We start from the raw sequence: 485,822 nt of genomic DNA on the forward strand, positions 1-485,822 counted from the left end.
CCCTAAACTAAGGACCCAGGCTTTGTCACTGCTGCTACATTGCAGAAGGGTTACAAACCCCATGGCCTTTGACTCCATAACTAGCAGTTGGCACAAAACACCTCACTCCACTATACAGAGGGGCATAAAAGGCCCCTCCTGTCTGTCCAACCTGTCTGTCTAATTTATTGGGAGGAAATGGCCACCCCTCAAAAAAAAAAATCAATAAAAAAGAGTGAAGATGTAACTTCACCAGTTCAAAATGTTAGTCTGTCAGCCACAATGAAGGTGCAGTCTTGCTATCACAGGTGGTAAGAGGGAACTGAAGGAAGGGCAGGCTTGCTTCACCTTCTAATCCTTTGCACAGGAGCATGAGGAGGCAAAAGGTGCATTCGCAGCCTTGCCAGACACTGAAAGTTTTCAAGCTTATACACATGGAATACAGGCATACCAACATTGAGCTCCATACTGACACACATTCAAAGAATGTAAGTTATTTGGGGCTACAATCATTGCCTAGCACAATGGAGTCCTGGCTTCTAGGCACTATCACCATACAATAAATAATTAATATGCTATTTGTCTCCCTCTCCCTATCGCTGCAGATTTTCTGGGTGGGCCCTATGACAGGCGCAATCCTTGCTTCTCTGATGTATAATGTACTTCTCTATCCTGACCTGAAGAGTATTTCACAGAGGCTGGCAATTCTAAAAGGCACCTTTGACATGGAGGCAGAAGATATGGAGGAAGCAAAGCAGAACAGGCAGCCTGTGTCATTGATCAATGTCATACAAAGGGTTTAATCACACAGCATCCCAGAGATAAGTGGGTATCTTCTGAATAGGCCTGCAGTCTAGAGTTGGCCAGGTACCATCCCATGAGCTGGCAGAGCATGATGATATTTGATGGTATCTGGTGGGTGCAGGATCATGGTAGGAAGAGACCTAAGCACAGACAACTTGTGCCTTGGGAGTGGGAGGATGTAAAGGGGAGGACACATGATTTCTTCCCCCCCCCCCCCCGGGTCTCCTCCTGGAGAAACTTCCAGCCATCTCCCTGGTCCAGGGCAGCCAATCCTGCCAGCTCCTGTGAGGGCTGGGGCCACAGCAGCAGGGAGCACATGCCTTTGGAGAGGCCAGGGAATCTGCTCCCAGCACCTTCCCCAGTGACCCCTGAGCCCAGTCCAGGGACCGCTGCGCTCTCCCCACCTCCCTGGAGTTACCTGGAGGGGGGGGGGGAAGGGGGAGACGCTCTGCCTCTCCCCTACCCCAGCACATTCATCCACTGTCCCTGGCAGCAGGGCATGGGCAGGGAGTGGGACAAAGCTGCTTCTCACATGGCTGAAGATGGCTGCTCAGGGTCACTGCTCTGTGCAGTGCAGTGGCTGCCTAAGAGAGCCTGGCTGGGGAGTCGGTGGCTGCAGGTCCGCTCCTCGCTCTGTCAGGATTTTCTAAAAAATAGGGCAGGGTGAATTTTGTTGCTTAGGAAAATTTAAAAGCTAATCAGGGAATGCTACTGAGTCATTCTATTTAGGACCTCAGGCACCGTTTGAACCATGTGTTCCTCTCCCTAATAACAAAAGGCCAATGGAGTACACTGTATTTATGAAGGCTGGGCTCTAAGCCCCATTGGTTTAATGGAGAAACCCACTGCCATCATAATAAAAAATGACTGGTCCCTTTCCTGAGCTTGTGACTCTTGAATTTACTCTGGGTATTTCATCTTCCTGAGAAACTTGAAATCCATCATAAATACAGTTTGTTGAGCAGTGAACCCACTTTGTCACTCACTGCATCAGGCTGTGGATACATTTTACAATGCACACTTCAGTCATGTACTGAGCATCTTTAATGAAGGCTCTAAATTGCCATGAGCTAACTACCTATAACTATTAGCAATATAATTGATCAATAATTTAGTAAATAAGATTAATGTATCAACTATGTCTGCACAGCATTGACTGAACACCCTCCTCCCTGCCAAATCCTGCTCCAACATGCATGGGGCTCAGTTTAACACCTAAGGTGGATTCTCAAGAGTTAGTGTTTTTTTTGTATGATCTATGTCCCCATGACATTATAGCCAATATGGGAGTTTTGAAAGCTTAACCAGGCATTTCACTCATTTGTGGGAGCCCTACTAAACCAAGGAATTTCCTAGCCCTTCTCCTCCAAGGCTGTTCTTCTCATAGCCATGAAACAGGGAGCAAATGTCTGTCAAGAGCCCTTGATGGTTTCTCTTCTACAGGGCTGGTCAAGCCAGCAGAGTTCAACAGCCATTGAATGATATTCCATTTGCTGGCAGTTTACATTTCCTTTGTTTGTTTTTCTTGGAATCAGTTCTCTATTTATAACTTTGTAAGTAAATTATTTTGCAAAAGGCTTTTCAGAGTTCTTTACACTGCCCCTAAAAACCTGACTACTAATATGATCAGACCACTTCTTATGCCAGAGGATAGATGAGAGAGCTAGAAAGTGTATAGGTACATCCCCTTACCACCAGCAGGCCTAGATCTACAAAAGGACTTGGGAGCCTAGAAAAACACCGGAATAATGAGATCCACAAAACCTGAGTCAGGTGCCTGGCCCCCTGCACAATGACTGGGGGAAGACAAGCACCTAAGAATGGGATTCACAAAAGCCACCATACAAAGCGAGGCACTCCCTACATTAGCCAATGGGAGATGCCAACACACAGGAGGATTTGTCCTAAACCTCACTCCTGTCATGAAGTTAGGCACACAAGATGCAAGTACATGTGACTGTTTGGATTGCCAGATGTCCAGTTTTTGACCAGAATGGTCAAAAAGGGACCCTGGCAGCTCCAGTTGGCACCACTGTCTGGGCCATTAAAAGTCCAGTTGGTGGTGCAGCAGGAAGCTGGGGTAAGGCAGGCTCCCTACCTGACTTGGCCCCATGTTGCTCCCGGAAGCAGCCACCAGGTCCCTACAGCCCCTAGGTGCTTGGCAGCCAGGGACTGGGAGGCTCCACACACTGTCCCCCACCCCAAATACTGGTTCTACAGCTCCCATTGGTCACAGGGGCTGGAAACCACAACCAATAGGAGTTGTGGGGGGGGGTGCCTGAACCCCTTCCTGCACCCCAAGCCCCTCATCCCCAGCCTCATCAGAGTCTGCACTCCCAGAGCCCATACCTCCTCCCACACTCCAACCCCCTGTCCCAGCCTAGAGCCCTCTTGCACCCCAAACCCACTCATCATGAGCCTGCATCCCTAGCCTGCAGCACCCATACCCCCTCCCACACCCAAACCCTCTGCTCCAGCATGGTGAAAGTAAGTGGGGGGGGGGGGGGAGAGCAACAGGGGTGGGGGAGGGCTTGGAGAAAGGGTGGGGTGTGAGCAGGGCCTCAGAGAAGGAGCAGGGCTGTTCAGTTGTGTGTGATTAAAAAGTTGGCAACCCTAAGCAGCAGCAACTACTCGCCATGTACAACCACAACGCTGGAGCCAAGCAAGCTGAGGCCTACAACTCCCAGAATGCCTAGCAGGCCATAGCAGCTGCTGTGTGATTCAGCCAGCCCAGCTAGAGTCTGAGGGTTGGGTAACAGCTGCTCCGATCCATGTGAGCATGTACTGCAGATGCCCTGTGGCATCCAAGCTGTGATCCGCAGATATCCACACCTGTGGATTTGCAGAGCTCTACGTACACCATCCTCCCTGACCCTTAAAAATCCTAGCTCCCATTCCTTTGTTCTAACCTCTCTAGACTACCTTCCTTCCCCTTGGATCATGCTTGCCCATAGCTGTATATTTTACAAACCAAGTAGCAAAACTGCCCATATGAATCTGGCTCATTTGATTTGTTTTATTGATTGATCACTAGCAGAGGAACAGATGACATAAGCAAAAATTGCTCCTCTCACAATTCTCAATTTGCTTCCCACTGTTTTACTTCTCATGCCTTCTGTTCAGACATCATAATGATGCCAATAATACTTTGCACATCAATTGCTAATAATACTTTGTGAAGCCAACTAGTTAAGCCTCAGAACATGACTTACTCCTCTTTGTTTTATCCACCTTCAAGCTTGTCTGGTTCTTGTGAGCATTTTTAAAATCAAAGTTCCTCAGATATTTCTTCAGGCTTTCTGGGATGCTTCTTCTAAGTGGGAAAGTCTAAGCATATTGTGTCCAGATTGCACTACTGAGAGAGCAGAGCCTTTAACAGACCCTTTGTCAGAGCCACCTCACCTTTGTTTCATACATACAACTGTCTATTACTGAAGAATTTCTCTTTTCGTCATGCTTTCCAGTCTTCCTGACCTTGCTATTTCCTCATGATTGCTGCCAATTTTAGACACTAACAAAATACTAAGAGCATTAAATAAGATACATTTCTCCAATAAAATGGATGTCTTGTATTTTTTCCACCAAGATACAGAAGAGAGAAGAATGAGAGAGAAAAGGTCTGTCTGGGTAATAATTACCTTGTAAATCTTTTTGTCTGAAGCTCAGCAGATGGCAAATATCCCCTCTACTCAGAACTTTAATGGTCAAGTTTTTATTGCCTTTCAGGATATTTGCAAGAGCTTTTTTATGCAATTTTTACAAGGATTTATATACATCAGAATGGAGCATAAGCATACAGGATTAAAAGGATGCTTTCCCCCCCCCCCCAAAAAAAAAAAAAAAGCTACCAGCAGAAACCAACTGGACCTGACAGACTTCCCAACTGCAAGGTACTAAAGATGTGTTGATTTGTTACTACCATTTTTAAACGAAGTCTGTAACAAAGGTTTAGGGAGGCAAATTGTGTTTAAGGGAGGGTAATCTAGATTACAGCAAGGGACTGGAAAACTATGTTTCTATTTTAGGTACTTGTATAGATACTATGGTAATAGGAATTAAGTATTTCACAGTTAATGTATTTATCTTCATACTACCCCTATTTTACAAATAGGAATGGAGGCACAGAGAGTTTGTCTACATAGCAACGCAATACCCATGGCTGGTCACATTAGCAAGTGCAGCTAAAAGGGGAAACACTCTAAAGCTGCTCATCTCTAGGGTGACAAAAGTAGACACATAGGGTGTCTATTTTAGACATCCTCTGTGACAAAGTTCCTCCTCTACCTTGGTGGGTCTTGCGCTTATTGGTGGATTTGCTCACCTTGGAGCTTCACAGTAGTCCTCCGTTTTCATGAACCCACAGTCCAGGTCAACTCCTCCTATCTCTGACCAGGAGTTGGGAGAATTTGGGGAGAACCCAGGCCCGCTCTCTACTCTGGGTTCCAGCCCAGGGCCCTGTGGAATGCAGCTGCCTAGAGTGCCTCCTGGAACAGCTGTGCAACAGCTACAACTCACTGGGCTACTTCCCCATGGCCTCCTCCCAACACTTTCTTTATCCTCACCGTAGGACCTTCCTCCTGGTGTCTGATCATGCTTGTACTCCTCAGTCCTCCAACAGTCCGCATTCTCACTCTCAGCGACTAGTGCCTTTTGCTCCCAGCTCCTCACACACACACCACAAACTGAAGTGAGTTCCTTTTTAAAACCCAGGTGCCCTGATTAGCCTGCCTTAAATGATTCTAGCAGCTTCTTGATTGGCTGTAGGTGTTCTAATCAGCCTGTCTGTCTTAATTGTCTCCAGAAGGTTCCTGATGGTTCTGGAACCTTCCATTACCTTACCCAGGAAAAGGGACCTAATTAGCCTGGGGCTAATATATCTGCCTTCTATTACTCTCCTGTAGCCATCTGGCCCGACCCTGTCACACCTCCTATAGCACTTCAAGCAAATGCAAAAGTGGAGTAAGATTCCTTATACAAGCTGTGCTATTTAATAGGTTTTCTGAAGTTTCAATATGGAGTGGATTGCTTACCCATAAAAGGCCATCTCCCCTCCTTTCTTTTAGTTCAAGATGGCATCTGCTTCTTTAGTATGATAGCATTTGTAATTATGTCATCCCAATCCCAAGTGACTCAAGCAGAACTCCTTGTGTCGTGCATTAAATCAGACTTTATGAAGCCCTGAAAGGCACACTTGCCTAATTTTCGATCCTCCCTTCATCTCTAGGAAAATCTAAACAATCTATACCTAAGTTCCCTCTAAACTGCATGGTCACATGGCTGCGCAGCTGCTTATTAAGCCCTGTGCAGGGGCTCAGGGCTGCAGCAGGGAGAGGCACCTCTTCCCCAGCACAAACCTGCCCCAGACTTGCTGCAGCCAGGGGAGAGGCACGTCTCCCCCACCCCCAGCTCGGGTACTGCTGCCAGGAGAGGGAGCTGGGTGGAGTCCTCTCTTCCGGCCATAGCTCCTAGCAGCCTGCATCCGAAACTCCTAGTCCCTGGCCCCACTCCAGAGCCTGCACCCCACAGCTGGAGCCCTCATGCCCCTGCACCCCAACCCTCTGCCCCAGCCCTGAGCCCCTCATCCCCAGCCCAGAGCCCTCACCCACCCACCCCCACACACCAATCCTCTGCCCCAGGCCTGAGCCCCCTTCCCCCACTCGGCCCCCCACCACATGAATTTTGTTATGTGCACCAATACAGAGGTGACACATCACCTCCATATTGGTGCACATAAAATTCATTCCACACATGAGTGTGAAAAGTTAGATGGAACACTAATCTGTACTAACACCACAGACTGGGCAAGAACAATTACCATTTGTGTTAAAACAGATCAGTAAGGATGGTCAGAAACTTAACCTGAGACACAGATACCACACTGAAGTGTAGGAAAGCCTGTAATAGGCAATGGAGGGCAAGATGATCTCCTGACACTTACAAGATTGTAGGGGCCTCTCCCCTCACCTACAAGTCCACAGACTTCTCTTCTCCCTCAAGTTGTTACACCTGTTTATTTCTAACCTCTGCTGACACAGAAAATCTATTTTCTTACCCACTTTCTTACTACAGTCATTGATCTATCGGATCACATCCTGGGCAGGCAAGGTAAAAATATTTGTTTCCTGGACTGTTCTGGCAGTATTTCAAAGGGGGTGGGTTTGCTGTGGGAGGCAGCAGCAGAAAGAAAGTAAGAGTGGAGAGAATCTCAGGCCTAGCATGAACTTTGGTCTGAAAGATGCCATGTTAAACACACAAATGAGAGAAATGCATTAGCCAAAATATAAAGCAACCTGGGCCTCATTAGAAAACTGTGATTTTACTTTTTTCAGATATACCAACTGTACATGATTCTTATAGGCAGAAGTCAGTACAGTTTCCAGGAACTTAATACAGAGAAGCAATGTTTAGAAGCATTGGTACATGTTTAACAAGTCTTCTGGTGCAACAATGGGCTAGGTAAATTAGCATCCCCTCATATCCTGGAATTTGGAAAACTGTCATTAACAAACATGTCCATCCCAAAAATCAAGAAGAGTAGTACAATTTTTAAAAGCACCCACAGTACCAATCCAATAATTCTTTGTGCAAGTATCTGTAGACAGTCTTATCTATAAAACTTTTCTTTACAGACAGCAGATATTTTTAATGTAGTTCTGCTGTATAAGTCATATACCAAGTGGCAATTCATTAAGAACAAACCAAACTCACTTTTGTAGAAGCCGAGGCCAAAATTACTGGCCTGTACTCAAGATAGATACAAACTTCAGTACCATATTTACAGGCTGAGCCACTTTATAGTACACAAATAAGTCAAGATTTATGGCAGGTTTAGGCGCATTATGGAACACTGGTTTTTGTAATTTTTCACGTGGCCAAGTTTTAAGAGTTCTCATTTTCTAAAGTCACTGGCTTCACTAAAAATAGACTTGCAAAAGGAAGAACAAGTGTTCCTCAGCATTCACTGCTTCTCAATAGACAGGATCAGTACTCTTTCCCCAAAGGATTATGCTAGTTCTCCTGGAACAAGGTAGGATTACTGCTGGTGCAAAATGCTGCCTTATAGTTTTGAAAAAGTGTTTAAATGGAACTCCAGTAAGGTGCTCTTAAACAGATGGAGGCCAGCTTCCCATTGAAAGATATATATTTTCCAAATTAAAATATTTTTGTGGCAATTTGCCTTAACATACTGACTAGATCTTGCCAGTTACTTTTCTCGCTAATGCTAGATGTAATATAGCACTAAATATTTAATAAAATACATTGCACAATAAAAATCTCAATTAAGCTAAAAACAAAAAAAAGTCATAAGATTACACCCTAGTACACAGGCTGCCGAGAGTAGTGAAGGGCAGTTAGTCCTTTATTGTAGTCATGCATGTGTGGGCTGTAAACGTTATAAAAGGGCTGAAACTCCATGTCCATTTTACTTCAGCATAGGAGAGGCAAAGAAGTATCCCTGGCGTCCAAGGTTGGTTGCTGACTTGCTTTTGCTCCCAAATCTAAACAAACAGAAATGGTAAGGATCTGTTCTAAAGCAATAATTCCCAGCCCTGCCATTAGAGCACCACCTTGTGATGAACTAGTGAATTAGCACCTCTACATGTACAGTGACATCTTTTTTCACCATTCTGTGCTTTTTTAAACACTCCTTTTTAACTTTGATTTGTTTGTGGTCCCCCCTCCCTGCTCACGATGTCACATACTACTTATGATGCGGCTGCTTTTGTTGGTTCCTAGAGTCTGAAGTACAGGCATTCTGTTTAACTTAGTGCCATGGAAGCTAGGGAGAGAGGCTTGGACCTGTACACATAAGCTGTCCCTCTGACCAGCTGCACTAAGAGCCATGGAGGAGCATGTTATGAAATTTGCATTGAGGAAGGGCAGATCCAAGCCCCTGTAACTTTCTCAACTCCTTTAGTTCTCTGCCATATATTCCACCCCACCCATGGAGTAGTGCCCCTCTCCACCGCAGTAAGCAGTTGATTAGTCTCTTATAAAAAAACTACCATCATAAATACAAAAGGGAAGGGTAACAACCTTTATGTATGCAGTAACAAAATCCCTCCTGGTCAGGGGTACAGAATCACTTACTTGTATGAGGTTAATCAGTTCAATTAACCTAGTTGGCACCTGACCAGAAGGACCAATGGGGAAAGAAGACACTTTCAAATCTGGGGCGGGGGGGTGGTGGTGTTTGTTTGTGCTCTCTGGTATACAAACACTCAAATATAGTGTATGATATTATTTGGACTGAGACAGTAGCTTAGATTGTCTACACTACCACTTTTGCCTGTATAACTTATGTCACTCAGGGGTGTGAAAAAAGCACCTCCCTGAACGACATATGTTACACTGACAGATGCGCTGGGGTGAACAGCTTCTCCTGCCAACATAGCTACCACCACTTGAGGTGTTGGTTTTATTATGCTGACAGGAGAGCTCTCACCCATTGGCATAGAGCGGCTACACAATCGATGTTACAGCAGGTTTCAGAGTAGCAGCCATGTTAGTCTGTATTTGCAAAAAGAAAAGGAGTACTTGTGGCACCTTAGAGACTAACAAATTTATTTGAGCCTAAGCTTTCGTGAGCTACAGCTCACTTCATCTGTTTCCACAGTATGCATCCGATGAAGTGAGCTGTAGCTCACGAAAGCTTAGGCTCAAATAAATTGGTTAAAGCTTTTGTGAGCTACAGCTCACTTCATCGGATGCATACTGTGGAAACAGATGAAGTGAGCTGTAGCTCACGAAAGCTTAGGCTCAAATAAATTTGTTAGTCTCTAAGGTGCCACAAGTACTCCTTTTCTTTTTGCAAATACAGACTAACACGGCTGTTACTCTGAAACCTGTCATTATGCAAGGCATTGTATTTAGCTATATGGAGTGGAAATCTATCAACTGCATGAACAAACTTGTACAGATACAGACAGACATCCTCTTCCTGTCCAAATGCAAACAGATCTTACAGCAGTGCTGCTGCATTGGTACAGCTGTGCCACTGTAAGTTCTCTAGTGTAGACATGGCCGTAGCATTTGATTTTACTATCCCAAAGTACGCAGCACCACTTACTTCGGGGTAGTCTTGCTGAGCGTAGATCGGACCTTCTGGGACAGGGAGCTAGACGAAGGAGTCTTTGTCAGTTGCTGTTCTGGAGTAGTGAGAGGACCCAGCATGCTCACTTCCAACAGAGGAAACAAGAGTCATATTAGAACAGGTTTCAGAGTAGCAGCCGTGTTAGTCTGTATTCACAAAAAGAAAAAGGAGTACTTGTGGCACCTTAGAGACTAATCAATTTATTTGAGCATAAGCTTTCGTGAGCTACAGCTCAGAGCTACAGCTGTAGCTCATGAAAGCTTATGCTCAAATAAATTGGTTAGTCTCTAAGGTGCCACAAGTACTCCTTTTCATATTAGGACAGGCACAGGATAACTCACATACAATGTTTCTTCTTAAACTAAGGTAATGGGATTATATTTTGCCCCGTTGACATGTGGTAAATCAGGATAACTCTGCTGAAGTCCATGGTGGGACTCCAGATTTACACAAGTGAAAATAGCAGAACTGGCCCAATATGTTCTATAAAAATAGAGGCACAACAGCAAAGCTAAGTGAAGCAGGAGTCGCTGCTTAGTACACGTTGTACGTAAAAATGTGTTAGTCTTCCACTAGGTTTGCTGAAGTTTGAGAGAAGCTTGTCTTTCCTGTCATAAGCTACTTCCCACTCCATTCCCCCCAAAAATGCCCTGGTAACATCGCACCAATTGACAATGCCACAGCTAGATATTTAACTCTTTAAAGCTTCTTCGTAGCTTGACATTCAGACTTGCAGCACTGAAGGCAGCAGGTGTTACAGATGCTTGGTTATCACAGTGAATGGTTACAGTTAGGCCTAGGCTGGGGACTAAGAGCAAAATGTTATGTTCTCACTGTGAAAAAGTAAGACTCCTCCTGAGGCTGGGAGGTAGGTAAAACGGACCAAAGAATGCCTGCTTTGAAATGCCATTAGAGAGACGAGATGGGTGAGATAATATCTTTTGTTGGACCAACTTCTGTTAGTGAAAAAGACAAGCTTTCAAGCTACACTGTGTAGCTGGAAAGCGTCTCTTTCACCAGTTGGTCCAATAAAATATATTACCTCACCCCACTTGTTTTTCTATTATCCTGGAATCAACATGGCTACAGCACTTGAAATGCCATATCAGCGATAAAGAGCCATGACCATCAGTATCAAAGGCTGTTTGGTAACTAATGTGGAAGAGGAGGAGTAGGAAATATGCAGTTTGGCAAGCCTGTTCCAACACAATCTAACAAAAGACTTTGATCTGAGGTCATTGTTTTAGTTAGAGTGGATGTTTGACCATAGTTGAAGATCTGATAGAGCAACATTCCAGTGCTACCTTTAACATCTGGTGTTCGAGGAGTGGAATAGGCATTGGAGTTTTCAATTATATGCGCTGGGTCAATGTTTTCTTGCTCCACCATCATGAACTGGCTCCAGTATTCCACTGGCAGTGACAGCAGCCGCTCTACCACCTACAGAAATACACTTTAGCACACGATTCCCCACTGTACCAGAAACCTACAACTCATTCAGCCTAAAAGTGGTATCAGATGGGCCAGAGGACAACAGCCCCCCAGGTGCCAGTATAATCAGATTCTTTAACAGGACACTTCATGTGTCTTACATCCACATTCTACCTCAAGGTGTCATTGCTAATCACCTACCTTGGGTTGTCGTTTAGTGTCCTGCAAGAGTGTCATGGGGTCAGGATCTGGCACAGCATGGGCAACTATTGTGGGACCAAAGACTTTGGACAGGTTGGTGATGTCCATTTTAGTGTCTGGGCTCTGAGCCACTCTAGACAAGAAAGAAAGAAAAAGAAAAGGACATTGAGTAAATTTTGTTCACAGATAGAAAGCCCTGATAATGTAAGCTGATGTCAATTATATCTGAATTTGCAAACAGTCCCAGGTAAAGACTCCCCTGTCACTCAACCCCTGTAGAAACAGAACTACAGCATCATCTCTTTTTCCCCATTTCCAGAACTCCTAACCTGGCTGAACCCACCTCTGAAGATGAATCATGAGGAAAGCGAGTGTGTCTCTGTTAGCCTGAGGGAGTTCACCAACAGCTTGGTACATGGCAGCCACACTGTTGTCTTCATCTAGAATTTCTTTAAATAAAAAAAGAAAGCGATTAGAGAGGCCTATGGGACCATTTTCCTCAGACAGTAGTATGTTCCATCACAGTGCTGGAGAGTGTTAAGATTCTGGGTCCCATGCTCCCGAGTTCTAATTCTAACACTGATACTGTCTAACCTTGAGTAAGTCATTTAAACACCTGTGCTGTGGTTTTCTTGTCTAAAATGGGGCTAATACCAGTGTCCCAGAGGTTTTGTGTTATGAGGCTTAATGTGTGTAAAATGATTTGAAATCCTCTGGTGAACAGCACTGTATTGTGATCTCTCTGTTGGACACTGATTTCAAAGATTTTCTGTACAAATATTAGAATAGCTTCAAGACTGCACTAAACTTGTGCACCATTCCTGAACAGGATACTGACTACCAGGACTATTGATTAGTTCCAAAAATCAAAACATGGGATTATTTAAGGATTAATCTAATCTAAAAATATGGGATCTAGAGAGTGAGTATCCACCTAATGTTAGCAGACTATATGATAAAATCCACAGAATGAGATAGCTGCAGCAGCAAGGCAGATTACTGATCAGAGAAAGTTTGTCAAAGACCTGGATGAGATACTTCACTAACACCAGGCAGTGTTGTAGACGTAGATCTGCGGTAGGAAGGAAGACCTCTTTACAGTATACCCAGTACTGCCAATACATTCATACCCGAGAAGGACTGCCAATTCAGATGGATCTGTCTGAGAATGTTCCCTCAGGCACGACAGCTGCCAATGGCATTTGGCTCGCCTCACCTGCTGCCTCCATAAAAGTTTTGTTTAGCCGGAATGTGAGAATGGGTTCCTTTAGGCTGCGCAGGAAGTCTTTAAGAAGGCCACAGATGGCATGGATATCATCCACTTTGCTGAGCAAGGGCACAGTCTTCCCTCGAAGGAACTTCTCCTTCAGCTCTTTCACTGTCCGGTCACAGCCAGAAATTCGGTATAGGCCTGTCTGTTAGAGAGTAATGCCTAAAGTCAGGACTTCACCTGCCCAAACATCTTGAGAAGGTAAAGTCTAGATTCTTCAGTAAAAGCAGTCTCCTGTCCCCATTGTAAACTGTGAGATCTCCGAGTAGGGACTGTAACTTGCTCATCGTGACTCATGTATTGAACAGCACTGTGTACATCTACAGCATCATAAACAAGAGATTCTCAAGTTAACCAACTGTGGCTCTAATATCACAGCCAAATTCATTTCACTAGCACCCCCACTGATTTCAGGTGATTCTTACCTCACGTAGCCCCCGCTGCTCAATTTCATTCACACAATGAACTATAATGGAAGGAATCATTGGCGGAGTCATGGGCACAAAGTCCATCAGCGTCCCCTAAAAGAAGGAAGAGACTGATTTTGCAACATTGACATTTACAAGCTTCAGGACACTGGAAGTGCTCAGGAGATCCCATCAGATATAGGCTTAGGAATAGTCACGGATTCTCATTCCCCAGACCCACAGAGGTAGGTGTCATAGGCACAAAGAGAGGACAAACACTATGTAGTCTAGTAGAGAGCTAAACAGTATCTACCCAGAGTCCTCCAAAAAACACATTCTTACTCTATAGGAAATGGAGAGCCAAGAACTGAGTTTCACTTAACTCCACAGGTGCAACACGTCTTACCATACACTAGAAGCTTGGGCAAAAGACTCCTGCTTCACAGGCCAGTGGAGAATGGACCATGCAGCAGATATGAAGGGAAAGGAGGAGGGCAAGTAATATTAACATTTAATAAATCAGATACTCTGGCACCTATATATCAGGATCTTAAGTCCACTAGAAATGTCTAGACTGCATTCAGCTCTTTATAGCAAACGGAAGGACTACTACTGTGAGTGGCCAAAAAAGAGGGATCTAGCCTGAAACAAGCAGGAGACGCCTAAAGACAAGCTTAGCTGTGCCATCATTCACCAACCTGAAAGCATCTTAAGGCTCCAATTTAAGCAAAATAACTTTGCCAATAACTTCAGTTCACAGATGAGGCTGCACTGGAAACACTGATACATGCAGAGCGAGAAATAGTTTCTGTGACTGCTTGCAAAATCAGAACAAAATGCCTCCACCACATACTTTCAGAACCACCACATACAATTCTCCTCCCTCCAAAAAACCCACATTCCTACTATTCTTGGCTTTATTTAACAGTCTCATTTATGTATTTCTATTAGATCTGTAATAAAGCAGACAATCTACATAATGCAGAAACAAGTTAACCAGTATATAAGATTCCTGGAGTCCTTAAGCAAGGTCTATTTCTCACAAATGGGCATTAGCCCATTTGTTGTTGGCAGCTACAGGGTTTAAAGCTCATCTCACATAAAGCCATACCTCTCCAATTCTGACAGGAGTTCCTGTTAACGTTGGGATGCAGGGAAGGGGACAGCGGTCCCGACATTCTGGGTGAGTCACCACACGGCAGTCCCTGCACTTTAGGGACAGTTTCCCAAACTTTATCCGCTTTCCACATGGAACACATGACTCTGGTTTGATAACCTGGAAATAAAGAGCCTGTGTGTGAGGAAGTGGTAATAATGCAACAAAACAACAGATACAGTTTAGCTGCACAGGTATATTGAATGAGTGTCTTGTTCTATATTGATGGCAAAGCACAGATACCATCATGTCAAATTTGTTGAAAGAATAATGGGGTTGGGAGTTAAATAGGCCCTTGGCAATGGTTGGTGATTTTGCTTCTAACAAACCCTGCTCCTTTATTTTACCATCTTAGTTCCAGCCATCATGACATCTGTTACAGTCACTGGGACATGCATGGGAAGTTTAAACTCTGGATCTCAAGGGCTTAACTGTCAGCTGTTAAACTTCAGCATAGCAGTACAAGAGGTCTTTCACAGCAGAAACTAAAAGATATATGCCTGCCTACAGGGCAGTCCCTAGGGGGGTGCAGGGCCTAAGACATTAGAAACTCTTGTGCCCTTGTTCCTCCCCCCTCAGCACCTCCTGACACCATGAAACATCTGATCCACGGCAGGCGGTGAGAGGGAGGAGGTGGTGGTGCTGGAGGGAGGTGGAGGTTCTGGTGGGGGGCTCCTCCACCTGCCCGCTCACCTCCTCACCCCATTCACCTGCCTCTAGCCTCACCTCCCCGCTTCACCCTGATTCGCCATACCCAAGGGACGGCTCTGCCTGCATATATTCCAGGGCATAGCTGAGGACTCCAGGTCAGGGCCCAGAGCTGAAACTGGCAACATCAGTTTGATAACTGACACTGTGCACCAGCCTGCACTAAGAGGGATGTACAGCAGTAGGTCCAGTGAATCTCTTTCAGGACTGACTATAATCCACCCACAAGAGAACTGAAAGGGGAGAGCTGCTCAAGTTCCTACTGCCTGTACACATACCGTCTTTGATACAAATTCATGCAGCCTCATCCCCCCATTGCTCTGAGGAGTGTTAGATCCATCAGTTTCAGATCTGGGTTCCAGCTGCCTACTGCCCAAGCTCGAGTCACTATTCCAGGGCTGTAAACTGGCTGAAAAAGAGAGAGATCTGTAGAATAATTTTCCAGTCTTCTGTTTTCAGTATAAAGACTATATAATGATTGAGACAAGTGTCCTGGAACCGGCAGGAGATTATTGTGAATGACAGAGATATCCATGGCCTAACAAGTACTACCAGTTGCACCTGGCATCTGTGTTATGCCAAAGGTAGTGCCCCCAGCAGAGGCTGTTACAAGATACAACTGGCAATTAACGGTTAATTATGCAGTCTTGTGTTCCTTTCTATCTCACAGGCAATCATTCTTGCAGACATGCTTTCCAAAGCCAAACAAGAAGTATGGTGTATTAGTGTGTTAAAACTGAAAGCAAAGCCATGTTACTTTTGAAAGCAATTAAAATCAGAGAATAAGGGCAACAAGCTTCAATTATTATTGCCCAGGAGCAACACATCTTGAGTTAACTGAGAGAATAAGCATTAATACAGGCACATAGTTCTTGTATTGGATACACATTGAGTTACCTCTAATCTCTCTAGTATACAAAACTTCTTTGAGCTATTACTTTGCTTATGAATATATAAAAGCAATGCTAGAACCCCCCCACTCCCTGCGTTGGATTTATCAGAATACCTCCACTCAGAAGATTTATGAAAGAGAAGTTTTAGCGGTTAAAGTCATTTATTTGGAGACGGCCAGGAAGAGAAGGCTAAAAGCAAGAAGTTCATCTTTTGTCTTTCAGTTTGATTTTCTCTGGGCTTGAAATAACTATGGTCTGTTTCAGAGGGTCTGAAAGGAAAATGCCCCCATGTTTAGTTTTTTCTTTTGCCTTGATCCCATTTAAAGATCCTTCTGTAACCCAACTTTCAAAGAGAGGTTTATTATTTTTAAAGAACAAGTTAAATTTAGAGTTTCTCCAATAGCCAGGATTAGGACACCTGAGAGAGACTATTATTTGATTACTAGCTTTCAAGATGCCAGTTTAATGCTAATTATAGGAGAAATGGGAAGCAGCAGGTGGAGGGAACAAAGATTTTCTTGGAATTTTGTTTCCATCCTCCTTACTTCATCCTCCTCTCCTAGATATTAACACTTACTAGCCCAGTTAGATTTAACAAATAAAGAGATGGCAGAGAAAAATTGTGTGCCTAGTTTATTTATTGTGAAGTTGGTCATTGTGAAGTGTGGTTCAGCAAACAAGTTCTGGTCTTTGCTGTAAACTTTACTAGTAGCCATTAAGATCCCTCAGACTACCCTTTTTCAAAATAACTTTTCAACATAATCACCCCCATTTCTATCAGTGTCTGCAGAGACAGGCAAATAAAGATTCATGAAAATTAATGACAAGTAACAGCATTGTGCATTAAAACCAGGATAAGGGACAGCCTGCAGACATACATATACCTGTCCCTGTCTTCCTCCGGCTTCTGAGATGATAAGGTATAGTCTGAATAGTGGAGATAGCTTCAATTGGGCCACCATCATTAGGGACCATAAGTGTCGTTTTTGCAACTATAGACTCGTTTCCCTGAAATGAAAGAGCTATATGATTAGATGGCAATATGATGTGGCAAGGGATATATAGCTTTTATTGGCCCCAGCAGATCAATTATATTGCATTAATGTGTACAACTTAACCAGATGTCTAATTTAATCTTGTGTCAAATGCCAGAGGTACAGAAAAGGAAGATAATTTCCAAATTATTATGTGACAGGCATTAGCAGTGACTTCATGAGATGCTGTCCTGTGAAACTGTTATACTAGCTCTAATTTCAAAAAGTATCCTACGCATTTGAGGGCTACACAAATACAGCCACCTCTGACAAGAGATTTTAGATGCACACAAACTCAGCTGGGTTTACATACCTGGTCCACTGTGGAGCCAATTGATCGGGTTTTTTTTAAAGGACCTGGAGGGCCTTCTATGAACTGTCTGGAAGAACGCTGAAAAGAAAATGGGTGTTAAACAAGATTGGAGGTGTCAAACCTAGAGCATCACACTGCATTTCCTGAAAGTCTGGGGTAAATTCCACTGCAGTGTTTGCAGATACTGAAGTCCATAATGATTTCTATTTAGGAAGGATATGAAGACTTGTGAAATAAGGTAGCCTAACTGACCAGTAGAAATGATTTAGCACACATTCTTCCCAAGAAGTCTGACTGGCCAACTCAGTGCTCTACCACCAAGACCTTCAGGGGAAGTAATTTTCCCCCTTCAACATGAGGAATGCTATTGGAAAACACAGAGCAAATACCAAATCCTCCCCCAATAAGACAATCATCTCTTCTGATGGTTCAGTCCCCCTTCCCTACCCAACCCACATGCTGACTGCAGGGTAGTAGGACAAATCCTGAACCCACTATTATAATGGAAACACCTAACTTTGATTTCCCCCTATTTCATGTTACCAGAATGATGCAGTAGATCCACCAAGAAGCTTCACTCCAAGTAACTTCCGCTTGTAAGCTGCAGGTGAGACTAGAATGGGATGTGGAAATTCACTCCATCATCTCCAGCTGACAAGTGAAAGTTACTTCCAAAGCTTTCATCTGAATCCACACAATAGTGCTGAATTTTTGGATGCAAAGAATTAAGGATTTATTTGTCTAGATAGTCCAGTTCTATAAACTAAGTCAGAAGAAGCCTTCCATCTCTTGCCCATGGTGCAGATTAGAGTGCATTTCTGGGTGGTCTGATCTGACTGAACTTGGACAATGACCACCAGATCAGAGTGTCTATTATAATAGCTGAACTACCACATGTAGCCACAGTCCTACCTATGGTTACTCCTGACTGCTCCAACCACTTAACAGGAAAGAATGTAACATACCCGTTTCTCTCTTTTCTTCAGTCTGACAGCCTTCACCAAAGAGGAATCCCAATCCTATAGGTAGGACAAAGTCTTGTGTTAACATACTACAAATATCTTTCAGACTTTAGCCATGTCTTTCATTAAATCAATTTTAAAGAACGGTGGAGCAGCGAGCTTAAGACAAATATAATACAGGTTCATCTTATCATCCAGTTATGAATCTAGTGTTTCCTCTGGCTCCATTTGTGATTTCTGAAGGGTTATAACCAGGGAAGTCAGCTTCCCTGCAGTTCCCTCACCTCTGTGCTCATTAAGATTCTGACAGCAGGGATAGAAACAGAGGTTCAGAATTCTCACTGGCCTCTACTACCTCCTCCACCCCTCATTAGTCATTTTCTTACACTCACTGCTCCCTTTAAATTTCATGCTGGAACTACTAAGACTCAGACTTTAAGGTCAGAAGGGACCATCATGATCATCTAGTCTGACCTCCTGCACATTGCAGGCCACCCATTCCTGTAATGGGCCCCTAACCTCAGGCTCAGTTACTGAAGTCCCTAAATCATCTTTTAAAGCCTTCAAGTTACAGAGAATCCACCATTTACACTAATTTAAACCTGCAAGTGATCACTGCCCCCACGCTACAGACTAGCAGGGGTGGCCAACCTGTGGCTCTGGAGCGACATGCGGCTCTTCAGAAGTTAATATGCAACTCCTTGTATAGGCACTGACTCTGGGCTGGAGCTACAGACATCAGCTTTCCAATGTGCCAGGGGGTGCTCACTGCTCAACCCCTGGCTCTGCCACAGGCCCTGCTCCCACTCCACCCCTTCCCTTGAGCCTGCCATGCCCTCGCTCCTCCCCCTCCGAGCCTCCTGCACATCATGAAACAGCTGATTGGGAGGTGCAGGGAGGGCGCTGATTGGTGGGGTTGCCAGTGGGCGGGGTTGCTGATGCGGGGGGGGGGGGAGGAGGAGGACGACGGACTTCCAAAGCTTGGTGGTAGAGCACTGAGATGTGGGGGGGCTGCGGACATATTACTGTGGCTCTTTGGTACATTGGTAAATTCTGGCTCCTTCTCAGGCTCAGGTTGGCCACCCCTGCTACAGAGGAAAGTGAAACCCCCCTAGGGTCTCTGCCAATCTGACCCAGGTGAAAATTCCTTCCCAACCCCAAATATGGCAGTTAGACACTGAGCATGTAGGCAAGACACACCAGCCAGACACCTGCGAAAGAATTCTTTGCAGTAACTCAGAGGCCTCCCTATCTAGTATCCCATTACCAGCCACTGGAGATATATGCTGCTAGCAGTTGCAGATCACTACATACCAGTGTAGGCTGTCTCATCATACCATTCCCTCCATAAACTTAACAAACTTTGTCTTGAAGCCTGTTAGGATTTTTTGCCATTCCACACCAGACGTGAATCCCTAGTTATAACATCACAGTACTCGGTTTCTGTAGACAGAATGGTAACTAGAGACTAGAAACCTGATCTTGTGGTATCACACCCCCCCCCCACTGATTAGAACACTAAATTAGAACACTCATATTGTAGGTCTGTAAGGAGAATCAACATATAAGGACACTATTTAACTTTGCTTAGCAGTGCAGTGTTTTTATGGTTGATATTGCAAGACACTGAGCTGCTGAAACAATATGGAGAGTGAAGATAGATAATTCTCAAAGATTGGAGTTACATTACCAGTGACTCGTCAGTTTTGTCAAAGCTGATGTCTGATAGAATTGAGCCAGATTCATCTATTGTTGAAAGTCTAAGAAGTAAAGTAAAAAGCCATTAGTCTGTGGGTTTCACTTCCAGTTGACCTCATGATTCCAGGGCAAGTTTACTGACCAGGCAATAGCTATGTATTCCAGTTCGGAACAAGGCAAGACCTTGATGCTATGAATGTAGCACTAATGTAGTATAAACATAATAATGATTTTTGCAATCATTTTAGTGCTTCTTGAGCCCCCTTATTTCTGCTATAAGGAATATTTCAGTGCCATTACATAAATCAGTGACATGACCTCATCTGGATCACTGTATTCAGTCTCAAAGATATGGCAAAAATATATTTTTGTAATGATTTTGAGAGGATATCAAAAACTTGTAAATGCAATTACCTGCTTTAATTAGATTTAATGAGAAATATGAAATTCTTATAGCTTTCGATAAGAACAGTTAAAGTTTCAAATTTTTCAAACTAAAATAATTTATGTTATGCATTAGATCACTTTGAGGAAGAGGTCATGTGAAAGATCCTGGAATACAGGATCACAGGAGAAAAAAGCTGATAGCTTTGGGGTATTGCAAAGGAAAAGTCAAAAATCTCCACCAAAGTCAAAGATTACTGTAAATCTAGGGACCAGATATCCAAGAGTTTAAGTATTTGTGCTAATCAGTTGTTTCCCTTATGGTCAGGTTGCTACCTTCCCTACCTTCTGTTCCCAGAACCTCCAGTGGAAAGGTGAGGCCTGTTAAGGAAGGCCAGGGCAGATTTCTGTTCTTCACTTAGCTGAATGCTTCCAGATGCATCACACATCAGTAGCTCCCGAATCAGTTGGATCTGCCGCTCCTGTAAAGCGGAAAACATCAGCAGTAGCTAGGGGAGAAAGCGTCACTTCAGATTTATGGGAGACAGGCAGACCATAAGACATTTAATACAGCTAATGCAGGTAGGCTTTGAGGAAGTTTGCTACTCCAACACCATATTAAAAGCCCATAAAGCAGAAACTGGTGTCATAGCTTCCAACAGGTAACAAACTCAATTTAAAGTAGCAGCAGTGAGATTCTTCTGAATTAAATCACTACTCAAATGAAGGCTATAATCTCTTGCAATAGAAAACAATTTATTGAGGTCTTATTAGGTGCCAGTTATTGTCTTCATAAATCCAAGTAGCTTAGACCTTTTTAGACTGCTGAGAAACGCACAAAAGAATTATAGAGTTGAACAATTCCAGTCTGCTGAGGAAACCAATATGGAATCTTCCAAACAACACATTAGGATGAATTAAACTCCATACTAATCTTGCCAATATGCTTCAATTCCTACCTGCAGGGTTATAAATGTCTACAGTTACTAAACCCTAAAGAGCTGGAGAGACACTGCAGCAAAAGGCCTCACAGACAGTCACAAGATTCCCAATAGAACTTCCTGAAATTTGTTGATGTCTCACAATGCTGCAGTGACGCAAGTAGTCATGGTTTTGTGGCTCTCTGCAAATCCATGTAATATAGAATTTCTCTTCATTCCTGCCTCACACATGCCATTGGTGGGAGGCTGCCTATGTCCTCTCTACCTGAGACCAGGAGAGTGAAAAGAGTTCTTATCAGGCTCATTAAACGCCCAGAAGAGCTGCATGTAGCTTTGAAGCTACAAACTGAACTCAAGCAGTCAGAACCATACTGAACACTCCTAATACTCTAATCAGATGAAGGTGCTTCATGTGCCATTTCCTATTGCCCAGTGTCATTAAAATCAGTGGAGTCTTCCATTTTGTTACATTTGAAGGTGATGGTACCATGGAAAACATGTATAGCTATTAAATATACTACAGGAATTAATATTTTTGTGCCAACACATTTAGGAACATAGAGGGCTCTTTTGTAACTTTCCACATCCTTCTCTGAGTGGACTTATCTATAGCACGGAAACACTCATTTAAGTGAGCCTCTATGCAATTAAGGCAAAGCCTGTTCCACACACAAGTCACATCACAGGTAACATGATACCCACCAGCTTCTCACAGTCTGCTTCAGCTCGCTGTCTTCGCTTGATCTCCACATCCACCTGATTGCGAGCATGTTTCAGCTTCACATCCAGTGCACTACACTCAGTTTCTGTTTTCATCAGAAGATCCTTGTACCTGGCCAGCTCATGATCTGCCCTCTGCCACTTCTTTCTGAACTCTTCAAAGTTCTTTGCCAACTGGATAAACTCTGAGAAGAGGACGCTTAGTCTTAACAACATTCTAACTGTCTTAACAACTCTAGAATCAACCAGTCGATTGTTGGTGACCACTGGTCTAGCTGATGTCCCCAGCAGTTACATCAGTTCCCCATACCAGAATCATGGATTCCTGTTTTACTGGCCATCCTGTCTCTAGCATGTAATGTAGACTTCAATATAAGAGAGTCGCTCCCCAGGTTTCATATGTTATGCTATATCAGCTTAAAGAAAAAGATGACCTTCCTGGCAAGTTGTCATACATCCGGCCAAAACTACTGCTATTAAAGTAACATGAAGACAGACTACATTATCGTCACAGCTTAGTACACCAGAAAGACTTTCAATAGCAGATTCAAATATAACTGCTGTAATATGCTCCAGTAGATGTAAATTAGTATTATGGATGTCTGGAGCTGCAACTCCATTCAGCTAGATAATTTTACTTTCAAATCAATATTTGTATAAAGCCAATTTCCTTTAGCTGTTTCACACTGCCCTAAGGGGAATATAAATGTTCCACCCTGCAAAGCTACAGCAAGAAGAGATTTCACAAGTTTGCCTTCAGCCAGCGTTTTCCCCCCTGCTATTTATGGAAGCAGTTAGTCCCAGACAGTGTAAACTCTCCTTGGGCCCATGTCGAAGAAAGTTAACTATTGGGGCCCTCTAAGGTTTTCACCCCCTCCTTTGGTACTAATTAGCTTACTCTACACACACACACACGCACACACACCTTACAAACCTTGTAAACTCCAACTTTGAAATTCTGTGTGCAAGAAAATCAGGATGCTACAGCATGATGCATTCTTTCCAGAAGTTCAGCTGGTCACTTCAAGCATCCAGTCAGAGCAAATGAACCAAGTTTGCTCCCAAATCTATGCTCTTCTAGGTACACCACTACCTACAAAGCCACCAGTGGGCTCTTTAGTACTCGGGACTGAAGTTGAAATGAGCTAGTAGTTGTCTAGTCTTACATTGAACAACATACATGAGTTAACTGTGACTTGACTTACGGTATTCATTTCCTTCATTTAGAAATTCTGACTGGTGCATGAGTTGATCAAACAGATTCCGTAAATTCAGCATTGCAGTCTCCATCTTCCTGCCAAGAAATGAAAAGAGTTAAAGTGATCTATCCAGGTTTTTCCACTCCTCCAGACACAGGAGTCATTCATTGCCAGCCTAAGACAAACCTGTGCTCTAAAGTCTCTGACTTAACATTTGTAGCCAAATACAAAAGTCTCTCAAGAATGCAGTTTCAAACAGCTGTATGTTTCTGATCTTATTCCTTGAAGAAAAGGTCTTCAAGTGTCCCCATAAATTGAAGATGGTCGAGACAGCTTTGTACAGAACCACTACGTTTCCCCCATACACACCCCCACAAACACTCCAATGCTTCAGATAACTTGCAATATACTGTAGGGCCTCATACCCCCAACAAGACAATAAGGGATTTCCTGCCAATTTATAATTTTGAAGGTATACAAAATGTTCCAATTCCGGACTAGGAAGAATATAACTCTCCAAAGGACACCATTATCCATACAGTTTCAGAGCTACATACATAAAAAATTAAACAAATGTCCTTGGAAGATCTTTGGGTAGATTTGGATTTTGCTTCATTTTTTAAATTACTGTTCTTATTGAAAAGATGTTTTAAAATGATGGCCATGGCAGTACTAGTTACATCACAGGAATGATCAAGACAGAAATTGCTAGCTCAGCAGTGCAGAAATTACTTCTCTAATGCAGGTTTATGCTGGAATGCTTATGAGAACTCTGGCTAATATGTTAATACCAAGTACAGGCAGATGATTACATTGTAATATGTCCTGGCATCCAAGCTACACAACACACCACCTCCACAATTAGAAGGGTAAAAGCAGTTTACATATGAAGCACTGTGAACAGGCATGCTTTAATTCCATTCGGCAGGGAAAATTCAAACACTTTAGAGACCTGCTGATGCCTCAGAAGAAAAATTCTACTGCAAGAATGTTATTCTATATTTCTGTACCTTCACTCTACACTCTTCATTAGTAGGGACACCTAAAAGAAAGGGGGACATCAGTTTTTAAATGTTCATATGTTCTCCTGCTTAATTCTGTTCATTTCTCCATGACTGATGTCAAACCGGTGTTACAGTGCAGAAAAGCCTTATTAGCAAGTAATCTTTAGTTACAGGAGTAAGGCTTTGCAAGGACTGGACCTGGATTACGAGTTCAGATACCAAACCAGCATCAGAAGCAGATGAATCCTCAGATCTAATTTTCATGAAAATGTTCTTAGTAAGGGTAAGGGAAGAGCGTAATATGATAGCAGAATTGTTTTGAAATGCTTTCCAGTGGACTGATTCTCATAACCATATTCCTGGACTTCAGCAAGGCTTTTGACACAGTGCCACATGACATTCTGATAAGTAAGCTGGAAAAATGCAGGCTCAGTGGAACTACCATTAAATGGCTACATAATTGGTTAAACAACCACAAACAAAGAGTAACTATCGATGGAATTGCGTCAGATTGAAGGGAGGTCTCCAGTGAGGTTCCACAGAGATTTGTTCTGGGTCTGGTGTTGTTCAGCATCTTTATTCATGTTTTGGATGTAGGAATACAGAGCATACTGATCAAATTTGCATATGTCACAAAGCTGGAGAGGTTAACAGCATTTTGGAAGATACAGCTAAAATTCAGAGTAATCTTGATAAATTGGAGAACTGGGCTATTGACAACAAAATGAAATTCAGCAAAGATGTTACGCTTAGGGAAGAAAAACAAATGCACAAATAGAGAATGAGGGATAACTGACATGGCGGCAGCACTGCTGAAAAGGATCTGGGAGTTATGGTGGATCACAACCTCAACACGAGTCAGCAATGCAATGCTGTTGCATAAAAAGAAAATGCAATTTTAGGTTGCATTAACAGAAGCACAGCATGCAAGTCACAGGAGGTGATAGTACCACTGTACTCAGCGCTGGTTAGGCCTCAGCTGGAGTACAGCATCCAGTTTTGGTCTTTATAGAAAGGATATAGAGAAACTGGAGAGGATCCAGAGGCGAGTGACAAAGATGATCAAAGGGATGGGATGTAAGCCATATGAGCAAAGGCTGAAGGAACTGAGTATGTTTAATCTGAAAAAGAGGAGCCTGGGGGAGACATGATAGTGGTCTTCAGATATTTGAAAGGCTGCCATAAAAAAAGATGGAGAAAAGTTCTATCTTGCCACAGAGGACAGGACAAGAGGTGATAGGTTCAAACTACAGCATAGCAGATTTAGCTGAAAATTTAGGATTAAAACCGTAAGAGCAGTAGGACAATGGAACAGACTGCCTAGGGAGGTTGTGGAAGCTCTTTCACTGGAGGTTTTCAAAAGGAGTCTGGATAGCTATCTGTGTTGGATGCTTTAGACACAACAAAATTCTGCATCTTGGCAGGGGGTTAGACTAGACCTGAACTCTTTGGTTCCATATTCAAAATGATATGCCTCTTAAGAATCAAGCACTAACCAAGAAACTCTCTACAGCAATCTCATTACACCAATAAAGAGCACTAGTGCGTTAAATGTCCTTCGAATCACTTCAGCAGCAGTTCTTTTTATGGGTTCTTAATGGGCAAGTCTCCTGTGGTTATAAAAATAAGAAAGAAAAAAATTGAGTACAATTTTTTGTTACTTAAAACATTTAGAACCAATCAGACATGACATTATTGGCTACACAATGGGTCCCCCCACATCAACCAACGGAACTTGGAAAAAAATTCAAACAGGCTGCAGGCAGTAGTGCCAGCTCCTCTATTGGGAATCCAAAGACCTTTCTTCCCACACTATCCATTTAACGGAAATGCACACTTTATTATTCCCTCATCCCAAAGCAACTTTACAGACATAGGAAGCAGTACACCACCGCCAGTCATTCCTGTCCATGGCTTTTTCCTCTGCTAAACCCAACCTCGCTGTGTTCTTGCATACAACGTTCTGCAGTCTAGCTGGTGGTCAGACTCTTAAGTCAGACTGACCTTAGTTGTGTTTGCTAATTTTCTTTGCCATCCTATCATCTGTTTGTCTTCTACAGGCTCCACACTTTACAGTGATACCATTTATTTATACCTCACCTGACAGACATGTTGCTAGTCAGCCCTAAGAGAATCCTGGGATTCAGGTCCCCATGTTCCAAGGTTTATGTAATAGGATGTAGGTGGCAATTGTGTTTACTTACAGAAGCGAGCACTCTTGCAGCAGAAAATCATTACTGCATCACCAGCCAAACTGTGCCAGCTCTGCAGAACTATCTGAAGCCTTCTTATTGAACTAAGAGTGTCTCAAGCACCTCTTGGAACTTTGCAGTCACCTCAATAGTTGGCAAGCCTCTCTCATATTTCTGCAGGTGGAGGATTGTTCTCAGTAGAGAAGGATTAACAACTAGTCCACCACTGGACAATGACATGGTATTTGAACATTCCTGTTCTCACCATGAGTGCTTAGTGCTTCACTCCACAGTTCTCTCACCAGTAACACTTATGGGACAACATAAAGGTATACTAGCAAGCCCTCCAGTACATCTATGAGAGCTGCATTCTTAAAGTGTAAATAGATACACCCATTCCACCATAAATAGAACCCTAACATAGTCTAAATCCTACTTTCCTTATTCACAAGAGCAGTCCCACTAAAAACAATGGGATTACCTCAAACAGCGAATACAACCCTGATTTACATAGGAATAGAGTACAGATGTCTAAGAAAGAAAGTTTGATTAAAATTTAACTGTTCCTCCCCCCACTCCCATAAAATTACTAACTTCAAGAGGTACAGTGTTTTTCAGCTGGTTAAATGCCTTTTACCTCAACACCTAAAAAATATGTAGGCAGCAAGTACAGCTGCCTGAGCAGTAGCACTTAAAATCTACATTCACCAAGTTATTTTCTAAAGGTACAATGATCCAGGTTTAGAGAGGAATGAGTGAAGAATATATAAAAATATAATAGACAATATGGGGTGAGAGAAGAGTCTGGAGTAGGCAAAATGCAAAACAACATTTTAGAAGGGTTGATACAGTGTATTTAAAGCATCAATCACCCAGGCACCTTCCTAAAATATGATATTTAGGGTGCTTTCATGGAGATCCAGACCTAAACATGAGACAGGAGATGGAAGCCAAGCAGTCCTAACTAAGGGGTCAAAATTAATTTTCGTTCTCTCACAGGCTCATTTCAAGGTAATCCATGTCCTTAAAACAAAATACCACAATGCTGGGCAACTCTTCTGTTCCACAGTTAAAAGGGAGGTGCCACTTCCAGACTATAAATCACTCTTTCTCTACACAAGGTAGAGATCCAAAAGATCTAACTTAAGCCTTCTCATACATTTACAATGTCAATTGCAAAGATGCCTCTAAGTAAGAGGAGTGTATCTGAAAGAGTCATTAGGATATAAATCTCCTCACTGCATTTTCCACTTTATGCATCCGAAGAAGTGAGCTGTAGCTCACGAAAGCTCATGCTCAAATAAATTGGTGAGTCTCTAAGGTGCCACAAGTCCTCCTTTTCTTTTTGCGAATACAGACTAACACGGCTGCTACTCTGAAACCTAGGGTCCCACTGAAAGAGCTACAAGTTTATTTAAACCCAAGGATCTAACAGAATTTCAATTATGCCTCTAGAGAAAAACACCCATGCAGGGCATCCTAAACATCCCGTTGACAGGTACGGGCTCGCTCTGGGACGTCCAAAACACAACTGTCTTCCCCTACCAGGAATCCAGCAATGCCCACCACGCAAAGGGGCGTTCAACAGCAAGGCTCTCCCCAAACAGGACCCCGCCTGACGACAGAGGCGGCTATCGTGGTCATGAGGCTCCCTGAGGTTAATCCACCATAGCCTGATGCGGGGAGGAAGGGTCAGTACAAAGAAGAGTCGAGTCAGGGCACGTTCCAGCTGCGTGGAAGGCGTCGCCGGCACCCTGCATCGCCCTCCCGCCGCCAGAGCTTCCCGTCCCCTCGGGGCCGCGATGCCACGGTGACGGGGCCTGGCCGTGCTGGGAGATGCCAGCATCAGAGCGCGCGGGGCTGCTCCGGCCAGCTCGGACCGGTTCCTGCCTGACGGGCACCGAGCCCGAGTCTCGGAGGGGCAGTGCGGCGCGGCGGCCGGGGGGAAGGCCCGCCACCACGACACAGGGGAAGCCGATGGGGCGACCCCTCCCCACCAGCCTGGGGGTCACTCAGCGCGGGTACTCGCCCCCACAGCGTCAGCCGGGAGGGACCCCTCGGCCCCACGCCCGCCAGACAGGGTGACCCCGGTACCCCCGCTACTCACCCTGGCCGCCTCACACGCTCGGAGCGGCGGTTCCTCACCAGCCGGCAGGCGCTAACTGTAGCGCAACCACCCAGCTCCGCGCGGCAGCCTCGCCCTCTGATTTGAATCCTCACAGCTGGCGAATCACAGAAAGCTATCCGCGCCTTCTCTGCCACTCATTGGTTCCGCTTCCACACGTAGAACTGGCACGCTGAAGCTGACCTGAACACCATCTTTGTTGAGGGCCTGGCCTCCCGCCTCCGCCCCCTGGTTTCTGAGAGCCGCAGGGCGGCGTTTTCGTCAGTGAGGGCAAGTGTCGCAATGGAGACCTCAGCACTTGGGACACACCTAGAGGCTTCAGTGGGCTACAGCCTATATGCAAACAAGGCACAGCACCCACCCCAAGCATGCTGCAGTCTAAGCCAGTGATTCTCATACAAATTTAGAGGTGACCCCTTTCAAACAGCAAGCCTCTGAGTGCCACGCCTCTTATAAATAAAAACACTTTTAAATATATTTAACACCATTATAAATGCTGGATGCAAAGCGGGGTTTGGGGTGGATGCTGACAACTTGTGACCCCCGCTGTAATAACCTTATGACCCCCTGAGGGGTCCCGACCCCCCCAGTTTGAGAAACCTTACCTAAGCTAATCTCTCAGTTCTACAGCTGCAGTAACTGAGGAAGGGCAGACCCAGGCTTGCTGTGTGGGGACTGGTTTCAGAGTATCAGCCGTGTTAGTCTGTATTTGCAAAAAGAAAAGGAGGACTTGTGGCACCTTAGAGACTAACCAATTTATTTGAGCATAAGCTTTCGTGAGCTACAGCTCATTTCATTGGATGCATAAAGTGGAAAATGCAGTGAGGATGTTTTAGGGTTGCCTTTTGGAGCTGTTGCTCTTCAGATGAGACATAAAACTGAGGTCATGTGCGCTTGTTGTCATTGCATTTTCCATAAGAGTCAGGCTGTTAGTTCCAAGGACGTGGCCATATTTCAACATGGGATAATTATAGTCTGCGTCTTTCCATTCACATCTTTTTCACTGCATACAGTATTTTCCAACCCAAACCAGCTGTTATACAGACATATGGTGAAAGACAGACCCTGCGCCAATTAGTTTACAATCTTAGGATCCAATTCTGTAAACACACAGATGCTTAACTTTACTATTATTATTATTTGTTTGTATTACCATAGCTACCATCTATCAGAGGGGTAGCCATATTAGTCTGTATCCACAAAAACAACGAGGAGTCTGGTGGCACCTTAAAGACTAACGGATTTATTTGGGCATAAGCTTTCGTGGGTAAAAAACCCACTTCTTCAGATGCATGGAGTACTCCCATCAGTACTTCCACTGAAGTGAATGGAACTGTTTGTGGTGGTAACGTTAAGCATGTGCATGTTTGCAGGATCCAGCCTTACAATGTTACTCTATGAGAGTGAAACAGCAGTGTCTGCATTTCAGTCGTGGGTAATGAGAAGGTATCCTTACAATCTATGTTTGTATACTGGAATTCCACAGAATGCTCTAAGGCTTGCAAAAGGTGCTCTATAAACCAGGCACGCCTAGTCGCCCCTGCAGTTCAGGCTACAGGGTATATAGCAGGGTGCACCAGAGTGCTTTGCTGTAACACCCCCATGTGGACACTGCAGGTGCAAACTAAGCCCTGGTCTACACTAGGAGTTTAGGTCGAATTTAGCAGCGTTAAATCGATGTCAACCTGCACCCGTCCACACGATGAAACCCTTTTTTTTTACTTAAAGGGCTCTTAAAATCGATTTCCTTACTCCACCCCTGACAAGTGGATTAGCGCTTAAATCGGCCTTGCCAGGTCGAATTTGGGGTACTGTGGACACAATTAGATGGCATTGGCCTCCAGGAGCTATCCCAGAGTGCTCCATTGTGACCGCTCTGGAGAGCACTCTCAACTCAGATGCACTGCCAGGTAGACAGGAAAAGGCCCGCGAACTTTGAATTTCAATTTCCTGTTTGGCCAGCATGGCAAGCTGCAGGTGACCATGCAGAGCTCATCAGCAGAGGTGAGCATGATGGAGTCCCAGAATCGCAAAAGAGCTCCAGCATGGACTGAACGGGAGGTACAGGATCTGATCGCTGTATGGGGAGAGGAATCCGTGCTATCAGAACTCCGTTCCAGTTTTCGAAATGCCAAAACATTTGTCAAAATCTCCCAGGGCATGAAGGACAGAGGCTATTACAGGGACCTGAAGCAGTGCCGCGTGAAACTTAAGGAGCTGAGGCAAGCCTACCAGAAAACCAGAGAGGAGAACGGCCGCTCCGGGTCAGAGCCCCAAACGTGCTGCTTCTATGATGAGCTGCATACCATTTTAGGAGGTTCAGCCACCACTACCCCAGCTGTGTTGTTTGCTTAGGCAGGTGGTGGAATCTCCTTCCTTAGAAGTTTTTAAGGTCAGGCTTGACAAAGCCCTGGCTGGGATGATTTAATTGGGTATGGGTCCTGCTTTTGAGCAGGGGGTTGGACTAGATGACCTCCTGAGGTCCCTTCCAACCCTGATATTCTATGATTCTATGATTCTATGACTTCTTTAATGGAGATGGAGGCAACACGGAAGCAGGTTTTGGGGACGAGGAAGATGATGATGATGAGATTGTAGATAGCTCACAGCAAGCACGCAGAGAAACCGGTTTTCCCGACAGCCAGGAACTGTTTCTCACCCTGGACCTGGAGCCAGTACCCCCCGAACCCACCCAAGCCTGCCTCCCGGACCCGGCAGGCGGAGGAGGGACCTCTGGTGAGTGTACCTTTTAAAATACTATACATGGTTTAAAAGCAAGCATGTGTAATGATTAATTTGCCCTGGCATTCGCGGCTCTCCTGGATGTACTCCCAAAGCCTTTGAAAAAGGTTTCTGGGGAGGGCAGCCTTATTGCATCCTCCATTGTAGGACACTTTACCACTCCAGGCAAGTAGCACGTATTCGGGAATCATTGTACAACAAAGCATTGCAGTGTATGTTTCCTGGTGTTCAAACAACATCCATTCTTTATCTCTCTGTGTTATCCTCAGGAGAGTGATATCATTCATGGTCACCTGGTTGAAATAGGGTGCTTTTCTTCCGGGGACACTCAGAGGTGCCCGTTCCTGCTGGTCTGTTTGCCTGTGGCTGAACAGAAATGTTCCCCGCTGTTAGCCACGGGGAGGGGGAAGGAGGGAGGGGTTAGCCACACGGTGGGGGGAGGCAAAATGCGACCTTGTAACGAAAGCACATGTGCTATATATGTAATGTTAACAGCAAGGTTTACCGTGAAAGAGTGTACCCATTGTTCTATAAAATGTGTCTTTTTAAATACCACTGTCTCTTTTTTTTTCTCCACCAGCTGCATGCGTTTCAATGATCACAGGATCTTCTCCTTCCCAGAGGCTAGTGAAGATTAGAAAGAGAAAAAAATGCACTCATGATGAAATGTTCTCTGAGCTCATGCTGTCCGCCCACACTGACAGAGCACAGATGAATGCGTGGAGGCAGACAATGTCAGAGTGCAGGAAAGCACAAAACGACCGGGAGGAGAGGTGGCGGGCTGAAGAGAGTAAGTGGCAGGCTGAAGAGAGTAAGTGGCAGGCTGAAGACAGGGCTGAAGCTCAAATGTGGTGGCAGTGTGATGAGAGGAGGCAGGATTCAATGCTGAGGCTGCTGGAGGATCAAACCAATATGCTCCAGTGTACGGTTGAGCTGCAGCAAAGGCAGCTGGAGCACAGACGTCCGCTACAGCCCCTGTGTAACCAACCACCCTCCTCCTCAAGTTCCATTGCCTCCTCACCCAGACGCCCAAGAACACGGTGGGGGGGCCTCTGGCCAACCAGCCACTCCACCACAGAGGATTGCCCGAAAAACAGAAGGCTGGCATTCAATAAGTTTTAAAGTTGTAAACTTTTTAAGTGCTGTGTGGCATTGTCCTTCCCTCCTCCACCACCCCTCCTGGTCTACCTTGGTAGTCATCTCCCTATTTATGTGATGAATGAATAAAGAATGCATGAATGTGAAGCAACAATGACTTTATTGCCTCTGCAAGCAGTGATCGAAGGAGGAGGGGAGGATGGTTAGCTGGTTTCATCAAGGAGAAACAAACAGAACTTTCACACCGTAGCCTGTCCAGTCATGAAACTGGTTTTCAAAGCTTCTCTGATGTGCACCGTGCCCTCCTGTGCTCTTCTAACCGCCCTGGTGTCTGGCTGTGTGTAACCAGCGGCCAGGCGATTTGCCTCAACCTCCCACCCCACCATAAACGTCTCCCTCTTACTCTCACAGATATTGTGGAGTGCACAGCAAGCAGTAATAACAGTGAGAATATTGGTTTCGCTGAGGTCTAACTGAGTCAGTAAACTGCGCCAGCGCGCCTTTAAACGTCCAAATGCACATTCTACCACCATTCTGCACTTGCTCAGCCTGTAGTTGAACAGCTCCTGACTGCTGTCCAGGCTGCCTGTGTACGGCTTCATGAGCCATGGCATTAAGGGGTAGGCTGGGTCCTCAAGGATAACTACAGGCATTTCAACATCCCCAACAGTTATTTTCTGGTCTGGGAATAAAGTCCCTTCCTGCAGCTTTTGAAACAGACCAGAGTTCCTGAAGATGCGAGCGTCATGTACCTTTCCCGGCCATCCCATGTTGATGTTGGTGAAACGTCCCTTGTGATCCACCAGAGCTTGCAGCACTATTGAAAAGTACCCCTTGCGGTTTATGTACTCGGCGGCTTGGTGCTCCGGTGCCAAGATAGGGATATGGGTTCCGTCCATGGCCCCACCACAGTTAGGGAATCCCATTGCAGCAAAGCCATCCACTATGACCTGCACATTTCCCAGGGTCACTACCCTTGATATCAGCAGATCTTTGATTGCGTGGGCTACTTGCATCACAGCAGCCCCCACAGTAGATTTGCCCACTCCAATTTGATTCCCAACTGACCTGTAGCTGTCCGGCGTTGCAAGCTTTCACAGGGCAATTACCACTCGCTTCTCAACTGTGAGGGCTGCTCTCATCCTGGTATTTATGCACTTCAGGGCAGGGGAAAGCAAGTTACAAAGTTCCATGAAAGTGCCCTTACGCATGCGAAAGTTTCGCAGCCACTGGGAATCGTCCCAGACCTGCAACACTATGCGGTCCCACCAGTCTGTGCTTGTTTCCCAAGCCCAGAATCGGCGTTCCACCGCATGAACCTGCCCCATTAGCACCATGATGCCTGCATTGGCAGGGCCCATGCTTTCAGAGAAGTCTGTGTCCATGTCCTCATCACTCATGTCACCACGCTGACGTCGCCTACTCGTCCGGTATTGCTTTGCCAGGTTCTGGTGCTGCATATACTGCTGGATAATGCGTATGGTGTTTAATGTGCTCCTAATTGCCAAAGTGAGCTGAGCGGGCTCCATGCTTGCCGTGGTATGGTATCCGCACCGAAAAAAGGCGGAACGATTGTCTGCTGTTGCTCTGACGGAGGGAGGGGCGACTGACGACATGGCTTACAGGGTTGGCTTACAGAGAATTAAAATCAACAAAGGGGGTGGCTTTACATCAAGGAGTATTTCAGGCAGGACTTCACGGAGGGTTCCAATAAGAAATGGTGCACCTAAGTAATTGTTCTTATTGGAACAAGCAGGTTTGTCTGGCCTCTGATTGATACATGGCTAGATTTACCTCGCTGCACCTTCTCTGTGAGTGACTGCAGTGTGACCTAGAGGAACGAGTCCCCTAGATGGGGGGGCAGGAGGGGGGAACAAATGAGTACAAATCAAATCTAGTCTATTTCTTGTTTTGATCCACTCCATCTATCTTTTACATCTTTGGCTGGCAGCAGACGGTGCAGGACTGCAAGCCATCCACATCTCATGGCTGCTCGGCAGAAGATGGTTCAATAGGACTGACTGCAGGACTAAAGAGAATGACCTGATCGAGTCACTCCTAATTTAGTCCCTGCACCCATGTCTGCCCACAGACCTCACAGAGGCGACCAGGAGCACCTCGGACACGACGATGACGGCTACCAGTCCTATTGCACCGTCTGCTGCCACAAGGCAATGGGTTGCTGCTGCTGTGTAGCAATGCAGTACCGTGTCTGCAAGCACCCAGGAGACATACGGTGACCATGAGCTGAGCGGGCTCCATGCTTGCCGTGGTATGGCATATGCACAGGTAACTCAGGAAAAAAGGCGCAAAACGATTGTCTGCCGTTGCTTTCACAGCGGGAGGGAGGGCCTGATTACATGTACCCAGAACCACCCGCGACAATGTTTTTTACCCTATCAGGCACTGGGATCTCAACCCAGAATTCCAATGGGCAGTGGAGACTGCGGGAACTGTGGGATAGCTACCCACAGTGCAACACTCAGGAAGTCGATGCTTGCCTCGGTACGGTGGAAGCACTGCGCCAAATTAATGCACTTAATGCACTTAGAGCATTTTCTGTGGGGACACACACAATCGAATATATAAAAACAATTTCTAAAAAAACGACTTCTATAAATTCGACCTAATTTCGTAGTGTAGACATACCCTAAAAGGTTCCTACTTTGGACTAATGTAATCCTGTTTGCAGGGGCCTAAGTTAATGCAAACTAGGAACTGTTTAGTTCATGCTTACACCATTCACACAGGGGAGCTACAGCGCAGCACTTTGGCGCACACTGCTATTCACACCCCAGTAGTCTGCACTGCTGAGCAGTGTAAAAATTCTCTGAGACATGCCGAAGTCCTCTGTGGAAGCTTTCTTCCACAAATAGATTGATCCCATAATAAAAGATATTACCTCACCCACCTTGTCTCTCTAATGTCCTAAGTAATAATTCTGAGTGTTGATACTGTATTTTACCGGTGTGTACAAAAAAGTCCATTCTTCCTGGTAAAACTGTTCTAATACCTCACTTTATAATGAGTCTAAAGCAATGAAAATAGTGATATGGGATAGTAAAGAGAAAAAATGCACTGTGATAGGACAAATGCTCATTAACCTGAACAGGAACAGTGTGATATTTTACCTGCTTGTGAGGTCACAAATTCTGGCACCTTCTGAGTCAGGAAAAGAACACAAGATTCATTGGCTCTGAGGATGATAATACTGTCTTTTTCATCTGATAACCTCCAAGTGCCTCACAGATATTTAGATCAACATTTTGAAAAGTAGCCACCAAGTATGAGTGCCTTAATTTTTGGGTGCCCCATTTGAGACATTTTGGGCTTGGTTTTCAGAAGACCTAGTCACCCACTGCTCTAGCTGAAGTCAATAGGAACTCAGGTGTCAGGACCTCTGAAAATATGGCCTAAAGTGGCTCAAATTGGGCCTGACAACTCCTAGTGAAGTCAATGGGAGTATTTCCATTTACTTCAGTAGGAGCTGGGTCTGACTCTAGTTGAGGCACTCAAAATCAGCGTCCACTTTTGAAAATGTTAACCTTCTTAATCAGCATTTAGATAACACAGGAGCAAGCACTATATAAAACAAAAAGGAATACTTGTGGCACCTTAGAGACTAACAAATTTATTTGAGCATGAGCTTTCGTGAGCTACAGCTCACTTCATCGGATGCATACTGTGGAAAATATAGTGGGGAGTCCTGCTGGTAATAGCTCACGTTTCCTGATCACTCTTGTTACAGTGCCACAAGTACTCCTTTTCTTTTTACGGATACAGACTAACACGGCTGCTACTCTGAAACCTATATAAAACAAAGTAGATAAATTAGATAGATTAATTCAGATTAGATATACACTTAGTTTAGGTTAGATTAGCCCCATTTTATAGATGGAGAAAATGAGAGATACAGGTGAAGTAACTTGCTGAAGGTCTATCTGTCTTTTTAGATACTTATTATAAGGCCCACATCAAATTAGCATCTAAGATTCTCCCAGTTAGTTAAAAATAACAGTAGAAATCTCTTTTCCCTTCTCAGCTTGTCAAAGAAATAGCTTGACTAGTTTATAGGTTGGTTTGTGTGTGTAAGTAGGTTGTGTGTCTTTGATTGTGAAGAAATTATTGAGGGAAAGCTGAGCAGAAGAGGACACAGTAAATCAGGAATAGAACCCAAGAGTCCTGACTCTCACCCAGCACCTCAGCTTTCAGGGAGGTAAACTGGATAATCTAAAATTCTTTTCCATCTGTTGAGTCTATTATTTTAATCACTAGATAAAACTGCCTCCCAGAGTCCTTTAACATACAAATTAGGCCATTTAAGGGCTCCCAGTTTGGAACAATGATACCTCAAGAGATTTTCCCCTTAAACCTTGATCTGAAAAACAGTTTAAGATCCGTCCCTTCTGCTCTAAAAAGCAAGAGCACGTTTCACATCCTACGTGTGTGATCCATTCTGAGACATTTAACAATGTGCACCACGTTAAAATAAAAACAAATAAAAACCAACAATTACACAAAACAAGTCACATAACCATAAAATAATCATGCATTTTAATCTCTTAACGCTGAAACAAAACAGTGGGTAACTGAAGGATGAATATTAGCAATGATAAAGCAGAACTAAATGCTCAAAATTACTAAGTGGAGAAGCAAGTTCATAAAGTATATTACTGTGTATAATAGAGTCTGTTTCACAAAAACCTGTGTCTCGTAGGTTACAGAGCCTTGTCTAGCTTAATAATAATAATTTACTATTTTGCACTTCTATAGTATTTTCCACCTGAGAACCTCAAAGCCATTTACAAATATTAATTAATAAAGCTTCATTACTTCACTCCCCATGAAAGTAGGTCAAAATTATCCATATTCTATAGGGAAACCGAGGCACAGAAGGGCAATTACTTGCCCAAAGTCACACTGTGAGTCAATGGCAGAACCAGAAATAGAAACTAGCTGTCCCAGCATGTGGTCCTGTGGTTTAACCACAAAATCATCCTAAAGCCCCATCTACACAGGCCTTTAAACCAAGTATGGGATCAATAACAACATTTTGCCCTTCTGTAGCACCAATCACCCAAGGAACTCAAATCATTTTACAAATATTAATGAATGAAGCATCACAATCACTCCTGTGAAGTTAGCGAGTATGATAAACCCCTTTTACAGAGGGCTAAATTGAAGTAACTTGGTTAAGATCACACAGGAAATGAAGCCAAGAATAGAACCCGCATCTATGATGAGATTACTGGTTACATAATTACATGATTACTCATCTATGATGAGATTACTGGTTCTGTGGATGAAGGGAAAGCAGTGGATGTATTATTTCTTGACTTTAGCAAAGCTTTTGACATGGTCTCCCACAGTATTCTTGCCAGCAAGTTAAAGAAGTATGGGCTGGATGAATGCACTACAAGGTGGGTAGAAAGTTGGCTAGATTGTCGGGCTCAACGGGTAGTGATCAATGGCTCCATATCTAGTTGGCAGCCAGTATCAAGTGGAGTGCCCCCAGGGTCGGTCCTGGGGCCGGTTTTGTTCAATATCTTCATAAATGATCTGGAGGATGGTGTGGATTGCACTCTCAGCAAATTTGCGGATGATACTAAACTAGGAGGAGTGGTAGATACGCTGGAGGGCAGGGATAGGATACAGAGGGACCTAGACAATTCGAGGATTGGGCCAAAAGAAATCTGATGAGGTTCAACAAGGATAAGTGCAGGGTCCTGCACTTAGGACGGAAGACTCCAATGCACCGCTACAGACTAGGGACCGAATGGCTAGGCAGCAGTTCTGCGGAAAAGGACCTAGGGGTGACAGTGGACGAGAAGCTGGATATGAGTCAAGAGTGTGCCCTTGTTGTCAAGAAGGCCAATGGCATTTTGGGATGTATAAGTAGGGGCATAGCGAGCAGATCGAGGGACGTGATCGTCCCCCTCTATTCGACATTGGTGAGGCCTCATCTGGAGTACTATGTCCAGTTTTGGGCCCCACACTACAAGAAGGATGTGGATAAATGGGAGAGAGTCTAGCAAAAGGCAACAAAAATGATTAGAGGTCTGGTACACATGACTTATGAGGAGAGGCTGAGGGAACTGGGATTGTTTAGTCTGCAGAAGAGAAGAATGAGAGGGGATTTGATAGCTGCTTTCAACTACCTGAGAGGTGGTTCCAGAGAGGATGGTTCTAGACTATTCTCAGTGGTAGAAGAGGACAGGACAAGGAGTAATGGTCTCAAGTTGCAGTGGGGGAGGTTTAGGTTGGATATTAAGAAAAACTTTTTCACTAGGAGGGTGGTGAAACACTGGAATGCGTTACCTAGGGAGGTGGTAGAATCTCCTTCCTTAGAAGTTTTTAAGGTCAGTCTTGACAAAGCCCTGGCTGGGATGATTTAATTGGGGATCGGTCCTGCTTTGAGCAGGGGGTTGGACTAGATGACCTCCTGAGGTCCCTTCCAACCCTGATAGTCTATGATTCTATGATTCTAAGATCTCTCTTAATTTGTCATTTATTTTAAATACAAGACCATCCAACACAGTTTCCAGCTAGCCAGATTTCCAGCAGGGCTTAGTTCTAGGGTTTTGATTCATGTCTTGGACCCTATGCAGCTCCTGTCTGCACTGCATTAATCTCACCTTGCCAAGGGTGCCCCTAATGGCTAGACCATAATTACCTCTAGGCAAGTTGTGCCACTCTCAGGGTATACTTTAGAGCAGTGGTTCCCAAACTTGTTCCGCCGCTTGTGCAGGGAAAGCCCCTGCTGGGCCAGGCCGGTTTATTTACCTGCCATGTCCACAGGTTCGGCCGATCGTGGCTCCCAGTGGCCGCAATTCGCATCTCCAGGCCAATGGGAGCTGCTGGAAGAGGTGTGGGCCGAGGGACGTACTGGCCGCCACTTCCAGCAGCTCCCATTGGCCTGGAGCAGCAAACAGGTAAACAAACCGGCCCGGCCCGGCAGGGGCTTTCCCTGCACAAGCAGCAGAACAAGTTTGGGAAACACTACTTTAGAGGAATCAAAGGTTTTTTTCTCTTGTAACAAACTGAAATCTCTTTTAAATTGTAGCCCATTATTCTATGCCTTTTTATTAGTCTCAGTTGTAAGTAATTTCTCTCTCTTCCTTGATATTACTGTCCTTTAGGTGGTTGTAAAGAGTGACCATATTCATCTCTTGCGTAATGTTTTTCAATGTTACACAAATTAGTTTTCTTCCATCTGTCTTCATATGTAATTTTTTCGAGTCCTTCTCAGGGAGCCATTGAACCAGATTTGAGGCAGAGTCTGGCACTTTGGAGGAATGAAAAGGTAACCTGCCACTCCACACCCAAAGCTTTGAGTCGCACAGGGATAGATCCACAAAGGGATTCAGGCACCTAAGCCCATCATTTAGGTGCTACTGAGATCCTCAGAACCCCTGCTCAGCTTCTCCCTATCTCTGTAGGCACCTAAGTTCCAGTTGATGGACATTCCCAAAACCACCTAAATCCTGATGCTGTGGAACTGCTCAGTGTCCTAGCTCACACCTAAATCCTTGTTGGATTCACAAACTAGGCATTCCTCCACCTATCTTGACTGCAGGGCTCAATCTGGTAGGCCTTCTCAGAGTACACCAACCAGATAAAGACTTGCACAAAAGATCAGGTCAGGGAGGGAGCCCGTGCATCCAACCAGATCAGGAATTTTCTGGACTGGGTGTGTCAATGTGTGTCCCAGAATACTTGATAGAATTTAGGACATTCACCTGGGAGGTGCGAGACCTATTTTCTGATTTAGGGCAGGGCACTGATCTTGGGTCTCCCATATCACAGGTATGTGCCCTAATCCCTAGGCTATTAGCTATGCTCACATGGATCTCTCTCAGTCCTCTCCTGTTGGAACTGTTCCACTTTGTATAAATAAATATTTGTGAGAAAGGACTGGCCTAACCTGTCTTAGGCACCTAATTCCAGGAGCAGGTTCATGGTTATGGGGATAGGTGCCCCAGCATTTTATACTGCCACTTAACTCAGGGCTGAGGATTCCACTGGCTGGCAGACACCTAAAAGTTCGGCATTCCCTTTGTGGATTTAGCTCAAAATGCTGTTCATGCTTTTGAAACCTTCCAAAATCTTGCTGCAATGTAATTCATAGACCTTCTCTCTCTCTCTCTCTCTCTCTCTCTCTGGTTCTTCACCTCTTCTCTACTCCATCCACAAATCTCTCCACTACAGCACAAGAGCCTTCTCCTCTTCAGCTCCCACTGTCTAGATCAGCCTTGTATCTTTGTGCCACATTGTCTCTCGTCTCAACTCTCATCTGATAAAGGACAGTCTTGTGGTTAAGGCATTGGACCAGGACTCAGGAGAGAGTTTCTGTTCACAGCCATACCACAGATTCATTGTGTGACTTTAAGCAAATCTGTATCTTTAGGAATTATGTCCAATGTTATGTAAATAGCACTGTCTGCAATGAAAGCTTCCTTCTGTGATAATATTCTAGCACAGAGAGTTACAGTGACACATTACGGAGTAGGCATTGGCACCCTGACAGCAGGATTGTCTGGCTATGTGGACTCTCTCCTCAGGCCCCACGCTAGAAGCATTCCCAGCTATCTTTGAGACACCACTGGCTTCCTGAGGAAACTACAATCCATCAGTGATCTTCCAGAAAACACCATCCTGGCCACTATGGATGTAGAAGCCCTCTACACCAACATTCCACACAAAGATGAACTACAAGCTATCAGGAACAGTATCCCCGATAATGTCACGGCTAACCTGGTGGCTGAACTTGGTGACTTTGTCCTCACCCATAACTATTTCACATTTGGGGACAATGTATACCTTCAGATCAGCGGCACTGCTATGGGTACCCGCATGGCCCCACAGTATGCCAACATTTTTATGGCTGACTTAGAACAACACTTCCTTAGCTCTCGTCCCCTAACACCCCTACTCTACTTGCACTACACTGATGACCTCTTCATCATCTGGACCCATGGAAAAGAAGCCCTTGAGGAATTCCACCATGATTTCAACAACTTCCATCCCACCATCAACCTCAGCCTAGACCAATCCACACAAGCGGTCCATTTACTGGACACTACTGTACTAATAAACGATGGTCACAGAAACCCCACCCTATACCGGAAACCTACTAACCACTATACTTACCTACATGCCTCCAGCTTCCATCCAGCACACAACACGATCCATTGTCCACAGCCAAGCTCTAAGATACAACCACATTTGCTCCAATCCCTCAGACAGAGAAAAACACCTACACGATCTCTATCAAGCATTCTTAAAACTACAATACCCACCTGCTGAAGTGAAAAAACAGATTGACAGAGCCAGAAGACTACCCAGAAGTCACCTACTACAGGACAGGCCCAACAAAGAAAATAACAGAACGCCACTAGCCATCACCTTCAGCCCCCAACTAAAACCTCTCCAGCGCATCATCAAAGATTTACAACCTCTCCTGAAAAATGATCCCTCACTCTCACAGATCTTGGGAGACAGACCAGTCCTCGCTTACAGACAGCCCCCCAACCTGAAGCAACTACTCTCCAGCAACTACACACCACACAACAAAAACACTAACCCAGGAATCTATCCTTGCAACAAAGCCCAATGCCAACTCTGTCCACATATTTATTCTAATGACACCATCATAGGACCTAATCACATTAGCCACGCCATCAGGGGCTCGTTCACCTGCACATCTACCAGTGTGATATATGCCATCATGTGCCAGCGATGCCCCTTTGCCATGTACGTTGGCCAACCGGACAGTCTCTACGCAAAAGAATAAATGGACACAAATCTGACATCAGGAATCATAACATTCAAAAACCGGTAGGAGAACACTTCAACCTCTCTGGCCACTTGGTAAAAGATTTAAGGGTGGCAATTTTGCAACAGAAAAGCTTCAAAAACAGACTCCAATGAGAAACTGCTGAGCTTGAATTAATATGCAAACTAGATACCATTAACTTGGGTTTGAATAGAGACTGGGAGTGGCTGGGTCATTACACATTTTGAATCTATTTCCCTAAAGTTAAGTATCCTCACACCTTCTTGTCAACTGTCTAAATGGGCCATCTTGATTATCACTACAAAAGTTTTTTTCTCCTGCTGATAATAGCGCATCTTAACTAATTAGCCTCTCACTGTTTGTATGGCAACTTCCAACTTATCTGTATGTGTGTATATGTATCTATATATCTTACTATATGTTCCATTCTATGCATCCGATGAAGTGGGCTGTAGCCCACGAAAGCTTGTGCTCTAATAAATTTGTTAGTCTCTAAGGTGCCACAAGTACTCCTGTTCTTTTTGCGGATACAGACTAACACGGCTGCTACTCTGAAACCAGTACAGAGTAGGGGGACTGAAGGTATAACTTAGTTAAGGACCACAACACCCAGTCCTGGACAACCTAGCTTAATTCTGGCCAGCCAGTTCTAGTTCTGGAAAATAAGACTTGGTCCTGTATGGAATTTTAATCTCAGGAATTAATTATAACCATTTGGAGATACTTTCCACTATTTCTGACAGCACTTTGAGTTATTGTATAATATTGCTCTATGCTTCTCAATAGCACCTTTCATCCAGAACTATCACAAAGCATTTTGAAGACTATATATAGAGATCATCTCACTAATGAATTTCTGAAGAGACTCTGCTTCCAAAATGTAGCCACGTCTGGGGTGGAATATGCAGCAACAGTTTAGGACAGGCAGTGAATAATAGCAAAGCTCAAGGGAGCTTAAGGAGGAAGAATATGATTATGCAGATTGGAAAGTGACTCCCATATTGGGACAATACTTCTGTTCTTGTGAATAGTGACATGGGGTCTTTGATAGCCACAAATGCTCATGTTCTTGATTTTACACCTAATCCACCACTTACAGCAGCACATTATCCCATTGTCAGGGCACCATGTTTGTACTGACTTAATTACAGTGAAGAGTGCCACGTATTGAATGACCAAGGAGGAGCTTCCTACAGCAGCTGGAGATCATCTGGTCAAGTACTGATCAGGTCTACCCATGATTAGTTTAGGAGACAAAATGATATCAGAGTCAGTGGTGATACTGCTGGATAGGACAAATGTATCTTTCATTAAAAAATTGTCATATAAGATTGCAAGAAGTCATCAATGGGGCCCAAGAAGAACAAAGCCTGTCAGAAAACTCTTACAGTTTTGCCTAGACAGGTCAGTAGCCATCACGGGCTCTGACTACTAATCAGTCTGGCTCTGGTTAGCTCAGCCCCACCCAACACCATGGAGAATTTATAGAATTCCTCTTCTTTTCTCCTTTTCAGTAGCAGCATGATTGATTGTTGCAAGATGAGAATAGAGGAGCTGGAGGTCCCTTTCATGTACATTGTTATTTCAAAGGAGAAAAAATATCTGGCAACTAAGGCCCTTTTGCCAGTCTCTTTATTGCAAAGTAATTATCTTCCCTTTTGTTTGCAGTGGGGGAAACCTTGAAATGTCTTGTCTGAGAAACTGCTAATAGAATTTATGCTAATTTGATGATTACAAGAGGAAGTGCCTTGTATTTTCAGGCAGTAGAAATTTCACCTGTAGTTCTGCCACAGTCTAACTCTGTTGGGCGGCTCCTTCCTTTAAAACCCCCACCCATGAGCCTGCGGGACTCCCTCACTATCTTTGTTTTGTGGGGTCTCTCTGAGACAGAACCTGAGCCTGTTGGTATCATCAGTGTCCTTGTGTCATGACACTATTTGACTGTATGACGAGGTTATACCCTCAGGCCATGACTCAATGGCATGGAGTACTGTGTGGTACCACAAGGTGGGTGGAGGTGAGAGTTTTGTGCCACTGAAAGTTTTGGACTGTCATTCAGACTAAATGTTTCGTAGTAGTAATGGGGGACTTTAATTACTCATACATCTTTTGGAAACGTAATAGGGCAAAACACAACATTTCCAATAAGTTATTGGAATCTTTTTGTTTCAGAAAGTGGAGGAAGTAACCAGGAGACAACCATTTTAGACTTGATTCTGGCCAACAGAGAGGAATGGCTGTGAATCTGAAGGTGGAAGTATACCTGAGGGCATTCTGCACCAAAAATATTAAAATTCTGCAAATTTTATTTGTCAAATAAATGTGGAGGCTCTAGCATGGTATTGGGGAGTACAGGCCAGTGGCTGCACAGAGGTGGGAGATCACCAACTCTGACACAGCGCAAGGACCGGCCTGCCCCAGAAACACCCCAGGGCCCTGGCCCTCTGTGTGGGCAGGCAGGTTCCAAATATGGAGGGGCTTAATGTAGGGGGATCCAGGTGTGAGTTGAGGGATCTGGATGCACAGGGGCTTGTTGGGGGGTTCTGGGTGCAACGGTAATGGGAGTCTGCAGGGGAGTCCAGGTGAAGGTGGTTGGGGCTCAGCAGTAGGATGTGTGAGGGGGGGGAATAGAGCTCAGCAGGAGGGTCTGGGTGTGGGGGGCTCAGTGGGGAGTTCAGATGCTGGGGGAATGGGGCTCAGTGGGCTGCAGATCCAGGTGTAGCTGGTTGGGGCTCAGTGGAGTGGGTCCAGGTCCGCGTGGCTCATCGGGGTGATCCAGGTGCAGGGGGAGTGGGGCTCACCGGTGGGGGGGGGTTCTGAGTGCGGGGGGAGGGGTGAGGCTCGGCAGGAGGGTCTGGGTATGAGGGGGTCTGGATGCCTGGGGGTTGGGCGGATGGAGGAGAAGCTCCCTGTACAGGAATCCCTCCCGCTGCAGCTGAGGAGCAATGGATGCAGGGGGAGAGGGAGAGTTTGCAGAGCTTACTGCAACCATGAGAGAAATCTGGGGGTGGATCTGACCCAGCCCTGGATGCTGTGCAGGGGAAGAGGAAGTCCCATCCTCTCCAGCCCAACTGGGACTAGCAGCTGAGCCTGGCGCAGGATAGGAGCCACCAGCCAGGTCTTCCCCAGTCCCACCTCCTGCCCCACAGTGATTTACCTCTCTGCCAGCTGCCCTGGGCACCTGAAACATACTGCTGGGGAGGGTTGCATGACTGCTCTTGTGGCTTCCCTTTGCTTCCCTATCAGGAAGTCATTTCGGGGGGAAGGGGGGAGATGGGACACACATAAATTCTGCACATGTTCAGTGGCACAGAATTCCTCTGGGAATAGTGAAAGGCAATTTGGGTGAAAGTGATCATGAAAAAGGCTAAGATTTTGTCACGAATTTCTTGGTCAAGATATTGTCAAGGTCCAGACTCCAGATAAAATAATACAAAAATAATAACAATAATGAAAATAATAATAATTAAATAAAAAGATTTTGTGGTCCATTCAAAGTATCTGGCGGTCCGGATTTGGCCCGCAGTCCACCTACTGACTACACCAATCCCACTCTATTCAGCACTGGTGTGGCCTCAACTGGAGTACTGTGTCCAATTCTGAGCGTCATGCTTTAGGAAGGATGTGGAGAAATTGGAGCGTGCAAAAGGGAGCAATAAAAATTATAAAAGGTTTAGAAAACCTGACTTATGAAGAAAGGTTATAAAAACTGGGCATGTTTACTCTTGAGAAAAAAAGACTGAGGGGAGAAATGATAACAGTCTTCAAATATGTTAAGGGCTGTTATAAAGAGGATTGTGATCAATTGTTACCCATGTCCATTCAAGGTAGGACAAGAAGTAAATTGGCTTAATCTGCAGCAAGGGAGATTTATGTCAGATATTAGGAAAAACTATAAATACAAGGATAGTTAATTCTGGAATAGGCTTCCAAGGGAGGTCATGGAATCCCCATCACTAGAGGTTTTTAAGAACAGGTTAGATAAACAAAAGTCAGGGACAGTTTTGGTTTACTTGGTCCAGCTCAGCACAGGGGGACAGACTTGATGACATCTCAAGGTCCTTTCCAGCCCTACATTTCTATGATCTACGCTGACTTTTCTGAATGGGGGGGGGGATATAGGCAATTATCCAGATCTCCTGAGCACCCCTCCAATAACAAACTATTTATGCACAGTCCCACACTCACGAGCAACCATACAAACACAAACCAGTGTGCTCAGCTGCATACTAATCAAATCTACAGTAACAAACCAGTGTGTATAGCCTAAAGTTCACAAGTGACCTTATAATCATAGAATATCAGGGTTGGAAGGAACCTCAGGAAGTCATCTAGTCCAACCCCCTGCTCAAAGCAGGACCAATCCCCAGGTTTTGCCCCAAATCCCTAAATGACCCCCTCAAGGATTGAACTCACAACCCCAGGTTTAGCAGGCCAATGCTCAAACCACTGACCTGTCCCTAATAACAAATTGACCTGCATAGTTCTACATTAACCAACCTACAATTATAAACAGGACAGTCTTTGAGTGACCTTTCAAAAATAACAAAGCAGTGAAGGGAACGCTATAACAACAAACTAGTGTGTATGGCACTGCACCTGTGAGCAACCCCACAAAAACAATGGAGAAAAAGAGATTTTTAGGGTCATATTCTCAATGGGTTATTATTACAAACAACACTTAACAAAAATATGATTTAAAATTGTGAGGTTAAGTTTGGTGGAACACAATGGTTTCAGAGTGGTAGACGTGTTAGATTGTATCAGCAAAAACAACAAGGAGTCCTTGTGGCACCTTAGAGACTAACAAATTTATTTGGGCATAAGCTTTTGTGGGCTAGAACCCACTTCATCAGATGCATGGAGTAGAAAATACAGTAGCAGGTATATATATACATAGGTTTCAGAGTAACAGCCATGTTAGTCTGTATTTGCAAAAAGAAAAGGAGTACTTGTGGCACCTTAGAGACTAATCAATTTATTTGAGCATAAGCTTTCGTGAGCTACAGCTCACTTCATCGGATGCATACTGTGGAAAGTACAGAAGACGTTTTTATACACACAAACCATGAAAAAATGGGTGATTATCACTACAAAATGTTTTCTCTCCCCCCACCCCACTCTCCTGCTGGTAATAGCTTACGTAAAGTGATCACTCTCCTTACAATGTGTATGATAATCAAGGTGGGCCATTTCCAGCACAAATCCAGGGTTTAACAAGAACGTCGGGGGGCGGGGGTAGGAAAAAACAAGGAGAAATAGGCTTGAATAGAGACTGGGAGTGGCTAAGTCATTATGCAAGGTAACCTAAGTTAATTGTATCCAACTTGCAAATGAATTCCAATTCAGCAGTCTCTCGCTGGAGTCTGGATTTGAAGTTTTTCTGTTGTAATATCGCAACTTTCATGTCTGTAATCGCGTGACCAGAGAGATTCAAGTGTTCTCCGACTGGTTTATGAATGTTATAATTCTTGACATCTGATTTGTATCCATTTATTCTTTTACGTAGAGACTGTCCAGTTTGACCAATATACATGGCAGAGGGGCATTGCTGGCACATGATGGCATATATCATATTGGTAGACGTGCAGGTGAACGAGCCTCTGATAGTGGGGCTGATGTTATTAGGCCCTGTGATGATGTCCCCTGAATAGATATGTGGGCACAGTTGGCAACGGGCTTTGTTGCAAGGATAGGTTCCTGGGTTAGTGGTTCTGTTGTGTGGTATGTGGTTGCTGGTGAGTATTTGCTTCAGGTTGGGGGGCTGTCTGCAGGCAAGAACTGGCCTGTCTCCCAAGATTTGTGGGAGTGTTGGATCATCCTTCAGGATAGGTTGTAGATCCTTGATAATGCGTTGGAGGGGTTTTAGTTGGGGGCTGAAGATGACGGCTAGTGGCGTTCTATTATTTTCTTTGTTAGGCCTGTCCTGTAGTAGGTGACTTCTGGGAACTCTTCTGGCTCTATCAATCTATTTCTTCACTTCTGCAGGTGGGTATTGTAGTTGTAAGAATGCTTGATAGAGATCTTGTAGGTGTTTGTCTCTGTCTGAGGGGTTGCAGCAAATGCGGTTGTATCGCAGAGCTTGGCTGTAGACGATGGATCGTGTGGTGTGGTCAGGGTGAAAGCTGGAGGCATGTAGGTAGGAATAGCGGTCAGTAGTTTCCGGTATTGGGTGGTGTTTATGTGACCATCGCTTATTAGCACTGTAGTGTCCAGGAAGTGGATCTCTTGTGTGGACTGGACCAGGCTGAGGTTGATGGTGGGATGGAAATTGTTGAAATCATGGTGGAATTCCTCAAGGGCTTCTTTTCCATGGGTCCAGATGATGAAGATGTCATCAATATAGCGCAAGTAGAGTAGGGGCGTTAGGGGACGAGAGCTGAGGAAGCGTTGTTCTAAGTCAGCCATAAAAATGTTGGCATACTGTGGAGCCATGCGGGTACCCATAGCAGTGCCGCTGATCTGAAGGTATACATTGTCCCCAAATGTAAAATAATTATGGGTAAGGACAAAGTCACAAAGTTCAGCCACCATTAGATTCACAAAGTCACAAAGTTCAGCCACCGTGACATTATCGGGGATAGTGTTCTTGACGGCTTGTAGTCCATCTTTGTGTGGAATGTTGGTGTAAAGGGCTTCTACATCCATAGTGGCCAGGATGGTGTTATCAGGAAGATCACCGATGGATTGTAGTTTCCTCAGGAAGTCAGTGGTGTCTCGAAGGTAGCTGGGAGTGCTGGTAGCGTAGGGCCTGAGGAGGGAGTCTACATAGCCAGACAATCCTCCTGTCAGGGTGCCAATGCCTGAGATGATGGGGCACCCAGGATTTCCAGGTTTATGGATCTTGGGGAGTAGATAGAATATCCCAGGTCGGGGTTCCAGGGGTGTGTCTGTGCGGATTTGATCTTGTGCTTTTTCAGGGAGTTTCTTGAGCAAATGCTGTAGTTTCTTTTGGTAACTCTCAGTGACATCTCCGACTCAAGGAATATTTCCAACACACCTCTGAACAACATACTAATCCACAGAGACCTCCCTACCAACACTACAAAAAGAAGGATTCTAGGTGGACTCCTCCTGAAGGTCGAGACAGCAGACTGGACTTCTACATAGAGTGCTTCCGCCGATGTGCATGGGCTGAAATTGTGGAAAAGCAGCATCACTTGCCCCACAACCTCAGCCGTGCAGAACACAATGCCATCCACAGCCTCAGAAACAACTCTGACATCATAATCAAAAAGGCTGACAAAGGAGGTGCTGTTGTCCACACAGACACACCCCTGGAAGCCCAATCTGGGATATTCTATCTACTATCTATCTATTCAAAACATAGAGAATCCCTCTAGGCAAAACCTTAAGTTACAAAGAGACACACAGACAGGACTATCCATTCTATTCAGCACAGCTTATTTTCTCAGCCATTTAAAGAAATCATAATCTAATGCATATCTAGCTAGATTATTTACTAAATTCTAAGACTCCATTCCTGTTCTGTCCCCGGCAAAAGCATCACACAGACAGATGGAGAGAGCTTTGTCTTCTCCCTCCCCCCAGCTTTTGAAAGTATCTTGTCTCCTCATTGGTCATTTTGGTCAGGTGCCAGCAAGGTTATCCTAGCTTCTTAACCCTTTACAGGTGAAAGGATTTTTCCTCTGGCAAAGAGGGATTTTAAAGGTGTTTACCCTTCCCTTTATATTTATGACGTGTTAGGGGACGAGAGCTAAGGAAGTGCTGTTCTAAGTCAGCCATAAAAATGTTGGCATACTGGGGGGCCATGCGGGTACCCATAGCAGTGCTGCTGACTTGAAGGTATATATTGTCCCCAAATGTGAAATAGTTGTGGGTGAGGACAAAGTCACAAAGGTCAGCCACCAGGTTTGCTGTGACAGTATCGGAGATACTATTCCTGATGGCCTGTAGTCCATCTTTGTGTGGAATGTTGGTGTACAGAGCTTCTACATCCATAGTGACCAGGATGGTGTTTTCTGGAAGATCACCAAAGGACTGTAGTTTCCTCAGGAAGTCAGTGGTGTCTTGAAGGTAGCTGGGAGTGCTGGGAGTGTAGGGCCTGAGTAGAGAATCTACATAGCCAGACAATCCTGCTGTTAGGGTGCCAATGCCTGAGATGATGCAGCGTCCAGGATTCCCAGGTTTATGGATTTTGGGTAGCAGATAGAATACTCCTGGTCTGAGCTCTAGGGGTGTGTCAGTGTAGACTTGTTCCTGTGCATCTTCAGGGAGTTTCTTGAGCAGATGGTGTAGTTTCTTTTGGTAGTCCTCAGTGGGGTCAGAGGTTAATGGCCTGTAGAATGTGGTGTCAGAGAGCTGTCCAGCAGCTCTCATTCATATTCCAACCTATTCATGATGACGACAGCACCTTCGTCAGCCTTTTTTATTACGATGTCAGAGTTGTTTCTGAGGCTGTGAATGGTGTTGTGTTCTGCACGGCTGAGGTTATGGGGCAAGTGATGCTGCTTTTCCACAATTTCAGCCCATGCACGTCGGCGGAAGCACAGTGGTTTCAGTCCTGATGAGTTTTGCCTGCTTTGGAGTTTAATTCACCTCTTCCTTCTGAGGATGATTTCTGTCACAGACCATTAGGGGGTGCCACAGTCCACTGTATAAATCTTCAGGCAGGATTGTTCCCTACAGTATGTTTTTTTGTATGGTGTAGTCTAGACTTATTTTAAACAACTGTGTCTAAGGAGAGGTTTTTGCTTTGCGTTCTGTGTTACTGATTTGTTTAAAGAGCCTAGAGCCTGATTCTGATCTAACTCACACCTGTGTAAATCAGAAATAATCCCATAGAAGCTGAATTAAACTGGTATCAATATTCTAAATAGCAAAATTGCTTGTCAATATCAGCAGAGAAGCAAGGGCCCAGTTCAAAGCCCATAAAAGACAATGGGAATCTTCTTATTGACTTAACTGGCTCTGAATCAGGACTTTTACAATAGAATCCTTGTCAATAGCTGCATGCAGCATCAAAGGAACGTGGTGGGTAGTTTTTTAAAATTAAAGTACGATTTAACTCCAATCAAAATATAACTAAGTGGAAGAGGAGGTATAAAAACTGATGAGCGAAAACTTTCTGTTTTAAGCTCAGGGGATCCATAGATTTTAAGGCTAGAAGGCATGATTATGATCATCTAGCGAGTCTGAATTCCTGTATAACCCAATCCATAGAATCTCACCCAGTAATTTCTGCATCAAGCCCATAACTTCTGTTCGCACTATAAGTTTATACAATACTTTAACATGTTAAAGAAAATTAAGAGTTTTTGTTAAATACCAGGACGTAGCATGTGTATTATTGACTGATCCAAACTCAATTTGACATCTACCAGAGATCATTCATCTTTTACTGAGTCCAAAGTGGACATAAGCAAGCAAGAGAATACTAACAGGCTGACTTTGCTACATGCACCATATAAAGCCATCCTCACTAAAGGCCTTTTTACCCATTTGAACTTGTTTACTCAGTTACTTTTCCCCCTGCGTTTAACATCAAATAATACTACCAAGTAACAGTGTATTAAGGGATCCCCATCACAAATGCAAGATATTTAGAAACAACAGCAAACTTTTGTATGGTGACCCCTTTCACATAGCAAGCCTCTGAGTGCGACCCCGCCACCTTATAAATTAAAAACATTTTTATATATTTAACACCATTATAAATGCTGGAGGCAAAGCGGGGTTTGGGGTGGAGGCTGACAGCTCATGACCCCCCCATGTAATAAACTCACAACCCCTTCAGGGGTCCCGACCCCCAGTTTGAGATCCCCTGAGCCATAGCAACTGAAGCTGTGATGTTGGAAGTCTCAGAAGCTGATTGAAGTCTGCTGTGATGATTAGAGATCTTCAGGAAAATCCCAAGTGCTGAAGAATGAGATAACGGTGGTTCAACAGAGGGTATCCTCTGTTCTGAGCCATACCAAATCTGGTAGTAGGGTGCCCTTTTAGCAGGGAATGGTGTGGGTTAACTCTGTAGGGGATGCTATCACCACTGAGAGAGTATTGATTCCAATGCTACAGTGCAGTACTAGTTCTGCAGAGAGTGACATTGGTGACTCAGTAGGGGGTGCTCTTTTCTTTGCCTCAGTGTTTACGTCCCAGTGCTTCGAGTGTGCTCAGTGCAAGAAATGGAGTAGGTGACAGTAAAAGGCACTGATCTCTCTGGGGCAGTATTGACCCCAGTGCTCCAGTATGGTCCTGGGAACACTGTTCTGCTGGAGGTGCCATCTTTCAAATGAAATGGCTTACCAGGACTGTTATTTCAAATAGTCATTGCACATCATTGGCAGGATCTATAGCACCTCTTTTTGGAAGAGCAGGGGCATTAGCATCAGTGTTCTGACCAAATTCAAGTTTCAGAGATTACATTCTACCAGTCATAAAATGTCTCTGTTGTTTCAAGTACATATAGTGTTGTTCCTCTGTCAGCTGTTCTCTAGTGTTGCTGCATTTCACCCCAGACATGTCTGATTTCAGAGGTGAGAGAAGTGATTTCTATATACAGTCTGCAAAGCACTTTGGGATCCTTGTGGATGAAAGCCACTATATAAATGTAAGATCATTATCATTGTGATTAACATAGCTCTTAAGCAACACAAACTATAGCCATGATTTATTGAAATGTGGCATAATGATACCTTATTAACTAAATTCCAGATTTCTGTAAGAACTTTAAATAACTCCCCAGCAGATACTTCTTTTGCAAACACTTCTACATTTTGGTGGGTTTGATTTTTCAGATTGTTGCACAATAACTGCACCTTTCCAGATGGTCACTGAGGTGTCCATAAATAGAGGATTTAAGTATGCATGTCATTTTCAAAGAGAGACATACAGCATATAGTTCAAGCAATGATAAACAAATGTAGCATCCCTCACAGCAGAGAAGAGACAGTACTCAGCTGTGATGACTATAAAAGAGACTCTTTATTGAGGTTGCTGGTCATAGGCAGACCCCAGGGTTCTCTTTGACTGTCTAGGTCCCAGCCACTGCTGGCAAGTGTCAGCACATAGGGTTTCTCCAAGTCCTGGCCAGCATTCAGCTCCAGCCTACGCTACACAGATTCTGTCTAGGCCATAAACTTTATAATGGGCCAAACCAAAAGCTGAGACCCCAACTTACTAGAGTGTTTGAAATATGGACGCAAATTTTGCACCTTGGGCCCCCATCTGCAGCTTAGATTCATTTCAGAAAAGGATTTGAACATGGGTATTTATCCAAGTCAAAAGGAATCTCAGATCCTGATGAGTTTTGCTAGGTACTCCCCATTATCTTATCATGTCTCCTACAGCTCCTATTGTCCTGCTAAAAAGAACAGGAGTACTTGTGGCACCTTAGAGACTAACAAATTTATTAGAGCACAAGCTTTCGTGGGCTACAGCCCACTTCATCGGATGCATAGAATGGAACATATAGTAAGATATATAGATATATATACACACATACAGATAAGTTGGAAGTTGCCATACAAACAGTGAGAGGCTAATTAGTTAAGATGCGCTATTATCAGCAGGAGAAAAAAACTTTTGTAGTGATAATCAAGATGGCCCATTTAGACAGTTGACAAGAAGGTGTGAGGATACTAAACTTTAGGGAAATAGATTCAAAATGTGTAATGACTCAGCCACTCCCAGTCTCTATTCAAACCCAAGTTAATGGTATCTAGTTTGCATATTAATTCAAGCTCAGCAGTTTCTCATTGGAGTCTGTTTTTGAAGCTTTTCTGTTGCAAAATTGCCACCCTTAAATCTTTTACCAAGTGGCCAGAGAGGTTGAAGTGTTCTCCTACCGGTTTTTGAATGTTATGATTCCTGATGTCAGATTTGTGTCCATTTATTCTTTTGCGTAGAGACTGTCCGGTTGGCCAACGTACATGGCAAAGGGGCATCGCTGGCACATGATGGCATATATCACACTGATAGATGTGCAGGTGAACGAGCCCCCGATGGTGTGGCTAATGTGATTAGGTCCTATGATGGTGTCATTAGAATAAATATGTGGACAGAGTTGGCACCGGGGTTTGTTGCAAGGTTAGGTTCCTGGGTTAGTGTGTTTGTTGTGTGGTGTGTAGATGCTGGAGATTAGTTGCTTCAGGTTGGGGGGCTGTCTGTAAGCGAGGACTGGTCTGTCTCCCAAGATCTGTGAGAGTGAGGGATCATTTTTCAGGAGAGGTTGTAAATCTTTGATGATGTGCTGGAGAGGTTTTAGTTGGGGGCTGAAGGTGATGGCTAGTGGCGTTCTGTTATTTTCTTTGTTGGGCCTGTCCCGTAGTAGGTGACTTCTGGGTAGTCTTCTGGCTCTGTCAATCTGTTTTTTCACTTCAGCAGGTGGGTATTGTAGTTTTAAGAATGCTTGATAGAGATCGTGTAGGTGTTTGTCTCTGTCTGAGGGACTGGAGCAAATGCAGTTGTATCTTAGATCTTGGCTGTGGACAATGGATCGTGTTGTGTCCTGGATGGAAGCTGGAGGCATGTAGGTAAGTACAGCGGTCAGTAGGTTTCCGGTATAGGGTGATGTTTATGTGACCATCGCTTACTAGCACCGTAGTGTCCAGGAAATGGATCTCTTGTGTTTGAACAACAAGAGGCGCCAGCCTTTTCTTAGACACACTGTGCACCCGTTAGTCCTGTCAGCTCCTGAAAGAGTTCATACGCATCCCTTAACCTCCTTCTGCAGAGAGGGATGCTGCATATCTCTAGGTGTAAACATGCAAGGCACTCCAGAGACAGCAAGAGCTTTGGCAGTGGGAAGCTCTAACCCAGCTAGAGACAAGATTCTCCCCGTTCATCAGCTCTGCCTTTCTATCTCTATGCTTTTCTATCTTGCTCCCTCCCTCCCAGAGGAATTGATCAATCTTATTTCTCTGTCTCTGTGGAATCTTTCTATCTATTCCAGGGGTGGCGGGGAGGGTGTTTCTATTTATCTTTATGTTTTTATACTTTTCTTTCTCTGGCCTCTCTCTCTCTCTTTCCTTTTCTTTCTTTTAGGAATTTGTCTACATCTGTCTTAGTTGAACAAATAAATCATGATTAATAATATATCCCACTAATTTAAATCCTTTTTTCTCCTCAAAGGATAGCCAAGATTTCAGTTTTTTTAAAGAACTGATAGTTTTGTGGAATTCTTTTACATTACTGTGGCTCATCGTGAATGGTTCTCAGTGAGATTCTGTCACTTCACTCTCCAAGCTCCATTGGTTCAGTATGACTGGCCAGACAAGGAGAGCAGTATTAGTTCTGTTCCTGGCTAGATGGGTGTGCAAACCATACTTAGGTGAATGTAAAATCTGGTTTCCATTAATGTCTGTTCCAGTGAATCCCAATTGTACAAATCTCTGCAAAAAGTGAACATGAAAGAGGCACCAGCAGAGCCACAACAAATACACTTGGGGCCACAGTCTTGTACCCTACCTTCAATGAACAGCATCTTACTCCAAGAGTGATCCCACCGATTTCAGTGGGCATCAGAATTCCTGCAGTCGTTGCTCAGTTTTACTAGCTAGCTATCACCATATAGAGCCATCAATCTGTCATCACAGGTACCCATTTATATGGTGTATGTATCTATGGCCATACGTATCTTTGTCTCCATTATCACAGGAGCCCACCTCTCTTTTTCGAATGCATTCATGGTTGTGGTGCCAGAGTACCAGTCCCTATGTTATCTCTCCCTGCCCTTCAGAAGCTGAGAGGAGATGGAGAGTGTGGGAAATGAGTGAGCTGTAGCTCACGAAAGCTTATGCTCAAATAAATTGGTTAGTCTCTAAGGTGCCACAAGTACTCCTTTTCTTTTTGCGAATATAGACTAACACGGCTGTTACTCAAACCATTCAGAGGTTTATTTCCTATTTAGGTGTTGGAGTCCTTCCTCTTTGGGAAGAGCTTTGCAGATTGAAATGTTTGGGGCAGCTGGCTATTTAGAGAGCCCTGGATGTGGGGATCTGACAGGGCTGGTGGAAGCTCAGAAAGAGACAGGAAGTGCCTGTTACTTTGTTAAAACCTGTAGTAGAGACAGAGCGAGCAGCCAGGATTCAGAGCAATCTGGCCTCCCTCAGTGGGGTCATTTACCAATTAGCCAGCCCAAATCTCTCCTGATGAGAGGGCCCTTTGCAATTCACCTGGTGCTCGGAGGGGTTTTAAAATATCAGATGGGGAACTAAAAATTGGCAGAACTAAGGAAAAAGAGGGGAGATTTAACAAAAAGAGCAGGGGATATCACTCATCAGGGACTGGGGGAACTGTGAAGAAAGGGCATGGGATGTTGTTGGGGGAAGTAGGAGGAATACTACACAGGAGGGGAGAGGAAAGTATGTAGCTAAATGTACACTATAAGGTGGGTAGAATGTTGGCTAGATTGTCGGGCTCAACGGGTAGCGATCAATGGCTCCATGTCTAGTTGGCAGCCAGTGTCAAGTGGAGTGCCCCAGGGGTCGGTCCTGGGGCCGGTTTTGTTCAATATCTTCATAAATGATCTGGAGGATGGTGTGGATTGCACTCTCAGCAAATTTGCGGATGATACTAAACTGGGAGGAGCAGTAGATACGCTGGAGGGCAGGGATAGGATACAGAGGGACCTAGACAAATTGGAGGATTGGGCCAAAAGAAATCTGATGAGGTTCAATAAGGATAAGTGCAGAGTCCTGCACTTAGGACGGAAGAACCCAATGCACCGCTACAGACTAGGGACCGAATGGCTAGGCAGCAGTTCTGCGGAAAAGGACCTAGGGGTGACAGTGGACGAGAAGCTGGATATGAGTCAGCAGTGTGCCCTTGTTGCCAAGAAAGCCAATGGCATTTTGGGATGTATAAATAGGGGCATAGCGAGCAGATCGAGGGACGTGATCGTCCCCCTCTATTCGACATTGGTGAGGCCTCATCTGGAGTACTATGTCCAGTTTTGGGCCCCACACTACAAGAAGGATGTGGATAAATGGGAGAGAGTCTAGCGAAAGGCAACAAAAATGATTAGAGGTCTGGTACACATGACTTATGAGGAGAGGCTGAGGGAACTGGGATTGTTTAGTCTGCAGAAGAGAAGAATGAGGGGGGATTTGATAGCTGCTTTCAACTACCTGAGAGGTGGTTCCAGAGAGGATGGTTCTAGACTATTCTCAGTGGTAGAAGAGGACAGGACAAGGAGTAATGGTCTCAAGTTGCAGTGGGGGAGGTTTAGGTTGGATATTAAGAAAAACTTTTTCACTAGGAGGGTGGTGAAACACTGGAATGCGTTACCTAGGGAGGTGGTAGAATCTCCTTCCTTAGAAGTTTTTAAGGTCAGTCTTGACAAAGCCCTGGCTGGGATGATTTAATTGGGGATTGGTCCTGCTTTGAGCAGGGGGTTGGACTAGATGACCTCCTGAGGTCCCTTCCAACCCTGATAGTCTATGATTCTATGTGGTATGGAACCTAATGCTTAAATTAGCCTCTGTACCAGTTGACTGTAGGATAGCAAGTGTCACACTTTTTTTCTTTTTTTTTCAATCTTACTTACGGCTTGCAAGTATAGGATAATAAACCTGCACTTGGTTTAGGCCAACCTGCAGATTACCACAGTGCCTTGGAGGTATGGGGGCTTTTCGCACTATACTGAGGAGAGAACCTTGGCTCTCCATTTTTCCCCTCTGAGGGGGACAGCTCTTCTTGGAAGAACATTTATTCAGCACCTGGATCTCCTGAACTCTGCAGCCTTTAAGGCTTTTAGGGGACCTCATATCCTAGACTAGACGAGTGAAATGAAAAAAGATGATTGCCATGTATTTGCTGTCATTGGCAATAACGTTGCCAGAGGAGAGAGGTGTAAGCCGGGGAACGGTCCTGCTATTATGGGGAACTTTTCTGGCTTGTAAATTATCCCCGTGAAATAAGCTAGCGAAAGGCTCCGAGTCCTCACTCCCACTTCCTTTACCCAGAGGCCTGCCTGACCTCAAGGGCTCCCCTTCCACTCTCCTGTGTGGCAGAGACCTCATAACCCCAACAAGGCTGGGCCCAGGATTCCTGGGGGGCTTGACCCCCAACCTTGTGGTCATTTATGGTAGGGGATAGGGTGGGGTGGGCAAACTTTTTGGCCCAAGGGCCACATCAGGATTGCACAACTTTATGGAGGGTCAGGTAGGGAAGGCTGTGCCTCCCCAAACAGCCTGGCCCCCACTGCCTCCCACTTCTGGCCCCCCTCAGAACCCCCCTATTCCAACCCCCCCGGCTCCTTGACCCCTGACTACCCCCTCCCAGGACCCTCTGCCCCCCAGGACCCCATCCCCTATCCAACCCCTCCCCCCTGCTCCCTGTCCCCTGACTGCCACAACCCCTATCCACACCCCCGCCCCTAACCGCCCCCCAGAACCCCATCCCCTATCCAACTCTCCCTGCTCCCCGTTCGCTGACTGTCCCCCCACCCAGAACCTCCGCCCCATCCAACTGCTCCCTGTCCCCCAACTGCCCCTCGGGGTCCCCTGCCTGTTATCCACCCCCCCCCCCGCTCCCCACCACCTTACCATGCCGAAGCCAGCCACATCGCCGTGATCAGGAGCAGCGGGCCAGAGCGCTGCCCGCACGGTGGCGTGACTGTGGGGGAGGGAGGGAGCAGCAGGGGAAGGGCCGGAGACTAGCCTTCCCAGCCGGGAACTCAGGGGCCGGGCAGGACGGTCCCACGGGCCTTAGTTTGCCCACCTCTGGGATGGGGTGTCCCCACTCCAGGGTGCTCTCTCTGCACTGGATGCTTTCTTGACCCACTGATCATTATATATAGTTAAAAGCAAATACAATTCAACAGCAACCAATTTAAAAAAATAAGGAAAAAATGGGAAAGGTTAAAGGAAAACACATAACCCCGGTCTGTGGCATGGGGACACCGCGTCTCTGGAATGTAAGGGAAAGTTCACAGTCTGTCCTTCAGATGTCCTAGGCCTCCTTCTCAGGCCCTGGCTGTGCTGCAGGGGTGCTATGGGTTGGACACTTGCTCTGACGGTGGCCACACACCTTCAGGCTCTAGGTGGCAGGACCCATCTTCCCAGTGTCAGCCTTCCCCACCCCGTCAGGGTTATGCTCCCCACTCCAAGTCTGGCCTGCAAGGCCTCTTGGCTGGGGGCGTCTCCCTGCACTGGGCCCGCTGCTCAGTGCCCTGCTCGCTCTCCCCAGCTGCTCACCGCACCTGTCTCCAGACTGCTCCAGCCCCAGCTCCAGCTCCATTCTGCCTCAGCACTGATGCTGCTCTGCCTCCAGTCCCCTTGGCTGCTTTTTCTGGCCCCTCTGGCTCTGGTTGCTGCAGTTCTTCTCCCAGCACAGATCAGCTCTCTGGGCTGCTTCTGTGGCTCTGCTCCCAGCACTGACCTGCTCCCTGGCCTGCTTCTCTCTGGCTGGCGTGACCCTGCTCCCCAGCTCAGCTCAGCTCAGGTCCCCGCTCTCTCCTTAGCTCACTTGGCCCCACTCTGTTCCCAGCAATTCCAGTTCACATTCTGAGGACTGAATCCCCCTGGCCTCCTGAGTCTCTCATTAGCCTGCCCACCATGTCAGTCTGGCTGACCTGGAGCATTGGCCTCTCCCCATTGTTTCTGGGGACTGTCAGTCTCAGAGTTCTGATTGCCCATCAACCCTTCCCCTTTCTTTTGGTACTGGGAACTAGCAACCAAAAAACCCGCACTGAGTTTTAGTAAGTGGCAAACAGTCCCATTACATTGGGAATATTTGATTCTCAACCCTTCCCAGGGCCTCGTGGCCTCAGCCAACTTGAACAAGAGGAGCATCAAGCTGGTTGAAATGTTAGTCACTAGATCAAAACCAAGGAGCAAGCAGAGGACCAGGATTGTTAAGTCACAGGCCTGCAGCTCCCTCCCAGTTTTTATAACTTCTCATTCAAAGGGAGGAGAACTTGGAAGGTTGCTTGCTCTCTGCCACTGTACCCCAAAGCCTGAAAGAGAAACCAGCTCTCTGGGGAAGCTGCTCATTCCACAGGACCCAGGAGGATTTCTAACCCTGCTTCCAAAATACATACTTCTTCAAAATTGCAGGGGGGGGGGAGAGGGAGGAGAATGTATCACATGACCAATCCCAGAAGTCAATCAGAATTCAGGGAGAATAAACATGGGGGTTGATTCTTCACTGCCTTAATGACCATGCATAGTCTTTTATGCTGTGCCAGTCACACTGGCAATTTTTTACTTCCACTAAACACACATATGAATTATGGCATAATGTGCAGGGCCACGAGGGAATAAGGCGCACAGGGTGCTGTCTGCTCTCACTGAAGTTAACAGGAGTTGAGAACATTCAGTGTCATACAGGATCAGGCCCCACACTGGGATTATCAAACACACACCAAAGTTTGACACAGCATAAGTCAAGTGATCACAACACAAAGTTCATACTTCAAACAAATGTCCCCCCATTGCATCTCTCCACAATCCCCACTCCTCCCTCCTCAGAATATTGATGACATTGTCACCCACAGGGTTATCTGTATAAAGGAGACTAAGATCTTTGGGGCTGGGATATGTCTGTAAAGTAGCAGGCCCATCTATTGTGATGCATAAATGAGGAGTCATAAGTGCTGTTGGGTGGTGAATGGGAGTGACGTTGACATTAGGTGTGGCACTGGGTGTTGTCGGATTTAGGTTGTGGGGGTGTTGGGTGATGGCAATATTAGGTGTTGGTGGTACTGAGAGGTGGTGGTTGATGTTGAGTATTGGCGGTGGGGTGGGGTGGAGGGTAGAGGTAATGGGTGCTGAAATTTAATGGTTGCGGGGGGTGACTTCTCTAAACCTCCTGCATCCAGAATGCTGTTATCCAAAAATAAGGTCACCCTTTCACAGCATCTCTAAATTACATTGAACTTTGTTTCAATTATCAGAGGTTAGTCAGTGTCCTCTGCAGTATTCAGATGACTAAGGCTGCACTGTAATAAATACTATTGAGCTTTATCACATGCTTCAGCCAGCTGGAAAATAGACAGAGAGTAGCATCAAACTTATTTTTGAACCCTACTGTACTTGTTTTTATGAATCAGCTCTTCAGTTTCTGGCTGGCTGGTCTTTGTATTTTCCTTTAAAACATTAAATATCTGTCAAAAAAAAGGGTTCCCTGTAAAGCCTTATTGGCTGCCATAAGTCCCACCCCAGCTCATTCATGCTGTTTGCTTGTCTTTCCCATTTCAACACCCTCCCACCACCACATGGTGAAATTCACCAGGATGGTTGTGCAGGCAGACTAAAAACCTCAAAGAAAAAATGGGACCTCAGTAAATTCATTTATTCTGGTATCAACCAGCCTTTCCTCTCACTCACACTGGTTTAAATCAGGAGGAACTCCATTGAAGTCAATGGAGCACATTGGTGTAAGTGAGAGGAGAATCAGCCCTCACTATGGGGTAGATCCCCAGGTGGTGTAAATCAGTTTAACACTCTGCAGTGTAGCTGTGCTCATTTAGATCAGCTGACGATCTGAAGCTTTATCTACAGACAGGGGAAAAGGGGATTTTAATCAGGCTATGTACAAACATACCCATCTGAACACTGGTAATTGTTTCAGATTTTTGTGAACAAGGCTGTTTTTCTCCTGTGCTGTTGTCTATTTCCATTCCATCTCTCTTTTATTTCCCTTCCAATCACATGCACAAATATTAAAACACCAGCATAAGTGATGAGGTAATAACAGAGTTCAAAGACTTCTTGTTTCTGTGAGAAGTTTTAGCAAACGGATTTATCAGAGGTACTCCAGGGCCTGATTCACCACTGGCTGGCATCTCAGACACTTCTACCTCTGCAAAAGAAGTGCAAGATGCTAATACAGGATGAATGAGCGGAGAATTCTGACTTGGTAAATGATGACACAAGATCTAAGTCTGTGGAGACCCAGGACTCAGCAGTTAGGAGGATCCAGGCCAGCAACAACTTGCTTTAGTGGAAAATGCTCTTTTTACATAACTAGGGACAGGCCAACTTTAGCTCAAAAAGCTCCAATCACATTAACCCTTATTTCACCAGTGTTGAACAACAGGTCCTAAAATCTGAATCCTTTGCTCCCACCCCAATCCCACCCATATCTTACGCATTGCCATGCAGAAAGCTCCTGTAGGGACTGCACGCACACGTCTAGCTCTTCCCACCCACCCCCCTTCATCCTCTGCACTTGTACAATAGAACTGCATCAGTTTCCACTGACAGGGAAACATTTGCATGCCTAGGGAAAGGGGCTGGATTTGACCCCAAACACTGTATTTTGGCTGCTGATCCTGCAGTCTCTGTATCACTGAATTGTTCTTACATAAGCATCCCACTGAAATCACTAGCCTCATGCCACCTTCTCACTTTGCCCTTCAGCCTATGTTTCAGTGATTGGCAGGTGCTTGGCTTAGGCAGTGAAGCATCTCCAGGAAGGTGCTGATGCCTGCAGCCATATGGTATTTTCCACAGCTGAGGCCTGTATCCCTCTCTGTTCATAGAAAGACAAGTTCAGAGAAGGTGGCTCCTGTGGGAAAGCCAGGAGGATTAAAAATTCACATTTTGCATCGATTAGAAGCTGCATAAATTACTAATTATGACCTGGAGCCTTCAGTGCAGAAGGAAGAGGGGTTGCTGATATTTCTACAATAAATCAGGCTCAGCTGGGAAAGGCCTGAAACTGATAGCAATAGAATCAGCTTTAATGAACAAGGGAATTTGTGAACCATTTGTGTGTGTGCCCACACAGGTACGTACATTTGGTGTGTTAAGTATGTATGGTGTGTGTATGATGTCAGTGGCTGTTGCGTACTGTACATGTGCACACACGTGTATGTTTACCTGGTATGTTATGTATTTATGTGGGGGACTGTATGTGAAGGGCTCTCTACTGTATGCTAGGTATGTGGGAGGTTGCTGTTTGCTGAATGTGTGCATTTGCACATGCATATGTCTCTGATGTGTTCATTATGTTTGAGAAGTGTGTGAGTCTGGGTCCTGGCTTGCATGTTGTGTGTGTGACTGCGGTGGCTGTGCATGCACAAATGCATACTGAGATTTACATGTATGAAAGGACAACGAGTCCTTTAGTGTGAATCTATGGACACAGATCATCAAATCCACACAAGGATGTGTGTTAACAAGCCCTCTATTCTCTGTGTGCATATTAAAGGGACACTGACATCTTGTGAGAGAGCGCCCTCAAAATGGCACGTTCTAAAATTAAAAAAATATCCTTTACAAATGAAATATTGTATAAGGATTTTTTTCCCCTTCTGTTGTTGATCATAAAGGTCTTTTCAGCAAGGGACAAACTGACTCTATAGGGGAAACACAAAACCGATACTACAAAAGTGTCCTCAGCTGCCTAAAGGAATCAAACACAATGTAAGATTTTTTCCTTCTCGTATCATTTCATAGAATATCAGGGTTGGAAGGGACCTCAGGAGGTCATCTAGTCCAACCCCCTGCTCAAAGCAGGACCAATCCCCAACTAAATCATTCCAGCCAGATGGTTTTAGTCATCGCAGAGATTATGTGTAACAACAATTGGTCACAAATTTTCAGACAGATACAATTATACATAGCATTTATAGAGTGCTTTACATTTTCAAAGCACTGCACATGCATTAGCTAATTCATCCCCACAGCCCTCCTATGAGCATGGTGGGTGAGGCCCCTTACTTCCACTCTACTAACGGGGAAGCTGATGTGACTTCCCTGGGGCCCCATACCCAGTAAGTGGAAACACCAGGGTTAGCATTCAGGACTTGCTGATTCCTAGCCACATGCCTCCCTTTTGGTCTGGGATTTTTAAACTGATTATGTCCCTTTAGCACTCCCTCCCTCCCTCCTCTGTAAAATGGGGATGATAATGCCAGTTAGAAGGTGCTGTGAGATTTAGGCTGTCCACACTACAGACCTTACAGTGGCACACTAGTACCGCTACAGCTGGACTGCTGTAAGGTCTCCTCTTGTAGCCGCTCTATGCCAGAGGAAGAGAGGTCTCCCGCTGGCATAATTAAACCAACCCCATTGAGCAGCGGTAGTGTCTCCCACCGACAGCGCTGTACACACCGGCACTTTTGTCAGTGAAACTTATGTCGGTCAGGGGTCTGGATTTTTTCACACTCCGGAGCAACAAATATAACAAGAAGTGGGACAAAGTAACAACAATTTATAAACAAAGCATTGAAGCCTGTCTAGGCTACAGGCAGAAGAGAAGGAAGGAGTGGATTACACCCAGCACATGGAACGCCATAGAAACCAGACGAGCCATGAAGAAAAAAGTTTTAGACACAAAATCCCAGAAGCTAAAGGACAAATAGCACAATCAAGGCACACTGGGAGGTCAAACGCCTTGTGAGAGCGGACAAACGGCATTGTATTGATAATCTGGCAACACAAGCAGAGGACGCAGCTGCTCGTGGTGAGCAAGGAACTGTCTACGAAATGACATGGCTTATCAGTGGTAAACGGCAGATGCCAACAAACACTCTCATCAGGAACAAACAAGGACACCTACTAACAACTGAAAAAGAACAAGAAATGCGCTGGACAGAGCATTTCAAAGAATTGCTGAACAGGGAGCCACCTAAAGAGGAAGCAAACATCCAGGAGGCAGAAGAAGATCTTCATATCAACACAGGCAGCCCAACTAAGGAAGAGATCATTCAAGCTATCAAATCCTTAAAAAATGGGAATGCTCATGGCAAGGATAACTTGAATGCAGAATTGTTCAAGGTAAATCCTAAATTAGCAGCCTCTATCCTGGCCCCTCTATTTATATCAGTCTGGGAAAGGGAAAAAGTGCCAGATGAGTGGACCAATGGGGTTACAGTGCAGATACCAAAGAAAGGAACTCTCAGTGATTGTAATAACTGGCATGGTATAACACTTTTATCTGTGCCAAGCAAAGTATTATGTAAGATCATAGTCCAGTGTATATCAGAGGCAGTTGATAGCATTCTCAGAAAAGAGCAAGCTGGTTTTCGGAAAGGGCATGGATGCACAGACCAGATCTTCACTCTACAAAACATAATAGAACAGTGCTTAGAATGGCAACGGCAACTCTACATACATTTAATAGACTTTGAGAAGGCTTTTGATAGCATTAACAGGACCAGCCTATGGCGCATTCTGCAGGCATATGGAATTCCTTTCCATATAATCAATGTCATCAAAAGCTTCTATTTCAACTTTACATGCAGTGTTGGTCTCAGTGAGCTCAGTTTTGAAGTCAAAACGGAGTACGTCAGGGGTGTATCATGTTTGCAATCCTCTTCAACATTGCCATTGACTGGGTAATGCAGCGTACAACAGAAGATATGCCAAGAGGCATTACATGGTCACTCTTCTCATCCCTTGAAGACCTGGACTTCGCAGATGATGTCACTCTCCTATCACATAGCCAACACCATATACAAGAAAAAACAATTCAACTCAACACATTCAGCCAGCTAACTGGACTGAAAATCAACTGTAATAAGACAGATATCATTGCCTCACCATCACCAGTACGGATAGAGGATTATGTTCTCAACAATGTAGAAACATTCACATAATGGGCAGCACCATCAGCCAGCATGGTGGAACAAGCCAGGACATTCAGAACAAAATCAATAAAGCCAGGAACACCTTCAGGACCTGGAACTCATCAGTCTGGAAATCATCAAAATACAACACCAAAACCAAATTCAAGATTTATCAGAGCTGCATACTTTCAACAGTACTTTATAGTGCAGAATGCTGGGGAATGAGAAAGTGTGACATGTCCAAATTGTCTTCATTCCATACAACCTGCCTCAGAAAAACCCTCTGTATCTTTTGACCCAGAACAATCCCAAACGAAGATCTATTGCAGGGGTCTCAAACATGCAGCCCGAGTTATTTCCTGTGGCCCGCCATAGGCGCCAACTCCACCAGCAGCCAGGCTCCACTCTCATCCCTCGCAGCGTGCCACATCCCCACTCTTCCGCCTACCTCCCAGCACTTTCCGCAACCAAGCAGCTGTTTGGTGGTGATTAGGACTTTCCAGAAGGGAGGAGCAGAGACACAGCATGCTCAGGGGAGGAGGCGGAGAAGAGGCGGGGCAGGACGGGGATTTGGGGAAGGGGTTGGAATAGGGGCAGGGAGGGGGCGGAGTTGGGGCAGGGACTTTGGGGAAGGGGTTGGAAGAAGCAGAGCAGGGGCAGCGCCTCATGGAAGGGGTGGAGTAGGGGCGGGGCCGGGGGCAGAGGTGGTGATTTTGTATCTTTGTATGAAAAGGTTTCAGTGATGTGGCCCTCGGGCCAGTGTACTAGTCCTTATGTGGCCCTTGTGGTGATTTGAGTTTGAGATCCCTGATCTATTGACACAGTGCAGCCAAGAGGATCTGAGCACCATCATTGCCAGGAGGCATTGGAGATAGATCTGTCATATGCTTCGGGTGGAACCTGATTCCATCACCAGAGTAGCAATAAGATGGATACCTGAAGGCAAGCAAAAATGAGGCCACCCGAAAACAACACAGCAAAGAGCTGTGGAAGCCGAGCAGAAAAACCTGGGGCATAGCTGGGGAACCATTGAAAGACTTGCCAGAAACAGATGGGAGTGGAGAAGCTTCGTCACTGCCCTAAATGCCAGAGGTGTAATAGGAACATGATGATGATGACCAACAAAAGTTTTAGCGACAAACGTGCTAGTGTAGACATAGCCTTAATCAATTCTAATGAAATGCACTGATTTCTAGGAGAAGAAGAATGGTCTTGTGGTTAAGGCAGTGGTCCAGGACTCAGGAAATCCAGGTTAAATTGCTAGCTCTACTTTAGGCCTCCCATGAGACCATGGGCAAGTCAGGTCTCCATCTGTAAAAATCCTTCCTTTAGAGCGTAAGGTCTTCAGTGCAGGGACTCTCTCTTAATGTGCTGTGTGTTCTACAAACACACAATGCAGGTCAATCTTGGTTGAGGTTTCTAGGTGCTCTTTTATCAGGAGGTGGGGGGAGAGCATCAACTTGTCAATATTTTCAACTGGACAATATTTAATTTTGTGGTACCTCATTTATACTGGACATTGCAAGTAGATTAATCAGTTTCACATTTGTTTGTAATCAATTACATTTTCTAGCTGTCATGCATTGGCATAACACTGCAATGTTTGAGACACAAACATGGCCGGGGAAGGTTTAAACCAATTAAAAAAAACCCTCTTAAATATATATATACTGTTGTAACAAATCTGTGGTCACCTCAGGCTTCAGAGTATCACCACAGCACTAGAAACTTCATTGCAGCAAAGGGGATAGAACTCCCATCCTACAGCTCTGTATCCCTATCACTTGAGCTAATGGAGAATCCCTATTAGCTACTGACAGTATAGGGCCTATGCAAAGTAATGCACATTGGAAAACAAAATTTCAACTACACATACAAAACGAAGGGATCTAAATTAGCTGTAACCACTCAAAAAAAGATCTTGGAGTCATTGTGGACAGTTCTCTGAAAATATCTGCTCAATGTGCAGCAGTAGTCAAAAAAAGCTAACAATGTTAGCAACCATTAGGAAAGGGATAGATAATAATACAGTAAAAATCATAATGCCACTATACAAATTTATGGTACGCCCAAGGTACAGAGCAAGACAACAAAAATGATTAAGGGCATGGAACAGCTTCCATACGAGAAGAGATTTAAAAGATTAGGACTGTTCAGCTTGGGAAAAAAAAGACAGTTTAGGGGGGATCTGATAGAAGTCTATAAAATCATGAATGGTGTGGCAAAAAAGAACCAGGATGTCACCCAATGATATTAATAGGCAACATGTTTAAAACAAACAAAAGGAAGTACCTCTTCACACAGCATGCAGTCAACCTGTGGAATTCATTGCCAGGGGATGTTGTAAAGGCCAAAACTATAACTGGATTCAAAAAAGAACTAGATCAGTTCATGGAGGATAGGTCCATCAATGGCTATTAGCCAAGATGGTCAGGGATCCATGTGACATTCCCCTCTGGTGTTATCTAGACCAATGATCTGCTAGGCCACTCCAAACCTTGACTCTGGGAGCCAGCCTTACCCTGCTCTGCTGTGAGAACCCCCACTCCTGGGCTGTTCACGCACAGCCTCTGCCATGTAAACTGCTCCCAGCTACTTGCAAGCAAATGACACTAGCCAATATCTCCCAGACACAACCATAGGAACCTCCGTCTTGCAATGTCCAGTTATGCCTGCTTGACGCTGCAAGAATATATGCGTTTGATATGTACCAGGCTTGTTATTCCAAGGGAAGCCTCTGACACACTTCAAACCAAACACACTGCTTCAGGTAGAATAAACAAACAAATTTATTAACTATAAAGACAAATTTTAAGTGATTATAAGTAAAAGCATAACAAGTCAGAGTGGTTACCAAAAGAAAAGAAAATATAAGCACGCAGTCTAAACTCTCAACCCTATTAGACTGAGCAGCAACTAGATTAAGCAGTTTTTCTCAAACCACTGGATATTTCAGTCCTTAATATACAGTTTGTTCCTTAAACCTGGACCAATCTCCTGTGTTGGAGTCTTGTCATCTTCTCAGCATCCTGGTTTCTTGCAGCAAAGGTGGGGGCAGGAGAAGGGCTCAGTATGCGTCCACTCTGTCTGTTTTATACCCTCGGCTTTTGCGAACAGGGACCACTAACAGGGAGTTTTGAGAGGGAGTTCTCCAGGTGAAGGAGGAGCAAATACGGGACCCTTAGGGTAAGTGGCTGTCTGTAGTGTGTGTTTGGGGGTTACTTGCTGTGTGCTGAGCTTGTGTTTGTCTGTCTGTTTGTTTGCGAACAGGGACCGCTAACAGGGAGTTTCGAGAGGAAGTTTGGAAGGGGAGTGGAAAGGGGGCGAGGTACACTTGCCATTCTTTAAAACCTTTAAACTAAACTGTAATCAAAACTTCTTGATTTAAACAAAAACCCTAGCATTAACCTAGGTGGCTGTAGGAGAAAATGCAGGCAGAAGCCCAGCAGCAGAGTGGGGGCTATCCTGTTTATTGCACTCAGTGTAGCATGTATGATTACCTGCCCTGTGGGTGGGTGGCGTATGCGTGCATTCGGTGTATGGGTTTTGGAGGCCAGGGTGGCAGAACTGGAGGAGCTAAGGGAGGCAGAGAGGTATGTTGATGAGGCTTTCCTGGACACTGTAGATTTGTCCCAGCTCTGGTCAGACAGCCTCTGCGCTGTTAAGAAGGATGAAAGGCCCAGAGAAGGAGAGCAGTCAACGGGAACAGAGGGAAACCTTCCCTTAGCTGGGACCCTCCTTCCAGAGATTCCCAAACCTAACCCTAAACCTGAGCCGTTCCCCAATCTGAGAAATTGTCACAGATTGAAGTATCACTAGAGGAGGTTTTGGAATTAATTGAGAAACTTAACAGTAACAAGTCACCAGGACCAGATGGCATTCACCCAAGAGTTCTGAAAGAACTCAAATGTGAAATTGCGGAACTATTAACTATGGTTTGTAACCTGTCCTTCAAATCAGCTACTGTACCCAGTGACTGGAAGATAGCTAATGTAACGCCAATTTTTAAGAAGGGCTCTAGAGGTGATCCTGGCGATTACAGACTGGTAAGTCTAACATCAGTACCGGGCAAATTAGTTGAACCAATAGTAAAGAATAAAATTGTCAGACACATAGAAAAACATAAATCGTTGTGCAAAAGTCAACATGGTTTCTGTAAAGGGAGATCATGTCTTACTAATCTATTAGAGTTATTTGAGGGGGTCAACAAACATGTGGACAAGGGGGATCCACTGGACATAGTGTACTTAGATTTCCAGAAAGCCTTTGACAAGGTCCCTCACCAAAGGCTCTTACGTAAATTAAGTTGTCATGGGATAAGAGGGAAGAGCCTTTCATGGATTGAGAGCTGGTTAAAAGACAGGGAACAAAGGGTAGGAATAAATGGTAAATTTTCAGAATGGAGAGGGGTAACTAGTGGTGTTCCCCAAGGGTCAGTCCTAGGACCAATCCTATTCAACTTATTCATAAATGATCTGGAGAAAGGGGTAAACAGTGAGGTGGAAAAGTTTGCAGATGATACTAAACTGCTCAAGATAGTTAAGACCAAAGCAGACTGTGAAGAACTTCAAAAAGATCTCACAAAATTAAGTGATTGAGCAACAAAATGGCAAATAGAAAAGGAGTACTTTTGGCACCTTAGAGACTAACCAATTTATTTGAGCATGAGCTTTCGTGAGCTACAGCTCACTTCATCGGATGCATCGGATGAGCTGTAGCTCACGAAAGCTCATGCTCAAATAAATTGGTTAGTCTCTAAGGTGCCACAAGTACTCCTTTTCTTTTTGCGAATACAGACTAACACGGCTGTTACTCTGAAACCTGTCAAAATGGCAAATGAAATTTAATGTGGATAAATGTAAAGTAATGCACATTGGAAAAAATAACCCCAACTATACATACAATATAATGGGGGCTAATTTAGCTACAACTAATCAGGAGAAAGATCGTGGAGTCATCATGGATAGTTCTCTGAAGCCGTCCACACAGTGTGCAGCGGCAGTCTAAAAAAGCAAACAGGATATTAGGAATCATTAAAAAAGGGATAGAGAATAAGACGGAGAATATCTTATTGCCCTTATATAAATCCATGGTACGCCTTGAATACTGCATACAGATGTGGTCCCCTCATCTCAAAAAAGATATACTGGCATTAGAAAAGGTTCAGAAAAGGGCAACTAAAATGAGTTAGGGATTTGGAACGGGTCCCATATGAGGAGAAATTAAAGAGGCTAGGACTTTGCAGCTTAGAAAAGAGGAAACTAAGGGGGCGATATGATAGAGGTCTATGAGTGGTGTGAGAAAGTGAATAAGGAAAAGTTATTTACTTGTTCCCATGATATAAGAACTAGGGGCCACCAAATAAAATTAATGGGCCCCACACTACAAGAAGGATGTGGAAAAATTGGAGAGAGTCCAGCTGAGGGCAACAAAAATGATTAGGGGACTGGAACACATGACTTATGAGGAAAGGCTGAGGAAACTGGGATTGTTTAGTCTACAGAAGAGAAGAATGAGGGGGTATTTGATAGCTGCTTTCAACTACCTGAAAGGTTGTTCCAAAGAGGATGGATCTAGACTGTTTTCAGTGGTAGCGGATGACAGGACAAGGAGTAATGGTCTCAAGTTGCAGTGGGGGAGGTTTAGGTTGGATATTAGGAAAAACTTTTTCACTAGGAGGGTGGTGAAACACTGGAATGCGTTACCTAGGGAGGTGGTAGAATCTCCTTCCTTAGAAGTTTTTAAGGTCAGTCTTGACAAAGCCCTGGCTGGGATGATTTAATTGGGGATCGGTCCTGCTTTGAGCAGGGGGTTGGACTAGATGACCTCCTGAGGTCCCTTCCAACCCTGATATTCTATGATTCTATGGTAGCAGGTTTAAAACAAATAAAAGGAAGTCAAGTAGTTAAAACAAAGAGACCAATGATCCAGACTCTGGGACACAGAAATAAGCCCATGCAGAAGCTGCGGGAGGTGATGCCTGGTGAATTATGCATGACACAGGAAAGCCTTTATCAGTGCGGACAAAGGCCTATGCCAGGCGGCTAGGCTCTCTGCCGTACCTGTACTTTCCTTTCGCTTGCACTTTATCTCCACTCCCAGCTTGTAATTCAGCACAAATATCAGAGCAGGCTGAAAGATTAATTTTCTCTATTTGCATGGCAAAGAGGTGGGGGGAATCTCACTCACTCCAGACTCCCAGCTGCTTAATCCTCAGACAAGCACAGTGGAAGAAAAAGGCAAAAGGCAAAATTCTATCAGCGTTGGCAAGAGAAAAGAACCAAGGGCAATTTCATGGTTTAGGAAGTGGTGTTTGGACCCTGGCACTAGCCTGGCCTTAATGTGCTTTGCAGATGGCAGCCACCCAACACCTATATGAACACAAGAGACACCCCCATGCGAGGCAGTTCACAGACTCATCCCTCCTGCCTTCCTTGTGATACCTTCCTCTCAAAGTAGTTCTTTGCCATGCCCATTTATGAGCTGGCCACACCCACTTTTCTAACTGCCTGTGTGGAACTTTGTTCCCCCTCTACTGTCTGGTCCTCATAAGAGGATAAGTGTGTCTATTACAACTGGCAGCGTAGAGAGTTGCTCTTCTAACTCAAGTGGTAGAGGCTCATGTTGTTAGTGCAGAAGGTCTCTAGGTACAGACTCTGCTGTTAACCCAACTATGGGATTTTCTCTCTCTCTCTCTCATCTCACTGTTTTTTTCCTGTCTCTGTCTCCAGGGATCAGCAAAGCCTCCCCACGTGAGTGGAGACACCACATTGACACCAGAAATCCTGGGATGTGACACAATGAAGATAAGCCATCTGTACCCACATGCAGTGAAAGGAGCAGAGCAGATCTCCTTGTGGCTCCAATGCAGAGGAATATATTTAAAATCAGAGCCATTTACAAGGAAAACAAAGTATGTAAAACTACAGAGTGTGAACACCAGAGACCAGGGGAAGAGAACAAGGAAAAACACACAGCAAGGGGCGTCCAGGGGCTCTCAGATGATGCTTGCATTTGAAATATGGCAGGGGAGGGGAACATACATTCAGGAGCATTTGGCCATAATGCTTTAACATACTTGCTGAGGTGTCAGTTAAACCCCTTTGCTGCTTCATCTCATCTAAGTATTTCTGCCTGTTGTCATAATGGACTTGCAAATTCCATTAACCCCCTTCTCTGCAGTCTGTGGGATTCATGGGCTGATGTGCAACCAAAAGAGGCAGTCTGATCTGGGGATGCTAGAGTGATGAATGTAGTATAAATGCCTAGATAAAGAGAAATACAGAAATAGAGTAGATTAGATCTGATAGAAAAAACAGATAACTGGATGGATGGACAGATACTGGTAGATAGCTTAGACTAGTAGACTCAATAGTGGGTTAAGTACCAAAAATCATGAAATTAACACTTCTAGTTCATCTCATGCCTTGTACCAATTAAGACTAATTAAATGTCATGCTGACTCAGCTCAAGCCACATGATTATGATCAGTGACTTCCACAGTCTATAAACATATCATGGTGCTCTATGTGAAGCACTGTACAACAGTTAATCCCGTTCCTGCAAGTGTCACAGCAAAGAGACAACAAGTGTTCCCAGAAGGGAAATCACAGCCCCAGGTGGTCCATAAATGAATATTACTGGAACCTGTTGCATTTTCACCAGGCACATGGAGAGATGTTTGCCTCTTTTCTTGATATGATTGCTTGAAATACCTTTGCAAATGCTTCAAAATTAGGCCAAAATATCAGAGAGAGAGAAAAAACAAAAATGGAGTTCTGGGAAGTCAAGCCCAGACTTCACACAGTAGCTCTTCATAGTATAACTGTCTCTCTCCCTTCTCAAATGATTTTGATAATTTAAATCATAATCAATATAGACATTGAATTGTCATCATTAGATTCCATGGTTAAGTATCCTTTGATATGAATAGGGGCACTTCACATCTCTCTCAGAGCTAGTATTTTAGGCTGTCTGAAGATTCAGGCCAACCTCCTGGCATTGGTGTACACTCAGGTCGCATTTAGAAGGTTGTTTTTGTGGAGCAGAAGGATTTAAAATAAAAAGTGAAAACAGATTCTAAGACAGAAAATAACAGCTTCCAGGAAAAAGGTTTACCAAACTGCTGTAGACTAGCTCAGTTGGGCCTGTGAAGAGACACCCCAATCATGAAGGCTGGGTTTGGGTCTGTGTTTCGATCCTCCACCCATCTAATAGTCAGGGTATTTAGATGAAAGAGAGATCTATGCAAGGGATTAATAATTCCCAGCATTAACAACTGATTGCATTTGCTTTGGCTAATTATCCATTGGTTTTGCAACAAAACAAGCCTACTGGTGTGAAGGGACTTTCATGTGCAGGGTGCTGTGGGGTCACTGCCTTACACATGTGGTGGGATCTCTTGCACATAAGTTTTTCTTCCTTTCCCAAGCCATGAAGCATGGAATATCCTTGATCACTCCCAGCCACATGACTATCACAGGCACCTGCTTAATTATTTCTGCTTTGTAAACAAAAGCACTGCCATGAGCTTAATAACTGCTGCTTGGGACTAATTGGGGTGATTATTATATGGCCCAGAGGAAGCATCACAGCTTGTTATCTCTGGGGAGTAGCATTAAGAGCCAGTAGATAATCAGAGGGTTATTTGTAGCACTTTAGATAACATTTTAATGTCTGTAGAAGTGATTGTGATCAAGCCGCATTCCCAAAACCAACCCTGAATTGGAGAGGCCATGAGTCCTGTAAGCTGGGCAGCAGCCCACACTACTGCTGGGGGTGACAAAATTCCAGTGTGACAATAATTGGATATCATAAGTTAGTGTTGGGCCAAATTCCTCTATGGCATAAGCCGCTGTAACTCCCTGATTTCAGGATAAACTGCACTCACATTACAGACGGCTGTGGTCCTGGATCTTCAAAGCACTTTACACGCATTGATTAATTAAGTCTCATAAGCCCTCAGGGAAGTTGGTTTGTTTCCTTAACCCATTTTACAGAGAGGAAAACTTAGGTATGGCAAAAAGAAAAGGAGTACTTGTGACACCTTAGCACCTTAGTACTTGTGGCACTTCGAGAGCTGTAGCTCACAAAAGCTTATGCTCAAATAAATTGGTTAGTCTCTAAGGTGCCACAAGTACTCCTTTTCTTTTTGCGAATACAGACTAACACGGCTGCTACTCTGAAACCTTAGGTATGGCAGGTGCTCAACCAGAGTCATACAGAAAATCAGTGACTGAGCTAAGTTAAGAACTGAAGCGCTTCTGACTCCCTCTCCCATGTTCTAACCATTTCTCTTTTTCTGAAGTCCCTGGACATGGCCTGGAATGGGAACATCATTGCAGTGAGTGAATGATGCACTTCAGCCATCTAAGGTTCAGTGTTGTCTGTCTGTCCATCCATCCTCCAAGATGCTGCCTCATCAGGCAGTGCCAGTTTAGAATAAAGAGCAAGCAGGTTTTTACCAGAGGCTGGGAGCTTAAACAACAGAGTTATTAGAAAGGCTAGATTCCAGGTAGAGGTGAGGAAAATCCTTTCCTAATGAGACCCAAGGCTGCTTAGCTAAGCCGACAGCATCTGCTGTCAACAGGCCTAGCGCACCCAAGCGCTACAGTGGGGAAGCCAGCTCCCAGGCTCTACTAATCCCCTTGCAACATCATGAATCCAAATCCAGCATTTAAAAAAAATATTTTATTTTGTTCTGATGCTTTTTAATCTTGCAGCTGTTTCCTGGGAAGAGTCAAACTTTTGTGCCTATTTCATTATCAGCAAGTATCAGCCCATGAACCCTACAATAACTCTTGATGGATCCCCACTTATGGCTCCTGGGAGCATCTATCCCTTTAAGAGAGCAGGGTGCCCCAGTTTGCTGCCTTTTTTTATTAATTTATTAACAAAAATCAGCAAATGGGTAAGGGACCAATCCTGCACCCACTGAAGTTTTGCTACTGAATCACTAGCAGCACAACTGGGCCCTTTGGCTTTAATGTTTTCTCATTGCATAATTGCTGTGCAACCCCTGGAACTCTCACAGGTCACTGCTTCTTCTACCTTCTCTAGCCAGGCCCCTCCCCACTACAGTCCTCCCCTACCATCACCTGAATTGGATGTGGGGACAGGGAGGAGCCAACCAAGAAGAATTACTGCATCAAGGATAAGAAACACAAACTTGACCCAATATGCTGCATCAAGGCAACGATACAGGGAGGATCTATGACCTAGTGGTTAGATCAGGGGACAGCAAACTGCAGCTACTAGATTCTAATCATGGCTCTTGCTGGGAAGGTGGTCCACTGGTTAGTGCAGGGAACTAGCACTCGCTCTCCCAGGTTCTACTCAGGACTCCTAGGTTCCATCCCTAGCTTTGAGAGACAGTGTGATTTAGATTTGCACCACCTCTGCTTCTAACTTGCTATGAGAGTTGGGAAAAGAACGTGCACTTTCTGTGATTCAGTTTCTGCACCTGCAAAATGAGGATAGTCTTGACCTTCTTCACAGCAGGGGTAATGATGTTTGCTTTCAGTCTATCAGTCAGCCTGGAATGCTGGATTGCCAGGATATAAGGGAAGCTTTGACGCCCCAGTAAAGGCTTCCAAATCCCAAGCCATTCCCTTTGCAATCCCAGCCCCATCCCTTACTTGCAGTAGAGAAAAGATCAGTTGAATGTAAAAGGGATTCTTTATTAAGGTTGGTGGATACTGACAGACCCTGTGGTTCTCTCTGTGCTGTCTAGAGTCTCCATACAAGGCCTTCTTATGCCCAGGCATGGACCCAGCAGTCACGGAGTGGATTGATGATGACACAACAGCCCCAGGCAGCAGCAGAGCCCCAGGAAACAGGATCCTGCCACAAACACAGGAAGATTTCTTGAGCAGAGACAGCCTCTGTTATTGATCATTTGATCAATGGTAATTCAAGGCCCAGTAATAGCTGCTAGAGACTTTTTTATTCCTAAATATCCAGCCCAGGTTCTGTGCAGGAAGATTTGTTCAGAGATTTTAATGGGAGGAAAAAAAAGGGTCCTCTCCTGCTGCAGGTGGATTGTCTAACAAATTGGATGAGTCATGAGATAAAAGGGATGGAGGAAGGAGATCTGGTGGAATTGGCCCTTTATCTCCAGAGCATTGGCAGACAAACCCTTGGACAGTGTTTATTTAGGGTGAGTGGGCAGCGGAGTTGGCAGTCAAGGCGTAGTGAGGAATTAAAGCTGCTGCCATCCTTATCTACCAGACAAGCTGGCAAAGTGTATGGGGGCGGGGGATCATCAGAACTGCGTGCCAGCCCAGGGCAACTGAGTCTGAAGCAATTTACAAGCCTAGTGAGTCCAAGCTCTGTTAGCTCAGCTGAGGGGAAGAGCCCTGGAGGATAAACAGACACCAGTTGGGAGCAGAAAAAGGGGACATGGTCTTTAAACACTGTATGCTCAGGCAGCCCACTGGACATTGCAGGGGGGCCTCTGAAATGAGCACATCTGATAGTACTGGACCTTAGGTTAAGGTTTTTCTGCTGTGGCTAATTGGTTAAGACATAGCTCAGTCTTGGAATGTAGATGGGACAAAGCTATGCTACCTGTACTACAGTCCTGCAACAGGAAAGCTCGTTCAGAAGTCCAAGACTTTGGGGAACATGGTTAAAAATAGTTTGGTCCAAGGTACACAGCAAGGCTAAGTGAGGTTTTGAGCAGGGAGGAAATAGCAAACTCATCTATTTAGCGGTCCTGCCAAAGATTAGCAGAGAGAGAGAGAGAGAGGTTACCTGTGTGTGAGAGAGAGCACTAACCCATCTATTGGCACTCCTGTGAAACACCTTTCTGTACGCAGGAAATGGTCTGCATCATGCTGCAATCGTGGCCTTTCAGAGCGAGTGAGAAGGCTGTGAGTCAGCCTACCCGGTCACACCACACTGGACAGAGGACATCACCCCCTGAGGGAAGAACAGAAGGTTATAGTGTAGGCCTAGTCTAAATAGGTTCATTCACCACCCTCATTACTCTGTTTTATGAGGAGTGGAAGTCACAATCAGCCTTTGGACACACCCAGCTGATCCATCCTGAGCTGCATGTGGCTCTCTGATGGCAGACCTAGTCCTGGGACCTGTCAGTCCATTGCATGAATATGTCACCTGGGTCTCTCCAGACCCTGAGCTTCATCCCTTTTCCTAGGCTCTCTTTCGGGCTCTGGGAGATGTCTGCAAAGCACTGAGTGGATCCTCTTAGGGTTTACATAGACAAAAAAAACAGGGAAAGTCACTGCTCTAATCCCCTGGCAAGTCAGTCCCAAATCCCAGCTGTGCCACAGCCTATCCAGCATCAGGTGGGTTAGCTCAGCTTTGAATGGGTAGTGACAGCTTGGTTTGTTCCAGCCCTTCCCAGGGTCCCCCAATTCCTGCATTGTGTGCTTCTAAGTAACTTTTTAATTGTCTTTGCTTTTGCTGAGATAGCACCTCAAAACTCAGCCACAGTCTGCTCCTTGCATGCCGTATTTATGCACAGCCTTAATTGTACCAGGGCTTTGGAACCGAATCCTTTTCAGACTGAGGGCTCGTGAAGGATGTAATACACCATCTGGCTTCTGTAGCTGAGGAAGGCAAAGAATGGACTGCCTGGGAGGAGGGTGCACATGTGTGCGTGCCACTGCCCTCTGCTCAGTGGAATCAAGATATACCTCTACCCCAATATAACACGGTTCTCGGGAGCCAAAAAATCTTACCGCGTTATAGGTGAAACCGCATTCTATCGAACTTGCTTTGGCCTCGAGCATTTCTGTTATTAATAGTCACTTCCTGCCCCCTGACTGACCCCTCAGAACCCCCGACCCATCCAACCCCCCCCGCTCCTTGTCCCCTGACTACCCCCTCCAGAGACCCCCCGCCCCTAACCACCCCTCCCAAGACCCCATCCCCTATCTAAGCCCCCTGCTCCTTGTCCCCTGACCGCCCCCTCCAGAGACCCCCCCATCCCTAATCAACCCCAGGACCCCATCCCCTACCCAACCCCCCTGCTCCCTGTCCCCCAACTGCCCTGACCCCTATCCACACCCCCGCCCCCGACAGGCCCCCTGGAACTCCCACGCCCTATCCAACCCCCCGGTCCCCATACCACCCCCTGAGACCCTCTGCCCCTATCCAGCCCCTCGGCTCTGGCCCAGGAACCTTAACACACCACTCAGAGCAGTGTGTTGGAGCCAGACATGCTGATCCGCCGGAGCGCGCAGCCCTGCCCCCCCAGAGCACTGCTTTACCGCGTTATATCCGAATTCGTGTTATATCGGGTCGCGTTATATTGGGATAGAGGTGTAGTTTATCTATGTATCATAGGCTCTATGCTGCTAACAATTAACAACCAAACCTCCTCTCATCTGCTCTGGGACCCCACCTGGCCCCCTCCCTAGGGACTGCTACTGTATATTGCCCTTCTATCGGTCCACTCTCCCCCTCAAGGAGTCACAGCTGTAGTGTAGGGGAAATCCACTGCTTTCTCAAACTTCCATCCCCTACAGAGAACATGAAGCTCTTTTATATCCCATTTCCCCTTTCCAGTAGATCTTGCTCTCCCTACCCCAAGGGGGCCCTTAAATGACCAGCACTCTGTTACAGCAAGGAATTGGGCAGCTGGAGTCTGGGGTTTTATTTCCAGCCCTTGCACTGACACCCAGTTACCTTGGTGAAGTCACTTCTTTTCTCTACATCACTTTTGTCCCCTACTAGGGCAGTTGGGCTGCAAAGCACTGCATAACAGCAGTTTCTAGGACTTGGCTTTTCAGAGATACTGAGCTCCCCTTGACATCAGCTGGACTTCGAGTTGCTGAAACCAGTAGTGAGTGAACTATCTATATGCAGGTGTGTGTTTACCCCATCCCCTAATTAGCATATCCCTCACCTGTGGGAGACGCCCAGGAACAGAACCAGCAAGAAGCAGGGACGTAAACAGTACCCTTTTTTTGACTGGGAGAGTTTGAAAAATTTTCAGAGGGAGGAATCAGGAAGAGACAGAGAAATGGTGAAATTTTCTTTCAAAACAGAGATTTTAATGCAGTTTGCTTCTATAGAGAGAAGCTCCTGGAGCTAGAGGTGAGGCCAGTAACTCAGTCTCTGGAATGGGGCATTACACAGTGACACGCTCACCTTTTCATATAGGGATGTAAATATCGTTTTTAAAAGTATCCATTTAAACTATTGACATTATATCGGTTAACTCTTTAATCGTTAACCAGGGCAGAGGTGGGGAGATGCGGGTGAGAGGTGTGTGCGCAGGGGGCACATGCAGGAGAACACGCCCGGCCTGTTCTGGTCCAGCCTCACACTTCCACCCTTCCCACCCCCTTTGGTCTGCAGTGCCCGGCATGCGGGTGGCCGCTGCCAAGTGGGTGGAAGGGGGCAGGGACTTGGGGGCCCAGCAGCAGCTGGAGCAGACTCTACTAAGGCGGGTGCATCCCAGCTGCAGCTTCCCCCACCGCCTAGCTGGGCATGTGCTGCCCGGCACGCATCCCCACAGTGACTGCTGCTGCCTCCCCCAGGTTCCTGCTGCCCAGAGCAGCAGAGGAGGAGGAGCCGCTGGAGGCAGGGGTAGCCAAGCAGCACCTGGGCAGCAGCAGCTCCTCGGGGAAGCTGTGCAATCTGCCAGGGGGTGTCCCGCTTGGATCTAAACATGTTTCCTGTGCAGCAGTGCCCGGGCAGATCCAAGTATTCCAGCAGACCCCCCGTTGCAGCCAGCTGCAAGAGAAGCCGAGCTGGGGGCGGGGGTTCAGGCTGCCCCCAGCAGTGCCCTCTCACCCTGGCATGGGCTAATCCAGTGGTGCCCCAAGCTGTGAGAGCGCTGCAAGGTCCAGCACCTGCTGGGTATTGCTGTGGTGTTTTTAATGTGCACATTGGGTATTACAATGTCGCAAAATTATGTTACCAATCTGTTTTAAAATGTTGGCTGCAATACATTAACGGTAAGACTAATACTTATCAGTTAACCTTTAACCGTTTAATATTTTACATCCCTACTTTCATATACAGTTCCTCAAATTTCATATACAGTGACTCAAAGGTCCCAAGCTCTCATATACAGGGGCTCAAAGGTCCAAAGGTCTGCAGGGATCTCAGCACCAATCTCACTGGTGCTCCCATGCAGCTTTCTTTTCTTTATTAGAGAGATGGAGGCCAACAGGACATGACTGTTCTCAGGCACCTGAAAGGCTCGCAGCATGCTACCATTATTAACCCTTTAGCTCCTACATTAAGTCCAGTCACATGTCTAAAAGTGCGCATCCATGTGCCATGCCAGCATCCTATTGTGAATGCCATTTCCCCTCCAGCAGAGCTCTGCAGTGAATACCACAGTCTGTAGCAGAGACTGAGTACCTGCCTCTCTCTCTACTTCTCCCCATAGCTTATGCCAAAACCTACAAAACTGGATCGAGTTAAATTCATTCCAGTGTAACACCATTATTGGGAAGTGACTTTAATCCTTCTATCTGGGGTTGGAGTCACAGTGATACAGCTTTCAGCCTCTCTCTGAACTCCTCCATATTGGCCCTGCAGGAGAGGCAGACTTACCAAGATGCCATGTGCGGTGCTGTGGACTTAGGCTACCAGTAAGCTATGGTACTTAGCAGGCTTGGAGGGGTCCCAGGCCCACTTACAGTTATAATCAGTATTTTTAAATGGTTTACATTTTGTTCTAATCCGTACAGGCATCAGAGAGAATCTAGGAGAAATGGTGGGTGGGTGTGCTAGCCCCACCATTGAGGGTCTTGGAGTGAGGGGGCACAATGGCACTTTCTCACACCATTTATTGCTTATCACTGATGGCTGCAGAGAGGCCCTCATAGCCAGCAGCTGGGATTGTGGTGGTACCATAAAAAGAATGCCAATTTAGCATTAAATTTGCCTCCAGAAAAAAATGTTAAATTCATCTGTACAGAACTGCCTCAGAGATGAATCTCAGATACAAGGCCACAGCCTGGGGCAATGTGAGCTTTTTACCAGGAGATGGGGAAGTGGGAAGACAGATGTATTTATATTTGTTATCAATATTCATAAAAACAGCATAGCAAGTTACGATGTAGTATGTTTTCCACTTATCACAGGGTCCACTCACTGCAGGTGGGCACCTCCTCCTGGTCACTCTAGGGATTAGCTCCTTCGAGGTCTAGGGCCCCCTTCTGCTGCTCACCCTACTCTCAGTCCTTCTCAGCCTCTGCAACTCCAGAGGCTCCTTCTGTGTGACTTGGCCCTCCAGCCAGGTCACTCTTCTGGGGTATCAAAGTCTTTCCTCACTAGCAATCTTCTCATTCACTATCCACTTCCTCAGTGGCTGACAGAGGAACCAAGGCCCACCCAAATACTAGGGGTTCCAGTTCAGGCACCCTGTAATCAACAGCTAAGGTCTGTTCCCTCCTTGACCTTACTGCCTTTCCATGATCCCTTTCCTTGTGCCTGTCACTGCCTCTCCAGATGTTCCAGCCTCACAACTTCCTCCTCCCAGGGGGTAACTACAGACAGGTAGCTCTGAAGCCTCCAAACACACCTCCCTTCTTTACCTCCATAGCTACTACCCTCTCCACTATCAGCTTCCTGTCTTTATAAACCCAGCCCAGCTGGTTCCTCCTCAGCTGGCCTCCCTCATTCAGACAGTGGATTAGTTAAGCCACTTGATTCCCCTCTGCTGTGGCCTGTCTGGTCAATTGGCCCATTCTTAGCCTACAATAACCATTTCAGGGCAAGTGGGGGGTAACACCAATTCACACCATGATATGGAGAATGGATCAGGGAGCGTGGATGGACTGGGGACTGCCATGGGCAGTTCTAGAGAACTGAGGGCATCTGAGGACATTGGTGGTGAAAGACAAAGCCTTTAAACCTTTAGGTCATCAGCTTTAATTAGTGGCTTGTGTGGAAAGAGTTTGGCAGGTCTCAGCTCAGCACAATTTCTCAGTTCCACATTACACTGTACTCTCCCCCAAGTGGCCCCCTTTTTGGCCTTCTTATGTGACACACTCTACCTCACAATGACACCTTGTAACCCCCATATTCATTATTCATAGATGGTTGTGATATTTCATACAAAACATGCCACGTTAGGTATCATATGAAAGGTCATGATCTGCTGAAACCCGTTGTCCTATCCAAATATGTATATCATTAGTGTGTACAAAGTTATGAGATTGTGCTGCGTGGTTGTTACTGAAATATGCTGTAAGTTTGCTAGTGGCATGCAAAGGATCCCTGCCTAGATGGGTATTGACCACCCATTAATTAACTGTGTGACTCAGCTATTCAAGCACCACACAATGGGAACTGATCGTTCACTGTGACTCAGAAAAGCCCACCAGGACATACCTGTGCTAGTATATGGGAGGCACATGGGCCAAGGGTATAAAATGAAGGACAGTTGCAGCAGGCAGGGGCCTTTCTCCTCTACCACCTACTATGGAAACAACAGGGATGCCAAGAAGATCATCTGAGGAGACTGGTCCAGACTTCAGGAGGGAAGTCTGTGCATGAAGGTCTGTAACATCCAGTGGGGTGAGAATAGTGCTTGATTCAAATCCTGTTTAGTTTATAGAATATAGATTGGGTGCTTATTTTTATTTTCTCTGGTGACCATCTCTGTCCTTTTATGCCTACCACTTATAACCACTTAAAATCTATCTTTCTGTATTTAATAAACCTGTTTTATATTTTCCCTAAGATAGTGTATTTTGAAGTGCTTGGGAAACCTTGGCTCAGGCACAAAAGCTGGTGCATGTCTTCTCCACATTGAGGGAGGGGCAGAGTGGATTATAAATTTACACTGGTCAGGCTTCTGATCAGGGCAGGACAGTATGGCTCTGGGGCCCTAGGCTGGGGTGCTGTGGGGAATTGGCTGGAGCCTCTCTCTTGTTGGTTCATGAGAATCATAGAATCATAAAACTGGAAGGGTCATCAACAGATCATCTAGTCCAGTCCCCTGCACTTATGGCAGGACTAATTATCTAGACCATTCCTGACAGGTGTTTGTCTAACCTGCTTTTAAAAATCTCCAATGATGGAGATTCCACAATCTCCCTAGGCAATTTATTCCAGTGCTTAACTACCCTGACAGTTAGGAAGTTTTTCCTAATGTCCAACCTAAACCTCTCTTGCGGTAATTTAAGCCCATTGCTTCTTGTCCTATCCTCAGAGGTTAGGAAAAACAATTTTTCTTCCTCCTCCTTGTAACAACCTTTTATGTACTTGAAAACTGTTACCATGTCCCCGCTCAGTCTTCTCTTTTCCAGACTAATTTTTTCAATCTTCCCTCATAGGGCATGTCTTCTGGACCTTTAATCATTTTTGCTGCTCTTCTCTGGACTCTCTCCAGCTTGTCCAAATCCTTCCTGAAAAGTGGTACCCAGAACTGGACACAATACTCCAGTTGAGGCCTAATCAGCATGGAGTAGAGCGGAAGAATTACTTCTCATGTCTTGCTTACAACACTCCTGCTAATACATCCCAGAATGATGTTAGCTTATTTTGCAACAGCGTTACACTGTTGACTCATATTTAGCTTGAGGTCCACTATGACCCCCAGATCCCTATCTGCGGTACTTCTCCTAAGCAGTCATTTCCCATTTTGTATGTGTGCAACTGATTGTTCTTTCCTAAATGGAGTACTTTGCATTTGTCCTTAATGAGTTTCATCCTATTTACTTCAGACCATTTCTGCAGTTTGTCCAGATCATTTTGAATTTTAATCCTATCCTCCAAAGCACTTGCAACTCCTCCCAGCTTGGTGTCACCTGCAAACTTTATAAGTGTACTCTGTATGCCATCATCTAAATCATTGATGAAGATATTGAACAGAACCAGACCCAGAACTGATCCCTGCAGGACCCCACTCATTATGCCCTTCCAGCTTGACTATGAACCTCTGATAACTTCTCTCTGGGAACTGTTTTCCAACCAGTTTTGCACCACCTTATAGTAGCTCCATCCAGGTTGCATTTCCCTAGTTTGCTTATGAGAAGGTCATGCGAGACTGTATCAAAATCTTTACTAAAGTCAAGATATACCATGTCTACCGCTTCCCCCCACCCAGTAGACTGGTTACCCTGTCAAAGAAAGCTATCAGGTTGGTTTGACACTATTTGTTTTTGACAAATCCATGTTGACTGTTACTTATCACCTTATAATCTTCTAGATGTTTACAAACTGATTGCTTAATTATTTGCTCCATTATCTTTCTGGGTACAGAAGTTAAGCTGACTGGTCTATAATTTCCTGGGTTGTCCTTATTTCCCTTTTTATAGTTGGGCACTATATTTGCCCTTTTCCACTCTTCTGGAATCTCTCCCGTCTTCCATGACTTTTTTAAGGTCAGGCTTGACATTTAAGGTCAGGCTTGACAAAGCCCTGGCTGGGATGATTTAATTGGGAATTGGTCCTGCTTCGAGCAGGGGGTTGGACTAGATGACCTTCTGGGGTCCCTTCCAACCCTGATATTCTATGATTCTATGACTTCTCAAAGATAATCACTAATGGCTCAGATACCTCCTCAGTCATCTCCTTGAGTATTCTACGATGCATTTCATCAGGCCCTGGTGATTTGAAGACATCTAATTTGTCCAAGTAATTTTTAACTTGTTCTTTCCCTATTTTAGCTTCTTCTGAGCTTACCTCATTTTTACTGGCATTCACTACATTAGACGTCCAATCGCCATCAACCTTCTTGGTGAAAACCGAAACAAAGAAGTCATTAAGCACCTCTGCCATTTCCACACTTTCTAATATTTTCCTCCCCTCATTGAATAACAGGTCTACCCTGTCCTTGGTCTTCCTCTTGCTTCAATATATTTGTAGAATGTTTTCTTGTTACCCTTTATGTCTCTGGCTAGTTTGATCTCGTTTTGTGCCTTGGCTTTTCTAATTTTGTCCCTACATATTTGTGTTATTTGTTTATATTCATCCTTTGTAATTTGACCGAGTTTCCACTTTTTGTAGGACTTTTTTTTTTTTTTTTAAATATCGTTGAAGACCTCCTGGTTAAGCCAGAGTGGTCTGTTGCCATACATCCTATCTTTCCTATGCAGTGGGATAGTTTCCTCTTGTGCCCTTAATCATAGAATATCAGGGTTGGAAGGGACCTCAGGAGGTCATCTAGTCCAACCCCCTGCTCAAAACAGGACCAATCCCCAACTAAATCATCCCAGCCAGGGCTTTGTCAAGCCTGACCTTAGATATTTTTAAGGAGAAGGAGATTCCACCACCTCCCTAGGTAACACATTCCAGTGTTTGACCACCCTCCTAGTGAAAAAGTTTTTCCTAATATCCAACCTAAACCTCCCCCACTGCAACTTGAGACCATTACTCCTTGTTCTGTCATCAGCTACCACTGAGAACAGTCTAGATCCATTCTCTTTGGAACCCCCTTTCAGGTAGTTGAAAGCAGCTATCAAATCCCCCCTCACTCTTCTCTTCCGCAGACTAAACAATCCCAGTTTCCTCAGCCTCTCCTCATAAGTCATATGTTCCAGTCCCCTAATCATTTTTGTTGCCCTCCGCTGGACTCTTTCCAATTTTTCCACATCCTTCTTGTAGTGTGGGGCCCAAAACTGGACACAGTACTCCAGATGAGGCCTCACCAATGTCAAATAGAGGGGAACGATCACGTCCCTCTATCTGCTGGCAATGTCCTTACATATACATCCCAAAATGCCATTGGCCTTCTTGGCAACAAGGGCACACTGTTGACTCATATCCAGCTTCTTGTCCTCTGTAACCCCTAGGTCCTTTTCCGCAGAACTGCTGCTGAGCCATTCGGTCCCTAGTCTGTAGCAGTGCATGGGATTCTTCCGTCCTAAATGCAGGACTTTGCACTTGTCCTTGTTGAAGCTCATCAGATTTCTTTTGGCCCAATTCTCTAATTTGTCTAATTAAGAACAATTTAATAATGTCTCTTTGAAAAACTGCCCACTCTTCTATTTTTTTCCCCTTAGACTTGCTTCCCATGGGATCTTACCTACCAGCTCGCTGAGCCTGCTAAAGCCTGCCTTCTTGAAATCCATTGTCTTTATTTTGCTGTTCTCCCTCCTACCATTCCTTAGAATCATGAACTCTATCATTTCATGATCACTTTCACCCAAGCTGTCTTCCACTTTCAAATTCTCAACCAGTTCCTTACTATTTGTCAAAATTACATCTAGAACAGCGTCTCCCCGGTAGGTGTTTCCACCTTCTGAAATAAAAAATTGTCTCCAATACATTCCAAGAATTTATTGGGTAATCTGTGCCCTGCATTTGTGTAACTCAGCTGGGTATGTACCTGTCTGTGGATGTCTGTGTAAGTGCAGTACCTGGAGAGGTTTGCAGTTTGTCACAACATCACAGTGAGAGAGGGAGCCCAGTTTCCAGGTTGCATCCTGGGGATCCCGTCACACTTACCATGGACCCTGAGATATGCTGAGCCCTGCCACTACCTGTGCTATATCTGCCCTGTGCAGAAAGAGCCCCTCAGTCCAGTGCTAAATTACTTTTGAAGAATTAATCCTGGGCCTCCCTGAAAGGTAGCACTCCCAGACAGAAAGGGGGAAGTATGTTCCCTCTCTCTGATGGGCTGACATTTGGTGATGTGCATTATACGATGCAGACCTCTAGCCATTAAAAAGTGGGCGGAGCTCAGCTCCCTTTAGATCATCTTGCTCATATAGAAGAACTCACCCTAGGTGCACCTATGTGATACCCCTCCTCAGCACCCTCCCCCACAAAAAGGAGAGATGGCACAAGGATTGGGCCAACTGCAGGTGTCCTAATGAGACTTGCAGGTGCACAACCTCCCAACTGTCACTCTCCTCCCTGCCTCTGGTCTCCACTCAACCTGAACATCTTCATGCCAACTGGTCTTGTAGCAGCAGCATTCTGCTCTGAAATACTCTCCCCAGGCCATGTCTATCCTAGATAATAGGCCTCTTCGGTATGAGTGATTAAACAAGCAAGGCACTATCAGCAGAAGGAACAAGACAAAGTGGGATTTATGAGCTGAGGAAACATGTAAAGTGGATCATGGGGAACTACTGAAGAATGTCCACTGCATAGCAGCCAGTGTTTCTGCTTTGCCGCAGGCTCATTATAAAGGGAGCCTTCCCTTTGCTAAATAATGGGATTGTTTGGGTTCACCTGCCTACTGAAACATCAGCCTGGCCCTGGTTCTGAATGAGGGGACAGTTTGGTCCTCCTTGTTCTATGGCATAGAGAGATGGAGGCCTTCACAGATGTGGGTGTGCTAAGCAGCAAAGCATGTATGCCAGAGGGGAAACTGAGGCACAGAAAGAGGGAGTGACTTGCCCAGGTCACACAGGAAAGAATTCTATCCAGTGCTAACTACTAGATAACCAGAAGAGAACCCTGGAGTCGTGGCTTCCTGTTCCAGAGCCCTCTGCATTCCCAGGTCTCTCTGTGCTTACAAATGGGCCTTGAGATGTTTCTGAGCCACAGAGCAGGGGAGGGGATTACTTTAGCATCTAAATCACAGGAGCATGAGAAGCCAGCAGTCCTGCTCACCAGTCTCCCCTGCCCTTCCTCCCCCACCACTGTTCCCTCTAAGCTGTGCGTGTGTGCAAGCGTACACAGATCCTAGACCCCGCGCACATGGTGAAACGCCGCACGCAAAAAAGCGAAATACTACAACAGAGCCAGGCTGAAATATCATTTACGGGCGACTCTTGACATTGTTCACCCACCATCTATCAACACAGCCAGATTCTACTAGCTGGCAAGCGGGGGGAAGGGAAAGGAGGTTAAATTTCCTTTTTTTAAGTATTTAAAAATGACATTTATAAAATAACATGGTATAAAACCATTATTATCAAAAATTGCAAATTAAAACTTTTTAAATGTATAAGCATTTTACTTGCTTGGGTGCATTTGCCTCATGGCGCACAAATTTGAACTCTGCTTCAAAAATTTGCACATAAGAAATTTTTTAGACACACACACACACACACTCTGCATTTTTTCTTCCCTAATACATACAGTTTGGCCTGAATGCACCAGTCTGCAGCTCTCCCAACCAAGGCTACTGCCTCCGGGGGAAATACCTCTCACCTGCTGAGGGCACAGTCTGTGAGTGTTTAAAGGCTCACCGTCCGTGCAGAATCCAGGCCTGCCCCACAGGCTGGCGGGGAGCAATGTGAAAGGCCCAGGAGCAGCAAGGGGGCAGGCGGGAAATCAGCCAGGGCCTTACGTTTGACAGGCTAAAAGAGGAGTTGTTGTCATAGACACCACCAGTGCCTCAGTGCATGGCATTGTGGGGAGGCCTGGGGCATAGCCTAGTACCCAGCTCTCTGTGCTCTGGAACTGGCCTCTTCATGCCCAGCCCAACAAATTATTGGGCTGCCGACAGGCCGGGCGTCTCTTGAGACATGGAGTCCTTCGGTCAGTGCCCCTCAAAAATCCAGCCCTTGGGCGGCTGCTAGGCCTCTGACATGGCCCTGGGTGAGCATTTGTGTCTGTTGGTGTCTCTGCATCTCCCGGTTCTGAGGAGTCTCAGACGTGGCTTCATCTTTCCCTTTCCTGGTGCATCTGAGGGAGAATTGCTGTAGTGAAGCAGATATCCAGGGGAGATCCCAGGCCTGAAGCTGAGCTGAGACTGGTCATAATGAGCCTTGGAGGCCGGGCCACTGACAGGTAAGTGACATGTATTGATTCAGAAAATTCATCCCAGGGAGGCCCAGCTAATTATTCCCAATCACGGGGCCAGTTGTGTCAGAGCTCAGTGGCCTTGAAGCCACAGACATTCTGTGACTTTCTATCCAGCCTTCCCAGGCGGCAATATCTTTAGCATAGCGAAGGCAGCAGGATTCAGTGGTTGGAGGCATCCTTGAAACCAGGACTCCTGAGTTCCATTCCCAGCCTGGGGAAGCTGTGTAGCCTAGTGGCTGAAGCAGGGAGCCAGGACCTCTAGGTTCTCCTCCCAGCTCTGCCACAGATTCACTGAGTGACCTTATGAAGTCACTTGCACTCTCTGTGTCTCACTTTCCTTCCAGGGAAGACAGTACTAAAAGTGACCCCTCCCCCCCAGCAATATTGTGAGGTGAAATTAATATTTTAAAGCCCTTTGAGGCTAGAAAGGCACTATAGAAGGGCAGAGGATTGTAAAGACAGGCGTATCACTCATAGCAACCCCTGTGGAACAGTGGCGGTGGGTTCAAAATCCTAGTTGCCCTTAGCTAGAGAAGTGGTGGCTGCAAAGTCTTGTGAATGGGACTGTACAGCAGAAGGGGGAAAAAATCAGAGTGTGAGGTGGTGCATGCTCACAACAGGAGTTCAATGAACCCTCTGGAAACTCCTCTGCCCGCCCTTTCCCACGTACTACTTGTGCCATAGAGATCTGTTATTTTATTGTAAGCAGACAAAACTTTCATTTCTAGGTCACCAGTAAAACCTGGACCAAGTCAGTATTAAACAAGTGTCATTCCCATCTCATACCTGTTAAGTGAACCTTTATGTGAAGTGAGTTGGGGGGCATTATGGCCTACTTGCTAGTGGACAGGTGTCCACAACACAACTGGCACTAACTTAGGCCCCTTTGTGGCAGAGACCAAGGACTGAAAGGGACATGTAGACTGAACACTCCTCTTATCCAGGAGGGAGTCCAGGAAATAAGATGCTCTTTTTCTTACAACTAGTCCCAAGGTACCTCAGTGCTGCTTCTTCCCTCTCTTGTTTTCCCCCAATACTCTGTCAGGGAGCAGAATGCTCTGGGATCTCTGCAGCTTGTGGGGGGTGGGACCATTTGTTTCCTGATCCCTGGGGATGGTTCCTGTTGCAGACACCTGGAGGGATGATTGAGCCATCTTCTCTCCTTTACCATTCTCTGTCTCTCTCTGTTCCCCCATAACTGGCACAGCAAGGTGCTTGGTTATTCATGAGATCTAGCCTCTCTATTACCCCGAAAGAGGTTCTGCAGATTTAAATAGAAAGATATCAAAATAAAAGATAATTGTTGAGAAAGATGAATATGGGGGGGAAAACGTCAGCATGGAGGAACTCTTGTCTAATTTCCCCACCCACACAGAGCACAGTGATATTAGTGCCTTTAACACCAGCAGATAAAAGCTTTCATGGAATTATTACAAGCTCCCCAAACAGCTTGTCCCTTTAATAAGCAGAGGCATCTGGATAGCAGATGTGCCCCATGAAACCGCTCCAGTGATTCCCTTGGGGACTCAGTTAATCTGACGGGAATGGCAAGGAGCACCATGTTCTTTCCATATGGTAGGAACCAAGCTTAGGTCTCAAGGAACACCAAGGTGCAGTTGCAAGCTCCCAGCTCCGGATGGAGCACTTCAGTGATGCAAGTTCTTCCCTTGTTTGACCCTGTCACAGGGTGGCTTGCTCCATGGACTGGAGAGCCTGGGGCTAAGCCAGCCCTGATTACAGGATGAGTCACATCTGGATTGAATCAGGTGCTCACCCGATTAAAAAGAGCAGGAAATGCCACTGAAGGGGGGAAGTTTAGGAGATTACAGTTATGTCTAGAGCAGAGGTGGGCAAACTTTTTGGCCCAAGAGCCATATCTGGGTATGGAAATTGTATGGCAGGCCATGAATGCTCATGAAATTGGGGTTGGGGGTGCGGGAGGGGGTGAGGGCTTTGGTTAGGGGAGTGGGCTCTGGGATGGGGCCAGAAATGAGGAGTTCAGGGTGTGGGAGGGGGCTTGGGGTTGGGGTGTAGGGGGGTGAGGGCTGTGGCTGGAGGTGCGGGCTCTGGGATGGGGCTGGGGATGAGGGGTTGGGGGTGCAGGAGGTTGCTCTGGGCTGGGGTGAAGGGATTGTGGGTGCAGGAAGGGAATCAGTGCTGGGGGTTGGGGCATGGGAGGGGGGTCAGGGGTGCAGGCTCCGGGCAGCGCTTATCTCAAGCAGCTCCCAGAAGCAGCAGCATGTCCCCCCTCCGGATCCTATGCAGAGGTGTGCCCAGGCGGCTCTGTGCGGTGCCCCATCCGCAGGTGCCGCCCCTGCAGCTCCCAGGGATCATGGTTCTCAGCCAATGGGAGCTGCGGGGGTGGTGCTTGGGGCGGGGGCATTGTGTGGAGCCCCCTGGCTGCCCCTATGCGTAGGAGCCAGAGAAGAGACATGCCGCTGCTTCCAGGAGCCACAGTACACACAGAGCAGGGTAAGCCCCTGACCCTGCTCACCTGCTGGAGCACCGGAGCGGGAGAAGCCCCAGATCACACTCCCTAGTGGGAGCTCGAGGGCCGGATTAAAACATCTGAAGGGCTGGATGTGACCCCCGGGCCGTAGTTTGCCCACCCCTAGTCTAGAGCCACTGCAGGGAGTAAAAAGTTGGCTCCCAAGTCAGTCGGGGAAAAATAGGAGAAAGTCCCCCAGGTCGGGAGATCGAGGAGACACTCTAAAGGACACCTGGGGTGATGAGTGTGAGTTTGTACTTTGTGTTATTTTGGATTAATCATGAGAGAGACATTGAACTGCTTGAGGGCTAGTATGTACTGGAGGACTCAACAAATTGGATCCCCAAGAGGGGATTTGTATGAACTACCTTTTGAATTGAATGAGTTCTTGAAAGGGTCCTGAAGAGGGGGGGAATGGGGGCAGTGGTATCTCAGCACTGGCCACGAGGGGGTGCTTGCAGGGGGGAGGGTGACTGCATGATATTACAGACCTTGTGGGAGACATAATCATCTAAACCCTTGGGGACTTTAGTCATGTCCCTAGGTGCATATAAGCTCCCCACACACATGCACCAGGAGAAGCAGTGATCAACAGAGTCTGCAAATCTGTCGATATCTGCAGCTGTGGATGCGGTTGTATTGTTTACCATCCTTCCAAATCAGATATGTCTCCAAGTGTTTGTATCTGTGCAGGGCTCTAATAGTGAGGGATGCTAGTGGGGATATATATAAAAGGTGGAGTGTGTGTGACACTGTCAGACCCCAGTCGTCGGTGGGTGGGATCGAACCTGGGACCTCTGGAACTAAATGCATGAGCCTCTACTGCATGAACTAAAAAGCTCTTACCTAAGGCTGTAGAGCAAACTATTAATCTAGGAGTGGCCAACCTGAGTCTGAGAAGGAGCCAGAATATACCAATGTACATTGCCAAAGAGCCACAATAATACATCAGCAGCCCTTCATCAGCTCCCAGTGCCTCCCCCTCCCAGCCCGCACCTCCCAATCAGCTGTTTCGTGGCGTGCAGGAGGCTGGGGGGGGGAGGGGGAGGAGTGAGGGCACGGCAGGCTCAGGAAGGGATGGAGTGGGGGCAGGGCCTGTGGCAGAGCCAGGGGTTGAGCAGTGAGCACCCCCCGCCACATTGGAAAGTTGGCGTCTGTAGCTCTAGCCTGGAACCGGTGCCTGTACAAGGAACTGCATGTTAACTTCTGAAGAGCCGCATGTTGCTCCAGAGCCTCGGGTTGGCCACCCCTGCATTAATCACTCTCGAAGCAGTCTCTTTTCTACTCCCTGGGACAGAACACCACACCCAGGTGGTGTGTGGGTTACATGTGGAGTGTAGGTTGGATACAAGTTAATTATTGTGGATCGGATGTAGATCCAAACTTTTATTTCCATGCAGGGCTCTAGTGATCAGGGTTTGGAAACCTGTGAGATGATGCTAGTTGGGCCTCTCTTAGGGAGCATACCTAAAGGCCTCAAGGAGCTGAGCGACCATCTGTAAATTCCCGCATACCTGTTTCTGAGAACCCAGCACTCTCACTTCCAAAATCACACAGGTTTCTTGTGATCCAAATTCTCTGAGAGCACAAAGGATCATGGAATCAGGATTGCACAAGAAACCACGGATTGTCTTGTGGGCATAGGTGGAAAGAAATTGAGAACCAAGATGTCTCTCTTCTAACACAGTGCTTCTCAACATCTTTCCATGCAGTACAGGAAAACCACTGCCATTCCTTACTGCAACCTCCATGCCACCATCCTTTGCAATTGGGATTGTGGCAGGAAACCATGGTTTTTGCTCCCTCTTATAGTTATAGTTCTGATGATACCATCTCTCCCCATTGTCCCTATGTTTGTGACTCTGATGTTTGGGGTGGGTGGGGGATGTACGTACCCTTTTAGGTTCCTCCCTGGTTGTAAAGATGCCTTGAGGGGTTTCTGAGCTGCGTAGCTGGGATGGCTCTGAGTAGCTGGGTATTTAAGGCTTTCTTTCCTTTGTGAGGTTGGAGTCTCCTCTCTATCAGATTGAAGTGGGTGTCCCAGCTTGTCTCATTCCCCCCTTCTGCTTCAGCACTTTGATCACCCGCCATGCTTCCTGCTGCTGTCATGGAACCTTGATCAGCTCAGCACCTGTCTCTAAATGTTGAGTTTCATCTCCTCCAAACACAGCAGCTTGCTCAGGGCTGCCTCACTGGGGCCTTTCATCTGCCGCTGCTTTCCCTCATCAGTGACATAGCTAACAGCTCTGCTTCCGCATGCCTTGATTCTCAAGCCCTAATAAGCTGGGTTCCTTCCACTGTAATTGTAAACTCAGAATCATCATTGAGCAGCTGTGTTTCTAAGGTGGTCCCACAGGGATCTGTTTGTGCATAAACTGCAATAAAATGTTCATGGCTGGCCTGCATCAGCTGACTTGGGCTCAAGCTGCAAGACTATTAAACTGAGGTGTAGATATGTGGGCTTGGGCTGGTGCCTGGGCTCTGGGACCCTCCCCCCCAGAGTCCCAAAGCCTGGGCTCCAGCCTGAGCCTGAACGTCTATGCTTCAATTTTATAGCCCCCCACGCTAAGCCTGGCAAGCCTGATCAGCTGACACAGGCCAGCCATGGGTGTCTGAGTGCACTGTAGATGTACCCTTGTTGTCCCTATACTATTTAACACTTTTATCAATGACATGGAAGAAAACAAAATCATCACAGATGAAGTTTGGAGATAATCCAAAAACTGGGGGAATGGTAAATAATGAAGAGGACAGGTGACTAATACAAAGTGATCAGGATCACTTGGTAAATCGGGCACAAGCAAATAATATGCATTTTAATGTAGCTAAATTTTATGTATACTTTTAGTAACAAAGAATGGAAGCCTTGCTTATGGAGTGGGGTACTCTATCCTGGGAAGCAGTATCTCTGAGAAAGATTTGGGGATGGGAGGTGGATAATCAGCTGAACATGAGCTCCCAGTGCAATGGTGTGGCCAAAGGGCTAATGTGATCCTTAGATGCATAAACGGGAATTTTGAGTAAGAGTAAAGACAGTATTTAATTTGTAATGAAAGAGGTTCTGGGGCTCAAGCCATTTTTTTAAAGATTTATAACTGATGCAGCAAGCCCAGATGTGCTGGGGCTCAGTTACAAATTAAGCACTAAGTAAAGAGGTTATTCTGCTTCTGTGTCTGCAGTGGTACAAGTGCTGCTGGAATACAGTGTCCAATTCTGTTGTCCACGATTGAAGAAGAAGATTGGTCCTGCTGTGAGCAGGGGGTTGGACTAGATGACCTCCTGAGGTCCCTTCCAACTCGGATATTCTATGATTCTAAGGATGTTGGAAAAATGGGAGAGGGTTCAGAAAAGAGCCATGAAAATGACTGTGATTGATCAAGCCCCTCAAGGCTATTCAGCTTACCATAGAGAAGGCTAAGGGATGACTTGATTACAGTCTGTAAGTACCTACATTGGGAGCAACTGTTTAATAAGGGGCTCTTCAATCTAGCAGAGAAACATATAATATGATCCAGGGGCTGGAAGTAGAAGTTAGATGAATTCAGACTGGAAATGAGGTGTAAATTTTTAAGAGTAACTAACCACTGGAACAATTTACCAAGGTCTCTGGTTGGTTCTCCATCACTGACAGCTTTTTTTAATCAGGACTGGATGTTCTTCTAAAAGATCTGCTCTAGGAACTATTTTGGGGCAGTTCTTTAGCCTGTGTTCGACAGGTGGTCAGTGGATGATCACCATGCTCCCTTCTGGCCTTGGAATCTGTGAATCTACAAATCTCAGCTTCTGAGCTTGCAGCAGGAGGTGCAGGCTTCTGGAGGGCACACTGCATGATGGAGTAGCCTAGAAAGTGGGAAATGCCTCATCTCCTGCTAGTGTCCAAATCACAGAAAGGGTCCTCTGGGGACCCTGGCTGGTGCTCTCTGTCCCCATGGTCTCCCTGGCCAGGAAGCAGCTGAGCACCTTCCCCTTGCTCTGACTCACCAGGGGCTGAAGAGCTTCCGGTTGTGCTTAGAGGAGGGAGTATGAAGTTCACTGGCTACCAGATCAGGTGTCCTGAGCCCTGAGGAAACACTGAGCAGCTACTGTGCATGAGCGCTGTGCAACCACTCAGCCGCCCCCCCCCCACCCCTGCAGGGTTCCTAGCCCCTCTGGCAATAACCCTGTGTCCCCTTAACCTTGCCCTGGAACCCTCCTACCCAATGCAGATGTTCCCCCTGCCCTGTCTTTGTGGACATAAGCCCTCCTATCCCCTTTGTGGTTCCCCACTGTAGCATCTGATTGCATTTCTGGGTGGATTTCTGACCCAGCCAAAGCACTCACCAGAATGCTGTACTGAACCTCCCACGCGTTAGAGGCACATTTTTTTCTTCCTTCCCTCGGTTTAGCAGCAGCAGCATTGTGTCCGTGTAGGACAAATGGATGCAGACGTCAGGTGTGTGTATGTATATATGGGTACTCTTCACTGCACTACCTGGGCAACACCAAACTGCCCCCTCTTCCCATCACAGGGGGTTCATGTTTGTTTCTTCCCTGCCCCACGTGACTGATGTGTTGCAAATCACATTTGCATTTAAGACAATCCTCTTATTTCCCAGCTTGTATCCTGTTCCCAGTCCCCTTTGGCACCCAGGGCCCATTCAGCATAGAGAACCTGTTTGACTCCCCACTCCTTCCCAGCTTTCTAGATCCTCAGCAGATTAATAAACCCAGGGCCAGCAGTGTCCCCTCCCTTTCCTGTATGTCAGAGGAAAATTAAAAACCAACCATCTGGTCTAGGTACATCTGCCTTCTAGCAGGGCCTGCTTACTTGGGTCAGCTGGGAAATTAGGAAGCCCCCTCTTCCAGAGATGTAATTGTGGCATCATGCTGTTTAATTGGTATTGCTGTAATTCACTACTGGCCATCCTAATTGACAGCACCTGTAAAAGCTGTGCTGACAGCCGGGAACCAGGCAAGTGAGGGGCATTTGGTGCCATGTAGTGGCTCTTACACAAAGTGTTTGCGGCTATAGTCAGCCATCTTGCTTTATACTCCTTCCCCACAGATGCCTTTTGTGATTAACATCCGGGGGCAAGATTGGCATGGGGAACCTGTGCTTTGCCAGCTAGTTACCAGATCCTCCCAGATCCCAGCCACTGCTTCTCCTCCTCCTGCATTAGTGCCAGGGTGAACTAGACCCATCACAAGTCCCCTCACAAGTCCTCTGATGTAACTAAGGAGAGCTGCAGGCATGTGTAAACAGAGGGAGGGTTGGGTCCGTTTCACACTGGTGAAGTTTCTGGGGATGATAGCTCTGGGGCATGAAGATCTCTATGGGTATAGCCCGTGCAGCAACCAATAGATTCCCCCACACACTGCCCCTACCAGTCTGCCCCTACCAGTCTGCCGCAGCCTTGCCCTAGAGCAGGGGCGGGCAAACTTTTTGGCCTGAGGGCTGCATCAGGTTTTGGAAATTGTATGGAGGACCGGTTAGGGGAGGGGGTCATGGCCCAGCCCCCACCTCCTATCCTCCCTCCCCCGGGACTCCTGCCCCATCCAACCCCCCCGTTCCCTAACGGCCCCTCTGGGACCCCTGCCCCATCCACACACCCTGACTTCCTGTCCCCTGACTGCCCCCCACCCCTAACTGCCCCCCCGCCCCATCCAACCCCTCCTCTCATTCCTGACTGCCCCCCTGCCCCATCCAACCAACCCCCTCTCCTTCCTGACTGCCCCCGCCCCGACACCTATCCACACCCCCACCCTCTGACCACCACCCCGAACTCCCTGCCCTCTGTCCAACCCCCTCTGCTCCATGCCCCCTGACCACGCTGCCTGGAGCACCAGTGGCTGGTGGCACTGGAGCCGGGCCACGCCACCGTGCAGCACAGAGCACCGGGTCAGGCCGGGCTCTGCAGCTGCGCTGCCCCAGGAGCCCCAGAGCATTGCGCCTGCAGCGAGGTGAGGCTGCGGGGGAGGGGGGACAGCAGGGGAGCGGCCGGGGGCGAGCCTCCTGGGGCAGGAGCTCAGGGGCCGTGCAGGAGGGTCCCGCGGGCCGGATGTGGCCCACAGGCTGTAGTTTGCCCACCTCTGCCCTAGAGGGACCCTGTCTAAGGGGAAGAGGGGAACTCCATCTCCATGGCCCACTCAGTCCTCTGCCTCTCTGCTGAAGCTGCCAATGTTGGGGCCCATTAATGCTGTTTCGTGGAGGTTTGAGGAGGTGGTTACCTGATCTCCAAAACTCATGTCACACAGGGGCTATTCTGAACAGCCATCAGCTGGGGAAGACTAAAGGGTAGCCACTGAGCCAGAGCCCTGAAGTTGAATTGATGGCCTAGAGGTGTGGGTCTGTATCCCAAGATCATGAGCTAGCCAGCCCTCCATCCAACTCTGCAATGAGATGGAAATGATGGAGTATGGAGAATAAATGTGAGGCTCATTGTGAAAGCACGATGAGTTGATTTATAATGGGAGTGGGCCAGGATGTGAAAGGAGGCTATGAGAAAGTGGAGAATGCGGGTCAGTGGATACTGGGGCTACTAAGAATACAGAAGAGGCAGCAGAAAGAGGAACATGAGGAGGGAAAGGAGAGGGGCCATCAGGTCACCTTAAGGATCCCGCCATACTAAAGATCCTTGCAGGTTGGCTTCCCAATCACTGCCCCAGGAGCCCCATTGAGATGAACAGCACAGGAAGCCCTTGCAATATTTCATGCGGCCCCTGCTCTCTGCAGCAATCAGGTTGCCCTGGGCACAACAGACATTTAATTACTGATGCTGCTTCCCCCTCATAAAATTACTGAGGGTGAGTCAATATTTAATGGGGACTGGGGCAATACGTTTGCCATGACAGATGGCCAGGTATTAATTATGGTGCAGTGGTAACGCAGCAACATGGCATTCCCTGCTGGGGCAAGTGGCCCATCAGTTCTCGGGTAGAGGGAAAGCAAATAGCTGATTTATTTAATGAATTGCATTTACTCCAGAGGAGCCTGTGTAATTCACCAGAATGTGTTGCACTGAGCAATGGTAAAGTGAAAGCAACTGCTCAATCAGCATCCATGTCCTTTCTCACCTCCCTGTAACCCCCTCACCTCAGCTCTGATTCACTGCCCCTCTCCTCCATTCAGCAGGTTCATGGCTTTGTAGATGGACTTCTCTGTGCTCCCACCTCAGCCACCCTGCGGTTAAAACCCATGTCATGATGGAAAGTCTCCTTTAGCTCGAGCAATAGGGTCCTGTGCCATGGGAGCAGAGGTCTATCCCTATTGTAATTGCTTTGTGGCACCTTGTGTTTGGGCTTTTTTCGCTCCATGCCTGGCAAGAATAAAGTGTAGCTGAAGGCAGCGGGGGGGGGGGCGTGGCTTCACATTGAGCTATTGGAGATTTTCTATTTACAATATATTATTTTTTATTATTAATTCCTATAATTGAAGTGCCAAGGAGCCTAGTTATGGTCCCAACAGTTGAAACTGTTCCAATTCTATCCAGTAGAGGGCAGTGCTGCACATATACTCACTGGCTCATTATAGTTTTGTCATTCCTGTTGTTCAGATGGGAAGACTGAGGCACAGGGAGACATAGAATCATAGAATATCAGGGTTGGAAGGGACCCCAGGAGGTCATCTAGTCCAACCTCCTGCTCAAAGCAGGACCAACCCCAAGTAAATCATCCCAGCCAGGGCTTTGTCAAGCCTGACCTTAAAAACCTCTAAGGATGGAGATTCCACCACCTCCCTAGGTGACCCATTCCAGTGCTTCACCACCCTCCTAGTAAAACATTTTTCCTAATATCCAACCTAAACCTCCCCCACTGCAACTTGAGACCATTACTCCTTGTTCTGTCATCTGCCACCACTGAGAACAGTCTAGATCCATCCTCTTTGGAACTCCCTTTCAGGTAGTTGAAAGCAGCTATCAAATCCCCCCTCATTCTTCTCTTCTGAAGACTAAACATCCCCAGTTCCCTCAGCCTCTCCTCATAAGTCATGTGTTCCAGTCCCCTAATCATTTTGGTCACCCTCTGCTGGACTCTTTCCAATTTATCCACATCCTTCTTGAAGTGTGGGGCCCAAAACTGGACACAGTACTCCAGATGAGGCCTCACCAATGTCGAATAGAGGGGAACGATCACGTCCCTCTATCTCCTGGCAATGCTCCTACTTATTCAGCCCAAAATGCTGTTAGCCTTCTTGGCAACAAGGGCACACTGTTGATTCATATCCAGCTTCTTGTCCACTGTAACCCCTAGGTCCTTTTCTGCAGAACTGCTGCCTAGCCACTCGGTCCCTAGTCTGTAGCGGTGCATGGGATTCTTCCATGAAATGTCTGAAGTCATGGCAATTTAGCCAGAAGTCCTGGCTCCCACTCCTGCTCTGAATTACCCTCTTGTGCTCCTAAACTGTCAGGTTTTTCCCTACCTCATTGCACATGAGGTTACCCTGATGGGTAGGTACTTGAATCGTTTCCTGTAGAGTTTTAAGAAATGCAAACTGTCTGAGGTGTTCCCAACTCCTCTTTCCCCACTCCTGTCCCTGAGATGCTGTTACCATCTCACTGGAGATGTGTGTACCAGATATTCTGCCTGCCTTCAAACAATTGGGGACTCCCTAAACTGTGCCTCACTGGCACCAAAGACAGTAATGTCTCTGTTATGGGATTGGGGGAGAAGAATGCACTGGAATGGGGATCTTTAATGTGCCTCCTGTTGAGACCAAGGAGAGGGATGGCTCCAGTGGAGCTCTTACTGGAAATTGAATGGTGGCCTAGTTAGGAGACTAGTTCTAGCAGGGGAAGGTTTTTGGAATGGTGGAACCCAGTGGCCTCTCTGAATTCAGACTGGAAGTGTGTCCAGCTGCAGTGGCTCCAGAGGAACTTGCATTTCACCCCATTTGGATCTGACTTACAGCCCTAGTCACTGAGGCTGTATTACAACACATGGCAGGCTGGGTGGTGTTGTTGGATGTTTGGCTGTGTGGGGGTGTGTTTTTTTGTATGCTGCCGCAGCTCTGCACAGATAGCGGAGACAGCAAACTTTGATTGAACTGCTCAGTAAATTCACAGACTTGGTTTTCAGCAAAGGAACTTGGTTAGGTTTATTGCTGACGAAGCATGGTGTTAATGCCCCTGCTCAATGGTTACAGGTACGCTATCACATGTATACTTCTGACAGTGGACTGGCTCAGTTAGTAGCTAGCACCAACAGGAGAGTAAATTTGTGGGGGGGGGTGGAGGGTGAGAAAACCTGGATTTGTGCTGGAAATGGCCCACCTGTTGATCACTTTAGATAAGCTATTACCAGCAGGACAGTGGGGTGGGAGGAGGTATTGTTTCATGATTTCTGTGTGTATATAAAGTCTGCTGCAGTTTCCACGGTAAACATCTGATGAAGTGAGCTGTAGCTCACGAAAGCTCATGCTCAAATAAATTGGTTAGTCTCTAAGGTGCCACAAGTACTCCTTTTCAGTTAGTAGTGGGACTTTCCACTGTCCCCTCGGCCAGACCCCAACACCCCTTCAGAGATACCTCTTTACAGACGCTCCCCGGGTTATGAAAACCCAACTTATGCAAATCCAAGTTTACGGAAAAATTTCCGTAAGCTAGAAATAGGAGGGTTTGTTTTTTGTTTTTGTTTTTTGCATAATGGCTGGAAATATGTTTCTGACTTACGCAAATTTCGACTTACGCAAGGCATTCTGGAATGGAACACTTGCGTAAGTCGGGGAGCCTCTGTATACCCCAATATAAACAAGTTATGTATCACCCTTCTGGTGTGGTTAGATGCCACCCTCTGACGTGGCTCACTACCACCCATTACCTTGTACCTTTTGGTTCTATTAAAACATCTTTATTCATCATCCTGACCTTATCTTTGAGATGGGTCAGCAGGTTTCTCGTATCTATGGGGAGCGTACGCTCCCCGTTCTTGGTGTTGGAATGTTCTGGTACTGCCCTTTTGGAATGTTTGTGTGAGTGTCTTGTATCTAGCAATTCATAGGAATGAGTGTTTCAACAATATTAGCCCTGTTTTTGCCCGGGCTAATTACAGATTTATTATAGATTTAATTACAGAATAATAGTACAGATTTTGTGAGCAGGCCCTGCCTCTAGCTCACAACCTGACTTTGCTTTATATCAACAATGCTTTGACAACTACTTTAGACCAAGCCTTGGGCCTCATACCAAGTCTCTAATACAAGGTCTTATGTTTCAGGGTCTCTTTTTACTACAGCGGGTGCTGTGCAGAGCTACATCTCCTCCGAGAGACACATTGGAAATTATGTGGCATTGGGGGGTTTAGTAGCTTTTACTAAAATTGTGTTGATTTACAAAGATAAAGTGAATTAGAGAAACTTGACTTCTGTGGTAATGGCTTTGGTTGAATCCCCGCTCTGTGATTGCCCTAGAACTCTCAAATGCAGCAGGATTAGGCCAGGGTTGGATTGGATTCCGTTTAGGAACATTGTGTGGGTGCTGCAGGAAAAAATGTTGGTGACTCAGTAAGAGGCGCTCTCCCCTCTGACTTACCTCAGTGCCTCCCCCCACATTGTGGTCACTAAGGCTATGTGTTTGTTGTGTGGCAGCAAGTCACAATGCCCTGTTCTACAGACTCAAGCTGGCAGGGCCTGGGCTACAGTGCTAAAAGCAGCTAGGTAGATGTTGTGGCTTGGGCTGGAGCTCAGGCTCTGAAACACCCTCTCCTCCCTGGGCTTCAGAGCCCAAGCTCCAGTCCGAGTGTCTACCCAGCTGTTTTTAGCGCAGTAGCACTAGCCAGTCTGCAGACCTGAGCTTTGAGACTTGCTGCTGGGGCTTTTAAAATGCAGCGTAGACATACCCCTTAGATCCTGTGCAGTGCCAGGTTCACAATGGCGCCAGTGGCTCCATAGAGCTGGGCCCATGCTCGGAAGGGGCCCTGGCCTACTCCACTTGCACTGCGCCCCGAGACCCCACTCCTTCCCCCGCCCACCACTTGCTCCCTTCGGCCTGTCTGCCGGCTGGCCGAGGGCTCCTCTATGCCCCCTGACTCCACCCCCAGCTCCTCCCTGCCCAGACCGTGCACTTCTGGCTCCAGGTCTGCGGGGCCCCGTCTGTCTCCCCAGAGCTGAGCCGCATGGGACTGGTGCAGAAGCCTGGCCAGTCTCAGCCTAGGGGGGTGGACAGTGGGGGGGGCTTTGACTGGGCCCTTCCAGGCAAGTGCATCTTGAGGGAGCCCGGCTAGGGCAGGCCCTGGCCTGGTTGATCGCACCACTTCTGAAGGGACAGAGCAATTCCTGGCCCCGGGACCAGCCCTGGCTGCGCTGCGGGCTCAGACCAGCAGACACAGTCACTCCCAGCAGGGCTGGTGAGTGCAGTCAGGAGGTAGGGTATGGGGGAGTGGGTCTCTGGGGAGTCTGGGGGGGGGTGTTTCTGGGCTGTGAGGGGGCGGGGAAGATGTGTGTGTTGGGGCAATAGAGAGTGGGGGTTCTGTGGGGGGTGCTGGCAGGGGACTGCTGGGCAGGAGTGGTGTTGTGCAGGGCGCTGTGCATTCCTCGGGGGGGGATTGCGCTCGGCATAGTGGGTCCGGGGGGGCTCTGGTCATAGGGAGTTGGGGGGTGTTGGGCGGGGGGCTCTGTGGCATGCTATGGGCCCGCCCCCTGAGGGGAAGGAGCATGCTGGCATCACAGGGCCACTGTGCATCTGGCAACTGCCGATTTGTAAATAGTGCCCTCGCACTGGGCTGGGTAGAGCAGGGCCGCCCCTGCCATGCCATGTCCTTGGCTGGCCCCTCAGTCTGGGGACTGACCTCCCCGCGCCATGCTCCTTTGCCTCAATGGGGGCCCACAAATATGTTTGGCACCAGGCCCACAAAAGGTTAATCCTGTGGAATCTCTCCATAATGTTAAAGGGGAATTCGCCTGGCCAGACTCCAACTCATTCTGCCTGCCTTAAATCCCTCCTCTGGTTTCATTCAAGTGCGCTCTTCCCAACATCCTGTTCCAAACTGCTGTGTACTGTTACTGTGCACTGTTGAGCAGCTGCTGCATCCCTCACCAGGGGATGCTGCATTTCAGAAGTGGGTGAAGCAATCCCTATATTTTGATATATCCATTACCTGCTCCCCTAAGGAGGTTGTGAGTTTGTATTTCAAGGATTTGAGATCCTCACAGGGAAGCTACCTGAAAGCACAAAGAATTATTATTGTGATTTAAGCCACTGAAAGTAGCTTAATCCATCCCATCCCGATTCCTATCTCAGCTTTCCTTGGTGTGGGAAACTGCAGTCTCTTTCTAACCGTGGAGACCCTAGGGGAGTTTCAGCTGAAGGGAACATACTTTGGGTGGGGGAAGAGTTATGTGGAGGTTCAGCTGAGGGATTTCATTGCATCACATTTACAGGATTTCACCATCCCACCATGCTATCCTGCAAACTTGCAAATCCCTTCACTTATTTACAGGCTTTGGAGCCTGGTTTTTAATATGCTAAAGACCCCAGCGGCATCACAGCCTGCTCCACTTTGCAAACATAGGCATAATAGGGCCCTTGGGCCTGTTGTTTGTTTCTGTTTGTTATGAGGTTTTCCCCTTCACTTCATGCTCTGAGATCACATTCATGTGGGAAATGAAAAACCAGCTGCAATCTGTATCCTCAGATACCAGGCAAGAGGTGGTATTTTTATGTAGGATACTATAATCCCCTGCCCTGGATTCACAGGGCTGGGGTAACATCCCCTTTGGAGATGCCATTGTTTACTTTCTGGGAGAAGATGCTGCAGATTACAGCTACATCCGCTATGTTTTCCTCCCTGGGGATGCTGGATATTAGCTCTGTAGGCACCTCATGCTGCTCTTGGGGTTACTGTTGGTTTTTTAAGATGCTGGTGGCAGGTACTGCTGGCTAGATGGCCCCAGAATTTGAAGGCCTGTCTTTAGCCATAACATTGGTGCAGTATGGGTAGCAAGCTTGCCCTCCACATCATTCTATCCATGTACCTCAGGCCTGCCTTGGATGCCTCCTTGTTGCAATTGTTAACAGGGGGACATGAAATTTTGTTGGCGGCTTTTTTTGTGAGGTAGGTACCTCTCCCACTTGGAGCTGGACTGAGACGCATCCAGCTTATTTCACACAAGGGCTGCTGACCAGGCATTGGGCAGGAATGGCTTTCAGTCGCTATTGATGTGGTCTGGATTTGAACAGGTGACGAAATGAAATCCTCTGTGTCCCAAAGGACTTTTCTATGTGGTTTTTGTAGTGCTGTATCAGTATTTAAACTAATAGTTAAGGTGGTACAACCCCCTAGGATGGATGCAATTATACCCATATCAAGATGTTTATACCCCAGGCTGGGGAATAAGCTGTACTAATATAAGCACCTTTACACTCTAGGGGCTGTACCACTTTAACTAGATCAGTTTACTGGTTTATAGGGGTGCAGAAGCTATGTAGACCAGCTTTTAGCCACCCAGACTCCAGTGAAGCCCGGGAACTCTTGGATAAGCTCCCCAGGGCCTGGCTGTCAAGTCGCACTTCCTCCTGAATCCTCATCTCTCTTTTCTGTATGCTGTCAGGAAAGACCACCTGAAACCTCTTTCAGTGGGGAGCACTGGCAGCTGATGCTGGCAGATAGAATTATCTGTATCCACACGCTGTGCTCTTTATACTGCAATCCCAGAGCCCAACTCCCATCCCCTCCTCTGTGCCTGTTCTTAAGCTTTTCTATTTACAGTAACAAGTATAAAATATTTACACAAGCTATAAAGGGATTTCCAGCCCCTGTTGGAACGCTGATATTAAATAATAGTGTATAATAAAGCAATAACAGGTGCATTAACCATTTGGACTGTGGCCCATCTCTACCCAAGCTTTTCTACATTGGGATTAATAAAATAGGCATTTTTGACAGTTTCGAGGTCTGGAATTATGTGGATGAAACAAGCCCAGTTTTCTTATTTTTGACAATTTCCATGTATCGATTCCTTAGGGATTTCACATCCCCAGTTCCTCCTGATTTCTGTGAAAATGGGCCAGAAACAGAACCCAAGGTTCAAACTCCCACAATTTCTGCAACATTGGGGCACTCTGAATTTTAGTCTGAACGTGGCCACTCAGGCCCACCTGTGATTTTTCTGTCCTCCCGTCATGGAAATCTGTCCCAAAGGGAACCCAGATTCAAACACCCAGCCCCATAAGCTTCAAAGAAGTTGACTAATGTGGGCCAAGCTCTGTGGCAGAAGGAGACAGTAGGGAACGTGATGATTTCAGATATAGGGGAGCCCCAAAGCCACACAATTGGGTCAGCACTCTGAATAGCCTCTGATTATGGGTCCAATCTGGGAGACAGTACTCTACAGTGACATTAGGTTTCCATTTTCCTTGGTTCCCTCCCATCACATCTAGGTTGTTCAGCCCACTCTGGCTGTCTGCAAAATATGGATCTGACTCTGGAGTTCAGATTCCTTTAGAAGTCCAGAGTGCTGGTGCTGGGGCTTTTAGCTGAATTTTGGGGACTAGCCAAACTCAAGATTTTGGCTGCTGACCCCATGTTGAACTTAAACTACCAAAATGTTCTCCTGAGACCCCCCCCAGCCAGCCAGCCCCCACTGCAGCCTTTGTTACTACCTCCGTATTCTGTACATGATTCTTTTAGATGCAGCCTGACAACTGAATTAATGCCTTAATGTTCCTCCCATCAAGAGCTTAATTTCCATCTGGTCTCCCTAGCGTGCAGAGCTCCTGATGGGGAATATTCAGACTCTAAAAGACTCTGCTCTGGAGAAGTGACTTGTTTGGGGATTTTTGCTGATTGGGCTCAGTGTGCAGCGAGAGCATTCCTTTCCTTATTAATATGGAGATCTAGGGCGAATGACAGAAGTTGCAGTCATTTGTTTGAATACAACTCACATGTTCACTCTAGTACTAGCAACTCTTGTTTGTTTTTCATGAACATTTGTATAAGGGAAGTCTTGTGGCACAAATACTCATATGAATACATATTTGCACGAGTATTCATGCTTCAAGTGTTTGTGTGACCATCTTGAAAACTCTACATGGAATCATCCAGTCAGGGACCAGAAATTATGTGCTATGACACAGGTGAGTGTCACTATTAGCAGATGCAGGGCCTGCTGGGAAAGGGCTAAGTGGGTACTGGTAAGTGCTGACTCACTGAGGCAAATGACTGGTTACTGCACCTGATGTCAAGGAGGTGGGAGGAGGTCCCTATGGAGAGAGGATCTAGAGTATGGACTGAGCATTCCTGAGGGAGGAGCCTCACTTTCACTTGAAAAGATTGTAGGGAAGTAGCGACCATCTTGCTGAGGGCAGTCTGTGCCATGGGAGATGGTGGCAATTTTGGATAAGGGCAAAACTTTGTGAGTCTGAAAACAGAAATCAGAAAAATCACGTGAACCTTTTTAAAAAAAAACAAAGAAATAAATATTGCAAATCTCTCAAAAATCTCAATGGTTAGCAGTAGTGCCGCTGTAAGCTCAAGTGTCAGAGTAACAGCCGTGTTAGTCTGTATTCGCAAAAAGAAAAGGAGTACTTGTGGCACCTTAGAGACTAACCAATTTATTTGAGCATGAGCTTTCGTGAGCTACAGCTCACTTCATCGGATGCATACCGTGGAAACTGCAGCAGACTTTATATACACACAGAGATCATAAAACAATACCTCCTCCCACCCCACTGTCCTGCTGGTAATAGATTATCTAAAGTGATCATCAAGTTGGGCCATTTCCAGCACAAATCCAGATTTTCTCACCCTCCACCCCCCCACACACAAACTCACTCTCCTGCTGGTAATAGCCCATCCAAAGTGACAACTCTCTACACAATGTGCATGATAATAAAGTTGGGCCATTTCCTGCACAAATCCAGGTTCTCTCACCCCCTCACCCCCCTCCAAAAACACACACACACAAACTCACTATCCTGCTGGTAATAGCTCATCCAAAGTGACCACTCTCCCTACAATGTGCATGATAATCAAGGTGGGCCATTTCCAGCACAAATCCAGGTTTTCTCACCCCCCCACCCCCATACACACACAAACTCACTCTCCTGCTGGTAATAGCTCATCCAAAGTGACCACTCTCCCTACAATGTGCATGGTAATCAAGGTGGGCCATGTCCAGCACAAATCCAGGCTTTCTCACCCCCCCCCTTTTTTTTTCCCGGGGACACACACACACACACACACAAACTCAAGTGTAAGCTCAAGTGGTATCAGTTTCATAAGAATATTACAACTGATGTGGAAGAAATGCCCAAAGTGTGAATTGTGCAAGGAAGGCAATTTAATAGGTTTACAATGTCATGTGCATAGACTTATGCTGATCACTTTACTTATATATTACACTCCTGTCCTTCACCCTTCATCTGACTGTCTTTCTAGCTTGGAGGGTCTTTGAGGAAGGGACTGTGTTACCACCTGTGTCTGGGAAGTGCCCATCACACTGTTAATCCTACCACATTCAAAATAATATTAAAAGTTAAACATAACCACAAGGCCTTCCTTGCTTTTAAGGCACTGCCTGGGACTCCGATGATGTGCATTCAATTCCTGGCTCTGTCACGCATTCCCTGTATGACAAAAGCACTGAAACTCTCTCTGCCTCAGTTGCTGTTACTGTCTTGTCTTGCTAGATTGTAAGCTCTTCAGAGCAGGTCTGTTTCTTTCTGTAAGTACAACATCTAGCAAAATGGGGCCCTGATTTGAGTTAGGGTAGGTATGTGCTACCATAATACAAATAATGGTAAAAGTCAGCCCTGCAGCTAAGCAGATGCAGCTCCACTGACCTCAGTGAGTTCGACCTGTTGTGTCTATGGCCATGTGAACCTTGCTGATTCACTTTCACTAAGATATTGTTAAATAAAAAAACAACCTTAAAGCTTTAATTACAGGATTTGGACCCCATTTAATATTTAGATAGAAAAGAAATACTTGAAAATCTAGGACTCAGTGGTCAGGCACTGTGGTCAGGGACTACTTTTTAAAAAACAATAGCAAGTGTAAGTGCACTTTGTATGAGGCATGCCAAGGCTCTCTATAACTGAGATCATAACAAACACTCCACCTCTGCCAGAACCAGAAATTTCAAGAAATATGTCTCTGCCAATAGCCTCGTTAGTCTCAACAAGATACATCAGCTCTGGCTTCCAGTAGATAATTCATAATGTTCTCATCCAGAAGTCCTGATAGCCAGACTCTTTCTCTAACCATTACAGCTACTGCCTCCCCTGTTCCAAGAGCAGCTATAACCTCTGTGGTAGGCCCTTCTCCCCTTCCCCTTTCTCTGGGGGGGTGTGAATTGAGGGGGGCAGCCAGGGCAGGTTGTATCCAAGGGTGGGTGGACATATTACAAGGTGTCTGCCGCATGGGAGAGAAATCACATTGCTCGTAGTATTCTTATATAGCATTAGAGCGCTATCAAGAGGGGCAGTTTCTTCACTGGAGTCAACACAGGTAAATGGTCTGGACTTCGGCTGTAAATTGTTGCCTTGGCTGCATTTCCTTTTTGTCCTTTCAGATTCATGAAGATCTGTGGTGCCCAGCAGCCTGTGTGAAATGGTGGTGTGGGGGGTGGGGGTTAACAAGGCCCCCTGCCTATCTCCAAATCCCTGAAATATGCAGTAGATGTACTTTTACCTCCCGTAACATAAAGACTCCACCAGACTAGTAAGCTGTGCTGGGAACTGACTTCCAGTTAAAAACACAAGACATTGCATTGTGGGATAGTATTAGGGCAGAGGTCCCCAACGCGGTGCCCGCGGCTGCCATGGCAGCCGCCGGGGCATTTTTGTGCACCCACAGGACACCCTGCCGCCGAAATGCCGCCGAGACACATTGCCTTTTCTCAGCAGCGATGCTCCTTGCCGCTGCGGCATTTCGGTGGCGGGGTGTTAGGCACCCGCCACAGTCTTCTGGGAATAGCAATATGCTATTCCCACAAGAAAGGTTGGGGACCACTGTATTAAGGGGACTAATGCTCCAGTGCATGTGGAAACCACTGTAGATGACACCAGTTCAGTCAGGCCTGAGCTGAACACCTTGTCCTGGGTATTACAACCAACCATTATGACCAGTGCATGCAGAACATCTGGATGGCTTTGAAACGTAGAACAGACAGGTTTCAGAGTAGCGGCCGTGTTAGTCTGTATTCGCAAAAAGAAAAGGAGTACTTGTGGCACCTCTAAGGTGCCACAAGTACTCCTTTTCTTCATAGTACCGATATTGCATTGTGAAAGTGCCCATCCAGTGGTCTGTAAGTACAGACACGGTCTTCATCTCTACCTCCCTCCTGCACCTTTGTACCTTCTGATTGTCTCCACTTGCTAACTGGATTTAATTGTTATTGGCTGGTCTAATTATTTCTACTTGTCAGCTGTTTGGTACTAAATCACCTCTGTGCCAAGGCTGCTGCGCCCACCTGTCTATTGAATAGAAAGCAGTAGCCCCAGTAAACCACTCACCTTTAGCCCTATTCACGTACCTATTGCCTCTTGTCTGACAAGCAGCTGGGTATGCCTCAGGCAGGTGGTTAATCACAGCCCTTCAACTGTGCCTGGATCCAATGCCCTAGTCTCTGTTACCCAGAAATCCATGGGGCTGCTACTGCTGTGCAGTGGGAGGCAAGCAGGCAATGTGATACAACAAAAATCCAAATCTTCACCCTCATCCCCTTTTAGCAGGGCTGTCCTACTGCAACCCCGTGTGAGATTTTAAAAGTGCCTTCAGCTGATTAAATGGTGACGATGTTCTCTGAGTCCAGGAGGGCCTTTTTGTTACATTTACTGTGGAATTATGCAGCTGTCACAGCAATTGGCATTGTAATCTGCAACTGATATCCGAGCCCAGTACCGCAGTGAGAGAGACAGAGTGTGTGTCCCCAAGCAGCCCCTAGCCAGAGATGAAGGGGATGTGTCTAAAGCCCCAGCGAGGCCTGTGTCAGTGCCTCATTTGCATACAATTTACTATTGCTACCATGTGATGGTTATTTCCCAAAGCTGGGAAGTGCATTTGGCCCCCGGAATGAGCGCCTTACAGCAATTTCAGACGAGCAATCTGTAATATCGGAGCTGATTGAAGCAATTTGCAATCCATTAGCAGGGAGCATCCTCAAATGAGACGTTTTACATGTCACTCAGCCCTTGTGTGAGGAGGCCTGTTTTTTTTTCTCTGTTTTTAATCTGGAATTGATAGCACTACTTAAAATGCCAGTGGGGAGATGGAGCAGCTCTCCTCAAAGCAGGAGTGGAGGGTGTACATCTGAAAAAGGGGTGGCATGAATGGGAACCTGCATCCTAGAAAGACGGCATGCAGGGCTAAAAAACATGCACTGCAAAGCAGAGACATGGGGAGAGGAGCTTCCCAAAATGGGGCACGGATAGGTACAAAATTCACCCTCTCCCAAAATGGTGATAGGAGGGGCTACAGAGTGTGTATCTCAAAAAACTGTTGATGAAATACTATGGAGCATGCACCCAGAAGTGGTGGGATCAGAGCACATACCTGGGAGCACCAACTCCAAAGACAGACATAGGACAAGTGCAATCGCCACCTTAGCCAGCTCTGTAGCACAAATACATCTGTGCATCATGCTGGTACAGGGCTTGTGCCATGTACTGTGAGTGTTACATGTTTGAAGCTATATAAATGCTAAGTTCAATCATTATCATGCAGCATCTAGAGCTTGCTGGGGAACTAGCAGGTGAAGTTTCCAACCAGTGTGTGCACATGCATGGCTACACGCTTTGGGCCTGATGTAGGCCCATTCAGCGAACTGGAAAGACTCCCATTGACTTCAGGCTTTGGATCAGGTAGCACATACACACAATTGTATGTGTGTGTGTGTGTGTGTATATGGCTGGGTGTATACAGACACTGTGTTGATCTGTGTATACAGATGTGTATATAGATATGTTAATCTGTGTTGTTGATCTGACCCTCTGTTTACCAAGACTAAGTTTCTGCACCTCATGCAGTCTCTAAAGGTGTGAGAATACATTGTAGTAACCATTCTCAAGGTGACGTTGCAAAGTCCTGCATCTGAAAGGAAAAGTCACAACCCCTTGCCAAGCACAGAGGAAAAATGCAGTCGGCAACCACTGCTACCTCAGAATCTCATAGCAGTAGAGGATCCATCAAGCTTCTTGTGGTGTTGATGTTAGAAACAGGTGATAGATATGTCCTATTTGTGCTGACCTAGTGTCACAAATCTGTCCTCACTAGGACACACCATTTAGGCTACATAGGGAGGACATGCATGTGAGTCCAATTGCTCCACCCCACCTCAGCAGGTGCTGTGTGGTGTCTTTCTAGTGGGCTGGCACTCAATTTCTGGCTAGGGCTGCTTGTCTGGCTCATCCCTCCTCTGTGTCCCCCATGATGACACCAAACAGGCCATAGTCTGCAAAAGGGGTTAAGCAAAAGAAAGGTAAAGCAAAACCTGTAAGCTGCTCCTTCAGGTTGCGGCCTCTCTTACTTCAGAGGAACCCTGGGAGTATCACTGTGCACTGACTTCCAGTGCAAATCTCAGCTCTTTCCCCCTTCACCTGAGAGGTTCTGCACCCTCCTTCTATGAGAGTAGGGGTTCCTTAGGTTGTCAGTTCTCTCTCCAGAGCTGGAGAAGCTCACTAGTCTGTTCCATTCCCAGGGCTCCCCTGTTTCCCTCTTTTTAACTCCTCCTCCAGTTGTGGCATGATTTGTGGGTGAGGCCATGGCCACTCCGGTCCTAATCAGCTCCTTACCCCCTTCCATCCTTGTGCGGGGTTTATATACCTCATCACACATAGTGACTTCCATTTCCTCCAATTTGCACATTATCTCAGTCTTACCTGGCCTGAGCCTGAGCTGCCTAGCCCTCATCCAAACTCCAGTCTTCTAAGGCTTTCCGCCCCTTCTGGGAGGAAATGGAATTAGGGAGCTGGTGTCATCAGCATACAAGACACGTGAACCCATGTTTCTTCCCAAATCCCACCCCCCACTGTAGACTTTGAACTAGAGGGAGTGACAAAATGGAACCCTATGATCCTGAACATACCCCACAATCTGCAGAGCTCCAGCAAATGCCATGGGCTGAAATCCAAGTAGAGAAGGCTTTGTGTTCATTCCTGCCACCACAAAAGGATCCAGCTGGAAATCATAGAAGGTTAGGGTGGGAAGGGACCTCAGGAGGTCATCTAGTCCAACCCCCTGCTTGAAGCAGGACCAATCCCCAATTTTTGCCCCAGATCCCTAAATGGCCCCCTCAAGGATTGAGCTCACAACCCTAGGTTTAGCAGGCCAGTGCTCAAACCACTGAGCTAAGCTGTTGTGGCATGAGTTCACTCCAGATCTGAATGAACTTCTTTGCAAAGAAATGTGTAAAACTTTTCTCAGTGAGAGCACTAGACTTTTGCTGCTGGCCTCAGACAAAGTTGTTCACCAGCCAAAAACTTCCTTAGCCTCCTGCATGAGCTTAAACCTTTTCATGCTGCAAAAGATCAGGTTCAGATGGCTTCTGCCACTGAAATCTAGTGCTGCTCCCTCATGCTGCTCCAGTAGCAAGTTATCTAAATACCATGAAAACATCAAGGAGTCCGGTGGCACCTTAAAGACAAACAGATTTATTTGGGCATTAGCTTTCATGGGTTTTTTACCAAATAAATCTGTTTGTCTTTAAGGTGCCACCGGACTCCTTGTTGTTTTTGTGGATACAGACTAACACGGCTACCTAATACTAAATACCATGGTGATGTGTGAAGACTAGACCTTAAAAATTACCCTGACACCAAATACAATTTGTACAAATACAATCTTTTAAAAAAGAAATTATGGGAGTTTCCCAGGGGCTGTGGAAGTTAGACACTTTCTCCCACAGTTCCCTTAGGTGTCCCACAATGGCTTTTGACAGTCTCCCAGACTGTGCTCCTGGAAGCTGGACTCTGGATTGTGTGACGTGTACTAGAGGGTATTGCAGCTGAGTCAATCTAGCGAAGTGCCAGGTCTGTAGCAGGGCAGCGCTCCCAGCTGACCATAACATAATTTGGCATAGCTAATGTGACCAGCATCCTGAATCTTCTGTTCTTCAGCCTATTCAAAGCAACCAAGTTGGTCATAAACAGGTGAAATTTCTAGTGTAGATGTGGCCAGTATGGGCCATAGTCATCCCTGGTGTCATTCCTATCACTTCCACAGTAGTGAGGGATGGACCCATGACCTAGCCAGACTTTAGGCTTTTGCTTCCTGACAACTACATGGGCATGGGTGATTTCACTTGTTTTCTGGCATCAAAAGCCATAACACTCCCTGCATCTTAAGCAATAAAAGCCCAAACTTGACCAGACATTACTGCCATTTGCAACCCCCATTGATGCAAAGACTGTAAATGTTCCAGCAGTGAACAACGAGGGCTTTGTTCTGAATAGCGGCATTTAAGTGACCCTCTATCTTCGGCCTTCTGTGGCCATAGGGGTCACACAGTTTATGGGAATGCTTACGAAAGTGTCTGAGACGGTTAGGGTGGAAAAACAACCCTGTAAAAATGAGAGCTTTTACTAGCTTCTAAGGAATTACAGAGCTGCATTGCACAGCACCACCAAAGCACCTCCAGCGACTGCAGTACTTAATAGACCAATACGAATTAAATTGCCTCGGATACGACAGATGGACTGTGGTTCCAGATAAAGAAGCAATTTGCAAGCAGGGGGCTGCCTAGTCTAAGGAAATAATGTTTTTTAAAAAAGTGCATGGTTTATATGTTGCTAAGAAAAGTTGTTCCCTGAGACAGACAGTGGTTCACTCTGCCTGGTTGTTGCACTATCCCACCACCGTGACCCAGGGCTGTGACAGTGCAGCATGGATGTCTCCGGTGCGGCAATGGGCTATGACAGAGCCACGGTAGCCCTGGAGGTATGTGGACTTGCTGTTAAGGCTTGCAGGAGAGTCCCCATCAAAACTGAGATGGAGCCATTAAAACCAGGATATGTGGCATCCCAAAGGGCTGAAGAGCCAACTCTTAAGGCAGAAAGCTGAGTATTGGCTGAGAGTGTGAAAGGGGCAGAGGGGATGGCTGATGGCTTGGGTGATAGGGTATGGAGCCTTTCAGCATTAGGACAAACAACTGAATCCAGCTCAGGCTTATAGAAATAAGGGGACTGATTGTCCTCTCACACCAACGTAACTTCAATGGAGCAACCTCTGATTCCCACTGGTGTGAGAGGGAAAGCCAGGCTGTAAAAGGTGTCACTGTCTGCCGCTTGTTTGGTGGCCTCACATATGGAACACATTGGAGGATCTCAGGCCATTTGTTGGCAGTGGCATCCCTGGCACAATTGTTGTCATTGCTGGTCATCTCAGTGGGGAGGCAAAAGAGTGAGTGGGCCACAGAGACTGATTGGAAGTCTGTGCATGACAGCGTGGAGGAGGCCAGGGACCCTTTATCAAACTACCCGCTCCTAACACAATAGACTTCTGTACCAAACATCTAGCTCTTTTTAATTGATTATGCCTGGTGTGGCACCTAATGCCTAGTGATTTTGGCACTGCAGCAAGGGAGAACAGCCTGTGTTTTCCTCATGTTCAGGAGGTGAACAATACTGAACCCGGGGAAAAGAGTTGCATTGTGTTGTATTGTGTGGACTGGATGCATCCCTGTAATGTAGTACTGTACTATGCTGTTTGTGCTGCCACCTGCTGGCTGCCCCAGGTAACTTTGTTTTTCTGTTCTAAGGTTCTTCTCATAACAACTTAGGGAACTAATCAAGGGTCTGATTCAGCTCCAAAGGGCTTCATTAGGAATTGAGGGCATGTAGCTCCTTGCAGAATTGAGCACACAAAGGGTAACTGAAAAGCTCCAGGCCCAGCAGTGGTGTGGGTAGTGCACTGAATCACTAATGGTTGGACAATACAAGTGCCAGGTATCGGTGCAACATAATCATCTAATTCAATGTTATGATGTAGCTCAACTGTTGTTCCTAGGGTCCTGCAATGTATGGAGACTCCAAACACAGGATCCGTAGAGACTGTATATGCAGCATGCCTAGCATGCAAATGGGTGCATTGGTGAGGGGCACGAGGCACACACAACACAAAGGCTGTGCACAGATATCTTCCTCTGTGCCAGCTCTCTGGAGACTCACTAGGGGAATCAGAGATTCCTCACGGGGCTGCTTAGCTTTGCAGAGTTGCCCAGGATGGAAGCACACTTGGGAGTTCCTCTACCTTGAAGCAGCTAAGTCTACAGAGAGGTTCAGATGATTGGGTGGGGTTGAATGGAAGGATTGCTGCCCCAGCCTCTGCAATGGCATGGAAGTAGCACAGATGAACTTGATGCTTTAGGCAGGGATGTAAAATCACAGCCACTGAGATTGGAGTTATATTCCCACCAGCCTCTCATTATCCTGTGGCTAATCCCCTTCAACTTGGCTGATCAAAGAGTGTTTTTGACAGGGTTGCATGGAGATTGGGGGGGAAGTGAGGGGCAAAATCATAAGGTTAGAAGGGACCGCAAAGGTCATCTACTCTAACACATTGGCAAGATGCAGGATTTGTTGTGTTTAAATCAGCCAAGACAGATAGCTATCCAGCCTCCTTTTGAAAACCTCCAGTGAAGAAGCTTTCACAGCCTCCCAAGCTTGTCCATTGTTCCCCTGTTCTTACAGTTAGGAAGTTTTTCCTGAGATTTAATCTAAATCCCAGCTCCCCAGTTGGCTTGTCCTTGTTACATAGACAGCAGGTATGTGACCCATGATCTGCTTTGTACTCTGCCTGTGCCAGAGTCATTGAGCTGCAGAGAGGGAGATTTGTGACTACTGAGTGCATGACTCATGAGACCCAGAAATGATAGGGTGATGGCATGCACGGAGCAAGCTCCAAATTACCCCAAGATGCCCGTGAGGCAGGCACTGCAGGTGCCCAGATAATTTACATGTCTGTGGATGGCACCAATCCCCACTGACAGTTTGTCATCTCCCCTGGGTGGAAGCAACCCCCTCCTCTTTCTTTCTGTCACTTTCTCTTTAAATCTTCCAATCTTCCCTGTCATCTCTCTCCTGTTCAGGCTCTCTCTGTCTCTTCCTTTCCTCTCTCTCTGTTACGTCTCACACATTCCTCCTTGCTAGCTTTCTTTATCTGCCTTTCATTTTCTCATCTCCTTTCTGATTTTTCTGGCTCTTGCTGTTGCTCTTTGTTCTTTTTCCTTCCCCTCTCTATCTTGATCATTCTTCTTTCTTATTCTTTCTCTTTCTTGTCCCCTTTGTCACTTCTTGTTCTCTGTTCTCCTTTCTCTTTCATTTTTCTCTCTGGCTGTTGACCCTAAAGCATGCTGACTACAGCTGAGTGAGCCAGACCTTCCCAGCGTGGTCAGTGCCCCTGCCAATACTTCCTCCAGGAAAATATTTTCCTGGATGTTGGCATAGCATTTGGACAGCTTGCCTGGTCTCTTACCTCTCAGTGCTGAGTTGTTGCCCCTTGGAAGAAGGATCCCTGTCCTTCATCCTCAGGCCCACAGCATATCCCAACCTCTTTGGAAATTGAAACCATCATTTTTTTTTTTGAGTGGTGAAAACTCTGGTGCTGTTTGTTTAAACAGGAGATTGAAAGAAAACTGGGCTCATGTTTCTTCAGTCAGACTCAACAGCTGCCCTTAGCTTCTGCTTAATGAAAGCAGAACACCTCAACCTAGGGGAAAGTGGTGCCTGAACACCAAGCTATTTTGCAAAGGCATGTAGTCAGGTGGCTATTATTATGAGGGGTGAGCACCCCTCTGCTTTGTTGACAGCCTAAATTTCACTGCTGGTTTGTAACCACCCTGGGTCCTCAGCAGGGCTTAAACACTTTGCCTCCAGTGCTAAAAGCAGGGATGCTACCCCTGCACTAAAGGAGTGACTATGTTAACTATTTGCAGTAGTAGGCTCTTACATTCTTATGGGGGAACACACTGGACCATCACATTACTCTTGGATAAGCATTAGCCTACTACAGCCTGCTTGGCCTTCAATACACTAGACGGGGGATTTATCCAAAAAAACAGCTCTGGGAGAGCAAGTGCAGGCAGGTCACCAGTGTTTACAGCCCCATGTTGTGCCTGTCTGCTCTGCTTTAGCACCTGCTACTGCTCTCACTGGCGGAGTGGCCTTGGGGTAGTAAACCAATGAGAGAATTCCTGGGAGGAAGGCTTGTTTCAACACCTCTGAAGCATCTCCCTCACAGGAACTCTCTTGGCTTCTGTAGGTCCAGCAGTTCCAAGAATGGGAGAGGCTTCACAGCGTGGGTGGAATCTGTCCAGAACTCAGCCTGAGTTCCCAGGTCTCTTGAGAGAGATTTTGTCCACAAGCATGTTGCCAATACTTTTTTTTCCTTTTTAAATTATGTTTCTATCCCTCACTGTTGAAGACATGATTGAGCATAGAGGATGGAGGAGTCCCTGCCTGAGTCTTCAGACAGCATGACACAGTCACTCTGAAAGGTGTGTACTGGCTGGGTCACAGAGGAGTGGTGTTCGGGCCTCCAGCAGAAAGCTTTTTACATGAAAGCTTTTGGCACTACTACTGCAAGCAGGAAAGGGCCATGGTGTGAGAACGTGGGCAGACAAGTTCCCTTATGTGGGAGTGCTTTGTGCCCCAGATTGCCTTAATCTGGTGCTGCTGGGGAGCAATTGCTGGAGAGCACTTAGGAATAATTTAGAGTGAGCATCCAGCTGTGGTACAGGATGAGGATATGGCAGGCAGCTTAGATTGCGCACCTGCAAAATTGTTTAGGAGGATTCTTTAGCGTGGAGTGATGTAATATGAGCAACTGAAAAGCTCTTTAGGGTGAGATCCAGGAAAATGGTCTGGGTTGAGCACCTGAGGATAAGTTTACTGTGACTCTCAGGGAGAACTTTTGCATGAGCACTTCAGGAGGAGCACTTCATGTTGTCCCCCAGAGTGTTCAGACAGGAGTTGTTTTGGGTAGGCACCTGGGGAATGGTGTGAGATGAACATTTGAGAGGATTTTTTTTTAGAGTGAGTACCTGGGGAGCAATTTGGAGTGAACACTGAGGGGATTATTTAGGATCTGCACTTGAGGAGCTCTTCAGAGTGAGTAACTGTTAAGCAAGGTCATGTTAGGGCATAGGACCCTGGCTCCTTGAATCGCGTGATGGTGACACGATCTAAGCATTCCTTTCAAAAAATCTGTTTCTAGCCTTCATGGTTGGGAGGGTAACCTTGCAAATGTGACTAGAGTGTAACTGATGCAGTAACATCTCCTTTAGTCTGCAGAGAGCCTGAGACAATAGCTCAGACCCACTGCTTTGCAGCACCCCTGCTGACACCATCCCAGCAAAGGCTTTGGGGAGGGAGGGCACCTCACTGCTGCTATCTCATTGTGGCCCTTAGGACGCTGGTGGGAGGGATCGCCCCACCCCACACAGAGTGTTCTGCTAGGATGTGGGTGGTGGTCTGAGACCTCCCTCTTCTGTGACGGATTCCAGCCCACATAAAGGTTGGGAGTGGTGTTCTGGGGGAGGCCTCAGCCTGCCCAGAGAGGAATTGTGCTGGGCCCTGGAAGACCCCTCATGTATCTGGAGGCTTGTCTCAGGATAGCTGGTCCCTATGGATAGACTAGGCCCAGCTCCCCTGGAGCAGAGCGTGTGAATTCAATAGAGTCAATTCAAGAGGGCCCGGGCTACACCTGGGCCTTTAAAGGGCTGCTAGGAGGGCAGGAAGAGGAGGAATTGTTTGGGACAAGCTGTGCCTGTGGCTGCAAAGGCTCCAGCGTAGTGGAGCTAACGTCTGTGGTGAGTCCCCTGAGGCAAGAGAGAAAGCTCTGAGGTTGCTGTCCCAGAGAGGGAGCAGAGCTGGTCAGAACTAGGAAGCTGCCAGAGGCTCTTAAGAGGTGTGGAACTGAAACCTGAAAGTAAGGACTGAGTTAGAGGGCTGGTTTTCTGTTTGTTCACTGGCTTCTATTGAGGGAGAAATCTTGAAAGAGCCTGGATGTGGCAGTGTCTATTTTTGAGTCCAGGAGAAGCCCTGCCTGCTGATGGGCCTCTACCGCTCCCATCAAAGGCAGAGTAGGGCCAGAGCTCAGAGGCGAGATCATGTGGGTCCCCCACGCAGGCCCTGAATTGCCTAAGTGGCCAGAGAGGTGAGTGGGGAATGGAACCAAGGGCCAGAGCCAGGTGAGTTGTCTCAATCTGCCCTACTATTGGATGAATGCATTTGAACCATATGCCCATGGAAGTCTTGCTCATTACCTCATACATTTTTAGCCAGAAGCCTTCTCCCTTGCCTCACGACACCCCTTCCCACCCGCTTGCACATGCACACACACGCTTCCTAAGAACAGTGCTAAGAGCCCTAATCACCGTTTGGCACATTAACACTTTTCCTGTTAATTGGATCCATTCTGTATGCCTGTGAGTCTGAAGAGAATTCTGTTCGGTTTCATTCTATGTAGGTTTCCTATACTGTGCTTATCACCGTAGTATCTGATGCCTTCCAGTAGTGCATTAAGCCACATGACTGCACATCTGTCATGTGTAGTTTGTTCTCTCATCCTCTCCCCAGAGGAAGAAGCATGTGTAGTGGAGTGTCTTGTTTTGGCAGTGTATATCTTTCTTTAAAAATATAAATACACCTGTTGCTATGTGTTTTGTATTAGAGAAGGCTGGGTCAAAGAAATGTGCCTTGCACTTGGAGCAGAAGGTGGTGAGGTTTGTGATGGTTCTTAGTTCTTGGGGGAGTTCATCCCAAGTCTTGGATTTCAGAGTAGCAGCCGTGTTAGTCTGTATCCTTAAAAAGAAAAGGAGTATTTGTGGCACCTTAGAGACTAACAAATTTATTAGAGCATAAGCTTCCGTGAGCTACAGCTCACTTCATTGGATGCATACAGTGGAAAATACCAAGTCTTGGACCATCCCCAGAGAGGGTTCTGTCTCCTGTACAGACACGCTTTAATCTGATTAATGAGAGCCCTGTTATGCCAGAGGAGTGTAGTTGTTGATCACAGTCTTCATCCTGGAGCTTTAGATGATCTTTTAGCTATCTTGGGCCCAGGCCATGGAGCACTTTAAAGATCAGGTCTGATATCTTAAGGCAGCAGAGCGGAGGAAGGTGGAGGCCCAATTAGAGCTGCTCCCCTCTGCTGGGAGTGGCAGAGGAAGGCCTGGATTTCTCCATACCTTTCTCTGCTGTTCTCCTCAAGGATTGTATTCTCCTCAGAAGGGGGATGCCCTTCTGGAAGGATGCCACTCCCTGCCCCTGAGCAAGGGTATGACTTCCCCAGATAGAGAGAGCTCTTTGCAGCTCCACTTCCCTGGGGCAGCTGCTCTCCTTCACTTTGGGGAAAAGCCCCAGTTGTCCTCCTCCCTATGTAGGGAAAGGTAACTGTGAGGGGCTGTGCGAAGCCGTCCCATGTCACTAAAGTCCCACTTATTGTGTGTGTGAGGTCTGTAGGATAGTCAGAGGCTGGTCAGGCTGATGGAAAGACTCATGGCTACCTAATACTCCCAAAATTTAGCAGTCATTGTGGCCCCTGGAGGTTCATGGCAGCAGTAGGGAGAGAACGTGGGTCCTCCTGCTCTAAAACTAGAGGAACTGACCACTTGATGTGAAGAAGATTCTCTGTTAGATGCTAATGTAGGGCCTATGCCATACAGATGAGCAGTTCAGAATCCACCCAAAAGAGGGAAAGGGCACATAGGCATTGCACGCACACTCAGATGTCTGAAACAATGAATGCCCAAGTTCTTCAGCTTCTATTCCCTACAACCTTTGGTGAATTTATTGTCAGTAAAAATACAGCTGAGGATGACTCGTTTGTAAAAAATAAATGACAGTAAATCCAGCAAGAGCGTAGAGGAGAAATTTTTTTATCCTAGTGGTGTGTTCTCCTCTGAATTTTTATCAGAAAACTTAATATAGAGATCGCTATCAGCACATAACTGCCATCTCTCCTGCCTAGGTAATGTGCTCCCTGTGCAAAATGGAGCAGGGGAAAGTAAAGGCATGGGTGATGCCATCTGTAAACAGCTACACCACCTTCCACCAGAAATGTAAAAGAATGGTTTGAAAACTGCTTTGAAATCTTAAATGTCCAGATTATGGGCTAAATCTTCAGCTAGTGTAAATCAGTGTAGCCCCCTTGACCTCATTGGACCAGTGCTGATTTATACCAGCCAAGGATCTGGCCCAGAAGAATATGATTTTCCTTGAAAGCTTGTGACTTTTGCACTGATGAAAGGTTCCTAATTTACAGCCCTGGAGACTGAATCCTCTCTGGACACTGCAGCTGCCTGGGCGTTGCCAGGGCAAGCTTTCCCTGCTAATGTGCCCCAGGGATTAGACAAAGAGGTCACCTCCAAGTATCAGGGGCGATCTGTCTCTATGGCCCATTTAGCTCTTGGTATCTCCACTGAAGCTGCAACCCAGGAGGCTAGTTAGTGCCCCTTTGTGTTGAGTACTGGACAAACACAAATACACTGTGGTCCCTGCCCCGAAGAATTTACAGTCTAAGAAGACAGGAGTGATGTGAAGGGTAGGGGAGAAGGAGACAGTTGCAATATCGGTACATCTCAGCCATACCCAGTTGCCTCCCAGCCCATCAGCTACTAGCTGTTGAGTTCTGTGCAGGCATCATGGAAGATGATGGTCCTGAGGGGTGATTTTAAGGAGGAGGGAGAGCACTGCTCCTATAACTCAGCTCAGCAAGGCGTTTCGTGGGTGTTGGGGAAGGGGGGTTAACGTGGGAAAAGGTTCAGTAAGAGACAGTGGTAGATGGGAGAAGGAGGGGCAGGCAGTGCTAGGTAGGGTCCGGAGTAGGGTGACCAGATGTCCCGATTTTATAGGGACAGTCCCAATTTTTGGGTCTCTTTCTTATATAGGCTCCTATTACCTCCCACCCCCGTCTCAATTTTTCACAATTGCTGTTTGGTCACCCTAGCCCTGAGGGTGGGGAGAGAAGCTTGAGTCTGATGTTGTAACAAAGGAGAGGGAGTGATCAAGACAAGGGCGGGAAAAGGTTCTCAGTAGCTGAGTTTTGAATGGACATTGTGGATGTCTGGAGGCTGGAGAGCAGGAGATTACAGTTAGCAATTTGGGAGAGAGATGAGCACCAGGCTGAAAGATTTAACCAAAAGGTTTTGGGGGACTTGGTTTAAAGAAACTTGAGAGGGAGAAGGAGCAGGATCAGTACATGGCCTGGATGAAATGGTATGCTTGCATGCATCCTGCTGTTTATCACACATGCGAACAGGGTCTGTTAGAACATGCCCTGGTTTGTAGCTCTTTTCACTGGCCTCACTGATTTCAGCAAAGAACAGGCTGAGATTCATACAACGAAAGTTTTAACGCTTCTGCATCCCCAAATAGATTTTTTTTTTAATCCATGATTCCTGTAGCTCACAGAGCAGCCTCTTTCTTCTGCACACTGCTGCATTTCATCAGCTGATCTCAGCTGTTGATTGGATAGAGTTGTCTGCATTTTTTTCTTGTCTTAATGAATAAAGAGTTTCCAATTTAGAAAGTAGGTTCAAAGGGTTAGTGCAGGGATTGGGAAGCAGGACCCCTGTCATCTGACCTTTGGAGTAAATCACATAACATCACTGTATGCTGGTTTGTAAAATGAGATGATGCTTCCCTATCTTGTGAAACCCGTCAAGGGCAGTGAGATTCTTGGTTGGAAGATGCAAGACCTGTGCGAAGTTATATTGTAAATATAAGCTTTTCAACAATAAAATTTTTTATGATGAGATTACTGGTTCTGTGGATGAAGGGAAAGCAGTGGATGTATTGTTTCTTGACTTCAGCAAAGCTTCTGACACGGTCTCCCACAGTATTCTTGTCAGCAAGTTAAGGAAGTATGGGCTGGATGAATGCACTATAAGGTGGGTAGAAAGTTGGCTAGATTGTCGGGCTCAACGGGTAGTAATCAATGGCTCCATGTCTAGTTGGATAGCCGGTGTCAAGTGGAGTGCCCCAGGGGTTGGTCCTGGGGCCGGATTTTTGTTCAATATCTTCATAAATGATCTGGAGGATGGTGTGGATTGCACTCTCAGCAAATTTGTGGATGATACTAAACTGGGAGGAGTGGTAGATATGCTGGAGGGCAGGGATAGGATACAGAGGGACCTAGACAAATTGGAGGATTGGGCCAAAAAAAATCTGATGAGGTTCAATACGGATAAGTGCAGGGTCCTGCACTTAGGACGGAAGAACCCAATGCACAGCTACAGACTAGGGACCGAATGGCTAGGCAGCAGTTCTGTGGAAAAGGACCTAGGGGTGACAGTGGACGAGAAGCTGGATATGAGTCAGCAGTGTGCCCTTGTTGCCAAGAAGGCCAATGGCATTTTGGGATGTATAAGTAGGGGCATAGCGAGCAGATTGAGGGACGTGATCGTCCCCCTCTATTTGACATTGGTGAGGCCTCATCTGGAGTACTGTGTCCAGTTTTGGGCCCCACGCTACAAGAAGGTTGTGGATAAATTGGAGAGAGTCCAGCGAAGGGCAACAAAAATGATTAGGGGTCTGGAACACATGACTTATGAGGAGAGGCTGAGGGAACTGGGATTGTTTAGTCTGCAGAAGAGAAGAGTGAGGGGGGATTTGATAGCTGCTTTCAACTACCTGAGAGGTGGTTCCAGAGAGGATGGTTCTAGTCTATTCTCAGTGGTCAAAGAGGCAGGACAAGGAGTAATGGTCTCAAGTTGCAATGGGGGAGGTTTAGGTTGGATATTAGGAAAAACTTTTTCACTAGGAGGGTGGTGAAACACTGGAATGCGTTACCTAGGGAGGTGGTAGAATCTCCTTCCTTAGAAGTTTTTAAGGTCAGTCTTGACAAAGCCCTGGCTGGGATGATTTAATTGGGGATTGGTCCTGCTTTGAGCAGGGGGTTGGACTAGATGACCTCCTGAGGTCCCTTCCAACCCTGATATTCTATGAATAAACTCCCCAACACAGCCTGGAGCTGAGAGCCTTGCTCCTCAACTGAATCCCCAGAAAAAGCCTCAGCAATGGCCTTGCAGAGTGCCTTGACGTTCAGCAAACTTCCAGAGTTGAGGAACTTGCCCCCTAATGAACAAAGCTAGTGCCTGTCAGCTTGTGTCCCAGCTGCTCCCATGTGCTGGCTTAGAATGCAAGGAGAGAGAAGGGGGTCTGATTCCCCAGTGTACTCCTGTTAAGCTCCATTGAAGACGATCAAATTGTTCCTGGTTTTCAGAGGAAAATCAGGCCCCTTGGCCCAAAAATATCCAGCGCCCAAATTGCAAATGGCTTAATAAGTCAGAACTTAGAGTTGCACTCAAATAGAACTGCAAGCCCATGCAGATTCTGCAGCACAATTGTGATATTCATCACCTGAGAACCAGATGCACCCTGTACCAGCTGAAGTTTCTGAGTGATGTTCACCAGCAACCATATGTGGCAAGTGTACTGTGGTGATCCTGCCTGGAGGTTGCAAAGGCCAAGGTCATGATAGGGAAGTCCACATCTGAGAGAGGGTTGCCTCCTTCTAGCCAAACCTAATTAGAAAAATCTCCAACCAGAATCAGCCAAGAGGCCTTTAGTCAGAGATGTCAAACTCATTCCATGGAGCATATCAAATTAGACTTATAAATAAAGGACTACAAAGCAAGGCCTCCACAACCCATAGCAGGGCTCCCAGGGGGACAGAAACAAGCGCTCATTTATGTTTCATATGTTGAAATAAATACAAAGACCCTAAACCATGAAACTATGTTACTGAACTCTGTAGTGGCTAAGGCCCAGATTTTCAAATGGTCATTAATTTGGAGGGCTTTGATTTGTTGTTGCCCAAGTTTTTTTTTTGTTTTTTCAGGGAGCTAAGCACCTCCCACTCCTAGCGCCATGAGATAGAATTGTGAATGCTCAGCATCTCTGACTATTAGGATGAGGGTGGCTTAAGCTATTGTCCCTTACAAACTTGGTGCCAAAGCCAGAGAGCCAGTTTCCCATGAGACTTGAGAGCCAGATCTCAAGCCCATTTGTTCTTTCCAGTTGGCTTCTTTGTCTTTCGCCACCATCAGGAGCTGCCCCTTTCAGGAAGTCTTGAATGGTGACCTACCCTTTGTGGGTGAATTCATGCCTCCTGTTGGTCCAATGAAAGCTGCGGGGGATTCATCAGGGACTATTCCAGCCAGCTTGACCTCTGCTCCACAAGGTCAAAGGACATCACTTATGAGGCTCTTGGCACCAGGAGGCCCTGCAGTGGGAAACCTCAGTCAGAGGCCTGAGGAGGGAAAACCCATCAAGCAAAATAAAGTCAGGGATGCCCACGCTGATGCCCCTTCCACCGCTAGCCCTCCTTGTTGCAGCAAGCCTTTGCCACACTGCCTTGATTCTGTTTACTGGAGAATTACTTATTAATGGTGGTGATGATTGTTGTTTGCTTCCCATATGTGTTTTCTGTGGCTACAGCTACACTCTGAGCAAGGGGTGGGATTCCCTTGCTCATGTACACATGCTTGCATCAGCTTTCATCAAGCTAGCACAAGAACAAACAGCGTAGCCGTTGTAGGGCAGGTCGTGGGAGTGGAGGTGAGGGTTAGCTGTGCCGAGTACAAACCTGCCTGAAGCTGGTGGGTACGTGCTTGGCATGGCTACGTCATGCCTCCGCTGCCGCTACCTCGGGTACTGCAGCTGTGCTGCTGCTTATGCTGGCACTAGGTCCATGAGCGCTTGCACAAGTGTGTGTACACAAGCAAAGAAATCACACCCATAACTCATAATGCAGACGTAGCCAGTATTGACAGATAGTACTGAGAGAGAGAGAGAGAGAGAGTGTGTCTCTAGGTACAGACCACTGCCCTCTGCTGGCTGGAATCAGAACTGCTCATCTGTGTTTCATAGCGCTGTATGGCTAGCAGCTAATAGAGATTCTCCTTTGACTTAAGTGGTAGGGGTCCGTGCTTTTGGAGGAGGAGGTCTGAATTCTATCCCTGCAGTCACTATGGAGTTCTGACAGCCACAGGGGGTAACATAGTGACAGACAACTGCGCTGGTTTCAGATTTGTTACGGTATTTTCTCCATCTGTAGCACCTTCTGTCCAAGGTCCTCAGTGTGCTTTCCAAGCAATGAATTTAACCTTTCTGCACTTCCCTGAGAAACAGAGCATCCCCACTATACAGACAGGCAAGCTGAGGCACACAGATGGAGTGACTTGCTCAAGGCTGTGGCAGAGCTGAGAGTAGAGCTGTGGAGGCCTGACTCCCATTCAGGAATGTAGCCAGAAGATGAGCCCCCCGTGAATAATGGTGTTGGGGCCTTATGTGCTCACTTATCCCCATCATTCTGTGAGGTTGCATTGCCAATGTATGTCCTGAAATAAATCCTAGATTTCTGAATGGACTTAATCAATGTGGACAGATGTGTGAAAATCGGGACTGTCCCACCATAGGCAGTGCTCCTGCGAATGTAGCACTTCCCTTCACATTTGGGCTCATATGGACATTTGGGGTACCAGTCCTGCACACCCTCTTCAGTGGGGTGTCTACAGAGGGCCTGTATCCTATCCTCTGCCTACAAGAATCCGTCACTGGGGCGTTAATCCACTTTCACTCCTGGCAGTGTGCAGCAATCTGTTGCTCAGTCCCCTTTCTGTGACTGACACTCCAGGGAAATAGCCCAAGTGCCTTGTCTCCACATCAGTTGCTTACAGTTGTTCAATGGTCTTACACAGCCACAGCTCCTGGGATGAGGCAGTAGATGGGATGGAACAACAGCTAACTTGGTCTGAGAGTCCTTTTGTGCTGCCAGATCGCTAAAGGAGCTGGGCTCTGAACCTCTGGGACTCGAGGAAGAGGACAGGTGCCACTGATGCTAAGCTTTCAAAGCTCCAGGGTGAAGACTGCATAACACTGCGTGTACAGCTTTTCACCTGCATGTTCAGGATTTTAACATCTTCGGTGTCTGTATGTTGGAAGCCTCCATCGTTTCTGAGGGAGGGAGACTGACACACTGGAAATGAAAAATGGGAACTTTATGGGGCAGATTTTCACAACTACAAGTGTAAACGTGTGTGCCATTGTGTGCTTAACTTGTGTGCCACTACATGTACAAATCGGGGATGAGCACATTCACGTGCATACACTAGAGTGGTATCAGGGTTTGCAAACTGTGCACACAGTTTCGTGTATACTTTTGCATATGCAATTACATGCGCATGTGAAACCATGATCACACACATCTATCTCGTGTATTACACAGGCGGCTATGAAAACAATGTCCATAACGTTGATGGTGTGGTTGTCTCCTTCTGTTTCTTCCTTCGTCCTCTCCTGCGTTGTCTATCCACACCGGTCAAGCGTTGCCATTAAACCAGTATCACTGCTTCTTGTTGGTTCTCTTTGAAGGATGTGGGAATTGAGATCAGCGCTAGAACTGGGAAAGCCCTGTTAAACCCACTTTCCCATTCATTACCCCCTTGCATCTGACTGTTCCCTATTCGTGTCATCCTGTTATGACAACCCTGATTCTGGGGGGAGTGGGAGAGAGAGAACCATCTGGAGTTAATCCAAGGTTTTCAGGGCGAAAAGGAATCTGCTTCTCTGCCATGCCGGTCTCATTAGTACCTGCTAGCCAGTAACCCTTCAACCAAGCAGGCTGGTCTGTCCAAGATTCAGGGTGAATCTTCTTTAGGAAATGGTGTTATCACACCTCACAGTAGCTAACATGTAGTAATTAACATGGGGTAAACGCCTCATGAAGATAAGGTCATTTGTGATTTTCGGGTGTGAGCAGGTTGAGGTAAAGACTATGGGGGAGCATAGCATTTACCATGACCTATGCACAGGTGTTAAAACTACAAGGGCCTTGTCTGCACTCGGATTTTACCACGTTAGGTAATATGGTTAAAAATACACCTTTTTTTCCTGGTGTGGATATGCCTCAAAAGAGCATCCTCAGAAAGGACAAAAATCAAGTCTCCCTGAGAGAGAGAACACTGTGTGTGTGTGTGTTTTCAGTAACAGTCTGAGAACAGTCTTTGTTTGGAGAACAAAATATCTGTTGAGCTCTGTGCAAGAAGAGAGAACTTAAAAATCTGAAGGTGCAGTGGATGGAAAGCAAAAGGCATCACAATTTCATGGTTATGTAAATGGAGATGTTGAGCTGTGAGAGCCCCAAAGACTTTCATTAGTATAAACAGAACCCAGGAATCATGGGCCACCAGTCCCCTCCTTTACCTCCACCCTGCCTTCCTTGCAGAATTCCACTTGGCTGCTCATCTGGGGAAAGTCTAATTTTTTATGATCAAGTAAAGCTGTCTTTGGGATTTTATTTCTCTGTTGTCATCCTCATGGTCAAGGCAGATGAGCAGGTTTTTGAGCTGTGGAGGGAATTTTCCTGACTGTTTTGCAAGGCTCTGCAAACTATAGACAAATGGAGCCGGGCTGGCGGGCGGGGAAGAAGAGGAATTGCTTGACTGGGAAATGATTGAACTTGTAAAGCTAGGGAAAAAGAGTGTTTGAGACTCCATGCACTTTTCCTTGTAAAGCTGTAAGTGCAATGTGCATATTTATTCTGATTTGGTAGTGTTTTACACCCACTTTGCACTGGAGTAAATGATGACACAAAGTACAGGGGATAGAGAATCAGGCCCAGAGAGTTTCAGAGGATAGAAATAAATCACTGAGATTCATCATTGTCCTGCCAGCCTTGGGGAGAGAGAGGGACTTAGACAAGTGGCTATTCAGCTCCTCCTTATTCTAGACTCACTGACTCACTGATTCAAAGACTGAACACAGGCGAAAGCCTAGAGACTGCTCTGGGCACAGCAATGCTGCTGTTACAGACCAGGCTCTGCCACTGAGTTTGGATGAATTGGTAACATTGTGATTGAGAATCCTAGGAGGAACGGTATGGCAAAGACCTATTAGGTCAGCGGGTTCATGCCTCAGCCGATGCAGGATTGTTCCCTGCCCAGGACATGGTGTGTTAGTGGCAGATAGTGGCATCAGCCAAGAGAGGAGCAGAGCATTGATTAAGACAGCAAGGGGGGGTGGGAGAGTCTCTTACACACACATTATCCACATGCACACAGCATCAGCATCAACAGCTTCTGCCAGCCAGTACAGCACAGCCAGACTGCAATCACTGCCTCGGTACCTCCAGATCTGCTCTCCTCCTCCTCTCTCCTGGTCTGTCTTTCTCTCCCTTGCTCACTCTCACTGAGCTCCCCATCAGCCCCTGCAGGACCCGTCCGCTCGCCATTTGGGCCCCACCAGCACGGAGACAATGAATTCATGCGGATTATGCATCTGAAGGAATAACAAGCTTCTGAATAGCCACAAGGGGAGGTATCCATGTGTTTGGCAGGGATACAGACGCCTGCTCGCTTGCTCGCTCTCTTTCTCAATCGCTCTTCTCTCCCTTCAGCTGCCTCCTTTCCAGCTATGATCTCCTTTGATTTCCCTGAGCAGCTGCAGTGAACAGGCTCCTTGGTGCAGCCCAGATCCCAGAGGATTGCACCCTCCCTCCTAAGATACTTGAGGGGTTAGGATTATTTTTATTTCTCTCCCTCTTTTTCCGGTTTTCCTCCACCTGCCAGTCTCTGTGACTCTCACATCCTTCTGTGCATGCGTCTCCCTCACTCCCTTCTTCTCATCCAAACGGCGAGAGGTGGAGGGAGATCCACCCTAGTGCAAGGACCTATCTTCTTTGCTGCTGGGACCAACCCTACAGGAGCAGTGTGGACCCAGCCCTGGATGCTGACCCTGCCTTCAGGTTTGGATTCTTGTTTCTTTGGTCTGTTTCTTGACACGCTAGTGCTGTGTGTGTGTGTGTGTGTGGTGGGGGGAGGTGGAGGAAAGCGGGAGGATCTGATAAACCCGTGAAAGAGTTGTTTGGGGGAGAATGGTAACTAGCTTTGGTGTATGGACATCACAGTGACAGAGACAGGGTGGGAGGGATGTAGAAATACAAGGGACTGTGTTAAAAAACCCAGTGCATAGGATGGAATCCCTCAGAGGCAGCTGGGAGCATCCTCCCAGGATTCCCGTCATTTGCTCCATTTCCTGGGATGTTGAGTCCACTGGGAATGCACCTTTCATTATTGCCTCTCCCCCTATGGCATCTTTGCTGTCCCTGCTGAGGTCCTTAGCCTGGGAGGAGCAGCAGCATCCCAACTGGCCTGTCCATGTGTCCGTGCTGGGAGTAATGGGCTCCTCTGTTCTTCATAGAGTGGCTCGCTCTGTATCTCAGCCCTGACTATGTTGGACCTGAAAGTGGACGAGGAGGAGGTGGAGAATGGCCATCCAGTCAGTATCCAGGCCTTTGCCAGTAGCTCCACTCTGCATGGCCTGTCCCACATTATCTCCTATGAGAGGCTCTCCTTCAAGCGCATCATCTGGACTCTCTGCTTCCTGGGCTCTATGGCCCTGTTGGCCTATGTCTGCACGGAGAGGATCCAATACTACTTCCTCTACCCTCATGTCACCAGGCTGGATGAAGTGGCCACAACCAGGTTGACATTCCCTGCTGTCACTTTCTGCAACCTCAACGAATTCCGCTTCAGCCGGGTAACAAAGAATGACCTGTACCATGCTGGGGAACTCCTCGCTCTGCTCAATAACAGGTGGGTCCAGGGAAGCCAAGCCCTGAGGATGCTGCATGAGCTCAGCACTGCTGATCTAGATGGGACAGTACACCACCATGCATCTGAATGTGCTGCCATCTATGTGAACACAACCAACAGGGCACTGTGTGCACATCTGCACTTAGGTGTTCGACAGACACGATACTCTGGCACTAGAGATACATCCGTGCACCTGCATAAGCTGCACACGTCTCTATGCACCATGTGGACCTACACACAGTATATGTGCACCTCCCTGTGTACATTCCTGGAGATATGATGCTCCAATATTAAGGCCTAATTTAAATATTCAGGCCTAATTTAGTCCCATACTCTGCATCTTGAGCAGTTTCCTCTGCAATGCATGCCTGTCTGCTCCTGAATGACTAAGATAACATTCATACCCATGATCATATTCATTCCCACCCCACCACTGGCAGTTGGGAAAAATGGCACTTTCCCATGGGGAAAAAAGAACTGTCACGTGTGTGAGTGGCTGGGGAGGGGACGTGGTGGCACACCAACTGTGGGCAGCCTCAGCAGCCCTTTGCTATGACTGCTATAATAGGGACCTTGTTTGTCTGTGTGCAAGTGAAAGATGAGATGTTGGAATGGATAGGCACAACCCCAACGAAGTCAACAGCCACAGCTGAATTTGGCCTGGGGTCCTGCTGGCGTCTGCCAACAATGGAAAAGACAGAGAGCAGGGGTCCAAAGTGATCCCATTAACACACTGCTTCTCAGGGCAAGGCTCAGATGCTAGAGCTACCCTGGGTGCTTAGCTGGTAGACCTGGTGGATATGTTAGGGGAGGGTGTGGCATGGATTGCTTTCCTGCACCCTACCTCCCACATGGATGGTTGGTTGCAGGAAAGCAAAACATCCCTGCACATATTGGCAAGTCTCTTTGTCCACAGGATGAGTGGCACGTGCAGGCAGATCCAAGGTACCACAAGGAGATGGCAGGACAGATGGCAATAGCATTTTTATCTATATTTTAGGGAGATGTAAACTTCCTTGGCCAGCTGGGGATGGGACAAAGAGGAAGTGCCCATGATATAATGCCCAGATGCCCTCACTGTGTAGGAAAGGACTCCCATAGATGCTTCTGCCAAACATTAGTATGGTACCCAAGGGCTCTTATGCACTTTTAGCATTCAGTCCATGCACCAGTGGATTTTCCCCAGGTTGGTACAGAGCCCATGGGTCACTATCCGTTCTTCCAGTAAAACATTTGCTTTCCACTTCCAGGCTTGTCAGTGTTATCCAGCATCTGTGCTGTGTTGGTGGCAGCTCCCTGCCCATTCCCCAGCCATTGTCAGCGACAATTCTTGGCCATTCTAAACTGGCAGCAGCTCCTGCTCTTTGATTGATCCAGCTGCTGTTGTAACTGCTCTCTGTAATATGCCTGAGAGCATGAAAACTAATGATCCCTGTGCACACGTCACTGCAGACTGTGACAGCCACTGGGGCGTGTGCGTGCATACGCGTGCAGGATTGCCTTCTGCTGGATAGAATCAGAACTGCTCGGCAGTGTGTCCTAGGCTCTGTACTGCTAAGAGCTAATAGCATGGGCCTTCGCTTTTGGAGTAATACCCTCACTGTTGCTGTGAAGATCCTTGTGGCCACTGTGTGCAGCGTAGGCACAAACATGAAACCCTAAGGGCTTGTCTACACAGCATGACAAAGTGCTCTACAGGGGTGTGGTTTGTAGGGCACTCTAATGTGTTGTGTTCCAAGTGCTCTGTGTAGACCCGGCTGGCACACCCTAAAAGGTTCATGCCAGCAGGGTCCACATGGGGCAGTTGGAGCACAACATGTTAGCGCTCTCTCCAGACAATAACTCTGTAAAGCAATTTGCTATACTGTGTAGACAAGCCCAAAGTGGGTGCAGATTTGTTCTGATCTGTGTGTGAGTCCTCAGTCAGTGTTCAAGCAGATCCTAGTACATGCAAATAAATGTCCCGTCCTGCTCCCACTAAAGTCAACAGGGAAACTCACACTGACATAAAAATGGGAGCAGAATCTGGACCCAAGGCAACAGAGGAAAGACCTTTTCATCTACTGAATAAAAGAAAGACTGTGAGATTAGGATGAGTAAGTGAATGAGTTATAAGAGGGGAGGGAAAGGGGCATGGAGACACACACAGGCTGCACCTTAAAGTAGGTTGGCAAAAGCTGTTTTGCCTGCAGCTGTATCAGCACCTCCTGCCAGCCTGTCAGATAGCACAAGCTAAGCCAGGTTGGACTGGCTCACTCCAGAGCTGCAGGGAGAGGTGCTGGTGATTCAGTAGAGGGCAACCTTTCCTCTGAGTTAGTATTGAGCCAGTGCCCCAGTATAGTCTTAGAAGGATGTTGTGCTGTCTTGCTCAGATTAAATGTAAAGATCCCAAGCTGGTGATTGTAAGAGCTGTGGTTAAGCCTGTGCCCTGGCCATTTATGTTTCTGATAGTTACTTTCAGCATCCCTAACTCTTTCTCCACAAACCTCCTTTCTCAGTTGGAAGAAAACTACATCTTCATTTCCTTTCCTAGCCTTTTGTTTAGCAAGGCTGTTGTTAGGCAGCTGTCACACTGCCCCAGAGGTGCAACATGAGATCATAGGAATGGCCATGCTGGGTCAGACCAGTGTTCCATCTAGCTCAGTGTCCTGGCTTCCTATGATGAAATGCAGGTAGGCTACATATCAATGATGAATGATTGACTGCTGCTTATCCTTGTTCATCATCATCATCATGTTCCTACTCTGCCTATGGCATTTAGGGCAGTGACGAAGCTCCTCCACTTCTGTCTGTTTCTGGCAAGTCTTTCAGTGGTTCCCCAGCTATGCCCCAGATTTTTCAGTTCGGCTTCCACAGCTCTTCGCCATGTTGTTTTTGGGCAGCATTGTTTTTGCTTGCCTTCAGGTGTCCATCTTATTGCTACTCTGGTGATGGAATCCGTTTCTATCTGAAGCACATGACAGATCCATCTCCAACACCTCCTGGCAATGATGGTGCTCAGATCCTCTTGGCTGCACTGTGTCAATAGATGTTGGTTTGAGATTGTTCTGGGCCAAAAGATACAGAGGATTTTTTTATTTTTTATCCTTGTTAGTTACTGCTATACATCACTTTGAGATGCTTAGTGGAAAAGTGCTGTGGGTGGGCAAGTGCGCTCAACTCTACCTCCAGCTACCCCAGCACCCATACTCCCAGCGCCCCCAGCACCTTCAGCTATCGCCAGCACCCACCATCCCCTCCTCACAGGCACCCACCACAGCTGGCATGTATTGTGCAGCTCCATGGCCCGCCAAAAGGGACCACTGTGATCATCTGGTCTCACCTCGCCTCTTTTAGAAAACATCCATTCTTGATTTAAACACTGCCAGTGATGGACAATCCACTATGACCCTGGGTAAGCCCTTTCCATGGCTAATCACCCTACTTGGGGCAAGGTGTGTTGTCGTATGCTGAAATTTATGGTTCTGTGGAAGTTATTTGCAAATATGCAATTCATGTGATTAAATAATGTTCTTAAAATGTCAGGCATGGAGCAGCACAAAACTTGGCATTTGTGCCTAGGCCCTGTGCTATATTGTAGCACAGGGGACACAGTCATATCTCAGTGTTGAAGGTTCCCGGGTGCTGTGTTATTCTACAGAGGAGACACAGTCTCCTGTCTAGCAGAGGAGACACAGTCTCATGTCAAATACTGGAGGTGCCTCGATGCTGGGCATTGGTGCTGTACTACAAGGTTACATTCTGTCCTTCAATTATAGACATCCGACTTAAGTTAATGGGCCAGCTCTGCTATAAATGACATTGATGTCAATGTGGAAATAACTCCTTTGACATAATCGGTGACACTGAGAGCAGAGATTAGTTTGGTGGGAGTTGCACCTGTATATGCGAGGACAGGACTCACTCCAACCAGGATTAAGAAGTCTCTATGCCCTGTTTCCCCAGGTATGAGATCCCAGACACCCAGATGGCTGATGAGAAGCAGCTGGAGATCCTACAAGATAAGGCCAACTTCCGAAACTTCAAGCCAAAGCCCTTCAACATGCTGGAGTTTTACGATCGGGCTGGCCATGATATCCGGGAGATGCTGCTGTCCTGCTCCTTCTGTGGAGAGAAATGCAACCCAGAGGACTTCAAAGTGGTAAGTGCTGTGGGCTTCCTCTACTCCTGATCCTTTGGAATGATGCTGTGCCTAGAGCAATCTGGATCATGCCACTGCTTTTCTGATCTAGATTTGTATCCTGAGATGAGGGTGTCTTGTGAATTTAAACTGTGTGTAGGATCTGTGGCTGGCATTGCTGTGAGCACAACCAGAATTAATGTGGGACATTATGGGGGTGGCCCATGGTGGGTGTTGCTCGTGGGCACCCTCTGCAAACATTACGTCGACTCTCTGTGGTGAACATTTCTGTGGCCACCTTCTAGGATGGGAATTACTGTGGACATGGTATAGTCTTGTGTCCAGGGTGGATATGTCTGCGATGGTGACATGCTAAAGGGACCAAGAGAATTTTTCTGTCAGTGGCTATGCAGACTCTCTTATGTGTCTGAATAGCATGTCCTTTGTCTTTGACAAGAACTGGCTTGCACCAAGTAGCAGGTATTACAAAAGGAGGGGGGACTTTTCAAGAGAGGATACACTTGGATCTGCATCCATCCATGCTCTTTGTGGACATTGTGTAGCCTCTGGCAGGTATTTCTGTGGCTCTTGTGTAGATATTTCTGTAGTTGAACAGTGTGTGTGATTCAGAGGGGGTTGAGGTGGGCACACCATAATCATGTACATATATATCATAGACCATCACTGTCAAGTGTCTGTCTAAGCTGTCCTTAAAACCTCCAATGATAGGGATCATGTCAACTACAGATGTGGCAGGAACCATTGGTAGTATGAGGAGGGAAATTTATGTGAAGCCAACTTGGATCTCCCAGGTTTCTGTGTGTTTGAATTGACATGCCCAAGAAAGGAGGGAGCTGCCAGCTATACATATGATATTTGCTTGCTTACCCTCCCACTCTCTTTACCACTCCATCTTCTAAAATGTTCAGTAATGAAATACTTAATATTGACATTATTAAAGACCCATCATTAGGTTTTAGAGCTAACAACTAGTGAGATTAATGGGGGACCAGCCCACTGTTTAAAGCTCTGTGCTGATCTCGCTGCATCGGTTACACTTGGGTCACATTTGGGATATTTTCTATGCAATATGAGGGTTAAAATTTATTTTTGGTTTTTAAGACAAAAGCTGGGATTCTTCAGAATCTGACTGTTATGTAGCCACATGAAGCACCAACAAGGCCAGTGGGGCAGGAGGGGCCCAGAGCTTGACACCCCTGCTATAAAACATGCAGTGACACAGGGATGTGGTCTGGCATGGGAACCCAGGAGGAGTTGACTCTATTTTTGATGAAGTAAAGAAATCTTAGTCCTGGCAAGGCCATCCTTACCAGTGAAAGAGCAACAGTGTGTGTGGGGAGGTGGATCCAAAGCTGTCCCCAGCTCAGTGTAGCCTTTGCCTAGGACACATGTGTGATAAGAGAGTTTGGGTGAAATATTTGCCATAAACTTAGACTGAGGCCAAGTTTTGGCACCTTTCCTGAGTTTCCAAACACCAGCTAACTGTCCATTCCTGTTTCTGGCTTCCCTCCCAAATGCCAGGAGAGGCTGTCGAAGACTTCCCAAGGTAAATGTCACACCTTTTGGGTGTCCATCCAAACTGAATGGAGGCTCCTAGGGTTTACTTGCTGCTTAACCACTGGCTGGCTGAGGAACTTAGCAGCAGATGGCGAGGAACTGAGAACTTAACACAGCTCCTGGTCTGGGGAAGATCTTAGAGTCAACAGGCAGTAGAATTTAAAGGCCGGGGGCTAGTGCAGCTCTATGGGCCCTGATGGTGCTCCTTGCTCTGAGTAACAAATTTCAGATCATGCCTGGTTCTCTGTACACTTTATATTTAATCTCTCTGTCAACCTGTGTGTGTCTCTCCTGCTCTATCTTTTTTTCTCTCTCTCTCTCTCTCTCCATTTATCAGGTTTTTTTAGTCTAGATTCTTTCTCTCTAGCACCAAATTTTAGAATTCTAATTACCAGTACATCCACGGCAAGTGAACTATCAAGTGGGTCCTCTGCACCATTTCCCCTTTGCAAGAGCAGCCTTTGGGGCAGTCTCATAAAGTGTCTGCCTGAGGAGTACGGCCTCTCGTGGAGTAAGAGGAAATCCCTCTCCCCAGATCTCAGCCCCCTGCCCTCTATTTTGGAGCTTCTTTCCCATGGAGTGGCACTGTAATGAGATGTCACCAGCAGAAAATCTGGGGAGAGTGAGCGAGACAAATGACAAGACTGAGAAACATAAATAGACACACAGACGCTCTGTGTATTAGTGAAATATAATTTCCAGTCACTCATTTGAGCTTTGTCATCTCCCTCTGTACTGTACAGTGTTTGTTTCATGCTGACACATAGATCCGATATACGATAGAGCCTCTATGATAGGTGTCTCTCCCTCTCTCTTAGGTTCATCTGTAAATTACACAATACTAGAACTTTGAAAGTTGACTAATCAATTCATTGGCGAGAGCTGGCTTTTTAAGCCAGCTCTTTCTTTGAGAACAGGCTCAATTGGGGTGCTGATAATGGAACATGGTACTACTTCTCTGGCTTTATGGTTCTTGAAAGAAACACAAATCCAGGCTAGGTTCCCCGACCCACCTCCAAAGATGTCGGCCATCCCTCATGCTAGGATTCTCCCAAGCTGAGCAGGGTTGGGCCTGGGTTGGTATTTGGTTGGGAAACCTCTGATATTGCAGAAGGTGCTCTTTGTGACATTATAGGTGGCACTCTTGCTTCTTGAGTCTGTACCAAGTGGAGAGAGGGGATCTTTGGGAGGACTACATTGAGAGTAATGAGATGAGGTGCTGCTGTCACAGAAAGCTGAGGTACTGATGGTTATTGTCATTAGAGGTCCCATGACACTTTGCTCAAGTGCTGGTGTCCAGGTCACATTCCAGCCCAAGTTATCCCATTGTGCCTCATTAAATTCCCTCTAGAGTTTTGGTTGGATACAAGATTCCTCTTCATTAACTGCCATTAACTTCATTAACTGCCATGTTGTTTAGTTTATTAAACAGTAGCTATGTTCCACCCCAGAGGTGGCTGCATTTCAGTGAGGAGTGACACCATCCCTATATGCCCCTTTCCTTCCTTGTGGGGATATTGTGAGTATTAATTCATGTTTATAAAGAGCCTCACATTCTCAGATGACAGGAACAACAGAAGTGGAAAGTGGTGATTGGTGGTAGCTGTAACATCAGTCTTGCACTGTTGGGTCCTCAAACACAGGCCATGGGGTGCAATCTCTACAGCGTGACCTGAGCAGTGCTTACACCAGTGAGTAGCTCAGACATTCACTCAGCTGAGTAAAAAGAACAGGAGGACTTGTGGCACCTTAGAGACTAACCAATTTATTTGAGCATGAGCTTTCGTGGCCCAACTTGATGATTACTTTAGATAAGCTATTACCAGCAGGACAGTGGGGTGGGAGGGGGTATTGTTTCATGGTCTCTCTGTGTGTATATAATGTCTTCTGCAGTTTCCACGGTATGCATCCGATGAAGTGAGCTGTAGCTCACGAAAGCTCATGCTCAAATAAATTGGTTAGTCTCTAAGGTGCCATAAGTACTCCTTTTCTTTTTGCAAAGACAGACTAACATGGCTGTTACTCTGAAACTCAGCTGAGTGTTGTTCTTCATGTGTTTCTGGTACACCCAAGGTAGTGTCATCTGTAGGTGGAGCAGAGAACTCCAGGCTCTGACAACTAACCTTATTTTGACACTGGGCAGCTTTCTTCCCTTGCCTATGCCTCAGTTTCTCCATCTATGAAGTGGGGATAATTCACATTTACTCATGTCACATGAGGAGGATGGTTGTGAAACATAATGCATTCAAGTATGTTGTTGATAACACCTAACTCTTATATGTATGTTAAGGATTTTGAGACCCTCAACGAAAGGTGCTTATTTAAGTGCAAACGATTCTATTTTTGCAGTTGATAACAGCAATAAGTACCTCCAGGCTGAGCATTTCCAAATGACTTAAGGAACCTCAGCTCCACCTCTCCATCAGTTTGGGCTTATTGATTGGGTTTCCCAGAAGCAGGTAGTACAAGCGGCGTCTGACTGACAGTTTTTCAGCAGGATGAATTGGACTGATGGTAGCATTGAGGTGCTGGCCTTTGAGCCATCCTGCACATTTGTTTTTAGCTGACAGCGGATTTCACAAATATGCAAGGAGGTTTTTGTATCTGATGATAAGTCAATGGTCCCTGTCATGGAGGTTGCAGCAGGTGATAATAAACCATGACAGGATTTGTGTGTTCAGGGCTGAATGCAAAGGTATCTCAATGTCAGTGCTTGCTGATGGGACAGTGTATATCAAAAGAGAGGATAACTGCAGCTATTTTTTTTAATCAGTAATTTTGAACAGTGTGATGAATTAGCTAGCTTTTGTGGGCAGCACTGCCCTCCTGTGGATGGAATCAGAGCTGCTGCACTGTGTGTCCTAGGCCCTGTATTGCTAAGAGCTAATGGAGATTCCCTGTTAGCGTATACAACAGAGGCTGGTACCTTTTGGAACAGGGGGATCTGAGTCTATCTGTGAAAGGTCTAAGCTGCCCAAAGAGACATTGGATTGGTTTGTTCTATTTTTGGGGTTCTAAACTGCTCAATGTGACACTGAATTAGTCCATTCTGTTTTTGAGGGTTCTGCTCTAGAATATAGTATGTTTTGCATCTCACACTTGGGAGGAACAAATAAATTTGTTAGTCTCTAAGGTGCCACAAGTACTCCTTTTCTTTTTGTGAATACAGACTAACACGGCTGCTACTCTGAAACCACACAATATATCAGTGGCTGTTTCATTATTACCACCTGGATTATTTCTTGAGAGCAGGTTGATATGATTTAATGGATTTGGTTACAAAAAGCTGGCTCCATGCTATATTTATGCTGCTCTTTGGATTCCCCTTGCAGCCCTGAACATGCAGGTTTTGTGCATAATATGTTAGACGAAGCCTGTGCTCTGTCACTACCTTTGCATCACTAGAGTTCCTGAAGCCCCTCTCATTGAAATAGTTATGAAATATTTGGCCATGTTTTCCTGCACATGGGCTCCAGAGGCTTTGTCATGGGTGTTTGTGTTAATGCAGAATATCATTTCACTTTTGGAAAACGATGTAGCAATACATTTCTCCCTTCCCATGTCTGTTATGTGCGCTCTCTCGCTCTCTCCATCCAATCAGCCCCCTTTCACTCACTTAGTCTTTTCTACTCTCTCTTCCCTTCTTTCCCAACCTCTCATGCATCAACTTGTTCCTACCTCTTCTTTTTCTTCCCCCCTTTCTATCTTCCCCCCACTTTTCATCTACTTCCTCCTCTCCCTGTCTTTTTCTCTCCACTCGGCCCCCAAGCTGATTCTCCAGGGAGTTTTCTCAAGTAATGGCAGAGCTGTGCTGGGAAATACCCATCTTCACAGAAGGGAAAAAACCCTTAAAAGCTGCCGTAGATCACTGGAGACACTTTGAGAGGATTGTGGTGTTACTGTGTTACTTAGTGCTGCTTATCCAGTTTGTAATTCATATCCTATTTTCTTGGAATGAGCCCTGGGGCAGGCTTTTCCCAGAGCATCACATCAGGATCTGTCTTTGTATTAAGCCTTAAAAAGCAGTAATCCAAGAAAGGAGTGAGATTTTTTTTTTCAAGACAATGTGAGAAGCAGGAACATTCAGAGGGTTTTGTTTTTTAATATGAAAGATGGAAAAACCTGCCAGAGGCTTTTTAAGAGGTTTTCTTAAAGGTTAATTTCTGTTGCCTCTGCCTCCCTCCTCCCAGCTTGGATCACTTCCACCAGTGCCGTACTGAACTGGGTTTGGTGCCACAGGCTTCTTTCTGCATGGGCAGTTGCAGCCTTAGCTGCATTAAAAGAACTGGCTGGTCTGTGCTGGGGGCCATTTGAAGGAGCCTTTCCTGTGAGATCTAATACTGTGGCGTACCATGGCCACAAACACTGCAGATTCTGGGGATTCCCTCTCATGCACACCACAGTCTGCACCCACCTTCCCCCAAGTCTCTGGGAGCTGAGTGGCAGCCTTCTTCCCTTGCCTGAAGCAATGAGGAGAGCAGGCCCATTTGCAGCCCTGGGCCCAAGCCCACATGCAGACCTCTGATCTGTTACTGTTAGCATCTCTCAGGCATTCAGCAACTTGCAGATTCGAGCCTGCGGTATGGTGCTCTTATTCAGTGCCATTGGGCTGTGCATTGTGCTTTGGTTGAAACAGTTCTGTCTGCTTTGATATTTGGGGTCCTGCCCCTTTAAGAGGAATGGGAGGAGAGGGCTGGTTGAAAGAGGAGTGAAAGGACAGAGAGACGATGCTGGTAGCAGAGAGCCAAGGATCTGGTTGTGAGTGTTCTGCAGGCATGATGTGGGAATGGGGTTGAGTTATTTATTGCCATGTCTGAGAAGTTTGGCTATGTAACACCATGAGTGCTAAGATCTGGATATGAATAATTAATTAATTAGAGCCAGTCTCCTGTGGCAAACAACGCCCCTCTCCCATCCCATATACATCCCTGTACAGTTTTCTTATCATGGGATGGATGCTAGTACCTTCCTCTTATGCCAGAGACAGCACTCTGGGCTCCGAATCCCTTCACCACTGCTCCTCCTGCTTGTCATGGCCCTGCATAACCCTTCCCCTTTCTGCTCCTTTTTCTTCCTCTTCTCTTGTGTGCTATTACCAGCAGGACAGTGGGGTGGGAGGAGGTATTGTTTCATGATTTCTGTGTGTATATAAAGTCTGCTGCAGTTTCCACGGTAAACATCTGATGAAGTGAGCTGTAGCTCACGAAAGCTCATGCTCAAATAAATTGGTTAGTCTCTAAGGTGCCACAAGTACTCCTTTTCTTTTTGCGAATACAGACTAACACGGCTGTTCCTCTGAAATCTTGTGTGCTTGGCTCCCTTCTTTACAGCGTTCAGACAGCCAGCCTGGATACAGGCTCCTCCTGCAGAGCTCTGCTTCCCCTCACCTTTGAACTTTACATGTCTGAGTTGGGGCAGGGGTCATACCTCCCTGGCTCTGCTTGCTCAGAGCTTCTCTGTCACACCTAGAGTTTGGAGAATCATCTATAACTTCTGTAACAGATGCATTTTGCCTCTTCCTGTAGATGAATTTGTCTCAATTTTCTGGTCTTTATTTTGTCGTTCCAAATTGTTTGCCATAGAATTCTTTGCTAGTAACGGCTTGGTTACAAGCATTTGATATCCAAGCTATTGTTAATTGGCCTCACAGATCACATGATATAGTATGGGGCGGGTGGTGTGACTCTTACTGTCAGGCTCCCCATCTGAATGTTTGAGATTCAGGATTCCCTTTCTGAGAATATTGGCCCAGCATTCCTTTAAAACTAGATCTGGCTGAGATTGTTCATGGAGATCTTCCTGGAAAAATGAATGCAAAAGGCACATGAACATAGTCACAGCAAATTCATTTAAAAATTCAAGTTTGTACTATCTCCCCAGCTCTGCTTATATTGGAGGTGACTATGATCAAAGCACAGAGATTTGATAGTGAGGCCTGTATTTGTGAGCTGTATCGATCACATCTCACTGCCTGAGTATCCACACAGCACTGGCTAAATTTCCAAACACCTGCGCCAGCCTGCAGTGGACTCAGTCTAGAAACCGCCTGGATTCTCTGCAGTTAATCTCTTTGGCCCCAATTCTGCCGGTACTTAACTCACATGAGTAGCTCTGTTGTCTCCAATAGGGCTACTCATGTAAACAAAGTTACACAGATGCATTAGTGTCTGCAGGAAATGGGTCTTTGGTTATTCCAAATCCTAGGTCAGGAATGGGATGGGATTGGACCAGGTGTGAATTAATGTCCCTGAGACATTGCAATGTACTGTGGCAAACAATGGCATTTAATAGCCTGGCTCAAAGTTGGCAAGAAATTCTTGGCAACACTCTTTGCAACTACTTTTATGCCTTTGTTCAGGCCTGTTCCTGGCACCCAGATAATTAGTTTCCATGAAATTGTGGAATGGCACACGTTTTCAAAGAGAAATTATATTTCAATGCATCTGAGACATGCAGGAGTCCTATTATCACCCTATTATTCCCCTTTTCCCCCCTGAGGCCCCCAAACATGACAGGCTCTCCCCCCCTTTAAACTTGAGCCATTTTGTAAACTTCAAATCCCTGATAAATAACAGTTGCAGCAGATGAACCAGTGGCCCCATCCAGGACCACAGGGAATGGTGCACCAAGCTTGGGTGATCCTATCCAGGACTGCAGGAGATGTGGCCCCAGGCTCAGGTCACCCTGTGGTTTCATCCAGGACAGAGGACTTGATTGTAATGTCTTACTAACCATATGAGAGATGGAGCAAAAGCTCCACAAGCCTCTTCTTTGTCAACCTGATCTTCACTGGCTGTTCATGCAAACATCCTGCCATCCTCTGATTTTCCTGATGGCTGAATCTCAAGACAGATGGTCTTTAGACACACACAGCCCTGCCTGGGAATACACTTCATGAGCAAACAATCCAGGGAAATAAGATTGCTCCATGACATGTCCAAGCTCCTGCTCTTACCACAGCATGGACCAGCTGCAGATGCCAGCATGTGAATCTGACAGCATTGCAAACACGTGCAGTAAGACTCCTGGTCCCTTTCTCGCCATGCTGTGCACTTATCTCAGGTGTCAGACAGTGCCAGATAGAAGCAGCTGAAGCAAGAGGACAGAGCTAATGTAATAACAATGCTTAGCACTTACATGGAGCATTATAAACGCTTCATCCGTCTGGGAGATATCAACCACCCCCATACAAGGGATGGGGAAATTGCATCACAGAGAGGGGAAGCGACTTGACCAAGGTCATATAGCAGGACAGTAGCAGACCCAGGAGTCATGGCTCCCAATGCCCCCTGCCTTGAACCCACTCTGCCCACTCTTTCTCATGCTCTTGCTGTCTCTGCACATGCTTGCTTGCTCTGAGCTCTCGCCGATCATTCTCCTGCTCTGAACTCTCGTGGTCTTTGCATGCTTACTCTCTCTACTCTTTTTTTTTCTCTCACTGCTTTTCTGTCTAAATACGTTGATAAGTCTTTCTCCAAGCTTGTTCTGCTGACTCAGCCCATCAGAATTAACAGGTGAGCAACTTCAGCAGCAGCAGAAAGGCCTGAGCCTGGGGGAAGAAGGGAGCTATCTCTGCTCCAGTGGGAAAGGAAGGGGATGCTCCCTTTGTCTGGACCCTGCTTTGGCCGGAGACCACAGCATCCTCCTCTTCTGCAGGCTGTATACCCTCTCCCCCTGGGGTTCGCTTTGTCTGGGAAAGAGGAGGCCAAGCTCTTCTTCCCGTCACATTCAGCACTACCTGTGCCTGTTTCCCCAGCACCAGAAGTGGCCAGCTCCCACTCGCTTGCATGCCAGGTGCCAGACCCACCTCTGCTCCCAGCCATTTTAAGTTGCTGTTACTCCTGAGGATGAGCTCTTGGGACCTCTGTCATCTCCTTTAATGTTCTACATGTTTGAGGTACTCTGGTGTCTGCTGGAAACCAATGCTTCTTTAAGTTTGTGGGTCTCTTCACCACCCACTTCAGAATCGGCCTCCAGCTTCTGCTGATGCATCCATTGTCCTTAAGATCCATCAGGCCCCTGCCTAAACCAGAGAAGATCTTCTCCAGGCTGCTTCTCCTCTCATCCCTCTAAGGGAACCGTAGGCTCTGCATTGCTGTGGGGAAGGTCTGTGATCCCCAACTGCACTGGCCAGGACCACGTACGTGCTCTGCTTTCTCTTTCCCATGATAGGATCACAGGAGGGAGCAGAGGGGCCCTAAAAGACATCAGACAAAGGAACGTTAAAGGAAATGCTTCTTTCCACAATGTATCTGCAGCACTCATTGCAGCAGGATAACATGGAGGCACATAGCTTATCAAATTACGGTCAAGGGTTTGAAATGTCTGTGAAGCAGGGTTGCCTCTGCAGTTGAACCAGCTGGGATTAATGAAGGGGAAGGGGCCTTGTTCCTCACACTTCAGTACATAAATGGATCAGCAGCTTGAGATCAGAAAGCATGGGATAGTATTGCACAGTGAGGTTCATTAGAAGGGTGATGTGATGGGAAATAACCCCCCCCACACACACACGAGCACTTACGGGGTAAGAGGTGGCGGAGCGCACACCTGGAGGAGGTGCCAGGACCAATGGAGAGAGCTTGGTGGCTACTGTAGGTGAAGGACTTTAGGCCAGAGAGGTAGCACAGGGGCAGGCAGAAAGTGGGCCTTGGGATCCTCTCCCGAGAGGAAGCTCTGGAACAGCATCAGAAAGCTGGGCTGTAGGTGAAGGGAACATGCCTGGATGGGGAACCTGAGAGAAGGCTTGGAAGAAAAGCTGACCCTCAGGGGAAGGGAGTACCCTTGGGGAGCAGGTCCTGAGATAAGGGCAGGACTGGGTGAGGGCTTTGAAAATGGATTTAAGTCCTGAAAGAGGCGCAAAACTAGGAAAGCTGGACTTTGGAAGAAGGCCTGGACTAAATGGAAAAGGACCAATAGAGGGGCCTGCAGGAGACCTCTGGTACTGAGTCTCTGAAGGGAGAGGGCAGCTGGGGAGAAGGAGAGTCCTAAAGCAGACTTGAGGGAAGAGACATGCCAGGGAAGAAGCCCTGAGGGTCAGGAACACAGGAGGAGCAGAGCATTCAGGGAGAGAGTCCTGGGAGGCAGCACCTTGGGGCAGAATAAGGAGGAGCTCGGCAGAGCCTGGTGAAGAGTGTGCAGAGGGTTGATTCTGGGAAGAACAGAAGTGTTTCTGTTTCTTTGAGTTTAGACGTTATTACCAAAGAAAAGGGGCAGACTTAAACTGTGACCTGGGTGGAGGGCCGAGTCATGTGAAGAGGCAGACCCGCTGAAGAGCCAGAGCGGCTGTTGTCGGGGGGGCCCCCAATGAGATGAGAGCGGCTTGGCCATGAGGAGGCACTCTTGTGGTGAGTCCCACCCTCCATAGCGGGTTGTTCTCTTCCACTAGCATTGGCAGCTACTTGAGACAGGATTCCAGACAAGATGGCCCATTGGTTTCTTCAATCCTGGAGTGGTTCTACTGACAAGTAACATATCTGACACTGAGGAGCAGAGCCTTGTCTGGATCAAACTCTAGTGATGAAGCATAATGCTTGCATTGCACATTGTGCCACCCTCCTGCTTTGTGAGCATTCATTGATTCATTCTCTCTGAGAAGCTGTCGGTGGATATTTTTGTCCCCATTTTACAGGCATGCAGGTTGATGTGCAGAGAGAATGCAGGTTGATGTGCTTGACTTTAGCAAAGCTTTTGACACGGTCTCCCACAGTATTCTTGTCAGCAAGTTAAGGAAGTATGGGCTGGATGAATGCACTATAAGGTGGGTAGAAAGCTGGCTAGATTGTCGGGCTCAACGGGTAGTGATCAATGGCTCCATGTCTAGTTGGCAGCCGGTATCAAGTGGAGTGCCCCAAGGGTCGGTCCTGGGGCCAGTTTTGTTCAATATCTTCCTAAATGATCTGGAGGATGGTGTGGATTGCACTCTCAGCAAATTTGCGGATGATACTAAACTGGGAGGAGTGGTAGATACGCTGGAGGGGAGGGATAGGATATAGAAGGACCTAGACAAATTGGAGGATTGGGCCAAAAGAAATCTGATGAGGTTCAATAAGGATAAGTGCAGGGTCCTGCACTTAGGACGGAAGAACCCAATGCATAGCTACAGACTAGGGACCGAATGGCTAGGCAGCAGTTCTGCAGAAAAGGACCTAGGGGTGACAGTGGACGAGAAGCTGGATATGAGTCAGCAGTGTGCCCTTGTTGCCAAGAAGGCCAATGGCATTTTGGGCTGTATAAGTAGGGGCATAGCGAGCAGATCGAGGGACGTGATCGTTCCCCTCTATTCGACATTGGTGATGCCTCATCTGGAGTACTGTGTCCAGTTTTGGGCCCCACACTACAAGAAGGATGTGGATAAACTGGAGAGAGTCCAGCGAAGGGCAACAAAAATGATTAGGGGTCTGGAACACATGAGTTATGAGGAGAGGCTGAGGGAGCTGGGATTGTTTAGCCTGCAGAAGAGAAGAATGAGGGGGGATTTGATAGCTGCTTTCAACTACCTGAAAGGGGGTTCCAAAGAGGATGGCTCTAGACTGTTCTCAATGGTAGCAGATGACAGAATGAGGAGTAATGGTCTCAAGTTGCAGTGGGGGAGGTTTAGATTGGATATTAGGAAAAACTTTTTCACTAAGAGGGTGGTGAAACACTGGAATGCGTTACCTAGGGAGGTGGTAGAATCTCCTTCCTTAGAGGTTTTTAAGGTCAGGCTTGACAAAGCCCTGGCTGGGATGATTTAACTGGGAATTGGTCCTGCTTCGAGCAGGGGGTTGGACTAGATGACCTTCTGGGGTCCCTTCCAACCCTGATATTCTATGATTCTATGAATAAAGGCCTTGCCTTGCACGACAGAGGAGGTGTTAATGTCAGAGGTGGCTCCTATTCACATGCTCATCTGCTGTACCACGCTGCCCCATAGAGCTAGGATTAGGACCCAGGAGCTTCTAGCTACCAGGCCTGTGGTCAAAACAATAGCATACCCTAGCTCCCAGAGTAGGGTTGCCACCCTGGAGTTCTCAGCTCATACCGCCTGTGATGCTAAGCATCCTCATTTCCTCGGCTGGTTGGGTGGGAGACCTGCTCCCAGGGTCACCCATTTGAGGAGCAAGAGATATTTCATCCAGCTGCATACTGTTGACAGAGCCAGATTGATTCCCTGTGGCTCTGTGCAGGTGGGCACCCCAGGTAATTCCTCAGTTGCACAGACCTCTGCAGAGAGCCTGAAAGCCTGAATGCATCCAGCCAGGGATGCTGCGCTTAGTTGCTGTGGCAACGGGGCCTGTTGCTTTTTCACATTGGTCCCTTTTGCAGCTATTCAACTTTGGTGCCTTTGTTCCCAAGCAGGGAGAGTTGGAGATTTGGTGGGAGGAAGGACGGGGGAAGAGAGACAGCTGAGGACGAATGGGGAAATGCTGCCTATCTGCTGTCAAGGAGCAGCATGTGAGGGGAGACAGGAAGAGCTGTGACTTCGACGCCAAGCTCAACAGCTCTCATGCCATGCATCACAGCTGCCCTGTTATCTGTCCCCGGCAGAAGAGAGAGCTTGGGTGAGACACAAAGAATGCAAATGAGGCCCTGTCGTTACTGTAATAACCATGGAAGCTGATAAGGCAGCAGCGGCTGCCTCCTACCTGTTGCCCCCCAGGGGACTGCTTCAGGGATCCTGGCAGATGGAACAGCATTCTTTTGGGGGATAAAATACTGCAGCACCCTACTCTACATCCATGCTATGATGCCCGCCCTGTGATGCTCTTTGCCCTCTCTGCAGCACCTGCCCTGTGGTTCCAGCAATGCATTGTGCCTCCACTGCAATGTCTTTCCTGTGGTGCTCTGCTTCTGCCCTAAGGGGCTCAGCACCTCCTGGCACCTCAGGGACCATGTCCCTAGCCTCGGTTTGCCAGAAGCTGGGAATGGGCGACAGGGGATGGATCGCTTGGTGGTTACCTGTTGTGTTTGTTCCCTCTGGGGCACCTGGCATTGGCCGTTGTAGGAAGACAATGGGCTAGATGGACCTTTGGCCTAGTATGGCCATTCTTATGCAATACTCTGTGCCCTGTGGTACCAGTGGCTGCAGTGCTCTGTGGCCATACGGTGATACCCATTCTTGAGCCTGCCTTGTAGTGCCCTCTGTGCGGAGCTCTGTGTCCATGCTCTGCCTCCCGTACTGCAGTGCTCTGCATCTGCCTTTCGGTGCCTGGGCTGCAATATTGTAGAGTACTAGCCCTGAAGGCAGCAGTTGCAGTCGTATTATTATATTGTCATGGACCCTTGGCATGTGTTTGCTGCAGTGGATGGGGAGGGGGAAACCTTCAGAAGAAGACACCTCCCAGCTCAAACATCCCATAATATGAGAATGGTCTGGGGGCATGTAATGTGGAGGGGCACTCAGTCTCTGTGGCACATTCCATCCCCACCTCCCTGCTGAGGAATCCATTGGCATCGCTTAGGAGGGTGGCACTGGGGACACCCCTGCACTCAAAGCCAGGGAGACCCGTCGGGGGATAGGGACCCCATGGTGTTTCTGGTCTGCCCGCACACACATGCGCTCTGCACTGAGCAGAGTTAATATTTCTGAATCCTGATCTGATCTGGAGTCTCTTCAGGGAGCTGTGTGGGGCCCCATGCTGCATGTGTGTGGAATCTCTTTCAGAAGCTGGTGCCATCTGTTCATATGGCTGCCATCTGCTACAAGCAGCACAGTTACCACTCAGCACACCCTTCCTCTGTGGGAGATGAGGATTCCCTAAACCACAGCAAAGCTACAGTCTGGAAATGCCAGACTTGCCAGGCTCCCTTGCATGGCTGCACCCTGGGCACTCAGGGTATGTCTGTCCCCACTGAGTTCTCACGTGGGTCTGTCCTGTGGATGCCTGGGCTTTTCCTTCCCCCACGACCTTCCATGGCACTGCCCTGGAGCTGCATCATGCATTAGTGCCAATTTGGAGTTCTCAGTCCCTTCCATCATTTGCATTCCTCCAAGCTAGCTCTGTATGTCCAAGTCCCAACCTTGGTTCTTCCCTCAGCACCCACCTCCTTGCCCAGTTGTCTACCCTCAGTTCTGACTTCTGCACCCAGCTCTCCCCACTCTCTGCTCTTCCCAGTGGGGGCCAAACTGCCTCCAGGGCCCTGCAGGTGCCAGGACTGCCTTTGTCAGTGGCTTGATGCCATGTGCTGCTCTAATTGATTTTTATCTCTCCATTAATGTAACGGAATTGATGTAAGTAACCTAGGCCTTGGCTCACTCAGCCTTAAAGGGATCCTGCTGGCTTCACTGGTGAAGAGTGTGCAGAGCTGCTTGTGGAGATGTTCCTTGTTCCCAGGAACTCATGATTCTGCTCTGGACATTTAATTTAGTGGGAGAAAAGGAACCTCTGGCCTTTGCAAGGCTCAGGTTCATCCTCAACTTCAGTGGAAGTCATTTGTCAAAAAGGAGCCCCTGCCTAGTATTGCTCCATAGGCCAAAAGTATTGTGGGTCAGAGAAAGCATCTTCTGCTGGAGTTTCCTGTATTGGACACTGCTGGAGAAGATGGGCACATCCAGCACGTTAGGAGGCAGGATCTCATCTGGGATGGCAGGAGGTGGGATATGGACTAAATGGACTGTTAATCTGATGAAGTGCTGCCAGCCCTGTGTTGCTAGACCTGCCCCTTCTGTGATGAGGGGCAGGGTAGTGAGAGCATGAAAATTCTGGGCTCCACTTGTTTATGATCACATTTCTGAGAGGCATAGGGGTTTCAGAAGGCTGCAAGGAATTTTCCACCCTCACCCTGGCCTTGGCTCTGGGTGCCTTTTCGCTGCTCTCGCTGAGTTGGGAATGCTTTAGAACTTGAAGGGAAATGGGAGACCAGTGGCCTGTCAGCCTGGCATTCCTCCTCCATTACTGATCCATCCAGTCCATCATACTGCCTCCAGCAGTGACCAGAAGAGGAAGGTTTCCAGGCCCAGATGCAGAGGGCTGGCCACAGGAACAGCCTCCCTGTGAGAAGTGGAGGCTTCTTGCCTTACTGCTTCTTTTTCACAGATAGTTTTCAGAGAAAGTAATTTTCTAACCGTGCCTGTGGACACACCCTCCTCCCCGGGTTCCAGCACTTTCCTCCTTTGCCACTGGTGGAGAAGGAGAGCTGTGCCCTGGGCAGCAGGGTGCCAGGCAGAGCTAGCTGTGGCTGCTGCAAAGGGGAATGTGTTTATCATCACATAAGGGTAATTGGGGTTCTCTGGGGATGCGGCCTCCCGCTCTCCCTTGGCTTGAGGAGATGAAGCTCTTCCCTGATCTTATTGGACTTCTCAGACATTCAAAGTGGGAAATTGATGACTCTCCAAACAGAGCTGGAGAGCGGAAGGAGCCTCAGGGGAATGGATGGAGGAGCTGCTGCCAGCTCCATGCAGCACAGAGGCTGCCTGGCTAGGGCTGCAGCACTAGGGGTCGCCCTTGGAACCCCTCATTGTCCTAATCAGCGGCAGGCATGTGTCTGTGGCTGGCTGTGTGTGTGTGATCTGTGATGGTAACAAGGCTGGGTCTGTAACTGTGCACACAGGCCCGTACTGATTTTCAGGAGATTTGGGGCTCTAGGATACGGAGGGATCTCCTGTGGCACAGAGCAGAGTCTCTAGCTGTGCCCCAGCCATGTGTGGGAGGGAGGAATCAAACTCCCATTGAAGACCTCTGTTGTACAGTGGCAAGGTGAGAACTAACCAGTGCAGTTCCAGCCTCTGCCCCACAAGTTCCCAGGGCTGCTGTTTGCATCCGTTGCTGACACCTCACTGGTCTCATTGTCTCTGCTGAGGGCCATTCATACAGAGCCTGCATGAAGGGCTCTGGGGCTGCAGATCATGCTGCTTTTGCTGTTTATAGTGCTAGGAGGGAGAATGTCGTGCTTAAATGAAAAGGCCAGATGAAATCTGTGGGGCCCTGTGCCTAGGGCAGGGCTGCAGGGTTTGCACTGGCTTTTATTAGCATTATTCTTATTATCTACAGAATGAGAACAAGCCTTTCTGCTGGAGCATCAGGCAGGCTGTGCTGGGGAAGACTCTCACCACAACAGGCAAAGCAGGAGTGATGTCGGCAGCCTGGCAACCAAGAAGACCACCACCCCTCGTGGGCGCTCCCTCTGGCTGGTCTCCTGCCCTGATGGGGTGGGGCTGTCCATGGTTGCCAGGCTGACCACGTCCCTCCTGCTTTGGAGTCCTGTTGTGGTGTGAGTCTGGGCCCAGTCTTTCCCCCAGCTTGCAGCCTGCCTGATGCTCCAGCAGAAAGGCTTGTCCTCCTACAGTGGGTGGTGATAATAAATCTCCTGCTCACATGAGACCCAGGCTTCTCTAGGGGATCCTTGATCTTCTGGGCTTTACCAGAAAAGCTCAGATGAAACAGGGACCCAGCTCCCAAAAGTGCTGGTTCTGCATCTGAAGCCCAAAGTCCTGTTGTTGCAGCTGTACTTCCTCCTGGGCCTGGGCACTGCCCCTTGCCTGGAGGGCAGGGGAGGAGGCCCTGAATCCTTTGATCTCTCTAGGGGATGGATACTGAGGATGGGCACGTGGTATTGTAGTGCAAGAACTGAATACTGGGCTGATAATGTGGGGTTTGGAGGCAGTGCCTGTATGGGTTTTAGGTAAGGGCAGCGGAGGATGTGAGGGGTGGGGGCTTTAGGGAGGCACAGGGGAAGATGGAGAGAGACCCAAGTGTTTAAAAATCATTAGTCAGTTCCCAAAAGGTCCAGAGATTGATGTCAAGATAATGAGATTTTAAACATAAAACATGCTGTTGGTTCTTTAGATTTGCCTTCTAGTATCTGAACCTGGTCGCACTTGGTCACATTTTCGGTCTTTTCTGTGCAACCCTGAGGGCTAGAAACTTGAAGTTTTTTCAGATGAAACCCAAGATTCTCTAGTAATCTCATGACTCCAGAAGCTGGGGCCTTAAGAAAAACCGCAAATATCATGAAACTTGCCATTAAATCACAAGAGTTGGCAACACTGGTAAGGGCAGGGGTTCTAAGGGGCTGGGGTCTTGTTGGCTAGGGCCCTCTGCCCCATTTGCCAGGAGCTGCCATTGCAGCCACTCATCTGGCTGTGGGCACATGATACCAAAGTGTGACACCTGTCTGGGAGGCAGCTGCTTGGCTCCTCTCCTCACTGCTTCGCTCTTAATTACCAAGAGAAGGCTACAGAGCTGGTGATTCATTCACTTCTCCCAAGCAGGACTTGGCAAGCCTTGCCTTTCGCTGCTCAATGGGGTTCTCCCTCACATTTGGAGGCCTTGGGAGCAGAATGGGGCGCGGACACTCCATTCAGCCGACACTAGCCAGCCCTGGGCATTTTATTTCGGTGTAGACATACCCGTAGGGGCCAGGTTGGCCCTACCCAACCTGTTGCCATTCACACCACCACACTGGGGATGTAAAACACTTGGCCCTCGCTTGGCTCTGCTGTGAGTGAGGGTGAGGGGCAGGGACTCTGTGCACAGGGGGCACTCCACATGCAGTAATAGGAAGTGGGGGGTGGAGTGGAGTGGATTCTCCAGGTTCCCCCTGATTTGGGGCTAAAGAGAGCAGTGAGCCCCTCCTGCACTCAGACACGCATTAGCAGCTCAGATCAATTCTGCTCACTTGCTGCTTCATTATTCATGAGCTACAGCCCAGCTCCCTCTGTGCAGTAACCCAAGACCCCTGCTCTGGAGAGATGGGATGCCTGCTGAAGGGAGGGAGCTGAGCAAGAGGGAGGGGTACGCGGAGCACCCTGCATTAAAGGACAGATAGTGCAGGTGTCCTGGTGGGGAGAAAGAAAGTGCTCCTGAAAGGGTTAACAGCAGTAGGTCTGGCTGGGATCTTTGCCCTTCTCATGTAGTTGAATCCAGCTTCTTCATGTAGCCTCCATACCTAGATCATTGTTATCGCTGCAAGCACAGGAGGGAGAGGGAGGGAGGGAAGTAGAGACAGTTTTGTCTGCTTTATGTTTCCCTTTTAGCATTGGCAGGGGCTGTAACCAGAGCACAGTGTGCTGGCTTGGTGCCCGCCTGGTGCTCATGTGCAGGGGGAGGGCAGAGAGGCAACACGGACCATACTACATAGGGGAGAGGGAGCTGGGCCAGCATTTGCAGATGTAGTGATACCTGCACCTAACCTCACGTGAATCGGCACAGAGCCATGTACAGGACTCAGGAGTCCTGACTCTCAGCTTCCCCTGCTGTAACCCACTAGACCCTACTCCCTTCCCAAAGCTGGGAATGAAACCCAGGATGCTTGACTCCCAGCTCCCCCTGCTCTAACTCTCTAGTCTCTGGTGCCCTTCTTTCCAATTCAGGAAATGATGATAAATCCAGAATATGGCAAGAATTTTCAGCTTACTGTTCACAACCAAGATCCCAGCCCACTGCCCCTCATCTGCATCCCTGACCTGTACCCCAGCTCCCCATCCTGCCTCTAGTCCCTGTACCCCCAACCACAGCTCCCCCGCATGCTGAGGGATGAGGGGGACATGGTCTTGTGTCTTCATTCTTGATCCAGATCCCAAAGCAGGAGGTTTGGACTCTGGGACTGGACCATCACTAGATCTTGGACAGGTTGGAGCCTCAAGGCCTGGCCCAGCCAGAGGCCTGGTCCTTACTGTTTCTCCAGTGGGGCACACCCAACAGGAATGAAAACATGGGGATGAGTTAGTCCTCATTGCTGCTTCTTCTGGCTCCAGTGGAGCTGCCCTCCTCCTCTCAGAATCCCAGGCAATCTGCGGGGGAATGTTCCTGTTCCAATGGGCCTTGCTGTGGCTTGGTCTGTACTAAGCAGCAGCCGGCCAGCTGCCTGTATGACAGGCCCTAATGGCATCCCTGTGGCATGTGCTGCTGGCCAGCAGCCAAGGCCAGGCTGGAGATCGAGGTCACTACATCAGCTGGAAGCTCTGATGGAGCCAAAAGGCTCATGCTAGAAACTATTGGTCTGTGTCCTAGAGCGAGGGTCAGTAGTGGGATGGGACTCCAGGGGCTGATGGAAGTACAGGGGGCCTAGGGTCTGTGCCAGCCTAGAAGGGGGGACAGTAACCAGGGGTTTGAGCCCCGTCCCCAGCGGGGATTCCCCCCCAGTGCAGCCCCTGTCTATGGGGTTCCACCCATGCTCAGACCATCTGGCTAATGGGTTCCCCACCCCACCCCCCCAGGTGAGAAACAAACTCCAGATTACTGGGTACCATCCCTAGCTGCTAGAGCCTTTAATTTGCCACCTCTGGGAGTGAGTTAGTGGCAGCCACAAAGAGAACCAGAGATTTTCTGTCTGTAGCACTGGCTGTTGGGGAAGCTCTCATCTGCCCCAGTCACTCCCTCTCCCAGCAGGAGATGCTTTAGGGGAGCGGGGAAAGTACAGGGTTGGGGGTAGCTCTCATCTGAGGCAGTGTAGGAAATGGGGGAAGTGATAGCTCTGTGAGGAGCTCTCTGCTGCTCCCAGCAAGAGGTGCTCTAACAGCAGTGTAAATGCTGTACCCAAGAAGCAGGGAAAGGAACAAGCTGGTGAAAGGCTGCAGCTCGTTAAAGCCCCTAATCAGCCCGGACCCATTGTGTTAATTTTGCTTGTATGCCTTTTATCAGTGACATTAGTGACCCATGTAGCAGGCAAGTGGTTGTGGATGATGAAGGGGTCGGATTAGAGGTTTTTAAGTCCTGGCTTGACAAAGCCCTGGCTGGGATGATTTAATTGGGGATTGGTCCTGCTTTGAGCAGAGGATTGGACTAGATGTCCTCCTGAGGTCTCTTCCAACCCTAATATTCTATTATTCTAATGGGGCATCATATGTGAGGACTGATTCTGACATTAAACAACCCTGTCTGTCAGACACCCTCCCCCCAGGCCCCTCTCCAATCAGGGGGCTAAATATATTGCCTTAGCTGATGGGAAGCACAGGCCAAAGATTCAGTAACGCTGCCCTGAGAGCAAAAGCCTCTGAGGATTCACTTGCAGGGCTGGCGGGTTCCTCTTCTCTGGCTCCTTTGGCTTCTGATTTGCTGGTTTGAATCTGGTCCAGGTCATTGGCCACCAAGGGTGTCCCCAACTGCTGTCCCACATGAGCCGTATTTGGTGGGCCCAGTCCGATTTCCAGTTGTGCCTTATCATCGAAAACCACCTACACAGCTGCTTCTGGGCACTGTTGGCAGTGTCAGCAGAGGGGCCCTCTCCCTCTGCCCCATCATGGCAGGATAATAATTAATATTAGAATTTAATTAATTGCTCTCCCCAGGCATCCCTGCAAGCCAGGCCAGGCTGAAACATGCTGGCTGAGTGAAGGCTGTACTTGATTCTTCAGGGTTGTCAGTCTATCAGTGTCATGTGGGCCTGCCCCCACCAGGGCATACACAAGAGTGTCCCAGGGCCCAGGTCATGAATATAGTGCTGGAGGGGCAGCTGGTGCATGGGGAGTGGGGCAGGCCTCTTGCTCACGAATGCTGTGCATGGCTGTTATGCCACATGCATCCTCGCTTTCTGTAAGAGTAGAGTTGGAGCCTCCGGGTACAGGTTGCCAGGTCTCCTCAAGGCCAATGCCCTGTTCCTACTGGGTCCCAAGGCCACGGAGAATGAAAGCCAAGAGGGCTGTTGTCAGTTCTTGCGATGTCAATCACCAGGCCTGATCATGAGCCCCTCCCACATCACAGGCAAGGAACAGAGTTTTACAATGCACTCTCTGGAGATGTGGCAGCAGGACATTTATTACCCCTATCACTCCCTCAGAAATGGCTTGACAGAATGTGCTGAAAGTTCGGAGGCTCAATATTTCATGAGGCCAGAAAGTGCTGATACTCACATTTGAGACAATCAGAGGCAGAAGGAAAAGTTGTGCTTTCAGGTCTTCTGTTTTGATGTTGCATTTTAATTAGGTGACACAGCCTGCAACCTGGCTGCAGTTCATTAAAGTGTGTGTGTGTTTTCTTTTAATCCCACCGACAGTTAATCTCCCCCCTCCCATCTGAAACTGGCACATTCATTACAATTGATGACCATGAAGGGGCCTAGATTTGCAGTAGCCAAATTGTATGAATTAAAGGGACAGAGTCAGGCTGATGTAGCCATAATTATTCTGTTTGTTATTTGTAGTGTGGTAGTGACCAGTTGGCTCAATTGATGCTGGGTCCCTGTTGTGCTGAGCACTTCACAAACAATGCATCAGGTGTCCATGGGGGTTTTTAAAATCAGCTATTACCTTTGATTAAAATTTAAGGAATTTTAAAAAATCTAATTCAGCCGATGCCAGTGATGTTGTTTGTCCTCATTTATTTAAAAATATACACAACGGCATTGTGCTGTGATCCTTCCCCAACCCCTCTAATAATGCCACAGTGTGGAGGCACTGGACAGGGGGTCAGGAAACTTGGGTTCAGTTCCCAGCTCTGCAACTGAGCTTCTGTGTGACATTTGTAAACTGAGAATGATTTGGATGAGCTATTACCAGCAGGAGAGTTCCACAGTATGCATCCGATGAAGTGAGCTGTAGCTCACGAAAGCTCATGCTCAAATAAATTGGTTCGTCTCTAAGGTGCCACAAGTCCTCCTTTTCTTTTTGCGAATACAGACTAACACGGCTGTTACTCTGAAACCTGAGAATAGCAACACTCCCTTTCTCCCATTTGGTAGGAACTATCTCTTCCTGGATATATGTACAATGCCCAGACCAGTGCGGCCCATGTCCTAGGTTGTAATATGAATAATAATACCCCGCTGATAAGCTGCTAGGCTTTGGACCATTACTGAGCACTGGAGTACTCCAGTGCCATGCACCAGTGTCATCAGCGGTCATTAAATGCCAAATCTGGTGAAGTAGAGTTTTACACACTCTTTATGCAGGGGTGAGCAATGACACATGGCACAGGCAGGGACAGTCAGGCCCCTTCCTTTCTTCATTTATTCTTTAAAGAGTGATGTCTATTTTTTTGCCCTCTTTGAAAGCTTGGGGCTATGAAAGTAGACTGGCCTATTTCACAACTGGCTTCTAGTCACTTCCCCTGCCTTGTTTGCGCAGACTGTGGCCCAAGCCAGTGTTGAGCTTGTGTTGCCAAAGCTGCAGAGAGGAAGGTTTCCATTTTTAAATAGAAGTTGTTTACATTTAGGAACAATCACAAGCACATTTGTGATTTATGTTGGTCCAGATGTTCAGCATTGGGCAAGGCCAAGAATGTTGTGTTTGCACACTTGATGTGTGTGGTTAGTGAGAGTGCACAACAGCTGTGATAACTGCACTTATAAATGACTCACTAGATGTCTGGTCAATTCCACATATTTACTGTGATTGCATGCCTATTCATGATAACTTCATTCTTGCATTTGACCACCAAATGCACATGTGTTTTCAAGTGTGAAATATGAGCATGCACATCTGCCAATTTGGGCCATTCACCTTTTAACTGTTCCAAGCAGATTGAGTTGTAGATGTAACCAAAAATATGTAAAGATCTCTGATAAGAATGAGGGGGCCAGTTGCTGTTGAGGGGACCTCATAAATAAATACAAACAAGGTTTCTTGATCCTAATTTGTTACAAACTAGTGTCAGTCAAAGACAGAAAGCGCCCTTTCTTTGTGGCCACTTTAAATCCATTGTTTAAAAACCTAAATATTGGCCATTATCTGTGTCTCTTTAAATGTATCCCCAGCCTGTGAGTTAAAGCCATGTTATCTGACCCTCTTTCATCATCAGTTCTGTTAGCTATACTTGAGGAGATGGAGGCTAATCCTGTTGCCAGTGGGAATGGATTTCGGTGTCATCCTTTGGGACTGGGGGTGAGGGGCATCACAGACACCGAGATAAACTTGAAAGGATTAAAAACTCTGGGCCATTTAAATGTGTCTCAGGAGCTGTGTTTGTACTGGAGAGAATCAGGTATATTATGGGGATCACACTGCCATCTTCTGCATTTGGTCCTCTGGACCCCTTTAGGTCCCGGAAGAAAGGCAATGGGGAGAGTTTTGGTGGGACTGAGCACTGGCAAGTTTCTCAGAGTCCTGTCGCCCCTATGGTGGCCAACTCCTCTGAGGGAACCAGTGAGACAGTCCCCAGGTTACCACCCAGCTCAATAGGCCCGTGTTACACTGTGTGTGTTTGAGGTGGGGAGGGTGTGTGCTGCACAATGTGTGCTGGGGAGTTCTTTTCTGCCAGTGATTCTCCGTACCCTCCCATTATGTCGGGCTGATCAAGGTGCCTGTGTTCTCCACCATTTGTCAAAAGGCAGGGTTTTTCATTGTTCAAACTCCACCAACCAAATAGCCAAATTCAGTTCCTCCGCTCCCCCTCTGCATCTCTGGCTTTCACTGCCTCCTCTCCCAGTCCTGCTGGGCATGCTTCCTGCAGCTCTGCTCCCACTGCCAGCCTCTCCTTGGGGCTCCCGCAAACCTTTTGTAGCCCCAGGTCAGCCCTGCTCCCTTAATTGGCCAAACCGGGAGCACCTGCTCTGGCACCCAGGAACCGGACCCACTTCATTGAGTGGGGCCAGCCACCCATTGACCTGGGGCTTGTTATTAACAAAGGATTTGGCAAAATCTAAGGTTAACAGAAATGCCTGCGTGGGTTGGAGCCAGATACTGCTCCCATGTACAGCACTGTGAATGTGGAGTCATCCACTGCCTTCACAGGAGAAAGGGCTGGAGTATGATCTGCCTCTTCCCAGGCAGGTGTGCTTTGCGCTAGGGACAGGAAGAGTCATGCCAGAGAGTCACTCTTCCCCCTCAGACAGGTGTGCTTTGCATTGGGTGGTAGTGGAAGTCTCTCCTGACTCCTGGTTCCTACTGCCCATGGCAGAAATGGCTCCTTGGACACCTTATGAGCATGCTCTGCATGCCAGCAGTACTTCAGCACCAGTATGTGTTACTCTGAAATCTCTCCTTGCAGTGTGTGTGGTGGTCGGGTTGGGCCACTTCCACGCGGATGCGGGTTTTCTCCCCCCCGCCACACGCACGGGCCCGCTCTCCTGTTGGTGGTGGCTTATCTAGGGTGATCACTCTCCTTGCAGTGTGTGTGGTGGTCGGGGTGGGCCATTTCCAGCGCGAATCCAGGGTTTAACAAGAACGTCGGGTGGGTAGGAAAAGATGTTATCTTCTGTATTTTCCACAGTATGCATCCGATGAAGTGAGCTGTAGCTCACGAAAGCTTATGCTCAAATAAATTGGTTAGTCTCTAAGGTGCCACAAGTACTCCTTTTCTTTTTGCGAATACAGACTAACACGGCTGTTACTCTGAAACCTGTCATTATGCAAGGCACTGCATTTAGCCGTATGGAGTGGAAATCTATCAACTGCATGAAAAAACTTGTACAGATACAGACAGACATCATCTTCCTTTCCAAATGGAAACGGATGGACATCGTACCAAAAGGACTGAAGGTAAAAAATCCGTTACAATCTACATACCACACAGACTATGCTGACAGCTTGTGCCACACGCTCTCAAAGAAACTGCGGAATCACCAATCAACATCCTCTACAGCAAACAGGGAAAGATTAAGAATGAGCTCTCAAAAATGGATACTCTCATAAAAAACCAACCTTCCACATAAACTTCCTCATGGCTGGAATTTACTAAAACTAGACAAGACATTTACAACGCACACTTTGCTTCTCTACAAAAGAAAAAGGACACTAAACTTTCTAAACTACTACATGCCACAAGGGGCCACAGCAATGGTTCCCTCAACCCACCCAGCAATATTGTTAACCTATCCAACTATACTCTCAGCCCTGCAGAAGCAGCTGTCCTATCTCGGGGCCTCTCCTTCTGCCCCTCCACCCCCACGAACATGATACAGTTCTGTGGTGACCTGGAATCCTATTTTCGACGTCTCCGACTCAAGGAATATTTCCAAAATACCTCTGAACAACATACTAATCCACAGAGGCCTCCCTACCAACATTACAAAAAGAAGAATTCTAGGTGGACTCCTCCTGAAGGTCGAAACAGCAGACTGGACTTCTACATAGAGTGCTTCCGCCGACGTGCACGGGCTGAAATTGTGGAAAAGCAGCATCACTTGCCCCATAACCTCAGCCATGCAGAACACAATGCCATCCACAGCCTCAGAAACAACTCTGACATCATAATCAAAAAGGCTGACAAAGGAGGTGCTGTTGTCATCATGAATAGGTTGGAATATGAACAAGAGGCTGTTCAGCAGCTCTCCAACACCACTTTCTACAAGCCACTACCCTCTGATCCCACTGAGAGTTACCAAAAGACACTACAGCATTTGCTCAAGAAACTCCCTGAAAAAGCACAAGATCAAATCCGCACAGACATACCCCTGGAACCCCGACCTGGGATATTCTATCTACTCCCCAAGATCCATAAACCTGGAAATCCTGGGTGCCCCATCGTCTCAGGCATTGGCACCCTGACAGCAGGATTGTCTGGCTATGTAGACTCCCTCCTCAGGCCCTATGCTACCAGCACTCCCAGCTACCTTCGAGACACCACTGACTTCCTGAGGAAACTACAATCCTTTGGTGATCTTCCTGATAACACCATCCTGGCCACTATGGATGTAGAAGCCCCCTACACCAACATTCCACACAAAGATGGACTACAAGCCATCAAGAACACTATCCCCGATAATGTCACGGCTAACCTGGTGGCTGAACTTTGTGACTTTGTCCTTACCCATAACTATTTTACATGTGGGGACAATGTATACCTTCAGATCAGCAGCACTGCTATGGGTACCCGCATGGCCCCACAGTATGCCAACATTTTTATGGCTGATTTAGAACAACGCTTCCTCAGCTCTCGTCCCCTAACGCCCCTACTCTACTTGTGCTATATTGATGACATCTTCATCATCTGGACCCATGGAAAAGAAGCCCTTGAGGAATTCCACCATGATTTCAACAATTTCCATCCCACCATCAACCTCAGCCTGGTCCAGTCCACACAAGAGATCCACTTCCTGGACACTACAGTGCTAATAAGCAATGGTCACATAAACACCACCCTATACCGGAAACCTACTGACCGCTATTCCTACCTACATGCCTCCAGCTTTCACCCTAACCACACCACACGATCCATCGTCTACAGCCAAGCTGTACGATACAACCGCATTTGCTCCAACCCCTCAGACAGAGACAAACACCTACAAGATCTCTATCAAGCATTCTTACAACTACAATACCCACCTGCGGAAGTGAAGAAACAGATTGATAGAGCCAGAAGAGTTCCCAGAAGTCACCTACTACAGGACAGGCCTAACAAAGAAAATAACAGAACGCCACTAGCCGTCACCTTCAGCCCCCAACTAAAACCCCTCCAACACATTATTAAGGATCTACAACCTATCCTGAAGGATGACCCAACACTCTCAGAAATCTTGGGAGACAGGCCAGTCCTTGCCTACAGACAGCCCCCCAACCTGAAGCAAATACTCACCAACAACCACATACCACACAACGGAACCACTAACCCAGGAACCTATCCTTGCAACAAAGCCCGTTGCCAACTGTGCCCACATATCTATTCAGGGGACACCATCACAGGGCCTAATAACATCAGCCACACTATCAGAGGCTCGTTCACCTGCACATCCACCAATGTGATATATGCCATCATGTGCCAGCAATGCCCCTCTGCCATGTACATTGGTCAAACTGCACAGTCTCTACGTAAAAGAATAAATGGACACAAATCAGATGTCAAGAATTATAACATTCATAAACTAGTCGGAGAACACTTCAATCTCTCTGGTCACGCGATTACAGACATGAAGGTCGCTATCTTACAACAAAAAAACTTCAAATCCAGACTCCAGCGAGAAACTGCTGAATTGGAATTCATTTGCAAATTGGATACTATTAATTTAGGCTTTAAATAGAGACTGGGAGTGGCTAAGTCATTATGCAAGGTAGCCTATTTCCCCTTGTTTTTTCCTACCCCCCCCCCAGAAGTTCTGGTTGGACTTGGATTTGTGCTGGAAGTGGCCCACCTTGATTATCATGCACATTGTGGGGAGAGTGGTCAGTTTGGATGAGCTACTACCAGCAGGAGAGTGAGTTTGTGTGTGTGGTTTTTGGAAGGGGGGTGTGTGAGAAAACCTGGATTTGTGCTGGAAATGGCCCACCTTGATTATCATGCACATTGTGGGGAGAGTGGTCAGTTTGGATGAGCTACTACCAGCAGGAGAGTGAGTTTGTGTGTGTGGTTTTTGGAAGGGGGGTGTGTGAGAAAACCTGGATTTGTGCTGGAAATGGCCCACCTTGATTGTCATGCTCATTGTGAAGAGAGTAGTCTCTTTGAATGGGCTATTACCAGCAGGAGAGTGAGTTTGTGGGGGTGGAGGCGGAGGGTGAGAAAACCTGGATTTGTGCTGGAAATAGCCCACCTTGATTATCATACACATTGTAAGGAGAGTGATCACTTTGGATAAGCTATTACCAGCAGGAGAGTAGGGTGGGAGGAGGTATTGTTTCATGGTCTCTGTGTATATAATGTCTTCTGCAGTTTCCACAGTATGCATCCGATGAAGTGAGCTGTAGCTCACGAAAGCTTATGCTCAAATAAATTGGTTAGTCTCTAAGGTGCCACAAGTACTCCTTTTCTTTCTGGGAATACAGACTAACACGGCTGCTACTCTGAAGTGTGTGTTTAAAGTCAGCTCTTGCTACAGAGTCATGTCCAGGTGCTAGGTAGCCCCTCTCCTGCAGCATGGCAGGGTCTTAACTGAAACATCATGAAAGAACTGGTGCGTGGTGATGTCTTGGGGCCAAGGACGTATTTCCAATATTAGCATGTGCACCCAGAGTAATGGGGCTGACACTATTTCAGTAGCTGGGCTCCAGCTTCTTCTCAGCCGTGTAACAGGTTCCTCAAGTTCATGGACAAATCCTGCTCTGATACTCACATTCAAGGGCAGAATGGGCCCCATAGTGGCATTACAGGAAAGGTACTGATACCCTTGGGAAGGTTGGTGGTGTAAGTGCAGAAGGACCCCTTTGGGGAATGGAAACGACATAGCCCTAGAACCCAAGTAGTTTGACCCAGCTGCTCAGTTTCATAATTACTTGGCAGGAAGGGGTGTGAGTGAGGGAAAGACTCTGACTGAATGAGTCTGTCTGAATAGTGTCATTAGAACGGCGGGCATCTCCTTGGATCATGAGCCTTCTCTGGGCTTAGCACATGTTTAGTTTTCCGGAGCCTGGTGTGCAGATGTCTCCTGCTGTGTGGTTGTTTCCAGTGAACCTGTCTTCTTTCTATAGCACCCGTTTCTGTGTTACCTTGTGCTGATGCAGTCACACAGATCAGCCCTGCTCCCACCAGAATGACAGTCAGGGGATGGCTTTGCCTAAAAGGCACTTTCTGCTTTGTGTTTGCTGTGCAGCTAAGCGTCATGCATCCCCCAGGCATTTTCAGGGAGCACATTCACTGGGACGTTTCAGCGCTTTCCCCACCGCTGGTACTGCTTCTCCATGGCTAGCCCCAGTGGGCGTGCTGGTGCAGGCAGGACAAGGTAGCCCAGGCTGTGGCGTTGCTGTGTCATCCAATCCTGCAGGGAGCGGATCTGTACAACACAGCTATTAAACCACCTATCCCCTCTCTACACTAGTGCTGCACCAACACCAGGCGAGCCACACCCCTGGTGAGAGAAGTCTAGTAACACACACACCTTCCTGTATTTTCCCCTCCGCACACACACCTCTTATACCCACCCCTTCCAATACGCACACTTCCTTTCGTTGCACCCGCCTGTCTTCAGGCAGAGCTTTGCTAAGTAGACTCAGGAATACGTGTCCCTTTTGTTTGTGAGCAGATACGGGTGGCAGCACGCTACTTTGTACACAGGGACTGCTTGTCCCTCTCCCGCTCTGTCCCCAGCTTTCACCCTCTTCTCAGAGACTAATTTTAGAAGCAGGGGGGGTGAATCTCCATCTTCAGGAAATGCCAGAGGAACCCAATTCCTACTGGTGCCTCCACCATGCAAGGCTAACCGCATAGCCTGGGCTGCTTCTTGCTCTAGCCATCCTGGTAACCATGCCTCTTGGCCTGGAAAGTCAGTACTTGCAGTTACACATTAGGAGCCCAGCAGTGAATGGAGAGCCCCTGCAGTGATGCGTTAGTGGATAATCGTAGAGCCAGAGTGAGAAGCAGCTGGAGAGAACAGGCTTCGGACTCACCGGTGCCCAGATATTTCCTGAATCTGGAGAGACAATAAATCGCATGGACCTGTCTGACTTGTTCAGTGCGGAAAAGCAGCCCTTGCCAGTGCGTGTGTGTTACATGTCTGCTGCAATATAGCATGTGTGTGCACCAGTGCCCTTTGCTAGCTGGAATCAGAACTTCTCCATTTGTGTCATAGCCCTGACTGCGAACAGAGAAGTCTTCTTTAGCTGAAGTGATAGGGGTGTGGGCTTTCAGAGCAGGAGGATCTGAACTCTGTCCTTGATGTTGCTGTGGCCATGGTGATGACCGTAAAGTACCTAGGTGCCCAGACACTTGTCACAGTATGTATATGTACAGATTCTCACATGTGCATTTACATACAGATGGGTTACGCAAGAAGCTGCTGGAGCCAGGATTCCCACAACTCTTCATACAACTGATTTATGATAAAGACCTTGTTCAGGGCCAGCCCCAAAGAACGAGTGAGGCTCGGTTGATGTGAGCTGATCCTCCAGCCTGTTGGGTGCTGGGGAGAATGATGGTCACCGGGCTGGCAAGAGGCTTCAGGAGAAACGCTAATGATCCTGTGTGTGTAGGCCATGGGCTGCGATCTGGTATTTATTCAGTAGGAGGCAGTGATAAGTTAGCATTGAGGCAATAGCCCAGTGTGGTGCCAGGGGTGTGTACTGCAGGGAGTGGTGTTGGCATTGGAAGGGCGCACGTTCCCATCTGAGTTAGTTCTGAGTCCCATGTCCCAGTGCAAGGTAGGGTAGTGCTGTGCTGCCAGATGGGGTTGTCTTTCAGATGAGGTGTAAAACTGACCTCTTGACCATTTGGGATCATTAAAGATTCTGGGTAAAATTTTCAGAACCATGTATGTGACTCAGGAGCATAAGTCCCATTTTCAAAAGCAACCTAAACACTTAGGAGCCAAGTACGTACAGTAACTCCTCACTTAACTTTGTAGTTATGTTCCTGAAAAATCTAACTTTAAGCGAAACGATGTTAAGCGAATCCAATTTCCCCATAAGAATTAATGTAAATGGGGGGGTTAGGTTCCAGGGAAATTTTTTTCATCAGACAAAAGACTATATATATATATAATACACACACACACACACACACACACACACACACACACACAGTATAAGTTTTAAACAAACAATTTAATGCTGTACACAGCAATGATGATTGTGAAGCTTGGTTGAGTTGGTGAAGTCAGAGGGTGGGATATTTCCCAGGGAATGCCTTACTGCTAAATAATGAACTAGCACTTGGCTGAGCCCTCAAGAGTTAACACGTTGTTGTTAATGTAGCCTCACACTCTACAAGGCAGCACAAATGGAGGGAGAGGAAACAGCATGGCAGACAGAGACACATCCTATGTGAGAGAGAGAGATGCGCATTGCCCCTTTAAGTACACTGATGCCACTCTAAGTACATTGTCTTTTTAACTAGATCAGCAAGTTGAGAGAGCTGCTGCTGCCAGCAAGCTCCCTCTGTCCTGAGCCCTGTCGTGTCCACCCCCCACCCCCCAAGGAGATGGGGTAAGCGGGGGGCAGGAGCCGGGGGAGGGGGACACCCTGACAGTAGCCCCTCTCTTTCCCCGCCCCAGCACAGCAAGCAGGAGGCTCCCAGGAGCAGCTCCAGGGCAGAGGGTAGGAGCAGCACAGGGCAGTGGGGGGAGGGACAGCCTGCTGGGTGGCTGCCGCACAGGGAACTTAGGGGAGCAGGGAGCTGATGGGGGGCCTGCTGATCCACCCTGGTTCCAAGCCCCCACCAGCTTGCTGCAATGGGCTGCTCTTCCTGCAAGCAGTGGACAGAGCAGGCGGCTGCCAAACAACGTTATAAAGGAGCATTGCACAACTTTAAACGAGCATGTTCCCTAATTGATCAGCAACGTAACGTTAACCAGGACGACTTTAAGTGAGGGAGAAAAAAAAGAGGAGTACTTGTGGCACCTTAGAGACTAACAAATTTATGCCCAAATAATTTTGTTAGTCTCTAAGGTGCCACAAGTACTCTCTTTTTGCTGATAGGGACTAACACGGCTACCACACTGAAACCTGTCACCATTTAAGTGAGGAGTTACGGAAAATCATTTTTGAAAATGGCACATAGGCTCCTTACATGCTTTGGAAAATGGTACCCTCTATGTCCTTTTTGGCAATAGAGGACTTTTACCTCTGGTGTCCTCTTAAAGTTCCTCTTTAGATAATTGTATTCTCTCTGATTGGGGTATAATAATCTTCTGTGCTTCCTGTCCTGAACCTTGGCTTAGCTTTGCTATTGAGCAGCTGCTGCATTCCAGCCCAGAGGCAGCTGTATTTCAGTGGTGAAGGAAGTGATCCCTATGTATAGCATGTGGTCTGTACAATTCAAAGCACTTTGGTATCCTTGTGTATGAAAGGCACTCTAGAAATATAAGATAATGTTATTTATTATTAATTAGTCTCGGGTGTATCTGCGGATGGTGGTCAGGAATTCACTGGCTCCAGCAACTCATTAGAGGCTTACATGTTACGATTGTTTGCTCAAAGCTAACCTTTTAGAAACTGAATTCATCCGATGAATTGAGCTGTAGCTCACGAAAGCTTATGCTCAAATAAATTTGTTAGACTCTAAGGTGCCACAAGTACTCCTTTTCTTTTTGCGAATACAGACTAACATGGCTGCTACTCTGAAACTTTCTAGAAACTAATTTTGATCTGTTCAGCCCTGATTTATGTAGCAGATCTACTAGCAGACTCCACCCCAATGCTCACCAGATTACACTGGCTTAGTCCTCTATGGAAAGGCCAGTCATGCTCACAGCTTGAGTCTCCATTTCCCAGCACCTTGTACAGCCATTGACACCAGTGCAGAGGGGTATACATTGGTGTAAAAGACTGTCAAACGTGCAGGGGTTGGAGACCCAGGCCCACAAGCCCCATCACCACCTCCCCAGAGCAGGGGAGAAGGTGGAGGTAAGTAAATGAGCCTGGATGTCACCTGGTTGAGAACAGGCTAAGAACCAGACCAGCAACTCATCTTGAAGGGTACTTTTAAAAGGAGTTTGTCTTTCTTTTCTGTCCTGTTGCTCTTGATCTGGAGCTGGATTGGAGGCAGCATCCCTTGGTGCCTCTCTCTGCCTGTGTCCTTGGGAGATGGTAGAGTTTCTGAGTAATTACCTGGACGGAGACAGCTGGATCTGGCTTGTCTGTCTCACCACGTGTTGAGTTGGAGGGAGGCAGTTGTAGTCATTTGCACCCTGCCTGTGACACTAATGCACACAAAACATCCTAGGACATCATCCCATCCCAGCTGGAAAGTGGAAGATTTTCCCTTGGGCAGCTTGGTTCCCTCTGCGCTTAAGGCACTGTGGGGCCTGTAAGCTGTGGATCCTCTCCCAGGCTCGTCCCCGCCCCCCAGCTCGGTAGTTGGTTCTTCCTAGTTGTCCCATGAACTGCTGACCCAAGGTTCATGGTGGCAAAGCCATGCTCAGCCCTATTCTCATGGGATGCCCTCCTCTCATCCATTAGGACAGGGTATTGAGCAGCAGCAGTGGAGATGGGGGAGCATAGGGGAGTAGGGAGGGCTGGAACACAGACTGTTCATGAACTCTTATTCCTAATGGAAGGGGTCCGTCCTACTTCTCTACTGCTGGCAAGGAGCCAGTTCTGTGAGCAGCACCGGTAGCAAGCTGGTTAGAGTGATGATTGTGACCGCCCTGTGCTCCAGCTCTCCAGCAATGTGATTTGAAAGGGAGAGTGGGAGACATGCAAGGTGCAGGGAGGGGAATTGGCCTGGACTTCCATGGGATGGGAGGAGGCAGAATGAGGCCCAGACACACACACGGGCAGAGAGAGGGGCAGTTTGGAAGCATTTGCAGGCAGTTTCTTTGCCTGCCATCTCTCCCCTGCCCAGGTGTTTGTCGTGCAGGTTCCTGAGCGGCTTTGTAAGAGATTCCCATCTCCCTTTCCTGCTCCCCCTCCATGCAGACTCTGCTTCTGGAAAGGCCTGTGGAGTTCTTGGCTGGAGATTTTTTTTTTTTTGCAGTGTGCCTCTGGACAACCTCTGCACAGGATAACCTCGGGTCCATTCTCTCTCTCTCTCTCTCTCCCTCTCTCTCTCTGTCTGGATCCAGGCAGTGAGAACTGCCCAGCCCTCAGTCTCTCATAGCACATGTCCTGCCTACCCGCAGCTCCGCACGTGCCCTCCTGTTTATGTCCGTGTCCAGTCACATCCGATGACCCCTGTTAAGCCCTCAGCCCCCTTTGAACCCATAAACCCGCTCTAATCGTTAGACAACACTCCTCCTCATCCCAAAACTAAGCCCCTTGACGTGCCACAGACTGGAAAGCCAAGACTCTAATTAAATATGGTCTCCACTCACAGAGCCCTGATTAATCAGGTCCTTTTCCCATGATGCTCTCGAGTCACTTTTGGAGCACTAACCTCTCCTTGTCCTCACATAATCATGTACAGTGTTTAAAGCTATGTCCACAATACAGATCTTACAGTGGCACAGCTGTACCGCTGTAATGTCTCCCATGTAGCCACTCTGTGCCGCTGGGAGAGAGCTCTCCCATGGACATAATTAAAGCACCCCCAACGAGCGGTGGTAGCTATGTTGGTGAGAGAGCGTCTCTCACTGACATAGTACTGTCCACCCTGGAGCTTTTGTCGGTAAAACTTATGTTGGCTGAGGTGTGGTTTTTTTACACCTCTGACCGACAAAAGTTTTACCAACAAAAGTGCTAGTGTAGACAAAGCCTAAGTGTCTTTGGCATTTTGTCATTCACTCAGTGTGTGGCGGGAGCATTTTATACGCCCACCCACATCCCTGAAATCTTCCACACAGTACTCAAGCAAGAGTATCCCCTAATGAAAGGCCACTGGTATGCAAGAGGCCTAGCCAAGAGCAGGGCTTGCATCCTGTTGTTAGAGCAGATTTCTTCCTCCCGGGGGGGGGTGGGGGGGAATGAGGCTGTCTTTGCCATGCCCAGGGTCTGTGCCGCTTGTGTTGGTACCATGTGGGGGTGAGCTCCAAAGTGACTCTGGCTGCCTGAATGGAGGTTTCCCTCAAAGAGCCAGATTCATCGCTCAGGATGGGGCTGGTTGGATGGGTTGTAGGGTTGAGAGTGTGCAAGGCCCTCCTTTGCTCTGCTAGGAGGTTTGTGCCATCTGTTAGCCTGAACGTGCTGCATACCGCTGCCACCTGCTAGGAGGTGTAACCCTGATCCCTGCGTTCACTCTGCTATCCGAAGTACTGCTGTAACAGGTGACCTAGGGAAGCCAGACACTGGCTTGCTGGGTGACCTTGGGTAAGTCACTCCAGCGCTCTGTGACTCAGTTTCCCCATTTTTAAAGCACTTTGAGGTCTGCATGTTCTGCACCTTGCTGTATCCTGTCTCCTAACCTCCTCCTGCAATATAGACTCAGCTAACCCGCTCTCCTGACCCGACTGTACCTCCTGCCGCTGCTCCAGCCTCTGATGCTCCTGCACTTCCTGCATGGTCGTGCCTTCTGGCCCTGTCTCTGGCCCTTAGCCTTACTCTGTCCCTAATTCTTCTCTCTTAACCTTCCTCTGTACCTTACTTCTAACCCACTCCACCCCCAGGCCCTAGCCTGCAGTATCTCCTAGCCCTAATTTTATTGTATCACTTGTTTAATACCATGGTGCCTGCACTGATATCTACGAGGTGTGGGGGCTCACTAACGTGAAAAGGGGAGCTGTTCCTCCTGCCTCTCTCTTCCTTGGGAGTAACACCATAAGCAAAGATACTGGCCAAGAAGAACCAGCCATGGTTGGCCCTCAGAGCACTTTGGCTTACTTTCTTCATCTCCCGTGGTTAGCAATGTTTTTGTAGCCATGTTGGTTCCAGGATATGAGAAAGACAAAGTGAGTGAGGTCATATGTTTTATTCGACCAACTTCTGTCATGGAAGGGACAAGGTTTCGAGCTATACAGAGCTCTACACAAACACTCTGATTTCCTTCCCCAGACTTGAAGAAGAGCTCTGTGTAGCTTGAAACTTTGTACCTTCAGCCAACAAACGTTGGTCCAATCAAAGATATTACTGCACCTACTTTGTCTTTCTCTTCCTTCACCTCTGTGTTACCAGTGCTGTCCCAGGCTCCTGCCCTCCAATGAGAGATGAAATCCTGGTGTCCATTCATTCACACTTCCAAATACCCCGCTCCCCTGCTTCAGACTGCCTCCTCCTGCCCCTTGGGTCTCACCCCTCCCCTGCTCCTGCTTTCTGGATCTATGAGCAGGGGAGTCCCCAGCCCTGAGAATGCACACGGCCAGAGTAATCGGCTGATCCCTTCAGCTTCCCTTTGGCCCCATCACAGTCTCTCTCTTGTTCATTCTGCTGTGCCGGTCTCTCTCTTTCTCTGAATTCACAGTGTTTTTATTTTCCTTTCAGATGAATGCCCCCACCCCAGCCTTTTGACTGATTCAGGTACTTTGTTCCTGGGGTGGGTGGGGCTCTGTCAGGAGCATCAGAAGCCAGGAGAGAACTGCTGAGCTGACAGGCTGCCACCAGCAAGATGGCTCATTAGCCTTTGGCCTCTGGGGAAATAGGAGTGAAGCAGATACCAGTGAGGGAAAGGGGAATGTGGGGCAGACAGGGGCAGAGATAAAGGCAAAGCTGCTTGCTTGGCCCTCTGTCCCAGAAGGGATCCCCACGGAGAGTGTTTTCCATGCGTCCATTTATAGCCTTGCTCTGTCCCCAGTAGAACAAGAATTTCCCGTGATCCCCTACGGATTCTGGTTCGCTCCGTGAGTGCTGGGGGCACGGGCAGCTGAGGCACCACACGGGTGTAGGGACAGCAGCATCTTTATCAGGAAATCCCACCCTTCCCCGCAAGCTGCTCATTTTCTCGACTCTGTTGGGAGGAGGAAAAGGCAGAGTTTAAGTCCGGGACTGGGAGTTGGGGCTCTGGGCTCTATTCCCAGAGTGTTGTGTATTAGTTGGGGCAGGGGCTATATGGCGTCTAGGACTCCTAGGTTCTATTCCTGACTCCACCACTGACCTTGAACAATTTCTTTCATCTCTCTGTGCCAAATATCCCCATGTGTAAAATGGGGCAGATGATACTGACCAACCTTTCCATCCATCCATCCATGTACTTGTATGTCCCTCATCTCTACTAGCTCCCAGAATCCCATGGACTCCTCAGAGTGGAAGGTTATAGCAGTGCAAGGTGTTATTGCTAGTAAGTGCCTCTGGTCGTCAGAGAGGTCCCATGTGTGGCGGCAGTCCAAATCTTGAAGCCCATCTCTTCCCATCACTAACCCTGCTGATCCTGGGGACCTGGGAGCAAACAGGTTGCTGGGGCACAGACCCTTACCCAGAATATGGCACGAATTTCAGTTTTGCTGCTTACAAACAAGCCACATCTATTTCTGTTTCCCTGATTTCATTGACGTCACCCAGCTGAAGCCTCCAGGTGCAGAATCAAGCGTACAAGAGCATCTGAGAAGCCAAAGGGGGAAGTGCTTTCCTTCTGCCAATTCCAGACCACAGGGGGCAAGAGTTCAAACATAGAGGTTGGGGTGTCTCTTACCTATTGGCCTTCTGGGATTGAGGATCCAGTGGGCTCCCCTTCCTTCCACATGACAAACCACCGGTTCAGCAAAACTCTCCTGAAATCACCCGATCCCATGGTGATGAGCACACTGTAGATCAGACATGGTCTCAAAGCCCCTCTGGGTTCTTCCTGCTCCTTATTATGCATCGTTACTTGTAATGAATAATTAATTATAGAAGATACAATAATAAGACACAGCACTTCACTAGCACCTTCTGCCGGAGGATCTAAAAGCTCTTTGCAAAACCCATCACCTTCTTGTGAGAATTGCTATCCCCGTTTAAGGATAGCAGAGAGAGAAGTGGCTGTCCCAGTGCCACACAGCGCAGTGGAACCAGGAATAGAACCCAGAAGTCCTGACCCCCAGTTTTTTGCTCTAATCATTAATTCCACTCCACTTTCATAGATGAGAATAGAGCCCAGATTCCAGACTCCCAACTGCAACCTCCCTGCGCTAACCAGTAGACCCTACTACCGTTCCAGAGATGGAAATAGAATCCAAGAATACTGACTCCCAAACTACATCCCTTCTCTAACCCAGTAGACCCCACTACCCTCCCAGAACTGGGAATAGAACCCAGGGTCCTGACTTCCAGTCTCCTCCTTTAGCCATTACAGATGCCACGGGAGGAACTTAGCTGGCAGTTCTATCCAGGAAGCATGCATGAGTGTGAATAGCCTTCAGCTCCCAATCCCACACATGTCGCCCCCTGCAGGGATAAGAGGAGCAAACACTTGTAGGTATTTTTTAAGATCATAGATATTACTAAAAAGAAAAGGACTTGTGGCACCTTAGAGACTAACAAATTTATTGGAGCATAAGCTTTCATGAGCTACAGCTCACTTTATATTACTGGGAACAGAGGTGAGGCAGCAGCAGGGACTAATTAATCTAGTGTCACTTTCCTTGCTGTAACCACGCACTGAGAGACTAAGCAAAAGCAATCAGCAGTGAACCCTGTACCAGTGGGCATTGAGCACTCCGCGTAGAGGAAGGACACGGAACCCTTTGCCAGCAAGGAGCATGCATCCCCCATGGAATAGCAGCACAGAGCCATATGGATTAGGTAGCACATACACAAACGCAGGCCTGGTGTGTGCACACATCCACAGAATGGGTCTCGTTCCCTCCCTGGCCAGCACCTTGCATCATCCTGTGCAAAGTGAGTGCAAAATGCTCCCCATTCTGGCCTCCCCCAATGGGAGTGTTTTACACTGTGGATGGTGACCCAAGGCAGAGGAGAATTGTTGTCTCACAGAAATGCTTTCCCACAAACTTCCATAGACCCTCTTATGCATGGGCTCAACCTCTGTCTTCAACACAAACCTCCACGCTCTCCCCACACACATTCGCCCAAACCTAGGCATGCAATAGCCCACGCACACAACCCCCCATTCACACACTCACACCTTCAGTCTCACACCCAGGCAAGCCCTCCCACACTCCCCCTCCATTCTACTTGCTTGTCACCCGTTCCTTGAGGCGGGCTGCCCCTCCTGACAGTCACGATAGCAGGTGGTGCCACTGGGCAGCTGTGATTTACCCCCACACTGGGCACAGCGGGGGGAGAGTTCCCTCTGTCATGCTGATAAGACACAATATAGGATTTTTCAAATTGTTCCTCCTTAATCCCTCTTTATTCTTTATCTAAATTGAGGCCCAGCGATTCCAGCCAAGGCAGAAGAAATATTCCAAGGCTACTTTTCTTTTTAGAACCCATCCAGGTTAACACATTTGTGTTGTTTTCCCCATCTCTCCGCTGCTTTAAAGCTATGCAGGAAGCCCAGCTCTGGGATGGGTGTGGACAGGTCATTAGACAGATTTGGAGAGATGAGGGAGGCAGGTACTTGTTGTTTAGATGGAAACGAGTAAATTAATAGTTACACAACCTTTTGCTTTGAGTTTAATTTATAGTGCTTTTTATAGACACCGCCTTTGTTTTATTGCCCATGGAGTGTTTGGCTAGAGTCAGAGCCCTTTAAATGCTAAACATCCTCTCAGTTCCCAAAACACCCATGACTCAAGATGCTTCTCGCCATCTTGGGAATTTATTTATTTATATGAGGTCCTTGCAGTCGGATATTACAGCCATATTTTGTGTACAGCAGTAGCAGGGCTCCAGAGCTCTTTCCATCCAGCCTTTGCATGGTCGGTTTGGGTCTTTGCTTCCCTGCTCCAGCGTTTCTCAGATTTAAGAATGGAATTTAAAATGAAAGGGAGGCCGTTGTTGCCTGATGTCACCTGGTGTGGGATGTCCTGCTCTGCCCCTCCAGCAGAGCAGAGGCGCTTACTGGCGTGGGACGTCCTGTTCTGCCCCTCCAGCAGGGCAACGGCACTCACTGGTTCAGGTGTTTCCTATCCTAGTCCAGTCTGGGCTCCATTCAGAGCTGTAGCTTGGCAGCTGGGGAGTTGTGTTTGTTTCAGACAGTCCCGCTGTGCCTTATCTGGGAATTTTGCTGCCAGTCACCTGTTTAATGTTTAAAGTTTCACGCATACCAAATGCAGCCCATTCCCTGCAATCCACCTATCAGGGAAATCGTAACTGGAGTCTTTGATTGAGCTACAAGCTGTGAGCTGCAAGATACTGAGGGGAGAGTGTGTGTTAGAGAGGTGCCCTTATCTCTCTGCTCACTCCATGTACTGAGAGCTATACCCTGTTCCCAGCCTCATCTGTTCAATCAAACAGGCCCTCTCTTTTGAGTCATTGCAATCTGATCTGCTTCATATTTTTTCTCTCCTGCTCCCACCCCTCACTTCCTTCTTCTCCCTCCTCTTAATCCCCCTTCCCTTTGCTCTCCCCCCTTCCCCTCCTTTTCCTTTACCTTCATCCCATAATCCCCTTTACCTCCTCTCCCATTTCCCCCTCCCAGCAGTGTGTTTGTCCCCCCACTCATCCCTCACTTTCTCTCCCTTTGAAGCTCCAGCATCTGATGCTAGTTAACTCTGCACCCAGGAGGAGCAGTGGAGACTGGGAGAGAGCTGCCAGATTCCTGCCCCCTGCAGGAGTGCTCCTCAGCTGCCTTTGATGCTGCTTTCCCTGCTTCTTCTCCAGCCCAGTCCTGGAGCCTCTTGTCTGCTCCCCCAGGCGGGAGCATGCAGGTTGCACAGCCGCACCAAGGCATCCCAGGGAGGAGGAGGCTGCAGTGCGTGAGGCTGGAGACAGTGCAGGAGGATCTCAGAAGTTTCTGCAGGGGTTGAGCTCAGCCTGGACTGCGCAACGAGTAACTGTGCAGCTGCCTCTTCCCCTGTTGCCTATCCTCACTGTCCCCCCATGCTGGCGCACCACGTCGCAGCACCCTCTCCATGCTGTATGGGTGTGATGTGCATGGATGTGGGCTGCGGGACTGTGATGTGTGTGTGTGTGTGTGTGTTTGTCAGTGGAGTGGGGAGGGGCAGAGGCAGTGCCTGGCCAGGCAGAAAACTCACGGTCCCTTCCCCGGTTGTGGTTGGAGGGGGGAGTGGTGCCTGGCTGGGCAGGTGACTTGCTGTCCCAACCCCGGCTCTCGTAGAAGTGCAGGGGTGGTGCCAGGTTGGTCACTGTCCCATCTCCCAGCTCTGGCAGGGGCACAGAGGTATTGTCAGCCCTGGTGCGTGGCTCCCTCTACCATACCCCAGCTCTGATGGGGAGCAGCAGTGGTGGCTGTCCAGGCAGCTGCCTTGCTCAGAGCTGACTGATGATTAAGGAACGAATGTGAATGGGAAGCAGTCCTTGCTGAGCCGCAGCTGGGCCTCCCCACCTGCCAGCCCTGTCCCCATGATAGATGGCCTGTAATTTCAGCCTCTTGCCAGAGCGCCCAAGTTCCAGGGAGCCCTAAAGTGTGAGCAAGAAAACAACAGCTACATCTGCCATCCATAGTGAATGACATTCTCCATCTGCACAGCCTCCTGCCTGCCTGCCAGCCGGGGTAGTGGAGCAGAGTGGGAGGCTGGCTTGGGACAGGGGGACCAGTGAAAGTCACTCCCCAAAAAGGAAGCTTCTTCATCCTTTGTGGGTCAATGGGCTGTCATTTCAAAGGCATCCTGGCTTTGAGCTGGGAATGGAACCCAAGAGTCCTGACTTCTGAGCCTGGAGATTTGCAGGACCAGACCATTTGGGGCAGTGGAGAATGGCAGGTCAGAGGGAGGGAGCAGTGAGGGTTTGAAATGAAAGCAACAGCCCTCTCCACGTAGGCAGGCAGTGCAGCTGTGGCATTAGCATGGGGAGATAAAGGCCTGCTGGCTCCCACTGATTATGTCCATTTGTGAGCGACACCAAGAGGCAGCAGAGGTGGGGGGATCCAGCCTGCATGGCACAGATTGCTGAGTGGGGAAGGCAATGATGTGTGCAAAAACAGTCGTCTGCAGCAAGGAGGGGGCATGCCACTTCCTCAAGGCAGAAGTGCAGGGTGGGCACTTACCAGGGACCTGCTCCAAGACCACTCTGGGGCAGAGAATTTCTCACTCCAGGAGCACATCCCCTCCCCAAACCCCTTGCTCTAACTCTGCAGGGTTGGGGAATAAAGCCACATCCCTGTCATCTTGGCTGGGGACAGTGGGGACAATACAGTGATGACTACAGGAGTCCTGGCTGGCATTGACAGGGCATTGCTGTGAAGAAGGTTGCAATGCTTGTATCCCAGCTGGTACTGACCAGGCACTGCTAGAGGGAAGCCCACATCACTGGATCCCAGCTGGGGCTGGTGTGAGGAAGCATGTGCTGCTGCAGTCCCAGCTGTGAGAGGACTTAATGTTTATAATGGATTTTTAATTCACAAGCGCTGCTTCCTGGCCCTGGGAAATTCAAACATATCGAACACTGGCAAAGGTCAGTTTGACTCTCCTGTAAAATTAAAAGTGCAGTTCGAAGGTGGGGGCGGTGGGAGACCATCAAAGCTCTGGCTGGGATGATTTAGTTGGGGATCGGTCTTGCTTTGAGCAGGGGGTTGGACTAGATGACCTCCTGAGGTCCCTTCCAGCCCTGAGATTCTATGATTCTATGACTGGGCGGTTTGCTGTGGATTACGCTATAATTAGAAGACAGATTGAGCCAGTGTGTGGCAGTGCAGTACGGGCACCTTTCTCAAGCTGCTGTCTTGTTCTCCGGAATTGCCAGCTTTCCTTTAAAAAAATAAGTTATGGCTAGCAGGTTATGAAGGGCTTACCTACACTTGGAGATGTACTGGAGTCACTCCCCGTCTGGACACTCTTATAGTCTTATTCCTTAGAAAGAGTGTTCACACAGCGGCTTTTACTGAAATTGCTCTTCTGGAAAATTATTTTGTAACTTTTCAAGTGTAGACAAGCCAGAAAAAAGCCTCAAAAATGTGAACTGAGTGTAATTCATGCAGGTATCTGCCTGAGACTTCAGAGTGCCTGGAACTATAGCACTTGCTGGTGTGAAATTCCCTGTTCATCTCAGTGAGGGGTTAACTCCAATGGCAAGTGCTAATGTAAATGTTGTTAACTCTTACCGTTGCTGGTATCACCAAGAAAGGAGTCAGAGCCCATGGGCTTGCTCTCCCTCACCAAGAATGAGACAAGTCCAGGGAACTGCACAATCCTGTTGTCATGCTTGGGGTTATGTGAAACCTCATTGAAGCTGGTGGGCATAATCACCGCCTTTCTTTCAAGATAAACATAAGAAGCAGCTAAACTCCCTTTGGAGTGGAATAGCTAAAACAATAGGAACCTCCACCCAAAACACAGGCTACATGTGGGGCGGGGCGGGGCAGAGGCTGAGCTTTGTGACCAGAGGGATTTGACTGAGGTTGACTCCAAACACAGAGGGTTGAATTTGTGAGCAAAAAACTGCCCTATGTTGTTTGATTCCTCTTGTGTTCAGGGAAACAGAACTTTGTACATTCTTTGTAAATAAACTGAATTGATCAAGATACCTGACTATCATCAGTTCCTCCTCCTCATTGAAAAAAAAACTCTAAGTCCCCAAATATTGGCTAACCACTTGGGCTAATGGTATTCTGAATGTTTGCACAATATAGTGTGAGTGCTGGCTCATCTTGGTGACTCACATGGGTGGGGCATGTTTTGTGGGAGGAGCTTGTAGGCTCCACCCACAGCTTGACCCCTGGCTATAATATAGTAGGGAGCAGCTGATCTGGAACAGGGGAGGCAGATTGGTTTGCTGTGGGTTGTGCAATAATACAGGAGAGGAGCTGATCTGAAACAAGGCATTGATGGGGTGGAAAAGAGTTTCCTGCAGGTTACACTAGAACAGGGGATTCAGAACAGGGCAGGAAAAAGGCATTAGGTCAATTTGGTGTGGGTTATATTTTAAGAAACTGCCAGGGACACAGAATTCACAGGCCCCTGGGGGCTGAAATTGGGAAAGTCTTTGTTAAAATCCCAAAACATCCCTGAGAGAAACACTCCTGACAGGGAAGTCACTGGAAACTCAAGTATCAGGGGGTAGCTGTGTTAGTCTGTATCCCCAAAAACAACAAGGAGTCCAGTGGCAATTTAAAGACTAACAGATTTATTTGGGCATAAGCTTTCGTGGGTAAAAAACCCACTTCTTCAGATCTGAAGGGTAAATCATTGCATTGTGGTCTCTGTGCTCTATTGAGGGAATGCCTGAGACATACCAGTTTACTTTCATGATCCACCTTCTCGTCACCTGCAATGGGTCCTGCTCAAGGTTCTGGGTAGCATGGTCCAACTGGCTGTCTCCTGTATGAAGAAGTGCTATTGTTGTGGCACCCCCAGAGGGCAACCAGCATGCTGCACTTGTACAGTGGACCCGAGGCTCAGTGTGTGCCAGAGGGAGAAGGGATTCCATACTCAGGAACTGAGGAATTGGCAGGCCAGGTCAGACCTGTGGCCCAGCTACGGGAACAGAGGATTCCATTGGACTGCAGCAGCATCAGTGAGGAGGCCCAGACCCATTTCACACTCTCTGTTATCAGTTTAATATCCTATTCAACCTCTCTCTATTGCGGCCTGGGCCTGCCTGGCCTGATTAAGACAGAGGGATGGGCTGTAAAACCCAAATGGGATTGTCTATCTTCTCTGAACTCTGTTACCCCTCAAGCCAGCATCATCTTTCATACCCAGGCAAACAATTGCTCTCCCTTGTTCACTCTCTCACCCCCCCCCACACACACACACATTGAAATACCATATTGCTCAGTATCACACACACACTACACAGAATCAGTCAGACTGTACACACAGTATCACACACACACACACACTGTCACGGAGTCATTCACCATCACAGAATCATACCGAATTCTTCACAGATCATATAGACACACAATATCCTGCCCCGCTACTCAAGATCAGTATGTGACCAAATCGATTACACGTTAGCACTCCGATACTATGCTGCTTTGTGTATTATAGCTACCTACATTGGGTTAGAGTTGATTTGAAAACCATGAGGCATGTAGAACAGAACTGGGTGAATGCAGCAAGAAAACTAGATCTGAATATTTTTTCCAATAACACAGTCAGCTTGCATTTGTTTTCACAAACCATCTGAGTGAGCGTGAGTAATGTTGGTAAAAATCATGACCCATTCAGGGATAATTTGCAATTGGCAGAAAACAAGAAAAGGCATTTGGATAAAGGTATTTGCAAGGAATAATCCCACTAGTGCTGGAATTAGCTGCAGCCCAGCTGCTTTCTCCAGATACCTGACAGCTCCTGATCAGATCCGAATGCTGGATGTTGCAGTTGGGATGTTGTGCCCCAGACAATATTAAAACTCCAATAATTCCCTCCCATCCGTGTACACACACTCCCCTCTCAGTAGAAACCACGGCAGGGTAAATCATTGCAGAAACCTCTCAGCATTACAAAGTGTTTCAATTATAGCAGCATAAATAGGTTCATGGCAAGAAGGATAATGTAGTTGTAGAAAGGTTTCAGAGTAGCAGCCGTGTTAGTCTGTATTTGCAAAAAGAAAAGGAGTACTTGTGGCACCTTAGAGACTAACAAATTTATTTGAGCATAAGCTTTCATGAGCTACAGCTCACTGATGAAGTGAGCTGTAGCTCACAAAAGCTTATGCTCAAATAAATTTGTGAGTCCCTAAGGTGCCACAAGTACTCCTTTTCTTTTTGTAGTTATAGAAACTATCACATCCAACACATTGTGTGATTGGTATAGGACTGGGTTCTTGCCACCTTCCAACCCAATCAGCTGTTAAACGCTCTCCGGCTGTTTCTGGAGACACAGGATGACCACTGGGAGAAGCCGTCAGGAATGGCACTTCAGCACCAGACCGGGCTCCCCAAGGGCTGTGGGGCCTAGGCTGGGTCTCCCCAAGGCCCGTGAGCTTCTCTGGACTAAGCCCCTTTCTCCACCTAGTGGTTTCTGCCATGATGCCAACTCCCTCCCCAGGGGTCACAGAAATGGGCTCAATGGAAACCCCAAATCCAAATCTGCTGTAGCTTGAGCTTCATAGCTTAGCCCCATCTCTGGTGACAACATGGCATAGTGGGAACGTCGCCAGGGCCTCACCATGCTGTTGTTAGGGCCCAATAGCAAAGTAAGGATTGCCAGACTGGATCAGATCCATGGTCCATCTAATCCAGTATCCTGGCTCTGACAGTGGCCAGCCCCAGGTACATCAAAAGGAGGAGCAAGAGCCCTGCAATAGGCTGGTGTGGGTTATTCTATCCCCCAGGAGGGTCTCAGCCTGATCTCTAACAGCTAGGGATTGGCTTTAGCCAAGAAGCCTGAAGGGTTAATATTCTTTCCAAAATTGTTTTTAGCATTAACTACTCTAACTCTGAGTGTTTATGTTATCAGTATAAACATCAAGTGCCTTTTTGATTCTTGCTAAATTATTGCCCTCAGTGGCATCTTGTGACAGTGAGTTCCATTGGCTAATTGCAGGTTATATTAAAAGAATTTCTTTTGTTTGATCCATTCTGAATCGTCTGCCTTTCAGTTTCATGGAATGCCCCCTTGTTCTTCTGTTATGAGGAAGATCAGGAGCTTCTGTTCTCCATGAGTCCTGCCCTATCAGCAACAGGGCCTCACTCCTGCTTTCCCTAGAGCCTAGCTGGCTCCACTCGCATGTTTTGGAAGTTGGGGGAGGAGTCTTTTATGGTGCAGGTGACACCTGTGAGAGGGTTAATCAATATGAGGCTCCAGCTGCCGTGAGGTAAGAGCTCTCCTACTCTGCCCACCTCCTCTCTGACTCATTCAGGGTCTCCCTACATCATCCTGTTCTCTACTCTCAGTCCCTAAGGCTCGCAGGGCTCATGCTGCCCAGACTGCAGCACCTTGGATTCTAATTCCATTGAGCCAAGCCCTCACCCCCCTCGCTGCCATCCAGGATGGCACACCCCTTGCCTACTAGGGGAGGCCCGTCAGCTAGGGGTGCCCCCATGCTCCAGGAAGTGTTCAGCTACTGCTCACTCTGGTGTCTTGTGAGTGGACCTGTGGAAGGATCTTCCCTGCTGAGCTCAGAGGAAGGAAGCGTGGGCTGCGGCACACTGGAGCCCAGGCAACAGGGAGGGGAGCCACTGCAAGTGGGACAGGGTTCAGTAGCAGCTGGAGGCTGATGGGGACTCTGTGGGGTTGTGAAGCTCCCGTTTTTGTTTGGGAATCACTCTTAACAGTCCCAGGGACCTGGGTTGGGTTTGTATGTCTCCCCAGCATCCTGGGTTTTCTTGGGCTGCCTCCCATCCAGAGACTGAGCAGGTCCCAACCCAGCTTAGAAATAGCTTGTGAGAGCTGATAGCAAGAGACTGTGGCTGCAGAAAGAGAGAATCCAGTGGGGAGGTGGAAGGGGAGGGAGAGAGAAGCCCCATTGGCATTATAAATAGAAATCAGACTGGTTTTCCATGCATGCATACCACGCATGCTTTCCATGGCAGATGCCACCTGCTTGAAGCCTGGAGCTGGGCCATTAAATAGATTCTGGCTGCTCTGCAGAATTGCCTTGGAATTGTTTTCTTTTCAGCTGTGAAGTTTTCCTGGTGTCAGAGCCACATGCCTGACCCACTGTTTTGTTTGCTGTCAGCTCTCTGGCAGGCAGGGTGGGAATGGTATAGAACAGGGGCGGATAAACTTTTTGGCCTGAGGGCCGCATCGGGTTTCAGAAATTGTATGGAGGGCCAGTTAAGGGAGGCTGTGCCTCCCCAAACAGCCAGGCGTGGCCCGGCCCCTGCCCCCTATCTGATTCCCCCTGCTTCTCACCCCCCTGGTACTCCTGCCCCATCCACCACCCCTTCTCCCTGTCCCCTGACTTTCCCCGGAACCCCCACCCCTGACTGCCCCCTGCTGCCCCATCCAAACTCTCCTCTTGTTCTTGACTGCTCCCCACCGCCCCATCCAACCCCTCCACTCCTTCCTGACTGCCCCCCCACGACTACTGCCCCATCCAACCACGTCTTCTCCCTGACCGCCCCCGGAACCCCTGCCCCCATTCAACCCCCCTGTACCCCACCCTCTGACCGCCCCAACCCCTATCCACACCCCCCGGCCCCTGACCACCCCCCGAACTCCCCTGCCCTCTATCCAACTCCCCTTCCCCGCTCTCTGCCCACTTACCACACTCCCTGGAGCACCAGTGGCTGGTGGCGCGGCTGCACCAGGACAGGCAGCTGCGCCGCCCGGCTGGAGCCAGCCATGCACCGCGCAGCACAGAGCACCGGGTCAGGCCAGGCTCTGCAGCTGGGCTGCCCCAGGAGCTTGCAGCTCCGCTGTCCAGAGCATTGCACCAATGGCACAGTGAGCTGAGGCTGCGGGGGAGAGGGAACAGCAAGGAAGGGGCCGGGAGAGAGCCTCTTGGGGCAGGAGCTCAGGGGCTGGGCAGAACAGTCCCGCGAGCCGTAGTTTGCCCACCTCTGGTATAGACGCTAACAGATCACATTGCAGGAGCTAATGCTCAGCCATAGCTGAGATGGAGCATCAGGGACATGCAGCGCATGCAGCCGTGGGAAGCCCCAGGTGAGCAGGGAGCGACACGGGAATGCAGGCTGCGATACTGGGTGCAGGAGAGGGTGACACTGGGACGCAGGCTGAGATACTAGGTGCAGACTGACACACTACGAATTACAAAGTGGGTGAGTCAGTATCTCTTATTGGATCAACCTCGTTTGGTGATAGAGCCAAGCTTTCGAGCTACACAGAGCTCAAAAGCTTGTCTTTCTCACAAAGAGAAGTTGGTCCAATAAAAGATTTTGCCTCACCCACCTTGTCTGTCTAATATCCTCGGACCAACACAGCTACAACAACACTGCATGCACTGAGAGTTAGAGAAAAGTAGTTACCTGGAAGCAGGTAACAGCGACTCTACTGTTAGCAACTCAGGAGAACATTGCAAACACCTAGAAGATTATACGGTGATAAATAACAGTCAGCATGGATTTGTCAAAAACAAATCATGTCAAACCAGCCTAATAGCTTTCTTTGACAGGGTAACAAGCCTTGTGGATGGGGGGAAATGGTAGATGTGGTATATCTTGACTTTAGTAAGGCTTTTGAGACTGCCAAGCATGTCCTTCTCATGAACAAATTAGGGAAATACAACCTAGATCAGTGGTTCTCAAACTTTTGTACTGGTGACCCCTTTCACATAGCAAGCCTCTGAGTGTGACCCCCCCCTTATAAATTAAAAACATGTTTTTATATATTTAACACCAAATGCTGGAGGCAAAGCGGTGTTTGGGGTGGAGGCTAACAGTTCGCAACCCCCCATGTAATAGCCTCGTGACCCCCTGAGGGATCCCGACCCCCAGTTTGAGAACCCCTGACCTAAATGGAGCTACTATAAAGTGGGTGCATAACTGGTTTGAAAACTGTTCCCAGAGAGTAGTTATCAGTGGTTCACAGTCAAGCTGGAAGGGCATAACAAGTGGGGTCCCACAGGGATCAGTTCTAGGTCCGGTTCTATTCAATATTTTCATCAATTATTTAGATAATACAGAGTACACGTATAAAGTTTGTGGACAATACCACGCTGGGAGGAGTTGCAAATGCTTTGGAGGATAGGATTAAAATTCAAAATGATTTGGAGAAATGGCCTGAAGTAAATAGGATGAAATTCAATAAGGCCCAATGCAAAGTAACCAATGCAAAGTGCTCCACGTGGGAAGGAACATACAAAATGGAAAATGATTGCCTAGGAAGAAGTACTGCAAAAAGGGATCTGGGGGTCATAGTGGATCACAGGTAAATATGAGTCAACAGTGTATCACTGTTGCAAAAAAAGCAAACATCGTTCTGGGATGTATTAGCAGGAGTGTTGTAAGCAAGACACAAAAAGTAATTCTTCTGCTCTACTCTGCTTTGATTAGGCCTCAACTGGAATATTGCGTCCAATTCTGGGCACCACATTTTGGGAAAGATGTGGACAAATTGGAGAGAGTCTGGAGAAGAGCATCAAAAAATTATTAAAGGTCTAGAAATCATAACCTATGAGGGAAGATTGAAAAAATTGGGTTTGTTTAGTCTAGAGAAGAGAAGACAGGCAGGGCAGAAAAGGTGGGGGAGTAGCACTGTATGGTAAGGGAGCAGTATGACTGCTCAGAGCTCCGGTACGAAACTGCAGAAAAACCTGAGTGTCTCTGGATTAAGTTTAGAAGTGTGAGCAACAAGAGTGATGTGATGGTGGGAGTCTGCTATAGACCACCGGACCAGAGGGATGAGGTGGATGAGGCTTTCTTCTGACAGCTCGCAGAAGCTACTAGATCGCACGCCCTGGTTCTCATGGGTGACTTTAATTTTCCTGATATCTGCTGGGAGAGCAATACAGCGGTGCATAGACAATCCAGGAAGTTTTTGGAAAGCGTAGGGGACAATTTCCTGGTGCAAGTGCTAGAGGAGCCAACTAGGAGGGGAGCTTTTCTTGACCTGCTGCTCACAAACTGGGAAGAATTAGTGGGGGAAGCAAAAGTGGATGGGAATCTGGGAGGCAGTGACCATGAGTTGGTTGAGTTCAGGATCCTGACAAAGGGAAGAAAGGTAAGCAGCAGAATACGGACCCTGGACTTCAGGAAAGCAGACTTCGACCCATCCGTTCCCTGAGGGAGTCAGATCCTCTGGGGGACTAACATGAAGGGGAAAGGAGTCCAGGAGAGCTGGCTGTATTTCAAGGAATCCCTGTTGAGGTTACAGGGACAAAACATCCCGATGTGTCGAAAGAATAGTAAATATGGCAGGCGACCAGCTTGGCTTAATGGTGAAATCCTAGCGGATCTTAAACATAAAAAAGAAGCTTACAAGAAGTGGAAGGTTGGACATATGACCAGGGAAGAGTATAAAAATATTGCTCGGGCATGTAGGAATGAAATCAGGAGGGCCAAATCGCACCTGGAGCTGCAGCTAGCGAGAGATGTCAAGAGTAACAAGAAGGGTTTCTTCAGGTATGTTGGCAACAAGAAGAAAGCCAAGGAAAGTGTGGGCCCCTTAATGAATGAGGGAGGCAACCTAGTGACAAAGGATGTGGAAAAAGCTAATGTACTCAATGCTTTTTTTGCCTCTGTCTTCACGAACAAGGTCAGCTCTCAGACTGCTGTGCTGGGCATCACAACATGGGGAACAGATGGCCAGCCCTCTGTGGAGAAAGAGGTGGTTAGGGACTATTTAGAAAAGCTGGACGTGCACAAGTCCATGGGGCCGGACGAGTTGCATCCGAGAGTGCTAAAGGAATTGGCGGCTGTGATTGCAGAGCCATTGGCCATTATCTTTGAAAACTCGTGGCGAACCGGGGAAGTCCCGGATGACTGGAAAAAGGCTAATGTAGTGCCAGTCTTTAAAAAAGGGAAGAAGGAGGATCCTGGGAACTACAGGCCAGTCAGCCTCACCTCAGTCCCTGGAAAAATCATGGAGCAGGTCCTCAAAGAATCAATCCTGAAGCACTTACATGAGAGGAAAGTGATCAGGAACAGTCATCATGGATTCACCAAGGGAAGGTCATGCCTGACTAATCTAATCGCCTTCTATGATGAGATTACTGGTTCTGTGGATGAAGGGAAAGCAGTGGATGTATTGTTTCTTGACTTTAGCAAAGCTTTTGATACGGTCTCCCACAGTATTATTGTCAGCAAGTTAAAGAAGTATGGGCTGGATGAATGCACTATAAGGTGGGTAGAAAGTTGGCTAGATTGTTGGGCTCAACGGGTAGTGATCAATGGCTCCATGTCTAGTTGGCAGCCAGTGTCAAGTGGAGTGCCCTTGGGGTCGGTCCTGGGGCCGGTTTTGTTCAATATCTTCATAAATGATCTGGAGGATGGTGTGGATTGCACTCTCAGCAAATTTGCGGATGATACTAAACTGGGAGGAGTGGTAGATACGCTGGGGGGCAGGGATAGGATACAGAGGGACCTAGACAAATTGGAGGATTGGGCCAAAAGAAATCTGATGAGTTTCAATAAGGATAAGTGCAGGGTCCTGTACTCATTCCTCAGTGAGTAGAAGCAGGCAGTTGATTTTACCCCGTATATTGCATTGATCGGACCAACACTGGAATATTGTATCTAGTTCTGGTGTCCATGTTTTAAGAAGGATATTGAAAAATTGGAGAGGATGCAAAAAAGAGCCACAAAAAATTATTCAAATGCTGGAGAAAATGCCTTACAGTGAGTGACTTAAAGCGCTCAATCTGTTTAGCTTATTAAAAAGAAGATTGAGAGGTGACTTGATAACAGTGTACCTTCACGAGGAGAAAATACCGTATACTAAAGTGCTCTTTAATCTATCAGAGAAAGGCTGAACAAGAACTAGTGGCTGGACGTTAAAACCAGGTAAATTCAAATTATAAATAAGGCCCAACAGTGCCTTATTTTTTAACGGTGATCAACCATTGGAATAAACTTCCAAGGGAGTGAGTAAATTCTCCATTTCTTGATTTCTTCATGTCAATACAGGATGCCTTTCTGGAAGAGATGCCAAACAATTTATGCGACTCTATACAGGGCTAACAGTGAAATGTAATGCCCTGTGATATACAGGAAATCAGACTAGATAATCTAATGTCCCTGTTGGCCTTAACTCTATGAATCTGTCAATCTACTAGGTAATAGGTTATCTGACTGGCCTGCTTTGATACTGACACTTAGGCCATGTCTACACTACCAATTTGTTTCGACAAAAGTGATGTCAACATAATAAAAATCGCAATTTCCTGTTCACACTTGCTCCGTCTGTCGGCAGATCGCATCCAGAGTCGGAGCACCATCATCGACAGAGTGAGCAATGTACTATGGGTACCTATTCCACAGTCCTTCTGTTACTAGGTATTGTGGGACGATGGAGCGGATCGCGGAGCATCTTGGGACAGTGCTAAATGTCCCGTGGTGCATTGCTTTCTGTCCAAGTACTCCATGGGCTTCCGGCTTTCTTTCACTGCATTTTTCCAAACCCCGGCATCTTTGTGAGAAGGGGTGGATCCCGTGCTGCTCTCCTATGCTCTGTTAATTGTCATGAAGACATGGTGGATGGCAGTGCAGTTAATCGTGAAGTTCCTAACTGAGGAAGACTCGCAGGCACCTGACATTCTCCGTGGTGTGGATAGGAGCAACTTTAGATTGCTTTTGGCCTTCACAGAGTAGGTGCACAGAGTAGACCATCGCTTTTGGGCTTGGGAAACAAGCAGTGAATGGTGGGATTGTATCGTCATGCAGGTGTGGGATGATGAGCAGTGGCTACAGAATTTTCAGATGCGGAAAGCCACCTTCCTGGAACTGTGCCCGGAGCTCACCCCAGCCTGCAGCGCAAGAACACCAGAATGAGAGCTGCCCTCTCGGTAGAGAAGTGTGTGGCAATTGCTGTGTGGAAGCTGGCAACTCCAGACTGCTACCGGTTGGTTGCTAATCAATTTGGAGTGGGGAAATCAACTGTTGGGCTGTGTTAATGCAAGTGTGGAGGGCAATAAATCGCATCCTGCTACAAAGGACTGTGACTCTGGGAAATGTGCATGAAATAGTGGACAGCTTTGCAGAAATGGTTTTCCCTGACTTTGGAGGGGCGATAGATGGCACACATATTCCAATTTTGGCACCAGACCACGTTACGATGGAGTACATCAATAGGAGGGGATACTTCTCCATGGTGTTGCAGGCTCTTGTGGTTCACTATGGGTGTTTCACTGACATCAAAGTGAGGTGGTCTGGGAAGGTACATGACGCATGCATCTTCAGGAACATGGGCCTGTACAGAAAACTACAAGCAGGGACTTTCTTTCCTAACCAGAATATTACTGTGGGGGGTGTTGAAATGCCCATCATGATCCTGGGGGACCCTGCATACCCCTTACAGCCATGGCTCATGAAACCTTACACAGGACACCTGGACAGCAGTAAGGAGCGGTACAACAACAGACTCAGTAGGTGCCAGATGACAGTTGAATGTGCCTTTGGCAAATTAGAGGTGCGCTGCCGATGCCTTTATGGCATGTTGGACTTCACTGAGGATAATATTCCTATGGTGATAGCTGCGTGCTGTACGTTGCATAAGCTCTGTGAAGCTAAGGTGAAAGGTTTGCTCAGGGGTGGAGTGCTGAGGCAGACCGCTTGCCCACTGATTTTGAGCAGCCAGATACCAGGGCTGTCAGAGGAGCCTAGAGGGGAGCTATTTGAATCAGGGAGTCTCTGAGGCAGCACTTTGACAATGACCACCAGTAACATATATCTCTGTCTGAGCTGCTTCAATGGTACATGACATATAGTTTTCCTAGGGGGCAATGGTGACATTTGGGGCCTTATATTCTTGTAATAAAATTATTAAAATGCCTGTGCATGTATTGGCAGTGCCTGCAATCTCACCCTGTAGAAAAAAAATAAAGACGATTTACCATTATAAAAGTTTGTTTTCATTGCACAAGAAACAGCACATGCAAACACACAGACGCTTGGCGGGAAAGGAGGAATCAGGGAAGGGCAGACTTTCACAGCTGTGTATAGGTCCAGCTATCATTGTGAAAGTTGTCCAAGGGAGAGTGAATGGAAAACCCAGAAGTCCTGGAGGTGGAAAGGAATGGATGACCTTGTAAACTGGAGTAATAGTAATAGGATTAAATTTAATAATGAGAAGCGTAAGGTCATGCATTTAGGGATTAATAACAAGAATTTTAGTTATAAGCTGGGAACACATCCATTAGAAGTAATGGAGGAGGAGAAGGACCTTGGAGTATTAGTTGACCACAGATGACTATGAGCTACCAATGTGATATGGCCATGAAAAAAGCTAATGCGGTCTTGGGATGCATAAGGCTAGGTATTTCCAGCAGAGATAAGGAGGTGTTAGTACCATTATACAAGGCACTGGTGAGACCTCACCTGGAATACTGTGTGCAGTTCTGGTCTCCCATGTTTAAGAAGGATGAATTCAAACTGGAACAGATACAGAGAAGGGCTACTAGGATGATCCGAGGAATGGAAAACTTGTTTTATGAAAGGAGACTCAAGGAGCTTGGCTTGTTTAGCCTAACCAAAAGAAGGTTGAGGGGAGATATGATTGCTCTCTATAAATATATCAGAGGGATAAATACCAGGGAGGGAGAGGAATTATTTAAGCTCAGTACCAATGTGGACACAAGAACAAATGGATATAAACTGGCCATCGGGAAGTTTAGACTTGAAATTAGACGAAGGTTTCTAACCATCAAAGGAGTAAAGTTCTGGAACAGCCTTCCAAGGGAAGTAGTGGGGGCAAAAGACCTATCTGGCTTCAAGATTAAACTCGATAAGTTTATGGAGGAGATGGTATGATGGGATAACATGATTTTGGCAATTAATTGATCTTTAACTATTCATGGTAAAAATAGGCCCAATGGCTTGTGATGGGATGTTAGATGGGGTGGGATCTGAGTTACTACAGAGAATTCTTTCCTGGGTATCTGGCTGGTGAATCTTGCCCACATGCTCAGGGTTCAGCAGATCACCATATTTGGGGTCAGGAAGGAATTTTCCTCCATGGCAGATTGGAAGAGGTCCTGGGGGGTTTTCGCCTTCCTCTGCCATATGGGGCACGGGTCACTTGCTGGAGGATTCTCTGCACCTTGAAGTCTTTAAACCATGATTTGAGGACTTCAATAGCTCAGACATAGGTGAGAGGTTTATTGCAGGAGTGGGTGGATGAGATTCTGTGGCCTGCATTGTGCAGGAGGTCAGACTAGATGATCATAATGGTCCCTTCTGACCTTTATGTCTATGAGTCTATGAATGTGTGGGCAGAGTTGGGCGGGGATGGAAAAGAGTTCTGAATATGCTGCAGTGGAGGTAGAGCACTGATCTGCTCAGTCTGCAGCATTATTAAGGACTTCAGCATCTGCGTTTGCGCCTCCATTACTTTAATCATCCGCTCAGTAGCGTCCTTAACAAACGTGTGATTCTCTTTTCTGTCCTGCCGTTCGGCTTCCTAGCACTCCTTGCGTTCCCTTTTTTCTACATTGGAGCACTTCAGGACCTCCCGGAACATGTCTTCTTTGCTGTGTCTTGGATGCTTTCTTATCTGCGGAGATGCTCAGCCAGGGTGCGTTCCTGAAGGCTACATCTGGTGAAGCACAGGAGACAATGCACAGAAGCGGGATTGTTAAATTTACACACAGCATTGAAACATTTCTGGTAAATACACCTTTTGCAAAATTGCCATCACTTTCTCATTGACCCTAGCCAGGCACACATGTCTGTGAACACCCAAAGCATGGTGAGTGTTGGCAGGGGTGGGGGGTTCCGCATGGGGAAAAGAGCACAGATTCTTTACGATGGTGGTGGTGCAGCATTCTAGGGAACAAATTCTAAAATCCTTCCACACTCTTCCACAGGCTAGGGTAATTCTAGCAGACATCTCACTGCTAAGGGTAAGCAGAGAAATGAGGGTACAACTCCTCCATGCTTGTGGCTTCTGCCCTGCACCCTGTGCTGCTCACCTATATGCCGCTTTGGTCCCTGTACAACTGATTGCCGAACGGTGCGGGAAAGTTTCCTACAATGGAGGAAGGAACAAAGCTGCTCTGCCACGGAACCTATGGCAGAGGATTGCCAAGTACCTCCAGGAAAACTTTCCTGGAGATCTCTCTGGAGGATTCCTGTGAGCTCTCAGCGTTCATCAACACTCTGTTCTGCTGTACTGATTAGCTACACAGGGAAATGTCCAGCTCACAGAAACACAGCCAGCCTCCCATATTACTATGCCCTGAACTCACCTACGCACTACACAAGCCATAGTCACTTAACAGGAGTCTCATCTCCTGCTTCTTGCTCACCAGAGAGCAACTGCTGAGACTGGCTAAACACCTCTGGAGTGGAGAACAGTTCCTGGCTGCCTGCACCACTGGGCGACCCCACTGGGAGCTGCACATCCTCATCTAACACCACCTCTTCATCAGTAACTTCATCCTCTGGGTTAGGTCCTCTTTCCGCTTCCTCCGTGCCCTCTGAAGTATCCACGAGGCTCTTGGTGATGGAGGTGCGGTCACTGCTGAGGATAGCATCCAGCTCTGTATGGAACCGGCAGGTGAAGCACCTGAGCTATGATTTGCCTCCCTCATCTTATGGTACGCCTGCCGCAGCTCCTATATCTTCATTCTGCACTGCAGCGTGTCCTGGTCATAAACGTTTTCACACAAGCCTCAAGAAATCTGTTCAAACTGCTAACCAGAGCAGTCAGGATGGGCATTGTGGGACACCTCCTGAAAGCCAATTGAAGTGATGAAATGAAGCATGGTGTCTACACTTGCACTTTGTCGACAAAAATGTAGAAGAAAAAGATGTAAATCTGTCATGAGGGTGGGTGTATTTTATCACCAAAACAGGACATTTTCCCTGACAAAAGTTGCCTCGCAGTGTGTACGCCCTCACTGTTTGGGTGGACAAATGGCAGTTTTTGCGACAAAACTTGGTAGTGTAGACAAGGCCTTAGTCCAATCACAGCTGGCTTCACCCTGATGCCTCCTATGCTCACTGCTGTCCTGCTGCTGCCACCCTTCTCGGGAGTTTGCTGCAGTCCTGATGTGGCGCATCGCTCATACCAGGATCAGCTTCTTTTGACTGGTTTGATTCTGTCCATAATGGTTTTGTTCTGAACACCGGATGAGACTGAAGAAGCTGGTTTCATACTGGGACAGCATTAGCTGTGCTAGTTCCAATCTGGATTCAGTGCTGACTCTACTGGTTTTACAAGAGGACTAGTTTCTGTTTGCTTAGGGTTTATATATTCAAATTAACTTCTTATACTGGTTCATACTGGGCCTAGCTGCTGCTCAGACTGGGTTTATACTGGGCGTAGGTGCTGCTCAACTGGGATCACATTGGGGTTAATTTCTCTCTATTCTGGGATTACACTGGCTCTGGCTTCCCTCCATAATGGCATTGTGCTGGCTCTGCCGGTTCTGGGATTGAAGTGCTCGGGACAGTCCCTCCCAGCCAGTAGGCCAGTGGCTGGAGCTGCTGCTGCCTCTTTCTTCTTTTGTCATCCCCTTATTATTTCCTGATGTGAGTTGATTCTCGTTAAACATCACAGGGAATTTGATCCAGGGTGTTTAACAAAGGCCCAGGGCAGAGAGTGATTTCACTCAGAAGGCTGCAGCTGGCCGATAACACAGGATTAGCATAGCTTGGCAGGTGCGGCCCAGCGTGCAGGATAATCGCTTGCTTTTGGGGGGTTCTCACTCATCTAAAATTGTTTGCTTGGGGCTTAGAGCTGGCAATGGGTGTCTGAGCCCCAAACCAGGATTCCTGGTGCCACATTTGGCTTCTGTCACTTTGGATGGTAAACAGACAATCACACAGACCTTTCATGGCTCTGTTTTTGCCAGTGCTCCTGGCCTCAGTAGGTGGGATGATATGGGTCATACGGTGAAGTTCACCTCTAAGTTGCTGGGTGAGAACCAGATGGACAGCCATTGCCACCTGATGGCTTTGACCTTTTTGAAATGAGTGTGACAGGTCTCAGCCCAACTCCAAACCTCTCCAGTGATGCTAATTACCCCTTGTAACCCACCTCCACACAAAGGCCAAAGACAGAATGAGCCGTGAATGTGCCCTGTAGGAGGGCTCACTTGGGAGGAAGATTGAAGCTCCCTGGAAGGATACGCGGGGCAGGTGCCCTTCCACTTCACCTCCTGCCCTGAGCCATTGTGCAGCATCGCTACGTGCTGCTGGACAGCGCTGTCTGTGCCTTAGCAGTGGGTGAAGCAGTCCCTGCGCCTTGGGGTGAACGGGAAATTGAGACTCTGATTGGAAGCCAATGACATGGGAGCATGGAGCCTCCTCCTAGGTTGTTGTGAGGCATAAACATTTGTGTGCTGGAAGCTTTGCACAGCATAGTGGCAGGGCAAGTAGCCACAGACAGCGGCATGGCAGGATGGGCTGGGGAGGTCTGGGAGAGTGCTCAGCAGCGCAGGTCTGGGAAAAGCAGGGAGGATTTGAAAGATTAATGGGGTTTAAATGGAAGCGTTTGGAGGGGAGATAAGGGTGTTCTGATATAAAATAATATAAAACAATGGAAGCCAAGGAGGCACTGAGTCCGTAATGAAGTCCACTTAGCGCATTACTCACCATAATGTGCCTTTTATTAAAGTCTATTACAGCAGATGTCAGGCACCATGGCTGATAACCCAAGCAAGGGCTAAACAGAGCAATGCTGAGGCTCTTTGTTAGTTGCTGGAGGCACGAGAGGGAGTTTAGAACATTTCATCCCTTTCGCATGTCTGTGTGAGAGCTTGTACACTCAAGGGCTGCACCCGCAGGAGAGGGTTGGTGCCACCAAGGCCCGCATGGGGAAGGTCTGCTGAGATCGAAAGTGCAAAGGAAAGGCACAGGATCCCTGCTGTGCAGAAACAAGGCTGCAGGAGTGGAGCAGGAGCAGGAGCTGGGCTGGAGCCAAAAGAGAGATGGAAGCAGAGCACCTAATTTTCTAATGGCGAAGTACAACTATACCAATTATGACAAATTCAACTGTTTTATTGACCACCTTGCTGTGACACCTTGTGAGCAGTTCAAGGCCATCACAGTTCTAGGTCAGCTCGTAGTAAGAGTCTTCTTGCAAGCCACCCTAGATGCAGCCGACATTGCAGCCTGCTCCACCTTTATTGCATATCTTTGCTACATTGTCTAGCTTTCCTAGGGAGGGCCAGAATACTGAGAAGACCTTCCTTTTTATGGACTTAAGCTCTTCTCCAAATTTCAAGGTTAGAGGTTTCAAATAAGCCCACAGACATCAACAAGAAATTGCCTTCAACTACTGGGACACATGGCAGCATGCCCAATATGCCAGGTTGCACCTTTGCTGCTTTCAGGGATGGCTCAGAACAGTTTAGATTCCAAACAAACACAGTCTAGACAGGATGGCTTCTGTCCCTTGTTGAGTTCTGGATTTACTCAGCTGGTGGAAAGATCCTTCCAAAGTGAGTCCAGGAGTTACTTTCAGCCAACCTCCTCCAACAGTCACCATAACTTTGGCTGTATCCTTCATGGGCTGGGGAGCACATCTAGGGACACTCACCATTCTCAGCAAATGTCTACCCAAGAGTCTCATCTTCACATCAGTTTCCTGGAATTAAGAGCTGTCAGGAATGCCTGTATACACTTCCTCCCCAACATCAGGGGCCAATGCATGAAAATCAAGTCAGACAACATAACCTGGATATTTTACATACATCATCATCGGGGGAGGGAGGGAAATCCACTCTGTGCCAAAGCAGTGAATCTCTGGAACTGGTGTAAGTCATTCATAATACTATGGCTGTCAATCTTAGTAGGCATTTCTCCCAAGATTATGAGCAGGAACTTGACTCTCAGACTGTCAAATACATGTTTCTAATTTGGGGGTTTCCAAAAGTGGACCTCTTTGCAGCTGCCACCAGCAGAAAGTTCAAGAAATTCTGCTTGAGAGCAGGTCTGGGTCATCAATCTTTGGAAATGCATTTCTCATCCCTTGGAGAAAAAGCGTTTTCTATGTGTATCTACCCATATCCTCCTGCCGTTGCAGATACTGCTCAGAAGTCACCTGAAGTGGAGCCCCCATAAGGACGCTATTCAAAGAAGAAGAGGTTACTCACCTTGCACAGTAACTGGAATTCTTAGAGATGTGTCCCACTTTGGGTGCTCTAGTCCCTACCTTCCGTCCCCTCTGCTTTGGAGTCTCATCTTTGGGACTTCATAGTGGAGAAGGAACTGAGGACGGTGTGCCCACACATCTCTCTAGAAGGGAGAGTACATGCATAGTCCGAACAGGATCTGCTACTGAAAATCCCCAATCAAAGGCACCGTGTGCACCTCAAGTAGAGCACTGTAGGGACACACATCTTGAAGAACTCCGGTTACTGCACAAGGTGAGCAACCTCTCCCTCTACATTACACTGCCGCCTTTGTCCCGTTTCTCTCTCCCTCCCTTCCTTCCCCTCTCCATCTCTCTTAAGCATCCACACTGCTGTTCCAAATTCCTTTCCTGCATGGGCTCCTTTGTCAGGGAAGTGAGTCGGAGTTGTGAGCCTGCCTGTGCCCCCAGGTCCAGGTCCCCATCGGGTTCCAGGAACCCCAGGACTTGCAGGGCTTTCAAACAAAGGTGCCTGGGTGCGCCCAGACAGCTCTGCCTGTGGGAGTGGGGCACAGTGGGCTGGAGTGCCAGGTAGTAACATAAATATCCATCATTGTTTGGTTTTCCTGCCCTGTTAGGTGGTTTATTGTCCAGAGGAGACCAGCCTGTGAGTCACATGGATTAAAAGGGACAGAGCTAGGGGGATTAGGGTGATAGGGGATGGGTTGTAGGGGGATGGGACAGGGCTGACAGGATGAGGCAAGGGAGTTTGGGGCCATGTGGGGTGGGATATAGGGGAATGAAACCACAGAGCCAAGGATGAGGTGGGATCGGATGTAGGGGACAGGATGGGAATGAGGGCAGGGAGATTGGGGTGTTGTGGGGTGAGATGTAGGGGGCAGGACAAACTGGAGGGATTGGGATGATGTTGGGGAATATGACAGGGTGGGAGTGGAGCAGAACAGATGAGCAGATTGGGGTGGGGCAGGACAGATCCAGGCTGGGAAGAATGGGGTGGGACAGAACAGGACAGGGTCAAGTGGAGTGGGAGACAGGATAGATGGGGAGACAGGGTGGGCTGGCACATCCTTCTGATCGACTTTCCAGTGCAGCCACTCACCTCCGCTTTGACTTTATTCAGATGTTCCAGCTGCTGGGATCGGAGATGCTCCTTGGGGCTCAGCCAGAGAGCAAAGTAGTGCAGGGGGCTCCACTGGGGACACATGGGGCAGAGACCACGAAGGGAAACCATTTCCACACCTACTGTCATGGGACAGGTCCCTGGCACTTTAGAGCCCTGTCATTCCCGTCCCCCTGGAGTTGCCTTGCTTGCCCCTTCCCAGGGGCCTCATTGCTCCCATAGCCCCTCCCCTCCAGGGATTTCTGCTGAGCCCACAGCCCTAGGTCTTCTCAACACTCTTCCCTTTAGGCCCCACTGTTACCCAGCCCCATCTCCCCTCCTCTCCCTGTGCCTCCCAAAGGCTCCATAGGGTTTGATCAGGGGAACATCTGTCCCGGGGGGGGCTATGCCTGCTTCATGCCCACTGCTCCCAGTGTCTCTGATCCTGTCTAGACTCTCTTGATAATCCTGGAATTGCCTTCCTGCCTGGTTCAGGGAGAGGTATCGGGCCAGGACCCATCCCTGTTCCCAGGGTCACCCAGCATGGTCTGGAGACTCTCCAGCTCCCCCCAAGCAGTGGGAATGTCCCTGGGGAGAGAGGGCATGTGGTGCTGGTGGCAGCATGGTGAACTTTCTGCAGTGTATGGCATTTCCAGCTCTGGGACTGAAGGATGAAAATGGCTCCTTTGATAGCACATTGGGTCTGTGACTCCTCTAGTGCGGAGCTGGTAAATTCCAGCAACTGACCTCACTGAGCCACAGGTAAATCTGCCAGGCAGCACAGCAGGACAAGAACACCAGGGGCCTGACTTGCGGCTGGCAGCACACTCCCTCCCATAGATGGGGATGGAACCCTGATTTCCAATTCCCCTCTGGCTCTGATCCACAGGTCACACTCTACACCATCACCAGGAAGAGAATCTAGGAGGCCCGACTCAGCATCTTCTCCACAGGGCACAGGCTAATGCCAAGAGCAGTGTGTTGGGTGCACATATCCCAGGAGGTGGGCTTGGGGTCCAGAGAACGAGCAGGGTTCCCTTGACAGCTGAAGCTCTGGGGAAATGAAAGGGAAGAACATGCACATAAATGTGTTGGTGCATCTGCAGCTCCAATGGCGTGTAATGTCAGGTGCTAACCTGAGCCATCCTGCTGCACCTGTGGCCACAGAATGAGTCAAGGACAGTGGAACTGCCTGGCCCAGCAATTCCTGCTTCACTCGCATTAGAAGAGAGCCTTAGCTACAACCATATGCTCTTCATCTCTCCCCTTCTACATTCCCCATCTCTCCCCCCACATCCCTTATGTCTCCGCCTCTGCAATCATAGAATCATAGAATATCAGGGTTGGAAGGGACCCCAGAAGGTCATCTAGTCCAACCCCCTGCTCGAAGCAGGACCAATTCCCAGTTAAATCATCCCAGCCAGGGCTTTGTCAAGCCTGACCTTAAAAGCCTCTAAGGAAGGAGATTCTACCACCTCCCTAGGTAACGCATTCCAGTGTTTCACCACCCTCTTAGTGAAAAAGTTTTTCCTAATATCCAATCTAAACCTCCCCCACTTCAACTTGAGACCATTACTCCTCATTCTGTCATCTGCTACCATTGAGAACAGTCTAGAGCCATCCTCTTTGGAACCCCCTTTCAGGTAGTTGAAAGCAGCTATCAAATCCCCCCTCATTCTTCTCTTCTGCAGGCTAAACAATCCCAGCTCCCTCAGCCTCTCCTCATAACTCATGTGTTCCAGTCCCCTAATCATTTTTGTTGCCCTTCGCTGGACTCTCTCCAATTTATCCACATCCTTCTTGAAGTGTGGGGCCCAAAACTGGACACAGTACTCCAGATGAGGCCTCACCAATGTCAAATAGAGGGGAACGATCACGTCCCTCGATCTGCTCGCTATGCCCCTACTTATACATCCCAAAATGCCATTGGCCTTCTTGGCAACAAGGGCACACTGCTGACTCATATCCAGCTTCTCGTCCACTGTCACCCCTAGGTCCTTTTCTGCAGAACTGCTGCCTAGCCATTCGGTCCCTAGTCTGTAGCTGTGCATTGGGTTCTTCCGTCCTAAGTGCAGGACCCTGCACTTATCCTTATTGAACCTCATCAGATTTCTTTTGGCCCAATCCTCCAATTTGTCTAGGTCCTTCTGTATCCTATCCCTCCCCTTCAGCATATCTACCACTCCTCCCAGTTTAGTATCATCCGCAAATTTGCTGAGAGTGCAATCCACACCATCCTCCAGATCATTTATGAAGATATTGAACAAAACCGGCCCCAGGACCGACCCTTGGGGTACTCCACTTGATACCGGCTACCAACTAGACATGGAGCCATTGATCACTACCCGTTGAGCCCGACAATCTAGCCAGCTTTCTACCCACCTTATAGTGCATTCATCCAGCCCATACTTCCTTAACTTGCTGACAAGAATACTGTGGGAGACCGTGTCAAAAGCTTTGCTAAAGTCAAGAAACAATACATCCACTGCTTTCCCTTCATCCACAGAACCAGTAATCTCATCATAAAAGGCGATTAGATTAGTCAGGCATGACCTTCCCTTGGTGAATCCATGCTGGCTGTTCCTGATCACTTTCCTCTCATGCAAGTGCTTCAGGATTGATTCTTTGAGGACCTGCTCCATGATTTTTCCAGGGACTGAGGTGAGGCTGACTGGCCTGTAGTTCCCAGGATCCTCCTTCTTCCCTTTTTTAAAGATTGGCACTACATTAGCCTTTTTCCAGTCATCCGGGACTTCCCCGGTTCGCCACGAGTTTTCAAAGATAATGTTCAATGGCTCTGCAATCACAGCCGCCAATTCCTTCAGCACTCTCGGATGCAACTCGTCAATCCCAGTCTGTGTCCCCACCATGCTTTGCATCTTTTCCCCTGCATTTCCTCTCTCCCTCAGGTGTGTTTCCTTATCTCATCTGATTAGTCAGGTCAGAGGATGGAAATGCAGAGGCTGTGGGCATTGGATGGATTTCTACTTTTCCTAAGGCTGCAGGATCTTTTTATGTGCTCAGACACTAAGGGTCCTAGAACTGCAGGGTAGCACCATAAGGCTCTCTTAGCTGTCTGTATAGTCCGGAACGGTTCCAGGGTCTCAAGGCTCCTGCAGGTACCTTCCCCAAGCCATGAACATGAAGGTTTTGCTGGCTTTCTTGCTTCCCCCTTTACCAGACACTGTGAATAATTGCAAAATTGTGCTAAAAAATTGATTCTTAACACTTCCCAGTGGAGTAGTGAGCATCTTAGAGTGTCTGCAAAGCTAGGGTGCAAGTGCCTGGGACCATGGTTGTGTCCAGGTAACTCCAGCTTACCAGCTACATCCATTCGTGAAGGGATGAGGGATAGGGCAGCCCCTAGGGTTTGATTACTATGGAGGCTGGGGCTAGCTGCCCCCAGGGTGTTATGGGCTGGAGGACAGGAAAGACTGTTCAGGTTATTATGGGATGGATGCTGGGATTATCCCTGTTGTACAGTTCATTTCGTGTCCTGTCCCCCCCACCACCAGTTTCTTCCACCCCCACCCCATCCACTGTCTTTTCAGGGCTTGCTGACCTCTCCCTTGGGGATTTCCCATCCATCCACATAGCTCTCCTGCACCCTAGGATTAATCTCCCCAGCCCCAATTTAGGGTGTCAGGGGTAAGGGAAGCTACTTCTACCCTAACTGTGGTGCATGGACACACGGAGGCATCCTCCCTGTTGAATTCCCCTAGATCTCAGAGCCCAAGGAGACAAGGTGTGGAAGGGTAGGGAGGGGGTGAATTATACATGGGCAAAACTTTGCTTTAATCATTAATTTTTCTGCATTAGAATGTGACATGCTAATCCACTGTGACGCATCTAATCTTGGGGATAAAGAGCCGGATAACACAAGCCACGCTCAGCTCGGCCAGTGAAGGGAACAGATGCAAGGTGGCAGGATCTGATAAGAGGGAGCCTGGAGCTGGGAAGGTGAGGTGTAGGTGGCAAGAGAAGATTAGTCCAGGCATTGATCAGAGCTGCGTGGGTGATCCCCCCTTGCCCCCACGTCCCCAAGCTGGCGTTAGAGAGCAAGTCAGGGAGCAGCATCCATGCAGCTTTGATGGGAGGTGGGGGCAGGAATGTGCTAGAGCAGCTCTGCATTTGTGCTAGGACAAATCCTTGACTTGAGTTCTGGGCTCACACCATCCTGGGACAGAAGGGCTTCCATTGCCTGTATGGGTCTGAGGCTCCCCCTGACATGTATTATTGTTCCAGCTCTGAACCTCAGTTATACCCTCGAGGCGCCATGCTCTAGATTTAAACCTGATCTGTGTAGAGAGTTATGGACTACACTCCCAACATACCATGGTTTGACCCCTTGTCTGAACGGGAGATCACCTAACTCACCTGCAGTCCCATTGAGCGGAGCTGCCCAAGCTGTCAGATCTGGGAAGGGGACCATGTCAGTTGGCTTCCCCATGCTATGTCCCCGCAGTATGCACACCAGAGAGGTCTCTGCTATCAGGGGATGTGACAGTTCAACTCAAGAGTGTGGAACTGCTGCTGGGGAGCACAAGTACCGTGAGCTAGGCATACGGATGAGCAAGAGCCACTCTCACCGAGCTAACTGAGGGAAATGAGTGAGAAAGAGAGAGAGAACAAGTGCTGGATTCTTTGTTCAGTTTCTCAGACAGCCCCAAGTGAAATGATGAACTGGGCTGAGACATCCACTCACTTTCTAGCTGAGCAGCCCCTGCTGCTCCACTGTGCGTTCCTATCTCTCACACAGGCACAAGCATCCCTCTGCTGCAGCATTAGCAAAGCAGTTTCCAGGGGTGCAGCTGGGGCCAAGTGGCACATGCTGGTTTTTTTCTCAGAGGTGCTGATGGTGGGCACTGGGATGCAGCTTTTTGGGCCAGGCAAGGGGCACCTGACTGGCTTACAGACTGGCCATCAAACTTTTTCCCCTTAGGGTGCAAGTTTAAATTCAGGTCACTAGAGCCCAAAGCCATTTGGTAGTGTGAAATGAGTGAGCTGTTCTCAGCCGAATTCCTAGGACATGGGTTTCCATGTCAGGAAACCACTGACTGGCTTCTCATTAGCCAAGGACTGAACGGAGACTGAATTCCCCTCCTCTCCCAAGGCAGGGAAGGGGCTCTAGTATAATTTCACTGTCCAGTGGAGGAGTGTGTCATCTGTCTCACTGTGGGCAGATACATTTACTCTTCAGAGTTACTCATTTCCCCCCTAATCCCAGCGTGGGGAGCACAAGGTGTGAGGGGTCCAACCTGACATGGGGCTAACCGACAAAAGGGGTCTTGGAAGTAGTAGAGGGACAGTAGATTCCGTACACCCTTCCCTACACCTTTAACTCCGTGGCTGGGATCTGACACACATTCTCACTGGTTTCCTAACTGCACGGCAGAGCATCTTGTGTGCCCAGCACTCTGTTCTGCCAACCCAAGGAGCCCAACCAAATCCCAGCCCAGCAGACCCCTCTCCTGGCAGACTGAAGTGAGGTGCTGCCATCTTGTGGCCTCTGGAGGAACAGGTACCCAATGGGAGGAAGTCCAGAAGAAGGAGGTCCGTGGAGCAGCCACAGGCCCCTTGATCTTTGCTGAGCTGTGACCGTCAGACCTGGAGCTGAACTCACCCAGAGGCCAGGGCAGGATCGGGAGGTTGGACCTGAGCACGCTGCCCCCTCAGTAGGGATCAGGCAGGACTTGTCTCAGATGGCTATGAAGAGGATTCTGAATTGTGGCTACTGGACACAGACAGACCCCGTGGTTCTCCCTGGCTCTGACTCACCCAGCTGATGCTGCCTAGGAGGTCCCAGCCTGCCTAGGAGGTCTCAGCATGGAAGGGGCTCCTGGCAGCACTCCACTGGCCCCTCCCTAGTCGGGACAGAAAATAACAGTGGGCTTGGAGGATCCTAGTGCCTGTAAACAGGGGAGTTTGAGTGGGAGTTCGAAAGGGGAGTTTGTCTTGTGGTGCTTGTTTGTTTTTTGGGGGGGGGGTTTTGTTTGTTTTTTGCTGTGGGAGGTGGTGTTTTGGGTGTGGTTTGTTTTTCCCAGATTAACAGGATTTAGGTGGCAAGGCTATGACAGATAGAGAGGCAGCAGTGGGAGTGTCCCATGTATCAGAAGACACAATGGAGATGACTGGATGTGGAAGCTGTGATATGTACATGATCCTGGAGGGGGCACCTGGTAAGAGTTTTGTCTGTATGAAATGCTGTCTGATAGAGCTGATGGAGGAAAAGATGCGAGGTTTGGAGATGCAGGTGGAAAGTCTGGTAGAGTTTAGGAAGGGGTTTGAGCAGATTATGGAGCAAAGACATGAGGTATCTGAAGGGAAAAGCTCAGACTTGCAGGTGGAATCAGGGCTGGGGAATTCTGAGGGGAGACTGGGTGAGGAAAGTGGTCAGTGGAAGCATGTGACTAAAAGAACCAGGCAGAGGAAAAAATGGGCTAGTGAAGGAGAAACAGAGCTCAAGAATAGGTTTGCGGAGTTAGAAAATGAAGAAGGGGCTCAGCAGATAGTCACTGAAGGTGGAAGGGCAAGGAAGAAGAGAAGAGCGGCTAGTCCTATAGGAAAAGGGGAAGAGTTAATGGAGATTACACCAAATATGAGCCCCAGGAGGATACAGGATGGGTTAAAGAGGATTACAAGGGAGAATAGGAATGGAAAGAACTTGCAGCCAGAGGGAACAGGGGATAGACTGGAGAATAGCACCGTCACTAGGAAAAGGCAGGTCTATGTGACTGGGGACTCTTTACTGAGAAGAATAGATAGGCCTGTAACCAGAGCTGATCCAGAGAATAGGAGGGTGTGCTGTCTTCCAGGTGCTAAGATACGGGATGTAGACCTGAGGTTGAAAAGGATTCTAAAGGGAGCAGGAAAGAATCCCCTAATTATCCTTCATGTGGGAACAAATGATACGGCTAGATTCTCGCTGGAAAGTATTAAGGGAGACTATGCTAGGCTGGGGAAGACGCTTAAGGAAATCGAGGCTCAGGTGATCTTTAGTGGGATTCTGCCTGTTCCTAGAGAAGGGCAACAAAGGTGTGACAAGATTATGACTATCAACAGATGGCTCAGGCAGTGGTGCTATAAGGAGGGCTTTGGGATCTATGGCCACTGGGAGGCATTCATGGACAGAGGACAGTTCTCTTGGGATGGACTTCGTCTGAGTAGGGAGTGAAATAGACTTCTAGGATGGAGGCTGGCACAACTGATTAAGAGAGCTTTAAACTAGGAATTTGGGGGAGATGGTTGGGAGATGTCCAGGTAATCTCCATGCCGGATTTTAGCATTGAGAGGAAAGAAAATGAAGTAAGAAAGGATACAGCCGTGGGTAGGAGGAAGGGCAGTGTGGATACCAGTCTAATAGGTTCTACTGGCTGTAGAATGACCTGCCTAATAGGGTACAGAATGTGAGTGAGGCCAAACAGCAAAAATGAAGATGTTTGTACACCAGTGCGAGGAGCCGAGGTAACAAAATGGAGGAACTAGAGTTACTGGTGCAGGAAGTGAAACCAGCTATTCTAGGGAGAACAGAAACAGGGTGGAAGAGTCGTCACGACTGGGCTACGGGTATTGAGGGGTCTGTGCTGTCTAGGAAAGACCGAAATAAAGGTCAAGGTGGTGGAGTAGCATTGTCTATCAATGAGGAGGTAGAACGTAAAGAAATAAGAAGCGATGGAATGGATAAGACGGAGTCCGTCTGGGCAAAAATTACATTGGGGAAGAAAACTATTAGAGCCTCCCCTGGGATAGTGCTTGGGGTGTGCTATAAACCGCCGGGATCCAATGTGGATATGGATAGAGCCCTTTTTAATGTTTTTAATAAAGTAAATACTAATGGAAACTGTGTGATCGTGGGAGACTTTAACTTCCCAGATATAGACTGGAGGACGAGTGCTAGTAATAATAATCGGGCTCAGATTTTCCTAGATGCGATAGCTGATGGATTCCTTCAGCAAGTAGTTGCTGAACCAACTAGAGGGGATGCCATTTTAGATTTGGTTTTGGTGAGTAGTGAGAACCTCATAGAAGAAATGGTTGTAGGGGATAGTCTTGGCTCAAGTGATCATGAGCTAATTCAGTTCAAACTGAACGGAAGGATTAACAAAAATAAATCTGCAACTAGGGTTTTTGATTTCAAAAGGGATTACTTTTAAAAATTAAGGAAATTAGTTAGGAAAGTGGATTGGACTGAAGAATTTATAGATCTAAAGGTAGAGGAGGCCTGGGATTATTTTAAATCAAAGCTGCAGAAGCTATCGGAAGCCTGCATCCCAAGAAAGGGGAAAAAATCCATAGGCAGGAGTTGTAGACCAAACTGGATGAGCAAGCATCTCAGAGAGGTGATTAAGAAAAAGCAGAAAGCATACAGGGAGTGGAAGATGGGAGGGATCAGCAAGGAAAGCTACCTTATTGAGGTCAGAACATGTAGGGATAAAGTGAGACAGGCTAAAAGTCAAGTAGAGTTGGACCTTGCAAAGGGAATTAAAACCAATAGTAAAAGGTTCTATAGTCATATAAATAAGAAGAAAACAAAGAAAGAAGAAGTGGGACCGCTAAACACTGAGGATGGAGTGGAGGTCAAGGATAATCTAGGCATGGCCCAATATCTAAACAAATACTTTGCCTCAGTCTTTAATAAGACTAAAGAGGATCTTAGGGATAATGGTATCATGACAAATGGGAATGAGGATATGGAGGTAGACTTTACCATATTTGAGGTAGAAGTGAAACTCAAACAGCTTAATGGGACTAAATCGGGGGGCCCAGATAATGTTCATCCATGAATATTAAAGGAATTGGCACATGAAATTGCAAGCCCATTAGCAAGAATTTTTAATGAATCTGTAAACTCAGGGAGTGTACCGTATGATTGGAGAATTGCTAACATAGTTCCTATTTTTAAGAAAGGGAAAAAAAGTGATCCGGGTAATTATAGGACTGTTAGTTTGACATCTGTAGTATGCAAGGTCTTGGAAAAAATTTTGAAGGAGAAGGTAGTTAAGGACATTGAAGTCAATGGTAAATGGGACAAAATACAAGATGGTTTTACAAAAGGTAGATCGTGTCAAACCAATCTGATCTCCTTCTCTGAGAAAGTAACAGATTTTTTAGACAAAGGAAATGCAGTGGATCTAATTTACCTAGATTTTAGAAAGGCATTTGATACCGTGCCACATGGGGAATTATTAGTTAAATTGGATAAGATGGGGATCAATAGGAAAATTGAAAGGTGGATAAGGAATTGGTTAAAGGGGAGACTACAACGGGTCCTACTGAAAGGTGAACTGTCAGGCTGGAGGGAGATTACCAGTGGAGTTCCTCAAGGATCGGTTTTGGGACCAATCTTATTTAATCCTTTTATTACTGACCTTGGCACAAAAAGTGGGAGTGTGCTAATAAAGTTTGCGGATGATACAAAGCTGGGAGGTATTGCCAATTTAGAGAAGGACAGGGATATCCTACAGGAGGATCTGGATGACCTTGTAAACTGGAGTAATAGTAATAGGATGAAATTTAATCCAGTAGGGATAAGGAGGTTTTAGTACCGTTATACAAGGCACTGGTGAGAGCTCACCTGGAATACTGTGTGCAGTTCTGGTCTCCCATTTTTAAGAAGGATGAATTCAAACTGGAACAGGTACAGAGAAGGGCTACTAGGATGATCCAAGGAATGGAAAACTTGTCTTATGAAAGGAGACTCAAGGAGCTGGGCTTGTTTAGCCTAACTAAAAGAAGGTTGAGGGGAGATATGATTGCTCTCTATAAATATATCAGAGGGATAAATACCGGAGAGGGAGAGGAATTATTTAAGCTCAGTACCAATGTGGACACAAGAACAAATGGATATAAACTGGCTACCAGGAAATTTAGACTAGAAATTAGACGAAGGTTTCTAACCATCAGAGGAGTGAAGTTCTGGAACAACCTTCCAAGGGAAGCAGTGGGGGCAAAAGTGTCATGTGTGGTACTGGACTCCATGCCATGTGTCATGTGTGGTACTGGGCTCTGTGTGACATGGCATGTTGGGTACTGGGCTCTGTGTGACATATCGGGCACCTGGCTCTGAGTTTGGCAGGTCTTAAGCAAATAATAAATCATATCAACAATAAATTACATTGTAGGACCTTTCACCCTAAAGGAGTATCTATCTATCTCATCTTGAACAGTCTGTGTGTGTGTAATATATACAGACTGTACATGTATATACATACAGTCAGGAACTGTTGCATACTGTTGCAACTGTTGCACTCTGGTTTGGAGCACATTGGCTGTTTCGCAGCCTCACAGCAGTGTTAGGATGGGACATGAAAGAGAATCTCAGATCTGCCTAGCACTGATGTTGGGGAGTCTACGCAGGGCAAACGTAATTGCCAGTGCTGGAATATAACCAGTGTCTCCCCAGCACCTGGGGTTAGGGTCAGATCAGGAGGTCTCAGGATGGGGGAGCTGTCTCAGTCTAGGGATTAGTGGAGCCTGGTGTGTTCTGAACTGTGCCTCTTCCCCTTCCCTGCACCCTAAGGCTGTCCTTCTAATGCACACTCCACGCTGTTCTCTGCTAGAGCCCAGGGTGGTGTGGCAGAGACCCCCTGAGAAGGCAGGACTCCATGGACTCCTGGTGTCATCATGCTGCCCCATGAGATATTCATTCCCTGGATTCCACTCCTGATTACTCTGGACAGCTGTTCACTTGAATCCTGATCGATTCCAGCTCCTGGGGGGGATGAGAGAGACCAGCTGCTCCACACAACCGATTACACTGGGAGCAAACTCAGACCCTCATACCCCATTACTGCTTATTCTGGGCAGGAAACAACCCTTCTCCCATCAGCCCCCACCTGAAGGAGAATCCAGGGAGCCTCTGTTTTCCCCTCCCCTCATCCTCGCTAAAGCTGCCATGTCAGGAAGAAGGTGAATATTATTAATCAGCAGCTCTCAAAAGGCCAGGAAGTGCATTAACCACTGGACATGGCTCCTAGTCCCCATCTCCAACCACTAGACATCTCTTCCTTCCTGAGCTTCAGAGAGAACCCAGGAGTGCTGGCTTCCAGTCCCTTGCTCTAGTCACTGGATCTTGGTGATGCTACCAAAGGGAGGAGGGGAGTATTTGATACTGGTTATTAAATGAATTGGTCTGGCTCTGAAAGGTGATTCTCTGGTATGTGATTGCTGCTTGAAGGATTGGGGTACGGTGGCGCTCACCGTGTTGTTTTCTACCCGCCTTCTTGAGGATTGGTTTATCACTGTGATATCTCCATCCAGGCTTCGATCTCTCCGGCAATTAAAGCATGAGAGGCTGTGAAATGTGCCATTGTGGCTGTCAGCTCTGCCTGCTTTCTCTGCACTTCCCACCAGCCCTGCGGACCCCTGTCTCTCAGACTCCAGGAAGGAGGTGGCTGGGATCAGAGTTCTAGGGGAGTGGCAGCGGAGGAAGGCCTCATCCACTAGCCCTTTGTGGCTTCTAGCCAGAACCCTGTACATCCGGATGCATGAGACCACGGTCTCGCCCTGAGCTGCAGGACAGAGCAAGAGGAAGAGCCTTCTATTAGTCACCCTTTGTAGTAACAGGGTGAGGGGGATCTGCCCTACAGCTCACGGACCCGGAGCATGTCCACGCCCTTTTACAGCAGTGGGTGTAAGAGTTCCAGAGGCCCAACCTCAGGAGGCAGAGTGGGGGAAGGCAGGTAGCACATCCCCTGAGCATGGAGCAGCTCATCACAATCGCAGAGATAGCTCAGAGCACATCATGGAGGTGCCTAATGGGGAAGGCAATGGGTCTAGTGGGGAAGCAAAAGTCTGGGAGCCAGGACTCCTCTGTTCTCTTCCCAACCTTGGGAGGACAGTGGGGTCTAATGATTAAAACAGGGGCCTGGGAGCCAGCACTCTTGGGTCCTCGTTCCAGATCAGCTGCTGACTCTCTGTGTAACCATGGGCAAATCACTGACTGCCCTTGTGCCTCAGTTTCCCAAACTTGAGTGAGTGGTGGTGTGCTCCCTGAGCACGTGGGGAAAGGTTGAAGCGCTGCTCAGGTTTGGCTTGTGGTCCTCCATCACATCAGAGGGGCCACAGAGCCAAACCTAAGTGGGCATACTGGGCAGTGGGGTGGCCAGCACCGCTCCTCCTTGCTACTGGCATGGGGCCAGGTCCTGCACCAGGACCCCCCACCTGGGAACCTGCCTGGCTTCTCCCCCTTCCCAGCAGCCTGTGTCTCCTCTCAGGAAGGGGGATGACATTGCACATGGAAGGGGCAGGCTGCAAGGTGGGGGCTGAGTGTGCCATGGACTCAGCAGACGAGGCAGTGGGGCCAGCAGCTCCAGCAGGGATTGAAGCTGGAGAAAATGGACCATGGAGAAAATGTCTGGGGGCGCCCCTGGACAAGTGTGGCAGATAAGGAACAGGTCAAGCACCATAGCACTGGGGAGGTTTCCCTCGGCAAACATAGCTGGTTTGGTGCCCCAGTGCCCGGCCTGTTCTGCACAGAGCAGAGTGTATTGGGTCTGGGTGGCTCCAGAGCCCTGCTCTCCCCCCAGTCTCTCCCACCACTCACTCCTTGAGGGCTTGTTTCCTCTTCAGTCTCCCAGCAAGGCTGGGCATGAATTGAGCAGCTGCTGGCCATTACCTCCCCATATTCCAACCCGAAGGGGAAAGAGAAGCATCTTATTAGCTCATGTTACTGATGCTCTCAGCTGCAGGAGGGGTGGAACCCAGCAGCTGGTGTCATGATAGGAACAGGGTCATGATGTCAGAGCTGGGGCCAGGAACAGTTCTCAGTGTCTCTTGATCTTCATTGTGCTGGCAAAGAAGACAAAGCAGGCCACATGACCAGAGCCACTCCAAGTCCTGGAGGGAGACATTGTGACTGAAATCCCAGCTAGCTTGAGGAGGGGCGGAGCAGAGATTCAGGCCTGACATGGACAGGAGAAGGGACCAAGATTCTCTTTCTAGGTTTGGGGCCTCTATGTCCCCTAATAACAGAAGTCTTTGCAATTCTTTACTCACCTCAGTCACATATGCAGGAGGAACTGAGGCACAGAGAGACTAAGGTACTTGCCCAGGAAGCTGGTAGCAAAGCAAGTAATTAGACCCAGATCTCCTGAGCCCCAGACTTGTGCTGCAACCACTGGACTATCTCCCTCCTTGGGTCAGATAGTGGCTGGGTTGAGGAGATGCCATGGAGATTCCCTGGTGGCTGAATCATGAGCTCGATCCAGTTCCTTGCTGGCTGCTCAGTGACAAGCAACTGGAAGTGTGTGCAGGTCATTGGAGCTCTTCACCTGAGGCTACTTCAGCCCTGGATCCAGGCTTCCTTCCATCCTGGGGACTCCAGGCCCCCAGGTTCCTCCCACCCACCCAGGGGTCTCCAGGCCCCTTCCATCTGCCGCCCTCCCTGCGGACTCTTGGTCCCAGGCTTCTCCCATCCACCTGGGGCCTCTAAGAAAGCCCCCAGGCTTCTCATCCCCCCAGGACTCACCCAAGGCTCTGAGAAGTCTGTTGATAAAGGCAGGGATTCAGCCTTTTCAAGCTGAAGTTGAGGTACAAAAGCCTCCTCTGGTTCCCACACTTTGCTGCTTCTCTCCTGTCCCATCAGCTCCTGGAGCCAATCAGAACCAGCATCCGCTCTGTGCATTCCTAAGGCAGCAGCTGCCCTTGTACGGAGCTGTCCTGCTTCTTTCCTGACCCCAAATGACTGGCAGGGGGCTGGCTCAGTGATTCCCATGATATGCCTCCTCCACCCCCTCCCACAGGGCACTGGCTCAGTGATCTGCTCCTTGGAATGGAAGTGGCTCCAGAAGTGCAGACGCAGGCACTTGGCTGGTGCGGCACCCAAGGTCTGCACTGGTTCTGTTTTCATGTCTATTTTTAACACCTCCCACATGCCTCCCCTCCCACTTACAAAAAAAATACCTTACCTGAAAAAGGGTAAAAATAACTCCTGATAAGGGAAGAGCTGGAAGGAGTTCAGAGATCCAGCCTTCTGCAGCTTAAATTAGGAACTCAGTCGCACATGCAGCCCAAGGCTCATGGAACACAGACTAGGGTTTGCAGCAACACCCTCCCCTGCAGGCCATGCGACTCTTGCTACACAGGCCCCAGGAAATATCTGCTGCACCACGTTGTGCACGTGCCCAGAACATGCAGACAGAAATAGTGCAGCGCAGCACATGGTAGATAATGGTATTCTCAGAGAACTGGTCTGGAGCGTGTGATTCAAGACAAGGATTCATGGGTCCTTAGATCTGGGCTGCGGCCCAGTGTGTGGATGTGGGCGGCAGCCTGGCATCATTTAGTTCCTAGCAGACACATAGCTGAAAGAGTGGTTAGTTCAAGACAGAGCCCCTCACTGAGGGCCCAATCCTGCATGGCAGCCAGAGCCTTCCTTTGCCTTCTGCATGGGAGTCAAGGGTGCTCAGTACCCCACAGAGCCAGGCCTCACAAAGTATGTAGAAGCCCTCTACATCAACATTCCACACAAAGATGGACTACAAGCCGTCAGGAACAGTATCCCCGATAATCTCACGGCAAACCTGGTGGCTGAACTTTGACTTTGTCCTCACCCATAACTACAGTCTCTACGTAAAAGAATAAATGGACACAAATCAGATGTCAAGAATTATAACATTCATAAACCAGTCGGAGAACACTTCAATCTCTCTGGTCACGCAATCACAGACATGAAGGTCGCTATCTTAAAACAAAAAAACTTCAAATCCAGACTCCAGCGAGAAACTGCTGAATTGGAATTCATTTGCAAATTGGATACTATTAATTTAGGCTTAAATAGAGACTGGGAGTGGCTAAGTCATTATGCAAGGTAGCCTGTTTCCTCTTGTTTTTTCCTACCCCCCCCCCCCAGATGTTCTGGTTTAACTTGGATTTAAACCTGGAGAATGGTCAGTTTAGATGAGCTATTACCAGCAGGAGAGTGAGTTTGTGTGTGTATGGGGGTGGGGGGGATGTGAGAAAACCTTGATCTATGCAGGAAATAGCCCGACTTGATTATGTAAAGAGTTGTCACTTTGGATGGGCTAGCACCAGCAGGAGAGTGAATTTGTGTGGGGGGGTGGAGGGTGAGAAAACCTGGATTTGTGCTGGAAATGGCCCACCTGTTGATCACTTTAGATAAGCTATTACCAGCAGGACAGTGGGGTGGGAGGAGGTATTGTTTCATGATTTCTGTGTGTATATAAAGTCTGCTGCAGTTTCCACGGTAAACATCTGATGAAGTGAGCTGTAGCTCACGAAAGCTCATGCTCAAATAAATTGGTTAGTCTCTAAGGTGCCACAAGTCCTCCTTTTCTTTTTGCGAATACAGACTAACACGGCTGTTCCTCTGAAACCTATTTCACGTTTGGGGACAAGGTATACCTTCAAATCAGCGGCACTGTCATGGGTACCCGCATGGCCCCACAGTATGCCAACATTTTTATGGCTGACTTAGAACAACGCTTCCTCAGCTCTCGTCCCCTAACGCCCCTCCTCTACTTGTGCTACATTGATGACATCTTCGTCATCTGGACCCATGGAAAAGAAGCCCTTGAGGAATTCCACCATGATTTCAACAATTTCCATCCCACCATCAACCTCAGCCTGGACCAGTCCACACAAGAGATCCACTTCCTGGACACTACAGTGCTAATAAGCAATGGTCACATAAACACCACCCTATACCGAAAACCCGCTGACCGCTATTCCTACCTACATGCCTCCAGCTTTCATCCAGACCACACCACATGATCCATTGTCTACAGCCAAGCTGTACGATACAACCTCATTTGCTCCAACCTCTCAGACAGAGACAAACACCTACAAGAACTCTATCAAGCATTCTTACAACTACAATACCCACCTGCTGAAGTGAAGAAACAGATTAACAGAGCCAGAAGAGTACCCAGAAGTCACCTACTACAGGACAGGCCCAACAAAGAAAATAACAGAACGCCACTAGCCATCACCTTCAGCCCCCAACTAAAACCTCTCCAACGCATCATCAAGGATCTACAATCTATCCTGAAGGACGACCCATCACTCTCACAGATCTTGGGAGACAGGCTAGTTCTTGCTTACAGACAGCCCCCCAACCTGAAGCAAATACTCACCAGCAACCACATACCACACAACAGAACCACTAACCCAGGAACCTATCCTTGCAACAAAGCCCGTTGCCAACTGTGTCCACATATCTATTCAGGGGACACCATCATAGGGCCTAATCACATCGGCCACACTATCAGAGGCTCGTTCACCTGCACATCTACCAACGTGATATATGCAATCATGTGCCAGCAATGCCCCTCTGCCATGTACATTGGTCAAACTGGACAGTCTCTACGTAAAAGAATAAATGGACACAAATCAGACGTCAAGAATTATAACGTTCAAAAACCAGTGAGAGAACACTTCAATCTCTCTGGTCACTCGATTACAGACCTAAAAGTTGCTATTCTTCAACAAAAAAACTTCAAAAACAGACTCCAGCAAGAGACTGCTGAATTGGAACTAATTTGCAAACTGGATACAATTAACTTAGGCTTGAATAGAGACTGGGAGTGGATGGGTCATTACTCAAAGTAAAACTATTTCCCCATGTGTGTATGGCAACACCCATTGTTTCATGTTCTCTATGTATATAAATCTCCCCACTGTATTGTCCACTGAATGTATCCGATGAAGTGAGCTATAGCTCACGAAAGCTTATGCTCAAATAAATTTGTTAGTCTCTAAGGTGCCACAAGTACTCCTGTTCTTTTTACACTTCAGTAAAATGCACAGCTGGCCCATGTCAACTGATGTGGGCTGCTGGACTCTACTATTGCCATGTGGATGTTCTGGCTTGGGTCCCAGAGCCCGGGCTCCAGCCCAGTCCGAATGCCTGTATTACACCTTTGTAGCCCCATGAGCCTGAGTCAGCTGGCGCAGGCCAGCCAAGGGCATTTAAACTCAGTATAGATACATCCAATGAGGAGCTGCAATGGACATGCTCTGGACCTAGCTTTGTCAGGATTCATCCAAGAGACAGACGCCTTGAAGTGTCATCTCCCAGCTGACAAATTGTGCCAAGGTTAATGCAGGAGCTGACATTGCTCCCACCCCACCTGGGATGGGGACACTAATTAGGCAAGGGGGCACAGGTCCTGCCCTGCTGCCCTGCCTGGCTCGTTAGTGCTAAGAGCTTTTTAATTGCTGGAACCTGCCTTCAGAATATTTCTGCCCTAAAGCCTGGCTAAGGTTTCAAGGGTCACCTTAGTGCTGCAGCACTTGCCTTCCTGCTGGGCTTGGGTGTCAGCACTCCTCTTGTCTGGGGTAACCTGAGCCTAAGTGCTAAGTGATCAAAGGGAGGGCAAGGGGATGGAGAAGGGTCAAAGAATAAAGCAAGGAGTGTGGGGGGAGGGCCATGAAACCTGCCTCTGGCCCCAGCTGCAGCAAGGCCTGGGCTGAGAGCCGCTTTTAGTAGATAGTGGAAGCTATATGCAGAGTCTGGGGGACATGGCTCACTGGGGCAAAGTCATCAGTGAAGTTACCCTAGGGGTGAGCTGGGCCTGTTGGGGCTAGCAGAAGAAGGTCACTCACCCCTGTGCAGTGCCCAGTGGAATCAGTGGGGTGGGGGTGGCATATGCCAGAGGAGAATTTGGCACATTGGGCTGGGATCGTGCCCAGTGCTTGAAAGGCATAGGACTGGGAACTGCGTGGGCCAGGTTCCCTGCAGGACCAGGTGAACCTCTTCTCTCTCCCCCACTCCCTCCGTCCCCTCCACTCAGTGCGCACAAGGGGTGTGTGGGCAGTAAATCCAGTGCTGCCCAAGCAAGCAGTAAATCGCTGTGAGTTGTTTAAGCTGAGTAGAAAGTCTGGTTAATGGCTCCCACTGATGATGGAGTGCTTTCATTACAGCTTTGGCTCTTCCAGCCCTCTTAAGGGAGTCCTCCTTTCAATTATTTACAAGAAAAGGCATTAAATCTTTACCCCTGCCCTGTTTGCAGGTGTTGGATTGTTCCATCCTCTGCAGCACCTCTCCTCCAACAGGCCTTTAAGGTTCTGTCCTGCTATGGCATCAGTGTCTCAGTGTGATGAGCCCAGTGCTTTGGGCAAGGCATGGCTGCTAGATAAAGAACATGTTCCACCCTGAGAGGACACCTACCTTTGGCATGGTAAAGCCCTTATCTCTGGTGGGTACTGAGCCCCAATTACTGTGGTGTCCAAGTGCTGCACTGCCTGTAACAGATCTATTCTCATGCTCCCTGGGGAGGCAGGGCATGGCTATGGTACAGCTCGGGGAGTGGGGCACAGAGAATCTGTGGCAGAGTTAGGAATTGAACTTGTTGTACCAATAAAATAAAAACCAGCAGGATCTTATTAAAGGGAAAAAGGCAAAATACCACATTTATTGTGAATACAGAAAGAATCATAGTAAGCAGTTAGTTATAGTTATAACATTCCATTCAGTCTCAAATTTATTCTCACATTCATTCATACAAACATACACACACACACACACACAGGTTCTGCAAGGTTGTTATCATAGTTACCAGCCTTAGAGTTGCTCATGCCAAGCCACTGGCCAGGTGGCCTGGACATGAGGAGGGAGCAGGGCCTTGTCAGATGCTCATCTGATGCTCCTGGAAGTTGGTTTGCAGAATCAGACCCCAAAGTTCTCACTTTTTAGAGTCTATTTTTATAGGAATTTCTTCCTATGCCAGTCTATGGGAATTGCTTCATCATGCTGTTGCTGAATCAATCAGCAGATAGCACATTCCTGACGGCTCCAAGATGTTATCTTGTTCTTTGGTTCTCCCATTCTTGAGGCTGTTGGGTGGATTCCAGTCTGCCCTCCGGGTGGGGTCCTCTGGTTATTTCCACTTGACGCCTTCTTCAGCCGATGGACACTGGATTCTTAGGCTGGCACCTCCCTGATCATTCAGTTATTATCCACACCAAGCATCCATCCACATACATCCTCTATCACTATTTTAATCACAATTGTTAATACAACAAAAGGGTGGGGAGTCTCTGGGTGCTGTTTCTGTTGTTAGAGTATTGTTTTGAGTCTCTCTCTCTGTGAACTGCTTTGAGAACAGACTCTGTCTTAGAATGTACTAACACAGTTAGCAGCTTGCAAGTTTCACACATAGAGGGAGAGAAACAGTACCAAAAACCAAGAGACCTCTTCATTAGTAATACCCTGGAATTTGAACTATGGGGAATCAAACTCATTTGTGATTTTAATACAGAACTTCTTTAATATGATCCAACATAATCCCCCTTTTGACACTAAGATTTATAATCGTCAGTGTCACTTTCTATGTAGCCTATTCAAGAGAAAGTACTGTGAGGCAATTTGAGTTTGTGATTCCAATTCTTGCCACATACATGATCCTAGTGATGTATCTTTACTACAAGGTTCTGGGGCAACAGGCAAGGTGAGGCACACCCACTTTTGAGGAGTCCATTCGGTACACCCTCTAGTGTCCAATAGCTTCCCTCCCTCCCCAGCCCACTGGCTCAAGGTCCAGGGTAGCCAAAAGGATCCCATGTGTAATATGGGGAGTGGGTTAACCTTCAATACCTTTGCCTCCAGGGACTGTTGGTGTGCAATTTTGACAACAATTTCTCCCATTAACAAGTCTGGTTTACAATGCTGGAAACATATTGCATCCATTCATATTGATAAGTGTCAACCAATGATCTCTTTCTTTTTTAACAAATGCATCAAACCCTTAATATTTCCCAATATGACCCAGAACATTTTGTGTTCCAAAGTAGCTAGTGCAAGTATCTGCATTTCAGTGCTTCCCATAGCTATGGCTGTGTAGTTTCCTATTTCTAATATTTTTTTTTTTCTTATGGATAAGCCATGTGGTAGTATTAAGCCATTACTAAAGATTCCATTGGCCTTTTAGGTTACCCAGACCAATTTGGACCAAGTCTACATTGGCATGTACTTGTTTTTGTATCAGGCTGTCCTGTAGCTGGGACAGAAAGCTTAATTTATTTTTAAGTTCCTGCAGGTCTTCAGTATTTTTTTTTTTTTAAACACACAACAGTGCTAGCAACAACACAAAACACAAGACAAAACATAGAACACAGAACACAATTTCTATTGTGACAGTAGATTCATGGTATTGGGTTGCTTTTCAGCTGGCAGCTTTTCCTGATTTTCTGAAAGACAAAAAAACATGTTTCTACCCCTTTTGGGGTGGCAGATTATTGCTTAAAATATTTCTTTTACAAATACCCTTGCTGATTGCAGGCAAAACAGAGAAATTGCCCCCATATTTTCCTGTTTTTGTTCTATAGGCAGGCCAGGTTTCAAAGGCTTTTATCTTTTAAGGGTTATGGGGAAATTCTCCCACTGTTTAGTCATTAAATCCCTGAGTTTTCCTTCTTATACAGCAGACCAAGTTTATAATGTTTTTCCTGCTGTGTTAAGCTTTAAGTTTTATTTACAGGTAATAACTGAGAAGCATCATTACCATACGACCTTAAAGGATTTTTCCAAAAATCATACACACTATACGTTGTTACAGGGATACTTATTATCATTACATTTATTAAAATTATCTTGTTATCCCATGCCTTTTATTTAGACAATTTGTTTGCTGACCAGGTATGTCCTTTATCTGCAGCTCCTTTGTGCTGCTAGGTTCTTTCCTTCCTTTATCATTTAGGTAATTTGCATTTTCACAGAAACTTCCTGCTTTTGGATTTAAAGCCATCAGCAGCTCAGAGACTCTATCTTAAAAGGGACACAATCAACTTTCACCAGAGTTTTGATTACTTTTAACTTCTGCTTCCAAAACACACAGCAATCTGAAAAAGAAAACCCAACCTATTGTGGCTCCCTTTGGAGCCCTAATAGCATTTTAATTAAGTAGCATGGTATGTTTGCATTTCTTTTGCCCCTTCTACAATATATCCTGCACATGTTCTGGGGCAAATGCACATTCCTTCCATAGTTTAACTTCTATAACATTATCCAGATCCATTTTTACATAAGGTGTCACTATTTCTTTTTTTGCTTACAGAGTTTTCATGTACCTTTATCAAAGTGACAGTCTGATTACTCGGAGCCATTTTAAGACTCAGTGTTTCTAACATTGCTTCTTTTTGTTTTGTGCACCTCACCCCTGCTGTTGCTTCAGAGAGGCACTGTCTTTTTTTAATTTTTTTTTTTTACTACAACTCTCATCTGCTATTTTGTTACAAAAACAAACAAACAAAAAACAAACAAAAAGAATCCAAAATTTTTTTTTATATTCTCCTGATTTTGACTGCCCTGCTGCAGCCACAACTTAAAAACATTTTAAATTTTGTAAAGCATTGAGTTACCTTTTAAGGGTTAAATGCCAAATCCCAAAGCCAAACAACACTAATTACCTGTGTCTAGCAAAAAGGTCTGTCAGTTTTGCAACTTTGAATTAAAGAGTCAAATGGATTTTTAGTGGCATTATTTAAAACAAAAACAAAACTAACTGGTCCTTAGAACTTTACATATTTACACACACACAGATACATACACATTTTCTTTTCCTTCAACATCCCTTCCACACTGCTCTGTTTTTTACATCTTACATTCCCTTTATACATTTGACGCAGTTAAGTTCCAATAGAACCCTCTTATGTTCTTTTAGCAAATTTGACTAAATTGTCCAGTCAAATGATTTTAATCAGATAGTTTATTTTTGCCTGGCTAATTTACAGACATTCCTTTGGAAAAGGGCCCATTTTTCTTTCAGAATGGCTGCAAAGAAACCAAGAATGCTCTAACACTTTTCCTTTTTAACGTTTTCGGTTAAAAGTTGTTTGGGTGAAATACAAAGTTTAACTGCTTAATTCCCTCCAGCCTCTGCAGAGTTAACTTTTTCACTCTTTTTGTATTCCTGGAGTGCCTCTTTCACTATTTTCAGCTGGCTTTGGATATTTGTAGCCAGCACCTTCCAATTGTCTGCTCCCTTTTCCATTTGTGCCTTTTCCTCTTTACATGAAGACAAGCGGAGGGAAGAATCCTTACATGCCTCCCACAACAACCAAATTGCTGCTGCATCTCTTTTGGCAGCACTAGAAGGTTTGTATATGAGGATATACTGAGCCAATCTATCCTCTAGGTCCGAAATAGTGCAGACATCAGCTAGGCCTTGTTTAGTCCAAGGACTGTGCCCAAATTTTTGAAGGATTTGTTTAAAAGGTGTAATTTCTTTAACAAAAGGTGAGGTTGGAGTTCCTTCTGACTCCATTCCTCCCTCTAGTACTGGCTTACCCTGTTTTCTTTTAAACATCTTAACATGGATATTTCAATCTCTTTGTCACTGCTGGTATTACTTAGCAAGTGACACAGCCTAGATTCTGAAATCATAGCTTAATCTATGCGTTTTTCCCCTGCTGCCTTCCCGGAGGCCAGCAGGTCCCCTGCTACCCTCCCAGAGGCCAGCAGGTCCAGTTAACCTATTTCTCCCTGCTACCTTCTCGGAGGCCAGCAGGTCTGGTTAACCTGTTTCTCCCTGCTACCTTCTCGGAGGCCAGCAGGTCCGGTTAACCTGTTCTTCCCTGCTACCTTCTCGGAGGCCAGCAGGTCCGGTTAGCCTGTTCTTCCCTGCTACCTTCTCGGAGGCCAGCAGGTCCCCTGCTACCTTCTCGGAGGCCAGCAGGTCTGGTTTAATCTGTTTTCCCTACTACCTTCTCGGAGGCCAGCAGGTCACCTGCTACCTTCTCGGAGGCCAGCAGGTCTGGTTTAATCTGTTTTTCCTGCTACCTTCTCGGAGGCCAGCAGGTCCCCTGCTACCTTCTCGGAGGCCAGCAGGTCTGGTTTAATCTGTTTTTCCTGCTACCTTCTCGGAGGCCAGCAGGTCCCCTGCTACCTTCTCGGAGGCCAGCAGGTCTGGTTTAATCTGTTTTTCCTGCTACCTTCTCGGAGGCCAGCAGGTCCCCTGCTACCTTCTCGGAGGCCAGCAGGTCTGGTTTAATCTGTTTTTCCTGCTACCTTCTCGGAGGCCAGCAGGTCGCCTGCTACCTTCTCGGAGGCCAGCAGGTCTGGTTAACCTAATAGAAATGCCTAGCTCACTAGAGCTGGCGGTGTGCACACCAATATTTACAATAACTGAGGTTTTTTACCAATATTCCCCCTTTCGCAATTCTCCACCAAAATGTTGTACCAATAAAATAAAAACCAGCAGGATCTTATTAAAGGGAAAAAGGCAAAATACCACATTTATTGTGAATACAGAAAGAATCATAGTAAGCAGTTAGTTATAGTTATAACATTCCATTCAGTCTCAAATTTATTCTCACATTCATTCATACAAACATACACACACACACACACACAGGTTCTGCAAGGTTGTTATCATAGTTACCAGCCTTAGAGTTGCTCATGCCAAGCCACTGGCCAGGTGGCCTGGACATGAGGAGGGAGCAGGGCCTTGTCAGATGCTCATCTGATGCTCCTGGAAGTTGGTTTGCAGAATCAGACCCCAAAGTTCTCACTTTTTAGAGTCTATTTTTATAGGAATTTCTTCCTATGCCAGTCTATGGGAATTGCTTCATCATGCTGTTGCTGAATCAATCAGCAGATAGCACATTCCTGACGGCTCCAAGATGTTATCTTGTTCTTTGGTTCTCCCATTCTTGAGGCTGTTGGGTGGATTCCAGTCTGCCCTCCGGGTGGGGTCCTCTGGTTATTTCCACTTGACACCTTCTTCAGCCGATGGACACTGGATTCTTAGGCTGGCACCTCCCTGATCATTCAGTTATTATCCACACCAAGCATCCATCCACATACATCCTCTATCTCTATTTTAATGACAATTGTTAATACAACAAAAGGGTGGGGAGTCTCTGGGTGCTGTTTCTGTTGTTAGAGTATTGTTTTGAGTCTCTCTCTCTGTGAACTGCTTTGAGAACAGACTCTGTCTTAGAATGTACTAACACAGTTAGCAGCTTGCAAGTTTCACACATAGAGGGAGAGAAACAGTACCAAAAACCAAGAGACCTCTTCATTAGTAATACCCTGGAATTTGAACTATGGGGAATCAAACTCATTTGTGATTTTAATACAGAACTTCTTTAATATGATCCAACAAACTTGGGTTTTCTGAGTTCTAGGCCAGGGCTGTGACCACTGAGCCATTCTTTCTCCCCCCCCCCACATGTGCCCCCCACCCCACCTCACCCCCCAGGTCACAATCCCAGGCTGGTAAGGAAAGGAAATGAGTTACTAGTACCTCCTTTCCCATCTCTGCCCCTTGGCCTTGGCAGCTATGCTTTGAGGGCAGGAATCCTGTCCTTATGAGTGGGGCAAACTGGAACCTGGCTCAGAGCTACTCAGAGAAAATGCAGTCATGGTGGAATTAATTGCAAGAGTTTCCCATTTGTTTCTTTTCTTCCCCCTCAGTGAGGCAGGTTGTCAAGTGTATAGTGGATGTCTCAGGAGATTGCTGTAGCAGAAAAGAGAAGGGGTGGGACTTCAGAGCCAGAGGTCTCCCCAGGCTGCACTCTGAGGACCATGCCAAGCCATTCTGGATCCCCTCTATCTCCTTCCTGCTGACCCACCTCTAGCACTGCCAGCGCCTGGTTCGGTCATCCCCAGGTAGGGCCTCCCCATGAGCAGTGGCTGCTGAACTGGCTCCAGCAATGGTGCAAGCTGCTCAGGGTAAACTGGGGTCAAGGGGGCATCCCCTCCACATGCATCACTGGGAATAATGGGGAATCCCCATACCCACCACTGAGAACAGGGGAGATGCTGAATGCCACGCTCTCTTGAGAATCTGGCCCTAGGCTAGTCCATGGAAGAGCTGAGCTAGAGCTCAGCTCCCCCGACTCCTGCCTTAATGTTCTAAGTGTCACAGTTGGGGAAAGTGAGGCACAGAAGGAGATCTCTCTTTTCATAGACAGTGCTTGAGGGTGCAGCCCCCACACTCCCCTTGGCTGAATCCCTGTTTGTAGATGAGCCCTCTCTTTGGCCGAGCTCAGAGAATGGCAGCACTGACCAGATGTGTGTTCAGGTTATACCAGACCCAAGGCTTTCATCACCATTCTCCCCCTTGCCATGGGGCTGGAGTAGAAAGCAGGACTGGGTTTCTGGGTGCAGGCCTCCCAGTGGGTGTGCTGAGTGGGTGTGCTGAGGACTTGACCCTCTTACCCAGATGCTAAGGAGGGGAGGCAGCCCATGAGCAGTGAAGCCAGAGGGATGAGCTGTGTCCACTTCTTGCTGAGTTAACATCACCCAAACGGCCAGTTTCCCGGCCTGCTCTCTCAGGCCTGCAAGTGCTGCCTGTTTAGACATTTCCCATCCCTCTTGGGTTAGGCAGCCGCGACTGCGGTGCAAGAAACAGGCTGGAAATTACTCTGTGGCCACATCAGACTCCTCTTCTAATGGTCTGAGTGCAGGGAAGGCAAACCACAGGCAAGGCTCTGCATGGGGGGAGGCACTGCCGTGAGGTAGGCTGCAGATCAGAATAAAAGGAGCTTCTTTCTCAGCTGGGCTATTGCAGCTTCCCTGGTGCTGGCTCTCCAGGTCCTGCTGCCACCCCCTTACAGCACAAGCACCTCGGTCCCTGCACTTTCTTCCCCATTCATTTTAGGATCCACCTTAAAATTGCCCTCCAAGACTCATGGCAGCTGCCCCCTCTGCTCACCTAGCATCACTTTCTTCCTGCTTTTGGGTGGGGTGTGCCCCATACCCTGAGACTGTAGCAGATTTGGGAAGCCCCTGTGTACAGGGAAGGTCCAGGGCATGGTTGAGATGCTTTGTGTCCTGCAAGGGCAGCAGAAATCCAGCTTCCCAGCACAAGGCACCAACTTGATTGGTTTATGGCCAGAGGATTCTCTGTGGTATGAATCCCACACACTGTGGTTTGGGCTCTCTGGGTCCCGTATTCTCTGTAGTGTGAACTCCAGACATTGTGTTCTGGGCTCGGTGGGTCCCGTATTCTCTCTGGCTCTGGACACTTTTTGATAAACAGTTGTGAGGTGTTAGAACAGGCTGAGACATGGTGGGTTCGGGAAACAACCTGCCACTGGGAAGATGGGGCCTGGATGCATCGGACTCTCAGGGGCTGCCAGGCTGGACTGTGTCCCTCCCCCCGGCCCTCATCACCTCTTCCACCGGCTCCGAGGACAAGGAACGCTGATCAATTATTCAGCAGGCCCGGTCTCTGCTGGCCAGGCTGATTGCAGCACTGGGCTGTAGGACTCCGTGCTCACACACCCGCATGCAATCGTCCGGAGCTGGCAGCCACACAGGAGTGCTGCAACTCGGCTCAGAGCTCAGGGGATCGGGAGCTCCCAACTTGTTAGCAAATTGAGCAGCGAAGCTTTTGGAGCCAGCAACACTTTTCTTCTTTGCCCTGCCAGCCACAATCCGGACCAGTTTCCTCTCGGGGCTGGGTGGGAGCCCTGCAGAACTCCCGCTCACTCATCTTCCTCCCATCCCCTTCTCTCTCGCTTCTCCGACAATATCTCATTTGTCTCTTTCTCTCCTCCAGGCTCTTCTCTCTTCCCTTTTTCTCTCTGTCTCCACTTCTCCCTTTGCCACCCCCTGTCTCCATCTGGTCACTCTAATTTCCTCTCTCTCTCCCCCTCTCCTCCCTGCTTTTTCATTCAACTTTCCTTTCCCTCTGTCCTCCCTATCTCTCTCTCCTGCTCTCATATCTTTCTTCCTTTGTCCCTCAAGAGGGTCAGACCAAAGCCTTTGAGGACCCCCTGGCCAGCAACGGAACAAGGAGGGGTGGGGAGGGGCAGGACCCCCCCTCCTGCAGGATGCCCATCCAGATATTCTGCACCATCTCCTTCTCCTCCAGCGAAGAGAGGCATGGAGACAACGGGGCTATGGGGCGAGGAGATGACAGCGTGGACGAGATCCTTTATGGTCAGGAGGAGGATGAAGAGGAGGAGGAGAGGACGGCCACTGACATTGTGGCTTTTGCCAGCAGCTGCACGCTGCATGGAGCCAGCCACATCTTCATGGAGGACGGCTTCAGGGCGCGGCAGATGTTCTGGGCACTGGCCTTCCTGCTCTCCCTCTCCATGTTCCTCTACCAAGTGGCTGACCGCATCATCTACTACCTGGAGTACCACCATGTCACGCAGCTGGATGAGCAGAATAGCCCCAAGATGACCTTTCCAGCCATCACCTTCTGCAATATCAACCTCCTGCGGATTTCGCAGCTCAGCCAGGAGGACTGGCTCTACATTGCGCCCCTGGTGAAGCCCCTGGTGGCGTATGAGAGCACGGTGGAGCCGGGCTTCCCCCTGGCCCAGCTCAGCCCTGAGGCCTTTGAGCAGCCCCTGAACATGTACAACTTCTACAACCGCACCTGCCATCAGCTGGAGGACATGCTGCTGAGCTGCAGCTACCAAGGGGCTGAGTGTGGGCCAGAGGACTTCTCTGTGGTGAGTAAGCCCCACTCCTCCCAGGAGCTTTTTGCCCCTTCAGTAATGTGGGGAAGGACAAACCCAGCAGGGAGCCAAGGGGCAGCTACCCTGCCAGCTGGTCTCTGTCCTTGGGCCTGTCCTGGCTAGCCTGTTTGTCTCTCAGCTGTGCCAGTATGACAGGGTCCATGTGTTGATAAACAGCACTGGGCACCTGTTACCATGGGCATAGACCATGCCATTCTGGGGCAAGGCAGTGGCATTGAGCTTTGGCAGGAACCTTGCCACCTGGGGAACCTGAACAGACACAAGGATCTGGCTGAGTGGTGTTTGCAGAATTATGTTTATGGGGCTCAAATATCATAGAATCATAAAATATCAGGGTTGGAAGGGACCTCAGGAGGTCATCTAGTCCAACCTGCTGCTCAAAGCAGGGCCAATCCCCAATTTTTGCCCCAGATCCCTAAATGGCCCCCTCAAGGATTGAACTCACAAACCCTGGGTTTAGCAGGCCAATGCTCAAACCACTGAGCTATCCCTCCCCCCAAGACTTGCTCTTTGCTTAATTTCCACCATTAAGGAGCTCATGCACCACGAGGCGACCTGGTCCTCAGTGCAGTTGTGGCCCCATAAATGGCTCCCTGCGGCAGAGCGGACTGTTACAGCAGTTTTGCGCTTTCCCCTACCTCTATCGGAGCCCGTGTGCCTTTGCTGTAGCTCCCTCACTGGGGACTGAGGCCTCATTCCCCGTCCACCACTACCAGTTCCATCGGGTCTGGTGCGGAGGGGGGCTGTCTGCCCCAGAGTGTGGGGTCTGCTAAGACAGATGTACTAGCTGCTAAGATGAGCATCTAGTTCTAAATTCTGGCAGCCAGGGGCCCTGGCTCAGGTTGGCCCTTCATATGTCTCATGCCACTCCCTTGGTGCTGTGACTCGTGCCAGCTGGGCCCGCAGGCTCCCCACGTGGCAGGCAAACTGCTTGCTGTAATTAAAATGCTCCATGTGTAACAGGCAGAAATCATGACCTGAACTAACCGTAAATGGGTTGGAGAGGTGGGGGAGGGATGCAGGAGAAGTGAAGGCAGGGAGCAATTGTCAGCTGCCTGACTGGAACGAGTTCGATGACTGAAATGTTATTTCTCTTTATCAGCTGCCTGGTGTCAGCTGCCAGGGAGGCATCCCTGTGCAATGCCCCAGTGTTGATGCCCCAGAGGTAGCAGGCAGGGAGCGCTGGGTCCGGGGCTCTATAGGAGCAGGGCTGTTAATGCCGCAGTGGTGGCTGGGTGTTGAGTCCAGGGCCCTATACGAGCAGGGCTGTTGATGTCCCGGGGTGGCTGGCAGGGAGCATCTTGTAGGGGGCCCTGTAGAAGTGGGGAGCCTATGGCCTGAAAATCACAACACTTACGATTTCCAAAGGCAGAAGTTCAGAGGGACCAACTGGTATCGGAAGATACCCAGAGCCTTTCCTCAGGGATTCCTGGGCCCCATCCCACCAGGCTGGCGGGGACTGGAAGCCACCCCCTGCCCGTCTCTCTGTGGAGGGAGTGCCTACAGGGCTATCTCCTGTCATCTCTCTATAGGAGTGCCATGGGGAAACATCTCCCTCCTCCCACCTTTCTATAGGCCGTCCATTGGGGATAGTCGTCTCAGCCCCTCAGGCTCCCACTGGAGTCAGGCTTCCTCCCATGGCTGCAGCGCGGGGGCTGGGCTCCTTCAGCGTGTTCTTATGCCAGTGCAGATACAATCAGCAGTAACAGGCTAGGCTGTGTCCAAACACAGTCAGTGGAGTGGATGAGAGGCACTTTCTCATTTGCTCAGTCGGGGACAGTTGGATATTTCAGCATATGGAAGCTCTGTCTTTGCAGCAGCCTCTGGGTCTCATGGGCATCCAGCTCTGGGGTGCGCTAAGATGGCCCCACCCACAGGGGGACTGGGAAACTGGGACTCAGTCCTGGAGAAAATCAGAGTGTGTGAGTGTCTCTGCACCCCACTGCCCTCTGCTGGCTGGAATCAGAGCAGCTCAGCTGTGTGTCATAGTCCCTATATTAATAACAGTGAATGGAGAGTTTCCTTTAGCTCGGGTGCCCAGGTCTGTGCTTTTAAAGAAGAAGGTCCTGAGATTCTATCCCTGCAAACAACCACAATCAACTTCTTGGTCGGGCTGTGGGATGCAGCCAAGTCTCCATGTACTGGGCGGTTCCTGGGTCCGAAATCCTACCACAGATCCCTGGCTTCTCTGGGAAAGACAGGAGATTCAGAATTGTAGGGACATAAATGTCACACTCAGTGCAGCAGTCCCTACCCTCCCAGACCCCAGGCAACACGCCCCGCCCCTGCCCTGAACAACAGGCTCCGCACAGTCCCTTCGGGATTTATGTGTCTGTTAATTTCACCCTTCTCCCCATGAACTGACTGTATGTAACTGCATCACAGATGTTGTTGGGATAGGGAGGCCAGAGGTCTTGGGATCCAAGGAGGGGGCAGTTGCGGGATTTGGCATAGGGAGACTGGGGTGGGGCAGTTTGGAATTGTGGGATTACCACATTCGCTAAATGCTGCTACTAAATCTACCAGCAATTAAATTGTTAACCATGCTGCCATTTCAGCAGACATCATTAAGTTTCAGAGTTAACCACCTATTGCGCTGAATGGGATCGCTCACGCCTCTCAGTGCTGCTGTTCTCTTTGCAGGCTCTGGCAGGTGCCGCTGCATTGATTCCTTTCCAACCAGAAAGGCTAGAAACATTTTTGTTGTTCTTGTTTTTAAACAGTGAACTCTTTGCCTCTCAAAGCCAGGCAAATTCTGGGCGCGGCGGGTGTTGTGGGGACAGTGAGCAGAGACATGGGGTCTCAGCACCGAGAGCCATTGCCACTGAGGCAAGCTGCTTGACTTTGGTTTGGATTTACTCATGCGTGGAGGTTTCTTTTTTGTTCCCAGGGCCCTACATGTCTCTGTCCTGGCTATGAACCTGCTCCTTGCCATCTGGAATAGTTTTCTAAATGCCTTTGCCTCCCTGTTCACCTCTCACAAACTGCTTCCCATTTAGCCATGCTGCATGTGCCCGAATGCTCCCCTTCCATGGGCCAAGCAGATATTTGAGATGGCTGGTCGATAGCTCAGCCTCCTGGGCAAGGTCGGACGTGGCCGGGAGAGGCAGACAGTGATACGCTCACTAGGAGTTCAGGCAGAGACAAAGAGGACAAGGGAGGGGTAGTTTTGAGGACAGCTTTGCCCAGCAATCCTTGGTGGGCGAACCTGAGAGTTACGAAGCCTGGAAGCTGGAGGGAGAGGGGGCACTCCACACTGACACATGTTAGGGGGCATCTGTGGCTTGATGCAAGTTATGGTGGGAATTCACCGGATGGTGCTAGAACATCCTGTGTGTTCCATCTGTGTTAGCGTGACCCTATGAAGCATGGGCCTTGTGGCCCCTTTTGGAGCTGGGTACCAGGAAAGCAGGGACTTGGGACTGGTGTTATCCCAGGGAATGCAGGGGGAGTTTGGCTGCGAGTGCCAGTTGGGGATATGGCATGTGCTGGGGGTGCTGGAGAGTCTGGCATCTGGGAGCAGGGGTTAGAGCAGAGGCCTGGATTGAGATGAGGGTGTTGGAGGAGCAGGGATTAGAGCAGGGGCCTGGATTGAGGTGAGGGTGTTGGAGGAGCAGGGATTAGAGCAGGGGCCTGGATTGAGGTGAGGGTGTTGGAGGAGCAGGGATTAGAGCAGGGGCCTGGATTGAGGTGAGGGTGTTGGAGGAGCAGGGGTTAGAGCAGGGGCCTGGATTGAGGTGAGGGTGTTGGAGGAGCAGGGATTAGAGCAGGGGCCTGGATTGAGGTGAGGGTGTTGGAGGAGCAGGGATTAGAGCAGGGGTGCTGGATTGAAGTGGGGATTTGGAATCAGGGATTAGAGCTTTCCTGGCTCCAACTATGCGCTGAGCAGAGGTCTCAGCAGAGTTGCCCTCAGCAATACCCAGATCCTTTTTAGAGCCCTGGGTTTCCTGAGGAGTTCAAATCTCCCCGCCAGTGTGTGTTACTTTGCATTTGCGGGACTCACATCTGAGACTGAAGGCTAAGCTTCCTATGATGATCCCTCCTTCATGAGGCACCCTGGAGCCAGCAAGCAGGAATTTGCTGCCCAAGGAGGCTGCAGACAGGATCCCTCCTTCCTCCCTGGAGTTTCTGGCTGCATGCTGGGCTCCCAGAGAGCCTTGCCTGGCCACTGCATCTGTAGAAATCCTGCATACAACTCCCAGACTGTGGAAACAAGTCCTGGTCAAATGGAGCTTCACAGGGAATAGGGTTGGTTCTGTTGTATGCACAGAACCGTCCTTCACCTACCAGTTGGGCCCTCAGCATCTCTCTGGATCTTTGGACTGCAGAAACTGCATGTACCCTCTGTGATCACCAGGTGGTAGCACTGTCCCAAAAGCCAGCCCCACCACCACCAAGCCAGGAGATATGAAGAGCTCTTGGGGCTGTTCACAGAGGCTGGGAAGAAATCTGAGAGCAGAGATGGTTCAGCAGAGCTCTGGCAAGGCAGCGATTGACTAAGCCATTTCTATCTTCCCAAGGGCATTGTCACCGTGGCGAGTGCAGCCTTTGTCCTTCATTGTCTGGACTACTACGAGCTGGACCCCCGTCTGTGACATCCGTGCATCAAACCCCCTTCCCTATGAGCCTCTGCGAGCCAGCTGAAACCTCACTTCATGAACAGGATAGGCCTGATGCTGGGGCATAGCGCTGACAACCATGGCACCGGGAGGCTGGAGGTGAGGGGCACTCAAGCTACGGGAAAGTTGGGCATCTCCTGGAGATTGATGAGGGGCAGAGGGCAGGGATCCCTGTCTCCGGGCCTCTTGCACTTACTGTGCACTGATCCCTGTCGCTGCTTGGCTTTGTTTAGGGCACAGATGCAGCCCTGGAGTAAGTAAGCAGCAAGTCTGCTCTGCTCAGGGCAGGGTTTTGTTCGGTCTTGTCTCCACCCCCTCCTCCCCCGTCTATCTCTGTATCACTATCATACAGAGTCTGTGTGCATGTGTGCTTCTCTCTCTCTCTCTGATACATCATCTTTCCTCCCCCGCGCACACACTCACCCAGGTCAGAGGCAAGAAACCGCGCCAGTCCCTCCTTCCCTCTCTGCCTTCCCAGGTGGATGTAGGGAACCTAGGAGAGGTGCAGTCACTTGCTATGATTCATCTCTGCTGCTTGTGGCACCCCGAACCTGGGAGCCAGCACGGTGGAAGCTCCTGCCCAAGGAGGCTGCAGGCAGGATCCCAAGTATCTGCCTCTCCCAGAGAAAGGGAGACAGGGGCTTGCTCTGGAGTAGCAGATGTGGCATGACAGCAGGGTTACCTGGAGACACAGCTGCCTCCAGACCCCATGCTCCAGGGGCTCCTTCTGCACTTTGCCTGGGAGGAAAGCAGTGAGCCATCTGCAGAGTGCAAGTGCGGAAGGAACAGAGAAAAAAGGATGCTGGAAAGGCAAAGCCAGGCATAAGAGAGGAAACAAGGGGAGATTGTGCTTCAGGTTTGGACTTTCCCAACCCAAAAGATTGCCTCTTGTTCCTCTCTGCCTTCCTGCCTCTTTCACATTCCCTCCTTTCCCTGAGGGGCTCCCAGGGGGTATGGGAACCAGGCTGGGGTGGACATAGCATGCATCCAGCTGTCAGGGACTGAGGCTCCCTGCAGGACTTTCCCATGTCTTCTTGGACCAGACCAAGTTCCATCATGGGCTGTGGAACATCTTGTCATGCCTGCGCTGGGGGCTGGCTTTCCTGGCCTCACTGGCCCTGCTGCTTACCTAGTCGTCTAACTGCATCTGCTAACTGCTCTCGTTGCCCATGAACACCAGGAAGTTCAGGAATATGAGCGAAGAACAAAGGAAAGCCTCACAGCTTCAGAACAACTCATGCAGCATGGGATCCAGCACTGAAAGGGCAGGCTGGTGTAGCAGTCCAGCATTGATGGCAGGGAGTGGGGAACAGTGGTTAGAGCATGAGGTACTGGGAGCCCAGACCCCTGGTTCTATCCCCTCCGCTTGGAGGGGTTTGGAGTCTAATGGGTAGAGCATAGGGTCTGGGGTCCAGTTCTGGATGGGGCTATGGGTTAGGAGCCATGATTCTATTCCCTGCTCTGCTTCCTTTTCTGTAAAAAGAAAAGGAGTACTTGTGGCACCTTAGAGACTAACAAATCTATTTGAGCATAAGCTTTCGTGAGCTACAGCTCACTTCATCGGATGCATTCATGTCCCCTGCCTTCCCTGGGCCTGTTTCCCCTCTGAGCCATGGGGAGAGGTATGCCCTGCTCTGTGAAGGAAGGGAGGGTGGTGAGGCTCCTAAATGTTTGCAAACCACTTTTCATTCCTTCCATAAAAGCCACTGGAGAGACAGCCTCAGTCTCATTCCCTCTGTTCCTCCTTATATCCATTACCTGCCTACGCCTCTAATGGGGCCATTAGTCAAGTGTCTGCAAAGGAAACATTAACAAGCCAAATGTAACTGAGAGCTGGCTGGGGCATGTCACCTCTGGACAGGGGTCCTGCCTGCAGTGCCTGGGTTTGAGCAGGTTTCAGTGGATTTTTCCTTAGAATCTAATGCGGCTGGATCCCTGGGGCTTTTCCCATCCTTGAATTCTATGACTGGCAGAGCTGAGCCCCCGCCCCGCATCCCATCCTGAGACATGGAGGACCTTCCCTATGGGGTTGGGGGGAGGGCAAATGGACATGGGCTGCATAGCAAGATAGAGATTGGCAGAGAGGGGTTGTTGGGCTAGTGGGGGAGGGCAATATCAGGGAGGGCTCCTGTGACACATGGCTAGAAAGAGTTAAACATCCTGCAAAATAAAAACCCTCAAAGGACATGTGGAGGGATAATGTTTGTGTTTGTTTGTATTTACATAGGTATGAGTAGGGTGGACAGTGTAATCAGCAGTCCCTGTCTATGCTGTATTCTGATAATTCAGAGATCAAAGAACATCCTAGCACTTAAATGAATTGTAAACATGAGATATCTCTGTATTCATCTCTCTTTGAAATGTATAGCAAATAATCTGTGAATGGTGGAAGAACAAGCAAATTGTCTTATGTTAATTCTATAGCTAAGTACCGGTGATGGACCTCCTTCAAAGTCATCCTAATTACTTTTTATTCCTGGAGAAACTCCCAACTTGTCAAAGAGGACATGAAATTGTATAAAAGATCCTTGGGTCCTGATTCTGTCATTTCAGATCTGCTTGAGGCGTCATTCAGGGGAAGCTTAGGCCATAAGGACTGAGATCCCAGTCCTAAACTGGAACACCCTGCAATGATATTGGACTATAACCTATGAACTATTTCTGAAATAACTCTTTGCAACTACAAAGCTCACCATCTCTGCTATGAATCTGAATCTTAAGAACTGAACGCATATCTGTGTGTATACTGATCTTTTAACGATACTCCCTCTCTCTGTTGTTTTTTAATAAATTTTAGTTTAGTTAATAAGAATTGACTGTAGCATGTATTTGGGTAAGATCTGGACTATTCAATAACCTGGGAAGTAATGTGTCCAATCCTTTGGGATTGGTAGAACCTTTTCTTTTATATGATGAAATAAGATTTCCAGGAATCTTCATCATATTTGACTTAGGTACCTGGATGGAGGCCTGAGTCTGGATCACTTTAAGGGAACTGTGTTGTTTGGACTTTTGAGTAACCAATAAGGTAATAAAGACGCTTTCTTGGTAAATCTAAGTATTGGAATATCGACCAGCTTTATGGGAATTGTCTGCCCCTATTCTTTGCAGTTTGCCCTAATTGAGTGATCATAGCTGGCCCCTAGGGGACACCCTGGTCACAGCTACAGTCTCCCATGGAGGAGCCCCATCACTTGGCACGTTGGAAATGAAGGCTGGAGAAAGCCCTAGCAGCGCCTGTCCTGCACCACTGTGGGGTCTCACAGGTCTTGTCCATGCCTGATTAACTCCCTTCCTTGGAAGCCCCTTAGCTTTGAATTGATCTCAACACATTGCCACTCCTCTTGCTCCCCATCTCTGTTTTGATGGGACCTCTGCTGCCCTTTCTGGAAGCTCCTGGTGACATTAGCTGAAGAATGGTACTGGCTTTGTCTCTGCTTCCTTGCTTCCTGGGGACAGGGCTGGTGGAGGAGGAAAGCCCTGAGTCCCAGGAGTGAAAGAGTCCCACCTTGGACGTGACATGAAGGGAGATGGGGAGTGCCCAGTTGCTGAGGAAGAGATGAATGCAGTCGTGGTGGGAGGAGGAGAGGAGCCCTGGGGAGATAAATAGGGGTTATGCCAAATGCATACTGAGGAGGGAGCAGAGGGGCACAGGAGCCCCGCATGGGGGCAGGGTCCCCAGGGAATGCCCTGGACAGTGATGTGAGCCCAGATGCTGTTTGGGGTGGGAGTTGTCTGTGATGCTGAAGTGACTGGGACAAAAGCTGACCCACAAAGGCCTGATACTGAGAGGCACTGAATTCTCACTGAAGTTAATAGGGCTCAGGGGCCGAGCAAGACAGATTAGCCTGGAGACCACCCCGTGTCACTGCTTCCAGGATTTTGAGTGTAGAGACCTCGACCTGCTTAGTCCCATGGCCAAACACACTGGAAAATTCATGCCAAAATTTGGAAATTTATTTATCAGGGTTCACAAGAGAAAAGGTATCAGAACAAGATACAAGTATTTTGGAATCACAACTGAGTGGTTATGCAGAACAAACATAATCAGAACCTATCCAGTCCCTTTCTCAGAGAGAGAGATGGGTTAGAATCTCTTTATTTTGTCGGACAATCCTTGGTGGGAAAGAAAGGGCTAGGTCTGCTGTCCAGTTCTGAGTTATGGACTTTCCCTGCTTTGACAAAACAAGCAGACATGGGGGGAGGGTGCCAGCCCAGGTGGTGGTGGAGGTGCCGCTGCCATCTGGGTCCCCCTCTCTGGTCAGGACATCATCGGGTCAGGATGGCAAAGGCCAAAGAGTGTCACGGTCAATGCTGAGGTCCTAGGAGATGGTGAAGATGGTAGCCATAATGGTAAAGGTCCCTCTTGCAGTCCACCCATCTTGCAGCCAGACAGCCAGCTTGATATTCCCCACAAAGGTTTTTTAAGGACCCCCAAAAGGGAATAATGAGTGGAATAGCCCATCCCCTCATTACTGTGTTCACCAGTTAAGCCTAATTTCTGACACACCAATTTTTGTCCATTGATTTCCAGTCCCACACATCTCTTGTTTAGCACATGTGTTTTTAACACAATCCTGGGGCAATCTCAGTTGACCTTTTGGTTTGCACTAGTCCAGTTTGTTGTCTCCTTTTGCACCTTTTCCCATTAATGTTGGATAGCAGCGATGGGACAAGTTTATAACTTTCCCACAGTTGAGCTCACAATTGGGGTAGGATTATCAGGCCCCAGTTATTACAACAGTCTGAATGGTGCCCCTGCAGTGGGGGTGGGGGAGTCCCTAATCAGTGACCCCATGATATAGGATGAGTATCCAGGAGGCATACCTGATTGGTGACCCTGCAGTGGGGGGGTATGTGAGGGGTAGGGTGGTGACTCTGTGATGGGGGGGAATATCCCCAACTGGTGACCCTGCAATGAGGGATAAATCATAGAATCATAGAACAACAGAGTTGGAAGGGACCTCTGGAGGCCATCTAGTCCAACCCCCCTGCCCAGAGCAGGACCAATCCCAACTAAATCACCCCAGCCAGGGCTTTGTCAAGCCTGACCTTAAAAACTTCTAAGGAAGGGGATTCCACCACCTCCTTAGGTAACGCATTCCAGTGTTTCACCACCCTCCTAGTGAAAAACTTTTTCCTAATATCCAACCTAAATCTCACCCACTGCAACTTGAGACCGTTACTCCTTGTACTGTCATCTGCTATCACTGAGAATAGTCTAGATCCATCCTCTTTGGATCCACCTTTCAGGTAGTTAAAAGCAGCTATCAAATCCCCCCCTCATTCTTCTCTTCCGTAGACTAAACAATCCCAGTTCCCTAAGCCTCTCCTCATAAGTCATGTGTTCCAGACCCCTAATCATTTTTGTTGCCTTTCGCTGGACTCTCTTCAATTTCTCCACATCCTTCTTGTAGTGTGGGGCCCAAAACTGGACACAGTACTCCAGATAAGGCCTCACCAGTGTCGAATAGAGGGGAACGATCACGTCCCTTGATCTGCTGGCAATGCCCCTACTTACACACCCCAAAATGCCATTGGCCTTCTTGGCAACAAGGGCACACTGTTGACTCATATCCAGCTTCTCGTCCACTGTCACCCCTAGGTCCTTCTCTGCAGAACTGCTGCCTAGCCATTCGGTCCCTAGTCTATAGCGGTGCATTGGATTCTTCCGTTCTAAGTGCAGGACTCTGCACTTGTCCTTGTTGAATCTCATCAGATTTCTTTTGGCCCAATCCTCCAATTTCTCTAGGTCCCTCTGTATCCTATCCCTTCCCTCCAGCATATCTACCACTCCTCCCAGTTTAGTGTCATCTGCAAACTTGCTGAGAGTGCAATCCACACCATCCTCCAGATCATTAATGAAGATATTGAACAGAACCGGCCCCAGGACCGACCCTTGGGGCACTCCGCTAGATACCGGCTGCCAACTAGACATGGAGCCATTGATCACTACCCGTTGAGCCTGACAATCTAGCCAACTTTCTACCCACCTTGTAGTGCATCCATCCAGCCCATACTTCTTTAACTTGCTGACAAGAATACTGTGGGAGACCATGTCAAAAGCTTTGCTAAAGTCGAGGAATAACACGTCCACTGCTTTCCCTTCATCCACAGAACCAGTTATCTCATCATAGAAGGCAATTAGATTAGTCAGGCATGACTGTCCCTTGGTAAATCCATGCTGACTGTTCCTGATCACTTTCCTCTCGTCTAGGTGCTTCAGAATTGATTCCTTGAGGACATGCTCCATGATTTTTCCAGGGACTGAGGTGAGGCTGACCGGCCTGTAGTTCCCAGGATCCTCCTTCTTCTCTTTTTTAAAGATTGGCACTACATTAGCCTTTTTCCAGTCATCCGGGACTTCCTCTGATCGCCATGAGTTTTCAAAGATAATAGCCAATGGCTCTGCAATCACATCCTTTAGCACTCTCGGATGCAACGCATCCGGCCCCATGGACTTGTGCATGTCCAGTTTTTCTAAATAGTCCCAAACCACTTCTTTCTCCACAGAGGGCTGGCCACCTCCTCCCCATGCTGTGCTGCCCAGTGCAGTAGTCTGGGAGCTTACCTTGTTTGTGAAGACAGAGGCAAAAAAAGCATTAAGTACATTAGCTTTTTCCACATCCTCTGTCACTAGGTTACCTCCCTCATTCAGTAAGGAGCCCACACTTTCTTTGGCTTTCTTCTTATTGCCACCATACCTGAAGAAACCCTTCTTGTTACTCTTAACATCCCTCGCTAGCTGCAACTCCAGGTGTGATTTAGCCTTCCTGATTTCATTCCTACATGCCCGAGCAATATTTATATACTCATCCCTGGTCATTTGTCCAATCTTCCACTTCTTGTAAGCCTCTTTTTTGTGTTCAAGGTCAGCAAGGATTTCACTGTTAAGCCAAGCTGGTCGCCTGCCATATTTACTATTCTTTCTACACATCGGGATGGTTTGTCCCTGTAACCTCAATAAGAATTCTTTAAAATACAGCCAGCTCTCCTTGACTCCTTTCCCCCTCATGTTATTCTCCTAGGGGATCTTGCCCATCAGTTCCCTGAGGGAGTCAAAGTCTGCTTTTCTGAAGTCCAGGGTCCGTATTCTGCTGCTTTCCTTTCTTCATTGTGTCAGGATCCTGAACTCGACCATCTCATGGTCACTGCCTCCCCGGTTCCCATCCACTTTTGCTTCCCCTACTAATTCTTCCCGGTTTGTGAGCAGCAGCTCAAGAAGAGCTCCGCCCCTAGTTGGTTCCTCCAGAACTTGCACCAGGAAATTGTCCCCTACACTTTCCAAAAACTTCCTGGATTGTCTGTGCACCACTGTATTGCTCTCCCAGCAGATATCCGGGTGATTGAAGTCGCCCATGAGAACCAGGGCGTGTGATCTAGTAGCTTCTGCGAGTTGCCGGAAGAAAGCCTCGTCCACCTCATCCCCCTGGTCCGGTGGTCTATAGCAGACTCCCACCACAACATCACCCTTGTTGCTCACGCTTCTAAACTTAATCCAGAGACTCTCAGGTTTTTCTGCAGTTTCATACTTGAGCTCTGAGTATGCATGGGGGTGGGGCAGTGTCCCCAGTTGGTGACCTTGTGATGGGAGGTGAGGATGCATGATGGGGGGTGTCCCCAGTTGGTAACCTTACAATGGGAAGTGAACATGCCGGAGGTGGGGGTGTTGAGCTCCAATCAGTGACACCCTGTCTTTGTCACTCCCTGATGCACTGACTGGCTGGGCACAAGTCAATGTGTTTGGTCCCCGCAGAGCTGACTTAGTACCCAGCCTGGTGGTAGGGTCTAGCATCAGCCCGCCAGCTCTGTGTCTAACTGTGCCCTCCCATCTCTGTCCCCCTCAGGTCTTCACACGCTACGGCAAGTGCTACACATTCAACTCCGGACAGGATGGGAAGCCCCGGCGCATCACCATGAAGGGCGGAACCGGCAATGGTCTGGAGATCATGCTGGACATTCAGCAAGACGAGTACCTGCCTGTCTGGGGGGATTCAGGTAACAGGACCTGTATCCTTGTCCTCCAGCAGCAGCTGCACTAGCTGGAGCAGCTGTGTCTGCAAATCCCTCCCTTCCCCATGCGGAGATGGGCACCTCTGCTTCTACACCCAGAGCACTTTGCCCCAGTCCGATGGTGGGCCATCTCCACTCCCTTGATACCTGCCCATTCAACCTCCTGCCTCTCGGCCAGACCTCACTCTGCTCACGCCTCCCCGTCTCTGTCTCCTGCACAAGCTGTATTTCCATGGCAGCTGTTCATGGCTTGTTGTTCACAGTGCATGGGGGGCCTGGCCTGGTTTGGGGCGCCCAGCTTGACACAGCAGTGTCCATCCGAAGCCTCTGAGCACCACCAACAATAATAACGTCTGGGGAGGAGGGTCAGACAGGCCTGGAGAAGGGACATGCGCAGTCACTTGCTTGCAGCCGGTTCCCAGGAGGCAGCCATAGCCCCATAAAGGCCCATGCGTTGTCTCCCTGAAGCTGGGCCCTTGCCATGCCCTGTCTCCAGTAGCCTCAACCCCCATGACCCTACCCCGAGGCTCCCATCTTCTCAGGTCCTCCCATTTTTCTTGCTGTCAATCTATTTTTCTCCTCCTTTTTTCCTACCTCAATTATTAGCTATGGCAACTGCCTGCCAGTTTAAATTAAGTAGCACTTGTCTATAAATAGTTCCACCCACTTCCCTGCTGCTCTCCCAGAACCATGGAGCGGGAGGGTGGTGGGGAAGAAGAGAGTGGGAACTGAGGGGCTGGGAGGGAGGGAAAGCAGACAGAAAGAAGGAAGGCATGTGGGTGGGAGGGTGGCACATGCAATAAACCCGAGGAGCCCCAGTCCCTACCCCCACTGAACCTGAAACAACATTGCACTGTATGGTACAGTGAGCAGGGGGGGAAGGGAGGAGCCTGTAGAGCAGGGATGGGGCTGTGGACTATGGGAGGGGTTATACAGTGGAGAGGGAAGGGGCACAGAATTCTTCCTCAGGACAGACACTGGAGAGATTGTCATGTAGGTGATAGACACACACACAAACACACACACTGCAAAGCTGGGTGGAGGAGAGAGTATGTCTGAGAACAGCCCCAGACCATTCACCCCTTCACACCTTCTCAGCATCCTTCCAGAACAAATAAATTTGTTAGTCTTTAAGGTGCCACAAATACTCCTTTTCTTTCTTCCAGAACAGTTACACAGGCAGCTGGGCAGGAGGGACTTGCCCGGACAGAAACCCACCTCTGCCATCTGTGTTAGACCCATGTCAGAACTCCTGGGTTGTGTTCCCAGCTCTGAGGCAGAGTTTCTAGAGCCTATAGCAGGAGACTGGGAGTCAGGACGCCTGGGTTCTGTTCTCACCTCTATCATCTTGACTGAGTCACTCCCCCTCTCTGCGATGTTTCCCCATCTATTAAATGGGATGCATCTGATGAAGTGAGCTGTAGCTCGTGAAAGCTCATGCTCAAATAAATTTGTTAGTCTCTAAGGTGCCACAAGTCCTCCTTTTGTTTTTGCAGATACAGACTAACATGGCTGCTACTCTGAAACCTGTTCATTAATGTTTCCAAGGCAGTTTGAGGTCCCTGTGTGAAAGGCACCAAGAATGGCCCAGTTCTACTCTCACACTGGTGTAAATCAGGAATAACCCCACTGAAGCTAGTGGAGCTAGCTCAGGGTATATCCAGCATTAAAAGGGGAATCCTGACTTTGTTCACATGTGCAGGGGTATAAGAGAGGGCCTGGCTCTGGGCCTGGCTCACCCTGACCTGGGCCTGGTGGCGCCAATCTCACCCGTGCAAAGCGACTGTGAGATGTGACCAAATGAGATCTCTCCCTCACTCACACCACTGCGTGTGTCACATGCCTGCATTGCACAGATGTAGATGGCAACAAGGTGCCAGCTGTGTGGAGTTGGCCTCTCATCCTTGGAACTTCTGGTGCCCTCTGAGACTGTCCCATGGCTCTGTACTTGTCCAGGCCTGAAAGGGCTCTTCACACTGGCAGGGACAGGGTTAATTCCACACCAAGCTCCATTAAAGACAGGACAACCCCTCTGAAGCTAGGTTAACATATGCCCTGGAGGAGAGCAGAATAGGTGTATCCTGCGGATATGAAATGGGCTCCAGAGAGTTCTCACCCAGGATGCCTGGGTTCTCCAACCCTCTCAGATACTCAGCTCCCACTTTTCTCTTTGTTGCAGATGAGCTCTCGTTTGAAGCTGGGATCAAAGTGCAGATTCACAGCCAGGATGAACCTCCCTTAATTGACCAGCTGGGCTTTGGGGTGGCACCTGGATTCCAGACCTTTGTGTCCTGCCAGGAGCAGCGGGTGAGGGGCAGGGAGAGCACTGGGCTGGGCACTCTGTGCTGGCAGCCCCTGAGCTGCCTCTGCCTGACACAGACAGAGAAGAAATACTAAGCGGGGGGGAAGGGATGGGTGCAGCATTCCAGGAGCCTGAAGGGTTAAGGTGGGGATCTGATAGAGGTCTATAAAATCCTGAATGGTGTGGAGAAAGTGAATAAGGAAATGTTATTTACGCTTTCACATAACACGTGAACCAGGGGTCACCCAATGAAATTAATAGGCAGCAGGTTTATAACAAACAAAAGGAAGTATTTCTTCACGCAACACACAGTCAGCCTGTGGAACTCGCTGCCATGGGATGTTGTGAAGATCAAAACTATAACTGGGTTCAAAAAAGAATTAGATAAGTTCCTGGAGGATAGGTCCATCAATGACAATTATCCAGGATGGTCAGGGACGCAACCCCATGCTTTGTGTCCCTAAGCCTCTGACTGCCAGATGCTGGGACTGAATGACAGAGGATGGATCACCGGATTAATGCCCTGTTCCCTCTAAAGCTTCTGGCATTGGCCACTGTCAGAAGACACGATTCTGGGCCAGATGGACCATAGGTCTGACCCAGTATGGCCGTTCTTATGTCACTGCACTTCTTGACAATTATAACAAACAATCATGAGCCAAATCAGGTAGGAGGAAGAACTTAATCAGAAAAGCATGAAGGATAATTGGGAATTGTTTAACAGCACTTCCACTAGATGTCCCAAAAGCCACCATCCCACACTCAAGGAAGAAGGCTGTATTGTTAAAAAAAGACCTGGTTTAGAGGGGAAGCAAAGCCAGCTATGAAAAAATTAAAAATAATATATAACAAAGGGGCAGTTGATATTAATATAAATCAGATGCTAGAAATTGTAAAAAATTGATAAGGAAAGCAAAGGGACACAAGGAGAAAACGGTGGCCAGCAGAGTTAAGGAAAATAAGGACTTTTTTAAATATATTAGGAACAAAAAGAATCCTAACAATGGTATTGGTCCATTATTAGATGGAAAATGGTAGAATTATCAATAATAATGCAGAAAAGACAGAAGCGTTCAATTAATGTTTCTGTTCTGTATTTGGGGAAAAAACATGAAATAATCATATCAGATGATAACATTCTTTCCATTCCACTGATATCTCAGGAGGATGTTAAACAGCAGCTACTAAAATTAGACATTTTAAAATCAATAGAATGGGGAAAGTGAGCCTGACACAGGGGCTTGTGGGCCTAGTTAATTGATACTCTGAGATTCTCAGCTTGCTCCTATGGTGGCCTGATCAGTGCCTGGTCCACCTTGGTGCTCAACAAGAGCCTTCTGGGAGCATTCCCTGGGGAGAGAAGGGGTGGGGCTCCTGTTCTCATTCTTCCCTGCTCTGCCCCAGCTGATCTACCTTCCCCCGCCCTGGGGTAACTGCCAATCCATAACCAGAGACTCTGAGTTCTACGACACCTACAGCATCGCGGCCTGTCGCATTGACTGTGAGACCCGCTACCTGGTGGAGAACTGCAACTGCCGCATGGTGCACATGCGAGGTGAGCCCAAATGGGGACAGGGACAGGCCCAAACCAGCCCCGGGGAGGACGCTCCCTGTGCAGCTCAGAGCATCTCCCTGCCACCCCAGATCAGAAACCCATCTAGCCCAGTATCCCCCCAGTGCCTCCCTGCCACCCCAGATCAAACCAATGGACCCACCTAGCCTAGTATCCCCCACACTGCCTCCCTGCCCCAGATCTGACCAATGGGCCACTTAGCCCGGTAACCCTCCACTTCATTGTTGCCGTGGATCAGCCCAATGGTTCATTTCAACAGGTATCCCTCTGCCCACACACTGCTAGTAGATCTAGTCCATTATCTTGCTTCTTGTACCAGAGCCGACCAGTGACCCATCTAGTCCAGTGCCCCCCTCCCTTTCCCCTTGCTCCAGGATTCCTGCCTCAACAGGACACTGCTCTGTCTTGTTCCATGTCCTGCTTTGGGGCAAACAATACCTGAAGGTGAACAGCACCTTACAGTGCATGAGCTGAGACCCACCGCTCTCAGAGCACAGCCTTTACAGTTAATGCAGCTCTGGCCTGAGTCTGCTGCAGCCCCCTCCCCTAAATCCCAGCTATTCTGGCACTTCCAGCACAGCTCTGTGGCTCCAGGATGGATTTCAATTTAATCCCTCAAATTCTTCTCAATTCTCAGCCTATCAAGAAACATCCAGGCAGTGCGGGAGCCAGAATACCATGGGAGATGGGCTTGCTCGGGCAGACACATGGGCTCTGGCAGTGGAGTTGGGGGTTAAACTTACTCTGGGGTGTGCAAGCAGGTAATGCTGTGTCCCCAGAGTGCCCCTGAAGGTACCTCCCCAGTGGGTTTCGAGGTCTCCATGGAGGGTGCTGGCTCTGGAGCATGCTGCCCACAGACCCCTCACTAAGCCCATCTCTGAAGATCAGACCAGACAGTGCTGATCAGCATTTGAATGGCAGCTACTGCAGTACCAAGATTGGGGTAGGCCCAGTATTTGTCTAAGATCCAAGGCTGGCTTGAAGGAAATAAATAAGGCAGCATAAACCCTGAGGCAGGCATGTGCTGCTGCAGGCAGGTGGGGAGACCAGGCAGCAGTCTCCCCGGGAGCTGCGGATTGAACCTTCTACTTTGTTCCCCCACAGCTGGGAACCACTTCCCCTCTCATGGAAACAGCCCTTTATTCCAAGGGCTTTAGCACTGATGGGACTAGTCACTTGCAAACAGGCCATAGCAAGTAAGGTGTGTTCCACAGATCCTTGGAAATTAACATACGGAATCACAGACCCTACATTATTCTGGCTGATTGCTTAACCTGGGGTGGGGATTCTGTACACAGTCGAGGTGAGGTGTTAAAGTCAAGACTGTCTGTATGCTCAGGATCCTGATGGTACAGGGAGGGTTTTGAGATTGCTGGGAGGTCTCCTGGTCCACGGGGGCGGGGGATGAGCGCAGGCTAGGAAACAACACACAGATTCAAGGAGCAGCAAAATAACTATGCAGGCTGCCACACAGGATAAGATTGCTTGTCTCGCTGTTCCTGTATCCCTCTCCTCCACACCCATGCTGGACAAGACCAATGGCTCATCTAGCTCACTATCCTCCCTCCACAGCCCCCCCCCATATCAAATCAGACCAATGGCCTGTGTAGTCCAGTATCTCCCCGTCCTCAGCTGGATCAGATCAATGGCCCGTATAGTCTGGTGTCATCCACCCACTCCCCCACACACACCCACTGGATCAACCTCTTCACCTTAAATCCAGCCCCAGCACAGAGGTTCAACTGAAACTTTGCTCTTCTGTCTCCCTGCAGGTGATGCCCCCTATTGCACCCCCGAGCAGTACAAGGAGTGCGCGGACCCAGCCTTAGGTGAGACTGCCTTGCCCCCTCTCCCTTTTGAAGGTTTGGCCACTGGCCCAAAGCGGAGCATTTGGGCCTGCTCCATTCCAGGAGGACAGGGTTCTTGCTGTGCCACACATATCAAGGGGCAAGGAGAGCACCCAGCAGCAGTGGGGTGTGTGAAGGAAGGTCCCCATCCCTACCGTAACTCATACCTCATTCCAGTTTTTAATGGGGAGGCCAGCAACCCCATGCAGGTCCCCTAGACATCAGGAAGGGGTGTGGCACGAAGGGACTCTATCCATCTCTGAATCAGGCCCTTCAGTCCATCGAGGCGTGCGTTTTCTTCTGCCTCTGGGGTCCAGCACCACACCTGTTACTACAGGAGCTTAGAGTCATGGTCCCGTCAGGCTCTCTATGCATGGATGGAGCAATCTCTCCAGGGTGCAACCAGGTTTTTAAGCCCTAAAGGATGAAGATGACTCTGGCTATGTTTGAGACACCTCCATGGTCTTCACCCTGATGGTATCTGTGCTCCTGTGACCATCACTAGCAGCTGTCTTCAGGGTTGAACGCTGGCCATTCACTGCTAAAAGCACAAGCTTTTACTGCTTGAACTTAGGGAGTAGCTCCATTAGCTGGCAGCTGCAGTAGACCCTTATTCTCATATGTGGACCACCCACTAAAGGAGAAAGACCCACACTCTGATACTGTGGTTTACACTCCTATTGCACACCTGTCAAGGACCCTACTGCCACATCAGACTTGGCCACGGGGCCTTGCCAATGGCTGGCAGTGATGGTGACTTGGCTGCAGCAGATCGTGTCCCCCCTTTACATTCATCCTTTAGACTCCAAAGACTCTTCTGTAACGTGACTGCGGGTGCCATATTTCTCACCTCTCTCTTCCCCTGTCCCTCCCTCTGATCCCTGCACTGATTGCCCTGCCCCCTTCATTTGTTTCTATTTGCATCGTTTTCAGATGGTGATTTTCTTTCTCCTTCTTTGATTTGGCTCTGGTAGTGCCTTGTGTTTGTTTTGTTGCCATTGACCTCCCGAGAGCCTTAGCTAGGGCAGGGGAATGGCTTACAAGTGGGAACTGGGAGGAGAGGGTCCTAGAAATCTTCCGGAAATTGTCCCCCTCTTTCTTCTCCTGTTCAGTGGCTTGAGGGGCACTTTCCAGGGCAGTTTTGAAGTTTGAGGAATGTCGAGAGGCCCCTTTAGAGTATGAGTTGCTATTGTTTTATTTTGTTCTCTCTCTCCATTCCCCTCCTTTCCGCTCACCTCCCTCCTCCCCCCAGATTTTCTGCTGGAGAAGGACAACGATTACTGCGTCTGTGAGATGCCCTGCAACGTCACCCGCTTTGGCAAGGAGTTGTCCATGGTGAAAATCCCCAGCAAGGCCTCAGCCAAGTACCTGGCCAAGAAACACAACAAGTCGGAGCAGTACATTGGGTAATTGGGGAGGAGGCTTGCACCACAGCCCTGGGGGCAGAGCCGATGGAGCCAGGACACTGCACATATTGCCAGTGCCACACGAGTTTCATTCCCCATTGGTCCCCGAGGCACCTGTCCAGCCTCCAGATCTATGGGACGCCAGGTGCCGGTTCTTAATGCCTAGCCTCCTTTCCCTGGTCTCATGGCTTCCTGCTGGTTTCATCCATGCTGGATGTGCTTCAGAGACTCCAGGCTGTCACACAGAGCCAGCCCCATCCAGTGACACTCCCTTCCTCTCTTGCAGGGAGAACTTCCTAGTGCTGGATATCTTCTTTGAAGCCCTGAACTATGAGACAATTGAGCAGAAGAAGGCCTACGAGGTGGCTGGCTTGCTGGGTGAGCCATGTTTCCCCTCCATACTCAGGGGCAGGTAGGGAGCCAGGCCTTGTGGTCACTGCTGAGCAGCGCTAGCTGAGTGCTTGTGGTAGGGGTCCATTCAGCTCCAATGACTCCCCCTACACTAAGCCCCAGATGCCTCCTGTCACCTCCAGTGAGCTGTGGCTCTCCCTTCCACCTGTCGGTGATGCTGGAGGTAAGCTGAAGCAGGGAGGGCAGTCAGAGACCCTGGCTCTGCGGCAGCCCAGTGGGCATGAGCTGTGGAGTCCCCTGGGAGAGCAGGGCCTTTGGTGCTGAGTGCAGGGGAGAGGTGGGGCAGATGGTAATTCCATGGCTCTAAGGCCAGGCACATGGTGATGTGTGCTGCGGGAGGCTGAGAGACGCTGCACATTTGAGTGCAGTAGCTGAGTCCTGATCCCACTGCTGTGAATGGCAAAACTCCCACTGGCTTCTGTGGGACCAGGATGAGGCTCAGTGGGGGGTTGGTGGGAGCTGTTCTTACACAAGGCTACTGCTTCTCCTGCTGCCCCCTTGGGGACAGAGCCTGCTGTGAGTGGCACTGGGGTAAATCTGATGTACCTTGCCCAGAACATCGTATGGGATGACGGGGAGCGTGATCGCCCCCAGCTCAGATGGCTGTGTGCCCACCTTTAGCACGGAACTCGCCCCCTCGCACACCTCACCTCTGAACCTAGACCATGGCTGCTGGCTCAGCTCAGCGATTTGCCTCCCATCCCACCCCAGGCAGATGGGGGACTGTGTGGTCCGTGTCTGGCAGGTGAACCAGATTTCAGTGAGCGGGAAGTAGCATTATCTGTACCTGTCCTTCCCCAAAGTTCCCGTCCTGATCTGTTTTCTCTGCAGCTGACTCTTTCCTGCAGACCCAAGTGCAGATGTTTAAGGGCTTTTTGAATAAACCAACTGGAAAATAGTAATGGATCCATTTAATGAGCAGATGTCATCTCAGTGCAGAGCCATTGTGGTTTGGTCTCTAGCCGGCTGAGGGAGTAGGGCTCATGAAGTGGAGAAATTATATAGGATCCCTGGGTGCAAGTGCACTGGTGTGAGGTCCCAATTGACAGGCCCTCGTAGGGCAGGTGGGTGAACCAATGAGAGAAGCTTACCAAGCTCAGGCCAGAGAGGCGAGCCAATGAGAGATTGGTTTATAAGGTTATATGGCAGGCAGGTGAGCCAATGAGCGTAGCTTAGAAAGGTCAACGTTGCCTCAGGGCTGACTGGGGAATGGAAATACCCCTGGAAGTGGGTGGGGGCCCCATTCCATGAGGCAGATCACTGTCCAAAACTACCCCCCACATACAGACACACACACACCTTATCCCTCCTGACTTGGCTCTTCCGAGGCTTTCTCCTCCAGAACCTCCCTGCCCCAGCTCTCCCTTGCGTTAGAGAAGCTCTTGGGCCTCGGTACTCCAAAGATGGAGCAGATCCCACTTGGTCTAGCTGCTGGTATGAGTCAGTGGAGCAGCTCTGCATACCTATGCAGAGCCCTAGAGCCTGACAGCCAGTCCCAGCACCTTCTTGAGAGGCCAAGAAGAGTCAGGGCTCAATTCCTAGAGGGGCTGAGAATCAATGGGAGCTGTGAGTATTTGGCCTCTCCGAGTAGCCATCCGCAAGGGCCGGGGGCTTTGCTGGCTCCATACGGAGGGGTGTTTATTGGGGACACAGAGCCAAAACCTGTACCCCAGAACCCTGGTGCTTTGGGGAAATCCTGGCATGGCTGCGGGCTCCATGGCTCCTTGGCCTCATCCCTGGGTCTTCCTAGTGAATCTCACATTGGAGCGCAGAGCCCTGGCCACTGGTGAGTCCATTCATCGCAGAGCGGAAGGACTTGCTCCCCTACTTCCAGTGAGCAGAGGGTGCAGAACCCATGCCCTTAGCCCATGTGGAGGGTCACTGAGCTCGTAGGTTCACCAGCCCAGCAGATCAGAGCTCACCAAACTGCAGCCTGGAGTCAGGACCAAGGATCCCCAGATGCCTCCGGTTTTGGTTTGCCGAGGGGCAGGGGGTGTCCGTGTCACAGGCTCATCGGAGACCACTAGAGTGAACTCCGGGGGGAGAGATCCAGCCTCTCGCTACAAGTGAAAGGAAAAGGAGTACTTGTGGCACCTTAGAGACTAACAAATTTATTTGAGCATTTATTGAGCCACTAAGGTGCCACAAGTACTCCTTTTCTTTTTGCGGATACAGACTAACACGGCTGCTACTCTGAAACCTGTCACTACAAGTGGATGAGCTGCTATGGCAGATGCAGCTGCTGCCTTCTCCTTTCCCTCCCTCCCTCCCTCTGTCTTGTCTCCATTCCTCAGCTGTTCTGTCCTACACTATATAACTGAGCCCCTGAGTGGCTGAGGGGCCACCCACTCTCAGCCAGCCCACCCTGACTGCTCTCATCCCTCTTGTCTCCAGGCGACATTGGTGGGCAGATGGGGCTGTTCATTGGGGCCAGCATCCTGACCGTGCTGGAGCTGTTCGATTATGCCTATGAGGTGAGTGAAGGAGGGATCACCAGGAACCCCACTCTGCTGTGGAGGTTGAGAACCATCCCCCATGATGCACCAAGATGCTCCCCTAAGGTCAACCCTCGTCACACTGCTTCCCCCACAGCTCCTTCCTCACATTCACCTCTGCATGTCACTTCACTGCCTGCTCCCTGCCTGGTCTCGCCCGCCAGCCCCCCTCTGCCCTCCCAGTCCCTTCCCACTCAGCATGGTGCCAGCCTCGCACGCCTCCTGCCAATCCCCTGGGACCCAAATCCCTGCTGCCCATGGGAACTGTGAGCCTCTTCATATGTTGTGGGTGAGTTTCTGATCTCAGCTACCCTGCAGCCAGTCCAGAATGGGGAGTCACTCTGGATTTACCTTGCTATGGCTGGGAGCAGGATCTGGCCTGTGCTGTTTCCACTAGCCCCTCATCATGTGACTTACCTCAGCACTGCCCCCCTTAACTGGTGCCCCTGATGTGCCCCCGGCTCCTCAGCGCGCAGGGTGCTTTGGGTCACCATGAGGGGGCCATCCCACCAAGGAGCTGCTTTCACTTTCAGGTCATAAAGTACAAGCTGTGTCGCCGCGCCAAGTGCCAAAAGAATCACAAAAGGAACAACACAGACAAGGGCGTCACCCTGAGCATGGATGATGTGAAACGCCATGTAAGTGCCTGAACCTGCCCTTCTCTTCGTGGCGTGGGCCACAGCTCAGTTAGACTCCCCGACATCTCCACTGACCCCTATGTTGGGGGAGCGGCAGCACGCTGCCCTGCAGTGCCCCCCAAGCTGCTCAGCGAGCCCGCTGGGGCTGGGGGTTCTATAGGAGATTGCTGAGTGCTTGTGAGACAGGCAGATCCATATCACTGGCCAGCGCCTGCTGTAGGGTAGCCAGGCGCTGTGCAAGGTCCTCATACATAGGGCATGCATCTCAGTCCTTCCCTTTAGCACCCTTGTTGTCCTGGCCTCTTCCTGCTCCTTCACCTCTGAACTAGCAAGGAGGGCTAAGAGAGGACTGCCTGCCTTGAAGGCCAAAGTTAGGAACCCCCAAAGCCTATAGGCTGCTCAGAAAGTGGCTCGTGGGAATGATCTTTGTGCTGTGGGGATTGCTGGGGAGCAACCTGCAGTGAAAGGACATGACTGGGATCAACAGCAGGGCACTGAGCATGCCAGCTTGGGGCCTCATGCTCCAGTGCCCAGTACCCCTGTCCTCTGGGACTGCCTGGAGTGGTAGCTGGCAGCCTTTGGAGAGGAAGAGGATAGAAAACCGCCCAGGTCTTGCTAGTGTGCTAGTCACCATGGTATTTAGGCACCGGAGTTCAGTGCCGACTGGTTTGCTGAAGATAGCTGACAACTGTGGTTCTCTTGAGGCCATGACACCAAGCCAGAAAGTTCGGACCCAGATGCACAGATCCCCCAAACTCAGGGGCATAGGGCCTAGGGAGCTGGTTCACTCATTACAGAAGAGCCACAAATCTTGCAGCCCATCTCTAAACAGGGTCTTTGTTCATGGGAGGTGGCATCACTCAGCCAGGTATATGGAGATCTCCTGTGCTCTGGAGCTCCCTGGGCAAGGGCACTAAGTGTTTCTGGGGCATCCCCTGAGCTGCTGGGCTCCCCAAATGCTGCCAGAGCCTCTGGTCTCTGTGATTACTAGAGGGCTGGACTCTTGCCTCTATCAAGGCATTGCATGATGCTGTCGCTGTAACATCTGCTCTTCTCCCTGTGCTCAGGACCATCCACACTTAACTCTCCTTCCCTCATCTCCCTTGCCCCAGAATCCCTGCGAGAGCCTAAGGGGCCACCCAGCCGGGATGACGTATGCAGCCAACATCCTACCTCACCACCCGGCCCGGGGCACATTTGAGGACTTCACCTGCTAACTGACGTCTGGATGTACAACGTACACTACCAAAGCCCTCCGGAGAGCGGCCCCTGTCCCTGGGGGGCATCCGTGGAGGGGACACACCTAGGGGCCCTTGCTCCTCGCCACAGTGGGACATTAACAAGAGTGATGGCCTCAGGTTTAGGGCCACGTGGCAGGCGGTTGGGTTGGTTTCTGACCCTGGATACAGACTCAGCGCCAGCTGCTCCCTCACCCCCCCATAGTTTAGAGACTCTTGGACATTCCGGTCCCAGCCCCCCCCCCTCGAACCCCCCACACACACAGAGTACTGACTCTGCAGCCTGTGTAGGAGCTACACATGGACCGGGCCGGGCCACAGGACCTGGCCCGCTCCTCCTTGGCTCCTCAATTTGTTTCTAACTAAAAAGAGAAAGGAGCCCAGAAGAATCAGCCCTTCAGCTACAGTCACGTTGGGGGAAGTAACCCCTCTCCCATGTTCCACATTCCTGTCCATTTACCTGGTTTCCATGTCTATCCCACATCCACGCATCACACTGGAGAGAGCCTTGGTGGGGGGAGGGTTATGAGCGAGCACGAGGAGGCCTGGTCCCTGCACTCAGCTCGAGCCAGCTCTCCACAGAGCAGGGGAATCTGTTAGTACTGAAGCATCACCTCCACAAAGGTGGGAGCTCCCGGTGCCTGTCCTCTGAGCCAGGGCCCCCACTGCTATGGCAGCATGTTTTCTGGGCCCCTCTTTCAGCATTTCACCTCCAGTGTGGATGGGAGAGGCTGATGGTGAGAGCTGGATCCCAGAAGCTTCCGCTGTGTGTCCCATGTGCACCGCAGCCGATTCAGCAGCCACAGTCTTGCTCTGAACTTAGTCCCCTGCCCCTAGCACTGAGTCTCGGAGCATGATGGTGCCTGGGAGCCTTTCCTGGCTGTTGGTTCAGCTCGAGGGCAGATGCCCCCAGGTTTCCCCTGCTCCTGTCCCCTCCAACATGACAGCGGTTGATGCTGTGTGGACTGAGCTGGGGTAATGATAGCCCCATCTGTGAGCTAGCACAGCGTTCTTCCTCCCTTCACCATCACCCTCCTCCACATGCCGCACCCCCAGAGAAGTCTCCTGCCCAAACTCTGATATCTGGAACCTACACAATCCAGAGGCATCCAGAGAGGCCCCTCTGTGTGGACAGTGCCAAAGACTGTAACTTGGGGTGGGAGAGGGGAATGAGGCCCGTACAGTAGCCATGCTGCAGGGTCAAGGAGGACTTTCCAAAAACCCTAAGAGGCCTCAGCCTCCTTTTCCCCTAAGGCAGAAGCCTCATAGCTAATGGGGCACATAAAGGGAAGAATCCCCCTCAGGCCCATAAGCCCCTGCTATTGCACAGTCCTTGCCAGATAAGCTTGCCAAGCCAGGCAGCTGGGGATGGATGTGCTATGGGGAGCACTAGGGTCAGCATAACAGGCGAAGAAAATACTGATGGATAAAGCTCACACTCATCGTGCTGCCATTTCCCATGCAGGTGGGATCAGCCAGGAAGGGGAGCCTGCCCAGGACAGCCTACACTCCAGAGCTGCACTATGGATAGTCCGACACAGGGTTTCGGGGGGGGAGCCATGCCTCCCTAAAAGGCACCTATCCAGCTTTCCCAGGCCGGTCACATGTCCTCCAGGCAGGTGCTGTCCCAGGAAATATTGGGCTTTGCATTCCCATCTGCCATGGAGTCACCCAGAAGCCAGGCATCCTCAGAAAAAGCCTGACACCAGGGAAGCCTGTGCCTCAGAGCTGGCTGGGGAAGCTGGTGCCCATGGGCTGAGCTAACTTCCCACGGAAGGAGGCTTCCAGCAGGACAGATCCTGTCCACACGACCCTGCTTGTGCTCTCAGCTCTGCCATGGTCAGCTGAGCCAAGCCCTCCACCAAGCAGAACCCTCTGGGGACTCACAGACACCCACCCTTCAGAAATGACCCACAGACACTCCCCCTCCCCACAACCTCTCCAGATGAAATTCCCAAATCACCGGCAGCTTCTGAAAAAGGCAGGCCCTGAGCTCGGTTTTTCAGCCATGCCTGTCGTTCACAGCCACCCTTGGCCCTTTGTGTCCCAGAGTCTCTGCTACTGTGTGGGCAGAGCCAGCCCAGTCATGGCCCCTCCATGGGAATCTGGTACATAGAGGAGAGGAGCTGTGAGGTCAGTTTGACTTAAGAACATAAGAATGTCCGTACTGGGTCAGACCAAAGGTCCATCCAGCCCAGTATCCTGTCTTCTGACAGTGGCCAATGCCAGGTGCCCCAGAGGAAGTGAACCTAACAGGTAATGATCTAGTGATCTCTCTCCTGCCATCCATCTCCACCCTCTGACAAACAGAGGCTAGGGACACCATTCCTTACCCATCCTGGCTAATAGCCATTAATGGACTTAACCTCCATGAATTTATCCAGACTTGTGTGTAACAAACCCAACCCCCTCCGCAGCCAGGCCAGGGACTCAAGAGCCAGACCTTGCCTGGGCTGCCTCCATCCTTTTGTTCCACTGTCAGGGCCAGCCCCAGAATTCTTGCATCCACCCTGTGCCCTCCACCAAATGACAGCTCTGCAGGGATGAAGTGCTACTTAGCTTTAAGAGCTTTTGCAATGTCATTTTTATTATTTTTCTAATCTTTTTTTACTTTATGATTATTATTATTTTACTTCCTGACCAAAATTAGGAACCAGGGTCAGGCCTTTGTATCTAGCACTCGCCCAAAGACAAACGGGTCAGCCACGTCCATACATTGTCTTATGGCTCCTTTGTGCGGTTTCATTCCTTTTCTTTCTTTCTTATTTTCACTCTCACGCTCTAAAGCTTTTAAAGATGGGGCTTGGATTTGGATTTGACCTTGATGCTCACCCGTTGAAACTTATCACTTTTTATTTGTCTGATTTTACTATATCATCCTCATTTTATATTTCTTATATATAATATATAATATATATTACTATATATATATGTGTGTGTACATATATATATATATATATATCTGTATGCGGCATATCAGTGTAGATACCCATCCAGTAGCATTTAGGCCTTGATATTGTGCCATTTTTCTGTTACCGATCTCTGAATGCCTTCAAGTGTATAAAGTGTTGAATTATCTCTGGTATCTGTACTATGTACACACATTTTCATAGGAAGCACAATAAGGTGACAAATGCATTGTATATCAATACCTGCTACTCTTAATGATATAAAGGATACTATAAATGGATGAGATAAAGGATAGAGACTGAGCCTGTTTCTCCCCAGCTGGACTGCAGGACTCTATGCTTGTGGGTGTGAAATCAGAAGCACCCCAGGCAGCTGCTTGCTCCCCACATGGCTCATGTTGTGCATCTCAAACTGAGGACCAAAGAGGAGACCTGCTGCAGAACAAAGCCTTTGCCTTGAATTGGAATGACTTAAGTACATACTTACCTTCAGCTGTTGTGAGAGAGTCCCATTGACTGCAATGCTTAAAGTTAAACATGTGCTTAAGAGCTTTCCTGGGCTGAAGCCTCTAGAAGGGAGTCTTTAAATGTTGTTTCAGAGTAGCAGCCGTGTTAGTCTGTATCCGCAAAAAGAAAAGGAGTACTTTGTTAGTCTCTAAGATGCCACAAGTCCTCCTTTTCTTTAAATGTTGTGAGATTAAAGGAACAAGGAGGCCCGATCCTGCACTGTCCTGGGGCCAGTCTCCATTGATTACTATTACTATTGTTCTGTGTTGGACACATAGCATCACCAGGCAGGAAGGTCACCTGAGCAGTCCCATTCCAACGGGCTCTTTTCATCTTCCTCAGGATTTCACCTCTGCATGCTGAGGGCGAACTGATGTGGAAAGTTTGAGCAAAAGCAGAAGAGCCATTTTCCAAAGAGTCTGGGGAAAAATACACTGTTGCTCCTACTTTGTTGAATGTCTGACCTCTAACCTTTCACAGCTGTAGCACCTCAGTGGTTCAGGGCAGAAACCTGAAATTCAGCAGAGACAAGGCCAGACTTATCCCTCTCAGGGGCCTGGTGAGAACCTGTTTAATTTGGCTGTATCAGGAACAATTGGCTGTCTAACACCATAATGCAGGGCAGGATCCTGTCCCTGAGGGAGACTTTAGCAACACATGGCTGGTGACAGGTTTCAGAGTAACAGCCGTGTTAGTCTGTATTTGCAAAAAGAACAGGAGGACTTTTGGCACCTTAGAGACTAACCAATTTATTTGAGCATGAGCTTTCGTGAGCTACAGCTCACTTCATCAGATGCATCGGATTCATCGGCCGGTGATGTGCTGGGGACAGTGTAGAAAGGCCAGACTCACTCCCCTTGCTCAGATTGGGCTTCATAGGAACAGCAGGGGCTGTTGGTAGAATGAATGTCAGTGCATGTCAGCTGCAGTCATGACTCCCTCCCAGCCTGCTCTTTTGGGGCCAGAGGCGGCGCTGGACTGCCAGCGGGTAGCGGTGAGGAGGGATGTCTTTGAATAGGAACAGAATAGTTACTAGTGTAAGCCGCATGCCCCATGGGGAATTAATGAACCTAAATTAACCAGCCATTAAGCAAAGTCTGGCTGGGGCTCTAAGACTTCTGTAGAGCTATGGGGACTGCACTGGCGTGGCCACTGCACACTGGCGCTGTCCATGAGTGTCAGTGTGGTTTGCTACGGGCCATAGTGCATACTGTGTGACAGCATTCACTGGCACTGAATGTGGCTTCAGGCCTATGAAGGGATGTGCACCCCACAGCAGCCCTGAGAGGGCAACAAGGGCCCCAGAAGCCAGACAGGTTACCTGGCATCTCCAGCAAGGAGGAGGACCTGGGTTAATTACAAATGAAGCCCAGCTGTGGAAAGGTGAGGGCAGTGCTATAAAGCCGGAAGGGGCCCTTAGGGGAAGGAGTCTGCCATCACTCTCTGGAATGAGGGAGCTTGTTAGGGACAAGCAGGAAGTCTAGGGAGCGAGTAAGCCCTGTGATCCTGCCCTGGAGTAAGAGTCTAGCAAGAGGCTAGAAGGGGGTGAAATAGTCAGGGAGGAGTATAACTCTTCTGGTAAACCCATAAACAGGCAAGGGGGGAGAGAGAGGCTGGGTAGGAATGAGCCAAGGGACAGGGACTGAACAGACCTGGATTGCTGGTTATGGGGCCCCTAGGCTACAATCCGGTGTAGCAGGCAGGCCCGGGTTCCGCTGCTAGCTACTGGTCCTGCCGGAACCCCAGGAAGGGCCTGGCCAGAGGAACATGTTAGCAGGATAGGCGAGAGCAGCGAGCAGAAGTGGGCACCCAATGCCCCAAGAACTACTTTCCCAGATGTAGCCATGAGCAGGCATGCTAGTGGTGAGTAGGAATCCTGTTACAAGGCCTCAAACACATTTCAGCATGGAGCAGCCAAGGATGGATCCTGGGCCCTGACTGTGTGGGGGGGTAAGTGTAGGGGCCTTGCATTCCAGCACTGGGCAGGTATGGGGCTGGGACACTGAAGTTTAGGGCAGGAGCTGCAGCCCAGTGCAGTGAAATCCTAGGCCCCTCCTTTCACACGCTAGCCAGGCGTTGAGCCTCCTGCCTTCTAGTACAGGGCACCGTAAGGAGGGCTCCAGCCTGGGTTTGCTCTGGTGATGTGCACCCTCGAAGTGGGCACTGCTGCCTCCTAGCAGCCAGATGGTGACAAAACAAACCCTGTGTCATTGTCCAGAGCTAAATGGCTGGAAAATGTGGCCTCTACGGTTACAGGGCCTTGTTAGTAGCAAAGTCATGAATATTCCCAGCGCTGCAGCCTTGAGCAATGTGCTGCTGGCATTCATGGCTTTCGCGGGAAGCTTGAAGCCGGCCTGCTCCCTCAGCACCTGGTGCCCAATGGCTGAACCGCCACCATGGGGCTGTGGCTGGGGTAAGGCAGGTGGGGGTGGTACCTGATGCAGTGAGAATGAACCCTTTGCACCTCATCCTGTTCTCAGGCCTCAACACAGCCAGGGCTCAGGAGTGCTGGGAGTGGGAGCCTAGCCAGCTGCAAAGGCCAGTTCTGGAGCTAAATATCCCCAGACTTCAAGGGATCTGGGGTTTGGTCCTAGCCTGTCTGTGACATGTAATAGTGCACAGGTCACAAATGGCTGACTTGGGCAGCTAGTGAGCCCTCTGTCTCAGCCTGCTTGCCTATCGCTATCCAATTCCATGGAATGAGTCCAGTGGGTTGCAGCATAGTTTTGACATCACAAAAACCACCAAGATGGGCCCTCCTTAGCCCTCCTGTTGGTAGCTCCATGAGAGGCCAAGGGCTGACTGGGCCACAGGAATTTCCCTCTCCTCTCACTCCTAGGCCGGTCCCTCCAGGGTAGGGCTGTGGCATGTTGGTGGGGGTCAGGGGTGTGTGGGGGGGGGGAGTTCAGGCTGCTGCTGACAGGCATGAGGTTCTGTGAAATGGCCCTGAGTCCAGCACCGCTCTGGTGTGCTGACACAAAGGCTCCAGGCCTGATAAAAGGGCGCTCTTCATCACAAGGCCCCAGATACTCAGTCTCTATGCAGGGATAAGCTCCCTACTGCTAAGACCTGGCCTTTTCTGGGTTGAAACATAGCTGCCATGCAGCAGCTTAGGACAGGAAGTGAAGAGGAAGCCAATGCCCAGTGGATACTGCAGTGGGCAGTTAGGGAGACCGCAGGGAATTTGGCCAGGTGCTAATACCATGTGTCTCATGTATGGTACCATAGGGCCTTTCACAACCGCAAAGATTAGGACCTCAGTTTTATGGCACCTCCCATGGTGTGGCTCTGCAGTCCCACACCAGGACACTGAGTTGAGCATGGAAACAGGCCCACCAAGCCCAGGACACCTCATCCACAGAAGAATTCCTGCCCCTACAGAACAGCATTGCATTAGCCTCCTACCTAATTAAATGGCACTCAGCGAACTTGCCACTGGATACTCCAGGCTCAGAGCCAATCAGATTAGAGAGTCCCAAGCATCCCTTTGAGCCGCTCTCTGGCACTAATGGAGTTTGGCTTCCTGGGGCCCATCTCAATCAGTTAAGACTCCACTGTGGACACATCCAGCTGCTCGTCTCAGGAGAGAAACAGGCTACAGCTCCATTACTGCAGCAGCCAGAGAGGCAGAGTGGATTAGAAGGCATTAGCTGATAGAGAGGAAGAAGTCTGGACTGTGGGACCTGCAGGTAGTCAGCTTTCTCTAGAGCACAGGGGGGCACAAGCCATGCTGGCACTCTGGTGCTTTCACCCTGTGGGTTGTGTGGCCTCTGCAGCGTGAGGATTAATCGTGCTGAGTTATATAAACGCAGGCAGGGGGGCCTGCAGTAATTCATGTTTACCCTTCGCTCCCTGCTGGTGCTGCCAGCAGACACAGGAGCTGTGATATAATGATACAGCCGTGAAGTGAGCACCATACGGGCAGGGGAGAGCTGTGCTGGGCAGCCAGGTGCCATGACATGGGTTGGGGCCCATGTGGCAATGACAGCCCTTTGGGCCAATCACCCTGCCTTCTGTGAGATGCACGTCTCAACCACACTGAGGGGCCAGGACCTGAGCTGGGCAGACTGGTCCATGTGGGATTTCTCTGGTGTAGTTACAGGCTGGCGCTGGGGCTGAGCCACTCAGGAAGGGCAATATGGTCCATGCACTGCTGTGTATTTGTGGCCACAAGTGTTTGGTGTAGCCTGTGTTCCTTTTGTGGGTCCTCCTCCCCCCATCCCACAAGACACCTGGAAATGAAACCTCATCCCTGGCAGTATTTGGTCTCTCCTAACTTGACGAGCATTGCTCTGTTTTAAGGTCTCATGAAAGTTGGTGCTGTTTCTGTGCTGTGCTGCTCTGTGGGCCAGGCCTGTCCATCACATCAGCACTGTGCTAGGAGCAGGGCTGGACTTGGCAGCATAGCACTAAATAATGCAGGTCCTACAAAAACAAGTTGCTAGGTTTTTGGGGTGGATGGGTTACTGAATTTCCTGGCAATAAATGTTCAGCTCTTCATCCAGCCTCGATTCCCTGCCCCCACGCTGGCGGCTGCAGCAGTGGGGCCTGCACCCCACATGCCTGGCTCTCTAGCCCCTGCCGTGGGCAGGATGCTGCTGCCCATCTCTTCCTCACATGCAGAGAAGCCTCATCTCCAAACAGCTCCCCCACCACTCCATTTCCTTCAGCAGCTAGTTCAAAGTGACCCCCCCCCTCATAGTTTAAAAACTTTCCACAGATTTTGGTTCTCTGCCCTCCCGTTAATGTGCTTCTGCTATGATGCCCACAAACATGTGGGCCTGGCACTAGCTGGGCTGCGGTGACTTGGGACTGCAGAGACCATGGATGGAGATGACAAAGTGCCCCTGTGTGCCCTGATCTTTCTCCCTCCCTGAACCCCTCCTGTCCATGTTTGACATCAGAGAGCTCTGCAGTTATCACTCGCTCTCTGAATTTTGCCGTTTTCGGTCTCTCCTGTAACTGCATCTGTCTCTCAAAGTCTGAGTTTGGCTCTCGCTCGTAAACCTCCCCACTACGTTTCCAAGCGGGGCTTGACTCGAAATCCTGTCACTGGAGTTAGATCATTGTACAAGAGATCAGATTTAGGCCTAGCAGCTCTAACTCAGACCCTTGCATCCCACACACACCTAGAAAGGACTGAGCAGCCAACATCATAACAAACCAGCACAGGAGAAAGAGTTTTGTTCCAAACTAAAGAGAATCTTTTACAGGTAACTTTGCATTGACATTACTAGAGCCCCCTAGTGTGCATTGGGCCATTTCTTCTGACACGTGCTGCAGCTACCTCATTAAACAAAGCACAATATTGTACATTAGCCAACCCCAATGTTTTGCAGTAAATCTCGTGTCAGTCAGAGGAAATTGGAGCTAAAGCTCAGTTGCCAGGTAGAAGGTGTCTTCTGTCTGGCAAGGAATTTACCCTACACCCTTGCAAGCAGGACCAGAGATTAAAAAAATCCATTTTATCTATGGGTGGTCACACCCCACTGTTCATACACCAGACACCAAGGGGCTGATCCTCGTAACCAGTCTAGCTCCATGGATTTAAATGGGGCTACTCCTGATTTACACTTGTGTGAGCAAGCAGAACTCAGATGATCAATCCAGCCAGACACAGCAGGTGGACTGTCTAACCAGCTGGCTTGGAAACAGCCCCTGAAGCTCCAGCAGAGCAGTGCTTTCCAGCAGCGCTAAACCTTGCTCCTTGGGAGGTTTGGTTCAATAGCCAAACATGTTACCCAAATCCTTTGGAACATGCATTTGCATCAAAGCTATTTGGAGACAAAACGTGTTTTAAATCATTCACCAAAATCCCACCCTAGCCAGAAATGCCCGAAGCAGGGCCAGAGCTGGGTTCTGATGAATCACTTTATTTCCATTCAACATTTATTAGGATATTTTTAAAAGCAGAGGTTGAGGCTCCCTGCGGGGCAGCCAGGGGGTTCTGGGCAGCACAGCGCAGCTGGGCAGCCCAGGGAGATGCTTTAAGCCAGGGCGTGCTCTAATTTTTGGCAGCCTCCTGAAGGCTCGTGTGTCCCTGCCCCTTCCTCATGGGCACTGCCCCCTGGACGTTACCCCCGTCTGCACTGCCCACCCCCGGGGGCCTTTGCCCCTGCCCCAGTCCCTCCCCAGGGGCTCTTGGCTGCCCGCGGCCCCTTGCAGTGCCGGCTGCCACGCGGCAGGGGGCGGCAGCCTGCGTCCCCAGCATCTCTCTGCACGCTCCCGAGTAATCTATGGCACCTCTGGTGCCGCTCTGCCCCACGCGCTCTATGATCGGTGTCCGGTTCCGGTCCCGCTCCCGCTCCCCCTCCCCCGCTTTGTGCTGGGAGAAGATGGCGGCGCGGGCGGGTTTCCAGTCGGTGACTCCGAGCGGCGGCACCGGGGGGGCCGGAGCGCTGGGGCCGGGCACCCCGGGGCCCCCCGTCCGCATGGGCCCGGCTCCCGGCCAAGGCCTCTACCGCTCCCCGCTGCCGGGCGCCGCCTACCCGGTAAGGCCGGGGCGGGCTCGGAGGCTGGCGTGGGGGAGGGGAGGGTCCGGGCCGCGGTGCCCCCTTGGGAGCGGTAAAGGGGGAGGCAGCGTTTCCGAAGGTGGGGGCAGTGCGTGGGGTGGGGGGTGTCTCGGGGGCAAGGGGCGCCCCAGGCGTGAGCGAGGGTCCAGGGAGGGGGCTCAGGGCAAGCTGGGGCTCAGGGCGAGGGAGACGTGGGGAGGAAATGGGGCCTAGGTGCAGGGTGAGGTGAAGTGGCAAACTGGGGGGGGGGTATTTGAGGAGGAGGAAATGTTTGGGTGAAATTGGGGGCACCACAGGGTGGGAGTGAGAGAGGTCACCCTGCAGTGAAGTCAGGGGTGCTCTGCGTAAGGGTTACTCTCAGGTGAAAAGGTGACCCTCAAGAGAAGATTGATTGGGAAGGGAGGAGCTGGGCTGTGAACTGTGGAAAAGGGAGAGGCGAAGCAGCCTAGAGGAAATGAGTGGGGTGAGGGTTAGGGGTAGGAAGGGGGAGAGGGGGAGCGTCTTGTGGGGATGGCAGTTGGGGTGGTGATTCAATGCATGGAGAAAATTGTAGGCAGGGGTTAGGGCACAAGGCCTGCAGTGTGGAGAGGTGTGTGAAATTAAGAACTGTCTCTCATAGCCAGCATTGCGGGTTATGGTTTCTGTGTTACAATCCCATTCGTTCTTGGAAGCATCCACGTCTAGAGCTGCTAGCCCCGTAGTGATCTATCTGAGTCCATCCTAAGGAAGCCCATGAGTCACACGGCCCTGTGCTAGCAGGTGTCACACTTAGCTCAGCAAGTGTGGCTTGGTAGCCCACTTGTGCTTAGAACTTAACTGCCCTTTATTGGGGAGTCTCCATCTTTTCAGAGTTTGGGTCGGATGGAGACCAGATCCCTGTTTTTCTCTCCTCAGCGCCCTGGCATGTTGCCAGGCAGCCGCATGACACCTCAGGGACCCTCCATGGGTCCCCCAGGATATGGTGGGAGTCCCTCAGTCCGGCCTGGAATGGCCCAGTCTGGTATGGATCAGTCCCGCAAGAGGCCAGCTCCTCAGCAAATCCAGCAGGTCCAGCAGCAAGCGGCCCAGAATCGTAACCACAAGTAAGAGGCCAGATTTCTCACCTCGTTCTGAGGTTAATTATCTTTTCTATGACCACTTAGTGCCTCTTCGTGAAAGACACCAAAGTCTTTCACAAGTTGTAGAACTATAATATCAGCAAAATGCAGCCACCTCTGAGGTGGAAGGCTGGAGCGAACCAGTGCACAGCACATTGCTAAATAGTCATTCAGGGTCAGGCAGATTTTGTCCAAAACACCAGTGCATCCTCCCCACCCACCCTTACAAAAGTACCAGGGAGACTCTGTTCACAACAAGCAGACATGATCTGAAGTGGTTAAGGAAGAAAAATGCTCATCGAGAAAGCAATATCTAAATTGAAATAGGCCATTTATGACCCTCCAGAAAATATAGAGACCAAATAATAAATTCTTGTCCATCGTATCAAAATAAATCCCTTTGTATGCTAGTTGGCTACATTGCAAAAATGGATTAACCAATACTCAGTAATTCAGACACTTGCTGCTGATGTCAGAGATCAGCACAATGCTTTGTTGTTTGGGACTACATCTAGGACTTCCGTTTCTCTCTTGCTGCCAGCACACTCTTGGACTTTATTCTTTAATTGTTTTACATGGGTGGCTCAAACTGATGTAGACTTTTTGTGCAGCTACTTTACTGGGTGATGGGAGCTTCAGATAATAATACTCAGCTCCTATGCAAGAGTAAGTTTTTTTTATTTTTTAACACAATGTCATTGTCACTTGATACTGCTCAACAGTATCTTCTGGCTTAAAAAACTTATCTGTTAGGAAGTCCAACTTAATATTCAATCAAGCCTGGGAGCCACTCTGTATCAAAATAATATTTAACCAAACACCTCTCCAAACTCAGGGCAACCCCAGCTATTCATACCTCTTGGGAGACTTGAAATGTTCAAATAATCACGTGGTCTTGGTCTTGTCGGTGCTTTTGAGCTCTGCAGCGTTAGAGTTTCAATCCTGCTGTGGCTGTGGGGAGAAAGGGTGGGTAAGGAAGGTGTCTGTACAGAGATTGACAGTCACAAGAAACATCCTTTGAAAGAGAGGAGGACTAGACTGAGACAGATGTTGAGGAGCAAGTGCCCCTCATAGCAGAGTCACAAACCTGAGAATAAACCCACATCCTTGCTCCTTTTCTTGTGTTCCGACTGTTTGCGGGACAAACTGGTTGCCATGTTAATGTGTGTATCCTTCTTTAAACAGTGCTAAGAAAAAGAAAATGGCTGACAAAATTCTACCTCAGAGGGTGAGTGAGGTTTTTTTACTTTTGCTGCCTCTGCTGCTGTAGTTCTGAGTTCTCAGCAGTTTCAGGGGGAGAGAAGCAGCGTTCTTGATTGGCTTGTGCTTTGCCATAGATTCGTGAACTGGTACCAGAGTCTCAGGCCTACATGGATCTGTTGGCATTTGAAAGGAAACTGGACCAGACAATCATGAGGAAACGTCTGGATATCCAGGAGGCCTTGAAACGACCCATTAAGGTAAAGGAGGATAGTGCTCAGGTTTCTTGCTGGGGTGCCTAGAGACCTGTGCCTGAACTGAGAAAACAGGACTGACTTATATGGCAGTTAGGTGGGTCTGTAAAGACTCTAGGGAGTGTGATGTATTGAGGGTCAATGTCCTATCCTGGACTTTAGCCTCAGAGTGCAGTCAGGGGTGCTTGCTGACCCTCTCTTTGCCTGGCTTGCTTTCTGGTCTGTCACTGTTTCTCAGGTGCAGGAGGTAAAAGTGAGTCCAGATCCTGTGGTTTCTTGATTGTGGCTGTGGCCTGAGCGTGTTTATTGGCTTCTGCATTTTGCTGTTAACGTTTAGCTGATGCTTTTCCTCTTAGCAAAAGCGAAAGCTGCGCATTTTTATCTCCAACACCTTCAATCCAGCCAAGTCGGACGCGGAAGATGGCGAAGGGACTGTTGCCTCGTGGGAGCTCCGGGTGGAAGGGCGGCTGCTCGAGGACGTGAGTGTGAGGCACCCAGCCCCTCTGGGAAGGGCGAGGGACCAGCATTAATTCTCCAGATAAGATGAGATGAATGGGTGTGGGAGCTAAACCCTGTTGGGTTGTGACCAAAGAAGAAGCTTTCAAAGGTCTGGAGTTGGAAGTGAAGACCAACTGCTTAATGTCTGAGAATGGAACTAGGGGCCCTCTATCCTAGATGATCACAGTGGTCCTTTCTGGCCTTGGACTCTATGAATGTATCCTCTCTCGCTCGTACCTGCCCAAGGAGTCTGACGAGAAGGGGGAGAGGGTAAGAGGGCCAAACCAGTTGGCCACCCCATGAGGTAGGACACTACAGTAATAATACTTAGCTCTTTATAGCTAAGAGGATTGATGGTGGGAGCAGATTTGTGACACTTGCCTTCCCTACCTCTGAAAGCAGACACAAAGATTGCACATGACAGGGTTGTGAGTTCGTTCCCCTCTCAAAAAAAGTCTCTAGTCTGCTGTGAGGAATTGGCCTCGAGACTGGATTTGCAAACAGAAGGGAAGGGTCAGGGTTTATCATGGGTAGTATGGTTCCTCCTTAGGTCTTGGGCCAGTAACTCTAGTGCAATTTTGGAATAGGGCTCCTTGGGCTTTAATCTTTCTGTATTAATGTGACTGCCCTGGGCCTGGAGGAAGCCTTGAATCCGTCTCACAGGAAGCTAGTCAAACATGGCATTGTGCTATGGTTATTGGCAAGGGATTCCCATGGAACATCTGTATTGGATGTAAAATCTGTCCCAGCACTTCAGAATTTAGTCCCATTATTTTTCATCCCTGTGCTGTTGGGCTTCTTCCCCTTTGTGCTGGATAGCTGATCTTCTGTATGTCCTTGAGGGACCTGTTTACTCTAGCCTGTGGGGGATAGCCTGCCTGACTGATTGGCAGGCAGACTGTGTTGAGAACAGCTTTTGATAACCCTGGATTCCCTAGAAAGACGCAGTCCCTGCTCCTAGTGGAAAGGCAAATGGATGAATGACAGAGGATGTGGGGGGAAGGGATAGAACAGACAGCAAAGAGGCCAAGGCAACGAGCAAACATGCCATTGGCTCCATGCTGGGGTTTTGGAGGGAGAGGTGGATTTAGTATCAGTAAATGGGAGTTGGATTGTTCAGTTCCGAACAGTGCTGTTGTATGTGCTGGGTGTGCTCCACTGCTGGCCTTGTCTGCCCTAACCCTCTTCCTGTCTGTGCTGCAGGCTGCTCTGTCCAAATACGATGCCACCAAACAGAAAAGGAAATTCTCATCCTTCTTCAAGTCTCTGGTGATCGAGCTGGACAAGGACCTGTATGGCCCAGACAATCACCTGGTGGAGGTAAGCTATACTTAGTTATATCATCTCCAAATGGAGTTCAGAGTCTTGGCAACCATGTCATTCTGGGAGCTAGGAACTCTTGAGTGCTGAGCCCAGCTCTGCTACTGACTTGCAAGGAGCCCTGGGGCAAATCGCTTCACCTCTTTGTCTCTGTCTGTGAAATGGGGATAATGCTAACCTCCCTCAGAGGGGTTGAAGCTTGTTGGATAAGAAGATAACTTTTGTTTGTGCCCTTTCTGCTCCATTCTGATAAATAAGAACAGTATCAGAGTCCCTTAGCTTTGCAAAATTAGTGTATGTGAAGCTCTAGGCAAAAGATGCTCCTGTGTAAAGTGCAAAGACACAGACCGTAAGTGCCTGTCTCCTCTGTTCCCCATACTTGGAGCAAGTCTGGTAACATTGGGAATGTAAAAAGAAAAGGAGTACTTGTGGCACCTTAGAGACTAACCAATTTATTTGAGCATAAGCTTTCGTGAGCTACAGCTCACTTCATCGGATGCATACTGTGGAAAGTGTAGAAGATCTTCTATACACACAAAGCATGAAAAAATACCTCCCCCCACCCCACTCTCCTGCTGGCAATAGCTTATCTAAAGTGATCACTCTCCTTACAATGTGTATGATAATCAAGGTGGGCCATTTCCAGCACAAATCCAGGGTTTAACAAGAACGTCTGAGGAGGGGGCGGGGCTTAGGAAAAAACAAGGGGAAATAGGTTACCTTGCATAATGACTTAGCCACTCCCAGTTTCTATTCAAGCCTGAATTAATTGTATCCAATTTGCAAATGAATTCCAATTCAGCAGTTTCTCGCTGGAGTCTGGATTTGAAGTTTTTTTTGTTGTAAGATAGCGATCTTCATGTCTGTAATTGCGTGACCAGAGAGATTGAAGTGTTCTCCGACTGGTTTATAAATGTTATAATTCTTGACATCTGATTTGTGTCCATTTATTCTTTTACGTAGAGACTGTGCAGTTTGACCAATGTACATGGCAGAGGGGCATTGCTGGCACATGATGGCATATATCACATTGGTGGATGTGCAGGTGAACGAGCCTCTGATAGTGTGGCTGATGTTATTAGGCCCTATGATGGTGTCCCCTGAATAGATATGTGGGCACAGTTGGCAACGGGCTTTGCTGCAAGGAAAGGTTCCTGGGTTAGTGGTTCTGTTGTGTGATATGTGGTTGCTGGTGAGTATTTGCTTCAGATTGGGGGCCTGTCTGTAGGCAAGGACTGGCCTGTCTCCCAGGATTTGTGAGAGTGTTGGGTCATCCTTCAGGATAGGTTGTAGATCCTTAATAATGCGTTGGAGGGGTTTTAGTTGGGGGCTGAAGGTGACGGCTAGTGGCATTCTGTTATTTTCTTTGTTAGGCCTGTCCTGTAGAAGGTGACTTCTGGGAACTCTTCTGGCTCTATCAATCTGTTTCTTCACTTCAGCAGGTGGGTATTGTAGTTGTAAGAATGCTTGATAGAGATCTTGTAGGTGTTTGTCTCTGTCTGAGGGGTTGGAGCAAATGCGGTTGTATCGCAGAGCTTGGCTGTAGACGATGGATCGTGTGGTGTGGTCAGGGTGAAAGCTGGAGGCATGTAGGTAGGAATAGCGGTCAGTAGGTTTCCGGTATAGGGTGGTGTTTATGTGACCATCATTTATTAGCACTGTAGTGTCCAGGAAGTGGATCTCTTGTGTGGACTGGACCAGGCTGAGGTTGATGGTGGGATGGAAATTGTTGAAATCATGGTGGAATTCCTCAAGGGCTTCTTTTCCATGGGTCCAGATGATGAAGATGTCATCAATATAGTGCAAGTAGAGTAGGGGCGTTAGGGGACGAGAGCTGAGGAAGCATTGTTCTAAGTCAGCCATAAAAATGTTGGCATACTGTGGGGCCATGCGGGTATCCATAGCAGTGCCGCTGATCTGAAGGTATACATTGTCCCCAAATGTAAAATAGTTATGGGTAGGGACAAAGTCACAAAGTTCAGCCACTAGGTTAGCCGTGACATTATTGGGGATAGTGTTCTTGACGGCTTGTAGTCCATCTTTGTGTGGAACGTTGGTGCAGAGGGCTTCTACATCCATAGTGGCCAGGATGGTGTTATCAGGAAGATCACCGATGGATTGAAGTTTCCTCAGGAAGTCAGTGGTGTCTCGAAGGTAGCTGGGAGTGCTGGTAGCGTAGGGCCTGAGGAGGGAGTCTACATAGCCAAACAATCCTGCCGTCAGGGTGCCAATGCCTGAGATGATGGGGCGCCCAGGATTTCCAGGTTTATGGATCTTGGGGAGTAGATAGAATATCCCAGGTCGGGGTTCCAGGGGTGTGTCTGTGCGGATTTGATCTTGTGCTTTTTCAGGGAGTTTCTTGAGCAAATGCTGTAGTTTCTTTTGGTGACTCTCAGTGGGATCAGAGGGTAATGGCTTGTAGAAAGTGGTGTTGGAGAGCTGCCGAGCAGCCTCTTGTTCATATTCCGATCTATTCATGATGACAACAGCACCTCCTTTGTCAGCCTTTTTGATTGCTGTCAGAGTTTTTTCTGAGGCTGTGGATGGCATTGTGTTCCGCGCGACAGCAACGTGGTCCATGCCAAATAAATGAAGCCTCTTTCCGGCCACTTGACTCTTGTGAGTTCACATTTCATCCGTATAATTCTCCCCTGATGCTCCATGATAGTAATCTTGAACTTTAAAACTGGTGAGCTGTGTGCTTCTCACACTATTCAACGCAGGAGTTCCAACCTTCTATCATAGGTGTTGTCAGAGCCACCACAACTGTCTGTAGAGTCCAGGGCACGTGGCAGAGATCACATGCTGTCAGATGGCAGGATCTTTCTGGGGAGGAGTTTGTGTCATCAGTAAATGGCAATTGCAGGTAAATGTTGTGCCTGGCAGGCAGCAGGAGCAGAGGGAATGACCTGGCAGTCTGTGTTCTTTAACCACCTCCTCTGCTGTGTTTTTTCCAGTGGCACAGAACTGCTACTACCCAGGAGACAGATGGCTTCCAGGTGAAGAGGCCTGGGGACGTGAATGTGCGCTGTACTGTCCTCCTGATGCTGGATTATCAGGTAGGCAGGCTGGTACGATGCAGATGGGGAGCGTGCAGTGCCTTAGCATCTGAGTTGTGACTTGGATGAGCACTATCTGTAGCTGCATCATCCTTACCCCAACCTTTGTCATGCTCTTGTCTCCTCAGCCTCCACAGTTCAAACTGGACCCCCGCCTGGCTCGTCTCTTGGGGATTCATACCCAGACCCGCCCAGTGATCATCCAGGCACTGTGGCAGTACATCAAGACCCACAAGCTACAAGATCCCCATGAGCGGGAGTATGTCATCTGCGACAAGTATCTCCAGCAGGTAAAGGTGTCTCCAACTTGGGGTGGGGCGGCGTGTTAGGGGCAGGAGACAGCTTTGGCTTCTGTTGCCAGGAACCAGAGATTCTCCAGGCTGCCCCTTTTCCAGCACTGAGCTGCTTTCCACCCCACTCCCTGTTTCTCTTGCAGATATTTGAGTCTCAGCGGATGAAGTTCTCTGAGATTCCTCAAAGGCTGCACGCTTTGCTCATGCCCCCAGAACCAATCATCATTAACCATGTGATCAGGTGAGACTGGCCCCTGAGGCACTGTTTGTTGGGAGGGGCGGATAAGAGAGCTAGAGAGACTTGTATGGGGAGATGCTCCTTGTTACAGTCAGTTTCAGAAGCTGCTGAACTTCCTGCACCTCTCCATTTTTCCATGCCTTTATTCACTCTGCCCTGCGTGCATTCAGCAGCCTCTTTTTCCCATTCACCAAGCACCCCTTCTGTAAATCCCTGCTTTCTTTCCTTCTGCCAACACTGACCTCCACACTGCGCGCGTGCACTCTTATGTTTGAACTCTGAGCCTTTGCACTGCGCTTGTCTAGACTGTAAGCGCCTGGTCCCCTGTGCTGCATGCATGATGTGCGACTAGGGAGGTGAAGTGTTTTCCTGCTCCTCTGTGTTACTGACCCCTTTCCTCTGTTACAGAAAACCAAATGTAATGCATACGTTAATACTGTCTTCCCTACCCGCACCCCTCAACCTATGGAGCTTAGAGGTGCTAGTAAGGATGCACTCAAGCACTGACTCAGGCTTCTCGCTTTTTCTGGGTGTTCTCTTGCTGATGTCCATAGTGTTGACCCAAACGACCAGAAAAAAACCGCCTGCTATGACATCGATGTGGAAGTGGATGATACTCTTAAAACTCAGATGAATTCTTTCTTGCTGTCCACAGCCAGCCAGCAGGAAATCGCTGCCCTGGATAACAAGGTAGAAGCTGGATCCTGCCCTTCCAGCTAGAGTTTGTGTGCTGGGATGAGGTTGGCTGGCACAGTGTTGCAGAGAGAGCTTTCTTGCAGCTTTTAATATGGATTCATTTAGTGACTTTATATTTGGGATCTGGAACAGTGAGGGCAACATTTCTGCCAGGGTGGCACCATTTCTATGACACAAATCTGATAGTGACAGTCTTTTTACTTATCAAGAAAATAGATTTGAAAGTGAGTGATTAGAGGGAAACTGGTTTAATGGTTAGATCAGGGGACTGGGAGTCAGGACTGCTGGATCCTCTTCCCAGCTTGTCTACCTGAGACCTTAGAGGCACAGAATGAAATGACTTGCCTATCTCATTACAGGGGAGTAACGTGAAGCTACATCTTGGAGGGTTTGCCAGGCTTCCTGGTAGTTAAAGGCCAGTGAGATCTTTGGATGAAAGGTGCTGAATGTCCTGAGTCTGCATGTCAGTGCATTAACTTGAACCTACCGCCCTGTCTCTACAGGAAGAGGGATGTGGGGTGGGGTGTATGTTACACATCTGGGTCAACCAGGAAATAAGAGAGTTTTCGATCTTAACATCCTGGACCCTTTGGTTTGTCTTGCCTCTGTGTTGGGTTGGCCTCGTAACCTGGTTCAGCAATACCCTGTTACTACCTTTTTCTCTCTCAGATCCATGAGACAATAGAAACCATTAATCAGCTGAAGACACAACGTGAATTCATGCTGAGCTTTGCCCGTGACCCCCAAGGCTTCATCAATGACTGGCTCCAGTCACAGTGCCGAGATCTAAAGGTAAAAAGATTTTTCCCTTTTGTGTGGAGGCAAACAGAAGCTCACTCCATCCAATCAGACTCTTTTTGTTCAGTTAGCAGCTGAGATCCATGCAGGGGCACAATTTGCAGGTCTGTAGCCACGCCAAAAATTGGAATTGAGTGCCAGGATTTCAATCTGACAGCACTGGCTGGGCCAGGTCTTGCTGGAGTCTGCTTGGGGACAGTGCTTGTGGGTAGCCCAGGACATGGGATGGGTTGTGAGAGTAACGTGGGCAGCTGCATGACTCTGGGTTATAAGCTGCTCTCTTTTCGTGCCTCCAGACCATGACTGATGTTGTTGGGAATCCAGAAGAGGAGCGTAGAGCTGAATTCTACTTCCAGCCCTGGGCTCAGGAAGCCGTGTGCAGATACTTCTACTCCAAGGTGAGCGTTCCCATTTGAGGGAATCCATCCACACCTGGTAGCTGCTATTCTGCTTGTAGGGAGATGCTGTTCGCTAAAGCTGGGCGTAGTGCAGCGAGGTATACAGAGTTTCAACCACCTAGTTCTGCTGATGCATCTCAGTCCTGATCTCCAGCACCCTTCTGTTCCAATCCTGGATACTCACACACAACTTGACCAGTGCACCTTGGACCTGGATTTGCCACAGCCCAGCTATTCTAAGTCCTATTGCTTCAGATACAGTGCTGCAACTTTGTGGGGTGGTCTTGTACTGCCTACTCCTGAGTGAATTCTGCTCACAATACTTCAAAATTATGCAAGTTTTATTTGTCAATAAATAAATGCAGAGGCACGGTGGCACAGAATTCGCCCCAGGAGTAACTGCCAGTAAACAGTCACCAGAGCTAGAAAGACCTCATCAAAGTATTTGCTGGTTTGGATCCAATTAGGATCAAAACCAGGTCATGCAGAGGTGATACTAGTGTTAGCCCTCACCCCCACCTAGCCAGCCTCTTCCCATTTAAATCCATGGTTTTTACACAGACATCGATTTTATACCATAGCCAGAACCTGGTCCTTGGGCTTGCTGGGGTGGAGTTGCTTCCTAGGAGTTCCTTGTGCAAAGAAGCTGTGAAGAGAGGCTGTCCCCCTCTCATGGGATGCATGCTGGTTTGGCCTTTGCTTTCAGAACTCTGAACGGTAGCAGCCCACAGCTAGTGCAGAGTTGATGTGGGCCCTGGCAGAGAGCTGGAGCCACACCCCAAAATCCCCTGTATGAAACTGAAACTGCCCCATCACAGGCTTCTTGTTAAGCAAACTGTTAATAAAAAAAAAAGAAAAAGATTCTTTGCCCTTTTATTAGCCTTTTGTGTCAGAGGCTGAAGTGCTTTGCACACGTGCTAATTCCCTCATAGCCCTAGAGGAGGGAGGTATTGGCTGCACTTCAAAATGGGGACATCAGGGCACAGACTTGCCCCAGTTCATGCAATGAATGACTGGTAGAGCTGGCGTTAGATCCCTGGAGTCCTGACTTCCATTCCCTTCATCTAACCACTAGACAGTGCAGCCTCCCTAATGTGCAATTTGTGCATCCTTCACTAGCCTGTGGAACACATTGTAACCTATGGGCTGAACTATGGACAGGATTAAGGAGGCGGGGACAGAGCCCGGTTGAGGAAGGAGTCCTGTTTCTTTCCCAGGGGCTGTGGATGGGTTTGGGCTCATCGTTCCTTCACTTCCTCCAGGCTAGGAACAGTTGTTATTCAGACTCTGACTTACCATTCGCTGTAAGTGTATTAAAGCAGGGGATCTGGCTTCTCCTCCCACAGGTGCAGCAGAGACGGCAGGAGCTGGAGCAGGCACTGGGAATCCGCAACACATAAGCTGCCCCACTCCTCCCCTGATCAGAAGGCATCACAGCTACTTGTGGAGACTGAGCGCTGCAGAGTTCACTGTTTAGGCCCACACAACCCCCACTCCAGCGTAGAGACCTGCAGCCATTACTCACTTCTGGCAGTGTCTGTATCAGTGTGACTCCAGAGCCCCGCGGGGCTTTGGGGATGTAGCAAGCAGACAGGCTCAAAGGGTCACACACTTCTACCTGGTTTCCTCCCTCACTGAGGCCCTGTCAGTCTCGGAGCTCTTGCGAGCCCACCTTGTCTCTGCGTTGCCTGTAATGCCCCCAATATCCAGTGTTGCTGCAGGCTCAAAACTTCTCTTGAGTTCAGAAACTTACCACAGCCCCTTCTCCAAAACTGGGCTCTAGTTCTTGCACCCCAGAGAATGTGGGGCTGGAAAGCCTCTCAGCATGAGCCCTTCTGGATCTGCCATGCGGACAGAAGCCCGTGGCCATTCACTTCCCAAGGTCCATGAGACGCAGCAGGCAGAGCTCCTGCATGTTGGCGCACACTCTCCCCCTGTGGGGGGTGCTCTTGCATCATCCCTCCTTGTAGGACTCTCCTCTCTTGAGAAAGGGTTTCTGTGCTATGCAGAGAATTGCTTTTCCCATCGTGTCTGTCTCCTTAGTTAAAGCTCCCTTCGTGTTCCCTAGGAGGCTGCTCCAGCCCTGGATCACGATGGACACACTGGTTCAGCACAGAGATGAAGGAGCTATGAAGAGATGACTCTACTGCATGCCAAGGGAGCTGCAAGCGTAGCTCTAACGTGCAGGATGGAGCAGCAATGCAGTCTTGCCAAAGGCTGCTTGTTCTTCCTGCTGCAGGGAGCGGGGAATGCATCAAGTGCAGCTCCTCCTTGCAGTGGGATTAGGCAGAAGTATAAAGCCTTAGGGTCATTTCTTGGACCAGGCTGATGATGATCCTGCATCTCTGCCTTTGGTGAAGTGAATGCTCCCTTTCATATATCTGAGGATGTGAGGAGGCAGCCTGGGCCTCTACCAAACAGCCCCAAACAAATAAGCAAATTAGAAGAAGTCAGGGCTCCTCTGCTTTGTTGTCTTTCATGTTTGGGCACAGAGCAGGTTCTGGGGCTGTCACAGGGCAGGTGATCAAGTATGTGCAAATGGGTTTTCTCCAGCTGAGAGAGTAGCAGCCTAGACATGGAATGAATAGCTAATGAATTAATTTAGTGGCACTCTTGTGCTCTTTGTCCTCAGGACCATGTGTGTGCAGCAGGGCATGTTGGGAGGTGGGGCCTCTCTTCACCTGGGGCTAAATATTTCTGCTCAGATTCCTTTTTGGGACTGTAAAGTGAGTGGACTCAGAACCCAGTTGGTTGTGCTCTCCTGATGTTAGCTGCAAAATCATGTTACTGACAAACAGCCTCACACTACGCTGGAGTGTGATTGAGGGCTGCTATGAAATTGGGAGCCCCTGTAAGCCTGTGTGTGTGTGTGTGTGTGTGTGTGTGTGTGTGAGTGAGTGAGAGAGAGAGAGACTGCTTGTCTGTGAGTAATAGACTTTCCAACCTTCCCTCCCTTCTGTCTTTGGACCCTTAAAGAATTGCCCCTTTGTAGCACCAGGGGCTGAAGTCCCGGTGCCGGTTAATGCAGACTACCGGCCCCTCAGGGCAAGTAATAGTGAAGGATACTTGGATATTGCCTAGGCAAGTGTAGCTGTTGCAGAATTACTGTTTTTATTAACTGATTATGGTTTTTCATGGACCAAAATTTTTTTTGTACTGTATCCTTGTAGATGTCACACAATTTTAATAAAAGCCTCCTGTGAAGGAAGCCGCTTGCCCTCCTTCTGTGCTGGCGAATGGCAGTTCGTAGTTATGTAACAGACAGCTTCTGTCACATAACTACTGTGGAAGAGATTAAATGACTTCCTGCTTGCACCTTCAAAGCCCCTTGTGTAGTGGGAGCTCTGTTCATTGAGGGAGAGCAAGCAAGAACACTAGACACCACTCCCTTTTAAAAGGAAGACAGCTTGTTTATATGGTCCAAATTTGACTCACCTTAAAATTGTGTGGAATTTGGAGGGTGCTACGTTATTTATAGGGCCCTACCAAATTCATGGCCATGAAAAACACATCATGGACTGTGAAATCTGGTGTTTTGTGTGCTTTTACCCTATCATAATCATCACTCCCATAACCGCATTGGTCGTTGGGGGCCCCCTCATTGATGAGCAATCAACCAGTTGTCTACACCCCTGACAATTGTGTGTCAGTGCTTGAGACTCCATGAAGTCTATTCCTGTTCACTCTTTTTACATTGTCAATCCATCTCTTCTGTCTACCTCTTCTTCTCTTCCCCTGAACTGTCCCTTGGAGGATGATCTTGGATAGGCCAGATCTTGTTACATGGCTGTACCACTTCAGCTTGCGCTTCTTTACGGTCGTCAGGAGGTCTTCATATGACCCAGTGCATTAGGTGATGATGTTGCGGACCTCTTCGTTAGTGACATGGTCAAAGTAGGAGGTGTCCAGGATTTTACGGAAGTATCTCATCTCTACTACCTGTATTTTCCGTTCAAGTTCTGCCACAATGGTCCGTGTCTCCCACGCATACAGAAAAATGGAAATGACCAGTGCCTGCAGCAGTTTCAGTTTGGATTCTAGGGAGATGTTCTTATTCCTCCAAATTGGCTTTAGCTTTGCTGCTGCTGCTGTTTGTGCAGTTCTTGCCCAAATTTCTGCCTTGGATCTTTCATCTGTGATGATTGCCCCCAAATACTTGAACTGTTTCACTGTCTCCAGTTCTTGTCCACTGACAGTGATATGAGAGCTGATCCCATCACATTTGTTTGTCATCAGCTTGGTTTTCTCTGCACTGATTTCCATGCCATATTTTGCAGAGGTTTCGTTCAGTCATTTCACAAGGTTGGCACGTTCATCCTTGCTGCCTGCCAGGCCATCAATGTCATTAGCGAACCGAAGATTTGAGATTGTTTGCCCCCCAATGGTGACTGTGCACACGTGATCTTCTAGGGCATCAGTCATTATGTGCTCCAAATAGATGTTGAACAGTGTGGGCGAAAAAAGGCAGCCTTGCCAGACCCCAACCGTGGTGTGAAACCACTCTCCTATTGTGCCATTGACGAGAACTGCACTGCTGGCTTTGGCATACAGTTTAATGGTAAGAATAAGCTTACGACCAACATCGTACTACTTCATGGTTGCCCAGAGAGCTTCGTGCCATACTCTTGTCAAACGCCTTCCTGAAGTCAACAAAGATGTAGATGTCCTGCTGATGTTGTAAGTATTTCTCACATAGAAGACAAAGGTTGAATATCTGTTCTGTGGTACTTCTTCCAGCATGAAAGCCAGCCTGTTCTTCAGTGATGATATTCTCTGCTTGTGGCTTCAATCTGTTCAATATGACTTTCAACATCACTTTGCTGGGATGGCTAATTAAACTTACGGTCCAGTAATTTTGACACAATTGCAGGTTGCCTTTCTTTGGCAGAGTGATAATTAGTGACTGTGTCCAAATGGAGGGCCACTACTCACTGGTCTGCCAGATCTTGTTGCAGATCTTGGAGAGTATCTCTCTTACTATTTCTCTTCCGAATTTCATCAGTTTGGCTGGGATGTTGTCAATACCTGTAGCCTTTCCATTCTTGAGTGATTTCACAGCTGTCTCCATTTCTTCACATAGTATTGGAAAATCTTCCTTCTCTGTTGAATCTGGGCTGTCTAAGACTCTGGGATCTCCATTTGTCTGGTGGTTGTATAGATCAAAGCAGTAGTTTGTCCACCTATTGATGCCCTTTCATCTGTAAGACTGTTCCCTTCTTTGTCTTGAATTGTGTTAGCTTTGGTCCATCTTTCCTTCGTCAGATCTTTTACAACATGGAAGGCTTGGCTGTTTTATTATTGATACGCTCTCCAATTTTAGAGTATTGTTTTTCAATCCATATCTCCTTGGCCACCTTCATTCCTTTCTTGATCTTTCTGCCAGTCGCTCTGTATTTATCAGCTTCCTCAGTGCTGTTCTTGTCTCTCTTAAGTTCTCTTCTATTGTCCCATATATGTAGTATTTCATTTGTGACCTGTGGTTTTGGTCTATTCTGTCCCCAGACCACACAGATTTCACGGGGAAGACCAGCGTTTCTCAAATTGAAGGTCCTGACCCGAAAGGGATTTCGGGGGGAGGAGGGGGGGGTTGAGTATTGCTACCCTCCTGTGCTGCTGCTGGTGGTGGTGCTGCCTTCAGAGCTGGGTGACCAGAGAGTGGCTGAGGGCCCAGCTCTGCAGGCAACAGCGCAGAAATAAGGGGGTCATACCATACCACACCATACCACCCTTACTTCTGCACTGCTGCTGGCAGCGGCTCTGGCTTCAGAGCTGGGCTCCCGGCCAGCAGTCGCCACTCTCCAGCTGGGGTCACACCACACCATACCACCCTTACTTCTGCACTGCTGCTGGCAGCGGCTCTGGCTTCAGAGCTGGGCTCCCGGCCAGCAGTCGCCACTCTCCAGCTGGGGTCACACCACACCATACCACCCTTACTTCTGCACTGCTGCTGGCAGCGGCTCTGGCTTCAGAGCTGGGCTCCTGGCCAGCAATCGCCACTCTCCAGCTGCCCAGCTCCGAAGGCGGCACCGCAGAAGTAAGGGTAGCAGTACTGCAATCCCCCCACCCCACACACACGCGCGCTCCCTTTTGGGTCAGGACCCCTACCATTACAACACTGAGAAATTTCATATTTAAAGAGCTGAAATCATGAAATTTGCTATTTTTAAAATCCTGTGACCATGAAATTGACAAAAATGGAATATGAATTTGGTAGGGCCCTAGTTATTTACATTGAGTTTTATAAAACTACCTAAAACTCAGTGGAATTGGCATTAGACAAACAAGGTGGATGAGATGATAATTATTGTAGCATCTTCTGTTGGTGAGAGAGATAAGCTTTTCAGTTTGCACAGAGCTCTTCAGGTTTCAGTCTCCAGAATTTGTGTGGGCTACCAACAGGCTCCATCTGAGTCTGCCAGACCTGAAGAAGAGCTCTGTGTAAGCTCAAAACTTCTCTCTCTCTCTCTGTCACCAGCAGAAGATGATCCAGTAAAAGATATTTTCACCCCCCTTGTCTTGCTAATAGCCTGGGACCAACACAGCTACACTAACACAGCATACATGGGTTTGGCATGACACATGAAAACGATTGCTCTCACTGCTGCTTGGAAGCTGCAATTAACTAAAATTGTCTGAGCAGTACATGTTTGTATTACAGGTTGTATAGTGCTTCAGAGAGAATCCCTACATCATTCCTGTAAGGGAGAGATCCTCCCTGGCTACAGGTTAGGGAAACTGCCTTGCCCAAAGGCAACCTTCCTATACCTCAAACAGTTGTTGAATGGCAGCACTGGGATTAATGTAAAGTTCTTGTGTCTAAGTCCTGTCCTCAGCCCCATTCTCAGAGTCAGTATATTGACCCCTTCCAGCAAAGTATAAATGTTTTCTGAAGAAAATGTAAAGGGGTGTGTGGTTTATTGGTCAAAGCGAGAAAGTCAAGACTGAAAGGTCCTCTTCCTGGTTCTGCCACCTGGGACCTTGGGTGCAAGTTACTTCACTTTGATAAAGGAAACATAATCCTCAGGCTTGAGAGAAACAACTGTTTTTATTATTTTAAAAGAAAAGAAAGGTATGAGTGTTCCTGTCTCTGAGCCCTAGCGGCTTAGTTCTCAGATGTCTCCTTAGGCATGTTGATACTGAGGCCTGCCAGTTGCTTCAGCTATCAAAGCCCACGTGCTTCTTACCAACCCTCCCAGGCCTCTGCCCCAAGTAGCTCATCCGTAACCTTGCACTACTTTTCAACCTTATTTATTGGCTTGCCTTGTGGCAACCATCAGTCTCTGGGCTTTCAGATGAAATGTTCCAACCCACAAAGGCCTCTGTTGTCCCTCTGTGTCCCCAACACATTTGCTGGCTCCAGGATCAGCCTTGTGCTCTGAATGGCAAAACCCTGCCTCCTGCACAGTTTGTCCCTTCAGTGTAAATGCTGTGCTTCTCTCTGACCTCTTCGTGCCTTTGGCTCTGAGGCACTGATACTTTGTGCCACTCAAGCCAGCCTTCACTGTGACTGGCGGGTGCCACCCCAGGGCCCACAGCAGTAATGATCCTCCCTGCTGGTCTCCCATGGCCCTCAAAGCGCTTTGCAAAGGTGAGTAAGGGGCAGTCTGGGAAGGGCAAGGCGTGTTGAGGGGGAAGGCAAGGACCCTCCTCTCCCTTCTCCTGTGTCTCCACTGCCGCCCCCCCGCCCCCCAAAGAAGCTGGCCCGGCGAGAGGCGCGACTTGCGGCCCCTGGGGGCGGGGTTCTCTGCCGGGGGCGGGGCCCACCCTGCCTGGGGGGCGTTAAATGCCCCCCGTCCTGGTGGGGCGGCGCAGTCGCCGCCTGCCTCCCCTTCGCCGACCATGGGCGGCCGGAAAGTCTGTATCGTGGGCTCCGGCAACTGGTGAGCATCCCCGGGGGCCGCGTCCCCTGCCGCCCCTGGAGCCGAATCCCGCAGCCGGCCGCGGAGCCTGCGCTTGGGGCGGCCGTGGGCGAAGCCGGGATTCCCGTCCGGGGCGGCGGGTCCCAGCCGAGCGGGTCAGGCCGAGCCCTGGCTGCCCCGGGGCCGCCCCCTGGCCGGGGTTGGGGGCTTTGCGCCCCGCTGCCTCGGAGCCGGGCTTGGATGCGCGCCCCCCCGCGGTCTGCCCCCTTGTTCTCTGCCCCGCCGGAGCCCTGCCCTGCCCTGCCCTGCCGCCCCTGGGCTCGGGGTTATCCCCGCACACAGCCAGCGGCCCCGCCCCATTCCCTGCCCCAAGTGTCCTTAGCCCTGTTAACCCCCCGCTCCTTCGACCTCCTCCTTTGACCCCCCCCCCGCAGTGGGTCTGTGGGGTGCCCTGGGGCCCTGCCGGGGGCTCTGGTGGGACCAGTACCCGGGCGAGTGCCAGCCCTCCCCACCACCAGGGAAAAGACTCAAGGCAGGGGACTGGCATCCAGTCCCCTTTCTGTGACCGTGGCCAAAGCCGGGGGCCTTGCTCTGCCGGGGCCATGTGGGAGAGCCCGCGCAGAGATTCTGCTGCTTAGGACCCATTGCCCCTTCCGGTGCCTGATTGTGCTCTCCCTCTGTGACACCCGCCCATACATCTGCCTCCTCTGCTCCCTGCAGGGGCTCAGCCATCGCCAAGATCGTGGGCCGCAATGCAGCCAAGCTGGAGCAGTTTGACACCACGGTGAACATGTGGGTATTTGAGGAGGAGGTGGGTGGGAAGAAGCTCACCGAAATCATCAACACGCAGCACGAGAACATCAAATACCTGCCAGGACACAAACTGCCGCCCAATGTGGTGAGTCCAATATTTTTTTTTGAGGGGGGAGACACTATTTCACCAGTGGGCAGGCTCTGTAGTCACATCAGGTATAGGCTGGGGAGATGCATGGAAGGTTCCTGGTGTTTCACTACCACCTTTTGCTCCGAAGCACATGGAGGCTGAGGGGTTGCAGCCAGCTCTGGGCTGGAGGGCAGCAATCGAACATTGCACAACACACTGCAATTGGGCAAAGACCTGATGAGCAGCTATCCTCAGGTTCCAAAGCTGCCTGGATCTCCCACTCAGCTCCCCGGGAAGCACAAACTAACCCTGCTGGAATGAAGTGATTCCAGGCCTGATGCTTAGACTGCTAAGCCACCTCTTTCCACTGCCAAAGCACATGCCAACCGATACCCCAGGAACACCTTCATGGGCCACTGAAATGCAGTCAGTGCTGGGGTGGGCCCCAGCAGCTGTTCTCCAGCACCTAGCAATGTCACATGACCTCACAGGCTGGGAAGAGGCAGAGACATGTCTCCTGTTGAAACTGCTGGGAGGATTGCGGGGGAGCTTGGGGGCAAATGCCTCCCTCTCCAGCCACAGCAGAGCCCCGAAATGCAGCTGTGGATAGAGGAGCTGGCTTGTGTCTCTCCCAGCAGAGTGAAGATCAAGGGGGGCAAGGCCTGTTTTCAAAGGCTTGTCTCCGTGGTGACGGAGGTAATAAATAACTATCTGCTCCGGAGTCGTCTAACTGAGCTGGTTCCCTGAGGCCAGGACACAGAGGGAATGGCTTGTGCAACCCTTGTGGGGACGGCTCCTGTTCAGTTACTCATTCATGCAGTGACCTTGCCCTGTGCACCCTGCACTGTGGCCCCTGGCTTCTCTTACCCCATGGAGCCCCGCTCCCCTCCCCGCTGTTTGGCTGACCCTGTTTCTCACCCATGCGCATGCTCTACCGCAGCCCTGACTGATGCAACGGGTGCCCTAGTTGCTCCTCACACCATACTGGATGGGAACCGCGCTGCATGTCTGGTTGTGCTTCAGGGTGTCAGGCCTGCGAAAAGCCCCCGTCTCTCCAGGGGTCTGTGGTGTTTTAGGGGCAGTGACAACCATGTGCCAGCAGAGGAGCAGAGTTAAACCCAATTAAGACCCCCAGATAGGTGTGTGGTCTCCCCATCCATCAGCCTCATCTCCTGTCCCCACCCCAACCTCCCTGTCCTCTTGGATGGCCTCTCTCTTCCTGTCCTGGCCATAGGCTGAGCCTTCCTCCAGGTGGTGCTGTGCCATAGAATCATAGAATATCTGGGTTGGAAGGGACCTCAGGAGGTCATCTAGTCCAACCCCCTGCTCAAAGCAGACCAATCCCCAATTTTTGCCCCAGTTCCCTAAATGGCCCCCTCAAGGATTGAACTCACAACTCTGGGTTTAGCAGGCTAATGCTCAAACCACTGAGCTATCCCTCCGCCCGTCTTCAAGCCCTGGTTGCCTCATTGGACCCTGTCCCAAAGACCCTGCTTGAACTCTAGGATTGAGGGGAGAAGGTCACGTGGCTCCTGACTTCAGGTGGGCTGTGTCCTTGCAGAACATGCTTCCTCCACAGGGGAGCCTCTGGCAGCCCCCATTCCCCACATTACCTAGTAATGCCCAGGGTTTTACAGGCCCCTCCTGGCACTAGGTAGCAGCTCTGTGACAATGGACACAGCTCCTTGGTGATGGGCCCGTTCCCCTGCAGGTGGCGGTACCAGACCTGCTGACGGCCTCAGCTGGGGCAGACATTCTCATCTTCGTGGTGCCCCACCAGTTCATCGGCAAACTCTGTGAGCAGCTCAAGAACCATGTGAAGAAGGAGACCATCGGGGTGTCGCTCATCAAGGTGTGAGCGGGGAGCAGCATCTAGATGCTGAGCCTCTGAGCCTGGTTCACAGGGGTGGCTCTGTGCGCTGGTTGGCAGGGCATGAGCTGGGTAGGGAAGGGAGCTGGGTTGTAGCAAGAGGGGGCCAAGTCTGTAGGTGGACAAGGAGCTGGGGAGGAAGAGTCTAAGGCATTTTTCACCTGGAAACTGGGTTTCATGGGTATAACAGGCACGTTCAGGCCACGGCACGGAGGGGAGCAGCAAGTGGGGTAACTCAGAAGGAATAGGAACAGGGTACTTGACTGTGCGGGGGGAATACTGCTATGGCATTGGGAGAGGGTGTGTGGGGTGAGGGGAGATTATGGACCAAGCATTGGGATTGGTGGAGAGATAATGGGGCATGGGCGTGGGGGTTAGGGCACTATGGAGACAATAGAGATCATCAGGTGGGAGACCGAGGCATGACGGTGAGCCATGGGCCAGGGTTTAATGCAGGTGGGGCACAGGAGACCCAGAGCGCAATGCAACTGAGGGAGCTTGGGAGATACAGGGCATCCAACCCCCTGGGGCAATAACCACTGCTCCTGGTTGCATTGCAGGGGGTAGATGAGGGCCCAGAGGGGCTGAAGCTGATCTCGCACGTTATCCACGAGTGGCTGGGCATCGAGATGAGCGTCCTGATGGGGGCCAACATTGCCAATGAAGTGGCGGAGGAGAAGTTCTGCGAAACGACCATTGGTAACGAGCCAACCCCCCACTGTTGCCCCCTCAGCCTGGAGCCAGGGAGGGGGCAGGGCTAGAAGGGGTTAAAATACCCCACCCTACTCAGGGGCTCTACCAGTCTTCCCTCCCAGGACAGGGGTCCTGCCTGCTGCCCACCCCAGGCACAGGGCTTGGGCTGGGGGTTGGCAGGGAACCCCTGCAGGTGTCATGCTGAGGGAACTGATGCCATTGCTTAGTTGGGTGGCGTTAGAAAAGTGACTCTTCCTCCCCAACCCATCCCTGCACCATCGGGGTGGGTCTTTGAGCATCAGCCAGCTTCACCAGTATGACTGTGTGAATTTTCTGGATTTTCTGGCTTTGCACCATTGGCAAGGGGCACAAGCCTCTTGACTCCAAGGGGGCTGGAGCCTTGTGGGGGAACTGAGCAGAGGCCATGTGGCATCATGTTAAGGGAACTTCTGGTGACACTCTCCCAGTCTTCCATTATCAGTAGGGCAGCTGGAAAGCTCAGCTGATGACAGGCCCGCTGTGTGGCCTGTTTGTTAAACATAGAAGCAGCCAAGATCAACAGAGTGGCTGGCTGGCTTGGGCACCTCTTCCGTTCATGAAATTCAAAGGTGGCTTTGGCTTTAAAAGCAGGCAAGACACGGCAAAGGGGGTGGGGGGAGGCAGACTGGAATGTTGTAAACCCATCATGCTCTTAGTCCTAATCACGGGGGTGCCTAGCAGCCAAAGCCCCTTTGTGTTGGGTGGTGCACAACCACACAGACAGTATCAGTCCAAGAGCTGGCAGGACTGAGGACCATTTTCATGGCATGGGTGCATGTCAGTTATATCTTGGTGGATGCACCAGAGGCTTGGAGTTGGTCAGGTCTCCTGGGAACTATTTTGGGGATATTACTTTATCTAGCATTGCAGCCTGAATGTGGCACTTTCCAGCCATGCATAGCAGCCACGTCCTTGCCCTATGGGGCGCCACTCAGGCAAAATGCAGACAGCAGAGGAGCAGTGTTGCAGCATGAAAACGAAGAGGCTGAGCTGGGTCTTGTACCATGTTACATTCATGGGTTTTTTTAATTTAGGGCAAAAATTTCAAACCTGGATGCTTGGAGTCAGGGTCACCCAGGCCACACCTGTGGCTCACCCTTCGTTTGTATAGTGCCCAGCAGTAGGGACCCCGCCCAGATCTGGAGAGGCAGTGTGGGGGTTATGGTCATACAATACTATGCATCCGGTCAGGGTAGGATTGTTCCCTGCAGCATCTGTCACAGCGTATTAAGAGCAACTTGGGTCCAACCGCCGTTATGGCTGTACAGGTCAAAGCCTCCATTGTGCATCCCTGGGGAGCTGTTGGGGGATTAGAGCGGAGAAGCAGTGACCCAGTGCAGGTGCCTCGCCCCTTGGGGGTCTGTTGTGTGTATTCGTGTTTGTTGCCCCCACGAGGAGATGAGTGACTCACACATAAAGGTGGCATTCATTCAACTCAAGAGCAGGCAGGGAAAGCCAAGCACGTGTTGTCTCTAATTAGGTCTCAGCATGTTAAAGTCATGAGGTGCTCTGGGTATAGGCTCCTTATTAAGTCAAAATCGTGATTCTGTCTCCAGTTGAATTAGCAACAGGGCTCTGCAACTGCTTCATGTTCCAGTAACATTCATCAATCCACTATGAGGGTAAGAGTTGAAGCCTGGAGCAGAGGGACAAGGGGCATAGGTTGGGGTGGCGGTGGGGGGAGCATTTAGGGATTTGTAATGTCAAACAGCCAGGCTGTGGTTCCCTTTATCACTGCAACAGCTGCAGACTCCACACCCCTTGCTGCTGTCAGCCCTTGATAGACCATCTGTCTCCCATGATATCCCAAGGCCACCAAGGCTAACGACTGATCCAGTCTGTGTTTGTCCAGCATCCATGCAGGAGCTTTGCAGCAGGTTTATTTCTCCTTGCCTGTCGATGCTTTCCTCGGTCAACACTTTGAGGACTTTCCATGAGGGCACTGTCTGTGCATGTTCAGGAGTGCTGGATGAAATTCAGAGGGACCCCACAGGGGTTGGCTCACGCTGCCTGTTGGCCTGGCAAGACTTGGATTTAAATTATATTTGGAGGGTAGGGCTCATGCGCTGCCCTTCTGCCCCATCCACTCAGGGAGTCTCAGAGCACTTCACAAGCATTAAGCCCCCCGCTCCCAGCAGCCCACAGAGGTCACTGTTGTCCCCACCAGGGCCGGCACCAGCGTTTTTGCCGCCCCAAGCGGCAAAAAAAACCAAAAAACTTGCCGCCGAACACAGTGGCGGAGTGATGGTGCGGCCGCCGAATTGCCACTGAGCGTGAAACGTGCTGTGACGGAGCAGCTGCCAAATTCCTGCCGCTGCCGAGGGCAGATTGCTGCCCCAGAGCCCGATTGCCACCCCTTTACATTTGACTCCCCAGGCACCTGCTTGGTTCGCTGGTGCCTGGAGCCAGCCCTGGTCCCCACTGTGTGTCAGTTTCCCCATCTGCACCATCTGGTTGTTACTATGATGTGTCAAACTGGGTTGCTGGAACCCTGGGAATGGAAACCAGGAGTCCTGGCTGTTAAGCCTTGCATTTAGCTGATCAGGGTGAGATACCATGTGTAGCAGCTGGAGTTGTGTTCCTGTATTAATGATGTGTCCCAGAGGAGGGAATCCTGCTCCGGAAACCTGCACCTCTGCTTCCTTTTGCAGGTAGGACCCTGGAGTCCTTTTGTGGAGCCTCAGCACAGGGGCTGGACCAGTCCATGTGCCATCTCTGCTGCCCTAGTGTAGATAAAACCAGATCCCTCCCCACTGCTCTGCAAGGCCCCAGCTCTAACACCTGGCAAGAGGGGCTGAGCTATCAGGAGTGTGGAGGCATGCGTTTATCTCCCCTACTGGGCAGGTTGGAGGTGGGCACAATCCTCTCCAGGGTGTCTGCCAGTAACGCTGCTCCCCTCCCTCCCCACCTTTTAGGCTGCAAGAACCTGGAGCATGGGCAAATCCTGAAGGAGCTGATGCAGACGTGCAACTTCCGGATCACTGTGGTACCGGAGGCTGACACTGTGGAGATCTGCGGGGCCCTCAAGGTGCATGAAAGGGCAGGGCATCGGGTTAGCAACAGGCCTGGCCTGCCATCTCTGCAGGGCATTTAGGGAGGCTAAATGGAGAGGCCCAAGCTGGACTTTGGCTGGGTCACCACTGGCACAAAGCATCATGGGAGCAATGGGGAGGCCTCAGTGTTACACCAAGTCCAGCAGCATGCCCATGCTGAGACAAGTGGACATAGTGGGAAGGATGCCACCTAGGTCTCCCATCCAGGTGCTGGCCTGATCCACTCCTGCTTAGTTGACACTCTGAGCAGGAGGAGCAGGTATGGGCCCTCAGGAAGGTGCCTTGATGCTCCAGGAACATGCAGGCAGCTTGTGGCACTGACAGGGTGAGCCCTGCTGGTAACAGGCTCCTCTGGGCTGTCATCCCCCCAGAACGTCGTAGCTGTAGGGGCTGGTTTCTGTGATGGCCTGAGCTTCGGGGACAACACCAAGGCAGCTGTGATTCGCCTCGGGCTGATGGAAATGATTACCTTTGCCAAGCTCTTCTGCAAAGGCCCTGTCACCTCGACCACCTTCCTGGAGAGCTGTGGGATCGCCGACCTTATCACCACCTGCTATGGTGGCAGAAACCGCAGGGTGGCTGAGGCCTTTGCCAAGACTGGGAAGGTGCGTGCCAGGGTGGGGAACATTGGTGACATCAGGGACCTGAGCCTCCTGGTCTTTTGTGGGAGGAGGAGGGATGGGGCTGGGCAGTAAATGGGCTGTAGCAACAGGTGCCCTGTCCTGGTGGGTCGGAGCCCGGTGGCCTAACTTTCCTGGTGAATCTGGTCAGCACTCACTATCCCTGCTGCATTGGCTCAGCCAGTGCTGAATGCTGCAGAGGGAAGTGTAACTCCTCCACACCCATAATTGGACAGAACTCTGCCCTGACACAGCCCTGGTGCACAGCTGTGAGCCTGTAGGTCAGATCCAGGCGGTGGCTGCTCTCTGCAGCCCATTTGGTCCTCCCCTGTGATGAAGCTTTCCGAGCTGGGGAAGGAAGGACAGGCTGGGGGCCGGGGGCTGCAGGTGAATGGGCCCAGCTCACCTTGTGGTTGGGTTGTATTTGGCTTGTTTAGTCCATTGAGCAGTTGGAGAAGGAGATGCTGAATGGACAGAAGTTGCAGGGTCCCCAGACGTCCGCCGAGCTGAACCACATCCTCAAACACAAGAATCTGGTGGAGAAGTGAGTGCTGTTGCCCCTCCCCTTGGCCTTGCCCATGGTCTCCCTTGGAGCCCCACCTATGAGTAGGTCGGGCTCTCTGGCACATCCCAAGCCTTAGCTCTGCACCCACATGTGTAGTAGAAGTGGACCTGCCCCAGAGTCTGGATTGTCTGTCCCAGAGATCAAGGTCCTTGGTGGAGACAGAGGGTCAGCCTGCTAACTCCGATGAAATCCCAGCAAACCACCAGTTGGGCAGCTGGATGGTGACAGCAGCTCATTCCTCGTTAGCTGATCTGGCGCTTTGTCCCTGCGTCAGTGTCTCTCTTGTTGCCCATATAGCTTTTGGAGTTCGCCTTTCTTAGGCTCCCAGGCCGCGGTGTTGTCAGGCACTATGGGCAGTGTCTGCCATTGTCACCAGCTCCTGCCTTCCAGTCTGGTTCCTCATTTATGAGCCGCCTGGGTAGGTGCCTAGTGCATGTGAGGACAGGCCTGCCTGGGGGCTGCACATCAGCTGCTCTGCATGCTGGATTGCAAAACTGCACCCTCCTTGCCTGATATGGGAACAGGAGCTCCAGTCTCCTGCAACCACCCCAGCCATGGTGGCTTTTTAGAGCAGGTGATGCTGCTCTTCTCACATGTCAGGCCAGGTAGAACTGGTGCTAAACCCAGAAGAGATCATCTTGGTGCAGCAGTGACTTGCCAGTTACCTCTGAGTGCAACCACAGGGTCCTGACTCCTGTGTGTGCAAAGCCAGGCATGTACCTTTGCAGATCTCGTAAGCTAAGTAGGGCCATCTTGGCCAAGACCTTGGAGGGGAGACCTGTGGGAAAAGCAAGGTGTTACATTTCTGATTTAGTAGGAGACACTCTTCCCCCTGGATTGGTGTTGAGCCCCAATGCCCAGCAGAGGGGTTGGGGGAGGTGTCACCTGTTGAATGAGGCACCAAATGTCTGTGGTCATTAAGATCTTGTGGCACCGAGAGCTAATGCCAGGATCGGGGCTGTGCTCTATCAACGTCCGGTCTGATCTGCCTCTGTAGTCTCGGCTGGATACACCAGTCTTCATTTCCTGCCCCAAAGTGCTAAGTGCTGGTAAGGAAAAGATGTGGGGTGCAGGGATCCCTGTTGTTCCTGCAGCTGATGCTACAGCGGTTGAGACTCTGTATGTATTAGAAATGGATTTGCCACCATCAGTGCTGCATAGTGCATCACTTTGTCCATCTGCCCATAGGTTCCCCCTCTTCACTGCTGTTTATCAGATCTGCTACGAGGGCAAACCCGTCGCTGACTTCATCAACTGCCTCCAGAACCATCCTACCCACATGTAACTAGGCCTGAAACGGGGAGAAAGCCACTGACGGAGCATGAGCCTTCATGTACAGAGACAATGGATCCTCCATGAGCCATGGCAGACCATGAGTAAGGGGGGGTCCTTTCCATCTCCCTGGGGCTGGGTAGCCCTCAGCCTGGCGATGCTCTCTTGATTCTATATGGAGGCACCAAATTGAACTCCCTCCTTCTCTGGGGTGTCTAAAATTTGCTGGCCCCCAGGATATCCTCCTTGGGGAGGACATGGCATCATATTCCTCATCAGTGATGCAACTGGTGTTGTTCACTGTGCGGCTCTTCTGGGCTTCCTTCGTGCGCTGTCTGTAGATGAAGCATTTGGAGGTTGCTTTGGCTGTGAGGACCGTCTACTTTTGCGCACTGTATCCCTGACAGGGGCTGCCTGGCAGGGCAAAAGTCCCTTGTTGTCTGCAGCAGTGGTAGTTTGTTACTATTTTTTTTAGCTTACCCTCCCCGCAGCGAGGGACTGAGAACATGTGCGGACACCTGCCAGATTTTATCTGTCCACTGCCAAACTGTTTATGATTTTAAAAGGGATCATTGATCCTCATTTGTATAATCAGCCCCAGGGCATAGGAGCACCTGCACATGAAACACTGCTCCCCGAAGTCTCTTCCATTGCCTTGGTTCCAGCCCAGCCCTGACTGTGACACTGCCAGGACCCAATCAAACTGGTGAGGGTGAAGTCTCATTTTTGTGCCAAGATAACTCCACAGGTGTCAAAAGGCAGTTTCCCAGGGCTGTGTCCACTGCAGATTGTTAGAAGCAGCCAAAGGAAGTTCTTTGGCCTTTTACTCTGCAGCTCAAAGCAAACCCCACTGGATACTCAGATTCCTGAATCCTCTCCTGTCCCCTGTGACTCTTGGGCCACTCTGCCTTGCAGCTCCCTGTTGTGTCCCATGTAGCTCTTCGTCCCTTCTGAGCTTTGTGCAGCTCCTGTCTGGCTAGTGCAACGAAGGGACTCATGTCCCTAAGTCAGAACTGAAATGGGCTCCCCTACCTGGATGGGTGGGTTGCTGGCTGTGAATGTTGTTAGCACTGCACCTTCCTGAGCAATTGGGCCAAGCTGCTTTTAATCAAGAAATGGGCTGGACCTGGAACAGCCTCCTGGCCCCCAGAGCATCTGGATTCTGTGCTTTGGGCCCGTCTCTGCTTTTACTTGTGTGCCTTGGAGGCTGCACCCTCCCTGATGTTCCTCTTGCTCTTGCCTGTGGGCTCTTGACAGGCCCAGCTAGGGAGGCTGAAGCTGTCCACTATAATAGGGGCCATCAGTTGTCAACTGAGCTGCATTTCCCTGGAGTAACCCCTGACCTGGAGGCTGTGGGAGGGGAGACATTCACCAGCACAAAGGGGAGTTGGGGTCCCTGTTGACTTTCAGTGGGCATCAGGCACCTTGCTGCCCTATTTGCCTTTGAAAATGGCCCCTCAGCTAGCAAACCTGTTACAAGCCTGTCTGAACCCTGTCACAAAGCTGGATAATTGCTTGCTACAGCTTCGCAAGGTTGTGGCCTCCCAGTGCCCCAGGCTGGGCTCATGGGTGTGAGTGAGCAAAATGCTCTCCCACCCCCAGCGCTGGATTTGCCTGGTGTCTCTGGCTGGCTGAACATGAAAGTACTTTGATTGTGAATGTTTAATTAAAATAATATGGGGACATGAAAAAAACCTCAGCCCCCAGTCTCTGCAGTCTCATTCTGCTGGTGCTGGCTGGACCTAGGGCCAGTGCGAGGCCAGACTAATGCATCCCCACCGTCCCTTCTGGCCTTAAAATCTTTGTGCTGTACCCCAGAGGGATGGTATAGAGCCCCTAGCGGAGGCAGGTACAGCTGAGTGGCAGGGCTGGCTGCAGGGTTCCAGTTTCTAACTGGTGCCTTGGCTGACTGCTGTGATTCCATTTCATGCGCTGGATGGGATGGACCCAAAGGAACTGGGGCAATTGAGATCTTGCTGCCTACAAGGGATTGGGCGGAGTCCTAGGATCCTGTTTCTGTGTCTCTCCATAAGTGGGACCCAGGGGTGGGGCGGGGGAATAGGGCTGGACCCTGCAGTAAGAAGCTTGTGCAGCTGTAACCCCAGAGCCTATTTCCACAGGCTCCCCTGACATGCTATCTTGCTGGTGTGTTCCTTGAGGCTTTATTCTCCATGCTGTTCTCCCCCAGGACCGCTGGTTCCTCTTAGCAAAAACTTGTCCAAGTACCTCCAGCTGGGTTGCCTCCCTGTAAAACACACCTTGTCCTAAGTGAGCTTTCCAATCCCCCTCCCACCAAGCTTTAGCCAGGGGAACTTAATCTGCTGATACTACTGTCACTCTGTGCCTTTTATTAGATGCTCATTCTCTCCAGATACCCTCTGACCTTTAGACTGAACTGACTGTATAGAAGGCTGCCAGCTTCAGCCTCCTCCCGATCCTGCTGGAGCTACAGAGAAGAGAAAGAACCTTACGCCCCTGCACCCTGACACCAGTCCTGGTGCTGGCTTTCTGCTCCTATTGCCTTGGAGATCTGAGAAGTCCAGCTCCTTTTTGCATGAGGTGCTTCTATCAGAGATCCCGCATTAATATGCAGGAGGACTCTCCCACCCAGCCACAGCTGAGGTCCCAGCGTCTCCCCCAGAGCAGTCCTCTGAATTACTCCAGCCTAGGCCCATTGCAGGGGTGGGAGGGTCTCTGAAATGGCTTCTCACCCTGCCCCATAAGCTGCTCTCCAGTCCCCCTGCAAGCAAGGCTTCTTACACCCTGACCTTGCATGCCCCAGATCCCAGAGGTCCCAGATATTGCAGTGCCTGATGCCAGGCTGGCAGGGTGTGTGTAAGGATGTGGCTGCAGCAGCTTCTTTTACAGGTAGGTGCTTCCTGTATCCCCCCAGGTTGCCTTGTCACATCCAGTAGTGGAGGGATTTTTAGTAGCGAGGGCTGAACTTGATGTGCTAGCACTGAGCAGCTTTACCTAGGATTCAGAGGAACAGCCGTGTTAGTCTGTATTCGCAAAAGAAAAGGAGTACTTGTGGCACCTTAGAGACTAACCAATTTATTTGAGCATGAGCTTTCGTGAGCTGATCACATCACATCTGATGAAGTGAGCTGTAGCTCACGAAAGCTCATGCTCAAATAAATTGGTTAGTCTCTAAGGTGCCACAAGTACTCCTTTTCTTTTTACCTAGGATGTGGCTAGCTTGGTCCTACCATCAGACTTCACTGCAGGTGTGACAGAGCCCAAATCCCCTGGGCAAGGATGGGCAGAGCTTGTCTCTGGAGAGCCTCACTGTTCGTGGGGAAAAGCTCCCCTCCCCTGCCCTGCCCAGCTGCTGGAGGTCACTGGCTATAAAAAGTCTCCCCTTTGCCATTTGGAGTTATGTTCTGCAGACACAGCACACGTCAAAGGGCACTCTGGATGTCAGTGCGGCTCCAAGAGCTGCATCTGTTCTGATCCCAGGTGCAGGGGGGGGGGGGATCTTTACTTGCCAGCAGACCCAGAAATGAAGCAAGCAGGGAAGCAGCCTAAGCATTTCCACTCTCAGTTTGTCTGTGGCTGCCGAGGGACTTTCAAGTTGGAGCAAACTTTTATGAAGCCAGCACTAGGGTGCTAGCCCTCAGGCTGCAGGGCTAGCAGCAGTGAGCATATATCCTTGCTGCTGGCCCTTTGGAGGAGCTCAGTCGGCATCCTGGCAGCATAGCAACTGTGGGTGCTGTGACGAAGCGGGACTGTTCTTAATGTTTCCTCTGAATATTGTGGGGATGCCTCAGTTTCCCCTATGCAGTTCTTAAGTATCTAGGGGGTGGGATAAGGGTGTATGATTGTTGCAGAGCCCTAGAGGGCAGGTGTGTGCAGGGGTCTGGGACACAGAGAATGGCCGACACCCTGTTTCCTGGCAACTGATGGCCTCGCCCTTCACCCTGCAAGGTGAGATCTAAAGAGTGGAGAACAAAGGAATCAGGTGACCTCCTGGCCTGGGAAAGGGACAAAGCCCAGAGGAGGAGGGGCTGGAGGGAGTTTCAGTTTGGGGCTGGCTGGGGACATGCAGTGAAGGGCAGACGGAGTTGTCTGGCTCACTGCCCCCCAAAATGGACCAGCTGAGGGGTCCTGTTCTCTGCACCTACAAGCTCTGTGTTAGACCATGTTCCTGTCGTCTAATAAACCTTCTGTTTTACTGGCTGGCTGAGAGTCCTGTCTGACTGCGGAGTTGGGGGTGCAGGACCCTCTGGCTTCCCCAGGACCCCTGCCTGGGTGGACTCGCTGGGGGAAGAGCGCCATGGGGCAGAGGATGCTGAATGCTCCGAGGTCAGACCCAGGAAGGTGGAAGCCAGGGGAGCTGTGTGTCCCGCAGACAGGCTGCTCCCAGAGAGGAGACTCCCCCAGAGTCCTGCCTGGCCTCGTAGGGAGCAGTTCCAGAGCATCGCCTGGGGACTCTGTGACAGGTGACAGGTGACTTGTGCTGTGTTATTGTGAGAGGGACACCTGTTCGGCGGTAAGCAGGCTGCAGCCTCAACAGACCTGCTGCTGTGCAAACTTACCTTAGGGGAATACAAGTCCCTTGTCCTCTTTCTCCTCCCCAATACATCTAATGTGAGTGCTGTGAGGGGCTCACATGAACAACAGAAAGGTGAGTATGGGAGGGTTTCAGAGTAACAGTCTGTATCCACAAAAAGAAAAGGGGTACTTGTGGCACCTTAGAGACGAACAAATTACAAGGACTCCTTTCCTTTTTATGGGAGGGTTGCGGACCACAGGAAAAGCACGGTATGCTACTGTGTGCGGGAGACAAGCAAGCAGCTCATGTCACACGTGGGGGGGGCAGGGAGTAGCAGCTCATGTCACACTGGGGGGGGCAGGGGAGTAGCAGCTCATGTCACACGTGGGGGGAGCAGAGGGGGTAGCAGCTCATGTCAGACATGGGGGGGCAAGGGGTAGCAGCTCATGTCAAATGGGGGGGCAAGGGGTAGCAGCTCATGTCACACGTGGGGGGGCAGGGGGGTAGCAGCTCATGTCGCGGGGGGGCAGGGGGTAGCAGCTCATGAACACATGACTTACGAGGAGAGGCTGAGGGAGCTGGGATTGTTTAGTCTGCAGAAGAGAAGAATGAGGGGGGATTTGATAGCTGCTTTCAACTACCTGAGAGGTGGTTCCAGAGAGGATGGTTCTAGACTATACTCAGTGGTGGAAGAGGACAGGACAAGGAGTAATGGTCTCAAGTTGCAGTGGGGGGAGGTTTAGGTTGGATATTAGGAAAAACTTTTTCACGAGGAGGGTGGTGAAACACTGGAATGCGTTACCTAGGGAGGTGGTAGAATCTCCTTCCTTAGGTATTTTTAAGGTCAGGCTTGACAAAGCCCTGGCTGGGATGATTTAACTGGGAATTGGTCCTGCTTTGAGCAGGAGGTTGGACTAGATGACCTCCTGGGGTCCCTTCCAACCCTGATATTCTATGATTCTATGTCACGGGGGGGGGGGGGCAGGGAATAGCAGCTCATGTCGCGGGAGGGCAGGGGGTAGCAGTTGATGTCACGTGGGGGGGCAGGGGGTAGCAGCTGATGTCAGACTGGAAGGGCAGGGGGTAGCAGCTCATGTCACACGGGGGGGATCAGAGGGGGTAGCAGCTCATGTCGCAGGGGGGCAGGGGGTAGCAGCTCATGTCACGGGGGGGGCGGGGGGTAGCAGCTGATGTCACGCGGGGGGGGCAGGGGGGGTAGCAGCTCATGTCACGGGGGGCGGGGGGTAGCAGCTGATGTCACGCGGGGAGGCAGGGGGTAGCAGCTGATGTCACACGTGGGGGGGCAGGGGGGTAGCAGCTGATGTCACGCGGGGGGGGCCGGGGGTAGCAGCTCATGTCGCAGGGGGGCAAGGGGGTAGCAGCTCATGTCACGGGAGGGCGGGGGGTAGCAGCTGATGTCACGCGGGGGGGCAGGGGTAGCAGCTGATGTCGCGCGGGGGGGCAGGGGTAGCAGCTGATGTCGACGCGGGGGGGCAGGGGGTAGCAGCTGATGTCACGCGGGGGGGCAGGGGGTAGCAGCTCATGTCACACTGGGGGGGGCAGGGGGGTAGCAGCTGATGTCACGCGGGGGGGGCAGGGGGTAGCAGCTGATGTCGCGCGGGGGGGCAGGGGGTAGCAGCTGATGTCGCGCGGGGGGGGGCAGGGGGTAGAGTCACGGTGGGAGGCGCGTGGGGAAGGAGCCCGTGGAGGGGCGGAGCGGAGGCGAACGGAGCCGGGCGGACCCCGGCGGACCCCGGGCTCTGCCCCACGAGCGGGGGCGGGAGGCTGGGGCAGGAGCGGTCGCAGCAGGGCAGACTCCCGGGTGACGGGGCTGGGCGGGAGCCAGCGGGCACCGGGCGGCGGCCGCTGCAGGCTCGCGTGTTCCCGGGCCCGCCTGTGTCCGCGAGGGGACCCGGAGGCTCGCGAGCTGCAGCCCGCCCAAGCCCGACTCCGCGCTGCCGCGCCCGCCCGCTCCCTGCACCGAAGCAGCCTCGGAGCCGGGTGCCCTGAGGGGGGGGCTGGAGAGCGCGGCCCCCCCCGGAGCGCGCCCCCCCAGAGCGCGGGCCACCCCCGGAGCGCGCCCCCCCCCAGAGCGCGGGCCCCCCCCCAAGCGCAGGGCCCCCCCCCGGAGTGCGCCCCCCCCAAGCGCAGGGCCCCCCCCCGGAGCGCGGCCCCCCCGGGAGCGCGCCCCCCCCCAAGCGCAGGCCCCCCCCCGGAGCGCGCCCCCCCCCAAGCGCGGCCCCCCCCCCGGGAGCGCGCCCCCCCCAAAGCGCACCCCCCCCCCGGAGCGCGCCCCCCCCAAAGCGCCCCCCCCCCGAAGCGCGGCCCCCCAAAGCGCACCCCCCCGGATGCGCGCCCCCCCGGAAGCGCGGCCCCCCCCAAGCGCGGCCCCCCCCCCGGAGCGCGCCCCCCCAAAGCGCACCCCCCCGGAGCGCGCCCCCCGAAGCGCGCGCCCCCCCCAAGCGCGGCCCCCCCGAAGCGCGGCCCCCCAAAGCGCACCCCCCCCCGAAGCGCGGCCCCCCCGGAGGCGCGCCCCCCCCAAGCGCGGGGCCCCCCCGGAGCGCGCCCCCCCCCCGGAGCGCAACCCCCCCCGGAGCGCGCCCCCCCAAGCGCGGGCCCCCCCGGAGCGCGCCCCCCCTGGAGCGCGGCCCCCCCCCCGGAGCGCGCCCCCGGCACAGGCTGAGCGGTTTGGAGGAGGCCCCCTCGCCGCCGCCGCCGCCGCCCCCTCAGGCGGTATCCGGGGCTGGGCATAGCGGGCGGGGGCGGGGCCGTGGTGCGGGCACCAGGGGTGCCGGGGTTTCCGCAGGGGCGGGGGATACTGAGCTCTGAGCCCCCCCCACCCCGCGCCGGGCCCGGCCCGGAGCATCAGGGGGGCACGTGGGACTGGGGGCTCCGCTCTGCGGGGGGGGGGGGGGGGGGCCTGTGACCGTGCACGTGACTGGGGGGGTCACGTGCCAGGCGCCCTGTGGCCGGCTAGGCTACTGAGCAACGCAGGGACAGGCAGAGGGGGAGACAGCCCGCGTCACTGCCCCAGCCCCCCAACCGCCATTGGCTCCCCCATCGCCCTGCTCCCCGCCCCGCCCCGCCCGAGGGGGGCAGACACCCACGGAGACTACAGCCCCCAGCATGCACCGGCCTAGAACGCCCTGCGCTACGGCACCTGACTTCCGCCGCCCGGCTGGGAACACGTGACCGGAAGGGCGTCGCCTCTTGGGAACGGTGACCGGGCTGAGGGCGGGGTGCGCGCGAGGCGTCCGACCCGGAACTGCCGCCGACCCCGGCCTCCGAGACGCGTCCTCTCGCAGCGCGCCCGGCAGGAGGTGACGGTCGCGGGGGCTGGGCCCGCCCTGCCGCTCGGCGCGCGGGGGGTCGGGTCGGGTCGCTCCGGGCGGCGGCGGGAGGCCGCGGTCGGTGTGCGAGGCTCGGGGGCCCGCGGCCATGGGCAGCCGGGCTGCTCCCGGCCCCGCGGGGACCTGCCGGAGGCCGGCCGGCTTCGGGCACGCCCGGGCTCGCCGCGGGAGGGGACGAGCCCGGGCTCGCCGCGGGAGGGGACGGGCCCGGGCTCGCCGCGGGAGGGGACGGGCCCGGGCTCGCCGCGGGAGGGGACGGGCCTGCGCTCTCCCGGGCGAAGCGCGTTGGGCCCCGCGGGCTCTGGCCGCCAGGCCTCGGCGGGCCGCGGCACCCGCGGCTGAGACCGGCCTTGTGTTTTCCAGGGGACGAGCATGGCCTCCGCCAAGCAGCTCGCGGACTTTGGGTATAAGGCCTTCTCCGGCTCCATGATGCTTCTGACCGCCTACGGGGGCTATCTCTGCAGCGCCAGGGTTTACCGCTACTTCCAGCGCCAGAAAGCCCTGAAGCCGCCTGACCAGAACCAGCTAAAGACAGGGGTCGTTGAGGACTGAGTCCTGCTCTCTGGCCGGCTGCCTGGCCAGAGGCTAGGTTGAGATTACGCCTGCTGCAGTAACCAGGTAGCACGTGCAACCCTTCCCGATCACAAATGAGGGCTAGCTTAGATCACTTGGGGTTTTCCTCAGGCACACTACCGTGTCTGGAGATTTTCTGCACTAGAGAGACGTTACAAAGTAACTCTGTGTAAGCATCTGTTTTGATCACGTGATTAAATATTTTACTTACTTCTCCTCTTGTCAGTATGTGACTAGAACCACCTGAGTGGAGGAGTAAGTCAGTTAAATCAACATCAATACACAATTTTACTCAAAACCCCGGGCGGGGGGGGGGGGGTGTCTGCCTTGATGCCATTCTTCTAAAATTATCCACTTCCAGGCCAGCAAACTGAATAGCCGCAGGTTGAGGGAGACTGAGGGCTTGTCTACACTTAAAAACACTGTAGCTGTATCCCTATAATGCTTCAATGGAGACATTACCTACACTGATTGGAGGGGTTCTCCAGGCAGCATAGGTAATCTACCTGAGAGGCAGTAGCTAGGTTAATAGGACTATGTCTCAACTACTGCAGTAAGTTGACCTATGCTACGCATGAATAACGTAGCTGGAGTTGACATAGACTCGTAGAACTGGAAGGGACCTCGAGAGGTCATCTAGTCCAGTCCCCTGCACTCAAGGCAGGACTAAGTATTATCTAGACCATCCCTGACAGGTGTTTGTCCAACCTGTTCTTAAAAATCCCCAATGATGGAGATTCCACAATCTCCCTAGGCAATTTATTCCAGTGCTTAACTACTCTGTCCGTTAGAAAGTTTTTCCTAATGTCCAACCTAAAGTGCCCTTGCTGTGATTTAAGCCCATTGCTTCTTGTTCTTAACCTCTGAGGATAGGACAATAATTTTTCTCCCTCCTTGCAACAACCTTTTATGTACTTGAAAACTGTTATCATGTCCCCTCTCAGTCTTCTCTTCTCCAGGCTAAACAAAACCAATTTTTCCCTCATAGGTTATGATTTCTAGACCTTTAATAATTTTTGTTGCTCTTCTCTGGACTTTCTCCAAATTGACCACATCTGAAATGTGGTGCCCAGAACTGAACACAACCTAACCTAACCTCTAACCTAGTTAGAGCGGAGTAGAGCAGAAGAATTACTTCTCGTGTCTTGCTTATAACACTCCTGCTAATACATCCCAGAATGATGTTTGCTTTTTCTGCAACAGCATTACACTGTTGCCTCATATTTAGCTTAGCAACTGCGACCCCCCAGATCCCTTTCCACAGTACTTTTTCCTAGGCAGTCATTTTCCATTTTGTATGTGTGCAACTGATTGTTCCTTCCTAAGTGGAGTACTTTGCATTTGTCCTAATTACTTCAGACCATTTCTCCAGATCATTTTGAACGTTAATCTTATCCTCTAAAGCACTTGCAACCCCTTCCAGCTTGATATCGTCCTCAAACTTTGTAAGTGTACTCTCTCTACCATTATCTAAATCATTGATGAAGATATTGAACAGAACCGATCCCTGCGGGACCCCACTCCTTAAGCTCTTCCAGCATGACTGTGAAGGACTCATGATTACTTTCTGGGAACGATTTTTCCAACCAGTTATGCACCCACCTTATAGTAGCTCCATCTAGGTTGTATTTCCCTAGTTTGTTTATGAGAAGGTCATGCGAGACAGTATCAAAAGCCTTACTAAAGTCAAGATATACTACATCTACAGCTTCCCCCCCCGCATCCATGAGGCTTGTTACCCTGTCAAAGAAAGCTATCAGGTTGGTTTGACATGATTTGTTCTTGACAAATCCATGCTATTACTTATCACCTTATTATCTCTTATGTGTTTTGCAAATTAATTGCTTAATGATTTGCTCAGTTATCTTTCTGGGTACAGAAGTTAAGCTGACTGGTCTGTAATTCGCTGGGTTGTCCTTATTTCCCTTTTTATAGATGGGCACTATATTTGCCCTTTTCCAGTCTTCTGGAATCTCTCCAGTCTTCCATGACTTTTCAAAAATAATTGCTAATGGCTCATATCTTCTCCTTAAGTATTCTAGGATGCATTTCATCAGGCCCTGGTGATTTGAAGACATCTAACTTGTCTAAGTAATTTTTGACTTGTTCTTTCCCTATTTTAGACTCTAATCCTACCTCATTTTCACTGGCATTCACTATGCTAGATGTCCAATTGCCACCAACCTTCTTGGTGAAAAACAAAGAAGTTTTTAAGCAGCTTTGCCATTTCCACATTTTCCTTTGTCTTTCCCCCCTCATTGAGTAATGGGCCTACTCTGTCCTTGGTCTTCCTCTTGCTTCTAATGTCTTTGTAAAATGTTTTCTTGTTTCCTTTTATGTCCCTAGCTAGTTTGATCTCATTTTATGCCTTGGCTTTTCTAATTTTGTCCCTACATACTTGTTTGTTTATAGACATCCTTTAAGAAAAGGAATACTTGTGGCACCTTAGAGGTTAACAAATTTATTTGAGCATAAGCTTTTGTGAGCTACAGCTCACTTCATCAGATGTATTCAGTAGAAACTCTGAAACCAGTCATCCTTTGTAATTTGACCAAGTTTCCACTTTTTGTAGGATTCTCTTTTGAGTTTTAGATCATTGAAGATCTCCTGGTTAAGCAGGGCGGTCTCTTGCCATACTTCCTATCTTTCCTACACAGTAGGATAATTTCCTCTTGTGCCCTTAATAATGTCTCTTTGAAAAACTGCCAACTGTCGTTCAATTGTTTTTTCCCCTTAGACTTGCTTCCCATGGGATTTTACCTACCAGCTCCCTGAGTTTGCTAAAGTCTGCCTTCTTGAAATCCATTGTCTTTATTGTACTGTTTTCCCTCCTACTATTCCTTAGAATCATGAACTCTACCATTTCATGATCACTTTCTTCCTGGTTGCCTTCCACTTTCAAATTCTCAACCAGTTCCTCCCTGTCTGTCAAAATCAAATCTAGAACGGCCTCCCCCCCTGTAGCTTTCTCCACCTTCTGAAATAAATTATCCAATACATTCCAAGAACTTGCTAGATAAGCTGTGTCCTGCTGTGTTGTTTTCCCCAACAGCTGTCTGGGTAGGTCAAGTTACTGCAGGGTCTGCACAGTGCGGAGGTCGAGGGGAGAAATTCTCCCACTGACTTACCTTACTCTTCTCATCAGGCATACAGTACAGGGGTCAACTTGAGAGCGAGCTGCTGTTGATTTGGTGGGTGTTCACTATACCCATTAAATCAATCTCAGAGAGTGGAGTCTGGCTGTACTGTAGATGTAACCTAGGAGAATTCTCCCATTGACCTAGCATTGTCTACACCAGGAGTTAAGTCAGTTTAACTGCATTGCTTGGGGGGGGGGGGGTGGATTTTTCACACTGCTGAGTGAGTTATACTGACCTAATTTCTTAGTGTAGACTCAAACTGAGGAAGTGGAGAACAAATTTCTGGAACAGCTTTGGACTGAGTCCTGCTTCCAAGCATATTAGATTTTGTAAACAATAGTTTCACATCCACGGTAAAGTCTTCCAGTCACCAAACGATCCAGAAATGCATGAATTTAACAGTTGTGTGTCCTCCTCCCCATGGCCAGATGCTCACTTCCACAAGCTTAGAGTTTCATTTCAATGTTAGACGGTTCTGGGGACAGGCTTGAGATTAAAAGTAGAAAATAGACTAAGCAAATTCCTACAAGAACTTTCCTTTAGTTGGAAAAAAAAATTATGGACAGTGGAGTTTGCTGTAGATTTTGGTCTCAACACCAAGCCTAACAGACAGAGGGCCTGGTGCAGTCTGAACTTTGCTTTGGACTGTTTTATCTCAATGCTACTAGAGTAACAGTGCTATAAAACAGGTAAGCCACAGCTGCTAGTGTTTCCTTAATAGTAATTGCAGGATGTGTAAGTATTTCTCAAGACAGTATGAAGTGGAAGTAGGTTTGGCAAAGGCTACTTGGAAAAGTATTTGGCCATACTAGACATAGTGTACCTTGCTAAACTTTCACTATGTGTTCTACTCACATACATCTGTAGCAAAAGAACCCTAACTCTGGGGCAATTTAGGGACATTGAATAGAAATTATTGGAGCTAGGAATAATGAATATTCATGGAGGTAATGTGTCCAGCTTTGCACACAGTGAATAATTTTACAAAATGTTTGTGAAGAGCCTGTCACTTGATTAAAGCTCGTTTGACCTATAGTCAGAGCACCATAGCTGGCACTTAAGTGAAGCACTGAATCTTAAACACTATTCTCTCTCATTTGAGACAGCAGTCCCTACTGGCACCATGCTGCCTAGAGTATTAGGGGGGTTCACTAGTTCAGGAGCAATTCAACAACTTTCTGCAGTGTATAGGATTTCTTTCTTATATGCTAAACTTGCTCAATAGAATCATAGAATATCAGGGTTGGAAGGGACCCCTGAAGGTCATCTAGTCCAACCCCCTGCTCAAAGCAGGACCAATTCCCAGTTAAATCATCCCAGCCAGGGCTTTGTCAAGCCTGACCTTAAAAACCTCTAAGGAAGGAGATTCTACCACCTCCCTAGGTAACGCATTCCAGTGTTTCACCACCCTCTTAGTGAAAAAGTTTTTCCTAATATCCAATCTAAACGTCCCCCACTGCAACTTGAGACCATTACTCCTCATTCTGTCATCTGCTACCATTGAGAACAGTCTAGAGCCATCCTCTTTGGAACCCCCTTTCAGGTAGTTGAAAGCAGCTATCAAATCCCCCCTCATTCTTCTCTTCTGCAGGCTAAACAATCCCAGCTCCCTCAGCCTCTCCTCATAAGTCATGTGTTCTAGACCCGTAATCATTTTTGTTGCCCTTCGCTGGACTCTCTCCAGTTTATCCACATCCTTCTTGTAGTGTGGGGCCCAAAACTGGACACAGTACTCCAGATGAGGCCTCACCAATGTTGAATAGAGGGGAATGATCACATCCCTCGATCTGCTCGCTGTGCCCCTACTTATACAGCCCAAAATGCCATTGGCCTTCTTGGCAACAAGGGCACGCTGCTGACTCATATCCAGCTTCTCGTCCACTGTCACCCCTAGGTCCTTTTCCGCAGAACTGCTGCCTAGCCATTCGGTCCCTAGTCTGTAGCGGTGCATTGGATTCTTCCATCCTAAGTGCAGGGCCCTGCACTTATCCTTATTGAACCTCATCAGATTTCGTTTGGCCCAATCCTCCAATACATCAAGGTGAGAGAAGTTTACAGAGCAGGAGCTGCTGTTTTAGAGAAATGCAGAAAAAATGCAAGTCAAACAAATTTCTGAAGCTTTTTTTAATCAGATAAGAGTAAACAATTGTATAAAATAACTCAAATTTCTGAAGTTCTGCACATGATTATGACACTCAGGTGTCTTCCATTGCCCCTGAAGTACCATTGAGTAAAGAAAGAAGCAAAGCCTCTGCTGTCCTGATTTCCAAAGTCAGTGGTGTGGAAAGGCAGCTGCAGCAATGCTCACTTCTGTCTTTAAAAACACACAGGCAGGGCTGCAATCTCTGCCTGTGTGGAAAGTTAATATAACCCACGAGCATTGCTCCATCTTTGGCTAATGTCCTGTCTTATAAATCTCACCAACCATAGCCTGTAACTCCTGTAAAAAAGTCTTAAAATTCACATGAGCTGCAGGTATGCATGTGCTGTGATATTTCTCTAAATTAAGGTCAGGCGTGCAACATTTTTTAGGTTGTATTTAAGACTTTGGATGGGCATCAAATACCACTTGGTCCGTCTTAACAGCACAGATTATAAATTATACTCTCTTTAGCACATAGCATCCCAATGGCAAGTTAAAACACTCTTTGTCCATCACAATCCGATTCAATGCATGGCTGTAACACAGAGTCACAGCAGGACTGATAATTTATAAATGATTTAAAAAACCCTCTGTGCTACAGCTTACAGCATGATGTATCTGGGTGATACCAGACCACAATCTAAATGGATCCTGGAATGCAGCAAGAAAACATACTGAACTTGCACTGGGTCAAGAAACATTTTTGGAATGGTACCTTAACCAGTCCACAGTCAATGTCCATCCCAGCCCAAACTCATTCCATCAAGCTTGAGTTGATCCTAGTAAAAACCAGTTTGTCACACAAAAATACTTTTGCAAATAATATTAGAGATGGGACTATTAAATACAAAATGGCTTATATTCTTAAAAGTTAAATTTGCATCTTTGTTTTTGCATTAGTAATTGGCTCGGTTCGGTCCCTTCTGTGGTGTGAAACCTTAGACTGGTCTGGATTGTGCCCATCTCAGAGTTGATGGATGTTTTTTGAGGGAAGGGGTATCTTGATTAAAGATCACTTAGGAATGTGGAGTGCAACACATCTAGATATTTAGACCCAAGTCCATGTTTGCTGGAGGCCTCCCCCAGCATTACTCCTCTTCTGCCCATTGGGCACTAGCCACATGACCATTAATCCGATTGGCACCATTGCTTGAAGTGCTGAAGATTCCTTTTGTGCTATTTGAAGTCATGTCGTCCTCTTCAGAACTGCTCTCTACATCACTGCGATCATCTTTTGATACCTGAAAGTTTAAAATCAAAGGCAGAGGTGGAAGAAAGATTACAAATTCATAGGGAACAGCTATTTGAGAGGTCTTGTCTATCTGATCAGTTTCCCCCGTATTAGATTCTTTGAATTATTTAAAGTTGAACCCCACAAGTGGGACCTTCCAACCACATATAGGGAGCATGGTACAGAATTCAGAACAGGGGACCAAGTCAAGAGATGATGATGATGTACAGCTTTGGCCAAGCTAACTTTTGCACTTCCAGTTCAGTATTATAGCTCTCTTCACATGGATGTGTTGAAGTGATTTCAGATCCATGGAAGGAGCCCATAGCAATATATCACTGTTTGATACTTCTTCCAGTAGCTAAATTATAGCACAGATTATAAAGGATGCCTTTCCAAATGGCAAATTAGAAATATTTGTTTTAGTACTAAATTATGAGTTACCAGCTTGTTCAGACACCTTTTGGTAATCAGTTTTAGTTTCTAAAGGGATGAGTTTGTTTGTTTTTAAGGTTTGCTCAAAAGAGTACTGATGTTTTATTTCAAAAAGGAACTGGCCCCATTTAGCACATCACCATTTGTATAAGATGCTTCCCTCTTTAGAGCCTGTTTACAGAGAACTACACAGTGGGTTAGTTATCTAAGGCATCAGTTCCCAAACTTTGATTCATGTACCACCTTTGTAAAAAGTTATTGTGAAGTGCATTGATGAAACGTCAAGCGCATGTACCACCAGTGGTATCCTGACCACATTTTGGGAACCCCTCTTCTCAGGAATGGGTGTACACATCAAACTCTTAATTTGTGAGCCAAAATACATTTGAATGGTGGTCTGTAGAAGGGAAAGGTTAATTTACAGTCATGCAGATGACACTAGGAATGCAGAAAGCATCTATAACCAGAAAGCCTTTATAATTTACATCTCTACAGATGGCCACTCTTAGGTCTTATGATCATAGGATCTGTCTAGTTTGCATGTGAAGCTTAGAATCCTCCAAAATCTCTCCCCGTGCTTTACAAGGTATTGGCCGGGGAGAGAGTTTGATGTACAATTTCAGAACAAAAGGAGTACTTGTGGCACCTGTGCCTAACAAATTTGTTAGTCTCTAAGGTGCCACAAATACTTTTTTTTTGTGAATACAGACTAACACACCTGCTACTCTGAAACCTGAAATGTCAGGTTTCAAAGTCTGAAGACTAGAGAAGTCAGCCATGCAATTTCATGGTATTCGCTCCTTAAAGTTTACCACAAGGGGGCAGTGTATCATCAGTATAATGCCAAATGATGCATGACAGTGTGAAAGAGAAGGTGGGTGATGAAATATCTTTTATTGGACTGACTGCTGTTGGTGAAAGAAACAAACTTTCAAGCTCCACAGAGATGACCAGACCTGATGAGCAGCTCTGTGGAGCTCAAGCACTTGTCTCTTTCACCAAAAGCAGTCAGTCCAATAAAGGATTATCTCATCCACCTTGTCTCACACATCCTGGGACCAATACAGCTACAACACTGCAAACAACAATGCGAAAAGCTCACTAACTCAGATTTAATCATACACAAGTAACCCAGTAACTGGTTAAATGCCACGGCTATAAAGGCATGGGTGCTGCAAGAGGTGAGCTGTCTCCCTATTTCCCCATTGCCTGTATAGAGCACTTCCCTACCCTTGCACAGCCCAAGACAAGCTCCCTGTACCTGTGAGTCTGGAACTAACAGCCCCCAAGTATACGGTGGGCAAGCAGTTTCTCAGTGACTAACACATTCCACCAAAGATCAGGATCAGGATCAGCCCTGCCTACTCTGAGTTGGCATACAGACTCAGAGAGCAAGTTTCCTGACAAATGGAAAAATCTGGCAGAAAGCCAGTGCCAGTTAATGATTTCCAGGCTGGGTTTCACCAGGCCAGCTGCATGTGCAAACTTAACCTAGGAGGTGCCAAAACCCCTCTGCAGCTGGAGGTTCCCTATCTTCCCCTACCATACCCCATTTTAGCAATTCAACTGGCCAGGGAAAGGAAACAGAAACCCCTAGATGTTATTCTGCTTTAGTCCCACAGTCATTTGAGAAAAGTATTTTTCCACCATCTGGTTTTTCTTAAGTGAGAACTAAAGATAATTCTCTGTGTTGCTATAGCCCCCTCCATCCATAGATCTCCTCAGTGTTACAAGCACTGAAACAGGTATCCCCTTTTTATACACTGGCCAACGACAGTCACACAGCCAGTTTGCGGCAGAGTTGGGAACAGGCTCTCAGTCCCTTGTTCTAGCCACTAGACAAACCAGCACCTTAGGTTCCTGTGATCTGTAACCACACCTTGTTAACCTGGGTGCAACTCACAATGAGGCAGGCAGTTTAAAGGAAGCTGCAAAATGCAGCCTATCTGAAGCCAAACAGCTTTTCAGACTCTCAGTTTTGTATTTATGTCTTAAAGCTCAGAGAGAAAGAGACACACACATGGTCCACTCTACAAGCAACAGCACAGATTACACTTACATGCAAGGGATGAAACTGTCCAGCTCCAATCTGGCACAGAGAAAAGGAGTGAGAAAAGAGTGGAGAGTACAGAGGCAGGGTCTAGTCCTTTCCTGGCTAGGTCACCTGGTCAGGAGAGAAAAGCAAGGAGAGGAGAGAGATATAGACCTCCAGGTGTGGGGACAGCTACACGGACAGATACTGTACTGGGAAACTAGCAGCAGCCATGGAAGACAGCAACAAATGATAATAGACCACACACACACACACCTTGCAACATGCTCCTTCCCCACCCCTCAGAAGGCCCTCCCCCCAACAGACATTGCCAGAGGACTGCTTCAACTATTCCTTTAGGCTAAACAAGTTCCCTACAAACAGACCAGCCCAATAGTCTATAGGCAGTGAAAATGCAATCATGAGTGGGATTCAGGCTTAGTTCCCAAACAGCTAGGGGGGCACAAACATCTGTTACTGTCTAGCTACCCCTTCTGGTGGAGGATCAAACAGCACTGCCTGGCTCTGAAGGAAGCTGCTTCCAGCCATGACACAAATGGGTAAAAATGGGGAGCAGGATCCAAGATAATTGAAGTACTCCAGCCTTCAGCCACTGGCCTGAAAACCACTGATTCAATAGGGAGGAACTTGACAGCAAGCTATTCAGGGCCTGTTACTAGTCAAATGCATGTGAATTTGTCTCTTCCACCCACCCCGGTGCCTGGAAATCGTCAACTACAGGCAGCAGGGGAAAAGAAACTGTGCTAGAAGCCCATGGATTGTGTCTGGAACAAGCATCCCTCTTCACAGAGCACTTACCTAAAAGCCACAGCTTGAAATTTTCCTTCTGTTCCTTGGATGTCCATCAGAGCCAGAAGGAGATAGTTCAGGCTGCCTCCCTGTCATGTCTTTCAAGGCATATGGAAGGACTTTGCATCACTGTTACAAGGATCATGTCTTTGGTGATACAGAGTCGCTCCTCCATAAGCAGACCTGGCAAAATCCTGGGAACTCCAGTATAACCCCAAAAAGCAGCACTAGCATCAGAGTACAGGCCAGTAACAGCTCATCTAGGCTTTGATGTGCTGGGGACAGGACAGCAGCTCCAAAAGGCAAGCTCCAAGGCCTTTTATTTTTATTCTAGGAGTTGGCTGGGGTGGCAGACAGGCCAAGAAATGCTTATCTTTGAGTGAAGTGGTGCGACAGGCACGAGCGCCAAGTCAGAGAGCACAGTATGCTCTTAGGACGAACACTAACTGAACTACACTTATACGTACCGCCTCTCTGAGGCAGCTGGGCCTGCAGCAGAGAGCAGCATCTTCCCCTCTAACACGAAGCGCTGCCGTCCACACCCTTATCCATCAGGCATTCATTCTAACCAGAACATTCTGCAGGCTGAAACTGGACACTATAAACAGAGTCCCACTGGCCCACTGTCAGCAGGTCCCACTACATTTCCAGTAGCCTCCCTTGCCATCCTCACCTGGATTACATTGTTGCACTGTTGGGATATGCACCGACAGTCCTAATCCTGGGTTATTACTGTAGTGAGCTCCAGATATTGAGCTCACATCACCCTAGATGTCGGTAAGGTTGGATTTTGTAACATGGACAATTTCCCCAAGATATTTAGATGCTCCTAATGGCAGCTCCAGATTAAACCAGGGAGCACAACCTTCCCCGCCTCGTACTGCATAGAGAGTGATTGGTCTTCAAGCTGCCACAAGAGGGAAGGCAAAAGCCTTGATCAAGTTACCAGAACAAGCAGAGCAACACACAAACTGAACTGCAAGATGTCATTAAAGCATTTGAACAGGCCAGACAGCATTATTCACTTGCATGGCCAGACCATCAAAAAGCGTGTGCCTCCCAATGTAAACACTTGGGCCACGTGGGTGCTAGAGCCTGCCAAGCCTAACTGACCAGGACAGCCCTAGATGAAGTTAGTCACTCACGGAAACAGCAAACCTGCTACCCTCACCTTGGAGCCAGCACTGGCCTCGCTGAACAATGCAGACGTCTCCCTCTGATTTTCAAACAGATGCCCTGATCACCTCAGCGCTTATGAGAGAGAGAGAGAGAGGAGCCAGCCCAGCCACAGGAGCCCTTACCTTTCCTCGCAACAAGGCCTTGTAGGCAATGCGAATGATGAGACAGGACCAGATGATGTGCAGAACCTGCAGGGTTACCAACAGTCCATTGAACAGCCACCATGAAGGATAAGGGCCAATCAGCTCCCAGCTCTCAAACAAGGTAGTATTCAAGATCCTAAAAGAAAATCAAGGAGCTTGTTGGATTGGCTGCTTTGCTGCTTGACTAGAATTCCCAGTTTTCAACTCTGAACTGAGCTGACTGGGCAGACACACAATAGGTATCTGTCCCATTTAAGCTTCTATTGCTTTGCTCTTTTCATAGTGTGATGCCCCTGATCTACTGTCCCTTGCACAGTAGAGAAAGGCCTGAAGCTGGACTTGAGTTAAAGTCCCTTGAACTAAGCAGCAATAGGAGAAGATGTGGAGACTCAGAATTTAGGTTAAATATAAAAATCCACTCTCCACCCTCTTCTCCAGGGTACGATCAGCATTCACAATGGCGTCAGAGGGAGAGATGGCAATTGCTTGGATCACCAATGCTGTTTTGGATGTATACATGGCATTGAGTGGAGAGATGAGCCTTATTCACATGCACAGATGATCTTGACCACATGTAAAGGTCAGGAATGCCACCTGGGGGCTTTGAAGAATTTTTGACAGTGAAGCTGCTGTTCCCTTACTCCTAGCCATTTCCTCTGTCCCTTCTCCCAAGTCAAAGGAATTGAAAACCAACTAGTGGGTCAAAACCAGGTCCTCCTTGAAGATGGTTATGGAATTGTTCTCTTCACTGGGATTTATTGGCAGTACTTAAGGAATTTAATAAAGCAGTCTGATTGTTTATAAAGTAGTCACTAGGGTAGATTGCGGAGAGATTTTTTAAAAGATCAATGCTTTCAGCATTTATTGAAAAAGTGAGAAATTAACTTTCAGGAAGGGAATCCAGAGCCTTAGTTGCAGTTAAAAATAATGGTTACCTAGGCAGCAGCTTGTGGTGGAATCAGCATGCAGTTTCATGTCATTATACCACTGATCAGGGAAGGGAACCTGTACTAAGTGGAATAGCATAGCAGCTTCAGATGCAACTGGAGACTCACAAGTTCTCCCTCTGAAGCTGAGGAATTACATTACAGCCAGTGGAAACCACATTCAAGATTTATAAGACACATTGAGTGACAGGGTGGTCTGCATCATGGCAGACAATGGAGTGAAGAGCAGAGAGAGGATTGCCTCACTTGTCAGTGGAAAGCAGTAACACCCGCCCGTCTGAAGAGAGCATAATTTGTGGCAGGCAGAGGGGACCGACATTTTCCCTATCTAGACCCTTTTATATTTGTTTGGAGCTATACAAAAATTAAAAGGGATGCTTTTCCAAGGGCCCTTGGTGCCTCTGCCTCGGGGACAAAACTAAAACTAAATAGGAGCTTATCCTACCCCAGAAATACATCCCAAAGAGATGGAAAGTAGGCCCTTGCTGTTTACAAAATAAGGATGTAGGACCATGACAAACCCAGGTGTAGCAGACCTTAGAAGACACCTTCTCTAGGAAAACAAGACGTGGATAAATACAATGATCAGCAACAAGATCCCACCAAGCCTGACTTTGTCCACGTGGAGGGGAGGGGAATCTCATTACGGAATGATTAATTACAAACAGCTACGATTTCTAAATTCAAAAATACCCCAATACCTATTTCAGGCTCTATGCAGCTAGAACAGGAGTCAGGGCAGACAATCTGAGACCAGCAGGAGAGGAGCTAGGTACTTCGGATGACCATAAAGAAGTGCGTCACAAACAGAACCTTGCCTCAGAGAGGATATGCCTCACTGGCATCTCAATTTTTACAAGATCTTCTCAAAAGACATTAAACCACCTTTGGTTCTGTGGGTTCGTCTACACCGGGACACTCAGGAAAGTTTGGACAAATTTATTAATGATATGAAGTTAATGCACACTAAATTGCTGGGTAAATGCTCTCAGTCGGAAGTAAAGTGGCCTTTACTGAAGCTTAACCCTCCAAATCCACAAAGGGTTTAGGGGTGCTTTAACGTCAAACCTTTATTTTATTCATCTTAGTTCCCTGTGTAGACAAGCCTGATCTGTATAATGTCTGGGAGTTACTGGCTGGGAGAGTAGGCTGCAGTTGGGGGTGGCATTCAGCTGCACTTTTTGACTCTGTGCTCACACTAGGGGTGCTCCTACTCTAAGTACATGACAAAACATGAAGAAACCACTCTGACAAAACCTCAAAGCTCTGCTCCTAAGCAACATTTAGGAGGGCTGCAGCTTCATGCTGAGGGGCTGCCTGTAATGAGCGAGAGGATCCCTAATACAAAGACTGCCTTTAGAGGAGGGAAGGAACAAATACTTGACTCTATTCAGAAAGATCCAGGTACTTACCAGAAAGGGTAAATACCCAGTCGCGTGACTATGAACACAACACCAAAGAGTATGAAGGTGGCATCACACAGGCGCTGGTACTTAGCATAATTGGCCAGCTTTGCAGCCTGAGAAAAAACACAAAAGTGTTAAAACAGCATTCACCAGACACAATCATTTGATCATATGGAAAACAGTGCTGGAGCACTCAAGCCACTAAGTCACCAAGGAGTTTGGAACATTTAAGGACTATTATCAACTTGGGAGATGTCCTGGGGGAAAGCCAACAGAGTGGAATCAGCAGTGTGTATTTTTGGGACATCCAGCCTGGATTGTGTGTGGAGGGTGAGGGGTGAAACAGGAGAGGCTAGGTTTTATCCTCTTGCCTCAAGAGTGTGCTCCTTTGTCATTAGGGATGCAAAGCTCAGACAGGAAGCAGCAGGCAAAACTTACCTCTAAGAGGAAGTCTGAGGCATCATGTAGACATAGCACCAGAGTTCCCACCCGCAACATGTTATTCATATAGGAGAATGTAATGAGTCCAATTGTAGCCAAGTGATGGACAAACATGATCAGGAAATCCTGAAAGGGGAAGATGAAATGTGAGGGATCTTTGGCAGCCAAATGATCACAGACACTTATAACAGGGGCACCACGACTGACAAAAAAAGGGCCATATGGTTATTTTAGGTCAGACACTCAAGCTCCTTGTTTGCAAAAAGCAGAGCAGATTTCAGCCACAATCATCTTTACTTGGGAGGTGCAGACCACAGACACTACAGGTCCCAGCATGCCGCATCGGGATTAACAGTTTTGCTTCAATCAAGATGGAATATTGCATGCTGGGGCCTACGGTAGTCTCCTTGGGCTGCAGCTCCATAGCAAAGATAAGTACATCTGCAGGCCTCACTGTAAAACTCCAGAGGCCAACATATGGCCTGCACTTTGACTCTCCCTGCTTTGGGATGACTGCATTGCTAGCATATGTCTACACGGCAAGCAGCAGTGAGTATCAGAGCCTGGGTCTACAGACTTGAGCTGTGGCACTATAAATAGCTCTGCAGACATTCAGGCTTGAGCCCTGAAATCCAAGGAGGCGGGTGGGCTTCAGAGGCTGAGCTTCAGCCCAAGACAAAATACCTACATGGCTGTTTTTACTGCCATAGTCTGTAGACTTGATGCTACAGGTTTCTGATTGCCATGTAGATGTATCCCTAAGGTCTACTCTAGAGATCACTGACCTGAGTAACAAGAAATAGACCTGCTATTACTGCTATCAAGTGGGAAAAGCCCACCAGAAGTAAGGCAAGCAGAGGCCATGTGTGGTCCATGCATCAGGGCCTGCCTGGCAATACAGTAACAGCAAATCAGTCCATTAAAATTCTACAACACATACAATTTTCTGACATAGCCCCCCAATACCTATGTCCTGCATTTGCATCTTTGTTAAGGCATTTCAAGCGGGGAATTAATCAACTTCTGTAGTGCTGAATTCTTTATTAAAATGAATAGAAAACAATGCCCCAAATGCTTCTCTCTCTCCATTTCTGCGGCTGCAAGATCTACCATAGCTTGCTTGACTTTTTGTATTTCAGGACAGAACAAATCCAGAAGTTACAGAATATTTGGGGGGGGGGGGGGGAGAGAGACGGGACGACAAAGTCAATACAAGAATTGGGACAATTTTCTACTTTACACTTTATAGAGCAAGAGTAATAAACCGCTGGTTTCCTCTGAACTGTCGGTTTGTTTTCCAAGGACAAACACTAAGCCAATGGCTAAAACTCGGCAGAGTGGAATTAGATTTTAGTGATCATGACCAGCCATCATTCTGCTATTCACATGGATGAAAAGTCACTTTCCAAATTCATTTTTTTAAATCATTTCTACCATCTTTGCCCCATGGTCATCCTGTTCAGTGAGGCATTCAGTTGTAAAGAGAAGACTGGAAATCTTGTCCTTGATTTTTAAGGTAGAAATAATTCCCACATCTTTTGGAGGTGGTGGAATCTCCTTCCTTAGAAGTTTTTAAGGGCAGGCTTGACAAAGCCCTGGCTGGGATGATTTAATTGGGGATCGGTCCTGCTTTGAGCAGGGGGTGGGACTAGATGACCTCCTGAGGTCCCTTCCAGCCCTGATAGTCCATGATTCTATGATTGCTGCTCAACTGCAAGTGAATGTCACAGCTCCTGAAAATGCCAGTTAGCACCAACTTTTATCCAACTGACCTGCTTTGGCACTAAGGTACCCATGAGTACTCGCTCTGAATTTACAATATGGAGATTTGACTTATATATATATATATATAATATGTATATACACACACACACACCTCATTTGGGATTGTCACCATTTTATGGATACTAATGACCAGTCAATGTAAATATAGTAGCCCATGAGACCTTTTATTATCCAAAGCTCTCAAAGCATTTTAAATACATTAATGAGCATAGCTTCACACCACCCACAGCAGTATTATCCATATCACGTTAAACATGAGGAAAATGAAGTTCAGAGGTAAAACACCTCACCCAATGAGACACAAATTAGTCAGTGGCAAAGCTAGGAATAGATCTATCTGTCCTGGGTTTTAACCTCCACACAATAATTTCTCTCACGTAGCCATGAAACCTGGGATTTCCCAAATCAACCTTAACAAGGCTCTTTTGTATAAGCCCTTTAATGGATCAAGACCAGGTTTAGTTAAACATGATTGCTACTAAATCAAACTTCACTGTTTAAACAAGTTACGCAAAAAGGCTTGGTTCCTTCAAGTAAATAACTTCTCATTTGTTTCTCTAATCAACAATCCTTGTACTTGTGGAACCTTCTGTGGCTCCATTTTAAACATTTATAGTACCACTGTTTACATTCTATAATTTTAAGGATTTGAAAAACAGTGTCAGGAGAGTTTAAAGTTGAGATATGATTTTTTTCAGACTCTTGTCTCCCTGCCTGAATTTCATATTGCCCCAAGACCAAACACAGTGAAAGTGGGTAGGGATGAGGAATTCAAGTATTTCTTGGGGCTCTCCCTGAGTTCTTCAGTTGAATTAAAGTAACACCCAGGGACATGCTGAAGACTAGAAGACACTCACTACAATGACCTGTGTGCCACCACAATACGTTGGGAATGTACTCCAGGAGCTCAAGATTATTCTTGCACTGTCCCTCATTTCAACATTACCTGGCTGTCAGCTTCTCTTCCTCTGGGACACAGGCCATTTGTCCCACTGCTGTCCCATCTGCGCCAGCACTGGCAGATAAGCATGGTACATAGGGACACTGGTCCCATGCTGTACTCATCTCTTCCCTACTTCAGTACAGATCATTTTCACTCCCGCACCGCTGAACAGCATTGGAGCTGTTCGTTCACATCCTTCATTCTTCCCCCTTTCCCTAGCCACCAGACTTAACATTAAGACTGAACTTCGCACTGTTGCCTGCAGCTGCGTACCTCTAAACTCCAGGTTCATTTGTTATTTGGTTCTCCCCTTAGCATTTGCTTACCCTACAATGTGGGAGTCACCTACCAATTTAATCACAGTTGAATCTGCACTAAGCATGGACCAGTCCCAGCCCAGCCCTTTGAAAGGGACTGTCTTCCCTTTCCTGGTGATGAGGAGACAGTCACTTGGTGACAAGATGCCAGCATGGGGCAAGTGCACATTCTGAATGCTGAATGGCCTGGGACAGACACATGGCTTCTCTCATTACATGCCAAAGAAATGATTATGCAGAGATCAGATGCCTCAGCAAGCTCCTCACTTGTCCAGGACATGAAGCAAGTTCTGAACATTACCAGCAAGGACAGCACTACTTGAAATCCTGAGCTATGCAATTCAGATACTAAGCATCAGAATCAAGAAGGGAAGAGTCTGCATGCTAACCTAGAGCCAGACTTCTTCATGGGGGTTCAGGGAAGAGCAGCCAAGCAACTTCCCAATCTGTTCAACAAAACCTAGCTGCACAGAGGGAAAGACAGCCACTTGAGGGGCAGTTAACAGCAAGTATCTCTGACCAAAAGAATTGACAGTTCAGAGGCCCGTAGAAACAAAAGGTAAGTAGATCCAGTTACCCAGGCTTTAAATATCTGACTGCGGGAGAAGACCTACTTAGATTGTTGATTTAGCTTCTCTGGGAATAGTAACCCAAGTAGTAAGAAAAAGGTTTTTACTGACTCATTGACCCTGACCTAAGGAGGGTCAAAGTGTTCTGTCTTGTCTGACACTGTTTTCTATGGGCTGAGTTTTACTGGAATAGTTTGCAATTTCACAGTCTACCATTGGAGCAAGGGTCCACTAGCTGGGCTGTTTTCAAACAGACAGTGGGTGAGGTGCCCAACATAGGTGCCAGCAATCAGGCTAAAATGAGACTGCAGCATCTGGCCTTTCCTCCTTCACAATAACGGGTAGAGCATCATGGCCCTTGGAAGAAGCCAACAGGAAGGAGGGCTGATATAGTTCTAGAAACTTGGGCACACTTCTTACATAATTTTACTCACACAGGCAGCCGACTCTCAAGAAGCTGTCAAGGTCTGTCTGTGGCTCCTAATGAGCTAAGAGCCCCATCAGAGTTTAATGAAAGGTCTTTTAGCAAGGGCCCTATCCCCAGTGTGAATGAGGTCATGGAGAGTCCAAACCACTGAGATTAATTTTATCAATTGAACTCTGATGGAAAGAAACATTTTACTTTGGGAGGGGCCCTTGTGGCAGGTTTAACAACTTCTTTTTTCCTAGTAGGGATGTAAAATATTAACCGATAAGCATCAGTCTTATTGATAATGTATTCGGTTAACAATTAAACTCAGCTGCCAGCCCCGGGCACCTGTGGTCCTGGCTGCCGGCCCTGCGTGCCCAGGGTCCCAGCTGCCCAGGGCAGCAGCAGAGCCCCACATAAAATGTGGGGGTGCTGGAGCACCCCCCACACCCATCGTTCCCCACCTATGTTGTGAACTCCTTAATGGTTAAACATTTAACTAATAGACTTTTAATAGTTTAAATGGTTACTTTTTGAAAATGCTATTTACATCCCTATCTCCTAGCTGCACCCAGCCTCCACATCTTGGGTGGGGAGTATGCTGGAAGACTCATCTCGTAATCAAACCCCATGATAACTTCCTCTGACCTTGTTGAGGCTGGTAATATCCACTGCAAAAGGGGTATTAATAAAGTTACCCTACCTGCCAAGCTGTCTCAGGAAACCTTTGTTTTCTAGGTAATGCTGTAGATAGATGGAGAGTGAGTCTCTACCCAGGGCAAAAGGCCAAGATAGAAGCAGAAAAAACCCATACATAAAACTTCTCTCCCCTCCCATAATACCCATCTGCAGCACCCTCTTTCCTCCACAATACCAAGCCTACTCCCCTGGGTTCTGTCTCCCGCCCTATAATACTCCAGCAACAATTGCTTGATTTCCCCCATTGTCAGATGAAGCTTCTGGCCCTCCCAGCAAAGTGTCTGATAGGGACTGTGTTAGCACACACTGAGCAGTCCACTCCCAGTTTAAGTGACTGGGCCCAAAATGCTACATAAAGAATAAGAACAGGTAAGTAAAACTGACTAAACAACATGTGAAACTGATCACTCTTATTTTCACTGTGTGAAGTGCAAAGACTAATTAGTGTTAATAGCCAAAAGTAAATTAGATGACAAAACTAAAAAGTAAAGTTATTAGCAACAGCTTTCAGAGTAACAGCCGTGTTAGTCTGTATTCGCAAAAAGAAAAGGAGTACTTGTGGCACCTTAGAGACTAACCAATTTATTTGAGCATAAGCTTTCGTGAGCTACAGCTCACTTCATTGGATGCATACTGTGGAAAATACAGAAGATGTTCTTATACATACAAACCATGAAAAAATGGGTGTTTACCACTACAAAAGGTTTTCTCTCCCCCCACCCCACTCTCCTGCTGATAATAGCTTATCTAAAGTGATCACTCTCCTTACAATGTGTATCATAATCAAGGTGGGCCATTTCCAGCACAAATCCAGGTCCCCCCCCCCCCCCCCACGAACCCACTCTCCTGTTGGTAATAGCTTATCTAGAATAGAGACTGGGAGTGGCTAAGTCATTATGCAAGGTAACCTATTTCCCCTTGTTTTTTCCTACCCCCCCCCCCTCAGACGTTCTTGTTAAACCCTGGATTTGTGCTGGAAATGGCCCACCTTGATTATGATACACATTGTAAGGAGAGTGATCACTTCAGATAAGCTATTACCAGCAAGGGGGTGCGGGGTGGGGAGAGAAAACCTTTTGTAGTGGTAAACACCCATTTTTTCATGGTTTGTATGTATAAGAACATCTTCTGTATTTTCCACAGTATGCATCCAATGAAGTGAGCTGTAGCTCACGAAAGCTTATGCTCAAATAAATTGGTTAGTCTCTAAGGTGCCACAAGTACTCCTTTTCTTATTAGCAACAGGAAATCTTCATTTAAGAAGTTATTAATTTCAACCTGATAGCATCCCCTTAGATACAGTACCACATTTCATACTGACATTCACAAATTATGGTGTTTCGTCCACCTTGGATGGAGTCTGAGAGACAGGATTCTTGTCACATCACATACCATTTATACACAATAAACAGCAATCTATTTACACACAGCCAGATTTCAATAAAAGTAAAAACCCATAAGCAAAATTTTAAAAGATTACAGTGAAAAGTGAAACTCCAGGCTGGCACTCAAACACAGATTTGATAGCATTTAAATGATAACATCTTACAAGATTCACTTCCTACCTTACACATTTACTCTCTCATGACTATTTTCTTGATAATTGCCCACTAATGTTCTACTTTTTCTCCTCCATCATAATCCCCTGAATTCAATCCCACTTCTTAATAAATCCTGGGTAATATTTTACAATGGCCAATCCCCGTTTATTTCTCCCAAGATTGCATAATGTATCTGTACTGATGGGGCTTTAACTGAGAAGCTCCCAATTTGAAATTTTATTTGACAGTGACCAGAATGTCTAAGGAAGTTGCCTCCAGTTTGTGCTATGACCATCTCAGCTTTGTGCTTTTCAGTGTCTGTTTGGTTCAACTGTTTGGATTTAATTTCTAATCAGATTCTGCATTTTATGTAGACCAATACTGACTTGCTAGCAGGGCTTCATCTTCTAGGAGTATTTGGTGTGTATCAAGAGACCGTTGAAGATGGTAGTACTCAGGCAGATAATCACAATTAATGTTACGTCTCTATGAATTGTTTTCCTGGTTTTAGTACAGTAATCTTATCTCACAGGTTAAATTTTGGGTAAGTGCCACCCAGACAAAGGTGTGACTAGCTTTGTAACACAGTACTTCCTGAAACTGGCTAGGAAGATGTATATCAACCTGCTTTATGTGGTTGGAGGAATAACTGGGAATCCTACTTCTTCACTGGGGATGGGAAGTTCTCTCATCAGAAGGGAGTAAAGATATATCAAGTAAACAAAGCAGGCCTTGCTTGATCACATAAACAAAGCCAAAAAAATTCACTAAGCTCCTCTATATTTGTTTGTAACTAAACAGAGGACTGTATGTATGTGTGACTAACAGATATAGACATTGGGGCTTAGGAAAGAGAAGTCTATTTGAAATGCATTTGAATGAAAGATCATTGGAAGACACACAATGTTCCATAGGAACAGCAAGGAGACTCTTCCCCATATGAACCGAGACTCAAGAAATTTCCAAAATCACTTGCCAAGCCCAAACGAAGAGGTGCAGGGTAACATTTTCCGAAGTGCCTAAGTTACTTTCAGTGGGACTTAGGCTCCTACGCACCCAAATAACTTTTGAAAATGAGGCTTAGGCTCCTAAATCGCTTAGCGCTACATATAAAATTTTCTAGAGCATGTGAGAAGTAGGTTAGCTCAGTCACAGATGGAAGTCATGCTCCCTATAGAATAATACAGAAACTATTAGTCCTCTTTATTTTGCCAAAACTAAAAAGCTTTATTCTAGCCTCGCCACCCATGTCTAGAAAATGTTTAGAGCATTTTATTTCTATATTTTCCTGCAAGTCTCCTAATTAAAATATATTTTTATACAAAGATTGAATCAACTGTTCTATTGGGATATATGGATTGATTCCCCCTCTTCCCTCTGCAGAGTGATAAGGATGGGCTGCCAGGTTGCCAGTCCCCAAAGGCCTGTCTGTGCACCGTCTACAAAAGGAAGCGGAATGTGAAAAGAGATGAGTGACAGGAAAATGCAGTTATAGCTATATTTCAGCAGTTTTTACTAGCCAGAGAGACATAATTACTCCTGTTAGCCCCGTCTGTTCATGCGTTTAGTGAAGTTCTGGCTTCTCTTACCTTTCGTTTAATGTCTGTAAACTGAGAAAACATGAGAGACCAATAGAAGGCCAGCTCCATGATATAATAACAGAAAAGACTGGATGTTAGGGGCTGGGGAAAAAAACAGAACATTTGATTAAAAGGCAAAGTACTCCAAAATTTGCATTAAAAGACTTTCCCCCCTGCCCCTAACAACCAATCTACCTCTCCTGTGGCCCCAGCCTTCTGGAGAAGAGGGGGTAGAGGGGGGTAAGTTAAAAGTCCCAAATTAAACTTGTTTTTTAAAAAAAAAACATAAATCAACAGAAGTCTATGGTTTAGATTTATTTTTAAAGGAATAAAATTCCCTTTCAGTGTTTGCAACCTAAGAGCTGTGGCCTCCTGTTGGAGTGGAAGAACAAGGAGGGGAACCTGATTGGCTGTCTACAATTATCTGAGCTGAATGAAGGGCAAAAAGAAAACTGCAATTAATGGTACTGGTATAAGTACATTTGTAAAATTGCTCTACTTTTAATAATTAAGTACCAGATAGGGAAATTTGCTTTAAAATATATGAGATGGTGATCAGTTCGGTTTGATGAACCAGTGACTCTATACCATGAAAAATACCACATCACAACTACCCCTTTGTGGGCAGTCTTAGCTCAAAGGCTAAGAACTGCATGGGCCAGGGGAGAACTCCACTCCCACACTCAGAGGTGAAATTTCCTGAGCAGAGCAGTAACTAATGGACTAGAAGTTTACCTTGTTGCAGCCTGTACTGCATCTGCTCTGTGGGCAGTGAGAGGCATTTAGATCTCTCAAATTTCAATTTGACACCATTCACATGGAATAACATTGGAGACATGCAAAGGGTTCAGTTCTCAAAACTGAGGGACTTCAGAAAACAGGAGCATCACACATAAGAATATAAAAATGGCCATACTGGGTCAGACCAAAAGTCCATCTAGCCCAGTATCCTGTCTTCCGACAGTGGCCAGTGCCAGGTGCCCCAGAGGGAATGAACAGAGCAGGTAATTATCAAGTGATCCATCCCCATCGCCCATTCCCAGCTTCTGGCAAACAGAGGCTAGGGACACCATCCCAGCCCATCCTGGCTAATAGCCATTGATGGACCTCTCCTCCATGGAATTAGTAAATATATATCTTACCTGAAAAGGGTAGTTGTACCAGCATTGTCGTGTGTCCCAAAACCAGGGTGACTAGAGTGAAAAGAAGAGATTATCCTACTAGCAATTTTTTCCCCACATGCTCTGGTTTTGGCCAATTAAATAACTCCACCCCTACACCACAATACTATTTCAAAGGTCTTCACCTTGCGTCTTTGGTCTCAGCTACATTTATTCTGGGGTTTCACAGAGATGAAAGCCATTTTTTTGCATGCAAAAACATGCCATTGTTCACATAAAAATTCAAAGTGGAAACGTAGAGCTTTGCAGAACTCTCTGCAAAGACAGCCCAGAGAGATGGATCTATGTGAGAAAACAGAGTATGCTTAAGAATGGACAGGCCCATCCTATTCTGGCATCAGAGAAGAGAGTCTTCTAGCATTTCTGACAGCTTTTCCTGTTTTGTGAAGACATGACTCTAAATGAACACACACAAGAGTTCTGACTAGGAAGCATAAGGAAGATCTGAGGCCACTGAACTCTTGCTATTTTAGTCCCATATTATGTCACTCGGAGCAAGCAGTGAAAGAAAAAACACACAAAACTGAACTCACCGACCAGATAAATTTGAGTCCATAAGAAAATATACTTAAATAAAACGTAAACCTCCACCTGGGAATGGAAATGAGAAAGGGAAAAAATTAAATGTTTGAAATTAAATCAGCATTTTATGTTTAATGTTTGTGTAGCAAAAGCTGGAATCATTATAAATGGAACCAAATTTGGCAGTTACAGGAGTGGAGTTTTCAGCCACTAATGTGCAATCCTCCATACATGGCAAATTGACTGATATTGCCCTTTGGAACATCATCTGTCCATCAAAATAAAAATATTTATATAAGAATCAAACAAACAGCACAGTTCCAAAAAAAAGTCTACAGATTGTCTTGGAAATACATACCAAGGTTAATGCCAAGTTATACATCTCAGTATGAACATATGCTAAGGCAACAACTCTGAAGAAACCATTGTGATCTACTGCGACATATATGACAATACCCTGGACAAACCTTATGGAATTAATTTCAATACTTTGGGGTTCACTGTATTTAAAATGAAATTATGTATGTGTTATTGTGGAATTGTATGCAACTGCTCTAGGGGACTGACTAATACAATCTCTGGGAAGGATTAGGAACTTCACACACATTGTCCCAGGAAGTGTCTGAAGTGGAATTCCTAGGAGGTACTGGGGAGAAGGGGATTGCACACCCTGATGTACAGACTCAGCCTTGGAAGCTTCGCCCCAAGGGAAGGGACTTCGTGTCTGATGATCCCTTGTTACAGGAGGACAACTCAAAGACCCAGTTTGGATTCTCCAGGGACTAACAGATAAAACACAGATTTTTTCAATAAAGAGCCTGAATGGAACCTGACTCAGGGCCTTCCTTGTGATCCAAAAACTGGACATGACCTGTGGAACCTAGGGAAGAATTGGAAGGACTTGGCCTACTGAGGCCCCATAAGACTGAGTGCTAGTTCTGAGCTAAAGCTGTTATGAACTTATGACCACAAAAGAGAGAGCCCTTTGGGGTCTGAAGGGCTCACCTGCCAGACGCCATGTTAGAGCCAGTTGGGGTGATCTCTGGTAAGCTTATTAGCATGTCTGTAGGTACTTCTATTGGCTTTAATGTTTTCACTGTAGTGCTTTTACCCTAAGAATTAAATAGACTTGCATAGGAAGTCCTGTGGGGTAACTTAGAACTGTCTGCAATTACACTGTGTACCAACTCTAAAGGGAGAAGCTAAGCAGGCCTGCTTAGGCTGGAAAAAAAACACAGTGAAGGCAGGGAACTGTTCAGCCTGGAAATACTCTGGTCAAGGTGGTGACAGATGAGGATCTCCACCCAAGAAAGGCAATGGCTAGGCGGCCAGAAACCTGACAGTGGGTGCCGCTGCTGGACAACTAAGGGAAAATATAGGTGCAGCTGCCCTGAATTGTGACCGTAGGCGCACAGCAGATGCCCTAGTACACATAACATGTTTCAAACTACACTTGCAAGCCAATTAAGAGAGATACAGGGGAAGTCCTCCTCCCATTCCTATTTGTCCATCTCATCTGGTGCCTCTAAGTATACAAAGCTTTACTTGCATGGGGAGGAGGGGGGAACGTTGGGTAAGAATTACATGAAGATATTAAGGAAGTGATTGGGAAAGAGAAACCACCACAGGAGGAGCAGGGAAAGGTGTTCAGAAACTACAGCAATGTGGGGGGGTCATGTAAGTACCTAGACCAGATGTCGGCAACCTTCGGCATGCAGCCCATCAGAGTAATCCGCAGGTGGGCTGCGAGACGTTTTGTTTACGTTGACCGTCTGCAGGCACGGCTCCCCACAGCTCCCAGTGGCCACAGTTTGCCGTTCCTGGCCAATGGGAGCTGAGGGAAGTGGTGCAGGCTGCAGGGACGTGCTGGCCACTGCTTCCCGCAGCTCCCATTGGCTAGGAACAGCGAACCGTGGCCACTGGGAGCTGCGGGAGGCTGTGCCTGAGGACAGTCAACGTAAACAAAATGCCTCGCAGCCCGCCAGCGGATTACTCTGATGGGAGCCATGCCAAAGGTTGCCAAATCCCTGACCTAGACAGAAAGATGCAAAAAGCAAGATAATGAACTAAAGTGAGAGTGAGACGGAACAAGAATCCAGAAAGCGTCCATACAACATGTGCCATTGCCTAAGCCATGAAGTCAGTTCAGGAAAGTGTCTTGTCTAGGAAATCAGACTGTCCAGACAGCTCACCATTGTCTTGAGGGGAGTTACTCGGTTGAATACACAAGGTGAAGTGTTACCATCTGCATGAGAGATATGGTCCACTATGCAAGCCTCTCTTAGAAAGGGATCATTGGCTATTGAGTCCATAAATATTCCTGTAGAGCTGTCCTGGTGTCTCATGGTACACATATCAATTGATATGACAGCATGCTAAAAGCCATTTTAATTTTCTCTCTGTTGGTCTGGGTGGAAACTTGTTAGGTTGGCATTTTTCTCTCTGTGATGGAGTGAACCCCCATCACCTGTGAGAAAGAGTTAAATGCCAGTTAAGCACAGTCACTCCACCTGGGCACTAATTAGTTACTTGTCAGCAAGAGTGTGGATCAGAAGAAGAATCAGGTGATAAGGCCTGGGTGACTGTTAAGTTATCAATAGGCTGAGAGAGTTCAGTCTAGAGAGAAGCTGCAGGGAGCAGACAGGAAAGGGGGCTCCTGGGAAAGGCTGAAGTGCCAGAGTCTGCTGGAGGCTAACGTACTTGATACCAGAGCCAAGTAAAGGCAGTGGAACCCCAGGAAACAGTTGAGTTCAGGGCCCACAGGATAGGGGGCTTTTTGGACTTTGGACTACAGTTGGACATTTTGTTCGCCTGAAAGGAGCCTGAACAAGCTGCTTCTCAGACGGAGGACTGAGTGGCATCCAAAGACAGACAACCTGCAGAGGACACAAGGGACAAAAAGCCATGCAACGTTGTATCCTGACACAAGGAGATGCGCGCAAATCTTTACACTTCACATAATACCGAAAGACACCAAATTACAATAAAAATTCAAAAATTTCAGTTAAAATACAGTGCAAAAGTGGAGCTTGAATTGAGGCCATATTTTGATCTCTGCACAAACCTACATGCTCTCACAAAACTTAGTGAGGATGGTGGGTTTGTCCTGGTTCCTACGATGGCGAAACCAGCGCTGGATCTTTCGAACATCCCAGTCTAGCTGCTTTGACAAACCTTCTAACCTTCTTCCATCTGGACACTGAGAAGAAATGAAACAAAAGTCAGACATTTCTTCTGCCTCCCCAACCTTCCACAGAGACTTCTTTCTCTCCCAGTCTTCTGTCTGAGACATTTCCCCTCTAAACTCTGACCTCTGTCACAAAATTGAGATGTAGAGAAAGAGAATGAAAAATCATGCTAGGAAAGGTGTAATCTGCTAAAAATTCAATTTTAGAAGGAGAAATCTGTTGAACTCTTACCACTAAAAAAAAAAAATAAAAATTATATTCACATTTAGCCTTCACACGCATGTTACCCACCATAACAAGAATTCAGATACATTATTTAAAAGTAAGTGGTTCAACGCTTCCCCCCCTATTTCTCCTCCAATTCTCCCACAGCAACAAAGAACAGTAACACTGATAGCTGGTATATTGTTTACTGTGTAACTAGCATTACACAGTACAGGACACAGGGAATTTTTAGCAAGCTGCTCTGGTCTGTCGGCAGAAATCTGCATAAAAACTTGCATCCGATGAAGTGAGCTGTAGCTCACGAAAGCTCATGCTCAAATAAATTGGTTAGTCTCTAAGGTGCCACAAGTACTCCTTTTCTTTTTGCGAATACAGACTAACACGGCTGTTACTCTGAAACCCATAAAAACTTGAGCATTCCACTGATATGATCAGCACTGAATCCCCCTAGGAGTAGCAGGAGTGGATAGTCATGACATGACAATGTCTCTCGATTTGAAATAAAGGCTCAGATTTGGCCCATCTTAAGTATTTATGAATTCCACAGGCATAATACACAGATGTTGACATTTCTGTAGATTGCTGTTTATAACTTCACAAATATAACATATTTCTCTCACATGAACAGTTTGATACTGAATAACCCAATCTCTGACTGGGGGCTTCACTAGTATAGATTTTGTTTTTTTAAATAGCGACATGAGTTAGTATAGAAGAGCAGACAAAATGAACTAAACCTTTACAAATGACCACTGCTGAGGTAGGTCAAGTTAATTTTAGTCCTTTTAATAAGCTTTGCCAGGGAACTACTACAACTGAAAGAAGCCAAACAGGTTTCACAACTTAAGTTTATCCACAAAACCGGACTGATACGCAGAGTGCTGAACTAGCAAAGAGGGCCACCACATATTGTTCAACATAATCAGAATGACAGAAAAATAATTGTTCTAAAGGTGAAGTGCTAGAACTACTGCCACCTTTCTGCAATTCCGTCACACCCATATTTTCCCTTTCACGTAGGCTTTAGGGGCTTAGGCTACCTGGAAAGGATGTTTCTGCATTGGGAGTGCATCTGCACTCATCTAAAAGGAAAAGTCATAAGGCTTGTTTTATAGAACACTACTTTCAGAAGAGGTGATAAATTTTTTCCACATCAAAGTCATCCTCTGTGCCGATTCCTCAGATCTAAGCCAATAGTAAGTAACAGCTGTAGCAGTCCAGGCAAATGAAGTTTTGTTTTAAGTTCTGAACAGTGCAGTTCCCCCCATGGGTGTGTGTTTAATTTTAAACATTACTTTCAAAGACACTGATACATGAGCTTCCTCCCTAACACTGGCAAACCACAAACCTCCTCCTACTTATCTGCAAGTCAGGCTGCATAACAAACCCAGTGTTAAGCTCCAATGAGACTAGTTTTTACTGGGGACACTTTAACATCTACCATTGCACTCACTAAGAAGATTCTCTCTCAGAATAGCTGGCAATGTTACCATAGCTGAATATAGAAGTCTGTTTTATTTCCTTACACGGAAGTCTGATTTTATCAGTTTAACAGTCAGTATTCAACAAATTATGGACAATCTGCAGGATTCAGTCATTCAAAAGTGAAACAGCATAACAGGCAGATATTCAAATGAAAGAGTGGCTGAGAGGAATCATAGGACTGGAAGTGACCTTGAGAGGTCATCTCGTCCAGTTCCCTGTACTCATGGCAGGACTACGTATTATCTAGACCATTCCTGACAGGTGTTTGCCAAACCTGCTCTTAAAAATCTCCAATGATGGAGATTCCATGACCTCCCTAAGCAATTTATTCCAGTGCTTAACCACTCTGACAGTTAGGAAGCTTTTCCTAACGTCTAGCCTAAACCTCTCTTGCGGTAATTTAAGCCCATTGCTTCTTGTCCTATCATCAGAGGTTAAGAAAAACAATTTTTCTCCCTCCTCCTTGTAACAACCTTTTACGTACTTGAAAACGGTTATGTCCCCCTTCAGACTTCTTTTTTCCAGGCTAAAGAAACCTATTTTTTTTCAAATCTTCCCTCATAGGTCATGCTTTATAGACCTTTAATAATTTTTGTTGCTCTTCTCTGTACTCTCTCCAATTTGTCCACATACTTCCTGAAATGTGGCGCCTAGAACGGGACACAATACTCCAGTTGAGACCTAATCAGCGCAGAGCAGAGCGGAAGAATTACTTCTCGTGTCTTGCTTACAACACTCCTGCTAATACATCCCAGAATGTTCACTTTTTTGCGATAGAATAAGCAGAAGAAAATCTGTTGCCAACATTCAATGGTCTATCCCTCAACTGTACTCTTCTGTTAGCATTTATTATTGAACTGCTTTCTTTCTACAATTAGATTTCTGTAGTGATAAGCTATCCAAGTCTGCAGAAGTAATCCGGAGAAGGCATCTGTGGGACTGACCAGCAAGACCAGCACAAGAATAGTCCCCAAGGAAGAGAGTGGTAACTTCCAAGGAGAGAGTGAAAAATGCAGGGGAGTCTCTTAGTGAACACTGGAAATTTGAGAGTTACACCCTGTACAGAAATTCAGGGGCCTGAAAGAACTCACATTCTCACTTTGTTCATATCAAACCACTCTTCTGCTTGCAACACGGTGGCTCAAGCACAGAAAGAACTAAAAACACTGCCGGAAACAGGGAAGGAGGTGGACACAGGCATATGTGAACTAAAGCAAGGAGCAAAAGTTACCAAGAGAAACCAGTATTTTTTGTACACAAATTCCCATCAGAGAGTTATGTGAGCTGTGCAGTGTATTTCCCTAAGGCAACAAGAGAAAAGAGGCCCAGTTTTCATTTATGTGCCTGAACCTCTCGCAGAACCTGAAGAGTGACTTACCTTAGTGATGGATGTAAACACTTTCTCTAGAATTGCATTGGGCTGAGCTCTATGAGGTCCACGGTCTTGAACGCCAAGCTTTATGGCACATGGTTTGGCAATAAACCTGAAAATCCCAAAGGAAGAGTCCGATTAAAATAAGAAATTAATTTCCCTTCTCTGAGACTAAATTATCTTGGCTCTAGTGGTCACAAATAGTCCATACTACCCAAAACACGCTTTTCAAGAAAAGCGCCCCTTTTGCCCAATGCAACCTTTTTCAAGCTGGTACTGTATAATTGCTGGCCCCAGGATTTTCTTTTGCCAGTGCCAAGGAACAGAGTAATGCAGTGAGAACAGATGGGGCAGAGGGTTACGGGATAGTCTCTTTGGTGAGTTTGTATTATAGCATTTCTCTCCTCAGCAGCAGAGGGTTTTAGTGCTAGATGGAGCCCTGCAGACCGAGGTCTGCTGTACATTCACAGCACTAGTGCAGCTGCAGCAGGACAAGCTTCCTCACTAATGTTTCTTACCTGCGATCTGGAAGAACCACCTCTAGAAATGGAGGAAGCCAACACCTTATTGGAACCAGAGTTTGAAATGCTTCTGAATGGATACATAATTGTAACATATGGGACAAGTGTTGGAGAATTTGAATGTACTCCTTAAGGAAGAAGAGGGTAAAGATGTCCTTATGGGTAAGGCATAGGATTGGGAATTGGAAAACCTTTGGAAAGGTTTCTATTCCCAGCTCTGCCAAACTGCCTCATTTTCCCAGCTCTACCTGCCATAGATGTTGTGAGGCTTTAATTAAAGTTTGTAAAGAGCTTGGAGTCCACTGAATAAAGGTATACATCACCAACATTTTAAAACCAACACCCAATAATCCATAACTCTCTAAAATGGAAGCCACATAATCCTGGAAAATGATAGGAAGAAAGAAATGGAAGAAGTTGCTAGTAAAGCCTGGGGTAGAAGTACACAAAGTACACAAAAAGCCTGGGGTAGAAGTACATGAAGAGAGGGAGAGGCATGTAGTTAATCTTGAAAATTTGAGTAGGTCCCTAGCAACTCTCAGCAATCTCTTTTCCGTTGCTGTGACACTCTGAAAAGTACCTTCTGGTCTGCAAGAGGAATGCAGACACGCTATTTTTTCAGATGGAGATGCTGCAACTGGTGCCCAAAGAAGCAAGTTATCCTTCAGAACTTCATTCTTGTAGAGTATTATTATTTAGATTCTGACCAACACACGCATGCATGCATCAATATCGTGCCTGCCAGCACAGGCCTCCAAGTACTTTACAGACACTACTGAATTTAACCTCACCCCCACCCTCCAACCTCCTAAGCAGGGGTGTTGTCCGGATTCAATAAACATCCACTTCAGTTCTGGTCTATTTAATACCACCCTCCCTCTAAGGACAGTTCAGAAGTGGTCTTGCTCCAGAGGGAAGAAGGATGACTGAGAAGAGTCTTAAACAATCCCCTAAACAGGGAAGAGTACTGTATTAATTTCAGGTTGTTCCTGTCCAGTGTGGAAATTCCAATTTATCAAAATAATTTAGTTTTATTGATAGATAGGAGGTTTTATTTCTAACATATGACAACAGGTCCCCAAGTATAAACAGAAAACAGGATTTCGTCATTACTTAAATGGTAACTTCTAACAGGGTTAGAAGACCTGACAACAGTCTTCAAATATGTTAGGCTTTTATAAAAAGAACTAATCAATTGTTCTTCATGTCCACTGAAGGTAGGATGAGAAGTAATGGGCTTAACCGACAGAAAGGGAGATTTAGGTTAGATATCAGGAAAACCTTTCTAACTAACTATAAGGGTAGTTAAGCTCTGGAATAGGCTTCCAAGGAAGGTTATGGAATCCCCATCATTGGGGGGTTTTAAGAGCATGTTAGACAAACACTTGTCAGGGATGGTTCTAGAGTTACTTGATCCTTCCTCAGAGCAAGGGGCTAGACTTGATAACTTCTTGAGGTCCCTTCCAGTTCTATTTTCTATGATCTTCCCCCCTCCTCTCCACACACTGCTCTAGAGAAAGTTAGTTTGAAAACATGAATTGAAACTCCACAGATAATCTGGAGAAGATTCTGAACTACCACAATTAGTGGAACAATAGCTTTCACAACAGGAAGAGGGGTTATTCATGACTCTCCCTTTCAGCTCAAGCACCAGGAAAAAGTAAACAGTCCCTGAGCCTCAGCTGCTTCCTGGCTGGAAGACTTATGTAGAATTGTCACTGAATTAAAGAACTCTGCATATGGGAGCTAAAACGTTGCTCCCTCCCTACAGTCTAACAGTCTCTGCAGAGTCTAAGGAGAGATGACTATTAATAAACACTGCCCCTGTTTTATAAATAAAGCCAAAAATGCCGTATTTCCTCTGGTCCAGAGATGACGAAGATGATTATTTTTTACACAGATCAACAGATAATAAAAATCCTAAGTAAAATCAGAAAGCAGTAAAAACACCAACATAAATATTCTAATTAACTGACAGGGGAAAATTCTTAAGTGATGTTGAAGCCATAGGGTACCTTTTCACTGCAGAGTCAACTCAAGTGAGACCAGCCACACTGCTAAATAAAACTCAAGTGGCACAATTACTGTGTTAGCAGATGACAAGCTGTGCTGACATAAGTTGTACTCTGTACCCCCTAATGGGACAGCCAACTCAAGTTAAAAGCATCACTATACTCTGGTTAAGGGTTTTTGTACGTTGATAAGATTCAAGCTGGGGGCAACACTAGTTATAACTAGAGTTAACATGACAGTGAAGACAAACCCTTGCATACACTACAATCCTCAATCATTGTCAACACCAGCTGAGCTACTAAATAAGAACATTAGGCCTGGTCTAAGCTTAGAAGTTAGGTCGACATAGCTATGATGCTCAGAGGTGTGGAAAATTCACCCCCCTGAGCATCGAAGTCATGTCAACTTACCCCTGCTGCAGAATGTTTCTGTTGATCCTAGTTACCGGCATTCAGGGAGGTGGAGTTCGTGCAGCGCTGGAAAAACCCCTTCCATCATTGTGTGGAGAGTCTACACACTGTAGCACCCACAGACATTACTTTAGTCAGTGTATGTCACTCATAAAGGAGGGACTGAAAAACAAAAGCTCACATAGGTGTGAATGTCCAAACTAAGTGCTGGTTTCAGAGTAGCAGCCGAGTTAGTCTGTATCCGCAAAAAGAAAAGGAGGACTTGTGGCACCTTAGAGACTAACCAATTTATTTGAGCATGAGCTTTCGTGAGCTACAGCTCACTTCATCCGATGCATACCGTGGTGAATGCTGAAGCCTTTGTAGTGCCATTACTTTTGAAAATACCTAGGCCTTGTCTACACTGGCAAGTTTCTGCACAGGAAAGCAGCTTTCTGCAGTGTAACTCCTGAGGTGTACACACTGCCAAGCCACTTAGTGTGCAGAAACTGCACAGTTGCAGTGCTGTAAAAAAAACCACCGCAACAAGAGGTGTACAGCTTTCTGCGCCGGGGCTACAGCGCCGTGGTGACACTGAATCAATCAGAGAATATCAGGGTTGTATCACTGTAGACACCCTGGTCGATTGTAGCGCTGCGATTGGCCTCTGGGAGGTGTCCCACAATGCCTGTTCTTGCCTCTCTAGTCATCGGTTTGAGCTCTACTGCCCTGCCCTCAGGTGACCAACCATGAGCCCGACCCCTTAAATTCCTTGGGAATTTTGAAAGTCCTCTTCCTGTTTGCTCGGTGACGCGTGCAGTGGTCTCAGCGCATCTTTCCAGGTGACCATGCCTGCTCCACGCACCAGGCGATCCCCCACTTGGTATCGTCTGTAAACTTTATAAGTGTACTCTCTTATGCCATTATCTAAATCATTGATGAAGATATTGAACAGAACCGGACCCAGAACTGATCCCTGTGGGACCCCACTCTTTATACCCTTCCAGCATGACTGAACGACTGATGATTACTCTCTGGGAAAGATTTTCCAACCAGTTATGCACCCATCTTATAGTAGCTCCATCTAGGAGGTATTTCCCTAGTTTGTTTATGAGAAGGTCATGCAAGACAGTATCAAAAGCCTTACTAATGTCAAGATATACCACATCTACCACTTCCCTACTATCCACAAGGCTTGTTACCCTGTCAAACAAAGCTATCAGGTTGGTTTGACATGATTTGTTCTTGACAAATCCATGCTATTACTTATCACCTTATTATCTCTTATGTGTTTTGCAAATTAATTGCTTAATGATTTGCTCAGTTATCTTTCCGGGTACAGAAGTTAAGCTGACTGGTCTGTAATTCCCTGGGTTGTCCTTATTTCCCTTTTTATAGATGGGCACTATATTTGCCCTTTTCCAGTCTTGTGGAAGGTCTCCCATCTTCTATGACTTTTCAAAGATAACTGGTAATGATAATTGCTAATGGCTCATATATCTCCTCAGTCAGCTCCTTGAGTATTCTAAGATGGAAAAAGACAAACAGCAGCAGTTGCATTAGGCAAATACATGCTATTCGTATTTGCCCAATTCAGAATGGCTCCAGCAGAGCAGTCATGATCTATATCAAATTCTTATGGAAAAACAATGTTTCTTGCTGGAACATATCAACCTTCTGATCGGATCACTCTCAACTGTCCTCTTCAGTGGGATGAAGAGATGTTAGACAAATAACGAGCTAGTTACAACTGTGGCTATATAGCATATATATGGAACCTTAAGATCTCAAGCGTTTTCTTTTCATTTTGTGGGATGTTACCTGCCCATCTTTGATTAGAACTAAGACAAAGCTATGGTTAAAGATCTTGACTCCTCCTCAGTTTGTCTATGAACATATAGATTTGGTTAGTTTTTTTTAAAAAATTCAGAGTATTCCTTTTTAAAGGAGAAAATCGTAAGGTGGGTAGGTGGACTCAAATAAGTGGAGACAAATATTGGTTTCAATCTTACATGGGTCTCAAATATTTTCACCACTGTCGTTATCTTGGAATTATTTTAAAACTCAAGATCTGATGCATTTGAGGGGGCGGGGGAATCAAACCATTAAATTACTAACTATTTCTTCACAGAAAGATGCATAGATAAGGGATAAAAATTTCTTGGGACAAAGTTTTGAGGGTGATAACTTTAGGCTGACAGCCATGTTATTCTTTTGTTACCAAAACTTCATACCAGGATATTCCTGGATAGCTGAATTCTTTGAAAACAAAGGTAATTTTTTTTCAAATGGCCTAGGGAAAAAACAGCTGATTTTAAAAACATCAAAAGGTAAGATGACTATTTAGAAGTAATAAAAGGTTGCCCCAGGCTATGAATGTAACAGACCTTGGCTTGTTCAGACAAGCACACAGAAAGCCTACAGAGCAGCTATAAAGGAATGCTGGGTGCATAACAAAACACACAGGGATAAGAAGCAACACAAGCAAATGGGGCACAGACAGCAGTAGAGGCAGGCTGTGTCTAAGGCTTTGTCTACACTGGAACTTTGTCGGCAAAACTTTTGTTGTTCAGCGTGTTAAACTCCCCCCCCCCCCCCGAACAACAAAAGTTTTACCGACGTAAAGCACCTGTGTGAACAGCGCTTTGTTGGCAGCAGCGCTCTCCTGTCGACAAAGCTGCTGCCACTCGTGGGGGGGGGGGTGGAAGATGGATGCTTTTTGTCCGCAGGAGAGCTTTCTCCTGCGGACAAACAGCAGCTACGTTGTGCGCTTTTAGCAGCATGGCTGTGGTCACACAGCCGTGTCGCTAAAAGCGAGGGAGTGTAGGCAAAGCCTCAGAAGCAGGTGAGAAACTTAGCGACAGCTGTAAAAAGAACAGGAGGACTTGTGGCACCTTAGAGACTAACCAATTTGAGCATGAGCTTTCGTGAGCTACAGCTCACTTCATCGGATGACAGCTGTGGAATTCATCACCACTTTTAAGAGAGTGCATTTTGGCTCTGTCTATACTATATCTTTAACAACTCTGCTAGCAACAGTGTTTTCAACCAGAACTGCGACTGACAACCATCTTCCAACATGGCTGTTGCTAGCAATTTCCTGTCCAGGGTGGGCATATTTGATGCATAACCATAATTAAAAGTAGAATAAATATTATCTGCAGGCTGTTATATTTTTCTTGCCCTACGGCTCCAGGTATGGTCTCTGTTTTGCCAGTTGGATAGGTTTCTCTTAACCCTGAGAAAACCAGTCTTGCTGCTGGGTAGAAGTTGTCAAGATAAAGAGAACATCCTCATATGTTCCCACTTAAGGGGATTTTGTGGGAGCAAGCTCAAAAATCTTGATGTCACTTTAGAATATTCCCTGGGCACCAAGAGTGGATTTTGAGATGCACAATTTGCACAACCTTAGCACTATATTCCATTACAACCTTGTAACAGCAGCATGTAGCTTCAAGACTGGATTACTGCAACTCTCAGCAAGGAACCTCCATCACTTACAGCTTGCTCTAAAGGTAGCAACATGTCTGCTCATTAGTTTAAGCAACACTGGGCCTGAATTCTTTACAATGGGTGCCTATAAAGGTGAAGAGAATTATTGTAATTTGACACTTATTTTATTTTTATTTCATTTTTACACTCCTAAACTTTATAGGCCTCAGATACATTAAAGACTTTCTCCTGGAATCTTGACCCAGGGAGCGCTCAAATAATGTCCAAGATTTAAGAGAGACTAGTGATTTTGTGCACGCATCTTGAGACACCTTTAAGGCAGCTGATTATTAGAGGGGAGGAGCTCAGCACTTTCTGAAATTCTTTTAAGGCACCTCAAGTTGGACACCCAAAATCACTAGTCACTCTTGAAAGGCCTGCTTTTCACTTTTCTCGCCATTGCATCTCAAGTTGGCAAGCAAATGCACCTTTGCTGTGGTGGATGTGGGACTCTTTCCTTCCCACTCCACCCCCTCTGAGACCTGTCCCAGTCCAACTTTCCACACTTAAATACCTCAAGATGATGCTCTACTACAAACATTGATTTTTAGTTTAACTATTGCTTGTCCCATATTTGTTATTTTTCCCTCACTTTCTACAGGTCCAGTCAACGGATTTTTTTGTTTGAGTTTTAACGGAGGTGTTTCTCTGTGTGTGCTAATTGTGTTGCTAATTCTGCTGCACAGCTGTCCAGTGTTAAGTGGAGGAAAACTTAAGTAAAATCATCATCATGTGGACTGGGTGAAAGATCAAGACTAAATGTTATAGAAATGCCCCTGGTCCTTCTGCCCACCATTCCTAAAGAACTCCTGTCTGCTGACAACCCACAGAACATTCCCTGAGCTGAAGTGGTTTTTTACCCACGAAAGCTTATGCTCAAATAAATGTTAGTCTTTAAGGTGCCACCGAACTCCTTGTTGTTTTTGTGGATACAGACTAACACGGCTACCCCCGATACTTCCCTGAGCTGAATTACTTATCCCTCATTTGAGCAAGATTGCTTTGAAGGCTGAACACAAAAGCAATAAATCTAAGGGCTTGGCTACACTTGCGAATTACAGCGCAATAAAGGAACCCCAGGCACCCTAGCTCACTACCCAGCCACACTGGAAGGCACGTAGAGCGCTCTGTCTCCACGGCTACAGCGCTGCTCGTACTCCATCTCGGTGAGCGGAATAAAGTTTGCTGCGCCACTGCTGGAACGCCACGGTGCCAGCGTGGATGCCCTGGTCCGTTATTGCGCTGTGATTGGCCTCCAGAAGTATCCCACAATGCCTGTTCTAGCCACTCTGGTCATCACTTTGAACTCTACTGCCCAGCCCTCAGGTGACCAACTGTCAGACCCACCCTTTAAATTCTCTGGGAATTTTGAAAAATCCCTTCCTGTTTGCTCAGCCAGGCGTGGAGTGCTCTCAGCGAATCTTTCCAGGTGACCATGCCTCCGCGCGCCAGGCGAGCCCCAGTATGGAGCAATGGTGAGGTACTGGACCTCATCAGTGTTTGCGGGGAGGAAGCTGTCCAGTCCCAGCTGCGCTCCAGCCGTAGGAATTACGATGCCTTCGGGCAGATATCAAGGGACATGATGGAAAGGGGCCATGATTGGGACGCACTGCAGTGCCAGGTTAAGGCGAAGGAGCTGTGGAATGCCTACCACAAAGCTCACAAGGCAAACCGCCGCTCCGGTGCTGCCCCCGCGACTTGCCATTTTTACAAAGAGCTGGATGCGATACTTGGGGCCGACCCCACCTCCATGCCGAGTACCACCATGGACACCTCAGAGGCCAGTGCAACAAGGCAGGAGGAGGAGCAACAAAGCGGGAGTGAGGGTGCTCCGGCACAGGAAGACACCCCGGCATCCCAAGAGGCATGCAGCCAGGAGCTGTTCTCAAGCCAGGAGGAAGGTAGCCAGTTGCGGCGGCCAGTGCTTGGGGAAGGACAAACACCAGAGGAGGTTCCCGGTAAGCGGCTTTTATTTTCGGAAGGAAGTTATTCAGTGCGGGCTCTTGGGGTGAGGAGGGTTAGGGCTGCATGCATGTATAGATGCGGAATAGGGCGTTGATGTGCTCTCTCACATCGCGGTAATCGGCCTCAGTGATCTCTTCAAAAGTCTCAGCCAGAAACTGGGCAATGCGCTTGCGCAGGTTTTTCAGGAGAGCCACTGTTGTCCTCGTCCCGGTAAGGCTAACTTGTCCGTGCCACTGTGCCGTGAGGGGTGGGGGGGACCATTGCTGCACACAGGCAAGCTGCATATGGGCCAGGGCGGAAGCCGCATTATAGGGAAGCAAGGGAGGGTCTTCTACTGGTCACCCTCAGCAGCGAGATACTTTCCAGGACGAACTCCTGTGGAAAATGTGGGGACAGTGTTCAGTATAGGGGCCCCCTGCCACTGTTGGCTCTCCCCAAGACACAGAAACCCAGAGGACGGTACAGCTGTGAAACAATCAGTCACACTTGACCCTGTGCTTACTCACCATTTTGGGGCTCTGGTGGGTTATGTGCGCTTGCTTTGGGACAGGCAAATTATGCTATTGTGTATACTGTGCTTGCCCTTGAGTACGGGGGAAATCATTGCTCTGTCTGGTGTGAACAATGCTGCCTCTGTTAAGTGTTGCATTTTGCCTTTACAGATGCAACCTTGAGATCTCAGCCATCCATGTCATCCACGGCCGAGGGGCTGCAAAGAATCAGGAAGAGGCCACGTAGAAACAAAGAGGACATGCTGCATGAAGTAATGTAGCATTCAACTAATGGAAATAAAAAAAGCACAGGAGTGGCGGGAGAGTGAAAGGAGGGTCCGCCAGCAGAATGCGGATCGCTGGCACCAAAGCATAGAGCAGTTGATAAGCAACATGGAGCACCAAGCGGACTCGATCCAGGCACTCGTAGCCATGCAGGCAGAGCACTACCACGCCCGCCCCACCCTGCAGCCCTTGTCCCAAAACTCTTTCCCTGGTGCCCCCATGTCACCTCCAAACCACTTTGCCCAACATCCAGGTTCTTACCGCCACCCGCTGCCTCCAACACCTGTAGCTTCACCACCCAGCCCTGAACACTACGACCCTGACCCACCGCACTCAGCCCCCATCACCGTGCAGTGTAGCCATCCTGAAGTGCAGCACACATTGCACAGCACTCCAGACAGGACATATGCAAATCTGTAATTGCACCATTCCCCACCCCACCCCCTTGCCCTTTGTGTTTCCCAAGCAGATGTGTTGTGTTTCTTTACAATAAATTGATTTTTTGGCTTTGAAAACATTCTTTATTATTGCATAACGTAAAAGAAAAACCTTAGCCGAGGAAAGCAACAGCCATTGCAAGTCAGTGTATCATACGTAGCAAACACAGATTCCTAACGCACTTCACTCCCGTGAGATTACTGTTGGCTTTCAGCCTCAAATTGCTCCCTCAAGGCATCCCTAATCCTTGCAGCCCCACGCTAGGCCCCTCTAATAGCCCTGCTCTCTGGCTGTTCAAATTCAGCTTCCAGGTGTTGAGCCTCCGAGTTCCATGCCTGAGTGAATCTTTTACCCTTCCCTTCACAAATGTTATGGAGGGTACAGCACGCGGATATAACCATGGGGATGCTGTTATCAGCCTGGTCCAGCTTCCCATACAGAGAACACCAGCGACCCTTTAAACGGCCAAAAGCACACTCCACAGTCATTCTGCACCAGCTCAGCCTGTTGTTGAACCACTCCTTGCTGCTGTCAAGGCTCCCTGTGTAGGATTTCATGAGCCACAGCATCAAAGGGTAAGCGGGGTCTCCAAGGATCACAATGGGCATTTCGACTTCCCCTATGGTGATCTTCTGGTCTGGGAAAAAAGTCCTGGTTTGCAACTTCCTGAACAGGCCAGTGTTCCGAAAGATGCGTGCATCATGCACTTTTCCAGGCCAGCCTGTATTAACGTCAATGAAATGCCCACAGTGATCCACAAGCGCCTGGAGAACCATAGAGAAATAGCCCTTCCGATTAACGTACTCAGTGGCTAGGTGGGCTGGTGCCAGAATTGGAATATGCGTCCCATCTATCGCCCCTCTGCAGTTAGGGAAACCCATTTGTGCAAAGCCAGCCATAATCATGCACGTTATCCCAAGTCATGGTTCTTCTGAGCAGGATGCGATTAATGGTCCTGCAAACGTGCATCAACACGATTCCAACGGTTGACTTCCCCACTCCAAACTGGTTAGCGACCAATCGGTAGCTGTCTGGAGTTGCCAGCTTCCAGGTTGTCATAGCCACCCACTTCTCCACCATCAGTGCAGCTCTCAATCTCGTGTCCTTGCACCGCAGGGTGGGGGCGAGTTCATAGAATCATAGAATATCAGGGTTGGAAGGGACCCCAGAAGGTCATCTAGTCCAACCCCCTGCTCAAAGCAGGACCAATTCCCAGTTAAATCATCCCAGCCAGGGCTTTGTCAAGCCTGACCTTAAAAACCTCTAAGGAAGGAGATTCTACCACCTCCCTAGGTAACGCATTCCAGTGTTTCACTATCCTCTTAGTGAAAAAGTTTTTCCTAATATCCAATCTAAACCTCCCCCACTGCAACTTGAGACCATTACTCCTCGTTCTGTCATCTGCTACCATTGAGAACAGTCTAGAGCCATCCTCTTTGGAACCCCCTTTCAGGTAGTTGAAAGCAGCTATCAAATCCCCCCTCATTCTTCTCTTCTGCAGGCTAAACAATCCCAGCTCCGTCAGCCTCTCCTCATAAGTCATGTGTTCCAGTCCCCTAATCATTTTTGTTGCCCTTCGCTGGACTCTCTCCAATTTATCCACATCCTTCTTGAAGTGTGGGGCCCAAAACTGGACACAGTACTCCAGATGAGGCCTCACCAAAGTCGAATAGAGGGGAACGATCACGTCCCTCGATCTGCTGGCTATGCCCCTACTTATACATCCCAAAATGCCATTGGCCTTCTTGGCAACAAGGGCACACTGCTGACTCATATCCAGCTTCTCGTCCACTGTCACCCCTAGGACCTTTTCCGCAGAACTGCTGCCTAGCCATTCGGTCCCTAGTCTGTAGCTGTGCATTGGGTTCTTCCGTCCTAAGTGCAGGACCCTGCACTTATCCTTATTGAACCTCATCAGATTCCTTTTGGCCCAATCCTCCAATTTGTCTAGGTCCTTCTGTATCCTATCCCTCCCCTCCAGCGTATCTACCACTCCTCCCAGTTTAGTATCATCCGCAAATTTGCTGAGAGTGCAATCCACACCATCCTCCAGATCATTTATGAAGATATTGAATAAAACCGGCCCCAGTTCCTCACACAGTCTCATGAAAGTGGCTTTTCTCATCCGAAAGTTCTGCAGCCACTGCTCGTCATCTGAGACTTGCATGACGATGTGATCCCACCACTCAGTGCTTGTTTCCCGAGCCCAAAAGCGGCGTTCCATGGTGGTGAGCATGTCCGTGAATGCCGCAAGCAAACTTGTGTCGTTTGTGTTACTCGAGTCGATATCGTCTGAGTCCTCACTGTCACTTTGGATCTTAAGGAATAACTTGACTGCCAAACGTGACGCACTGACGAGACTTGTCAGCATATTCCTCAGCAGTTTGGGCTCCATTCCCGCAGACCGAAAGGGAAGACAGAGCACACAGTACAAAAAACATTGAAAGATGGCTCCAAATGTGGATGGAAGCAAAGGGAATGCTGGGATGCGAACTGATACATCATGGGGCGTTGGGACAGGACCCAGAATGCCCCACACTTCCCGCCCCCTTCCCACAAGCCCCAGCGCCAGAATGGGAAGAGTCGCTCTGTGGGATAGCTGCCCACAATGCACCACTCCCAACACCGCTGCAAGTGCTGCAAATGTGGCCACGCCAGTGCGCTTGCAGCTGTCAGTGTGGACAGACTGCAGCACTTTCCCTACTGCGCTGTACAAAGGCAGGTTTAACTCACAGTGCTCTACATCTGCAAGTGTAGCCATGCCCTAATACGCAAACAACTCTCACTACGGAGAGAGCAATGCAACTTAGATTTTAGGTCAGATATCAGGAGTCTCTATTTGTAAATTGGGTTGTACAATGCATTTATTGTTGACAAATGCTAGCAAACGGTACATTACAAGATCCATACTACAACCTGCAATAAACTCAATCCACAGCTAGAGATGGCATCAACAGGTCACTGCAGAGCACAAGTGTATAAAGTGAGGAGTGCAGTGATCTTCATACTTTGAACTTGAACAGCACTTTTCATTAGAGGATTTCAAAGTACATTACAAAGCATACTAAGTATCATTAACCCCATTTTAGAGACCGGGAAACTTAAATGTTAGTAAATTGCCCAAAACTGGGATAGAAAAGCATTCCAGGGGCCTGAAGTTTCAGCATGCGGAAAAGAATCTGAACAACTATTCTGTGTCTCTCTCTAAGAGCATGTCTACACTGCAGTGTAAGCCCAGGATTTGAACTCAGGCTCAAGCCTAACCTCTCCTTCCATCTACACACAAATCATGCTAATCCAGATCCCAGGACTCCACAGGAGTGGAAGGTCTGAGCCTGAGTCAAGCTGATGTCCAGGGTTCAAACCCTGTTGCTTTGCAGTGTAGATGCAGCCCCATTAGATTCGTGCTCTGGGAGTCCACTAAAAGTATTCCCCAATCCCACAGGCTGGCTATTTTCATCTGCTGGACAGTCAAGTTTTCCCTTTAACAAAAGGCTAGAATTTGACCACATATTGGGAGGGCACTAGGAAGTCTAGGATATGGGTGGTTGGACCCCAGGAGGATACGTTGCACACTCAGTTTGGGACCCAGAGTTCAACAACTCCTAACCTGGGTTACAAATGAGCGTAGACACTCAAGCCCAACGCTAACAAACCCAGGGTCTGCTAACTCAAGTTCTACTAACCCTGAGCTTACGCTGCAGTGTAGACATACCCTAACACTACAGGAGACATATCACGAGGTGAATGCAGACTAGGTCAGGTCAGTCAGCAACAACTCAGGTGCTATGGATTCCAGAACTGGGAGAGATGTGGGTATCAGTATGGCCCTTTAAAGTCAATGGCAATTCAAAATATCTCAAGGAGCTGTCCTACCGACTCTGCAATCTGCCACGGTAGCAGTCTCAGAATTAACAAGGCACTGTGATTCATCCCACTGGAGATATATTTTGTTCACTCAATTCTCACCCAAATGCCCAGTCTAACTTTCTGCTCTCCCAAAAATATCAAGACAACCACCTTCCCTGTCTGCCTGATGGACAACCAAGGCAGAAATGGGGACAAAACAGAGGTTGGGGATTCTGAATGGTCTGCATTGTCTTTTCTTCCTCCTGAAGAGCACAAATATCTTCTCTGAAGAGCTCTCCTTCCCAAATGCAACCTCCAACAGGGCAACATTCTATTTTGCCTGCTGAGTCCCCACCCCAGCTTGAAAGAAAAGACATACACACAAAAAACTTTCCCTAGATAATAAAATTTATGACCAATGCACCTTTCAGCAGCTGGGATCCAATTACCAAATTGCATTCTCAAGATCAGAGGCTGAGCCTCTGTGCAGCCTCTCTCCTTCATAATCTCACTTTATTAGATATGTAAATGATTTACAAGACACTAATTTTCAACTCTGCCTTATGGGAAGCAAAAATCCAGGGAGATTTCTTAGCCAGACAGGAATACACTGCTTGCTGGGGACACCTCCCTGTTTACAGTCAACTTAAAGATTCACAGATCTCTTTGTAAACTGCTCTCTGCATCAAGATGATATTTAGTTAGAAGAGAAACTTGTGTGTTGCTGTAACAAACCATTCAAAGAAGAAAACCCACACTTCCTCATAATGCTGAAGAAAGAATGGGGGAATGAGAGGAGGAAGGAGAAAGCCACAGAAAGCAAAAGAACTGCAAATACAGTTCAATCTCTGAGTCATCAGTGTTACTGCCAATTATGTGTCAAGGAAGCCATTTGATTTAATAATTCCCAAGGTTTGGAAGGTAGTATGTGCACAATGGGATTTTATTAGATAAATGTGAACATTTATGACATGTTCAAAGTGGTGAGGTGGGAGGAGGAATAGAAGGGAAGAGTTGATAAATGCAAAGTAATGTACACTGGAAAACATAGTCCCAGCTATACTAATGATGGGGGTCTGAATTGGCTGTGAGCTCAAGAAAAAGTTCTTGGAGTCATTGTGGATATTCTCTGAAAACATCAGCTTAATTTGCAGCAGCAGTCAAAAAACAATGTTAGGAACCATTAGAAAAGGGATATATAAGACAGTAAATATTATAATGCCATTACATAAAGCCACAGTATGCCCATACCTTGAATACTGACTACAGTTCTGATCACCCCCATCTCAAAAAAAGATACATTAGAATTGGAAAAATACAGAAAAGGGCAACAAAAAAGTTATTGGGAGTATGGAACAACTTCCACATGAGGAGAGATTAAAGATTGGAACTGTTAATCTAAAAGGAAAGGAGTACTTGTGGCACCCTACTACTAAGGTGGGGATATAATAGAGGTCTATAAGATCATGAATGGTGTGAAGAAAGTGAATAAGGCAGTGTCCTTTACCCCTTCACAACACAAGGACCTGGAGTCACCCACTTACATGAATAGGCAGCAAGTTTAGAAAAACAAGCCAGGTATCAGCATGACCCGTCTCTCTGACGATATGCTTTTGCAAAATACAAACTAAACCTGACCTATAGTGGGATAGAGGTATGAAAACATTCATTAAAGGTATAGAAAAGCTCTCAGATGTAGATGAACCACAAAGCCAGAAAACATAACCCAGAAGTTATGGTGATGATGAAAAGTGTTAACAGGGAAGCTCCTGTACTAGATCAAGTGTGGCACTGTCTCTGCCAGCAGCTAATAATACCTGATGCTTCAAAGGAAAATTATAATATTCTGCACTTCTACCCAAAACAAATATCCCTGGGCCAGTTATTCAGTGCTGTACATGGGAAGAGGAGGAGGGATTCCATCCTGACCCCTGCAACATCCCTGTAACACAGAACATTACATCACACAATTTCCTGTCATTGTTTGCTACCGAGTGTGGACCCTTGGCCAGGACCAGCCCTGGCACTCTAAGATGGGAACTGTGCCCCCAGGTGCTCTGCATTGGATGGCATGATGAGCCTCAGAAGGCAGAGCAAAGGAATTCTGGGATGCTTGTCCCCCCAACCCCCGCTTTTTTTTTTTTTTTTTGAGGGCAGGATGGAGGGAGGAGGGAGGGAGAGACAGAAGGGCAGACAGTTGCTTTTTCTGTTAGTGTTTTGTTCTATTTTCTTCTTTCCTCTGCCTTTTCTTCTATATTTTTCCTTTTTCTGCTTCTCCCCTTCACCCCCCCCCCTTCTTTCATGTCCTAGATCACTTATGCTGGCTCAAAACCCATAGCACTTTACATATAAAGTTTGCAAAAGGAAACTGACTCGTTCCCTAGTGAGTTTCCTTCTACAGCCCTTTTCATAAATAAAAGGTTTTGCCTTGTTGCACAGAGAAATTATCTGGTTAGTTCCCCTGTGTTGTCTCCCTGTGTAAAAGCCCTTTGGGAAACAATGCCGAACACCCCCCTTCTATGTCACCTATGCATAAAATCTGACCTGCACTTGGCTGTACAATGAGAAACAATCAGGGAACTCATGCACCAGACTAGAAGAACAAACATTTTTCATGTCTATTATTTATGAATAATTTGAAACTCTAATGAGAGGAGAGACATTCCAATGTTTTTTAAGCCATATGCAGGTCCCCCATCATCAAGATGCAATATATGGTGCAATTATTTGCTTGGAACTAGGAGGCGTTTAACAAAGTAACAGACCAGGTGGGCAAGTCATCTATTTTTTCTGCACTCTGGTGAGTTTTACAAGGAAACTGTGGCAGAGCTAACCATTTTTTATCTTTAGCTTTGGGTCAGATGCAGTGATGGACAAAGCACTCAAAATATTCAAGTGCAGGACAGCAGCAAGCAATTGCATTTCACTTGTCTGAAGAAAGTATCCTGGGTTAGCCTACAATCACAATTTTTCTAGCTTTACAGGCACTGAAATGAAAGAAAACTGAATTCTCAGAGTACTTGGCTGAACCATCGCAAGCCTGAAGCAACAACACATCCGGATGTCAGACTTCAAAGATGTAAAAGCCCTAGATCATGTTGTGCATTTTCCTGCAAATTCAAAGCTGCTCCCTGCAGTACATCCCTGCAGTACATTTTCTAGTGTTACGTAATATTCCATTTTATTTTCATGCAAACTTAACGAAGGTTTACTGTACATGAAGCAAGCATCAAGAGACATGACTAAGCTTCATGTTTTATAGCGTAAATGGGATTGGGCAAACAACTCCCCACATCCTTCAGAGGGAAAGCCTCACATAGTAACAGTGTAGTGTGTTTCAGAGTAGCAGCCATGTTAGTCTGTATTCGCAAAAAGAAAAGGAGGACTTGTGGCACCTTAGAGACTAACCAATTTATCTGAGCGTAAGCTTTCGTGAGCTACAGCTCACTTCATCGGATGCATGTGTGTGATTTTTTAAATCCTAACTGGGTGTTACCTCAAAGAATTACTTTGGATACTGTTCAGTACATTTCCCTTTCTTCATGCAGTTGACACAAATATGAATAAGATTCTATGCTTTCAGGTTTTTGGTTGTTTTTTTTTTACACAGGATGCTATTCCTACACCCACTGTTCTCCGTTTCTTAAGTCTAGAGATAAAGCTGTAACAAACAGCTTTGAGAATGAATAGAATTGCTAAATAGTATCAACCTATTCACTCTTTCACTATTAGCAACTGCAACCCAGAAGAAGCAGTTCAGCATGGCCAACAGCTGTGCAGGCCAAGTGGTAAAAGCAATTGAAGTCTATATCCTAAATCACACATTGAGATGTGAAGATACGTTTTTGCATAAATGTTTTGACTTAAACCCCACAAGGCCCACATCCATCTTTGAACTGCATGTAAAGAAGATCCAAAAATCTAGGAAGCGCATCACAGAATGGCAAGTTCACAGAGCATTAGCAAAAAAGTTAATTTGCACATCCAGAATAAATTTACAAGAAGGATCTTTAAGAATCCAGAGATATCACATCACACAATTTCAAATGTGTTTTATTAGCGAGTGTGGACTGAACATTTCATAGAGTATGTCCCCCACACCGCTAACCTGGCTGTGCTTGGAGGGCTGCACAAGAGCACATCTGCAGCAAATAAGCGTATTTTAATGAGAGGATGAAAGGGTTAAGAGATTGATATTGTCACAAACTTCAGCTATGTTGTTAATGATCGAGAGTCATGGGATACACCTACATAGCAAAACAACCAAAACCCTAATGCACCTGACCCACGGTCAGAGGGCTTAAGCTGCAGGGCTGAAAACAGAAGTGTAGACATTTGGGCTTGGGCTGGAGCCCATACTCTGAGACCTATCCCCGCACCGGATTTCAGAGCCTGGGCTCCAGCCTCAACATGCTACACCTGCTATTTTTAGCCCCACAGAGGAGTCTCAGTCAGCTGACCCAGGCTATAAGACTCATCTATTTTTTGCTGTGTAGACGTACCTATAGGTACCTGAAGGCTGTTTGGTGACCTGTACAAAGTGGGTTTGGTGAGTGGTTAGTGGATAGGTGTCTCCCATCACAAAAACTAGTGCCACAGTTGGGACTACCTGGCTCCCTCATTGGCAGTCTGAGAAAAGGGGCCAAGGGCTGAATTAAACCTGTCTACATTCAGATTTGAGATATGCTGGAAGAACAGAGTGGAGGAAGCTTGCCCTGCTATTGCCCATGCTATATTTTTCCTGTGGCTAAAGGGGACTTCAATTTCTACCAATGTCATTCTGTCACCCTGCTCAGACTCATAACAGTATTTCTGAACTGCAGAAGATGTTCAACAAACAGGCTAGTCAGAAGGTAGCAATTCACACACAAATAAAGCTTGCATACTACCATATGGCTGAAAATCTCCCAGTGTCTCATGGCTATTAACTCTCACAACACTTCTGGTAAGTAAGAAAATATCATTCCAAGCCTTTACTGATAGGCAGATTTCCCCAGGTACCACACCTAGAGGAACCTCTCCCATTCCCTGACATACAACATCTAAAGATGCAGGTCTCTGATCCTGAGAATTTGGGAGCCTGAGCTGCACCTGAGTTTAGCGGGGAAGATGTCCCCTGCATAGATGAGTGGTGGAATCCCCAAGGGCAGGAGATGCACAGCTCTGGTTCCTGTGGGGCTGGAAAATGCTCTGGAAACCTCTCTCCAACCCTGCTCCCAGGGCGTTCGAGGCACACCCTGTGAGGTACCCAAGTCTAGTCCCTATGTGGGCTCTGGAAAGCTCTCCCTGGACAGCTTGGAACATACCCCGTGGGGTGCTGGAAAATTCTATGGAGAGTTCTCCCTAGCCCTTTCCCCAGGGGAGGAAGTGCACTGGGGGGCCAATTCCTCAGCTCTAGTCCCTAAGGATGTTGTAGAGAACTGGCCCTGGCCCCAAGAGGTTGTGGGTGGGTGTGCCTGGGGGGGCTGGCTCCTCAACGCCAGTCCCTGGGGATGCTCTGGAGAGCTGTGTCTGGCCCTGCCCGGCTCCGGTCCCCGGGGGGAGGGGGGGCGCGCGCGCGGGGCTCCCCGGCTCCGGTCCCCGGGGGGAGGGGGGCGCGCGCGCGCGGGGCTCCCCGGCTCCGGTCCCCGGGGGGAGGGGGGCGCGCGCGCGCGGGGCTCCCCGGCTCCGGTCCCCGGGGGGAGGGGGGGCGCGCGCGCGCGGGGCTCCCCGGCTCCGGTCCCCGGGGGGAGGGGGGCGCGCGCGCGCGGGGCTCCCCGGCTCCGGTCCCCGGGGGGAGGGGGGCGCGCGCGCGCGGGGCTCCCCGGCTCCGGTCCCCGGGGGGAGGGGGGGCGCGCGCGCGGGGCTCCCCGGCCCCGGTCCCCGGGGGGAGGCTCTGGAGAGCGGCGCCCAGCCGTGTCCCCAGACAGCTGGGCGGGCGCCCCGGGGCCCGCTCTCACCTCTCGAACAGCAGCCTGACGGCGAAGATGCCCAGCGCCAGCGGGAAGGCGGAGAGGACGTGCCCGGCCTGCGGGTACCGGGCGCCGCCGCCGCCCTCCGGGCCCGGCGCCGCCGCCAAGTCCGCCCAGGTCACGTTGTGCGGCAGCCAGAAGCGCTCGTTCCAGAACCAGGCCGAGAGCTGCGCCGCCGCGGCCGCCGCCATCTTCCGCCGCCTGCCTCCCGCCTGCCCCGACCGGCGCGCCCGCGGGCCAGGGCGGCGCTCGGCGCTGGGCCACGCCCCTCGCGGGGCCACGCCCCCGCCGCCGCATCACGCCGCGGCCGGCTCCCAGGCTGGCGCCCGCGCGGCCCAGGCCTCTTCCCGAGGCCACGCCCCCTTCTGACGGCCGCCTGCGCGCGCACCCCCTGAGGGGACTAAAAGCGCGCCCCCGGGGCTCCGCGGCGGCCGTGGTGCCGGCCCGGAGCATGCGCACTGGGGGTCCCGCCCCCGGGCGGGCGGGCGCTGCCTGGCTCTCACGGGCCGCTGGGGGGCGGCCTCTGAGCCTGCCCCACCCCGTGCGTGCGGGGGCGGGAAACCGCGGCTGAGGTGAGGTGAGGGGCAGCCGAGGGTCAGGTACCCACGAGCATCCGTGGGCGGGGGCGGGTCTGGGCCTGGCCCTCTTGGCCTCCCTTCCCCCCCCGTCCCGCCAGCCGCCCATCCCCGCCCCAGGCCTCTGTGCGGGGGGCGACGCTCGCCTCGTGCCCCACTGCCCCCCCCCGCCCCCTTCCCAGCCCCCCCCCGCCCCACGACCGGGCTCTTCCCGGCCCAGCTCCCCCCCCCCACTGCCGCCCGCCCTCTCCCCGGCACCGGGCTCTTCCCGGCCCAGCTCCCCCCCCCACTGCCGCCCGCCCCCTCCCCGGCACCGGGCTCTTCCCGGCCCAGCTCCCCCCCCCCACTGCCGCCCGCCCCCTCCCCGGCACCGGGCTCTTCCCGGCCCAGCTCCCCCCCCCCCACTGCCGCCCGCCCCCTCCCCGGCACCGGGCTCTTCCCGGCCCAGCTCCCCCCCCCACTGCCGCCCGCCCCCTCCCCGGCACCGGGCTCTTCCCGGCCCAGCTCCCCCCCCCCACTGCCGCCCGCCCCCTCCCCGGCACCGGGCTCTTCCCGGCCCAGCTCCCCCCCCCACTGCCGCCCGCCCCCTCCCCGGCACCGGGCTCTTCCCCGCCCAGCTCCCCCCCCCCCACTGCCGCCCGCCCCCTCCCCGGCACCGGGCTCTTCCCGGCCCAGCTCCCCCCCCCACTGCCGCCCGCCCCCTCCCCGGCACCGGGCTCTTCCCCGCCCAGCCTCCCCCCCCCACGACTGCCGCCCCCCCCGCCCCCTTCCCACTGTCACCCGCCCCCTCCCCGCCCCCTTCCCACTGTCACCCGCCCCCTCCCCGCCCCCTTCCCAGCCTCCCCCCCCCACTGCCGCCCGCCCCCTCCCCGGCACCGGGCTCTTCCCCGCCCAGCCTCCCCCCCCCACGACTGCCGCCCCCCCCGCCCCCTTCCCACTGTCACCCGCCCCCTCCCCGCCCCCTTCCCAGCCTCCCCCCCCCCCACTGCCGCCCGCCCCCTCCCCGGCACCGGGCTCTTCCCGGCCCAGCTCCCCCCCCACGACTGCCGCCCCCCCCGCCCCCTTCCCAGCCCCCCCCCGCCCCACGACCGGGCTCTTCCTAGCCCAGCCTCCCCCCCCCACTGCCGCCCGCCCCCTCCCCGGCACCGGGCTCTTCCCGGCCCAGCTCCCCCCCCCCACTGCCGCCCGACCCCTCCCCGCCCCCTTCCCACTGTCACCCGCCCCCTCCCCGCCCCCTTCCCAGCCTCCCCCCCCCACTGCCGCCCGCCCCCTCCCCGGCACCGGGCTCTTCCCGGCCCAGCTCCCCCCCCCACGACTGCCGCCCCCCCCGCCCCCTTCCCACTGTCACCCGCCCCCTCCCCGCCCCCTTCCCAGCCTCCCCCCCCCACTGCCGCCCGCCCCCTCCCCGGCACCGGGCTCTTCCCCGCCCAGCTCCCCCCCCACGACTGCCGCCCCCCCGCCCCCTTCCCAGCCCCCCCCCGCCCCACGACCGGGCTCTTCCTAGCCCAGCCTCCGCCCCCCACTGCCGCCCGCCCCCTCCCCGGCACCGGGCTCTTCCCCGCCCAGCTCCCCCCCCCACGACTTCCGCCCTCCCCGCCCCCTTCCCAGCCTCCCCCCCCCACTGCCGCCCGCCCCCTCCCCGGCACCGGGCTCTTCCCCCCCAGCTCCCCCCCCCCACGACTGCCGCCCTCCCCGCCCCCTTCCCAGCCTCCCCCGCCCCACGACCGGGCTCTTCCCCGCCCAGCTCCCCCCCCCACTGCCGCCCGCCCCCTCCCCGCCCCCTTCCCAGCCTCCCCCCCCCACTGCCGCCCGCCCCCTCCCCGGCACCAGGCTCTTCCCCGCCCAGCTCCCCCCCCCACTGCCGCCCGCCCCCTCCCCGCCCCCTTCCCAGCCTCCCCCCCCCACTGCCGCCCGCCCCCTCCCCGCCCCCTTCCCAGCCTCCCCCCCCCACTGCCGCCCGCCCCCTCCCCGGCACCGGGCTCTTCCCGGCCCAGCTCCCCCCCCCACGACTGCCGCCCCCCCCGCCCCCTTCCCACTGTCACCCGCCCCCTCCCCGCCCCCTTCCCAGCCTCCCCCCCCCACTGCCGCCCGCCCCCTCCCCGGCACCGGGCTCTTCCCCGCCCAGCTCCCCCCCCACGACTGCCGCCCCCCCGCCCCCTTCCCAGCCCCCCCCCGCCCCACGACCGGGCTCTTCCTAGCCCAGCCTCCGCCCCCCACTGCCGCCCGCCCCCTCCCCGGCACCGGGCTCTTCCCCGCCCAGCTCCCCCCCCCACGACTTCCGCCCTCCCCGCCCCCTTCCCAGCCTCCCCCCCCCACTGCCGCCCGCCCCCTCCCCGGCACCGGGCTCTTCCCCCCCAGCTCCCCCCCCCACGACTGCCGCCCTCCCCGCCCCCTTCCCAGCCTCCCCCGCCCCACGACCGGGCTCTTCCCCGCCCAGCTCCCCCCCCCACTGCCGCCCGCCCCCTCCCCGCCCCCTTCCCAGCCTCCCCCCCCCACTGCCGCCCGCCCCCTCCCCGGCACCAGGCTCTTCCCCGCCCAGCTCCCCCCCCCACTGCCGCCCGCCCCCTCCCCGCCCCCTTCCCAGCCTCCCCCCCCCACTGCCGCCCGCCCCCCTCCCCGCCCCCTTCCCAGCCTCCCCCCCCCACTGCCGCCCGCCCCCTCCCCGCCCCCTTCCCAGCCTCCCCGCCCCCACTGCCGCCCGCCCCCTCCCCAGCACCAGGCTCTTCCCGGCCCAGCTCCCCCCCCACAACTGCCGCCCTCCCCGCCCCCTTCCCAGCCTCCCCCCCCCCCACTGCCGCCCGCCCCTTCCCCGGCACCGGGCTCTTCCCGGCCCAGCTCCCCCCCCCCCACGACTGCCGCCCTCCCCGCCCCCTTCCCAGCCTCCCCCCCACTGCCGCCCGCCCCCTCCCCGGCGCCAGGCTCTTCCCCGCCCAGCCTCCCCCCCCCACTGCCGCCCGCACCCTCCCCAGCACCAGGCTCTTCCCCGCCCAGCTCCCCCCCCCCACTGCCGCCCGCCCCCTCCCCGCCCCCTTCCCAGCCTCCCCCCCCCCACACTGCCGCCCGCACCCTCCCCAGCACTGGGCTCTTCCCCGCCCAGCTCCCCCCCCCCACTGCCGCCCGCACCCTCCCCGGCACCGGGCTCTTCCCTGGCCAGCTCCCCCCCCCACAACTGCCGCCCTCCCAGCCTCCCCCCCCCCCACTGCCGCCCGCACCCTCCCCAGCACCGGGCTCTTCCCCGCCTAGCTCCCTCCCCCCCATGACTGCCGCCCGCCCCACTGCTGCCTGCGCCCTCCCTGTGCTCTTCCCAGCCCCCCCACCCCACCCCACCCCCCCACCCACTCCACTGCTACCTGCAGCAGGCTTTTCCCAGCCAGCTCCTGCCACTCCCCCCCCCTCCCCCCGCCGGCTGCCCACCGCCCGCGTCCCCTCTGCAGGACAGGGCCCAGCTGCTCGCTCACTCACCCCCACGCCCCAGGGGCTGCTTTTCCAGCCCTCCAAACGGCCAGACTAGGTCAGACCCTGGGTGCCTCCAGCCCTGTATCCTGTCCTCCGGCAGGGGCCAGTACCAGGTGCCCCAGAGGGAGTGAAGCGAGTATCAAGTGGCCCATGCCCAGCTTCCCACACACACACCCCTTTCACACCACTACCCTTCCTGCACAGCCCCCTGGCTGCTCTCCCCCTCAGGAGACACCATCCGAACTCCCACCACAGCATGGAGGCTTGCGAGCCTTGACTCCAGCCATGGAGACTCTACGGCAAAAGCCATGTGATTAGGCCAGATTCTCAGATTTCATTCATGTAAAAATGAAACAAGTTGTCCTAGTGTAGAGAAAAAGCCTGAAACCGTGATTCCCTAAAAGCTCAAACAAGAAGGCCGATATTTAAAAAAAAAATTTTTTTTGTATTTCCATCATCCTACCATGCCTCATGCTAAAGACTTATCACTAGCCAAACATTCTGCTCACTGTTCAAATAGGGGAGGAGGTTAAGAATTGCCCCAGGCTAGCTGCTTCTGGGCCGCAGAACGGTTTCGAAACAGGTAGGGACTAGCCTACCTTAGCTAGACAGCACCGCTGATGGGACTTTTAACAGCCCGGTCAGCTGTGCTTACCAGAGCCGCCATGACCCAGTGCCTTACGTCCTATGACCCAGGACCGAGTCGTGACCCACACTTTGAAAACCACAGATTTAGACTAGTCCTCTGAGGCAGCCACAGTCAGAGGAAAATCTAGACAACTTTAGTTCAGACCACAACCCCAGGGAAAAAAAAAAAAAGAGTATGGGTGATCACTGAAGACAAGGGAAGAGCTCAGCCAGATCCCATTCCTTCAAATTAGGCCATTTAAACTACACCCTTCTCTAAAAGCAGTAGTAGCTACCATGGGAATGATAATGCCCTCTCAGAGCACATACTCTCCCCATCACTATTCTCTCGCATATCCCACTTTCTAAACCCATTCATAGTCTTTCACTGGTTTACTATTCAGAGCTAATTTGAAAGCTATCTTTGATTGGGGCAGAAATCCTATTTCCCCTTTAGAACACCTATGCACATCCATAACTTACAATTATTGTATCCACTCCATAGAAATTAATTTTATCTGATAACATGACACTTGGCTTGTGTGTGTATACAGGAACACAGGAAGCACATGCCACATCAAACTAGCAGTCTGCCTAAAACAATTGCCCTATGAATCTTTTCGAATAGAGTTAAGGTGTACCCCTATTTTAACCATTTAGTGTCTCTGTTATGGGTTAAACTCCACCTCTTGGACAACAAACAGCTCATTTGTATTGTGCTCCACAGCTTGGATTATGGTAGCGTTGTCAATCAATAGTAAGCTAATTGATACCACTTTCTATCCTAATATATCACAAAATAAATTACTGAATTATATCTGACAGCATTAGATGGGAAGAGTTCAAAAGTGTCTAAGCCCCATTTTCAAAAGTGACTTAAGCCTCATACACTTTGAGAACCTCAGATGCCCAAGTACTTAAGTCACTTAATTGTCTACAATAGGTGAAGAGTTGGACAGAGAAAGTGAAAAGATACAAATAAAACACAAATTAAAGATTCTCAGGTGTGATTTGAAATGAGCTGGATACAGGGAGGCTTTTTAAGATGAGCTTCAGAGAAAGCATATGTAGCAACGGGCAAGTTAGGACAACAGAGAGGGCTCACTCTAGAAGAGTTGGGAGGAGAGACAAGGCAAGATGGAGTGTATTGAAAACTAGGACAGTTTTTAAAAACAGGATTCTCATATGGTCAGAAAGCCACTAGATATATTGGAAAAATAATTGATTAGCAATCTTTGTGCTGTATAATGTTAAACTCTGCAAAGCTGGTAGGATGGAACTGCTAGAAAAATTGGAGCAAGCTCAGTAGAGGTCCTGAGACTTTGGAAGTGACGTAAGGCTATTCCCTTACTGGATTTTGGGAAAAGACAAAGCCACCCCTTACTCCGAACCTCTTTGCCAGTGTAGGTGGTAAAGCCACTAGCTCAGCTAATTAGAGGAGGCCGAGTGAGGGTATTTGAGTGGGCAACAGTAAGTATGAGTGGGATTACAGCATTAACAGGTCATCCAGAGATTTAATGTGAACTGGTGCTAGGGTTTATAGAAGCTAAACTGGAGTGAGATTTAGAATAAAAATATAGAGATGTCATGAGTACTCCCACTCAACAGCACCTGAGCAAGGAAAATTTAGGAAGATTTATCTTACTGAACTTAGAACTGTAAGTCTTATGATCAGCCATTTGACCTAGAACATGTTCATGGTGCTCTGCTTTTTGCAAATGCTTGAAGGGGACATGGACAAACAGCTGTTTTTGCTTTCTTTCCTCCTCCACTTGGTGTGGTAAAGAAACTGATAATTTTTAAAAAAATTTAGCAAAACAATTTTCCCTTAAATCAGTTGGATTTTTACCTACAGTTAGTCTGAAAGGCAGGAGAAGAAATCTTGAATTCATATTTCTAAACTTCTACAGTACTTGTTTAAAATTGCATTACAAATTGTCCTCACTACCTGGAGGGGGTATTATTCCCATTTTAAAGAGGGTGTCATAAATATAAAGGGAAGGGTAAACACCTTTAAAATCCCTCCTGGCCAGAGGAAAAACCCTTTCACCTGTAAAGGGTTAAAAAGCTAGGATAACCTCGCTGGCACCTGACCAAAATGACCAATGAGGAGACAAGATACTTTCAGAAGCTGGGGGGAGGGAGAAAAAGCCTCTGTCTGTGTAATGCTTTTGCCAGGGACAGAACAGGAATGGAGTCTTAGAATTTAGTAAGTAATCTAGATAGATATGAGTTAGATTATGATTTCTTTAAATGGCTGAGAAAATAAGCTGTGCTGAATGGAATGGATATTTCTGTCTTTGTCTTTTTGTAACTTAAGGTTTTGCCTAGAGGGATTCTCTATGTTTTGAATCTAATTACCCTATAAGGTATTTATCATCCTGATTTTACAGAGGTGATTCTTTACACTTTTTCTTCTATTAAAATTCTTTTAAGAAACAATGCTTTTTCATTGCAATTAAGATCCAAGGGTTTGGGTCTGTGGTCACCTGTGCAAATTGGTGAGGATTTTTAATCAAGCCTTCCCCAGGAAAGGGGGTGTAAAGTTAAGGGAGGATTTTGGGGGGGAAAGAAGTTTCCAAACGGGCTCTTTCCTAATAATTAATAATAATAATAATACTGGTTAGACGTTTGGTGGTGGCAGCGAAAGTCCAAGGACAAAGGGTAAAATAGTTGTACCTTCAGGAAGTTTTAACCTAAGCTGGTAAAAGAAAGCTTAGGAGGTTTTCATGCAGGTCCCCACCTCTGTACCCTAGCATTCAGAGTGGGGAAGGAACCTTGACATGGTGGCAGAGCAGTGGGATTACCTTGAAATCATTTTGAGATTTTTTGAACCAGAAGCACAGATTTTAAAAGGGAATTTTTTTCCTTTGGGCTGCTGGAAAGCAGGTTTCCAACTGAAAGCAGTTAGAGTTTTTTTCTCTGCTTTGGGGCCAGAGCAGAGATAAAAGGGAATTGTCTTTTGTGAGCTAGAGTTTTCTCTACCTAAAAGGCAGGGTAGTTAACCTCCTGCAGGGAAATTCACTAGTCTTCACAGACCTGAAGAATTTTTTTTTTTAACCTAAGAGCAACTAGTGGGGTTTTCTGCCTATTTGCCTGGAGACAAAGGTGTTAAGGTTTTTTTTTGTGGGGGGGTGTTTGTTTTTTGGGGGCTTTTTTTAGGATTTTTCTGTAGGCTGACAATCACTATCAGAATATAGGTATCCTATTACAGCACAGCAAAATTTTACAAGCCAAGTTTGTTTTGTTTTGTTTTCTTTCTAACTCTCAGGTGTAAAGTTAGTTAAAAAACAGAGGTTAGGATGACAGACTCCACGGTTCAACAAAGGCTGGAATTAGCCAGATTTGAGGCTGAGGTAAAACAAAAGGAACGTGAAAGACAGACAGAGAATTCATACGGAAAGAAATGGAGGCAAGGGAAAAAGAAAGGGAGGCTGCCCACAGGAGTGAAATGGAGGCAAGGGAGAAAGAAATGGAGGTAAGGGACAAAGAAATGGAGAGGAAGCATGCACTGGAGACGGAGAAGGCAAACGCTCAGCAGAATATACCGACAAACCCTAGCAAGCCTTCTCCAGGTATCACCTCCCATCCCAGAAATTTCCCCACCTACAAGGCAGGCAATGATACCGAGGCCTTCTTAGAAAACTTTGAAAGGGCCTGCCTTGTGTACAGCATCTCTACAGACTAATACATGGTAGAACTTAGGCCACAGCTCAGTGGACCCTTAGCTGAGTTGGCGGTTGAAATGCCTAAGGAACACATGAACCAGTATGAACTGTTTAAAACCAAGGCGACAGTCAGAATGGGGTTAACCCCCGAGCATTCCCGTTGGCAGTTCAGAGCCCTAAGGTGGAAACCAGAAGTGTCATTTACCTGACATACCTACCACATTGTGAAACATTGGGATGCCTGGCTATCAGGAGCAAGTGTTAAATCTCCAGAAGATTTGCCCTTCCTAATGCAAATGGAGCAGTTCTTAGAGTGTTCCTGAGGAAATAGAAGATACATCCTAGATTGGAAGCCCAAAACTAAGAGGCAGGGGAGATTGGAGCCAAATGGGTGGAGGTGGCAGAGAAGAAGAAAACTGGTTGCAGTGGGAGCGGATACCAGAAGGGACCACCTCAGACCACACCCTACTACCGGGGACAGCCCAAGGCCCCCACCTACCCCCCAAGGAACCCTCCAGCCACCTTATCCCACCACACTGTTCTCCAGCAACCCACCTCGCCCCAGTGACCCGACAGCTGGACAACGTTTTAAATGTAACGAGCCAGGGCATGTAAAGGCCAACTGAACCAAGAACCCCAACAGATTACAGTTCATTGCACCGGAATCACACCAGAGGTCCTCAGGCCCAGATACCTCCCAGATACCCTTGGAGCGGAGGGAAACTGAGTGTGTGCGGAGAGAAGGTCACCGCGTGGAGGGACACCGGAGCACAAGTGTCAGCTATCCATGCTTCCTTAGTGGACCCCAGTTTAATCAACCCAGAGATCCAAGTGATGATTCAACCCTTCAAGTCAAACTCTTTCAGTTTGCCTACAGCCAAGTTGCCTGTCCAATACAAGGGCTGGTCAGGAACATGGACTCTTGCAGTCTATGATGATTATCCCATCCCCATGCTGTTGGGTGGGATAATGGGTGGGAATGGTCACCCGCAGCCAGACTAAACAAGCCGTCATGCCTAGCTCTGTTCCGGAAACTTCTACCAGGAGCCAGTCAGAGGTGATGGACCCAGAAGAACCCAATGCACAGCTACAGACTAGGGACCGAATGGCTAGGCAGCAGTTCTGTGGAAAAGGACCTAGGGGTGACAGTGGACAAGAAGCTGGATATGAGTCAGCAGCGTGCCCTTGTTGCCAAGGCGGCCAATGGCATTTTGGGATGTATAAGTAGGGGCATAGCCAGCAGATCGAGGGACGTGATCGTCCCCCTCTATTCGACATTGGTGAGGCCTCATCTGGAGTACTGTGTCCAGTTTTGGACCCCGCACTACAAGAAGGATGTGGATAAATTGGAGAGAGTCCAGCGAAGGGCAACAAAAATGATTAGGGGTCTGGAACACATGACTTATGAGGAGAGGCTGAGGGAGCTGGGATTGTTTAGCCTGCAGAAGAGAAGAATGAGGGGGGATTTGATAGCTGCTTTCACCTACCTGAAAGGGGGTTCCAGAGAGGATGGTTCTAGACTATTCTCAGTGGTAGAAGAGGACAGGACAAGGAGTAATGGTCTCAAGTTGCAGTGGGGGAGGTTTAGGTTGGATATTAGGAAAAACTTCTTCACTAGGAGGGTGGTGAAACACTGGAATGCGTTACCTACGGAGGTGGTAGAATCTTCTTCCTTAGAAGTTTTTAAGGTCAGGCTTGACAAAGCCCTGGCTGGGTTGATTTAATTGGGGATTGGTCCTGCTTTGAGCAGGGGGTTGGACTAGATGACCTCCTGAGGTCCCTTCCAACCCTGATATTCTATGACCCGACACCAGGCCAATGTCTGCAACAACAGTAGTGGATCCAGTCCCAGAGACCCAGAACTGGAACCGGTGGAACAACTAGCACCAGACCCATTGCCAGCACTGAATCCAGTACTTGCAACCCCGACACCAGAGGGCCCCACCGAACCTGAACCGGCAGCAGCCGATAACCCTACACAAGAGGCTCAGCTGGAGCCTGAACCTCAACATAGTGCACCAGCGGAGAGCGATTCACAGTCAACGGAAACAGCCCCATCCCCTACATCGCTTCCAGAGGGACCAAGCATAGGTCCACAATCCAATGAGGAACTGATGTCTCCAGCATCAAGAGAACAGTTCCAGACTGAACCAGAAGTAGATGAAAGCCTCCAGAGAGCTTGGATAGCGGCATGGAGCAACCCACCGCCTCTCAGCTCTTCTAATCGATCCAGGTTTGTTGTAGAAAGAAGACTTTTATACAAGGAAACTCTTTCCGGTGGACACCAGGAAGACTGGCATCCTCAGAGACAGTTGGTAGTTCCAACTAAGTACCGAGTCAAGCTCTTAAGCTTAGCCCACGATCATCCTAGTGGCCATGCTGGGGTGAACAGGACCAAAGACTGGTTGGGGAGGTCATTCCACTGGGAGGGAATGGGCAAGGATGTTTCTACCTGTGTCCGGTCTTGTGAGGTATGCCAAAAAGTGGGAAAACCCCAAGACCAGGTCAAAGCCCCTCTCCAGCCATTCCCCATCATTGAAGTTCCATTTCAGCGAGTAGCTGTGGATATTCTAGGTCCTTTTCCAAAAAAGACACCCAGAGGAAAGCAGTACATACTGACTTTCATGGATTTTGCCACCCGATGGCTGGAAGCAGTAGCTCTAAGCAACACCAGGGCTAAAAGTGTGTGCCAGGCACTAGCAGACAGACATTTTTGCCAGGGTAGGTTGGCTCTCTGACATCCTCACAGATGCAGGAACTATGGAAAGCCTTTGGGAAGCTCATGGGGTAAATCACTTGGTTGCCACTCCTTATCCACCATCGAACAAATAGCATGGTGGAGAAGTTTAATGGAATTTTGGGGGCCATGATCCATAAATTCGTAAATGAGCACTCCAACGATTGGGACCTAGTGTTGCAGCAGTTGCGCTTTGCCTACAGAGCTGTACCACATCCTAGTTTAGAGTTTTCACCATTGGAACTTGTATATGGCCGTGAGGTTGAGGCCGTTACAGTTGGTGAAGCAGCAATGGGAGGGGTTTACACCTTCTCCAGGAACTAACATTCTGGACTTTGTAACCAACCTACAAAACACCCTCCGAACCTCTCTAGCCCTTGCTAAAGAAAACCTACAGGATACTCAGAAAAAGCAAAAAGCCTGGTATGATAAACATGCCAGAGAGCGTTCCTTCAAAGTAGGGGACCAGGTCATGGTCTTAAAGGCGCTCCAGGCCCATAAAATGGAAGCGTCATGGGAAGGGCCCTTCATGGTCCAGGAGCGCCTGGGAACTGTTGATTATCTCATAGCATTCCCCATCTCCAACCAAAAGCCTAAGGTGTACCATATTAATTCTCTAAAGCCCTTTTATTCCAGAGAATTAAAGGTTTTTCAGTTTACAGCCCAGGGAGGAGATGACGCTGAATGGCCTGAAGGTGTCTACTATGAAGGGAAAAGTGCTGGTGGCATGGAAGAGGTGAACCTCTGCATGACCCTGGGGCGTATGCAGCGACAGCAGATCAAGGAGCTGTGCACTAGCTACGTGCCGACGTTCTCAACCACCCCAGGACTGACTGAACGGGCATAACACTCCATTGACATAGGTAATGCTCACCCAATTAAAGTCCAACCTTACCGGGTTTCTCCTCAAGCTGAAACTGCTACAGGACGGGAGATCCAGGATATGTTAGAGATGGGTGTAATTCGCCCCTCTGGCAGTGCATGGGCATCTCCTGTGGTTCTAGTTACCAAACCAGATGGGGAAGATACGTTTTTGCATAGACTACCATAAGCTAAATGCTGTCACTCACCCAGACAACTATCCAATGCCACGCACAGATGAACTATTACAGAAACTGGGACGAGCCCAGTTCATCTCTACCTTGGACTTAACTAAGGGTTACTGGCAGGTACTGCTAGATGAATCCGCCAAGGGAAGGTCAGCCTTCACCACACGTTGGGTTGTATGAATTTAATTTACTCCCTTTCGGGCTGCGGAATGCACCCGCCACTTTCCAAAGACTTGTAGATGGTCTCCAAGAGGGATTAGAAGAATATGCAGTCACCTACCTTGACGATGTGGCCATATTTTCGGATTCCTGGGCAGAACACCTGGAACATCTACAAAAAGACAACTGCCATACTAGACTTCTCCCCCTACTGCATAAGTGGATCCGCATTGCTGCTGGTTACTCCCTACTGTATTTCTTCCCAGACCTTCCCAGTCTGCCCTTCCCTAAGGAGCTCCACTTACAGCTACCAGTAGTCACTTGGTTTCCCTCAGACCTGCACATGTAACTAGGGAAGTGCCTTCAAATCCTTTTCTCTAAGAATTGTTTAAAATCAAGAATGAAAGGTTTCAGAGTAGCAGCCGTGTTAGTCTGTATTTGCAAAAAGAAAAGGAGTACTAGTGGCACCTTAGAGACTAACCAATTTATTTGAGCATAAGCTTTTGTGAGCTACAGCTCACTTCATCGGATGCATTCAGTGGAAATGAAAGGGTTAAACAAGTTTGTCCCTCTGATCTGTCCTGTTTTTTAATCCCTGTTCCAGGAGCATGTGTATTGCCATTTGCCAAACTGGCTAGAGTAGTCCAACAGTGTCACCTAGTGGTATGAAAATCACATTATGAAGACTTGCAAAAAGAAAAGGAGGACTTGTGGTCCTTAGAGACTAACCAATTTATTTGAGCATGAGCTTTCGTGAGCTACAGCTCACTTCATCGGATGCATACTGTGGAAACTGCAGAACACATTATATACACAGAGACCATGAAACAATACCTCCTCCCACCCCACTCTCCTGCTGGTAATAGCTTATCTAAAGCTATTACCAGCAGGAGAGTGAGTGTGTGTGTGGTTTTTGGAGGGGGGGAGGTGAGAAAACCTGGATTTGTGCTGGAAATGGCCCACCTTGATTATCATATACATTGTAAAGAGAGTGGTCACTTTGGATGAGCTATTACCAGCAGGAGAGTGAGTTTGTGGAGGGGGCGGAGGGTGAGAAAACCTGGATTTGTGCTGGAAATGGCCCAACTTGATCATCACACACATTGTAAGGAGAGTGATCACTTTAGATAAGCTATTGCCAGCAGGAGAGTGGGGTGGGGGGAGGTATTTTTTCATGCTTTGTGTGTATAAAAGATCTTCTACAATTTCCACAGTATGCATCCGATGAAGTGAGCTGTAGCTCATGAAAGCTTATGCTCAAATAAATTGGTTAGTCTCTAAGGTGCCACAAGTCCTCCTTTTCTTTTTGCGAATACAGACTAACACGGCTGTTACTCTGAAACCTGTCATTATGAAGACTTCAACTCTCCAGCAACTCATCCTTCTCAACCAAGGTCATTTTATATACTGACCTATTGCAGTTAAAACAAAAACATGAATTAGGCTTCAGTCTTAGAGTTCAAAGTAAATGACAAAGCTTTATTGAATAAAAATGTTTCATACTTAGCAAGATTGGAAGAAAGTAGAATATTTTACACCTCTATAAAAATATAGTTGACTAATTCTCAAGTGAATACAGTACAGAAAATAAACTACTGTAGGAATAAACCCTGCCCCCCATTCAAATTATTATTTGTAAAATAAATCCTGTCAAATTTAAAAATGTACTAAAAGCTTTGCTAGAAACCAGTCCCAAGAAAGAATCCCACTGTTTGTCTAGTTCTCTTAGAGTTTGTATGTGCGAGTCTCACAGTTGTAACTATTAAAAAAGATCTCTGGCAGTTTGGTACAAGTAGGGTTTAATAACTGTCAAAAGGCCTTACAAAAGTTATTTGCAGTTTTAAGTGAATCAGAAGAGGGAATAAAATCTAAAAGTAGAAAAAAAAAGTCACCTCAGAAAATGCACATGGAATGCAAGAGTATTGCCCTGCAGACTCTTGTGAAAGGGGTGGCTTGTCTTCAAGAGTACCATCAGTCATCATTGGGTTTGATCTGCACTACTATTCCAGCAAGGAGCACACTGGTGCATTAGCCAGCCAGAGGGCTGTACTACCTCTTAATTCCAGTTTAGAATTAGTCGTGTATACAGGAGAGCAGAGTGCAAAGTAAGAAGTTTTCTGCTCATCAAGAGCAAGCAAATAAAAGGAATTACATTGCATTCTGAGTACTTAATATATTTTAGTTGCTAGATACGAAGCACAAAGACAATTAGCGTTTTCATGAGGAAAACATCCCAGCTGTGCCCTTTACACATATTAAAGTGCATTCAGTCACCATTTTTGAAGCAGGCCTGCAAGTCCCTTTGGAATTGGTCCCTAAGCTCTGCAGTAGCATTCATAGTGGTAATAATAGTGTATTACAGAAAGTGTTTAATACCACCTTTGGGAGTACAGTGGAATCCTGCAAACTACTGTTACTGGAATAAGTGCCAAAACACAAAAAGGATAAAATACAGCAATGACCAGGGTATAGAAAAGAGCTGTGTTCTCATGCTGTAAATTGTGATTACCTGATGTAGGAACAGCTGTCCCACACCAAGGGATCAGATGTTTCCATACAGCTAGATATGATCTTTGCAGGTTTCTAGTGTACTTTTCTACCTCATATCTGTACATTCTATTGTTCCCTAATGTGTCAATGTGCAGTATAGCATCACTTTTACAGAGGGCAGCTGCTTGTTAAAAGCTAATACACCAATTTAAGGCCCAGCACCTTGCAGCAAGTTTTCTAGTGAAAGACCAATTTATTCTTCATCTTCATCCTCTTCCTCATAGTAACGATTCCTCTTGATCTGTTCTTCCACAGACAAATCTTCCACATCTTCACCTTCCCAGAACACGTCATCTTTGGATTCGCTGTTCTGACTAGGGGATAATTCCTTAGCAGTGACCACGTTCGATAAGCTGATACGTTTAGGAGAGTTGGAGTCAAATATTTCTTCATTTGGAGATGGCTGCTGCACTGTGGCATTTTCTTCATCATCTGTCTCCATACCCACCTGACCATTCTGTATCCAGTTTTCTTCCCTGTCTGCCTTGATATCAGGTACTTCCCTTCCTCTTTCTTCCTCCAGTTCTTTATTCTTCTCTTGAGTGTTCTGGATGTGCCCATTCTCAGCTTTTTTTCCCTTTTGCTTTCTTTCCATCACTGCCTCCCTCTCTAGTTCTTCACTTTGTTTGAACATGACCCTGTCTGCTTTGGAAGGAGAAGATACGTTCTCTGTTTTATGGCCCTTAACAGACATTGTTCTAAATGAGGCTGCTACTGTAAATGGACGACTTCTTTCCTTCAGTGAGGATGTTCTTCGTAGTTTTCTGAGATCCAGGTCCACATCCTCCTGCACATCTGGCTTTGACACCTCATCTTCTGGGGGCCACTTTGGCTTAAATACTTTGATACCCTCTTCCAATGCACTTCCTTGACTACCTAGCTCTGATGGAGGTGGCCATGCAATCCTCAATTTTTTTGTTTCTGCTGGTTTCTCTTCCCTTCCAGGCAAAGCTGCAACTTTTGCTTCCATGCTAGCTGCAAGAACTCCCACCTTTGCAATTGGGGCATCCTCTACTCCTGGACTTTGAGGGCCTTCTATTGTATTTTCAGTGTGGGCAGATTTCTCCAGGGACTCTTCGTTCTCAGTTTTGCTTACCCATAGTTCCTTGTGCTGTTTGTGCCCAAAACCTTCATCATAGTTGCCTTTGGATTTAAAGAGCTGATTGAAGTGAGGCTTGCAATAAATATTCCCACGTAGAGATGCATATGTTCCAAGACTGTTCAAGAAAACAAAACGTTAGCACTCCACATGTCTCTCAATCAGTTGCAGATTAAGGCCCTAATTTTAGCTAGGTCACTGAAAAACTTGGCATTAAACAACTCTTCAAAGTTTTTAGAAAAGCAAGTTTTACAGTGTGTTGACCTGGTGTCACCAGAGGGAAGGTCCTACCCAATATAAAAAGGCATTTTTATGGGTTTTCCTCCTAAGTGCTTAAAGATCTTTACAGCAGGTAGGAATTATCCCCATTTACAGATAGGAAAACTAGTATAGAAAATTCAAGTGACATGTCTAAGGTCATGTAGCAAGTTAGCAGCAGAGCTGGGAGTACAACCTGACTCCCAGGCCCTTGCTCAATCAACTAGACTACAGCTGCCTTCCTCACAGTAGACGAATATTTGCACATATTCCGTATTCCGCTTCCTGTTATATTTTAGGAAGGTTGAATTTCCTTCTAAAAGACTGACACTAATATACCTCACCCTCAGCACAGATTACCTGAGTTTGCTATTGCAATGTGAACAGCGGAAGCAGCTGATATGAAACACCTGCTGGTTGGCAAAGAGACGTTCCATTGGGTACACTGTCTTCTGACATGCAACGCAGGTTTCCTTCACTGGCAGCTGAAACTTCTAAGGGAAGAAAAGAAGGCTTCTTAACTGGACAAGAACTAGTGGGTGAGGAGACTTGACTTGGGTTTTGTCCAAGACTTCCAGAGTTCTCAAACAACTTACTTAATATTTAATAATTAGGAGCTCTGAAGGTAGTTCCTAGAGTGACCCCCTGTACCCTAGTTGAGTGAAGCAGACCTATTACAGGCTCATTGCCTTGGTTTGATAGCAAGAGCCTATCCTGCATTCTCCCTCTCTGCTCCCTTATCACCTAAACCTCTGAGATAAAACAGTAGTCAAGAATGGACAGTGGAAGTGTTAAAATTCTCACATGGGTCATAAAGAAAGCTCTGTCAAGCCATTCCCAAGAGACTGAGTACATCTACACTGAAACTGAACACCTGCAACTGGCCTGGGTCAGCTGACTTGGGCTCAAGGGCTATAAATTTTTTAGTGTAGACATTCAGGTTCAGGCTGGAGTCCAAGCTTTGGGACCTCGTGAGAGGGGAAAGGTCCCAGAGCCTGGGCTCCTGCTTGAGCCCAAATGCCTACACTGAAATGTTACAGCTCTGTAGCCTGAGCCCTGCAAGCTAGAGTCAGCTGACATAGGCCAGCCACAGGTGTTTAATGGCAGTGTAAACCATACCTTGTATGTCCTGTCCTATCCTCTCTGCCTCAAGCCTGCTGATAGGGAAAGATGAGGAAGTGGGGAAAATACAAAAGGGGATAAGTTTAAAAGAAACAGTGGGATGAACAGCAATACAAGAAGCTCAGCGGGGGGAACAAGTAATGAGGCAGCCAAATAAGCCAGGGGGGAGGGGGGTGGAGAGAGAAGAAGAGAAGAGGATGACAGGAGGGAAACAATTTGCTCAAAGGTTTAGGCTGAATAAGTTTTACTAAATGCTTATGGCTTTAGGAATGAAGGCGGCTCACTTAGGCAACTTTCAATACAAACTGATTAAGCCAGCAATTTATTCCTACAGCTGCTTTTAGAAAGTTAGTCTCAGTAGTTCAGGGCAGCAAGAAATGTATCTAACCCCACATGAAAAATTTCAGAGCTCTAGCAAAGGCACTAGCTACACTCAGCTTTTAGGGATTTGCAGTTTCACTAAAATTAAAGTTACATAACAGATAACTAAAGTTAACCCTGATGTTGACATACTAGTAACAGTGCATGTACTGCATAAGAGGCAACATCCCATAAGTTAAGAAATGTCGTAAGGATAAACCCAAAACTAGTAAATATTAAGTGTCAGCATTGTGCTACTTGGGAATAACCTCAGAACGTGTGTCCTGACAGCATCAGGGAGGTGATATTCTATGTCCACCAAAGAGGTCACCTGATGCTCCTTACTCCTTAACACACCTGCTAGCGGTGACTTAACATGGAAGCTTAATAAAAAGAGGAAATGGCATATTGACTATCCAGACAAAAAGCTGGCCCTTCTGGACTGACCCAATTGCAACAGCTTTTCTAGCAATAGAATAGAAAGTTACCTAGGTCCTGTGTCAAAGGGTTACAGAAAATCATATTTAGATACTGTCAACTTTGTTGCAAAGGCGTGTTCTACGATAAGTTTATGAAAAGCCTTTAAGAGAAGGGTATGACGGTTAAGGAATACGGAAGCAGGAAGTGCAACATCACAGGAGACAGTTACAGGGGTTGGTGTCTAGTTTGTATTCTAAATAAAATGATGACATGGTTAAGAATTGAAGGTTATGATAGATGAGGATCAGGTTGCTGAACAGAGCCAGCTGATTTAAACTGGTTTGTCACAACTTTAATGTTGCACATAATTAGGTAGTTTGCTATATATTATTTCTAGTCTAATACACTTAGATTGTAGAGAGATGAGAACTTTAAAAATAAACTTTGATATTAGGTATTTGAAATGACACTAAGGGCCTAATCCATACTGAGAGCTTGATAAGAAACCTCAAAAAACTCCCAGAGCCTCATGTGATTTATTTATTTTTGAAAGGAAACTTCAAGGCACTGACCTTTTGCACCAATGTTCTCACCTTTGTGTGAAGAGAAAAGGAGTACTTGTGGCACCTTAGAGACTAACCAATTTATTTGAGCAAAAGCTTTCGTGAGCTACAGCTCACTTCATCGGATGCATACTGTGGAAACTGCATATATATATATATATATATACACACACATATACATACACACACACATATACACATATATACATACAAGCTATATTACACAATAACTATTACACACACCAGCAGGAGAGTGAGTTTGTGTGTGTGGTTTTTGGGAAAGGGGGGCAGGGGGTGAGAAAACCTGGATTTGTGCTGGAAATACCCAACTTGATTATCATATGCATTGTAAGGAGAGTGATCACTTTAGATAAGCTATTACCAGCAGGAGAGTGGGGTGGGAGGAGGTATTGTTTCATGGTCTCTGCGTATATAAAGTCTTCTGCAGTTTCCACAGTATGCATCTGATGAAGTGAGCTGTAGCTCACGAAAGCTTACGCTCAAATAAATTGGTTAGTCTCTAAGGTGCCACAAGTACTCCTTTTCTTTTTGCGAATACAGACTAACATGGCTGTTACTCTGAAACCTTTGTGTGAGTGAGTCAGTGCAATCTCTAACACACACCATTGATGTCTGCTAGCCCGGACAAAGATCTACTCACCCACCCTTGCCACAAAAAGGAACAAGGCATTACTAACTTGCTTACCAATAAAAAAAAGTTACCCTCCTTCCAAAGACAGCATAAGTGCAAGGCTGCACTGCATAGTGCTAGCATGTGTTATTGCAATACATGTCCCCATCTAAGAGGAGGAACTTACATGGGTATACAGTGACCCGTTTGTCTGCTGTAGAGATGGTTTTTGGGATGCATAGAGAAAAATTTCCTTTCTGGGCATTACTGTACATAGCTACTACAGGAGGAGGGTGAAGCCCAGTTAATAAAAAAAAGGAGAACTGGAGAAATAGCCGAGAGTTGAGCTCACATTAGAAGGGAAGCAGAAGGCAGGAGTAGAGATTAGGAACCAGGAACAGGAAACAGAAGCTGGAAGAGAAATAGGAACCTTACATGAAATCAGCAGCATCTGGGGTGTTCTCTAAAACCTGCAGCAACAACTATTAATGAAGGTAGAGATCCGAGATCCAAGCTGGGTTTTATCATGTGAACAGGATGCAGATTCTTTTGAAATAAGCACAAAGAACCATAAACTTAAAGGATAAGTAGCTTACATATGAACACACACTGGAGTACCTTCTAAATTATACAATCCTAAAGGCATTTTTGCCATCTCAAATTTTGCTCATACAGCACCTTTCAGAAGAGGTGCTCACAGCATTGTGATAAATCTTGCTATCTTCTTAAATAAAAGTATTATACCTACCCCTCTTTTACAGATGGGGAAAAAAAATGCAGAGTGGTGAAGTGATGTGCCCAAGAGTAACATAGGAGTCTGTGGCAGAGCAGAGGTAAGACTTCCTATTTGAGATAGCACGTGTGAAGAGGATGCACCTCACATCACGTTACTGAGATATCATTGAAGTGCCCATCTCATAGTATCTGCGCGCCTCGAAGTGAGAAAATGATCCCTATCCAAAAATTCTCCATTGCTTCCTCAGCTACGGTTATATTGGGGTTGTTCTTGCCTGTTTATATCCCAGAAAGTCACGAGCAGGTCTACAGCCATCACTACTGAAGAAAGTCTTGGCTAAAGAGAGGAGTAGTGTACTGGGCTCTAAAGGTGATAAAACTTGGACTCATCCTGATCTCCAATGGAAGGGAATTTCACATCTAAGGGCTTGCCTCTGAGAATGCCAGGACTCCAGCTCCGAGGAGTTGTACACGGAGATCCCTCAACTATGAATACCTACTTGATTGCAGCTGCTATCATGGTTGAGGAGAGGAAGGCAGACAGCCAGGCCCCAGGGTGGGCTTTAAAGATTAGCATCAGGACCTAGATGAAAATCTCTAGGAACTCTGACTTAAGAAAAGCCCAGAGCTTGTCAATGCAAGACCTGAGTACAGAAGTCTGGATGTAGAACTTCTCCTCCCATCAAGAAGCAAATTAGTAGTCCCTTACTGTCACTGGAACAGCGCCCCTTTAACAGTATGGCAGCTGTCAGCAGGCAACTCACAAACTCCATCTTTGAAGAACTAAATTACAATTGTGTTGAGATGCTTTTCCATTCAGAACTCAAAACCCTGCGCCGAGCACTGGGCAAAGTTCCTTTATACCAGTCTCTTTTCTGTCAGGAGTTAGTTCCAGCATGAGTTTTTTGAGAAGATGTCAAAATAAAGACTTTACCATAGAGCAGAGCTGTGAGTTTAAGAGCTCTCTGCTGAAGAAAGTTTGGATATCGGTGGATCAATAGCATAAAATCCCCTGGGAGTGCAAACACAGATTCATAGGCTGGATTGAGTCTGTGTTACAATCAGATTTACTTAAGTATTAACTGTTGCTAGTGCTTAGGAAATAAATAGCTCTTGTACCTTTACTACTTTTGGTGGAGAGGGGTCAGTCTGGTTGGCTGGTTTGGAATCAGAGCTCTGCTGTTTTGCATAGACACGTCTCTTGGCTTCAGTCTCACTCTGCGAGTTTAGTTCAACTGGGAGGGGAAGGAAAGGTCTGTTAAACTCATTTTTAAAAACCACGAGAAACTCCTAGGAAGTTCAGTCTGATAAGACCATGTAGCAGTTTTGTCAGAGAAAGGCTTAAAGGTCTCTCTGTTCCTAAACATGTATGACTAAACCATTAGTGCCAGAGCAAGCAAATATATTTACTCATCTTTTTCCTGCACCAAAATTACCAAATGATTGAGTGGCTGTGTTGAGGAAATGAGATAGTGCATACTGAGAAGCTGGCACCTAACTGAGTTTCTGGGAAATATGGCTCCAGTTTAATAAATATGTTAAGCACATGCCTAAAGTTAAGCTTGAAGTCAACGGGCTATAAACATGTGCTTAAGTACCTTTGGAAGGCACTTTAGTCAACAAATATATTAGAAGTAGCTGATTGTAGCCAACAGATTAGCCACTGCTTGCTGTATTTGGCCCTGGAACACTAGGTCCAAATGGTGGGAGAACTGCACTGCTGGGGTTAAATTTAAACCCTTTATAAAGCAAGCATTAAAGCAGTCTCAGTACTACAGTTACAAACCAGTTTATAAATCTGAAAAAAATTCCCAGATCTTGAGCTGGGCTGAGGTTTTAGCACAAGATTTTTATTGGAAAAATCCCAAGAATCTGAAGGGGTTGCAAGTATTGAATTAGGATTGTTATTTGGAATACAGTAATCTTTACAAACATTTTAAAAAACAACAGTGTCCCAATTTTATTCAAATTTTATTAATAAGATCTGTTTCTTTTGGGCTATCATATGACAAGTTTCATAATCATACTGGAATGGTTTTTCTCTTGACTGCAGGAAAAAAAAAAATATGAGTCAACAGTGTGCCCTTGTTGCCAAGAAGGCCAATGGCATTTTGGGATATATAAGTAGGGGCATAGCCAGCAGATCGAGGGACGTGATCGTCCCCCTCTATTCGACATTGGTGAGGCCTCATCTGGAATAGTGTGTCCAGTTTTGGGCCCTACACTACAAGAAGGATGTGGAAAAACTGGAGAGAGTCCAGTGAAGGGCAACAAAAATGATTAGGGGTCTGGAACACATGACTTATGAGGCAAGGCTGAGGGAACTGGGATTGTTTAGTCTGCAGAAGAGAAGAATGAGGGGGGATTTGATAGCTGCTTTCAACTACCTGAGAGGTGGTTCCAAAGAGGATGGTTCTAGACTATCCTCAGTGGTAGAAGATGACAGGACAAGGAGTAATGGTCTCAAGTTGCAGTGGGGGAGGTTTAAGTTGGATATTAGGAAAAACTTTTTCACTAGGAGGGTGGTGAAACACTGGAATGCGTTACCTAGGGAGGTGGTAGAATCTTCTTCCTTAGAAGTTTTTAAGGTCAGGCTTGACAAAGCCCTGGCTGGGATGATTTAATTGGGGATTGGTCCTGCTTTGAGCAGGGGGTTGGACTAGATGACCTCCTGAGGTCCCTTCCAACCCTGATATTCTATGATAATCAGCAAATTCTACAGTCAATTTCTATACCACTGGAAATGGGAGTTTATAAGACAAGGCTGACCATTACAGGGCCATGAACAAATGTCCATTTTAACCAAACAACTGGCTTATATGTGCTACATTATCTAGGCACCTTTTTGCAATTTTGTAAGTGGGCTTCCATTATGTGTGTTAGGATCAGAGTTCTTATGCTCAGATTGGATTTCATCTAACTTTAGCTTTATGAAGCAGTCTTGACCAGCATATACCTTCGATTAAATGGGAAGTCTGATGCTTCCTCCAGAAGCTATGGGTTCTAAGGGCAAACTGATCTTGACATAAGCATGGCATACAAGTAGATAGTGCCAACACATCCTGCCATCCACTTGCCCACTTTATATTTATTGGGCTAGGAGAATGAGTGCTTACTGGTGCCATCTTCAGAAAGATTGGAGTGGAAACCCAGACTCTTCTCACTGAAGAAAACCTGCAAAAGAAATGTTATACTGTGAACCATATGAAAGTCAGCTGGGCTCACCAGCTAACAGACTCAAAATTTAGAAATGGATAATCCCGGCATGAGTAGCAAAATAATGGGCAATTAATAGAACAATAAAACAGAAAAGCCTATTTACTAGCCAGTGTCCAACCTAAGCTAAGAACTTCTCAACGATGCTTGCACTGGCTACAAAACATTTTCTCCATTTCTCACCTTCTTCAGGGTCTCCCTTGCTGCCACTTCTTGAGTAGTCAAGGATACATAGGAGCCTAAGTGACTCTTGATTTTGAAAATTTCCCCCTAAAACTACAAGCTGTGATGTAGAAGAAACATGCTTCGTCTGTCTTCTACATCATTCTTTAGAAAAGGATTGATTTACAAATTTCACTGTTTAATGCCTTCTGCTCAACTCACACATACTAATTCTCTGAAGTACAAGATTCTTTCATTAACAGAACTGTTGACACAGCCTATTATAACTTGTTTCAGGTACAGAATAATTTATTTACCAGGTGAAATGCCCAATGCAGGTTCTAGAAGGCTATTTTAACCTGGTTCTATCTATATATTAAATAAAATATAGCTTGACTATACTTAAACATTGAGGAACTAAAATGCCATAATGAGATTAACAGCAGAACTTCACTAATTCACACTAATGACTGAAAGACCCATTGCAAAGGATTGCACTTTGGAAATTAATGAGGAAGCAAACAAACAAGTCCAGATAACATACTTTGTTCATTTGACTAGTTTAATTTTAATGATACTTCCTAATAAGCATTCCACAATTTACTTTGTACTCATAACAAAGATCACTTCTAACCACTCTGTTACTGAATCTTTGGGATGTGCAGGATGAGGGAAGCAGTGGTTTTTTGCACTTGAAGTATGAGTGCACAAGTAAGCGAGGTTCTGCTTAACATTTCTCTTTCTCCAGAAATTTCTGCCAGTTAATAGGTGTGCCCTGGACAGGGACACTAGATTTATCCTGCAGTGATGTCAAAGTGACCATCCTACTACCACACAACAGTCTATTCAATGTAGGTTTTTACACTGTGCGCTTATTACACATCAAGTCAGTCACTAAAGGACTGCCTATAAATTAAAGTAACTTCACTCTAGGAGCTAACAGAGAGAGGGTTTTATTCAAACCTTCCCTTCAACAGTAGAAAGGTGAACTGAAAGAGAGAAACTGCTTTTATTTAATAGGTTTCCTTTTAAGAGGCTCCCCTTGATGGCTGCTTTCCCACCCCACAAGCAGCTAAAATGTGAAGACTTGCTCAGTTCCCAGCAAGAAGCTGAAAGCAACGGTCTGGCTGCCTGCCGAGGGAGGTCCAGAAAGGTTTAAAAGCCCCCCCAGCATTAGGCTGCCACGTGGTCAGAAAGCTTGTAATGCACAGTACTTGCATTATTATTGTTTGGCTACTTTTATTCCCTTCTGCCATCCCCCAATTTAAGTCACAGATGCCCCGAGACTTTGTTTTGTTGTGTGAATAAGGGGACAGTAATAATACGTTTATTTTAAAACTAAGTTTAAACAGTAGGAACAAAAAAGCTAATCAGGTTGCCAGTTACATTAACCAAGATCTGGCAACTCTGCGGCAGTGACCTACTTTCAATTCATTGTCACCCAGTACTTTGCACTTACACATCTTCTCTCATCTGAGGCTCCCCAAGCACCTTACCAGAAATTTAACACCTGCAAGGTGTTTTCCACCCATTTTACAGATGGGGAAAATGGCACAGAAGAGTATAGTGGCTTGCCCAAAGGTCACTCAGGGAATGGCAGAGTCAGAAATAAGACTCAGGAGGCTCCACTTCTTCCTCCCATGTTCTTAATATGCCATCATGATGAAATTCAAGGATTCTGCCACACCAAGAACATTCACCATATCCTGACAGACTACAAGTGCAACCCCCTCTAGATAAAGTTATAAAAAATAGCTAGATATTCTGCATACAAAAGGACTTTTTATTTTGATTCTTATAAATTAAGATTTCTCTTGCCTGTTTGTAATTACCATCCTAAATTCTGATCATCTCAAAATCATGAGTCCCACAGCATGCAGATAATTTGTATCAGCCAATACAGCTCAATTTCCAGACGCCTGTTGTATGTCCTCAAGCAGTTCCATTTCAAGGAGAGTTCTTGATCCTCAATCAATATGAGCGCATCTTACCTTATCCCCATCCTGATGGGAAATGGAGTCCTCAGGACTTGGAGGCACATTCTCCTTCTGCTCAGATTTGTAACTCTTGATTTCACTGTCACTGGCTTGAATCTCATTCTATAGAACAAAGGAATTGAGTGTTGACATTCTTTTTCCCTTAAAGTGAGAGAGCTTTCTATGTGTCGTCTTAAAGAAGTCTTGTGAATACTATGTCCTGTAACACACAGCTGATGACTAAAGGGAAGAGGACAAAGGAGTCTACAAATATTTGATGGGTGAAATACACCAAGGAGGGAGAGGAAATACAGGATAAAGGGAGTATAACTTTTATTCCATGCCATCATCACAGTATCAAAAATACCTTTCCATCCAGAACCAAGCAATTTTTTCCTTAAAACCAACTTCTTCCTTGTTGTCACTCCGAATAATTCCACACCTTCCCTTACCTGAAATGCTGCCCCATGTTTTATTTTATTTAGGTCATAAGCACTTCAGGGCAAGGAACATGCATTATTCTCTAATGCTCTATGAAAATGAGTTCTACCCTAGCTTCAATACATGTCCCTTCCAACCCTGATATTCTATGATATGCTAGTACTTATCTTTTTGAACCTCAGTGTTTAATATGACAGGTCTTTAAACATAATAAGTAATAAGTATTCCTTGCAGTGTTCTGAAGGGATTCTGCTATCACACTTACAGCAGAAGAAAACATACAGCATACTTCGGGCATGTCTACACTGGCACGTTACAGCGCTGCAACTTTCTCACTCAGGGATGTGAAAAAACACCCCGCTGAGCACAGCAAGTTTCAGTGCTGTAAAGTGCCAGTAGAGAGAGTGCACCAGTGCTGGGAGCTGGGCCCCTCGTGGAGGTGTTTTAAGGGTGCTGGGAAAGCTCTCTCCCAGCCCTCTGCTGTGACTGCACAAGCCACGTTAAAGTGCTGCTGCGGCTGTGCTTTAACGTTGCCAGTGTAGACAAGCCCTTCGTCCTGAGCAGGTGCTGTCTACACAAGAGACAACTCTTAAAAGAGTTCTCTCTCCAAAAAGGTTAATAGTTCTGTTATAGAGAGCATATATGGGCCTGGGCCTGGACCTTGCTTTAAGATTTTACTGGTATTTCAGCTGGATACATACCAGTAAAAGTAGGATGAAGTAGGAAAGTACAAATTGCACACTTCCACACCAGCAAGATCCACTGTGCCCCCTGACAGTGGGGGGTACAAGGAATTCATAGGGGGAGGATAGCTCTCAATGATTCTGCCAAGGAATAAGAGCCATAGCTTCCACTGGCTTACTTGAAAACTACTGCAAACATTGTATGCATCTGATGAAGTGAGCTGTAGCTCACGAAAGCTTATGCTCAAATAAATTAGTTAGTCTCTAAGGTGCCACAAGTCCTCCTTTTCTTATTGCTGTAGCTGTAGCCATTTGCATCCACATTTAGCTACAATCAGTGTTAAGAGGCCACGATAGAATCCTGCTGGGAGTGACTGAGGGTGATAATCTATATAGCACAGGCTCAGCCTGCAGGGGCATTCAAAGAAGCTCTGCTCACAATGGGACACCAAGCCAGGCTATTGTTCCAGCTGGTGTGGTTTGGACTTCACTGTGAACAAAACCTAAAGGAGCCCACTTGTTAAACTGGTTGGCTGCTGGCTTCTTGGGAATGGTTTAGTCAGTGAACTCGAGCCTTCTCTGTTACAAACTGGAAAAGGCAATTTAGCAAACTGAATGCAACACAGGGAAGCATGATCTAAAATCTGCTATTAGCAGTTAAGCAGATTTGTTACATTGGCTGCAATTATTTTCAGCTCATGCCGTTAAGTTTACTTCAATTACTGCCCAAGGGCTTGAGAATTAGACCCACACTGCATATGGCAGAGAGAAATCCCTTCAGCTTGGGCCGGGGTGTTCCAGCAGCAAGATTCAAAATGCATCTCTAGATATAGACACTTCTAAGAACCACAAGCACTTCCCAAGATTAACTTGGAGACTCTTCAACACTGGGGGCCAAAGTCAGTCTAGTTTTTCTACCTAGAATATGGTCATCCACTTGGAATGTATGGCTAGAAAGGACACAAGATCAACAAAAGCCTCTAACATTTAAAAAAAGCTGATGGTTCCAATTGACAGTTCCTTAGACTCTTGCTGTTTCTTTAGCTACAATGCAGTAGCTTCTCATTTCCTGTTCAGCTATCTGGCCAATGAGGACAGCTCAGATCTTTGTAATAGCACAGGTAAGAAAAAACAGACTGAGTTCATACGAACAGATGAGAAAAGGGATGTGAAGAGGAATGGTTGCAAAGGGGAAGATGGCTGGTTATAAAGCACAGGACAGAGTATCAGGAGATCTGAACTCTATTGTATCACCTTGGGTAAGTCACTTCATCTCACTGTGCCTCACTTTCCCCTAAACCACAGGGGGGTCATAAGATTACATTTCATTAATGTTTTTAAAGCATGCAGAGATCCTCAGATACAGAGTGCTACAGACATGCAGAAAAAGAAAAGATGCCAGTTGCATTTCCAAGGAAGGTATGCAGACAAAAAGTATCAAGATTATTTCAGGAAGAGGCAAGTACACATCTCTTGCTGCAGTTTTCTCAATTCTTCAGAGCAGAAGACAGCTTTTAATTCCAAGTGAGACAATGAATACTCTAAAAAAGAAAAGGAGTACTTGTGGCACCTTAGAGACTAACCAATTTATTTGAGCATGAGCTTTCGTGAGCTACAGCTCACTTCATCGGATGCATTCCACGGTATGCATCCGATGAAGTGAGCTGTAGCTCACGAAAGCTCATGCTCAAATAAATTGGTTAGTCTCTAAGGTGCCACAAGTACTCCTTTTCTTTTTGCGAATACAGACTAACACGGCTGTTACTCTGAAACCAATGAATACTCTGTTCTCATCAAACATGAGAACATTACATTTTAATAGCCTAGTTTCCATCAGAACCATTTACTGGCCTCAGGGCTACACTAATATGACACCCGCTACTTCACAGATAGAACAGACAGACGCACCATGTGGCCTGTGGAGCTGCCTTGCTTGGAAACAGCTGCCTGGTATTTTGCCATTCTATCCTTTATTGAAGTTTCTGTTAGGGGAGGCATCTCCAGGTTTCTTCTAGTCTCTGGCTTGTCTGGGCTGAATGTTGGAGAGCTACACACCAGGTGATCTGGAACAAGGAGGTTATATGGTTAGAGTAACCTTATAAGTGAAGCACTGAACAGTAAAATCTTCCGTTCAAAGAGATTCAGGTCTTTTTGTCCTCCACTCTCAAAACACATGGGAATCCCAAACTTGAGAGGTGTTCTATCCCATGGCTTATGCTATACCAGGGGGACCAGTCTACCCCAGCAAATACAACTGAATACGAAAAGCAGCACCTCAGAAAGTGCAGTTAACATCTGCTTTCGCACAATCCAGCCAGTAAACTCCTCAGCAGTAAAGACAGTAAAAACAATCTGTACTTGGAAGAATATATAGGCATTATCAAGCAGATAGCAGGTGAGAAGTGCTGAGAACAAATGGGTTCAATTATATTTAACCCAGAGAAGAATGGTAATGCAAGACTGTTCATTACACCAATAATGTACCCAGGGTTTTTTTGGGAATCTGATGGAGGAAGAGAAGGGAAGGCACATAGGGTTATTTAAAAAAAAAAAAAAAAAAACAAGTGAAAGCTTAACCCTACACTACTAACAAATCCCCAAATATACCACTTACATGGTGTCTTCCATCTGAAGATCTCAAAGCAAAACACTTCATAAACAACTAAACCTAATTTCATATCATGCTGGCAAGATGGGCAGGAGCTATCCATTTTACAGAGCAGGAGATGGAAGAACAGAGATTAGGCATTTTGTCCAAAGCCACAGTGGTAGATCTGTTAATAGGACCCAGATCTCTTAACTCCCAGTGCTCTGTCACAGATTACCAAGTCATCCTTTCTGCACATCAGTTCACCACTATCTTACAGCCTTTATTTTAGACAGGGAAAAGATTTAAGGGCCCAGCACCTCTGATTATTCAACTACCTCACTTCCCAGTTAAGGTCCATTTACATAATAGTTTTGACCACGATGTGGAGAACTAGAAATGAAGAGACCTTTCACTAACTAACCCAGCCTCAAATGAAAATTTCATTTGAATTTAGAAGGCACGTTTTAATAGGGTGTACACTGGTAAGAATTGGTACCTTTCATTGCTCTCTAGCCTGGCTCAGATAAGGGTATTGTTTACAGCATTAGGAAGTAAAGTTCAATGCTAGCCATAGGCTGGAAACATAGGTGTTGCATTTAAAGCTATTGTTCTAACAAAAGCTGTTTGAAGATACCTGTACAACAAGGTAGTGCTCATCAGTCAAGAATTCCATAGCAGGTGTATAAATTTTGGAGGGATTTAAAGCAACATGAAGAATTTCACACTACTGGGTCACAAGGGAAATACTGGCAGGCAGGGAATTAGGGACAAGAGTGTTTATTTCTCTGGTTTCTAAATTAAGCTGCTTCTTCTCGTAGAAAATAAAAAGTACCATCTAATAGAAAATGGGACTAGGAATCAAGAGATATGGCTTCTATTAGCTCTGCTATGAAGTTTTTTCTCCCATGCCTCAGTTTCTCTGTAGGATCCCAGAGAAAGATACAGGGTGCAAGGATATTACGTTAAAAAAAAATCTTAGTTTATTAGTCTTGATAAATATCATCATCAATAATTCCTAGTTCTTATCTAGCACTTATCAGTAGACGTCAAAGCACTTTACAAAGGAGGTCAGTATCATTATTTCCATTTTACAGTCTTGCAACTTGCCCAAGGTCACCCAGCAGGAGAGTGGCGGAGTAGGGAATAAGAACCCAGCTCCTTTTAGTCCCAGTCCTGTGCTCAAGGGCCACACTGCCTTGAGCCTCAGATGGAAGGCATTCTGTCTCCTTCCTCTGTCAGACATTATTCCCCTCCTGTTACATGCACAAAAGGGAGTTGTTTTAATGCACAGGCCCAAATGGCTCAAGACTAATCAACCTGAAGCATTATGGCTCCTCTCTCCAGAGCAGATGTCAAGGTCCTCTGAAGAGAAGCTGTTTTCAGAGATTCTCCTGCTACCTGCAGTCCTACTCTGGTCCCGAAAAATCTGTAAGACAAAAACCCACCTATGAGGTGTTTGGACAAGGCAGAGATTGTTGTGCATAATCCTTTAAGATGCATAGGTGTCTCTAGCAAATCTCCTTTACTGGACTAAACAAATCTAGCACATGACGTCCTATTTAAGCAATATCAAGTTTGGTCACAGGATACCTACCTCTCCAGACATATCCACAGATGCCTTTTGATTGTGAAAGACAACTAGAATGCCACATGTTAGATATCCACAACATATCCTACAAGCTAGATGTCCAGGGAAGGAGATATATAAGCACTCATACCAGTTTATAAATTAACAGTTTACAAGCTCAGTAACAATCGTTTCATCAAGATATGAAATTAAGAGAGAAATAGGTGTTAAGATACCAATACATCAGCATTACCATTCAGTAACTACAAAGGAGAACAAAAACTTTAGCTTATGACTACAGTTACATTTGATAGCAGTCAATAAGTACAACCTATCAGAGTCAGACTGACCCCCAAATTAGGTCTGGTAGTCAGGCTGACACTTCAATAGGATGGTGCTAGACAGAAATAGCCTCAGATCTCCAGAATAAACCACCAACCACATGGTTGTGACGCTGGATGTAACGCCGCTATATAAATCCACGGTACACCCACACCTTGAATACCATGTGCAGATCTGGTCGCTCCGTCTCAAAAAAGTTATTAGAATTGGAAAAGGTGCAGAGAAGGGCAACAAAAAAAAAAATGATGAGGGGTATGGAACAAGTCCCATTTGAAGAGAGATTAAAAAGTCTGGGACTTTTCAGTTTAAAAAAAGAGACGACTAAGGGGGGATAGGAGAGAGGTCTATAAAAATCCTGAATGGTGTGGAGAAAGCGAATAAGGAAGTGTTATTTACCCTTTCACATAACACAAGAAGCAAGGGTCACCCAATGAAATTAATAGGCAACAGGTTTAAGACAAACAAAAGGAAGTACTTAGTCACACAACTCAGTGTTGGCCTGTGAAACTCACTGCCACGGGATGTTGTGAAGGCCAAAACTATAACTGGGTTAAAAAAAAAAAAAGTTCCTGGAGGATAGGTCCATCAATGACAATTAGCCAAGATGGTCAAGGATGCAACCCCATGCTCTGGCTGTCCCAAAGCCTGACTGCCAGACGCTGGGATAGGATGACAAGATGGATCACTCAATTACTTACTGCCTTGTTCATTCTGAAGCATCCAACATTGACCACTGTTAGAAGACAGATACTGAGCTAGATGGACCATCGATCTGACCCAGTATGGCCATTCTTATGCCAGGGTGTTTTGTACTAGCAGCAAACACAGATGTTCTGGTCAGTTCCTTCAGATTTGATACATATTTGCTCCAATCAACCCTCAAATGGCTCCCTATACAACTTTTTAGTGCACAATAAAAAAATCTAACGATTATAGAAATAAGTTTCAACAGCTCTTCTAAATGCTCTGTCGTGTGCACAGTTTAGTTTGCCTACACCAAAATTGGATGTTTTCACAGCTGAAAGTCAACCTATAAAAACAGCATGAGGTGATGAGAGCTCTCTTCTCCCCAGGAAGAGTTAAGTCTCAGAGCCCACTGGAAATTGAGGGGGTGCGGGGGCGGGGATTTGGCAAGACACTCCGACCACACATTTCTTTTCCTGCTTCCAACAAGTCTCATTTTGCTGGTCACCAAACTGATAGAAATTCCAGTTTTATACTTAGAGCTGTACTGTAAGATAATCCCTGTGAAAAATCAGGCTTCTTTAGCACATAGAACAGGAACTTCACCAGGAAAGGAAAACGCAGTTGGAAAAATCCCTTGTTTTCCATTAGCAAGTTTAGAAATTTTATATTTCTATAGTTTAGGAAACTGGTAATGTTTCTTACTGGAAAAGCATTTTATTGACACAAATCTTTTCCTTCTGGTGAAGGTATTGATAGATGCACCCAAGTGTAGCCTACGCTCTTCTAGGAATTTGCAGACTCCTCAGTCATCTCCAAGATTTGCTTGCACGTTCCTGTTGAGTTCCACCACCACAGAGCCAACACTCTGAAGTGCTTGAAACCCTACAGTTTGGGATTAAAGTACAGACAACAGTTTCTCTTTTCTCCCAGTAGATGAAACAGTATTTTAGGCTGAGATTTTCAGGAGAGTGCTGCTAATGGAACAGTACTAAGGGGCGGTGGTAAGGGAGAAGGTGAACTTCAGATGCATTAGCCCATTGAAAGATCCTACTAGCATAAATCTGGAGACATATTTGACATCTAGTTTGCAATGTTAAACACAAAGTTCATGCTTCTTTATACTGGGTGTGGTTGGCAGAAAGGAAGGTGGAACAAACAAGTTCTTACAACAGCACAGTATGACCCAGGAAGAAAGTTTAATTGGTCAGGTAAATGCATCTGGAAATACGAAAGAATAGTAGTTCTCTCTTAAACCAGAAGCTCTCAGCTACATAACTAAATCTTGTGAGTATCTGGATTCCATTCTCATTTAGATGACAAACAATCCTTTCTAAAAACAGAGATGCATACATCTAGAAGCTTGCTTGAGTTCCTTAAGGAGTAGTTTCCTCCTCCTCTCTCTCCTCCCCACATCCCCCATCCTCCTTCCTGCCAGCAGACTGGAACTGATTTGAACAAACTTGCCCTGAAATCTTCACTCAGATTATGTAGACTAAACACATCAACAGAAATAAAATAAAAAACTAAGGTTTCCTGAAACTTAAGGTAATATTCTTTCATGATGCTTTGAAAACAGATTGGGCAAAATACTCCCAAGTGCTGTAATTCATTCCATTATGCATGAAAGCACACTGTACTGGCTATCCTATCAACCAGAGCAAAACCTGGTCACAGTCCACAAGGAGCTTACAATCTAGAGACATGTGCTAAAGAAACTATGGTTCTGGTTAGCAGGGAGTTGAGGGATTCAAAGTTTGAGAGGTATAGTCCTTTCTTTTGTTCATCTTATGCCATCATGAGAACAAATGGACACTAGTTATAGGGCAAAAAGAAAAGGAGTACTTGTGGCACCTTAGAGACTAACCAATTTATTTGAGCATAAGCTTTCGTAAGCTACAGCTCACTTGATGAAGTGAGCTGTAGCTCACGAAAGCTTATGCTCAAATAAATCGGTTAGTCTCTAAGGTGCCACAAGTACTCCCTTTTTTTCTCCTTACAATGTGTATGATAATCAAGTTGGGCCATTTCCAACACAAATCCAGGTTCTCTCCCCCTCCCCCCCACCACACACACACACAAGCCCACTCTTCTGTTGGTAATAGCTTATCTAAGGGGGGGAGGGGTAGGAAAAAACAAGGGGAAATAGGTTACCTTGCATAATGACTTAGCCACTCCCAGTCTCTAGTCAAGCCTAAGTTAATTGTATCCAATTTGCAAATGAATTCCAATTCAGCAGTCTCTCGCTGGAGCCTGGATTTGAAGTTTTTTTGTTGTAATATTGCAACTTTCATGTCTGTAATCGCATGACCAGAGAGATTGAAGTGTTCTTCGACTGGTTTATGAATGTTATAGTTCTTGACATCTGATTTGTGTCCATTTATTCTTTTATGTAGAGACTGTGCAGTTTGACCAATGTACATGGCAGAGGGGCATTGCTGGCACATGATGGCATATATCACATTGGTGGACGTGCAGGTGAACGAGCCTCTGATAGCGTGGCTGATGTTATTAGGCCCTGTGATGGTGTCCCCTGAATAGATATGTGGGCACAGTTGGCAACGGGCTTTGTTGCAAAGATAGGTTCCTGGGTTAGTGGTTCTGTTGTGCGGTATGTGGTTGCTGGTGAGTATTTGCTTCAGGTTGGGGGGCTGTCTGTAGGCAAGGACTGGCCTGTCTCCCAAGATTTGAGAGAGTGTTGGGTCATCCTTCAGGATAGGTTGTAGATCCTTAATGCGTTGGAGGGGTTTTAGTTGGGGGCTGAAGGTGATGGCTAGTGGCGTTCTGTTATTTTCTTTGTTAGGCCTGTCCTGTAGTAGGTGACTTCTGGGTACTCTTCTGGCTCTATCAGTCTGTTTTTTCACTTCTGCAGGTGGGTATTGTAGTTGTAAGAATGTTTGATAGAGATCTTGTAGATGTTTGTCTCTATCTGAGGGGTTGGAGCAAATGCGGTTGTATCGCAGAGCTTGGCTGTAGACGATGGATCGTGTGGTATGGTCAGGGTGAAAGCTGGAGGCATGTAGGTAGGAATAGCGGTCAGTAAGTTTCCGGTATAGGGTGGTGTTTATGTGACCATCATTTATTAGCACTGTAGTGTCCAGGAAGTGGATCTCTTGTGTGGACTGGACCAGGCTGAGGTTGATGGTGGGATGGAAATTGTTGAAATCATGGTGGAATTCCTCAAGGGCTTCTTTTCTATGGGTCCAGATGATGAAGAGGTCATCAATGTAGCACAAGTAGAGTAGGGGCTTTAGGGGACGAGAGCTGAGGAAGCGTTGTTCTAAATCAGCCATAAAAATGTTGGCATACTGTGGGGCCATGCGGGTACCCATAGCAGTGCCGCTGATCTGAAGGTATACATTGTCCCCAAATGTGAAATAGTTATGGGTAAGGACAAAGTCACAAAGTTCAGCCACCAGGTTAGCCGTGACATTATCGGGGATAGTGTTCTTGACGGCTTGTAGTCCATTTTTGTGTGGAATGTTGGTGTAGGGGGCTTCTACATCCATAGTGGCCAGGATGGTGTTATCAGGAAGATCACCGATGGATTGTAGTTTCCTCAGGAAGTAAGTGGTGTCTCGAAGGTAGCTGGGAGTGCTGGTAGCGTAGGGCCTGAGGAGGGAGTCTACATAGCCAGACAATCCTGCTGTCAGGGTGCCAATGCCTGAGATGGGGTGCCCAGGATTTCCAGGTTTATGGATCTTGGGTAGTAGATTACCAACAGGAGAGTGGGTTTGTGTGGGGGGGTGGGGTGAGAGAAAACCTGGATTTGTGCTGGAAATGGCCCAACTTGATTATCATACACATTGTAAGGAGAGTGATCACTTTAGATAAGCTATTACCAACAGGAGAGTGGGGTGGGGGAAGGTATTTTTTCATGCTTTGTGTATAAAAAGATCTTCTGCAGTTTCCACAGTATGCATCCGATGAAGTGAGCTGTAGCTCACGAAAGCTTATGCTCAAATAAATTGGTTAGTCTCTAAGGTGCCACAAGTACTCCTTTTCTTTTTGCGAATACAGACTAATACGGCTGTTACTCTGAAACCTAGTTATAGGGCAGTAAGTTTAGAATAGAGGGAAATACCACTTTACTCAGTATATTGTCAAACTGGAATTCACTGCAGCAGGAAATCAGACTCAAATACTGGAAGTAGACCATGTCATGACTGTAGCTATGCAGCAACATAACAAGTGTACTAAAGTCTCAAGCCAATCACCTCCTCAGCCCTCCCCAACAACTGTACATATGCATTTGGGGGGGAGGGAGGAAGGACTGGGGAGGAATACCTTCACCTGAAGGATCAAGTATTGACTACTTGGAGGGAAGATACCTAACTGATTAGCTAATGATCCGATTCTGTAAGGCACTTGCCACAAACTCGCTGTGACACCTTGGGCAAAGTACTATACTTTGCTGCACCTCAGTTTCCCCATCTGTAAAATGGAGTATGCAAAAACCCCCCAAAAACACAAAAAACCCACCAATCTCTGGGAAGCCCCAGGTTCTTGGGTGAAAGATTCTGTAAGTGCAGCGCTGCCATTCCATTTGGTCTTTTGCCAAACAACTCATCTTGCTTTAGGCAAACCATGCCTAATTTATATAGCACCATAAGAATAAAAGTCACTGCATAGTAGATTAACAGTGTCAAAAAGAACAAGTTCCTGCCTCAAAACAATAGAAAGGGACAATCGTATCTTAATGCTTAGATGGGATGTTTTAGGTTATGCTCCCCGTGACTTTCTTCTACTACTTGCGCTTGTGTGCCTTATTTGATGTGAGTCACTGGGACACTCTGAAGTATCTTTGAAACTGCCAAAGACTTGAGACTTTAGAACCAATAAGTAATAAAGGAAAGCTGGTCTTTTGCTTCAGGCATCATTGAGTCCCACACCCTCTTCAGCAGGCTGCTACTGATGTGCTTAGAAGTACTTTCTTCCCAAAGATGCAATAAAAATTTGTCTTGCTTCTGAGATTCAGAAGCTGGATCAAAATCTGAATAGAAAAGAAGAACTGGGCTCGTACAGGTAGTGCGGCATCCCTGGGCAAAATTTAATCCAGCCATTTTTTGGTTGTTTTGAGAGTCGGGATAGTTTTGTTTCTACAAACAGATGCAGGTGAGGACATAAGGGGCAGAGACAGTCAGAAGCATCAATTTAGGAGCTATCCATGTTGAATTACAGAACTCAGCACATTGCACTTTGTAACTACCTAGACTTGTGCTGCTTCTCCAGTTGTTCCCTACTTGAATGCAACTAAAGTATATTCCTATGCTGCATGACAATCTGCATATTATCACCCTCATACCCCTTAAAATTTCCAGGGCCAGAAAACTTACAGTAGTGCTTTTTAGTTGCAACAAAGGCCTTTCCTCTTCATTTTAAAAAACGTAGGCATTTTACTTGATAAGTTGGATTGAGGGGAAAAAAAGGCATGTGCAAAATGAATTCTGCGTGGGCAGAGTTGGAATTTAAGGGAAGAATCCCTCAAAGTTTCAGGACTTGCTGTGACAGTATTTCAAATAACTTATCTATGACATACAGTTACCAATTCCAGTTGTTGAAGATGAGTAGTTTGGTCAGCTCAAAAACACTTCCTTCCCCCCATGCTCAGATACAGTTACTCAAGTTTGCCTGGAAAACTGGTACTTTCCTGTGGAGTTTTCATGTGCTCTGGGAACTTGTGCCCCCGAGATTGAATTCCTGAGAAGAAATCTCCAAAGTCACACCTTGCTACTGCTCCTTGTAATTAGCAAAAAGAAAAGGAGTACTTGTGGCACCTTAGAGACTAACCAATTTATTTGAGCATAAGCTTTCGTGAGCTACAGCTCACTTCATCGATGACGTGAGCTGTAGCTCACGAAAGCTCATGCTCAAATAAATTGGTTAATCTCTAAGGTGCCACAAGTACTTCATTTCTTTCTGCGAATACAGACTAACATGGCTGCCACTCTGAAACTTGTAATTAGCACCGTACGGATGGAGTCAATAGCAAAGGCAGCTCTTAAAAACATTAATGAAGACTAAGAACTCAGATTTAAACAGTTACTGTGAGAAACCGTTTTTAATGCCTATATTCAGCCTAACCCAAAGATTCTGTCCCCCAAGACCCTCATTTATTTAATATCTAAAGTAAATATCTTCCCTGTCCAAGATTTTTCTTTGTTTTACTGAATGATCTAATAAAACCATCCGGAGTAAAAGAAAGCCAGAAATATAAGGAATTATGGGAAAACTGGAGAATCCACCAGCATCAAGGCCCCAGGACTCTGTTGTAAGTCACTGGCATATGCAACTCATTTTCTAGTTAAGCAATTCTCCCTGGGGACAAAATTGCAGTCCACATGCAGGATCAAATTTCATGAGCAATTGTAGGAAAATGCAAGCCCTGTGCGTTTGCAAGTCAAAACTCGCAAAGGCGTGAGCTCGTCTAGCTATTTTCCCTGAGAGAGGATTTTCTCTAATAGGAAACATTTATTAAGATACACAGATGAGAGGATAGCAAAAAAGAGATGGAGTTTCAGCTCAGTACACTATACAGTAAGCCCTTAGACTTTTCTTGTAGCTTTGGCAGACCTTCCTGTCCCACAGCAGCGGGTGTTAAGCTATTCACAAAGGGAGCTTAATAGTTTTTTTTTTTACAACTAACATTTAAATGACTCACTGCTCAGTGCCCACAGGAGAAATTAAGAAGCAGTCAGCCCCACCTTGCTCCAAAAAAAAAAAAAAAAAATTTACTCAAATACCAGTCCATTCTGTATTTTCAATTGGATCCAACCAAAAATGAGAGAAATAATCTATCCATCCTAGATTAACATGTTAAAAGAAGAATTCACTACTATTGTAGAACTGCAACGCAGAGTTGCAAAAAGAAAAGGAGTACTTGTGGCACCTTAGAGACTAACCAATTTGAGCATAAGCTTTTGTGAGCTACAGCTCACTTCATCGGATGCTGTAGCTCACAAAAGCTTATGCTCAGATAAATTGGTTAGTCTCTAAGGTGCCACAAGTACTCCTTTTCTTTTTGCGGATACAGACTAACACGGCTGCTACTCTGAAACAGAGTCGGTGAGTCGAGGTAATATATTTTATTGGCCCAACTTCTGTTGGTGAGACAAGCTTTGAAGTCCTGTGTAAGCTCAAAAACTTGTCTCTCTCAGCAACAGAAGTTGGTCCAATCATAAAAAAATAAAATAAAATAAAGATATTACCTCACCCATCTTGTCTCTCTAATATCCTAGGACCAACACAGTTACAAGATTGCATACATGGAGAGTCAGCGACATCCATAGAGTGTTCAGCTCTTTAGCACCAATCACTTCAAGATACATTTTTCAGCTTCAGTAATAAAACAAAACTGCCATTTGTACAGTTAATAGCTCTGAACCACCCCCTGCAGAGAGTTTTCAGATGCCCAGGAGGCAGTTAATTTTTAGCCTCTTAAGGTCTGAAGTTATACAATCCTTACCTTTGTTTGAGTTGCTTCGCCCTTCTCAAACATCATCTTTAGTTTGTTTAGTGGGATGCTATATTTCTCTATCTTCCCTGATGAGTCCGGGTTTTCACTGGCCTCAGGTTTGCCTACTTGTCTGGATTCTCTTACACAATTTTCCATTTTATCACTCTCCAATGAGTGGATCTTAGACTCCTTGCTGTCAACACTTGGATATTTCAATTGGCCAAAGGCTCCAGAAGGCGATCGGAGTTGAGATCTAATATAGACCCTTGATATTTGGTCAGTTTCTGCTTCAGAAGCAGTGTTGGTTTCTACTCCAACACTGGGGCTGGCGACCTTCTGCCTAACCTCAGTACAGTTGCTTTGTAGCGTTTCCGTCCCAGACTGTGTTCCCAATATTGGATTCTCCCACTTCTTCTTTAACACACTCAGAGTCCCCCTTTTCAAATGAGGAGGAAGATTTTCTGTGTTCTAAAAACAACAAGAAGTTAATGCCAGTCAAACTGCCTGATGAAGCATTAAAGCACTTCTTTTCTGTACAAAAGGAAGCAAAGACTCAGTGCTGATCTTAGCCTGCTGCTCTTTCAGACAGCTGTGAATAGTTACAACTGTGCCACATGGAGAAAGCATCTAGGATAGGGGAGGGGGGAGAAGAGAAAAGCTAGGAGCCGAAGCAGGAAGTGATCAAACAGGATGGCCTTATAAGGAAAAAAAGGGAATCAGGTCTAATGAGAGTTAAATAAGACACAAAAGGCTTGAATCCACACACTAAGGAAATCTAACAGAAGCAATACTAGCGGACTTTAGACTGAGAGACTTATGTTAACAATGGGAAAAGCAGCCACATGTGGAGGGGTGCTATGCCAAACGTTGCAATGTTTCCATCTGCTCTAAGGGAAGCAGGGAGAACAATTAACTATCTATTCCAAGAACTAAAGATGATCTTTCAGAAACCACTATTACTTGGGATTTATGCATTTCACTTTCAGTTAGTGGCAGCATTTCAGTGCCAAGAGGGCTCTAAACACTGTATTTTAGACCACCCAATACAAATTAAACATTACAATTCTTCTGCATCCATTTATAAAATCTGATCATACACTGGAATATCTAATTCTTCTACTGAAGGTAACATTGTGATCCCTGAATGGCACATACTCATGCACATAAGTTATGTCCTACAAGCATTGCCACACCACCGCCATGAGCCAACAGAACGTATTCTGGGTTAGCTGGTAGTGACCCACAGCAATACTGCCCCTCAGATTCAAGTACCGTCAGACTACTTCTGCTCAACCGTGACTACCCCACATACGAACAACAGAACCCTGCATTTAGCAAATTCACATCTAACACCTGCCAGCGCTGCGTTTTTGTGGTCTGCTCTTTATGGATCCTACCACAAGTGAAACTAACTGCAAGTAGAACAGGTCTGCAAGGCTTTAGGGAATTAAACAGGATTAGCAGCTATATTGGGATTTAAATCTCTCACCCCATTACTCTTCTAGTCACATTCTGAATGCTTCTTTACAAACTGACTAGAATTCACCTAAGCTTCAGGAAAAGATCAGTTTATTTGCTCGCTGTATTTAAAGCAAGTAGCAAAGTTGTAGGGAAAAATGGCACAGTGTATTAAAGAGGTAAAAAAGGTCCCCCACATGAAGGGTTTTCAGAACAGAATTAGACACTGAAGTTCCTGCAGCTAGAGTTTCCTTGAATCCCAGGTGCACTGCTGCATATGGAGTTCTGGCATGCCTCATACCATGAGTCATTCTGTGCTTAGGCTCTGCTTTGCCCTGCCCATACAAGTGATGCAATGGCTTCCAGTAGTGAGCTGGCATTCTTCCCTATTCATGCTGAGAGAGGACTTCCCACAAAGCACCCCACAACTTGCTCCTATAAATAGGTTTAAATATAAATGTTTTAACCAAGAATTATTGTCCTACATGATCATCCAAAGACTTACTGAGACCTGACAGGATGGGAATGAAGGAGCACTGAACAGGCTCCTGCCTGGTCTCTCTTTCCCTGGCTACAGTGACCCAGAGAAAAGCCATGCAATGCTTACTAAGTGTGCTATCAAATTGCTCACCTATGACTGAGGAAGCATGCTCAGAGAGGGAATTGCTCATTCCTTCTGGACACGGTAGTTAACCCTGTACATTTTAAATGAAGAATAAGCAGAGATTCTGCTTGTAAATGCAGACTTGCCATTTTAGTGCATTCTCACTCACTAGAGTCCCCTGATCCCAGAGCAGTGGGAGGAAGTGAAACTGTAATAGAGCCAAACAGAATGGTGCTCTCTCCTCTCCCAAGGCAAGTCCAAATGATTTAAAATCTACTTCAGAGAAGGGTCCCCTAAATGGATTCTGCGGTTAGAAAGGAAGATAACAAATTAGAACTATTGGAAGCTGACAGCATCCCTTTAAGCTTCAAAGTATAGATAAGAAATGAGCAAACAAGAATAGAAACCATACCACTGCCTACAGCTCAGAACAGAGGTGGCCATTCATGTTTTGTGATTAGAACAGAGGACTCAGAGCCAGCTGCATCTTGGCTTCTACTTAGGACTGAACCAATGATTCAATGTGTGACCTGGGGCAAGTCACTTGACTTCCTTGTGCTTCAGTCAACCCAGTGCAAGAAGACAGGCCAAAAGCAAGCCCTTAGTGAAAAAAGGCAAACACTGCATCTGAGCCAAGTTTTCTTGCAAACACAAGGTACAAAAAAGCCACAGAGCACATATGGGTTGTTTAGCTTCCCTCAAGAGCAGCAGTCTCTGGAAAGGTGTAACATAGCTAGTCATCCTAATTTACATAATGCTTCTCATTCCAGAAGGATCATAAATACTTACATTTCTTTTTTTCTCTGCAGTAGCTTCTTCAGCTGCTTTCTGATACCTTTTGGGAAAGTGGGGGAGGGGAGAGGAAATTAAAAAAAAGATTTAACTGCATTACAAAGTTCCAAATACTTTGGTGGGAGCACATTCACCCTGCAACAAGGCTATTACATGCATTCCAGACCTCATGAACAAAAAAATGGAGATCTCAAACACTTATCGGTATGGCTGGTTGGTTGTCATGGAAAAAGTGGTAAGAGACACAAAAAAGTGTATGAACAAGGTACAGGGACAGGTTCTTTTGAGCAATACAACTCTTACAGACAAATAAGGTATTTTAAAGTCATTAAAAAACCCAGCATCCACCCCACACTTCATTACCCTGGACAGATAGAACCAAAGCCAAGAGATCGTGGAAGACCTTGTTCAGTTGGTTGCAAAGACTAAAAGAGAGCCCAAATAAACTGTAAAAAAGCCCTACGTTTTCCCACCAAAACATTGTAGCGACAACTTTATTTATGGTCATTAAAGTTCTACTTTTCAGAAGCAACGGATGGTAGCCTGTTTCCTATTTGGGTACATTTATATTCTGCCTCTGAATTCCCCAGTGTACCATTCAGGAGCCTTACAACTCCAGCTGTCTTGCAGTCACATCCATGTCATCATATCACTGGAATCAAACACACCACTTAGGTCTCTCTTGCCTGCTTGGGGCCTGATGCTGAAAGATGCTTAAGTAACCTAAGAACAGATTGCATATATCATCCTTATTATTCTCTAGCCTCTCAACATGTCATATGAGGGTTTTTAAAAAGTTAAATCACAAAACTGTTCGGAGGTTTAATTTTAAAGCCAAATTGTCACCAAGTTAAGGCCAGTTAGTGACATATTAGCAGATTTGAAAGGACATTATAAACTCACAGCTCTTCAAATATCTGCTGGTGCTACCCCATGACTAAACCTTATCTGGTGGCCTAATCCACTAGAAGAAAATCTTACCACCCCACCTATATTTGTACACTATCACTGATTTTTGTATCAGGCCATTTGTTACCCTGTGTGCTGGATTTGTGCATCTTGCATGGGAGGTTTCTCCCTCCCTCTCCTTTGTTAGTCTAAAGAAGCAGAAAGCCTGTGCTGCTCTCCCACCCCATAAACTGCATAAGCAACTTCCATTCTGCAGGACAGAAGAAAACCACACAAACGCCTGCGCTTGATGGATGTAGTTACGCTGGTCCAAGCCTTTGAGGATCTGGGATGTACTGTGCTACAAAGCTTCCAAGTTTGTCTTCCCAACACCGTTCCTTCATGGCAAGGCACGGAACTGAAGTGAGCAACTAACGGGGCGAGTCCCTTGTTGCTCTGCCTCTTCCTGGATAGACACACAAAGATGTACTGGAGAAAACAGACTGAAGATATGTCAGAGGGTAGGGTGGCCCTTTAAAGGAGCTGGCTTAGCCCCCACCTCTGACTGATTAGATGCATCCCAGGTGACTGACTGGATGTCAAGCATCGGGTGATCATCAGCAGATCACCTGATCGTCAGATAAAAGGCCAACAAACAGCTCAGTTGGGGACAGAAAGAGTGGCAGAGAACAGTTAGGCTGGTGCCCGAAGGCTATTTTATTTGGCTGCTGAAATGAAGTGCGTGCAGAGTAAAAGCCACTGCAAACACCTGACTCTGGGAAAGACAGACAGCCCCAGGTAGCTAACTTTCATGACAATGGAGCATGTGGCAGAAATACATTTGTGTAACCAGGAGCTCAGGCTTGTGCAGAGCCAAGACTTAACTGATTTTTCAAAATAAGGAATGTGATCAGTTTATGGAAACATGGGCAAAGATTATCAGCTCTGCATATCTGAGTGTAACTTCACTGGAGTCAGGGGAGCTGCAGCCACCGGTAGCATTGCAGAATTTGGACCTACTCTATCAATAGCAGCTCATTGGGGGAGGGGGACATTTATATTCCCCAAATTTAGTGTTTAATTTCTAGGAGAGTAAATTTGTCTCGTCTGTCTCATTTCTTTGCCGATTCTTTTGCCCATCACAACCCCTGAACACTAGCGATACCCAAAGAGTATCCATCACTGAAGCAAAGTACTGATTTCAGCGTGTCTGGTAACAAGTTTGGGTCTCTGCTGTTCAAAGGCGTGCACTACAGTTGTAGCCTACAAGGTAAGACGAGATGGTGAGGTTCTAGCATATTGGATTTATGTATTAGTTTTGCACATTTTGAAAGCTTTTGCTCAAATCCTGATTGGCCACTTGCAACAATTAACATGGTGATCTCATCCTACTCTATGAGAAATCTCTCCATTTTTGTACAACTGACTACTATTGCTGGATAAGCCCAGGACTGTAAATGGCAGGGCAACTGCATGGGTGGAACAAGGTTCTCAGGCAGAGTTGTGCATGAGACCCAACAATGGAATAGCAAGGGCATTATAGGCAAAGAGTGAGCTGCATTGGAAAAAATATCAGAAGACTGAAGAAGGCGGCAGCCTGGAAAGACATGGATGTTAAAGGCAGGGACTGAGGTATTGTGCCAGTATCGGAAAGGAGTCTGCACAATGCATGGTTTAAGTCTGCACTAACAGCCCCTCAATTTCACTAATAGTTAGTCACAAACTTAAACACAAGTTGAGAAGAGCCAGGCAGTTTGCATGGTATTTTGGGATATAAAAATGGTTTTAAAAGCAGTAGATTTAGCTGAAAGAGCTGTAGTAGGATTAGGTTTCCTGATGTGGATTTCAAGATTGGTGAACCCAGTGGTAACTGAAGTGTCCTTTTCCAAATAGCCCTGCCATTGCTTTCATGAGGGTAGGGAAGCCCTGCTTGGTTAAAGTATAGTGCGGTGAATTACTCCAGTAAATGCCATTTTAAAGGATTATTAAAGTTTAGCAAATTGACCAGGCTCAATTTCAAAATCACAGTTAGAGGCAACTGAATCACTGACGACGGACATAACAAGCATTTTCTTCCTTGCGCTCAACACTTCTAAAGAACAAAATAGCATGTTCCAGGAATGGACTAGAGATCAGTTATTTAAAAAATAATTCAGAGGAGCAGCCTCTCATGAGAGGCTTCCACACATCCCATTACCAGTTACAGAAGTTGATACCAGCCTATATTATTAAAATAGTCTGGGATTTTCAAAGCAGACTAAGGGAGTTAGGTGCCCAATTTACACTGAAGGTCCCACCTGTGGTGTGTACATTTCTCAAGTACCAATGACATGCATTTCCAGCAAGCACACTTAATGTAAGCGTTTGCTGAGTGGGGCTGCCTTCTTTCTTGGTTACAATAAAGCGTTATTGTTTGAATGGGAAACCAATCTAAGATTCCACAGTCTATCTTGCCTCTCTGCAAGTGAGCACTCCCCCAGTAAACAAAGATTACCACAGGCTAAGGGGGAGATCTGTGAAGAACCCTTTGTTAAAATACTGTTTCTAGACTAGCCCTTTTAACCCCTTGGGTTTCCTATCAGGAAATCCATCATTGGCAACTGTCAGTACCGGGCTTCAAACTGGAATTATGCTGTAGTTGTGAGAGGAGATCCTGCTCGCCACCATGCCTTGCAGGAAGTGTAGGACTGGTGAACTTTTCATCTCATACAAAGGATGCAAAGATCGGTTTCTGATGAAAGAGTAAATCCATGGGTGGTAGCTACTAAGCCCTAACTATGGATGCCTAATAGAATATCATGAATCAACCGTCAAGGTTGCACCTTCTCTTCCAGCAGGAGGGGGTGCTAGTGCTCACAATGGCAGCCGGAAAGGGGTATTGTAGTTCTATGGCTAATGCATCAGGATTTGCTAATTGCCTGAAGCACATTCTATGAGTATTTTATTGCACAGAGGATGGGGTTTAACTGAATTTTAAAAAGGTAAGCAGTGCAGACGGGGAATGGCCACCATCAGCTTGGAAGGTGTCAGCTGCTAGGCTACACACCTGTTTTTCAACTAAAGCCTCACAGCACTTACTTGGAGAATCTCTCAAGGAGAGCTGATGACTTATTCTTGTTGACTAGAGAAAGCTCTTTGGCAGTGATTCTCAAAGAGTGTGAAGTCCATTGTCTTCTGTTAAATGGAGATGGCTCCATCTTGTGAAAGCAGAAATATCTATGAAAAACAAAGCAAAGCAGAAATCAATATGAAATAGTGATCCAAAAAGGATTTGGACTGAGTGGCTACAAATTGTCAGTCTTTATTTGGGCACTACAAGCATGTTTCATATAATTGTTGCCAAGTAACAGTCACTGCAGGCTCCTTGGTTCAAGTGGATAAAAAAATTAAATCAATAGCTCTAGATTAAAAATCATATTCAAGGAACTTTATAATCTATTTTACTGGTAAAAACACTGACCATTGCAACAGAATGGGAAGAGAAGACAAGCTCAGAGTGAAGAGAGCGCTAACAGGAGACCCCCCACAATTCAGATCCATAGGCTCCATGGCACGAAAAGCTCCAGGAAGCCCTGCCTGCCCTTACCCAATCTGGCTTCTAAAACAAACCTTCAGGCATTTATATAAGAAGGTTAGAGTTATGAAACCTAAGAGGATGTAATTCCTATGCAAACATTGCTCATTTATTGTCATGGTCTTCAGATTTAATGCAGCAGCCGCTTCCTTTGTGAGTTGGAACAAGTCCTCTGCTCATGGACAGGACTGCAGACTTGATATTACAACAGCTCTCAGTTACCTAGAGGAATGGCTTTAAACATACTATACTGCTGTAAACTGGGACATGGTTTTGAACAGCTCTTTAGTGTGGAAGCTGTCAGAAAGCAAAACCAGAATTTACGCATATCCAATTATTATTATTATTATTATTTTTTTAGAACAGTTTTGAGGGCCCCATGATAACGCCACAAATGATTTGGCTCCTAATGGGCATGTTGCTTGTTCCTCCTTTCTGTGATATTGGGGAGCAGAATATCAGTTGATCACGCCAGAGACACTGCAAGGTGACACTGTTTTTAAGGTAACATCTCTTCACACATGTCTGAAGATTGCTCCCATAAGATATGGGAGCATAAATTGAGAGAGGGATCCTTAGTGTTACAGTAAACAAATGCGACCTAGACTGATATTTTTTCAGTTTCCTGTATTTAATTTGCTCTATTCACAAGTAAAAAAAAGATTTACTTACTAGATGCTGACGAGTCCTCAGAATACAGATCCACTCGGAGTAAAAATCACACCTGAAATGGAAGCACTAAGAAAATTTGACAGTGTCACCACAGCGAAAGGCAGAGAACTAGCATACTTCTCTAGGGACATTTTTCTAACCTATGCAAAAAAGGACCCAGAATAGGGAAAAATGTGTATAAGGATGATAACCTATTTTATGATACGATGCACTCATGATTACTTCCTGGTTTGGAAGCAAACACTTTGCCAGCACACCAAATCCAGGCTGCACTACCATTAGACAGATTTCAGATCAATCCTTTCAGGCTACACTCCTGATGCAGTTGGAGCACAACTCTTAAAAATCTGTAGGTGGACAAGTCAATACAGTCTAACTTTTTCCAACTTCAGGTACCAGAGATGGTAACCACTGCGTACCAGGAACCATCCATGGATGTGTCTACACCAAGGACAGGGTTCTTCAGAACAGCCCATTTGAATTTCACTGGCACAAGTTCTGAAAGGACAAGACTATTGTACTATCCAAGACAGCACATATTGACAAACCAGTGCCAAAACTAGAGTTTGCATAGGAAGTTTTGCTTTCATATTAGCCACAATATCAAACAGTAAAAAACATACTACTGGGTCCTCAAATGGTAGGGTGGGTGGGGGAAAAACAAACAAGGAACTACTGTGCTAAACCTCAGACTTTCTATGCCCAGCTGAAATTTTCAAGGGCCAAGTTTCAAATCCCTGAAAAGGGTCATAAAGGGGACTATGACTGTAATTTCAGTTCTGGATGGATTTGATTTTACTGATGTCAGTCTGACACTTTCCAAACTATGTACTCTGAAACATTTTTGCATAGTTAGGGCAGACAGTGCATGTGTTCACAAGATGAAAAGTTACTCAAAATACTTGCTTATAAAGTCTTGTCTCATGACACTGAAAATCCAGTGAAACTAGCCTGTAAGATCCTTTTCTAGCACGGAAAGAAAGCATGTAGTGAAGCCCACATGATCACAAATCACTTAGCAGCAAAATTCTTCCATACACAAATAATTTTGCACTAAACGTCTACAGACATTAAGGCCTTGCTCCTGCAAGGCTGCTGTGCTCCAGTGTAAGTGGAAGTTAAAAGGTACACAAGTTCTAGATACATTCCTTCACATTAACAAGGCCTTGTCTACAGCAAGAGATTTTCCTCAATTACACCCAGCACTGATATAGCTGCTTTTGTGAAAACTGCAGCATAGGCAGACAAGGCCACTATTTGCACAGGAATAATGCCCCTTTATGTATGGCTATAACCAAAGAAAATTTCATTGTAGAAGAGTCTCTAGTCACCAGTTAGTCCGCTCCCTTCCAAGGATGCCAAGAAGCCAAGGGACAGTGAATAGGCATAGCTGAGATTTGTGGGTAAGTGTAATCCATGTGCTAATATATCCCTCTCTTAACTACACAGAAATGCTCGTTAAAACAGGATCAGTTTCTCCATGCTTTGTACCTTGCACTTTTACATGTAATGCTCCATACCTGGGCTTTACAGGATTAAGCCTGCTGTTTAACGCTAACTGAAAATGACCGACTTGCTCTAAACAGGGCGCATGTAACAAAGCTGGATTTCACTTTCAGTTACCTCTATTGTGTGATTTTGCCGTTTCACCCTGGTTTGGGTGTACAACTTGGTGGAATAGTGACAGGAGTGGAATTAGTTCATTTTGTAAGCAATTAAGATGTGTACAAAAAGACTTTTCTTTTGTAATTTTTAATTTGTTGAAGGTCAGATCATTTAGGAGGAAAATCCTGTTACCAAGATGAGGGGGCCAGCTGATACGGACATTAAAATGCTGCACTGTTGTAACAGAAAGAATATGCAAAGGAAGGTAAAAGTAAACAGGAATGTTTAAACAACACACCTTGTTTTAAACACTAACATTCTGTTCATTTACCTTTGATAGTAATAATTTTGACTTCCAGCAGATAACACATGCATTACATTTCAGATACCACTCCTTTACCTACAGGCACATCTGTGTTAAAACAATCATGACTCATTCCAGCAAACATCTCTTCCATAACAGGAGCAATCGCTGTTATGTTTTTTAAAATTGAAGCAAAGTAGCATGCATGTACACACACACACAAAATGAAAGTTGTCAGGAAGATGTTAACAAACCTGTGTTCCATATTCTTAACACCTTCCAATATCTTACTTTGTTTAAAGATTCATCATGTTTCTAAAGCATCCATGCTACTTCCTAGCCTCTTCTGGGTAATTCATTCCAGACCACTTCCAGAAAGCAAAATTCATTGACTACTATGAGTATTAGTTTACTATCCGTTTTGTACAAACATGCTCTGTGCTGCACAATACAAAGACATTCTCTGCCCCAGAGATTCACAATCTAAAGGACACAGACGAGGCACCCAGAGAAATGCAGAGGCGTAGATAATAAAGGGGTTACTTGCTAGCAACAATGTCTGTACTCCAAATGTATTTACCTCCACAGTCCCACTGTAGAAGTCATGTCTAGCTACATTGTTATGGAACCTTTTTGAGCAGTATTTGCCCGATAGGAGGAATGAGAAATTCCCTCAAGCTACACATTCCATAGGGAGAGTACATAAATAACCTGCCTCATCAACTCCTTTCTATCTGCTTGACAAGTCATGGAACCAACTTCTTCCCTGCTCCATTCAAATCTGGCTGTAAATAATTTACATTGTTAGCATTAAAGATTAAAAGTGTTTTTATTTTAGCTTTTCAACTGTTGTGTTGTATTTTTGGTAGCATAGTTCTGAGTTTCCTTGAGTTTTGCCCAATATGGTTGACTAGTCTTATAAAAGAAGAGTTGCAACAGCAAGAATGAGGATTTAAGAAACGTTCCTCTTGGACAATAAACTGTAATCTGCCTCAGTCCACAATGAGAAATTCCTCTTGCATGTTGTGGAAAGGCACTCAAGTAAAACCTGTAACAACTGCAAGCCTTCTTTAAAAGGGCTCCAAAGGACCATAAGACCAACCCATTAGCCTAGTCCAGTAAGAGATTCTCTACAAAAGGAGTCTCCCAAGCATGACTAGCTGTGCAGATGGGGTTATCACCTTGTAATGGTATCCCATGAAAATCAAAACAGATTTTAGGGATTACAGAACCATGTTCCTGGGATGGAGGCAAGGAAAGCACCCCAATTACTGCCTCTTTGGATCTGTTGGAGGAGATCTAGAGTATTCTCCATGTGGATAATGAGCCCTCACTGGCATGGAAACCACAGTTCTGGAGTAAGATGCTACCATATATGGAACCAGATGGGTGCATGGTTCTTGTCAGATCTGAGCTTGGTACCATAGACTTCTCTGAACTGAGAAAAGCAGGTTCCCTGCCACGCCACTGCAATTCCACCTCAAGAGGAAACTAGCTCAGACACAGGAACATCTGACCTGAATATGACTACTCATTGTACATGAATTTAAGAACATACAAGTCTCTACAAGATTACAGGTTTAGTGAATATTTTAGTTTGTTTTACGTAATGATACCGAGAACTCTGAAATAGCATTATAACTGTCTAATACACTAATCACTCAAACTAAGATAACCTATTAAAACAGCCTTGCAAAATTCATCTTGAGCTGAGTTAGTGTTGGGGGGGGGAGGGGGCACACGTGCTGGGTTAAATGGGGTAGTAAACTAGCATTTTTATCATCATTGTGGAAGGGTGGATGAGAATATTTGGAGCCTGGCAAGTTTTCATGACAATTTACAAAAGGTGGAGTAGAAAATGGTACATCAGCCGTAACTAAACTTCACCATTTGCATCACAGCCACTGTAAATTAAAACTTTACATTTACCATAGTAGAATAAAACCTATATATAGATATATTGGAAGATCTAGAGAAAATATTTATACACAGATTTGACTCCCTATTAGTTAGCTGCCTCCAGGTAGGGCTGAGTGGTTTGTTTTTAAAGACATTTATATTGAGGTGTCTGCAGAAAGAAACATCTGCTGTAACAGCTCATTAGTTAATAGCAAAAGGGACATCAGAGCTGAGCAGTGGGACCAACAAAGCAAAATCAACTAAAGCAGAGCAGAGGTATACATTGATCACAGAATCATAGAAGTTTAGGGTTGGAAGAGACCTCAGGAGGTCATCTAGTCCAACCCCCTGCTCAAAGCAGGACCAATCCCCAACTAAATCATCCCATTGATGACCCACTAATCTGCCAATTCATTACCCAAGATCTTTTTTTTTTTTAAATCTAAATAAAATAGAGGTGTATACATTTATTTTTCTGGTGATAACCTACAATCGTTACATGCAGTGTTGTTGTAGCCATGTTGATCCCAGGATATTAGGGAGACGACGTGGGTGAGGCAGTATCTTTTATTGGATCAACTTCTGTTGGAGAGAGTGACAAGCTTTTGTGCTTACGCAGAGCTCTTCTTCAGGTCAACAGTTATAGGCAGTATATGCACTTTCAGGTTTTATGTATGTTGCTCAGTGTTGTATCTTTTTGCACTCACAGGAAGGTCCTAGGATTTTTAGAAGTTCATTTGTCTGTCATCTAAATAGTAATTTATCAGGACTATGACTCATTAGGTCATCGTATGAGGAAAAATCTTCAATAGCTGGGCATGTAACAAACAAGAGATACAAAACACCAGGCCACTTTGCTGAATTTTAACTTTGGTACCATAGAATACAGAAACAAACATCTCCCTGCCAGTTTTCTGATCTACAGAGACTTTGGAGCCATTTTCTCAGAAATAATAGCACCTAAGTCTCAGATATTTACTGCTCAGAATGACAACTTTCTGGGAAATGGCATTCACAATTCTTGTTTTAAACATGATGTAAAAACCTAGATTTAAGACTCAGCGGTAGTACAAACATTTGCTGTTAAAACCAGACAAGTGATCTGATAAATATCTGTGTTAAATCAGCGGGAACACATTCAAATATGAGGGGTCATTTAACATACTGAATAATGGACTGATATTCACACAAAGTGTTCTGTGGTAAAAGGCTCAGATATCTGCATCAACACAAATACCTGATTCTGCCTGGGGCTCAGAGACGCTTAACTGTCTAGCTACCAAGCTATTGACTTCAGTGCCAACAGAACACTGAAGTAGCAGTAGCTACCACAACCTCTCATTAAGCTTCTTCACATTTGCTAAGGGCAGGTCTAAACAACAGCCAGGATCGAGGCTCTGAGATCAATCCACCGGCGGTCAATTTAGCGGGTCTAGTGAAGACCTGCCAAATCGACAGCAGATCGCTCTCCAGTCGACCCCTGTACTCTATCCCCAACAAGAAGAGTAAGGTAAGTCCCCTGCTGTAACTTGACCTAAGGTGCGTTGATGCCAGCTGTTATTCATGTAGCTGGAGTTGCGTACCGTAGGTCAACTTACCGCAGTAGCGTAGACATAGCCTAAGAGTCAACCTCCTTTAGGAATAGGCTTTGCCTGTACAATTCAAATATTCAGGATGTTCAGTTAAAAGTTGAACGTGTAAAAATTACATTTTTAACCTATACTGTCACCCTAAGAAATATCAGACCAATTATTATAAATATATCTCTGTCACATTCTGCTGAACCACTGGGGGCACTGCACACCACAAAAAAACAAAAACAGAAGACCATCCTCTAAAAAAAATGAATGTTTAATTTCATTAGTTGAATGCTAGTTTGAATTAGTTGAATGCAAGTTGGTCAAGCTAAAAATACAGAGAGATACACCTGTTGAATCACTTGACTTTCTAACAAAAGTTTATTAAAGCAGATGCAGTAGGAATTGTAAAAATATTCCTACTGCCCAAGGAAGACTAATGGATGTACAGGTGCTCCTAAGCTGATAAAGATACCAGCTCTGATACTGTTTATAGAAGACAAATTAAGATTCTATAGCACAACAGCAGAATTCTCCCTCTGTAGAACGTACTTTAAAAATTTGCAGGTAACCAACATAAATAAAAGAGAATGTGCACTGCTCAAGAAGTTCACAGATCCTATTAATATCTGTGTACTACCATAATATAGTACCTTGAACTAAAGATTACCTCCCACTTGAGAAATTCTGAAAGAATAAGGCTCTTTGGGTTCACTATACAGTCTAATCTTTCAATTAATAGAATAAGATCAAAGTCTGCAGTCAGTCAATTAGATCTGAAGACACCACAACCATAATATTCTAGAATAGGACAAAATGCTAACTGCACTATTTCCTGGAATTGGGGCAGGAAAATCTGAATGTTTTCTTGTTTAATCATTTTTTAATATAAGTTTTCAGTTTCCTAACCGCTCAATTCAAAATTCAAAACTATTCCTGGATTTCCTACCCCAAACAAATAAGTCCACACTTTTGAGGAGGAAAAGTGGCCATGAACAAGTCACTTGAGACAAGCTTACACAGAAACAAGGTGGTTATCAAATTAGGGTGTAACCTACAACCATAACACTGTAGCTCATGAAGATACTATGGTCCAGATTTGTACCAAAGCTAGAAAAGGGAGGATAACCCTAAACATTTTTCCTCTTTAATGGTATGAGAGGCTTGTAACAGCAAAATAATTATTACTGGGGCTTTTTTCTTAAATCGCATTTCAAAGAGTTCACCTAGTATTTAGGGCATATCCTGAAAGAACGTGAAGACTATACCATGCCCTTGACTAAATATTTGTTAGCAGCCTATATAAAACAGGCTCTCCACAAATGTAACAAGATGCCATCAGACCCCTTTCATTTCTTTGAAAGATGGGAGCAGACAACTTTCATTGCTGAATTTTCAATACTGCATAGCACAGAAGAAGAGAGAAAATAAACACAAGTGATCAGACAATTTATATTATGAGCTCAGTGAACCCTTGTTATGGATGAAATTAAAACCTCATTGAGACTGATAATTGAATGGTGAGTTCATGCCTACCATTACTGTAAGGATAAACCCCCACCTAAGACAAAAGAAATACGTGAAGCCATCAAGGAACTTTTGCTGAGTACTGTTTTGGGTAGGTGCTACATGTATGGGAAGGCAAAACAGAAACTGGAAAAGAGAGAGTGAAAGACAGCTGGAAAGAGCAGTTGAAAGAATGTAGCTGACCCTAGAAGAAACCTGGGGAGAAGTTTTTGGGTTGGGGGTACAGACTGCTTGGGGCTGTGAGTTACAAAAACAAAACGGTCTTCTGCTTCTTAATTCTTTCTGCATTCAGAGACACAGGGCTTTATGTGTTCTTTGTAAATAAAGAAGAGTGCATTAGAGAAATAAATACTTGACTATCACCAATTTCTACACCTAATTAGAACCACCTACCAGACTCCAGAGTTTTTTTGTTAAACTAGCCACTAAGGCCAAACAGGGTAACATTTTGAACATGGAGGTGGCAAATCTATCCAAGATTTATGCAGTCATGAGAACTTTATACAGCAAGAGCTCCTAAGGGCATTGGTTTGATTTACTGTATAACAGCACAGCTTGAGAGCAGCACAGTCTTTTAGGTTTTTAAAGTCGCTAAAGCAAGCAAAGGGTCACACGTCCAGCTTTCACTCCAGAGAAAATTCCCACGGTGGGCACGACTAGCGGCTTCCTCCTGCTGCGGTTTGCCGCGCCGATTTCCAGGACTCGGGAGGGGCAGGAAGTGAATCCAGGGCATGAGACGGGCGTGAAGGCTGGACCCAGCCCGCCCCAAGCGCGCCCCGGCTTCCGAGGGCTCGGGTCGGCGCGGATCCGTGCGGCTCTGGCGGGCCCGCCGCCCCAGGGGCTCCCCCCACGGCCCCGGGGGCACAGGGAGCAGCGGGCCCCTGTGACAGCTGCCTGCGGGATGGACCGAGCCAGGCCCCCGCCCCGGGCTGCGGGCAGGGAGCGGAGCTTCAGCCCGGCAGCTCGCTCCGGGCGCGGGGCAGCTCGGCCCGCCAGGGCACGGGGGCCGGGGGGAAGCCGGGGCCGGGGGGCGCCCAGCCCCGGCGCCGCGGCGCGGGGAGGCGGCCTGGGCCGGACCCACGGAGGGAATCCGGGCCCCGGCGGCCCAGGGGTGTCCGGGCGCGGCGGCACCCGGCTCCTGGGCCGGACCCGACCCAGGCGCCGCAGCAAGCCGGGCACCGGACCCCTGAGGGGAGGGGAGCGGGCCGGGCCGGGCCGGGCCGGGCCGGGCGGCCCCAGCGCCCGCAACAACCCACCTGCGGCGGGCGGCGGGCCGGGAGCCGCGCACCTGTCGCTGCTGAGGAGACGGCGGCGGCGGCACCTAGAGCGCGCGGCTCCGCTGGGGAGGCTGGCTCTGGCCACGCCCCCTCCTGCCGCTGGCCACGCCCCACCCGAGCCTGAGCCGCTCCCCATCTCCCTGCCCCGGGTCGTGTTGGAAAAAGCCGGGAGGCGGGCCGGCGCGCTCCCTCGGTGCGCATGCGCACTATTCTTCCTCGCCCCTCCTTGCCCAAGCGTCTGTGCGCATGCGCACTAATCTCTCGCTGTGCCGCTCCCCTCCCCTGGCGGCGGGCAGAGCTGTCCGGGCGGGTGGGTCCCCAGGGCCGCGGGAGGGTTCCCGGATGCACCGATTGTGTCCTGCCCCGAGCCCTGCTCGTCCCGCGGGCCCTGGCGGGTCTCGCACCAAGAGGCGGGAAGTGGCGCAGACCCTCCCGGAGCCGGCGGCAGAGGCGGCCCTGCCGGCAGCAGGGAGCTTTTGTTCCCAGAGAGCTGCCCCCCGGCAGGCCCCTCATGTAAACAGCTGGGTTTGGGGCGGGCTGCGCGGGTCCCCTGCTGCCACAGATCCCCTGTGTGGTCTTGGGCCGAGCTGGGGGCCTAATACCTTCTAGTGGACCAGCTGCTGCCCGCCAGCAAGATGCGTTTGAGCGAGGCAGCTCTTCCCCAGTCACGCAGCGCTGCCTCCATTTCCCCGCCTGTAGAAGGGGGATGATGAGATTTCCCTTTTCCCGCTCTTTGTCCCTCTTGCCTGTTTGGGTCGCAAACTCTTCTGCACAGAAACTCTGTGTGGGGGGCAGCATCTGGCACCCTGGAGTTAACACATGCTGCCATGAAACGAATGACCACAGTGAAACTGGAAACCACAAGGAATGCTGCTCTCCTGCCAGGTCGTAGTAACCGTGAATAAAGACCATCTCCCACCTTTTATTTATTGGTTCGTTAGCTTCAAGGAGGTAGCAGTCAGAGTGGAAAAAAAGAACTGCACAGCAGAGCAATCTGAGGCTGAGTGATTGTTTAGCCAGCTGGGTGCCCTTCATTTGCTGCTTGTAAGTAGATAGTTCTCCAGCAGCCAAGCAAGATAATCTGCATTCCTCTCCCTATACTAAATACCGAGATGTTGGCAGTTTTGTGTATCCTCATTAGCATGGTATGTGTGTGCTCTCTCTTCAGCCAGCAGAGTGGCTGCTCAAGATGTGTATCTATATAAAAACCTTGGCATAGCTTTGGCTGCTCTTTTGCTCTGGTTCTTCATACTCTGTGGGTTATAAATAGAAAGGTCCAAATCAATAATAAAAATAAAGTTTAGTATACCCTGCTCCAAATCTCCCCCAACATAGGCATCCTGGTTGGGAGTCTAAGGTGGCCTTCCTCGTGCAGAAATTCTGGGTCCATTGCTGATTGTCCCAGGTCTGCGTGACAATGTGATTCCATCACTCTGTGCTTGTGGCCCTGCTCCAGAACTACCATTCGGCACAGGAGGATTTACAGCTATTAAAACTTGCATCGGTTGTCTTCACTGCTCCATGTCTGCATGCAGCCTGCATGATCTCCTTAGCAAGTCACACCACCACTTTCTCAGGGGAACAGGGTGCTGCCAAAATGACCCCACGTCTCATGCCCTGTGTCTGCCTCCTGGTTCCAAAATGAGAATTACATTAATGCCAACAGTTGGAACAGGTCACTATTATGAGTTGGATTTATGCCTTACCACTGGTTGGAACAGAGGCCATGGACAGAAGTCTAGACTAGAGCATGCCAAGCTGGAAGTGGTTCACCTTTCTGGATTGGTGAGCTAAAGGCACTTCTATAGAGAGGCCCACGAAGAACAGACAAGTTCTCCCACAATACACTGCAAAATCATTTACAGAGTGATACAGCTTAGTGAATGCTTTTTTTGAAGCAGAGAACATGATTGCAGGAGTCGGAAAGCCTCACACAGGTGTATGCAGCACTAGTGTGGATGCAACAACTCCACTATGCTTTGCAGTGGGGTTGCTCACATCGGGACCAAGCTAACTCAGGTGCTAATCACCTGGGTTAAACCTGCAGACTACAGTGGAGACATACCCTAAGAGAAGAAACCAAGGGCTGAATGTGGACAGGGAGAGGAAAGTCCCCTCCCCTACCTAGATGTGGTCCTGCCAGGGTGGTGCTGAGGACCAGGGCCAATGCAGGGGGGAGGGGAGGAGCTTGCCTTGCTGTGTTTCATGCATGCCTGTCCTGCCGATAAAGAGACAAACTTGTCTCCAGGGCTGTTAATCTGGCATTTTTCACTAGCATTATATTCTCACACATTGATTCTCTAACCCTCATCTACACACACATTTCAACTGGTTCAGATAAATTGATCCAAACCCGTGTGGATGCTCTTATTTCATCCTAAGAGCAGGTTCTTTCAGTTTAGCTTAAACCTGTTCCTAACCAACTTAAACTAAATTGATATAAGCCTGGTTAAGCCAAAATAAGAGCATTCTCAGAGCCTTTTGCATCAGTTTAATCAAATGGGCTTAAAATCACATCTTTGGTTGAACTGGTGCAGCTCTGAGTGTGGAAAAGTCATCAGACTCCTTTGAAAATCCCACCTCAAATTATTATTATTTCTATAGCACCAGTGGGAGCTGGATGGGGCAAATGTTTCCTGTGCCAACCCACCTGAAGCTTTCAAGGATCCTTATATTTATTTTACAAACACAAGGAAATTCCCCCCCACAAAAATCTCTGTTAACTTCGACTTAAGGTTGTTGAAGAAATGAATGTAACTCAAACACAATACAGACCATTACACACCCGAATCACTAAGAAGACAGGAAATTACTAGCTAGTTTACATTAATTACAGTAATATCAGTATTGATATGTGCACCTTACATAGTCCAATAACAACCTGAACTCTGACGCAGAAGATAGACACATCACCAATTACACACACACACACACACAGATGGGTGACCTATTTGTTGAAAGCATTTGTAAGAATGTCTTGATGGAGGAAGGTTGCAGCTGTTATCGGAATCTGTAAGGTAAACTTGCTCAAGTCAATCTTATTAATTAAATGTATGAAATGTAAAGGAAATAGTATGTTTATGTAAGTTACCTTAGTTGGTCATTTCCTGTCTTTCTAATGTATACATTCCTCAGTGGTAATGCTGTAGTGATGTATTTTAATTAAAGGTTACATTAATAATAATAGGTTTCAGAGTAGCAGCCGTGTTAGTCTGTATCTGCAAAAAGAAAAGGAGTACTTGTGGCACTTTAGAGACTAACAAATTTATTTGAGCATAAGCTTTTGTGAGCTACAGCTCACTTCATCAGTGAGCTGTAGCTCATGAAAGCTCATGCTCAAATAAATTTGTTAGCCTCTAAGGTGCCACAAGTTCTCCTTTTCTTTTTTTTAAATAATAATATAATATTAATTACTTCAACAAACAACTCCAATTTAAGAAAAAAATTTCCATGGGGATTGCATCTATCTGTGTATCCATTTTCTATTATTATTAATAATAATAATAATAATTAATAATGTATATTATGGTAGTGTTTAAGGGCCAATCAAGAGTGGGGCCTCCTTGTGCTAGGTGCTCTATGAACACACAGTAACAGGTGGTTGCTATTTCACAGTCCAAATAGACAAGACAGACACAGGATCAGGGGATGGGTATAACACCCCCGCAGAGTGAAAAATGTGATGTCAGCAAATGGCATATTAATTCCATCACTGTTTTGGGGCGGGGGAGTTTATTGAGGAGGGGATCCGCTAAACAGGAAGAAAAGGGAAGCGGTGAGGGGGACAGGGCAGGGGAGAATATGGTAATAGGGTCAGGTATAGAGCAACGCTGAAGTGAAGAGACTGAAGGTGTAGGGGAGTTGGAGCACAGGACAGAGAAAGTCCAGTCAAAACTAGAAACTTCTCCGCATGTCCCCAGGACCAAAGATCCCTGCTTTGGCTGCTTCTGTCTCTACTGGTTGGAGTCTCTGGCTGGCTCCTCTCTGCGGTTTTCTCGAAGGCCCACATGGAAGGAGGGGTGGTACCATCTGGGTCCCAGTGCCCCAAGAATGGGGGGGTCTCCCCTGCACAGTTCTGGATCCCGTGGGATGCTGGGAGGAGGCGTGGCTCCCACTGGATCCCATTTTACCCCCTCCTCTGAGAGCAGTAGTCTGTGCTTCTCCTTAAATATACAAATGTAAAACTTACTATTTTTAAGCATTGTAATTAAAATAATTCTCTTTTATTTAAGGAGTCTCCTGCAGTGTTGGGAATCCAAACAGAAGGTACTTGGGTTAGTGCACAAGAACCAGAAAGTGAAATTGGCGTGTTTAGTTTCACTGCTCAAATAGCAAAAAATAAACAGCCTTTTTAGCACATTACTTATTTACATTACAGCAGCATTCAGAGGCCATAATCAGAATTAGGACCACAGGCCATTATATAAACATCTAGTAAAAGTCAGTCCCTGTTCCAAAGAATTTACAGTCTAAAGCCGCAGTCCTGATGATAGTACTACACATGTAGACTTCTCCACGCATGTGGAGCCCTTTGGACTTCAAGAGAGCTCCACTAGGGTGCAGAGATCTGCCCAGAGCTGCTTGCAGGATCAGGACCTAAATCAGGACAAGATGTGACAAGGGACGTGGCACACAACAAGAAGGGGGTGAGGAGATGCAAGGTGGCAGCCGTAACAAGACACAAGGTTGCCGAGATATAATTTGCACTGCATGCTTTAATGTAATTTAATGTAAAGTGTCTGTCACATTTATTTGTTTTAATACATTATTTTAATGAATCTCTAACAGGCCATCTATTTATGACATCATCAGAAATGGTGAAAATTCAGTGAGATTTTAACTATTCTTTCTGGATTAACAATCTCAGGTATAGTCAGTAACATAGGAACAGGGTTTTGGTTTTTTTTAAATGGGCTGGATTCTCCTCTTACATTACTCTTAGAGCAGTGGAGCTCAATTAACTTCAGTAGAGTTTTTCCTTATTGGCATGGGAGAGGAGAATCAAGACCAATACTTATTTTTGTCTCCACAGTCTGTTTAATATTTCACCTAGGGTCAATCCTGACATATGCTGGTACTCTGTGATGGAGGCTGAGTTCTTTCATTGATTCTCAATCAATTGTTGAGGCTGCTCAGCTTCCTATCGTATGGTCTCAGCACGCTGCAAAATTAGGCAGCTATTATTTGAGGGCAGCATTCAGTGATATGGCCAGTGCTAACACCCAGATGCCCTTTCTGTTTCTTAGAGCTACACCCAGTCAATTAAGTTCATAGAAGTCCCCTCCCAGCAACACTAGTTTAATCAGTGACTAAACTGGAATTTTACTTTATTTCCAAGTAGTCTCTATCAGTATGTACATTCAGCTTTTTATGGAGCCAAGGCAACAGAAAAACAAGCACAACAAACAATACAGTGGCAATCAGGAAGGCTGTATAAAAAGTCCCAGGAGAGATCTCACACAGCTCATATATCAGAAAAGCATGTGCAGATTTGGGACTGAAGATCAGAGGTTCTAGGCAGGATGGAACCATAGTGCTCCAGAAAACATGTGTAAGAAGTTAGAACTGACTCTTTATGGAGCAGAGATAAAAGAGCAAGCACAGGATCAGATCCTAGTGTCCTTATTCAGTCCACACTCCGGCAAATAGGGTATGCCCCCGCCCACCATTCCTTACCCCTAATTACAAGAATGCCATCTCAACCAATTAACCAAAACCTTAATTTTACCAGATAAAATCAATTGAGGAAAAGTTCAGTGGCATTTTACAGTCAAACCAGTTAACTGATTGCAATACATACAGAAGTCATTGTATATTATCACAAGCCAGATTCTTGACTGCATCAGAGCTGCTCAGGCATAACAGAGAGCAGAAAGCTGGCCTCGTATCTGCCACAATCATCTTGATCCCATATTTACCCTGCAAATCTAGAATAACATTAGAGTTACTCCAGATTTACATGGGTATAACTCAAGGCAGATTTTAGGAGGTTTGATTGAATAAATACTAATTAGGAGCTGATTCTCATTTACACTAAGTCCTCTTCTCTAGCTGTATGGGGCAGGGTTTAAATTATGGTTTAAAATGGGCTTAAAATGGGTTTAAATTATGATATACTGGTAGAGCAGGGTAAAGAGCCTCAGAATTAGGCCTTCAAATGAAGGATTTGGTCTGAGATATCCAGTCACATCAGAGGTTAATAAAGCAAAAGCCATCATTACATCCTGGTGAAAGAATTCCAGCCTCCCTCAGACACAGAACATTTCAGAGCCGCAGTGCAAGGATGGTTGGATAGGTCCCCCGGTCTGTTCCAATCATCCTTTGTCATGTCCTTTCTCGCTATGAGCTCCTTAACTCTAAGACATTTACTGTCATTTTCACATGATGAATTACAGAATTTCCTTCCCACTCAGCCCTCCTGAGGGATTGAGAAAGAGGCTGACAAGCATAGCTTTTCATTTCATTCCCAGTGTGTGCATTTCATTTTATAGTGGAGGCTGAAGTAGATCTCTAATAAACTACTACTTCCTTAATGCCACGGATCTCAAGTCACTGTTAATGGTTATTGGATCTCCATTTAACCCAGTGGTTCATTGTATCCCTCTGTGCTCTGCTTTTAATCCCTTGTCCATATGCACAATATGCAGTTCAGGGGGAGAGGAGGGGACCAAACTGGGAGGAGGCTCAAGTGAATGGCGCAAACACCGTCATGGAGGGGTGTTCATCTGAAATTTGTGGTTTATGCAAATACAAAGGAAATATAGAGACACCCTGCAAGGACTTGGCTCGTGTGTGGCCTCTATTTGAAAAGATAAACAACAGAAGTGCAGAAGAGTGCCCTCATAGGCGGTATTCTGGATCAGCTAAGGGTGATTCTTCTGTAGCTCATTTGGTAGGGGCTCTTGCTTTTGGAGAAGGGGAATTTGAGTTCCATTTCTGTCGTTACAAAGTTCCAAGAGGCTGTGTCAAGCAGCACTGTGACACGCAGAGAATCATAGAAATGTAGGACTGGAAGGAACCCCAATAAGTCATCTAGTCCAGTCCCTTGCATTAAGGCAGGACTAAGTAATATCTATACCATTCCTGAGAAGGTGTTTGTCTAACCTAGAATGATGGAGATTCCACAACCTCCTTAGGTAATTTGTTCCAGTGATTAACTACCCTTACAACTAGGAAGAATTTCCTAATGTCTAATTTAAATCTCCCTTGCTGCAATTTAAGCCCATTACTTCTTGTCCTGTCCTCAATGGATAAAAAGAATTATTTACCACTCGCCTCTTTATAACAACCTTTTACGTACTTGAACACTGTTATCATATCCCCCCTCAGTCTTCTCTTCTTCAGACTAAACAAACTCATTTTTTTCAGTCTTTCCTCATTGGTCATGTTTTCTAGACCTTTAACCATTTGTGTTGCTCTCCTCTGGATTTTTTCTAATTTGCCCACATCTTTCCCAGGGTGTCTTGCCCAGCAGAGGGCTCCTAGCTAGCCACGGATTTATTACAATCCTGCGCTAGTGATTTGCCTCTGCACTTCCACCTATAAGAAAAGGAGTACTTGTGGCACCTTAGAGACTAACCAATTTATTTGAGCATGAGCTTTCGTGAGCTACAGCTCACTTCATCGGATGCGATGAAGTGAGCTGTAGCTCATGAAAGCTCATGCTCAAATAAATTGGTTAGTCTCTAAGGTGCCACAAGTACTCCTTTTCTTTTTGCGAATACAGACTAACACGGCTATTACTCTGAAACTTCCACCTATGGATCTCAGTGTGCTTTGGTAACAATCATTGACTGAGAGGCAGGTCAACATTATCCCCATTTTACAAATGGGTGTTCTGATGGACAGGAAGGGGAAGTGACTTGCCAAAGGTTATACAGTAAGTCAGTGTTAGAGTTGGGAACAGAACTCGGAGTTCTCCCAAGCCTGTGCTTTATCTACTAGATCTGCTTTCTGACTGAGGCTGTCAAGTGAAGATTTCATTCACCTTGTGAAGAATTCAAGGTGGAGAAAAAGTGACCGACAACCCAAGAAAGAAAGGTGATGTTGGTTAGACACTATGTTATCACCTCCACCCCCTGCCTCTCCCCCACTCCATGGACCTCGCCTACTGCATTGAACACATCCCTGACTTTCCCCGTCCTCCTCATCCCTCTGATGGAATGAAAAGCAGCACTTCCCAATTACCACTTTCCAGCTGCAGCACAACGAGAGCTATTTTCCAGAGACACACATTATCGAAGAAAGCCACACAGAAATGGGTCCTGTAGCAGAGCCTGTGAGCCCTGCTCTGATCTCCACACTGTAAATGCTACAAGCCAGAGAAGGCTGGGTTGCAGGTGGCTCTGGGGGTCCTCTTTCTGAATGGATCATTGATAATGTAGGTTGCTGGCAAGTGAAGAGAGCTTTTCCTTACTTTTCTTCTTTACCGTGTTTGTCTGTCTATCCTCCAGCTGCATTTGTGTGACCAGTAAACCATGGAAATGGAGGCCAAAGTGTTAATGTTGTTGATTTCCCCCCTTTCCTTCTGAAGCTTATCAGTTGGATTGTGCTCTTTGGATTATGTTGTATGAAAAAGTCCATGCAGCAACCAGGGCCTCATAGAGGGTGACCAGATGTCCTGATTTTATAGGGACAGTCCCGATTTTTGGGTCTTTTTCTTATATAGGCTCCTATTACACCCCATACCATCCCGATTTTTCACACTTGCTGTCTGGTCATCCTAGCTTCATATCTGTGGTACAAGCAGCACAGTGGCTCCAGGAGAAGAAATACTCTTCACCTTCCCCTCATCAAATCAGCATTAAATGGAGTTAAACATTAATATCCCTCCTGGCTGCTCACTGTGCAAGGTCCAAGAGGAAAAGCATGCTGAGTCAGCAACTGGTAACTGCAGTTCCTATCCCTTCTGCCCCCAACTCCTCCCTCTCGACATGAGTCACTACTTTCTTCCCCCCTCTCCCCTCCCTCAGTGTTTTCAGACCTGGATGAAACTTAAGTAGAAGGCAGAGGAGTGCTGTAGCTGCCCGGACTCCTGAGCCTTGGCGAGCTAGCTGCTCCTGATGAGTGTGATATTGAAAAACTCCCACTGGCTGTCCTAGTTAGTGGACTGAGAGGGAACCCACTGTCTCTAAATGTCTTGCTTTTTCTGTTTTAGTGCCAGTGCTGAAGTAACAGCCCCAGAGACTGAAGTATGTCAGAGGCTGAACTGGTACAGCACGGGCAGCAACAGAGCATGCTTCCTTTCACGCTGCCCCTGCCAATCGGCCTTTGTCCCCGCACTCTGTAGCCAGCATTAATGCTGTAACACACCCATGGTAGAAATCAGTTGCTATTTTCATGTTCAAGCTGCAGCCATTTTGCCATCTGGATTATATGAGATCATTATAACTCTGCCATAGATACAGAGGGTCAGTTAGACCCACCGAACAACAAGCATTACACTGTTGTCATGGTGCTGCACACTGGGACCATCTGGAACTTTACAACAGCAGTGGGGACAGAGCTCAGCGCCTTTTGCTCCAAAAGCCCAGCTTGAGCTCAGGGAGAATCTCCATCAGCTGCTAGCAGGCTGGGGCCTATGCCACAGGATGGAACTGTTCTGATTCCATCCAGCAAAGACCAATGGGGAACATACACACCAGCCAGTTCATTACTCTCCCTCTCCTTCTCCATTCAGACTTTTTATACAGATATATTTTACATGGATAAAGAGAATCCTTAGTACATCTGTGGTGGTTTCAGGTGGGTGGGCCAGAGGCATGGGAGGAGAGTGAGCAGAAGATGAGAAAATCCATTAAATTTAATTTATCTGCCACAGAATATACAGTTCAGCACTGCCAGGGTGCTGGAGGTACCCAGAGCCTGACAAAGTAGATTGATTGCTCAATGCTGTTGCCTGGGTGTCTCTCAGAGCCAGACCTCTGTACTGTTTGCCTTGTACTCAATGATGTTGGAATAAAACTGTAATTCCTGCTCATCAGCTTGAAGGCTGCCAGGGTTACTTACCTCACCACAGCAGGACTGGTTTTGCCTGGGAAGGGAACCATTTACTCCAGCAGTAACAGAGGTTTGTGAAAATACAACTGTATGATTTGTCAGAAGCTCTGGTCCAGAAGCAGAACTGACATTCCCACAGGCTTTGTGCAAACCTTTGCTACAGTTATGACCCTTGTGGGTTTGTGTGATGGTACGGCTTCTCTCTACAACAGCCCACGCCCCCTTGCCTCAGCTCCCCTCTACAGTATAATCACACTTTGTACAGCTCCACACAGTCCCCCCATCCAGGGTCTTATTTATTAATATTGGAAGTGGAGTTCAAGTCTGATAGAGGCAACACTTCCAGTCTGAGTCTTCACCTTTGTCTTGAGTTCCCTTGGGGCTCCTTCCCACCAAATCAGTCCACTCCCAAAGTCTTAATCCTTCCCAATCAGTTCCTGCTTCTCCCCAGCAGGGACACACTGCTGGTCCTTTCCTAGACTCCAGTTACAAGACATGCCAGACACAAGAGACTCTAGCACATGGACACTCCTTCCAGCTCCCTCTCCCACTGAGAACAAACTGCTGTCTGTATCTCTCATCAACCCTGACTCTCATGCTCTCAATTCTCTAAGTCCCATGAATTAGGAGGAAAACGAAGCACAGGTCAGAGCTGGGTTCTGAACCTCTTAAAGGCCCTTTGACAAACCGGTTGGAAATGGGTCTGTGATGAAGTGGGGGAGAGTTTCTTGTTTTTCCTTGTTTCCTATGGGGGATTTTCTTGGTTTTCCTATAGTTTGCATGCAGAGGGGATGGGACTCAGTTTCCCTAGGTGCTACGGGTTTAATGAGGTGATGGGAGAGAGAGTTTGTTGTTACAGAGAACCGGCGAGGGAACTTGGGACCCCAACCACTGGCATGGAGAATGGAGACCCCAGCGACTGGTGACCCAGAGGCCCAGCTCAGGAGTCACAGCCAGTTCTGGCCAGTGGGAGGACAATGCGCTGCGAAGAGAGGAGAGGGGGCCCAGGTGACCCTGTTTACGACCCTGTTTACCTGGAGAGAAGACAATGGTCAGAAGCGGGGCTTGGGGCCGGTGATATCAGATGCCCAGCTGGGAAGCAGTGGGGGGGTCTGGGCTGAAGAGAGGGAGTAGGCAGAGCCCACCTGGATGCAGGGGAGACTTGGATGTGCTGTGCTGAGGGAGGCCAGGCCTGAGGCCCTGAGAGTTTCTTGTGCTGTGTTCAACTAAACCCTCCTGTTTTACGCTGGCTGAGAGTCACTCTGGTCTAGAGAACAGGTTTGCATCATCCCCTTCGGGAGGGGGTGGGGGGGGTGGAGGCCCTGGGGGTCCAGCGCGAGTGGACTCCCTGAGGAGGCCCATCACAAGAAAAAGGTGTGCTAAGGCTCAGAGAGGTGCAGCTTCAGGAGGTGGAGGGGCTTAACTCCGAGAGAGAGTGGACCCCTGGGAGAAGGGCTGTCTCACTGAAAGGGGCACCCCCCGTGGTCCGCACGGGGCCAAGAGTGGGAACGATCTGTGAGTCCGTGACAGGGTCTCATGTAAGAACCTGGAAAAAGGAGAATTTAAAGGTGAGGTAAGAGCAATAAGAAGTGTTGGCTGTAAATTGCTCCCACTCCTTTTCATTAAGTTGCATTGTGGGCAGTGAGGGCATCCCTGGATTTTCCATGACCTCTTTCTCGCCTCGCTGCAATTTAATGAAAATCAGCATTTCCCAGATACTGCTCTCCAGCGGTCATGCCACCAGAGTTGCTCTCTATGGAGATGAAAGGAAATAGCTTAACATCCAAATTAATTTCCTGCCTTAAAATGAGATTTCAAGCCAGATGTTTCTGATAGGCTTGTGGACGCTAGCCTTTTCTGGGAATTGTACCCATATACCAGGCGGAGACATCCAGTGTCCACTGCCTCCCATACCTCTAACAGCCAACAGCTCCATGCTTGTCTTGTGTTCACCAGAGAAGCTCTAGCTGCTTAATTGGTTACACTAGGACACACAACTGAGTGGGGGATGAGGAGAGACGATGCTCTCCGGTGCACGGTGCAGGCTACGTCATGTCAGTCATACCGCACAGCGTGGCTACAGGCATCCCACAGGTGTGATCGGGGACAGAACTCGGACCCTTCTGTTCCAAGAACAATGGACCTGACCACTGCAGCTAAAGGAGTGCAGCTATCAGGTCTTACCTCATCTTGGGGCTGCTAGGCACAAACCCACATCGCAGACTGTTATTATTATTACCTTTATGTTGCAGTAACATCTAGAGGCCCCTGTACAGCTCGGTGCTGCACACACACATAACAAACAGTCCCTGTCCCAAAGCCACTTACATGCTTGACAGGTTTCAGAGTAGCAGCCGTGTTAGTCTGTATTCGCAAAAAGAAAAGGAGTACTTGTGGCACCTTAGAGACTAAACAATTTATTAGAGCGTAAGCTTTCGTGAGCTACAGCTCACTTCATCGGATGAAGCTCATGCTCAAATAAATTGGTTAGTCTCTAAGGTGCCACAAGTTCTCCTTTTCTTTTTACATGCTTGAGTAGATCTGATATTTCATCCAACAGGAGAGGCTGTATAAGCTGCCCTTCTGTGGAGGTATTTATACTGCACTCTTAGTCCATGTACCTGAGCTTCTCATCAGAGGCAGGGAGAACACATCTGGAACCTCAGCTCGCAAGCAACCCACGTTAGACTCAGCTGCATAGTTTAAGATGGGGAGAGACTCCTGGAAGAGCTTGCAGCCCAGATGTCAGAGCTTGGCTGCACTTCGCAGGTGTAGGCGGAACAGATGTGAAATATGAGGAAAAGGGCTGTACATGAATAGCTGCAGGGTTGGGAGGGATGCATTTCCCATTGTGTCTGGGAGCTGCCAAAACTTCAGGGCTGCTGGGAGTGTGATTCTATCTCACACCCAGCAGTAATTTATCTTGATCCCATCTCAGCTACTCCAGGCCTCCTGACTACAGTAGTTATTAGTAATTTGCATTTGTCAGAGTGCCTGGTAGTTGCAGTATTTAACTTTTGGCCTCTTTTGGAAGCAAATTCCTGATGCTCTGCCTCCAGTGCTCCTTTGAGGTGGAGTTTCCTCTTGCAAAATGAATGTGAGGGGTGCTGAAAAAGCTATGGGTGGCCTAAGTCACTCGGTTCTGATGACTGTGAAAGATTTTGCTTTTGGTTCAAACACGTATGTCACGAGCCTTATCTCCATACTTCCCCAGCGCAGTAGTCAGAATGATCTGAAGATGCTATTGTTCCAGGTCCTCTATACTAAGGAATACATGACACAACCCCACACCTCTATGCAAATTATTGCAACTCTGATAGAGTGGCCAAGCAGGGCTAGGACGTCAGAACTCCTCCCCTTATCAGTCACCTCAGCCCACCAAAATGAGATAAAGCTTGCCATAGTCCAGCCCAAATCCATATCAAGCTAATGCTTGCCTGAAAAGAACAGCTTTTCACTTTGCCATTCAGTCCCTTTCACTATATAACCTCTTGATTTCAGTATATAGGGCACATGAATTTTGCTCTGTAACACACACGAGCAGAAGGTGCAATTGTTTCTGTTGCTGCCCCTTATTCAGCTAATAAGAGAAGGCCCAGGGGGATGGAGGGGCACATTCCTGAACAGGAACAGAAATTCAGTGGAAGGACTGGAGTTCAACAGAAGTTGAGATTTCAGTGAAACTCCCTTAGGAGCCTTTGACAATCCCAGACTCAACAGACTGGAACATAAATTGCAGGCTTTACAGTAAAGGCACATGGCCATGAAATAAACACAAAAATAAACTTTATTTGCTTTCTACATAAATTTCTGTTGTGCATTAAACTGCATCTGGACTATCCTATATTTACATGGGTTTTTACTTGTGTCCATATGTTTTCCATCTGGGAAGGTTCTGGACTCTAAAAAAAAAAAAAAGACAGGCTTATTGTTACAAAATACTAATGATTTAATAGCTATGCAGAGCCCAGACTTGCACACCTGCTGCATCTAAAGTCAATGGGGTTGTACGTATGTAAGAACTAGGGACATTAGTGACTGATATCTACAAACAAAAGGACCAATCCGGCAAAGTGCTGATTAAGTGCAACACCCACTGATTTATTTGGGTGCTAAGAACACTCGGCGCCTTACAGGGTCAGCCCTTTAAATAGTATGGGATGGTCTAATGGTCAGAGAGCAGGCCTGGAAGTTAGGAGAGGGTGACTTCTAATCCTAGTGCTGACATCAACCCCCTTAGATACTTAAGGGTTGATTTTCAGAAATGCTGAGCACCGGCAGTTTCAGCTGGAGTTACGGGTGCTCAGCATTTCTGAAAATCAGGCTGTAACCTCTCTTGACTCTGTTTCTTCATTATTTTGATACCTTGACACTGTGGTAAGGGGTGCACTAGAAATTTATGAACAGATTTTGTGGATAAAGACAGACCTGTAAAACGGGGATAATCCTTAACTACCACACGGGGGTGTGTGTGTGAGGATTAATAGGTTAATGTTTGCAAAGTGCCTTGAAGATGAAAAGTGATAAGCCTTATTACATCTGGTGTGCAGAGTAAATGAGAACATAGAACAGGATCCTGATCCCAGGCTGTAGCCATTAGATACACAGCATCACTGAGGATATGTCTACACAGCCTGTGGAAGCAAGCCTCCCAGCCCAAGTCAACAGACATGGGCTAAAGGGGCTCAAAATAGAGAGTGCTTTGAAACTGGCTTGGGCAGGAGCTAGGAGAGAGCTGAGCTTCAGAGCTTGAGCCACAACTTCAAAGTACTGTTGTCTACAGAGCTTTTTTATGAGTGCTATCATGAGACCTGGGCTGGGAGGCTCACTGCTGCAGGCTGTATAGACACACCTCGAATGTCACAGCAAATCAAGCTCTGAAAGGTATTTTAATCTCACAGAGCCAAATCTTACAGTTCATCGGAAATGGTCCCTTAGAACATGTGCTAACTACTGATACTAAACTATCTGTTCAATCTTGTATTTAGCTTGCACACTCTTAGTACCTTCCCCAGACTTGAAGAAGAGCTCTGTGTAGCTTGAAAGCTTGACTCTTTCATCAATAGAAGTTGGTCCAAGAAAAGATATTACCTCACCCACCTTGACTATCTAAGGTCACACTCAATCAGAAATCCCCTTGGTGTCTACCGGATGCCATGACAGAGCCCACAGATGGTAACATTTTATGTGGGCTGCATATTTTGCTATAATTTCTTGTGCTGTTTTTATTCCACTTAAATGTGCTTCTCTCTCATTCTTATGCACATGTCTTAGAGACACTGGTCAGTGAAACTTCCACTGGACTGTGCCAGCTGGAGCCTGCAGCCTGTACAGGAACCTAATCTCTCAAATGGATTTTGATTACTCAACTTACTGTAACTCAGGTCCTGACCCCACTGAGAATTTATGATAATTGCAGGCAACATTCACAGACAGGCCGAGCACTGAGGGGCAGGACAGGAGGATGTGTGTGTGTGTAAGTAACCTGGTCCTAACATGCCTATTCAGCCTCCGGAGCTACAAATCTGCATCTTTCACCAGCACAAAACCCACTGGATCCCAAATAACTCCTCAGTCCCTCCCAGTTTGCCCTCCAGTTTGTACAATCCTTTCCTGCTCTACCAGTGTGTGAACTTCTACAGGAGAGAAGCCTCAGACTTCTTGCCCTGTAAAACCCACCTAAGAAGCACCACTTCCCCCTGCCCCTCCAGCTGGGTATGCAGAATGTCAGTGAGAGCTGGGCATATCTGTTTTTCTACTGTGTTTGCTTCTTGCAGCTGGTAAGACTCATTCCCAGTCCCACCAGACTGGTAGTCTCATTACCCTCAGAAGGTTTATCCACAGGCTTTGTAGTATGAGCATCAATATTGAAATAACTAGAACGATGGATTCCAACACCAAAGGACTCTGCAGGGCCCTTCCAAGGCAGGGGACCTGGCTATCATACACTTTACTATGTGTGGAGCTTTCAGAGGAAGCCTTGAATCTATGGATACTGCCTGTCTGTGTGGACGTTATAGATTCATAGATTCCAAGGCCAAAAGGGACCATTTTGGTCATCTAGTCTGATCTCCTGTATAACACAGGCCAGAGAACTGCCCCAAAATAATTTCTACAGCATATCTCTTAGAAGAACATCTAGTCTTGATTGAAAAATTATCAGTGATGGAGAGTCCATCACAAGCATTCGTAAATTGTTTCAATTACTTTGACTGTTAAAAATTTACAGTTTATTTCCAGTCTGACTTTATCTAGCTTCAACTTCCAACCACTGGAACTTTTTATAAATTTCTCTGATAGACTGAAGAGCCAATTATTAAATATTTGTTCCCCACGTAGGTACTTATAGAATGTGATCAAGTCACCTCTTAACCTTCTCTTTGTTAAGCTAAACAGATTGAGTTCCTGGAGTCTATCACTATAAAGCATGTTTTCTAATCCTTCAATAACTCTTGTGACACTTCTCTAAACCCACTCCAATTTATCAACATCCTCTTGTATTGCTGGCACCAGAACTGAACACAGTATTCCAGCAGTGGTCATACCAATGCCATGTATAGAGGCAAAATAACCTGTTTACTGCCACTTGAGAGTGCCCTGGTTATGCACCCAATGAGCACATTAGCTCTTTTGGCCACAGAGTCGCACTGGAAGCTCATGTTCAGCTGATCATCTCCACTACGAACCCCAAATCTTTTTCAGAGTCACTGCTTCTCAGGATAGAGTCCTTCATCCTGTAAGTATGGCCTACATTCTTTTTTCCTACATGTATACATTTACATTTAGCCATATTAAAAGGCATATTGTTTGCTTGAGCCCAGCTTGATCACTCTATATCAGTGACCTGTCCCTTTCATTATTTACCACTCCCCCAATTTTGGTGTAATCTGCAAACTTGATCAGTGATGATTTAATGTTTTCTTTCAGGTTATTGATAAAAATGTTCAATGGAGTAGGGCCAGGAAGATCCCACAGCACTTTTCACAAGAGTCAGGGTTTCCCAAACATTTCCCAAGCCCCGCACCCGATGCTGCACAGCCTGACTGCTGCCCTCCTCGGTGACTGGATTCTATGGGTACTGTCACCATATGGTTTGTAAACAATGCTTGGATAAAAGGCACTCAGTGAATCTTGGAGAAGGTGAACCCAGTTCTGCTGTTCTCTTCCGGAGGTTCTTCCCACTCAACTCCCCTGCATCCTTGAATCCAGATCAGTTTAAATGAGTAAATGTAATGAGATTCCATGCATGTGTGTGTGTAACAATTAAACAAGCTTAAAGGCTGGGGATACAAATTCAATGCAGGCAGTGTCATTCTGAACACAAGGATGCTTTGAGTGCTGTTGTGACTAAACAGTGACACCTACAGGCCACTCATGAAGAGAGACAGGAAGGGAGATTAACTCAACTCTCTAGTGCAGACAAAGGTGGCAGCAATGTGAGCACAAATCATGAGAGATAAGGGTCACATTTTCACCCCATATCATCTGCTGCCTCAGCCCTGGATTCAGTGAGCATCTATACCTGCCTGTGAGCGCGGAAAGGGTTTTTTATCATTGCCTAGGCTTAGGGGTTTGCCCTGTGGTCTTTGGCTTGCTATGGGGAGGGGCAGAAGTGCCATGGAAGTCAAAGTGGCATTGACCGGACAGAAGGAGACAGAGAGGCCAGGTTGGCTGTAGAGGAGACAGTTCTGGAGCCCAGAGCCCCACAACTGTCTGGATTTGCATGAGCATAGCTCAGGAGCAGGCAAACTTTTTGGCCTGCGGGCCACATTGGGTTTCCAAAATTGTATGGAGCCAAACAGCCAGGTGTGGCCCGGTCCCTGATCCCTATCCAACCCGCTCTGCTTCTCGCCCCCTGACGGCCCCCCTGGGACTTCTGCCCCATCCAGCACCCCCTGCTCCCTGTCCCCTGATCGCCCCCAGACCCCCCCGCCCCTGATTGCCCCCCCCACCCCATCCAACCCCTCCTCTCATTCCTGACTGCCCCCCAGGACCCCTGCCCCATCCAACCACCCCTTATCCCTGCCTCTGACTGCCCTCCCAGGACCCCTGTCCCCATTCAATCTCCTTGTTTCCCGCCCTCTGACCACCCCGACCCCTATCCACAACCCTGGCCCCTGACCACCCCCTTGAACTTCCCTGATCTCTATCCCCCCCCACTCCCTGCCCCCTTACCACGCTGCCTGAGCACCAGTGGCTGGCGGTGCTGCAGCTGCATGGCACAGAGCACCGGGTCAGGCTGGGCTGTGCAGCTGCATTGCCCCGGGAGCTCGCAACCCCCCTGCCCAGAGCACTTCGCCGGCTCAGTGAGCTGAGGCTGCACGGGAGGGGGAACAGTGAGGGAGGGGCTGGGGGATCACTTCCCAGGCCAGAGCTCAGGGGCCGGGCAGGAAGGGCCTGCGGGCCTAGTTTGCCCACCTCTGGCATAGCTGGTCATTTTAATCCATGCAAACTTTTTAGATCTTGAGGGTCATGGGGAACAAATGGCTTGCCTTTCTCAGTTAAAAAAATGTAGCAATTCATCACATTTTGGGGCGCTCCTCCCACATTCACAGGAATGAGCCTTGTCCCCTGCTCAGGTAGCTTTGAGCACCACCAGCAGGAGCCAGGACCAGCAGCATGTGAACCTGCAGCAACAGGCTGTTGCAGAAATTCTAAGAAGTTCCTGGAAGAAGGAAACATCAGCACTCTGCCAAAGCTTTTGGCAAGCGTGAGAAACACACACACCAAGCTAGCAGGGCAGAGCGACATCTGGCTGTGGGGGAACACAAGCAGTGTGGTGTGGATGGGAGGTGGATACAAAGCCCATGTGGTGGGGAGCTAGCTGGGCTGTTATTAATATGTAATGCTAAGGTATTTGTTTGCTCAGTGTGCACCTATTACTCCTGGTTACTCTGATACGTGTATCCATGTGCAAGTATCAAGGAGACTCTTACATCTCTGATGTTGTGTCTGAAAATAATATTTTGGCCTTCCTCTTGGCCTCCACGCATAGCACATTTGCATCCTGCCTCCCTCCTCTCCCCCACAGGCCCTCTCTCACCTTCCTTTGCCCATCCCCTGCTCAAATACAGCTCTTTCTCCAGCATAAAACCAAAGAGACAGGGTGGCTTCAGTCAAAAAAGAAATCCCATTCAGCATGTAGAGAGGTGTAGGATGGTCTAATGGTTAGAGCACCTGGATGGGAGTCACAAGAGCTGGGTTCTATTTCAGGCTCTGATACTGACTTGCTTTTTCCTCTGTGCCTCATTTTGCCCATCTGTAAAATGGGAATACAGATGTTTCCCTAACTCACCCGGAAGTTTAACTCTTTAATATTTGCAAAGCTTGGTGAGATCTTTGGAAAGAGGGAATTAGAGATTGACGCAGTCATATAATTATAACATGGTTCCTCCTGCAGACTAAGGTAAAATAAAATGTAAGGCTGCTTACCGTGTCTGTAGAGTCCTAAAGGGTTTGCTCCTAACTGAGCTCACATCCAGTTCCAGAAACCTAGGGATATCTGGAAAGCCGCCAGCCTGGGACCAGAGTAGTGACACAGGGGGTTTTGGAATGACAGGAAAACTGTGAGAGATGACATCGGTCCTCCATACTGACTCTATCTGGTCACAAAGCTGCTCACTGCAGGAGCACAAGAACACAGTCATTTGCAAGCAATAAAAACTACTCAGCTACAAACCTATTAACAGGGTCACGTGATGGGCCAAGCCATGGGGTCCTGACTCATCCCAGAATGTACAAACAAGTGCTAAAGCTAGGCATTTAAGCCCATATTTAAGCACCTACATAAGTGACCCAGTGTTCAAAGGACTTCAGTGGGAGATGGAGGTGAGAAGTGCCTCTCAGGATTAGACTCCAAAGGGAGTTTGCTTGAGTCAATGACAGGACTTGGCTCAGTAGCAATTGAGGGTGCTCAGCAGGATTGGGCTTCAAATGGTGGTTGGCAGCCCTAGAGACTGAAGTCCTCTGCTTAGCCACAGAGCAAGTACAGAGAGGAAGGGAAAAAGCTGAAACAGCCAAGATGGGAACACAGGGTATGTCTTACTCTGGCTGGAGGTCTTGAAAGAGTGAGACAGTGAAAAGGGGGAGAGGCCAAATGGAATGCTGAGGCTCTCGGGGCTTGATCCTGATAGAAGTTGAGCACCCTCAAAAGTCAGTGAGAGCTGTAGGTGCTCAGCCTCTTAGAAGAGGCAACAAGCACCTCACAGGATCAGGCCCACAACGAGGACCTGAGCATCAGATCACTATTTGGGGCTGTAGCAAGGCAGGGTGTGTTAATAAGGGCTGCCTTGAACATTTCCAGACCCCCATATACCTGACTCCAGCTGGATGCATAAAGGCTCTGACTTTCTTCACACTTGCCAGGGGGCTTGGATAGCCAGGGGATTTGGATCTGGCGTGGGCTGAGGACGGGAACTCCTTCTTCATTTCATCCACTGCTTTGATCATGAGTGGGGATGGGCTGCTGAGGTGGAGTTCAGAGCTCAGGCGGAGCTAATGGAACAATAAAGACAAGGAGCTGTCCTCCTGCTGCCAGTGCTTCCCCTTTCCCTTCTCTCACACACATTCAGAAATAACCTGACTGAAATCAAAAGGGCTACAATGGGTAAAACTGGGTATGGGGAGAGGAGAATCTGGTTCAATTAATCTGTTCACTGGTAATAATAAATAATAATAATATCTAAATCCTTGGCCAGTAGAAGTTTGTTTGAGTAAGAACATAATAAAGACTAACACGGCTGCTACTCTGAAACATAAGGATTGGAGTTCATAATCATTAGTAAAACAATAGTAGAGATATTATAGTAATTATAGGCAAGTATAGCAAAGAGACAGATCCTGCCCCAGAGAGCTCACAATCTAGATGTTAGGATGTAACAGGTGAACGCAGCAGACAAATGGGGTGGGGAGAGGATCTGATGGGATGAGGGAACAACAAAACAAAGGTTAGCATAAAATAAAAACAGAAGCCTCAGTTCGCCCCTTGCCTAACCAATGCCAGGTGACAGTGATGTTTAGGCATCATGGCAGTGGTATGTTTTATGGAGGGATTTAAAAGAGGAGAAGGTGGCACTTTAAATTTTTTTACAGGAATTTATTAATTATTTCAAATCCCAGAAAGCTGCCAAGCACCCGCTTTTCTGGAGGCTACAGGCAGTTAGCATGCTACTCAGTATCGGCCACAGTAACATTTTGCCTTTCTCCAGCTCCTTTCAATTGAAGGCAAAGTATTTATCTGACCTCCATTACCATAGTACCTGAGCACCTAACAATCTTTAATGTATTCGTCCTCTGAGCACCCCTGTGCGGTGGTTATTATCCCATTTGCAGATGGGTATCTGAGGCACAGCGACGCTAAGTGACTTGCCCAAGGTCACCCACGAAGTTTGGGGCCGAGAAGGGACTTGAACCAAGTCCTAAACTAGTACCCTAATCTCTGGACCATCCCTCTTCTTTGCAACCACAATTGATCCTCAACACCCTTCCCACTCCCTGGAAGACTAGGATTCAAGAATAGATGGGAAATATCAGTAAAGGTGACATCTACTCCTGTGCAGACAGCCAGAGCAAGGCTGATGCACTACTTAAGTCCCACTTATGCTCTTTGGGCCTTGGGCATAGGCCTTGTGCTGGCATTTCTGCACAGGGGGAAATTTCACCCTAGTCCCATACACGCTGTTTTTCTGTCTTGTTATCCCATTGGATATTTCTGATTTTAGAAACAAAAGTGACCAATAAAAACCAAGGGACACACTCTTCTCTTGGTTATGCCAATGATGTTAGCAGGATCATCTGTGGGAACCAAGAAGAGAACTTCACCCCAAAAGCTCACCTGGGCAAACAAGGAAATCATCTTGCCAAGGCAGTGTTGACGTGCCCACTCTGCTGTTTTCTGCTTGGCCACCCAGCACTGTAGCACCTTTTTCCGGTAAGCATCCACCCTCTCCACATATGTGTACAAGTTCCGGACCTCAGCACCATCATTTACAGCTCTGGCAGCTTCCAAGCGGGACATTAAGGTTTGTCTTGGAATAGAAAGAAAAGGAATTAAATTGTGAGAAATGTTTCTTCTCCACAGTAGAAGAGAAACCAAACAACTTATTTACATAGTTTGGTGTGTGTTGTGTTGGCAGGGGAGTGGGACGGATATGCAAACTGAGGGGTGCTTTGGGGTTTAGGGTTCTGTCTAGCCATACATCCAGCCATCTTAGTTTTTCTAATGCCCTATCATCTTAATTTCTAGGTATTGCAGTACCTCGTTTGCATCTCTTTTAATTAGAGATGGTCCAGACCACAACCCTGGATCCAAGACCTTTGGGGTGTTTGAAATCCAAACCCAACGGCTGTGGCTTGAGTTCATCACTACCTTTTTTCCTAAAATTCATGGTTGGGGGCAGGATAAATTGTTCTGGCTTTGACCCATCTGTAATTTTGAGGCCAGGTTTTTCTGTCAGATCTGTACAATGGATCTCAGCGCTGATATTTCGGAGCATGGAAACCCCACTCATATCACTAGGTGATGAGACCATGTGGAGTTTCCTTTGTGCTGCTTTAAGCCTTTATCTTCCAACCCCCCCCCAAAAATATAGAGTTGATAGGCTAATCTGATTGATTTAGGGACAAATCCCAAGAGGCACCAACCACCCAGAACTGCCATAGAAGTAAAGGAAATGGTCTGTCTATTGCTGAGCTAGGGCCAAATCCTGAGAGATGCTGAGCACACTTTGCACAATCCTGTTCTGATGAGATCAGTGAGAGTTTGACCACTGAGCTCAATAGAAGCAGACTTTAATGGGTGCTACACATGATCAGCACCACTCAGGATCTGATCCACTGGACCCCATCCTGGTTGCCCTGAGGAACAGCCAAACAAAGAGACAGCTGTCCTTTGGAGAATACTCTTGTGCAAGACGCTATTTGAGCCTTTTCACAAGAGCCCCCAGTGGAGGGAAATTCCAGGGTGTGTTTGTGTGTGTGGCATGTCAGGGAAGGGAGGGGACACGAACTAGGTGTGTCTGCACCTTACTTATTCCCCAGCTACTACAAGGCCTGTGGTCTGAGTAAGGCCTTAGTAAGCACCTCAGGATTTGTTCCATTGGCTTCAATAGGAATTTTGCCTGTGTAAAGACTGAGCAAAGTCCTGCTCCCATTGAACTCAATGGACAGGCTCACACTGGGTTTGATGGCAGCAGGAGCAGGTCCTTAGCAAGGATTTGGCCCCATGTGGATACCAGAAGTCTGCATATATTGGTACCTGACATGGTGGAGGTGACAGAAGGAGATGTATTTGTGGAAGAGGAGAGCCAGCCTCTCAACATCAGTGTGCAGGGTCTCAATGATAACTTCCTTCGCCTGCATGTGCAGGTGTGGAGGTAGTCTGCACTCTTGGGTTGCCTGGCCTAGCAGCACCAAATTCTCCCTCTGAGCCTCCACATCCACCCAGTACCGCTTCTCTGACAGGCTGGAGGGCACCAAGCTCTTCCCTTTGGTCTTCTGAGCCAGAGTGGGGAGCCAGCTGGTCTCCTCAGTAGACTGAGCTTGAGAGTGCAGGGATACTTTGCTCTGAGTAGGAACCATTTGCTGGGCAGAAGGCTGGAAATATTCGTACAGTAGGACCTCTTCCTTTGCAGTCTCTCTCCTGGGCCTTCGCGGGATCTGTTTCGTCGAGTGTTCCAGGGTCCCAGGCTCTCTGCTCCTGGGAACTGTTTTAGGCCGTGGGGTCAGATACTGCTCCTGCTGCGTCTGCTTTTGCTGCAACTCTTGCTGTTCATGCAACTGCTGCAGCTGCTCCTGCCACTGCTGCTGCCACAGCCTCTGCTGCTCCTGCTGCTCCTGCTGCTTCGCCTCCTGCTGCTGCCACAGCCTCTGCTGCTCCTGCTGCTTCGCCTCCTGCTGCTGCCACAGCCTCTGCTGCTCCTGCTGCTTCGCCTCCTGCTGCTGCCACAGCCTCTGCTGCTCCTGCTGCTCCTGCCACTGCTGCTGCCACAGCCTCTGCTGCTCCTGCTGCTTCGCCTCCTGCTGCTGCCACAGCCTCTGCTGCTCCTGCTGCTTCGCCTCCTGCTGCTGCCACAGCCTCTGCTGCTCCTGCTGCTCCTGCCACTGCTGCTGCCACAGCCTCTGCTGCTCCTGCTGCTTCGCCTCCTGCTGCTGCCACAGCCTCTGCTGCTCCTGCCACTGCTGCTGCCACAGCCTCTGCTGCTCCTGCCACTGCTGCTGCCACAGCCTCTGCTGCTCCTGCTGCTTCGCCTCCTGCTGCTGCCACAGCCTCTGCTGCTCCTGCTGCTTCGCCTCCTGCTGCTGCCACAGCCTCTGCTGGTCCAGCCACTGCTGCTGCCACAGCCTCTGCTGCTCCTGCTGCTTCGCCTCCTGCTGCTGCCACAGCCTCTGCTGCTCCTGCTGCTTCGCCTCCTGCTGCTGCCACAGCCTCTGCTCCTCCGCTTGTTCCTCCAGCCACTTCTTCCACTGCTTTTGCTTCTCTTCCTGCCGCTCTTTCTGCCCTTCCTGCCGTGGCTCCTGCTGTGGCTGCAGCTCCTCAAACTGATGCTCTTCCTGCTGCAGCTGCTCCTCCTCCAGCTGCTCCACCTCCACCTTCTCCTTTACCCCTTGCAGCTGCTGCTGGAGCTGCTCCTCAGGCTGTGGTGACTGCATCTGACATTGCTGCTCCCTCTGTATCTTCTTAAACCATTCCTGTGCCTCCCCCTGCCCTGGCTCCTGCGCCTCCCCCTGCCCTGGCTCCTGCGCCTCCCCCTGCCGTGCTGAGACATTAGGGTCCTTCCACAGGGCTGCAGGGAGTCCCCATCGTGAGATCACAGGAACTTTGGACTCCAAAAAGAGACTGTCAGGGTCACTCAGCTTTGCCTCCTCATCATGCCCTTCAGTCAGCTCCAGGCTCCTTAGAAGCTTCTGTTCCTCTAAGCTGCTGGAATATTTTATCTTCATTTTTGAGAAGCATTCTTCCAGTTTCCTCTCCAAGGCCATGTAGAGCCTTTGGGCTTCTGGGTCCTCGGGCAGCATCCTCTCTGCTTGTCTCTTCCCGGGAGAGGGACACTTCCATAGCTGCTCCATCTTCTGCTCCAGATAAGCCAGGATAGCTGAATTAAACCCACACAGTGCAGTGCATGGTTCCAGCTTGCTTCTGCTGATTGGGCTCTGAGGCATTTCTGTATGTGTCTCCTCAGTATACAGGCTTTCCTTCTTCCTCCTCTGCTTCCCTTTCCTAGAGATCCCTTGGTATGGGAGCTCTGTTGGGGATGGGAGCCTTTCAATTTCTTCTTCACTGTCAGCCTTGAGCTCATGTTCCTCTGGCAGCATCTCATGCCATTCACCAGTGACGTCTTCAACAACTTCTTGGGTTCCACCCAGGAGGCTCACATCCCATTTGTCAGCAGCCTCTGTTTGCTCACTGTCCAGAGGTTGTTCATGCCGTCTTCCAGCCAGGTCTCCTGAAGTCTCTTCTTGTTTTTCCACTGGGATGACTGCGTCCCATTTGACAACAGTGTCTTGAGTTCTCTCTACTGGGACGTTCTGTTTGTCACTGATGTCTTCACCTCTCTCTATTGAGGCTTTCAGTGCTGGCTTTTTATCTAGAAGCTTTGTTTCCTGTTTGTCACTGGTGTCTTCTGTTCTCTCTACCAATGGTCTCTGAAGCTGCTTTTTATCTGGTACCTTTGCCTCCCTTTTCCTACAGGGGGATTTACCAAGGTCTGCCTGGGATTTCCATGACAGCTTTTCAGCTGACAGAACCGCAACCTTTTTCCTACTCAGATCATTATCATCATCTTCCTGTGATTTCCTTTCAAAAGAAGCCCTGGCCCCAAATTTCATGTCTCTTAAAGATGGTTCTATCTTTATTGCTGCATTTTCCTTCACCTTGTGCAGTTCTTTTTGCATTGCCTCATTTGCTACAAGAAGCATCTTGTATTTGTCTTCAATGCTTTGGACTCGAGCCTCCAAAGACGCCTTTTTCTCATGAAGCATCTGTACTTCCTTTTGAAAGTTCCCATACTGAACTTCCTGCTTCCTGGACTCCTGGGATGCTAAGGTATCATACTTTGCTTGCAGGCCACGGCACTGTTTGGTTAGCAGAGTGAAGGCTTTGGTGAGATTGGCCACCATTGTCACTATATATTTAACAACAACAGCTTCTGCTTTGTTAAACAGTGTGGACCCTACAAATTCCTGTAACATGGTAAGGAGCTCAGAAGTCCTGGAGAAAATTACAGATTCATCTTCTAACATCTGTTCAGGGCTCAAGGGCTGGGCTTCCTGAGGTTTCTGTGCAACTTTCTCTCGCCATGCTCTCCACATGCCGGTTTTGGGAACAACTGGGAAAATTAGACACACAAAGAGAAAGAATTAGGGTCTATAATGAAAGGAAGGATGGTCCTAAGATTAAGGCTCTGAGATAAAACTCAGAAGATCTGGATTCAACTTATGGCTCTGTCACTAACTCTCTGTGTGACATTAGGATAGATTCTTCACTGTTCAGTCCCCCATATTTAAAATGGGGATAATAATCCTTTCTGTATCTAGCTTGTCTACTTAGTTTGCCTTTGACTGGGAAAACACTTTGGGGTGCTCTCAATAAAGACGTACAGTAGGCTGGAAAGCATATTGAAATGCCTCATGCTTGAAGGTCACTTTTGAAAATCTGGCTGCATATGCATCAGATCGTTGTTCCTTCAAATTAATCAGAAATATTAATTTTCCCCCTTTTCTCATTCCAAGATGTTTGAAACAAATACTTGATTTCCCCCTCCTTTTCCTCCTGTGTTCCACAAGACTTGTGCAGAGATTGAATAGCTGCATTATACATCCTTCTGTATAATCAAGGGAGGTCAGCAGCTTGGTCTCCATATCACTGACCCACTGGACAGTGTGGGTGTCTCCGACTTGTTCTTTGCCTTCTGACAACATTTCACCTTGAAAAGAGCCAAAGCAAAAAGGGGAATGAAGTGCACGTTAATTACCTTCCAGAAAATCAAACCCTTATTAAATGACACAAAAGATCTTGACCTGATGATTAGCAATTTATATGTGACATGTCTACAGTCAGGTGTGGTCACAGAAAGGTCTCAAAATTGCACAAGGAGGTCAGATGAACATTGTAACATATCACACAAACACAGGAAAATACATAGGGAGGTGGGGCAGCAATGCTGTAGGGTAGGCAGGGAGCAGGAGTCTGTGAGATGGAGTCTTAGGACATTCAGTAAGGGCCTCTGAGAGGGCTAAGGAGGTGGGCAAGCGGGTGTCTCCCCTTGTTGGTGAGAAGGAGGTGGGAATCATGTTTGGGGACAAAGAGTGTGACACGTATTAAAAACTAATATAACTCATCTTAGATCCCTCTGTGGAGAACCATGAGGGCAAATCACCTAATTCCTGGTATTCTAAAGGTTAAATTCAAGATGGTCCTGTAAATCAAAACCCGCACTATATAGCTGCAGGGTTTGAGCAGAGATGGGTGTGACAACTGGGGTCCAGACACCCTATAGGGAGAACAAGAGGTTTAAACCCCCAAAATAAGCAGTTCAATCAACTGATTGCAGAATATGTCATTGTACGATAAAAATATACCAAGTAAGGTTTTGAATAAACTTGTAATGTTCTGAACTCGATGATCATTATGAGATCTGTATATAGACCATGATTATTAATGTATGTATGTGTATACACAGAAAACTGTAAATTGTAACTGTGGGGCAACTTTAGCATCTCCTCAAAACAGGGCGATGAAGCAATCAGGGAGGGATAGGCTACCTCCCAAGACAGTTGCTTACATTATACCAGCTTCAAGTACCTATCCATTGTCCAGCCCAGGAAAGGATAATGGTAGACCATTAAAGTTAATGGAAAGACATTGAGACAACTGGGAATTTCCCTAGTCTGAATAACCAGGAATCACCATAGTCTGAGAGAAAAAAGAAAAGGGTAAATATATATTTTTTTAAACGAGTCTTGAAGCTGACGTTTTCATCCAGAAACTGAGGGACCGCCTCCAAGTGAGAAGCTGTCTGTGAAACACTGCATCCCACAGTTAGGAGGTACGCTGGGAAACTGTTTAAAGGCGATAGGTAACTTGTATTAGAAAAAAGATTTTAACTAATATAGAAGACATCTGAAGCTGTGTCTTTATGTTTATTTACTGTGTAACTTGTATATGTTGGCTCTCCCTTACTATTTCATCTTTGTGGTTTTTCTATTAAATAAACAATTTGTTTGTTTTTACCCAAGCAGTTCTCGGGTGTGCAAACTGTGGGGAGTGCATGTGGCAAAGTGAGATGATAATTGGGAGGCTAGTTTCATGCCTTTGGGGGTCACAAACTAGAGGGGGAAAATCAGACTGTCTGGGGAAAGGAATGGATTTGGGGACACCTAGGCCTATAAGAACTATTGGTGTTACCAAGGAAGGAGGAGGCCAGTGAAAGCCAGGGTAAGACTTTGTGCTTGCGAGCAAGCTACTGGTGTCTGGGATCTGAGCCATAGCAGCACAGCATTAAAGCACCCCAAGGTTATAATGGAAGGTGGTGACTGCATCCCTTACCAGCCTGGGTGATCACCCAAACATCACAATGGGATCAAACTATGAAGTTGGAATCCAGCTCAAAACTTCCCCAAAGTTCAGAGGCTTTTGGATCCAGGTTTTTGACTGACCCCATGATAGAGATATAGGGGTCAGGTGGAGAGCATGGTTCCAGACATCCCTAAAGTTTAGGGGTATGGCTCTAGAGCTACCTGTACTTTGGAGCATCCCAGAGGCCAACTGTCTCCATTAACTTACCCCATTCTTTTAATGATTCCAGAACGAACTTTAAATCTTTCCCTTGAGCTGTGCTGGCTTTGAGCAAGATGGCTACTTTGTCCAGTAGAAGTGCCCTCCGTTTCCTCTCAGCCCAAGTGCCGGAGAGGAAGAACTGTTCTTCTATCTCTGGGTCCATCCCTTTGAAGCAGTTACATACCCGGTTCACATTATCCAGAATTACAAACAGTTGCTTAAAAACCTCCTAAAGAGAGAGGATAGGGTCTTAATAATACTGTTTCTAGAACACCCTGCATGCAAGGAGCTCAAGCCCAGGTAAGTAAATCCACTGGACTGGGATTCAGCAGAGCTAGGTTTCATTCTGCCACGGACTCCTTGTTTGAGCTTGGGCAAGTCGCTTAATTTCTATGTGAGATAATACTTCCTTTCTCCCACCTTTTGTTTGACTTCTCTATTCAGATTGTAAACTCTTTGAGGCAGGAGCTGCCTCTCATTATGTGCTGCCTAGTACAATGAGGCTCAGATCTCAGTTAGGAGATCTGGATGCTAAAGTAACATATAACAGAGGATGAGCTAGGAATAGAACCTAGCTAGGGTGGGTCTCAGCACTGCAAATGGGAGTGCTTAACACTTCTCAGGATCGTGTCCCTTTATTTCTAAATGACAAATATCAGGAAGCAAATATTCTGCTTCTCAAATTGCTGACAAAGCCAACTGGCAGTGGACATGAGCCGTTCACTAAAAATGGAAAGCAATTCAAGACCCCTAATGGGAATATTTAATGGAGCATAAAATCTGAGACCTCCACCTATCTCTGGTGCCTCTCCTACAGAGGGCTAATCTCCCTTGCATCCTACTCACAGGAGGCATTCAGCTGCCCCAAAGATCAGGTGCTCAGTGTCAACATGTACCTTCCTCGCTCTGCTGAGCTGGGCAGCATCAATTTTGTCCAGTATGTTCTTCACTGAGGGGGGGATTTCAGTGAGAGGACTGATAGTGAGTTCCAATGTAGAGGCTGCAGCTTCAGGCTCGGGTTCTGAGTTTGTTTCAGATTCATATGAGCTTCCTGATGACAATGATGAAGATGATGATTCCTGCACTGCCATGTTTAGGACCTGGTAGTTTTCCTGCATTAAGAATAAACTTCTGACAATTCCAAGCTGAATCACATTGTAAGCCTGTTTAGTTTCCTCGTTCTAGAGGTGTAGTTGGAGGTCCAGTTTCTCTGGCTGTTAGCTCAACATCAGAGGGGCAAATGGACATGTCACCAAGAGATGAGAATATTCCATTTGTCTGGGTGATGTCATAATAACCCTTCCTGTGATTCTATCCTGAAATCATCAGGCACAGTGAATGGAATGTACATAGATAGACACCTGCCAAACAGGATTTACTAATTAAATAACCCCTAGGGAGATTTCAACAGGAGTGCTTAACATAGGGTGACCAGATAGCACCTGTGAAAAAACGGGACAGGGGGTTGGGGGGGTAATAGGCACCTATATAAAAAAAGTCCTCAAAAACGGGAGTGTCCCTATAAAAACGGGACATCTGGTCACCCTAGCTTAACAAGAAGGTTCTAGAACAGAACACTTATATCCCAGTCAGTACAGCTTTCTGGTAGAAGGTGACATTGCTGGCTGTACTACAAAAGTTCAGAGCTGCAGTTGTCCAATAATCTTTCTATCATTTATATACTGCAAGCACAAGTAGTCCGCAGCGGGGCACATCTGAGTGTTTGCAAGGACAAGTCTCTAGTGGTGCTGGACATTTTAAAAATAGAATTGCTTGTCAGAGTAATTACAAATGAAGCCATTCCTGAAGAGGAGCTGCAGGGATTCCCTAACATAACTGGTGCTCAAGCTTTTAATGCTTTGTAAGGCTATTTATGAAAAAGCTTTTCATGGACTCACTTCCCCTCCCAACTCCCAATTTCCTACCATTTGGCTATAAAATATTTCAGTCTGCAGACCACCAGGAAAGGTGATCACAGGTGGCCTGTGGACCATACTTTGATTATCAGTGCAATATTGTGGCTGGAAATCATTCTTCTTGTATGCATTGGAGATTTTTCTTTATTTAGCAGAACTCACTGCCTGCCAAGCTGGCAAATTGAAATGTTGTATGCAATGTTGTTGTAGCTATGATGGTCCCAAGATATTAGAGAGACATGATGGGTGATGTAATATCTTTTATTGGACCAACTTCTCTTGGTGAGAGAGACACGCTTTTGTGCTTACACAGAGCTCTTCAGACCTGAAGAGCTCTGTGTAAGCTTGAAAATTTGTATCTCTCACTAACAGAAGTTGGTCCAGTAAGATTTTACCTCACTAACTTTGTCTTTCTAAATTGAAATGTTGGCATTTGTTCCTTCTCCCCGACCCACTTTCAGGACTCCACACGGTGAATTATTCCATTTCCCACTCCAAAGTTTCAGCTGTATCTGCTCTTGATCTTATCCTCTACAAGTACAAAGAATTAAAGCTCTTTGCCACCTTATGGTGTGTGACTGGGGAAAGCAGATAATCCTGGGAATACAGGCCTCTGATCGCCTCCTATGAGTTATGGGAAAAGAGCATTAGGAACCTACGAATTGCCAGACAAGATCAGGAGTCCACCTACTGCAGTATCCTGTCTCCGATAGTGGTCAATACCAGATACTCAGAGATAGGTGCATGAGTCCTAAAATGCATAGCTCTGGTATAACTTGCCTTAGGGAGTATCTTCCTGAATGCCTTGATTAGAAGTTGGCTTTGCTGAGGGCTGGACAAAAATGTACATAATTTTGTTGAAGTTTTCATTGTGTGATTTTCAAAAATCAACAATTTTTTGAATATTAAAAGTTTTTCACAAATGTTTGTTTTACATCTTGGGGTTTGTTTTCAGTTTTTCTTCCCCCGACATTCTTTCCCCTTCTCCCTCCCTTTTACTCCCCCCCCTTTTCGTATTTTGCCACTGAAAAAGGGAGGGAAAAAGGGAGAGAAAGTTTGGGAAAAAAAAGAAAAATGATAAAATAAAAACAGACTAAGTGTTTTGTCTTCAAAGTTTTTTTTAAAGGAAACAAAGAAAAATTGTTCAAGAAAATGTCAGGTTTTGAAAAAAGGCAATTTTTTTGGGGAAAAAAAAGGCAATTTTTTTGGGGAAAAAAAAAGTATTACAAAATTTCAACTAGCACTGCTTATACTAATGGTCACCCTCTTCTACCCAAAAACCCCAACCTCCACATCACAAAAAAAAGCAAATTAATAAAATTTAATTAATAAACACTACCCTGAGCTTTGACCCCATAAAGGGTGAAATGCCTGAGTCTTCACAAAATGCACTGGGGATTTCAGTTTAGTACTGATTTTATGTGGAAGGCACTCAGATATTAAGATGATCAGTGGCAGTATAGAACGATCCCAAAATAGACAGGAGAGATAACTGAGTGTGTGTATGTGTGTGCAAGCGTGTGTATGAGTGAGTGTTTATTACAAATTATTTGTATTGATGGATCAGAGATCCCCATGATGCTAGGTGATATATAAGCATATACACAGGCATAGTTTGACTTCTATATATGGGGGGCAGGTCCAGTCAGGCCAATGAGGCTGCATGTGGTGAGGTGCATGCGTATGTAAATTCTGTGCCTGCCCGAAGCTTGGAGTTGGGGGAGCAATGCCCGCTCCTCAATTATACCCATGAACATATAACAAAAAGTAGGCCCCTGCCCCAAAGACCTTAGTCTGAGTGAGTCTATTTCTTTCAGAATTGGAGATTCATGTTGGTCTTTTTCACAAGTTACCTGTTATTCTGGGTAGATTAATTTTCTCCTCCTGAGGGTGGGGGGCAGTTCCTCTGTCTCTGATAGAAAGGGTGACAAAATGTCCGTTGGGGCCTGTGAAACAGAGCCACATTTCAGCATCTTGTGGGTCAGAGTGATGTTTGAGCACAACATGACCCAGCTTTCTTGCCATCTCATTGCTCTGGTTGAGGCTCAGCAAGATCTGGATGTGATGCAGTCTTGTAACTCTTGTGACTTGTTACAGGTATCACAATATTTGGTAATCTTCTTGAAGCCTCAGATCCTGGAGTCTCGAGATTATTGTGAGACTCTTGGCCTTTGTCTCATGGTTGTGGAGACAAACGGGCAAACGTGAACCAGAAGAGCCCCAGGTGTATTGTTTTTAATTCAGTCTCATGGTTTTGAAGGCTTGTGGTTGGTGATACTTGAAATCCAGTTCCAGAGCCCCAGGGCTCAGCATGCTGTGGGGCCATGATGGCGTCTCAATGGGGCATTATCCCACTTTGGCGCCCTCTGATTGCTCTCGGCAGCCTTGACGTGAGGTCACCCTGTTCGGATGCTGCACCATGGGTCTGTGCTGGGCACAGCCTGAGGTGGCCCAATGGCAATGGTACATTCCCCGTGCACCCCCACTGCACCGAAAATGGCACGTTCCCCCCAACAGACAAACAAGGAGAGGACCACTCCAACTGATCCCCCCCCACCCCCGCTCCGAGATTGGTACATGCCTCTGAACAACAATCCCATTAGCGCAGAGAATGGTACGCCCCCTCGGACACCTCGTCCCATACCAGGCAGAATGGTTCATTCCCCTAGATTGGTGTCCCCCACCCCAGGCAATAGTACGTTCCCCATAGGGCCTCGGCTAGTTTCTGCGAACGGCCTCCGATGACCCCGGAAGGACTTCTCGGGGGTGACCCGGCAGAGGCGGTGGCGGCCGGGGAGAGGCGGAGGATCTGGAAGGGGCGGGGGCCCGGGCCCTGGCTGGCGGCAGCAGCCGGAGGCGGAGCCCGAGTGCCCTTATCGCTGGCGCTGCCGGAGCCTGCCTGGGAGCGGGGAGCCGTCGGAGCCGGGATCCCAGGCCCGCTGGCCTCGGGGGGAGGCGGGAGAAGGAGGATGCTGCTCTTCGTGGAGGTGAGGAGGGGGCCCGGAGGGGGCCCGGCCCGGCCCGGAGGGGGCCCGGCCCGGCCCGGCCCGGCCGCGTTGCGGGGCCATGTGACTTTCCAGGCCGCGCACGCTGCTGCCGCGGCTGAGCCGGCCGGGCCCGGGGGGAGGGGTCGGGCCTGACACAGCAGATCCGGCCCGGGGGAAGGGGTTGTGGAGTCCCGGCGGGGAGGGCCCGGGAGGCCGCACGCGGGGCTCTGGGGGGTGACAGGAGCGGGGGGGTCGAGGTGAGAGCGGCGGTTTGAGAGCGAAGGTGAACGATGGGGGGAGGGGGCGGCTATGGGGCGGCGGGTTAAGAAAACCTCGTCCCCGGGAGGTTCTGTCAGGGGCCCGGCCCTCGGTGGCCTGCTCCAGAGAGGGAGCGCGGGGCGGGGGAGGGGGGAAGCCGTGAAAGGCACCGCATTGACCTTTCGGAAAAGTTGCTCTGGTGGCTGCTTGGTGCATGGCGCGGCGCGTGTGAAGGTTATGGGGGGGGGGGGTGGGCGAGAGAAACCACCGGGAGGTTTTTTTTAATTTTAAAATCTCGTAGATCTTTTTTTCGTGTTCGTTTCTCCCCCCACCTTTTTTTAATTTTTATTTAAAGCAGAGGCTGCCGTGGCATTTGTGCAATATAATCAGCTGATCCGTTGCTTTCTCTGCCTGGCTAATGCTTTGAGTAGATTCCAGAGCATATTGTTCTTTGCATTGTATAAACGTCAAACTAGCAAAGCTGCAACTTAGCAACTTGGCACTGGCTAACCGTGCCCATAAATAGAGTCTGTTTTCAATGAGGAAGAATTGTATCTTACAGGTTGTAAGGCAACTGTGGTGAGAAAGAGAATCAAATCTAGCAGGATCTTTTAATTGCTTGCATATTTTGCTGTAATGAGTTCTTATTAAACCATATCAATTTGAAACATTTATTTTTTTAATCAGATCTTCTCTCTCTCTCTCTAATGTATTCAAAGCATTTTGAAGACTAAAGGAATTGTGCAAGTGCCTTTGTAAAGTAACATATGGGAAACTTTTAATTCTCCACAAAAGAAGAAAACACTATCCCTTTTCTACTCTCTGTATAAACTATTAACTCTCTTTAAGATTAGAATCTGTACTCTTGGACTTGCACTCTTGCTAATTTTTCTGAAGATTACATAAAGTCAGCAATGTAGTTAATTGCAGCTAAGAAACTGGCTGCTTCCTTGTTTCAATGGACTTCCTGGTCTTCCTTCATTCAGCTGCTGTGGTTAGTTTTTCAGTTAAGTAAACTGAATTGGAAAAAAATGGAAGCAGTGCATTTTTTGGTAAACTCAAAGACTATATATTTTCATCAACTAAACCTAGTATATACAAGTGTATAGTGCTTCTGTACTTTGAACCTAAATACACATGGCACATTAAGGAACACTTATTTTGAATCTGAAAACTTACAGCTATGTTTGTTTGTTTTTTTTTAGTTGTTTTTATTGTGGTTTGTAGCCTTGATGGACAAGGTAGACTGCTTCGTTATTGCACCAGCAAATAAATTAGACCAACACTTTTAGGTAAAGTGTTTCTTCACCCTTGGCTGTGTTGGAAGTCCTTTGATTGTTTATTTGGATGTGCTGTTAGATCCAAATGATCTCTCATCTACTATTACTGAAAGAATAGGAACTCCTTGCCAGAGGATGTTGTGAAGGCCAGTACTATAACGGGGCTCAAAAGGGAGCTAAATAGATTCATGGAAGATAGGTCCATCAATGGCTATTAGCCAGGATGGGCAGGGATGGTGTCCCTAGCCTCTGTTTGTCAGAAGCTGGGATTGTGTGACAGGGCATGGATTACTTGATGATAACCTGTCTGTTCATTCCGTTTGCAGCACCTGCCATTGGCCACTGTCAGAGGACAGGATACTGGGCTTGATGGACCTTTGGTATGACCCAGTATGGCCATTCTTATGTTCAATATGTTTAAAAAACACTTTCCGCATCACTTTAGTGAAACTTAATTCCGTTGTTTAGATTTCATAGTCTGTAGTGCACTTTTTGTTTAAATGTTTCAAATTGATTTGACTTAATTTACTGTGAGGCAAATCAACATAATTGTCAATCACTTTATAAACACCTAAAAGACAATATGGTGATAAGTAACAGTTAAGAACAAATCATGTCAAACCAACCTAATATCCTTACTTGACAGAGTAACAGGCCTTGTGAATGGGGGGAACCAGTAGATGTGCTATATCTTGACTTCAGTAAGGCTTTTGATACTATCTCACATGACAGTTTCATAAACAAACTAGAGAAATGTAGCCTAGATCAATGCTGCTCAGAATGGTGGTCCGTGGACCAGTGCTGGTCCGCGAGTCATCGGCTGCCAGTCTGTGTGCACATTGGGGGGAAAAATTGTCAGTCCCGCACATCAGATAGCTTGAGAAGCACTGGCCTAGATGAACCTGCTATCTGTTGGGTGTGGAATTGGTTTGAAAACTGTACTCGGTAGTTATCAGAGGTTCACAGCCAAGATGAAAGGGCATATTGAGTGGGTTCCCATAGGGATCTGTCTTGGGTCTGGTTCTATTCAATATCTTCATAAATGGTTTGGTAATGGAGATAATACACTTCTAAAGTTTGCTGGTGATACCATACTGGTAGGGGTTACAAGCTCTTTAGAGGACAGGATTAGAATTCAAAATGATCTTGACAAACTGGAGAAGTGGTGTGACATAAATAGAATTAAATTCAAAGTACTGCACTTGGAAAGGAATAATCAATTGCACAAATACAAAATGGGAAATGATTCTAGGAAGGAATACTGCAAAAAAGGATCTGGAGGTTATAGTAGATCAGACTGATTCATATTAAATGTAATACTGTTGGGGGGAGGAGAGAATCAAATATTATTCTGGAATATATTAGCAAGAGTGTTATAAGCAAGACACCAGAAGTCAGTCATCCACTCTATTCAGCACTGATAAGTCTGATGAGCACCACGTTTCAGGAAAGATTTGGACAAATTTGAGAAAGTCCAGAGGATAGCAACAAAAATGGTTAAAGATCTTGAAAACATGACCTATGAGGAAAGTTTGGGGAAAAAAATGGGCTTAAGGCTGGGGAAAAGAAGATTGAGGGGGGACATAAGTCTTCAGGTACATAAAAGGTTGTTATAAAGAGGAGGGTGATAAACTGTTCTCCTTAACCACTGAAGATAGGACAAGAAGTAATGGGCTTAAATTGTGGCAAGGGAGATTTATTTTAGATCTTAGGAAATGCTTCCTAACTGTAAGGGTAGTTAAGCACTGGACCAAATTTGGAATCTCCATCATTGGAGGGTTTTGAGAGCAGATTAGACAAACACCTTTCAGGGATGGTCTGATAATAATTAGTCCTGTCTCAGTGCAGGGGACTGGACTAGATCTGTCAAGGTCCCTTGCAGTCCTACTGGTCTGTGATTTCTATGTTCATGTTAATTATAGAACTGAACATACTAGGGTTGGGAATAATTGACCTGAGGTTAATTAACAGGTCATGTACTTTTAATGTATAATATGGTAGTTTTGTTAATATTTCAGATGAGTAGTTAAATTTGTACTGTGGTTAAGAATGTTTAAAGAAAAGGACTGGGGGACCCCCTAGCTTTCTTGAAGAAAGCCATTTAAGTTTTGGAATGAATATTGTTTGAATCACTGTGGAAAAATGATCTTACCACAGAGCCATAGTGCTTGGATTTAGTTTCACACCCCCATTTTTTGCTTATTTTGCAGAGTTGGTTTTTAAATCCACAGGCTGATAATTAAAACTGTTTAAAGTTGTGAACAGCTGTCTACACCTGTAGCTGACGACAAGGTAAAAAAGTGAAATTTATAGGTGAGGAGCTAGTTATTTCTGAGCAGCAAATGCTTTGAGGTGGATCCTAGAATTAAAATAATTTGACAGAAATGAGGCACCATAGTAGGAATAGGTCTTAGACTTCAAATTAGCTTGATCAAGTAGGAATCTGTGTAGCCAAGGAGTGGCTGTCTGAAGATTCAGCAAGTCTTATGGTATAACTTGGTTAATATTAGTTTGATCTACTCCTTTCCCTTCTGCTGATAGGCTATATGTTATCCATGATTAACTTCTGTCGTTATCTTCATATGACTGGTCAAATTCTACTGCCACACTGGAGTTCAAGGCAGTTATTCCAGTTTGGGACTGGTGTACCTCAGCAGTATTTGGCCCAGCGGCTTTATACCACTCTATCATACGCAGTTTAATTGTCACACACCATCTATACAAAACAAGGTTGTATTTGAGATCAAGATGCTCATGGGGAAGGTTAGCTAGTAACTGGAAATTGTTTTTTGTTAAAATACAACTGAAATTCATCATTCATGCACAGAATGCTAATTGGTAATAGGAGTACTGTTACACTTTTAAAAAATGCTACCTTGATATGGTATGTAACTTGAAAAATTATTGGTGCTAAATATATTACCTTTCCAACCTGGTGTGGGGTTAGAGCTGTTGATAGAATGGACTGTGGGCATGTAATAGTATGTCCTCTCTGCAGAAGTACGTCCCGTGTCTCTTCGTTACAGAGCCTGTATTTGTGTGGATCATGCAGGGCCAGGCATATTGTTCGCATTAAATAAACAATGTTAGTACACTGGAAGAATGCTTTGAGTTTCTCACAGTACAATCACAACTGTGATTTGATATTTCTCATCTGAATTTCAGCAGCTTTACTTCAGAATTATAGACTGTAATTAACATTGAGGTAGTTACCACATTACTCCCTTACTGGGAAATATTAAAATTGTGTATTCTTAGTTGTTTAAACTGTTGGGGAAACGTAATAAGGCTGTCTCTCCTAGTTGATGCCTCATTGGCTTTTCATAGCGGTAGAGCCATGGCAGCATGAAGGGAATATGCCTGAGTAGCACCATTCAGTGTGTAAGGGCTTCCTCCTTCCCTTTTTGTGTCAATAAGACAAAACTCATGCAGGCTTATATGAGGGTTGTGACACAAGCAGTTAAAAATGCTCATACTCCAAGCAAAGTATAATCAATCCGTAGCTCTGCTCATTGGCCTAAAAACTGCAGCATACATGGTGTGCATTATCCTGCATGCCCCTCTCATGGAAAACCTTGTCGTCATAAAGATAAGTTAATAAAAATGGAATCTGTTTTTTTTCTAGCATCTCTTAAAAGAGCTTTACAAAATAACAAATGAGCCAAAGTTTGGTAGTGGGTAGCCATCTTGACTAATGGAGAAGCCATTGTGTTCAGTCAAATCAGCTTCCACACAACTATTAATATTATGCTTTGTTTTCTGAGAGTTTCCTGGGATGTTCAGGGTACTTAGTTGACAGCAAGATGGCAGCTAACAGTGAGCAGAAAGGAGCTCTGTTTGGGTATATCAGCCATGGTTTATCTGCTTCAATGCTGCCTTACTCTCTTTTATTTCCAAATCTTAAAAGACGTGTGTGCTAGATTACTCAGAAAAAGGCAACGCTCTTCCAGAAAGTAACTTGATTTGCCGGCATCTTCTCTCTTCCCCACCCCCCACAATAAATGTTTCACATTATTCTGCTGGGGAGACCTGGGTTTTATTCCCAGCTCTGCCATAGATTTATCATGTGACCTTTGTGAAGTCACTCGGTTTTTTCTCTGCCTCAGTTTTCCCAGCTGTAAAATGATTTGACCTTCTCAGATTAAAAGGTCTGCTATAGAAGTACAAAATATTTGTTCCTAAAGGGGAGCCCCAATCTTGCGCTCAGTCTGTTGCCAAGGAAAACACTGATGTCACAAATTCAGCATTATGACTTCACTGCAGGATAAAGTAGGATGAGCAAATATCTGTTAAATAAATTTTTCTTGAAGAGGATACCTAGCAGTAGAAATTATTAAACACATAGGAAAATGACCAGAGGTTTAAGTAAAACTAGTTAGACTTAATTGTGAAAGCCAATATTTAGAGAATTTATTGAAATCCAAAAGAAATACAGTGCTTACATTCCAGGATACCATAAGTGAAGTCTGTCAACTCTTCTAATCTCTCCTAAGGAGAGTTTACTAGTTTTAACTCTGAAAAGGACCACAGACTGAAACACAAAGCTTGAGTGCTCATGTTTAGATTTTGTGAGACTAACTGCAAAACCATTCCATAAGATAAGGTTTTTATATCAAGCTGAAATGCTAATCGAATATGCTGGTATCTGATCCCCTCTGAATTTCTTACGTCCAAAGCTGAAAAAGTCTACTCCTTGGAGAGTTAGAGCAGACAAACGGTTAGTGAGCAGGCGAAACTGGATGCAAAGCTTCTTAGTGTTGTCAGAGGCATCCCCTGTAACTGACCCTGGCCATATGCAAGGAGTTCCAATACTGATATTTCTCTACATCAGTCTAAGGAAAAGGCAGATGTCATACCTAACATTCAAAGTATCCCTAACTGTTAACAATCTGTCTCCAGATCAGAGGGAATTCTTGGAATGACCTATTGGCTGCTATCCAGAGCATGCCTGCTGGGAATTCTCTGGCTCTGGATAGCTTCCTGGTAGACTCCATGTTCTGTTGAGCAGAGCTTTCAAGCAGGCCAGCTCTGTCATTTTGTAAATATTAGTTTTACTGATTGTCTCTCTGTGGTGTTGTAACTGCTTTGTGAAAATACTTCAGTGGACTGAAACAAAAAGGCTTCATGTGGTAATTGAGCCCTGTAGTGTTTAAAAAACATTACTATTTGTCTATCAAGCTCTGTTGAATAAGCAAGAGACCATACTGTAAACTCTCTATACTAAAAAGGCATTTGATGGGGTGAAATGAGTACTTACATTCCACACTCGGGCTTCAGAAAAATTGCGTACGCTAGGAGCTTGATCGTGACCCTTCAAAGTCAACGTTAGTCTTGAGACTGAGTTCAGTGGACATAGGATTGGGTCAGAGTACAAGATAGTACCACAATTAGTTGTCTTTTGGATATGGATAGATCTATTTGCAGACCTCGTTTATTAGCACAGCCTGTCTCCTGGTAGGAAGCCCCATGTAAAAGAAGGCAAGATCTGATTCCTTCATCATTTTACTACCTATCATTTGCTCTAAGTCCTTTTGGTACTTAGTTGGAAATGGACATTCAGGTAGCATCCCAGTTTAAAAAGTAAACTTGTCTGCTGCTTTGTTCCTCCACAGCATTACCATCTGAAGTCTTGCATCATGGCAGTGAGATGAATGAGGCCCTCTTTTAGTAAGACCTCATCCTTGGAAATTAGGGAGATAGCTTGAGTATAATATCTGATGATCCAATTACCTGCCTAAAAAAAGTGTCCTCTAGATTAAATTTTGGCATATTTGAGGATTATAGAATAATCTCAGACATGCTCACTATTCTGGCAAATAGTTTCTTTCCACTTCTGAAATGACCAAAGAGCATGTATTTGGTAGCATGCATGACCAAAAATCACTGATCCAAATCAACATAACTGAGAGATTAGATACTTGCAGTCCTGGCTCTGTGAAGGTCAGAGTATCTATGTGTCCTGAGCAGCGTGGGTATACTCGAAAGAGAACAGTTTCAAGGCTAGTGGTATTCTTATACAAGTCCATCTAACTGTATGGGGGAGAAATCATTCCCCATGCTGGCAGCTTGTTCTTTTTTTTTGGTGCCTGGACTCTGGATGCTACAGTAAGCATCAACTTTTAGAGCCTTTGTCTGACCTGGAAATGCTCCTTACAATTTGCAAGCTTCTAAAAACATTCCTTGCAAAGTGATCTATCTGACTGACTTCAAGCACGGCTGTTCAGCATGTTGACTTGTAGAAGCTTCATCCTCTTTACAATCAGCAGCATTCACGTGGCTGGTTATTGAAAGATGAGACGTGTGTGTGTGTGTGAAAATGCTTGGATGTTAAGGTAACAGCACACCTGTCAAGTAAGTAAACATTATGCCTGTCCTACCTGGGGATTCACTGAGATGTACAGATGATGACCTAAATGTGTCAAATATTCTATTTGGCTCTTTCTGTGAGGTCCTCAGAGTCTTATCTCCTACTAGGGGAACAGTTCAGCCCAGTTTCTCTCTCAAGATGCTCAGCACTTAAGTAGCTATTCTAACTTTGGGTGGTGGGGGGGGGTTGTCTCGCAGTATCAAAATTTAACTCATAGGAGTTGTGGCAGGCTGTGGCTGAGCAGAAAACTTTTCCAGGTGCCACAATAAATTTCTCCATTTGTTTCCTACTTTGAGTGGGGGAGATCTGCTAACTGTGATTAAGGTGCAGAAATGATTGCAGGAAACAACTTTATTCTTGCCTAGCTGACAGGTGGTGCTTTGTTAGGGCTGAGTTACATGGCTGAGCACTTCTCTCACTCCACACATACCACAGGTTCCCTGTCTCCAGAGCACAGTGCAGTATAATGGGCTGTCTTCCAACCCTTTCAAGGAAGAGGATGGAATGGGAAGATTTCCCCCTTCTTTTGCCAAGGGGGTGGAGGATTATGGATGAGTCAGACATTTTGTGTAAAACTGTGACTTGTCAATCTCATGCATCTGGCCCCTACCCTCTGCTTGCAAAAAATCCCCATGCTAATGCCATTGCCCTAGTCACTGCATGACTAAACATTACTGATAAAATGGAGGTAAAAAGGGGAGAAGAGGGACATCACATCCATTATGGAATGGGAAGCAAGATCCTTTAAACTGTCAAGGGATTTAATTTTCCCTTTAGTCTGACATTTGTCTAAGAACTTATTATCTTTTGGAAGGTGAAAGTCTGTATTCTGCCTCTTTGGTCATTTAGACGCTTCTGAGCTGTGAAACTGTCTTAAAGAAAGTACTATACTAAGCTGTAATAACTTCCCTAACTACTTTCTAATCCTTTTTTGAATTATTTTTGCAAATAATTTACTTTTGTCTCTTCAGCAGGTAACATCAAAAGGTACTGGCTTAAATCCAAATGCAAAAGTCTGGCAAGAAGATCCACAGGGAAGCACTGAAGCTGCACCAGTGACCAATGGCACTGAGCATTTGTGGCAAGAAACAGCTGCTTCACCAGGAACTCATAGTGAGGGTGAGACGTCTAAACGCAAATGATGACTTAATCCCTTGTTAAGTTCAGATTGTGTGTATTCTGTATAAACCTAAACCCAGCAGTAAGAAGCAACCAATGTTCTTGTCCTTGAAAGAACAGCTCTAGAGGCTGATGTAGGAACCAATATAAGTTGAATATGACAAGTTTTCTGAAGCAGTTTACTGGTGGTTAACTGCATCAGTAAACAGTAGGGACTGCAGAAAGGTCTGATCTGAATGAACTTTAGTTTAAGACTCTGAGTTGATACCTAAAGCTGGACTGAGGAAGAACAGGCAGGATATAAAAAGTAATCGAATAAGGGAACAGTGTATTATGGCCCCCTATAACACTTAAGAGGCCCGATGATGACCAAGTATCGCGCTACGAGGGAAACAAGCTGCTAAATGTGCAGAAATGGATTCTATACTCTCTCCCTTTTTTCTCCCTTCTTTATGACTTTTTCCTTTCTCACTTTGTCTCTGTTGCTTTCTCTCACCATTGCTGCACTTTAGTATATACTTGACCCTGTGAACAGAAAGATTATGAGATCTGAGGGCCGCACACAATCCAGATACATTATTGAGCTATTCCAAAGTTACACTTCTACTGGAATGTATGCTGCAGAGCAATTAAAAGGCAGTTGCTTGCTTAAAGCTTAGACTGTACTTGTGTAAATCTTTACTAACTTTGTTAAATCTACTTGTCCATAAGGGTTTTTTTTAAAACTTTTTATTTATTTACTTAGTTTTAAGTTCAGGTGGTAAAACACTTCTGGGTAAGTCTTTGTGTCCATATACAAATGAAGGGTTGGTCTACTCTGGGAACTTACATTGTCATAGTTTATATCTCTCAGGGGTGTGAAAAATCCACACCCCTGAGAGATGCAGATATGCCGACCTAACCTCCTAGACCAGAGGTGGGCAAACTGCAGCCCGCAGAGGCTAGCCCCTGGCCCCTCCCCTACTGTTCCCCCTCCCCCGCAGCTTCTGCTCACTGCACCGCTGGCGCAGTGCTCTAGGCAGGGGGGCTACGCACTCCTGGGGCAGTGCAGCTGCAGAGCCTGGCCTGACCCAGTCTCTGTGCTGCACGGCACGGCTGCCTGTCCTGGGGGGTCGTGTTGCATAGAGGGCAGGGGAGTTTGGGGGGTGATCAGGGGGCGGGGCGGTCAGAGGATGGTGGGGTTGGATGGGAGCAGGGTCCTGGGGAGGCAGTCAGGAAGGAGAGGGAAGGTTGGATGGGGCAGGGGTCCCAGGGGAGCACAGCCTCCCCTAGCCGTCCCTCCATACAATTTCAGAAACCTGATGCGGCCCTCAGGCCAAAAAGTTTGCCTGCCCCATCCTAGGCAGTGCTAGGTTGATGGAAGAATTCTTCTGTCAGCCTACCTACCACTTCTTGAGGAGGTGGATTACCTACGCCAACAGGAGAACCTCTCCCATGGTGTAGGTAGTGTCTACAGTGAAGCGCTACAGCGGCACAGCTGCAGTGATGTAAGTGTAGACACACACTAGCAAATGCCTTTAAAAAACTTAGGATGAGTGAAGGAGTTGTCTGGTGAAAGAGGAATCTTACTCCTCTACAAATCAGTAGATCTTCCAGCCTGGGTCCTTTACAGAGCAAAAAATTCCATTCATGGCAATCAGTCGTTTTGCCTTGATGAATTGTACTGTACTCTTGAGTGCTGCTACTGCATGTAAATTGGGTGTGATACAATCCTATAAACTGAACACCAGCTCTTTGGTGCTGAGAAAAGAAGAACCATGATTTACTTCATATTTTTTCTGTTCTGATGCTACTTAATTAGCAGGTATCTATGCCACGATTTTATCTTTAAACAGCTTTGAATATTGGCTTGTTCCTGTGATGTAAATGTCTTGTGTAAACTCACACAATCATCCTGCGTAAGCTATACTGGCATAATTATCGCTGTGCAACACGTATACTGTGAAAGTGGTTATAATGATGAAAGCACATTTAAACTGGTGTAACTGCACTCAGATTAGGAGTTTTAATGGTATAATTCTTTTTAAAAAAAAGACATCTTGAACCAATATAGTTATGCCCTATAGACCAGGGTTGTGATGGGGAGTAAGATGGAAGAGCTCTAAGAAAACAATACTCATGTTCAGCTTTTCAGAAATTAAAATATATTCCTGTCAAATATCTGGCAAAAGGAGAATAGGAAGGTTATGAATCAGTATCCATATCAGCTGCTGTGTATCGGTACCTTGTGGGAATGCCAAGCTTAAAGACATCTGCCCACCCATGAGAGCCATCCCTGGGAAGGAGCGGCTTTGCTTTTGGTGTATCAGCAAGGTCTAGCTTTGCTCTGGCATCATGGAGTCTCTTGGCAGCTGCAAGAGAAGAGTAAACACCACCTCTCCTTAGTCTAAAATTGTCCATTTGCTGGCAGTTATTTGAAGTTCTCAGTCTGAGTGTAGCTAAGTATCAAGTCCTGCAGAGGAACTCTACCAACCCCTATGGGATGGATGGGCAAAGGTCTCAAGCCAGGACTTCCAGGTAAGTGGTAATAACTGGTGAGATCACTTCTCTTGCCAAAGGAGGCACACAGTAACGGTTTCCAACACTGCATTTCCCCAACGTTGCTTTGACAGAGTCCTGGAGATCAGAATACACTTTGGGTATATGCTCAAGGCCCTGTACTTCTGTTGTCTCTCCTGATTCCCTGTGCCCCACTCTCTGCTATCATTTCTGGCAGAGCCATTCAGACAGATTCTTCAGATGGCCACAGCACAGCGGTCTTTCTGGTGCAGATGAATTCTGTAGGAGAAGGTAATGTAGGATAGATTAACGCTGCATTTGATTTCATGCCCTACTGTGAGTAGGGGAAGAATACATGCAATTCTCTAGTCCTTCTAGCACTACCTGCTCCTTATCCCTGCTTTAGGTGTCTCTGCAAATGTGAGTGGCCCCATCCACTTCCCCAAATCCCAGGTCCAAAAAAGCTAAAATTCAAGTGAAAATTGGTTAAAAACCCATATGCTTTTCCCACCCAGAAATCATGGGGGCAGATTGGTAAATAACAATAATAAAAGGCCTCTTAGGTTAATTGTAGCAACAGTTTAAAAAAAAAAAAATCTGATAAGGGTTTTTTTAAAAAGATGCTCCAAAAACAGGTGCATTCATTCTTTAGCTCAGTGCAAGAACCATGTCTTTAATTTTTGTAACTGTATAGTGAAAAGGCTTATATATAAACATTCAATATCACAGGAAAACTAGCGTATTTTTATTTTCCAGTGGAAGCGAAGTGTAGTTGGCTATGTAAATTTATGCCAATCATAAGCAAATATTTGCTTGGCAATAATAATCCCAAGGTTAACTCAGATTTGCTGTTCTGTAGCATTAGAGTTCTAGGCAGTTGAAACAATTAGGAAGTAGAAGGTTGCTATCTTGCTACATCAAGGAACTTAATCTAATGAGCTCATCCTGTGAGATGCTTAGCACCTCCAACTCCCACATATGTCACTGAGAGTTGAATTCTGCCTATAGCAGAATTGGCCAGTGAACTTGCAGTTAAAGTTGCAGGATCCATAGCTCACAGAAGCCAATGGACTTTGGATCAGGTCACTATTTCACATAGTTCAGGAGTATCTAACTTTACATTCATTAGCTGGCATACTGTGTGAATTTGTTTGAAGCCTATTTTGTCTTACCTTGGATAAAAGATCACCCCTTTGTTATATGGAATGTCAGACTTGCTTGACACTAGAATCTACCTCATCTGTCCAAATCTAGACAGCATTAAAGATTATCAAATTGATATTTAAATTATAGGTTGGTAAAGGATACAGACCGTGATCTTCAAATAATTGAGACTGGCTAAATTCCTGAAAAACGGTTTGTATAAGCTCAAAAGCTTGTCTCTCTCCCCAATAGAAGTTGGTCCAATGAAAGATTACTACAGCCACCTTTTTCTTAAAATAATAATAATAATCTTGGTGTTTTCATGTTTATCTTTCGAATGGCTAAAAATATTTCATACTCCTGTATGCTGCTTAAAAAAGCTAAAGCATATTTTTCCAAATGTTCCCTTTACTTGTCTTCATGCTGTTTCTTCTGTACTTAGGAGGATTTCACCAATAATGTCCTTTACCTCTAACGTGACTTTGAATTGGTTAATGAAAGTTACGGTAGACCTGGAAAAGACCTATTTGATCAGAGTCAGTCCTTCTGCAAGTAAACTTTCCCCCATTCCACCCCAACCACATCAGATACTAAACTGAAACTACATTCTATCCCAAATAGCTTGTGGAAAAGACTAATAAATTCTCTAATATCCACATCCTTCCAGTGTGTTTTATAATCACATTAAGCTGACAGTCCTGAGTATTTATTATATATAAGGATCAGATAATACATGCAGCTTTTTCTGTGGTGTAAGTGCTGCATGTTTAGGGACTCAACTTGATGCTTATTTGAAGAAAAATATTTGTTTCAGATGCTACAGTAGTTCTGGGATCCCTGCCTTGGTTTGATTTTACTATTTTCCTGTTTTCAGAAAATGTTGTTGAGACCAGTACAAACAAGGGAAACAAAGAGAAACTGCCTAAACACAGTGCTATTAAATACAAAGAAACAAACTAAAAAATGAGTCTTTCAGTTACAGCATTCTTTGGTGTTCTTTGTAACAATGGCAGATAATACATTTTTCAGATAGAAAATATTCTTAAGCTGATGTGTCCTTTCTATTGACTGGGCATATTCTCTTGCCAGGTAATGTAGAGAATGTGGAGGATAGCTGTAAGCAGTATGAAGTGATGTATTCACCATCCTGTGAAGCTACAAGAAATGGCGCTGGTGTTGAGGAAGCAGCTGCTAATGGAATGGCTCTGGCAACTGAGGATCTTGGATACCAAATTTATGATCTTTCTGGTGAGTGTTCAAGCTATAGTAGCATCTTATGTTCTATGTTGTCTTCAACTCCTGTAGTCTTAAGGGATTTCTTACTGTTAATGTTCACACACCCAAAATGTGATCTGCCTTTTTTTCCCTAGACTTATTAAAGTCCCCAGCTTAATGCAATTGCTTGTGATGTAAATGCACAAATGCTGTCTTCTCTTCACCAGTTATCACTTATAGCATAAATAGCTGAGGCACTTAAAGCAGAAGATTGCTTCTCTGTAGAGCTTACAAGTGGAATAATTAACATGAACAGCCCTGGGATAACAATCTAATACATAATATACAAGAGAAACAAAGTTATGTAAGCAAAGATTAATAGAGCCTCTTAAGCTCAAAATACAGGTCTCCTACTGCCCCTGCAGCGTTAGAAGATTACTTTAACTAACAGCTTTGCCAAAGACATTGCTAGGGAGTAGTATTGGAGGGCAAAAGAGTGTGTGATATAGTTGGGACAGGAACGTGAAGAACCCTTCACAGCGGGACTTCAGCGTGGAGCTGCAGGGAGGAAAGAAGGGAAGCAACAGGCATCTGAGGTCCAGAAGACGGTGTTCATTCACTCATCAAATAGCAGTGTTAAGGAATTTTTCTATGATATTATCCTTTGAGCAGTGTGTTGCTTTTAATAAACTTAGCCTTTGCAGTAAATAGGACTTTGTAAGATTTCTCAATCTTCTTCATCTAGCATCTAACCTCTTTCTGCAGGATAAGAGTGTTTGTTTATATGTGCTCCCCCTGCAATGAACAGAACATGTCAAAGATCTTGCTTTCCTTTTGCTTACAATACCCTCTTAAGACAACTTCTCATGTAAAGATGTTTTTTTTGCATGCACAGAAACTTTTTTCCTGCCATAATCTAACCCAGAGGAGTTGGTTTCAGTGGTGGGTGGAGTGTAATGTGTGTATACGCTAATTCGTGCACCCTTTTTGGTATGATAAGACTTCTGTGAATGCAAGGAAGCATTTCTGTTGGGAAGCAGAAATAAACATGGCTTTACTTGTTTCCTTGGATTTGCATTTTTGATGCTGAGAGGAATGTGCGCAGCTCTGAGAACAGTGTTAATTACGTGCTGCAGTGTAACAGGTGAGGGATAGCTCAGTGGTTTGAGCATTGGCCTGCTAAACCTAGGGTTGTGAGCTCAATCCTTGAGGCAGCCATTTAGGGATCTGGGGCAAAAATTGGGGTTTGGCCCTACTTTGAGCAGGGGTTTGGACTAGATGACCTCCCGAGGTCCCTTCCAACCCTGATATTCTATGTTCGTCTCTCAAAAGGGAGGCTTTCTCTAACTTTGGTGACCTACAGGGATTGGGGCAGGGACTTCTGGACCACATTCTGAATGAATTCTAGTGTTCTGGTCACCAAGACAGCGAAGTTAGTGTATGTCTCCCCAGTAACCTGCTGCAGGGAGGTTCATGTGTGTGGTTGCATTTATTACATGCAACAGTCTATAACAAGGGGGAAAAGTTTACTAAAATCATATACAAATAGTCCCACTTTCATCCTGCATTTTCACTAATTAGCTTTAAGATTGTCAGTTGCTGCTATGGTGGGAAAAGGTCTTGTGTGTGTGAAACTTAGTTTAGGTTTTTCTAGTGAAATCCAGCCTGTTCATATCCCTTTGATGCTGATGTAAAAATGAGTGTGGAGATTAGTCTGGTCCTTGTGTCCATGTCTTGAAGCCTTTTAACATTTGAGCCACAATCATAGAACTGCAATTGTATGTGCATAAATGTCTGAGCAAGTACTGTGTTTGTATGCTCAATCAGTATTCTTAACACAAAGGGTTTAACTAGTTACTTGCATAAACATCAGAGTGGTAATTTATGCATATGAACCTTTGTCCACGTAGTTCTAAAAATATGGTCCTTGGCTTTTAAAGACCTCTTTTGAACAGTATCTGGTCTTTAAGAGAGCATTTTAAAATTAAGTTTTCCTGTACTTTGAATCCTCTCTTGAAGGCTTCTGTTGTCGGGGAAGGGATCCAAACGGGCAAAAATACATGGACAAATAGGTCAGAACGATAAAACAATTGGAGAGCTGTATGTCTCAGACTTCCATTCCTCTCATGTTATACTAGAGGATATTTAATTTTTTCACTCTTTGCACAACTAAAATTCACTTTTGAATTATATTCTGGGTTACATATGATTGGGATCCAGTGGGGGTATACTAATTTAATGCCTCTTTCAGGTGAAGACAGCTCTGCCGTGTCTACAGAAGACCTGAAAGAATGTTTGAAGAAACAACTCGAATTCTGCTTCTCACGGTATTGTATGAAGAATTCATTCAGCATCTATTAAATGCTTTGTGAAAGTTGCAGCTAAATGACTCTGGGTCTTAGTTTCTTTTTACCATGAAAAGGGGGTTATAAGCCAGGAGATCAGAGGTCAAATCCTGATATCACTTGCTGCTGGGGTAGCAGGCAGTACCTGAGTAATGTATTCAGCTCCAGGGAAGATGGTATTTTGTCATGTCGTCTCCCTGGGTCAACTTTTGTTGGATGTGGGGTGTGTGTATGCATCTGCAGGAGTTCCTTTTAGCATGAAAGATGCAGTTACTGTGTTTTGCCTTGAAGCCACAGGGTTAAAGTTTCAGATCTTGATCTTGATTCTCTGCTGAACTTGTCCAGCTCAGAAACCTAGATGGATAAAATGAAGTACTTCTGTGGAGTTAGAAGCTAGGGAAGACTGTTATTCTCCCTCTGAAGTGGGTTATGGAATTAACTGCTAGTTGTCAGGGGTGGTAGGATGGGTGATTCCTTCCTCTAGGACTTAATCCTTTGAGTAACTGATGGCATAAGTGCAAGTGGGTGCAACTGTCAGGTCAGCTCCGCTAGTAAATGTGGTTATGCCAGGTTTAATTCTGACCCAGAGTCTGATGGAAAAGCTAACTTGGGAACAGTCTACACCCTGGGGAAAGCTGTTAACAGAGACCATCGACAGGAATGCGCTCAGTTTACAGAGCATGTACAGCCTTTCATGTTCACACAGTGGCTGCAAGTACTGGTTCCGTTGGTCATTAGTAATGCCTAAGGTGAAATCCCCTAGTTCTGCTGCAGCTTGTCTTTTCTCCCTAATTTTGGACAAGAAGCTAGAAGTGTTGGCACTGAACCAGTTCAGCTGGCCCTGCCAACACCATCTGACAGTGTACACCTGCAGCTCATACTCAACCACTACTTCTTCCAACAAAGTGCTGGGTGCTGTGGGAGGGGCACCAGAATGCAGTAGTCCAGAAAGACCTGTAAGGGGTGCTGTGTGAATGTGCCACAATCATTCTGTTGGTGCTGATTGGAACCTCTGAAACATTGCAAGGGCAAAGAAGCCAGCCAGCCATCTACAGAGCCTGACCCTGCAATGTTGTCCTTGTTTAGTGAAGACTAATTTTCTATATTTCACAAATCTAGGAGGTTGAGGTTATTTAATTGCATACTGGTAAGTAGCTCCTTGGGATGGATGTTGTATGGGCAGGGTAATATGCCAGCAACTTAGCCTTGGACACCTTTCAGCTGCCCTTTCACTTTATTTTCATTGCCTTGATTCTGCTTTGTTTGCATTTATTCCCAAGAGTGAAAACCTGTGGGAGCATGTGCAACTTGATTAGAATGGCAGTTATTTTGTGTTTTAATTCTTAAATCAGTAGTTGTCCTAACACCTAGAATTTGCCTAAAATGTATATTTTATTCTCTTCTAGTGAGAACCTTTCTAAGGATCTTTACTTGATGTCTCAAATGGACAGTGATCAGTTTGTTCCAATATGGACAATTGCCAACATGGAAGGAATTAAGAAGCTGACCACCAATGTGGACCTTATTCTTGAAGTATTGAGATGTATGTGTGTCTCTTTTTTTATTTTATTTTTATTAAAACCTTTTCGAGATCAGTAGAACAAATGTGTTGCTAAAAGCTCTAATACAAGGAGCTCTCAGTTTTAAAGAAACCAGTTGTATTGTTCTTCTTTCTGTGGGCCTGGTCTCTGGCCTAAAGCTACCGATTTCGTTCATGGAAAAATCAGGTTGTGATTAATTCTTCTTGGAGGAAACCAAGGTGTCCAAAGCAGATCCATGTAAGACAAGAGACTGAGGCAGCTACTGTCTTGTATTTAGTAAACTTGCTCAAATTTATTTTGAAAGAAATTGCTTTCAGGAGGACCGAGTTTTGTTAACCAAAAGCAAAAATCGTACTCCCTGAATGTAAAGAATGACAAGCCTGCTCTTCTGACTTAATGTAGAAATTTCAGTAGGAAGGGTAGTTCTCCTGTGGTGCTGACTCTGCACACCACCTCTTCTGTAAAAGAGTTTGAATCAACTGCTTTGCAATGTTTACTTTGAATCCATAAATGTTTTTTCCTGTTCCCATCTGAATTTCTCAATAGGACTCTGCTTAAGCATTTTAAAAAATGAACTCCCTTTCCTGAGTTCAAACCAGCTCCTTAGTCTAATTTGTTGTTGTCTTTAGTTTTGTAGGCAGAGAAACACTGAGTTGGGATGGGAGGCAGTATCCGTTTCCCTTTGATGAATCCATGTAACATTGAGCTATGTTCACATTGATGGAATAATAGATCATTTAAGCTCTTGCACTCTATCACTTCCCCCTTCCCCACCCACTCACAAGTGGAGAAATGCCTACGCTTAAGATTTCTCTCTTATTATTGACTGGTAATTCAAACATCTGTCTCTTGTTATCAGCCAAAGAAACAAATCTTGTAAAATCTGTGTATCACTCTCCTGGTATTCTCTCCCTTCACATTTAAATGTAAAATTCAAAAACGTCAACTCCTCCTGGTGCATATCTGATGCCAAGAAAAACCCTAAAATTGATTTCTGTTCAGTTGGGAACATGTGCGTGCTGATTCTTTCAGAGGTACTGAGCATCCACAACTCGCATTGATCTGGGGAGCTGCAAGTGCTTAGTGCCTTTGAATATTAGGAGAATATGTATATTGTATTGTGTAGTGCATGTATAAATGAATTCATGGCTCCAGATAATTCAAGAACTCCTCATTCAGTTACTCAAACTATCCACCAATATCTGCCCAGGAGCAGGGTTAATATGTGATTGCTATTTAAAAAAATAGGTACATAACATTTTTTTAGCCACTGTTCATAGTCGTATGATACAAGATGAGTTACATGATTGGCACTGTTAATATTAACAATACACCCTGGTTACCCATATCTAGTCAATACAGACCTTGTGGTGCCAAAAGGCACGCTGACTTCACTGTGCGAGAAGTGCAGATTTGTTCCCTTAGTGGTATTTGATTCTGAACTGAACATGAGTGGAGACAGACACCTACTATAAAAAATAAAAAGTGCAGTGCCAATTGGGGGAAAATGCTATTTTTGGTGAAAGCTTGAACTCCTCACTACCAAATATGATTTGAAAAATTAGGTTTTACTTTGACATTTCAGACACCTCTGCCTCTCACCTATTAAGATTGAGCTCTGTCACAGTTGGTTTTGTCTATAATCTCTACAGGTAACTAAAGAGGTGTCAGGATCTCTAACGGTATATGTGGGCAATGAAACAGTCATGTTTCTTCCCAAATTCAAAGCACATTTTACAGTCAGTCTCACGCTCATTTGCCCCTGTCATGTTTTCTGATATTTGAATTCTGAACAATTTCAGAATTTGAAACGTTCTCCCCTTTGTCTCTTACTTGGCTACTCTGAAGGATAGGCTTCTGAATTGTTGGTCCAATATGTATATGTGGACAGAGTTGTAAAAAATTAGGTCAAAATATTAATGTATTTGAATCTTGTTGCTGACTGTTCTGTGTTTATTGCAGAGAGTCTTACAGCTACTAATGTCCATTTGTATCTTAATTTTAGCTTCCCCTATGGTACAAGTAGATGAGAGAGGGGAGAAAGTAAGACCAAACCATAAGCGATGCATTATTATTCTTCGTGAGATCCCTGAAACAACGCCTATAGAGGTAAAAAATAATCCCATGGTTTACAGTAAGTATATTGGGACTTGAAAACATTGCTTCAAGCTGCAACCAAAAGAGCCATGTGCTTTTTAGAAAACTGATTGGCAACTTAAGTGATAGATCAAATTTAATTCAACTGAGTGATATTTCTTGTAAACAGCTTCTAGTTTTGTTTTTTTTTTGTTGAAGCAATGTGAAATCCAAAGACCATATCTCATTCCAGTGATATCCTTTTCCATTATGTTATTAACACAGTAAAATGCTCTTTGTTACATGAAATCTATTCTGTTCTATTCCACTGAAGACTATGGCATGACCTGGGGTCTTCTGGAAGGCAGGTTAAATTGGTTTCCTTTCAGATCCAAAAGTGAGAAATAAATCCAGAGAATAACTTGGATTTCAGGCAAAAATTTTCACAGTAGGCACTTCGCATTAAGTCCGAGGGTTGTTTTGGCAGATACAAACATTAATAAACATTTCTTATTCATTGTGACCCAGTTTGAGCCAAGCTCATTATGGTGATAGAAAGAGGATAATAAAATGCCTGCTGATATTTGGCTGACAGAGCTGTTAATTAATGAATTTATTTTAGAAGATTTTAGAGCTGTAATGTGAGGCATTTGTATAGTGGCACTTTAAATTAGCAACATTAATGCAATGCTAGATGAACAGATCTGTCTTTGTAAATCTCTGAACTCTGTTGCTCCTTTTAAAAGCTGTAACTCATTGTGACATGAGCAACTTCTTGCAAAACTGTTACTTTTCTGGAAGTTGAGAATCTTGCATCAGAAGGACCTCTATAAAGGTACTTGGCTAACTTGAAGCCACAGTGGGTGAGGTAGTATCTTTTATTGGATCAACTACTGTTGGTGAGTTAGACAAGCTTGTGAGTCACACAAAGCTCTTCAAGTCAGGGAAAGGTACTCTGACCGAGCATCAGAGCTAAATGCAAGGTGGAAAAGATTATTTAGCATAAGTAGTTAGCGCATATTCTAAGGGACTATTCAAGGTAGAGTACATTGCATGCAACTTGAAGCCAGTTATTCATAATGCTTCCTTGCCAGCTTAATGCTGCAATATCTTCCTTTATCTCACGGTCCCCTCACCAGAAACACCCACTATTTTTTGTTTTTAATCTGGGTAGCTCATGTGTGCAAGACTGATGTCATTCTCTTAGAGAACTCCACAGATGTACTTGTTCTGTAGGTAGAAATCTCAAAGAACTAAACTTTCTAAAGTCACTTTTGGGCATCTTATTCTCATTACAAATGTACTTTTATGCATGTCTGATATTGAAGAAAACTCAGTGTTGCATAACAAAACCTAAGGTTGTGTTGTGCTCTGACATATAGGAGACCTGCCTGCTTCCAGTTCCCTTCCTACACAGGTTGGCAAGGCTTGAGTGCTGCAGCAGCAGCTGCATATTCAGCCCCTGGGATGGGTGATAGGATCCTTGTAAGAGACACTTTCTGCTGATTTAAGAGCAGTTCTGAAGGGCATTCGTGGGGATCTCAGGGTTTGGAAGTGGAAAATGGTATATAGGAGAATGTGTGAATCAACACACAAACCAACATATCCATGTAGTATCTGGAGAAATATACCAACATTTTAATGTTTGTATCTTCAGCTAGACCAGTGCCAGTCGAGTATTGAGAGATACAACATGGCAGTTATATGCTCCAACTAGGAGGTTGGATATATTCCTGGCTACAGGATGAGGCTTTAGTAACTCGGGATGTAGAACAAAAACTTCCTCTGGTGGGGAGTGGACGTTAAATCTCCCAGTTGGTTTGCAATGATAGTTTTTGGGGACCCAGTCCTAACAGGTTTCCTTTTCTTTAGGAGGTTAAGGCGCTGTTTAAAAACGAAAACTGTCCCAGAGTGATAAGCTGTGAGTTTGCTCACAATAACAACTGGTACATTACATTCCAGTCAGATACTGATGCACAACAGGTAAGACTCCATTCGATTTGAAGGCAATCTCTATCCTTTAGTTGAAGCTTCCCTGTTATTCTTAGGAACTGCACGTATGGTGCATGATAAAATATGTGCCACAAGGGAGAGTTAATTCAATTTATTAATGTATGCAGCACCTATTGCCTGGGGAGCTAGGAGTTTATTTACAAAGGTGAATTCAGTTTAACTGATAGAGAAATTCAGGAGAGTAGGGATGACTGCTGTTCTTGGACTACATTTCTACTGTCTGCCTCTCTTACCATGTGTGCTGCTTCTATTTGGTCTCCTTCGCTACTCTTGACAATTAATAGCGTCTAGTTAATGGAAATGTTGTTGGATACTAGATATAGTATCCTGTATCTGAAACGCTGGCTTTGTTTAAATAGAGCTAGTTAAAAGGAGGAACAGTCTACATAGGCATCGCAATAATTTCTGTAGTTCTTACAGGATAAGAGGGAAGATCCTTTCATGGATTGAGAACTGGTTAAAAGACAGGGAACAAAGGGTAGGAATAACTGGTAAATTTTCAGAATGGAGAGGGGGTAACTAGTGGTGTTCCCCAAGGATCAGTGGTTTGAGCATGGGCCTGCTAAACCCAGGGTTGTCAGTTCAATCCTTGAGCGGGCCATTTAGGGATCTGGGCCAACAATTGGGGATTGGTCCTGCTTTGAGCAGGGGGTTGGACTAGATGACCTCCTGAGATCCCTTCCAACCCTGATATTCTATGATATTCTATGATAAATGATCTGGAGAAAGGGGTAAACAGTGAGGTGGCAAAGTTTGTAGACGATACTAAACTGTTCAAGATAGTTAAGACTAAAGCAGACTGTGAAGAACTTCAAAAAGATCTCACAAAACTAAGTGATTGGACAACAAAATGGTAAATGAAATTTCATGTTGATAAATGTAAAGTAATGCACATTGGAAAAAATAACCCCAACTATACATACAATATGATGGGGGGCTAATTTAGCTACAATTAATCAGGAGAAAGATCTTGGAGTCATCGTGGATAGTTCTCTAAAGACGTCCATGCAGTGTGCAGTGGCAGTCAAAAAAGCAAACGGGATGTTAGGAATCATTAAAAAAGGGATCGAGAATAAGACTGAGAATATCTTATTGCCCTTATATAAATCTATGGTGTGCCCACATCTTGAATACTCCGTACAGATGTGCTCCCTTCCTCTCAAAAAAATATACTGGCATTAGAAAAGGTTCAGAAAAGGGCAACTAAAATGATTCAGGGTTTGGAACGGGTCCCATATGAGGAGAGATTAAAAAAGCTAGGACTTTGCAGCTTGGAAAAGAGGAGACTAAGGGGGGGATATGATAGAGGTCTATAAAATCATGCGTGGTGTGAGAAAGTGAATAAGGGAAAGTTATTTACTTGTTCCCATAATATAAGAACTAGGGGCCACCAAATGAAATAAGTAGGTAGCAGGTTTAAAACAAATAAAAGGAAGTTCTTCACTCAGCGCACAGTCAGCCTGTGGAACTCCTTGCCTGAGGAGGCTGTGAAGGCTAGGACTATAACGGTTTAAAAGAGAACTGGATAAATTCATGGAGGTTAAGTCCATTAATGGCTACTAGCCAGGATGGGTAAGGAATGGTAGAATCATAGAATCATAGAATATCAGGATTGGAAGGGACCCCAGAAGGTCATCTAGTCCAACCCCCTGCTCAAAGCAGGACCAATTCCCAGTTAAATCATCCCAGCCAGGGCTTTGTCAAGCCTGACCTTAAAAACCTCTAAGGAAGGAGATTCTACCACCTCCCTAGGTAACGCATTCCAGTGTTTCACCACCCTCTTAGTGAAAAAGTTTTTCCTAATATCCAATCTAAACCTCCCCCACTGCAACTTGAGACCATTACTCCTCGTTCTGTCATCTGCTACCATTGAGAACAGTCTAGAGCCATCCTCTTTGGAACCCCCTTTCAGGTAGTTGAAAGCAGCTATCAAATCCCCCCTCATTCTTCTCTTCTGCAGGCTAAACAATCCCAGCTCCCTCAGCCTCTCCTCATAACTCATGTGTTCCAGTCCCCTAATCATTTTTGTTGCCCTTCGCTGGACTCTCTCCAATTTATCCACATCCTTCTTGAAGTGTGGGGCCCAAAACTGGACACAGTACTCCAGATGAGGCCTCACCAATGTCGAATAGAGGGGAACGATCACGTCCCTCGATCTGCTCGCTATGCCCCTACTTATACATCCCAAAATGCCATTGGCCTTCTTGGCAACAAGGGCACACTGCTGACTCATATCCAGCTTCTCGTCCACTGTCACCCCTAGGTCCTTTTCCGCAGAACTGCTGCCTAGCCATTCGGTCCCTAGTCTGTAGCTGTGCATTGGGTTCTTCCGTCCTAAGTGCAGGACCCTGCACTTATCCTTATTGAACCTCATCAGATTCCTTTTGGCCCAATCTTCCAATTGGTCTAGGTCCTTCTGTATCCTATCCCTCCCCTCCAGCGTATCTACCACTCCTCCCAGTTTAGTATCATCTGCAAATTTGCTGAGAGTGCAATCCACACCATCCTCCAGATCATTTATGAAGATATTGAATAAAACCGGCCCCAGGACCGACCCTTGGGGCACTCCACTTGATACCGGCTGCCAACTAGACATGGAGCCATTGATCACTACCCGTTGAGCCCGACAATCTAGCCAGCTTTCTACCCACCTTATAGTGCATTCATCCAGCCCATACTTCCTTAACTTGGTGACAAGAATACTATGGGAGACCGTGTCAAAAGCTTTGCTAAAGTCAAGAAACAATACATCCACTGCTTTCCCTTCATCCACAGAACCAGTAATCTCATCATAAAAGGTGATTAGATTAGTCAGGCATGACCTTCCCTTGGTGAATCCATGCTGGCTGTTCCTGATCACTTTCCTCTCATGCAAGTGCTTCAGGATTGATTCTTTGAGGACCTGCTCCATGATTTTTCCAGGAACTGAGGTGAGGCTGACTGGCCTGTAGTTCCCAGGATCTTCCTTCTTCCCTTTTTTAAAGATTGGCACTACATTAGCCTTTTTCCAGTCATCCGGGACTTCCCCGGTTCGCCACGAGTTTTCAAAGATAATGGCCAGTGGCTCTGCAATCACAGCCGCCAATTCCTTCAGCACTCTCGGATGCAACTCGTCCGGCCCCATGGACTTGTGCATGTCCAGCTTTTCTAAATAGTCCCTAACCGCCTCTATCTCCACAGAGGGCTGGCCATCTCTTCCGCATTTTGTGATGCCCAGCGCAGCAGTCTGAGAGCTGACCTTGTTAGTGAAAACAGAGGCAAAAAAAGCATTGAGTACATTAGCTTTTTCCACATCCTGTCACTAGGTTGCCTCCCTCATTCAGTAAGGGGCCCACACATTCCTTGGCTTTCTTCTTGTTGCCAACATACCTGAAGAAACCCTTCTTGTTACTCTTGACATCTCTGGCTAGCTGCAGCTCCAGGTGCGATTTGGCCCTCCTGATAACATTCCTACATGCCCGAGCAATATTTTTATACTCTTCCCTGGTCATATGTCCAACCTTCCACTTCTTGTAAGCTTCTTTTTTATGTTTAAGATCCGCTAGGATTTCACCATTAAGCCAAGTTGGTCGCCTGCCATATTTACTATTCTTTCGACTCATCGGGATGGTTTGTCCCTGTAACCTCAACAGGGATTCCTTGAAATACAGCCAGCTCTCCTGGACTCCTTTCCCCTTCAAGTTAGTCCCCCAGGGGATCCTGGCCATCCGTTCCCTGAGGGAGTCGAAGTCTGCTTTCCTGAAGTCCAAGGTCCGTATCCTGCTGCTTACCTTTGTTCCCTGCGTCAGGATCCTGAACTCAACCAACTCATGGTCACTGCCTCCCAGATTCCCATCCACTTTTGCTTCCCGCACTAATTCTACCCGGTTTGTGAGCAGCAGGTCAAGAAAAGCACCCCCCCTAGTTGGCTCCTCTAGCACTTGCGCCAGGAAATTGTCCCCTACGCTTTCCAAAAACTTCCTGGATTGTCTATGCACCGCTGTATTGCTCTCCCAGCAGATATCAGGAAAATTAAAGTCACCCATGAGAATCAGGGCATGCGATCTAGTAGCTTCCGTGAGCTGCCGGAAGAAAGCCTCATCCACCTCATCCCCCTGGTCCGGTGGTCTATAGCAGACTCCCACCACTACATCACTCTTGTTGCACACACTTCTAAACTTAATCCAGAGACACTCAGGTTTTTCTGCAGTTTCGTACCGGAGCTCTGAGCAGTCATACTGCTCCCTTACATACAGTGCTACTCCCCCACCTTTTCTGCCCTGCCTGTCCTTCCTGAACAGTTTATAACCATCCATGACAGTACTCCAGTCATACGAGTTATCCCACCAAGTCTCTGTTATTCCGATCACGTCATAGTTCCTTGACATCACCAGGACCTCCAGTTCTCCCTGCTTGTTTCCAAGGCTTTGTGCATTTGTATATAAGCACTTGAGATAACCTGTTGATCGCCCCTCATTGCCAGTATGAGGCAGGAGCCCTCCCCTCACAGACATTGCTGCCTGTGCTTCCTCCCGGTATCCCGCTTTCCCACTTACCTCAGGGCTTTGGTCTCCTTCCCCCGGTGAACCTAGTTTAAAGCCCTCCTCACTAGGTTAGCCAGCCTGCTGGCAAAGATGCTCTTCCCTCTCTTCGTAAGATGGAGCCCGTCTCTACCCAGCACTCCTCCTTCATGGAACACCATCCCATGGTCAAAGAAACCAAAGCCTTCTCTCCGACACCATCTGCGTAGCCATTCGTTGACTTCCACGATTCGACGCTCCCTACCTAGGCCTTTTCCTTCCACGGGGAGGATGGACGAGAACACCACTTGCGCCTCCAACTCCTTTATTCTTCTTCCTAGAGCCACATAGTCCGCAGTGATCCGCTCAAGGTCATTCTTGGCAGTATCATTGGTGCCCACGTGGAGAAGCAGGAAGGGGTAGCGATCCGAGGGTTTGAGTCTCGGCAGTCTCTCCGTCACATCACGAATCTTAGCCCCTGGCAAGCAGCAGACTTCTCGGTTTTCCCGGTCAGGGCGGCAGATAGATGACTCAGTCCCCCGGAGGAGAGAGTCCCCGACCACCACCACCCGCCTTCTCCTCTTGGGGGTGGTGGTCGTGGAACCCCCAACCTCAGGACAGCGCATCTCATGCCTTCCAACCAGCGGAGTCTCCTTCTGCTTTCTCGCCCCAGACATATCATCTGGTCCACTCTCCGCAACGATACCTGTGGAGAGAACATGAAAGCGGTTAGTTACCTGTGTCTGTGTTACTGGAACCCGGACATTCCGCTTACCTCTTCTGGAGGTCACATGTTGCCAAGCTTCTTCACTGGTCTCTTGGCTCCTCTGTGCAACCTGCTCTATATCTGTAGAGCTTTGTGCCCCTAGAAGCCTATCCTGAGTTTCGTCCAGGAAATCCTCAGTTTCCCGTATGCAACGCAGGGTTGTTATCTGTTGCTCCAGACCTTCAATCTTCTCTTCCAATATGGAGACCAGCTTGCACTTTGTACAGACAAAGTCGCTTCTGTCCTGTGGAAGAAAGACAAACATGGCACATCCAGTGCAGGTCACAACAGCTGAACCCCCCCCTTCCATATCACCTTCCTACTATGAGCTTCCTCAGAGCAGTTTGCAAGACGTAAGCCTCACTGGGCTCCCTCCAGGCGAACTCCCAGGCAAACTCCTGCTGTGTGCTGCTCTGCTGTCCCCGCTGGTTCTCCACCGCTCAGCTGGTTCGCGAAGCTCTGGCTATTTTTAAACAGCCAGGCTTCCCTGTCGCAAACAAACAGACACCCTACTGCCCGCCCCCTGCAGGCTAGCAGCCAATCAGACACTCACTCAGGCTCTCAGGTGTCACTAGCCTCTGTTTGTTAGAGGGTGGAGATGGATGGCAGGAGAGAGATCACTAGATCATTACTTGTTAGGTTCACTCCCTCTGGGGCACCTAGCATTGGCCACTGTCGGTAGACAGGATACTGGGTTGGATGGACCTTTGATCTGACTCAGTATGGCCATTCTTACATTCTTATGTTATGTTCTTACAGATGCACTGTTGGGACACATGGGTACAATTGGGCTTTTATAGAAAGCTTAAGAGTCCTAGTTCCATGAATTCTTTCTGTTGGAAGCTCTTCTCAAATGCACATCCTGCTGCAGTCGCAACAACTAAACCTTGCAGTTTTGTGCTATTGCCTGAGAACCTGAAAGCAAAACTGTGTAGAAATTGACTGGACAGGAAAATTAAACTGAAGCTTTTTTCATTGAACAAACAGAAGTGGGTGGTTTTAAAAAAAAGAAGGCAGATTAAGTATCCCTGTAAATAACTGGATGGGCAATGATATTTTTTTGCTACCATAGGAAAAAATAGGTGCTTTGCGGTAAAGGAAACATAATATTACAAACCACGGTTTGACTTAGTACAAATTCTCCCTTTGGTATGTGTGGTTTTCAATGTCACACTCAAATATTGAAATGCTATTGCAGTGGCATACTTAAGGCAAGCACTCTTCTGTTTAACCCTTGCAACAGAGATTAAATCCTTACTCTTTGATAGCAACGCGATATGGTCATGTCTGTGTTAGGATTTAAGAAAGATGGATGAAGGCAGGAAGGCATGTGTACTAACAATTGCAGCTTGGTCTGCATGAGGAACCATGTTGATGCTTTGAATAACACAATGGCTTTTCCTCTTGTAAAATTGTCATAAACTTATCAAAATATAATGCAAGTTGAATTCAGGCCTAGCTATGTTTATATTAGTTTTCTAAAGACTGTCTTTGAAGTCCAGTTTTACCAAAATGATCTTTCAATAAATGTCTTTTTATATACACAGGCATTTAAATACTTAAGGGAAGAAGTAAAAACCTTTCAGGGCAAGCCAATAATGGTAAGACACTGTTTAATGTGGGTATGGGGAGATTTCAGGACAAAATCTTGGATGTCTGTCTTTGGCTAGCACTGTAAACTTACTAAAAATTAGTTTTGGGATGCAAAGCCTTTCCTCTATAGGACACTAGCTTGAACCCAATTTAAGAGTGTGCGGTGGGTGATCCCAAGTGCAGTTTCTCCTGGAGATGTGTCATATATAGATATAGGTATAGCTACTTTAAGCTTCCAAATTGGCATCCTTGTTTGTAAGACTCAGCAGAGGGATTAAAGACTTTGATTCTCTTCATTTTGTAGAGCTCGCTCCTCTAGAATGACATTTAGACAACCTGGCTGTGCAGTGTGAGGGAAGCTTGCCCTGCCTGCTGCTCCTTGTCCTGTACCTAATCTGCTGAGAAGTAGACTTCAGTTTCTATGGTTGTCAGTCTGGCATCTTTCACAGCACTGACTTTTGCTTAAATTCTGAGTTAGTCTCAAATTATAGGGCAGTTATTGCCACAGAAGGCAGCATAAAGTTTAAAACTTTGAGTGATCCATTGGTTTAAGATACCCACCTTACAATAAAGTGTTAAAATGAAAGAAGGGATAACCAACACTGCAACATAGTCTGTCACACAAGATTTATGCTTGTCAGCAGTTAACCTAGTTTTTCCTTACTTACATTATAATAAAAATAAGGGAAAGAGAAAACTTGTGGCTTTCCCCTTGCACTTCCCTCCTTACATGCGGCAAACGTAACTTGGTTTGATCTCTCTTACAGGCAAGGATAAAAGCCATCAACACATTTTTTGCTAAAAATGGCTACCGGGTAGTGGATTCCAGTGTGTATACTCAGCCAGTTCAAACACAAGCACAGTTTGCCTCACCACTGTTTATGCAGCCTGTATATAGTCCTCAGCAGTACTCTATTTACAGTATTGTGCCTCAGACTTGGTCTCCAAACCCTGCACCTTACTTTGAAACACCACTGGTAAGTAACTGCTGCCAATTTTCATAAAATGGGAGGGTTTTTGTTATCAACACTGATGGGCAATACATTTTGGAATATTGTCCCAAAAATCTACTCTTGAGAGCTTGAGAAACAAATTGGCCTGTGTTGATTGGGTTGACCTCTCACTATCTTTCAAGAGACATGGGTCTGGTCACCTCTTCCATATGTTGTTGGTTACTGACCATTGGCTTCAGCCAATGATGGTCCAGACCCAATAAGACGAGCCTCTAAAAGGCACCCAATCCGATCACCAGCGTCAGTTAAATCCCAGGGGCTTCTGGTGTAAACTCAGTTTATCCCAAGCAAACCTGGGGAGGTGGAGAGGGATTTTCTTGGCTCTTCATGGACAGAAAGATCATGAGACTGTACTGGCTTTACAAACTGTAGACCTAGGGAGAATTTTGAATGAGGGATTGTAATAATGGAATGTGATGTTACGGGGTTGAGGTGTAAAACATTCTGGATGAAGCAGCAAGTTAAGTTGATGTCTGCAGTGCAGGAAAGGGCCGAACAACCATGAGCATCTTTCCTTTTATCTTTTGACTTAGTTGAACTCTTGACAGCCTGATATTCTTGTCTCTGTATTGCAGGCCCCTTTTCCTAATGGTGGATTCGTGAATGGCTTTAATTCACCAGGATCATATAAAACGAATGCTGCTTCCTTGAGCATAGGTCGCCCATTCCATAGAAACCGGTAAGAGAAAATCGGGAAGCTGGCTGTGCTGTTAGAATTTGCACTTTCCGGAGCTTTAATGAGTCATCAAGGAATGCTTATTACCAAGGGCATAATGCCTTGTAGTTCTTGTTTGCTAAATCTATGTGGAATTTTTTTGGAAACTAAATTTAGCATAAAATCGAGGCCAACGTTCATGAGGCCATACAATAACAAATCTGTGTGTGCTAGAGAGAACAAAGGTGAGGACTCATTTGAAAGCTTCAAAGAGGTTACCATTAAGTGTTTAAGTCTGAAACCAAGGTAGCTTCCTCTTAGAAACTGTTGCTTCTAACTCATGGCTGCCTTATTTCCTAAACAGAAATTCCCACAAGACAAATTCCACTTCTGTAGTGAGACTAATATTGTAGAGCCACTCACCTTATACAAGTTCAGAGATACAGGCTCTTTCTATTGTTCGATAAATTCAGCATTCATCAATTTTATCACTGTAATTCATTTACCACGTCAGTCTCTCTCCTGATATAATTTTAGAGAGTGAGCTCAAATACATTCATTTGCAGAGGAGGAAAACAACCTCGTGTGTTGTTGGAGCAATGCTCTGTAATTACAAAAGACTATAGTACTCTTGCCTTGTGTGGGTGGAAACTTTTATGTGCAGACTTTCCTACTGAATGCAGCAAGCAGGCGGATTAGCACAGTAATCGCTTTTATGTTTGAGACTTCACTTGACAACTACCTGTGCTGTAAACATTTGGTAATGGAGTTAAAGTTCATGGCCATAAATTGACGTGATCAGTGGAGGATGGACTTTGAAATTGGGTCTTGCAGGAGCAGAGTGAAGTGTTTATTGCTTCATTTGGGACAAGTGAGGCAGCTGAATTTAGAAAGAGAATTGTGTCTAATGGGGGCAGATCCTGCACAACTGCCACTGAGCTGTGTTAGAGCTGTGCCTGTTTATCAGCGTCTCGGTTATTAAAACTTAAATGGAGCATTTTTATAGGATTTCTTGTGTTTGTAGACCTAGATTTTTGACTGTTGTCCAGCCCAGCTGGTATGTACAGTAAGAGTACAAACCGTCTAGATGGGCAAATATATCCACTTCCTAATGATCAGATGGAAGTGATCAACATTTTTTGCCTTTTGAAACTGTGCTCTTTCTCTAGCAATCTTGACTCAGCCTCCATTTTAGGCTGGCGGCCAAAGCAACCCTAGCAGATCCTCTTGGGGTAAGGCCCCCCGTGATTCCTTGCAGGAAGGATTTAAGTGTACTTGCCGTCAGCACTGTACAATCATAATCACATAGAATCAAAAAAGTATAGAACTGGAAGGGACCTCAGGAGTCCGTCTAGTCCAGTCCCCTGCACTCAAGGCAGGACTGCATAATAACTAGACCACTCCTGACATACGTGTCTGTATCCTGTCCTTAAAAACCTCCAATGAGAGAGATTCCACAATCTCCCTAGACAATTTTGTTCCAATGTTTAACTACCATGACAATTAAGAAGTTTTTCCTAATGTACAACCTAAACCTCCCTTGCTGCAATTTAAGCTCTTTTGCTTCTTGACCTGTCCTCTGAGGTTAAACGAGAACAATTTTTCACCTTCCTACTTGTAGCAATCTCTGATATACTTGAAAACTTTTATGTCCTCCCCTTCTCTTCTCCGGGCTAAATAAACCCAATTTCAATCTTTCCTCAAAGGTAATGTTTTCTCTGACTTAACTAGCTTTTGTAGGAGCTGTCTATCCAGCCCTCAAAGGAGGAGAGGGACATTTCAAGAGGGCAAGTGCTTCCCTCTCTCATTTTGGCTGTTGACTGAAGGGACTAGTCCATATAGTTGAAGGAGACATATCTCCTTGTGTAGAATTTCTCGTTCTAATCATCAAAAGTTCCTTAAGTTCACCATGGACCCCTATTCTTAAGACTTTTGAGACAGAGATTCTGTCCTGAATCTCGGCAAAGTATAGTGTAAACTTTTACTATTAGATAAGTCATCTAATTTCATACAGAGTCCAGAGTCGGCCAGAAACCATACCAAATAATTAATGGCTCTAGGTAAGAGCTCCATATCCATTGGTGACAAGAGGTTATAACGTGCTTACTCCTAGGTAGCTCCTGTTTTACTGTGGGAATTCTACTGCATGATGCAGTCTCTGGAAGAGAAACTCCCTTCAGAACAGGAATTTTAAAGGGTTAGGACTCTTAAATGAGAATCTCTGCTGTGATAAGCCTTTTCTTTAGTAGAGAAACATAAAGTTGAGTTAGTTGAGTTCCTTCCTTCTCCACAAATGGAGCTCTGATCTTTCCAGGTAGTAGAAAGATAGAGGTAGCTTCATTGCACACAATATGGTGTAATCTGGTTCCAAACACATGTTTTTGTCTAGGATGTGCTCTAGCCTTCCCTACCTCAGTGTTAGCTTAGTGTGAAGCTTTCCTTATGCCATTGCAATTTTAAAGCCTGTTTCCAGGATTTGAAATGTTATATTTAAGGAGGATAGTGGAAGCCTCTGAGAGACATTCCTTCTCTGCTGGAGTGCTAGCAAGATAAGTGAGATGTAGGCTCAGAGGGTTGGCCCAGTGATGATCAAGTATCGCGCTCAGAGAGAACAGGTCTAACATTCAAAAGTCTGGGCATCTCTCTGTTTCATGCACACTCTCCTTGCTCACTTTCTTAGTCCTTTCTTCCTTCTCTTTGCTTTCTCCTGTCTTCTGCACTTTTCTCCTGTACTTTTTTGTTCTTCTGCCCAGACCAAGATTGTGTGGCCTTCTCAATGAAAGGTGAGATTATGAGATCTGAGGGCTGAATCATACAGCTAGAAACTTTTCCTTCACTTTGAATGGATTCAAAAATGGCAAATTTAAGAGACTTAACTGAAATCTGCTTTCCATGCCTATTGTAGATGCTAAAGCCTATTAAGTGCTCTAGAAACCTCCCTGCTAATGAACATTTATTTCACATTGTCCACATACCAGTCTAATTTTACATGTCCCAAGCAGCAGGGATTCCTCTGTTTCCCTGGACTGTCCCTGACTGGGTATGTAAAGGATGCTCTGTATACTCATTTGTTTAAATGAGACGTGTTAAAGGAGTTTCTTAAAGTCTCAGCTCTCCTTGGCAATTGGTATGTTTTTTAAAGTTCACGTTCCTTTTTGTCTCTTCAGCATGGGCCTGTGAAATCTGTTGGAAGTCTGAGCAGATGGATTAGCAAATTGTGGGAGACTTTTTTTTTTCCATGTTGTAATATGGGTTCCAGTCTGGAAAGGACTGAGATCCACTGATGCATTAGATTTAAATTTTTCAATCTTTTGTATTTAATACCGTTTATGCATGGCGGGTTTCTGTCTCTCTTCCCCCACCCTTCAGTTTGGGCAATAAACAACTTTCACTCTTTCTAGGCTGCCTCATGAATTCTTGTGCTAGCACAATGTACTAGTGTTTGGGTTGTCGGCGAATCTTTAGAATTGAAGGTAATAGAATTTAGCATTTCCACAAGAATCCATATTAAATTATCACAGTGGTTCCTTCTGGACTTAAATTTTATGAATCTGACCAATGTTTAATCATTTAATCAAAAATGATAAACCCTTCTGTTATGTTCAAATATATTTTAAAAAATATAAATAAATAAAATAATTGAGCCTAAACTGATTGTCACTTTAAGTCTCTTTGCCTCTACTTCATTTTGTTGATGGAGAAAAGCTACTTACTGGGTAGCTGAGGATTGTTTCATAAAGTTTGTTGGAGGTAAGTAGTACTAGGCCATCTCTGTTCAATATAACTGTGCTTCACCTTCAGTCCCAGAAAACTTCCTCCAGGGAGAAGGCTTACATGCTGCTTCCCCTGTAAAGCTTTTTGTCCTGTGGGCTAAGCTTAATTTATCGCATCATGTGGGTAGTCACTAGTCTAATATTAAATATTGGCTGTTTTGTCTATAAACAAATGTTGGTTTGTTTACTTTAAACCAATCACATTTATTTGGGCCTGAAATGTTGCAACATGCCTGCATTTGCGCAGGAGTGAAAGGTTCACGCCCTGTGACAAACTCCCAAATTGTTGTATCAGACTTAATCAGCTTCCTTGTTTTGTGGATGTTAGGACAGTAGCATGAGAATGACATTGGAAGATAGGTTGGGCTTCAGAACAATCAGAAAATGGTTGTTCAGCGCATGGGTTCCTGAGATTTAAAATGAAGGGTGGGTGACTTTCCTGATATACTTCCTGCATTTGAGAGCCAAAGAGGCACTTTCCTAGCCATTAGATCAATCAAGCTGTGCAGGAGCCACCCAAAGGAAGTAGTGGCAAAATTGTGTCATTTGTCACTTAAAATGGCATTGGAAGATACAGTATACAGCACAGGGAAGAATCTTGCACTGTCAACTCAAGATTAGATTAGTAATCTGTCTCTCATTTCTGGTTCCATGGTTTGCTATTAGCAGATGGTAACTTGCTGAAGACATGCAGTTCCCCTCAGCTGAAGAGAAAGGAAGATAGCAGAAGGGAATCTACCTCTTTACTAGCCAGTCTAGAATTCTTGGCATTTGGAGACCGCCCTTGGACATTCTCTGTCACAGGGATGTATAGATTTTTTTTTTTTTTTTTTGGAAAATACATAAAATCCTGTGCTCCAAACTGGTGGTGGTTCTTGAGACTTGCTGCGGGGGCGGCCACTGGAAGAAGCCAAAGAGTGTAGGAGAATTGGAGGAGGATTGCAAGGAGGGAATCCAGTCTGTTTATATAGTGTGAGGTAGGGTAAATATTTAGACTTGAACATTTAGTACATATTAAAGTTATATTACTTGTCACTCAGGCTGCCGTCCAAAGGGAAGCTTTCTCTCAGCTGTGAATTGGATGCTCCTGTGTTGTCTGAAATACTTAGTTTGGAATCATCTGCTTGTATTTTGCAGAGGATATGTGCAACGGTCATTAGATAGACGCTGAAGTAACAAATTGGGTACACTGAGTGTGGTGGAATTAAGCATCTGTATTTGTTCTTGCTCTCACATAGGCAAATCTCACCTTTTTTATACTCCTTTGTTCCTATAGACTAATCACGGCCCATCTCCCTCTGTTTCACTTGTATGTTAGTGATAGTGTTAATTGCCTAACTCTTGAGCTTTTGCAGGATTTTCTATTTTCTTTATAGTCACAATTTTTTTTAGAGTCAGTTGGGACTTCTGGATGACTACTCAGGATTAGTAAGAAGAGATGGGTTGAGGATGCCTAATTATATGGCTTGGGAGCTGGACAATGGAACGTTTGGTCCTTGGACCATGAAGTCATGGCAAGGGTGTATGGTACCACATGGGATATTGTTTTAACAATGGAGGAGTAACATTTATTTATTGTCTCTCTTTAATTACTTCAGACCATATTACCGAAAGTGGTCTAGTTTGTTTGGGAGAGAACTTTGCTTATTGGTCCTTATGTTGTGCTGTTGACAACTTCTTATTGTATCTCATACAGTGTGAAGCCTCATTTCCGATCATCAAGCAGCTCGGAACACTGTGCAGAGGGTACAGCTGTGGTTGGTACAGTGTCAATGGGGGATGGACCACTGAACCGAACCAACTTGAGGAATTTTGGTATGGAACGACATACCAATACATTAACAGGACACCAGGAACAAGGCTGTTCTCAGAAGGATTATTCCATCTCGCAGATGGAGCAGAATGGAGACTACAGTATTGGCAGGGGCAGGTAAAAAATTGCAGCAATGAGAGCCATATGTTACAGTGAAGGCAGTGTGTGGTTGGAGAAACATTGGCTACAGGGTTGGGAAAAGATTGCCGAACCAGCTTTAGATTAATTTTCATAAGCCAAAATAACTTCAGGTGCTGAACACAACTGTTCAGTTATCTGTGGAGTGGTCTAGGGAGCGAATTGATATTCAATTAAACAAGCAAATTGAGCATAATACATTTTGAGCTTTTCTAAGTAAGATTGAAAATGTTTTGACTCTCTATTTTTACAGGCTCTAATGGTAGGAAATTCATACAGCTGGTAGTAAATAGGGATGTCCTTATAGAAGTAGAAACTGGTTTATTAAAGAAAAACATGTTTCTGTACAAACTCCGTTCTACATAACCCTTACAATCTGAGTGTAGTGTTAAAACTTTAAGGCTTATGTTTATTTCATTTTTGTAAAACATGCTCTAAGTGTCTTCTGGCTCACAGTATGAATGTGGTGGGGGGGGGGGAAGCTCGTGCATGTTAGCAATTACCTTCAGTTAGTAGTTAAAGCAAAAAGTTAGAAACAAACTCTCATGTAAAGCAAATGGAGAGTATTTCCCCCCATCCCCTACCACTCACGTGCACATCTTTGTTTCTCTTTTTTTTTTTTTTTTTAAAGCAGCTGTGCTAACTCTGGGCTTTTTTGTTCTAAGATTCAAATAGTTTGTAGGTAGTGTAAAGACAGGTTTCACTACTTTGTAAGGACTAGATTGTGACCACAACTCTGTTTATGACTGGCCTACAAAATACAAACAATTCATTAGGTAAAACTGTAGCCTTCGGGGTTACATTACATTTTAAACAAATTTAAACAGTGGTCTCCAATACCAAAGTCCTCTGGGCTCAGTGGCTGGGAGCTTCAAACATTTATCTTCTGAGATAAAGCCAGTTGATTTTTGGTGTCTGTTAGTACTGGGGTTCTGACCCTCTCTAAACAACTTGCTGAACAAAAATTCCCAATCACACCTGTTACTACAATATAGGTTTTTAAAGAGAACCAAAGTAAGAGTTGTTCACAGTAGTAAAGTCTAATCCACAGCAGGCATGTTGTGTCCTAAAAAAGTAGGTCTAAAGACTTTTTCTTGTAACAGAAGGGACACCAATTCAGTCTGCAAAACAAGTTGATGCACTGAGAAATAAAGTTAGACCCCTAAGAATGGAGAAGAGGCGGGTCTGATCAATAGGCACTACTTTTGATCAGTTCTACTTTTACATCAGCCATAGGAAGAAGGATGGGCACTTAAGTGCATGCTCCCCTTTATGGGGGATATAATTAGGAGCTAGACTAATATGCTTGCTGAGGTTTGTCTTCACTTCCCTTCTTTTTTCCTTTAAAGGAGGAACTTTTTCAGAGGTCGGAGAAGACGAGAAGATGACCGTCTTTCAGTAAGTTCCATTTCCATTATTTCATGGGGGAGGGAGACATGTAGAGGGGAGGGACCTAGGCAGTGAAATGGGCTCTGCCTTACCACTTCATATACCTCCCTCTCCCCCTAGTCTTGACCTGAATTTGACTGGTTCGTTGTTATGGTTCGCCACTGATCACGTCCGACCAGAAGATTTATAGGTTCTTGTCCAATTCAGACTACAGGGTTCAAGAACTCAGAGAGTTCTATATAGGGAGAGGACTCTCAGGGTGCTTGGCAAAAACACTCACACTGAGGACAATACCAAATTGATAAAACTTTATTGAGATTAACAAAAGAATAGATGCTATGAAACTTATGACTGCAAAACAGTAAAAGAATTCCAAAACTCCTGGTGGTAACATTTATATTATAAGTACCTTAACTTAATATACTCTCACCCTTCCTTGAGGATCCGGTAATAGGAGGTGAAGGACCAGCCTTACTCCTAGCATGCCCGATAACATGATGGTGCTGGCTTCCCCAATAGTTAGGAATGTTGAATAGTTATACTGTACCGCACAAGCTGAACTGATAGTGTGACAGAAGATAGAATGATCGTCTATAGCAGTGGTCTCCAAAGTGGGGTGCACGCACCCCGGGGGGTGCGCCAGAGGGTTCCATGGGGTGTGCGGCAGGAGGAGAGCCACTGGACAGCACTCCGCTGTTTTACTTTTCCTTCGGCGGCAGCTCTGCACGCCTGTAGCAGGTCTTCCCTTTCGGCAGCACGCCTGCGGCAGGTCTTCCTGTCTCCTTTCTTCGGCGGCACCGTGGGGGTGCGCGATCCAGAAACGTTGGAGACCACTGGTGTATAGAATATAGAAGACCAAAGAAAAGAAAGAGCTAAAGACTAAAAGAGCTTAAAAAAAAAAAAGCCCCAAAAGAACTAAAAAAAGCGCTCCCTATGATATCCTTACAAGGTATTGTATAGGATCCTGACACTATGTACTTCAGGCCCAACCTACTATACCCAGATCTTATTTCTGTACCCTAAGAAATTTATGGATACCCTTATCCTATAGGTTAGTGGATTATGACACTTACTCTCCATATATTAACAAGGATTATCTCACTCCAAAAACTGCCAGTCTAGGCTCTCTTGGTGACTTCCAGGTTGTGGTATACCCTGCGGTAAGCAACTGGTTGTAGATGCCAGATAAGCCTGCTCGGTGTTGTGTGTAGTTCCTCCCTTTGGTTCCCCAAGGTTCAGGGACCATTCCCATCTATGCCAAAAGTTACCAGCTTTTAGGCTGACGTACTCTTAACTGATGATACTTTTAGCTCTTAAGCGGATCTTACTGGATACAGGCCGGTAGGCTTCTTGCATTTCAGCAAAACTTATTTTAGGTATATTAGGAAACACATATCATATGCCTCAACACACCCTAAATTCATAGGAATTAATATTGATAAAATGTAAGAATAAAATGGATTAATTCAGAAAGAGAAACATATTTGATACGGCTGGCTGGATTAATAGGATAGAATAGCTAGCAAAGTAATCCTGTGGGCTACACTAGCTCCTGTCTGAGGCTGTGAAGATAGAATGTGAATGCTTGCCTGACAAGTGAAAATACATCAGTCTCTTGGTTCCAGCCATTACTTCCTGTTTCTTTTTTTTTTTTTTAGAGCCTGTCTTATCTCTTTAGTAACAGGTGTATCCTATAGGAAACCTTGTTGCTGAGTGCTCTTCCAAAAGTGTGCTGCTTCACATTGACCACTAGGTGGAACTCAGTGCAACTTGCTCCCATTATCTCTCCCTTATAATAGGATGCTGAAGACCTGATCCTCTTCCCATAGAAGTAATTGTCAAAAGTCCGGCTGGCTTCAATGGAAGCCTGACTGGGACCTGAGATGACATTCAAAGGGGGTGCAAGAAGTTAGGCTTATGGGCAGTTAGTTATTTAGCAGGTTTCAGAGGAACAGCCGTGTTAGTCTGTATTCGCAAAAAGAAAAGGAGTACTTGTGGCACCTTAGAGACTAACCAATTTATTTGAGCATGAGCTTTCGTGAGCTACAGCTCACTTCATCAGATGTTTACCATTTTAAATGTTTAGCATTTATGGTCAGACCCTGGTTTGTGGCTTCTTACTTTTATGGGGACAGAAAATATTGAATAGTTTGATCAGCACCTGCCTTAGCAATGCCTTATTCAGGCCAATGCTCTTGTTTCAAGACTGCTAAAATAATGCATGTAAAAGAAATGCATAATTAACCTGTGGGAGGCCCAGCCACAAGATATCACTGAGGCAAAGAGTTTGGTAGGGTTCATACAGATCATATGTGGCAGTTCATTTGTTTGTAACATTTTTACTAAGAAAAGATGCATCTTGTTCCTCTTCCAAAAAGATGTTTTCTTGGGCTGAGACCGGAGCACTACAGCACACGGCTCTGCAGAACTTGCCAACAGGCAGCCGTTACTTCTTAGAATTTTAATGTTGCTGCTCTCATACTATCCGGGGCTCACCTTGCTTACTACGAAGATGCTACCGCTTCTCATGTTATAACTTGGCAACCCTTTTGTTTCTCTGCAGGTTGCATTAGATGGTAGACTCATTGGCTTGTGTGATAGCAACTGGTATCACTATGTGCCGCTTCATGACTGCAGATATCTTGCATACCTGTCAAAGTGCAGCACACAATAGAGGACTGACTTACACCTTGCAGTTCAATTCTGTCCCCTTTTCTGATGCCCCGTCCCTTTTCAGGGATCATTCTCACTCAAGGCTGTGTTTAATTCAAGAAGTTCAGTCTGTTACCGCTAGAGGCTGTAGAAGATATACGGTCTCAATATTGGGGGAAGGGATTTTATTCCTGATACTTTCTCAAATCAGTCTTCAGACTTATTCTAGAGCTGTGAAATCTCAACCAATACATAAAGAAAATCAAGTTTTGCATGGCTAATCTGTCTGCTGTTATCTTCTCCCTTTCTCTTCACTTTCCCCCACTTACTAAAGAGCCTCCTCTGTCCTAAGATTTAAACTTAGTTCTCACAGCATTGAAGAGACCTTTTTTTGAATCCATGGCCACACGTTCATTGTCTCTTCGCTCAATTTAAATGTAGCATTTCTAATAGCCATTACTTAAGCTAGGAAGTTTGCTGAGCTTTGATGGCTCACCCTCTTTGTATGATTTTTTAAAAAGACAATGTTGCCTTGCATCCGTACCCCAAATTTCTCACTAAAGTGGTTTCAGATTTTCATTTGACTGAAACTGTTTGTTTGCCAGTCTTTCCCAAGCCTTACTCTCACACAGGTAGAGGCCACATATTTTAAAGGTTCATGATGGATTAGCTTTTTACTTGGCAGGTCTAAGGAGTTTAATCTTCTCCATTGTTCATTTCCTTTGCTGAGTGAATGAAAGGGAAACTTGTTTGCTCTGAGAGCATCTCGTCCTGGATTTCCTTCTGCATTTGTGTCTACTACAACATTACAAACGTTCTCTACGTCAGAGAATTTTAGCGTATTCTATACAGACTCTAGATACGACCCAGGAAAGCTGCTGATGCGTTCCCATCAGTGATGTTTGCAGAGCTGTTACCTGGTCTTCAGTTTGGTTCAGTCGCTTACCACTCGTGTTCTCTCTCCCAAATTTAGCATTGTTGTTGGAGGCCTGGGAGAGAAGTACTGAGATCCTTGTTCGGGTAGACTCAATACCCTCCTCCACTGGGAGCTGCTTGTGAGTCACCTAAAGTGGAATGGACACTTGCAAGCACTTGAAGATGGAAAAAATGGTTACATACCTGTTCTTTGAGATGTTACTCATGTACATTCCACAACCTACCCCCCTTTCCCTGTCTATCAGAATCACTTGAGATGCAGGCTTTCAGTGTGAAAGAGCTGAGGTGGGGGAGGGTCAGAGGCTCCACACCTTCTTTGCTTAGGAGGAGTGTGTGGAGGCAGCATGTGCTGCCCTTGCAGGTACAGTTATGGGAAAAAGGTATCTGGCTTTGATGCAGTGGCACACAGACACCTGAACTGGAATGGATGTGTGCAACGTGTCTTGAGGAACAAGTTACAGAGCAGGTGTGTAATTATTTTATGCGCTAGATGGGCAGTAACATACACTTCATTGAACTGAAGCTGCAAAACAAGTATAGGGAGGCAAACTGAAACCACTGCAGTTGGAATTTGGCCAGGAAACATCCCAACTATTAAAGCGATTTGGAGTTTCTAATATTGCATCTCTTCTGAAAGATGTCACTGCATTGACACCCACCATCAGGTGTGGGCTGCATACTGACTCTGAGGGAAGGATGCAATCCCTAAATCTTCAAGATTTCATCATGCAGGATGTGGTGTTCGATAGACTTCCATTCAGGAACTGTCCTGACATTACTTAGCTTGAGACCTGTATAGCCTCATAACACAAGGTGGTATGGTTACATAGTGTATGTTAACAGACCTCTTTTCTTCTAGCGACCTCAGCCTTCAGCAGAAACAAAGACTCAGACACCAAAGTTTGATTTACTAGCATCAAATTTCCCTCCTCTACCTGGCAGTACCGCAAAAATACAAGGAGAACCAGTGTTGGAAAGCAGAATGTCTGACATTGTTAAAGGAACTGGCAAAGAGAAGGTACTTGTTTCTACTTCTGGAGTGCACATCAAGATGATTAACGTCCCTCCTCTACATGTCCTGAAAATTATTCAGGCTTATTGTGGTAGAGCTGTAAACTGTACTGTCCCCAAGCAGGTCTAAACATATAATACTCTAGCCTTTTCTGTTTCTGTTCGTGGGCTTGCTGATTTCCATGTGGTGTCTAATGGAACCCGTGCAATTACCACTCCTCTTTCCAGACTTAGTGTTGGGCTCTGTATTTCAAAATAAAGCAGCCAGATCAGCAGTGGTGCCTTCTGAAGTACTGATCAGTTAAAGGGAGTTTAGGGTAGGGATGGTTTTGGAAGAATCTGTTTACCTGCGGTGGTGTTGCTGGTCTCTACAGTTGTACAGAAGACCATAGTCTTGTTTGTTCTCTGTCCCATGTTTTTTCACCTGATGTAAAACTGGCATCTCTGTATAGAAGACTCGCACTGAAATAAGTGCCATGTGCATATTCTATATAACAAAATAAATCTTAACTCTTACTGTACATATATATTTAACTTTAAATTCTTAATGTCTGGTGACTTAAGTTTTGTGGTGACTAAAACACAAGTACTGGCATAATGACTATTGTACTTCTGCAGTTTTACAATTCCTGTTGTCTCTTCAGGAGAGCAAAGACTTGGCCATCAGTTGTCCTGCATCTGCTCAAGAAGAGCAGGCACACAGTCCAGTCCAGCAACTTGTCACAAGTGTGAGCTCACCAAGCAGGGCTGAGGTTCCAGCACCAAGGTATATAATTCACTTGGCTAATTTGAGAAATGTTTTTAAAAATAAGCTGCTGTGTAGTATGAAGGATAGTCTTGGTTACTTCTACTCTAAGGAAGCATTCTCTCCAGTCCCCTTCTATACTATACTAGTAACTAGGCCTCTGTTACTCTGAAAAGCTGATTGCTGTTCAGAACCTGGTGGTAATGGCCTTGGGCATCCTACTTGGTTAAAACTGCTGCGGTGATTTGAAAGAAGGGGAAAAAAGCATTCCTGAAACTGAACTAACTCTTAAACAGATTCTAACGTTGAACTATCTTGTCTAATCTGTCAGCACAACTCAGCCAGACAAGAAGCCAGAGGAGGTCTCTGCTCAGAAAGATGTTAATAGCCACACTTCCCCATCTGTGTCTGTACGTCCCCTCAGTGCTGCAAAGCCATCAAGGACAAATACCACTTCATCCTCTACCAATGCAAATGCAGCGCTTACTGTGACAATACAGGTAAGATCAGCTGCCTTGGTATGATCTCAGTGCTTTCTAGTAAACTGACTTCCACACATTGGAGGTTGTTGGCTAGGGAAACTGGCTACTTTCCTCTCTGCTCCACCCCCAGGGCAGATCATGGTACTCCGCAGTCCCAAGGGGGCTGCTTTCCTTCCTCCCTCTCTCTCTCCCTCCCCCCCCCCCCCCCCGCCAGCAGATCATGGTATAGTACCTTCACACAGAGCATGTTCTGGCATTGTTCTTTTAACAATGTGCCTGGGATATTCTTGAAGAGCCCTTTGCTGGTATAGGTTGTTCTTAGCAGAATGCATAAACTTTACTCTTTCTACCCTTGTCACCAAAGGAGCCGCGCAAGCTAAGTTACGCTGAAGTCTGCCAGAAACCCCCAAAGGAGCCAGCTCCAGTTCCTGTTCAGCCACTTAGGGAGCTTCGAACCAATGTAGCTCCCCCTGCCAAAAACGAAGAAAACAATACTTCTGAAAAGGCTTCAGAGAGGGCCCATGAGAAGCTCGAAGGCCGGGCAAAGGATCTTTCTGGGTTCAGAGGCAACGGGCCTCCCAGGGGAGCTGCTGGAAAAATCAGGGAACAGAGACGCCAGTTTGGACGCAGATCTTCACCTCAGGGAGCACCTCGGCGTATCGGCAAGGAGCAGTATGTGCCACCCCGATCACCAAAGTAAAACTCATCTAACTCTTCTCTATTTAATTTGAGCTGTGGACTAAAGAGCAGTAAAGGAGATGGACTATAAGGAGGAGGTATTCAGGGAACACGAATACTGAATCGAAGTATATGGTTTGAGTGTGGAGAAGGTGGGGAGGGTCCCAAAATTCATCTCTAAAAGTGATTTCATAAATGCTGGAGGATTCCAATCAATATAAATATATAGAGATTATAATTTTTGTATCTTTTTGTTTTTTAATTTGCAGAGGGTTTCCTGCCTGAAATCAACTTTGAGGTTGTGAATTAGTATTTTGACCAGATGAAAAAATGAAATGACATAATATGTCTCTCAGTGTAGAAGGAAGAGGGCAAGAGAATATTATTTTTGGGGAAGGAAAAAAAAAGCATTTCTGTAAAATTAGAACTTACTTTTTTAAACCTATTTAACGTTTGGCTTGTAGGATGATATGTATGCCATTAATGGCCTTGCATTGCAAAGCAGATCCACAACCGAGATGCTTGGTCGGCATGCTTGAGTTGCGTGAGTGCAGCCAGATACTGTTACGTCATGACTTAGTCGCTGATGGTAAAAACGGAATGCACTACTGTAATAGAACTTTGTGTTTCCAGCTTGAAATTTAGTCTTTTGACCTTACTAATATTTCATTGAGCAAATGTTTTTTAAACTCTGATTTTACTGGAGAACTGATTGTAGATCAGACCATAAGAATAGTCCGTATCCTAGACACAAGAAGGGGGGGCTGGGGCATGTTTGGGATTTTTAATTTTCCCTTTTTTCCTGCCAATTGAGGGCAGCATTTTAATTTTTTTTTTTTTTGCTTAAGTGCTACTTTCTTTAACCCCTTTATTACAGACTTATGTGCATTTATCTGGTATGTTTTCCTGAGGCAGGCCCAGTTAATGGAAGACTGCATAGTAGATGGTGGTAATTTCACATGTGAAGAGCCTGAGCTTTCAGTTCCACTCTTGGAATTCTGCTTTGCAGGAGGTAGTCTCGAGAGCAGGTTCAAAGCCCCAAATGGGTCTAAAATTGAGGCTTTTTATTTACTTTGAGACATTCAACAGTTTTGGGGGCATGCCCAGGTTTCCATATAGTGACTCGCATTGGTTCTCTGGACTGGTGTCAAGCACTGCTTTATAGTATCTGTACTGGCTCCTGACTTCTTTTCAGTTGCTTGGAACAAAGGCCATGAGGTTTTAACTTTATTTCAAAGAGGTTACTTTGACTAAATTCACAACACTATATTGTGTAGTAGGCAGTTAAGTTTAAAAGCTAGTAATTACCGTAAATGACTGAAGGAAACAGGAAAAATACAATGCGTTAATCTGCCAAAATAAGCATGCCCACATTCTAAGTTCTGTATAAAGTGTTAAGAAAAGTAGCTCGCAGCAGTAAGAATTGTACCTGGTGGTGTGTGGTTTTTTTTGTTGTTGTTTTTTTTTTTTTTTTTAAGTGAATAGGATGTGTACAAATTTAAAGCTGTAAGTTGTGAACACTGGAATATTCAGTTGTGATACATTCATTCTAATGGCATCACTAGCATATATTACTAAGATGTTTACGGTATGTAAGTGGCAGTTAAAAATGACGTTAACTGTGAAATTTTCATCTTTTGATTTCTTAGCCAGGTAATCCTTGCTGATTTCTTACTCATTAGGCATTCTCCATCAACTGCTTTGAGAACTCTTGTATCTATTTTTATAAATATATATATCTATATATATAAAGCCAGAGTTGTCATTTCTCTAACTTATTACTCAGTTTGGCAGTTGCTTTTGATTTGGTTCATGAGTCATATATTTATGCAGCTAACTGTTCATTTTGTGCACGTTACATATATAAAAACAATCATTACTCACTTTTTAAACTGCCTGTACTGGGTTTTGGAGTTTAATTTACCAAAATCATGGATCAAATCTATAGTTTAAGAATGCTTACAAACATGTTTCAGTTTACTTGGATAATGGTACATTTGATGGAAATGATACAAAGAAGTTTAAATATTTAAACTGTCAAGAGCTCTGTGAAATGCATCAAATTTCAAAGAAGCTACTTTTTATAAATAATTTTATAAACTTAATTACTGCACTCAGACTGGAAAATAACATATATTCTGTATAATAGTAACCAACATTAGGGTAATGTGCACTCTCATTAGAGTGAACATGTATTGGAATTCTAATAGCAGCCATAAGCTGGCTGCAGTTAAGAGGAAGAGCTCTTTGGGAAGAGGCTTTTGCAAATGTACAGTCTCTGGCCTAGCTTGGCTGTACTGGCCTGTTAATTTTGACCTATGTGGGCATCTGCTTTTAAATCAGTGCATAAAGCTTGTTGAGCTGAAAGGTAGAACTTGAGTGTTTCTGACAGTTGTAAAGTGAAGCTTTTGCCTTTTATTAGACGTACAAAAAATCCTTACAGATCAATCTTTTTTTCTTGTAAGGGGATTGGAAAAACTTGACGTGTGGAAGGAATGTTTTATGTCTTTAAATGTGCATTTTCCAGCAACAGATTATGGTCTTGTATAGTGTATGCAAATAAGTCTGTAAACTTGTTGGCTTTTTCCAGCCTATCTATCAGATTAGGGAGCTCACCATAACTAAACTAATTGATACTGGTGTGCAAAGATTTAATATTAGGATTCTCCTCCTTCCCCCACCACCATGGATACTTTTTGTCTGTCTTTTTGGGGGAACTTGGGGTGGGGAATAATAAAGTAAATATAAAGGCTGTGAAAACAATAGTTGTGTGCAAGTCCTCCCGCCGTACTTGTATTGCATGACAAATACATAACATAGATGGGCTAGCTGCTACTTCTCATTCTCCAGATATAGTCTCAGGCAAATTCTTGTGTCTCTACCCACCAAGTTTTCCTGTTTGACAGACAATTGGAAACCAGGACAAAATGACCATTTGGAAACCAGATTCACTGCTGGTGCAACGCCATTGACTTCAGTTGAGGTGCATCATCTTATTACCAGAGGTGAAACTGGCTCTTGTTCCACAAAAGTTCATTGAGCTATTGAAGATGATGGACTCTCAGTGGCTCTCTCTCCTTAATAGCTCACCACATCAGGCAAACATGCATTCTTCTACCCTGCTGACGGTATTTAAAAAGAAAAACCAATGAAACATGCACACAAGTGCAGATCTCAAATAACTTTTAGTTTCACAAATTGTCACTTGTTTACAAAATTAGTCTGTTTTATTTTGTTAGCTACAAAGGTGTATTCCCCTATCTAAACTTCTTTCACTTTATTTGTGGAAAAGATTGGGCCATTTTTTTTTTGTATTTCTGGGGGAGGGGAAGGAGGGACGATTTGCATGTGATAGTAAAATTAAAAAGTGCAGAAGTTTAATTTCTAAAATTAAGTTAGTTTTATAGCATCTTACATTCCTGCTATCTTTGTTTAAAAAAAAAAAAAAAATTAACCAAGTTAGCTTGGCACAGTATGATGGTGCAGTTTTAGCAGTAGGTAAAATAAAGTAACCCATCCTATTAACCAAAAGAGAACAAGGGTGATATTGTGGCAGATCAGTAGCAATTAAGTGACTTAATCAATGCTTTACTGTAGTTAAATAGCTATGGCCTTACTACTTTATCAATATCCACTTAAATATCTTGAAAATGTCCACTGTTTTTACTGTTACGCAAGTGAACCTTCACTTGGGATAAAATCTGTGTACAGGCAATATTTTAAACTTGTAAAATGAACCATTGTATTACAGACAAGATACAACAGAAATGCACTTAGGAGGAAAACTTGCTTCTGATGAGTTTATTTTGTAAATCCTTGATTGCAACAGATATGCAAATAGACTTTTGGTTTCTAATTTTTGATATTTCCTTCTGAAATAAGATTGTTGCCATTAATCTGAATGATTTATCATGCTCTTGTTTGTATATATACTACATATAGTCTGAGCTTCCTTTAGGATGGTACATGATTTTGTTTTAGTTTTTTTTAGTTGGCTCTTCTCTTAAGTGTCCCCAGCATAGACACTTCAAGAGGTCAAATGAGTCTGTTTTTAATATACTGTTGGGAGGACTTGAAAGGAGTTAAAGATTATTTCTGAAAAATCCATCTGCAAACTAACCTGTAACAACTTTCAATTTTATATTTAAGAAGCAGAGGTTTATTTTTATGGAGCTTCAGTTATGGGTACAATATCAAAAAAATGCAACTTCACATGTAAACAGATTTGTGCACAAATGGCTTTTGTTCTAATTTTTATAAAATACAAAATATGCAGATAATATATTGAGTTTAAGTGACTATTGACATTTCGCTCCTCCCAGACAATTCTGACATTCCCTTGGCATGTATGATCTCTCTCCAAAGTGGTCGGGCTTCAGTGAAAGAAGGAAAAAAAGCAACTTATCTGGCTTCTATACTCTGTCCATTGTCAAAACTGTCCAAAACAATTTCTGTAAAGTAGGTTCATGCTTTAAATGTTAAAATGATAATACATGTATTTGTATTTCTGTTTTTGACATTGCCAAGGTGCTATGGGAAATTGAAATAACAGTTAGAAAAATAAAGCTGATTTAAAGAAGCAATCCTTCTGTCTTCGATTTCGCAATGAGATGCTGTTCGATGTTAAATGGCTTCTAATACTACTTTCCATACATGCCTGAAAACATTGCATAATGTCTCTTATCCTTGCCGTCTTGAGATAGTGTTGTTTCATGTTACAAGAAAAAAGATGGATTTCTTTCTTAAGATGGAAAGGTTGAAGGAAAATAGTAAAGGCACGGTAGTTCAGATTTATTCTGGAAAGGAAAGTTAGTTAGGACTTGAGTCCAGAATGATGTGTCGACTGCAGATGGACCAGTTCTTCCTTCCCCATATTTGAGAGCAAGAGGTCATTAATGGCAGGTAAAACAAAAGTCCAAGTAAGCTCCTATCGGTGTATTTCTAGCATACTGATTAATGTGGTAGCTCTTGCTAGTCCCTCCTTCAGTCTTCATGAGCCTCCCTCAGAGAGGAACCCAAGGAAAAAAATCTGTTTCACCTGTTTTGGGAAGGCCTCTCAAATGTGGCATGACTTGTGTTGTGCTCTAGAACAAGACATGGGTGCAGTAGCGGAAGTATGTCTTGTTCCTCAAGATGGGTTCTGTCAGCTTCATGTGCTCTGAAGGCCCACTTCACCATGTGTACAGGCATGTAACCTGCCTGTATCGGTGTGACAGGGTAACCAGTGTGTCATCCATAGCTCAGTTCAGCCATCTTAATGGCCTGACTTTCAATAGTACTGGGAACCTGTAGCTTCATTGGTCTGTTTGCATTGTTCTGGGCATGCAGGGCCATGGATGGAGTGGTAATTGACCTAAGACCCTACAGAATGGGAATTTTAAGTAGAGCGAACTAGAAGAAAGCTGCCTATGACTAAAGTAGGGGTTCCTATATTGTAATACATGAGCTTGATATTCCATCAGTTAATTTCACAACCATTTTTAAGGTGGTATGTGAACCAATACAGTTTGGGAGCTGCTGAACTAATCTTACTGTCCATCATCAATGCTAGATGTGGAGGACAGTGTTGGGATGCTGCAGCCACAAACCTTAATCTTCTCTTTGAATACATTCTCTGTTGGCTGGCCTGTGCAGGAATAGACTACTATCTGTTTCCTATCAATCACAAGAGCCCTAAGCAGCACTATTCTACAGCTACAGAGGCCCCCTGAGGTTTAATTGCTGATGCCACGGAAGGTGGTTGCAGACCAATGGCTAGTGAATGGCTACTGTAACTAGCACCAATGTCTCCAGCTTTTAGTACTATCTGCTGTGGTGTCACAGTCTGAATGGGCTGTGGGAACGTAGGAACGGCCACAGTGGGTCCGACCAATGGTCCGTCTAGCCCAGTATTTTGTCTACTGACAGCGGCCAGTGCCATATGGTTCACAGATCGTGAACAGAATGGCAATTTTGAGTGATCCACCCCTGTTTCAGAGGAGCAGCCGTGTTGGTCTGTATCTGCAAAAAGAACAGGAGGACTTGTGGCACCTTCGAGACTAACCAATTTATTTGAGCATCAGCTTTTGTGAGCTACAGCTCACTTCACCTGTTGTTCAGTACCAGCTTCTGGGAGTTGGAAGTTTAGGGTCACCTGGAGCATGGGTGTGTCCCCCTGACCATGTTGATTAATAAACACTGGGGGATCTAGCCTCTCTGAATTTACTGGATTTAAAAAAAAAATTAGGTTATTCTTTTGGCCTTTACAACATTCCATGGCAGTGAGTTCCTTAGGGTGCCTGTGCATTGTGTGAAGAAGTATTTCTTTTTTTTTTTCTTTTTTTTTAAACCTGCCTGCTGATTTCAACAGCTTGATGACTCACTGTTGCAGGTCCAAGGGGGAAGGGGGCAGTCAAGTCAGCATCCCTCTCCAGGCACACACCTTCAAAATGTAACAAATGGAAGCTGCTGCACTTGAAGCAGCTTGCCCCCTGCTCTATTGCTCCTCATTGTGGTGGGGAGGGGCCAATACCGAGCAGGAAAGGGAGGAAATAGGTAGCTGCTAGGAGCAATTGCTGGACACTCAGCATTGGTTACAGCCATAGTGCAGTAATGTCACAGGCCTGTTCCCAAAAAATGGCTGCCGTGTCCACACACTTGTGCCTTGCCCTGGCCCCTATTGCTTATTCTGTAAAGGGCCAGGTCCAGGGTTGCAAACAGGACAGAGGTTGCTACAGCTGCAACTGATGTGTGGGACTCAGCAGGAGGAAGGGGTGTCAAAGCTGTTAGTAGCAGTTGAGGTGTAGCTATGTTGGTCCCAGGTATTAGAAAGACAGTGTGTGAGATAATATCTTTTATTGGACCAACATTATGGGTGAAAGACAAACATTTGTGCTACACCGAGCTCTGCTTCAGATCTGGGAAAGATACTCCATGTATCACAGCTACATATGAAGTCAAACAGCACATATTAACACAAGAATGGCCATACTAGGTCAGACCAATGATCCATCTAGCCCAGTATCCTGTCTTCCAACAGTGGCCAGTGCCAGGTGCTTCAGAGGGAATGAACAGAATGGGTGATCATCAAGTGATCTATCCCCTGCTGTCCATTCCCAGCTTCTGGCAAACAGAGGTTAGGGATATTTCAGAGCATGATTTTGCATCCCTGCCCATCCTGGCTAATAGCCATTGATGGGCCTATCCTCCATTAACTTACCTAGTTCTTTTTTGAACCCTGTTAGTCTTGCCCTTCACAACATCCACTGGCAAAGAGTTTCACAGGTTGACTGTACATTGTGTGAAGAAATACTTCCTTTTGTTTGTTTTAAACCTGCTGCTTATTAATTTTCATTTTATGACCCCTAGTTCTTTGTGTTATGAAGAGTAAATAACACTTCCTCATTTACTTTCTCCACACCAGTCATGATTTTGTAGACCTCTATCATATCCCCCCTTAGTTGTCTCTCTTCCAATCTGTAAAGTCCCAGTCTTGTTAATCTTACCTCATATGGAAGTTGTTCCATACTCCTAATCAATTTTTGTTGCCCTTTTCTGTACCTCTTCCAATTCCAATATATCTTTTTTGAGATGGGACGATCAGATCTGCACACAGTAGTCAAGATGTGGGTGTACCATGGATTTATATAGAGGCAATATGCTATTTCTGTCTTACCTATCCCTTTCTTAATGATTCCCAACATTAGCTTTTTGTGACTGCTGCTGCATATTGAGTGGATGTTTTCAGAGAACTTGTCATAATGACTCTAAGCTCTTTCTTGAATGGGAACAGCTAATTTAGACCCCATCGTGTGTGTGTGTGTATAGAGAGAGAGAGAGTTTCCAATGTGCATTATTTTGCATTTATCAACACTGAATTTAAACTGCCATTTTGTTGCCCAGTCACCCAGTTTTGTGAGATCCTTTGTAACTCTTCAGTCTGCTTTGGATGTAACTATTTGAATAGTTTTGTATCATCTTCAAATTTTGCTACTTCACTGTTTTCCTGATCATTTATGAATATGTTGAGCAGTACTGGTCCTACGACAGACGTGTGCGTGACACCACTATTTACCGCTCTCTATTCTGAGAACGGACCGTTTATTCTTACCTTTTTGTTTCCTATCTTTTAACAAGTTACTCATCCATGAGGGTCATCCCTCTTACCCCATGACAGCTTATTGGCTTAAGAGCCTTGGGTGAGGGACCTTGTTTTAGCTTTCTGAAAATCTAAGTGCACTATATCCACTAAATCACCATTGTCTACACGTTTGTTGACTACCTCTAAGAATGATGACAGATGGGTGAGGCATGATTTCCCTTTACCAAAAACCATGTTGACGCTTTCCCAACAAATTATGTTCATCTATGTGTATGGTTAAATCTGTTCTTTATTATAGTTTCTATCACTGGCCTCGTACTGACATTAGGCTTACTGACCTGTAAGTGCCAGGATGGCTGCTGGAGCGTTTTTTTTAATTTAAAGTGGAAGATAGCTAGTATGACATCAGTCATCCTCTACAAAAGCTGATTTAAATGATAGGTTACCTATCATAGTTAGTAGTTCAGAAGGAACTCAAATGTGAAATTGTAGAATTCTTGGGGGGTACCCTTGGGTCCTGGTAACTTATTGCCGTTTAATTTATCAGCGTTCCAAAACCACCTCTGCCGACACCTCCATCTGGGACAGTTTCTCAGATTTGTCACCTGAAAAGAACCGCTGCAGTTTGGGAATCTCCCTCATAGCCTCAGCTAAACTAAGTTATGCTAAACTAAGGGACCGTTCAAGGTGAAGTTATCAGACAAAAAAGGGGGGAAGGGGGTAGAGAGTGTTGTAGTAAATAAGGATACAGAGATCAGAGGGTGTACCTAACCAACCTTCCTGATGTCTTTGGCATCAGCCCTCCCTGGTGTGTTTAGAAATCAAGGCTAGGACCTAGCCTTCTGTGAATTTTTGTTTATTGCCAACAACCTGCCTCTGTGTTCTACTGAAAACTACCATGACAAAATCTTAACCTTAGTACTAAGCCATAACCCTAGGGGCTGTGGTAAGCCCAGGGTTCCCTCGACCCCACCTTCTGCACCGGGCGGAGGGGGGAGAAGAGCTCCCTGGCGCTCTCCAGTAGAAGTTGGTGCAATGAACCCAGTTACCTCCCCACCTTGCGGCTCTGGGCGGCAGGCGTGGTTGCTGGGGCGGCATGGGCCCGGCTGGCTTGAGGGACAGGGCACCCTGGGGTGCAAGGCAGGTCAAGAACTTCCAAAGCAAAAAAGGACCACGGCGAGGGGTGCGGTTCCGGGCCGGGCCGGCGGGGGGCGCCAGGAGTCGGGTGCGGTGCCGGGCCGGGCCCGTGGGGGGTGCCGGCAGCCGGGTGCAGTTCCAGGCCGGGCCGGCGGGGGGCGCCGGGAGCCGGGTGCGGGGCCGGGCCGGGCCGGCGGGGGGCGCCGGGAGCCGGGTGCGGTTCCGGGCCGGGCCGGGCCGGCAGGGGGCGCCGGGAGCCGGGTGCGGTTCCGGGCCGGGCCGGCGGGGGGCGCCGGGAGCCGGGTGCGGGGCCGGGCCGGGCCGGCAGGGGGCGCCGGGAGCCGGGTGCGGGGCCGGGCCGGGCCGGCAGGGGGCGCCGGGAGCCGGGTGCGGTGCCGGGCCGGGCCGGCGGGGGGCGCCGGGAGCCGGGTGCGGTTCCGGGCCGGGCCGGCGGGGGGCGCCCCGGGAGCCGGGTGCGGTTCCGGGCCGGGCCGGGCCGGCAGGGGGCGCCGGGAGCCGGGTGCGGGGCCGGGCCGGGCCGGCAGGGGGCGTCGGGAGCCGGGTGCGGTTCCGGGCCGGGCCGGCAGGGGGCGTCGGGAGCCGGGTGCGGTTCCGGGCCGGGCCGGCAGGGGGCGCCGGGAGCCGGGTGCGGTTCCGGGCCGGGCCGGCGGGGGGCGCCGGGAGCCGGGTGCGGTGCCGGGCCGGGCCGGGCCGGCAGGGGGCGCCGGGAGCCGGGTGCGGTGCCGGGCCGGGCCGGCAGGGGGCGCCGGGAGCCGGGTGCGGTTCCGGGCCGGGCCGACAGGGGGCGCCGGGAGC

General features: G+C 47.1%; 10 protein-coding genes across 34 annotated transcripts in view; 6 read left to right on the top strand and 4 right to left on the bottom strand.

The window, feature by feature from the left end:
* Positions 1 to 782, top strand: part of AQP6 (aquaporin 6) — a 6,193-nt gene extending 5,411 nt beyond the window's left edge. The window contains exon 4 of the mRNA XM_073318656.1: positions 585 to 782. Coding sequence (XP_073174757.1) covers positions 585 to 782 — 198 coding nt within the window. The remainder of the gene's footprint in view (positions 1 to 584) is intronic.
* A 6,297-nt stretch (positions 783 to 7,079) lies between these two features.
* RACGAP1 (Rac GTPase activating protein 1) lies at positions 7,080 to 28,588 on the bottom strand. 4 transcript variants are annotated; one of them, XM_073318664.1, is made up of 17 exons: positions 28,498 to 28,588; positions 23,201 to 23,289; positions 21,978 to 22,180; positions 20,680 to 20,816; positions 19,943 to 20,012; positions 18,256 to 18,309; positions 17,291 to 17,368; positions 16,828 to 16,951; positions 15,329 to 15,459; positions 14,298 to 14,462; positions 13,205 to 13,300; positions 12,726 to 12,924; positions 11,853 to 11,958; positions 11,510 to 11,642; positions 11,182 to 11,317; positions 9,854 to 9,962; positions 7,080 to 8,282 (listed from the first exon to the last, which is right to left on the bottom strand). In XM_073318664.1, exons 2-17 carry the CDS (start codon positions 23,283 to 23,285, stop codon positions 8,207 to 8,209), a joined length of 1,902 nt encoding a protein of 633 aa, XP_073174765.1. In that variant the 5' UTR covers positions 23,286 to 23,289; positions 28,498 to 28,588; the 3' UTR covers positions 7,080 to 8,206. The 4 variants fall into 4 exon arrangements, with proteins under 4 accessions (XP_073174765.1, XP_073174764.1, XP_073174763.1 ...); XM_073318663.1 differs by having other exon boundaries at positions 16,822 to 16,951; XM_073318662.1 differs by having other exon boundaries at positions 20,680 to 20,843.
* Positions 28,589 to 129,748: 101,160 nt separating this feature from the next.
* On the top strand, positions 129,749 to 251,893 carry ASIC1 (acid sensing ion channel subunit 1). 4 transcript variants are annotated; one of them, XM_073318723.1, is made up of 12 exons: positions 129,749 to 130,422; positions 130,878 to 131,272; positions 135,218 to 135,413; positions 236,567 to 236,717; positions 238,912 to 239,039; positions 240,439 to 240,589; positions 242,380 to 242,436; positions 243,707 to 243,860; positions 244,147 to 244,238; positions 246,666 to 246,745; positions 247,300 to 247,404; positions 248,472 to 251,891. In XM_073318723.1, the coding sequence occupies exons 2-12, from the start codon at positions 130,908 to 130,910 to the stop codon at positions 248,619 to 248,621; spliced, it is 1,629 nt and encodes a 542-aa protein (XP_073174824.1). In that variant the 5' UTR covers positions 129,749 to 130,422; positions 130,878 to 130,907; the 3' UTR covers positions 248,622 to 251,891. The 4 variants fall into 4 exon arrangements, with proteins under 4 accessions (XP_073174824.1, XP_073174825.1, XP_073174822.1 ...); XM_073318724.1 differs by having other exon boundaries at positions 248,517 to 251,891; XM_073318721.1 differs by lacking the exons at positions 129,749 to 130,422; positions 130,878 to 131,272; positions 135,218 to 135,413 and adding an exon at positions 222,855 to 224,073 and having other exon boundaries at positions 248,472 to 251,893.
* A 6,457-nt stretch (positions 251,894 to 258,350) lies between these two features.
* Positions 258,351 to 271,360, top strand: SMARCD1 (SWI/SNF related BAF chromatin remodeling complex subunit D1). 2 transcript variants are annotated; one of them, XM_073319050.1, is made up of 15 exons: positions 258,369 to 258,549; positions 259,465 to 259,652; positions 260,853 to 260,895; positions 261,005 to 261,127; positions 261,478 to 261,600; positions 262,823 to 262,939; positions 263,903 to 263,984; positions 264,326 to 264,381; positions 265,897 to 265,998; positions 266,127 to 266,288; positions 266,435 to 266,532; positions 267,084 to 267,219; positions 267,895 to 268,017; positions 268,320 to 268,421; positions 269,768 to 271,360. In XM_073319050.1, the coding sequence occupies exons 1-15, from the start codon at positions 258,394 to 258,396 to the stop codon at positions 269,819 to 269,821; spliced, it is 1,665 nt and encodes a 554-aa protein (XP_073175151.1). In that variant the 5' UTR covers positions 258,369 to 258,393; the 3' UTR covers positions 269,822 to 271,360. The 2 variants fall into 2 exon arrangements, with proteins under 2 accessions (XP_073175152.1, XP_073175151.1); XM_073319051.1 differs by lacking the exons at positions 263,903 to 263,984; positions 264,326 to 264,381 and having other exon boundaries at positions 258,351 to 258,549.
* Positions 271,361 to 274,441: 3,081 nt separating this feature from the next.
* GPD1 (glycerol-3-phosphate dehydrogenase 1) lies at positions 274,442 to 285,723 on the top strand. 2 transcript variants are annotated; one of them, XM_073319052.1, is made up of 8 exons: positions 274,442 to 276,301; positions 277,001 to 277,178; positions 278,875 to 279,015; positions 279,594 to 279,732; positions 282,681 to 282,793; positions 283,190 to 283,423; positions 283,876 to 283,982; positions 285,192 to 285,723. In XM_073319052.1, the coding sequence occupies exons 1-8, from the start codon at positions 276,261 to 276,263 to the stop codon at positions 285,286 to 285,288; spliced, it is 1,050 nt and encodes a 349-aa protein (XP_073175153.1). In that variant the 5' UTR covers positions 274,442 to 276,260; the 3' UTR covers positions 285,289 to 285,723. The 2 variants fall into 2 exon arrangements, with proteins under 2 accessions (XP_073175153.1, XP_073175154.1); XM_073319053.1 differs by having other exon boundaries at positions 274,791 to 276,009.
* A 7,220-nt stretch (positions 285,724 to 292,943) lies between these two features.
* Positions 292,944 to 333,085, top strand: COX14 (cytochrome c oxidase assembly factor COX14). Of its 7 annotated transcripts, none has more exons than XR_012155713.1 (5): positions 292,944 to 293,090; positions 293,484 to 293,738; positions 310,084 to 311,204; positions 315,789 to 315,907; positions 330,433 to 330,733. XR_012155713.1 is itself a non-coding variant. In XM_073318482.1 (5 exons), the coding sequence occupies exons 3-5, from the start codon at positions 315,905 to 315,907 to the stop codon at positions 332,566 to 332,568; spliced, it is 672 nt and encodes a 223-aa protein (XP_073174583.1). In that variant the 5' UTR covers positions 293,683 to 293,738; positions 304,716 to 311,204; positions 315,789 to 315,904; the 3' UTR covers positions 332,569 to 333,085. The 7 variants fall into 7 exon arrangements, 5 of the variants coding, with proteins under 5 accessions (XP_073174588.1, XP_073174587.1, XP_073174583.1 ...); XM_073318482.1 differs by lacking the exons at positions 292,944 to 293,090; positions 330,433 to 330,733 and adding exons at positions 331,231 to 331,789; positions 332,459 to 333,085 and having other exon boundaries at positions 293,683 to 293,738; positions 304,716 to 311,204; XR_012155712.1 differs by lacking the exon at positions 310,084 to 311,204.
* CERS5 (ceramide synthase 5) lies at positions 298,941 to 343,138 on the bottom strand. Of its 4 annotated transcripts, XR_012155711.1 has the most exons (11): positions 342,799 to 343,065; positions 323,423 to 323,528; positions 320,215 to 320,345; positions 317,158 to 317,215; positions 316,586 to 316,636; positions 315,453 to 315,545; positions 307,598 to 307,726; positions 307,166 to 307,272; positions 304,786 to 304,942; positions 302,702 to 302,806; positions 300,134 to 300,217 (listed from the first exon to the last, which is right to left on the bottom strand). XR_012155711.1 is itself a non-coding variant. In XM_073318480.1 (10 exons), exons 1-10 carry the CDS (start codon positions 342,999 to 343,001, stop codon positions 300,065 to 300,067), a joined length of 1,188 nt encoding a protein of 395 aa, XP_073174581.1. In that variant the 5' UTR covers positions 343,002 to 343,061; the 3' UTR covers positions 298,941 to 300,064. The 4 variants fall into 4 exon arrangements, 2 of the variants coding, with proteins under 2 accessions (XP_073174581.1, XP_073174582.1); XM_073318480.1 differs by lacking the exon at positions 302,702 to 302,806 and having other exon boundaries at positions 298,941 to 300,217; positions 342,799 to 343,061; XR_012155710.1 differs by having other exon boundaries at positions 302,702 to 304,942; positions 342,799 to 343,066.
* Positions 343,139 to 356,539: 13,401 nt separating this feature from the next.
* LIMA1 (LIM domain and actin binding 1) lies at positions 356,540 to 398,223 on the bottom strand. Of its 2 annotated transcripts, none has more exons than XM_073318478.1 (12): positions 398,093 to 398,223; positions 389,925 to 389,976; positions 388,757 to 388,894; positions 384,788 to 384,833; positions 381,946 to 382,404; positions 373,205 to 373,313; positions 371,206 to 371,360; positions 368,189 to 368,296; positions 365,936 to 365,993; positions 363,939 to 364,054; positions 359,349 to 359,482; positions 356,540 to 358,848 (listed from the first exon to the last, which is right to left on the bottom strand). In XM_073318478.1, exons 3-12 carry the CDS (start codon positions 388,873 to 388,875, stop codon positions 357,825 to 357,827), a joined length of 2,328 nt encoding a protein of 775 aa, XP_073174579.1. In that variant the 5' UTR covers positions 388,876 to 388,894; positions 389,925 to 389,976; positions 398,093 to 398,223; the 3' UTR covers positions 356,540 to 357,824. The 2 variants fall into 2 exon arrangements, with proteins under 2 accessions (XP_073174579.1, XP_073174580.1); XM_073318479.1 differs by having other exon boundaries at positions 389,925 to 389,990; positions 398,093 to 398,222.
* A 3,407-nt stretch (positions 398,224 to 401,630) lies between these two features.
* On the bottom strand, positions 401,631 to 431,349 carry LOC140900919 (uncharacterized). Of its 6 annotated transcripts, none has more exons than XM_073318907.1 (9): positions 430,657 to 430,745; positions 427,784 to 427,999; positions 426,894 to 427,116; positions 424,858 to 425,034; positions 421,368 to 424,437; positions 419,946 to 420,138; positions 418,428 to 418,606; positions 417,545 to 417,733; positions 401,631 to 402,276 (listed from the first exon to the last, which is right to left on the bottom strand). In XM_073318907.1, exons 2-9 carry the CDS (start codon positions 427,976 to 427,978, stop codon positions 402,240 to 402,242), a joined length of 4,263 nt encoding a protein of 1,420 aa, XP_073175008.1. In that variant the 5' UTR covers positions 427,979 to 427,999; positions 430,657 to 430,745; the 3' UTR covers positions 401,631 to 402,239. The 6 variants fall into 6 exon arrangements, with proteins under 6 accessions (XP_073175008.1, XP_073175007.1, XP_073175010.1 ...); XM_073318906.1 differs by lacking the exon at positions 401,631 to 402,276 and adding an exon at positions 411,882 to 412,014; XM_073318909.1 differs by lacking the exons at positions 401,631 to 402,276; positions 427,784 to 427,999 and adding an exon at positions 411,882 to 412,014 and having other exon boundaries at positions 430,657 to 430,744.
* A 246-nt stretch (positions 431,350 to 431,595) lies between these two features.
* LARP4 (La ribonucleoprotein 4) lies at positions 431,596 to 480,368 on the top strand. Of its 2 annotated transcripts, none has more exons than XM_073318912.1 (16): positions 431,596 to 431,790; positions 440,667 to 440,814; positions 445,546 to 445,704; positions 447,923 to 447,998; positions 449,423 to 449,559; positions 451,563 to 451,666; positions 453,506 to 453,616; positions 460,459 to 460,512; positions 461,272 to 461,481; positions 462,093 to 462,196; positions 467,642 to 467,875; positions 469,246 to 469,294; positions 473,733 to 473,891; positions 474,529 to 474,650; positions 474,961 to 475,129; positions 475,476 to 480,368. In XM_073318912.1, exons 1-16 carry the CDS (start codon positions 431,773 to 431,775, stop codon positions 475,809 to 475,811), a joined length of 2,190 nt encoding a protein of 729 aa, XP_073175013.1. In that variant the 5' UTR covers positions 431,596 to 431,772; the 3' UTR covers positions 475,812 to 480,368. The 2 variants fall into 2 exon arrangements, with proteins under 2 accessions (XP_073175013.1, XP_073175015.1); XM_073318914.1 differs by having other exon boundaries at positions 440,670 to 440,814.
* Positions 480,369 to 485,822: the final 5,454 nt, after the last annotated feature.

Source organism: Lepidochelys kempii, chromosome 20 (assembly GCF_965140265.1).
Source record: "Lepidochelys kempii isolate rLepKem1 chromosome 20, rLepKem1.hap2, whole genome shotgun sequence".
Taxonomy (NCBI): domain Eukaryota; kingdom Metazoa; phylum Chordata; order Testudines; family Cheloniidae; genus Lepidochelys; species Lepidochelys kempii.

Coding starts and splice junctions, on each gene's coding strand:
- CERS5 (XM_073318481.1), bottom strand. CDS start 343,107: ATGCGGCGGCGGGGGCGTGGCCCCGCGAGGGGCGTGGCCCAGCGCCGA. Junction 304,943..307,165: donor CTGGGTATTTACCCTTTCTG/GTAAGTACCTGG, acceptor ATTTTCTTTTAG/GATCTTGAATACTACCTTGT. Junction 300,218..304,785: donor AGGCCTTGTTGCGAGGAAAG/GTAAGGGCTCCT, acceptor TTAAACTTTCAG/GTATCAAAAGATGATCGCAG.
- LIMA1 (XM_073318478.1), bottom strand. CDS start 388,875: ATGGAGCCATCTCCATTTAACAGAAGACAATGGACTTCACACTCTTTG. Junction 382,405..384,787: donor CTGCAGAGAAAAAAAGAAAT/GTAAGTATTTAT, acceptor TGTTGTTTTTAG/AACACAGAAAATCTTCCTCC. Junction 364,055..365,935: donor TCTTTCTGAAGATGGCACCA/GTAAGCACTCAT, acceptor TTCCCCTCCCAG/TTGAACTAAACTCGCAGAGT.
- LARP4 (XM_073318912.1), top strand. Junction 445,705..447,922: donor CCAAATTTATGATCTTTCTG/GTGAGTGTTCAA, acceptor TGCCTCTTTCAG/GTGAAGACAGCTCTGCCGTG. Junction 469,295..473,732: donor GAGAAGATGACCGTCTTTCA/GTAAGTTCCATT, acceptor CTTTTCTTCTAG/CGACCTCAGCCTTCAGCAGA.
- GPD1 (XM_073319052.1), top strand. CDS start 276,261: ATGGGCGGCCGGAAAGTCTGTATCGTGGGCTCCGGCAACTG. Junction 276,302..277,000: donor ATCGTGGGCTCCGGCAACTG/GTGAGCATCCCC, acceptor TGCTCCCTGCAG/GGGCTCAGCCATCGCCAAGA. Junction 277,179..278,874: donor ACAAACTGCCGCCCAATGTG/GTGAGTCCAATA, acceptor GTTCCCCTGCAG/GTGGCGGTACCAGACCTGCT.
- SMARCD1 (XM_073319050.1), top strand. CDS start 258,394: ATGGCGGCGCGGGCGGGTTTCCAGTCGGTGACTCCGAGCGGCGGCACC. Junction 261,128..261,477: donor CCTTGAAACGACCCATTAAG/GTAAAGGAGGAT, acceptor TTTTCCTCTTAG/CAAAAGCGAAAGCTGCGCAT. Junction 266,533..267,083: donor ATCATTAACCATGTGATCAG/GTGAGACTGGCC, acceptor TGATGTCCATAG/TGTTGACCCAAACGACCAGA.
- COX14 (XM_073318482.1), top strand. Junction 331,790..332,458: donor AACACCAGAGGAGGTTCCCG/GTAAGCGGCTTT, acceptor TTGCCTTTACAG/ATGCAACCTTGAGATCTCAG.
- RACGAP1 (XM_073318661.1), bottom strand. CDS start 23,285: ATGGAGACTGCAATGCTGAATTTACGGAATCTGTTTGATCAACTCATG. Junction 22,181..23,200: donor AAATGAAGGAAATGAATACC/GTAAGTCAAGTC, acceptor TCCTCTTCTCAG/AGTTTATCCAGTTGGCAAAG. Junction 11,318..11,509: donor ACACTAAACGACAACCCAAG/GTAGGTGATTAG, acceptor GTATTTCTGTAG/GTGGTAGAGCGGCTGCTGTC.
- ASIC1 (XM_073318721.1), top strand. CDS start 223,441: ATGCCCATCCAGATATTCTGCACCATCTCCTTCTCCTCCAGCGAAGAG. Junction 236,718..238,911: donor GCCTGTCTGGGGGGATTCAG/GTAACAGGACCT, acceptor TCTTTGTTGCAG/ATGAGCTCTCGTTTGAAGCT. Junction 247,405..248,471: donor TGGATGATGTGAAACGCCAT/GTAAGTGCCTGA, acceptor CCCTGTGCTCAG/GACCATCCACACTTAACTCT.
- LOC140900919 (XM_073318906.1), bottom strand. CDS start 427,978: ATGGCAGTGCAGGAATCATCATCTTCATCATTGTCATCAGGAAGCTCA. Junction 418,607..419,945: donor TGATTTCCTTGTTTGCCCAG/GTGAGCTTTTGG, acceptor TTGTTCCATTAG/CTCCGCCTGAGCTCTGAACT. Junction 417,734..418,427: donor ATGCATCCAGCTGGAGTCAG/GTATATGGGGGT, acceptor GTGCTCCTGCAG/TGAGCAGCTTTGTGACCAGA.